At 39.6% G+C, this 475,000-nt stretch overlaps 3 protein-coding genes and 5 long non-coding RNA genes across 18 annotated transcripts; 4 read left to right on the top strand and 4 right to left on the bottom strand.

Annotated features, from left to right (window-relative positions):
- Positions 1 to 21,912: 21,912 nt before the first annotated feature.
- On the bottom strand, positions 21,913 to 26,597 carry LOC308187722. Its single transcript, XR_013944879.1, has 2 exons — positions 26,346 to 26,597; positions 21,913 to 26,246 (listed from the first exon to the last, which is right to left on the bottom strand). It is a non-coding gene; the product is annotated as an uncharacterized lncRNA (long non-coding RNA).
- A 124-nt stretch (positions 26,598 to 26,721) lies between these two features.
- PCCA (propionyl-CoA carboxylase subunit alpha) lies at positions 26,722 to 311,740 on the top strand. Of its 4 annotated transcripts, none has more exons than XM_080575923.1 (24): positions 26,723 to 26,870; positions 35,161 to 35,238; positions 38,386 to 38,433; positions 38,526 to 38,594; positions 71,625 to 71,738; positions 73,259 to 73,312; positions 106,382 to 106,513; positions 113,323 to 113,359; positions 118,782 to 118,860; positions 127,805 to 127,907; positions 133,752 to 133,846; positions 141,187 to 141,337; positions 151,933 to 152,076; positions 153,572 to 153,646; positions 158,856 to 158,924; positions 159,735 to 159,810; positions 169,332 to 169,442; positions 178,099 to 178,201; positions 201,260 to 201,362; positions 239,977 to 240,075; positions 253,273 to 253,326; positions 295,600 to 295,740; positions 307,830 to 307,907; positions 311,389 to 311,740. In XM_080575923.1, exons 1-24 carry the CDS (start codon positions 26,808 to 26,810, stop codon positions 311,455 to 311,457), a joined length of 2,145 nt encoding a protein of 714 aa, XP_080432049.1. In that variant the 5' UTR covers positions 26,723 to 26,807; the 3' UTR covers positions 311,458 to 311,740. The 4 variants fall into 4 exon arrangements, with proteins under 4 accessions (XP_080432052.1, XP_080432049.1, XP_080432050.1 ...); XM_080575924.1 differs by lacking the exon at positions 26,723 to 26,870 and adding an exon at positions 33,276 to 33,566; XM_080575925.1 differs by lacking the exon at positions 26,723 to 26,870 and adding an exon at positions 34,797 to 34,815.
- LOC308187730 lies at positions 38,601 to 49,388 on the top strand. The gene is made up of 2 exons (XR_013944887.1): positions 38,601 to 47,095; positions 48,673 to 49,388. It is a non-coding gene; the product is annotated as an uncharacterized lncRNA (long non-coding RNA).
- On the top strand, positions 73,321 to 77,886 carry LOC308187725. Its single transcript, XR_013944882.1, has 2 exons — positions 73,321 to 73,763; positions 77,280 to 77,886. It is a non-coding gene; the product is annotated as an uncharacterized lncRNA (long non-coding RNA).
- Positions 311,741 to 314,211: 2,471 nt separating the features above from the next.
- Positions 314,212 to 342,968, bottom strand: GGACT (gamma-glutamylamine cyclotransferase). 8 transcript variants are annotated; one of them, XM_080575964.1, is made up of 3 exons: positions 342,704 to 342,800; positions 315,824 to 315,879; positions 314,212 to 315,403 (listed from the first exon to the last, which is right to left on the bottom strand). In XM_080575964.1, exons 2-3 carry the CDS (start codon positions 315,843 to 315,845, stop codon positions 314,940 to 314,942), a joined length of 486 nt encoding a protein of 161 aa, XP_080432090.1. In that variant the 5' UTR covers positions 315,846 to 315,879; positions 342,704 to 342,800; the 3' UTR covers positions 314,212 to 314,939. The 8 variants fall into 8 exon arrangements, with proteins under 8 accessions (XP_080432090.1, XP_080432089.1, XP_080432091.1 ...); XM_080575963.1 differs by lacking the exon at positions 315,824 to 315,879 and adding an exon at positions 326,694 to 326,822 and having other exon boundaries at positions 342,704 to 342,739; XM_080575965.1 differs by lacking the exon at positions 342,704 to 342,800 and adding an exon at positions 342,490 to 342,506.
- A 1,467-nt stretch (positions 342,969 to 344,435) lies between these two features.
- On the bottom strand, positions 344,436 to 396,893 carry TMTC4 (transmembrane O-mannosyltransferase targeting cadherins 4). Its single transcript, XM_080575922.1, has 18 exons — positions 396,782 to 396,893; positions 394,700 to 394,915; positions 389,396 to 389,511; positions 387,179 to 387,395; positions 383,340 to 383,427; positions 371,879 to 371,976; positions 369,670 to 369,762; positions 366,297 to 366,458; positions 365,337 to 365,539; positions 363,531 to 363,702; positions 363,315 to 363,446; positions 356,205 to 356,284; positions 355,924 to 356,031; positions 355,663 to 355,804; positions 354,882 to 354,996; positions 354,285 to 354,397; positions 348,425 to 348,494; positions 344,436 to 347,905 (listed from the first exon to the last, which is right to left on the bottom strand). The coding sequence occupies exons 2-18, from the start codon at positions 394,859 to 394,861 to the stop codon at positions 347,754 to 347,756; spliced, it is 2,223 nt and encodes a 740-aa protein (XP_080432048.1). The 5' UTR covers positions 394,862 to 394,915; positions 396,782 to 396,893; the 3' UTR covers positions 344,436 to 347,753.
- Positions 396,894 to 403,212: 6,319 nt separating this feature from the next.
- On the bottom strand, positions 403,213 to 411,485 carry LOC308188267. The gene is made up of 3 exons (XR_013945305.1): positions 411,407 to 411,485; positions 403,705 to 403,813; positions 403,213 to 403,560 (listed from the first exon to the last, which is right to left on the bottom strand). It is a non-coding gene; the product is annotated as an uncharacterized lncRNA (long non-coding RNA).
- Positions 411,486 to 432,735: 21,250 nt separating this feature from the next.
- Positions 432,736 to 454,576, top strand: LOC308187986. Its single transcript, XR_013945052.1, has 4 exons — positions 432,736 to 432,916; positions 442,730 to 442,804; positions 452,365 to 452,462; positions 453,624 to 454,576. It is a non-coding gene; the product is annotated as an uncharacterized lncRNA (long non-coding RNA).
- Positions 454,577 to 475,000: the final 20,424 nt, after the last annotated feature.

Genomic DNA, 475,000 nt, shown 5'->3' with positions numbered 1-475,000 from the left:
GATACAGTTTACAGCTTGAGTTATTAGACTGAACACCTCTGGCTGACACCACAACACCTTTTTTTTTTCCTTTTTTTTTTTTTTTTCCTGCCTGCAGCTGTGAGTCACAACCCCATTTTCATACCAAACTGCTGCACATTCCTTTACAATATAGACTTCCTTCTCGCGGAGATCAAACACGTCCCAGCCAACGTGTTTATTTTAAAATACAGGAAAATTAAAACTAAACACGGACTTAAAAGAAAAAAAACAAGCCTATCGTTTCTTTCCCCGCCGCCCCTCCTACTAAAATAAAATAAAATAAAATCAGGACGGAACAGCGTCGATTGCCTCAATAAAATGATCCGGTGACAGAGCCAAAACAGTTGATTTCGACTGGAACGGGAACGGATCCTTCTGTTTGCTGTTATTTATTTATGCATTATTGCGGCTATGTTTTTAATTATATGTGGGAATGTCAGGCCAAGATGCTGTAACCGTAGCCTCCCTTTTACACACTTTTCCTATTTGTTTAATGCCAGCGCTACAAGGCTAGAACAGGCACCAGAAGGAAAATGTTTTCAATACTCTGTTTAATAGCTTGCAAAAGGGAATCCCGGAATTACAGGGAAACGCGCAGGCCTGCCCTGTGGAGGTGCCCGGCAGGATCAGGGAGGTTTCCTCCCCCTCTCCAAATTTTGGGTAGCACTTTGGGGGGGAAAGTTACCGGGGGGAGAGGTTCCCAAAGTCATTTCTCCCCAGCAAGACGGGCTTTTAAAGGCTTCCTTGCTCGTCGGCGGCGCTGCCACCGCTTCGTTATTTCCCCACCTTTATTTTGAGCAGGGTGAAGGTAGATTTCAGCTCTCTGCTTGCCCGAAACCTCCTGCCTGCTGCTCCGGTGACCCCACCTGGGCTTCCCCGCAGCCCTTCTGGCCCCCCGTTTTTTTTGGGGGGAGGGGAGGGCAGGGTGCCGAGCCCCCACCGCCCATTTCACCCCTCGTCTGCTCCGCTCAGCCCCGCGTCCCCGCGTCCCCGCAGGGCTGCGCCGGGCGGCGGGACGGGGCGCACGGCCCCGCGATCCTCTGCCTTTGTTACGCACGCTTTGGGAAAAAAGACTGCCTTAAGGACGTAAAATAAAATCAAGAGGGGAGAGAAAAGGCAAAGCGAGGGATGATTCGCTTTTTTTTAGCTCCCCCCTCACCTCCCCAACAATAATAAAAAAAAAATGATCCCCGATCCGAGCGGCCCCCCCGGGCTCCCCGACCGCCTCCCACCGCACCCCGACGTGCGGCTAAAAGCCGAGGGGGGGCTGGCAGCGGCTGAAATCGGGGCTCCGCCGCCCATTTCTGGGGCTCCCGGCCCGAAACGCGCCCTCCCTGCGCGGCCCGGGGCTGCCCTCTGCGCGGGATTTGCGCGGCCCGGCCGGCGGCAGGGAGGCCGTCGGGGCGCGGGTGTTCCCCCGATTTTGGCAAACGGCTGGGGGAACCTCCCCGCCTCCAACGCTTCCCCCCGCTCCGGTCAGCAGAAAGGGTTTGGGGGGCTCGTTTTCAGCTCGTCCCCTAAAGCCCGGCCCCGACAGCAGCCGTGGAAAGGTCGGGCGGCCCCCCTGGGGGCTCGCGGGTGGGCTGCGGGGTTATTCGGGGCTCGGCCCCGTCGGAAGAAGCAGCGGGGATGGGGGGAAGGAGCAGTGAGCCCCGGGATGCGGATCTGCGCGGGGGGCAGAGCCCCCAGGGCATGGGTGGCACACGGTGGCAAACACCGAGTAGAGCAGACTGCCCGGGCTGGGGGTGCTGGTGGGCTTAACAGCGAAAACCAAACAATTTTGGTCCTTAAACATCTGTACATACATGTATATATGGAGCACATACGTGAAGCAGCAGCACAGGTGCACTGAAGGACCCGTTTGCTGCTTGCACAGTGGGGACGTTTTCCTTCCGCTGAAGGGAGCAATGACTGGCAGGGCAGAAGATGAGGTGGAGGTGCAAAGCAAGAACTTCAGGAACTTCCCAAGCGAAGCCAAGCCCCACTACCAGCCAAAAGAAATCTCCGATGTTTTATTAGCCTTCCGTGGAGCTGTATATTTAGCACATCTTTTATTGTCCCACCACGCTTTCCAGAAAGTTGCCGTGTCTTAGCCTGAAATCATAGACTGCAGTGTGAGATTTTGGCAACCTCCTTTCTGCTACAGCTGCTAGAGGAAATTTATTGTCCGGCAGAATTCATTCATCCCACAAGCCATGCCAGATATCAAGTGACTAATTCAGCCATCGGGGCAGCTCCTTGTGCAGCCAAAAAGATCAGCCCCCATATGGAGCCCACTGGAGATACGGTGAGCCTGACGCTGACCTACCAAAAGACCGGCCAATTACATTAAGCAATGATTGCACCACATGTAGCTTATATCAATTTCCATAGAACGGTGGAAGCTATGTGAGGGAATGAAGCAGCAAAAAATTCTGGGTTTAGCCCAAGTTATGGGCTCGAGCATTGAAATTTATGGGTATTGTAATCCTCGATCCTAATTTCTGCATGAATGAGATGTAGCAGTGGAAATCATGCAGGGATTTTTGTCTTTAAAATACGCTTTTTTAATACCATCAAATAATAATCCTTAAATACATTCCTTCTTTCCTTCAAGGGTTTAAGTGGATTTTAAATAATTCCTAGACCTTGTGCAGTCCCAGTATGGATAAATACCTTTTATCCTCTGTACCTGCATGCATTTTGCTAAGCAAGTCTCGTGGTGGGGTGCGTTGGAAGTATCCAGATGGACAACACAAACATCTGTGGTACTATCAGGAGCTGCTGAAGAGATAATTGCAATGTCAAGAGGCTGTGGTGGGAAACGAGTTGCAAGAACAGATGAACTTAAGAGCAAACAGACCGGCTTAATTCAATATTCCAGAATGGGAAAGACAAATAGAGACACCTCAGCAGAACTGTTTTCAAAGAATGGTTTCTATGAAATCTCAGTAGTGTTATGGGCATATCCCATTTGCTTGGGAATATTTGCTTTTCTGTTTGTTATTTGAGAGTCTTTGATGTTTGCTCAGCTGACCCATCCTGATTTCTTGCCCTTTGCTGCCCGTAGGCACCTCTCTTGCTGCATGCCTACATTCTTTATATCCAGCCTCCTTATGGATTAGAGGGTTGTCTCCTGGGCAAGCCAGACAAAATGAAACCTCCAGGTTTATTTCAACTGATTTGAACTGCTGCCAAGGCAAGGGCCACACTCCATATCGCAGGGACTGAGTTTTAAAAATCTCATGGGCTTAGGTCTAGTAAAGAACAGAACGCTCAATTGCCATTTATTTCCAGAAGGTATTTCTGCATCTTCTGAAGGCTGAATTTTACAAAGACTCACCCCATCAAATTCTAGCCCCAGGTTGCTGTTTGGTTTTACATATGTCTGCGAGGCAGCTTGCCTTCTACAAAAATCCCCATGGTTTTAAATCTGGTATGACTGAATGCTTGATTATGATCACTGTGAAAGGGACCTGGAGTTTAGCAGAGAAATAGACAATCAACTTTTTTCTTTCCTTCTTTCCTTCTTTCCTTCTTCCCTTCTTCTTTCCTTCTTCTTTCCTTCTTTCTTTCTTTCCTTCTTTCCTTCTTCCCTTCTTCCCTTCTTCCCTTCTTCTTTCCTTCTTTAATTTCCTTCTTCCTTTCTTCCTTTCTTTCTCTCTTTCTTTTTCTCTTTCTCTCTCTCTTTCATGTCTTGGTAAAATGGAAAAGTTTCTGTAAAACAAGGAAATCTGAACTCTTTCAGAATTCCTATAAAATACTGACTGTTATAAGACTAATTCAGCTCCATGCAAGATTGTCTTTTGAGATGTCTTCATTCTTAGCATGCCAAAACAAAACAAAACAATAACAAAAAAAAACCACACAACTGAATATTATGCTTTTGTATCTACAGAATTTACGGACTGGTAAACAAATGTAGAACTTCAACAAGTTCCTCCAAGCAAGTGTCCCAATCACCCTAAGAAGCGTGAGAAGAGGCACTGCTCACAGTGTTTGTGGGCAGCCTCCAGCGAGGAAACCAGGTGCCAGCTGGGCACCCGGAGGGACCTGCTCTCTCTCCCCAGGAGGTGGTTTCTTCAGGTCAAGATGGAGGCGAGTAGCAGGGCAGGCTGGAGTATTTTACAGGGCTGCCAATCCAGCTTTTCCCAAGATTAGCAGATTCACACCCTCAAAACTATAAATACGGAAAAATGTGTGCTAACTGCAGCATACGAGCAGAAAACTTATGTGGCTCGAGGAAAAACATCGTATGTCTATTTGGGAAAAATAGAAAGCATATGCTTGAAGCTGTTATCATATAAACACGTGCCTAGAACATGAACTTTTCCAGCATGCAAATAAATTGACTTGTCACTCAACATAGTTGCTATATACTGAAATTTAAAGTAATTAGAGGACAGCTGCTGGGCTCCATTCAGAAATATTTGTTTTATTTTTATAAGACTCAGAATTATTTTATTTTTTTAAAGAGGTATTAGATTTCTGTTTGCTGCAGTTAATGTAATATAAAATTCTGCAGTCATTATTGACTGCAACTGCCAGCATACAATTTGGGAATTAAAGTCCAGCGTAGAAAACTGGAGATGGATACTGAAACCAGTTTGTGCTCATACTTTACCTTATAACAGATGGTTAGGATGGAGCTGGTTTTTGAGGGGCTACAAGGGGACACGTAAAGCAGTTTCAAAGAAAAGCAAGCACCCACGGACGTTAACACTGTGTTCTGAAATAAGTCTCATCCATATTTTGTCCTCGTCTTTTCCTTTCTGTGGAGATACGGAGGCTCAGGCCCATGACTGAAGGAGCAGGGGGGCTCCAACAGAATGGTGGTGCATGAGGAGCCTGCCTGTTTCCACCAGCAGTGGCATCAGCTGGTGTTGGGGTTTAAAGGGACTGTCTGTCTGTTTGGGGTGACATTTGACTCACGGTGTTTTCCACAGCACTGAGGAGACCAACCAGATTCTGCCTAGATTTTACCTGCAACTTTATCTGGGGAAACATTTAACTTCTTGCTGAGGAGGTGGGGACAATATGTGGCTGAGCTCTGCCAGGAGCAGAGCTCAGCACCACCCTGTTCGCTCCCCAGGGACCTCTCAGGTACCCTGGTCCCTTAACTAGTCACCCTTTGAGTGTCCCTTAATGAGAAGGACGTAACGAGCAGTACCCTCCTGGCAGCACCTCACCTACAGGGATCCTACAGAAATCGCCTTGCAGTGACTGCTGATGGTAAGATCGTGTAGCTTTGGAGACACAGTCAGGGTCTCCACACCTGAGCCTGTTTTGCTGTGTGGGGTTTCCCCTTGCAAATCCAGAAATATCTCCAGAATGGAGATATGCTCGGTCATCCCTCAGGAGCACAGGTGATCAGTCACTTCAAAGCTGAAGAGCACCTGTTGTGAAATAATACAGCCCTTCTTCGCTGACCTGAGCAGATAATCCCCAAGAAGCCACTGGACCCATGGTGTTGGGTTAAATCTCCCACTCTAAACATGCAGTTAACCTCAAAGGTATCAATTGTTTGGGGATCTGTTAGAACTTTTTTGTCACAGCAGCACTGTGAGGCACACAGAGTAAAATTTCCCTCCTCACTTCAAGGGGCAAGCATCACAGGTACTCCAGATGCCCCATTCATGCAGAACAACCAGAAATGATCAACCTTTAACTGAATTGCCAGAAAATACCAGTCCCCGGATTTATTGCAGTGAGATCCTTTGGCTCTACCACTGCAAGGCTGAATGAGAGACGCCAAGATGAAGCCCAGGATTTCCTGGATATCAGATGGCACTACGACACTTCCCATAGGGTATGGGATGCATGAACGGTAGAGCAGATTTCTCTGCTTTACTGATGCAGTATTTCAGTTTTCAGGTCCGTAGCCTCAATCCCGTAGCCTCCTTATTTCACAGACTTTTGGGAACGTTGAGGAGAAATCACGCATATTTATGAATCATAAAGCAATGCATGTGTAATCTGAAATCTGACATGTGCTGCATATGCCTATCTTGTCCATGTACAGTTTACACAGTAGACACAGCAGCAGATGATTACTGGTGTCTCATACTTACAGTTGCCAAATATTTTCAATTTAATCTTCTTTCCTGTTTTTATGTGATCAATTTTCTAAAATAAATATTCTCTGGTTTCAAATTTCCTCTGTGGCTTTTGCCCCTAAACGACTTTCCTAAGTCCTTTTTACAGTGTTCCTTCATTCACTTTTGAAGTGGTGGATAAAAAAAAAAGGGAAAGAAAAAAGAAAAAAAATATTTTCCATATAGAATAAACCTCCCAAACCATGGAAGAGTCAGAGCAAAGTTAACACGGACAAAATCTGTATCGAAGCTCAGTGTCCTCCAGTCAGATTTCTTCTCAGCTACATTAATTTAGACTGTTCTTCAGCATGAACTTTTCATTTGGGGAACAAAATTTAAGAGATTTGACTGGAAAGGCAGATTCTTTGCATAGGCTGTCCACAGTCTGAAGCCTCCAGATATATTATGCTCATTAAGTGTCTCATTCCTCTGTCTGCATTTTTGTTTCTAAGAAGCAGAGTTTGTATCCTCTTTAGGATGAATAACTTGGAAAGAAGGAATTTACAAGCTCCATGAGATTATTGGTTCCAGATTTCTTTCCTTTCTTTTTCCCCTCCATACATAATTCGAGATGTCTTTTCCTTAAAAGTTTAGGTAAATATGCTGGAAACATTAATGCATCACAAAGGTCGAAAGATTAAGCATTCGAAAGTCAGCCAACCTCAAGAATTGTTACAGCAAGATCTGCGAGATCTAGATCCATCTCAAATGACATAGCGTCAAGGACAACTGGTTTCTGACCTGCCTAAAGAGTTTGCATCACACTTAACTTGTTATTCAGACGTAAACAAGAGATAAAAGACTTTGCTAGGTTATGAAAAATTAACATGGAACTCCCCTGGTCTCGGTGGGTGATGCATGCATAAGAATGTCTGAATTAACCATTACTGAGTTACTGTGGCTTCACTGTTTTCAGGTACGTTATCAGCCATCTAGAGACTCCAGGCTTAGAAAGTTATCTATTACAAGTTACAGTAGCATAAACACTTTCAGAAAAATAAGTAGAATGCTTCATGCATAGAAAACTGGATAAATTATGCATCAGGGATGAAAAAATCCTATGATGTTACCTTATAACAGTGGCTACTAAAACTACTAAATGTATGTTTTGAGTTAAGTTTGTCTCTATAGGTCAGCTCTGTTAATCTGAAACTACACACCAGTGATACCCGTCCCAGTAGAAGTATGGTTACTTTTCCCTCTTCTCCATTTTGGGATTTCTAGGCCAAAAATCTGGGCCAGCTGTGAGGAATCAATTAATTCTCCCCATTGCACTGCAACTGAGGAGTTGCTGTTTTAATGGGTGATTAAACTCAGTTGTTTCTCTAACCCTTATTTTCTGAGAAAGTGAAGGTTGGGACAGATAAAAGCTCACTATGAATGTGAATAAAAGCAAAACAAAACAAAGCTAAACTCGACTCAATTAAACCAAATTTTATTTTGGTGTGAATCTGGGAATTAAAATTGCTCCATGTTTCCTCGCCCTTAAAACAGGACTAAATCCTGTTTTAATGTGTTATGTGCCTGAGAAAGCTCTGATGGAGAGCAGCAATGGCAGCAAGAAGTTGGGAAGGGGAAGGCTCTTTCTCTCTGTGACAGACATCACATCAATGGCAGCCATCATTAGCAGTAACACAAGAAATGCAGAATTCCTCCTTTCTCTAAATACATATCTTAAACTACTAATCTGAAACTAGGGAAATAGTTACTAGTTCTCGTTAGGACTTTTTTTTTTTTCCTCCAAACACACATTAAACTTCCTATTACTGGACAAACTTGCCTCAGATCATCTACAGGCACATCTGCCTAAGATGCTTGCTTTAACCAACTCTCACTTTAAATATTTTCTTTCTCTAGTTCCTCGGGGTCTTGAAAAAAAAAAAGAGAGAAATCAGTACAGTGTTTCAATATGGGTTTTTATATTTGCCCACTCTACTGCTGCAGTAGTACGATACTCACTAACCGTTTTCCATCATTTATAGTGTCATCATTCAGATCTTCCAAGAACTGCCTAATGCTTTTTCCATAACTATTAGAAAAGCAACTGCAGTCTGGGGAACATTGCAATACTTGGATGTATTTCCCCAGATATTGTTTGCATCACTTGTGGGTAAGAACAGAGAAAGAGTTTGTCTCTTCCTCAACACTGTTTACATCCGAATAAAATCGAATTTCCATTTGACTACATGTATTATTTTCTAATCACTTTTCTCCTTTCTCAACAATTAGCAAAGCATAAAGGAAAAGTCAAAATTAATTACATGAAGCAAAAGCAGTGTATACTATGTGGGAAAAAGACATCTATACACATCTCAGGTTTTAAGTACAAGTTAATTTAATCAAATCAATTACAAAATACAAACAAAACACAATGCAGCCTGGAATATACTACTGATAGAGAGATCATCTATTCATGAATTTTATTAATGTCTTCTGATTTATGCTACCTAAAAAATGATGAACCCCTATATTGCATCTACAAAGCCCACTGCAAAGTGTAGTGAGGAAAAAGAAAAGAAAAAAGAGGCTCTTTAAAAAAATCCACTCCTAGGGGAATTTGCTAAAGAGGCAGGATTTCCTCTCCTTCCAAAAACCGGTGTCCTCAGGGGTGGTGCGATACTTGATGCTGAGTGTTTGACATTCACCACACTCCGTCTTGCAATGGGTTTTGGACAGAGGTGCTGGCAACAGCAGCAGGGCGAGTACAGCACAGTTATGACAGCCCTGGTGTGATCCAGAAACGTGCCTTAGTGCTTCCTCAGCAGGTTTTGCAATTGGATTATGTGCCTGGCCACAGAGGATTGTTCCAAAGAAATGGAGCAAAATGCTTAAAATTAAATGCTTAAGTTCCAAAGACAATTACCACACTCCAAGAGCTAACCAGGGAGCTCATCACAGCTGGGTAGGAACTGCTGTGCTTCAGCCCTCACCCATCACCAGGGTTTTGGCAGCCTCATTTGCCCTGAACTGGAAGACTGAGTTTGATTTCAGAGACAGTTTTCTGAGTGATAAGGAAGAAATATAAAGCATAGGGGGTGAGAACTGGTGTAGGGCCAAGGGGTACGATGTGACTGTCCCAGGGAGCCTTGTAAGCTGTGAATGCCTGAGCAGGGGCCACATCCTCTGACCCTGGGTTGCAGCAGAGGCAGGAATGCAGGAGTTAATAGGCAGGCAAGAAGAAATACCAAATAAAAGCCTAGGGGGTAAGGCATGTGGCCAGAAGAGTGAAGACACCTAGCCAAACACATAAATAATCCTGGGAAGCCAGAGCAGAACTCAGTAACTCCCCACTGCCTGCAAACTTACAGCTAAAAGATTCCAGAAAGTATATTCTGGGGAAAAGGACAACCTAGAGCCTGGTGTTCCACCATTTCAGCTGTGATTTTGTGCAGGACTGCATGTTCTCGCTGTGCAGTAAGTGTGTCCAAGGGTTACCTAGCATGCTCATGTCATCAGGAGAGGCATATAAATGTTTTGCAGTTACCATGTAGGGTTTTTCGACAAGTCTTTTTAGATTTAGGAACATTAATCACATCTAAATCCTATGCTGAAGTGCTTTTCTTGAGCCTCACTTGAGTAATTGTATATTTGTAGTGTATTCATATGCGCGTGTATACATATATAGATAGGGACCAAATAAATCAGGACCCTCTCCTGGGCAACAGGCCGCAAGGCCTGGTGGTGAAGTCTATTTGCCATTCTCCTCCAGTGAAGATGATGTTGCAGCTTGTGTGCTATTACAGGCCATGGTCCCCTCTGCCAGGAACCAGGAGTCAGCTTATGGTAACTTCTCCAACTGATTGGGGACTGTAGCCAAGCTATGGGCTGAAGTCATCACCTCAGATGAGTTAGATGCTCTGCACATCCCCTGCAGAAGATGGGGACGTGTAAAATCACACAGATAATATCCCAGAAGAGACGTGGAGGCAAAAATATAAAAACAACAATAAAATACTTTGTCAACTGCAGTATACTACTTTGTCATACACCAAGAGAAAGTTTGCAAAAGATGTTGAGATAAAATGTGAAAAATCCTGAAAAAAGGCAGCTTTATTACATTTTATGTAATAAAATTTTTATGTAATAAAATTTTTATTACATTTTACGTAATAAAGGTCTTACTGCCATAGTGCTGTCAGAAATGTAATAAAACAAGAAATGTTTTAAATACATTAATTTAGATACATGACAACTTCTTGTTAAATTGAGAGTTATTATTCAGAGTTATGCAGGCTACCAAAAATCTGTAAACAATAGCAGTAAGTAAGTAGTAGTAAAAATATTAGGGAAAAGGCAGAAAAAAGAAAAAAAGATAATTTGTCATTATATAACATTGGCCTGTGCCATGTCCTGACACTGTTTCACGTGTGGCCCAGTCACTGAAGATAATGGGAATTATGGTGGATTAATGGAAGGATAGGGCCCAAATTAAGTGTATATGGAGATTACAGAGAAGATGTCATTGTAAAGGAATCAGAACTGAGACACGTTTCTCTACGGAAGCAACATGAAGTTAGCTGGTGGTGAACATCTTCAAGTTCAAAAGGAGCAGAAATAGTGGGCAGGTTTGCTGGTAAGAATAGGACCTTAGCAGAGACTGACACGGACAAGTGTGGAAGACACTGTGCAATAGGTTTTAAACTGATGTCTACAGTGGCGTGCTAGAGCACGGAAGTCATGATCTAGTCCTGCAAGGTGTTGCAAATAGGTGCAACTCTCACTGTCCACGTGTCCTCCCTCCCTCCCTCCCTCTTGTCCGAGGGGAGGGAATGGCCACCCCTGCCTCTAGCTGTGCCGGCGCTCAGTGCTCAGCCTTTGGGAGAGGCGTTCAGCACCCAGCTGGCTCCATCCTGAGCACACACACTGCTGTGCAGAAGGTAACACTGCACTGCCCACACCTTGGTCCTCAGGTGACACTGCCATTCCCCACGCCAAACAGATAAGTGGCTCCTTATCTTTCACAATGCAGATGAAGAGCAGCAATTTGCTTCTGCATGGACAATGGTTTTCAAGGCTTGGTAGGTCGGCCAAGCCTCAAACAGACTCCCCTGAAACACTCACAGTTACTTTTCAATAAAGAACTATCCTGCCAAATGTTATCCTCTCAACTCCGAGCCCTTTTGTCCATCAGATAGGATTAACATCAGATTGCATCTTTTTAAAAGATTTTTTTTTAAAAGAAAAGTATTTTTCACTGTCCTGATGCTCAGAGATTGTTGCATTTTCTTGAACAACAATGCAAATAAAAATTGCCTTTGAGTGGTGTGGGAGAAAGCTAGTACACTTTCGAGCAGTGTAAATTGGGAAGTTGTATGGACAAAAAGACAAGGATAACATGAGCTATAGTTCTGCTACATCAGCTGTAATAACTCATTATTGATGTTTGTTCTTCGAAAACTTGTTTTCTTGTTCACTGGCAAGCTGTAAGTGTGGACCAGAAACCATATCCAATGAAGACTAGAGACACAACATTATCCTTCAAGAATTTAAATAATGCAAATAACAGCTGAGAAAAGTCTGTTTCCAGGTTTAGAGAAGAGTATACTGAACTTAACATTAAAAAAGGTCAAACTGATTTCATTCAACTTCCGAGATAGAAGCTTTCAAGCCATCAGAATCCATGCAAAATTTAGGACTCAGGAACTGAAACTATGAGGGATGTGACCTTTAGCCCTTTTAAGGATTTGGTTTTGAGGTTATAAGCACTGCTATTTCAGAGATAACAAAGCATGTACATCACACCAGTAGATGAAGTTCTAAGAACAGGGTGAAAAAAAAAAGTGAAAAAGAAAATAGACATCAAAAGAAATTGCAGTTCCATATGGTAAAAGTATAATTGGACATGCGAAAAAATATCTGCTTAGTCACTTCTCAGGAAAAAATTCTTTACCACGAGGGTGGTCAGACACTGGAAAAGACTTCCTAGAGAGGTGATGATGCCCCATGCCTCTCAGTGTTCAAGAGGTGTTTGGTTAATGCCCTCATTAATGTGCTTTGACTTCTGGTTAGTCCTGAAGTAGTCAGACAGTTGGACTTGATGATATTTATAAGTTCCTTCCAACTGAACTATTCTAATTCTAATTCTAATTCTAAAATTCTAATTCTAATTCTTATTTGTGAACAAAATGACAATGGTAAAAAGGATAAATTTAACTTAAAAAAACACCATCACCACCAACAACAAATGGATCAGAAGGTACAGTTCCCAGTCTGCATGTGAAACTACAGCTGTTCTGAGTTGGTTATGTTTAGATGGAACTGATGGCTGCTATCTCTGCTCTTTAATTAGGGTTTATGGAGGCATAACAGGTTTGGGGCTGCCCCAGGAGGGGGACAGGGAGTGGGGACTGTGGGGAGGCTATCCATGGCTATCCATGGCTATCCCAGGCTATCCATGTCCCTAATGGTTGCCATCCCACAGGCAGAGCAGGGGCTGGTAATGGGGCCCCCAACAGCCCCTGACATTTCTGGGGAGCAGAGAGCTGGGGACAGGGATGAGCCCAGGTAATAGGTTCCCTATGGTGCCAGGCCGAGGCCCAGACAGAGGCAGCACAAAGACAGGGCCCAAAATGGGCTAGGATGGCTGAGCCAAAAAGGGCCCTGGTGCCCTGGGCAGGGGTGATGTGTATGGAGGTCCTGTGGAGGCCTACTGTAAACAGTAGGGCTTGAAGACGCCCTCAGAAACCTGATGCAGAAGTCATATGTCACAGAACACCAGAATGGCTGAGGTTGGAAGGGACCTCTGGAGATCCAGCCCCCTGCTCAAGCAGGGACGCCTACAGCAGGTTGTCCAGGCCCATGTCCAGGTGGCTTTTGAATATCTCCAAGGAGGGAGACTCCTCAAGGCCTCTCAGGGCAACCTGTACCTGTGCTTGGTGACCCAAGTCAAAACCAGAAATATTAGACTGCTTTGGAATTTGAAGCACTTTGTGTGAAGTCACTTCTGGGGGCAGTTACTTGACTGGAAGTATGCCATACTCTCATCTCGTCAACTCAAGCCTGGAAGAGGTCTAGAAAGAGAGGTTATAGGTTGCTGAGAGCAAGGAAACTGCCAATAGACCTTTGGTTTCCCCCATGTTTAGGAAGACAGGAACACTTACATTTCTCTAAATAATGAATACACCATGGCATCACTGAAATAACAGCATTTCCTCAAGCATTTCCTCACAAGCACAACAGTGCAAGCAAGCTCCAGTTTTTGGCTGGTTGCCCCAGTTCACAATTAGGGAACAGTCAACCACAGCTGTGCTGTCAAACACCCAATTTTGTGTGCAGATCTCTACTCTCCATTTTTGAAAACTCAGTCCAGACTTCCTTTCATTCTGGGATTTCACGTGCTGGGGCAGTGTTTTCAAATACCAAACATGCTGACTGAATTTTGGAAAGCTCTCACCGTAAACATTCAATGATTTTTTTTCTTGCAAACTTCATTGTTACAAAATTACAAATGACGTGGAAACAAAAACAGGTCAAAAACAATTGCAAACATGCAATTTGTGTTAAGAATCCCTTTCTCATCATATGAACTCATTTTTTGGAAGTATGCCAAAGTATTGTTTTGAAACTATGTCTGTCTCTACCAATGTGGGTTTACAAATATGAAAAAGACACCAGGGTTTATTGAAGGAAAAAAAAAAAGTGGAAATAAGGATAAATTTTAGTTAAGGCTCCCATACTGTATTTGGTACCTGTGTATGTTACTGGTTGTATGGGACATCCTGGACATTTTTGCTTCAAATGTTCTTAGGGGTGTGAGAAAATGTCTGTATGAAGAAATGTCAACAAGTTACACATATCCAACAGGTAACAAATATACCATTTAACGGTATAACCATTAGCAAGAGCTATCATTAGAAGCTGGTACTGCCCTGCTCCCTGCAGCTGTAAATTCATCATCTGATCTGGTGTTGCACCATATGAATGTGGAAACTGTGGCTTGGCTGCTTTACTTTCCTTCCTAGATTAAAATCTGCCACTGTTAAATCTTCCAAACAGATCACTGAATAGTTCTCAATGAAGTAAAAGTCCCTGTGGACTCTGGATTACTTATGAGTTCTCCTTCCCATTTATTATATACATAAAATCATTTATTCTGAAGCATCCCTGACTCCTAAAAGTGTTATATATAAGTATTATACCTTGCTAGTAAAAAGACAAAAATAATAAAATATCTCGGTTTTCATAAATGGAAAGCTACAAAAATATCTGCTGAAGTTTCATTTTCCTTGAGAACTTCTATAAGAGTGATGCTACAACATATCAGTTTATTAGTGTGTTTCTCGGATAAAAATGCCTGTCCCCATTGGTCAGGAAACTACTACAGTTCCGACAACAGCAAATGTTTTTCGGCAAAGCCATTGGAGATACAGAAGGGTTGCAAATCACAAATCTGTCTCTTCCCAGAGTTACAAAAGGGCTCCATACCAAGCAGCAATCTCTCACTGGGGCAATTGATGTGAGCTGGGGTCTCCTGCATGAAGAGGAGGAGTGGCAGTGGCTGCTGTGTCTGGGCCACCACACAGCCAGATGCATCCCAAGGAGCTGTGCTGTCTCTGGCTGCCAAGCTGTGCCTGGAGTTTGCCCTTTTCTTGGGTCTCTGAGGGTGTGGGATCCATCCTGGGGCCCTCAGTCCCATGGAAACATGGGTGTGTGGTTTGTAGGGTCACAGGAGTTTGTCCGCTGGGATGGGGCATTTTAAGGAGCAAAGCATTCTCCTGCGTTTATCAGTGTATTAGTCTAAACACCCTATTACACAACTGCATGAGCTATATCAAGCAAAATGAAATAGCAACCATTTTATGTAATACATATTAAGTACCAATTTGATATTTGGTACAGGCTTTCTTGTTGAAAACATTACCAGATTTCTACTTAGTCTCTCCATCCACAAAATAAAGCTATGACCTTTTCTTTTTCTTTTTTTTCTTTTTCTTTTTCTTTTTCTTTTTCTTTTTCTTTTTCTTTTTCTTTTTCTTTTTCTTTTTCTTTTTCTTTTTCTTTTTCTTTTTCTTTTTCTTTTTCTTTTTCTTTTTCTTTTTCTTTTTCTTTTTCTTTTTCTTTTTCTTTTTCTTTTTCTTTTTCTTTTTTTTCTTTTTCTTTTTCTTTTTCTTTTTCTTTTTCTTTTTCTTTTTCTTTTTCTTTTTCTTTTTCTTTTTCTTTTTCTTTTTCTTTTTCTTTTTCTTTTTCTTTTTCTTTTTCTTTTTCTTTTTCTTTTTCTTTTTCTTTTTCTTTTTCTTTTTCTTTTTCTTTTTTTTCTTTTTCTTTTTCTTTTTCTTTTTCTTTTTCTTTTTCTTTTTCTTTTTCTTTTTCTTTTTCTTTTTCTTTTTCTTTTTCTTTTTCTTTTTCTTTTTCTTTTTCTTTTTCTTTTTCTTTTTCTTTTTCTTTTTCTTTTTCTTTTTCTTTTCTTTTTCTTACTCATTTTCTTTTTCTTTTTCTTACTCATTTTCTTTTTCTTACTCATTTTCTTTTCCCCATGAGGATTAAACAGCTAGAACTTATACAATGTTTTAAAATGCTACATGCTGTTTTGGTTAGTAAGCCATGATCTGTATTAGTGAGTGCATGGGAAAAGGCAGTCAACCTCTACCTTACGTTTACATATGCACCTGTGCAACAAGCATTATACCTGTGTAACATGCTTTATAAACCCCACAACATGGCAGTGTCTTGCTTTTAAAAACTTAATTTGCTTCAGCCACAGTGAGTTTTGCTCTGTTTTCCTGCTGGTATTTTGAAATTCATAAGCAAGTCTCAAAACAGGCTTAAAGCCTTCTTTAAAGGAGCAGTTCGGTGACAGAAAACAACAGAGCCTCTGTCTCCGTGTATCTTCCGCAGCACTCAGCCTCTTCCCTGAGGTGTTGGACTTCAGACACATTTTATTAACATTCTGGAGTTGTACCCTCCTGACTAACCAGCCATTAGCTGGCTCACTGATCCTTAACTGCAGCTCACTCTCTCTCTTATATAGGCTGCATTTCCCTTAGGTTCCAAAATAATTAGTCTCACGGCTATGGATGTGATTTCCGTTTAAAGGCATGCAGAAGCAGCACCTCAGCCGCTGCTGGTGAGCGTCCTTATGCATGCTCCGTTCCTTCTCTGGTTGATATTCATAGAGCACCGTATTCTAATTCTACTTAATAATTAGCCTAATACCAGACGTACTTACATTTGCCTTCCAGCGCAATTTTCAGCACAGTAAGCAAGGAGTTACACACACAGAGCTCCCATAGCAACATGTTATTGTTAAGCGAAGTTGTGTGCATAGCTCCATGTGCTAAAAATTCACCGAGGACCAATTCAGCTGTCAGATACACAGGGGCAACTCCCACGGGATGTCAGTGGAAGGTTCGGAGGGCAGAATAATCCTATAAAAATATAACTCTGTGTCTTCTGATGAGCTACAACCATCACTTTGGAGAACTGAAGAGGAGAAAACTCGCTCTTCATTTCAGAATACAGAAAAAAATACTGGACCTCTGGACCCTGTGATCACCTTGTAGACTTCAACTCGTTTCATATCCTAATGTCAAAAACAGACAACTTAAGTGTAATGGAAATACTGAACAAATAGTATAATAAAAATATTCTATTTATAGCATGTACTACCAGCCCTGTAATTTCAGGAAGAAAAACAAATATAATAAAAACATGGTGCCTGAAAAGTTATATAGAGTCATAAAGACCCAGTGGACTTTTCCTGAGCAGTTAATGGTCTAAAACTTCTCTGTTCTTGCTCCTTTTAAATGATATTATGCCTTTTGTTCAGTGGCCTTCAATTTAGTGGATGCATCAAGAGCAATCACAGTAGTAGCAGATGAAAGAAATTTTCTTACAGAAAGGATAGACACCCAGTCAGTGACTTTTGCTTCTCATATTTATTTTACTCCATAGTTTTAGAGACTCCAGGAATACGTTTTAACTCATGTTACTCAACATCATGAACAAATGAGAATGAAACATGAACAAGCAGTGACAGGTCCCCGCAGAAAGTGCTGAGTGTTTTCAGTTCCCCCTGTGCCCACTGTGGAGGCACGAGAGCCGTGGTCGGAGATCACCTGGGCTGACCGTTCCCCTCCTCATGCCTCCGTGGGCATGTTCACAACTTGCTGAGGGTGGGCAGGATCAGGCACACTGCCCCCTGCCCAGATTCGTATGAGTCAGTGTGGCTCTGCACTGCTGCAAGTCCAATTACGCATGCCATTTTTAGATGCCTGCTTGAATCACAGTCAATCATAGATGCGAACGCTATAATTCAGCCACCTTAACTTAATTGCAAATACAGCAATGTAACTTAAATGTTTGAACACAGCCTTGCTTTTGCAAAAGAATGTTGCAAAGTGACATCTAGAAAATACCTTTTTTTTTTTTTGATATGATAGAAGCAATTCTCTTGCTTTCTCTACACGTGCGCATACACCATGTCTGACACACCTATTTCTTACAACTATGACTGGTTTTCCTTTCCTTAGAGTGGCTCAAGCATACGAAGCCAGAGAGGGAGTCTTCTTAGCTCCCTGGGAGGGGAGTACTTGGGCAATCTGCACATTTACTTTCTTTCCTCCTTTATTTTATTAAACACCATCTTCCTTGATAAGTCATTTCAAATGTCCATTTCAAGCGTTTCCTTTGATCTGTCTTCTTGGTAATTAAATTGCCTGCCTTTAAATTGCCATCATTTAAAATAATCCTAATTAAGACAATTTCCCCAAACTTCAAATACTGGTTTTGAATTCTAGTGTGAAGAGAATGAATAATGATTCCCTGTATATTCACTTTAACACTTATTTTTCCCATACAAGGAAATCAATTTTCCCACCTTTCATGTTAACTAAGGGCACAATCCAGCAAATTCTTACTTCTACTGGTAGGTCTTATTCACCCATCAATTCACTGGAACTAGTTACAAGAAGATTTGCTTATGTGGGTAAGGATGTCCTGGATATGATCATTTGGATTAGAGTGCAAGTGTGTGGTACATCGGGAGGTCACAAGCCCATGCAATAAGCATTTCAACCCTGATGCTTTAGAAGATGTCCTGTGTGAAACAGTAACTGTAGTTCACATGGAAAGTAGAAATGAAGATTTGTATAGGACGAAGTAAAAAAAATTATTATGGATACATGTATATCTGTAATGAATTGCTTTTGATCTGTATCTGAGTAATTTATAATCTGATGATCTGGCTGTACGTGTTTCAACTCTTGAACAACCCCATAGCGTTAATAAATACAAAGGAGTTAGATGTGCTTGTGTCTCATAAGACACAAAAAAACCCCTATATTTTTCTTTAACCTACTACAAACATTGCACTTTGCATTTTTATGATATGTGGAGTATCAAGTCAGGAGAAAGCTTATGAGAAATTGTGACCGTCAGAAGATGGGAAAAAATATAAAATGTGAATGCCCAGTTTCTAATAGTCTACTGATGCTGTGAAACAAATATAGATTATTATGTCTACCCCGTACTTTTATATTTACATATTGGAATGTATGTTGAAGGGTTTAACTGTGAGGTTGTTGAAAGTAAAAGTACTTTTAGAAAACCAAGCCATGCAATATTAAAGGGGGGAAAAGATTAAAAAGTCTTTTGTTCAAATGGAAGAACAGAAAACAACATGTTGTTTAAGCAGGATTTTATTTTCTTCTACTCAAGTGATGAAGAGGCTTTTGTAAAGAAAGGCTTTCATCTTAAACATGCAGTACTCCATCACAACATAATTACCCTAATTTGTATTCCGCTGTAGAAATAGGCTTTTTCAGCTTAAACAAATTAAGCAACAATCACTAAGCATACATGACCAGCATTTTTTCAAGTAACCTGTTATCAGCTCTGGCTATAGCTTTATCTTGATAGAGTGGAAATCCTGTTTTATTTTCCTACTTTTCCCCTCAGGATTATGTCAGTCAGATTGCCTGAAGAGGCTCTGTGATTTCATGGGCTGGAGCAAGGGACAGAGCATCCAGGGATTATTTCCTACAGCCTTACTAAATCATTATGTGATCTGGATCAAATCTTTCCTGCCTTTGGGCCCCTCTTTAGGAGGGGGCCTAAGTACATACTTAACTCTGAACACGTGAATGCCCCAGCCACGCTCAGGAGGCCTTTTAAACAGATGCGTGTGCTCCCTGGTGAATAGAGGCTGTTCTGCTGCTCTTTTCCTCTGGCTTTCATTGGTACTTATGTCCTCTATCTGTATTTATGTTATTTGTCCTTTATCTGTGTAACTATGTGTATCCCTGCTGTTTGCATACATTCTTCTAATTATTAATCATACTCTGATTTAGTGGATTGCTACCAGTGAGGCTTTGCCTTCATCACATTCTCCTCTCCAGTTCCTCCTGGTACAACCCTATGGGGATTCCAAAATGCTGGACAGGAGTCTGAGCCAGGTCATCAGCCTACTCTGTCCTAGCAGTGGGGGGATGACTCCTGACTCCACTGTAGCACTATTATTGAGGAGCAAATGGGCAGAAGCAGTGAGTGACTGACTTGGATTGGAGGGACCAGCAGTGTCACACCAAAATCAGGGTCTCTTTTTGCCCATTGCTGGGTCTGGATGAGATGAAGTCTCACTTGTGCCCACTCTCCAATGTGCAGCTGCAGAAGTGTCTTGCTCCACATGGACTTGCTAAGAACCTGACAGAAAAAGGAAAAAAAAAAACACACAACTAACCAAAACCAAACAAACAAACAGAAGGAGAAATTGGGAGAGTCAATGATGCCATCCCAAACCTGTGGTAGAAGGAGGAAAGGAGTGTCCTGTCTGTTCATAAGGCAGTAGAGTTAAATTTGGAATTACAAAAGATGCTGTTTTCAAACGTTCCTTCCACCCTCATATAGGCTGATCCTGCAGGCAGAAATCCTGAAGTAGATAGCTCCCAGCAGGAACTATGTGAATGGGAAGAGAACATAGCCACCTCCAAAAAGAGTGGGGTCCATCACTGCTCCTCCTAAAGTGCCTGAGAAATGAAATTCACCATGTAGACATGTTGTTTGGACAGTGTTTTACCAGCACATTTATTGTGATCTCCTCTGGCACAGCTGAGATCAGCTGTCAAAACCACAGGAATTAGTGGTAATGGATGGGTAATGCCACCTTCCTCAGCCCTCTCCCATCCCCCTTTCTATTCCTGCCACCCCTTGCAGGACTTTCCTTTCTCCTGCAACCCCCACAGCCTGCTGGAGAGCAGCAAGCATGAGGATGGTGAGCTGAGGATGACCCCAGCACAGACAGAGCAGTGCCCTCACCGACAGGGCACAGTCCCTTCACGACTGAGCAGGGTGAACAGACCAGGGGTTGTGATAGCCACAGGTCCCATTAACAGGTTTGGGGTCAGTCAAAGAAATCCAAACAATTCAGTAGGGAATAAGACAGGACACAGGCACGCCTATGATGTAGCTCAGACCAGCAAATGGGTTGAAACGGGGCTGCTGAGCATGACAAGAGGTGTGAATTCAGGTCCCAGGTAAGCCTGGTCGTGGCAATTAGGGCTTGCGTTTGGACTCAGGGCCCAGCACAGCCCTTCCTCCCATCACAGCGTGTCCTCACACCTCACAACACCCTGGGTTTTGTTTGCACACCCTGGTGTCTGGGACATCATTGATGGTCCAGGAATCATTAGGCAGAGAGGCAAGGTAATGCGTCAGCTCTGAATTCAATCCAGGAAAACTGAATGGTAACTCAGGAACAGGCACACCTACAGTGCAATTCAGACCAGGCCTGATGACCCATGGCTGAGCTGAAATGGGGCCCATGGGCTGATGGTGTGGGCCTGGTGAGGCTGCTCAGAGCAAATAGGGTGTATGGGTGCACTCAGAGCCCAGCACAGCCTTCCTCAGTCCTCTCTGGGCTCTGGACTGAGTGGATGACCTCTCTGTTTCCCTCAGAGACAGCAGAGAGTGAGCAAGCAGTGGTGGTGGTGTTTGTCCCCTAGTGCTTAATACCTGACTTGTGCTCAGGCTGGTGCTCCTGAAATCAATGCCTCAAGAGCTTGTCTTTGTTAATTCCATCATCCTTTGAACTACCAAAATCCAGTGCTTCCTATCATCACATGGTGAATCCATAGCCCTCCCTTGTCATCACTGGATGCAAGGAGCAATATGAAGCTACAGTCTCCAGCAACTGATGCCGGAACAAAGCTGTGAAGACTTAAGAGGGCTTAAATGCCCTTCACAAGCAAGTGAGGATGAGTCAGGAGTATCCTCATGACTGATATGAGGATTATCACCCATATATTGTATATCATGCCACATACAGAAGAAGATATTTATCATTCTGAGGGAAAATGGGAAGGAATTATCCACACAACAGAGACCCCTTTGTGTTAGAGAGCTGTGACTAAGTGAATGTGCTGCTTGACCTTGAAATACAGCCTTCTTGAACTCCTTCCCACAAATCTAAAATTCTCAGTGCTTCCAGCAGATATCAGAAGAAGATGGGTAAGAACATAAATCTTTGCTGTTACAGCGAGACAAGACATGACCCAACAGAGACTATTTCCATTGCCAGTTCTGGGTGCCATCGTCAGGAACAGACTTGAGCAAATATTTCCTCTCAGGCCTGCTTCCTTTTCTTCTGTTGGTGTTTCATTTCCACCCCTGTACTCAGGAGAGTGGTTGCTCCATGTATCCAAGAGGAAGGTCTCCTTTCCTCTTGAGCAAACCAGTTTGCTTCCCTCTGCCCCAAGCTTTCATGCCCTGGCTGGGATCCAAACAAATGATTTATCCCTGCTGAACTTATTGCCTCTTTTAAGGAAATCCACCTCCTCCTTTAGCTTGTCCATGCTCAGGAATAACAAATACTACAAGCAACCTTGCATTTAAATGTTTATTGAGCAATGAACCTTCAGGGAATAAATACTACAGCAGGAATTCACCAAGACTCTCTTAGGGCTTGACAGCCCAGACAGCCATTGCACAAATCTTTGTTAGCCCTGCCAACACTTTTTTTTTTTTTTAATCAAAGGAATTACAAATTTCTTAATCCTTAGGGTTACTTTTAATGACTTAGAAAGGATCAAGAGCTGTTTAAAACTGTATTCACATTACAAGCAGGCAGTAAATTTCAAGCTACTAGTCAAGCTTGCTGTCACTCCACGTGAACAACGCCACAGAGAAGAGGCTCAGCAAAATTTGTGCCCATGTGCTGGTGTTCTTCAACGAATTTCAGAATATGGAAGGTGGTCTGAACCTCCCTGATTTTAGAGGTCTCTTCCCCATTTCCTAGACAGATGACTCTCTGCTCATGCAGAACCTCTGGAGGCATGATACATGTGCTGAACAGCAATCCTGGCTAGGACTCCTTTATCTTTAGCTTACAAAATTGTTTCTTTCTTTGCTTTTTCAGCACACGGAGCAGGAATTCACCCTCCAAAGTTAGGACTGCCTGTTAAAATGGTACCAGAGTCATTAACACAGCTTCCAAATTCCCCCGACTCCTCTCCCCAGCTCAAGGGAGTCAACACAATTACTGCAAAGCATATGCTGTGTAAAACTACTAAGGCAGTATGAAACCTTATAAAGTAATTCACTAATGATTCAGGCTAGACTATGATAGACTGAAATCTCCATGTCATGAAAACCCTTCTCTTTGACTCTGTGGCATAAAGTGAACATGGCAAAAAGGCCAGACCTCCAAAACAAAATTCTAGCAGAGTTGGCAGAGTGAAAGTGCCTGCAAGATAAAGAGACTACAAGTAAAAATGAAAACATTTTGTTTTAAATTTCTGAAACCATAGAAACCGAAGAATGAAATAAAGACTGCCTGTTACGTTATTTTTCTCTTATGTGATTCATACCTGCAACTTTCAGATCTATGAATGCACTGAAGATAAGCACAGAAATCAGCTTGAGAGACCAAATAAAAGAAATGTCTTTTATATCAAGAAGTGGGAGAGCTTTGGATGAATAGAGGGAGTTCTTCAGGAAGGGGAAGAAGCTGTCTGGATCTCTGCCACCTTGATACAGCCCTGCAGAACCCTCCAGTCCATGAAATCACGGGAAACACAATTCCCACAGAGACATCACCCCACAGTGTCAAAGTGCTTGTGGTTCCTACGCTAATCTCATAAGAAATGTCATTAAGTAGTATCACTTCATCGCAGCCATGTATGAGGCCTTTCCAAAAAGTGCGTGTCCTCCTTGACAACTGCTGTCATTTACGATTGTGTCTCATGAGCTGCTTGAAAAGTTCTGCAAGTCACTCTGCTTCCCAACCTTCACCCTCTGTCCCACAAACTCTGTGCAGGATCCAGCTAACTCTGAGGCAGAAAATGCTCAATTTCTATTAGTTTCTCCATTGTGCTTCTGTCAATAGGTTTTAAACATCCTGCGGATATGAGAAAGTTATAAGTTGTTTCTGATCCAAATCCCCCGGCCGGGGAAACCAGACGTGGTCCCCAAGACAAAGGGATTCTCACGCTGACAATGTGAGAGCTCCTTCATGTCTCTCCAAGCAAACCTATGCTGCAGCAAGCAAGTTTGCTGGCGTGTTGTGGCACCCAGTGCATCGATAGGCCTCAATGGCCCCGACCAGCCTCACATGGGGCCTCCCTCGGCCGATGGCTCTGAAGGGCCATCCCAGTCTTGCTGTGTGTCATCAGCTTGCCTTGTCTGGGACTGTTTGTGGACTTTGCTACCAGTGCCAGGCTCTGCTCAGCTCGTTCAGACTCTGGGGAACTGTGCCCTGGTGGTAAGGACACTGTCCATCCTATGGCTCCCCTGTGTGACGTTAAATGGCTGGTGACAGGGAGATTCGGGCTGACCAACAGCAGGAAGCTGGGATGAAGCTCAAGCTGATGAGGCTGGGTAAATGTGGCATAATCAAGCCTGAGAGCAGTCCCTTGGCTGGGAAGAGGGCTTGGGGATGAAAACATGGGTTCCTTGAGCAACCTGGTATGATAGGAAAGATGTCAAACTGCCCCTGATGAGGGCTCAGAGCTCCCCCAGGGAAACTCAAAAGGCTGGAGGGGTGTTAAGCCACCCTGGAGACCAGCTGGGGAGGAGAATCTGGCCTCCTCAGTAGAGCCCATGTTAGTGGAAGGCCACATTCAAGGTCCCTCAGAGCAGGTCTCCCTAGAATAGAAATCAAGGCACTCAGGGGTCCAGGCTGTCCTTGAGCAGCCTAGGAAGCTGGGGAGAAGAATCAGGCCACCCTGAGGAGTACCAGAGGCTCGTGGTTGGAGAGGATGAGGTGGTATCTGTGAGAAACCATGCAGGCCTGGAGGTTTCAAACCCTCCCTGGACAGTCCCAGCAGCTGGGGTGATTCAGGCTGCCCCAAAGTAGCCTTGAAAGCTGTGTAGGGTCAGGCCCTGGGTAGTCAAGGGGATCACAGTGTGTTGGCCCAAAGAAGGCCAACCTAGCTTGGGGGTCAAGCCACCCCTGAAGTCGGGGTATGGTCACCTCTGATGAGCCCTGGAGGTTGTCTCTGCCACCCCTAAGGAGCCCCATAGACTGGACAGCTGGGTGTGGGGATGAAACAAGGTGCCCAAGAAGAGTAGGGAGCTGGTAGCTTGAACCCCATCCTGGGTCCCCTATACCCATGGCTGCTCCCAGCTTCAGGGCTTCCCTGGGGTGCTTGACAATCCCTGGCTGACAACTCTTGACTCTTACAGGTGAATCTTGCATGAGGGATCTTCACAGTCAAGATTTTTCTGTGGGTACTTAGTGGAGAGATGTATGGTGATATTGACTTGGCTGACTCCACGGATGAATTTCTGTCTCTGTGTGTTGAGCAGAATGCTGATAGAAGCACAGACTGTTTACAGAATATATAACAGGTACTTCAAAGACTTCTCCTAGCTTTGAGCTCTTCAGTCACAGTCTTTTGTGCATAATGCATTTCATGTTCTATAAACCTGATACAATATAGTCCTTATTAGATAAAGGCAGAAGAATTACAATTACTCCACTTTTCTCCCTGGGTTATGGGTTAAAAGTCAGATGATGACACAACAGCTTATGATTCCTAAATTTGGAATTACAAGACTAGAGTATCTTTCCCCTGAAAGGAAAGGATCGAGGAGGAAATTCTCCGCATCAAAAACTGCAGTTCCCTGGGATCCCTTCAAAATAATTAGAACATATTGGCTAGTATTCCAGTCTCTTCTAAACCTGCTTAACTTTGTGCATATTGATAGCTTTAGTAACTGAGACAGCAGTGCATATTAAGAGCTACAGCATTATAAATGTGCTTGCAGTCTTGCAGAGCTAAGTTTTTTTTTTTTTTTTCCAAATCTATATACCCTTTAATTTTTCTGGATACTTAATTTTTGCAATTTATTTTTGTAAATCTGCCATTTCTTTAGCACTGGTGATGTTACCCTCTCCGTGTTTTTGAAATGTTCAGTAGTAACCATGTATAATCCTGATCCATTCAGTATTTTCCTTTTCTTGTTAGAAACGAAAACTTACAGTTCACGTGCAGTACCCATTTAAAGTAGACTAGATAAAAAGACCATTTGCAGAACCTGTCAGTCAAATTGAGCCACAGCAAAAGCAAGAAACGTCATGTGCAAAGGGATGATGGTTAGCATTCTTGAGTTGTATTTTTCTTTTTTTCCAGTCCCCTCCGTATGCAAGAGGTTTTGCCTTAGCTTCATGTGGAAACTGGCTTGCATCAGGCCGTTTCTCACCGCATCGAGCTCTCCATGCGCCCAGCTGGCTGTGAAGTTTCTCTTTGCTGCGGTGCCTCTGTGTAATCCCAGCCAGTTTCCCTTTGCAGCTGTGGGGGGGCTGCTTTGAAGTGCCGCTGTAGGTGGCTGCCCGTGCCGCAGCCGGGGCCTGCAAACACGGTCTCCGCTGTGGAGCAAAATGAAAACGCTGTGGCGCTGCCATGGGACTGTGTGCTTGGTGGATGCAGGAGGAACTGACGTCAGGTGCCTCAGGATATCGTCCTGCTGTAACGGCACGCTGTCCTGGTGGACGTCTCCATCCATCTGATCCACCACGTGCAGGGCCCGCAGTGAAGGGCTGCGTGTTGCATACCTCCCTTCTGCTCTTGGCCCCGTCTGCTGGCTTTCAAGACTTCCCAGGCGTGCTGGGAATCTGCTGCGTCTCCTTGGCTGCCGGTTGTGAATGCGGTGACCTCCTTCAGGCACAACAAGAGCAGCTTCCTTGCATTATTTCCACCTGTGCAGCTCTGATATGCACTGCTCATACAGCACAGAAAATGATTGTATAAACAGAGGCCACTCAGTGCAGATCTTATTTATCTCCTGGGGAGGGAAGAGAGAAGCCCTCCAGCTTACCTTCGGCGTGCAGCGGGGGTGCGCGACCATTTTGCCTTCTGCCCCCACGCAGCCTTCCCCGCTCGCTCTGAACCCCAGCACTGCTACGGCAGGCTAAGACGGCCAAACAACAACGAGGCCACGTTTTTCACCACCCTGACGCCCCACCGAGGGAAAGATAACAACCTGAGCCCTGGGACCCCTTCCTCAAAGCCCCTTTTCGGGCGAATCCAGCCGCTCGGGGCCGCCAATTCAGCCGACAGCGAGCCCGGAGCCGGAGGGGCACGAAGCCGGGGTGCGGGGGGGGAACCCTCGGGATGCTCCCGGCGGTTCAGCGAGCCCAGGCCCGAGACCAAGCCTCCGCCATCCTCCGCCCCCCTCCGCTCCCTCCGGGCCCCGCCGCCGCCCTTGGCCGCGGGGATTGGCTGCGAGCGGCCCGGCCCCGGCCGGGTGAAAGGGTGGTCGGGCGGGGCGGCGGCCGACATGGCGGCGGCGCTGCGCGGCGCGGCGCGGGGCGGCCGCCGGCGGCTGCGGGGGCTGCTGGAGGTGAGGAGCCGGGAGCCGGGCTCCGTCCCGCTCCCCCGGGCTGGGGGCGGTGGGAAGGGGGGTGTGAGGGGGCAGAGGGTGCCCCCGCGGTCGTCAAGGGCGTGGGGGTGGCACGCTGATACACCCCGTGGGTTTGGGGGGTGCCGTGGGTTTTGGGGTGGTCCTGCAGGGGCTGCTCGGACCTCGCAAGGCTGTAGGAGCCCCGTTTTGGGTCGGGCTGCGGGTGACCCGCTAAGACCCGGCTCCGTGGTGGAGCCTGTCCGTTGTGGGTTGCGGGGGTTGGTGTAGGTATCCCTGCGCTTGCTTTCCTCGTAATTTAATTTTCTGCTGCTGGAGGGGGTTATGTGCTGTGCCTCTTCGCTTCTTTCCTCTCCCTCAGTTAAAGAGGAGCTTATCAAAACTGAGGAGTACAGCATAATGGGAATAGCGGATTAATTGCTGTAAAGAGCATGGTTCTCTGTTATTTTTACTAGTGCAATCTTAATTCCTAGCAAAGGGTTATTCCTCTCTGCAAATGTGCTGTCTCTTACCCACTCGTTACTCCACAAAGCTATGGGTTTTTCAGCTGTCACTTCAAGCTTTCAAGGGGCATTCTGCTCTTACTGTTCCTGGAAATGCAAGAAGCTCATTGCAGATCTATACTAATGTTTTTGGTGAACACTTTAAACATTTAGAAAGCCTTAAGCTATGATATCTTTGCTGAGGCAGTCACTGCTTTCATCTCTATCACTTCTGCAGATTGCTCTGCCTTAAAAGAGGGAGGAGATTATTTTGGATAAGAGCAAGCAGCATTATCACACTGTGTTGTGTAACAGTTATATGAAACTCACTGGTTTACATAAAGGAAAAGTGGTGCAAAATAGCTTTGCTTGCAGTACGAAGAATCTGTCCTTTTCATGAAAAGGAAAATTTGTGTACAGATCTGCAAGTTCAAGTGCAGGAGGGAGGAATAACTTGCAGAATTATTTTTCTCTGTATACTTCTGGGGGTGTGGGATAGGTGTCTCTCCAGAAATGTAACTCCTAAACTATACTGTAAGGAAGTCATCACGTTTGTTCAGGGATCAGGTAACTGTGTGGGGTTTACATAGCAAGGTTTTGGTAGCAGGGAGCTGCAGGGGTGGCCTGTGTGAGCAGAGCCCAGCAGCTGCCCCATGTCGGATCAGAGCCAGCTCCAGACGGCTCCAAAAGGGACCTGCTGCTGGCCAGAGCTGAGCCTGTGAGCAACACTGGTTGGGCCTCTGGGAGAGCAGATTTAAGGAGGGGGAAAAAACAAAACCACAAATAAAACCTGCTGCACAGCAGCAGTTGGGAGAGCGAGGAGTGAGAAGCAGCCCTGCAGCCCCCAAGGTCAGTGCAGCAGGAGGTGCTCCAGGCAGGCAGCAGCAGTTCCCCTGCGGCCTGTGGAGAGGCCCCTGGTGGAGCAGGCTGTCCCCCTGCAGCCCACGGGTCCCACACGGAGCAGATCTCCACGCTGCAGCCCGTGGAGGAGCCCCCGGTGGAGCAGGTGGATGTGGCCTGGAGGAGGCTGCGGCCCATGGAGAGCCCCCGCAGGAGCAGGCCCCGGGCCGGAGCTGCAGCCCGTGGAGAGGAGCCCACGCAGGAGCAGGGGGTCTGGGGGGAGCTGCCGCCCGTGGGGGACCCGTGCTGGAGCAGTTTGCTCCTGGGGGATGGACCCCGTGGTACGGAGCCGTGTGGGAGCAGTTCCTGAAGAGCTGCTGCCTGTGGGCAGCCCCCGCAGGCTCAGTTCGGGAAGGACGGCATCTGGTGGGGGGGACCCCGCGTGGAGCAGGGGCCGGGAGTGACCGTGGAGTAGCGGAGGCAAAATGTCATGGACTGACTGCAGCCTCCATTCCCTGTTCCTCTGCCCTGCTCAGGGGGAGGACATGGAAGAGGGTGAATGGGGGAAGATATTTCTAGTTCGCTTTTAGTTTCTCATTGCACTAGTCTGTGATTAGTAGGCAATAAATTATATTAATCTCCCTTATGCTGAGACAGTTCTGCCTGTGGCAGTAATAAGAGAGTGATCTCCCTGTCCTTATCTGAACTCATGAGCCTTTTCCCATCATGTTTTCTCCTCCTTTCCCTTTGAGGAGGGGGAGTGAGAGAGTGGCATGGTGAAGCTCAGCTGCCAACCGGTGCCAACCGGTGTGAAACCACCACAGTAGCAGCAGTGGTTTGTGCTGCAAGGGCAGGTCATCTTGAGAAGGGGTTAAAGACCAAAAGGATTTACTTTACTCAGGTATTTTTCCTTGGGAAACATGCAGAGTACACCTGTGGTGCTGTGAAAGTGTATGGGGGAGAAGCTTCCTAAACAGCAAGGGAAGTTTGGGAGTGATTGGAGACTCATTTGGAACTAGCAGAAGGCTGGTGTGTATACAGCTACCAAAAACAACCTGTATATTTGTGTGGAAGACATGCTTTTTGCACTAAATAGTCCAAGGACTTTGATGTTAGTCCTTTGGAGTGTCCCTGTGAAAGTCCAGCTGTGCCTCTGTTCTTCTAAGGGATCAAGGATTTGATACGTGACTGCATCACTGTAAATGGTATAGAAATGTTTCATTAGTGACACTTTGTAAAACAAAATATTTTTAGCTACCTAATAGCACTTGCGACTTACGTAACTGATGTGATTTTTAGCCTCTATTATCTGTGTATGAAAGTCACCTTCAAGTTATCAGTAGTTGGAAAACATTCAATCAGATTTGCATGGGAATTGCTTTCATAGATTCCTGTGTTCTTTGCTAACATAGGCAAATGCTACCATTTAAATCTTCAAACTTGTAAGGGTTACAAGCACATTAGTATGTGGGTGTATTTTTTTTCTTTGTGGGGCTAGGAGCTGGCCACTTGCCCGTGGCTTCTTTACTCCCTTGTGGAAGTCAGTAAAAGACTTGAGAAAGAGCAGAGAAAAAACACAGAACTGGGGATTCAACTAATTGCTGTGTTTCTAATCTAATGCTTAACACTTCTGTGTTAGATTTTATGCAGAACTAATTCTGTGTAGAGTATAACTAAAACTTCCTTTTGAGTTCTTTGCACTTGTGGAACTGGGAGAAAATCTGATCTTGAAAGGAGGTGGTAGTTACTGTATGAGGCTGAGAGATGGCTTTTGATACTTCGGCCTCAAAACTCTTCTGAGAAAGCTGTCAAAAAGACTAAAAGAGTGAAGGAGAAAGTCATAAATACTGTGCGTTATGAAATCAGCAAACTGCTGACACGTGGATTTTTATCAGTGTAGATCAGTTTGAACGGATTGGTTCAACTAACCATTCAGCTAAATGTATGGAAAGTTTCCGTGCTTTCTCTGATAAGTTAGTTATCTGTGCATCCACTTTTTTAAGTCCTAGAAGTTATCTGTACAGTGGGAGCTCCTCGCTCTCTTCTGTGGGATTGTTTTAAGCGTGCTGTTAGTCCAGGGAGATGTTTTCCCCTTTGTTTGTGAGTACAGAAGCATTAGGCTAGAGGGTATAGCAAGGTTGGGATCATCCTACATTTAGGAAGGGAGCCAGAATGGTCACTAATTTGGGGAGGTGAATGTTGCCCTATGCTTGTGGAGTTCAGTGATTGTTACTAATATGTAAACTTACAGACCTTTAGTACTGACAAGTACTCTTAAAGAGGTTCACAGATCAAGATTTCTGTCTTTAGCCACTTTGCTTCCAGGAGTAGCTGTCTGGATTCTGCAGGCAAAGCATGCTGTGCCATCTGCTGTGGGTGAGACTTTTTTTTCCAGAGAAAAGGTTAAACTTCATTAACGTTTACACCGAGTTTAAAAAAAAAAAAAAAAAAAAGGCTTGCTCTGAGATTTTTTGTGTTTTTATTTGCCTTTTTTTTTTCTGTCCAAACTTTGCAGTGGTGGTTCTTGCATCATTGTTACAGTGCTGTGATCTCTTTCACAGGCTCTACCCTTGCTGGAGCTGTTTAAGCTGGTGCTGTGAGAAACTGTTCCAACTTTCTGCAGCTGTTAGGTCTTGATCGCAGGCCATTGCTTTTCAGCTCCTGTCTGCTTCCAACTTGACCCAATGCTGCTATTTGAGTATCTAAGTGGATAAACAGGACAGAAAGCTGGCAGAGAACAAACTTTCCCCACTCTTTGTGAGTATCTTTTCAGCTGGACGTATTCCCTAGTTTGATTCACCATGTGACTGTACAAACTTCTGTACTGGCACAAGGGAGAAGGTACTTGGGTGTAGGAATGACTTAGTTTTTAAAAATAGCCTTGGGTGTTAGGAGTTTCCTTGCTTGTAGCTTGCCTGCTGTGTTGGCAGACGTGAAAATTGGGTTTCCTCTCTGCCTCCTAGAATAGCCAATGATTCTCAGACCCGAGAGTGAAAGAGCTGCATGTATAATGCAGTGGACCTTACAGAACATTGTGCGGTGTTTTTGTTTGTTTGGAGCTGGCTTCAGGAGGATCTGCTTGTAGTTACAAGTGCTTAGCTGCTCAGCACTTTCTGAGAGAGTACAAAGGAGGGAAAGCGCTTGATTAGTAGGGGGGAAAAGCATTGTTATGGCGGCTTTCACGTTTAAAGGATATGTACAATCTTGTATTAACAATAAGCTAAAATTTTCAACATTACAGATTAAAATTCTTGCAGACATCTAGAAGTGTCTGCTTTCTATATCTTGTATACATAACCTGTCAAGGGGTTGGCAAGTGAGTTGAAAAAGAATTAGAGAAGTTGCTGTGTAATAAAATAGGGGAAATACTACGTCTTCTTCGTGTTCAGGATTACTCAGAAATAGTTATGGCTAACGGGAAATACACTGGAAATGGGAATGTGTTCCTCTATTGAATGCACCTTCAAGTTTTAAACTTGAATCTCTGAAACCATGGGGGCAAGAACCTTGGTAGATCTGTGGCAGAAAGCAAAAGGAGGAGTTGGAATATGAAAAGCAAGTGTGCTGCTCTAGCTGTTACTGTTGGGCACTGCTTACTGTATCTTCCAGTAATGCTAAAATGTACCGTCCTGCTGTTGTTAGTCGTATTAAAGCAAACGTTGGTATGTGGTGCTTTCCCTTTCTAAAATCTGGAACTTCATTTCAGTTCAGACTTCTCCGTCCAGAAGGCTCAGTGACAGCAAGGTATCTACCAGATGACCTGTACAGCAGAGAAACATCTTCCCTGGATAAGGGACGTCTAAAAACACACACAAGTCATCTATAAATAACAAGTTAATTATTTTCTGTTTAGTTACTGTATGCCATGTCCTTAAACCACCTGAGGAGGTTTCACAGGGCTGCACTGGAGCCCTGGGAGGTTCTCTGCTCAGCCTCAAAGCTGAAGTGAATGTGCCATTGTACAAATTACTGCGTGGTTTGATTTACATGACGTTAATTTAGGACTAGTATAGCTGTTCAGGTCAAAAGTCAGTTTGGCTGTTGTGTAAGTAACAGCAAAAGCAAGATGCATTTCCAAAATACCATCCTAGCGGTATGTATTACGTTTAGGTGGCAAGGTTTTGGTAGCAGTGGGGGCTGCAGAGCTCTGGTGCCTGGAGCACCTCCTGCCCTCCTTCTGCACAGACCTTGCTGTCTGCAGGGCCGCTTCCCTCACATTTTCTCACCCCGCTCTCCCAGCTGCTCTTGTGCAGCAGTTTTTTTTCCCTTCCTTAAATCTGCTCTCCCAAAGGTGCAACCAGTGTCGCTTATTGCCTCAGCTCTGGCCAGCAGCAGGTCCCTTTGGAGCCAGCTGGAGCTGGCTCTGCTCTGACCCGGGGCAGCTGCCGGGCTCTGCTCCTAGGGAAGAGCAGATCCAGTAGAGGTGGGAAGATCAAAGCCAAGCTCTTAAGTGCAGAGCTGAGCTCTCATAAATAAAAAGCACTAGTCTGTAGTGTTGAAACGTTTATCAAATTGAGGTAATCAGTCATGACAGAAATAGATTATAATAGGTATGAGCTGCCCTAGTTTGGCGAGATAGGAAAAAGTCATCAGGTCAAGCTGAGCCAGGTATCGAGTGTTAATTAAAATGTTCTGTTAGACCTGATTTTTCTTTTGTCTGCCTTGTAATGTCAATTGTAAAATACGCACAGACACGATCGCTCAGTGTGTCTTTAAGCTGTGGTAGGACTAGTTTGGGACCTTATAAGTAGCATCAGGTGTAATATAATAAATCAGGGTGTCTTCATCTTCACTTTCCCTATGAGGTGACCATAGGGATCTGGAAGAAAATAGCTTATGTGAACTCGATTAAGGTTTGAGTTCTGGGATTTCTTCTTTTCCCAGCATCTTGGCTAATGTTGAATTGTGTAGTTTCCATTACTCTCTTAGTAGAGAGAAGTGGGCACAGCTAAGCCAGTGCTGAACGAGTTAAATAACTAGGGGCTGTGCATCAGAGATCAGTGATGGCTGTGGAAACCCATTTAGGCCACTTCACAGCTGCTTTTTTCTTTTTTTTCCTTTTGAGGAGGGGCTCAATCTCTGTGGCACCAGGGAAAGATGTAGTTAGAAATCAAGGTAGGTTTGGATACAGCCGTTGTGATGTAGCTGTTGCTCCTGCGTGCTGGTAGATGCAGTAGGTTTTTCAAAAGGCGTACCTACGGTTTGCTGATAAGCTGCTTGCGAAACGAAGTGGCAGATGTCAGCGGTTAAGTTGTGCCTGACTTTTCTTCTAACGCTCGAGCGCTTGCCAGAATGTGGGAGACTGATCTAAGCTGTTTTCATCTGGAAGGGATTAGCATCCACCCGCTCCTTACTGGTGAGTGTTACAACCGGAGTACGCGCTGCTTTGGAGATGGAGTTTCAGGGAAGGTGCCGGCTGGGTCCTTCCTTCTGTATTCCTGTCTTGCCTGGGGTGTGGGTGAGGTTTCTTCTTCAACAGGCAATTACTAAGAACTGCAAAACAAGACAGCTGGGACAATGGGCAATAAAACCGAGAAGTCCAGTAAAAGGAATACTTTACTGAATTCCAGTCACAGGAATACTTTCTCTGGATACTGGTCAGGAGCTGTTTTGCATGATGGCTTCTAAGTATAATGGCCTACATCTAAGGCTAGACGAGCGGTTCAGCTGTGAAGGTATCGTGATGTATAAATCTCAACTGCACTCTTAAATGTGATGGGTTATCCCTTGTCTGGGCTTTGTTCTGTGAGGTATCCCTGGAGCATATGTGGATTTTGGGAGACAGCCACTTACTGTAGCTTAACTTTTCTGTATAAAAACTTTAGGTTTGTACAGGGATTTTTTCAAGGCATGGCTTAAATTCTGAAATCTAATGCTAACTGTACTTTTCTTGTCAGAGCTTTTCCTTTCGCTCTCCATCAGTGGCACAACTTTTCTGTTGTCTTATATGCATTCAAAGCTAGCTTTGTCTGAAAGGTGTTTACAAGAAAGTTCAGAGGCTTTGTGCCTTCCCCCAGCTAACTACAAGCATTTAGGTTAGCCCCCCTGACCATTGAATGACTTTCTTCAACAACTAATAACTTGTTGGAGATTATTTGGCGTGTCCTGTATGACAAGCATCGGGACACTTGTGGTTCGCTTCTGTCTGTAGGGTCTGAGAAGAGGGGAACCAGCCACCTAACTGCGTGTACTCTGCAGCAGGAGAATATGCTCTGCTTCTGCTGCCACAGCTGACCTTGCTTTTCCCTCTGATGGGATCTAGATAACAGTAAGGTCGCTGAAGGTGCAAGTGGCCTGCCATGAACTTGGAATAATGGCCAACCGATGGCTGTGGTTGGCAGAATTATGATCTGAATTGTATTTTCCTTCTTCAGAGCCTGAAGCAGCTTGTCCTGTTGCATCCTCAGGTGAAGAATAATTAACATCTGAAACAAACAAAACACAACTTCTAAACCTCTGGTTTTGATTCTAGCACCTCAAGTATAACTTGCTTTTCAGGTTGTTTTCCTGGACTTTATTTATGGAGATTGGATTTGAGAATTGGAGGTTATTGGTGGTGTATCATCAGGGACTTGCAAGGTGATGGTGACCTGGGAATGCTCTAGGTGAGGGTGGGAAGATGCTGTTGCAGAACAGGAGCAGTGTGGCTGTTGAAAGATGAAGAAACCCGAGCCTAGAAAAACCATCTCTCATCCTTAGATCACTGTCATGATGGGGTTGTGGTGGGGAAGAGTGGGAGCCAAACCAGCATCTGAAGTTGTTTTTTGCTGTGTGAGTGCTTGTGGGGGGAGGCAGATCCTTAAAAGACTGTCTGCTTTGTGGGGGAATGCAAGGAGGGGCAGGGAAGAATAAGGAAGAGTTTCCTCAAGATGTCAGTATATGAACTGTTTCTGTCTTTCTGGCATACAGTAGCAGGAGAAGAAATGTTTAACTCCCTCTCTCTTCTGCAGTGTGAAACGCTCTGTTCGAGATGGTACCTTAAAACATCCCATAGGCTGTATTCAGCTACGTATGATCCGAATGAAAAGGTAAGTAGCATGGTGCATGTTTTCCCTCTGTAATGTTTTACTGTATCGTTGACGTTTGGGTTTCAAAGCTATCCTGTCCCCTGTGCTGCTGCTGACAACAGCGGTTCTCCCAGTGAAACCCCTGTACTGTCACTGGTTTAGTAGCATGTTGTTCTTCAAATTAAAGGTCCTTGCAGTATGTTTGCTGAGATTGGATACTATGTCAAGTGCATATCTTGGTTGGAGAAGTGACTGTGAGCTTGGGAAGGTTACATACTGGCCTGAAAACGTTATAATTTTGACACAATTATTCGTATGTTTTGTGTGGTGTGGGAGGTATAGGCCTGCTGAAGCTTTTGTAAGCTGGACTATCTAAAAGCACTTCTTAAAAAACAAACAAAAAAAACCCAAAAAAACCTCACAACAAAACACCAAAAAACCTGAGTGCATATATATATATATATACATACACATTTATATATGTTTATATAAATGCAGTAGTTGCAGCACATTTGTTAGATGGTCTGATGCCCCTTGTCCAAATCGAGCTTGTTACTCACGTGCAGGGGTGAGAGCTCCAGAGTTCGGATAAAGATGGCTGTGTAAGGCCTGCAGAGCATGCTAAATCCTTGTTTTGGAGGCGGCTGCAGGAACACGGGTTTGCCTGAGTTTTCTGTCAGGCTCTCTGACAGACTTGTGCGGTAGCAATCTCAATTTACAGTTACTAGCCAAGAAAAACTTTTCCTGTGGGAGGTTGTCTTGGCATGGCTTCTAAAGTAACACACTTGGAAAAATAACGTGGCTGAAGGTAGGCTTGTATTGAAGGGCAGGAATGCCAGCGCTTCAGCACACTTAGGCTTGCCCCCTATCTACCAGCGTAGGAGTGATTAACCGGAGTGAAACGGTATTAGAAAACAGAGGGAGAGAAACCAGTGTGTACCTAGAACCGTGGCTGGCAGGAAAAGTCTCCTGAACTCTCGACTTACCAAATGCTTCCTGTATTCTCAGTCTTTGCTTGTTCAAGGTCCTGTTCCTTTTCTAAAGGCATAATTATGTTTAGACAGTGTAACCAGGTCTTTGGTTTATTTTAACAACAAGCCATGTCACTCCAGCCAGTGGCTTCTCCAGGTAGCTCAAGGTCTTCGCTGTCTTCTCCACTGGTTTTGTAACGATCAGACTGCGGTAGCAGGTCTTTGTAAGCTCATTAGTGGAAATGACATAAAAAAGAGATGCTGTGTGTTACCTGAAAGCAGCATGCAAATTAAATTTCTCTTTTTACTTGCTGGACTTGAGACTCGCTTTTAACAGCAGGAATAGGAGCGCAGTTGTGTCCTGTTAGTAGTTATGTTGCAAAATTGGAGATGTCAAATCTGCATAACAACTTGGTACTGAAAGCCTTGTCTTGCGATGTGACCATGCGTGGTTAATAAAACAACTGTTACACCAAAAAATAAGTGGAAGTATTTGAGTTGTTAAAGTTCTTAGTGCTGTGGTTTTTTTTTTTTTTTTTTAATTTCCCTTCAAGACTCTCTGCCTAAAATGTTTTAGGTTCAGGACCAATTTGTGTGAGCATGCCGGAAACCTTTCCGTCTTTTCACCAGGTTTTTGGTGCAGGTCCCCAGCTAACGGAGCTCTCCAAACAAATTGCCAGTTCCTGTGGTGTTCTTGCAGTATTTGTACCTCTGATAATTGAGCTTGCTCATCTTCTGATGGGGTGTGGATGAGCCTGTGTGCAAGGTAGTGGTGCATGTTCCTCAGCAGGTCTGGCTGAGCTCGCCATGTAAGCTTGCTGCAGCTCTTCCCTTAAATCCCATAGGCTTGCTTTCTGAATTCCTCAAATGTCTTGGTTTCTGTATGCTGTTACCACGTGGTAGCATTCTTCAACTGACCATGTGATGCCAGCTCAGCCCTGACTTTGAAGAAGTAAATTTGGTCAAGGGCACGCTGAGTACCTCTGTTTGTTACACCCGTCTGTTGATAGAAATTCCCCTGCTGGTTTTGCAGTTCCTCCCTCCTCTCTCACCTACCCCCTCTGCACTCACCGATGATTGTGGGGGTAACAAACAGTTTCACTGCTGCACTTACAATGTCCCCTCTTCCCCCAGACCATATGAAAAGCATCTGTTTGTAGGGGAGGGAGAATTACTGTTTGATACTCAACATGCTTTGTTGGAAGTGCACCTGTATGATTAGCAAGGCCAGTGACGGCAGTAACGTGTACTCCCAGCAGTGAGGTTTCTATGTTGAGCAACTCTGCTCCTCCCTCACTTCATTTCTTAATGGAAAGTTTTCATCTAGGATTTAAGGCTGACTGGCTTCCACTTATCCCCTTCTTCAGTGCTCCTGTCATGCCTCTAAGGTGTATTTACAGCTTGAAGTGCAATCTAATGCGAAAGGTGACTGAGGATTTCACATGCATACGACGCGTGACTTGCTGTCCTGTTGCAACTTAATGCTGATGATGGCAGTTCAGGATTTTACCAGGTTCCTCACCTGACTTAGCTCCAGTGAGGGGCAAGGCTGGTACAACTCAGCAAGAGCTGGGAGAACAGTGAGGATAGCTTCCATCAGAGGGAAGGTAACATCAGCAGGGATGGTTGCTCTGCGTCTAACAAAATAAATGCAAGCTTTTTAAACGTGGTCTTTAGAGTGCTGCTATAACTTCCTAAGGAACACGTGGGGATCTTTATCTCTGTGTATTTGGGGGAGGAAGAAAAAGCAGAGACCTGGGAATCACGCCTCCTTTGAATATCTTCTGTGTATTCAAAAACAAGCAACTTGGGCACTTCTTGGAGATAAGGTTGTTGCTGTTTCTTTGGCACTGCTTGTGTGTGTCTCTTCCATGGGCTGGTCTCCTGTGTCTTCTGTAGAGTCCAGTTTCTGGCCTGTGTGTGGTAGGGAGATCCAGGGAATGCTGGTGTGAACGGTGAATGCCTTTTTGTTCTGAACCTGTGTACATGCTAGGTAGATACAGTATAGCATACGGTTTATGCTGTTATCATTGTTAAATCAGCAGAAACCTTTAAAACAGGTGAACTCAGCATTACAAGCCTCTGGGTAAACCAGGATTTTAGTGGAATTGGAGGACAAAGGAATGTGTGTTTCTGATGGGAGGAAAATTTATGGGGCGTTCATCTCTCAAGGTCCTTATTGTTCTTTTCCCTCCAGACTTTTGAAAAACTCCTTATTGCCAACAGAGGAGAGATTGCATGCCGAGTAAGTACATAACCTTAAGTTGTTTTTTTTGTAGTTCATTCTTAAACTATTTGTATTTTAAATATTGATAATTGTCCCTTCTTATATGGTAGGTCATCAAAACGTGCAAGAAGATGGGGATTAAAACAGTCGCCATACACAGCGATGTCGATGCCAATGCTGTAAGTACTGACTGAATGAAATAGATGGGGTTTCAACAAGACTGGCAGCTGTTATGCAGGCTTGTTGCTTACCATGGTAGGCATGTTTGCAGTTTCCAAGTATCTTTGCATAAGCCCCTTTCGTCCATGTGCTTAAAAAGAGGGGAGATACCATGGGGGCTGAGTGAGGGGAAAGGGAAGGGAGAGAACTGGTCAAGTATTTAGCATTGTTTTTTCTGTGAACTCTCCCATGTTCTGCTCATATAAATAGTATCTTGTTCTTTTGTTCTTTTCCTGGATTAAGCCAGACAGTAACACCTGATAAGTAGCTGTTCTTGTGCAGCAAGTGTAAGAGTGGCAGTGAAACCAACATTTTGTTTTGCTAACAAACACAAAAGACAATGAGAAATGGATCTTAAGAGATAGAGAACTTGGTATAAATTGTTCTGTGCCTTGTACGTTCGTCTCATTGCTTTCCACTGGCCGGAAGAATGCTCTCACCTACCAGCTGTGCTGGACATGTGTATTGGAGCTGTTCCATTTGACGCTGATATTGAGGTGTCTGGATATTCAGTGGTGCGGCAGGAAGGTGGTAAAATGGCTCTCTGAACAGGGAAGGTACTTGTCTAGCTACTTGGTTGCTTCTTAGGCTTTGTAGTCTCTTCTCTAGTTTATTTTAGAAGAATTTTAAGTCTGTTGTAGCAAGAACAGAAAGTTAGTACCTTTTGTGCTTTCTCTGAGTGATACTACAGTGAGTATAGGCACACTTGCATATTCTTGTTGACCACAGAGAACATCTTATTATTCTTTGCATGCAGGACTTATACAAGAGAAAGGATTGGGGTGCCTCCACGTTCTAGGATTGTTTATTGAAATCTGGAAGGGAGCTGAAACTCCATGTTATGATTTAATGGAAGAGGTCCCTCAGACAAGTTGACAGGAAAAAATGTGTATTTTATGCTTGTCAGGACTTGGTTTGCTCAGTGCTTGAAAAACTGAAGCATGATTTGTGCAATTTGTGAAAGTTTAGTTAGGAGAACTTCGGTGTTTTCAGAGTTAAGTGAGAGGGGAGAACTGTTGGGAGGTGGACTTTGACACGGCTTTTGTCTGAGTCCTTTTGCAGTTCTATTCCTATATCACCTGCTCAGTTCAAATAAGTAGGCTGCAGGTAGAATAAGGGACTCAAACTAATTTTTTCTCGGATGAGTCATATGCTCTACTACTGGGTTTCTATGCCAAGTAATTATTTTTTTGAGGTGCATGAGGAATATACTTGGTCTGGATTTTAACTGGTATCTGCCACTGGGAGTATAGTAGCTTGTGGGTGCTCAATGGACTGTGAAATGATTTCCTAATAGATGGGTGTCAGGCATTATGATAAATCATAATTCTTCTGGAAGCCAAGGGTTGAGTGGATATGAATGCAAACTACTCGGTATGATCTATGATCCCTCTAGTAAAACAGAAGCATGTTAATGGGTGCTTGTATTCCATCTTACATTTATGTTATCTGCTGTTAGGATAAATGGATCTGCTGTTTAGCAGCACTGCACAGCCTTGTTCACTGGCATGAATTCTGAAAATAGACTAAAAACCTGTTTAAAAAGAGAGCGTGTTCTTTCACCAATCAGTAATAGACTCGGAAAATGAAATGGTCCCTCCAGTGTGTCTGGATGGCTTTATATTTATTGTATGGACACTGCTATGAACTGGAGAATATGGAAAGTCTGAAAGTAATAAGTAAAAATTGAGATTGAAGAGTATAATGAGGGAATAAGAATGACAGGGAAAAGTACAGCTCCTGACCTTAGGGAAGGGAGTACAAATAGCGCGTTACAAAGAGAATTGAAAATATAATAGCTGTTCTGCTTCAATCTACAGTGCCGTCTTAGCTTTAAAAAGTGTATAGGGTCTCTAATTCCTAATAGTTCATAAGAAAAAGTAAATTCAAGCTGGTATCTCAGAAATGCAATAATGTATTCAGAACAGTTCATAAAGATAACGTGTTCAACACTGACATTTTGAGCTGACGGACAAAGACGAGGCTCTAACAAATTCTACAAGGGTGAAACAGTGCCTGCTTAGCTGCGTTGAATCCTTACTTAGACCAACAAATCTAGCTGTGTGCATTGAAGAAGCTTGCAGTATTTAAAAGAAAGCGAGGGACATTTTCAATCATACAGAAAAGTGTTTTAAACGCATGGTAGTTATACAGATGTTACTTAGACTTAATACAATCACATCAAAAAAATGTGCTTATGTCTACCGTACATTCTCTAATCACTGCCTTGGATGCTTGCACTGGGAAATAGTTTAACTAATGTCATCTATCTTAATGACTTGGAAATTTCCAGTTGTTCATTGTTGTGTGAATGACCTGGCTGTTGTGGTGATGTGTGTGGCTGCCAGTTTGGATGATCTGGATAGATGAGTACAGAGGCCAATTTCTTTGACTGTGTCACTTGTCATAAAGTAGTGACAAAAATGTTTTGTCCCATGTTGTTTATTTTTGTTCGGGTTGCATCGACAGCTACCTTCTTGGTTATACCAGTGGTAGCAAGATGTCAAACACTGAAATCAGAGTTGGGAGCCGATTATATCCTGCCAAATGAACCTCTGTCCCCATGTAGCTAGGAGAAACCCACTTGCTTACTGGTGGGATTGTGTAAAAGATGTGACTCTCCTCTTGATTTTTGTGCTTGACAGGATTAAGCCATACTTCCCTCACTCTTCCAAGACTTGTATTGCAAAGGCAATGAATGCCATAGGCAACTACCGTGATGATGATAGTCACTGAACCAAAGACAGGTGTAAATTTAAAGGAATAAATTTAAAGGTTGAACTACCTGCCCGTCCTAAAGCTATTTGTCTTTAAGAGGGATAGTGGGATGTGTTTTTAAGTGATGACAGGAGTACATTGGGTCTGTTTACAAAAATATTTTCAAATAAAATGTTTAAAAACAGCATGAATTGAAGCAAACTTTCTGTTTAGAACTTAGAGCAACCTTTGGGATGGGGCAATAGTCTCTTAAAACCTTAGCTGTGTAGCTTCTTACTAAAACATGGGTAGTCTGATGCTCTTGGTACCAATTCATTTGTACAAGTAACTTTAAAGGAGGGTAAGCCAGTCAGTCTCTTACATCTCTCTGGCTTTCCCTTTTGTCACACTTGTTGAAAACAGAACTGAAATTGAAGCAGGGCTGCTTTAGTGTGCATATCTAATTGGGGAAAAAAACCAAAACCATAAAGTATCTGGCAATTCAGGCTCCTCAGTAACAGCTTCTAGTTCATTCCCTACCTAGTGTTGTATGCCTAAATGACCCTAGCAGGCATTTTCAATGGTGTTTGTGTAGGAGTGATATATATAGTCTTAAAAGTGTTGATCTTTACTCAAAAGATATTTTAAGGCTCACTAGTGAATAATCTTATCTTAAAGCGTAATTCTGATAGACTTATTTGAATTTTTCTGTTGAATATTCTCTTTTTTTTAATGTTAAAACTGTCTGAGGTCTTTATGGAGTTTCGTGTTGAATGGAAGTGGTAGGAATAGCTGAAATACATATAGACCTTCAGTGAAACTACTTGCTGTTTTGTTTTCTCCAGATTTGGTTTCTGCAGAACACAATGGCAAAAGTTTTGAGTATTCTGTTAGCAATATTCATTTTGACATGGTGATTTTTCATATTAATGAAAGGTAACTAGACTATAACAGTACAAAAGAGGTAACTTATGAGCAGGAAGCAGTAGAAAGGACTGGTTTAAATTGGGAACGTAGTAAAAATTGAACAGCCTCCTGAGAGCCAAACAGTATTTACCTGAAGAAGGACAAAGTAAAGCATAAAATACTGTTTGGTGAACTTTATCTAAAAAAAAAGAAAAATGGCCAAAGATCTGAAGGATTTCTATAGGTTAAAAACAAATTGTTATGGTGATAGGAAGGCGACATTAGCAAAGCTGTAAGCTTTAAGGAGGTAGGTGACTTCAGGAGCTTTTGGGTGCTTGTGCATTAATGCAAAGTTGTAGGTAAATGGCATTAAACGGGATTGCTTTACATTTATATTGCCCAGAGGGTGTGAATGGGCAAAAAGATCATGCCCACTGTTATTTATATTGTGGAAAAGGAGTTGGGTTTTAACAACTGTTCAGAAATAAAATCAGTGTGGTGGTGGGGGAAAAGCAGTCTGGCAAAAAGGCTACTGTGAGATGCACAGAGAACACACTTTGTCAAGAGGTACTGCGTATATTCAGAAAAGTAGGTCATAACTGATGCTTTTTAATATCTTGAAAGTATTAGTTAATACATTTTATTATATCTGTTCTTTCCTGCGCTTCCCCAAAATAAGTTGACGTAAACTGTACAAAATGCTGCTTCTCCTTCAGAGTTCAACTTGTAACACACTAATTCTTTATACTTGGATAGGTACAGTGGGGAAGAACCAATAGGACTTGAAAAATATAATTCAAACATCCTGTGAAACTATTTTTGGGGTGAGAAAACAAGCAAAGAATTTTCAGTCAAAAAAGAATAATCATATGTATTTTTTTCCCCCTGAACTGATTGGAATAGAGGGTTAAGATGAAAGAGCCTCCTCAACCATAAATGTAACACTGATGGTGCAAACATTGTCAAGGAAAGCTAGAGGACTATTGTAGTGCCTAATGTAATCAGCTAAAAGTATGATAAATGAAGAACAGGCTTTCGCTAATTGGATCTGAACAAAAGAAGGTATAGCATAAAGCAGTGAATGAGATATAATTTTATTTGGCATTTTTTAACACAGCAGGGATTCTATAGCCATACGAAGCAATGAACTATAAATGACTGAAAAAATCCCATGGGAAAGTAATGTAAACTACTCAAACTTCATGGAGTACTGAACAACTAGTTTACCTCTAACACCGTTTTTCTATCACTCACTTAAGGGTTCAGGTGTTATTGTATTAAAAGCCCTTAAGCAAAGATATCTCCAAATTTTTGTAGCTTTTGCAAGTCATCTTGTTCTACTGGAAAATATAAACCCCAAAACAATGCAAGTGCTTTTAGTGATGTAAAATTAATTGCACATAATTCATCTGTTCTCTAGAAACCTTTTTCTCCGAAGGAAAACAAAACAATCAAACTATTATAGATCTTCAATTTCTAGGTCCTAATTTTTGTCTTTTTTCCAAGCTTGAAATCTGAGGTAGTATTTCAGAAGAAAGTGTGGGGAGGAAACTTTTTTTTTTTAAGGAAACTGCGAAGCTGATTAAGTTTGTAAGCTGCTATAGCAAGTCTGTATTGAGGAGAATGAATTTGGATGAACAAGTTGAGCTGTTGACTGAAACAATAAAAGCATAACTTCGAAGATTTTTTCCTACAGCTTAATGGAATGCTGTATGTTCCTTTTGTTCTCAAGAAACCTATTTGGTAGAAATAAATATTTTGGAGGGACTTGGCAGTTTGTATTAATTTAGAAAGAAAAACAACCAAACACTGTAATTGTATTGAAAGATGGAAGCTTATCCAAAACTGAGGAGTTTTCTTTACTTATAACTAACTCACAGAGGTTTTATAGTTTAGACAAACCCTCACTTACTATTTGTTTTGCTGTTTACTTTTTTAAATATGCAAAACTTTAACCTGTCATCTGCTCCAAAACTAGAGATTTAAGCATTTTGACAGCTCATTGCCTCCCAATGGCACTTGGAGTCTGTGCTCAGATAACCTGAGGAGAGATCTAGTTCAAGTACCTATAGGAAAAGGAAATGCTAATATTTTAATGCCTCGTTTAAATACATGTTTCCCAGACTAGTGTCTGAAGTTCATAGAAAGAGATTCTTTGCCTCCACATCCTATGCCTGGAGCAATTCACTTTTAGTAAGTGGTGGTGTTTCTAAAGAGTACAGAATATGATTTTGCAAAGGAGAAACATCAGGGTGAGGTTTGCAGTTGCTGTTCTGCTTTTCCTTCAATATTTAAGTACCTGGCTTTTGCACATGTCCCTGTATTACAGCTATGGCCATGCCTAATAAATGCAATTGTCTTTTCTTTTAAAGACAAGCCAGTATGTTGCTTGTTTCTCCACAAGAGATGTTGCAGGTGATGTCACTTTTTCTGTCCCTTTACCTTATTGAGTGAACAACAAAGGCTTGAGTAAAGTACGAGATGTCCATGGTGATAGTCCTGTGAAGACTCCAGTACCTCTGTGGAAGGAGTGTGCTGCTGTTCAAAATTGTATCTTGCCTGCCAAGCACAGTCTGCTTTTTCTTTTGGAACCATACTGTAGCTTCTAGGCTGAGTGGCTGGGTGGAGGGTGCTGTTGGTGAGGAAATAGTCATTTTTGTTGGCCGTGAGGAGCAATGCAAGCTGCTGCGTTGATTTTAAAAGTTGGGGGTGGCTCAGCAGAGCACTATGGTCCTTAAGTTTCATCCTGTTCTCCAAATACTTGCTATGCATTTTATTCAGAGATAGGATGACAAGAAATGCATCATATATGACCTTTGGAATAGGGACAAACACTCAAACTCCTTTTGTGTAGCTTGGCTAAGCTGGAGTGTTATTTGTGTTAGATTTTGGATGAAGGTGTTGCACTGGGCAAGAGAAGAAGGCTGCAGAGCAGAAGGCTTTAAGCATCATGCTGCCTGCCTTTTGGGGACACTTTCCCTGAAGGTGGGAAGTGTGCGTTGGAAGGAAGGGGTTGAACCCAAGTCTTTTGACCTTTGTGAGGAGAGGGTTTTTTTTTTTTTTTAAGTGCCAAGCCGATTTATTTGAAAGATCAATGCACAGATTAAATTTAACTTCTTAGCATAAAGCTCATTTGGGGGAGGTGGTTGTCGGAGGGTGTACTGAATTGTCCGTGGGGTAGGGAAATGCCAGAGCTTGTTCAGAAGTTTATCGTGACTTCAATATCCAGGTGGTCACTGCTGTAGAGAGTGACTCTGTGGTTCTGTGGGTGCTGACAACTGCCCACGCTAGTGGGAATTGTGGAGGAACAGGACCGGGGCTGTAGGGTGCGGTGATTCACGCTGAAGACACGGTGTCCTTGCTGTCTGCCTTTTATCCCTTTTGGGTTGGTTTCAGTGTGGTACTGTGGACTCGGTGCCCGTTAGCGGTGGCTTGATGTGCTTGCTGGGCTGCATCTTTTGGTTGAGCTTTGCCTGGGAGATAGCCAGCTCGTGTGCCTTGAGGCACCTGTGTGGTGAAGAAGAATGTGTTTTAAGTGAGGGTGGCCGAGAGATTAACTTAAATGCACCCATGATTTGGACTTATATGCTAATGTGCACTTGCCTGAAGGTGCTGTAATTGCTAGCTTGCATGGTTTTGCCCTTCTGGGCACTTTCCTGACCTTGTGCTGAGCTACTCCAGTGCCCTGAACACACCAGACACCTTATTTGTCAAGTTAGTAAATGTTTTTTCTACTGATTTGGTATGCTAAAATATTTCAGTGGAATGCCTGATGGATGCTGGAGCCGTTTATGGAGGGAAGAGGAGTTAGGTCAGCCATCAGTTAAACTGACTGGTGCTGGCTGCAGGGCTGCGACCTGCGTGGGGAGATGCACAGGCACCTCAGTGCTCATCCTCACAGTCCTGGCAAACAGGCTGAGCAGGGCTGAAGTCGCTAGGCTTCCTCACTTCTGAGGACTTTTGGCTTTTTTCTTGGGCGGCGAGGAGGGAGGAGGCAGCTCCTTCCTCTATGCTGAGGATTGCTCCAAGATGCTTCTTGAAATACTGGCACTGGCAGCTCCGGTTCAGTGGCTCCTGCTGCCATACCGGCTCGAACCTACTGCACTTACTACAATGAACTTCTCCCAAAAGTCTCTAGGCTATTTACCTGACCCTTTTCTTTCCAGAAGTGGTGGTGGCATCGTTTGTGCGTTACTTTGAGGCTCTTTGAGTGTCCTGGCTCTTTCCTGACTTCATCCTTCACCCAGGTGTTCAGTAGCAACCCTTTGGTCGTGCAGATTCACTTCTCGTGCTCCTGTGGTTTGTGCGTCCCAGCTGTGCTATTTGCTGTCTGCTGTGGCTGTGGGCATTCGGGTATGATCTCTTTTCAGGCTGTATTCACGAGCAGTGCTGTTTGGTAATCTTATCTCATTTCTTATCTGTGTGGGTGTAAGCACTGGTTAGCAGGCTTTGGGCTGAATTTCCCTATGCTATCAGGACTCACAGGCAAAGATGGACCTGAGACAGAATTTTTAAGTAATATTCACAAATGCGTGGGGAATGGCTTTTGCAGCTGTTTTCAGACTGCAGTGTCTATAAAGAGTAATTCTCTCTTATTGTTAAATTCTTATCCCCTGTGTACCTTATTCTTCTGCTGGCACCACTATATGTGCAGCCTTTTGGTAATTGGATCCAGGCTGCTTATCTGTCTGAAAAGAGTGTGAAGAAAAGAAAGAAATGGGCATCAGTAAACTCGTGACTCGCTGCAGGGCTTCGTGAGGGCTACAGCTAATGCTGTCAGGACACACGGTTGGGACCAGGAGAAAGGAGACTACCAGATTATCCTTTTTGAGAGGCAGTATAGATCTAGTGTCTTAAGGTAAGTGTGTCCTTGGTATCAATTTCCTTCCCTTCTCCCTCTTCCCTGTATACCCTAATGTTGGGATGTGTGGTGGAACTATGTGAAGAACCGGATCAGGAAGCAGAGACATCTTTGAAGATCCTTGTAAGGAGGGTTGTGTTTAAAGCCAAATACATCTGATTGTTAGCTGTACGCCCCAGCAAATAGCTGCAGGATGTTGTGGGATATGTGGCTGACAGGCTTTGGTTCTATGGGTGTGGTCCTGGTATTTTTTTTTCCCTATGGAGGAATGTAAAAATAGAAACTAAATTCCATATGAAGTATCTAAAAGATAGAAAAACTCAAGATTGGAGACCTTAAAAAAGGGAAGGTGTAGCAGGGAGAGCGAGGGCAATATAGTTGGTGGGGAATCAGGCTTAGGTACAGATGAATACATCACTGTTTAATGAGTATTGTGGTTTTTGGTTATACTTTATTCCTTGTTTTTAAAATATCTTTTTTTTTGCTTGTTTGCTTGCAATAAGATATCACTAATTTAAAAGTAAAAGTTTGAGATGCTCTTTCTCTTAACTATTATTACTGCTAAATTGTCTGTAAGTAGCAACTAACATCCTTTGATAATTGTTTCAAACAGATATGGTGGTGATTGCTTCTTTTAAAAGAAACTTTGCTCTGTCCCTTGAAATTGTCCAGTATGGGAGGGAGGTTGGAGGAGGAGTAGAATTATCATCTAAAGGTTATATCTGCGACAAGTGGTCGCTGAGAATGAGTGTGGCAAAATCTGTCAAGTTCTCTTAGAATGAGTGAGCTCCTCAAAATTGAACTTGGAGAGGATAGGTCTGTGCTAAGCAATTAAACATAGACCTAAATCAGCTTTAGCTCAGTGCTTGTCTTGTAGTGTCTGGCTAAAGCTTATTCTTTTAGGTCAGTATGGTCAGCCTTGAAGCCTGTTTTCAGATCTTCGTTGGAAATCAATACGGCAATTCTTCTCAATGATAGTGTCAATAATTAGTGTTTGAAATTGCTTCCAAAAAGGAGTTTTCTGAAACAGCTTACAGTTGTTTTTTTTGTGTTACTGTTTTAATTCAAAAACACATACAAAGCCCCAAACCACACACTCATTCATGTGTCCTATTTAATATGGGGGAAAAGGTAGTCTGTGTGAGTAGTTGGTGTAAAATAGTAGCTATACTTAGTGGTGACTTGGATTTGATAGAGATGTGTTTTATTTAAATGCAGTACCTTTTTCTAGTTTCTGTCTTGCTGTGCTAGTCAGACAGTGCTCTGAGCTCATAAACATTAATTCAGTGCATGGTATTGCATTAATTCTTGCAGGTTCTTAGTAGCTAGTGTTTAATACTGGCTCACCTGTTGACTTGCGAAGTACAGACCTTGTAAGGTAGGACGTTGGCAGTCGTTGAAGTGAAACCTGCTGTAATGTTGGCTCTTGACAAAGTTGTGACACAGTTTGCTTGTGACAGCATGTCATCTCCCACGTTTGCTCTCTGTAGTAATGGCACATCACTTTCCAGGAATCGTGTCTTTAAGATTGACCTTTGATCGTTTTGTTCTCATCCATTTTATTCCATACGCAGCTTCCTGAGGCACTAAGATCGAACCTGAGAAGCAACAACAGCTTCAGTGTGGTACTGATGGTACCTGCTGGGGGCAGTGGATGATAGTGCTTTGGAAGGAAGGGGTGGGAAGGCAGGACAGCACGGTTCTTCACATCCTTTCTTCCACGCGAATAATCTGAGTTGCCTGACTGAAGCTGATACGCACTCTTCCTTTTGATCTTTAAGGGTTGTTTTTTTTCCAATGTAATACAAAAATCCCAGTCTGCAAGTAATGCTTATCCTAGAAGATCTGTTATGAAATCATGGATTTATTTTGTATCCCTTTCCCGTTGCGTTTTCTTTGTAATATAAGACTGTAATAAGGGGGCCACGGCTCCATAAGTGCGTGCAGCCATCAGTGCAGTGAACACACGTTGAGCTTGCGTCCCACAATAACGCAACTGTTTGGGAATGCCTCCCTGCAGGAGAGGAATGTGAATGGAAGCTGAGGCAACTGGGTTGGATTGCATGCAGATAAGATCCCAGTTAGCATGTGGGATATTGGCACGGGGCCAGCGGTTGCAATTGGTTTGTGATGTTGCATTAAGAACAGGTGTGACCGAGTCATCTTCCAGCCCACGTTGGTTGGCACTTCTGACAGCCTCTCATCTCAGTGTGTTACAGCCCCTTGCTTAAGGATCAGGTGACCTGCCTTACTGTGGGTTTTGCAGTGATATTCTTTACTTACCTTGGCAGTGGTTGTCTCCTGAGAATTACTTTAAAAAAAAAAAAAAAATAGTCTGAGACAGTGTGTTACTTTTCCAGATATATGAAACTGACTGGTTGGCATTTGGTCTACTGATTTGCAGTGTTTTATGATGTTGAATAGTAGAGATTGTGAAGGATGTTGTTAAACAGCTTGTATTAATGTCTGATTATGAGAATGTCTAAGGGCTACTGAACGAAAATCTGTGTCTCAGTATTGACTTAAATAAAATGTTCAATTATTTAACAATGTAGGTGCATCTCAGACTGTCATTTCTTTTAGGAGTTAACTTCCTCCACTGATTTAAAATGCTAGTGGAATATCAAAGGTAACTTGAATAAAGCTTTTATTTCTAGACTTTTAGAGAGCACAGTCTCTATCCTCTTATGGGGTGCTTTGTCTCATAACTGATATGGATATATAAACGTCTGCGGGTAACTGATCCTGTTTCTTTGTATGTGTGCTTATAGGGGAGCACGTGTGCATGGTGAAGGTGCTAGTTTGGTGAATAAAAGAGAGCTTTCCTAAGCTGCAACCAGACCTTGGTGGGGGCCTTGTACTAAACTGGAACTGTATACATTTAGCCAGAAGTCTGAGCAGCCTAGAACTTGTGTTTCCTTTCTTTTAACAGAACTTCAAATTGATGCTTGTCCTTTCTTAGGTGTTATCATCACTATGTTCCTGAAGGATACTTGTTTTATTGGTTACGTATTAGGAACTGGCTATGATAGTGCCTGCAGAAGTTGTCCTATGGCTTTATTGTTTCTTTATTAAGCCCTATTGTAAGTGTAAAAGAAAAGCAGCTTTGAGCAAATGAACTTGTGTTAATCATTAATTTGTGACTGCTGGCAAGATCTAATATTTAGAAGTACGTGGAAGGAGTGAGGATGCAGTCATCTGTGCCTTGGGCTGCAGCAAATGCCTGGCACTGCTCCCTGAGGCTAGGACTACAGACAGGGGAGTGGGGTCCTCACACGTGGGAGGCATGTTGTGGTTGAGGTGCTGGGTTGCAGGTGAAGGCAGCTGCAAGAAGGAGATGAGCTGACTGCAGGATCACAGAGGACGAACACTGGCAGGTTCTTTTGCAGAGAACCTGGGGAGCTTTGTAAGAGGCTGTACTGGAGTAGCTGGAGGACAGAGACTCAATAGGGGGAAGGCTGCAACTTCTGTCAACAGGCCATGTTGTAGTTGTCTGCCAAAAACCTGATCAAGAGTAGGAAGCAGATCAAAATTGTTTAAGAAAACTGAAGGAGGCCTCGTGATTTCAGACCCTGATGCTAATGCGGGGTTTTAACCATCCTGATAACTGCTGGAAATGTGGAGTGAAAACGCTTCCAGGAGCCTTCTGGAATGTGTGGTGGGTGATTTCTTGACGTAGATGATTGACGGGTTAACTAGAGGAAACGCTGTGCTGGACATCTTCAGAAGAAGGAAGAGCTGATCAGGGCTATGAAGCTTGATGACGACTTTCGGAAGAAGCGAAATTTAGGTTCTCAAGAGAAGTGAGGCAAATAGCAGAACTATAAGCCTGGACTTAAGGAGAACCAGCTTTGGCTTGAGCAATGATTTGACTGGCAGGATCCCATGGGAGACTTCTTTTGGAGAGCAAAGCAGCCCAGGAGATCTGGTTGATATTCAAGGAAAACCTCCAAGCACAGGAGCTGTGTCTATACTGGATGGTGTGAAAGGGCAACAAGAAATTTCTGTGTATTGGTAGCAAAAGGAAGGAAGAAGAAAATGTTGGTTCATTGGGCATGGTACCTAATAATGACAGAGGATATAGAAGAGAATGGGAGAATCAGTGCCTTCTTTGCTATGGTCTTTACTGGGAAATTAAAAGCCTCCCAGGTCCCTGAACCTAGCTGTAGTACCAAGTGAAATGTAGTCTGGCTCACAGCTGGGAAAGATCAGGTAGGTATCACACAGAGTCTGTGGGCCTGGATGGGATGCATGCGCTGGAGTTGAGAGAACGAGCTGATTTCTTTGGGAGACTGCTGTCTTTTATTTTGGAAATGACACGGTGTTGTGGGAGGTTCCTGATGACTGGGAAGAGATAGTTGAACCCACCTCCAAGGAGGATCCAGAGAACCACAGGAAAGTTACTGGAGGAAAAAAGAACAGAGTGGTGTGAGTTTTTGGAAGACATGTCCTGTCATCTGACGGACGAGAATATGGCTGAGAACAGTCAGCATGGATTCATCAGGGCAAATCATGTCTGGCTCATCTGGTAGTCATAATTGATGTAATCAGATCCATGGATGAAAGAGCAGTGGGTATCATTTACCTTGTCTTTACTAGCACCGGTATCCTGTAGTATCTCGGTAGCTGAATTTGAGATATAGTCAACCTAGCCAAACTTAAAAAGTGAGTGGAAGAATTGGACCAAATCTCTAGAGATCCCTTCCAACCTCAATTACTTGTCTGTTCAGTGTGGTTCTTTCTGATGGCACAGGGTTAGGGTGAGAACCATTATTTTATGCAAGTAAAAGCAAAACATTCAATAGGTAGTTGATTCATAAATTGTTTTGTTGTCACATGCACTTAGCTGATAGTCCTTAGCTACACAAAGTGAAAGAAAGCAGTCATCTTTTTTCAACATTTATGATGTCATATTTGCCAAGAAAACAAATGCCTCTTCATAGATAATCTGAATGCTTATGGAAATATGGCCTGTTTCTTTAGCTGGGTGATTTCTTAGAGTTATCTGTTACCCATAGCTGAATCATCAGTCTCAGGTTTGGGGAAGTTTTTTTTCAGTTACGATTTTTCTTGGGATATACAGATATCAAAATGCTGATGTGAGTCTAAGTACGTAGAAAGATGATAATGACAGTACGCATAAGCCTCCAGTTCTTTCTCTTAATTTTAATGAGTATAAAACTTGCGGGGGAAGCCCAGAAACTGAGATAATAGCTATTGCTTATGACCCTTTCCTGCATAATTTTGCTGATCTTGTGCTTAACACGTTCCAGTTTTTACATATGGTGTTTTAGCTATTTGAAAACTCTTCTGTTCAGTTATGAGTAATGGTTTTGTTCAAACGTGTGGCTGTTGCTCTTAACTTTTGCTTTTCTGAATGCTGCTACTGGTTCAGTATTGGAAATGTCAGCTTCCTAGAAATGCTCCCAAAAAGCTCATTTGCTGAACCTGATTTCTCTTGGACTTTTTTTTTGCTTAATATTTGGTAACTCAGAAGGAGTTTATCGTGGAGAAGAGCTAACAAGTATACTGTGCGAGATGGCTGCTGGGGGGTGCCTCTTCTTTTCTATCCTTTCTTTTTCTTTTTTGTTCTTAAAGGCTTTTCCAGAAGACAACAAATGTGGTTATATTGCCTGGCTAACGTTTGTGCTCTGTGGAGGTGAGAAGTTGGCACTTTGAACGTGTTAGAGGCTAATCGGAATCCAGCCTTCAGCTTTGAAAAACAAAACAAGAACCCCCAAACCACCTGTGATAACAAGTTTTAAGGACTGTGACATTCCTCTAGCATTAAGGCCCTGGCATGGCAGGTCTGTAGTGTGGTGCAATAAAGGCTTGGTGCTGGAAAACTGCCCGGTGTGTCTTCCTAGGTCACTCACTTATACCATGGGAAAGGATCCCAAAGGGCTTCCAATTTAATACTGCTTGCTTGCACATTTTTAGTGGCTGAAAACCTCGTATATGTAGGAGGGAAGAGGAGGTGGTTAAGGAATGGCCTTTGGCCACTGTTGGCTGATAGGGCCAGGTCCCAGTGTCCTGAATTTTCCCTTTAATAGAGTAAAATCACATGCAGAATAGCAGGGCTTGGGCAGTCTCGCTGCTTGCTACTGTGACCTGAGAGACCACTGTTGTTGCTTTCTTCTCTTATGCTTTCAGCAAAGTACTGCTTTTCGTGCTTACGTTATGACTTTAAGACTGATGGAAGCTTTGAACTTTTTAGGTATTAGCTTGTGTTCTTCGTTTACATTGTTGAATAGAGTAACATTTTATACAACCTTAGAAACCACAGGAGCATCTATTGTGCTTTTGGTTTGAAAAGCCATTTTTGTGCTAACACTTGATAAAGAATCATCAACCCCTGAATTTATTTGGTAAGTAAGTGCTGAATTCCAAGTCTTTAAATTTACAATACTATAGTATTAATAAGGATTTTGCTATTGTATTTTCTCTCATTTTAATGATCATGGTGTATCTTTATCAATGCTAGCTTTTAAATTGATGTAAAAGTATATAGTGGGTCTGTAGCTTTAAATATCACTTCTCTAAAAATAAAAATTTGAGTACAATGTGGGGGAGGTTTTTTGCTCTATAATTTTTTTTAAGGTAATAACCTGAATTTGGATGGTAAATTCCCTTTCATCTTATGATATGAATTACACTTCTATTGTAACCATATTTAATTTCTACTTGGCGAATGCTCTGGAGAGTTTTTGCAGTCAGCCTGGAACATGGGTTAAATTGAGCCTCAAGTTTTGTCCTGTGTTCTTGTTCCATATCTGTGGAGCTCAAGATTGACAGATAAACATGTAGACTGTGAGCTCTGTGATACTGATGCTTGTTGACAGCAGTTTCCTATCTATTTTTTCTTTTTTTTCCTTCAGAGGAAATACTATAATTGTACTGCAAGCTGACTTCAGTGGCTTAACAGAAAGATGTAGTTTTTATAGATGGTCTTAATGGATTCAACTGAGCATTTTCCCCAAAAGTAGAACTTGATTTTGTGCCAATTTTTGTCCTTTCTGCAAAGAATTTTCATTATCGAGTTAGCAAAAAAAAAAGTGCATTCTTTGCATGAATTAGTTCTGAAAGTTCATTTAAAAAAATATTAGAGTAGCGACATTCAAAAAGCACCATGGCTATGCTAAAAGGTTCTTATAAAGTAATCAGCATAGTCCTAACATACGGAAATTTAAACAACACTTTTGATCTTCAGATATGCCTTTTTAAGGAAGTCTTGAGCTGCTAGAATGTCACATTTCCATCAGCTGAACTAAAGGATACAATCACTATTGCAATTTTCTGCCCTCGGTAGATTTCTGGGGGTAAAGCTAACACATTAACCATCATTCTAAATTCACTTCTGCAGGCAGGCGTGCATGCCTGTGTATTCTTTGCGCCAATATTCTTTCCACAAAAGAAATTTGAATTGTATGACTTCAAGCAGTTAAGTCAACAGTGGCCTTGAGGTGCAAATAGTCAGATCATATGCTCTTTAAGAAATGATAGGTGTAGTAAGTCTGGGATGAATAAGGCTGTTTCAGTTCTTAAGTTAAAGTGAAAACTAACACTTCTGTAGGAAGTTTATCATCGAGTAACTTTGCTAAAACTTTTGCTGGTCTGAGTTTCTCACTTGGTTTTTGTCTTAAGTGCTCTATTTCTGTAAACCAAAACAGGACTATTAATTTTGTTCCCTTCTAGCAGCCGTTCTCTAGTCTAGGAAGAAAAGCGGTGAGGTTGCATTCAGAGGGGGGAAAAAATGCTTTGATATGTTCGAGATGTTAGGTTCTATTTTATTTTCAGCCCTTTTTGTTCTTGATGGATGAGGTCTCTGAATTTTGTTGCCCAAGGATGTCGTGTTTAAACTTGCTGGGCAAAATTGACATAGAATCACTTATTTATAATGTTAGGTATGACACAGCTAATTTTCCCAACCTTAATGTCAATTGTGCCAGAGAGGTGAGAAGATTTGGTCATGGACTTGGGAGTGAGAAATCTGTGTGCATGTAGGCTGGAAGACAGCCTTGGTTAGGGTGAGTATTTTGATAGGAAGCTCGTGAAGAGCTCTTTGCTTTCAAATGTAGTGATCTACAGCTGCTTTGAAGGGTAGGCTTCTAACGGTGTTTATGTCAGGTATGTAGTACAGCCACACTAAAATTACTTCACTCACTATTTTTATGGATTCTTGCAGTTCTGCTGTGTTTGCATTTTCATGTATTAGAACACATCCTCCCTATTTCTCCTTGAAAAATGTTATTTTAACATTATCCTAGCAAGCGCCTCTAAGTTGCTGTCTGTCCAGTGTAGCCCTACAGGAGTGTGGTTTGAAGTGAGACGAAGGTTTCATTGCAAGTCTATGATCATATTTCAAACAGTCTGGCTCAGTGAAGGTCCAAGAAAGTGTATGTGAGGGCTCCTGCCAATTTTAGGTGCAGTCACGTGGGCAGGCAGTCGCTGGAGGCTGTACCAGGGCACCTGGGGTAGACCACTATCGTCAGTGCTTGGAAGGAGCACTCTGCGGCTCTGACTGGCATTGGTTGCTGAAGTGTCTGCACCCACAAGAATACAACGGAATGGTTGAACATGCATTTTTGTACTTTATTTTCCTGATTCCTCTTTTTTTTGTTTGTTTCTAGACCGTTCTCTACTCAATTTTCGGTTCTTAGTTCTGACTGTTTTCCATCCTCCTGGCAGTAACTGGCGCATCCACACGTGGTTCTGGAGTTCCCTCTTGCTATCACTTCTGCCACTGCTCTGTTACTTCAGTGTTTTTGTGTTCTTCTGCATCATCAGTTAGGGTGTCTGCATCAGTGAACATGGGACTTCTGTAAAGCCTTTGAAGGCCTGGAAGGCCAACTGCATCCTGGGCTGCATAAAAATAGCATGGCCAGCAGGCTGGGGGAGGTGATTGCCCCCCCCCCCCCCCCCCGCTCTGCCTCTTGTGAGGCCCCACCTGGAGTGCTGCATTTAGCTTTGGGGCCCCCAGCACAAGAAGGATGTAGGGCTGTTAGAGAGTGTCCAGAGGAGGGTCACAAAGATGATCAGAGGGCTGGAACCTCTCTATGAAGAAAGGCTTGTTCAGCCTGGAGAAGAAGACTCTAGGAAGACAGACTTTTTATCATGGCCTGTAGTGACAGGACAAGGGACAACAATTTTAATCTGAAGGAGAGTAGATCTAGGTTGGATATAAGGAAGAAGTTCTTCACCCAGAGGGTTTTGAGGCACTGAACAGGCTGCCCAGAGAAGCTGTGGATGCCCCATCCCTGGAGGTGCTCAAGGCCAGGCTGGATGGGGCTTTGGGCAGCCTGGTCTGGTGGGAGGTGTCCCTGCCCATGGCAGGGGGGTGGACCTGGGTGGGCTTTAAGGTCTGTTCCAACCCAAACCATTCTGTGTGTCTGAGCTGGTGGGTGGGAAAGTCTGTGATTCATTATGTTGTTTGGTTACAGTGTGTCAGTCTGCAAATTTACTGGTGGGGGACAATCTACTTTGGGCAAGGAAGTGGGGCATGTTGCAAACCTTGGAGATGGTGTCATATACCCTTTCCTCCCTGCCCCATGCCTTATGTCTATGTGTCTGTATAAAGTCTGTGTCTAATTGGACTGAGACAACTGGAGGGATGATGATGATACAAAGCTAAAGTAGGGAAGACCGTGACCTTTTCTGAGAAAGCAGCTCCTACCAAGTTTTTATTTTACTTTTTAATGGGTTGTCTTTTCTGATTAGGCTATTTAAGCAGGAATGTATATCTACTTTCTGCTATAGAAAAAGCAAACTTTGCCTATGTCAGTGAGTTTCAAAGCTAGCATTAGTTCTTTCAGAGCTCTGAATGCTTTTATATTGTTTCAGCAGGAAAGATCCTTAAATTAAAATGAACTTTGAAACTTTACAAGTTTATTCGTTTTCTAAAATTAATGAAACTTAACAGTTCTTCTCTCCGAAGAACCGAATGTTTTTCTCACTTGAACCCTCAAGATGAACTGTCTTGCTTTAAGCTCGTCCTTTTCTGCTGGCGTGTATGCATACGGTAAAATGTATGAATACTTGACGTTTACGGTGTTCAAACAAAAAGCCAACAAAATTCATGAAAATCTCAGAGCTGCATCTTACTCAGGTGGCCTGCTGTTTGAAATATGACTCCTGATGTGTATTGTACTCTTAGCCCTAGGATTCAGTAATGAGATTGAGTGGTATTTTGTGTGAGCACTTCTGGATGATTGACAGTGAGGCGATGTGAATCATCATTTATCAGGATATTATCATGCCTACCCTTGATAATTTCTCCCTGCTGTCTGGGGAGGTGGTGAAGACAGATAGGACTTTGTGATGTCAAAGTAATTAGTGTGCGTTGGTTTCCAGCTGAACAAACTGGAAACTAATGATCAGGTAAATGAAGATGAAGTGCATTAGTGTAAGGATGAAGGTGCAAGGACCTTGGGGAAGAGCTTATCAAAATTTCATGGGGGTTATTTGAATATTTGACAATTTATTTGTGCAGTTGCAAGCAATATTTAAAACTACTGAAGGATACTTCTGCAACAGTCTATTTACATGTCCTTTGTTAATACCGCCTCTAGCGAGAGGGTCAGCTCTAGGGTTGCGGACATTAGACTCTCCAGTCTAAAGACCAGACAATCTTTACGACTTCAATAAAATCTGGGTAGTGAATTTCTAGATAATGATAGCAAATTTGAGTTAAATGGTGTTTAGGAATTCCAGCGTCCATTGAAAAGGTTGGGTTTTCTAGTGATATGTCCCCCTTATTTTAAAACGGGAAAATGACCGTAACTTATTTTACATATCTTTGACCTGTGGCCAACTGTTTTATGTCCTTAAAGTATTTTAGCGTTATTTGGACATATGTAATTATCTTAGAACGTGGACCTTGTAATATAACTGGTGATGCTGGAACAGGTTCCTGACACCATGCATGTTTCTTGGTGCAGGTTTTGAAAATATCATGTGTGGCTCATTACTGAAACGTTTTTAACCTTTAAAGAGAAAACAACAAAAGTCTCCTTAGGTGTGTTCAGCTACGGTGATACCGTAAGTGATGCTTAATGCACAGGACCAGCAGAGTGTAATTCTTTCCCTATATTAAGCATAGCCAGCAGTAAGTGGTCTGAGGGTTTCTGTAGTCAACTTTATCACATGATTAGTTATTGCTAGTTTTAATTAACTGATTGAAAAGCTATCTGTTTCACATGCTTGCTTTTCAATTATTAAAATGCTAATTTACTCGTTGCCATTTACCAGTACACTTGTAGTAGTAATATGCCAGTCTTCCAGATACCTCCAAGAATAACGTACCTGTGGCAGTGGACAAAGTTTTGTGATTAAAGCCTGATGGTAAAGCTGCTCTTTAGGCTAGCTTTATGTACGCAGCTTTCTTCTCTTTATTTCATTTTCTTGAGTTCTTTTTCTCCCTCTTCTTTGGTGAAAATGAGTGGGCTAGAATCCCTGGCAGGAATTTGTCCGTATTAATATGGCTCATCAGAGACATTATATTTAATTGGAGAGCCTGCGGTATAGTCGCAGGAGGCCGAAGGGAATTATTTAGCATTAGCAATGGCTCGTCTGGGAGTTGTGCGCTAATCAAGGAGCTTGTGTGTTAACTGTAGGGATGATGGGAGTTATGACGATTATGACATGTGAGCACATGTCTGTATGAGAACTGGACAGGCAATGAGTTAATCAAGAAATATATTAAATGGCTCCCATGCTGCTTCATTATTACTCCGTAGAGGGTCTGTCAGATTGTGTACTTTAACCAAGGGTGTGTGTGTATTATAAAATCCAACAAATAGATGTCTTTACAGGTAAAGTAAATACCATCTTTTTAACAAAAGAAAAACATTTTCTGCATATTTTTAAGTGGATGTGGGCTTTGAAACTCTGTGCTGAAAATAAATTAGAGAATGCTTGGTCTGAAAAATGCATTTAAACACTTTGTTTAATTGTTCCTCTCCAATCTGCTCTTTTTGTGTTTTTATCAAATGCGTGCTTTCAGTGAACATGAATTATTTCCTACTTAAGATCTTAAAAACATTTGGTTGAATCTTTCATGTAATTTAAAAAAAATAATAGCTTACCAAAACGTAATGTTAACACTTAGCTTTAAAAAATATAAATGCTAATTGTTTTTTCACCATCAGGATGATACAAACCTTGCAAATTTAAAACAAAACAAACAAACCCCAAAACCCTAAAATGTAATGCATGTTTACATGCCAGGTAGACCCATCCTTTGCACAGTGTGATTAGAGGCATCTGTTTCGTATCTATCATGGAATTATTGGTTATGCTGGGAGGGGGAAAAAATCATGTTTTAAGGAAATGAAACTAATAAACTGAGTTCACTTTAAAAAAAATCAAACCGTTGCATAAACCCAGAAACCAACTGGATTATGTCTGTCGGCAAACTCATCCCACAGCTGCTGGCTAGGTGAGCACGTGCACTTTTCCTGCTATTGTAAGCACAGCCAAATTTGATAAAAACTTTCTACCAAACTGCGACCTTCATGTATTAACTTAATTAAAGCAGTATCATGGCTAGTACCCAAAGCGTTAACCTGTAGGAGGTTGTTATTGAAATCCATTATCTGTGGAGTCAGTATTAGTGGTCAGCAGCATCAGAAGTAAAACTGCAAGCAAGACCCTCCCTTGGGTGCTGTGAGCTCAGCAGGTTAAACTGTCAAAGCTTCTTAAAGGACTGGTAGTTAAACCCCCTGGAGTTAAAGGTAAACCAATCATTTGCTGTCAGCAGGAAATATGACTTTATTTAGCAGGTTGGAGGGGGAAGAAATGCTAACAGGGAAGAGGATTTAGACAGAAGTGTTGTGTGAGCGTGTCACTGTGCTATGTAGATTCCATGCAGCTTGGGAGGACTTGCTTAATTCCAGGTGTTGTAAAAACAGGAATTTATTTATATAGAAACTTACTCCAATGTCTAATAAAACTATACATGTGGCTGAGCTGAACTGTTAAACTTGTGAATATTTCTCTTTTAAGTGAAGAACGCAAAAGTTGATATCTTTCTTAAAAGTGGGAACAGCTGTCACCATATAGAAATGGGTTGCTTCTTTCCTTTTGGTTTTGTGGACTGTGTATAACTTACTAGCCTTTTTTAAACCACGCTAAGTATATTTAACGCTGACCAAGCGCATTACATACAAGATCTAAGCATATGTTTATTAAAATATGTGCATATGGGCCATGACTACTTGTGATACTGTAATTGAATTAGTCTGGTAGTGATATTTCCTGTATTTTGTTTGTTTTTTTTTAAGTCTGTTTTCAAAGGTGAAGATCTATAACATTTAGCTTCCTGCTTCCTAAATTCTTGCCTCAAAAAAGAAAATCCTGCAAATGATAGCTTGTTACAGATGGGTGTGAAGCAGGTGTAGGAGACCTGACACTTCTGCTGTAGTTTTATTTATTTGGACAGGAACAATGCTTAAACCCTTGGTGGGGGTAAGCCTCATAGTGGCTTGTGAACTGCGTTCTTTTATGTATCAAGACCTATTTCCTCAATACAGTACACTGATTTTAGGCTAAATCTGTTGGATGTGCTGAAATAATGTTGTAAGATTAATGGGATACAGTAGAGACTAAGATTGTGCTGTATTTGAATTACCTTCAAATGGCGAAGTATGCATTTATAAGAAATCATCTGGGAAATGGGAATGTCGGGGAAACAAGTCAATAACCTAAGAAGCAAATTAAAAATCTTCTTGGGGTCATGCAAAAAAAATAAAATCTGTGCAGTTCGAGATGTAGCTATTGCAGAACACTGAGGGATCCAAAAAAAGGCTTTTGTCACTTGGTCATTGTCAGACCCTATAAAGTCTGGCATCAGCACCTGTGGCTTGTACAGTGCTAACATTACCTGTGTGAAAATCTTACTTAAACTGTGCAGGTTTTGTCCGTTCTTGCCCTTATGTGAGGTGGTGCCATAGTCCTTACAGTTTTGGTAAGCCAGCTAGCTGTCTATAGACGGGGCACAGAACAAACCTCATTTTCAAGTGTGCTGATATTCACTTCTTTACTGACTCCTTGACGTATGGGTAATACGTTCAGCACTGTGGAATATAAACACGTGAATTCTACTGAAGGATGGAAGGGAGGTTACTACAGTGGTCTAATCAGCAATGGTAAATATCTGTTTGCTGTCTAATTTGAATCTCCTTTGCAGAACACATTTTCCACGTTTAATACTTTATGTACTTGACTTGAGGGTCTTCTGTGACCACTCTTTCATATTACCGTGCAAAATTTCCTTAAGCTTTATTTGAATACAGGGTTGCAAACACTGACAGGCTCTGTTACAGGCTTTTTCATGTAGGTGAAGAATATGAGTTTGTGGTGGGTGACAGTTTTAGAACAAAATGCTGCTCTGTGCTTTCTTGCTATGTCTGTTATAACAGGTCCAAGTGTCTGTCAAGCAGTTCATATGAATATGATTATACTTTGGCATTGGAAACGTTGATTTCTTTCTAAAAGTCTTTTTTTTTAATTAAAGAAAAAGGTAAGTCTATTCTGAAAAGCTACATAACAAGCAAGTTTCATGGGATTTCTGGCCTACTGTGTTCTGTAAGTTTGTAAAGCAAGCATGCTTCGTTCTTTTTCTCCATTACACAACTTTCACGCTCTTCATCTTGATACCTGCATTTTGCAATCACAAAGCTGCCTTGTGTTCTTAAAAAATAAGCCTTTTGAGGGTAGAAAACTGTGGACAGGTTTTTGTCCTTTTTTAAAAAAACAACGACAACAAAAAACACCAAAACTTTAAACTCTTCAAAGTTGCCCTAGAATGCAAAGAATAATTTTAAGTGTCTGAAAAGTAATGTTCCTGTCTCTAATTTTATTGAAGAACTGATGAAACCTTTTTTTTTTTTTTAAGAAATAATTTTGAATAGTCATACCAGTGGATTTTTGAATGGAAAAAGCTCTACTTTTGGTCTTATTTTATATGTAGAAATAAAAATACTGCATGGAGATGAAGAAAACATTCTGTGTTTTAGAGAACCTTTAATGATTCCTAAGGTCCTCTGCAATCACCCCCAACCTTTTATTTTGGGAATCGTCTTTTATCAATCATTTGACACTTGAGATCTGGTTTCATGTTATGTCTTACTTTCACAGAATCCAAAATATACCTGAAAGAACCAGTTGTGTTCTCCTGGTCACTCTTACTCATTTGTTGTATTGGATCCAACGATCATGTGGCTGCGAGCTGGTTTAACTTGCTGATCTGACCAAAGGTTTATATCCCTTCCCCTTAGATTACTTTTCTACTAGGTCTGCTCAGGTCTTTGACCTCTCAGCAGCATTGTAACTGCTAGAGCTGAATGTGGAGGGGGATTAGGGATGGAATCATCCTTTGGGTGGCAACTTGTCTCAATATAAGCCTCACTTCACACGAGTGAAGTTTCTTAATATGGTTCGTCTTGGGCCAGAACTCAGTCCATCTTGTGAAGAATTTAATTTACTGTAGGGTCTGTATCTTGCATTTCTGATGATTTGTTACTACTCCAAATACTGTTCCAGAACGTGTTGCCTTCAGCTGCACTGATGTCCATAGTTTTCCCCTGACACATTTCTTTTAAATACAGTTGGGTAGTTGAAATACCAGGTAGCTGTGAATTCATCTTGCTGTTTCTATTGGGTGTTATCTTGACCCTAGGACTAGTTTTGGGGATCCCTGACCTGTTTACCATCGTTAGATGCTGAAAGCAATTTCTGCGGTCTGTCCTCTGCAGGCAGGCAGATTTGGAGATTGGACAGGAACCTCATCTGAATGTCTGTGTACTGTGTTCATCCATATGAAGGACAACTTTAAACCAAAAAACTCTAAGATGAAAATCCTGGATAGAAGCATGCTACCGAAGTATACTGCGTGTTGCTTACTATCGTTGAACCTAAGCTATTTTTTCTAAATCCCATATGTCTGCTGGTATATCTAGCTCAATTAAGAGCTATATCTTTACTATGTGAAATTCTGTAAGTGTTGGCTACCCATGATCCTTTCCAGACCTGCTTAACTATGAAGTTCTCCCATCTCCCACATTCCTTCCCTATTTAGAAAACAAAGAAACCAGCATCAAATGTATTCTGTAGCGAGCTTTTTTTTGGGAGAGGCAGGAGGAAGAAACAGCAAGAGAAACATCTGTCTTAAGGCTTGCTACTGTGCGTAGAAAGCTGAGATTACATTAGGAAAAGACTGAGCTGTACATGTTTGAAACACAGAGACTACTGAATACACGATAGCGCACTCCTATTTTGATAATATCACAGAAAACTATATTATTTGTCTAAAACACTTAAAGCTTACATATATTGCAAAGATAAAACTCTAGCATGCACGTGAGCATAGTGCACTGCTTCAAGTCAGGTAATTTGCTCAATTCTTGTAATATGTGAGGAGAGTCTTATTAAATAAACCTGTTTACTAAAACATCTTTCCAAACAGTTTATCTATGCTCTGAAGTAAAATTCTTCTGTTTCTCCTGCAGACTTGCCTTTGGTAACATACTCCATAGCCGAAATAGTTCACAGAGGTATGCGTGCAGTTGCTAGTCTGCAGACAAGTTTATTCACAGCACTGCATAAACAAGTAAGGGTGGTTCTGAGTAGCTGTGTTCCCTCTAACCCTTACTTGGCTGAAGAAAGTTGGTAATTACAACACCCTATGAAAGGGAGCTATGACTAGGAGGAGATGAGGGGAATGCCTTTCCCTCAAGTCTGAGCAGTTTTTCTATCGATGCAATGAGTTGGAGTTGAAGAATGGGACATTGTTTTTTTCCTTCTCCTGCTTCCTCTTCCTCTATTAATCTTTCAGTTCATCCAAAGGTAATTAGGTAAACAGATAACAATTGATTTACCTCTTTTTACTTCTACTTTTTCAGTTATTCTACCAAAGTAAAATTGTTTGTTCCTAGTTGGTGTTGACTAAAACATGTGGGAGCTGTGATATGAACCAACTACTTCATTTTGCTAAAATTTTAAAAGCCAACTAATTACTGTTACAAACTACTTAAAATAAAAATGTGCTAGTCTATCACAGTTGGCTTCTAGAGCATTAAGCATAATTTCCTCAAAAAGAAAGCTTCTTGAAAAGAAGTTAAGCAGTCTTTCATTTATGCTTGTTGGTTATATGCAGATAGACTTGATGGGCAAAAGTGTAGTTGTTTTCAGAAAATTGAATTCTTCTGAATAGAAGTCTGTAAGGATGAGCTTTCCTAAAAAAGTTCCAGAATACACTATAGAGAGAAACACCATATCTTCAATTTTCAAGGTCTGGAGAAAAAACAACCACAAAACCACCTTGTTTTAATCAACCTAATTATATTGTCTTCCCACTACATTCAGCTACTGAGGTCTGGCTAAACTTCAGTTCTATGGTCTTAAGGTTATACAAGGCACACTAAATTACTAGTTCCTAGTCTTAATTCTTTCTGGAGGGTAGAACCGTTTGCAGTAAAATTCTTACGGAGAAGCCTTCTTTCCCATCAAGATTTCAAGATTATTTTTGTTTTTTTTTTTTCTAATGTTACAAAATTCATCTTCGTAAGTGAGACTATGAACAGATGAGAATCTTTTTGTGTGTTGAAAAGTGCACGCTCTCAGTCTTTAACTAGAAATGCAACATTTTTTGCCTGGTTGGCGTCCCTTCTTTTAAAGGATGGTTGAGTTCAACCTGGATCCATCCACTTTAATCTTAGTTGAGATCTGTGGATTTCTGAAGCCACTACTTAGTGAAGCTATTGCTGCCTCCAAGTTTGGAGTGGTTGGAAAACTGACTGCTAACTAATGTTTTGTATCTTGGCTACTGACTGCTAGCCGAGGGTCTGATCCTGTAGATGCTAATGGATAGACTGTTTTGAGAGTTGTAGTCTTGGAGGGGACTTTTAAGTAAATATTCCTCATTAACCCAAATGCTTGAAATCTGTTGAAGAATGACTTCATCTTAATGTCACATAGGTGTATCTGTGGGCCATCAATAAAAAAAAAATAATAAAAACGAAACAAAGCAGGTATTTAAATAAGCTTGCAGGAAAATCTACTTATTCTGACTATAGGTTGTCTTGTTTACTTGCATAATTTTTTGTTTAGGTTTTTGAAATGCTGAGATAAAATAAATGTGGAAAATATGTAATATTTATGCTATTTATGGCTTTCACAGTTCTGCTTTTCATGCAGTTTAGAAATGTTTCCGTTATTTCACGTTAGGGTTAAATGCCATAATCATGTGGCAGTATTTCTTTTCAGACAGCACTTCAAGGACTGTATGAATACTGCACACTTGCTATGTGCACAGATTTGTTGTATTCTTGGTGTGTATTTTAGCGTGAAGCTGTTAAGAACACTTAGGTCTGAAAGTTGTGCATTTTTGGCAAAGCAGTGAATTTGAACTTTTTTTGAGTGTTAGGTTATTTTTTTTAAGTTGACTGTTCAGTACCACAAGCTTTTTGTTCTATTTTGTCTCTCTCTCTCGGCACTGGTGCTGGCAAGATTTGAGATTTGTTTTTTTTTAGTTACCCTTACAAAGGATTTACTCATTAGCCCTATTTTATGGATTGAACTAATTGTGGTTCATCTTGCTGAGTGGTATTATGCAGTTTGGGTCAATTAAGTGAATGTACTTAACACCAACCGATGTTGTTGCAATGTATAATATTGATTAGAGCTATAAAAGAGCAAGGACTTGTTTGATTAGATTTCTTTGTCTAAACAATGCTTGAGATCTTATCTAGTGTACCAAACAGAAGTGTTCCCTTCGTTGTTTTTTTAAATGTTTCTTTGGTTTGATTAACACTACATATATGTAGATATAACAGTTTCCTTGTCTATAAATTGTGGAACTACAGAACTGGGGAAAGTGCACCTTCCAACTCAATAAAACTGTCTCTGCTGTATGAATATCAACTTGTATTGAGACCTAGGGATGAATAGTGTGACCTACTCTGAAAAACTGGGACACCAGGGAATCCCAGACATCTCCCTCCTTAGAGATGGAGGAGTGGGGGGAGTGTGTGTGTGTGTGTGTGTATGTGTTAATTAGGCATTTACACTGAAGTAAATGGCATCTGTCACACGATAAACATCAGAAACTGCTGAAGTGTATAAAATCATCTGTGAAAACTGTGCAGGTGATATTAAGCACTTTGTTAGGAAACACATGTAGATATCTTTGTTCCTCCACTGGCTCACATGACAATCAGCCTTTACTTTTTGCAATTAATAGATGAGAATCAATATAAAGCAAATTAGAGGGGAGAGCACTTTTGTCATGTCATGAATCAGATCCATAAGAAAGTAACAAACTCTGGAGTCAGTGAATAATTAAAAATGCTAGGGATCTGTGAATTATTCTGGTGTCTGTCATTACCTTAGAGATTGCATATGCACTGGAAATATTTTTTTCAGTGCTTTGTGTTAGCATCATGGTGTTCATACATGTGTGCTCTTTTTTTCTGTTTACATACCAGAAACCCTTTTTGTTTAATGTGGGTGGCATGCATATGTGACTTACATATAATACAAATTTCAACTGGCAATCTGCAGCACCTGTATGACACAGGAGAAGGTTGCTTTGATCCTGCTGCACTAAACAACATCTCTAGAAGTACTAGGTGTATTTTAGCTACTAAGTTTGTTTTGGATTTCTCTAAATGATTATTTGAGATACAGGCTTCATTAGGAGGATAATTCACTGGATTCAGACTATGGCTGGGCAAGAGAGCATGCTGCTGTCAGGTGGGTGCCACTCTCCAGGGTAAAGGAGTCCCAACATAGTTTCAGTAACCTGGGTACTTACCAGCTGTAGTTCACAGAATCACCTAGGTTGGAAGAGACCTCCAAGATCACCTAGTCCGCCCTCTGACCTAACACTAACAAGTCCTACACTAAACCATATCACTAAGCTTTACATCAAAACGTCTTTTAAAGATCCCCAGGGATGGTAACTCAACCACTTCCCTGGGCAGCCCATTCCAGTGCCTAACAACCCTTTCAGTAAAGTTCTTCCTAACATCCAACCTAAACCTCCCCTGGCACAACTTTAGCCCATTCCCCCTCGTCCTGTCACCAGGCACATGGGAGAATAGAACAATTCCTACCTCGCTACAGCCTCCTTTAAGGTGCCTATAGAGAGCGATAAGGTTGCCCCTGAGCCTCCTCATCTCCAAACTGAACAATCCCAGCTCCCTCAGCCGCTCCTCGTAAGACTTGTTCTCCAGACCCCTCACCAGCTTTGCCCTTCTCTGGACTCTCTCGAGCACCTCCATGTCCTTCTTGTAGCAAGGGGCCCAAAACTGAACACAGTACTCGAGGTGCGGCCTCACCAGAACCAGAGTTCAGTGCAGTCCTTCTAAATTGTCTCCTGCAAACTGGATATTGGGTATTACTGGATATAAACATGACAGAATTTTGGGTTCTGGGACTATTTATTTCTTAGGATATGATACCAAAACCTGAGTGCAGGCACAATAGCTGACTTGTAAATCCGGCTGAAATACCGAAACACAATGTACAGAAATGATCTCCGAAATAGTCACTGCCACTGTTACTACCCCACGTTGTACTTACCACCCTGAGAGCTGCTGTGGCCTGGAACGGCGCTTGGAACCAACCCTGGACAAAAATGGCTGGATAATCACCCCTGGTGGACTCCTCTCTTTAGGTGCCTATTTGCTGGAAACACGGTGAAGAAACACAAAGCTGTTTCTGTGTAAAAATCTAGCAGGATTAGTAGTTCAGATGCCTTGCCGTGAAGGTGGTTCCTGTACCTGAGCTAGTCTGGGAAACGAGTGGCCATTTCTGTGCAGTTTGCTTCTGAATTACTAAGAGTGTTGGACTTGAGCTAATTCTTGGGTCTGTGTGGTCGTGAAGAATTGTGTGCATTAAAGTCACTGTGGTATTTCAAATTGTGTCCTGTTGTCTTTGTTCAGCTGTGTGTTGATAAACCCTTACCTAAAAATAGTTACGCTGTTTAAGAGTATTCATCCTAATAAATACTCTTGAACTCCTTGTTAAATTAGGAGTATTATTCGTAGTATATTTTAATAGATTACAGGATGAGGAGCCTGTAATGGGATGGTTAGGTGTTCATTACAGATTTGAGGTAAGGATCCCAGAGGTGTAAGAAACCTGTGCAGGGATTCAGATGACTAAACTTAGTCTTTAGTTTTCGAATTAAATGGAGGCTGTGTAAAATGATGGGTCAGTGGATGTAGTAAACCTCCTTTCATATTTCTGTCATTACTACAGAGTAAGTAGTCCTTATGAAATACATCTCAAATACACAACTTCTACAGAAATTAAACCACTTTATGCAAGTAAGTCATAACTTTTTTTTTGTATTCTGTAATGTAACAGGTCCTTATAGTTGCTTGAAATGTATCTTTTGAGGCACAGGTAGCCCAACATGATGAAAATTTACAGTGTAAACCATTTAGCACTTTTCAGTTTGTCTGCTTTTCCACCCTTTGTTGTTATCCGTTCATGCTTGAGATTGCAGGGTCAATTCTAGTATTTATGAAGGGATTGTGTTTCTTCTGAAACCTCCTGAGACTTGCTTCTTTGTTTTGTTGACATTGTTTTTCTAAACTAAAACAGAAAAGGGAAAAATTACTCTCCTGAAATGTTAGCTGTGGTAAGCTAGGGACAAGTTCTGAATACTTAGGGTTGTGTGATTTAAGCCAATCCTTGAATTTGAAAACAAATATATTTATTTGAAATTTGTAATGCTTGAAGAAGGGAAGTTGCTGGATTCTTTGGGCTGTCTAGAAATACTGCATTATGATAAGTTAGCTTCTGCAGAGAAGAGAATTATGGTGTGAATTATGTGCCACCTGGCAGAAAGCTGAAAGATTCAGCTCTCATTTAGATTCAAACGATGGCTTTTGTAATGTTTACCTGCTATTATGGCTGGTTAGTGTATTTACATTTCTACGTGTTATGCTGTAAGTTCTGTAGTGTATTTAAGTTATGATATTTGTATGCTATTTTATTCTTCATGAACCACAGTGCATTGTAAAAGAAATAAAGTGTGTTTAAAAATGGGAATTGTGGTAAAGAGGTGACATCCACTAAGAAATGCATTTCTGTCTCTGGATTATATGTGGACTGGTTTAATTGTATTTATAATAAGTCAATACGGAAAGATCCACAGAATTACTGTCATTGGAACATGAAAAGCTGGAGGTTTTGAGCTAATGGGGAGAAATGAAGGTTTCTTTCTTGTCTTAAATTTGCTTCCTGCTCTGGCAGCGTATCAGATAAAGTGACTGCTACAATTCTGTTGTTTTGTTATATCTGTGTGTGTTGTATGTTAAGGTGCATGCAAGGCTGATCTGACAGTGAGCTTGAGAAAGCACTAGGAACTTGCAGTAATGGACATGAAGAGAAATGGATTTGCCAGATTAAAGGGGAATGTGGGAAAGGAAGTGTGAGAAATGCAAAGAGTTGAAGTAACAAAACACGTGAGAAGGGGAAGAAAATTGTGGAGGAAAAGTGCACAAGACTGTTCAGAGTAAATCTAAAAAAAAAAACAATGACTGTAAAATGTCTTTTATGACTACTTTTGGTGCTAGTAGAACTGTTGGTCTCTGTGAGAAGTGTGTGGATGTGGGACTTTCCTCTTCGTGCTTGAAAATAACTGTCTTAATTTTAGTCCGTTACATAAGGAAGCTTTTGGTCGTATAAAACATGTATGGCTTCAGCTTGAATAATTTCATCTAGACACATAGAACATGTTGAAAATCAGAACAGCAACTTCAAACAAATGAATCAATCATGTAAATAAGGGTATCCAAGGGCCATGCTGTTACTTAATGCTCCAGGAAGGATAATTTGCCAAGGTGTTCTTACTATAAAGCATTAAAATCCTGCAGCACAATTGTCTGTGCTAGTGCTTAGGGCTTTTGGTATTGCTTTGTTTATAATGTGAGGCTAATGCTGTAATGATAAAATAAAATCACTGCCACGTGAAGGAAGGAGTAACTATTCAAATGTGAAATATGTGGTGATTCCAGGAGGTTGTGTGCACTCCGAGCTTCTGAATTGGCTGTGTATTTGGGCATCTGTTTAAAAGATGCTCCCAGAAGAGAACTTAATGTTCTTCCTGGTGTTTGGATTAACTTCTTGAGAAGTATACAAAAAGTTGGTGAAAATAACTATAAAAGGTGAACGCTTAAAAGTGACTCCCTGTGCTTGTTAGGTGTGTTTGTTATACACTACCTGAATATTTATTTCTCATTTTACTATTCAAAATTGTTTGACTACTGATTGTCACTATTTCTAGATACAATTTTTTTTCTGTTCTTGTTTTGTTCTGAATGAGCTAATAGTGTATAGGAACTACAGTATTTCCAACCTTAGCATGTTATACTAATAATCTTCATGCCACTTGCAAATAAAATTCCTGTTTATAAACTAAAACTATTTTAAACTTCATATACGTTGATTCACTTTATAAATCAACATCCTTTTAAATATGTTCTGTATAGCATGCTGAAGATGATATAAAGTCTTTCATAAAAATAAGTTTTAAAATTGGTAAGCATTGAATTGTTAAGCTGTATAGTGACAAGTCTTATTAACTCATACTTACTATAAATCTTACACAGTTTAAACAATGGCATGCTTCCCTTAAATACATGCTGGAAGGGAGCTTACAAAAGGAAAGCAAAATGGGAAACTTTTTTTTTGTTTCTTGGGTCTGTGTGTATCTTAATTTGTTTGGAAACATATAGGTAAAAGAATTCTGAACTCGGAAAACAAGTTGAAGAGCAATCTAACTGAAGTTTTGTAACTTTTATTCCCTGAGTGTGTGAATGAGTTCTCATTTCTTCAAACCTAGCTATTTTATTATTCCTGGTAAAAATATTTATTGCTCTTGTATAGTTTAGAATTGTCTGAAAAAATGTTTGACAAAAGCATATAAATGAGGATACAATAGATCAGGAATCAAACATGAGCCTGCTTAAATAATTCTCAAGATTTTCTGGTTCACGTGTAGTGATATTGAACTCTTTAGTCATAGGCTTTAATTTGTGCATGGTGCTGACCTGATGCTGTGCAGGGACACTCACTGCATCCCTTCATTCAATTCACTCTAATTATCCCCAACTTCCTGGGGAGCCTGCTTAGAACTGGTCATGAATGTTTGTTATTAAGTATTAAGATATTAGACTACCCTGGTTACATGTAACAAAGTAGTTTTTAGACTGCATTTACATATAGATGATAAGTATAGGAAGCTGGAATTGTATTTGTCATGATTTTATTTAACCAAATTCAAAATAATATACTGGAATAAAACATTTGACAGTGACTTAAGGTTGGAGTTAAATGAAATTTAATATTATTGTGTGAGTTCTTGTATGTCAATGTTGGCAATTTCAGTGTGTATTCTAGAGTGGTTATGGTATGTAAATCATCCTTGAAACAATCAGATTTGTGTGCATATTTCAGGATGATGGTAATTATTTTTGCTGGGAGCATCTGTTAATGCGGAATATTCCCTCTTCAGGTTCACGTGAAAATGGCGGACGAAGCTGTCTGTGTTGGCCCAGCTCCCACCAGCAAAAGCTACCTCAACATGGATGCCATCATGGAAGTCATTAAGAAAACCAGGGCCCAAGCTGTGAGTCTGAATGAGTCTATCTGCTGCAGCTGTTTCATATATAGAAAGCAGAAAAGCCAGAGTTTGTATTTTTTTTAAAGGTGTGTGGGGGGGGAAGTGATTGAATATGCTATTCCAGTTAGTTCATGTCACATGAGTTAAATGTGTCCGAAATCGCTACTGGAAATCAAAGGCTTTGTAGCATCTGGCAGCACTGGTCGCTGATCCTGCAGGTGGCTGCTGGATTCAGCTTTCACACCAGGGAGCAGCTTCAGTTCATTTCCAAATTTGCTAGGGGAAAAAAAAAAATCCCAATTAGTTTTGAGCGCTAACCCTTTATATGCCATAATGGCTTTTTGAATGTTTTACAAGTGTGTCCAAAAAAAGGCTCCTTCTTAAACTTAGTTTGAATCAGTTTTTGACTTGTATACACATTGTATATACACATTGTACTTACAAGAAGGTGCATTCTGTAATTACTTGTTTAAGGATGTTTACAAAATGTACTTCAGCCCTTATTTATACGTGTAAAGCTATTCTGCCTTTCTCCCTCCAAACTGGCCAGAGATTCAAAGCTCACCAGGGATCAGTTGGAAAAACTAACATGTAGTCATGTTCACATGTCTAGTGTTCTCTTTGTTCTGACAATGAAACAAATGTATTATTCGGAGCTACTGTAGGCAACATTTTTAAAGTAAAATTTGATGGATGTATTTGAGCAACACTAATTACAATCCTGATCCAAACCATTTCAGGGTAATTCATTTCAAAGGAGATGCTTAGTATGGTGCTTTTAGGGGCCCAAAACTTCCCTATAAAGAAAATGACTCCTATTTCCTTCCCTCAGAGTTTCTGAAAGTAGATTGCAGTTGCTTATGCTCCTCAAAAGAGAGTGGTAAAATGGCTTGTACTTTGTCTGCTGGAGTATATCGGATGAAGAAGCTTATGAGTTGCAAAAAGAAAACCTTTCCACCACACTCATCTCAAGTAATTATACAGGGTTTATAGTGGGGTGTGAATAGCAAACTGGGCGTATAAGGATGCATCACTTTACTAATGAGACAGTAAATGCTATTCTCCAGCAAGGGTCGCTAGAGGTTGGAGGCTCATGATTGTGGACCTTAGGAGTGCTGTTGTGATCAGAGCTAAAAAGTATTTTGGGGTGAAGAGTGCTTCACAGTGGTTATTGAGAAGAGTGTGGATGAGTATGTATGTAGAAGTCTGCACTGATGTAAATGTTGCAAAATGGAGTTAAAAAGAGCAAAAGAACAAAGCGAGCATGTCTGTCTCTGCAAACAGCACCTTTCTCTTGTAGTCAAATAAGGAATGCTTGTTTCAGAAAATTAAGTTCAACCAGTGAATTTTTACAGCTTGACTTAAGACAGCTAAATCAGTGTGTTATGACAGCTTCTTAAGTTATTCAACTAATTTAAATGCTTGCTGGTCTGTTTCACCTTCCCTAGTATCTAAAATGTGTTAGCAAATTTGGTGTCTGGCTCCAGAAGTCAATCAACTTGAACTTCTTTGTTTTATTTTTAAAGGTACACCCAGGATACGGATTTCTTTCAGAAAACAAAGAATTTGCTAGACGTTTGGTAAGTTGTTTTCGTTTGCTTGGCTGCAAAGTATGCACTGGGTGGTATATATTCATTTCAAGCCATCTGAGGAATCAAGATACCAATTCAAGGCAGATTTCAACGGTATTTTAAGGGTGTACTTGCAGTCTGTATTTTCTTTTGGGGAAAGGGGAGGTGCCTGTTTGTAAGAGCTATACTAAGGACATAGGAACCTCTCAGCATTCTCACTTGTGCTTGTACTGTTTGTGGCTGCTCTGTAAAACTGGGTCACTGAAATGATCTAAGTTAAAAGTATCTGTTTTTAAGTGATCATTTTGGTGACTCATAGCACAGCTGGTGAACAGCTGTATCAGCAGCCCTGAAAAGGTGCTGAACTGCACTTTCAGGATGGAAATAGAAAGCTGTTTAAAAACTGGCTTCTGCTGGAAGTCATGTATTGTAGAACCGCATCCTCTGAAAGGACCAAAAAGTGAGTCAAGAGGGTGGTGTTTTCACTTCACATCTGAATCTATAAAAATTCTTTTTTGTAATCTCTTTACTTCAGTGGGGTTTTTATGTATCACAGAAACTGATACATGCCATTTTTTACTGATTTCCTCTGAACCACATTCCCCATGAAATGCTGAAAAAATTTTAATTTGTTGTTGTTATTTTTTTACAGGCAGTAAGAGAAATTTGTTACTGTTTTTAAGAGTAATTTCTACCTTTCTTTTTGGCTCAGGGTAGAAACAGACGAGGAATGTGCTTCTATAAAATTGTGCTTCTATAAAATCTTTTGTTCTTAACATTAATAGAATAGCTCTTGTTTCTGTATCTTCCCTTAGTATGTCCCTTTTGGCTCAAGTTCTAATTGTAGTATAGACTGTTACAATTTAGTGAGTTCTTTGGTGATAATACCACCCACTCACCAAGGAAAATATTTGGGAATGAAATCTGATTTTTATGCTTCTTAGTTGTCATGCTTTTTAAAAGCCCCCAAATAAAAACAAATGCAAGTTCTGTGTGATACTGAATGTGTCCTGCTGGTTGCTGAGTGGTGGTGGTATTCTGTTAAAGTTGAAAGGAATTCTAAACAGTTGGCACTTGCTGGGTTTTTACCAAAACTACATGAAAATAACATGCAAGAGATTGCCCTAGCTTAGCGGCTTTTTCTGTTCTGCTTCGTGTACCAGAGCCTCTTTTTAGAGGGAAGATTCCTGGATTAATTTATAACAAATTATGTTCCCCCTGGATCGCACCAGCACGATAACTGGCTTTAGTTGGCAGTTCCTGTAAAAAAATAATTAATGAAACAGAAGTACTTGATCATGCTATTATGTGGTATATTTTGCTGCCAAACTTTGAAATTTGATAGTTATTACTCCAAACTGGGCATGCTTCCTAGTAATCTGGTTATTATTTGGTGATGTAAATTACAATATTGATGACATGACAATCTGGAACAATTTTTTTTGGTGGGATTAAGTAGAAATGAAGGAAGAACAAACATTCCTGTAGATCCCCTCCCCCTTCCTTCTCATCTTTTCACTCAAATGCTTTAATAGCGAATTCCTGAAATAACGTGGTCACTAGAAACATGTTCAATTTGGGTTGGTGCTACAGCCTCAAAATAGCTTCTAATTGAATTTCACAAACCTGGTGTGTTCCCTAAAAACAGAGTAAAACGAGTTCTGCTTTGCTTTCTCAAATGCAGTATTTTAAGTCTCAGTTAAGTCATAATATTGCTTCTGTTCATGTCAGAGGATCTAGAATATAAAACCCCTAGTGACAACTGGTGAAATGATCTGTCTTTTTATCACTGAGGACTACTACTTTTTTTTTCTCCAGACAACCTGATTAATATATTTAGGAGGAAAGCTTGCCTGCTGTTTCTCTTCTTTATTAAAGCCCTGTAATAAATGTTACAAAACTGTTATGAAGTTGGCAAAGATGTGCTTTTGTTCTATTTTCGTGTTTTTCCCTACTCCTTTCTTTACACATATAGTATTTATTTTTTTGTGTGTGTGCTGAAAGTAGTGATATACTTGTGAAATCCAGGTTTATTTCTTGGTGCATATCTATAGTTTTTAAAACAAGACTACCTAGATTTGGAAACAGAAGTACACTAAATGTTTTAAACCTACCATTTTGTCTGTAAGAGTGGTAATGAGCTCAGAGCAAAGCTTTGTCTTCAATTAACGCACGGAGGGTCAGTTCACATGTAATCCTACTGTGCGTGATTTGAACAAAGGCATGTCTTTTTGTTCATTATTATCTAAACGATTCGTGGAGTAAGTGGACAGCTTTAGACAGTCCCTGTAAAGAATTTGATACATTTAGAGTACTAAAAATTACCATTCTTTATTTTTCTTCTCTATACCCTTAATGTTGTTCTTTTTAGAATGGAGGAGAACACAAACATGTTTGGGATTTGAAGGAGATGTTTTGGGATTTGTTGGCTCCAGAACAAATCTTCTAAAAGGTGATCTGGCATGTTGTTCATAGTGATCCAAGAAGAAAAGTTGGGGCATTCAATCACCTTTCCAGGTGTATATGTTGTGGTTGCTTTTGATAGCTTAAAGAAAAGGGATCCACTGCATTTATATCAAGGAAGTCAGTTAATAATTTTGTAAAACTGAAGGTTGTTTTCTTGCAGATAGCAATTTCAAAACAAAATTTCTTGAAAAACTTTTAAGGCTGGTATTTGAGGTACACTAGTTATTATGTAGAAGAACAAATTGTGGTTCTGGGCAAGTGAATGTAGTTTCTTAGAATCTTAACTTCTAGTTCTAATTCAGAAATTTGAGCTATCCAACTTGGAGCTCTTGCAGTGCTCTAGAAGAATGATCTATACATTGAGGTCGTAAAGTCCAGTGCATAAGTTGTTGCTTGTAGTTTGTGTGCCAATATATCTGTATGTAAGCAGTTCTTTCCTTTGTGGAATAAGCACATCGTGTTCAATATTGACATAAATCTTAAGGTGCAGTCAATCTGTTGCCCACACTAGCAGTTTTTATTTTTAATCTTTTTTTTTTTGCCAAATGCTATGCAGAGCTGCAAGAACAGTTTGTTTCTTCACATTATTAAAAATTTGCTGATGACCTCTGTATTTAGGTTAGCTTGCTTAGTGTGTCCCATTACACAAAATTGATGCAGACCTCTCTGAGAAGCTCTAACAGTGCTATTGTCTGCAGCAGGCCTTTGAAATTTGGCAAGGGGAAAGCCTTGAGACTAAAGATGAGCCTTTTGGTTGGCCTGTTGTTGGAAGATACTCTTCTGAAATTGCCATTTTCTTTTCCTTGCAAATCTACAGAGCATCTGTTACAGTGGGGGGTGGGAGTGATGAGTCAAGCCTCTTCACATGCGTGTCAAATGCTTTAGGATTGGCCCATGGTCTCAGTGACTCTTTTTTTCTTCATTTTCTTCCTGAATAAAGAAGGAAATAGGGGAGAAGAGAGTGACAGTGAGTGTGAGACTGGGTTGTCCCAGTCATTCTTTCAGTTTGAACGCTTCTTCCTGTGGTCTAGTTAGTAGCAAGAAGGAGTCTTATTCTTGTAGTTGAAGTTATGCATGTTCTTGCTTTATGGCAATGGCTAGAAGCCCAAACCTTGATGCATGGTCACTCTGTACTTCCATTACTCATAATGGGATCAGCGTTCACCCTTTTATTTAAAAGAAAAACACAAATGAACTTCTTCCCCCTCTGCCATGGAAGTCCCTTCTGAAGTTATAGAGGGGAAGAAGGGTAGGAAAAAAAAGAAGATTAACACTATTTACTTGCAAAGTATAGTATGAAAAAATACCAGTTTGTGGGGTTTACATCTTCAATGTGTTTTGGTCACTTGTAGACATGTATATGATAAAATTCCTACTTCCACAGGTGGTGCATTGTGATATATTTTCTCCCAAAGCCCATGGAATTTGTGCATAAAATAGATCTATAAATGGTAAGAATTAAGGTTATAAGTTTAACCTTTAATCTGGAGTATTCTTCTTTTGAATGCAGCCTTGACAATGCTGTCCTGACATTCTGTTTCTTCAAGCAAAAAAATTCTAGTCCCCATGCTCTGCCAAAATACCCTCCTCTGCAGTGGTAGCCATACACGTGGTGGGACAGAAGGATTCAATTTTGGAATAAGATACGGATCTTTTTGGAATACCTAGTGCAACCTCTTTCTACAAGTCTTTTGTGTCTTTTTAGCAACTACTGTTGGGAAGAACTAAGGGGAGAACAAAGCAGCCAGTGCTATTTTTCTTTACCTTTGAAGCTAGATTAACATTCTTGGTGGAATTAAAACAACAACAAAAAAAATGTTGTCTGAAATAAATGGGCAAACAATACACGTAGAAGTGGTTAATCACATGTTTGTAAATGGCTGTATGCTCGAGATGGAAAAGGTAAAACAAAGAACAAAGTATATTCCTTTCTGTAAGGGGGTGCATGTCTGACCTGTAAGAAACTTTGTTTAGGTGGATCCGTAGCCCTACACAGAGCTAATTATGGGATTGTCACCTTTGAAAATGCTATCTGTTAGCGGCAGCAGTGTTTCCTTACAGTAGTTGTGTATGACTTCGTTATTTCTAAATAAAATTTGAAATTCCTTTATGATTCAGTGTATGTTAGATTTTTGGGTAGCATTTGGTGTGATCCACGTGCTGTTCCCACATGGGTTGCCAAATAGGAAGCCAGTACAAGTAAGTGGTTGGCATTTATTCTTTCTGACTTGAAAGGTGACAGTTGGGGGGGGGGGGGGGGGGGGGGAAGTAGATTTGGAAGCTTGGTATCAGGAATTGTCTCTGCTTATGGCAGGGATTACATCAAAGCTCAGGGCAGACAGACCCGTTGATGAGGGTTTCCTATTCTGTCCCGCCATGCAAAGTATATTGTTGCTGCTCAAGCAGCCTGTGGTGGCTTAAGGTGCTCTGATGGAGACTGCAGACCTTGCTTCTGCTGGGTGATAAACATTAGGCAATGTCTTTATTTAGGTAAACAGGTGGTGTAGGTGCCCCCGGAAAGGTTCTGTCTCTGAGACTGTGACGTTGATGGGAGACTTCTTACTGTTCTGAGACGGAATGCTTCTGAATATTATTTAATATAATTGCATTTAATCCCAATTAAACATTTTAATTTTTTGTAGAAATAATCTAATTACCTACAGGATCAGGTTGCGTGAAATCCACAGGAGGGACAAGTAGTGCAGCTATTAAATCACCTGCAGTGTTTGTCAGACATTATTAGTCCTCTGTTAGTGCATGTGAGCTAGAAAAATCACAGAATTACGGGATGGTTAAAGTTGGAAAGGACCTCTGGAGGTTATCTGCTCCGAACTCCTGCTCAGGCCGGGCCACCTAGAGCAGGCTGTCCAGGTGGCTTTTGAAGATTTCTAGGAGAGAATCTCCACAACCTCTCTGGACAAGCTCTGCCAGCGCTCTGTCATCCGGAAAGCAATGAAAATGCTTCGTGATGTTTAGAGGGAACCTCCTGTGTTCCAGTTTGTGCCCATTGACTGCTGTCCTGGCACGGGGACCAATGAAAAGAGCCTGTTCAGCTATCTGAACTATAAAAAAAAAAAAAAATCCATTATTTCTTGATTTGTGGTATCAATTCTTGTGAGAATAGAATGTTCTTGCCCTTTTTCCACCTTCGTGGTTATTAGCAACTGTATGTCTATTTTTTCTTCATTGCAATAACATAATGCTATGTAATTTTCCTTTTATATAGGCAATACTGTTGGTTTCTACTTTCTGCCTTTTTCTGCTTTTGATTTGCAATGATGCAGACAAGCTTGTCTGGTTGTCACAAGCTCCGTCCATTTTGATCTAATGTGATTTGTTAATTTGTCCTATTCTAGTATCATTGATGTAAGTTAGTATGGTAACCTTGAAAATGTCATGTGGGTCTGCTCCGTTTCTAAATTAGTGTTAAATGTCCAGTTGCTACTAGTGGAGTTGGATTAGACTTGAACAGTTAAGAGTTGATATGTCTTTTGAAATAAGAACTCCTGTTGTCTCGTGGATTTTACTTTTGTGATAAGGTAACCAGATACCTTTTTGTGGTAAGGTAATTCTAAGCATATGAAGCATCAGCTTCAGCCAAATTGGTGCTGTCTTATTAATAACCAGTTCTGTTTTCTGCCTGCATTTTTAAGAACTAATTTATACTTTGACAATGGATGATCTATATTCAGTAGTCTTCAGTAGTAGTCTAGTTCAGTAGACTAAATCCTTAAGGTTTTTATGTAATTATATAACTGTATATACATATAGATTATTATATATATGTAATTACTAGAATATGCATATCAGGAAAATTAATTCTACTGCTAACTTTTTGGTATTGCTATGGAGTTGAAATATTATAGTGAAGCAATAACATGTGTGATAAATAGAACCATTTTCCATCTCCCAGGCCTGACTGCTGTTCTCTTCTATAGTTGAAAACCAGTTACAGCAAGTTAGAGACTAAAATCTGTCAACCGGAATTACTCTTCACGAGCCAAGAAGGGTGTTTGCCACATGGGCACCATGCTGTATTTTCATACACATATTGTTGTCAGTAGTGGTGTCTTACGTGAGAGGAGGCATATCAACATACAAAATGTCTTCTGTGCTAAAGCTATATTACTTTTGAGTCACAGGGGAAAAAAAAAATCTTGTTTTGTTTGTAGAAGTGTGTTTTAGCTTGAAGACACCTGTATGTTGCAGTAAGTGATGCTGTGTATTTGCTTTTTTCCTCTGCATTAGTGACTTTTTTTCTTCTGAGTCTTCATCCCTAATTTATACCTTCCTTTAGTTGGGTCTTGTGTTTTTAGAGTTTTAGGGGAGTAATATCTCCTGCTGCCTGACAGTATTTTAGATTAAATTCTGATACACAACTCCTAATGAAACCAGGAGTGAGCTTCATGAGGGTTGATCATGACTGGCAACTATTTTTTTTAAGGTGTTTGAGTGATTTCTATGTCAGCTGTTGAAAAAAATGTTAACTGAAAGATGTTGAATGAAAACATGCTTCTGAAGATGGCCTATTATTCTGGACTAGATAGAATTTTTGGGGTGCTTTGCTCCATAGTATGTGTTTTGACTGTGATCTTATTTTAGGAAATATTTTCTTGAAGTTAGTACTTAAATTCATATTGAATATTAGAACTTAATCTTAGTTTTATGAAGTTAGAGTTTATTTTATGTTGCTGTTTGCTTCCTTTTAGATTGTTGCGTCTGTCTTGACTGTTTTCACAGGTTTTTATATAACACTTGTACAGTATTTTTTATGTTGCCCTTACGTTACATTGCATTTTGATATGTAAAGCTTTCAAATACCTGAATTGTTTCTACCACAACAGAGCAACCTGCTTGTTTGTTCAGAATGCCACAGGATCTACTTGGGGATTCACATGTTCTTTCAAAATTACTTTCTGGGCAGGAGGTTGTTGTCCAACCTCTCTGGGACCATTTTGTTTTTTTTTTGTGGTGTGAGAACTGTTTCAGTTACCTCTCTATGGTGAGGTTATCACTGTTAATATGCCAGATGTATTTGGTTGCCGAAGGTGCGTTGAAACATGGGACAACTTCAGTTTTATTTTTTTATTGTTGTGTGAGTCCACCAGTTGCAGCAACAGTGGAAGCTGTAAAGTATGCAGAGCTATATGTAGGCATGTCAGGGTTGAATAAGGTTTCCCAGCATTAGAACTGGTTAACATTGCACTTTAACTTAGCCATTCAGGAGGGTAGGGACAGGTGACACTATAGTGGGGGCCTGCTACAGGCCACCTGATCAGGGAGACCAAGCAGGTGAGGCCCTCTATAGACAGATGGAAGCAGCCTCATGTTCACAAGCCCTGGCCCTCATGGGGGATTTCAACCACCCCAGTATCTGTTGGGGAGAAAGCAAAGAAAGGCATAGGTGATCCAGGAGGTTCCTTTAATGCATTAATAATCCCAGGGTATAAATAATACCCCTGACACCCAGGGTATGGAGAAGGCTAAGGCGCTCAATGACTTTTTTGCTGCAGTCTTCACCAGCAAGAGCTCTAGCCACGCAGCCCAAGCCCCAGAAGGCAAAGGCAGGGACTGGGAGAATGAAGAATTTCTCAATGTAGGAGAAGATCAGCATTGAGACCACCTAAGGAACCTGAAGGTGTACAAGTCCGTGGGACCTGATGAGATGCATCTGAGGGTCCTGAGGGAACTGGCGGACATAGTTGCTGAGCCACTGTCCATGATATTTGAGAAGCTGTGGCAGTCCGATGGAGTTCCTGCTGACTGGAAGAGGGGAAACATAGTCCCCATTTTAAAAAGGGGGGAAAAAGGAAGACCTGGAGAACTACAGGCCAGTCTGACCCATTTCTGTGCTCAGCAACATCATGGAGCAGATACACTTGGAAAACCTACTAAGGCACACGGAAAATAAGCAGGTGACTGGTGACAGCCAGCATGGCTTCGCTAAGGGCAGATTGTACCTAACAAACCTGGTGGCCTTCTACAACGGGGTTGCAGTGTTGGTTTGTAGCGGAAGAGCAACTGACATCTACCTGGATTTATGCAAAACATTTGACACTGTCCCCCATGATATCCTTGTCTCCAAATTGGAGAGACATGGATTTGACAGATGGACCACTCGATGGGTAAGGAATTGGCTGGATGGTCACGCTCAGAATTGTGGTTAACAGCTCGATGTCCAAGTGGAGATCAGCAACAAGTGAAAAATTAAAAAAAAAAAAAAAAGGCATGATGGCTCTTTAACCTGTTTATAGCTGAGTCACAACACTATTTAACAGAAACCTTACCAAACTATTTACAACACTATTTAACAGAAATCTTACCAAGAGTGATTTAAGTACCTCATCTGTTTTTGAAAAATCAGTTTGGTGCTCCTGTGCTCCTTCTCCTTATAAGAAATGTTTCCCAAAACCGATACGCAATAGAACCATTTCATGAACATAGTGATTTAAAGATGATTTGGTTAATTTCCTTGATCCCCCAAACAAAGCAGGGGGAAATTTCTTTATATTGACCTCTTGAACAGTTTGAAACTTAGATTAAAAATAAAGTTAGATTGTACACATTTCTGATTAGGCATTTTTACATATTTGTCCATCTTGATTTTTACGTCAGATTTGTGTAGGACGCATGCACCTGCTGAATAACATCTTCCTGTTTAGAGATAAGTTCTTTGTTGCTAAATTATGGCTTTCAGTACACACAGGGTTAAGTGAAAAGGTTGCAGTAATATCTAGTGAGCTTTCTCCTTTAATGTGCTCATTAGCAGTGGCAAGTCCAGGTTTTAGCACATGTCAGTAATTTACATTTCATTGCTGAGTGGCTGCCCTTGTTCAAGAGTTGTTTCTAAGCCTGATGAATATATTTGTATTGGGAATAAACTGAGTAGAAGAATTGAAAGCCAAATACCCTGCCAGGCTTTTCAATGGGTGCTGAAGTTTCCAGTGGGTCACTGATTAGTAATGCAAGGAGCAGCAGGAAAATGCAAAGATAATGTCTAGAAGGTTACTACAGGTAGGTAGGCTCTACCATCAAACCCCTTTTTCTTTGTAACTACCTTTAGTCTTAACAGTTATTCTCTTCAAAATTCTTCCCTCTTGGCAGGCGTTCTCTTAGTATGAGGATGTGGTGCATTAGATAGACATCCCAACCAGGTTACTTAATCATTCAGAGGTGGCACAGGAAAGTAATTGTTACTTGGGGACACCTAGAAACAAATGATCTTACAGGCTGTGTGGTTTCCTGCTGTCAGATTATGATGATAGGGATCCCTGTAAATATTTGCTCTAGCCCTTTTTTCTTTCCTGTGCTTAGTCAGATACTGTCTTGTCTTGGTTTGAAGACGTGTGGTTAATAGCTATAATGGCAAATACATATGTTGGGATGCAGTAGCATTGTGTTTGGCTATTGAGATGCAAGACAAAGATTGGTAGCTTTTTTTTTTTGGGGGGTGGTGGGGGGTGGAGGAGAGGAATGGGTGCTTTCATGTGGCAGCAGCTTAGTTTGGTAATAAAACCATATAATTATCTAAATATATTCTTGATGGAATGATATTCTTGCTATTTTCCAAGCAGCTCTGACTGTTTACAGAGCACTATGTGGAAGGTTATACTGTGAAATTCTGCTTTCCTTTGTAGAGAGTCCTGCATATATTTTCTGTCCAAGAGGATAGATATGGCTGAATTTACATATGTACGCAGACAACTAAGCATTTTTATTCCAGATGTCTGTTAGGATCATACTGACATGTTCTTCAGAACTCCAGCAAGAGAGTGCTGGTGCTTACTCTTTCCCACTCTCTTTCTAAGGTATTGTGAACGCTGTTTATATTCAAGCTACTTATTATACAGTTTGGGGATGGGGAATGCATTAAACATTTAGAATGGGGGAAAAACAGCAAAAGATATTCCAGAACGTTCTTGTGAATAAAACCTGCCAGTTCATTGTGTGAGCACTTGGGAACCCTTTTATTAGCCTATCTGAACATTAAGTAAATACATTTAAATGAGAATGTTTGTAGAAAACAGAATCATTTGAATATTTTTCACACGCTACAAATATTTCATAGCTGCCTTAGTCAAATTTGGAATTCCCATTCTTAATTTGCAAAACAGGCTGGGAAGAGTGATGCCTTTACCACTGTATTAATAGACAGAAGGAATCTGAAGTGGTAATTCAGAACCTCAATTGATCCAGTCATTTTGACTAGCCAAGAGCTAACAGTTTGAGCTAACAGTTGATAGCATACCTATAGATGTTGCTGAAAAGATACTTTTTCCATTTTGACTTACAGTCAGAAACTGAGGAATCTTATACTTTTTCCAGGTAAACTCGTCAGATATTTTTCCATGTGGTTAAGACTCTTCCCTGTTCTGTACTCAGAAAGCTGGAGATACTCACAGCTAGGCAAGGGAAAGAGACGCTGAGACCAGCAGAAAAACAACCAAGAATCTGCCTGAGTAGAGCTTGCACAAGTATTTTATGCTTCAAACTTAGAACTGTTTCATTTTTTCTCATATTGTCGTAAAATATTGTCTATTGTCATAAAATACTGTCAGCCTCGTGTCTTAGTGTTGGGCTGTGCTTCTGACTGGCTCACATAAGGAAGCGATGAAGAGTGCTTTCATTCAAAACACCGAACTAGTTAAGATTCCCTGTAGATCTGTTGATGGGAAGACTTTCCTGCTCCAGAATAGGTCCTCTCCTGATCTACTTCCTGATGGTTAATTAAACAACTGGTGAGTACTGTGGGTGCTGTTGTCCTTGCCATCGAAGTACAGTTAAGCTGTACTCAGAGGCATTGCCTTCTGTATATAGTTGTGTCTTGAAAGCAGGTGAACTGTTTGCTTTCAGGGACTTGTGGCTTTTTGGTGCTCTGATCCTTTTCTTGACTGATAAGAAATGTAGCTGGTGTCTACCAGGTGTGATGTGGTAAGAATGGTTTATAAGTGAATGCTAGGACAAAGCTGTTACTTACTGCACCAAAGGTAGCTTTGAGTCAGTTAATGATTCTTTAATCATTGGAGCAGGGTCTGACTTCGAATAAAATATGAAAGATGTTCCTACTAGTTTTTTTTTTTTTGTGGGGGAGGGAGTTGTTTTGTTCTTAATGTAAACTTCTAATCCATGGGGGCTTCCTGTGAAGTGAGAGGCAGACTCCTGTCATTCAAATTGTTGCAGTCCATAGCCATCCTCGTCTTTAAGGAGGATTTCTGGTGGCTGGCATCTAGTGAATTCAACACCTGTGCAGCCCATACTGCGATGTTCAAAGGATACTTCTCAAGTTGCTGAACTTAAGTAAAAAGTGTTGTGCCATATGTGGTACTTAAGGCATTAATCAAGTTTTTGACCAAAAAAAAAAACAAACACAAAACACTAGTCTGGGAAGGCAGTGAGTATACATGAGCTTCTGCATCTTTTAAGAAACCAGAGAATCACTTCTATAATGGATACTGAAATATCTTTATTTCAGTGCATATTTTTATTCCTCTTGCAGAAAGAACATGTTATTTTTAAGGTGGTTCAGAACTGAAACAAGTGAATTTTGTCAGATGGCTACTGTTATTCATGGATTCTGTTTTAACAATCTAAATAAAGCACCCCTGTTATACAACTGTGACCTCTTTTGGGCAAATGACTCTCTTTCTGTGCAAGGGGTTACTCAAATACTGTGTAAGCTTTTGTACATACAAAAGCTGAAAGTATACTTTTGTATATGTAGAGCATGCTTCTTAGCATGTCAGGGCTGCTCAGGAACCCAGTGTGTAAATTTACTTTTCGAAGGCATGCAAGAGGAGTGCTACTAAGTTGTGCTTCCATCTATCCCACCTGGAGGTGTTCAGCTGAGTTTAGAAACTTGGAAAGAGTAAGTTCTCTGCCTAGATTTTTGGGTAAGACATCTTGCTGGCAAGCTGTGCTTAACTTTATGGCATTAAATTCAAAGATTAAATTCAAAGCCATCTTACTAAAATAGCATCGTGCTGTCTTAAAGCAGATTACCCAAAAGATAGGAATGCTCAAATTAAGATCACTTTAATTTGGATTTCATGTATGTGTAGACACTGACACATTTTTCATTATGTAATTGCTTAATTGTTTCCATGGGACTCTTGCCTCACATAAGCCTGTGTTTCTTTTTGTTCACCCTTCAGTGTTTGGATTAAGACAATATTCAAGCCTTGCATTGGGCACACATTTTTAATTTAGCTGGGTGCCTTTGTTCATTTCTAACATATGTGACATTTTCAGAAGTGTTAATGCGTTCCTTCTCTTAACATCTTGCTGTTCTTTGTCCTCTCCTGCACAGCTCATGTCCTGCTACTTTCTTACATGTTCATCTCTTTTTCTTGTCTGTCTACATTCAAGAATGTCTTGGCTGTTTCTTCTGGAAAGCCCAGAGGACTCAGGGAACAGGTGTCCTGATTTTCAGTTGCTTCCAACAATGAGGAGTGATTTTAGATGGTCCTGTGTCCATTGGGTGGAACATGGTTTTGTAGTACCTGCCAGCAAAACTCTCCAAAATTCCCTAGAAGGTTGTGCACACTGAGGTTTTCAGTGGCTTATAACTTTGTGAGAGTGGTAGAGGCATTAGTTATGACATAAGTATGGTTTCCATTCTGACTTCATAGTTCTTGATTCAAGTCCTTCAGATTCTGTATGAAAGACCTTTTCACCTCATGTTAAATAACAATTACAGTATTATAGCAATTCTTTCTCCTAATCTAGTTGTTTGAAAGATCTAACTTTTTGCAGATGCTTGGAGAAATTATTCTGCAAGAGATGGTTGGAGTAGGAGACCTGAGTCCAACAAGAGTTAGAATTTGACAAAAGTATATTCAGGTAACAGTGTCCTTATGTAGAATAGATAGAAGGGCGCATTGACTTTTGATATCATACAAGCTAGCTGTGTTTCTTTACTATAATGTGTTATCATACACACTTTTTTGGTACAAGTAAAGTTATCTACAAGATTTTGTTATACTCCAGGTGTTAATATTAAGTTAGGTTGTCTGGTAGATTCTAGTTTTTTTTTCCCACAACAACTTTTTATTTAGCTATTTCAAACTATACAAAACACTTTTCTAGTCATTTCAGTGCTTGATAAATTCAGGGTTCATTGCCCCTGTACATTTTTCAAATTATTAGCTTCCTAATGCATACAGCTTTAATTTACCCCCTACTGATATCCTTAAATGGGTTTTCAAGAAATTTGAAAGTGGACTACTATAGTTGTATTTCAGTGTTGGTCCTGACTGACATAGAATTTCTTAAGTAGCCCCCACAATTAAAGTGATGGGAGGTTCAAACAGCTCCTACGGCAAGAAGCTAAAGATTCTCTTGAAAGGAGATTTGTGTTTGGTATCCTAGAGTGTTTTCACTCTGCTTATTTCTGGTGGCTTGCTTGTTGCTTTTGCAAGTGGTTTTCCTCTCAAATGTAGCTTAAATGTGTTAAGGGCAGTATTTGTTCTTCTGGTGTCAAATATTTAATAAAACTCTTGATTTTACTTAAAAAGGAAAAAAGAAAATTTGACGTCACACACATCACAGCACAAAAAAACCCACTAAGGGACAGCTTAAAGAATTGAGTGTATATATATAATATACTTACGTAAGTGGTTTTATCACATATTTGCTTATCATGTTTTGAATATAGTTAAGGCTATTGTTTTAGCTCCAGGTGCTAGGAAACTATGGAATTATTTTTATTTGAATTGACCGTTTGAAATTTCATCGCAGCATAGAATTGAAGTAGTAAGGTTAAAGCATCTGCAGCATGTTCGCAGGTCAGCTGAAGTCTATACCATTTTCAGTTGTTTAGCCCTCTTCTGCCACATTTGTGTGGAAAAAGTATTGTTCATAAGGACTTCAACATGAGGCATTCTTCTTGTCTTGCAGTTAAAACCAACTGTTGTGTTCCCTTTTCCCTCTTTTGCCTGCTCTCTGCTTCTTGTCCAGTTTGACTCTAGGTTCTGACTACTGTATAATAAGCAGAAATATACAAATCCATTGTCATAGATTGTATTAAACTGACACTTGAAAATTTGTGGCCAGAATTTGATACCAGGTGAAGAAGAGCAGAGGAGTAGAAAAAGTGTTTTTGACAGTATATTAAATTTACACATTTTAGTTGTTCTAGAATGTCTATATTATCACTCAGTGTAAGACTGGTTTCTTACTAAATGTGTGACTCCTTACATGAAATATTTGTAATGCCAGCTATTTTCAGTGTCACATAAGTGGCATGTCAGTCTCGATACACAATATTATAAAAAATGCAGTTATTGCAACTACATCTAAAAAGTAAAAAAAAGAAAACAGCTTTTTCAAATGATAAAATATTTCCTTATAAGGAGTTTCTAGTATAATGTGCATTACATCATGTTCTGTTAGTGTGCAATAAAGTAATCTGATGATTGGATTCCATTGTAGGAACGATGAACCTTCCTAAAAATCTGTTCACAAAAGTTACTACAAGGATAAGTTAGAGGAGTTGAAATGGAGATGGAATTTGGCAAAAGAAAAAGCTAGATGAGGATTAGATTTTGTCATGGATAAATTAAGCTTTGTAGTCCATGATTGTGTGATCGTTGAATGCTATTGCTGAAATGAGTGAAGTAAAATAATGTTGCTATTAGGAGTTAAGCTTAATTGTTGAGATTTCTCTGGTTGTTTAGTCTCTATCTGATTGTAAGACATGTTTTGATGTCTTTGTCTTATTTCCATAATGAGGAGATAACAGTAAGAGGCTGAAACTAGCTATGGCATGACGATTAGTTTCATGTGCACATTGGACCATATTTGGAAGATTACAGTCGAAGCCACAGGTATCATAGTTAATGTAGTAACTTTACGTTAAGTATGTAGAAACTGAGGCTGTGCAATTGCAAACTATACAAAAACCTGAACCTGAGTCTTAAAACTGTTACCAAGCACAGGGATTGTAACTGCTCATAATCCATCTCTAAAGTCATCTATAAATAATAGAAAATAACTGAGATTTTCTTTGGTAGGCTGGAAAGGAAATGTTTTTAGGAATTAAATAGTTGGTATGTCTTGTGGGTTTCTTCTTTTTCTTTTCTGAATTGCATACTCTAAAGGAATTTAGCATTCAGCTACGTTATCTACATAACTATAGCCAATAATAGAGATACTTTCTTAAAACAAGAATGCAGTGTGATTTTAGAGGGGATAATGAAACTACTCAAATGCATCACGGTGACTTTAAGAAATAAAAAATAAATAAAATTGAGCTGTTTGTATTAACTGACTTTTCATTACTAAGGCAGCTGTACAAATGCTGGCATTTGTTGGAGAAGAGTGCTGTTTCTGTACAACAGATAACAGTCTTAATTCTACACAACCTATTTAATAATTAAACTGGCTATTAAAAAATGTGTGTGGAGATCCATATAATTCTCTGTGGATTATAAGGGTGTATCATAGCATGTACAAACGATATGTATCTAGACCAAGAGAAAAATGCTTAATATATTAAGCATTGACAAATTCTTTTTCTCCAGTAGTTAAAATCATAGGTTCCAGATTTGTTGTGGCACAAACAAGCCTGAATTGCAGCTCCATATAAATGGTAAAACAGAAGCTGTCGCTTCACCTGTGTTCAGAGTTTGTTCATGAAAAGGTGTGAGGGATAAATGAGTGAATTATCATCAGATGACAAAAGTGTGAAATACCCATAAAAATCTGTATGCTAACATAAACTGTTTAAAATATAGTACGATGTAAAAACAACTTGAGATATGTAGATTAAACAGTTCCAATTTTGTGAACAGCAAGAACTCTTACATGAACCATTCATACAACTGCAATGAAGAGACTGCTGTTTGTGTGATTATTGCTGTGCATGTTTTTAGATACAATGCTGAAGAATAAATAGCAGTGAAAATGAAGTCCTGGAGTTGAACAAAAAATTTACTGGGAAGAGCGAAGATGGAAACACCTAGATTATAACATCAATCACATTTTTTGTTATTGTTTAAATCTTAAATGTCACTCCATTTTTTTAATTTCAAGTGAGTGATAGTAGATGTTGCGGAGTACAGTAAATGTAATTATATTACAGTATCACTGGTGTCTGTTGACTTGCTCAGTATTAGAGCAGAATCCAAAGAACCTAATTACGTTTACTAAATCCCCATTGTGCTAGATGTCATACACATGTGTAATGAAAAGCTGGTTTATGACTTTTCCCCCTCCATCCAATTCTGTTTGCATCTGACATAAAATAGAATAAGCTAAAAGTAAATGGCATGTTATGTAGGAGGAAAGCCTGGGGGTCTAAGTGGGGAAATCTTAATCCCTGTATGGATGACACCTTCTCCCACCCCACAAAAAATAAAAACAACCAAAAAAAACTCTACGCTCACCATTCTCTTGAAAATTGAGAAATGCAAGCAGTTCGTATGGCTGGGCAAAGCAGCATTCAAAGATCTGGGCATTTTTCTCTCCTCTTTTAAGTTAGTGTCGTGCTCCTCCAATGGGAAGAGTTTTGTGCAGTCCTTTTATAGTATTTTCAGCAGAAGTCTTGTTTAAAATGTGAGCCAGAAAAGCCAAGAATTTTCTAACTTTAAATAGTTAAATATTTACAATGCAGTATAAGCTTAATGTAGCTTTTATTTTCTTTTCTTAAAGCATAAGCTCTTGATACTTAATACAAATCCAGGGCCCTGATCTTAAAGATTTTGATAATATCTGGACTGTTGTCCTTAAAATTAGAGGGCATAGTTTTCTGGGAAAGATTGACAATATTGGGCCCTGGTTTCTGTATTTTTGGAACTTCCCCTTCCTATACATAATATTTTTGAATTCTTTTGGAATACATTTATACTCAGAGTGGAAAAAGGTTATTTATTCCAGACATGAGTTAATGAATTCCTTATTTTTGTATTTCTTTTCTGTACTGAAAATCTTGGGAGCCAGGGTCGTTGTTTATTCTTCTTCTAAAAAAAAAAAAAAAAAAAAGTCCATTTTAAGCGCCAGCTCTAATTCATAAGCTAGTCTCTGTATGTGAGGGTGTTGAGTGTTTTCTGTCAGATTAGCTCATTTGTTGCATCGCCGGTATCTACAGCTCTCTTGCCAGTACTCATTTCACTTTGATTTTTGTTTTTGCCTTTTTTATTTTGCTGGAGAGGGATGACGAGGATGAATTTTATACACGGAGTCTATGCAATAAATACACTCTTCAGCTTGTGTTTTTGTTTAAAAATGTGCACAGACTCAAATTTTGGCAAGGGGAAGGAATAAATTTAACTTGCCTCTGAATAGTTAATGAGATTCTCGATTAGGATAATGAGCAGAGATCATTGTGGCAGCATATTTAAAATAACCAAATATTTTGCACCAGAAGTGATTATCTGTTTTAAAGCTTTGCTAGGCTAGTTCTTTACGTTCTTTGTTTTTTACCTTATGATTACTTTGTTTCCACTTGAGACTTTCTGTATGTCAAGTTTCAGTGAAGATTCAGGCAATGTCCTAAGGATGAGGCTTCGGGAAAGAGTTTGGCCGATGCAGAAATGTTTTGCATCGATAGCTCTGAAGATCGTCAAAATTTCTAGTTTGAAGCAGGTCCCTCCCACCTTTCGTGTGATGAGAAGTGCTGTTGCTTGGGAAATGGGAAAAGATATGGGTTCATAGCTCTGTCACAGAGAGCAGGTAGGCATTGTGCTCACTTTAGATATTTTATTTTAGTGACGGGTAGGATGGATTACTTTTAGGAAACTGACACAGAGCTTCCATGGCAAGTGTCTTTCTGTTCCTGGGACACCAGAGTGAATGTTTCAAGTCCTGTTGTAACTCAGGCTGTCAGTGGCACCCAGGCTGTGCCACAAGCAAGGAGGAACAGGACCCACGGTACCCTTTTCCATCTTCTAGACATCTGTGCATAGGTGCAGTTTCACAATCTCCGTAAGTTAAACTTTTTCCAGTGTTGCAAGGAGCTGTTGGCTTTGGTCACTTGTTCCTTGTGTTGGGACTACTGTTTAGTCCTCTGGAGTGACTTCAAAAGTAATCCATGAAGACAAGTTATTGCTTGCACCAGAAAGATGCAGCGGACTGAGTATGAAAAATGAAGAGCCTAGAGGTCAGGATTCCACTTTTGTGGCACGATGTGCAGTAGTTTGATTCATGATGTCGTATATGGTGTACAGAAAAAGAAAAAAGCAGGATAAGAAACTTCTGGTGCATATAATGTTCCATATTAAGTTACAAACTTTTTCTTTAAATATAGCTTTTTGCCGCTTTTTCACTGCTATTCTCCAAGAGTATATTCTGCATTTACTTTTAAGGATTGTTCTGTATTTTCATGAGGAACATAATCTAGACACATACTTTTTTCAACATCCAATTCCTGATTAAAACCCCGGTTTTCTAAGAATTTCCAAGTAATTCTAGACCGGCGTATAAATTAGAGGTTGGACTTCAGGAATTTCTATTGCATTTCACCATTTTCATATGCTGTGTAAGCACTCCTGAGACATCAGTTTCAGCTGAAAAAAGATAAAATATAGTTGTGGATTTCTGATTGGTTTATGCTACCCCAGGTTTCTTCCCTACTCTGGGCTGTGCACTGCCCACCCCGCTCCCCATCATTTCTGTGGGAATCTTTGAAAAGGAAGAAATAGCAGCTTGTCAGTGATTGCCATAATTTAACAGGCTGTCTTCCTTTTACAGGCTAAAATTTGGAAATTTAGGCCCTCATCCTGCAACTGTTTAAGCATGCTTAATTTCAAGCACATGCTTATTTACAGGATCCAGATTTGTTTGTCTAATTACTTTATAGCATGAGTGAAGCCAGACTGTTCAACTCTCGGGACCATCTGTTGGGAGAGAGAAGGAAGAACTTGACTGTGTGTTTTCCAAAGAGCTGTTCCACCCTTAGCTACCAGACCAAATTTATCTTTCAGATAAATTGTCAGAAGCTGTCTTACTCCAGTATATGTTGTAGGTATTTCTGTTGTGATGTGTTATCCTGAGTTCCAAAGGGCTGTGGTTCACAGGGAGCAGGGCCACAAGGGGATCTCATGGATTGGTTCATTATAAGTGTCTATAAATTCTCTAGTAATACATATCGATGCGTATTATTGACTTGTTTTATTTATGACACTGAGGTAGCGAGAGGTTGTTATCCCAAAGCTATAGTGTTATGACTGTTGTAATACTGCTGTTTCATTTTGTTTCATAGATTAAAACATGCACAATTCCACTGTTATTTGCTCAGGCTAGTCAATAAATAAGAGTATACATGTAATTTTAAAATAAACTTTCATAATACTTAGTGATGTTTATGATCATATGCGGTTCTTTTTTTTAAACTGAAAGCAAATGGCCAAATCTGCTTGTTTGATTCATCCAAGAGTATGTGAGTATAAGAACAGGGTTTGATGGAAAAAACACTTATATACAAGTTTCATTACTTAAAGATGGTAAAATTACAAGTAATATTTTTCTGTTAAGTTTGGCTAAAAGTATCTGATCTTTTTTCTGAATTTTGTTTGAACATCCACATTTAAGAGGACATCGCAATTGTACTCATCTCTGTCCATAATATCTACCATAAACTACTTCATGCAAGTTGAGCATAAATAGAAATCAGAGGGAGAGCTCTGTAAGTACTGAAAAACTAAATTGACTGTTAGAACACACAGAAAACCCTCAAACTTCTTAAAATACTTTCCACTCTAAAGGGAAGAAAAATATCAATTTTTTCATTTACTTAAATGCAGCGAATTGGACTTCTCTCAGGGGGCAGCTGTAAGAGCTATTTATCTGTCATTACAGGGTAATTAGTTGACAGTTTTCTCCAAGGATCTGCGTGTAAGATTTAAATAAGAGCATCTTCTCTTAGTAATACTGGCACATACATCCTTTTACAAATAACTAGTGAAGGAGGTAGGGTAGTAGCAGAATTATGGGGTAGTATCTTTTTAGTACGGCTGTATTGTCCAACATTGTTACCCTATGCCTATACAAGTGTTTGCTCAAATGATGAGCAAACCACTTTGGAATACCACTTTAACATCCTTCCTCCCTTAGACTGCAGCTTCTTCTCCCAAGTGCTTCCACAGCAGTGGTGTGGCGTAGGGAATTCCCTCTGTTCCCTTCTTGCCCCCAGCTGTGTCTTCCCAGCCCTGCGTTGCATCCCGTGGTGACCTCCTAATATAATGGGATGAGCTCATCTGTCAGTGATGGGAACATTTGGATGTTGTTTTTGTTTCAAATGCTGATTATTTCATTGACCTAATGGGAATCACTTTTGCCTGCAGAACTGAGGGAACATCATACTTTACTACAGAGGCAGAAATAAATGGCTAGGGACAGCACCACCACCACTTCTTGAAGAAAGATCAGTGTGATCAGGCCCTGTTTTTTCTTGGAGAAGTGGGTGCTGTGAGATTTGGAAGAAACATACATCTCCCTTTATCTTGGGCAATCTAAGAGGGGCTGTTTTTTAACAAACAACTAGGTTTGTGCAATGTTCTCTATATAGTTTGTTGCCATAACCCACCTCACCTGGCCAATGATGATAATCCTTGTGATACCCTACGCTTAGAGTAGATGAGGTCAGAAGGGATCTCTGGACATGTAGTCTGAGCCCCTTTCTCAAAGCAAGATCAATTGCAACAGGCTGCTTAGGGACAGGTCCACTTGGGTTTGGAATATCACCAAGGGTGGAGGCCAGGCCCTCGCTGCGCAGCTCATTCTGGTGTTGACTGCCTTCTTCCAGTGCCCTTGGCCATCACAAACTGCAGCTGGTGGCAGTGCAGCTGTGGTGTGAGAGCAGCCAGAAGATGGCTGGCTGGGTCACTGCTCTGTGGTGGTTTAATATGACCTGTCCTTGGGGTTTTATAATGGCTTTCATCACGAGCAACTGTTGTCCCAGCCCTACCCTTCCTTTGCTCGTGTGGTGTTGGTAACTGCAGGGTCAGTGCATGCTGGTTTTGGTAGCAGACAGTATGTTGGCTCAGTGAACTAAACCTGGTCTGGGGGTGGGATCTAACCCAGAAACCAGCCCCAAAATATATGACTGCGTATGCCCATGCTAGTTGTTTATGTTTGATTTTACAGCTTGTTTTAGCTCTTTTAACTAATGTTTATTAATGTGATTGACAGGTTGATACTGATTTTTGAATAAATGTCTGTTTACCATATGATGTTTTTTTGAATGTCATAAATGACATCTTGTGCTCTTTAATGGCTCTCTTCTGTGTGTGTGTGTGTGTGAATAACACCAGTTTACTAAACTGATGTTTCTCATTTCCTGAAGTGAAGCTCAGTGGTCAGCTATGCATTGGTGTAGCTCCTGACATCTTTATTAACTCTTTCTGAAAGTGTTCAAAATAGTCTTTAGCAAATACATTTTCAGGCGGCTACATTTACTGATGAGAAATGGGACCTTGTCTTACATCAGAGCAGACAGCTATTTGTCAGGATGGAACTTAGTATCCTTGAAGTGAGGAGAGGGGATGCTAAACTATGCTAGCCAGCTGAGAAAAGGGAGCTTTAGGTAGGTAGAACAGAGTTATCCATGCTAAAATTTGATCAGGGCAGTGGGCTAACGCTCCCCTGCCCCTGCTTTTTTTACGATGTCATTCATTCGGTATCTTTCTCTTCTACAATATTTGAGAAATGGCAATGTTCAGTGTAGCTTGTGTGGTTTGCTCAACTCGGTTTTTCAACAGATATATTAGGAAGATTACTCTAGGATCACTTATTTTCCTGACTATCAATATCAGGGTTCCAGATGTTTAACTAATCAATACATTCATGGTGTGAGCTTTGACGGTCATAAGTCTTAATTTAGTTTCTGAATATGCAATATAAATGTTTGCCTAACTTTTAAAACATTGTAGCATGTCTGCACAAATACTGGCTAATTTCTTCTAACATGATTTTTTCCCTCCATGTTATGATTTAATACAGGATTTCTTGCAGCCATAAAATTAATGTCACTTGCGTATAAGCTCAGTGTAATATCTCAGTGTTGCTATTTTTTTATTTCTTGACCTCTCAATGTATTGTCTCCTAAAAAAGCCCAAGCTAAGGTATTGCAAAATGCGCTTGCTAATCAGGCTATAGACTTGCATTCCATATTCATTTGCAAAGCTTCATGTATGTGCTGTAGAACAGGAGAGATAATATGGCTGCATGAAGAATAGGTGTCTTGTGCCCATATATTTTCTTAATCTGCTCGAACATTGTTTTTTGAACTGTTTGGGCTCTACCTTTTGTGTTCTATACTGAACTTTCAAATTGATGCAGAAAATTTTGTTTATGTAGTAAGCTTGGGTCATTGATAATGTGAAGTATGGGTTTGGCTAGAAGAATGCTCCTCTGTTTCTCCCTCATCGTTCTATCCTGCGTTTTTCTCCATGAGTGCCTGTTTTTCATTTAGAGTAATGTATATTTTGTGTTAAACATCTCATTGAGCATTGCCTGCCAAGCTGAAGTTTTTTCTTCCAGGCTGAAAGCCAAGCGGCCTAGAAAATAAAGTGCTGCTAACTTTCTCTGCTGAATTTAGTCCAGTAATTCCAAGTGCTTTTTTTCACTCTAAAGGAATTAAAATTACCATGTAGGTTGAATCTGATTTACAATAAAAAAAAAAAGTAATTTAAGAGATAGTAGTCTTGAAGAATAAGTTACACTTGAGCTACTTTATTTCAAAATAAAATTAATGGTGTTATTGGGGTATTTGGCTATGGTTCAAATGTATTCTTTAATTGATAAAATGGAGTACCACGTAGCACATCAAGCAGGGAATGTTTCCTACCTTACTAACGCGTTCAGGGTAGCTTCGTGCAACACTGGCACATTACATTTAAAGCGAAGAGTTTGCACTAAGCAAAATGCTGCTTGTACGTGGGGCAAAATCTTGTGTGGCCATGCGATGAAGGCAGCTGGCAGAACTTTTTTTGTTGTTGCATGAAAAATGAAATGGTCTTCATGAGGCCAGATGATTGCAGAGACTAAGATTACACTTGTTAGTGTTTGCCACTTCCTTTGTGCATACCTGATTTCTTCTCTTTATCTTCGTGTAATCAGCAGCTATATCCATTTCCAGGATCTAATTGAACGTAATGAAGAAAGAGGTTGGGCTGTTAAGCTTCCACATTCTCTGCTCTTTGTGCTGGTCATGGTGCTAAAAAGAGATGAGTTAACATAAACCTGAGTAGGCTGTTTAACCTTCTTTCTCTTCTGGAAATGTAGATGCAATAACATTTGCAGCTGAAAAGGCTCATTCGCAGTTTCTAATGCTTACGGATGCAAATGAAGCATTTTGTCTCTTCTGTCGCCTGGAGGTGTTAAGCAAGGAAACAGAAAGAGGTTTCTAGGATTAGTTCCACAGATTTCTTTTATCATGTTAAAACCAAGACTGGTTTCAATGCCATGAAGTGAAGAAAAGCAATATGGAAACTATCCAGGGAAAATTCTTACGTTTCATTTGTTTCTCCCTAAATTTTTTGGGTATTCATTACTCCTGATGAAGTTGAATACTCAAACTTTTAGCAACACAGCAGAATAAGTTCCTGTGCTTGCATATCGAGTGTGTGTGTGTGTGTGTAACGTTTTGTAGGTGGCAGAGCAATTCATCATTGACAGTGATAGGCCATATAAACTATGTTAAAGTTTTTATTACAATAGTTTTTCTTTGAGAAGTGCTTCAAAAAACTTGGATAATTTAGTATTGCATTTGGGTTCTGAGCTAAGGCGTAAAATATGTAGACCATCTAAAGCTCTAAACTGTTTTTAAGTGAAATTATCAAGTAAGGCTTTAGCTTGATGATCAGATCCAAAGAGAAAACTTAAAAGAATAGAGCCCCAGAGGTATTTTTTGTTCTTCTCACCAAATCTTTTAGCTCCGAGTCCTTGGAAGAAGCTTCTGTGTGGCTTTTCACTTGTGAAGATATGGCCTGGAAATTGAATAGCATTACTTTCCACTCTACAGATATAATATACGCTATGAAATGTTTGGTTTATGAGACACTTTTGATTTTCAAATGCAATATTGAATCGGAGCAAGCACATTTACCCTTTGTACGTCTGCTCTGTGATAGCATGGCTTCACAGCTTGTGTCTTGTTAGGGAAATATATATACAGATTAGGTTGATTCTTAGTTTTGACTCTGGAAATGTACCACTTCAAAAAGGAAATGGCTTTTAAATTTTATATAAAAGCTATTTTCTTCGCAGCATTTGTGCGCGAGCTGATGTTGACCATCTAGATATACCCTGGCTGCTCTCTTGTTCTTGTGCAGGTCACATACCTTTCCTCAGAGATGCTTACTCCTTTGGGACAGTGGAGTTTGGTGGCCTTAGGCTGCATTTATACTGATTCAGCAACAGTGCCTTTATTCTCTTTAAGCTGATCATTAGAGTAATATAAGAGAATGATATCTTTCATCCCACCCTGCAAATATGTGAATATATGGATACAATATTAGCAAACATACAGGTATACTTACTTTTCTATGTATCATGCACACAGATGCTGTTTCCACATTCTTTGGGCATATTTCTAGCAAATTCAGCTGGATCTAAGTGCTGCTTTTGGTTGGTCCTCTAGAAATTTGCCATGTCATACTAGCGGAACTTAAACGTAATAGAGGGTTTTCTGGTAACTGAATAATGTGTTTTCATGGCTCTGCACAGCTTAAACTATACTTTGGAGACCAGTGTGAGCAGGTTCTCACTAGGATTAAATAAATCAGATACATTTCTTATAATGGCTTAAAAGGAGTTTGACCTTTTGTTGTATTAAACAACAAAATTAACATCTGTGTTGGTTTATTTCCAAGTAAATTAGTGAACTCTAGGTTTTCTTTTTTTTTTAAGAATGGCTGCCCAACATTCATCTCTTTCTTACTGAAGGTAGTGGCTGTGAAAATGCTTTAGTGTTCTGTAATTTTAGTTATAAGAACTGAGACAAACTTCTCAAATGCAGCTGCATTCAATTTCAGGTGAGGCTTTTTCATTCTGTTAGCTTTTCCATTTTTCAGAGAAACTTTTATTGTATCACTTTCTCTTACCGTACGTACACCTATTTAAGGCAGTGAGTACAGGGATTTAAAATTGAATAGTTCGGTGTCACGGGTGGTGACATAGCCTGTATGGTGGGTCTGGCTTCTAAACTGCAATGTGTTTCTGAGCCAAGTAACAGCAAGTTTTATTTCAAAGTAGAACTCAGAACAAGCCGTGAGGTCTGGCAGGCTGGGCAACACACGTCCTCGCTGCTGCCTTCTTCCCTTCCAAGTTTCTTGGGGCTCTGACACCTTCCCAGTCAGCAATACAGGACCAATTAACCTTTTCCTTCCTAGGCTGGTTGCTGTGACAGGCTACCTTCCTGCTGCTAATGCAACCGTAGGTGATTGTAATACTCCTTCTCCCTCCCAAGCCCTCAAACAAAACAAAAGCCAGGCCTCCAGGAAGAAATACAGTAGCCAAAGGCAGATGTAGTCAGAAAGAAGCAGGATGCTACAGTCTTCCAACTCTATAATGGCTATCCATCTGCTTATATTGCATACTATGTTCACTTAACAGACACTGCTGCTGTTTTGTGAGCCTATGCAGAAAGGCCTTTTCTTCATCATGCTCCCCTCCCCCCTTTAAAATACTTGTTTTAATAAAGGATGCTTTTGTTCTCATTCATATTCCTAAGACCTTTTGTCTTCAAAGGTCCTTCTTATTCCATTCTAATAAAGACTGGAGAAACTCATGTTTGAAAAGCTGAAGAGTTACTGTTTTGGTGATATATGATAATACCATGTTGCTGTTTTAAGTCTTTTCCAGCTTAAAGTCTGCATAAAATGAAATATTCCGTTTGTCAATGTTAAATTTTCAGGCTGATGCCTGATCCTTGACCATTCCTGCATATGGTCTTTATTGTGAGCTTTAAGGATAGTAGCAGTAACTACAGCGACAGGATCCAGTTGTTGGAGCTGGGAGATGGTTTCTGTGCAGCTTGCAGAAAGCTTCAGTGCTTTTTCTTCCATCTCCGCATTTGGCTGGAGAGCATTTTGTCAGTTGAGCATTTCCTAGCTTATTGAGTAAGTGTTTCTTACACAGTATTTCCTAGAGGGGTTCCTTCCCAGTGAACAGTTCCTGTATTGTGAGGTGATCTGTTGATGTCCTCACCTTTTCTAACGGCTGTCACTTTTTTTTTCCTTCTTCTGATAGGACTCCTGAATCTTGTCTGTCTTTGGATATTTTATCTGGCCTTTCTGCTTGGTTATTTTCTGGGTTGGTTAAACGTCTGTTGGACCTTGTTTTTGCTGCCAGCCCTGCTTCTCAACCTCATGTTTCACCTATGAGTTTTGAGCTCAGCTAGCTAGTGTACTTATCCTTGAGCTAGTTGTCCTTGTGCTGAGCTGTTCATCTGCTCTGCTTCACATATGGCTGCAAGCAGCTCTGTATACAGGTCTGTTCTGTTCTGGTGAGCTGCAAGTTCCTGCTCTAGATGGAAGAAGGCCTTATCTGTGGCAGATGCCAATTTTTCTGGAACTTTGATACTTTGAGATGCTTACCAAACTTCTGCCGCTTCCCTTCCCCACTGGATCTGCCTCGAGTAGCTGTGTGTCAAGAGGGCAGAAAAGCTAAGGTAATCTTTCCCCAGTGCAAGAGTGAAAGAATTCATCAAACACATTTTGTGGAACCCTTTTCCAGAATTTCATGTGAAGAAAACTTGAGGGTTGGAACAAAATTTCTTTGAAAACTAGACCTTTGATACCAGTTTCTACTGAAGTTCTTATCTGTGGACCTTCCTTAATAATCTCATTCACCAGTACATTCTTGAGTAAATATGGTGAGTTGTTACCCACACCTGCTCGCCTTGTTGTTAGCTCGCCACAACAGAATGGAGCTTCCAATTCTCTCTGTTCCTAAGTTGTTCCACTGCACATGCCAAAGAGTTGGTTCAAGTACTGGGTTTGCTTCAAACTTCAACCATTCTGTGATTCAGACAGCGTTCCTCAGAGAAGCAAATACATGTCTTAAAGTTGGTTTTAAAATAAAACAAATGCAGACTGAAGCACAAGAACAGACTGATGTGGCAGCACTGTTTCTCCCCTCCCCTGCACACTTGAGAGTTTGAGGATGTGCCTGGGGGAACGAAGCTTCTTCCCAGCTGTGTGCTCCAGCTGATTCTTCCAATGCCCATTAAGCCTCTCTGTGAGCTTATTTTAACCCACAAAAGCAATGAAAAGGACTCATCACCAAACAACAACCATAAACATAAAAGCAACCCCAAAACCTGTGCCATCTTCAGCCATGTCAGTCAGCTACATCAACTGAGGAGTACCAGAACATGCCCTAGAGAAAGGGGAGATAGGACTGTGGGAAGGGACATGGAGGAGAAAAGGGAGAGAACATGGGGGAGAAGCAGCTAGGTTGATTCGGTTCCTTTCTCAGGCATTCCTGACACTTTCAGGCCCTGTGCCTACCCAGCTAGAGGCACTGGGGTTAAGCCTTTTTCTCCTGAGTGAATTACTGTTGCTGTCTGTCTTCCAGTGAGAAGCACCCTGAGTTTGTGTTGTCTTGAAAACATGTACATGTGAATTTGAGAACATAAGGTCCAGTGGTTATACGCAACAGATCATTTGGGTTCTCCTATGAGCTTCGTGAGCGTATTTAAAACCAGCTCTGTGTTTACATGAGAGTTTATTTTCAGTAAGGTAGAGCAGCTGTAATTGCTCCTGAGATCCCCTCCATCCGTTTCTTCCTCAGAAATGGGAAATGCTTTCCTACAACTAACTGCTTCAGGCACCAGGGAATGAACAAGCACAAAACCTGCGTTAATGCCATTGCTTCTGTGTGGTGAGATAATTACAGGGGCGCTTGCGACTGGAAGCAGCTGGGCAGTTGGGAGTGTGCTTTGCCACACCATTGTGGCTTGGGTGGAAGGATCCCCTTGCCAAATGATCCTGAAAGAAAACACTAAATTCTTGATACCTATGTTTTTCTTTCCTGCAGTACACGGGATACCTCCTCCTCGGTTGGAGCTGCTCAGGCTGGTGTTACGTGCAGATTCAATTACCTTGGCTTGAATGAGGACACCTAGAAGTGTGTTTAATTGTCCATAACTAATGTGGTAAAAGAGAAAAAAGTCTAAGTATCACTTGTTTTGTCTAAGGCAGGGTTGGAACCGTTCCGTCACTTCCTGCAGTGCTGAGAGGCCTAGCAGCGATTTGGCTGTTTTGCCACGTATTCATAAACCCGCAGAAGGCTGTCGTGTTGCTAAGGGAGCTAGAGATTATTGTATTAAATTGTGTTTATATATTTAATTGTTTTCACGTGTATAAAAGTTTATTATGCTCTTTTTCCCTCCTTCATGCTTTCTGTCTCTGGTTATGCTTGTGCTGTCATTAAGGCTAAATCTAACACTTACTGTATAAAATATTAATTGTAAATCCTTGCATTAGTAAATTGCTAGGAGAAGTTGTAAAGGAATCTCCTCTTTCAGGATCAGTCTTGTCAATTACCTCAGGACCACAAGAGTTTGTCAGAGGGACGGTTTCCTTCCAAATGTCGGGAGGATGGTGACTTAAACACGTGTAGGTCCATTTGGTCCACTTCAGACAGACTTTGGTGACAGACTGGAGGAGGTAATACACAGTTCAACCCCAGACTCCCCAGATGGATTCTCCAAATCTCAGATTTGCTTTATCTATCTTGATATTGCTTAGTTTTTGCTATATTTAGTATCCGGCATCTACATGAGGGTCGAATAAAGCTTTTGTCTGGCTGTTTAAAAAAAATAAAAAGCCAGACTTAATTGTAGTGCCATAAAAAATCAACCAGTTAAACTATTGCTGCTCTCAAAAACAGAGAAGGTTGATGGGTAAGACTTTTCAATATCTACTTTTTAGTCAAAGAAAGAACTTGCTAGGCATGGGATATTTTCTGAAAATGTTCTCTTAAAAATATGCCTTATTGTTAGTATGTATCTTTGACTATGCAAAGTAGAGAGCAGCGATACAGGTATGTTTCTGAAGAAAATATGGGTATGGGTTTATGGTGCAAACCTGACATGCTCCCCTGCAACCAATAAGTTAGATGTCAAGGTTGGAGTCTGCTGTTGAGCATGTGGAGGAGTACCAGAACTTTTTGAAGAACTTGATGTGTACTATGTAAGCTTTCATGTATGTGGAGGAGCATCTTGTGCTGGTTGTTACTACGTTAGCAATGTTCTGCATGTGGAAGGACTGTCAGTAGGCACTGGAATTTTTTTTGCAGAGTTTCGCCACTTTTATGCGCCTCATAAACAGAGGATGTGAATAGATGGGTGCTGATAAATCTTTGTGGGAGGTGACAATGTTATTGCTATGTTTTTATGTTCAATTTTTGGCATTTTCAGTGTTGGACACTAGGTCATTTAGTACATTACCTATCACTGTTGGCAAGGAAGAAGTCGAGGCATTTTTCTGGACACCAGCTGACTAGCTTTGGCAGAGGGCTCACACAAGGGTCTTTGGTGTATCATGGGTTACTGTAGCAAAACTTGTAGGAGTTTGTCCAGTAGTGCCTTCTGCTGACAAAATGTTTTTTGTGAGCCTAGCTAAAGTTAGTTGCAAGTAGCATGGAAGAAGATGCGCCTTTTCTATGCAGGGGATGAGTTGAAATATCCACTGGAAACTAGTGGATCCTCCCTTAGTTTGTTCTGGTTTACTTTTGACTTGCAGATGTTGCAGCATGCAGTTGGGTGGTTTCAGATACCTTGTGATATTATGTTGAGTTAAGCATCTCTGTTTGAGTTTTTGTTGCTGGGGTGAAAGTAGGTGCCCTGAGTACCTGAAATGACTAACCGAAGAGGAGAACAGGAGGAGAACAGCTGGTGTTACTATGCTGCTTCTTGTCCACAATTAAAGAGCAATTCTGCAAAAGATTCAGAGCAGTTGAAGCTAAGAGGTGCATATGTAGACAAGTGCAGTTTGTAAATTGTGGGCGATAAAAACATACATTTAAAAAGAAAGATATAGCTTGTAACAGGTGAGACTTGCGTTAGAGTAATGTCAGTCTGCTGCCTGTCTTCTGACTCTTCATTTTTAATAAGAAATATTGCCTCTATCCATGTGGGATATTACAGGTCTACAGCGTTTTCCCAACAAATACATTGGATGCGGCAGATTCATTTCTTGAAATGGCCTGCCATGTTCCTTCTCAGGTGGTTCATAAATCTCTCCTGAACAGACCTGTCCCCCTATCCAACTACTTTCATGGATGGGAGCAGGGAATGAACACTTTAAAAGTCCAGGTAATAAGGCAATGAAAAGACAGGTTAAGTGGAGCAAGACGTCCCTTACATGCTTTTCCCTGGAAAGGTGCATGCTTGCTAGTGTCATGAATGTAATTCTTATCCTCTCTTGTGACCTCTACTTCGTCTTCCAGACAAAGGTCAGAGGAAGAAAAAGAGTGTAAGAGACTGTATTACATTGGAAATAGACTGTAGGCTGGAAGTCTTGGATGATCTGTAAGGGTAGCAAAAGTTTTGGATCTACTATCTTGATGACCTCTGTAGATACCGTTTTTTTTTAATGGTAGACTTTGAGAGGAGAATGGGGAGATGAAGCAATCTGTGGTAAAGTTTAAGGTGGTGGGTGCCAGGCTGCAAATGCCAATATTATGGCAGAAACTGTAGAAACAAGGCTTTTCTAGTTCGAGTGATATGGGAGAAATCTCTAGCTGCCAAGTGTGTTAGCAAACCTCTTCCACAAACTTTGAGGTTGGATTACAGTCTAATGAGAGAACCCTGCCCTACCTCCAAATGTATGCAGGCACCCTATTGAAAACACTGTTGTTGAGAGGGAGTGAGTTGTCAGTTTTCAGATTGCAATCCGCTGCTATTTCTGAAATGGTTTGTTCTAGACTTTGTGTCACTGTGCTTTCAAATACCAACTCCTTCTTGTTTCTCTTCTTTAAAAAGTTAATTTATTTACACTCAGATCCTTTGGCACTGAGATCTGTACCCTCGTGTCTGTCCTTCTATTCCTACTGCAGCGTTCCCAACTTTGTAAGACTGCTTGCTATTCACCAAATAACTATAGCTGAGTTGCTGAGCTAATAAGCCTACTGTAGTAAAAAGGTGGGCTGAGATCAGAAGAAAACCTCCTTTCCCCCCTCCCCCAAACAGCAAAACCCCAACCCAAATATTTCAGTGTGAATTCAAGCTAATGAACCTTTGCTGTGTAGCTGCATTGATGCATTTGGTTTGGGTGTCTTTTCATGGAGCTTTCTAGTGTTTCTGTAATACTTATTTTGTCTTTTCTATTTTCCATTATCTGTGGCACCTTCTTACCTGAAGGATAGGAAGTTGTCTATGCAGAGCTTCTGCTATTATGTTATTCCTGCTGTGAAGCTGCTGACAGTGGACACAGCAACTCCCAAGCATATTGGGTGCTTTCTGCTCATACCAGATCGTGAATAGGAGGACATTGTTCCACACCTTGAAGAGCAGTGTATTTTTTCCACGTGTTTGTTCTGTGGTCATGTATTACCACTGCATAAATACAGAAGCTTTCAGCAAATCATTTTTTGTTAGTAACTATAACTACATGACAATGCTAATATACGCAGCACGAGCATACATTGGAAGTGAAGCACTAAGACACAAGTTCTGATATCAGGAATTGAATGTTTGTCATTTTATTAGTGCTGCTATTAAGTAAACTGCTCATCAGTTGGAAACAATTTTTAAAGCATTTTATAGGTGTCTTACAATTGGGTGATAATCAACAAAATACCTGGTAAAAATTTGCAAGGCGACTATGCTTATTCTTTTGATGGTTTAATTATAGCACTTTTCTGGCTTTTTTTTTTCCTATAGTACAAAAGACTTAAGTTACCTAAAACATGCATAGACTCACTGCATCAATATTTGTCACTGAAGCAGATCTGGTGGAATAGTCTTTAGCTCTGTGTAGTACCGAGGCTTGAAATGTTTAAAAAAAAGTCTATGTACTTCATCACTGAAGTCTACTGCTGGCATAGAGAAAAAGGAGGGGGGGGGGAAGCAATTTGGTATTCTACCTACATGTTATTTTGTGTTGACCTTTTTCCTGAGAGTTGTTGAAAAGAACTGGGCAAACAGTATTTAATTTATTACCTTATTGACCAGGTATTTAAATCTGTTTTATAAGAGCACGTTCTTGCATTTTGAAGTTTCATCAAGGTTTGGGTTTAAAGAATGCATAATAAAATTTACAACTATATTACAGTTTAGCAAGCGTATCTTTGTAAATTACTTGGAGTTACTCAATGGTGAGTTAACTAGCCTCTGCTTTCTCAAGGGATATTTCTAACTTTGAAGTTGTAGTACTTCCACTTTCAGCTATTTCTCTTTGGCTTGGCTTTGATTCATACAAATGCTAATCATAGGGGCTTTGAATCTGTGTATACGTAGCTTCACAAGGTCATATACATCTTTGAATGGATTGGCTGAAATGCTGCTTGTATATTATTAGAGTGTTGCATAAACAGATTATTCGATCTTCTAAATATTGCTTCAATAATAATATTTTTACTCTGTATTAAACTTGAAGGTAACGACTGCAGAAGGCTGTTGATTTTTAAGTTTAGTCTTCTAAAGATGTATCTTCTTTGTCTTTGCAGGCAGCAGAAGGTGTTACCTTCATCGGACCTGACACACATGCTATTCAGGCTATGGGAGACAAGATTGAAAGCAAATTGTTAGCCAAGAATGCAAAGGTCAACACAATCCCTGGCTTTGATGGAGTAGTCAAGGTGAGAAACCATTTAACTACTGTCTGCCCACTGTAGAATCAGTGCCTAAATCGAAGTACACTTATTGAAGGTCTGATACAGAATGTAATTATAAATCCAAATTCATTATCAATAAGAGGCATAATTAAAATAGGGGTACGGATTTTTGGAGGAGGAAAGATGAAGGAATGCTTCATGGTATATTCAGGACTGCTTGCATGAAGTCTCTAAAAATATTTTGATTTAAATTTAACATGAAGGCAGGTAAATGTGTTTATTGTGAGGTGTGCCTTTGTGTCGGTCTGAAAAATGTAAAAGACATACAGACATTTACTTCTTGCTGGCCAAGATCTTGGCATAAAATATTGCTAAAGTTAACGTAAGTATGCATAGCAAGTAAAATTTCTCAGTAGCAGTAAAGATCGTTACACTGTACGAATCTTCCATCTTATGGTCAGTGCTGATGGTAGAAAAGCTTTTCATGTGTACAAAAACTCACTTGGGGGAAAAAAAGAGTTGTTTCTCTGTCCAAATCTACAGGTAGTCTTCTTCCTGGGGTTTTAGAAGGAATGATTTCCAACATCTTTCTAACATATCTTGGTTGTTGCTTTATTTTGTATGGTGGAATAAAATATGTCTTGGTTTTGGTTTATTTTGTGTTGTAGTGATTATGTATGGGGCTCTTTTAATCTTCCCTGTGTGTCTTTATATACCATATATATTTTGTGTTGATATAGGAAGAATAAGCTTTTTGCCTTTATGCCTTTGTTGTGTGTGTCTAGATAATCTAAAACTTTGTTCTCCTGGGTTGGAAATTCTTATGCTGGTCACTTCAGGTGATTTTTATTAATTTTTATTTTTTCAGATAAAATTTGAGTAAAACTTGGAACGTGAAAAGCTTGTTTAAACAACATTTTAATGTAGTTGAAGGAAGTTTTTCAGGTTTTATTTATGACTATGTTGACCTCTGATCGTCATAAATCTTACTTACATGATGAAATGGGAAATTTCAAGATAATTGGGAACAACTGAATATATTGTTGGAATGCAGACTGTACTTCAAGGAGCAACATATACCAGGATAGTGTTCAGTATTGTGTCAGTTAAGCTGGATTTAAAATTTTTAGAGTAAAAAAAGACCAACTAAAGGGGAAATTAAAAAGAATACAGAGGGGCTAACTCTCCACAAAATGATCTGTTCTGATGAACTGCCTTGGAGAGTTTGGCTAGCAAGAGAGAATGATAAAGTTTTGAAAAGTCTGGAAAGATCAAAATGCACAAGAGAATTCTTCGGTACTTGTGGTGGAAATGCCTGGTGTGTGTGTGTGTGTAATGTCTACCAGTGGGGTATTCTGCAATGGGTACAAGTACAAAGAATATTCTCTGTTCTGGAGGGCTCCATATGAGTGTTAGGCTAGCATTTGTGGCAATGTTAAGTTGAACACAGCATTCCTTCTGGTTTTTGTTGCGTGTTTTACCAGTCCTTCTGTCTGTAGTCCTTTAGCATTCGTGAGATTTTAGGAGTAGCCAAGCTCTTGTGCGTAAGATCCTCTGTTCTTTCTGATATCCTACCTATTCTAGAAGTCCTGAAATTATGATCTAGAAAAATATCTAGTTAGAACATGACTTTGAATTAATGATCTGAACCCCACAAAACTTTATCTAACACAGAATCACCAAATACTTTCGGAACACTTGTTTATCACTGCATCAAGTTAAAATTACATCAGGGCCTGTTACTCTGACAATGTTAAAGAAACAAACCTGGCAAAGTAGGATAGTAGTGGTTAATGAACAGATAGTAACATAATCAATGAAACTGCAGTATTGAAATGTTTGCCTTTTTTTTTTTTCTGAGGCCTTTAATTTTTATTGTTTTTTGACAATTATCTGAAGTTCCAGGTACTCAGAATGAAGGAATGTAAGTGATCTGGTTGGCAATTAGCTGTAGGCAATGATAGTCTTAACACCAAAAGAACTGGAATGTAGGATTGAATTTGACAAATCCAATCCCAGCTGTTGAAAGGAGCTATGTGGTGGTTGCTTAATCCTGAAGTCCATATCACATCGGTTTCACATACATAGCTTGCAGTACTTTTGATTATCTGAAGAGCGTAGATGAAAAAGAATGCGAGATTAAAAAGCTTCAGTATGCCCAGCGCATCAGAAAAAGGAGAATACACAGGCCTTGCCAGTGTTGTAGTCCCCATCAGAAGGGGGAGATCTAGACGAAAATTTGACTAGTGCTCTGGTTACCAGTTCTAGGAAATAAAACTTCTGGTAACTGAAACTTTCATCCTTGCTTTGCGTCTAATTATGTGCCTGCGTTTGTCTTCTGATCTCCCTTCTGTGATATCATGACTTTTGCTGGGATGAATACCTGAGTAATTAGGTTGTACAGGATGCCTGATGCTTGATTAGAGCTTGATATAATATTTTGCCAATTCAGACCAGGAGATGAAGGGCTAAGCAGTGTGACACTAAATATAATCAGAAGAACAGCACACAAGGAATTGGAGACTGTGTCATATTTCTGCCATTCTCTGGGAGTCTTGTTTTGGTTATGCAACTTTGAAAATCTTTGAGGGCTCTTGTTTTTGAGAAGTGGACATTTTAAAGGTCTTGGGAAGGAGTTAAGTGTCTGCTTGATACTTGAGTTGATTAGAGGTGGTTTCATCTTTGTAGTGGAGTCTAAAGCTGGAAGGAAACTGCATTCATGCTTCTGACAATGCCAGAAGTTAAGAAAGATCAGTTGCACGTGTTCTTTGTGGATGAATAGTTAAAGCAAACATGGAGTAACAACTTCTTGTGCTTCTTTTATTCATCTCAGGACTGCACTGGAAATCTTTGTTACTTGAAGAGTTGTCTTTATTCAGCTCTTGTTAACTAGTGCTGCAGATGCACAGGTCCTTCGTGAATAAAGGGTGAAGCTTCCCCCCTGATTTCTGTTGCTTAGTATTTAGACTTGGTAGACTGTGAGTTGTTTAGCTCCTGTAATCACACCTTGGAGAAACTGTGTAAAGAAAATTTCCCAACAAGTAGAAATCAACATTTTAAGAGAAGGAAGTTGTTCAGTAGTGTGCTCTAAGAAGGGAAGGGACCTGGAAGGGTTGAAGAGAAGAATGCTTGGCACAGCAGACACAACCAAGTGTTCTCATATAGGTAATCACTGTAGTAAGTTTGAAGCTGAGATTGGAAACACAGAGTGAGAGTAGAGAGGGCAATTTGACAAAGTATTTTTTTTTTCTTGTCCTTTAGTCATTTCCTTGGTTTGGCTGAGGAAAGGGTTGTCAGAGTGCACATGTAAGAAAACTGAGTATTGTGCTATCAGCTAGAGAGTCAACAGATACACTGAAAAGTAGTTTTCAGTTCAAAATCTGTAACTTCAATTAGTTTCCTAAAACTTGACTGGGAGAGGTAATGGCCAAGAGTCTTGATCAAAAGAATTGGTGTTAATCTACATGACCAATGGCTATACTGAAGTTCGAGCTGAGATGTATTGTCTGTAAATAAGCGTAAAGGAATACATGGCAAGAAGAAAGACTGAGTGTGTGGAGATGTCATGGTGAAAAACTGACAAAGGAATAGAAAGGGAAGAAAGGTTTTATATATACGCAGCCAGTTTGGTTTTATGGCTGGTAGAACATAGCTGGATGTAAACCCAGAAGATTAAAGTCTCCAGGTGTCAACTTGGTTTCACTGATGTCAGTGTTGAATGTTGAAGGTTTTCATCAAGGTTATAAATTTACTGTATTTAAGTTTCAGGTACCTGGTTTGGTTGTATTCTTGCATTGGGTTATTGACATTGGTATTCAATACCCACTGTATTGCTGAAGAGGTTGTTGGAGACTAGTCATGTCTTGCAGATTCTCCAGGCCCAACACCCTCAGCCATGACAAATATCACGTAGCCATTCATAACTAAAACAATGTTTTACAGCTCAAGTAGTTTCTTAAACAGCTTCATCCTGGCATTCCTCTATGTCAAATAGTTTTGCTTTTTTGTCTCCACCTGCTGGTACATGGCAGGGAGGCACGTACTTGAAGAGGTTAGAAATTCTTAGCCTAAGTGAGTAAAACTGAGTGTTTTATGTCTGTAACTAAAATAATGAAATCAGCCATTTGTAAATACCACTATGACGTCTTTTTTATAACTCTTGATTTTTATAAACTTGTAGCATTACTTGAACATTTTTATTTGTACAATAAAAGATTGTGCCAAAATTATGTATTTCTTTACAATCTCCAGGTTGTTTTGGGAAAACGGTAGTGGACCTACTGTGTTTTTTTTGAGGAAATGGTAATAAATCAGTGAGGACTTATGTTGTTAAAAAAAAAGTTCAAAATGGTCTTAGTACCGCTGTTTTTTGTGTATTTTGCATATATGGTCTTGAGTGTTGTCATGGCATTCATTTTTTTTCCAACGGCAAATGTTGTGTATCAATCATAAGTTTTTTGCACCCAAAATCTAAAACAACTGTTGTAACTTTATTGCTACTCAAAATGCTGCTGTATTTATGCAATCTGCAAGTGAAATGCATGACACTAAATTTTACTTTCTTAGGGAAAAAGATCAAAAGATCGTTACCAGAGATTTCATTGTGTCAGTTGTTTATGATTTTTTCGAACTGTTTTTCCTCTTTAAAGTGCAGCATATTTTTTGTTTTCTGTTTCAGAAACACTCTTTGAAGGCTAAAGAATTTGAATATGCATTTTTTTTGTATTTTAGAGCTTGAGTTCTAATACATCAAAACTAAAAAGAAACAGATGTTTGAATAGTGTAAATTAATAACTGCGCTGGGCAGAGATGTCTTCTGTCTGTTCAGACTAGAACTGAGACAGTGCTTCTCATATGATGCTGCTTTTTTCTTCAAGTTGTTGTATGTATACATGTGTTTCAATACATTTATGAATACAGTGGCTGTGAAAAACTCCCCTGTAATGATTTGCAGCTTGTCTTCCTGTGGACTGCAGTGTATCAGTTAGCCACTTGTTTGCAGGTAACTAAGTGGGGGGAAAAAAAACACAACACAAAACCAACCCTGTTTGCTTCCCCCCTCCTCATTCTATTTTGCAAATATATGACTGAATTTGCAAGAGAAAAGAAATGTAAAAGTTTCCTTCTCGACTATAATCGTGGCTCTTCCATCAGTCATCACTCTTCCTGCATTTTGTTCGAGAGGCTCTAATTGTCTGCATTTGGCAGGTTTAACACTTCCTGACAGAGAGGCTATTAAGGGGAAGTATTCTCGCATAACTGTCACAGGCAGGAACAAAGAACCTTCAAACTCAATGTGTGGAAACCACTAACATTCTTAAATGACCCTTTTCATGCATTTTATCCCTTTAAGCTAAAATTTGGAGGGTGCAGGGTCATGGAAAGCAGCAAGGTGTAATAAAACAGTTAACCCTGATTTTTTTTTCTTGGGGAGGGGGAAGGTTTTTTTTGCTAGATTTATCTCTTGACTTAAAAACAATTGTTATTTGGAAAAATCTCATTAACAGATGTGACTGGAGTAAAAAGACTTAAAACTGATGTTGTTTTCAGGACTGCTTTGAACTTAACAAGCACCGATTTGTGGAGCAGACTAGCTAATGAAAGGAAATTAAATTTTCTGACAACTTCCCCTGCCAGCCCCCTTATTCTTCATGGGGCTGTTACTAGGTACTGAAGACTTTTAAAGAGGATTTTGTTTTATTATCGGACATAAATGAACCAGGTATGAACATTGCTTATGTATTTTTTTTTTTAAAGTTCTGACCTGGGTGCTTTTAAAATGGATTGCCTTGAAAGCTTTAAAAATATCAGGTTTCATTTTAATGTTCATAAGTCAGCCCCCATAGTTTCAGACGCACTTAGCAGCTGGTGGTTTCCAGACGTTACTGCCTTCCATACTAATTTTTTAATGTATGTCACAGAATAGTATAAATACTAGCAAATTTGGATGGAGTTTTCGAACTTAACCCATGCCACTGTAATTTAACCCTTTTTCTTTTCTAGTGTTGTATCACGGAAATGTTTTGTTACTGGTAGGAGAATTAACAGAATTAACTACCGCAAGAGAAGAGATTTGGTTATTTAAAAAGTGAGAAGTTCAAGTACTCTGTTTTTGTTCTCTGGGTTTTCTAATACATTTTTCTGTATCATATTTTCTGTACCAGGTATAGTGGTATGAGTCAGCTGAAGCCATAGGTGGAATCAACAAGAGTTGTTCTAGTTGTCATACACAAGTGTTTTGAATGGAAACTGAAATGTGAATGGGTTTATTCTCCTTATATTCTCCTTAGAATGGAGGGGAAAAAAAAAAAACCAAAAGTGAAGTGCTTGTGTTTTTTTTCAGTAGACAAATTTTCAACTTTGAAGAAGTTCTGCAAGATTTTCTCTGAACCTGAATCACACCCAAACAATAGAGAATCAACTCCCCCTACTGACAACAGCCAGGAAAACATGACAAATACCTGAGAGGACAGAAACAAGCTGGCAGTGGACAAACTTTAACGATCTGATTTATGGTCCATTATTGATTGTAAACTTCTAAATTCTAGCATTAAATTCCTACAACTGCAGAAAATCATTTTGCAATCCCGGCTGTGTTTCCTGTCAGCTGATTCCTCATTGCTTTGAGTTTCTCAGTATACTAATGATGAGGTAGAATTTACATTCCACTTATGGTATTAATTTTACATTCCTCTGGCTGAAAAGGGTCAGAAGGTTGTAAAATCAAACATTAAATGAATCAGAGGAGACAGTAGTGCAATATATGACTGCCCTCAGGACACAGTGCAATGGCTGATGGGATTAACGTTGGGTCTCATTTCCTGCTTTTACAGGATGCAGATGAAGCTGTCAGAATTGCAAGGGAAATTGGTAAGTTCTTAAATTAGCTATGGTGGGATTTGTGTGCCTCTCAGCAGACATGGTTGACTAAATTGAATGTGTAATAAGTAATCCCTATAGAACAAATAATGTTTTAATAGTTTTTAAGTTCCCTCTTGCCTATAGGGCTGGAAGAATCTAGGCATTAACGCCCTGTCTCTTTAATCATCACGTTTTAGCTTAACCAACTGGACTTTACAGAACAAGTGCAGCCATGATTTGTGGAATGCATGTAATATGCAGCAGTCAGCTTGCTGAAGGAGTTATTTCAAAGTGTATCTGCAGTCGGACCTGGTGTTCTTTTTACAGAAGTTAAGCATGGTACATTTCTCCTGATGTGCAGGCTGACACCAGTGATGTTATGATCTTCATTCTTCACTGTGTGCACAGCAATTAGCCTGAATATCATCCAGACCACCAGCCTTTCTTCCGTGCTTTCCAGAAGAGATTCACTGTTCAGCTTCTGAATATTTTACAGAATGGTGAAAAGAACAACCAGCAAACTGTCTGAGACTTGTCCTGATGAAGGTTAAGTGTAATGTGTTTAATGAGTTTTGGCTTTTATTAAATGAAGTTTAATATTAGGGAAAATGTGTAACCATATGCTTGAAATTACACATTCTTAAATGCTTTCTAGAAGGAGAAAGTAGTGCAGGAAGAGATTTTTCTTTTTTTTAAATTCATTTTTAAGATACAGTAACCTTGAGAAGCTATTTAAGCTCATCAGTAGTATAATTCCAAGAACCCATTTCACATACATCTCACCTGTGCCAAAACCTATGGGTGTGCCTTAATGCCAAATAGAAACTGGGACTTGCCTCGCTGCAGATGATTCATCACTGTAAGGCTTTTCCAGTTTAAGTGTAAGCTGACGTTCCTACCCTGCACTGGTTAACTACCCTGAAACCCCTCAGTGTAGGCCTGACTGAATGTTAGGCCGATGTGATTGAAGTCAGCATTTCTGTGGGTCAGCCTTGGCCCCTTTTGGGAAATCAGGTGATTACTGATCGCTGCCATGCAAGCAGAAACAAAAGGTAGAGGTTATCAGTCAAACAACTAGAACACTGGGAGGAGAACTGGCAAATAAAATTGGTTTCAGTGCTTAAAAAGGTATAAATAGCATTATGAATTTTTTTCAGTTTCATTTCAGTGGTCTTTTTTAGATTTTCTTATTTTTTTTAAATGGCTTTGATCATTTTAAGTAGGAAAGCATTCAGTGGCTTCCTAGACACCTTTTAAAATTTATTCTTTCTTAATTGTCCTCTTACTTCTTCTGGTGTTCTATTGACTGGTTCCTGTCTTTGATATCAGCAGCACTTTGGAGGTCATTATACCAAGGCAGTCTTAAATCTGCAGATATTGAAGTCAATTCCAGACAGCTGGGTGGTGTTTTTTATTTAGATGACAAATTCTAAGGCCATTTTTATATGGACAAGTGGTAGCCATGTAGTGAAAGGAAATTGTTTTTTCTAGCTTGTTTCTACCCATGTTTTGACCGACTGATCAGTTTTGTTAGGCTTCTGTCTAGTCATGACCACGGATCAGAAGCCAAGCCAATGATTTGTAATTTCAAAGGGTGTAAAGATGAAATTAAAATCTCTGGGTAAGTATCTCTATATATAATGTCCTCATGTAATGAGGTACTTGATACATAATTGAATACTTCCAGATTATTTTGCATTTCACTTATCTAGAACCTAAGGATTCTGAGAGTGCTTAAATAATTATTTTTAAAAAATCATTGTGGGCCATTACTTAAAACTCTAAAACATTGTGTAACGTTCTCTTATGGCCTGTGCATTCCTCTACTGTTCCCTGCTATGTTCTGGCCAAAGGTCCAGTAGCAGTGGGCTATGACACATCAGGGCTAATGAACTGCTTTTAACTGTTTCGGTTGATATTGTTTACGGATAAAAATTTTGTAAGTACGGGAGTAAAAAACCTACCTTTCAACCCTCATTTGAGATGCGCTCTCCCAGGCTGTCAAGAGTGAGTGTTAAAAAGATACTAGGCTGAATCAGGAATTGGAAGTGGTTCAGGCACAAATTGCTGTATAGGCTCCTTTGTAACGTCGCTCTTCTCGTATATGTCTGTGTGGGCTGTTCTTTTCTTCTGATCTCTTCTGTAGTGTTTAATCACACTGGCTCTTTTCCCCTGCTACTTTAAAGTCCATTTATAACTTATACGTTAAGAACTGCCAGCTTCTTAATTTCTGAAGCGTCGATGAAACTTCAGAAAGTTTTACTTTTCAGTTTGTTGTCTGGATGAATCGAACAACTAAGAAGTGCAGGCAGTATAAACTAAATGAGGGTCTATTCAATTTTAATCTCATGTAAATTGGTGTCTAATTTGAGGGAAGGGTTGAAAATCTAACACCTACTCAAAAATGTGCCTGCTTTTTAAGGCAATTTGATGTTTTGTGATGTTTTTAGAAATGCTTCTATAAATTGTTTGCATGCCTCTCCCTTCCCACAATTAATCCAACTAATCCATGGATTGGTATTTCAGCAATTTTAACTGCTGCTGGTGTAAAAGTGGTCAGAAAAACAATGAGCAACACATCCTGATCTTTGCATCATTTACCCAATATTTATGCAAAGCTTAAATTCTGTAAGACCTTGCTCGGCTTGGGACAGATCAGTCTTTGGTGTTGGCCAAAGAACTGACATGTTTAGTTAAGTTCAGTGACACAGCAAGTAGAGTGTAAACTCATATGTGAGCAAAAGTTCAAGTCCCGTTATTTTCAGGAGGCTGGCTAATTGTCTTCCCAACCTACAGAAGTCTCTTGCAAAGATTTTTTATTTCTTGGCCTAAAAAGCTGCATGTATCTTCTCAAAACCAAGCCTTACTTTGCCTTTTTAATTTTAATTTCTTTTTAACTATGCTGTGGCTCTCTGGAGTCTTTAACTGCTTTGCATAAATGTGTGATCAACATGTAATCATTGTACATAAGGTTGAGACGGGGAGAAAAGCTGTGTTCATAAATTGGTGAGTACTACCAGTGACCCGTGTATCCTGTCTGATAATTTAACCAAGGAGGTTGTGATACATAAACTTTATATATTCTATAATATATAAAGACTCACCGAGGCTCACTGCCAGCATACTATTTTACTGTTGCAATGAAAAAACAATAAATTAGAGCTGCTACTTTTACAGAATTAAAATCAGTAAACTGTTCAAGAGACTGATACTGCTAAACTGAAATTGTTAGCATAATTGATGATTTTTCAAGTACCTGTAACACTGAATGAGATGGCATGATGAAAATTGCCGTAGTGAGTTTGCCATTATGACTCTTAAAACGATGGCTTATTTAAGAATTTCACACCTTTTAAGCTGGAGTCTCTGATGATAGTGTTACCGTAGCTGGTGTGAGTTCGGTAGTGCTACCTAGTTAAACCTCACTTCTTGCTTGGAGATCATACAGGATATGCTTCTTGCTTTCTTTCAAGGCCACTAGTTGACTTGTCTAGGAGCATGGTGGTTGCCAGGGATCTGGAAAAACAGCTACAGCATAGATAAATTGTTCTTATATAGGTACGACATATGCTGCGTTTCATGAAATTGAGTTGGACTTCAGAGTTCAGGCATGTAACCTAGAGCCGTTTTGTGCATGCCCTTTTATCTCTGGGATTATAGAAGCCTTGGGAATACTTGATACAGTTCTGGATCAGACCCATTGTTGTCTGAATAATCCCGTACCCTTTGTGGGTAGCATCAGATACTTAGAGGAAAAAGTAGCATACGCTCTAGCAAGCTTCCTTGAACAGCTCAGTTTGGTCTTAAGTATGTATCTAGTAAGTAGAGATTACTCGACTCTAAAGCATGCAGCTTTATAACCTTTTAGTTACCTGCCTATAGGAATTTGAGATTTGTGCTTTCATATGCTTATCTATTACCATTCTACAGCTTTCAGCAACATGAGCGCTCTGTGGGATGGGATTTCACAGCCCAAGTACAAGTTATGTAGGAAACTATTTTATTGATTTTTTTTTTTTTTGGGGGGGGTGCGGGGGCACTTTTGTTAATTTAGCGTTCTCTCATGCTGTTGCTGCTTTCCAGTCAACACTGCTCTATTTGTTTCTTATGTTGGTATCATGTCCCTCTTGTTTGTGTCCACTTCAGTCTTTTTAAGCAAAAGATTTTCTGGATCTTGGTTTTAAACATCTTTTGAACCTCCTTTTGTTAAAATGTCTTTGCAGAGGAGGTGGTGGTGGGGAAATTTGTCGTTGTCGCTTGACAGGGTTAGAGTAGATCTACATTTCAGAAAGCAACTGTAAACATTAGTTATGCATATAATAGCACACCTGACCATTTCTATTAGGGAACCTTAATGAAATGTCCCTTTCTGTCCCTAGATCAAAACCTCTTTTAGGAATATATCTTCAATTTGCAAGGACTGATTGGCTTTTCTTGTCAGATCGTATTAGCTAGTATGATGTTTGACATAACGTTATGATTTTTCATTAAACTTACTGGAGACCAAAGAAGAATATTTCTGCTATCCTAGGAATGTCAAAAACTTTCTAATCAGTACCTTAACTTCCAAATTCCCATATACTCATGTGAGAGAAAGGTGAAGTTCACTGATAAGAATAAGCAATTGTTTTAGGAAGTTGTTTTGAATTCAAAACATACTGTGCTACAAGATGAACAATCATTACTAAATGTGGTTTTAAACTACACTGGTACTACACTTAGTTTTCAGAAAACTAAGGTCCTGACTCACATACCTGTTAATGCGTCTTGTTCTGAAAGTGAAATATTTCTGGTTATGCACAGTCAGATTTATGATGCTCACTTTTTTTGTTACTTGTCAGGTTGGGGAAAATACTTTATTTTTGCACTGTTTAATGATAAAAATTATTCTGATATTTATTGTGTAATATCTGAGCAGTACAGCTTTCTGGAGATGCTGTTATTTAAACTGGACTGCACCAAAAGTGTTGAATTAGGTACAGGCTTGTTTACTGAATCTCTTGACTAATAGTTTATGAAGATCTGCTTAGTCTTGCTAATAAAATGTTTTTGTTTTTGAATTTAATCACGGCAATATCTTATCTCAGCAGTAACAAGAAAACTAAATTTTGTTTCTAAAGAATGTGAGCTTAAAAAGGTCAAGTGCCTTTATTCATAAACCACTTTGTTACTTGGGTATAATTCATTCTGTAGTGTGGCTTTTTTTTTTGTATAAATGAAATAGAGAAGACAACCTTTTCTTGGCTTTAGAAATCACTGTACTGACAGCTAAGTCTTGAAAAGAAAAACCTCTCCTCTCTCTCCAAACAAGAAGCATTTTAATAAACGAAGTTATTGTCTACTGGCATTATTGGACATGTGGTCAGTTGTCATGTTTGTATGACCAACTGATCAAAGTTTGAACTTCTGTCTAATTGTTCCCCGCTGTTAGGCTACCCTGTCATGATCAAGGCCTCAGCAGGTGGTGGTGGGAAAGGCATGAGAATCGCTTGGGATGATGAAGAGACCAGGTGAGATGCTGTCCAAAAGCTTGCCTTGATGAATGCTGCAGTTACCAAAGTCCTATTAAGCCACCGTGAGCTGACAGTTGAGCAGATATGAACTGTTAAACAGAAATTGGGTAGTACTTGTTTTTCTCCCGTTTGTATAATAAGTGGTAAATTTCGGTAGTTTGCGTGTGTGTAATTAAAATTAATTTTTGCATAAACCTTAAAACATAGTCCATTATTTTGAGTAAAGTCAAAAATAATAATAATTAAAAAAAAAACCACAACCCTTGCATCTGCCTTTTTAGCCCACTGATAGACTGTAAATTTTCACTGTAAATAATATTTTGCTATGTGCCTTCCAGAATGCTGATGTACTAATTGTCTGTTAGGTAGAATGCTTATTGGCCCTGTTTTTCAAACATTAATGCAAACCATTAGCTCTGTTAAAGTTGATGAGACTGATTATTCATGTGTGGAAACGGAGTTTCCAGAAAGTGCTCTAATAGCATACTTCTGTGTTTAAAATACTTGCCTGTGCAAACTGTTGTGCTTTTGCCTGTTTGAAGCCGAGTATCTGTTTAAACAAATTTTCTTGTCTTTTAATGCTTGTCTGAATCGTGAATCCTTCAGGATACTACTTTATTGACTGGAGATGTTTTACAATCCATTCTCCTCTGATATTCTGACAGTGAAGAGCCTGGTTTCAACCTCTTGTGTCACTATTACAAAACCAATCAACCAAAAAAAAAAACCAACTGACATTGTATGAGTTTTCAAAGATCTGTAACAAAAAGCATATTTTAATTTAAAACTAAGTAACTTTCTCAATGTTTTCTACGTGAAGGAGAGGGCAGTGCACGTGCTGGAATTAGCTCGGAATACAGCTCATGTTGTTGTTTAATTGTTAGTTACCTGTAAGATTTTCCTGATCTATTTTGTCCTCTGTATTAAATTGCTGTGTTTTTTTAGTCTTGCCTCAAAACCTGGAAACTGAAAGAACAAGAAAATGAGTACCTATCAGTTAAATTCTAGATTTAAAGAAAACATTCTGTGCCTTGCTATCTTTAGCCCAATCCTATTCAAATCTAAATAGGAAAACAAGGTTTTGCATTTTAGAATGAAAGATCTAGAATAACCTGCTTTTTTATGAAGATGCTTTGTTCCCATTGCTTTAGAATCCCAAATTACTGCCTTGATCTCATTCAGGCAGCAAGTACATCTGTTGGACTTAAAAGAAAGGCTTTCATTTCTCATTTTGCACAGAAACTGTCAAAGGAGTTTGATTAAAGTAACTGTTTAAAAATTGAAAACTTGGTCTAAAAATCGTAATTGCTCATTTGTTTCAAAGAAAAGTTGTGGCTGCTGTTTTCACCATCGTCACCTGACAAAATTGATTGATATAGAAACCAACTAAGGATGGTTTTTTGTGCATTTAACATTAATTTAGTTATATTACTTTGACCCAGTGATATTAGTGATGCTTGCCTTCTTTGTGGAAAGCCTTTAGAATACTATTCAGCTTCTTAATATTTGCCAGTGGTGTCCTTCTAACCTATTTGTTAGCTACATTAGCCTTGTCTTTACAGTATAATTTTATAGAGTTAGTGATCCTAAATCAAGAAGAAATGCCTTTTTTTAGTAGTTATATGTGGGCACCAATGAAGCTAAGACGTATTTGACAAAATACTTGTTGCAGAATGGGAAGTGAGATTAAAAGAAGTGAAGATAAAAAAAGATTTACTTTGCTTTGAAGTGTGAAATAGAGGATTTAGGTTTCTCTTGCAGTCTGTCTGGAAGAAATAAATACAAGGTTGTAAATGATTTGTTGTACGTGTCTGTTAATTGCATTATAGAACTAAGGTTTTTCTGTTTTATGTGACTGAAGGTCTGATTTTTTTTGAAGGTGACTCAACTTGTTAGTGACAAAACAATGTATATGATAGTTGTAATATCTTATAAAAATTTGCTGACATCACGTGTTTTCTTGTTGAATCCAAATCCACGTAATCTTAAAAATTGATTTTCAGCTACTGGCAGACTGAGGAACCAATATCTGAATCACCTTTTGTATTTCTGGGTTCATACAGCTGAGATGATTGTGAAGAACTGTTGATAGTATTTTGATGTGAAAACTTGCTTTGGCATTGACATACGATATTAATTCTAAGCGCTATTTGAGAGGGGGGAAAAAAAGTCTTATAAAACTCATGTTGTTTGGAACATGCTTTTGGATTTTCAGGAAAGCTGAAAAGTTTAGCTGTTTAAGATGAGAATACATAATATTAAAAGAAAGTTTAAGTAATGTATTATCATAGAATATCCTGAGTCGGAAGGGACCCACAAGGATCATCGAGTCCAACTCTGATGTGACATGGAAATGTTTGTATTGTGTGATATGGCATGGAAATAACCACTGGAAATGGAAAAGACCCATCTGATTGACTGAACTCCTGCTGTTACAGAATTATTTGCTATAGTAACTTACTAGTGCTTCACCTTTCACGTCTTTCACATCTCTTACATAGCCCAGACAATTAACAGTGTTAGATTCCTCTAGCTATTATGATATTCCAGTTCTTATGTCTAAGATTTCTGCCATTTTCACCTAATATTTCTAAATTGAAGGCACTAGAATACTGTTTCACCACTGTTTTAACTTTTTTTCTTGAAATATCTCTTCATGAGCATGTGACTGTGGAAGGGCTGCAATGTTCCCCTCTCCCTCTTTGGGTATGGTTGCCTTTATATTTCTTCAGGTATGAATCCCTTCTAAATCTCATTTATGTTGCTTTTGTTCTAAATTTGGGTCAAGTGCTAGTGTGAAATTTTGTGTGCAGTTCAAGCCACTAATCCAGATCTGAAAAGTCTCCTATAGAGGAGGGAGCCAACTAGCTCCCTGAGTAACTCTGGCTGACCTTTTTTTTAAGGCTGACCTTTTTTCTCATTAAACCAAAAACTCTGAGCTCAACTATTTCATGATTGCTGTGGCCAGGACAGCCACCTACCATTGCAGCTTCCACAAGGCCTTCCCTATTCTCAAACAGCAGATCTAGGAGGGCAGCTTTCCTTGTTGGCTTTCATAAATGCTTGTGTCAGGAAATTATCTTCAGCATGCTTTATGAATTTCCCAGACTTGTTTGTCAGTATGATATTCACGGTTTGTCTGGGAAGTTGGTCTCCCATAAAGATGAGGGCAACTGATCCAGAGATTTATCCTAGGTGCCTGTAGAGTAGCTCATCCACGCTGTTGTCCTGGGTGGGCTGCCAGTAGTAGCCACCCCTAATGGTATGTGCTTTGTTCTGTGTCCCCTTAATCTTCACCTGGAGGTTCATCATCCAAGCAAGGGCTGTGTAGTCTAGTCTCTCCCTTACATACAGTATGACACCTCCAGCTTGCCTGCCATGCCTCTTTCTCTTGAACGGCCGATAGGCCTCCATCCCAGCACTCTGGTCATGGGACTCATCCCACCAAGTCTCACTAATAGCAGTGACATCATAGCTCAGGGAATGAACCAAAACTTCCTCCTGTTTGTTCTTCATACTGTGTGTATTGGTACACAAGCATTTCAGATGTATTCCTGAACCCTTATCACTCCCTAGAGCGGCGTAGATGCTCCCATTAGCCTTGCCACCCTCAGGCAGTGTCATCGCTTGGCTTAACCTCAGTGTTGCTAGTGGCGTCTCCTCCCACACTGATCCTAGTTTAAAGCTCTCAATCAGTCTTGCCAGGTTATGAGCCAATGAATGTTTCTTCTATCAAGATGGGAATATCCTGTCAGGCTCCAGCAGATCTCTCTCAAAGACTCCTCCTTAACTATAAAACCCAACACTCTGGTGGAGGCACCAGTCTTAGAACCAGGCATTGATGACCTAGGCTTGCTTGTTTCTTTCCATGTCTCTCCCCGCTATTGGTAGGATTGAGGAAAAGACTCAATTATAGCCATCTTCCCAGGCTCGTGAATTCCCTTTTGATTTTAGGCTTGTTGTTGCAATATTGTAGGTACTTACATGATGAGCGGGAGTGGGTAATAAGCTGAAGGCTGTACTAAGCTCATAAACGTACTGTTGACATAACTGATCCTAGCCCCATGTAGGCAACATGAAGTTCAGTACAGAGTACAACAAGGCAGGGGTAGCGGTCTGGGAGTCTAGAAATTTTCTCTATCACTTCTTCCTTGGTTGTGGGGAAACTGAAGGCTCTCTTGCTTTCAGTATGCTTGTAACACTTGCACCAGTCAAGACAGTCAGACCCAGTCTGTGGGTTTCATGACTTCAAACGGTCTGCTGCAAACTTTAAAAGGGATTTCACTTGAGGGCCCTATTCTCTTTGAAGATCAGATTTTAATTTTGGGGGAAGATTGTGATGGATCTGCAAACAAAGGTACTTACTAGCTTGTAGGTTTAGGATCAGAGGTCACTATATAGGAACTACTGGCCCTCATTTTAAACTCCATATATTTATAAATAGAAATTAGTTTTTCTAGTTAATAGTTGCAGCTGCAAACAGCTTTCTTTGGAAATTGGCACTAAATTATCTTCTAGCAATTCTTTTCTGAGGAATTTGGAGCTTTGTGCCCTCCTCTTTGTAAAATTATCAATTTTATTACCCTTCCAAAGCAGTGCATTTAGTCTGTCAGACTGTAAAAGTGGGAATGTATGGGTTCGGCCTCCCAGAGCATATGTGGTCTGTACAGGAGACGTATGGGCTGTTGAACTATTCAGGTAAAGGGAAGGAGTGAGACTGGATGAGTGAAGAACAATGGTTCCTAAAAAAATTTTTTTAAACACAGGTTTTTATGCCAGCTGCATGTATAAACATTTATGTAAAATGCTGTGATCAGATCAATTTTATTTTAAATTTGGAGTTGAGCTGAAGCAATGGATTATTGTTTTTTTGTGTAAACTCAGAGAACATTTGAATATTTTTTGGTCGCTTAACTTACCAGTCATTTTTAGAAGGATTCAATTGTACTAATGATTATAAAACATCTGTTTTTAACTATGTCCTTTCTAATTCTAGCCTCAACAAGAGAAGACTACTTTCTTTTACTATTTCCTGATATTGGAAACTGAAATATTACATAATGATGGCAGTCTTTTATTAGTGTCTGTCTGCCTTCAAAAAAGTGGTTGTTTTAATTAAAGCAGTGATGCTGATCTTGGAGCTGGAGGCAAAAAGTTGGCACGGACTATCCCACTTCAGAAAACCACAAGAAAGCATGTGGCAAGATCAATAAATGCTTTTGTATGGCTTATACTTCAGTGTGAATAAATGTACTATAGGATGAGAGGAGAACCTTTAAAGACATCCTGTTCTTCCCCTTATAGAATCATTTATGTTTGAAAGGACCTGGAGAAATTATCTCATCGAGCTTCTTGCTCAGAACTGGGTCAGCACTGAATTTGGAGTAGGTTGCTTAGAGAGTTGTCTAGTTGGGTCTTGCAGACCTCCAAGGCATGAGTTTTCACAACCTCTCCAAAGAGCCTGCCATGCTGATTGGTTCTTTCCAGCCATTTTTTCCATTATTTCCAGCTGGAAACTCCTCATTTCAGTTCATGATCATTTTGTCTTTTCTCCTGTGTACTTCAATAAAGAGCACAGCTCCTTTGTCTTAGTAAACTACTCTTTAAGTACTGGGAGGCTGCTTTTAGCTTCCCCTGAAGCCTTGTTGTTGTCCAGGTCCAAACATGCCTCATCCAGTGAGCCTGTCCTAGTGTACTCCAACCATTGTATTTGCTCTCCATTGACCTCAGCTCAGCATATTGAAATCATTTTAGTACTAGGAGGTCCAAAACTGGATGCAGTATTTCAAATGTGGTCTAACATGTACCGAGTAAAAGGGAATAATTACAGAGTAATTACAGTAGAACAGTTGCTCTACTGGCTGTGCTATGGGGATTAGTCTGTGCTAGGTACAGGACCCTACATTTGTTTTTGTGGGACTTTTTAAGATACCTGTAAGCCCCCTTCTCCAGCCTGTCTAGATCTCTTTGAAATGCAGCCTTGCCCTTGAGTATGTTGATGCCCTCAGTTTAGTGTTGCCCATGTATTGGTGGTGGTGCATCCCAGGTCAATGATAATGAGGTTAAACTGGTTCCAAAGTAAATTCCTGGGAAAATTCCTTTGTATTGGATTCCAAGTAGATTATGAGCCCACTAACTTTGAGCCTAAGACTCTAGCCAGTTTTTCACATAACTAGTTGTGCACATATGTAGACCATAACATCCTGCCTTGGAAACAATGGTACTATGAGAGACCACTAAGGCCTGGCTAAAACTGAAGCAGATATCCACTGTTCTCCTGTAATTAGTAGATATAGTCATAAAAGATGATCAGATGGGTAAATCTAATCAGTTATGGATCTCTTTCTTGTGTCTTTTAGGAAAGCTTGCTCAATTACTTCTCCAAGGAATTAAAGTAAGGTGGACCAGATAGTAGTTCTGATTCTTTCATCCCCTTCTCAAACCTTGGTGCAATGTTTGTCTTTCTCCGGGCGTTGGGGATCTTTCCTGATCTCCAAAGCCTTTCAGAGTTGACAGAGCAGCCTCACAATTACATATGCTACCTATCTTACTTTTGGTCTTATGGTCTTGTGGGGGTCAGTTTCTCAAGAGATCCTTGATTCCGTCCTCTTCCATTTCATTACCGGTAGTTCGTCTTCTTGAGTCCATTTGTGTTGAGAAGTTGACCCCAACATCCATCAGAAATATCTGTTTGCTTGTGGTCTTCTGTGTTGCTCTTCCAACATGTCAGGGAAGTTATAAATAAAATAATAATAACAGAAAATGTACTGGAGACTTTGTTGTGTGAAGCATGAGCACAAACTTGCGCTGCAGAATTCCTCTTACTGGCCATCTCCTTGATCCAAACCCTCTAGCTATCATCGTCTTGCCTTCCATTTCCGAAGAGATCCCTGTATTTCGTCTGCCCTTTTGCAAAAAGGGCATCCCTATTCTTTTGCCCCTCCTGAAGAGTGGATAACTGTTCATTGCAACAGTACAGGTATATGACCTGTCTCACGTAGTGTGGTGGTTTTACTCGGGTGGGCGGCCGAGCTCCACCACAACCACTCTCTCACTTCCCTTCCTCAAAGAGGAACGGGGAGAAAATATGATGAAAAAGGCTCAAGGGTTGAGATAAGGACGAGGAGATGGTGCAGTAATTATCGTGACGGGCAAAACAGACTCAGCATAGGGAGATAGTAAGATTTATTACCTATTACTAACAAGCTAGAGAAGTGAGAAACAGTTGAAAGAAACCAAAAGCACCTCCCCCCCATCCACCCTCTGCCACCTCCTCCCCTGAGTGGCACGGGGGAATGGGGGTTATGGTCAGTCTGTAGCGCTTCTTCTCTGCTGCTCCTTCTCGGTCACTCTCGTCCCCTGTGCTGCGGGGTTCCTCCCACGGGATGCAGTCCTTGCTGAACTGATCCGGTGTGGGCTGCACAGAGGCAGCAGCTCTTCAAGAACTGCTCCAGATATGGGTCCGTACCACGGGGTCCGTCCCTCAGGAGCAAACTGCTCCAACCTGGATCCCCAACAGGCAGCAGCTCCTGCCAGGTCACCTGCTCCTGCGTGGGCTCCTCTCCACGGGCTACAGGTCCGGCCTGGAATCTGCTCCGGCAGGGGTCTTCCACAGGCTGCAGCCTCTGTTGGTGCAGGTCCACCTGCTTCACCGTGGTCTCCTCCATGGGCTGCAGGGGGACAGCCTGCTTCACCATGGTCCTCACCACAGGCAGCAGGGGACTTCTGCTCCGGCGTCTGGAGCACTTCTCTCCCTCCTTCTTCACTGACCCTGGCGCCTGCAAGGCTGTTCCACGCTCCTCTCACTCTCCCAGCTGCTGTGTGGCACAGTGTTTTTTTTTTTCCCTGTCTTAAATATGCTCTCACAGAGACGCAAAACACCATCACTTATTGGCTCAGCTCTGGTCAGCAGTGGGGCCCTTACCAAACATGGGGCAGCTTCTAGATCCTTCTCACAGAAGCCACCCCTATGGCCCCCTGCTACCAAAACCTTGCCACATAAACCCACTACACATAGCCAGTTATTCTAAGTGTGTCACAAGTTCCCTTCCACTTCCATTCTGGGGCTTGTGTGGCCAGGAAAGTGAAAGTTTTGGACTTGGTCACGCACGTCAGTCTCTGTCACATGTCATATGCCACTTAAAGAACTCGTAGAAAAATTCTGTGGAGCCTTTAGTTCCCCGTATTATGGTACATTTCACCCCACTGAAAACTGTACATGAAGTTGTTTGCAAGCAGTTATGTACCATATGAATAATCTTTCTGCCAGGAAAAGTAAAGTTGATGAATGTAATATTTTATAATCTTTATTTGTTTGAGTAATTATATATGTAAAAGAAAAGAAAGCAGAGGAAAGTGTTTGGAATGCATGCAGTATAAAACAATTCTACTTTAACATGAGGAAAAAGTAGTAGTACAGCTGCATGTTCTATGAAGTGAATTATTGCATCTTCAGGTTATGTGTTCAGTCATTGAATTTGCAAAATATGCAATACTGTATCTGCAGTTTTTTCATCTAATTGAACTACAGCTAACGCCTGCCATTCATTCTTGAGTGCTAAGAGGGCTGTATACTTTAAAGAGTGGTGAGCTTCACTTTTACTTCTATATAACATGTACTTCGTCAGTATTTTTGTTTACCCTTGATTACTGTGTTACTTCCAGAGAAGAAAATGACAGCAAAGTTATACGAATAATTTTTGTAAATACCCAGACTTTTTAAACAATTTGAAATCCTTTGCACTTGTTTTCTATGTAATTGAAGAAAATCAAGACATTTGTTAAAAAATCAAATGCAAATGGTAAAAACTTGTTTTTTGGATGTGTGTTAATTGGTTGAAAACTGAAAGATAACTTTACTGAATAAATGTTTCTTCTCCTTGTATGATTCAGAATTTATCTTTTAAAATAAAGATTGTTCTTTTTGTTTTGGTTATTTAAGGGAAGGTTTCAGGTTTTCATCTCAAGAAGCTGCTTCAAGTTTTGGTGATGATCGCTTACTGATAGAAAAGTTCATTGATAACCCTCGCCACATAGAAATCCAGGTTTGTACTATTATTATTACTTAGTTAAAAAGATTCAAACTGCTAAAGGAATCAAAGTTCATGAAGTGCACATTACAAGCAAGAAGGAAGACAATGTGGCCTATGTATTGCATCCCAGGTTCCTCCTTTAGCAGAGCTCTTTAGGGTGTCATCACATCTGTTGTGATAAAAACCTTGAGTATAGTGTTTCCTTGGGTTCCTTAAGCTCAGTATGTATAAACAGGTGAACAAAACATCTCAAAACATAATTCTCGCAATTCTTGCTCTTCTCTGAGGATGGGATAAGAGGTGTTTCTGTTTATGACTCAGTCTTAAAAATTGTCCTACTCCAACTTTCCTTTTGTGTTTTAACTAAACATAAAACAGTGCTGGGATGTTCTTTGGGATAGAGGGTCCTGAACCATCATCAAAACTGAGCTGTTCATTTTTACGTTGATGTATGTAAAGATGTAGTCTCATTGTTCACTGTGTGAAAATAGGAGAGACTTCAGGACAGCTGTGTAGCAAAATACTTATTTCAGTATTTGGGCTTGTTCTGCTGCTCAAGTGGACTGACATAGAACTGTTCTGGTGAGTACAGTCAGTATCACAGGCAAGTTTTACTGAGTCCTTTTATAAGAGTCTCTACCAAACTTAAAATTTTAAAGTAAAACCGGTATCTCAGTTATAGAACAGTATCAAAAACATTACAGAAATATATCAGTTTTTCTAATGCGATTTTTCTGTTTTCCAAAAGGATTTCCTTTAGGCCTTCAACTAAGACTAAGAAAATCACAACCCTTCATTTATTTCTCACAAATGATTAAAAACAGAACTTCCATGTCCTAAAATGATAGTAAAATATTCACATTTAGAACTGCAATTTTAAAATAATAGTCTTCGTGCTAAGAGATAGATGATTGGTTTAATACTAATGATATCAAATATTTGTCATGAATTCAGGTCAAACAACTGCAATATAAGTAGACTTTTCAAAACATACAGATCAGGAACAAATAATTCAGTTTTTCTAATTAAACAATTTAAAGAATTGCAGTGATCTTTAGATTTTTTTTAATTTAGAGGTGATTTTCTTGAGTAGCCCTTTTTTTTTTCTTATGAAAGACAAGTTCAGTGATTGTGTTGCATTTTATTTTAGAGGAGGAGAGAAATGTGTTTGTAAGTAACTAACATATAGTTTAAGAGACTGTAGTGTCCTTCTACCCTTAGTCTAGTACTTGATGGGCTTGATTAAGTGTTAGGGAATATTGTTTCAAACACTAGGCTAAAAAAGGCCTATGTTCTTGTGTTTTCCTGTGTCTTGGACCATTGCTCAAACTGCATGGCTATCATACACAGTGCAGCCTTCCTGTTTTTATTCTCTACCCTTTCTTTAGCAGGAAGACGATGAACCATACTCAGTTAATTGAAAAAAATGATTGTAGGCATCTGTCCTGAGGGCTGAAGTTTGAACTCTGGATCCTGATTCCAGTGCTTGAGCACAGCAGAGGATGTAGGAGTTCAAGCGCTATTATGCTTAACATTTTTCTTGCAAGTTGTAGGTGTTTTTGTCTGTATTTTGGTTTCGTATCTGATGTCTAATGCTGTCTGAACTCAGCAGGATGTGTGTCCCATTTTGGGCATGGTTGTTCAAAATCAGATATATTCTCCCTACCTTCTGGATTATGAAAATTTTTATCTTTTGTTGGATCTAGCATTGAGCAAGATCTGCTAATGGAAAACAAGATTTGTTTTCTTTGGACAGATTCTTCAACAAAATTATGATCTTAAAATTTGGGATGTATTTGATCTTATGTAGGCAACTAAATTGTGTCTGTCAATAGGCTTAAAATAGTCTATCTTGACAAGAAATTCATAAGCAGTATGTCAGTTTCTGCAAAAGAAATTTTACTTATTCTTGTCCAAAACATAAACTCGAAGTTGTAGTGTGTTTTTTTTTACAGTGAGAGCTTGAATTTTTTTTGACAGTAGTCAATAACTGGATGAAACAACAAATTTGATAGTGTAGGATGATTTGTGTGAGAGAAATATTCAGCGTTTTTTACCCTGTCAGATATGTGCCCACTCAAACTAGATAGACTTCCTTTTTTTTTTCCCGTTTCAATTTAGAACTTGTCTATGTGTAGGATAACTTACAGCATATGTGAAATGAAGAAACAATCTTTAAAAATGAAATTTAAACCTTAACCTATTCTCTTCTGAAGGCCAAGGGAAGACATATAGTAAACATTTAGTTTCAATGCTAACCTTCATTGCAAAAGAGCTCAGATCACTAGACCTTCCTGTACTCTCTTGGTAGGACCAACAATTTTTTTACCTGCATCTTTCTTTATTTTTTTATACACGGCTCACTATACCTTAATATTCTATTTCTCTTGGTCCTTGAAGACTTGGGTTAAAATTGCTGTATGCTATATAAAAATCCAGTCAGGCTACCAGCGGTAGTGGAAGAAAAGTCTCTTCAGGGAGATTGAAAATAAATTTGGAATTAATTTAGAGACTGAAATAAATTTGGTTTATATTTATTTTTGAGATCAGGCTTCAAGGGACTGTTCAAAATGCAGTAGAACTGAAACAAGTGTGTTCAGGTGCTCAAAAGTTGTCTTGAATAGAAATGTTCTAAAATGTGTGCTTTGGCTTGGGATTTTTTTTGTCATCTTAAAGTTAACCTTTTGTTCTAATCTAGTTGTCTAAGACACCTCTTAGTTCAGTGGAAAGAGGTATGTACTTCCTGAGAGTCAGTCCCACTGTCCTAGAGAATTTGGGATGCTTCATTTTCCGAAGGTGCCCTTTTTTTCTGCATTGTTTAGAGAGAGCTTCAACAATTTCCTACAGACTCTCTGATGACTTAAGTTAGATAAAATTTGATTCTTCCATACTTTCGTCAGCTGGGGCCAGATTTTGCATTCTGTCTTGGTTCCTTTAGTTTTAAAAAGATTATTACCTTAAAATTAGCACTGTAATTAAGAACAACCAAATATTTTCACCTATATTAAACAATATAGCTATGCCATTTATAATTTATGGCACATAAATTTTTATTATAACTATACAATGAGTGTTGTTTTCCTGACACAAACACTTTGATGGTACCTTGTAACAATATCATGGTGTATCATTTTAACTTCGTGTTCTAATCAGCTTTAGGACATTGACCTTGGTTCATTTTCAAGCTACTAAATATACAAACAATTTGAGACCAGATGCCAAATATTTATTACGTTAGCAGTAACTTTTAAACAGAACTTTTTTTTAACATTCTCATATAGCTCCAAAGGATTGGTGCTTAAAATTGTTAAATAAGGGGTTTCCTGCGTCTAGCTATAAAACAATCACTTTGTAAAACATGAGAAAAGACTAAAACAATTAACAGGAAAAAAGAGTCCAAATAGACTTTATGCTTGAACTGATTTGAAGTCTTGTTCTCCTGAAATATCTGACATAAAGGATTTGAGTTTAAAGTAAGAGTACTTGTGATATCTAATTATTACTTGGCTAAATAGCAGACCTGTAACTGGAAATAAAATTTAGCTGAATCATATAGAAGCGGTTGTGATAAATCATATTTAATTATTTTAGTGTGTAGATGTGGATAACATATACTGCTGTTCTAATTGTCCCACAAAACAGAATATTCTTGTATAAGAATATTAAGATATTTAGCAAAATGCCTGCATTTTTAGTGAGACATATACTGGATTTTAACTTCATCTCAGAGATTGATTTGAATGTTCTGTAAATGTCTTCTGAAATATAATTGATTTGTGAAATAAGTGTCTTTTATTTCAGATAATATAAGCAATGAACCCAAAATGGAGTTAAAAGCCTAACTAACTAGTTGTTACATATTAGTCTGTTCATAATTACGTCTTCATAGTAAATACCCACGTCTGTCTCTTTTTGGGCCATATTGCCTGTGAATGCAATAATACAAATTTTTAAGATACAGGTTTCAGAAATTAAGAAGAATGCAAGAAATGTCCTGGAAAAAAAAAAAAGATGGCCTGAAAAATATTTTATTATATTTGGGGAGGGAGAGAAGAAACACAGAAACTTATTTTTGTTGAAATATTCCAGGACTTCTCTAGTTTGCTTGTTTTGTGAGGCTGAATTCTGTGGGAAGTTGTAGGCTTTGTAATGAAGCAGAACTGCCCACAGGGAATCATCCTATTTACAGGACAGTGATTTTCCAGCCAAGTACCATGCTATGCCCTAGATGCACTGTTTTAATAATAATAAAAAAATTCATCTCCCAAATGAGTTTATGTTGAACTCCATGGTGTTTAGTTCTGGACTGGGTGATTTAGGACTAGGGTGGGAAGTTGGTTTAGATGCTGTTGGGTTTTCTTTTGCTTTGCATAGGGGAACCTGTTACAGAATCTAGCAGTCAAATTGGCTCGAGTTCTCTGGTGCTGCCTGCTGCTAAACCTTCTGTGGGACAGGGAAGAGGGTTTTGGGACAAGCTGTAGTTTTGGAAATCCCTTGGTGTCATTCTTGTAGAGCTCTTTTAAAAGGATTTTTCCTCTAGAAAGTTCCATAAACTTACCGTAACTCAATAAAATTTGTGAGGAAAAGATAAGTCCGATCCCTCAGAGTGCAGAGCGCTCTGGGTCTGATGCTGCACAGTGCACAAGTCATCTTCATGAGATCAGCGCCTCATTTCCAGTCACATCTACCCAGATTATTCACGCATCAGGAAACATTGGTGTCATAGATGCAGGAATTCATCTTGCTTAGTGCCCTACTCGCTCGGTGGTGCTAAAAGGAATAATAAATAATACAGATTCTTTGTCACAAATGTAAGCAGATATGGTTGAGTTCACACAGTTTGAGGAAGATTGTCTCCATTTTTTTCATCTTGTTTGTTTTCAGTGTAGAACTACACTGTTAAAGAATGAAGCATGAATATTGGCACAGGTTCCCGCAGATCAGAGCAGGAAGATAGATGGAAGAAAATGGATTAGAGGGAAAAATTTATAAGGAAGAAGGGAGCAGGTGTGGTCTGCAAGGAAAGAAATTGTTCCAAGAATAAGTACATAGAGTATAACATCACAAGATCGGAAGAAGTCTACTTGAATCCTCAAATCCAGTCTCCTGCTATTGAAAATGACTGTACCGTACAGAAGAATTCATAAAGTTCCTTTTCTTACTTTTCCTTACAGTTTGAACTTGCAGAATCAGTTCTGCTACACTCAACTTGTGTTTTTTCTAACGTGTAATTTAGGTAGTTGGATCTAGATGTTTGTATGTTTAACTCTTTCGTGGTCTGAAGCTGCAGTCAAGAGCTGTAGTTGACTCCTGACTTTTGAGAAAATCCTTGAAACTCCTACCTTGCAAGTGTTGGGGAAGTAGCAAGTTTTATTCTCTCTGACAAAAGATTTCAAAGTTTCTTCCTCGTTAAACACAGGATGCTCAGCCTGCTAAGAAAAACCCATTAGCTGTTGTTTCTGAAAGCTTTTGTCTGACAAAAAATAATGCTTAACAACATGCTTCTTAGTATTTCATTATGCAGTACAATTTTAGAGGCTTGAAAATACATTTTTTTTTCTTGTTTCAGTCTTTTGATTTCTTTTTTCCCGTTTGAACTTCTTGGGGGCTTCTCATAAGAAGTGAGTGCTCTTTGCCATATACAGACTGTAGAGAGGATTTAAAATAATCCGTTTAGAGTTTGAAGTAGCATTCAACTAATATTTCATATATAATTAATTTTCTATACTAGCGTTTTTCACCAATCTTCATTTCTAGATTGGAACAAAAATAGAGTAACTGAATGCTATAGTAGTATAATGTCAAAAGGTGGTATGTATGCATCTGTTGGTTAATAGCAGCATGTTATTGTTTCAGGTGTTGGCAGATAAACATGGCAATGCCTTGTGGTTGAATGAAAGAGAGTGCTCTATTCAAAGAAGAAACCAAAAAGTTGTGGAGGAAGCACCAAGGTACGTATACTGGACTCTATACAGCTTCATAGTTACTGAAAACATTTTCAGAAAGCTCCTGGTTTTATTATACAATTACAAGCCAAGTTTATTCTTTTAAAAAAATGCCAAGAAAATAAATGGTATGTTTTAGTATGTTACAGTCATTTGAATGTAATGCAGCTTTAATGTGCTTTAGAGAGTGGTTTGACCTTGCTTCATTCAGTCATTCTGTAAGAAGAAAAATAGTGATTTATTAGACATATTTTTTTTCATGATCTTGTATAAAATAGAAGTGGATCTTACCAATCAAATACACGGAGTATATGAGATGGCTTGCTTATTACATCTGAGATAGTTTTGTTTTACGTTGCTATTCAGCTTTTGGATTTAAGAGTCAAATAAAAAATGAAATAAATACCTTTAGGAATGGTTAACTGGTATTTGACTGTTACAGTAATTTTCAGAGGGCCAGATAACGCAGTTTATTTCTATTTTGAATTGAATATTAAGTTCTAAATACTCTGCACCACTTCTAGTGCCACTCATGGTAGTGAGCTATGGATGTAGGTGTCCAGTAATGCTTAAATAGCTCTTGTTGTTTCCTGTAGTGCTTGTGGATTTCTCAGAAGCATTATGTCTAGGAATCTGACTGTGTTGTGGTTTGGGTAATATGAAGGCTTCATGTCACAATGTAATACCTGTGTGTATATATGCGTACCCAAGCACTTGAGAGGAGAGTCTTTTGCCTCAGCAGTACCTATTGGTTGCTGCCTGCCACTATTGCCTGCTCATACTCCATGCCTGTGGTGAATTAAAAGGAGTGATACGTCTTTCTGTCACCAGCCAACCATGATTAGAGTGTTTCTTTCATCAGAAATATCAGCCTTTTAACTTACTTGGGCTTCTCTGTTGGAGTTGCCAATAAGTTTTTTCATCCCTTCCTATAACTCTACAAAAGAGTGGGGGCAAGCCAATAGCTTCCAAAATTTGGCATGAAAATTCGTCTTTCTCATTGCTGCTGAATGTTTTAGACTTTGCCAGCCCCTTATTGGAAGCCTTATCTGACTTACAGCTGCTTGCAGTTGACTGCAGAATCCATTTATTTACGAACAATTCCAAGAGCATTGCAGATACGCAAGGCAGTAACTTCTGTCAGACACTGTAGAGACCCTAAAGCCTTCAGTTAAACCTTCCAGGTAATGACACAACTTCTCTTGTACAACTGGGTGGAGGAAGTACGCTGTCCTCACTAGTATTTTTTTTTCCTCCTACTTTGTGTGGTAGCTGCTATTAAGAATGTGGAGCTAAGTTGAAGCCCTTCCCCCCCCCCCGCATGATGCTGAGGAGATGGGAATATTGTAGGCTAAGATGTTTATTTTTATTTTGTATGATTTAGGGCTTTTGACTCTGGCCTCTTCTCAGACCTCTTTTGATTCACTTCCTGCCAATAGTGTCTTTTTCTGAAGTGCCCAGCTGCTGATTTCGACAGACTGATTGTTGGGGTTCATTTAGCTTTGAAAATAATCTTTATGATTTTGCTAAACAAAGCTAAGTCTGCAGCTCTTGAACTTGTCTTATTGGGATCATCTCATGTTTGAATCTGAGGTTTTCATAGGGAAGTTCTGTCTTGTTTTAAAAAACAAAACAACAAAATACTCCTTTTTTGAGGAGAGAAAGCTCTTTAGTTCACAACCTGATGAGCTTACTGTATTCAAGGGATTCATGGTGGGTCAATCCCTTGTTCTCAGACAGGAGACCAACAGGCCTTGCTCTTTCTCTTTTACCATATTCAGTTGTCCTACTCTGTTCCAGGAAGCATGGACAGTAAGAGCATCACCAGTTTTTTAGTTAGCGCTGGTTGTAGGCTTCTCAGCATTCTTTGGGAGCTGGGCAAAACTTCTGGTGCCTTGCAATAGTTTTGTCTTTGCCTCTAGCTTCAAACCTTTTGGGAAGATGCTGTTGACTTTTCATGTCATCAGACAGGTTGAAATTTAAACAGATGAGCAACATTTAATTGTTGTTCCTTAGTTCAGTTTTTGTTCCTGCTCTGCCCAAACTCTCTCTGTTCATTTTCAGAGAGAGTTGCTAAGAGGCAGTGTACTTTGGCAAGATAGAAAAAGACAACACCCTAGCATTTTGTCTGGTAGAGCAATTACGAAGGGAGTCTTCGCCATGTGGAGAAACAATGCTCATAAAGCTTATGAGAAAATCCACTGATCCCTTACGATCAATCTAAAATAAATTGATCAATGGAATGTAAATGTTCAAGAATCTTAGTTGACTTCCTGTTGTATAACTGGAGCTCAAAGGATCGTTCTTAACCTTCACTTTGATGAGAGCAGGTGTCCTTTCTAACCATTTCAGGACCTGATAAAAGCTTTTTATCTTTTGCCTCACCGCTTGGGTGAAGGAATGCCCAGCTGTTCAGAAGCACTTGGCTATCTGTTTCTTTGATGTCCAAAGTTAGATTTTAACCATTTTTTTCTATTTTTGAGTTCAGATTGGCTATTCACTCAGCTATCATTACTTGAATATGTTGATGACTTTCTTCCAAAGTATCTTGAATGGCGTTATGGAGAAGTGCCACGTGAAGGCCCTTCCACTCACTGTGATCATCCAGCTGTGGTAGTAAAAGAGATCAAACATTTGATCCCCCATGGACTGCCATTTAAGTATCATATCTCAAAATGCTTAACGTAGGGACACTCAGACACTGGGTGTAACCTTCTCTCTACATTTTCAGGACTTTACTGTTCAAGTAATGGTGGAACAGCACCCTGCCGTTGTGTTCTCTGCTGTTGTGTAAGATCTGCATTATCCTTCACCATGAGCAAATTCTCAAAACTTGCCAGCTGCCTACTAATTCTCCATGGCTGTCTCTACTTTGGAGATTTGAGGTGATGCCATGTCCTTTGGTTTGAATCTTAGTAGACAAGACCTTCAGAATTAAGCTATTCTTATGACACGCTCTCAACTATTTACCAATTTCCCTGAGTTTAATCTCAGGCAGGAAATAATTTTCTTAGTATGTTTTTTTTCTTTTCTTCCTAGCCATATACATTCAGAGTTGTGGTTGACTTAGCTATCACAGACATTAGTTTTGCACTGTCTTTTTAGATTGAAGGATGTTCTTTCAATTTCAGTTCAAAGAACAAAAATGTTTTTTTTTTATTATTATTTCTGCCTGTGACAGAAAGATCTAAGAGAGAGATTTCAAAAGGGAGGTTATTTTACCAGTAAGTGACTGCGTTGGAATGCAAGTAAAACAGTTAAACTCTTCTTGTGACCTTTTTGGCATGCACCATTGTTAGCTTCTCTGAGGAATGTTTCTGTCCCTGGAAGGTGCACAGACAGCAACTTCTTTCACTTTATGCAAGCACTAAGCTTTCTCCATGAAGCCAAGTTACTTCAGGATCATATTCCAGATTAACTGCCAAGGTGCTATGTGAAGTCACCAACAAGTCGAATGAGTGTATATAGACAAGAACTTAGTGAAAAGTATGTCATTGCTCTATACTGTGTATACAAGCTCTCCTTAGAGTTGTGCTCCATGCATATGTGCCAGAACCACATTTCCTGTCACTCTGTCCAGAAACCCTTGAAGGATTCTGGGCTAAGGGAAGCTGTGAGCCTGTTCTGTTTGTGTCTCTGTACATGATTCATAGGTTAGCGCAATTTAGATGTGGGGGTAAAGCTGTTTTTCAAACATGCCTGTAGTGCGGTAGTATGCATAGGTATCTCAAGGAACGATTACTGTAGATAAGTAATTAGTTGGACATGCTGCTTGTTTAAAATATTTCCTAAGAGTGGGTAAGCTGATCTTGAAATGTAGAAAATGCAGATACTGTTATCTCCCAGCATAGTCATATCTTCAGAAGAAGCGTAAAGTGAATTTTCATTGTTTGTTTTGGGTGTATTTTTTTGTCTAAGCCGAGCAGTAAATTTCCACTGACAATGCAATTGTACTTTGCAAAATACTTGGCTTTTTCTGAGTGAAGGTGATAAAGATATTTTGGGAAACAGTATCGGATGAACTGGAGGTGGAGAGGTAACATTTTGCCCATGTGGTCACCTCTCTGGATGTAGAAACAATAGAACAAAACAACTGGATTGTCTTTGATCAACTTTACAATCACTTGAAGAAGGTCTTGTGAGTGAAATGTCAGGTCTGATCTTATTTGGTCTTTCTGGTGCTTTTATCTTGTGAATCCTTTTTATTTTGCAGCCTTCATGCTGCCATAGGAGCTATTTGGTGGGAAGAATAACAGTATATGTGTGAGGAAAAGAGTTGAAGTCAGGTTTAAAATGCTCCATTTTCAAGGGATGTCTAATTAGACTGGAGAAGGTTTATTTCATTTGTATAAGGTGAGTGGTTAAAGAATGGAGAAACAATGTATATGAAAGGTAAAGCAGCAGAGGGGAATAGGAAAACTTCAGTTAATTAACCTACCTGATTGCAGGGATATTCCAGTCATTTTAGAGCATAAAGCTTAACCACATGGCAGAGATAAGTTTAGCAGTGTGACAGCTCTCTATTCCATTCTTTGGCTACAGCAGGAGGTGAACAGAGAGATCTCAGACATACATTTAACAAACATAGGGAGACACCACTGTAATAAAAGGGAGTAACTGTCTTTCATCCATATGAGAAGTAATAATGGTTATTCTAGAAATAGAATATGAAGGCAATATTGAAAAGGTTCTGTTCTTCATAAGCCACTCATTGACCTTTCATGATCAAAACCCTGAATTGAATTATAAGTTAATGTCTTTGTGTAATCTTATCTTCTTATTGAATCAAAATAAGAAATATTATGAAACTCTTTTATGTTACCAGCACCTATTTTTATAGGTATGACGGTTTTGCCCTTTTTTCCCTCTCAGATCTAGCGTAGGATCTGCTGATAGCATTCCTGTGATCTGTCTTGACTTCCTTTTCCTGTTGACCCAGTTGTTGCCAAAAGAGAATTTTTTTCTGAAATTCTGAAACTGCTTGTCTTACTGTCCAACTAAATCCACCCCTATGATGCTGGCTGGCCTTGGGGTGCTAAGTAGCACTTTTCCCATGAAGAAAAGCATTCCATTGTCTATCAATTTGCCTAGGTATTTCCTTGCTTTTCGTGTCACTTCAGATACTGGCTTGCAATTGGTCCTTTCCAGAATTAGGGCCCACTTTTGAAGACACCTCAATCATAGAATATCTGAGTTGGAAGGGACCCACACGGATCACTGAGTCCAACTCCTGGGTCCCCAAAGGACCACCCCTCCAAAAAAAAAATCAGATCATGTCTCTGAGAGCATTGCCCAAACACTTGAACTGTGGCAGGCTCGGTGCTGTGACCGCTGCCCTGGTGAGCCTGTTCCAGTGCCTAACCACCCTGTTGGTGGAAAAACCTTTTCCTGATATCTAGTCTGAACCTCCTGTGTCGTAGCTTCAAGCTGTTCCCTTGGGTCCTGTCACTGTCCCCAGAGAGCAGAGCTCAGCGCCTGCTTCTCTGCTCCCCTCGTGGGGGAGCTGCAGGCCGCCATGAGGCCTCCCCTCAGTTTCTTCTCCTCCAGGCTGAACAAACCAAGTGACTTCAGCTGCTTCTCACATGTCTTCTTCTCTAGACCCTTCACCATCTTTGTAGCCCTCCTTTGGACACTCTCTAATTGTTTTATGTCTTTCTTTATATTGTGGCACCCAAAACTGCACGCAGTGCTCAAGGTGAGGCTGCACCAGTGCAGAGCAGAGCGGGACAGTTCCTTCCCTCAGCCAGCTAGCAGTGCTGTTCTTGTTGGACCCCAGGGTGCAGTTAGCCCTCTGGGCCGCCAAGACATGCTGCTAGCTCATGTTCAGCTTGCTGTCCATCAAAACCCCCAGATCTTCTCTGCAGGGCTGATCTCCAGCGTCTCATACCCCAGTCTGTATGTATAGCCAGGGTTGCCCCTTCCCAGGTGCAGAATCCAGCACTTGCTCTTGTTAAACTCCATGTTGTTGGTGATTGCCCAGCTCTCTAACCTGTCTAGATCTCTCTGCAAGGCCACACCACCCTTGACGGAGTCAACAGTTCCACCCAATTTGGTATCATCTGCAAATTTTCTCAAAAAAAAAACTTCAAGTCCTACATCCAAATCATTTATGAAAACATTGAAGAGAACTGGTCCTAAAATGGAGCCCTGGGGAACCCCTCTAGTGAGAGGTTGCCAGCTTGATGTAACGTCATTTACAAGAACCCAAATACCTAACAATTTGGTATAAGCAATACATAACACTTGGTATTGTGGCCTTTTCGTTTTAAACAGTAACTTAGAGGTAAGGTAGAAGTGACCTTCCATTCCTTTACAAAAGTGTTTTTAAATGATAGTTGAGTTACATGTCTAATATAAATCACCACAGAAATATGATAAGCATGTTTATAAGTTCCTATAAAATGAACTGTACATGCTGTCTCTTGTTGAAGGTCAGTGCATTGGAGTGAAGGGCAGCCAATTCCAGAGCTTTGATGTAAAAATATAAATTTACAGTCTACATAGGTTAATCTAAATCCAAATTTGCAGTGTAGAGGAGAGGAATGAGCAGAGTATATATCTTCCCAAGTCTTCCAGTATGTTCTAACAGTGAAAGCGGTGTATTGAGCTCCTAGATTGAGAAGGGTTGCCCCTGGGTGGTGTCCATACTTTGTAGAAGTGAATGAATTGCAATCAGCAGACACGGATAACTAGTCTTTAGCTTACAGGTAAACTTGAGAGAGGAAATATAGAATATGAATGTTTGTCATTGTTGATTTTGTTTTAGCTAACATAATGAATACATAAGTTTTCTTCACTACAATTTTGCTATCAGTGGAAGCTCAAATAAATACTTCATGAACTTCCAGAATTTATTTATTACAAAGAATATCAATAAAACAGACATGCTGTTTTAACTTTGAGTCAGAAAACAAATTTTCCTTAGACCTCGTCTTGTATTTTGGCATTTGTGTTTCTCTTGGATGGTATCTTTTCTTAACAGCTTCATTGTGGTTCTTTATTTTTTAGTTACTATTTTCTGAAAATAGGTATGCCTTCTAAAATGTCATGGATTTGTATGTATTTATTTTCATTTAACTTGAATTTTTATAGATCTTAGTGTTCTAAAAAAGTTCTGTTATTTTATATTTTAGAGAATACTGTTATTATGAATTTCTTGTACTTTAGTGGTAACTGTGAAGTATGCAGTGTATCTATTTAGGTGCAATATAAAGGTAACATTTGACTGTTTTGATGTTATCATGACTTAAATAATGATACTGTCTTCTTCTGGTGGTAGTTTAAGCAGAAAAATAAATGATACATTTTTTTTTAAACTGAAGAGAGGCATTGTTTCTGTATTGTAGCACTTTTCTAGACCCTGAAACTCGAAGAGCAATGGGAGAACAAGCAGTAGCTCTTGCCAAAGCAGTAAAATATTCCTCTGCTGGAACAGTAGAATTCCTTGTGGACTCCAGTAAGAATTTCTACTTCTTGGAAATGAATACTAGACTTCAGGTAAGAAAAACAGCTCTTCAGATTCAGAAAAAGTGTTATTTAAAAAAACAGAACATAACCTCCTTCCATACTTAGGGGTCTGTTCCTGCAAAGACTTGCACGTAACTAACTTGACGGATGTGAGCACTTCCAACTGAACTTAAAAGATCTACTCACTTAAGTAAGCCTGTGTATACAAGACTTTGCAGCCCTGAGCCCTTGTAGAGCACTCAAGTAAGCATTCAGAGGTTTTTTTGCTCTTTGTTACACTTGACCTAAAGACCTTTCAAGAGGTCACTGTGAAGTGCCACTGTGAGCACACAGTAAGTGACTAGCCACTGTGCTCTGAAGCTTTTCCCCACTGGTCCCTTAAGTTTCTTTTCTATTTTTTATACTTTTATGATTGCTTGCTGGGTATCTCTAGGACTGTGATTAAAACTATATGTGTATATCAGAAATAAAAACAAAAACTAAATGTGTATATCAGAAATAAAAACACTGTCAATGTGCATGTGACTGAAATCGTGAATGGAATGTAACTTTGTAAAAAGAGTGCTGACATGGTGTAGGATTTTTATACCAGCTCATGGAATCAGTAGTAGATGTGAATAGCAAATGGGTGGGCAAACTGTTTCATGGGCTCCTTTCTCCGTTATTTGACTGTGGTAATGCATTTCCGGTCATGATCTACGAAAGCAGGCACACAACTCTGGATGTCACTCTCAGAAACTGCAAGAAAGTCCAACTTGCAAGCAAGTGAACACCATCTTTATCTTCCTTCTCTCACTTTGTCAAATTATGCCAGACATACTGAAATTTAGAATCAAGCAATAAAGTAATTAGCTTATTTTTCTTTCTTATCTACATTTCATTAGGGCTGTGTCCTGTCTGCTGCTTGTACCTGTGGGCAATAATAGAGAGAGCACAAAGAGATACTTGTGATTCTGACATCTCTGGATGACTTTGTATAATGGCTGGGCAAATTTATGTTTTGGGTAAATAAACTAGAGGAGATTGGGGCCGCAAGGAGTAGGGATTTTAAAAACAGCCTGCCCTAGAGAGGGAAGACTGCTGGTAAAATTTGCCTTGCCTTGCAGGGCAGCAGTGTTTTCAGAATTACTCATGACAGTTGTACTTTACTTACACTGTGGTGGTTTTACTCAGCTGGGGAGCCAAGCTCCACTACAGCCATTCTCTCACTCGCCCCCTTCAAAGGGAAAGGGGGAGAAAATGTGATGAAAAAGACTCAAGGGTTGAGGTAAGGGTGAGGAGATCGCTTAATTATCATCACAGGCACAACAGACTCAACATAGGGAGATTAATAAAATCCAAACCCTTGCTATGTAAACCCAATACAATACTTTTGCTAGCAGTTTATTTGCCTGATTGTTAATTGCTTTGTATAGTTCATTAAAACATTATGAAGAATTTATCATAAAGAACACATTTTTTATGCTTTTCCCAAACCTGTAGCTTTTGAGAGAACAATTTTCAGAGGCTCTCCACACTCTTGTGTACATAGAAGAAAATACATGATTTTCTGTTTAACCCACCTGGAGTCCCAAACCATTTCCTTGCTATAATACATCATTGGCCATCCATTCCTAAATGGAAACAGTGATGAAGGATCCTTGAAGTTGATTTGATTTGCAATTTTTTTAAAGATGTTATCTTAGCTGTTTTGTGATGTCTCTCCCCCGCCTGCCTTAACACATGGTGGTAAGAATGTTCAAAGTCCCAAGCCTCAAACTTGCTTAATTGTAGAGGTCTCCACATACACAGTGAGAAAGCTTTCACAATTCCATCTTTCAGGGCTTTAAAGACTCCTTTTGCAATATAGCCTAAGCACTTTGACAATCCCCTATAATAGCAGACTCATTCTTTCCAACTCTTAAAGAAATTTACTAATCTTAAATTACAGTACTTGTGTAGATATTCATTAATTCCTCTATCCTGACTGTGTATTGTCTCTAATTAGCATTTCAGCTTGAGGCTGCAGAGCAGTAATTTTCTCTGATTCTTCCCAAGGCTTACCCAATTGATCTGTCACTTCTCCCAGGTCTCAAGCTTTACTTTCTGTGCAGCTAACAGTTATGCAACTAACATCTTGTTGCTCCCTTCTATTAAGAGCCAAACTTAGAAACTCTAATGAAGCTTGTTGTCCAGATTTAACTTCATAACCAGGAGTGTCTCCAGATGTCCCTGTATTGCTTTATCTTTTTCCTTTTGCATCCCCGAAATGTGAACAATGACTAACAGGCTTACTTGCCATGTTTCAGCTAAGTACTCAACAGTTGGAAGAACTTCTTAAATGATAAACATCTTATGTGTAAATGATGCTCCTAAGGTCTTTGTCAGTGTGCATTACAGACACAGCTGCATGTCAGCATCGGTAGAATGTGTCTACTGTAAATTATGCAATTTTCTATGTCTGTTTTCATGTTTGTGTAATCTCTAATCAGATCACTGCAATCTTTTTAATTCAGATACAGACTTCAGAATAAGCTCGCATAAAGCTAACTAAACCAACTCCAACACTTTGCACAGCTTGCTGATTTCTCCCCTCCCTCCCTTTGTTATATGTCAGGGGTCTTCCAGTGTTTTTTGTAAGTTATTTTGCAGTAATTAAGAATTATATTACTATCTTTCTGGGGAACTCTTTGGGAATATACCTTTTCTGCAATATAGTTTTGCAAAAAAAGTATAAATAACACCTTACAGAAAGTTTGTATTTCTTGTATTAAATGCTACTGCACTACAGTATGAGGTTGGAAAGCAAAACAAGTTGGTGAATCAGCTCCGTTGTCTCTTGTAAGCTACATAAATCTGTTACAGATGTTTTAATCCTTCCAAGTGATTCAGCTAGAATGATTTATTCTCTGCTATTGGCATTGTACTTTTTGTTATCTGCTTTTCTGCCATGTTTCAGAGGCTAGCTGATAAAGCACAAGATTGGATAATTGGATAGCAAAACTCGTTATTTGTTTTTTACAAGAAAATGTAGAAATGTCTGCCCTACCAGCTACAAGAGAACTTCCTGTATGTTGTCATTTAGTGCACTTTTGGAGTGGTTTTCAGGCAGCTACCACTGTTAAATTGCTGAGGCAGACCAGATGTTGAATATCTGATTCTTTATAGCTGCTCATGCTGTGGTGTGCTTTGTGTTACCTAGTTGTCATCAGCCTAATAAAAGGCAGTCATAATCCAAAGTAGCCAAACAAGAGCTTTGAAATAAATAGTTACTGACCCCTTAGCCTGATAGTCTTTCTAACTACCAAATTTTGTCAAGATCTCCTTCTCAGAAGGAGAAGATCCATCAGAAGTGCTCACTTTCACTAGAAAAGCGTGGTTTTCCAATGAAAAATGGAATAAAAATGTTCCTTTTCAACTTTATATGGAGAGAGTATGCAGTCTGTAAATAAAGAATATCTGTTAAGATACGGGTGTGCAATGTGGTTAAGCTTCATAGATATGAATCAATTGGTGACAGCAAAGGAAAAGCATCAAATATTCTGGAAATGATTGTTTGTAGTACCTTGAAATGAGAAACATCTCTGGTTGGCTCGAGGAAAAACTGAGAAAAGTGTGATGACTGCTACAAAGAGAACAGTTACCCTAAATACGGCTTGTATGTCTGTTTCTCAGATCTGCTCCCAACCTTCTGCCTCCCTCATGTGTTGTGTGATTTAAATAACAAGTGAGTACTCCCTTCCTCCTCAAAACATAACCAAACTTGCTTGATCTGATTGAAAAGATCGGTTGTATAGACTGTATGCAGTCTACAAAATTCACTGCAGTGGAGTGGAGAAATAAGGTAATTTGAATGGCAGTGTGTTTTCTCTTCATGTGATAGTTTGAATATTTTTTGTCATACGTTTTGAGGGAATAAAAGCTGCTTTTGTAGAATATTCTGTTAAGTGTTTGTAAGAGGTTTATTAAAAGCAAACGATATGTGTGTGTTCTTATTTTACAGTTAGTTGTAGTCAGAATATTTAACTATTTTATGTAAACGTTTCGTGGTCTTTAGGTAGCTTGGTTCCGAGGCATAAGGTAAACAAACTTGGATATACCCATAAATTATTACCATGTTAAGATTTTTGTTAATCAGTTCTGGTGTTTTCATCAGACTTCAGTGACACCTCGTAAGTGTTATATTCCAGAGCTTTGCCTTTGTACAAAGCTGGCAGTGCCTGTTTTAAAAGACAGAGGAAGGATTTTTGAATGCAACAGTTCTGTCCCTCTCTGCCTTCCTCTTCTTCTGTTTATCCATTCATGAAAGTATAAAAAGCGTCGTTGGAAAGTGTCTAGAGATATGTAGAAATCCTGTTGGTGGTTGTTTGGAGCCCCAGTGATCTTCACTCTTGCTTCTATCAGTCTCCTCATGGTATCTGTATTCTGTTGCACATCATTAGGCAGCACCTGCTACACGTTTGCTCGGTGAAGGAGAGAAGTGCTGGAAAATATCACAGCTGCACTGTATAAACAGAAGCAGCAAAATACAAATAGCAAAGCGATGAGCTCAGTCTCGATTGCCAGATAAAACCACGGAGAGGTGGTGGCTTTGGTATCCATAGCGGACCCATGGGATGGCAAGAGACGGTTTTGTTGTCCTCGCATGCGTAACTGTCTGGAGGATGAATTGTGATAGGTGGGAAGGAGGGATAGGAGCAGTGAAAGGGGCTGTCAGTAGCTAGAGGAATAGATTTCTACAAAGTCTGAATGGAGGGATTTCAAAGTAAAGTCTCAAGTGACTGTTTCTGCCATTTGCTCAGACTCTTCATATTTCTTAATACTGGAATCTTGTTTTACTGTGACACTTTGCTTCAGTCATTTTAAATAGGCTAACGAACAATGTCAGATGGTAAAGACTTTCAATTGCTACTAACCTGGGCTGAATTTGAACTACTGACCTAGAGGTGAAAGGTCTCTTATCCCATTACCAATCCCCTAAGCCCACCAGAATCCATTCTGCACACAGTTTATACCAGCTGTTCATGGCCATTTTTAGAACCGAAAGAAAAGGTGATTTTGCTGCCAAACAACACTTCTTCACACAAGAGGGTCAGCCGACAACAGTTAACCAGATTTTTGCCACATTCTTGCCTCCTAATGCAACTTCCATTATGTAGCTACTGGTTGTCTGCTTTTCAGGCTTTCCAAAAGAACTACAGAAAAGCATTGCTAATTGTTGTTGACAGAAGAGAACGACATTGTTTGTGTAAGTCATTGAATCTGAAAGATGCCATTAACAGTGCTGCCAGGGCACCGAGTGATATCTTAGAGACAACACTACCATGTAACTATCAGAATACCATTTAAAAAGTAGAGAAAAAGGAGGCTCTGCTCCATTTTTTTTAAAAGTAGAAGAACAAAAGATCACTCTTCAAACGGTACATTAGTTTCTTTCCTTTGGTGAATTTGATGCAAAGAAAATGCAAGAATGCTGCAGTGTGACAGGACCCATCTTGAATTAAGTACTCTGAGAAGCCTTTAATACTAGAGCTAAATATTGTCAAAGCAGACCTAGCATCTCTAAAAAAGCATAAGCAGCTTCTGTTGGATGCAAGTTTCTCTATTTTCTTAGGTGGAGCATGCAGTGAAAGGGATATTGTGTAGAATTAGTGAGTTGCAGGATTTTTTTTGAAGTGCAGGAAGCTAACTGAGAAAGTAATGTTGAAATTGAAAGCTAAATAGTCTGTTGATATAATGTCTGTGTTTTTTAAAACACAGAAAAGACAGATTCAGTATTCATAGGCTACGTAAGTTGTCTTACCTATGTCTGTTCAGTACAGTAAAGAAAGAAATCCTTGCAAAACTAAAGTTGACAAAACTGAATCTATTATTATTGGAAGATAATTTCCTATGAAGTGGATTGATTTTTTTCAAAGTCTAATATATACTGCCATAAAAAATTAGTTGGTACCAAATGTCTGTGCATTAGTTTTTATTTCTGCAATAAAACTCAAACAGTAGAAGTCGTCTACCTCAGCATCTCAGTTGATGGAAATTTTTGTAGTTCTGGTTATATTCATTTCTTTGATCGTAGTAATAAATCCAAATGTAAACAGCAACTAGTATTATATACTGTGTCTATAGAAGATGACAACATAAGAGATTTCCTGTTAGGCATTTCTGTGTGCTTTCCATTCAGTCTCTACGTCAGCGCAAACATTGTCTGCTCTCCAGCAACTTCTCTAAAAAGATTTTTTTCATATACATATCCCTAAACCCTATGTACTCTTGTGGACTTCTGCAGAGGAACTATTCTGCAGAAAGATGATGTGACCCCAGAGTGCTCCTGCTCATAGCAGTCAGAAAGCTGGCACGCCTGAATAGCAGAACATGTGTGCACCCTGTTGCTGTTCACTTCTCCAAAACAGAAAACAGGCTCACTGAACTAGCAGTTGCTGAGTTTGGGTCAATTGATACTGGGTTTGGAGTAGAAGAAAAGCCCATGGGATTCCAGGTGAATCATGTTTCCTGGAAACTGTGGTGAATGTTGAAAGTTAGCTTTTAGATTATTTATTTGAATGTAAAGGAGCATATGACACCAACAAGAGATTTAAAACAGTAGGAACGCTGTAGACTGTAGTTTTGAGTGTACTGAAATTTAGATTTTCTTGGCCTCCGTGTTCTGTTTGAACACTCCAGCTGACGTGCGAGTAAGTTGATGCCCGATGCATACAGGAGCAAGAGTGCCATCTGTGAAAATAACAGTAAGTGCTTGCTCTTAGACCTGAGTACCTTGCTGGCCATGAGAAAAACTGTGTTCTGAAAATATGCCGCTGGATATGAGGGGGGCAGCCACTCCTAATTTACTTCTTGGCTCAAACTGTTTGTAAAAATTGCATCACTGTTTTTGTAGCTGTGGATGAGCCCCAGTATGGGAAAGCTTTGACTGTAGGCCATCACAGAATGAGACATGAATTAGCAGTTCTTCTGGGAACTGATGCTAATTAGACTGTCATGTTTACAGGTTCCCCTAGCTTTTTAGTGCATGTTTCACCATCTATAAGCTGGGACTTTGTTGCTTTTCACTCACAGACTTTGCCGCCAGTGCCCCATGATGTTTGAATGGGAAGAGTGTTGGGAATCGAAAACTTGTAATGCTCACAGGGAAGTGATTGCTGTGAGGTGTCTGAAGAAGAGCAGATCCGGTATGAAGGGGTGCACTTTCCCTTTTACCCCCTGTGGATGTTGCTGGCTGTAACAGTTATGGCTGTATGGGCTCACGAACAGGATCAAAAAATGGCATTCTTCAGGGAACTGGCTTTGCGTGGATCTCTGGAAGTGGGGAGTAAGACACATTTTTGAGGAGGTGTATACTGCACTTACGTAACTTCTTCTTAGAAATCGTTTGTGTCCAGACTTGGTATATGTAAAGGGGTTGGTAGTAAAGGTGATATTTTTGGCAGCTAACTGTGTTGAGAGTTATCACTGATCAAATTTTCTCCTTGTCCTCTTGATAATAGGGACAGCTGCCTTGATATAGCTTTGATCCGTAGATTGCTTGCGGCAGACATGCCTGGTTTTGCCCTTTGTGTTAAGGACAGAGAAAATGTGTGAATTTAGCTGCTATCGTATAGCCATACCACCATTGGCTCTGACCTTATTGACGGGGGTTGCGCTGGCAAGACCTTGGCTCAGCTGACTACAAAATCTGAGTATGGCCTAAAGCTAAAGGAGTTGATCGATTGAGTGCGATTCAGCTCTGTTTGTGAGCATACTTTCATTCATCTCTTTAAAAATTCACTCCCTGGTTTAGCGTCCATAAAATGGCAAGTAAAGGCTTTTGAAGAAGAGGCATAGAATAAAATTAATAGAAGAAAGTACATCAAGCAAGCAAAACAAGAATGACATCTAAAGCAGAAGGCTGAAACGTGAAAGAGGAAAACATTAAAGGCTAACTTTTGGTAGTAATTCAAAAACAGATTCAACAGTTACCTTGGTTAATAACTGCAACAGTTATTCTAGAGCTTTCCTAAGCATGGGATGATGAAGTCTATACTTTTTTGGGAGGGGAAGGAGAAGAGTGGTCTTATTTTGCTTCTACCCCTATCCTTCCTTGCCTTTTATAAGATTAGAGTTTTAATTTCAGATCCTGCAAGTATCTCTCTGTGGGTGGATTCTTGCACCTCGAGAACTTCGTTGCAGGGTGCTCATTGAACCCTGGATATAGCATTACTGCTTTTTTAATGTCCTTTTGTACTATAAGCTGAAGTGTATTCTGTACATTGCTAAAAATACTGATTCCCTCCTGCCCTCCCTCCCCTTGCTGAAAGAAAACTACAAATGCTAAAACAAGTGCAATTTGAGCTGTGAAACTACTCTGAAAGATTAAAGTTACAAACTTACAAAAAGTCAACTAGCACTTCAAGGTTAAAATTCTTTCCTACCCCATTTGGGTCATCTGATGGCGTTAATGTATACTGAAATACATTTTAAATTATTATACATTCCTACAATATCCCTAAACAGCATTACTTGAAGCATAGTCCTAAAAGAAAGCAGAACAACTTCTCCCCACCCTCAAAAAGATTTCAAAAAATTTTGCTCATCATATTTTCTGAATGCTGTTTTCTGTGCAGACACAAAGGGAGTATTTTGAAGAAACAGAAGAAAATATTGACCAAGTCAAAGATCTGTATTGAAGAATGGATTAAATAAATGTTTGTGAGTCGTAAGAACCAAACAACAAAAATATTTTTCCTTCCAGAAACATTCCGTCCTATTTTGATCATCAACAATAAAACTGAAAACAACAATGAAGCTATTGAATCTGGAATGCCAATTGTAATCCAAGAAAAATGACAGTATAGCTAAATAATGCAAGTGTCTTTGGTTAAAATAAAATAAAAAAAGTATTGTATTTTAATTGCTTTTGACATTAGAATTCCAGAGGTGTTCAAAACTCAAAGGTGATTTTTTAAAACTTCAATTCTAAGATAAGAGAGTAAGTTCTATTATCCAAGTAATTCATGTGTGATAAGTAACTTTCTATTAAAACTCTAAGTTAAACTTAGAGATTTTTTAATAGAAACTTCAAGTTTTAATAGAAATTGAATTGCTTCAATTTAACACTGCAAGGTAGACACTGAGATGTTTCATAGATTCCCAAAATACTGTTATTAAGCTTGACATGCTGGAGAATATCATGTGTTAGGTGGAATCAAGATTGAATCCCAAAGGTATATCCTTAAACTGTATAATCAGATTCCCATTTCAATGTCACTTTTATCCTTCAAAGAATAGGTTCTTGTTTCAGTGATGATTTGTCATTAAAATTATGTCAAAACGTCTTAAAATGTTGTTGAAACTCTACACAAACTCACAGCACACACAGGGCTAATTATGGATGCCATCTGTTTATTTTTACCAAGCTTTTTTCTTAAAGACCAAAGCATCATCGTCTTCTGATAAGCCACGAGATTATTCTAATGACTAAATGTTTTCTTTATACTACTGTACTTGAAGGAAGAAAGACACGTGGTTTGTTCACTGACCTTTTTCTGTGTCACCAAATGTATGCAATGTGACATCTCGTGATAGAGAAACCATTGTGAAGAGCATTTTCTTAAGGTGCTTGGCTCTTGGAGCACAAACGTTTTGTAACAAAAATGTCAGGTCTGTCATAATTTTCATAGGGAAAGTCTTAAAGCTGTGTGTGTGAAGAACATGCTTTTAACATGCGAAGGTTACTTTTATCTATATGGTGTGTCTTGCAGTCTGGGGATGCTTTGTGGTTTTTTTAGCATACATTGACTATTATTTCAAGCTAGGAAATGTATTCATTCGTACCCCTTCACATTTAAAAGGAAGAAGTATGTGTGTGCACGTGTGCGCGCGCACATGTGTGCATGCTTGTACGCACATGCCTGGGTTAGTGTGACCGACGGGTATTCCCATGACAGCATCATCCAAAGCCGTTAGCAGCAATTTGCTGAGAGAGCAGAGCGACTCTGCTGGTCCAGCCCAGCTATTGTGCATGCTAAGCACTAAACAGATAAGTCTGGAGGGGGGGGGAAAAAAAAATTGAAGGATCCATCTGCTCATTTCTGCTACACTGCGCTGATGTAAGATTACGCTAATCTGGTTGCTTGTCAGGACAGGTTAGTGAAAGCAGGCGAATGGGTGAGATTTAGGGTAGGCTACTTCTGTGGCGAATTGCGAGCGGCTCCTGTACGTGCTGTGTTAAGTGTAGCAGAACGGGTTGATTATCAGCTACTTCGAGATTCTCGGTTGAAACATATTTGTGGCTAAAGAGCTAAGCTAGTCTTTTCAAAACAAGATTGAACCGAAGCCTCTAAAAGAAAGACATCATCACCGGGTGCTTTGAGTTTGTAAAATAAATGAAAAAAAGACACCTCTTGGGTGTTTTCCTTTTGTGTACTGCTCCTAGTTATTGTAATCTGCTAATTATTTTATTTTGAGGTGTTTTCTTGCAAAGGACGATGCAGGGTGTTGGTCAAGTTTAATTTTTTGGGGAGAAAAAGACCCAAGATGGGAATGTATTCTTTGCCTGGTCTGATTTCTTGTTTATCTGCGTTTGTTTATGGAGAGGGATTTTTTTTTTGTCGTTTTTGTTACCTACTGACTGACAGTTCTTGACCTTGCAGGTTGAACATCCCGTCACAGAATGCATTACCGGCCTGGACTTGGTCCAAGAAATGATCCGTGTTGCTAAGGGTTACCCTCTCCGGCACAAACAAGCTGATATTCCCATCAACGGCTGGGCGGTTGAATGTCGAGTTTATGCTGAGGTAAATGAGTGGTAATGGGGAGGAGGGTAGGTGCTTGAATTGTGCAGTAATAATACCCAGGTGTGGACGGACGCCAAGGTGAAGTCAAGGATTATCATACGAAAGTCGTGGTTTAAGACTGTAACATCAGTGGTTGATGAGCCTTTGTAGAGTTTTTATTAATTCAAAATACAGCACATATTTTGACACACCTTTTTTTTTTTCCATAAATCAAAATAAAAAATGTTAAAAGAGGTAGCTAAGATTTGTTTCCAAGGCCACTTGTTATATATTCTGTTTGTATTTAGTAATGTAGTACTGGCGTTATTTGGTGCAGTTAACTAGTGTCGCCAGATTTCTTAGTTTGTATGCTTGAAACTTTTTGGCCTAAAAAGACAGTTGAAATTGAATGGCTTCAAGAATTTTTATTGTTTTAAACGATTCAGGGTTGTTGAAATAATAAGTTACGTGTCTTCTGAGACTACAGTTCTTTATAGGACAAGCTTTCAAAGTGGTGCATGTCTGTCCGTCTCATCTTAAAAAAGCTTACTAAAATATAAAACATTTTCAGGCTTATTTAATACATTTTATGGTAGTTAGTTTTTTTGCTCTCATTTTTGATGCGTGAAAATCAAGATTTGCTCGTTTAACAAAATGACACTCAGCTTCCTTCATTTTGTTTTAAGAAAATCTTAGGCAACTGTACTTTTCAAAAAATGATATTTTTTTCATCACTTAACTATTGCTGATTTGTGACCCTGGACTTTTTATTTTTATTTTTTTCCTTTTCTTGACAAACACATGATCTTCAACTCGCTCTACTGTTTTCAAGTTACGTGAACTATTTTGATAAAGAATAGATATTTGTCCTGTGATTGGCATGGAAGCTCTTCTGAGTATGAATAGGTTTTACCCTGGAGTAATTGATGCTTGGGCTTTCTTTTTATCCAGCTTATTTATAAGTATGTGGGAATCTAAATAATGGATCCTACTACTTTGCCATGAGATTGGTTGTTCTTATAGGCCATACGTTTATTTGCTGTCTTACTAAACTTACATGGGCGTTGCATTATGTAAGACATCTCAAAAGGCATAAAGATCAGTTTGATAACTGAATTCCTAACAGCACTTTATGTTCGGATTTTTTTCCTTAAACTCTCTTCTCAACTCCACCCCTTCTATGAATACTTTCCCATCCTTCTTCCAAGGTACAATGTGGCAAATGAAAATGTGGTCTTTGTATATTTTGGTGGTGTACTGTAGCTACGTGCTACATATGTGCTATATGCTACTCTTTTCCTGCTTTTTGACTGCAATGTGAGAGAATTTATATGTTTCCATTTTTTTATTTGGAGTCATAGGGGTAGTTTGAAGAAAAGTAGTTCAACATAAGTAATTCTGAGGTGGAAAACAAAGTTATTGCAGCAGTGGTTTCTGTTAGACTTCATGCTATTTAATCTTATTTTCTCCACATCTGTAAAATTTTAATGCTTTTTCATGTCGAATTTTATTTCAGGACCCCTACAAATCTTTTGGCCTGCCATCCATTGGTAAACTGTCTCAGTATCAGGAACCATTGCATGTGCCAAGTGTGAGTAACTCGGTTCTGATTTTCATAGGTACTGAGTGTTAAGGGTCGCATTTTTATAGACAAGGACTATAAGTACTCAACAGCTCTTTAAATCAGGGCCTTTTTTCCAGCTTTTTGGGGATGGGGGATCACGGCAATACTTACTTGTGCTACCTGAAAAAGTGTTTAAAATTGTACAGTTTCTAACTGGCTTTAAAATGTATTCAAATTGAGTATATCAGGAAATCAATGCATGTTGAAATATTTCACTACGTTGTATAACTTATAGTTTAAGATTTTTCAAACACAGCTCAAGTGAACATACCAGGATGATTAGAAAATGACAGTCAAATGCTGGGTCAGCTCTTTAACTACAGACAACTGTGGACGCCAGTGAGAAACTGCCAGTGCTTTCTGTTTAGCTTTGTAGACTTTGAAGAGCAAATTTTCTACAGTGGTTATTACACATTTCAGGATGCAGTCTAACTATGCAGAATGGCTATTTATCAAACAGTGTTTTCTGCTACATGAAAAGAACAAGGAGACTGTCATTGTGTAAAATCAAGGTAGCCTAAGTTGTAAGTGCACATATATATGATGCTGTCAGTTAGTGGAATTGCAAGGCTGTACCATCTGTGAATACGATTATTCAGTCAGATTGCTTGCATGGAAAATAATGAAAGATTACAGGAGAAATCTTAAGTGTGGAGATGTTATTGGATATATGATTTATTTCACTTCTTAAATTGTTTTTGCCCATGTACTTTCCGAAGGGACCTGACCCTTTCTGGTCTTCAAGGCTTCATGCTGTGTTCAAAGCCTGAAAGCAGAAAAAACCTGTAAAGATCTAAAAGGCGTTATGTGATCTTAAAGAGGAGATGAGGGGAAAAGGTATCATTGGATGTATCTAAACTTTTTTTTTTTTTAAATGAAACAAAGAGTGTATTAAATAAGAATTGATAATGAATACTCCAGTGGTTGTTAGAAGTTTTCACCATGTTGTAATAGCTAACAGGATGTCAAACATTTTGCCCTTGCAAGTTTTTGCAATTTGCAATTTTCCAAACGTGAGACCTGTTGAAAGTACAAGTGATAATGGACAAACTATACCCCCTACAGTCTTTGTCCCACCAAATCTTTCTTCAATTAATGCTGCAGCAGGAGTTTTATGTAATAACATTTGCGCTTGCGAGCCATCCATACAAAGAAAAAACAATTAAAATGCCTTAAATGTTCTGCTTACTGCTGTTATTTGCTTGTGTGAATGTTGCATGTCAGCTAAATGGACCACGGAACAGATAAAGCGATTGGGTGCAGGAGAGTGCACACTAAGCTTTGTCTATCATTATTGCTGGGAGCAATCAAATTGATGCCAGCAGGACAGTAGACGCGTTGACAGCTGTAATTATGTATCTCCATGGTGATCACTTTTGGCCTGTCATGGAGGCCCATGAGTCCCCTCCCTTGCAAGCATTTAATCAGATTGGGCTGTCACTTGTCAGGTAGACAGGGTGGGCTGGGAGTTGGGCTTAGGGGAAGAGGTGAATTGAAAATGAAGGGTGGGAGATGCCTGATCGCTTCACGTGGTCCGTCGTGGTACCGAAGAAAGAAATTTTAATTACGCTGGAGGCTTCGGAGCGATGGCTTGAGGAGCTCATACAGAGTGTCTGGGCTGTTCTCTTTTCTGTTTACTACTTTCGTATTATTAAAAATAGAACAGCTATTTTTATTTGGACACTCGTGGTTTGGTGTCTTAATTCGCGTTTTCTGCCACTGTTGAACTAATTTCTCTCCTGGGAGTGTCATGCCACTAGAACAAAATTAATATGACTAAAAAAGTTCCTTACAGGCCCATCGTGCCACGGTGTTTGTTTTCCACATTTTAGATTTTAGCGTTGTCAACAAGTTGGATATAGAAATTAGGTCAGGCTTGTTATGTGTTACAGGAAGTTCAGTTTAAGACTAGTGCATTGCCAAATGCATTTTCAATTCATTTCTTCCGTTTTTCAAGTGAGCTGTGATGGGCTGTGTGCACGTATTTGTCAGTTTTTCAAGTTGGGAGAACTGTCGTGCATGGATGGGGGAGGGTTTTTCCTTATCCATAGATAATTCTATACTCATTCTTTTTGTGTCATATATTCTGTAACTTTCTTAGAACATGGTACTGAGGAATATTAATTTTTTTCATCATTGATAATGAAGCTTAAGATAGGTAACCACAAACCCCCATATCGTTATGATTGTGAGCATACGTATTTAATACTCTTACCCAACATCAAAATCACACTGCCATATCTGAAGAGCTCCAGCATTACCCTTTGCCAGTATGATCACAAGTCTGTTCTTTTAGTCACTCTTGACAGAAAGAAAAACAAACTCTTAGGCTCTAATATAGTTAAGAATTGGGAAATGCTAGAATTCTGTATCCATAGGTGAGTGGAATTTGGTGCACTGATAGTTTACTGCAGGACTGGAATGTAGATTTGTACTTCCTGCCCCCTTTATGATTTCTTTTTTTTAAATCTTTATCTTTTGGTTTACTGTTCTCATAGCATAAAAACACATAATGGTAGTATAACATCAGTAAAAGTGTTTGGGACTGTCATACCAATGAGCTGTAGGGTGCAATAAGATCTTGAACCATAGCCTTTCTTTTGTATTTTAAATACTGAATAAAAGAAAGGAAGCATATTAAGAAGTAAATGATGGAGGTCTGATAGGTATTGGTATTCTCTATCTACATAAGCACATTATAATAAGTATCTGTTGAATTAGGGTTTCTTTTTCATCCAATATTCATTAAGTTCTGTCACACCATATAGCTTATAAAATCACCTACTGTTACCAGGGTCTGAAAATTTAAGCACTGCCGGGAGAATTGAAGATGGTAAATGTATTTCTCTTCTGCTATCATTTTTTTTTAGTCATCCCAAGTTTATTTTATGAAAATTAAACTTCTACATAGGACTGCAGACACTTTTTTAGTAAATTCTGCAGCAGTTTTTGAAGAATTTTAAATTCCTACTGTGTTTTTTTTTTCATTTTTCAGGATATTGAACTTAAGAAAAAGTGTAAATTGTATAGTGGTGTGTATGTAGTACACAAACAGAAGTGTAGGGTAGGCAGAGCATGTAGTCAGTAGCATTAGAAGCCTTACATTAATTCCAAGGCCTGTCTAACCTGTTTTACTGTGATTCTGAATTATACACTTTTCATGTTTATTTCTTTGTCAAAGTATGACATACACTTATAAATCCTTACATATACATATGTGCATGTAAAGCACCCACAAACACTTTTATGATCACTTTAATATGTGCTGCTTTGGACACAAAAGTCACAGTATAGTTCATTTATGTGTGGAGTGCATATGTCTTACCTTTATGGTTTATATAGGTGTTTATCATGTATTCAAAAATATACTGCAAGGAAGGGATTAATAGTAGATCACAGACCGAGTAGGTAAATTAATTCTTTTTGTTTGAATGTGAGAATATATGCATTGACTTTTTATATATAGGCAAATATTCTGGGAGAGAGGATGGTATAAGACTTACAAGAAGGAGAGTTGGCAATTAAGCTGCATATTTTTCTGTAGTCACAATATGTCTGAACTACCTTCTCATCAGTAGATAATGTTACGTACCTGGTATGGGTAGTGGGGGGCCTAGTTAAGTGTAGATAAAACACATTCAGATAAGATGTAATAAAAATGATATAGAAGTGCTATTGCCTTTACGTGTAAATAAATATGCTGTATAAACAAACATAAATATACAATAAATAATATGTAAATACGAATATAAAAGTACAAATATACAAATTTATAAATGCATGCCTTTTTTCTTTCTTAAATGAAACTTCATAAAAACTGATCAGACAGTGTTTCTTTCTGAAAAACATGAGTACACCTGCTAGGGTATCTTTTTATGTCATTTGGATAATAAAGTCATCATCATGCCCTCATGTGGATTCTGTAGACAAGAGGTTCTACATGTGGTCCCTTGATAATTGCCTAAATTAAAATATTAAAGGCCTAACAGCCGTTGCGTTGACCTTTTTCTGCCTTACTGCAGACAGATGAGCTGCTGTTTATTGCAAAGGTTCCTTCCCACAGGTGAAGATTTAAGTGAGATTCCAGGACCCTCTTCCCCATCCCCTTTACAATGCTGTGTATCAGAGCCCTGCTGTTTCAACAGTTTTGATTAGAGTCTTCCATCCCCAGAATGCATTTATCACAGTATTTTAAAAATATTTCAGGTTCCAGTGCTCAAAAGCAGCAATTTAGTAAATATTTCTTACCCAGGAATTGCTCATTTAAAACAAAGTTTTATATGGCTAACCTCATTGCTACAGTGATGAAATCAAACTGAGAGATGAAAACAAGAATCAGCAATATACTAACTAACTTGTTGGCTGGTTAACAGCAATCAGCCTCTTCAAAAGAAATTTTTGAACTTGTGTCATTTTTTTTTCCATGAATATTGCAGAATCAGAGCTTTAATTGGGGCTGTGTCCTTACAAAACAAAGCCGTGGAAAAAGCTGTGTAAACATTAAAGCCTCAGGGGAACCAGCAGCAACAGAAAAAAAAAAAAGGTTTACAGTTGAGAGGGTGAGGCAGAGAAGGAAAGTGTTACAGACATGAAAACCACAGGATCAGTATTCCTATAGAGCTGATAAGCAGAGCTCCAAAGTTCCTGCTGAATAGTCCTTAGCTGTATTCCTCCTGGCGCCTTCGGAAGGTCTATAGTGGAACGTGCGGGATGTGATTACATGTGTACGCAGAAAGGGTGTGATTAGAAGGGGCATCCTTCATGCCAGCTGTCAGTCAAGAATAATTACAACTATTTTATTACAGTGATTAAATCAGAATTGGATACGTTGAGCATTGAAGTTTAGAGTGTGTAACACAACCTAAATTGTTAGATCAAATGTAACGTGTTTGCTGTGCATTCTAGGAGAACAAAAGAATTTTGACCATCAGCTGAAGATTGCGTTCCTGTTTCTTTTAAAGGATGGAATAACCTGCAAGTATTTTTCCTGGTGGAGAAAAAAGCTCCCTCCCCACCTTTTCAGCTTCTATGAAAACAAATTATTATCCTAGCTCTTCAAGGGAAAAATATACTTGATAAGTTTCATGAGTGTTATGTTTTAAGTCTGCCAGATATATTTTATCACATGCTGAATTTTTTTTAATGTAAAATTATTTTTCCTTCTTATTTTTTGAAGGTACGTGTTGACAGTGGCATACAACAAGGCAGTGATATTAGCATTTATTATGATCCTATGATCTCAAAAGTAAGTTGATTACTTTCTTAATAAATACTCTGAAGATATGAAACACTAATTTTGTACACAGATCAGTGAAGGAAAATATATTAAAGGATTGGTAAATCGGTATTTTAAAGATGCTGAGCATAACATGCCTTGAGGGAATACAGAAGAAGTGAAGGAAGATGTGGAATAGAGGAAGTTGAGTGTTACTTGTAAACAAAAAAATTATGTTTTGACACAATAATTGTTTGTTTTGCAGTTTCTGATTATTAAAAGGATTCTAATTTAAACAGAAACATGTACATTCAGACTTGGGTGCTGCCACTGTATCTTTCAACGTAACCTAGCTAGACATGATCGTAATAGTTCTGGCTTCCAAAGAGAAGCAGTGGAAAACATGGTTGAAAGTCTCTCTCACTATTCTTATTCATCAGTAATGTGTTGGTAAAATTAAACTCTGACTTCATAGTCAGATTGTCAAAAAATTCACACTTACATCTTAGAAGGTGGTTGGGACATTCAGAAGTCAGGAGAATCAATTAGTGCTCAATCTCTGTTATAATTTTCTGTGCACCCAAGGAAGAGAGGGCCTGTTTAGATGCCTATACTGGTATGAAGTGAAGGTGATTGGACTTCTTTCATAGAATGGGTTAAGAGATCTTAGTTTTCTCTTGTTGTTTTAGAGAGCCTCTGAAGCATAGATCCAGTAATGTGTGAGAAATGTTTTTGTGACTGCAGAAGTTGTACAAACTGTGTTCATTTTAAATGCTTTTCAGATTCTAGAGACAAATATTATGCCATTTTTAGTAACTTAAATACCTTTTGTTTTTTTAGCTGATTACCTATGGCTCTAATAGAGCTGAAGCACTGAAAAGAATGGAAGAGGCTCTGGACAATTATGTAATTCGAGGTAACTACAGAAATTTAGGTTCCTAGTGTGATAGGCTGGCATCTGTTTCAAGAAAACAGCTTGAAAATATAGTAATTAGCAAATAGAGTAAAGTTCCTCCTTCTTAAGTGCAAATGAAAACAGGAAAAGCTTGTGTTAATTAAGCTGAGAAGATAAATCAATACTGAATAGATTTCATTTTTTTTTCTCCTTGCTTATGCTTTGAGATTAAATATTTATCTCTAAATATTTAAATTGTTTTCCTAAAGGATTTTCACAAAGTGGTGTCACATAATTGATGTATTACTTTACATTAATGTTGCAAAAAAAAAAAAGGCCACAGCACTGTAAGAAATTTTAAGTAATTGCTGTTTTATAGCACAGTAATACATTGGCTGCAGATAAATTAATATCACAATACAGTATTTGGTTGTGTGTGTATATATATATATATATCTGTTTCTTATTTTCAATGTAATTGTTTATATTTGGGTAAATAGAGACATAAGCAGAATGTGTTTCAGCTCTTGCTGACCGACTGCCTAGAAGAAGTGGATGCTCTTTCAGCTTTCGCAAGCAGCAGGGGTGAATCAACCATGACCACTTTAACTCTTTTGAAGTTTTACAAAGGGAAGTTGTGTTTTTTCTGGGAGAAATCTTTACATCTTCCTCTGTGTCTTATGGAAGATGCAGAAGGAAAACTCAGAATAGGAGGGGGAAAAATAGAATTTTTTATTCTTTCTTATCCAGGGGTTGATTAGAGAAGGGAACTGTAATGTCACAAAATCTTCATTTTACCCCTTGTCTGTGTTTTTTGAGGAAACTGTTTTTTCATTACTAGTATACTACTAATTTCATTCACTAGTATACTTAGTGAGCGAAGGTAGCAGGGAAGGCGCCTGTTGGAAGGTTTGTTGCTTTTGTTGCTTTTTAAATTTTTTTTGATTGTTGGACAGTTTGTTCAATGATTTAAGATGGGAGAAAGACATGGGACACGTTTAATTCCTTCCATAACTGGCTGAGAAGGAGGAGCAGGAGGCCCTAGCCCATACAGAAGACAAGCACATTAGTGTTTCTGTAAAACTTGATATGGCTTTAATGCTGTCTGATGAATAGACATAGTGAATAGTACAGATGCCATTTCAGACTCAAAAGATTTGTCTATCTAGGGGAAAATGAGCATCCCTCTACCATAGTGTAGTTAGATAGGTGGTAGGACCAGACATTGGAAATGAGCTGCATAACTCTTAAATGGATTTATACTGGTGGAACTTGAGCGATCAGGCTATTGCAGTACAATGTGCAGATGTAAATCCCTGCTGTATATCAGCAGAGTAAATGTATGTGAGAAAGAAATTTCTGCCACTATAGTCAAACTGATGTGGAGTAGGTTTTTTTCTTATTTTTAATGGTGACAGGCTCTTGATTCAAAATGAGTTGTATTAATAGCAAATGATGCTAGAAGGATTATATTTAATGAGAATATTGACATTGTGGAGCATGGTTTTTGATTGGGATAAATAATAAATGCGATATCCCGTTATAATGTGAGATGGAACTTAATCACAGAATCACAGAACATCCTGAGTTGGAAGGGACCCACAAGGGTCACTGAGTCCAATGACTGGGTCTACACAGGACTACCTAATAGTTTGTTCTTAGTTATTTTACGCAGAATCATAGAATGGCTTGTTGGAAGGGACCCTAAAGATCGTCTAGTTCCAGCCCCCAAATATAGATGTATATGGACCTATGAAGAGTTGTAATATATATATAAATATCTAGAAAGGATATGACACAGTACATCTGAAAACTAATAATTTACATTCATGATTTATTTTACATTTTTATTAATATGCATGTATGCATTTAAATGTCCATACCTGATCTCTATGTAACATTCCTACCAGTGAAAAAGCTCTTTGTCTATTCAAAACATTGAAAGAGGTAGTAAGTTAAGTACAGGTGAAAGTGTTTTTCGTGTATTACAGAAGACAAATATTAATTTATCGTAGGTTTCAAAAGTAGATGAATTTTCAGGACATGTTTTCTGTCGTGATGAACAGTGGTTTCCATCTGAAAACCAACAGGATTTTCATGTAGTTTTACTCAGCAGATAATTTATTCTCAGGGTTTACTTAAAATGGAGCATACATGGGTATTGAAGTCTCTCTTCTCTTTTCTAGTGTGAATAATGTTTTTGTACTTGTCAGTGCAGTTCAGAACATTGCAGATAGGACAGATCAGACAAGTACAGAACTTCCATTGTTCAAAGGAGTTGTCTCTAATTAAAGTGTAAGTAAGCTTAACAAGTGATGAAGAAGAAATAATGTAATAATTTGTGTATTTTTACTTTAAAATGTTATATAAAACAATATTAAACCACATGGATCTTATGTGAATGTCCATATATAACTAAAGATCAACATAGTCTTACTGAATAGTGTGCTTCATATTCCATATTCTGAAAAAAAACTATTTGAATCAGCTCTTGTTTGCTTTGTATTTTAGAGAGAGTTTATTTTCCATTCTAAGATGCAAGTCTTTTACGAGTTGCTCAGCATTACCAGATAAAATCAGTGCAAATTGCACAGATAATACACACTGAGAATTTAAATTTAAATTCCCAAGAATCGCAACATTTCTGTAAACAAAAATGCTTGCTTGCTTACCTCCGGTCGGGATGGGATGGGGTGACTGGGTAACAGGTCAAGGACCATCTAATGGATAGCTTAGGGACTGCTAATGGAAGATGGAGTCTTTCCCATCACTTCTGTGTCACCAGTTCAAAGCAGGCGAAAGTTGGTAAGGACTTTTAGTCACTAATATTTTGATGGTTGCTTGCTGACCTGTGTGAAATCAGTGGTCTTTACTGAGTTCCTAGAAGACAAATGTCCTCTTGGAACAAACGCCAACATATAATGTCATTCATGGCAATCCCAGTAGAGAACCCAGGGACTGAGGCGGCACAGTGACCCTCCTGGAGGTGCCTCATCCAGGATGGGTTGAGGCGTGCTGAGAGTGTGAAGTGCAAGGACTTACTCTGCTGCTCCTTGTGTGCTGTCTGTATGAGTACATATTTGATTTCTGCTGCTGTGACTTTAGGATATCCAAGTGTTATCTCATTGTCTTTTAACTCCATTCCACTTGCAGGGAACAAATCTATTCGTTAGTAGATGCTAACAATGTGGCTAACCCAGGGTACATTGAATGTGGTCATAGGGAAGCAATCTGCATCTTACTTCCTTTGTAATATCTATATTGTAATAGGCCAGATGAAAGTCAAACATTTGAGGAGTGGATTGGATTAAATGATTTCCCGAGGTCCTTTACCAGCTAAATTATTCTGATCAGAACCTACTCTTCCACTGAGAACTGATCTGAATTCAAAATCCCAGCTGAGATTTCTGAAAGAGGAAAGGTATGATTAATACTGCTATTCATGGGTCTTCCAGTATGGTTCAGGGGTGATTTTAATGTTCAAGGTCTAACCCGTGTTTATCTCACAGTTTTATTCAGTGATTACTGGAGAATTTCTAGATACGGAAATGTTAAAGACATTGGTCAAGCATAAGAAGTAGTGTTGTTCATTGGGCTGAGGCATGAGTAATTCACCTGTGAGTTTGTAACGTTATTGGTAGTTCATCTTTCTCCTGTTTTATGTCATCTTTCATCTGAAACTTAAGGTTTGTTTTTTTTTTTTTCATTCTAATTTAGACAATAGAAATAGGATATTAGAATAATACATCTTAGTGTGTTTACTGTATGTGTAAACATAATGTGTGATTTTCCATTTTCTCAGTTTCTCTAAGATTTTAGCATGTTTGTTGTGTAATCATTTATGATGTTTAATCTGTTCATTTAAAGGAGATAATAAAACCCAGTATGAATTTCTGGCAAGTTTACATATGAGAAGTGTTTTTATTTAAATAAACAAAATGAACGTATTTATGCAGCAAGTAGAACCGAACATCAGCTCAGTGGAGGTTTGATTGGGCAGATAGCTTGTATCATTGTATGCAGAGGTTTCTGTAATCTTTCCTTAGACCTCTCTTTGCTTTTTGTCTTCCCTGCTGATTCAAGCATAAAGCAGCAACATGAAATTAACAGTCATTGTGAATAGTCAGCCTTTCCCTGTCGAGGTCCTGCTTGCTGCATGGAGAGGGAAATGTAGTGTACTACTTGGAAAAAAGAAGAGGGAGGGAAAAAAGAGCACCTGAGGAAAGAGTAAGAAGCAGATGAAACAAGGAGCAGTAGAAATAGGGGAGCCACTAACTGTGGCTTTTTCCAGCATGGAGCAGAAGAGCAAGCACCTAAAACTGAAAAGTGGTAAATAACCATGGTGAATGTTTTGAGGGGAATGGGAATACAGAAGGGAACTCTGTGAGATGAACTGAGACCTGAAAGAACAGTGTAGAAGAAACTGTTGTCTTGAGTTTTTTCCAGCTGTAAACACACTAACTAGGAGGAAAAAAAGAATACTGTGCTTAGTGTTGTGGAGAAGGCCTTGACTTTGAAGAAAAAAAAAAAAAAGGGAAAAAAAAAAGAAAAAGTCAGGTACAGAAAATTTCACAGGAAACTTCAATGAAATCCAAAATACTGTTCATTGTAAATTACTGAATGATGGTATTTTATATATTACTTAAAAGATACTTGTTGATGGCAGTGATGCAAATTGCATACTATTTTGTATTCTAATCCCATGCTGGTATGCTAGTGAGCTCATTGGTGTTGTGAAGAATCTTTGTACGTAAACCAGCTTTCCTGCAAAGTGCCTGTTTGTTCTTAAAAAAAAAAAAAAAAAAAAAAAGATAGGAATGGGCCTCGTTTTCCTGCTTGCACTTTACAAAAGAGCTGCAAGAGATTCCACGACTGACCTGTGGATTTTCCCCTCTCCATAGCAGAGGCAGCGAGGTTTGGGCACTCCACAAGATCCAGCGTGTTCTCTGACCCTTTGCAGCAGAGATCGTCTGGCTCCCAAGCGGGTCACTGTGGAAACTGAAACCAGAGAAGGGAAGGCAACTAATGGATAGCAGCTCCCAAGCGCTAGAAGAGACCAGTGCAGAATGCTTGGTAACGTCAGCGTTGAGTACAGATGCTGGCATGGGGGAGATTCTCCTCCTATTTCTCCCATCCCTTTTCTCTTAAGCCAGTTCCAGGGGAAGGAGTGGGAATGGCAGCTTGTCGGGGGAACGTTATGGCATGTGGTTTAGGAATGTTTATTGCCTACTGCTGTACGTGGGAGGGAGAGGAAAGGACAATCAACGTACGGACTGATCAGGTGAAAGGGGAATGCAATGTTATTGATGCAGGAGAAGAGAGAGAGAATAGTCTGTGCATTTCTGGGGGTCAGAGAATCTGTGGAAGTGAAAAGTTACAAGAAAATCAGTGTGACACATTGAGACATCCAAAGACAAGTACTGTTACTTCTAGCTGGAACCCTTAGATACAGTGTTGTCCTGGAGGTCCATTCCTCTTCTTTAGATTAAGGGGCTGGCCAGGGAGATGGTGATGGCAAGATGGCCATCATCTTCCTCTTAAGATTTTCAGAAGTCCATGCAGTACAAAATTTAGTTTGTTTGAACTAATAATTTTTCAGTAGGATACTACCATATATAATCTTTTTTTTTTTTTTTTCTTATTTTCCCTCTTTATTCTGGTCTATGAGTTTTGTGAGCTCAAGATTTTAAAACTGGGGAGAATTACTATTTTACTTGAAATACATGTTCAACTCCAAGAGTCAGTGGTGTACTGGTTCTGTATGAGAATTTTATGTGGATGTTTGGGTATTAGAATAATAATAATAAAATTAAAAAGCCTTTCTTTTTGCTGAAGAGATTGTACTTTGTCTGCACATAGACTTCTCTGAAGTGAAACAAAACGCAGGCTTTGAAAGACAACTAAACAGTTGAATGTTGAAGGATTTAGGGAATATTATGACAACTTTTGGAATTGCAAACATGGAGGCTAGCTGAGTGGTAATTGTGAACTTTGAAAAGTTTGTGTTGAAAGTGTTTTTTCATAGTTGAGCATTACCACAGATTTGAACATTGTTTTGAATAGAAGCATAAGTTTTTCAAAACACAGCACAGGTTAATACTATTTTTTTTTTGGTTAAAGAAATTGATAGGGATGCCTCAAAAGTTCATAGCATTTATTCTTATTCAGTATTTAAAATGCTTGGAGATCATTTATTTTTGCTATTTTTTTTTTTAAAGAGAAACCTCTAGTACCGTACTCTATGTGTAGTTTTTGTAATCAGAAAGTATGCAGTTCTTTCTGTTCCACTCAGCACAATTGGAAATTATCAGCAAGTTAAGTCTATTCAACTGCTTATCTACAGAGAGGCATGTAGGACTCCAATTAAGTTTACATGGATAAATGCAGATTTGTGTTTGCAAATGTCAAGATGACAGAAGCTTAATGCTGTAAAAAGGCTAATCGACGCTGAATATGTTTAGTGTCAGTAAATATTTATAGTGAAAACATGGCTTGTGGTTTTGTGCCTTAGCATTCCAGGTTTGTTCAGGCTTTTAGTGAGTAAAAATAATAGTCTGTTCATAAACCGGCTATAAAACTTGTGTTTTCTATAAAACTAATTTTATTGTCTTTTTCATCGTTCTGTTTTTTTGGAAACCAGGATAGGGGCTAGGCAGCATTTTGTAAGTTGATTAAAAAATCAGGTAAATTTACCAAGATTTTAAGGTAGATGTAGACCAGAGAATGTACAAGATAAGAGGCAGTATGTGAAGGAATTTCTTCCAAATATTTTATTTTTTTAATGAGGACTTCTTCAAAACAGTGCTTACTAATCAGCCCTGCTGAAAGATGTGAATATTTAATATGTTCATGTATTCATTAGGCAATAACTACAGTTTTACTAGAAAGTTGATTGAACATCAGGATTACATATATGTTTATATATAAGATTTGAAAATATATACATTTCTTATTTCATTAGATCTCCAGACGTTAAGTGTTAGTCCTCTCTCTTTTACAAGTGTGTTATGGAAAATAGTGTGTCAAAATTGAAATCCATGAAGTACATCCTAAACTGAGCTTCTGCTGATGTAATATAGTATGAAGAGCACAGCTGAGTGAAAGAAGAGAAAAGAGGCACAAGGAACATTGATTATTATTTTTTATTATATTTCGACTTAGAGAGAAGAAGAATATTACTGCAACTGCAGTTCTGCATCAGTCTTAACGGTGTAAAAGAATGATGCTGAAGTGAAATTTTGTTTTCTGGAGGGGAAATAAATTGATATGGTTTTGGATTTTGTTTGTTGGAAATGTCATGGCTTGTCAGGTTAACAAATGTGATTTTGTTCTTGGCAGACTGCAGACCCGGACAAGAAAAAGAAAAATCCCCTGAAAACCACTGCAACATAAATATAATATACTTCAGTTTAGTGTGTAACTTCGCATGAAATAAGCACTGCCTGTTAGCCTCCGTTTGATCCTGTGAGAGTGTGGGGCTAATGTCTGGCCAGTGTTTTGGAAGCAGCAGGTAGTCAGGAGCGAGCTGCTGTAGGGGTCCATATTTCTGTAGCCTAGCAGTTACTCGCACACAGATGGAGACCTTATGAACTTTGACAGAGGTCATGCTAAATTGTAAATCTAAAACTTCTAGACTTCTGAAGGATTACACTGGTGCATTATTATTATTATTAATTATTTTTTTTGAGCATATGATTAGGAACACCACTAAAGATAGTAACTCTGTTTTGAGAAGTAGATCAACCATGCAGTCATTATTCATATACTGATCACGGGGATCAATAAAGATAGCCTTTCGTGATGCTTTATATGGAAACTGCATATTATAATTCTAATTTACATGTGTAGAACACATTATATTGCTTCCCAGACACCTAGGCTTGTCTGCTCTTTTGAACTCAGTAAGGGAATTTTAGAGTTTTAAAACATTTCAGAAGTTTCTGGTTTTTCTGGTGCAAATGATTTGAAAGTAATTAAGATACTCAGTGGTTTTTTGATTTCAGGTCTTTTGGGGCAGTCAGTTGAGACACCAAGCTCTCTGTCATCTGTCATCAGCCATCATCTCACCAGGGATCTTATAGCTGTTTAGGAAAGAAAAACATGAGATGATCTGGTTACACACTGTAATGCGTTTAAACCCTGCATTCAGTCAAAGTCAGGGAGCATTGAAGAACCCCTCTTTTGTCTTCTAATTACAGTCCCAAAGCTGTACTTAATAGATGAAAATGTCCGATACTTCAACTTACTATGCAAATGGAAAAATCTGGGGGGAGGGATCAATACATTCATGTATTACTAGTTCTATTTTGTAGCAGCCAAAGAACTTTTTTTTTTCCAAGTTATAGTCATTTGGCATTTAAAAATAAATATTTTTTTTTAGCAGAGATACAAAGTGAGTTTCATTCTGTGTTTATGAAATCAAGGTCCATGAATGACTGCCTGGGTCAGAAGCAGCAAGGAGGCTCTTTTAATCAAATGGTCGAATTTTCATCTTGTCATCATTGAACTGGTTGCGTAATGTGCTTCTTTAATGGCTCATGAACTAGTCTTTAAAGCTATGACTTCATGATTCAGTGAGGCTGACTCTCATTCCATGTGTTGAAAGTGGTTTCAGTAATGGCCACACAGAGAGCTTGAAAATTCACACCAGCAGCAGACTGTAGGGGGAAAAAGCTTTAAAACAGTTTGAACTGATCTGCACATAAAATAACAAGAATGTTATTCATACTTCTAAACTGGAAAAACACAAAGAGAAAAGAAGTAGAAGCATAAAAGAATCTCCTTCTGTTGCCCCAGCAATTCACGGTCACTGTACTGCTAGTGTCTTTGTGTTAGTGATATCTGTTTCAATAGGGAAAAAAAAATCCAAATAGCTTAACTTGCAGTTGAGAGTAACCAATAGGTTTCTTTGTTTTATATGTTCCACGGGAATCTTTTATGACAGAGAAATTATGAAAACTCTACAAAATCTGTATAGTGATATAGTGTATATGTACACACACATACTTACTACTACTGTATATAGTGTATATATATAAAAATTGTGTGTGTGTGTATATATATGTATATATTTGTGATAAAACTTCTTACCATCTCTCGTTACCATGACTGAGGAATTACTGTGACATGTATCTTCCACAGCAGTGCACGTATGTAAAGTGGCAGGTTAACAAGATAGGCTGGGATTTGTTGGAATTGTGCTGATATGCATGGTCATGACACATCTGTCGTTTCAGTGAGATGACCAAAAGTCTCTTGGTTGTGCATGCTGTCATTGACTTAACTAGGTGTTTGAACCAGGCTTGGCGAGGTGAAAATTCTTCCTCTTAATTACTTCATAATTAATCTGAGTGTTTAAGGAGGATATCTTGAAGCAGGAGTGGAGAAAACTGGTAAATCTGCTTTGATTACATCAGTACTCTGGTTTCTAAGTTATGAACAAATATTCTGTGTAATTGAGAGCATGTATTTTTAGAAGTTGTTTTCTACTGTAATTCAATTAATAATTTCACCTGATTTTTGTATTGGTGTTTTGTTTTCAGGTGTGACTCACAATATCTCTTTACTGCGAGAAGTGATCATCCATCCACGCTTTGTTCGAGGAGACATTAGCACTAAATTTCTTCCTGAAGTCTATCCTGATGGATTTAAAGGTTTGTTCCTCTTTGGAATGTTTCTTTTTTTTTTTTTTTTTTCTTGAGAGGTGTTGTTTCTGGTTATTATTCCTTTTATATTTATAGACTGTCATGTTCTCCAATCAGTCTTTACATTTTTTGGATGTATCCGTGTAGACACAATTTTTTAATAATACATGATTGAACCAGTTACTTTCTTCACTTTCAACAAGACAAAATATATATTTCTAGTAACAAAATAGTAAATGAAATACAACCAAAGTCAAGCAAAACAATTTGTAGGTGATATGAAATATGTAAAATAAACATCAGTTCAACTCTACCATGCTGTTGTGCTTCATTACAGACAGTGCTCCTACTGTTAACTGGAGATGAGATTTCTCTTTACCCACCATTATTGCTTCTCCAGTTGGTCTGCACAGCATCTTCAGAGGCACCTTTTGGCACCCTTTGTGTTCACTGCAGCATTGTGTGGAGGATGTAGGCATTCTGTTAGAGTGTTCCAGTAAGCTGGTCTTAATACTCATTATGCACAGTAGTGGGCATTACCTGAAATTATTGTCACTCATAAGCTAGGTTAACGTGAACACAAATGCAAATATTTCTTTACAACATCCCAAATGACAAATTGCAGAAGTGTGTAACAACCGTTAGTAGAGGAATGTAAGTAATTGAATAGATTGGTTTCCTTTCACAAGGATCAAAATTTTAAAGGTTGTCTTCTCTCTCAGCCAATCTGCTGTAGATCCTTTCTTTACCCATGTGGACAGACTCAGTCTTTCTACAGGCCTTATACCTCAGCTGACCTTCATGAGGCAGAAGCTCTACATATATATACATGTATATATATATATATAAAAATATGTATAAAAGTTCCAGGTTTTTTAGCTCATCTTTCGTGGGTGTTTTTATGAATCTTGCGGAGATTCCTTTGTCTCCCAGTCATTATTAACCCAATGTGGCAAAATCCTGGTCCCACTTGGAGACCACACTGGCACTTGGCAGTCACCAGAAATGACTGGCACCTCACGAAATGTAATCTCATTAAGAGCAGAACAGATTTTTCTTACCCCAGGACTCAGTGTGTGAGTTTGGTGCAGAGTACTCCCCCACAGAAGTACTTTATATCATTGTGTAGTTGGCAGCTTTATTTGATGCAGTCCTACAAGTGGGATTAATGCATCCAGCTTGTTCTTGGCTCCTGACTGAGGCAAAGGAATAGGAGTTAGTCACCTTGGGTGGCAGTAAGCTTGGGATGGTTGAAGCTCAAATGTTCTTTGTCTTCTTTGCTAAGGTACTTAATCTTCAGGTCACTGAGCTGGCTTTCATCCATCATAGACTTGAGGGTACTCTGATCTGCTATGAAGGCTCACTGCTGCTGATTAGCAGGTCTGTCTCCCTTCCCTTCCCTGACACTTTTATATGGAATCCCATGTCCCATCTCTTTGATGGTTCTGGGACTTTTCAGTCCTTTTCCTGAGTGGATTCAGTTCCCTAAACCACCAGAACACTGCGTTTTTATTGTTGCTGCCTTTGTTGCAGTAGTTTTTTGAGAGTTATTGGGTTGGCTTAGCTCATGGAGGAGTCTGGTGTACTTAGGTAGATGTACAGAGTGAGTGACAGGCTAGAATGGGGAGAAGGGAATGGAGGAGAAAGGAAAGGTTGCAAACTATTAGGTGGGTTTATTCCATGTTGTGAAAAGGCAGACTCACCTGACACGCAACTGGGAATGATGAAAACAGAAACCATTCTGCCCTTACTTGTGCTAATACATTTGGGGTCCTTGGTCACTTCTTAGAAGATGGGACACGTTTTGCTGATGCAGTTGGTCTTGCTCTATATTTTTGACTCCAGAAAGGAACCTTTATCTCTTGTTTTTTATTAAAAAAAAAAATCATATTGCAATGTTAAGCTTTATATAGTCAGTTAATTACTTGTTGGTCCACAAGTTGGAGGGTGACAAATTTGGGGTCATATGACTTGAACTGTGTATGCGTATATTTGTGTGCACATACTCATGCAAATGACTGATTAATGTTGCAGTCTTGAATTAAAAGATAATGTGGTATTAACAGATTCTTAAAGATAAGCTTTTGCTGGAGACACTGGAAAACATGAGAAGAGATGCCATGACAGTTCCCAATAGGAACTAATGAATGTTGTGAAATGATTAGACTTTGTTCATGCAGAATGAAAAGTCTCACTCCTCTCCTTCTGTGCCTCAAATACAGGCATACATTAGCATTTGTAATGATAATAATGATTTCTGCATTTTATTTACAAAGCATTTCTATTTCAAATCAAGAATACACATTCAAGAATACCGATTCAAACCTCAATGAAGTAATTGAGAGCCCTTTTAATAATGTAGTTCACACTGGGTCAGACCCCTCTGGCTTGAAAAATTATCAGTCATTTGAATTAGAGGATAGTTTCTTAAGTACCTATTGAAAAATATTTCTGCAGATATAAAGACTCTAATGGAAATTGTTGAAGGCAAGCTAGAGTGGTGGGAAGATGATGCATAAAAGCTCAGCAAGAGAAACAAAGGAAAACTAGCTTACACAATGCAAGTGCTATATTCACTTCGCCAACCTTTTTATATAAATACCCAGGGTAAACTTTGCTACGAAAATTTGAAAATTAAGTAGCTTCTTATATTATAATATGGTTTATTTAAAAAAAGGGAGGCAAAAAACCCCATAGCTTTAAAAAAAGATATAATCCGTAAAATTAAAACAAAGTGTAGCCAAAGTGAATTTGGAAATACCTAGAAATTTGTGCTGCTGATCAGAGTAGAAACCCATACCAGAAATGTTTTAAATTTGGAAAACTTAAAAATAATTAAAAAAAAAATTCAGTGAAGACCCATGCTATATTAATGCTTGAGCACAATCCAGTGTGTTTCATTTCTAAACTGCACAGTTGCCACTGTAGGTCTGCGCTGATGTTAAGTAATGAATGTTAGTTGTTTTCTTTCTCTTGACTGCATAAGGATTGGCCCATTCCCTTAAGTGCATTTTTCTTCAACTCAGAAAATTAACTTCTGTGATTTCCACTTCAAATTACATCTAGAACTGTAACAGTTATTTTCATGTTAGGGCTTAACTTTTTTTTTTCCTTCTTTAAATAAACACTCATTAACGAAAACAAATTTATTTCAAGTAATTTAAAAATGTTGTTGTGCTGAAACTAGCCTTGCTCAGGGTATGATTAGCGTGGGAAGACAGCTGCTGTCCAGAATGCTGGCTGGCTGGTAGGTCAGCTGGCGTGGGTTATTGCTCTGTGCACACATGTATGTTTTGGGAGGAGTTGCAGATCTGACGGTGGGTACAGCAACATCGGTTGGGTTAGGTGTGACACGAATATGCCTGTCTTAGTGTGGTCTCCAAGCACTTTGAAATGAAAATGTTTGCCAAGCATGCAGGAGTAGTCCATACTCCTAGAGTACTGTCAAAGAAGCTGTCTCAAATACTTTATCAATCCCTTTGGGAAAGACATCCAGCGCAAGTGGGAAATGGGGGAATTTTCCAAGAGATTATCGCAAAACCCATACCAGAACACGGGAAACAAAAGGAAGAGCCCTTTATCTTCCCATCTTGTTACATGTTTGTCTCATTTGGTGGAGAAGAAGAGCAGAATTTCTGATGGATGTTCCTTTGTTATCTGATTCTAATACAGTAGGGGGAAAAAAAGTAAGGTTCTCTCTCTCTCTCTCTCCTGTAATCGTGTATTGGCTTTAGAGTGTGTGTGAGGTAAAGGCATTTATATATGTTGTGTTTGTTATAATTATATGGGTTGGAGGAAACGATTATTCCACTTTACTCAGCACTTGTTAAACCACCTCTGGGATATTTTGTCCAGTTTTACCCCTCTCACATCTGTAAGAAAAACGTCAATAAACCTGAGTTTGGTGGAGAGCCATGAGGAGACTGATGAGGAGAGGCTAGGAGAACCAGGTTTATTTAAACTGGAAACAAGAAAGCTTAGGGTGAACCTAATGGCAGCCTTCTGGTATCTCTGAGGGGCTTCCTGAGGCAATGGAACTGGACTCTTCAGTGAGGTGCACAACAGCAGAGTGAGAGTCAGTGGTCATAAATTGAAGCGTGGGAGGTTCCACCTGGATATAAGGAAACAAAAATTCATTCTAAGGATAAGTACATGTTGGGATGACTTGCCCAGAAAGGTTGTGGAATCTCCGTCCTTGGAGATTTTCAAGACTTGATTGCACAAACCTCTGAGCAACCTGGTCTGAATCTGATGTTGAGAGTGCATGGTCGGAAGACAGAAGAGTGAGGATAGTTGCTGTTAATTCTATGTACGTTCTCCACACTAGAACTGAATCTTTGTCTCCATTTTGTGAAGCTACTGGATTATAAAATTTGTGTCAACAGATAGCGTAGTTGACTTTCTTCTCTATGCCAGATGAAGTCATGAACTTTTATTGCTTTGTCAGTAATAACTTTGTACTTCAAAATAATATGCTCTAGCAATCCTTTCTATATGTTCTAGCAATCTGTCCAGCAAAGGGTCACCACCAGCTCTGTGAGAGACATACTTCTCAATTCTGAATGTTTTGGGATTGCATATGCTGACAATGTTGTCTGTATTTTTCCATGACCACTTTTGGGTGGAACAAAACTCATCTTGATTTCTGAAGAAATCAAAACCTCTGACAACATCCAGCTTTGTTTTCTGCCTCAGCCTACTTGGTATACATTTATTTGTAACTTCAAAATCCACTGGGGAGAAACGGAAGCCAAAACTGAACCTAAATGTGATACCAGCACTGCCTACGTTGGCGTGGATCTGAATTGTGCATTGTACTTTCTATCTTAGCCATTTTGCTTTTAATTTTTATTCTTCTCTACCAGAAAAGTCACTTTTCAACTATTAAGTAACAGGCCTGGGTACATAACCAGGGCTTTGTGGGTTTTTTTGCCTTTTTTTTTTCTGTAATTGATAGGAGAAAACACATTTCTAGGACAAAATGCAAATGAGACTGTTATGGGAAAAATGACCTTTTATGTAATTTAATTTGAAGTTGGTTATGTAAAGTAATTGCATGAGCCTCTTTGACTCAGCTTGGGGGATACTGTGATAATATTGATTTAAGCAATCATAACATCAGGGAAATGAGAGAGAAATACTTTTTCCCTGTCTTCTTTCCGATCAGTGTTCTGCTGTTTAGTAATAATAGATGCATATGATCTAGTTTTCAGTAATAGGAACAACAGTGCTTCCATTCCTTTAATTGTGGCTTAGTTTTATAGCCATTAATTGTGTTTTATGTTGACATTATATAATTCAGCTCAGTGATACCGAGAGTGCAGAAGTATATCCCAGGTTGTGGAGAGAGATCTGGGAGCTGATTTACATCTTATGGTAGAGATGAAATCTCCGTACAGCCCAGGAGTCCCGTATGCAGTGAGGAGGGTAGGAAAGGGCCGTGGTAGAACTTCCCATATTGGGATGGGGAGCCTTTGCTCCATACTCATTTTGCTTCCAATCAAGGCAGCTCTTGGAAAAATGCCTCAGAAGTACCTTTGTAACTTTTCAGATCGGTCTTCTGCATAGTGAACGTGAAAGGCTGTGTTATTATGTCTTTATTCGTGGTGAATATTAACTTCTATTTCAAGACATCCAATTGAAGTCCTGAGGGCTAGCTTGTAAGGTAAAATAATACTTGAGGTGAAACAAAGGTATCGCTATCTGGAACACTGGTGTATTTCCAGATATAGTAATGTAATAAATAATTTAAGTTCAAAACCGTTTAAAATCCTACTAAGCATAGCAAGAGCAAAAGGTAGTGGGAATGAGGCTGGTGTTCAGAAAACTGAGGTAGTACTGACAACAGAATTTCTTGTGTAGTAATGGCAAATTGCCATCCGTAGGAAGCAGCCTTTAATCAAATTTCTGAGGTATGTCTCCAAAGTTATGCTAAGGACATTCTGTGGTAGGATTGTATTTTCACCACCAAAGAGCCAAAGACCAAAACCGAATTTTAACAGTTTGAATTATCTCCCAGACTTGGGAAAATCAATACAGCTTGCCCACATCGGACACCACAGTGATGACTGTCTTTCCGCTTGCCAAGTATGTGCCACAACTAATGCAGATTGTGACAAACAGAGAAAGCAGATAAACATTTTTTTCACATCAGTGATAATGAAGAGGTGAATGTAGTTCTTGATCAGTTGTTAACCTGTTTCAAATTATTGACATCTGTTCGCTGTTTGGAGTTTGATTTTTATTGAAGATACAAGAAGAAAATAGTTTTTGCAGCACAACAAGTGCAAAAGCAGTTATTGATTTCATCCAAGATGAAGTCGTGCAATGAAACCCTCACATTGGGATTTCTCTAATTTTACCTTGTTCTTGTGTCTGAGTTGATGCTACCAGTGTTTCTTGGAGCAGATGAGAACATATGGTTTTGGTCACACAGACTTTTCATGGGCATAGGCATGATGACAGAAAAGCAAAGGTGTATAAATATATATATATATATAATAAAAATACCGATTTTAGAAATACAGCCTTCTGGAAAAATAATCTCAGCTTCTTCTCTGTGTGCAAACTACTGGGAAAACTGGAAAACTGGCACACCTCAGAGCCAGATAGTGGATGCTTATTGCATTGTGTAGTTGTATAGGGCTTATGTGCATGTATGTATATACATATACACACATAAATGGTACAGAAGTTCAGTGTTTTTTGACTTTCACTTTGCAATTAATTTTTCTAGTAACTGGCAGAGGAAAGATCAAGTTTGTTTCTCAAGCCAGTTCCTCAGCCTTTCACGATTTTTCTTTCTGCATGTGTGTGTTAGTGAAGACAGTTTCCATTTCAAGGCAGATAGAAAATAATAAACACTGAGCAAAGGGAGTTGCATTAATCTTTAGCCAGAATATGTTACTATGGGCTAAATTAAAAATAAATAGATGCAGATTTGCTGACTCTCATTATTTCTAAATATACATTTTTTTGGCCTGTGACAGCTCCTTTGTACTGCTAACTGGAACTGTAATGAGGGTGTTTCCATCATCTTAGCTTGATTGCGTTGCCAAGGTAAACTCTAAGCAGCATCTTTACCTATCCATAATTAATGTGACCAGTCAAATGATGACGAGTCCTGTGCAGAAGACATCCTGTTTTGAAACTGCTCTTGCACTTGTTACTGTAAAGTCTGTTCTGATTGTTTTCAGAGGTCTCCGTTCTGTATTTTATTGAGGATTGTGCTAGCCTTATGTTGCTGATAGATATTGTCACTCCCTAATAACCAGCACCAGGGAATGTGAGTTAACATTACCTGCAGTAGAGCTGAGGTGATGGGAGTGTAGGGATGGAGAGGGGAATTGTCTCTGCTGCATAACTGGAAGCAAACGTGCTTCACTGGGCAGAGCTGCTTAGGCAGGTAGAGCCTTCTGAACCCCGTCCCCACCTCCTTCCCCAGCCTTTAATGTGAAGTCTGTACTTGACATAGATGGTGGCATTTGCTGTGATATCTATACATGAAGGTCTACTGAGGCAGACAGCAGCTGCATGAAGCACTTTGAGAGCTCTGTTGTAACGGAGTTCAGCTACATCTTTCAGTCTTACCGTCATCTTTTTTTATTTTTTATTTTTAACTTGAATTATTGCATTATCCTCCTCCCTGGCTTTTGAAACACCCGTGGCTTTCATCTGTGCAAAATTCATCTCCTGAGAATAGTTTGCTGCTTTTTCTCCATGACAATTCCTCTCTGCACTTCTTGCCCTCTTCTGTGCCAACTTTAACTTCCCGTCACCCCCATATGGGCTGGTTACTTTACTTGCTCTTTGACTTCCTCTCACATCAGTTCTGACTGCCTTTCTTCTCTGGTGACACCAATCTTGTCCACCTATTTGCCAGCTTCTCATACCAAATCTGTATTTCACAGTCTCAGACCTAAACACGGGAAGGACAAAGTTCTGGCACTGTGTTCTCTCTTTTTATCTGGATGACCAAATTTCAACTTGACTTTCTCTGTCTGCAACAAGACCAGGATAGGAAAAAAAACCCCACAACCTTCCAGTCACTTTGGTTCATACCTTTGTGTCCAAACCTTCATTAGCTCGCCTGCCTCTAAATTTCAGGCTACTTTGAGCTGTTTTCTGCTTATGAAGTGCCAAGTATGCCGTTAGTCACAAAATAATGGTGACACAAATGACACTAAAGGACAATTAGTTTCATCCACATTTATTTCTGGAGTTGTCATTATCCCTTTTGCTTGGAAAATCTGTATCCTCGGTAGGGTAAGGTACTGAGAAAGAATGCTGTATATTTTGAATAAGTTCTAATGTACAGATGGATTCCTTACCAGCATGAGGCACAATATGTCAACCAGTGACATTTCAGTAATGAAAACAAGATGCTGCAGCGTCGTTCAATTTTTTTTCTTTCAGTTGTCAAATTGTTTTCAACAGAGATACCCGTGTTAGCAGTAGGGCTGATCTGTATGAAAACATACAATTTAAACTTTGAAACTCAGAGCGTCTGCTATGCTGAGCCTCATCTTAATTTAGGGGAAAAATGTAGGTTTAATCTGTAAGGACTGAATAGTGTCTTCTCTGCTAGTTGTTACTTTTTGTGTCTGTGTCTGTGCTGGTCTGTGGTATCTAACGTGTGTTTTTTTAACTGATTTTTGAAAACTAGGGCACAAGTTGACAGATCTTGAAAGAAGGGAACTTCTGGCAACAGCAGCTTCTTTATATGTGGCTGAACAACTGAGATCACAGCGATTTCTAGGGACTCAAAGGTAAGTTTGTTTCTAGGAACTCAGATGTGCTGATGCGTTTTGTTAATGACATCTTCTTATGCACGAGAGAGACACTGGTGAGAAACTGCATGGTTTCTTAATATAGTCTGTTTTTTCTAAATTCAAATGAGCTGGTGCTTACATTTCCCTACTTGCACAAGTCACACACGATTATTTTTATTCTACATATTAGCAAGCTAATAGGCACAAAAATGTGTTACAAGCCAGTACAGTAATTAATGCACATCAGGAGTTTCATTAATGCAAAATGTTGCTACATTAGTAACTAACCACAAATTGAGCATCACAAATTTCCCATGTGTCCATTTGAAGCGATCTAAGCACTTTGGGATAATATGAATATTCAGCTACAGAGCTTTAAAATATTGTGGATTCATGAGTAATTTGCTACCTTGATGAAGAAGCTTAATAATTTAGGGTCTAATTCTGAAAACACTTTCTGACTTGTAAACGCTGGAGTAGTCAGCACCTTGCTGTTGTTTCCCTGCTTCTTCATTCTTTTGGTTTTTCATTCATTTGGATAGCAGCAGTTAGTAACCTGTATAGTAGTGTTATTTGGCAAGCCATTGCAGTAGTGTCTGTCAAAGTAGTAATTCAGTTCTTTGGCTTTTTGGAACAGTATGCTTTTCTCCTAGGATGCTTCTAGCTTTCATCGTAGTCTTGCCCATCATTGTAAGCTGAAGCCTTTGTCAGTGTCTTGAGACCTTCTATTACAACAATGCAATTTATTAATCTCATTTGGGTAGCTGGTGTTTCCAACAATTGTGTATAGCAAATGTGAACTTCAAAATGCTTCTTGGTTTCTTAAGTTAAATTCTTTAATATAGTTGCATGTGTATGTCTGTGAGAGATACAGACAGACAGAGTCAGAATGCAGGACAGACATTATTCACATTCCATGCCAGTGGTTTGACAGTGTATTCTATTACTGATTTTACAGTGGTCAGGAATAAATGAAATGTGGTTTCAAGAAGTCTTTATTTTTATTTGTACCCACAAAGATAAATAGTACCATATGGTGTTAAAAAAAAAAAAAAGACACTTAGAGCAAGCATAACAGCTTTGTAATACATAGCATATGTAGGGCTAGGTCATTGCTTGCCTTGTGCGCCTATAGGGGAAAGTTAAGCGCCTTCTTACTTCATTCCACAAGTTGTATCCTCCATAGCAAATGGCATAAGGAGAACAACAGATACGCTAAGGCCACTGTTCCTCAGCTAAAAAGTGAAAGAGGGAAAATGAAGAGGAGCTTCGACTGTAGTTTTTACTGGTCAGCATAGGAAGTTAAGTAGTCTATTAGTGCTACAGACGAGTAAAGGATTCATTCCTACTTAATTTTAAGTTGACTTTAATTGATTTTAATTGTTGACTGAAATAGTGATTCTCAAACCACTGTTGTATTCCTTGCTCTGATTTGGGATTTTTTTTTGCTGATAAAATCTTCTTACTTGATAATGAGAAAAGGAGTCCAATTTTTGAAGAATCTTTTAATGTTTTATTTCTAGTGCAAAATTTTTCTTTTATTACTAGGTGTCTATGTATCTTAATAGAAAAGACACTCAACTACTTAAATCATACTGTCAAATACGTAAACAAAATACTTCATTGAGCAATCAGGCACACACGTTCTTCTCATTTTGCGACATATCAGGCAAACAAATACTCTCCTGCTCTGAAGACAAAGTAGCTTCCTATTGAAGTCCTTGTAAACTAACTCCCACACATGGATTTCTCTAGCATGAACAGAGAAGGCAGCGGAGTCTGACCACGTGAAGTTTTTCCTTGATAAGACTGGATTAAGATCCGCTTTTTCAGGTTTCAAATGGTGGAGCTAACAAATCTTTTCAATAGAGGGGATATCGCTTTCTCTTGCCATGACAGGTACCTATGTTCAGCTCGGTTTCCTCAGGATGGTCTTTTCTGTCTGTTGTGGTACATGCAGATCTGGAAGGAATCCTTCAGAAGCTGAGTCTTAGAATTTTCTCGAAGTGGGGGCTGTGTGTGATTCTTAGTGGATAGGTCATTGTTTCAATCCACATACATTGTTAGGTCTACTTGTTCTAAAGACCGTAAAGCTGCTTGTCTGAGGCCAAATAAGGACAAGGTAATGCGGAAAATGCTTACTGGTAAGTAACATCTGAAGAAAATAAAAACCAATAACGATCCTCTTTCCTTCAAATCATGCAGCTCCTTCAGAGACAAGTCAAAGAAACAAAAGCAGAGTGAGGTCAAAGGATTGTGCAGTTTCCTGGACAGTACTCTCCACTCCTTAGAGCAGCTAGTGGACTCCCTCTAGAGGGGACTGAATACTGTGGAGCATGTAAGTTACTGCAGCCCCATCAAGGATCCCTCATGGCATGTCCTTAACGTAGCCAAGCTGTGTCTGACTTATTTTTGAAGGTGTGCCATGTCATGGGTATTTTTTAGGAGCAGGATTGTGGCCATAAAAAGCACATCTTTATTGGTGCGTCTGCAATCTGTTTGAAAAATTTTAATAAATAAAAAGTGTATAGTAGGAAACTGTCCTACTGGCAACAAATCAAAAAAGCCAGTTGTAATCTTGGATGCAGTTCACCGTGGGAGAATTGGATGTTTGGAGTCTGTGTGAATTTTAAATCCATGTTGGAGAATGTAAGTGAATTTAGACTGCGTATTCCAAAATTGATCCATAACATTCTCCTGACAGTTTGGAAAACTACACAAACATGTTGATGATCATCTTCAAAGTTTCAGCGCCCCGGCATTTTTTTTCTTTTGCATACACTGAAAGCAATCATGAGGAATTTTTGTGCTAGGAATTACACTGAACATTACTATTTTGAAATCATGCATTATTTCTTCTGAACTTGGCACAGCTACCAGATAGACAGTTTTCTGCTGAATTTGAGTTATATGATTATCTTTTGGTTTTCATTTGTGGCTTTTTTTTTCCCTTTTGGGAGCCATATGTGTAGTATGCATTCTTTTACAACTGCAGGGGTATTTAGAGTTCCCTTTTTTCCCCGTGATTTATTCAGCCCAAGCTCAGGATTGTTATTCTAGTCAGATGGATAGACAGAACCACGCTTGGCAGTCTTCACAGAAACTCCACCTTTCGCTAGCAGGTCTACTGAGACTGTACTCAGACGAAATGGAGCTGAGCCAGATTATGGATTCACTGTCCCAGCCTGCTCCTCTGCTTCGCAAGGAATTGGACAATTCCTTGGGTGTCTTGAATCATCAAGTGTAAGGTTCTTACTAGAATGCACTCGGATTGGTAAGCTTTTGCCTCATTAAGATCAAACACGAACTTTGTTCCACTGGTTTCAATTAGGTGTGACCTCTGTAATGGGATTCTTTGTTGGAGCAGTTTGTGTGGCATTGAGGTTAATGCAGGCCTTGAGCGAGCACCAGTTTGCCTTTCCTGTGTTGGAGTGAATGGCATTATAATTTGGGTGGAGCACCCACAGGTGAGTTTCCACTGTCTGCATTCCTATGTGCCCCTGGCCTCGCCAATGGTCTTGTAGGATTAATTTGCCAAACCTTCGCTAGAACAGCTGCTGGGGACCTGCGCGTGCTCATATTTACAGAAATTCAGACACTTACTTTTGTTATGCAATATGATATTTAGAGCATTTTCTGTGTCTCCCCCACAGTTTAACTGCTTGTTATTTAACTGTTTTCCTTGGGAAATGGGTTGTTGAGCATTTGGTTTTGTTTTGTATTTGGAAGATAATTAGCTAATGAAAGTGCTTGGTATTTTGTGAGCCAGATACTACAAATGTGAATATTTCACTGTGATATCCAGATAATAGGGGCACATGTTTCCTCCAGGAAACAGCTATGAATGATTGATGATTATTTCATTGTTCAGATTTCAGTTACTTTACCAAGGACTTTTCCTACTTGTTCCATAGTCCAGTTTATTGTGAAGCTGGTGCCACCCACAGCTGCTGAACAGATTTACAGCATCTAGTAAAATCCCAAGGTCTTCTAGACAGAACTTGATCTTGTTTCAAGTGGAAACATATTTTGGCTGAAGTGGATCCAGCTTATTTTGTGTCTGTTTGATGTAGTTAGCCTTTGAGACCAAAAATGATGTTGTACAGTTGAATCTTCACATTTTGGCTTCAGACTTGTTTTCATTAGTGGGTTGGGAGGGGAATAGGAGAGTGACTCTCCAGGTGTGGCTACATCATGCTATCTCATGGGTCTACTAATGTGATGTTTATACTTCTAAACCCAATTGCCTGCAGCACTTCCTATGTGTTGCTTGTGTTGGCAGCTAAGTGTATTTTCCTAATTTTTCTATGGGTTTTACCCTTTCATCATTTATGACTTGGAAAAAAACAGTGAGGCTGCATGCCCACATTACCTGATACTACATGCAAAAAGACGGTAACACATTGGGAAATGTTTTACATTGCTAGAAAATAACTAAAGGGTTTTCTTGCTCGCCTGTTTAGCAAAGACTGAGACTGGGGAGCCTTGAGTTAAACTCCTAACTGTTCTTGTGGGGCCTTAGAGAAGGCAGCTGGATTGAGCCTCAGTTTACCAAAAGACAAAATGGCCTTAATGCTTTACTGCATTATTGGGGTCTTGTAAATATTTATTTATCAACATCTGTAAAGTATGAATGGACGATATTTTCCAAGCATAAAGGAATACTTTCACAGGAACAGTAAGTATATTTGTATAGTGAGAAACTGTAGTTAAAATACAAGTAAAATTTTGTTTTAATCCAAAAATGCTGGTTTGTCTTTTCATTGGCTGTTCACCAATTCTGACTGGTGAACAGCAAGAACAGAAACAGTTACGTTTAGCATTTTATTTCATGAGCTTTTGTAGGTTTGTGTCTAGGTTGATTTGATACAAATATATTGATGTAAATCCTCATCTGTGCATAGTAATGATGGTTCAGATACCTGCTTTTACTTGCCATTTTATGGTTAGGGCAGCTAGTGAGCTGTTTGGAGAGCAGTGGAGCCCAGGACCCCTCTCATGCTTGCTTTCACATAGGCTACACCTATTATCCTGCTGGAGCCTGGGACGCAGCCAGCTCTTTGCCAGCCTAGGGTTTCCCCATATGGAAGAATGGTCAGCTGCTCGATAGGAGAGCTTTCTGGCTCTCCGGCACTGCTGGAGCAGCACAATATAAGGTTATGTTACGTTGATGATGTCAGGAAAATTTACTAGAGTCATCCAAACCGGCCACTTGGAAGGAGGGTGAGTTGCAGCACAGGCACCACTGAATTGTATCAGTTACACTACGTGATTTTCCCCCCCCCCCTAGAACCGCAGTAATAACATGAACAGTTATTGCAAGTACAGCTAAATATTTATACTTTGCATTACCCTACAAATACTCTCTTGTGTGATATAAAGCTAAAATGCTTTGTTTTCATTTGGTAAGGATGACTAAGTCCAACCCAATTGTGGCTTTCCTTCATTCCCTTACTTTGGAGTTACGCAGTCATGCTTAGCTCATGAAAATAACACTGTCTTATCCTTACTCTTCTGGTCCCCTGGTTAACAAGTCAGGCATTCTTTTCATGATTTACTGCTATGCCTTTGAAAACCCTCAATATACTTATGTAACTACTACAGCTTCAAACCGTTATTCCACTGTGTATTTTTTTGTTCCCTGTATACTAGCAAGGTACGAAGAACCTATTCTGTGTGTGTGAGAGATCCTTGTTTGTAATGGCATCTTCAGGTTGTCACACCCCTACCTTTTCCCTTCAGGTGTTACTTAATGTTATTCTTTTGGTCTCTCAGTAATAATATAGTATTTTTTTTTTCTTTGTAATCTTGCTTAATCACTGCTAAACCCACTGCCCTATATAGTATTCTGTCTGTCTTTAAAATCTGGTATTATTTACCTTCTACATTGTTCATTTGCGTTACAGAAAGAGGATTACATGTGTTAGAGACAAACAATTAGATGAACAAATATATCAAGCAAATATATCAAGCAGGTGTTTTTAGCCAGTGGAAATGAACTTTTATGTAAAATGTAAAAGTTGGCATGAGTGAAATTCAGCATAAATGGAGCATTTATGACCACTACAGAAGGTATGTATCTTTTTTTTTCTTTGGATTAAATTAATGACATCAGAATTGATAGTGTAAGTAATATCAGGTATTTATAAAGTAGTTTGAAAGCAGAGCTATTGCTCTGTGTGAACATATATTCCAGAAACAGAATGGTCTGTTTTGGGAGCTTTTCATAGCTTATTATCCATATTTCATTTATGGGGAAAAAAAGGTGTTCTGGGCACCCAGCAATTCATGCTTGCTCAATCTTTAGAGTCGATAATCATTATGAAATAATTATGAAGATAATAATTATGAAGTTTGGACCTCACTGAACATCTTCTGGGAAGATGTTCAGGCAGCAGGCAGCACACATTTTGCTTAGGTGATTGTTGGTGGGACGGTCCGTCACCGAAGTAAATGGACCTGGCTAAGTCCCCATGTTTATTGTGATTTATTTTCACCATGTCTACAGGGAAAACAGCAGCTACTACAGGAGTGTTATAACTTTTGTGGCTACCACTCAGTTAATGTTGAAACTTGAACGTATGTGACATGGCCCTTTCCTCATCCATGGTTTGCTTACGACTTCTTTCCAAGACCCTCACTATACCACAAGATCTCTTGGTCTTACCTTTACTCTGATCCCTTTTTTAAGCCTAACAATTCTTTCCTTTCATGCAGGCTTACACCTCCTAAACTCATTCCTTAATATTTGTGTAAAAAGTGTATACACGAAGCTGTAGAACTAACAAGTTGCGTGCTAATCACCACATGCTCCCCAGTCATTTTACGGCTGTTTTGAGCATAGTTTTTTTCTCTCCATCTGCATGTTTTATTTGGAGTTTCTAAGGGCAGAAATGAAATTGTGTTGGAGTTTTGTATGTAAGGGCAAAGGTTTTCTTCACTTTGGGGGACTCTAAGCTAGTGAATGTATGTGTAACTGTGTTCTCATATGAGAACTGCTATTTGTGTTTCTTTCCTAGGTTTAATAACGTAAAAAAGATAAGCACAAACATCAGGACCTTGCCTTGTTAAGTTCCTTGGAGCATTGGCTGTGTCCTGCTGTTTGTTTGTGTAGTGTATAGCATATTCTGGATGCTGTTGCCGTAGAAATTTTATCAAGAAAATAATATGGGAAGAAAAAGTCTCTCTCATTCAATATTGTCTGCATACTTTTACATGTGTGTGTCTTGATTTGTCCATTCTTTAGCATGCTTGCTTCATTCATGATTCACAAAGGCTGTAGTTAAATATGAGATATTGATTGAAGGGATAGATAATTCATTTATACCTTTGTTATTGAGTATTACAATTTTCAACCATTTCTTTTTCCTTTGATTTAACTGCGAAAGTGGGATGGGACACAGAATGGCCTCATTATTGCAGGAGTATTTCTCTGTTCCCTGCAATGATTCCAAAAGCTCTTGCACACTTCATCAGTATTATTGTAATTCTTTGGCTGCAGGATATTTGGCAGCTGTTGCACCCCACTGGCAAATCCTATTCAGACTTCACTTCCATTCACCATTGCCATTGGAGAATTGATTTCTCTCTCCTCTGCTCTAACCTTTCCCAATTCATTTTGGATTGTTCAATGTGAAACATTTTAATTTCATATCATACAGCCATTCAGCTCACAATCCTTTTTTAACCTGTCACCAGGGTAACAGCATAGCATGCTTTCTTTAGGCAATCAAGTTTTTATTTCACATGCTTAATGTTGCATTAAATGTTTGCATTTTGTTTAACCCTCTTAAATACTTTGAACTGTGGATATATTTTGTAGGGTAATGAAGTCTCTGATTTCAGTGTCAAGTCTTCATAGAAATTGCCTTATTTAAAATAAAAAAATAAAAGAGCAGAAGATGAATACAGTAATGAGAAGATTATTAGTCAAATCCCAAATGGATGAACGAGACAAGCATCTGTAGGATGGCAAAAATATTTTTCTTCTGGAAAACCTTCCAGAAGCTTATAGTATGATCTTTAGACCTGCGCTTTAGGATTACTCTTACCTGTAAGTGCTTGTAGTCAAATTAATGCAAATATGGGATTAACTATGCAATAACATGACTTTAAGAAGTGAAATGTCTGGCCTATACCTGTCAGTCTGCTTGAAACTGTTTGCCAGGTATGTGTAATAGAACTGCAATAGCAAGTGAACCGCTATTACTGACTGAATAGCAAGTGATTTATTGCATAAAAATTAGAATTTAATGGGATGATGCAATTGATAAAAATACAAAACGCATGTTTATGGCATTAACAACGGGCTATATCCATTTTATTGGAAATGAGAATAATAATGGATTTGGAGTACTTCACTGTAGATGGTTACAAAAATAACATTAAACAGACATTTTCATATGTGAAAAAGCATTGATGTCATCTAACTGTGACCTTACAGAGCAAGTCCTGCTTGCCTTGGTATAAGAATAGGACAAGCTAGGTTTGCCTCCACCTGTTTGGCTGGAATTCTAAACAAATTTTTCATAGAAGGATTTTACATCCTATGCCTTTAATTATAATTAGAGGTATAGTGTTAAAGGCTTTTTATCTGTCACGTTCTATTCTCAATCATGTACGTATAAAAGATGTGAAAAAAAATGTATTTAATTTTAACAAGTGAAACATAAGAACTCACTGCGTTGTAAATAAGGTCAAACTCTACTCATTTATAATGAAATAAGCCCGCTGTAAAGAAAATACTAATAATAAGCATTTTAACACTGAAATGCTAATTTTACAGAACTTCTTGTTTGCAGAATAAATCATACGTATCTGGCTTTTTTTTTTAAAGCAAAATATCATTACTGTATTAGCTGGACTGTTTGAGTTTGCATTTGATACAGCTCTCTTTTGAAGAGGCAGCTGCTTATTAGAGATCAGACCCATAAAGTTGACTTTGTTAGAATTTTTCTTTCAACAGCATACAGCTAACTATACAATACAGTTCCTTCTATTAATTTCCAAGCTTTCTGTCCAGTTTCCTTTTTTCCTAAGTTGTGCTATAAGCTACCAAATATTATTACCTGCCAAAAGTGGTTTGGCAGTGTTTTGTTACTGAATTTTGCCAAAAGGAGCCAAACATATGGTAACAGTTAATTTATTGGTTCTTCTAACCTCAAGGGAACTCTTACAGAGAGCATATTACCTTTTTATCTAACATATTTTAAATAAAAGAGCTGTTGGCTTGAAATTTGATATGCCAGTATAGAAGCTGACCTTCCATGCAGTTATGCTTGATTCAGTCTTGTTTAAGGGTAAGATTAAAAGTGCAAATGTGTAAGATTGAGCTAAGGCTTCTTTCTGTTCAGTTTTTAAAGAGTCAGGTCACTTTTGCATAGTTTTAGTGTGTGTGCGTAAGTGAAAATGTTGAAGAAACATTTTCAGGAGAAAAATGAGTCCCGCGTTTCCCTCAGAAGTCCTGAGAGCTCTTTCTTCACTTTTTTGATAAGGCATTTCCTGATAGTGCATTACCAAGAGGCATCTTAAAAATATATATATATATGTGTATATATATTAAAAAAAAACAAACACAACCTCCCTCCCCCCAAAAACCACCACCACCAAACAAACAAAACCCAAGTATTTTTCACTTTTTTATATGTATTTTCCTAAGTAGGATCACAGGTCTATTTGTTGCTCTGTGACTGTGAAGGTTTGTCTAATTGTAATGGGAAAAGTATTTGAGAGGTAACGCTGCTAATTGTGCTGTTATGTGCTGTCATGAAGTTGAGTTTGATGTCTTGCACAACTCAAAATCATCTGCTGATACGCTGTCTATATTTCAGGTAGCCCTTTTTCTTCTGCGTTACATAGTTTGTATTCTTCTCTTCGTAACCTGATGTGGTGACTCTTAAAAACTACTTGAGTATGTCATAATATTTCAGATGAGATGCTTAACATAGATGGTTAGATGGTGCCTTAAATGAAAAATATTCTGTCTTCTCTTGGCACATATTAAGTATTCAAAGGCCTGTATCTCCATTTAGACTGCCTGAATGACTTTTTCTTGTGTGATTATGAGCACTTCTTTAAGATATTTCATAGATGGTTCTTCAGTGGTTTACTTCTTTGTGTAATTGGACGTGGTGCTTGGAGTTTGTTTTGGTTGTGGCTTCCCTTTAACATGTATCTTCAAAGCCTGGAGTGTGAGAAAGACTGGGCAGGAAAGAGCAGTGCAGAACCTGGCTCTTTTAAAACTAGGGATGTTTACCCAATGATTTAGAAAGAGGTGACACGTCTTTGTCCTGTCCTCTCTGTGGTGGTTCATAAAATTAAGTCTTGCTACAATTGTATTGGAAAAACAAAACAAAACAAATAAAAAAAACACGACTTTTTAAAAATCTGGAATACCTGTTAAATTTTATCCTCCCTAGGCTTCAAACTTCTTTTACCCCAGTGTTGTGGTACGTGTTCCCGAGGCTCCTCGCTCTGCCCTGGGTGGTGGTTTGATACACCTTGATCACGCAGTAGTAATTTTCTCCAGGTTCTGCTGCTCATTTTTCTACCAGGCACCGAAATTTAAAGCCGGGCCTTCATCTGGCTGTACCCAACTCTTACAGTTCTTTGATGAGGGAGATGCCATAAACCAACAGGTCTCCTATGTTCATTGCCTTGAACGAGTGGCAGCACTTCTTTTCTAAATCCTACATTTCCCCCCCACCCCAGTGCAGCAAATCCTTTTTTCTTTTACCCATATCCTTGGACAAATCACAGTCATTTAAAAATGTTTACTAACATCAGGGTCCACCTTACTCCTCTGTTAGCTGTGACTTTTCCACTCTTTGATCTCGGACATCACATTGTACAGGTTTCCTTTTCCCACGTCTTAACGCCTGTCTTAACTGAATCCTTCTGAGTGAATAGAGCGAATCTCTGTTTTAGTGATTTCCAAAATCATGGAAGTTTTATGGCCATTTAAGCCTGCGTCTCCTCACGCTAGGCACTGCAGCACCATTCCACAGCTCTCATCTCTTCAGCCTCCTCAGCTTTCAGTAAATCACACGTGCCTTCGCAGAAGCCAGGGGTAGTGAGAGCCGATCGCCTTTCTGCTGTTCCGCCCTTAGAAAACTTGGATTGCTGTGAGAAATTTCCATGCCTGTAAAGCTGGCAGGGTCAGCTCGTCTCAAACAGGATAGCCCAGAAGGGGCTGCAGGCATTTGCATTTTAGAAAAACTACGTTGGATGTGGGTGCAGAGATTTTGGGCTTAGAGGGAACGTGGCTGTCATTGTGTACAGGTTCCCTCAGCACAGCACAAAGGAAGGGCTGGAATTGAAGAAGTTGTGAGAACTGTTTCTGAACATCTTCCTACAACGTCTGCTCTCAGCTGCCGGTCACTGCCCCTGAATGTGCATTTTAAAAGTATTTTGGTTCTTCCCTTGCGTTCATTTGTTCCTTTACTGATTACTGGTAGCGTTGCACATAAATTTCTGTGAGATAGCAGGGAGCATGGTTACACTGGATCAAAACCAGCTAAGTAGTGTATGCCACGTCATGTTTGTGCAACAATCTTACCTTACATTTTCTGTAAAATGTCTATTTTCTCTGTGTCAGAAGAAACAGACGAGTAGTTTGCTGATGTTTGTTTGCATTTTTCTCCAAACATACTTATTCTATACAGTTTTACATACCAGTTTAGAGAAAAAAAAAGTGCTATCTTTTAAAACTGTGCAATCATTTTAACTAAATAATAATTGGATTTGTAAGAAAATATGTTTAAAGAAAAGTGTCTTCTATACTATATAAAATATACAGCACAAGGTATATATGTACCATGTTTATATGTATACACCATACATATAAATATAAGATATATATATATATCACTATGTAGTGTGAAAAACATGTTTGGTATTTTGGAAATTTATTTCTTTGATTTGCAAATTGCCAGACTACCTTGATTTAGTGCTAATTGCAAAGGCAAGGAAGGAGAGGGAACTTCTGGGTAAGTATATTGGAGAAGTGTGACTAGATCCTTGTCCTTCTTATACCTCATTTATTTGCTGTGGATCACTGAATATTAGACTAGATGGAAATTTGGTTCTCCCAATATGGCTAGTTTTGTGTTCCCATGCTATCTTGGGTATGATTCTCCCCAGATAAACACAGAGGACTCTTAAGTAGAAAACCCACTTTCTGGTAGTCATTATATGCAGTTGTGTTACTGCCACTCTTTGGGTCCATCCCATCTGCACAGTTAGTGGGCAGAAGTTTTGTTTGTTAATACTGAGCATAAAACATTAGGTGTTACAAATACTTTAGTATCTTTTCCCGGATCTTATTTTTGTCCTTCACAAATAATAACCCTAATTTAACTAATCGTTTATTCTGAAATTCTTTCATTCACATCTGTTGCACATAGCTTTAGCTAATTAGGAAACCTGCACACCATTTTTTATGTTGGCTTTCTTCTCTATATTTGTGAACAATAGCAGGTGTCCTATTAAAAGGATGAAAATCTATGGAGTGAAGTAGAGATTTGTCTTTTGAATGCATATGATTTTGTTAAATAATTAGAGCTTGGGTTTCTGTGGGCCAGATTCATAGTACTAAGTGGTGTAATAAATACAGATGAGTGTCACCTAAAGGTAGTTCGGCCTATCTGAGGTCTAACTCCTTGTGGAGAGGCACCTTTCTCTCTTCATTGTTTATAAATAAATGGTTAATATCAGGTAGCTAAAGCTCAGTGGTTTGAACTCAGGATGTAAGCTAAAGGTGCAGTAGAAGATCTGTTGATGGTAATGTGAGTCATTGGAGCTCTGTTATATGCTATAATTGTCTAGATGTGAAGAATTAGTACTTCCTGAAGATACGCATGTTTTATGTTATCTAATATAATTTAATTTTTAATGAACTCTTGGGGTTTTTCATCTTCTATTTTTTCTTACTAACCTAACAGAATTAGTGGCATTAATCTGTTCAACAGGAATGTAGTGCACAAGAAATAGAGAACAAAGCTTTAAAATCTATGAGACATTACTTTTTTTTTTTTAACATCAGGTAGAGGAAGTAGCTGTTATGTTGTCTGCTAGACATTGGCTTGAGTACCTCTAGCCAAATGCTCTGGTCAGATTTGTCTTTGGTTTGGTAGTGCATCGCTGATGCTTGTGCTGTCATCCAACACCAGTTCTTATGTATGCGTTAAAGATGCATATTTTTGTAAAGATTCCAGAAAAATATATTGTTGCAAATGATTATCATTTTATGATATTAATCATATTTAATGATATTAAAATTCTTTAAATATTTTTGAATTAAATCTTTAAACATTTTTTAATTAATCATATTTAATGATATTAAATTATGTATATTGTTGCAATTCCGTGTTAGCTTCTGTTTCGTACACTACGGCATATAGGATGGCCAGTAAGGGAAAATCTGATCATCCTTTTCTGGGATTGTGTACCATCTTGAATGTGTATCCCACGTATTTCCTGAGTTAAGCCTCATGGAGAAAAATCACAACAGAGCAAATATGATCAGTACAGCTGTATTACAAAAGTGATTTCAGGCGTGAGATGATTAAGCTGTTAGATGCACTCTTTTGGCTCCGCTGCAACCAAGTTTGCAGGAGGTGGTCAGTTTTGTGATGGGTGAGCTCTAACAATACTTGGAAATCATGCTGAAGCCTGCTGTGTTATGTTTTCCAAGATGCACAAAAAAATAGTAGCATTCTTTTTTATTTATTTATTTATTTTGAATAATGACCTTCAGGGTATTGCACAGGTGATGGGCTAAGTCAAATCATAGGTACTACAAAATGTGGCAGAGAGAAAACTATTCCATATTTCTGGCAATATGAACTGGTTTTAGTAGACTGACAGATTAAAAAGGGACTGTAGTGAAAGAACTAAATGAAACCACTAAATATGGGAAAAATAGAAGTCTTTACGTGGTTTTTAATAACAGCCTCAAAAGGTTATTTGGAGGTAGTGTTTTATAGAAGACATTTTCAGTTTGGTTCGAAGACAGGTTTTGTTTGTTAGCTTAATATAATTTATAATTTTTCATTAGTTTGCATACTGTATTCCCTGTGGGCCTTTTAGAAGGTTGATGCTCTTACCCCCAGTGTTTTTGCCAAGTTTCCTCAGAGATGGCCTTATTCTGACACCTTCCCTGTCCGTTGACTGTAATAGGTCTCACTCATGATCTTCTTGATTTAGTAAATTGAACAGGTGCTGACAGGTTTCACTGTATTGGGCCACATACCATTTATTCTTCAAAGAAATGCTGCATTTCAGTCAGATGTCGCTGGCTATAATGGTGGGTATGACAGTCTGCGGGTGCAGGTGTGCATCTCTGAATATGAAAGATAGGTTAATGTGTTTTGGGGGGATTAACCTTGTAAATTACTCATAGTTGGCAAAACAGTGATGTGTTAAAGAAGGTAACTTTTAACAGGATAAGAATAGGATAACTGGCATGTTAAAAGTTTTTTTCAAATTGAAAGCTTTACATTTGATTTGCATATAAATATTTTGTCTTCCAAACTGGCAGAATGATTTTTCAAAAGTGCTGCACTGAACAAGGGGTTTTGAGCCCGAATCTTGGAAACAAGTGTTGGTTTATCTTTTAAACTGTGGGCTGATAACCAAACTAAATACAGAGCTTACGGTTTTGGAGGAGTGCGGATGCATAAATTGTCATTAAGGTCAGTACAAGTGGCTTTCTGGTTCATGCTGAGGAGCAGATACTCTCACTATGTGTGTTTGGCTTCAGATTAGTTCTGGTCTAGTGCTATGTGCCCATTTGTAGCTACATGGGTGCACTTCTGTCGTGCTTGTGTCGGGCAAGGATCTGCTTCCTATGCCCAGAGTCTGTTCTGCAGCGTGAATCAAAGCTTAGTAGGTGGAGGTGACTGGGGTAATTTGTTTCAAGAACTAAAACACTGTTTTCACACCCATAGTATGTTATTTTGATTACTTCTGAGATTGCATACTCTACAGAGTTCTTGTGTAAAAGTAGGTGAATAACTGAAATTTGAATTCTGAGAAAAGGAAGGAAGGATTAAAGTAGCAAATGTGTTTTGAATTCACATTTACAGCAGTTGATAGCAATTTAGTTCAAAATTAGTAGGCTACATTAATTAACAGGCCAATTTCGCTATTGGATGATGACAGGAAGCCTAACACAGAATTTGCCCGGGTGTCTTTTAAAAATAAAAATAAAAATTAAGTATAGAAAATTGCCTTGTGCATAGATGTAAAATTGAATAACTCTTACCTTATCAAACCTATCAGTAGATAATCTTTTAATTATTTCATCTCCGTTTCATATTAGTAGTTTAGAAATTGCTTGTTTTCCGTTTTTAATATGCACAGGAAACCTGTAATATTCTAAAAACGCAAAGTGAAAAATAGCGCATTATTGCTGGGCACAGCCGTTGTTTGAATGGAGGTGCAGGGAGCAGGCTGCCCAGCAGCTACAGCCCAGTGCCATCGCACCGTACAGGAGGATATAACTGCTGCTGGGTGATGCTAACCGAAGAGCTGTGGTCCTCCTTACGGCATCACAGCGAGTTGTTCTGAAGCTTTTTGAGCATTAAAAGAAAGCAAGGTAATTATTGTAAGACTGTTCCTAAATACTTGCACAATAAGAGAAATAAACTTCCTTGTTCAATATGGAAAATTTGTACAGGAAAAAAGATGTTTGTCTTCTTGTAGAGTGTATTATTATTATATGCGTGCAAGGCCAAACCCATATTAAAAATGAAGAATGCAACAGTATTTGCTAGACAGAAACACAGTTGTTGAATTAAATATTTTAATGGACGTGAAATTGCCCCAAACTTTTTTTTGATGACGAGGATTTTTAGATTTTTCTTTTCTGTATCGTAGTTTTCAGTACAAGTCAATATTGCTGACTGATCTTATTAAAAACACCTGCTTCCAAGTAGTTCCTTTTTTTTTCATAAATAGTTTTGCTGATTTAGGAAAGATGCTTTGAAAGAACAAATCAAAAGTGCAGACTTGTAAATTACATGGAAAATAAACAACTTTTCTCTGTGTTTGTGAACATATGATTTGAATAATGCCTTTATGACTTAAAGCCAGGTTTTCCACCTTTCTTATCGGAAGCAGTGGGGGCATGTACTATAACTTCCCTTTGGAAGGCAGGTCAGAGAAGACTGTATGGAAGGAGTTCATCATGCCCTTCTCTCACCCTTGTCTTGTCAATTCAACCACAGTGCTCCCTTTGCTCTCCCCCTTACACACAAGATTTGAAGCTTCCTTGCTTCTCATCTCACAAATACTTGCAATGAGACAATGAGCACCATCTCACCCAGCATTAATGCTTGTGGTGTTTACTTTTTCCAAGAGCAACCAAATACTAAAGTAGGCTCTGACATGCTATAGGAGGAAGTTAGTTTCAGGTATCAAGTACATTTATTTATTTGTGATTTTCAAGGTATGCTGACATTTGTTGAAGGACTGGGCAGTGTGACCCTCCTCTGAAATCGAGAGGTCTCAGGTTGTACTTGCAGCTCCCTGCATTGCTTTGTGTTTCATCCAATTTATTAAATGTAAAGTGCATAAAAAGTTTCCTGGAATAGGACCAAGTACCAAAACTCTTTGTCCTGGGGGATGCATCATCAGGCTGTAAAGCTGTATTTTCTGTGTCTCAGTCTTCAAACAGAGGTTGGCCGAGCATTGGAACAGGCTGCCCAGGGATGTGGTGGACTCCCCGTTCCCGGAGGTATTGAAGAGATGTGTGGATGTGGCACTGAGGGACGTGGTTTAGAGGTGGAACTCAGTAGGTCAAACTGATGGTTGGGCACGATGATCTGGAAAGTCTTTTCCCACCTGTGACTCTCTCATTCCATCCTTCCGTCAGCAGGGCAGGATGGTGAGTTCCCCCCCAGTGCCTGCCTGGACACTGGCTCCTTGCTCTTGGGAGATGAGAGGTAGATTTCAACCCTCATAGGCTGAGGTAGGTTGATAACCCAAGTCTTTCATTCTCTGGGTGTATGTACTGCAAGCATGAATTTGCTATAGCAAGATGGGCAGCAGCGTAAATCCTACTTCCTTTTCCTCATAGATTGAAAACTAAGAGCCACGAAAGACTTTTCAAGTGGCTTAGAATTTGTTGATGTTAGCCTGCATGCTCAGAGCACGGGTCTTCTCCTTAAGGCTATGGAGACAACGTTGGCAGAGGAGCCCTGAGTTCCCGGACGCCTGCTAGGCCGATCGGGAAGCTAGCTGTGAAGCAGGCGAGCCGGAGCGACGCGGTTTGCAGGCCCCGAGCCCTGCGTGCTTCGAGACCTTCAAAGTGAAAGAGGGTAAGCCAGGGTGAGCACAGGTTGTCTGCAGGGTTACTCGTCAGTTAAATGAAGACAAAAAAGTGGTTGAGCCACACACTTAGATCTGGGTAGCTAAATTCACCCTGGATTTATAGGACCTAGGTTTAACCATTTCATTACTTAGCCTTGATCTGGGATTCTCTGATGAAGGTGCTGGAGGTTTTCAGTGGACATTGCATTGCAGGTCTTTATGTCAATCCCCAAAAAGGCTTCTATTAAATGAAAAGGAAGCATCCAGATGTGCATTATTTTGAATCAAAGCACGCTTCACTCCATAATATTTTTTTTAGAACAATGCTTTCTATTTTACAGTTTACCTCCCATGTAATTTTATTTTTTCTAGTGGTCACTATTCAGATATAGTACACGGCTATAACTATGCGTTTGTTATTGATCTAAATTTAATATGTAAGAAAATGCAATATAAAACCATTTTGACGTAACCATTTTGACATAATCATTGAGTAATTCAGCCTTTGTCTGATAGCTGGCACACAGGCTAGTAGAGGTTTTTATTTTGTATGACATATGCAGAACTATAATTTAGTCTGATGATGGTATACTTTCATACTCTTGGTGAAAGGTGTATGTGTGCATAATGCATGCATTAAGTAGAAAGAAGGGAAACCCATTTTTAGGTATAGATGCATCAATCTGAATATATGCAGAAATGTGTGTGAATATATGTAGAAAATATTTCAAATTGCTGAATAAAATATTCCCATAAAATATTCCCAGATTCTTAGGTTCCTTTCACATAATTTTTAGTTCTTAAAATAATCCTGTGAAAGTGCTGCTTTTATCTTCTCTGTGCAACGATGAACTTTTATGTTGGAAAGTGTTGAAAGTACTCAGATAGTAAAGCTTAGATTTTTGTTTTGTTTGGCAGTACACTTCTGTTTAGAATTCTTTTAATCTATCCATTCCCTGCTTTTATATTCATCTGATAGTTGAAGGTTCTGTGAAGGATATTTCTTTGTATATGAACTTATTAAACCAATAATGCTCAAAAGTATATGATTTACAACTTTTATTTTTATTTTTTTACATCACAAGATAGACTCCTGTTTGAGTTGTTAAATTTCTATTTGCCTTTCTTGAGTTTTTTTTTTTTTCTGGGGGGGGAGTATGGAGAAAATAAGAAACAATTTATATGGTAGATCTAAAGTTTCATTAAAATTGCTTATGCCCTGTCCCAGGCATTTTAAGTGGGCCATCTGTCTAAACATCTCTCCATTTTTTTCTGATCATTTCCTCGACTTATTCATGAGCCATGGGAGGGCTCCTTTGTAGTCTCCATGTAGCTGGTTCAGTCTACCCCCACTGAATACATCTATGTGCTTGCATAACATATCTTTTCACAGTGCTGGAAATTCTCTGAACTTGGTTCAGATGAATGGCCCACTTTCTGAAGGTCTTTTTTTCTCCCCCTGCAAAGATTTGTATGCAGAAACTGACCTTGGTGGCTACAGAATCCAGCACATTATTCTTGATCATTTTACAGGCCACCTGCTGTGAAAGTTATGATGAAGGATTTCTTAATGATTCTTTGACCATTAACATTGTTTTAAGTCAATATTTCACTTTTATTTAACTGCTGAATAGGTAATTGCACATTTGAAAAGCAGCTTTATGGAGTGTCATATAATTTGGTCTTCAAATACTTGTAATCTTTCATAACTGGAGAGTTTGTTATGATAGTTGGCGATTTCTCTGCCTTTACCTAAAGTATTATGCAGCAAAAATATCAGAAGTAAAGAGAATTTGTAAGTTTTCCCCAGCATTAGAACTCACATTTTGAATTGGAAGAAAAAAAAAATCCATACGCTATTTCCTGACCCTTTAGGAGCTGGTGACATTTATCATAGCTCATTACATCATCATCAGTAATCGGGAGAGGGAAGTTTATTTGCCACAAACTGCAGAAAATTGTGGTTTTATTGAGTCCCTTCTATCCGATTGGTTGATGACAATCAAAATGGACAGACTGGGGCAGAGTTATTACTTGACTTGCTTTTGTGACTGTCTGTTTTCTTTCGTTATTTGTTTTTGACTAGAATAGATAATAGTTTAACTAGTGTCTGTTTTCCATGAGCACAGTATGTGTCGAGCTAAAATTTTTAGCAGTTGTCTGTTTCTCTCACTGAAAATTTGGAAGGAAAGCAGGAGTTGTGATTGCTGCGTTTTTATAAAGTGTCTCTTTTTCTTTCGTGGCAGTTGAGGGTAAAAGGGACGTAATACACTGTGCTGTGCATGAAATAAATGATGAGACCATGACATCATCTGCAGTTGAACAAATAGTGACAGAGATGGAAAATAAATAAACGACTAAGCAGGCAAATGGTGCTGTTCTGCTTTTCACACCACTTACAGATTTTTATAATTTACATGGTTTAGCTTAATACCTTTATGGCTTAGAGCTACACCATCCACCTTCCTCTTAGTATGTGCCCCATTAGCTTGTGATAGCTTCCCTTTGGAAGGCAGGTCAGAGAAGACTGCATGGAAGAGGAATTAGTTCATCGCGCCCTCCTCTCACCCTTGTCCTGTCGGTGCAGTCCCAGTGCTCTGTCTGCTCTCTCCCTCTCCTTGTGTATAATGCTAGCAAGGGAAAACACCACACAGTTCTCTGTGGCCCCGCTTCCTGTTCACCCAGCACTCATCTTGTTGCTAAACCTGTGTTTGTTCCTGCAGCCAACGATCTCCACACATAGAGTCATTTCTTTGATGTCTCATATGCTAGAGCTGGAAGAAGAACGAGAGGGCACATTTGAAACCTGTGATTCTGAATCTGAGATTGGGGTGAAAGCAGCTTAGATACTTGGCCTTGTTAATGATGGTAAAAATGACGCTATTTTGTCTTACAGCATTTTCTTCTGTAAAAAGAATATCTCAGATTTCAGCTTGGTGTGTAGAATTTTTAAAGTTACACATCTTTGAAAACGACCAGAAATTTGGGGGTTTTGTTACCAACTAGTGGAAAACATACTCAGTAGTCCTGATGTTTTCTTGATGTTTTCTCTTTGGGTGGCTTAGAAGAGTTCTCAGCTAAGGAAGCAAACTTGCCCGAGAACAGAGTGGCTATTTCCCCTGCACTTGGACTTCTCATATATTCAAAAAACCAAACCACAAACAAAACACCGAAGCCCCCTTTCTTAGCCTGGTAGAAACTCTGGCATCTTTGAAGCAGTTCACAGACTGGATCAGCTTTCAACCTGTTGACATCCGAGAAGGTTGGATTGGACTTTGATCCTTACTTTTGAACTTTGTGATCCTTAAAAAAAACAACCCTACACACAAAAACAAAACCAAACAACCAAAACCAACAACAACAAAACACACACGCACAAAGAAACCCACATCAGCAAACCTAAAACAACGAATCCCTCAATCCCATTAAAATGGAGTCTATTACTACAAAGTAGTTTATCTGAAAGGAATTTGATTTAATGAAGAAAAAGCAGAATTCTTATGAGAATAATTAATACCGTACGTATCCATCTTAGTGAATAAAACCGTAGATTACAGTTAAAAAGCCAGAAACATTTGGTTAGCAAAGCTGAAAAACGCGAGAGGATCCAGCAATTCCAGGAGGGATGTAAAACTTGCAGTGGACTTTGGTATTAGATACAGCTCTGGACCTTGCCCTCCTGACCACCAGTGTTGCAGAGAGAGGAATTATATGCCTGTGGGGCAGTTTGAAACCCCGGAAAAGCAGTGATCATAGCCATGCCTTTCAAGAGGCATGCATCCTGTTTGGAGATACACTTGACAAAGCTCAGCAAGACAGGCCCGAACAAAAATAATCCCTGCTGGAGAACAAGACTGTCTTTCCTTTGATGGCCAGCGGCCAGACCCATGAGGTCACTTCCAGTCAAATGCAATATGAAGCAGGGCCATGCCAGCAGGGTTATAAGGAATCTCATGCCACCAATGAAGCAGATCTACTAAGCTGTGTTTGAGATGAGGTCTTACCACTTATACGAGAAATATGAAGTTGCTATAAACTACTAAATCTTGTTGTTTATTTTAATAGAATACTATCTAGAATTTAGCCAAGTTCTGTCAATAACCCCTTACATTCCTCCTTACTCCTGGTGCTCTGATGCCAGGAAATGCAATGAAAATATCTCTCCGCCTGCTACCTGTCAAGGAAATTCCTCAGTTCCTCTTCTTCAGGAACTCCAGTGTCTGTAGTGTTTCCTATCAGCCAGTGTCAATGTTTTGGTGACATAAAGGAATTCTAAGATGAGGTGCTGAGAAGTGTCATTGCATCCAATAAGCCATAGATATTTCCTCAAATTTGTTGTTTTCACAATGGTCTCTGTGTTAAATGCAGAAAGTAATGCTTGGCTTCATTAGTATGGGAATAGGCTATTTTCAATATCTGTGACTCATGAACTTTGCAGGTAGTGTTAGAGGTGAGCTAAGATGTTTGGTGAAAGTTGGCGTAGACTCTACTTGTCTTGGACTAATGATAAATGTATCTATTATTTTAGCTAGTACATTTAATGTTTCATTTTTCCTCTTTTCGGTCATGTTGCAAAGCACAATTTTTGGAAACTCTTTGCCTGATTAGGTACCTGAATGTGTATTTGCCTCGATTTTAGAAGTTTAAAAAACCCAACCTTCTTAAAGGAAATGCCTAAATCCTTAGCAAGCCAGTGTGTTGTCCTTGCCTTAGGCAGAAAGCTTCTCCTCCTGTGGCCTCTGGAGGTCTCTCAGGTGCTTCTCCCTGTTGATTCCATAGACAAGCTGAGCGCTTCCTTTGGGTGAGATGTGGTTCACTGGGCACCTGAATCCTCAGCAGACTGCGTGTGACACAATCCAGAAAAACGTATTTCCATGTTTTAAGAGATTGAAGGCTGCACTGAAATAGGGTAGGGTAGTAAGTTGTAGTAAGTACGGAGTTGAAGTACAAAGTTGAAGAGACTTGGGAAGCTAGGATGAGGGAAAAAAATCAAAGTTATACATTTTAAATAAAATATCTGGCAATTACTTATTTCACCCTGAATTAGCAAGAATGATATTTCAGGTCTGATTCCCTCGATGCCAAGTGAGCTTCTTTAGGCTGAAGTTGAAAAGATTCATGGTTCTTGTATTACCTGATAACTGATGCAGCCACAGACTGCTGCAGGAATAGGTATAATGCTGCACATGGGTTTTGATACACCTTTATTTTTCTGTTTGCTTGAAGGACTGTGTGGATGAAATGCTCTAAAAATGTACATTAATTATAAAATTATGTGTATTAATGGTTTGGCTGAATCTTTTGTGTCTAATTGGATTTTAATTAAGGTTTACTGAGGATGAGATGAAGGGAATAGTGATTATATTTTGCCCTTAGAAAGAATGCTGCAGCTATTGCTGTTGCTATTCTTCTGCCAACCCACTTTCTCATCTGCTTTTCATCCTGTTTGAACTAATTCTGTAGTGAGTGCTGGCTGTATTCAAGAGCCTCCTATAACTCTATCAGCATACCCAGTGTGTCAAGGCAAGTCTAGAAAGAAATTAGAGTGTATTTTCTCCTCATACACCATTTGACAGAAAAATGTATCCAATATTTTTTTCAAGTATGATCTCCAACTGTGTCTATAGATTAATGATGTTTTATATCCTTCATGACCATCCTATGAGGAAAGCGCTTCTGGTTAAAATGGGAGAAGCATGAAATCTCTGTTAAAAATTCTTCTTCTGTCTGTTTCTTTTTTAGAATTCCTATTGCTAAATCAAAGAGAAGTAGCTGGGAGCTTTCTGTGCATCTAGGAGATGGAATTTACCCTGTTGAAGTTTCAAAGGATGGCTCATCATTTTCTGTAAGTTCTGCTCATTTTCCAAGAAATTTGTTGCATTGGAACAATATACGTTATCCTTGACTCCTACTGCAATTCTCTATCTGTTCAGTGACCAAACTGGCCGTTTGCTTTGTCTTTAGTAGACATAACCGTGAATTACAAAACAAGACTCGTTATGTTAATTAAATAGTACTAGTGTACAAAGATTTTTCTCTTCCTGTGTCTGTGGAACATTTTTGTATCCACTTGTTTCTTAAATTACTTTTCTAATTAACAACCCTGTTTTGTGTCGTGTTTAGAAGTGAGGCCTTATGCTTCCATTGTAAATATTTAAGAGCAAGAAAATAACTGCAATGTTGAGAAACATTACATTAGCTTAAGTTAGTGATTAAAAAAACAAATCAAAGAACTGAGCAAGCTGAATATATAATCATATTGGAATGGAATTATTCAGCACCTCAGTGGTAAAACTGCATGCAGGCATAGTAAAATGCCAGTATTTCAAGATATGCCCAGATCACTTCAGATGCATATGTATTAACTATTGTTTTACAAATATTTTAAGATAATTACTTAAACACTTAATATTGTCGACATGAAAGGTGGAAAGAGAGAGCATGACAACAGAACAATGGTAATGCTGTGTTCAGTAGTTCAGCTGTTCAGTAGATCAAAGCCAAGATGCAAGCTGGTTGAATTGTATTGAGACAGTAGATATATAGAGAGAATTACTTCTTAAGTCCATTAATGGTAATTTCATAATCAAACAGATTTTTAAAAATAGACAGCTGACTTGCATAATATCTGTTGACTCCTAGGCAGAAATTTTCAAAGGAGTCTGAAGAAATCAGTTTTTCTTAGAATCGTTGAAATACAGGACTGTGAGGAACCTCAGGTGTCTTTGTCTGCCTCTGACAGCTGTTTACTCTTCTTGCCAGTCTTTACTGAGGAATGTTCTGCAACATCTGCTCTGTGATATTTTTATAGTCGTGATGTTCAAAATCACAAGATTTTTATTTTTGAAAAAGGATATTTAAATGACAATTTAAGTCAGTTACGTTTTTAGGTGGTTATTTTCACTTAAATTTCTTTTTTTTAACACTACCTCTATCTCTGTCACATTGTATTTCACACATACTCCTGGTGACTGTGAGAGAAAAGTGTGAGTAGAGACCAGGAACACTTTCTGTCCACATGCATCATAGGCGCACAGAAAGAAATGACGTGGACAAAATCAGCACTTGTAGTCAGCACCTTTTAAAATTCTGTCTTGCAAATATACTACTTGAAGTCTGAAATATGGAGTTCATTTTAGCTGTCATGTTGATTCCTCTTAGAAAGAATTCCAGAAGATCTAGAATGCAACTTTTTACTCAGTGCATAGCACGTAGCATTGCTCCATGGCTGTGACACTCACCCCACATGTGGAGTTGTGCTTTGGGAGCTAAGGCCGTATCTGCACACAGCTTTTTACTGAATTAATTAAATTTATATAATGTCCTAGGTATCCTGTGAACTTGAATACGACCCATTGTTTAGACAACAAAACATCCCTGCCAGATTTCAGCCCAGTTTAGACTGGCACTGGTTTGTGTGGCAGATAGCCCTTCCTAGGAACAGTCATTGCCCCCAGCCTTTCCACCTTTTTGTCACCATGTCTCTATCTAACAGCAGTCAGCCTGGAGCTGTCTGTGGCTATGAGGAAGGTAGAAGGTGGCTGTTGCTTGTTATGGGGATTGCACACACACATATTTTTGAGCGATTTACTTCAATTTCATTTAGATACCTAGGCTCTAGCTTATACTTGCTTGGTTAAATTTAATAAAGGTATATTTTTAAGTCAAACTAAGGAAAGTTTGCAGGCAGAGGAGGCCTAAGCATTCTTCTCTGCTTTTGTTGCTATTGATTTTGAAGGTAACTGGAAAGACAAGCTCATATATGAGTCAGTCCTAGATTCCTGAGCAGTGGATGTAAGCTGCATTGTGTTTGTCCAAGATGTGCTAACTCTGAGAAAAGACGATGAAAATGTAATGTTATTGCTGCTAACAATTATTAACATACAGTGAATCATTCCTACCTAAATGTAAGCCCATTTTAACACGGCATATTTGGAGTCTGATCGCAAATGGTTCAGTTTGTTATTCAAACTGTAACACCTCCAATATAATCAAGTGGTCTGGCATTAATGGACAAGGCACGAGTGAATAGTTACTTTTCTTTGTTTGCTTTTGTAAATTCCTTTATCTTTCAAAGTCATTTGGGCCCCCCTTTGCTGGTTTTCTCTAGTAGAAAAGTTGCTGTGGGCAAGCAATGCTCCGCAGGATTCCCACCAGGGCCCGGGGGGGAGCAACAGGCCTGCAAATGTCCTGCTCATCTCCTTGCAGCCCTGCAGGGTCCTCGTGGTTTCACCTCTCACTGTTAGGTTACGAGACAGGAGCGCTCCTGGGGCGCTCTGCACCCCATAACATCACAGGTGAAGGGGTAGAAAAGCAACGGGGTGGAAGAGTATGGGTGTGAAGTAGCGTAGGCTGGGTGGCCAAAAGTTTGGGACAAAGGGACTGGAGACAGAAGCATTTGTGTTTTGGTTCTACCCTAACCCAGCCTCTTTACCAAGCTTGGGAAGAGAGATTTCCTTACTTGTTTGTACCTGGGAAATTCCTTAGCTGGTGAAATTAATCACAGTAGGTGGATTTCATGATGACCATATAGTCTATGTCACTTGAACCTTAAGGCATCAAGTATTAAAAATAACTCCTAAGCTTGGGTTTTTACAAAGCAGGTAACTATCTTTGAATCCCAAGATTGTTCAGTTACAGTTATTTTTCCTTGTTACTGGACAAATAGACAACTTGCTATTCTTTATTAATATTTCTTTTTTTGCTGAGGTTCTAATGGGATTGTGCTGCAGACAAGAAAATGGAGCACATGAAGCACAGTCAAAAATCTTCTCTGATATAATTCAAAACTTTAAAATAGAAAAGTAATTGGCTTAAGAAAAGTCAAAGACTAGGAATGAGAAATCTTGTTTCTGATTAGGAGGTATAACATACTAAAAAAAAAAAAAAAGGGAAGACTCAAAGCCACCTTTATTAACTTTGCTGTTGAAAATGCAAGCCTCACTTTTTGAACTTCTGTGTTTGCTTTTCGCCATGAAGTTGGTGTGACATGGGCTTCTGACTTTGTGGGCTGTGTCCCCTTGTGGCTTGCGACAAAGGTAGCTGAATCCGTGGAGCAGTTCGAGAGCCCAGTGGGAGGGCCACCTTCGCATTCCCCTTCAGAAGTTTGCTCCTGCTGCAAACTGTGCCTTGCAGCAGCAGTGTTCGCTTTCTGATTTACTTTGTTTACCACTGGGACCTTTCCAGCAGTGACTCCTTTCTTTTTTCCTTAACTCTTCTACCCTCACCAGCTGAAACCTCACCACCTCACAGTGTGCAGTGCTTTGCTCTCTGCGTAGGGAGTGTGAGCAGCAGGCTTCTCCGTGGTTCCTGCTGTTTGCGAGCAGATCGTTCGGCAGCATCCCGGTCTATGGGTCATCTGCGGTTTTCTTCCTTTATCAGGAGAATCTTAATGAATTGTGCAGTGTTAACTGCTCTTTGCTGCTCTTTATTTTTCAGGATTTCGAGTTCTGGAACCATCTGTTTTCAACTGCTTTATTTGTAACAAAGGTCTTTGATGCGGGCTGATTTTAGGGCACTTTAGAGGCCTTGCTTCCCCAAACCGAAGGACTTAAACAATAAGTGGTCAAGTGTGAGCAATATTGTTTGCTTGAAGTAGTGAAAACAACAACAAATTAGTTTTCTTGTTTCCAATAGAGACTAAAAGCTTTTGTGAATCCTAATTTGATATTTTTAAATAATAGAAGTAATTCTATTGTTATTATGAAGCCAGCAACTTATATGCTAATACTTAAATTTGTATAGAATTATTGTCCTAGTATTTTCAATATCAGGCAGTTGTTTCTGGTGACACTCTATCAACATAACAGCAAACAATTTAGCAATTAAAAGCTTCTAATAATCTGACTTGAGAATTAAAATTTAGCAACTTTGAGATCTGCTTTGTTTCATACCAAGAACTCTCTAGCTAAATTCATGTAAATGTATCACTTATTCTTTTTCCTGTGTTACTTCTCCTATGTATTAATTGCTAGAAGAATCCTCATTAACTAACTGCTTGTCATATCTATATATCTAATTAAGCTTTTGGAGGACAGTCTTTGGTCAGTATTCTTCTTAAACTCAAATCTTTTCCTTTCATCAAGATTATTACTAAAGATCAAGAGTACTACTAAAAAGACCAAAGAATAAGATTACTACTAAAATAGAAAGAGGGAAGAATACCCTCTTTTACCTAAGACTAATGTAAAAGAGCAACAAACAGCCCAGAAGCATCCTTTCACCAAACTCTGGAACCTCTTTTTTTATTCGAAATTCAGACAGGAACCTTTTTCATCTTTCCTTTTCTATTGTCAGTCTGTCTATGAAGTGTTTTTGTTATCCAATTTTATCAATACAAAGACATTTGTCAGTCTGTCTATGAAGTGTCTTTATTATCTGATTTTATTGATACAAAGACATAATATAGTTTTGCTCATGATGAGCAAAACTATACAGGCTGGGTGGAGAATGGATTGAGAGTAGTCCTGTGGAGAAGGACCTGGGGGTGTTGGTGGGTGAGAAGCTCAATGTGAGCTGGCCAGGTGCACTTGAAGCCCAGAAAGCCAACCGTATCCTGGGCTGCATCAAAAGAAGCATGGCCATCAGGTCAAGGGAGGTGATTCTCCCCCTCTGCTCTCATGAGACCCCACCTGGAGTGCTGCGATCAGCTTTGGGGGCCCCTCAGCGCAAGAAGGATGTGGATCTGTTGGTGAGTCCAGAGGAGGGCCACGAGGATGCTCAGAGGACTGGAGCACCTCTGCTATAAAGAAAAGGTGAGGGAGCTGGGGTTGTTCAGCCTGAAGAAGTGAAGGCTCTAGGCAGACCTTATAGTGGCCTTCCAGTACCTAAAGGGGGCCTACAGGAAAACTGGGGAGGGACTCTTTGTCAGGGAATGTAGTGATAAGACAAGGAGTAATGGCTTTAAACTTATAAAGGGTACATTTAGATCATATATTAAGAGGAAATTCTTCACTGTGAGGGCGGTGAGGCACTGGCACAGGTTTCCCAGAGAAGCTGTGGATGCCCCATCCCTGGAGGTGTTCAAGGCGAGGCTGGATGGGACTTTGGGCAACTTGGTCTGGTGGGAGGTGTCCTGCCCATGGCAGAGGGGTTGGAACTAGATGACTTTCAAAGTCCCTTCCAACCCAAACCATTCTATGATTCTAATTTCATGTAGTGAACGGTCATTCAATAAAGTTAATACCATTAAAATGTGCAATAAAAATGATAGTTTAGTTGCCTAAGCAAGGGAGATCATAAATATTTTGGACCAGGAATCCAATAATACAGTTCAATTTATTGAATCCACCACTGTGTCATTTTCCCATTACAAAGTAAAGGGTTTGGTGATAAACAGGAGTGAAAGATAAATAATTACTTGACCCAGTACAATCTTTTCACTGCTATAACCCACCTTCTTTCCTTCCTTCAATATTCTTCAGTTGTATTTCTCTGTTAAAAATGTTACCCAAATTAGACAACTAAAGAAAGGTTTGATTTAGTATCTTTTGGGCAGAGGGGGTGGTAGAAAAGGGATGGGTGGTCCTCATGATTTTTTTGGCTACAACTCTCTGCTTTCACAAAAGCCATGGATGAATCCAAAAGCTGAAATGTAAATACAAGCAGTAAGTAATTGCACTTCAGGTGATAGACACGATTCTTTTTGTTTGAAGTTCATTGATCTATGTGTAGGATGAGGACATACAAAAAGATATGAGGGATTCAACGAGGAATTTGTGGCTATATTTTATGCTGTAAAATGCATTCTTGAAAATCATTTTGGCATAGTCCATTTTCTGATCCTTTTTTATAGAAGAGGAATCCTCTGTCCTGAGAATTCGTTATTGCTGATTTGCATGATTTTTGTGCAAGTAATTGTTGTCATTCTTTTTCATGTTTAGAAACAGCCCTTTCTCAGCCCTTTTGCTTAGGGTTCTTCAGTTCACTAGTAGATGCATACCTTCCCAGACCAGTTGGATTCATCTCCCAGTCTGTTCAGTTGACAAAGAATTTCCAGATGTTTTCACTTATAAAGTAGCTTCTTATCACTGGAGTTGTGGTGAATGAAAGTTGTTTATTTTTTCAAAAAAAAAAAAAGAAAAAGCATAAGGTGAAATAGTTCAGAAGTTACTTTGAGAAAATGGAAATTTGATATGTTTCCAAAGGGGCCCAAATAGGTCAAACTGAATAAGAGGACTAGAGAAAGCTTAATTACTTTTTTTTTAGATTATTACTGGAATGGGCTACCATTTTCACAAAATATTGGATCGCTTCCTAAATTCAAATTTAAGAACAAGTAAATATAATACTGACATGAAATCTCTCTGGAAATTTTGTGATGGTTATTCTGCCAAATGAAAAATTGATTAATGAATGTTTAAATTTGTTTTCAGGGAAAATGAATGTTTTTTTTTCCATATCTTTTTTCCACAGGAAGTAAAGAATGTATTAGATATCTGTGTAGGTGGGAAATTGTCTTGTGTACCTTTTAATATTTTAAAAAGAAAACCTGTTATGTAGTGTACAAATGAAAGTATAAAAGTACAGATCTAAGGCATTAGTCATTATTTGAATGCATCCTGTATCATTAGCATAGAGTAGTTAACTAGTTATTTGTATGCTTTAAATTAGTGAATTCACATTATCTAGTTATGGTTAAACTTTTCATTTCAAATTGAAATATAATATACACTTAAGTAGAAGAATTCTGCTGTATTCATGTGCTGCAAATTTTATGGCTGAGAGGTAAGTTGATTTAAAAATTACTTTAGGAAAATTTGTCTCTGTTTTATAAATTCTCTTCAAGGAGGAAAAATGCATGAGAAGGAATATCATATAATCATAGAATCATAGAATATCCCAAGTTGGAAGTGACCCATAAGGATCATCAAGTCCAACTTACCCCAGAGTCAGGCTAGATGTAGCTGAAATATGCAAGGCATCAAGTATAAAAAGGAGTGGTATAATGTAAAATCAGAGCAATGATAAAGAAAGTTGCTGTAAGCAAACTTAATCCACATTTAGTTCATTAAATACAAATGTGAATGGAGAAGGATCATAATCCAGTGCATATTCTCTTCCATCTTTCCAGTAGTCCATGCAGAAGAAGAATGTTTTCCAGCTCTATCAGTATAAAATTAATGACCTTTTTAAAAGAATCAATAAAATACCAGAATTATTACTACTAGTATTTTACACTTCTGGTATGCTTCAGGCACGTAATAACATGCAACTAATTGGTCATATAAAAGAAATGTGAGAGCTGTGTCCATAAGAATGAAATGCAAATACCTGTAAGAATTCAAGTAGTAAGGAGAGGTAGCCAGAAAATATATAAGTTAACATATATCCCCAACAGAAGTAAATGAAGACTTTGCTGTTGTACTACTTATAAATATATATCATCATGTAATGGAATGTCATATGTGTTATATTGTTACATGCATGGAATAAAATATACTTTTATTCTGACATCCTGTGTTAGCCTGAATGAAGGGAAAGTGTAGAAGTAAAGGCACAAGTGTAGGGGGCAGATCAGTTGCATGATCCTTAAAGCTATAAGCAGAACACTTTTCCTGTCTTTTTCAGAGTAGTTTGCATTGTACTTGTGCAATAGCACATATATTCTCCTTTGCAATACACGTGCAGTTGTGTGAACAAAACTTGTCATTACTAAGTTCTATAGGTTGTTGCTTAGTCAGGAGTTAAGGAAAATATTTTATGATAGATGTACTATTCTGCCACTGCTGGTTTTGCATAGCATTTAATATAATGCAGAATAGTGTCTTGAGTGCCAGAGGTTGCTCATCATAGTTCAGGTAGACTGTTTGGACTCAAATTTAAAATAAAATTAGTGAATTTAATCTAATGGACTATTTAACAAGTAGCATAGATAATGAAACTATTTAGCAAAGCATATCTCTTGACATTAATTAGATGATTTCTTTTACCTACCTGTTGCTTGCACTGTGTAGTTAACTTTGTTTCATTTGTAGATCTATAAAACCGTACCATTATATTCACATTTCAGGGTTGCTGTCCTGTCATTCATACCCTTATTTAATCTGCTTAAAAAGTGTAGAAAAGTAATTCCTTCTTCCCCAGACAGTAAAACATACTAATATCTAATGCAGCTTGGCATTTCTTAGCTACATATATTCCTGCTTATATTATGCCTAAAAGTATGCACTGTAATTCAGCTTGGAAGAACAATAAATTGATTTCCTGATCTTTCGAATTACAGTACTTTGTTCAACAGCATGTTGTCTGAGGTTTTCATTAACTGAAGAAAATTGGACATGGTTTAGGGAAAAGGGCTTAGAAAAGGTGGAGTCCACTTTTGGGGTGCTACTTTGACCAACTTTTGTTCACCTCTGCCCTCCCACCATTTTGTGTATAGAAGACAAGAATGAAGGGAATGCACACTTCACTTTTCCCCCAGTATTCCCCCAGCTTAGCTGGTCTTTTCTTTTTCATGCTGACTAGCCATTCACTTTTGGACATACTTGAACCATTTAAAAAAAATCCTAAGGATTTCTCCTTGATCACCGGCATGTAGTGTAATGTGAACAGCTTAATCTAGATTCTGCCACCAGTTTTTATCCCTCTTTTATTTCAGGTTCAAATCCAAAGCATTTTTTTTGTTGTTTCTAAGACTTAAATGGTTTGTATAATGGCATTTTAATGAGGTATGCATAAGATAACACTGTAGCAAGACCAAAACCCCTGATTTCCACCCTTGCAAAACGCTGCCGTTATTCCTGGGCTACATTAATACTTGTTGGCTGGCTCTGTGGCTTTATGGATCCTACACTCCTTTCTGCACAGTGGCAGATTTCTCCAGGAAGGGTAGAGATTGCACATCCTGTTCTGATGTGTGGGGACAGTTTCTCCTGGGGGAGAAGCTGCGGGCTTGAACCCTTCAATCTGAGGAGAGCCCTGAACCTCGCGTTCTGACTCTGTGGGGCAGGTGCTTTAATTGGTATATTCCTGCGGATGCTGACATTGTGTTTTTTAAATGAAAGTAGCCTTGGCCTTGGTATCTTGTTGTGAACTCGGTGTTTCTGGTATGCATTTCCACTCTGCTGAATTGAGTCTCTCCGAGCATCTCCCTGAGATGCTGGGACACATTGTTCATGAATCATGAGCAGCGTTAGGTAAGCTGGAGGTAAAAAATCTTAGGTAAATATTAAGAGTACTTGTGTAATATTTGTCTGTGCTTGTATTAGGAGTGTTTGTGTACTAAGCAAAATGAGAAACACAGAGTATCTGGGTTGCATATTTTCTTAAATAACACGCCAGTTTAACAACAAGTATATGTAAGGGACTGGTACAATATGTGCATATTTGCTTTGTAAAGAGAGATTGGTGTGGATTTGTTTGTATATCTCTTACTAGTTTATTCATACGGTACTTCATAGGCATATAAAGAAAATATCCACAGTGTTGAGAACTAAAAATAACACGAAAAGTAATGAACTCATTTTGTAGCTTTAATAATACGCTCTCCTCTCTATATCAGGGCAGTGTAATAGCTTGCTTATAATAGTTCTGTGGTATACTCAGGTTTCTGATGATTCATAGTTCTGTAAAACTCATAGCAACATATGGTCTGGCACTTGTATGTAGGCTACAAGGAATGCTTGAAAAGGGAATGCAACAAAAAGTAAGAAAAGTTGGGAAGCAAAATGCTTTAAAAGGAAGTGTGGTCAGTTTGAATGTTTATTTTCCTTGTCTCAGAATCAGGCTTCTTTTCATTATTTTAAAGCATAGGTCTTAGAAGGCAGAAAAGGAGCTAGGTTTTTCAGTGGTTACTTCTAAATTATCTAATGAAGATTGTCTGTGTCTTGAATTTTACCTACAGAGATGGCTTCATATCATGAGATCCTGTGATATGAAAACGGACAGTAAGTTCTGCTATGGGTCATGATCCAACGATCCCAGGAATTTCAGCAAACAGTAAAATAGAAATTAAATGTCTGTAACAGTACAGAGCAGTATCATACAATTTTCTTTTTTCAGAAGGTCTAATTTCTGGCATAACAGCCACCTTTGCTGTCCTGCTGTGGTCTTTTGGTGTAAGACTGAAAGCTCCTTGGGGTACCAGTAATGTCCTCAATTCATTTGTGTGCCATGCACACTTCAGATCCTGCACCAAAATATTCATACAATTATTTTCTAGTTTCTAAAAGCAATGCTTACATGAGCATACGTTGGATTTTTTTCTTTACCATTGATTTCACATCCAACGTAACTGGAAAGGAAAAAACCCAACCAATTCCTCCCGACCCTCAAAAACCCCCTCCAACTTCCCAACCCCCTCCCCAAATTTTGTAGAATGAATAGATCAAAAAATGTTGTGAGCTCCTCCTGCTGGCTCAGCTGTAGCAGTAGATACATTTAAAAGCATGCTAATGTGATGTTAAGAGCTTGGCTTTTTACCACAAAAGCCATAGTTAACTCTGCAGCTCCTGAATGGTGTTTCATCTTTAATTCTGTTCTCTTAGCAAATCTCAGCACATTTAATATTCGGTATGACACTCTACTTTGGAATCTCTTGATTCTTTGGCAGAGGGGGGAACTATAGGGTCGTTGCTGCTTTGAGTTGCTTTCTTAGCTCTAAATTTCTTTGCTGCTTTTTTCCCCCTTTAATTTAATTTTTAAGTAAGGCAGATTATTAACATTACTTTAATGTAGCTTTTATGGCTTATGAAAAATAATGCTGCTGTAGTGGATAGATGTGCGTCAGCTGTGACTAAATGTTTTGATGTAGTCTTCTCAAAAGATAGACTAGAAGAGCTTTCCTTTGAAATATGTGAAGCAGTTTTAGACACAGCTTCTCAGATGGATCTAATTAGTCTTTCATACGGACTGGATGTCCGTTTGTTGCAGCTGAATTCTCATTTCATTCACCCATAACTAGAAACACCTCGCTTCAAACGTGTTTCTTCAAAGAAAGAAGGGTTTAGGGTTCCATGTTTTACTGCTTTTTGATGTTGGTTTCCCTTTAACTGAGAAGACCTTATGTTTATACAACTGTTATTATTAAGAAAACATAGCTTTGTTCCTGAGAGTTCATTCGGTATCAGTGTTGGCTATTGGTAGGAGTCGGAGATCTGTGGAATGGATCTTGCTGTACGAGACTGGTGGGACAGCTGTATGTCTGGCGATTCGGCTCCTTCTAGGAAGATCTGAATGCAAACAGAGTGTTTTAATAAAACCAGGGAACCGGGGGCTGCAGGGGAAAATGGAGATTAGAGGTGTCCAAATGATCAGGCTCATCAGTGAATAGCAGTCCTATTTATCATTTATATGTCACCAGTGCGACACTGTGATGTGCCGTGTCACGACACCTTTACAACAAGCAATATGATGAAAGCTGTAGCGATAAGTGTCTGCTTGATCCGTGTAGACTATTCAGATACTGCTGTGGGTGGATGCTGAAGGAAAATGAGTGGAAGGAGGGCAAGGTGACAGATGCCTGTGCGTGTTCCCCCCTGGCTGCTCTGCGGTCACGGTGTCCTTTAGACTAAGGGGAATCAGTTTGCAGAAGCAGACTGATTCAGTTGGCTGCATTATTCTTCTCCCCTGCAATGTAGCTGAGCTGTTTTTCCCTCTGGTGATTGCCATTCACTGCCTTCTCTTCCTTATCAAAGAATGGGCAGGCCTGTCTCAGATGGTGGCACCTAGGACACACTGATATGAGAGGAGAGTGTCTCTTAGATGCCTGAAGAAACCCAAGATGCAGCAGCACTGGATGCTCAGGTAGCTGCAAAATGTCTTGGGTGATGTGGTAGGCTGTGAGCATGGCATTAATGGACCTGGCTGGTCTACAGGGTTGTGTCTTGGTCCCTGCTACTTGTCCACGTCAGTAACTACTGCAGAATTGCATGTCTGCTTGGCAGCTCTCACTGCAATACTTCTGCTGCTGCTGGCCTCACCCAGTCATTGCCCCTTTCCTTCAGGGATCAGGCTAAAGTACCGATTTGTCGAAAGGCTTAAGAAAGAGAACAAGGTGATTCTCATTGCAGGAGGAGGAAAGTAATTTTAAAATACTGAAAATGAACTGCACCACTGTCTGGCTCATATAGAGAATAAAAAGGGAACTGACTTTAATAGCCTTAATCCACTGCCATTTTCCAGAGAAAATGTACAGATCTCAAGGACATAGAATGAACCAAAATCAACTGAAAAACAAATAGACCCATAGCTCCATAAACCCAGAATGATGTATTATTTCAGGTAATATTATATGCACCAGTCTTTATTGCAAGGATTGTTGTTGCAGTTCCAAAATCACTTAGATTTAAGGAACGCCAGATGTCAGGTGTGTGACTGAATGCAAAATCCCTTCACTGTTGAGTATATTATATCGGCCAGCTTTCTGCATTTTCCATAGTCTTCGTAGGGATGGGGACTGTTGTCTATAGACCTTTGTTTCATTTGTTGTGGAAATGTAGGGAGGCAATGAATGAGGGGAGTGTAAGGAGAGAGAGGTCAATCTTATGGTTAAGGAGGCTGTATGCTGACTTCTATCCCTGCCTCTCTCAAAGTTTTTCAGAGAATCTAGCCAAATCTTTGAAACCATACTTTCTAAATGCAGTCAGTTTTGTATGCTCTGGGCCTCAAGCCTCACACAAGAGTCAGTCATAGCTGAATATTTGCAGCCACTTGGGAAATCAGTGGTATCAGAACATTTAAAGCTGTAACAAGAAGTACTCTGAAGCATCAGGTCTCACATGTGCATCGTATATTTAGTAGGGTCTTTTAAAACTATAATCTGTTGATGTCTCACCTCTACTAGATGGTGTGAAATGATGGGGACATGGTGAAAATAAACTGATATTTCTCTAACGTGAAAGAGTGAAGTATCATGCTAAGGGAGGGCTAGAAAGTATGTTGAAGAAAGCAATACTTCGGTCTGTGGACTAAGGCTTGATTAGTGTGTAGTAAGGCTACCTGATGAGCAATATGGAGAATAGTTTCATTAATGAGTATTGTTCAGTAATACGTCCCCACAGCATTTGAATCTGTTTAAAATATGTGAGCAAAGGAGATGAAGCCATGTAGTGCTTAGCATCTCAAATTTTTGGTCTTGATATTCATATTTACATAAAGTTGTGTCTCAATTTAGAGACTGTGTGCTTTGGGACTACACGTGTATATGTGTGAGAGAGAAGTAGATCCCTATGCTCTTATGTGATAGTTCTTCCTCATTTTTTGTCCCCAATTTACTTTGCAATGTAATGCTGATACTCAGAGGACTCATTATCTGGGTTGGATCCATTACCAGTCCTGCCTTTTCCCAGGTTGTCTCTTTGTTTTGGCTGGTCCCAGTTGCCATCCCTCAGTCTCCTCGCCTGGTTTACGCTCATTGCCTGGCCAGTCTGAGTCTCCCCTCTGAACTTCCACGTCACTTAGCAATCAGTCTTGGTTCTTTTCTACAGGACCTCATCCCACGTAGCTGTGCCCTGCTCCCCTGGCCTCCAGGCTTTTATCCTCCGAAGTCCCCATTTCCATTTTCCTTTCCCAGGGCCTTGGTGTTGTTTTTACTTGTCCCCTTTCCTTTCCCTTACTATTTATCCAGTTCTTTTTCTGAGATCACTCTCAGTCTTTAGATTATTCTCTCTCTTCCTTCATCCTATATTTCGAACTCCTTCCTTGCAGTCAGTCCATGCTTCTGTCTCTTCCATTCTTTGAATTTGGTTTCTTGTGTTTGTTACCACTTCCATTTCCTTTCTCTATCCGTAGCCTTCTTGCTCAGTGAGTCCCCCTCACCATACTACTTACCCGTAATTTTTCTCTCCATCTTTTCTGTGCATCCTTCAATGACACTTCCAATCTTCGTTCCAGTCTGCTTTCTCCAGCCACTGTGCCCTCAGTGGAAAGCTTTTGTTGGTTGTGCATTGTTTGTACTGTTTCTTCTTCCTCTGATGCCCAGACGTGGCAAGAGCAAGCACTGAAACCACAGAGGTGATGTATTTGGAGTTTTATACTTAAGCTGGCATTCCGCAATTCAAAAATAAAATGTCTGAGGAAGCCATGTTCATCCCTACACTGGTATGTGCTAAATTCATGAAGTTTCCTTTAGAAATACAGCTGTGAAGTGTGGTGGTCTACAAATGGATAGGATTTGTTTTCTGAAATCCACAGAACTCATCCAAAGTTTCCATGAGGGCAATACAGGTGCACTCCAACAATTTCACTTCCCAGGCAGATTTTCAAGTCTGTTCTAAATCATAAAGGAGGTGCTGCAACCTTTCATAGAAAAGTCAGTAGAATTTAGTAATGTGGCCAAAAATTTATCTTTGTTCCACAGCAGAAATAGCTGCATTTTATAATAGTTGCACTCTGAAATTTGCCCTTTCTAAAATTATTTCTAAATGGCCAAATTGTCAGAGCTCACCCAAGTTGTAAGAACCTGAAAACAGTGTGATGATGTGAAGTGTCAGACAACTTCGGCACTAAGGCTCTTCCCTTCCCCCTCGTGCTGTAGCTCTGCGTCCCAAACCCAGGCCTCTTGGCAGGCTCTTCCCCTGCTCCTCCCATGCTCCTTCTGTCTTCATTCCAACCTTGTCTTTCTGTTGTGGCTGCCCTCTTGTTTCCACCATCTAACCTCCATCAGCTGTTTCCTTTATTGCCGTAATCACTGTGTATTTTCACAGAGTGACCTCTTTGTCACTGTTGGGGCAGCCCAGCTGTTCCACGCTAGCAGACTAGCTTGTATGCGCGGTTTGTCCCGGTTTAATTTGATATCTTCTCATAGTGGATAGGGGAGGAGGGAAATAATTTAATGAAAAACGTGTATGTTTAAACTGGCATCTTTAGTTCGATGGTGGTGGGGTTTGCATATAGTTAATTTATAACATATTTTTGAGTAATGCAGGATCTTTTATGTTAATGTTTAAATCTAAACTCTCAAAGAAATGCTACACTGTGGCCAATCAGCATAACGGGCAACAAGGTAGAATGAAGGCTAGCTTTTTAATGGAGAAATTGATAGAGATGGTGTACCTAAATCCTAAGAAACTGAGAGCCTGGGCCTCCCTTCTTTAGCAGTTACAGACCAAGAACAAGAGAACAGCAAATCCTAAGATAAAACAGAGAAACAGACCCTCTCCCTTATACAGCTTTATGGTGTCAGCAAAGAAAACTTTCTGCAGTAGGTGAATTAATATGTGTGGAGGGGAAAGGACCTAAGGGATGGGCATTGTCTGTCAAGATCAATCCATCTGTCAGTCCACCCAGATAAAGTCCATGGTGAGATCAAATCACTTTGGCCCATGATGTGAGATACATTGGCAATCCAAACTGAACAAAAGGTGATTTAAAGTTGCTCAGGCTCACCCTGCGGAATACAAATACCCATTGCTTATTTTATTGCAATTTGTTGTAAATCCCATTCACAATATGTGGTTTTGCTTTGTAAAAAATGTGCTTGAAACAACTGCTGAAGTGCTAGATGGCCTTAAGAATAAATGCTTTTAGGAGCATTGCTGAGTGTGATCTTCTGAATGTGTTGAACAACTCCCTCCTGAACCTGCATTCCCAACAGAAGCTGTTTCAATAGCTAAGGGTGTGCCGCAGAAAGTTCAGCATTAGTAATGTTTTCCAGAATAGGTGGGAAATTATTTTGAAAATGGTAGTAGGAAGGACGTTTGATGTTACAACTTTGGCATTTTTGAGTCATTTGGAACTCTTAATCTGCTTTACTGAATTTGCCTAGCTCTTTCTGTGTTTATATGCAAGTTTATTTTATTTTATTTTATTTTTATTTTTCATATGTAATTTTGTAATGATGTCCGTCAGGTTATCATTTTAGCAGGTTTACCTCTGGTACAAGTACTTGGAATGATTAACAGATGAAATGACTTCAGAGTATAAATTCTTATTTAGTCTTCTGTGTTATACTTCATCTCTGTTTTATGCTTTCCTAGTTACCAGTATATTTTAGTACTTAAAATAAGAATTTTAAAGGATATGTTCCACATCTCCTGTAGAACAAAATTAAACACAATACAGTCTGGCGTTTTCTATTATTTCTTCGAAATCTAATAAAGTATGTCGTATTTACTCTCTCATTTATGCCTAACAAGCTCTTTAAAATATTAATTCATGAATTGCTTTAATCCATTTCAAATATTTTGGTGGATTTTTCAATTAAACTATTGGATTTTTTTTCTTAATCAAGTCAACGTTGTGTTGCATTTGAACTGGATGACATTGTTCCAGATCCGAACGTGTGTCAGTGGTGCCTGTCATTGGTGCCAGTAATGAAAGAAAGCTCAGCGCAAATTTTGCGATTTGGTCTCATGCCTAAGAAATGTCTGAAGAGCAAATAAAAAGTATGGGAAACTTTGGGGACATGAAAATTTAGATACAGCTTCATGAACTGAGATAATCTGTGAGTGTATCTTCCTATGTTAATTTTTTTGTTGTTGTTAAGTAATGGCATTAAAAACCAACCTGTGCAAAGCACGTAGAAGATTAATTAACATTGGGAAGAGAAGAGATGTCTGAGCCTTTCACCTGTAAGGTACCCTTTATCTCCAGCTGAGTTTGCCAGCTTTTAATGCTATTTGTCATCTTCCCCAACAGGTGTCTTGATATTTTCCTCCACATTGCCCTTTATGCTATCAATGATTCCCATAATGCCAATACCCTGCATAAGTCTGTTATCCTCTGCCACTGAAGGATTTAAATATTTGTTTGGCTTAAGCCAAAAGGATAAAAATAAACAGTAATTTAACTCTATTAAACTTCCTTTTAAAAGCAGTTAATTTAAGGGAGAGTTAACAAAGAAAAAATGTCTATTCCCAGTTTTAAGGACATTGTAAATACGGAGCTAAAGCCTTTCGATTATGAAGCTTTTCACATAACTATTAAGTATGAAGAGTGTATTAATTATTTCCTGCAAAAGCAAATATACAAGAAGAGTTCTACATAGAGCTGCTATGTGGGTTTGTAGTGCGCATTTTTGTGAATGGTCTTTACCTGTGCAAGTAGGCATCTTGGCTTATACCATTTGATTTGAAGAAATCACGTCTTATGTAGAGTGGGATTCTTCTGGCATGATGGAACTGTCTGGTTTCTTTTTAAATATTAAGGCATTTAAATTTTTGCTCATGATAAAGGCATTATGTGATTTGAAAGGAATGAGGCAGAGTTTGTTCTGTTTTTCCCAGTATAGTACGTTGATGCTTCTCATATGATTTTTACATGGATGTATGGACTTCTATTTATCTTGAAATTTTGTGTGTGTGTAAATGTGTGCATTTCTATAAATTTATGCATCCTATTTAGTCATATTTTAGTACATTATTTAAAAAGCACAACATTATTACTGTTTTATAGTATGCTAAATCTCTCACTCAGGGAGAACTGTGGTTTTTTTTTTGCATTCTTTTCTTTCTTCCTTTCCCTGGTTGCACTTTTTGGCCTTTCTAAGGAAATATGTTTTGTGTAAACAGTCTCTTGGGTTTTGATAACCTTGAGTTTCAGTGCTGTAGGAATTCTGCCATGAGTTGCATGCTGTCCTTTAACTTGTACAGAAACCTTCTCCTTAGCAGAGTCTTCTGTGGAAAATTAGGATGTTTTTTTTCTGCTCGTCCCATTGTAAGGCATCTGTATTTAAAAACAGAAGGGATAATCTCCAGTTTTACGACATGCATCCAAAGCTAAGAAATACTTGTTGGACTAGTAATAGTGGTTGGAATATGTCTTTCTTTCAAAGAATTATTTTCTGACAACACTAGGGATATAGCAAACACACAAAATTCTGTATTTTTTTTCCCGTTTTGCTTTCATAAATTTAAGGTTGATATTACAGTTTTGTAAAATCGTTCTGCGTTGTGCTGTATGATAGGGCTTTTACGGGTGTGTACTATTGACAGAAGTTATCAGGATTCTGATGCAACGAAACAAAGCTTATTAAGGTCATGGAGAGCTCTAAAATTCTTGCTCCGTAACTGAGACTTTATGGTACGTGCAGCTTCTTAGTTTTGTTGCCAATTTTACCAGAAATAGAGAACCCATGGTTTAATTGCATGAGAAGGTACTTAAATGTTCTTTTAATTGGTCATTGGTTTCTGATTGGTGAAAGGATACTAAGGATACTGGTCTTTCTCTTCTCCCTGCTATTTCCCAGGTCAGAAGCATTTGTACGAAAAGCCTGCCCAAGGCTTCTCTCCTCAGAAATGAGCTATTTTTTCCAAAGTGCTTCAGCATGCGAAGTTATGGAAAATATTGACAATTCCGTATCAAAAAGTACGTACAAGATCTGCCTTAGTTAAAGGGTGCCTGAGCTGCCATCTTTTTTCTGTTCTACCCAGACTCCTGAAGTTTCCAAAGGGGCAATTGAAGAGGAAGCCAATTAAAATACTGAGGTTCTTCCTCAGTCACCAAAACAGCTCTTTTGGTGGTGGCCAGTGTCTGTTTGCCCAGTGTCAGCATCCATACATCTCCCTGCATGCCTGAATGCAAAGACCCTGTTGTTTGTGAAGCGCGCCGCTTTAGACACCCCCTGTCTGAGCTGGCTTGAGGCCAGGGAACAGGAAGAAAAAGGTTCAGAGTAGGTGTGAGTTGAAAATTCCTCCTTTTCTTCTTCCAGCTTTCTTATTAATGAGTTTATTCGAGATTCTCTTTGTCATCTTGGGCTGAAACCATAGCGAATCTGTAACAACAGCTGCTAGCTTTTTATGTTAGGGAGCCTGCCAGCAGGCAACCCTATACAGAGAGCATGGTTCATACTGGATCAGAAAGGGAGCTTTACCTGGTTTGAGTTGAAAGACCACCACGCTATCATTACTGTGTCTCAGAAACTTTTTTTTTTTTTTTTTAAGGAAAAGTATGTTCTTAACACGGTCAATGACACAGCAGCAGCATCTGTGTAAACGGCACAGTCATATTATTTAAGGAAAGCACATACAGTACCTTCTCATGGAGAATCTTTGTCTATGAACTATTCACACCAAAAGCATGCAGATCTCCCAGGCAAATGAACTTTGCCTTGAGAAGCTGGATTAAGGGGACGAGAGCTGTGTTGTGGCTGCATTGAGGCAAACCGTAAGCCTTTGGAAGCCTGACAATAGCTGGAGAGCTCTGTTTGCAGGTGTTCAGAGGGCTGGCAGACTCCTTCACTTCAAGTGGTATTGTAACTGTCAAAGTTACTGTCAAAAAGAAAGAAATGAGTTTTATTTCTAACAGGAGATTTGGGAAATAGAGTAAAAATTTATTCTTAGACAGTAGAGGCACTATTTCTTTACTGTCCTTTTCATTGCTTTAATTCTGACAAAAACTCTTAAGACCCACACATTTTCTCCTAAAACTACTCGAGTTGTTTGGCTGCTTAAACTTGAAGTGCAACTAACCTGCTATAACTTAGTTCCCAGCTGATACCTGTTGATGCAAGTTGGAGTTCAGGAGCGTTTGGCTGTGCAGGTCCTGTGATGAGCAAACTGAATAAAACATAGGTTTCCTTTGTAGGGTTATAATAAAGATGGATGTACCTAAAGGAAAAAAAAATCACAACAATAAATGGAGCTTTCAGTGATGTGTGGTTTGACATGCAGATTTTAATCGATCCAAATATATATAAATCTAATTCCAAATAGTCCCTATTTCCTTACCTGTCAAAGTTGCAGCAAAGGCTGAAGTGGTGAAACCAGGATTCCTATTGCTATGGCTCCATCTTGACGTTCTCCCGGTTCACAACTAGGTTTAACAGGTGGAATGTAAATAAGGTACTTCAAACCTCTATTTTCTGCCTAGCTGAGCTGCTTTATTCAGTATTTCTCTGCTTCTGAAGACATAAGATTCCTTTCTACATAACATAATGGTAAGGAGGATTTGGCAGTTTTGAGCTTTATTAACACAGTTAATGCCTTCAGCAAGGGTAGAGATACAGAATGTGTCTATAGCAAAAGTATCTTCAGTTTTTATCACTTATAAGACAGTTCTGTCGTCTTTTGTCTGGAAACAAAATGTGTGAAGAAGAAGAAAATGGCACATTTGATATGAACTGTAATACTAAAGTATCTATATTGTGATTTTTTTAAGAAGCAAGTAGCGTAATGGCTTGATACCTTGAAAAGAATCAGAGAATTTGAAAAGACGGATCTCTCTTTGTTTTACATCATCTGGCTGTGCAGAGGAAAAATGTATCAAAAGTTTCCATTGTGAAATGGCTGCAATTCTTTATATCAGAAAATATCAATGCCCAGGATCTCACTCTTAACAGCATCAAAGCTAATTCTGTCTGAACAGTCTCCACTTCCTTGACAGAAAGATATGAGGTTCCTATAAAGAGATATACAAAGTGATCAAATATTGAAGTTATCAGTAAACAAACAGAAGACCTGTAAACTTAATGCCATAACTGGCAGCTTCTTGGATAGAAAGTTTGTAATGTGCCAGGGATTCTGAGAGTTTCTCTTCGTTAATCATTTAATTCTGAATATTCATTTCTCCCACTCCTACTTGCCATGGCTATGATTAGACACCACCTTTGTTGTGGTTATAACAAGGAAACTCCCCACGGGGAAGATCACTGCACAGGCAGGTAATTACATTTTATATGTATGTTAACAAGCTTTCATTATTCTTTTAGTCAATAGGTACTGTGATGCAAAAATGGAGCTCTTCCTTAACTTTAAAAACAAAATCTCATGTTTTAAACTACTTCTGTAGACAAAGTAGAGTTCATTCATTGTAGAGGATAGGATCTAACAGCACACCCAAACGATAGGTGTTCTAGCTCGTGGGATGTGCTGTCACAGTATGAGCTCGTCTGAATTCTGTTTTCATAGAATTATTATTCAGGAATGTGCCAGTTTTTTTTTGAGACTGATTAGAAAATTCGAACAGAAAATATGTATGTTTTGCTTTATCGTGTCCTCATTGTATGCTTATAAGAGATTCAGTGATAGAATTTTAGCATTTCATTATGTTTAAGGCTTTGACAGCTGGTCTTGGTGATTGTTCTAGATGTTTTGACCTTTCCTAGATAATTTACCTGTGAACTGTCAGAGGTGTGTATGTGTCAGTCTTCGTAGCTGGCAGTAATTGAGTATGATTGCTTTGAAAATGGGTGTAGGTGGGAAGACAGAAAAGGTTTTCTTGCGTTTTGGGTTTTCTTAATAGCAGAAAAAATAGGCTTTTTTTTTCCAGCTTCAGTTTTCTACACTGAAGGATTTTTATTTATTGTTTCTTAACAAAAATTAACAGTTCAGGGATACTAAAGTTTTCCATTCAAAGGATCACAGAATGATTGAGGTTGAAATGGACTTCTAGAAGTCATCTGTTCCAACCCCTTCCATAAGAAGGGCCACCCAGAGCAGGTTGCCCATGTCCAGGCAGTTTTTGAAGATCTCCAAGGAGGAGACCCCACAGCCTCTCAGAGCAACCTGTGCCAGTGCTCTGACACCCGCCCAGCACAGAAGTGCTGCCTGGTGCTCAGAGGGAGCCTCCTGGGTGCCAGACTGTGCCCATTGCCTCTTGTCCTGGCACTGGGCACCACTGAAGAGAGCCTGGCTCCATCTTCTTCGCACCGTCTGTTCAGGTTTTCATAGACATTGATGAGATCCCCCTGACCCTCCTCTTTCCCAGGCTGAACAGTCCCATCTCTCTCAGCCTCTCCTTATAGGAGAGCTGCTCCAGTCCCTTCATCACCTTGGTTGGCCCTCCAGCATGTCCATGTCTAACATCTATTGACTAGAAAAGCACGAGACGTTATTCCAACTTACTCATTACAAAGCTACCCTCTTCTCCTCTTCCAGTCCTTCCCCAAACGGTTTTCCATTACAATGCTTCTGGCTTACAGGTTAGGCAACAGCTGTACTGTGGCCTGTGTTTATCACACCAAATGTTATTCCTGCCAAGTCATTTTCTTGTACAGACATTAAGTATTCATGCTCATGTTGTGGAAAAAGCTTAATTTATGGAGGAGAGGGACCGTCTCTTTGTTTTACACTTGTCTAGTGTCCAGATCACTTGCTTGTATTAGTAATAGATGATAATAGTGTTTGACAAACTCTTCAAGGAAAAAAAATCTGAAAATAATGTTCTCTGTAGGAACAAAAATACCATGTCTCAGGTCTTGTATTTGCTCCCTCCAATGATTAGTTATTACAGATATCTAGCAGAATTTTTTGTTTCTGTTGCCACTTCCTCCATTCTTAGCGATTTCAGGTTATGCACCTCAACAGGTAAAGAATATGGCTAAGTGCAAAGGCTCTGTTTCTGTGAAAATAACCCTAGCAGGTAAAAGAAAAATGAAGACAACTAAAACCTGGATTTTGGATTCTTTTTCCTAGTGAAGTAGTTTCCATTTTTCCTTAAAGAAGGAGCATTTGGATGTCCCCAGCCAGATATCAGGGGTGAGCAAAGAGTGAGGATGTTGAACTTAGTTCTCTAAACTTGTCCAGTTTTTCCGTAAACTTACACAACTGTATAACAATAAATACCACAAATTGTTCACCATGCATACCAAAGAATCAGCCTGGGTCCACAGCAGAACATAGTATTGCATGCAAATAGTATATTGACCTTTAATTTCCAGAGTGCCATCATCAGAACCTAGGATTAACCTTTAAGGTGTCTGACACGCTTCAGAGCATTTTTTTTTCCCCCAGTAAAACTGTGTAGAGTGTTGGTACTTGTACGTGCCTAGAGTTCCCAGAACCTTCCCTAGGTATCATTTTCCTGCTTGGTGAGTCGTGAGTTTGTGCGCTTGTGTCCATTGAAGAGCCCACACTGGCAGTGCCACCTCTAGACTGACAAATGCTGCTAGCCTCGAGGTCAGTAAAAGACACAGCTGCTTCTCTTCTGCCTGTGTTGTGTGGTGGGAGGGGAGCAAAGCACTTCTGCAGCTGAAGCTCTGCGGATGTGTAGAGGACCAGAGGCTCGAGGAGGAACATCGTTGCAGATCTGCTGTGAGGCTGGAGGAACTAGGCCTTGGCTCTAGTTTCTAGCCCTGGGACTGCTCAGGGATTTTATCCAGTGACTGGTTTTGACACAACTGAGTAAGCACAAAATTTAGCTTAGGTTATATGGTGTTATGGTAAGGGAAGTATAGTATGGTAAGTAAAATCACCTTCTGAGAGGCTTCTGTACTGGGGTTCAGCATTAAGTTTTAAGAATTGACTAAACTAAATACCTTTTTTTCCCTTAAAAACTAAATATAACGTGTATTTAAAATACAGTTTATAGTTTATATCAACTAACCCTAGCTGCTCTACTTTTTGCTGTCTTTCCAGTTCTAAAAGACCATCCCTTCTGCAGGGGCATGAATAACGACAAATGGTAGTATGTTTCTGTGAGCATCTATTACAGCAACACAGAACAGCTCCTGGAGAGTTTTTCTATTTCTTATTTAACAGCAGTGAAAATTGCAATTATTCTATTAATTTGGCTTGCCACTATGGCAGAGGGGAATTCTTTGGACTGTGAGGAGGAAATGTTTGTTTTCTCTGGCTGCTCCTTGCATATGCTACTCCAATTATAATTAAATATGAATATTTACCAACAAAATGGAGCATTTTTAAGGTCAGTTAAATTGATTTTTAAGATCGCATATATAGGCATAGGCAACCCATCTTGTGTTTTGTGTAATGCTATTCATTATACAAAACTAACAGACAGAGTAGCGAATCGATAAAATATCACCATGCACGTCAGATGAACATTACGGCTGTAAATTCTTCATCAGGAAGAATCTGTAGGGGGAAAAAGGAAACAAAAAGCTAGATCAAAAGCGATGTGGGGAATTAATGTGGAGAAGATGAAAGGGAAGGAAGCGAACAATAGGGTTGATGTAAGTGGAGGATTAAGTAAAGCAGAAGCAATCATTTTTTATGGGACAGATGAAAAGAAATTGAGAATAATTGTTACGGGAGGTGCAAGTAGTAGCAAGTTGAAAATGGCATGTATTTAATGGATGTACGAAAACTAAGGCTTCTCTGTGATTTGTGCTATCATTCATTTCCAAGAAGTAGCTTCCTAATAGCTCTTGCAGTATCATACACTGTTCTAACAATGGCATTCACAAAAGCTTATTGGATTCTTTTGCAAGTTAAAATGCCATGCTAGCATCATTCAACAGCGTTTAGCTCCAGATAACAATTTTATTTTAAATATTTGAAGTCAGCTAAATCTTCCATTCATGTCTGCTGACCCTTGTACATGCAGCACTAGGTTAACTAGCTTACTTACAGGAGCTTTAACTCATTACTTGGCGAAGCTTATAACATGCAATAGTAAGTTCTGCAGCTGGCTCCAAAAGTTCCTATAAGCACAGGATGAACAGAAAGTATCGTTAGGGGAAAACTATATCTATTTTAAATCACGCTGCATGCTGCTAATAATATTTTAGGGTTAAGGAAAGCCTGTCTTCCAGAAATGTACGTAAGGCTGACATGCCTACATTATGAGGAGCTGTTTGGGAAGAATTAGAACTGGGGTATTGTTTCCTGGCAGCCCTTTGCTGCATTCTGCCTTGTGCAGAGGGTAAAGGAGCCCAAATCCTGTTTCTCAACTCTTAGGGTCGTCCCAGTCCTTCACAGAAGAGCAGTGGTCCTGGAAAACATCTGTATCCTTGTGCTTGGGAAAGATAGTTGAGGAAAATCTGAAGGGACAGTGCTACCTTCTTTCCTGAGCATTTATTCCACAGCTTATACAGGAAGCCCTGACCAGTGAGCTGGAGGAGGCATTGGTTCACAAGGGAAGTTTCTTGTTCATTGGGTTAGGAGATTCTTCTTGACAAATCCTAATTTTTCTTCTTAATTCTCTCCTCTTGCTCATACCAATCAAGAGCCATGACAACAACAATGAAAATCTCCAAAAAGTGTAATTATTCCTGCCCGTCCTCTGTTTGCCAAAGTCTGTCTGCAAGTCGAAGCGTTGGACATGGTCGTGTCAAGGAGGTCATTTCAGATGGGAAGCATCTGGGGTGGAGTGGTATTAGGTAGGGCTGTTGCTAATCATTTGAGCGCTGACCCTTTCAGCTTTTTGCTATTTTGTATAACAGTATACTCAAGCCCCCCTTCTGTCCTTGTTGCTCTTTCTGTACTGTCCTCATTTGTCACCTTCTTTTGAATAATGAGGCCTTGAATTATGTATTCACAATTGAACATTTTTTTATAGTCCTCTCTTCCACTTCTGTTTGATTTTTAATGCGTGAATTTAGCTTTGTTAATATGTCTTTCTAGGTAAGGCCCTAGTTTGGACAGGGACTTTTATTTCCCTGATCTGAGACATTGTCCCTTGCTTTTTTGACCTAGGGTTATGCTAGCTGTTTTGGCTTTTTCTTGAATCCCAAACTCATTTTTGTTTGCTAGCGGTTTAACTTTACTTCATCTGCTTTTGGGATTTTTTGAAAATCTTGTTCAGCTTTTTAAACACTTTCTTTCTACCTCTTCATTTTCCATTTTCCATGATTTTGCACTAGTACTGTATTACATTTCTTGTTGATATATTTGCCTAGAACCTCTCTTGATCTCTTCAAAAATATTGGGGTAGTCTTACAATTTTTGTTTTATTACTAAATTTCCTAAATTTCCCACATGAGCTGTGTTGATTCTTCGGATTTTAGGTGCAGACTGCTGGAAGCCCTGTTTCTCAGAAAACAAACAAACAACAAAACACCTTATTTGTGCAGTTATTTTCTTGTATTTCCTGAATACAGGCTTGTACAGAGCAAAATCTTTAATGTGATCTTTTGTCTTGCACCTTCCAGGCTCTGTGACGCTTCCAATTACTTCTTTCTGTTACAGTGTCAAAAATCAGTCTTGCTTCGTAGTAAGAGAGAGCGAATTTCACATTTTTTAAGAAGTTAAAATGATGGACTGGTGCTCCCCTGTAGCACATCACTGGAGGTGAACTCCAATTGTTTGTGCATCATATGTATGTTCTGTCTTTGTAGTATCTGGCTTATTGCTTTGAGAGCAGGGATGCCCCTGGCAGAGAGTTTACTATGAAAATGGGAGCAGAATGAGTTCACTGCAGTCCTTTCATTGAGCTCTTCTCTCCTGTCTCTTAAGAGAAGGGAGAAACTTCTCCTGGAGATTTTCCCATTCTTTGATCCCTGGCTGGAGCATCTCTGCACTGTGGCGTTGGAGCCGTTTTAAGTGACAGGGATAGTAGAATCCTTATGCAGTGAGTGTATGAGGGTCCCTGCCATGTAGCATGGCTTTTCAATGCATGTTAGATGGAGCCTGGCCAGGTTTATCGGGGTCAGGAATAGGACCTTTGTTTTAAGTGCTAGGGAAAAGCAGGAAAATGTTAGCATCTCTGGGGACTGCTAGGGCTTTGAAGTATTATGATCCACAGTTAAACTTCCCACATTTTCCCATCTTCGGAATTTCACTGATGTTTTGCGGCTATGTTGGAGAATATTAATTGATAGCTGTTAGATTATGTTTTGTCCTTTAAAGTTATAGAAAAATATCATAGAAAAATTAGGATAGTGATTACTTATATGCAAGAAATAATAACAGAGTTCCTGCCCAAAATGCATTTATTGGAAGCTCCATGATATGATTCTGAAAAATGTCTTTTGCAACAAAACCTTCAAAAAAGAAGTCTGCGTTTCTTGTGATATTTAAACAGGCAAAGGCAAATAAACAGTGACGTCAGGATGCCCTGTTCTTTGCTGCCTGAGACAAAGATCACAATATTTTGTATTCCATGCATTTATTCTAAATTGGTATCTCCAAAATTACTCATTGTTGGAGTAAATACGTGGCTTAAGGAGTGATGATTGCGTGTGCTGTTTACAACAGTGCAAAACACATTCGATCCTTGTTGACGACAGTTATAAAGATGGGTATTTTTGATTTGCCAGAAGTCTGAATGTTTAGAGGTGATTAAAATGCAGAGGTTGTTTAGCAGGTATTGGCTGAAATTTTTTAGTTACAGTATTGTGATCACTTCATGAGGTTTCTCTGTTGAGGAAATTATCTTTGTTTAATACTAGAGGATGTCAGTAATATGTCTCTAATGCCAAATTATTTCAGGGTGTGCACTTTACTTTTTCCCCTACATTTACGTAGATCGGAAAACTGAGTGTTCCAAACAACTTGTGGAACAGTTTCCATATCAACTCTTATGTGCTAAAAATGTAATTAGGATAGTTCAACCCAAAACATAAACTAGAACTGGAATTTAATGTACCTGGAATTTTTGAGGAAAATATTTAACTATTCTATTAGCACAGTGCATTTGGTGAAAGCCAGTAGCAAGCCACTATCACCCATTTAAATGTGAGTAGCTAAAACCGTGAGGAAATAGAGAATTCGAAGAGGTGTCTATTCACCACAGTACTTTTCTGCCTTTTGAGTGAATTCATGGTTTTCAGTTTGTTAACATAAACAATGCAATCCCATTAACTGGTAAGGTAAATAGCATTAGATGTTTACATCTTTTTTACATTGCTGTATGATTTGTTCTGCTTATGGAAATGCTTCAAAACTTCTTAGTATTTCCTCTTTTGTGTAATTGCTTTATGACTCTTCTGATATCTTCTCCCTGCTGCTTCAGCTTTTCTTCCTTATGCCTTGTGCACTGGCTTCTGTTCTTCCCTTTTCTATTTATTGCTGACACCTCTGGAACCGTGACTTTCTTATTTCCTTTTCTGAGCTTATTTAAAAAAATTAGGGGATGGCCTTCCAAAGAGATATTATGCCTACTATTACTTCTGATAGTTCCTTACAGTTCTTTCCTTTCCCTGCAAGATGACTGGTTCGTTTGATAAAAATGAGTACTGCTGTCTTGGTAATGGCCAAACATAATTGAGAGATGATTCTAGTGCGTATTTGGGGAGCAGGGATTGGTGGAAGAGATTTGGTAAGCATCTGCTGATGGTATTACTTCTGACCAGCTTTGTGAAAGTCATCAGCTAAAACCCTAGCTTTGATTTTGAAGTTATTAGACATGGAAACAAACCAAGCAATGGAAGTAGGTTTTCAGATTTTTTTTTTTAATTGCATCTAGCCTCCTCTTCTGCACGGCTTTGTTTTGTTTCAAAAACTGAAGTTGCTTTTTTGTCTTCAGGCTGTATGTAAGGAGAGGTTTCATACAACCACTTTTTTTCTTATAAGTGAGAATCCATCTAACTATTCTATCTGTTCACGTACCTTTTCCTTAATCCAGTGGATTAATACAGCATGCAGAGGTGTTCCCTTTGGCTGTTTGATTAAAGGGCATACATTGGATCACAGATGATATAACAATAGGTCTGGCTTTAGAAACAATCAGTTTTATTCCATAATGCGCTTATTGTCCTGAAGCATTGAGGGGCAGTTTGGGGAATATATGTATCAGCAGATATTTTGTATGTGAAGCATTTAGTTTAAGTGTTGAATAATCTTGAGCTGGGGATATCCTAAGGACTACTGCTGACCTATATCCTGTTGTGACAGCTGAGAGCAGCAGGCTGGAACTGCTGGATGAAATCCATACCCAGTTGCCCATTGTACTTCTTGTCACTATGCAATATCAATTCAAAGACACTTTCTACTGTTGCTTATTCTGTTTATTAATTTGAAAAGAAGATAGCCTGGCTATGGTAGTACAATGGGAAAAGTAACTGAAATCAGTGGCAAACTGTATCTACTCTGGTCATCCACCCTTTTAACTAGGCCTAGGTACAATATAACTTCCTGACACAATAAAGCAATGCTTTTCTTTCTCATTAACTATTTTGGAGCCTGCTGATTTTGTTGGATCACTATATCCAGTTGTGTATCATGAGTGAAATAATACAATCCTGTTCAGCTGATGGACATGGTCCTCATGATTTCAAATGCTCTTTGGATTGCTGTGGTCTGCTTCATTTAGATCAGGCATGGGAGTCTACCAAAAGCATAATTCTCAGTTTAGAAAGGGGATAGAAAGGAGACCAGTAGGAATTAATAAGTAATTTTTATTTATTTATTTATTTTTAATTCTGGGTATGTGTGTGCAGGTCTGCCAGTCTCCTTTAATTTTATTCTGTTCTTAATCTTCATAACTCATATTGTGTGATGATATCTTCCCAAATAGATATCTGGATAGTGGTACTGGGAATTTCTCAACAGTTAATTCTCATCCCTTCTCTCCCAGTTAAGAAAACAAGAATTAGAGACTTGACAGTTGTGTATGAATAAACAGCAGCACATTGGCAGTCAGGGTAGGAATTCATGAATTCTTTACTCTGTGCTTTAGATCCACAGATCTTGTGATACAGTCTCTCTATTTAAAAAATAATCTGCTCTAAGCTTTTTTATCCTTATTAATTAACTTTTCCTAACTATATATATGATGAATGCTTTAAAAAAGTGCTATTCCAAAATGTGTTCTGTGTCTGAAATAGTGGTATAAGTTGTAGTCTGTCATGTTTCATAGTGATGTTATGGTATGATAACATCATTCTACTCTTTTCTAGAATTTACATGGTCAAGCAGGATACCTGCATGCCTCTGAAGTGAAAGAATGGAAAGTGCAGCTGAAAGCCACTTAGGAGTCAGTCTTGCTTAGTGGTTTCAGCATGTAGGCAGAAATCATGAGTCAAAAGCTCCGAAAACAGCAACATCTACCTTATCAGTATTTATTTTACCAATGTATTTTTCCTTCCTAGCATAATGTTCCTAATAACCCATATTCTGCCGTTGGTCTCTATGCTAGACCCGTTCAAGATAAAAAAGGAGAATATCCCCAACACTTTATCCTGTTGGCCAAGGGAAGCTGATTGCAGTGCAACTTTAAAAGTGCCCTATACGCACAGGAAAGTAGCAGGACTCTTTCAGCCACCTGCACCATTCCCCAGCCATCTCGGAGCAATATCTCCATGCTGGAGTTTAGTTCCCCAGGCAGAACCACGGAGTTTGTCATGGTAGAACAACTGGAAAAGGAAAGAAAGTCATGGTCCTTCTCTTATTCATTGGTCCTATGACAACAAATGCAAGTATTCCCCTAACCAGCTGTGCTTTGTGTACCTGAAGCAGTTGCCATCAAACTTCAATGATTTCCTAACAGCTAATTTCTTTTCTTGCCGTATTTTTAACTGCTTTTCCACTTTGTATTTCTTCTTAGCTTTAGCAGGCTTGGGGAGGTTACAAATAGGAGCCATCATCTTAGTAATGACTCCACAAAGAAAACAGAGGTGGTGAAGCAAGACATTTACTCACAGTAGAGTGTTTTTACTGTGTACAACCTCTCTACTAGGTTTTACAGAGGATAACTTCCCTGGTGAATGGTAGGAGAACACTCTTGCTGATTAGAGGTGATGAAGGCCATCACCTCTCCCTCGTTTTGTTTTGTTTTGATTCTCTTGTTGTTAAGCTGAGAAGCTGATACCTGTTGTGTGCTCCTCCTCAGTCTCTGGGCTGGCACATTCCCATTTCTGAAGTGAGACATACTAAAGCAGCTAATGGCAATTTGCATCTATATGTGCTACTTTAAAGCAAAGAGAGATAATTTGTATGCGTGCACGTGTGTTTGCTTTATTCTAGTGGTTATGGGCTATTTCCTATTCCCAGGATTATGGACTGCCCATTCTATGAATGTGCTAATACTTTGAAAATTTGAAAGAAATGATGGCACCCCACACAATGTCAAAATGTGCATTTGAAATAAAAGCCCAGCAATTCAGCTTTCTGGTCTTGTTCATAGCAGGTAAAAGGCTGCCTTGATGACACTTAGAGCAAATGAATTTCTCTCCTGCAGTCATGCACTGAATAAATTGCTTGATCTAGTTTGGTACAAAAGGACATGATCTATAAATAGTTAACAGAGCTTTCTTCAGGAAAAGTGATCTATAGACTGGAACTCTCTCTTGGGGTCTTTTTTAAAAGTAAGTGCCGATATGAACAAAAGAAAAGTTTGTTTAAAAAAAAGAAGGCCTTTTTAATGAGGTTGAAACTCACATATTTTAACTTCCTTTTGAAAGCATCTGGACAACCACTTCAAAAGTCCAAAAAGCTAACCTTACAGTCACTCGAAGAAAAGGAGAAAAAAGGTCAGTCCCTGTTAATCTGATGTGAATGTATTTTGTCAACAACTACAAGCTGAAATGCAAGCTAAAACAGCTAGTTAATTTGAATCAAAGATACTGCTGTTATGCAAACATTGGTGAATTCAGCTTTTATTTGAAAGCCACTATATCCAGACTTAACAGCAACTCTCTCTTTATGACATTTTTCAGAGTTTGTCGATACACTGCACTGTTTGCCACAGGGTCTCTCTGTCCTATTTGCTCTTTCATGCACTTTTTTTGGCAGATAATCTTTCAGGTTTTAGACTATTGCTACTTGTAATAAGCAAAACTTTTAAGACAACTTACTGTGCTAAGGGAAGCATCCATCTACCAAGTTTCTTCACGTGGCATTCTCAGAAGAAAATGTAAGAAATAGCAATCTGTGGAAACAAAAGGAAGAAGCATCCCTTTTTATGGCATTTTCATCACTGATTATTTTTTCATGAGGACAGTCATGAAAATGCTGCCAGTGTGGACTTCACTGAAAGAGACTGTGTGACCTGTGCATGTAAAATTGTTGGTTATTTTATTGTATTTTATTGTATTTTATTTTTTATTTTTAAAGGCGATGTTGAATTCAGGTGAGCAGAGCTTTAGAAGCAGGGATATGACTGGTTGCCTGGGGACAGAAGGATCCTTCACCAGAGTGTGGAGAAGACAATCCATGTTCATAAATTTGTCATGGGCTTTGGGAGAGGAAATCATTTGGTGCCTACAGAGAAACTGAAAGCCAAGTATCCAGACTAAGAAATCACTTGGGCAGATGAAGGCTATTGACTTGATTAATTACTGTTTTTTTTTTTGTTTTGTTTGTTTGTTTTTTAATAGCATGGTGAGAGTGTGTTATGGTCTACCTGATCTGGATGAGGAAGTAGAATAAAACTTCTTTGAACAATTGGAGGAAATCTCTGTATTACAGACCCTGGTTCTCATAGGGGACTTTATCTTCCCTAACATCTTTTGGAGGGGCAACATGACATGGTAGGATTCAAGGAGGAAGGTTTTTCAAGGCTGTGTGAGATAACAGGTTGATATGGGTACTGGTTGGATGAACTTGTGCTAAAATACAGCTGGATCTGAAATTTACTGTCAAGAAAGAACTGGATGGAGGCATGATAACCAATGGCAGTCTTGGCTGTGGGAACTGTGAAATAAATAGTGGCAATCCTCCAGGATCCTGAATTAGTAAAGTGCAGACCCAGGACTTCAGGCCTAGTTTAGTCTTTATTTATTTGGCAGGGAGGTAGGGTTCTGTGAGAGGCAGCTCTGTAGAGCAAAAGAGCTCAGAAAAGCTGTCACGTCTTTAAGGACAGCATCCTCCTGGTGCAAGAGTAGTCAGGAAAATAAGCAGACATTATCAGGAGACCATCTTGGCTAAGAATGGAAATCACAGCAAAGAGACAGAATTTGAGAGGTGGAACCAGAGACAAGATGCAAAGGAGGAATTTATAAAAATTGACCAGGCATGTAGGGATGTTGTTACGAAAGTCAAAGTTTACCTTGACACTAGAAAAAAATGTCAGAGAGCAACCAGAAGAGCTTCTACCTCTTCATTACTAATGAAAAAAAAGCTGAATAGGGGAAATGTGAGCCCTTTGCTGAGTGTGGCAAAAGATTTAGTAACAGCATAGGTAAGCCTGAGATACTTGTTGACTTCTTGGCTTTGTTCTTCACCAGCAAGGTGTCCTTGGCCTCTATGATTATTGAAAGGTTTCAGGGAGGAGGAGAACAACCAGTGGCAGAAGCGAATCAAGTCAGGGATTGAGAGAGTTCGACCCATGACCAGACAGACTGCATCCAAGGGTCCTGAGAGAGCTGACTGATGTGATAGCAAATGTTGCACCAGTCTGCAGAAAAGGCCAAAAGCAAAACCCGGGGAACTACAGCTTGGTCAGCCTCACTTCAGTCTCTGGGAAGATCATAAAATGAGTTCTCTTGGAGCACATTTGTGGGCATATAAATAAGAACGTGATAGGGAATAGTAAGCAGGAATTTACCAAGAGCTAATCAACCGGACTGCCTCTTGTGATAAATTAACTGGATTTGTGGACCAGGGGAGAGCAGCAAATGTCATTTACCTTGACTTTAGCAAGTCTTTTGACACCATCTCACACAACCAGGTGGGTGAAAAGCCAGTTGAGTGGTCAGGCTCAGCGGGTGGTGGTTAATGGCTTATACTCTACTCTCAGAGAGTAGTAAAAAGTAGAGCACTCCCAGAATTTATCTTGGGACCAGTCCTGTACAACAGCTTTATCAATGACCTGGAGAAGGCAATGGGAAGTGCATGGTCATAAAGGTTAGAGATGAGACAAAACTGGGAGAAGTGCTCAATAGAGTCAAGGGCAATGCTGCCACCCAGCGGGACCTGGACGGGCCAGAGGAATGGGCTAATGGGAACTTTGTGAAATTCAGCAAAGTCATTTGTTTTTTTTTTTTTAATGGATGTGGTATTTAGATGTGATCAGAAGAATTTTGAGCACAGGGGGACAATCACTTCCCTCTATTAACAGGCCTCCGCTTCTGTTAACATATCCCAGGACAATGCCAGACATCTTTGCCTCCAGGGCATGATGCTGGCTCATTCATGTCCAGCTCACACGACTGTCCATATCTCCAGGTCCTTTTTCACAGAGCTGCCACCTGACCAGTCAGGTCCCAGACAGTAGCGTTTCAAGAGATTCTTCCTTCCCATGTGGTGGACTTAACAATTTGTCCTAAATTTCACAAAACTCCCATTAACCCATTCCTCTGACTTCTGTAGACTCCCCAGATGACAGTGCTGCCCTAAGAGTGTTGACTGCCCCAGTTTTGTGCCATCCGCAAACTAGTCAAGGCTACATTCTTGTCACCTCTTCCAGGTTGTGAACCTGAAAAAATTCAAATGCTTTATGGGCAGTCAGACCAGGTCATTAGTAAACACAGTCCAAAGAATAGGAGAAAAAGCACGTATAAGAAGGACAAATGGGTTCTCCATGGGCTGCAGCCTCCTCCAGGCCACATCCACCTGCTCCACCGGGGGCTCCTCCACGGGCTGCAGCGTGGAGATCTGCTCCGTGTGGGACCCGTGGGCTGCAGGGGGACAGCCTGCTCCACCAGGGGCCTCTCCACAGGCCGCAGGGGAACTGCTGCTGCCTGCCTGGAGCACCTCCTGCCCTCCTGCTGCACTGACCTGGGGGGCTGCAGGGCTGCTTCTCTCATGTTTTCTCACTCCTCTCTCTCCCAGCTGCTGTTGCACAGCAGTTCTCTCCCTTCCTTAAATATTCTTTCCCAGAGGCCCAAGCGGTGTTGCTTCCTGGTTTGGCTCTGGCCAGTGGCAGGTTCCTTTTGGAGATGTTTGGATCTGTCTCTGATCTGACATGGAGCAGCTGCTGGGCTCTGCTCGCAGAGGCTACCCCTGCAGCCCCTCCACTACCAAAACCTTGTCACGTAAACCCAATACACCCAGCAGGCATAACCAGACAGGATTCTCTAGGCCAAAAACTAAAACAAAAAGCATCAAGCATTCAAGGCCCATCTGGACACCTACCTGGGCAACCTGCTCTAGGGAACCTGCCTTGGCAGGGGGGTTGGATCTGATGATCTCTTGAGGTCCTTTCCAACCCCTACAATTCTGTGATTCTGTGAAGTAAAGTTGAGTTGAGTTAGTGCTGGGAGGCAAAGTTAGGACCATGCAATCAGGTTGGCAGATTTAAGTTAGTCAGACTCAAGGCTAGCATGAAGATGTGCGGGCATAATGCTTTGAAGCATCAGGCAGGAAACAACTACTTGAGCTGCCCTCCAGTCTCCTGGAAAACCACCTTCATTTCCAGGAGAAAAGAAGTGACATGTGCCAGATGTATCCGAGACTCTGCATTAGTAAATTAACAGGGCTATAACACTCAGACTTGTGCTGCCTCCTTTAATTGCCTGACATGCATATAGAATGCCAAATGATGTTCTCTGAAGGAAACTGAATGCAGATTATGCTTTGCAGCTCTTTGCACTATTGGTTAGCTGGTACCTATCATGCTGAACATCAGGAACTCAGTCCACAAGAGGTGAAGGGGCTGCTGCTTGTGTAGTTCAGGTGCATGCCAGTGAGAGTCTGCGAGTTGTGACAGTAGAGTAAGCTGTTGACCTTTTTCTAGCATTGTGTCTTGGACTTGTCATTCTTCTTTCCGAGGCCTCATTTACAATAGCTTTTGAATTGGAAATAATTGTAAGGGACGACTGTGGCTACTTTTATCTTTTATGCCCTTACGCAGGGACAAAAAATCATATTAAAAAAAAATAGCGTCTACGATCACCACCGTGCCACATAGGTGCTGTATTAGCAATGGCTGAAACAACCACAATTACCATAGAATAATTGCCCCACGCTGAGATGACATGCGTATGCAGACATACACACACCTGGAACTGGGTAATTGAGGGTAAATCTTGATCATATAGTTGTGGTGTAAAGCAGTGCGCAGCCTACTGCACAAGTGGTTTGATCTCCATAGAGGAGGTTTCCTCTGTAGAGTTCAAGTCTGAATACCCATTGAGTGATGATGATTCCTTGCTGGCTGTGTCATGAGCACAGAAAGAAAATAAAAAGGAAACAGTCAATGTAACTCTTCATTAGTTGTGTCATCCTGTCCCCCAACTGCTCAAGGACTAAAACAAAAATCCCCTAGTTGTATTGTACTGTTTGTTAGTTTCTATTGTCATATCTGTTGCTGGAGGAGAAACGAATGCAAATGCCTGACAAGTTCTTTGAATGTCTTACCTATTCCCCTGCCTTCATCGATGATATTTGCTTGGCTGTTGGCTGCCAAGATGCAGAAGGAAGGTGTATTTGCTCTATTAAGTAAAGTGTTTGTTTGATTTCAACCCTTTATTATTATTATTATTATTATTATTAGTCTTTCCCCTCCCTGTTTGTTTTGAAAATAACACACACACTAAGTGGCCAATCTCTTATCCTCAGTCTTTTCTCATTTTCACTGATGGTGTGAACTCCTGGCTCTGTCATCCAACCCATTGGAGCCAACTTCCCTGTGATCTTCTTGACTTCACGTCATCTTCCCCAGTTGCATGTACCATGGTGAGCCCCATTTGAAAGCATCTGTTTAAGAGCATGTAGCTCAGTTCTGCGAGAATACTCTGCAGTTTACTGGGATATGCATTAATTCAAATAACACTTTTTTCTTTTCTGTCCCTTTTTTCTTTCTTGAATGGAAAAAATACAGTAGAGACAATATGCTGTCTGTGGGTTTTCCTATTCCACATAAGCAACCATAGTTTTCCTAGAATGCCACAGTTTGTTTAGGCCTGCTGTGGGCTTTAACTGGTAATATCTTTTCTTTCAGGGTGGTTTCCACCAGAAATTCTTAGATACTAATTTAATCTGTAATCGATGGTGGCTAGACTTGTATGGACCCTTGTGAGGGATTTTAAGCAAGTCATTCACCGCTGTGACACACTTGGTTTACTTTTCTTTTATTCTTCTGTACAGTAGCAAAAGAGATAATGATTAATTTGAGTTTGGAGTGGAGATACTGAGTTACATCTTGCCACTGGAACGCCCTTCAGTAGGATTATAGGTATCAGCTATAGCTTTTCTATGAGGCTGTGTCTAAATGCGGCAGTGCAAAAAGCATGGTGCGCAACTGGAGTTTTTTGGTGGCCGAGAGTCTGGTGTGATTTTCTAGCATCTCTCTTCAGCCCCTGGAGAAGTATGGCAAATGATGTTTTCAGGCCCAGGTTCCAATGCAGACAGTCTGTATCTGTTGCTATCACTATAACAAGGAGCTTTCTAAATAATTGCCTTAGCAATTGCTAATCAAAGAGAGTTGAGGCAGAGCAGCAGATTTGGTTTTCTCCAGCCTTTTTCAGATGTTTCTGTTGTTCTCAATAAAGGTAGTATTTGCTGATTCGGGTTTGCTGGACCCAGCAGGCTGGATTCGCTGGTATGTTCCAGCTGCTTTTCCATGCTCTGGCAATGCAAACCAGCTGCAGCTCTGGTTTAACTCAAGCCAGGTTTATGGCTGTTTTGCATCACTGGAGCAGCGTAAAGTACCTGAAGCATGCCAGCTAATCAGGCCTGTTGGTGAACCATTATAAATGACTTGTTTTTCTTCATGTTCTATGCATGTAACTTTATTTTTAGCTAAAGCCTCTGGAAATTGAGTAGATTGCATCACTAAAAGACAGATTTTGTGTTCTAAACTGAAGTATATAAAATTAGAGGGTTTTTAAGCCAGAGGTTTTTTCCTTAACTGAAAAAAATTATCAAATTACACATTGCTCCTCTGCACTTGTCTGCTATGGATTTCTTTTAAGTCACACTGAGATTACAGTTGCCTGTTCTCATTATAAGATGAAATAATGATTAGTATAAGATCTAAAAGAGCAGGTTTTCTAAGTTTTACTTCACAAAATATGGGCTCAGCTTTTATTCCAGATGCAGTAATTTCCTTCTAGTGTGCTGAGAACGTATGCAATATTTGTGTCATTATCAATATCATCTGTAATTTACTGATTGAAAATATTCTGGAGATTTTGGTAGAGGAGGGAAATCAGCCAACCGTATTTTTTCTTGTGCTTATAGTGTAATTTCCAAATGAAATCTTATTTATCAACCTTTGTTAGCATGATGAGTATTCAAAACACGCCACAGATATTAATTGGTAATTATGTTATTCTGTGTGTGGCATTTTTCCATAATCCAGCTCTTCCTCTGAGGCTTTTGTAATATTGAATGAGTGATGTGTATATTATACAGTGGTGGAATGACAGAAATGTCATTACACCTTCTCTGTGGTACACAAGTGTGCCTATACTTCCTTCAGAATTCAGGAATTTTCACACAAAATATTCTTGTGTAAAGACTGGGTTGCTTTAGGTGCTTTTTTTTTTTGAAATTTCTATCTGGATAACCATATTGGTATTGAAGCCAGAAATTGTGTTCCTCTGATCAGATGCGTATCGAGAGAAAACATGACAGAATTTGCAAAGTTTTTCTGAACTTTGAGGTAAAATACCAAAGAATTAATTACTGCCTCATATTAATTAAGATAACAATGCAAAACCCTTCATTAGAAGCCTAGGAAAAGTTCTTCCTTGGTCCTTGGAGAGAATATTATATGCAAGCCCTGTTGTGTGGGTTGCAAGGTGTCACTGGAATTTATATGCATTACTTGTCTAATTGCAGTAAATGTAGCATGTCCAGATAGGTTTAAAAGTTGGATGGCTGTTTGTTACTTGCTGGAAATCGCTTGAAACCTTGCTAGTCAGAGGCAGCTGTTCACAGGTCCTTCACCTCTCCCCAGAGATAGCTAGAAGACTCTGTTGTTGGACCCTGTCTTTTATGGCAGAAGCAGTAAACATGACAGGTTGTTTGGGAGCCATCTGTTTTAAAATGGTCGCTGCTTTGTATGCAGTAATGAACTTGAGATCAGTTTTCTGTCTGTCTTCATAGTAACAGCCTTGTTTGGTGTCACAACAGGTGGAAGTTGATGGGATGAAACTAAACGTGACCAGCGACTGGAACCTGGCTTCACCCTTGTTGTCTGTCACCATTGATGGCACGCAGAGGACTATACAGGTAAATTCACCAATGCTTTATTTGTAGAGCTGAGCTAACCAGAAGCCTTTAAATGCAGAAATAATACTGCTACGTGGGGTCTAAGCTTTCCATAGCATAAAAATTACGTTGCACTGTGTGAATAACATATTCTTTGAACTTCTTGTGTGTTCAGACCTTCAGTGGAATGAGCTTGTCTTACAATTACTCACTTAAGAGTTTGACATCTTTCATTTAAGTTGCTTATTTTAGAAATTTACCCCAGTTTTTAGGACCTCTTTACTTACTGGTTGAGAGGAGATACAGTTTCTTTATCACTCAAGAAATAAAGAATGGATTACTGTTTACAAGAAGGTGGGGTCTGGCAATAGAATTGTTCTCCTCCTCCTGTTTGGATCATGTGGTTTTTCCACTCGTGGGCCTTCACAGATTGAAAATCACAGGACAATATATCTCCCATGCAATATGCTTTTTTGATATGCTTTTATGAAATATTATTGGTTCCATGATTTAAGAAAACTTCCAGGTTTACATTTTGTAGATTTCTTGGAAGGCCACTGCCAGTCTCGGGGCTTGTTTATATCTAAAATAACTTTGTATTCTACAGTATATTTTTGTATTTTAATACTGGTCCACTTTGCTGCTGTTTTATAAAGTACATTCCTGATTTTGAATGATACCAATGTTTGAACATACAAAATCTGTTTAGGAGAAAACCGTGTTTAGAATGGATACCCATATTCAGAAGGCCCCATTGCAAGCTACATAATAACTATATGGCAGGTTATGGTCTCTGAGTATAACTAATAATAGTTAAGACCAGTTAACCAAAAGTCTAATACTGGAACTGGCACACAAAATTAGTTTCAAGATTAATGATTGTGAGATCTGAACATACTTTATTCTAGGAGCTGAGCCAGCAATAATGTTACTTGCACACCCTGAGTATGGCCAAATTATATGAATTTCTGCAGGGCTGGCCACGACAACAAGCAGTGTGGTTTGGCTGTGTGGTATTTATCCAAGAGAATGTGAAATGAGCACATACGTTGTTTGTTTCTCAGATGTTATCTGTAAGCCTTTGCTTTCAGTGAAGAAACTCACTAGCTTGAAAAGTTATTAATCTTTTAGTATATGTATGTAAAATTATGGGAACCTTAAGCTTGACCTCTGATATCTGCTCACTGGAATCTAAATTGGTTTTTTGGTTATATATTTCTCTAGACTTGCCCCACTGCAAGAACCAAATTAGACAAGTGTATTCCTGTAGGTCAATTTGTCTCCAAAAGCAATTGACCCCTGAGTCTTGAAGTATCTTCTTTCAGCAAGACTTAGCCCTAGAGCCATTTAAGCAACAAATATGGATGAATCGAATAATTCCAGCTGTGCTTTATTAATTTTCAGCCAATCTAATTTCTCTTCATAGTTGGTTTCATTCTTCTAAATTTGCTCAACCAAATACAGTCTTTATGAACATTATATTTCTTTGAAGGATTGATTTATGCACCTTCGGCTCGATCCTGCAGTCTGGCCCCAATCCAGCAAAGCACTTAAGCATAGAAGCAGGAAATAAATAATTTTAAAATGTTTTGGTTTAAAATGTATTTATGTAAATTATAGTCTAGACATTCAAATTGTTGCATATCTGTCACACATTTAAAAATAAGTAATTAAGAATGCTCCTGTATTTTGCCTCTCTGGTAAAGGCTCAATGTGTATTAGAGCAAAGCAGAGCACTAACTCTGCTGTAGTTAGTTTTAAGACTACCTGTGAGCTTAAAATGCAAGTTTTCTGAGACTATTTCTAGATTAGGAAACCTGGCAATACATCTGAGAGCCTTAGGAGAGGTATGTGCCCTGGTCGCAGCCTGTCTAGGGCATATCAGGGCACACCTAGGATGTGTGGCAGCCCCCTCCCTTGTGCTTTTGTTTCCTTTGCAAGGAAGCCCATCTGCTGTACGCAGATGGGCACTGTGGAGTGCCTGGCCAGGTCCTCAGATGATAAAGGGACCAAAACCCTGGGTTCATTTTAATTTTCCTGCAGGAAGGTCTTGAAAACCTTTGTGCTGATTTGGATTACTGTGAAACCGTAGGATGCTACAGAAGGTGATGAAATAGTGAAAACTTGGGATCATTTGAGCAAGAAATTGCTCAGATATAGTCTTCAAGAAAGAGGGTGGGGACAGACCCCATAGTATTTCTTAAAATATGCAGATTCCATCACTGTTTTTTGTTCTTGTTTTTAGTAATTCTTCAGCTGATGACAGTTTCTCATCGTTTTCTCCACTTTTGACTAGAACCTACCTCTCATTTGGGGAGGCTGAATTAAATACCTTATGGAGTGTAAGATTTCCATATATTTTTCCAAAGATGTTAGTGGCTCTGGACTCTGCATTACATTGAGATATTGAGAATTTGGAATCTACCTTTGCTGAAAATCAGGGAAGTACCTATAGGTATGTTGTTACCGTAGGATTATATGAGGATTCAGATTTGAAGGGATTGGTTATTATTTAATTTAAAATACATATATAGAATATTCTTTTATATAAAACATAATTTAAATATCATATTAGCCTTTCAGGCAACATTTAGAATAAAAATGAACAGATGACAAAATTATTTCTGTGAAGAGAGAGTGGAAAAGAGGACACTGAGTTGTTGAAAAGAACTGTAAGAATTCAGGTAGAAACAGGAAGGGATAACGGTGGTTCAGAGTGGTATCCTGGAAAGTAACAATGGCTTAGAGGTAAAAAGACAGACATATTTTGGGACAGTGAGGGTTATTTTATCCCTCTACCTCCACTCCCTTGTAAAAGTAAGCTGGATTTCAGTGAGCCCTGTGCCTGTAGGAGACATCATCTATGACCTGTTCCACCTCCCTAGGGAAGGGGGTAGAAAAGAGAATAAGCTGCTTTTTTCTTAGAGCTGAACAACTCATTTTATTCCCTCATGTGAACCAGACTCTAAGGGGACCTCCGGATAAAATGAATCCAAGAAGTCAGGAGATGGACTTTAACCTAGCTGCGAGTCCTCTATTTGACAGCACACTACAATCGGGTTGCAAATAGGCACCCACTGCTGTGACCTTGCTCAGAAGGATGAGGTTGCCCAGGAAAGAATGCAATAGGAGGTCCTCAAACCCTCTTTGCTTTGGCACTACTTGTGTTAGGGCAAGTTCTCAAAAACCACCAACACCCTTCAAATTCCAAGTCTTCTCTATGACAGCACCATGCGGCTAAATTTTACAACTCCTTGGTGCTGTTTTATAGTACCTTTAGAGAGGATTCAGTTTACTACTCTACTTTCATTGATCCCATCATCAAACACTCAGCCCATCCTTATATACCATCTACTTGCAGACAGTTCCCTCTAGCAAGAGGATTCTCTGCCAAAATAAATTCTTTGTCACCATCTCACGCTAACACTTGTCCCTCTTCATTGTACCATACGTACCACTCCACTGGTATATCATCAGCTCACACTGGTTTCGCTGCTCTGCCAGCTTGCCCTAATCAAGCCTTCCACCCTTTAACGGGATCCCAGGCCTGGGATGTGGAAAACTCTTGGTGGCTCTTGGCAGCTTCAGCAAGGCAGCTTTATGATGGCAATGGTGATGTCTTCTCTTCGTATTTTCTGTTTTTTTGACGTGTGGTCCCTGCTGAACTGAAATTCTGGGACATGGAACTCGATTGGACAAGGCCCTGAGCAGCTCAATATTACTGTGATATTAGCCTTGCTTTGAAAAGGGGAGGTGATTACCTGATTTCCAGAGGTCCCTTCCAGCCTAACTGTTCTGTGACTCTGTTGGGCATCTCAAACCCTGCTCTAAAAAGGTCTTTATCAGTCACAGCAAGGTGTAATTACAAGAGTAATGGAGTTACTAAGCAAGAACATGATCCTCTAAAGCTGAAATCATCAGTCTAAGGCATCAAGTGTTTTCATGAATGAAATAGATCAAGCTTTATCAGTGGAGTTTTCTCTACTTACAGTATTATGTCTCATTCAGTGTTGGCACTGCTTATTATTTTTTCATTTAATTTATTTATTGCATCAACAATTGCAGCAGGAGGAGAATATTCTACATCCTAGGATATGACAAATTTAAGTGCTTCTCTGACACAATATTTCTTTTGATTATTATTTTGGTTTATAATAGAAAAAATGAAAATGCTGTAGGTTATGAAGCCTTTGTTCCTGGGAAATGTCTGACAGGAGAACAAAGCCTGTGCCCAAGTATTCATTTCCTTCAACCCAGTGGAGACTTTTCAAACACGTGTAATTTTTTTTAAATATATCTTTATAATTTTTTTGTACTGTTTTGAGATCTCAGATGTAATCTGCGATAATGATATATATGTTTCTGGTCTGAAGTATCATTACTTCAGCAGACTCATTTTCTTAAACACTGAAAGTGATTTTGGAAAGCTTTAGTGAACAGTGTACGTGAAGACTTTGACAGTCCATTCTTCAGCCCTGCGCAATTACTGCACGCACTCTGCCATTGCCTTTTAGCCATGAATTGGGAATTATTTTTGCTAGGTTGTTTCTAGAAGAGGAGCACACAATGATTTGCAAACAGAGGCAGCGACCTGGAGTCTTAACAAAGCCACAGGTTTTCTAAGTTATACTGTCAGGTAGGATCATAGAATGGTTTGAGTTGGAAGGGATCTTAAAGATTGTCTAACTCCAACCCCCCTGCCATGGGTAAAGAAAAGCCCAAGTGTGAGCCCCAGCACTGGATTCCTGATGGCAGGTATTGAGCATTTGCTAGATCATTGCCTGGCTTTGTTTCAGCCCATCCAATAATGGCTGACCTAGACAAATCTGGTATAAATTCATGCCGTGTAGTATAGACCTAAGCAGTGGGACTGGGACAGCTGTTGCCATTTGGCTTGGGGACCAGCCATTTGTGCGTGTCCCACTTTCATTTACCAGTACAGAAACACAGGCTGCCCATCTTTTTCATGTTTGCTCGTCCAGCCTCCCACATCTGAGAAAACAGCTCAGCCCTGAAACTCCAAAAACGCTCAGTGGATTTGATACACAGAAACTGAATTATTGCCTCTCTTGACGCTCTGTTGGCATTGGAGATAAGTACAAACAAGCTCTCAAATATCCCAGGTAAAAGACAAATACAAAAGCCTGTGGCATACAGTGTAGAATGCCTCTCTGTGTTTCAGGCTTTTATTTTTCTCTAGAGGTATTAGTATCTGTCAATCAGGGCTCCATTATTGTTTTTATGTCTTTCCCTGCAGTTGCACTAAGAGAGTGATAAATTTTGGCAAGTTTTTTATTTCAGCCTTATCATTGCCTAATAATTGCTATGGCAGTGTGGTTTAGCTTCATTTGAATTCCTCCTCGATCCTGTATCAGAAGAGACCATAAGCAGTTGATCCCTACACACTCTGTCCATGTATCCTCCCTCAGTTGCCTCTATTCAGTGCTGTAGAGTTGTTCCTTGTAGAGAAGTTTGTCTTTACAATGATGTTACTCTCTGAATATCTTCCATTTCTGTTGTATCTTTTCTGAGCTGTGGGGGCCAGAACTGTGCTCTGCATTAAAAGCACAGTCAAAACGTAGACTTGTACTATAACTTGATGGTGTTTGCTGATGTGTTGCTCATTCTCATTACTAATTATGAATGTTTCCTTTTGCTTATTTGACCAAACCTAAACATAGAGCTGATATTCCTATTGAATTATGTATTAAAACACCTAAATATCACTTCTGGATGTCAACAGCTGGAGAGGAGATGGGAACCTTGTGATGTCCTGGCGTCACCCTTGGCAGGCAATGTAGCTGTTCTTGGTGGAGGTGGGTCCTTCACAAAGGACCAGACAGGAGCAGAGAGAAATCATAGTTAAAAGGAATTCTGAAACTTCATCAGCATGTGTGATCATTCAGTGCACATCTCCTACGTGTACTTGGAAAGACCTGAGTGATCTGCTTCAGATAATTATTAGTTAATTCATCTTGCTGGGTCAATGAAAGATTCTGTGCAAGGAAGTTGGTAGTTGTACCACTTCATCCTTTACTTCCAGGAGCTGTAGGGAGAGAGAAGATGTATAAAAAGCTAGCTGGTTTGGTGCTTCTTGCTGTAATTGCCAATAATGTGTATTAAAGCAAATATTGCTACTGTGGCTTGATTGACACTAGTGTTTGCCAAAACTGTTAAAATTACTACTTTTTAAAATGAGCCCTGAACATACATATATGTAGCATATATGACAGCAGTGTGGCCAGCTCATGAGTCATGAAGCATTTTAAAAGATCAGATACCCGTTACTGTCATACCAGAGTACTTGTTTTGATATTGTATTGATATCTACTTTGAATAGCAAGTACCCAACCCTCATGAGTGGTCTACAATTTGTGTGAAGTCAGTTTAACTCAGGGCTGACTTAGTGCTTGTCCGTGGTTTAAATGGAGAATGTGAAGAGGAAAATTCAAGGAAATAGAAGATAATAAGATTACAGATTATTCCTGCCTTTTGTTTGTTTGTTTGTTTTTAATTGAGAAGCTGGAGCAAAAAGCACATAGCACCATTCTGTCCAGTTCTTTCATGAATATGATTTTCTTTTCATTCAGGAAGGAAATGAGCGATCGACTTCTATGCCCGATCAATCCCTCTGGAATTAATTGTCCACTTGTCAGAGGGAGTTCTCCTGCAATGAAGCTGTATCTACGAACAACATACTTCTCCCTTTCTTTAATCTAATGAGATTAGTAATATCCTGTGCTACTCAAGGGGTTAATCAAATAGCGTTAGTTGTTGCAGTATCTAAAAGCATACCTTTTTTTCCAAAGGAGCTTTAAATTTTAATGACAGACAACATTCCAGATGAATAGCTGTAAGTGTTGTTTGTGTGTCCAAAGACCAAAGCATTGTATTCAGCTGTTGACAGACATCATAATTTTATACCTAAACGTTGAAAGGCAATGAGTTGTTCTCTTGAACATGGTAATACATTCAGAGAACAAAGGGGAAGAGGGACATGGAAGAGCAATAAAGGACGGTAGATCCTGCAAATGGTCTCTGAGTCATGACAAACATTTTAAGATCTAGGATCGCAGGGCAGCGTATTACCTGCACAGTGTCTGTCTGTGAGAGCAGAACATATCACAGCATGTCAAAAGGAGGATAACACCGCTAAAAGTTTCACTCGTTTTATGATCTAATGTAATAACAGAAGAAATTTCAAAGTTCACAGGGAGACCCAAAGTCGTCACAGTACTGCGAATATACATAGCTGGAGGAAATGTTGGCCTGGGGCAAATGTCTTTTAGATTCATTCTTTAGCAACACCAAACAAACAGTCTTTCCTGTGTGTAGATTTTGGTGGTGGCTTTTTTTTTTTTTTTTTTTTAAGCCTATCATCCACTGCTTTATAACACCACCTTTGTCAGAGGGTTAAGGGAGCACATGGACATTGTTAGAAGGTGCTCTATGTATATGTGACAGCAATACTGCAGTGGCATTAATATTAAACTTTTCAACGTCAAAAGCGTGGTAAAAAGATGTAACAAGTGGCATTAACATTGAGTATCATCTAAAGAAATATTGGAAAGGAGCTGTTTTCATTTTTTCTGTTTATGAGAGCAGAGGAGTTCCTAAGCCACCTACTGCAATTAAATTTCAGGCATGAAGAGAGTAGTTCTTCTTTAAAGGTTGTAATACGGTGCCTCAGACACTTATAAAAGTGCAGGTGCAGTTCCTCTGTGTGGATCAATGCCTTGTAAGCCATTCACACTGTGTTTTACATTTGTATTTGTAATATTTGGGAGTGGATTCTGTTTAGTCCTTGGAAAAGGATTCAGGTAGCTTGTAACAGGTGATGGGGGATGCCTATATCTTAGCACGTTGGAAGGATTCCCTTTAAAGGGAAAGAATATTTAGTCATAGTACTATTTAGGCCAATCTTTAGAGATCTTTCACATGTCAGAATGCCTCATACACAGCAGGACTTGATCATCGCATTCCCTACAGGGTGACTGCTGTCCTTGTAAGAACCTGGAAAATGTGGACGTGCCCTGAGGTGGAACAGCTAACTGAGGCTTCATTTAATTTAAAGAGTGATCTTAAACTGATCATGGCTATGGGTAGAGCAGCACGCAACATCTAGCCAAGTTTCTGTCTGTAGCTTAATGCAGTAAGGTGAGGAAATGATGGCACCACCAGCGGAGAACACTAAATTGTAACAGAAGTGGAGTGATCCCTTCAGTGGAAAGGCTTGCAAGGCTGCACACGTCTGGACATATAGTGCGATGCAGTCTTCAGTGGACAAGAAAGCTTGGTCACTGCCTGTAGATAGGCGGTCCAGTGTCCATGCCTGACCTTCTTATGGGTCAGCCATGCAAGAAGACTACAGGAGTGGGCTGCTCTTGCTACATTATTTCTGGGATGAGGTTTTACCCTCCTGAAACTTTGTGGAACTTGCCTCGCTATAATCCGTGGACCGGGATTTTACGCTGTGAAAAGGGAGTGCTGGAGCGTTCTGCTTTCTGCAAAGGTTCTAGGGGAAAACGGAAAAATAGAGAGCGAGATAAAGCCAAACCAGTCTTCACATTTTGACAAAATGATGACTTCATGCTTTCATGCTTACTTCTGCAGCTTTCTTCCCCTCCCTGTCCCAGCCATGGGATTCCAAAGATGGGATTGACATACTTGAATGGTGGAGCATTTCAGATATCCATGCACCTTCATCTACACAAAATTTCATAGAAGAGTTACTAGCAGCTGAAGCTGCTATAACTTCACAAGTTACAATACTTTTTTTCTTTTTTTTTTTTTCTTTTCCCCATGGACTTCCCTATTGTGGCAGTATTTTATTTTATTATTATTTTTTTTTAATTGAACCTGTCTGGGAATGATTCTGGCCTATATTTCACTAGGTTTAATTCTCAAGAATTTACAGGTAGTGGTGAAAATGTGAACAGCATTCTCCACTTAAAATTCATGACATAAGACATTCAGAATTTCTGGTAGCAAGCAGTTGAGGTGAAACAATAGGGGCTGCAAGAACTTCTGCATCTTGAAAAGCAGAACCATGCTGGGAAAACACACAGTGTTTCACTCACAATTTTATCTATAGTCTTATGGAATTATTTAAGGTACTTATCAGCAGGTTTTCTGGGTTTGGGATTTTTTTTTAATTTGTTTTGTGTAGTCTGGTAGATGTTGTCTGACTGGTAATGTAGTCATGCCACTGCTTGAAAAAATTGCAAAAAAGATGGGCCAAGTGACAACCTTTACATTTTCTGTAACAAATAGTCTCCAGCTTTACTTTCAACAAATAAAGGTAATATATATGGTAGTTGAAGATAAATGTGTTTGGGAAACTTTAATACGTTATTTCCTTTGCCAGTGAATATTCATTTTGACTTGACACATTGTTTTTTTTAAATTGTAAGCAAAGCGAAAAATTGCTTTTGCTCTGTTTCAGTTTCTTTGTTTTGATACCATTTCCTCTCTGCAGCTGCTCCCATCAAGCAGCTTGGAGAGCCCAAGGTACCAGAAGATTTGTGAAAAATTTTCCGAGATCTTGTTATTGTTTAATAACGTCCGTGTCAGTTTAGAGCCTCTTTCAATAATATATATTTTATATTTGGCTGAGCTGCTTTATCCTTCTTCACGTAAAGGTTATTATCACTTTTATCTGAAAGTGCTCATCCACTGCAGGCTTAATGCAAAGCTGATTGTAACCCTACTGCATCTTACAATGAATAGATCATTGATACTCAGCTAAGTGGAAATAATTTTCTATGGCAAAGCAGAAGAATTTAAAGTCATATCACACTAACCTCTGGTAATTTTCTGGGATTTACAGATTAAAATGATTGTTTGTGAAATGGCTGTGGTATAGCATACACTTAAGGTAGAGTAGGAAAATCGAACGCATTTTGTATGATTGTGTACACTTGTCTATTTTTACATGCAGACACAAGCATTTTGTTTGTACGTACATAGTGTATACAGTATAACATACTCCAACCTGTGTGTAAAAATACATATAATATTTATGTGAAACTCACACCCATTTGGCAGCTTTGAGAGTACAAACATTTTCTGACGTGATTTTTTTTTCAGAGTAGGTTTAGCGTGTTACTTTCTCATCAGGAAAAAGCTTTATACTTTTAACTTGTATTATGCTAATTAAGGTAGCCCGAAGCTCTAGCAGTTGAATGAATGAAAAGAGTATCAGTTATGTGTATAAGATCACGTAACTGGTACGAACGATGTAATTTTACTGTATTCACAGGTGAACATACAGTGTTGTTTTGTCTTTGTTCAAGTGGTAGACTTCCTGTGCTTTTTCTGTAAACCTCTTAGTAAATAATTTACAATTTATTAGGAAAACAATGGCAATGCATATAATTAGCTATTCTCTTTTGTTACCTCTATTTGATTACTTTCCTGCTATCACATGCAATATGAAACCATCTATTATGAGGTATAGAATATGTAAATATCTAACTTAACAAGAGTAACTGGAGACTGGTCCTTTTTCTAAAGAGGTGGAAAATAAAAGAATAATTGTTAACCGTGTCCTTTCATTTTCTTGAAAACATCAATTACATTTACAAATCCCAGAAACACAAGCCCACCAGTGGAACAGAAATAACTCCTTTCAATATGCTTCAAAAAAATCTAATCACATCTAACAGCTGAAATTTATTTACAACTGTAATTTGAAACATTAATTATGATAATGTGCTGACTTCTTTTGTAATGTGTTTCTCAAAAGCCTGGCAGTTCTCTTTTTGGTCTTGGTGTAACGTATGTTTTGTGACTTGGAGAATTTCTCTACCTTTCTTTCTTATTTTTTTTTTTTTAAAAAGATACCCAGAAGGAAAATTTCGTTTCCTCCTCTGTATTTGTTGACTGTTTTCCTCCCCTTCCCCATTTTTTTCCCCTTTACTGTCTGTTATTTCAAGAGATGGATTTTAGTTCTTACACTGACTCTTGATGCTACTGATGACTGAATGTAGTGTCTCTCTTTTGGACACAGTAAACAGCAGTGAGGATTCACTATACTGTAATACCAGTGCACTTCAGCAGTGTCAGACCAGGAAAAAGGCTGTTTATATCTTTGTCTTGTCTTGTGACCATAGTTTTAGAAGGTGCCTTCTTGATTTTATATACATATATATGATTTATATATATATATATATATGGTTTTATATATCTAGTCCACAGGTTGCTAAATTGGCTTGCTAGCTTGTTTAGCTGGAAATATAGACAATTTGAAATACTTTTTGCTTCTTAGTTGTGAAAAATAAGTCAAGTTGTCAAGATACCTGGCTTTACTTTGAAAGCCTTTAAAGAGAATGACAAAAGGGCTCTATTTTTCATTTCATTTTTGCTTTGTTTCATTTTGTTTTTTAATTTGTGTTTTTATGTGTGATGGGGAGATTAGCCAAAAAATGGAATTTTTATTAGGACATGAAAAGGTCTCTAATGACCCTTGAAAGTGGACAAAAGAGTAGCACAATAAGTGACAGAACTCTAACGAGGGTGGAGGGCATTCCAGGAAAAAAAGAAATTAAATCCTTTAATTTTTTTCGGCTTGCCATTTTCTGACAGCTTATCAAGTGGTTGGGACTTGTTTGTTTTGGCATGCGGTTCATTCATTGTAGGCAGCCGGTACTTTGTTCTTCTTTGTGGTTTCCAAAACCTGATTGTGTTTATCCTAGACTGTGGGAAAAGTGTATATTCCTGTTTCCTTTATAAAAGTAAACGTCAGGTTTTGTATGAAATTTTATTTCCCATATTTTCCATTCCATTAATCATTATTGTTGAAATATGTCAGGCTTTGGCACATCATCTTTTGTTTTCATATGATTGTACAGATTGCAGTGTCAGTGTGTGACCTGTTAAGTCAAAAAGTACTCGTGTTTGGGCCATAGGAATTATTACTTCATAAAGTGTAGTTGAGGAACACGCACTATTATTAAAAAGGGACCGGCATTTAATTTATGGCTATTAAACTTACTCAGGGGGTTATCTAGCTGTTGTTGTAGAGCGTTTTTTCACTTAGTCAAGAGGAGACAAGACTAATGGCTCTTCACATACCTGAAAGGTAGCCGTAAAAGGAAAGGGAATAATCTGTGTTTCCTGTCTGTGATGAAGAAGAGGAGTAATAATGTGCTGCAGTTGCAGCACAGGATATTTTTAATCAGATATTAGGAAAAAACTTCCTAAGAATAAGGATGCTGAGAACTCTGATGAACTGCATAGGGAGACTGTGGAATCTCTGCAATTGAAAGATTTTGAGGGTGGGTTAGACATATCTAAGTGATGTCTGCTTGGTTCTGCCTGGGGTACCAGACTAGAGAGGATCTCTCAAGCAGATTTGCAGCCCTGTTGCTAGGATTCATGGCCTTTGAAATGCTGAAGATCTCAGTGCAGCTCTCTGTTTGCATTTTATACTCACCTTCTCGATCTGTATTAGTATGTATGCATGTTTTCGTGTAAGTATTATGTCTGCATTTCATGACTAGGGCCCTGATTTGGGGTCTATATATGCAGTAATTTAATAGCAGTAAGAAAAAGAAAAAACTTTTTGCACTGAAGAAAGAGACAACTCACAAGAAAAAATTCTTTCTGCGTTTGACATGTTTAGATTCTGGGTAACATTGTGTTGAATCAATAACATTTTCTTTTGCATTGTCTTGTGGCTTACTGACAATATAATATTTGAAGACTGTTTCATAACCTCTCTCAACTGAAGAAGTGCAGTAGGTAACCAGATGTTTCTTTTTTTTTTTTTTCTTTTTTGAAGTAGGATCATTGGATGTTTGAATTTTAAAAAGAGATATAAAAGTTTCTCATTCGGAGAAAATGAAATTAATATTACGTGTGAGCAACAGGAATACAGAATCAGACATTTAGAGATGGCAAAAGCCTCTTTATTCATAACATTCATCTTTCTGCAAGCCCAAGATTGTTCTGCATTGTACTTGGTCATACTTGTTTTCATTGTTCTTCAACGTAAATTTTATTGAGTTGACTGAAACAAAACCAAAATCTGAGTTAAGTATGAATTAGACTTCTGGTACTGAAAGTCTTGAAGGAAATGCCTGCTTTATCTATTTTATGTGTAGTTTTGTGTACTCAGTTTTGATTACAGTGATGAGACACAAAGAAAATAGAATTGTTTCAAATTTCTGAGAAGCTTCTAATCAGTTTTTAAATCTTTTTTTTTTTTTTTTCCAGCGTCTTTCTCGGAATGCCTCTGGAAATACAAGCATTCAGTTTCTAGGCACAGTGGTAAGTACGTGTAACTATTGTCAAGAGTTATCTTGATAGAAGAATATAATGTAAACAGAAAACAGGTAAATGATACTGGCAGCACATTCAAGCATGCATTTGTGAAGGTTAGGATTGTGCAAATATTCTGAGTTTAACAGCTGAATTTAGGCAAATTTCTAAAGATAACTTCCAAAGCACAGTGCACAGTATCTGCACTACACATTTAAATTGATTCAAGTCTGCCTCTGTTTCATTTATGAGGGTTTTAAAAGTAACTGGGTGTAAACTAGTAAGCTTATTGCAAGATACTCAGGTTTGATCCATTTTAGAATCAAAACCACTCTTCCCCAGCACCTCAGCATTCTGATATCTGTTGCTTCACCATAGCATGTACTCTCACATCCCGAAGGCATGTCAGTAACTCTCTTATAAAAAGACTGCTTAATGATGCAAAGTGCTTTTTTTCACTCAAATTAAATATGCTCCCAGATTTTGTTTGCCGGGGAGGAGTACATTTAAAATCCCAATCAGATTTTACACCATTTCACAGAAATTACTCAGTAAAACAGATTTTTCATGTGCTGTTAATCTGAGTTAAGTGTTAGGTGATGGGCGCTTATAAACATGTGTGATTGAAGCAGCATCCACTTCCGTGATTGGCATGATTAAAATGCTGTCATTGAATTTTTCCAAGTTCCTTATGCACCTGAAAATGAAATAAAATTGAAATATCCTCTACATTAAGTTGTCCTAATTGCTGTCGACAGGTTTCTCAGTAGTGACACTAACAGTGGAAAGTCCAGGAATGAAATTTTCCTTTTAGAATTTAGTCCTGACATCTTCATGCACTATAGGTTTTAGACAAAGATACATTAAGATTGCATACGATAATGCTTTCATTCCACTTATGATTAGTTCTTCTACAAATCCTATGAAGACATTTTTGAGGAGGTATAATATGGTAAGATTAAACTTAAAAGAATACCTGTAGACTTGCATGGTTTCTAGAGATGAAGTCTGCTCCTAATATTTTTTGCTTTTTTGTATATCTGTATATGTGCACATACACATGTTTATGTCTTATTCAATATCAAGCAAATAAATAAAACATAAAATACAGTTTTTCTCTGCAGCATTGTTTTTGCAGTGATGTTTCAGCTCTGGAGTTGCATCCTGCATATGCAAGATCGCTGCTAGCTGACTGATCTGATAGTCTTGGGTGAAAACAAACACAATTACTCCAAGTAGATAAGATACAAATATTAATGCAACTTCATAACATAATATTGAAAAGATTTTAACTGAACCCCAAATGTGCTGTAGCACTGGGAAAGTGACATTAAAAATTAAATTTGTTAAGTGAGATGTGAAAACATTTTGTATTCATATGTTAGAGGTGCCCTGGAGTTCTACCTACAGACTATAACTGTTGTGCTGGGCCTCGTGCAACAAGATAAAAAAGACAAAAGAGGGTACAGTTTTGATTTGGTTTTGACTTTAAAAAATTGATGATGAAACGGCTAATAGATTATAATATATATCAAATCTTACTGACAAGCTCATGTTGTGTTTACTGGATCCTTGTTATTTTGGGAAATCAAGTGTATGATTATAACTAAAATTCTCCGGAGGACTAAAAAGAAAACCCTATAGTACTCTCTCCCCCATTTTGATTTAGTATAAATTATGTGTGTGTCCTGCTGATCAAACCCAGGGAGAGAACTTCAGTGAGCAGGGTAGAGATGCAGTAATTAAGTCTGTTTCCCAGAGTTTGCTCTATTACCAGATTTCCCACATTTCCCAAGACAGAGTCTGCACTTGTGACTATCAGTTCTTCTAGCTTACTATCCTTTTCCTTCTCCTTCCCCTTAAGTTAGTTTCCTTTATTTAATGTGTCCTTTGCTCCTTTGACATCCTTGTGCTCTTCTGATTTCAACTTAATGCCCTCAGCTTTTGTAAAGAGTGGGAAGGTTTTTTCCTTACAGTGATATCCTCTATAGACTGTCTACATGTATAGGTCTACAGTCTATGTGTGTGCACATGCACAAATGTAGATATTTAATCAAATGAAGGAATATCATGAATGAAGGTTCTAGAAATGCATTTTGGGTTCTCAATTACATACTTCTTATTAAACGTTTACTGACATAAAAATACAATCAAGATAGTAAGTGAAAAGAATATTTAGCAGCAAGAAACTGATTTCTCATTATTACTGTAATGTATTATTATCAGCATAGTAAACCATTTAAAAAATTATTCTGCTTTTTTTTTCATAGTGGAAAGCATTAGGTATAGCTGTGAGCATTCTGTGTTACTTTTGACGGGCAAATTTTGATGGCACTTCAGTGGTGGCAGACGGTGTGGTGCTATTTAGTGTACACACTGCTGGCCTGTCCATCAGCACGTATTTTTAGAACGTGCTGATTGGGAGCACGGCTCCTTGGCATGTCAAGAGGGCATCAGCTTAGATAAATGGTTTAACTTGATTTTTTGACATTGGACAATAGAAACAGTTCTGCTGCTGTTTTTTGATGAAACACAAACCTCTGCTTCAGGAAGCCAGCTGCCACTTCGAGGTGAAGTGAAAAGCATGCTTCTCTATTAGGAGCATCCTTGATATTTCATTTAGCTAAGCGAAGGACAGAGAAAGCTACATTGCAGCAGAAAGACAACAGTATAATACGAATTCTGCTGTGTAACGTACGGCAAACACAGACAGTAGGGCAAATGTTTCTATTAGTGTGGCAGCATATTTCTGTTGTTTTAAAGGAGAACAGGGAAAATGTTGCTTTTCCCTTAACTCGTACCTTTGAGTGCACGCTTAGCATCATTCAGGGGGGTCTAACACAATTTTGTTTTTCTGATCACAACTAGATTTTTTTGCTCTTTAAGTATTGTTCTGTCTTCAAATTAGAGTGGCATTAGATAGCTTACTTTCTGTGAATTGTTTTTTAGTAGAGGGTTATTTAACTTAGATATGATACAGGACTTGTGCTATTGAAGGACATGCGAGGGTGCTTCTGCCCAAAGAGTGAGCAACTTTTATATACTTCTAGCTGTAATAAATGGATGGAGACTAGGAAACTACACTGATGTGGTTTATTTTTCTTGAGATGGTAACATTTTGAGCCCTAACCTAGATTATTTCAGAACAGTTGATGTGTTACTGTCATGGCTGAGATTTTACCTGAGTTTTTACTCATTGTTTGTCTTTGGTGGATATGATGCAATATCATGTGCTCATGGAGTCCTGCTATTCTGCCATTTTACCTAAAATTATTCAGGTAGTTTTATTTACTAATAGCATTATTGTTAACACCAAGAAATCTCATTGTGATATATACTGCACAAAGAAAAAGGAAACAAGATAATCCACGCTTCAGATTAATGTCCAAAATCATACCCAAAAGACAGAATACCAGGAAACAGGGAGGTTTAAAGGTTGTCTCCCATTTGTAGGCAGCTCACAGAAGTAAATTTGTAACAAATATCTATAGAAAATTGATAAGATCTATACAAAAAGCTTCTGCAATTCAAAAGCCTTTAGGTTTGAGCAGTCCTTTCAGAGAACCATAGTCCCTCCTTCATTCCTCTTTCTAGTTAGCCTCCAATTTTGGATGTCTTGTCTCTTTGTTCCACTTTTTTTTTTTTTTTTCCTCTTAGAGGACTGATATCTGCTGGACCACTGATGGTCCCATTCTGATACTTGATTATTTACTTGATTACTCATGCCTCTATCAGCTGGACTTCAGCAACGAAATGCATCTGGGCAGACAGCCTTTAATGCAAAGAAAGCTTCAAGTATAGAGAGAACTGCAGGTGTCTGTGGAAGCAGTAAACTTATTCTAGAGTGTGTGTAATGGATTCTGTGTGGAATTTCAAATTAAGAAATGCTTTCTTTATGTTCAGATAGTGAGTGGCCTGGCTCCATCCTATCCATCACATCATGGGCTGAAAACCATGCTAGACAGCAATGTTCTGCTGGCCCAGTGATACGCTTCCCTTGAAAGAGACAGTCCCAGACTGTGAAAAATCCCCAGCTGCAGAGGAAGATTGCAACCCTCACTATCCTCTGCTCATCATTCGTGGAGTTTCTTTTCACCCTCTGTTCTCTAATGTCAGAACAGCTATGTAGAGAAAGAGTCACGTCTTTCCTTTGGGGGAATGATGGTGCAACATATGTGACAGATATTAGTCATTTTGCCTAATATGTTATCTGACAGTGCTCCTTCAGTGGTGAATGCAATATAGGAGCCCACGTAGAACAGAGTGGAATTATTCTGGCCTAAATATCATGCCTTTTTTAGGTGCTTCTGAGTTCCCTAGCACCATTTTCTTGGTTCAGCCTTCTCACTGGAGGTTTTTCCATTGCTTCAGTCTCATCCCTGACTGAGTGCTTTTTGCTATGTTTGATTTACAAAACTGAACTTTTGCTGTGGGAGTGTATGCTGTCATGTGATTAATATCACCTTGTTAATATTGCGCTTGCCTTTTTGCAGACCCACTCAAAGTAGTTTAGTGATTTACCACCGCCACCACTACATCCGCAGACTCCAGGTGGAAAAAACTGAATTTTGGAAATTTAGTCTCTGTCAATCCCTGGCCATGCTTTTTAATATCGTTGGCATATATTCTAGTACAGTAGTGATCATTCAATGTTAATGACTTTTTGATTGTTCTTTAACTACTTCCAGATAAGTTGGCAGAAGGATGCTTCATAAACAATCAGGGTTATTAGTTATGCATGTTGTTCATGAAGTTGGTCAGAAATTGAGAGATTTATATTCAGGCATTCCTCAAAATTTTTGCCTTTGCTTCCTGGCTTATTGTATATTCATCATTTATGTATCAAAGGTAACCCTAGGGGCCACAGTTCAATTACTTCTCACTGCTGATTCCCTTTCCCATTCTCCCTGCTGCAATGACTTGTCTGCTGTTCCTTCAACAGCAAACTTCCAACTTTCCTGTCCTATTACTGAGGCTTACAAACTGTCCCGGAACTTTTCAGTCTGTATATAATCTCATCAGCTTCCAGACAGCTTCCTCCTTTTTCCTTTCTCCTTCCATTCTTACAAAGTCCAATTAAATGGCAATATAGATGGGAAGCTTGGACTGTATGAGTCTGATTTAGTTCACAATGACAGATGTTTAACAACGTGCTTCTTTCACCCTTACAAATCATTGCAGTTCTTAACAGATTTTCTTTCTTTCTGCTTTTCTTTCTCTGTGTGACACTTCAGAGACTTTATATACTGAAGATTTATGCAGACTTTGAAACATTGACTGAAAACCTGCAGAGGTTACAAAGATTATCGGTATTGGAATATGTAGAATATTAACCAAAAGAAAATAAATATAGTCCAGTAGGTGTTTATTTTGCAAGCCAATATCTTTTTTTTTTTTTTTTAAACAGTTTTCTTACTCTTCCCCTTTCACAAGCCTTAAGATCAGGGTCCGTGCTCCTTTAAAGGGAACTCTATGGTTGTGTAGATTTTTGTCTTTTCAGCTAGTTTCAGAGCCTCTCTGAACCACTGTGCTTCTAGTAGTAGAGCTTCTGCCAGAGGAATTACAACAGTGCAGAAGGTGTCACTAGGAAAAATGGTCAGCCGCTTCGGAAATGTTAACTTCTGCAAATTCCTTTTGAACACGGACAGCGAGAATCCTGAGTCAGGCTACAAACTTCTGCAGTATTCTGCAGAAAGTGGGCATTTCATGCAGCACGGAGTTAGCTTCTGAAAATAATGATATTTGGACCCATCCATTAGGACTGGGAAGTGAGAATTGTTCCAGCTGATGTGATGTGGACGATGGTGTGCCACCATGCAGCTACACGTGCCCTTCTCATGTTATACATCTGTATATTTGAAAGCATAAAGTATAGTGAATATATTAAAACTGTCTGTTGGGAGTGAACTCTCGAAAGCACCTGAGAAATTTAGAAATACCAGTGTTACCAAAACACATGTCCTAAAATCACTTAGATTATTTTGGGGTTCTTGCTTAGGATTCTGTTGTAAGGAGAAATATGAAAGTGCTTGGAGTTCTTTCTGAATTTTGCTTTGACTTGAAACAAGTCAGAAGTTTGCACATATTTCAGTCACTTGGATCCTTCGAGCCTCAGTGTGGGTGCAGTCTGAGGTTTCAGAATGGGGCTAATGGGAACAACACCTCTTTCCTGCGAGTTAACAATCTTCCAAAATGAAAAAAGAGAAGCTTAGAAAATATTGGATACTGAGGTTGTTTAAGAGAAAGGAGAGACATACCAGATAGAGGACACAGATCTGTAGGAAATCAGGTTCCACAAGTTCCCCCAGAACAACTTCTTGTAGTCTTTGAGACCTTCTCAAGTGAGAGCTAACGGTGTCAAGGTAAAGCTGGAGCTACTTACGTGCATGTTGGATGGCCAATGAAAACCTGCAGGCTGGCCAACTGGCTGCTGCCAAGCTGTCTTTTGCTCATCTGGAGGGTGGATTTAGGTCTCTTGTTTCCTCAACACAGCCACTGCTCTTCGGAAGGCTTGTGGAAAGTATATTCATAATTCCTACTGTACTTACAGGCGGTTGGATTTATCTGCCTTTTCTTCAAATTTGGTTGAAGTTTATCAGCAGATTAAAATTATGTCTGTGGTTGCACACGGGATAATTACACAGAATGAGTTGGGGATGAGGATTGAGAGGCAGAAAATCTGGTCTGCGAGCCTTGCTGTCTTACAAAAGCGGACTAGAAATGGTCTATTGCGTTGGGGTCCTAAATGTTTTGCTTTTTATTTGTTCATTTTTAATCTTGACCTTTTTTTTCTGTTTTCAATTAAAGCTTTAATTTGCAGAGAAAATGTGTGATAACATCATAAGTAGGTGAGAATTCCCTAGAATGTCCTTCGTATAAGTGGATTGTGCAGTGTGTGTGTTGACTGTATTATAGGAGTCTCTGCATATAATAAATTATGCCCCTTATCCCTCACGATATCCCTCGGAAACAAATGGAAAAATAAGAAATCCTGGTTTTCCATACATCATTTGGCAAGTTTCTCTCTTAATCCTCTTGGTAATGCTTTAAGGACAAGGACTGAATGTAGTCGATTAGCCTGTTACTTCCTGGAACACAAGTTGACAGGTTACCCAAGTGTAACTCAAGTGATTTCCTTTGGTAGACAGATTTACCAGTGTTGAAAGAAATTATTAGTTGCTTTGTCTGGCTAAAGAAATATTTTGTTGTTGTTTTTTAAGCTGTATCAAGACTGTTACATCATAATGAAGATCTAGCTTTTTTTTTTTTTTTCCGAAGATGTGTACTGCCAAATAATAAACATATGTGTAGCCCGTGTTTTTAAACAGCTTTTTGATGGCTGCAGCTTTGGCGTATACCCAAGAACTGTTTAGGAGGTATTAATTTATATGGCTTTGAAGCTTAACCAGGGATCTTAATGAAACAAAGGCATGATGAAGTTAGTAAAGCTAATTTAAGTCTCTGAATGTAAATTTTAAATTAAGTTTTTATTGATAATAAATATACTTTGTTTCTCATTAGTCTTCTAGGCTTCAGTGGTAATATCAGTAAAATAAACATGTTTTACAAAGATTTAACATTAAAAATGCTATTAATATGACCCTTGGTACACCAGCACAATTAGATTTCAAAGTGAGCATTTAGGATGTAACAGCGATTAATGACAACCATCGAAAACAATTTTGAACTCCATCAGTTTAACTCAGGAGGGTAAAGTTAATATGATAATTTATCTAGTTGAATTGTATCAGCTTAGCAGGAAAGTATGCAAATATGTGACCCTTACCTAGAATCTAAATGGATGCTGTGCTGATAGATTTATCAGTTCCATTAAAGAACTTTAGGGAACTTTGGAATTTCAGCAATTGTTCCCTCGGAGGCTGAAAACCAAACCTGATCTCATACTGGGACCATTCTGGTCTGCATATTTCCATAATTTGCCTTTGCTACTAATATGACAGCAAGACGCAAATAACTGTTTCTAATAATATCAAATGGAGTTGTGGAGGACAGCATTTTAATGTAGTAAAAGACCTCCCTGTGGGGTTGTTATTGCCACTATAGAACAGCAGTTACACAGTTGCAACAATAGTCTCTTAATTGATTCGTTTAATTAGCAAGAGATGAAGCTTGTGCTGCATCTTGTCATCTGTTATCATGGGGGCGGCTACAGAGAGAATCTCTGCGTTTGTCACTCTTTACATGAGGGTTTAAGGAGCCTAAAAGGAAACTCCCAAACGCATTTCAGCTAGAGAGGTGAGCTTTAGTCAGAGTGTTTTGTGGGTGTGCTTCCACTTAAACCGTCGATGTGTGGACGTGTCTGATTCAAGTCATGAACCACTGGTGTGGTCTTCAGAGTAGAATTTATGACAAAGCATTGTTTTACTGGGGGAAAATCTTAATCCAGATATGCTTGGCATTTCTAACCTAAATATGCAAATCTAAGTATTATAGGAATGGTGGATTATTTGGGGCATCAGTATTGTAACAGTTGACTAGATTTACTTGGAAGAAATAGGGTCAGATTAGTGAAACTGGCCATCTGGCTTGGGATTGTTTTTTAGTGGCATTTTTGTTTCCAGACAAGATAAACAATGAGTTACAAGACCACATGGTCCATGGTAGGAAGCATGTGTAAAAGAGAGACATTCTTTGCAGTTGGTTTTCCCTGGAGTAGTTATGCATACAGACACAGTGCTGTGCTTGCTTCTGGGAAATGAAGTCATTTTTCATTCAGAGCTATTTTATTTAAGCTTTGAGGGTATGTAAACAAATGCATTTTAAAGGTACATAAGTATATTGGAGCGTCGATTTCATTTTTCTCCTCTCCTTGGCTTAGTTTTGTCTTCTGTTCAAGGTTATTCTTCCTTATGGAAGGGAATATTTCTAGAGGAGGACAAACTTCTTGTTAAATGCTAATTAAGAAAACGAAGGTTACATTGGCATACTTCCATTGTCATAGAACTGACCTAAAATAAAGGATCTCAGATTAGTCTGAAATAAATTAGAGGGGGAAGCAAGTAATTCTGTGCACATGGAACACTTGAGATGTCTACTCCTGCTCTGTTTTTTAAATGCTCGTGCTTCTGTTTTGTTTCTGTTGTTTGGTTGGTTGGTTTTCTTTTTCCACTTGTATGTTGTAGTATTGGAGATGTCATCATAATTTTGGAGTATGCTGGTGCTGTCAATCCACTTAGCAAAGGGACAACATGCTGTTAGAGAAGGCTTCTTTTTTAGGACAATTTAAACAAAGATTTAGCCCACTTATCACCAAAGATCCCATGGTAATTTCCGCAAGGTTCCGAGATTGCTTCATGTTCTGAGAGTCTTGGCCAAAGTCCACTTTGTGTAATTGCCTTCTGTCTACATAAATCCCTAATGTAATTTTAGATGTGTTTTGGTATTTTTCACTTCCTGTCCTAAATAGTGAAAATATTGCCACACACTGCTTGTAATTACTGTGGGTTGCATCCTAAGTTCAAATAAAGAGATTCCTGTAAATTGCTTTAGCAAATTTTGTTCTCCCATTGCTAAAGCACTAGAATACATGACAAAAGATGAGTAAACAGTAGGGTATGCAATCAAGTTCACAAACCAATGTAATAACTATTTTTTTTACTTCTCCGTTCTATTGCGTTTTGGCCATCTATGAGCTAAAATATTTCTGCTGATAGGACCATCACTGAGGGAAATGGCCAACTTTGAGACTATGTCAGAGGTCAAACTTAACACGCTGCAATATACTTTGAAGCAGGTAGGAAGCCAGTATGGGGCTTTAAGTGCTGTCATCATGCACTGAGTTGTCTTTTCCTTGTGTTCTACACTTCATTGTTCACACAGCTGAAACTCTTGCCTTTTGTATCTTAACTAAAACTGGTTTCAGTTCCTCTTTCCAGATGCCTGTCATGGAATCCAGAATGTGTGTTCAACCATGCTGTCTTTAAAATTATCTGCTTCTGTTATTCTGTGTTGTCTCTTTTGACAGGATTTATTGCCTTATACATGAAGTTCAGTCACAAAGGCTTATATTACTTTATTTTACGCCGTGCCAAATCTTCTTCATGATATTTCATTTTTTCTTTCTAGTCATCCTTTCTATGATTTTTCCATACCTATCTGCTCCATCTGATCTCAGATTGCTTCTCTTGTGTATTCCCTGTGTCAAGGTTTTTAGGAATGCTTTTTTTTCCCTAGAAATATATGGGTTGAGAAGAGAGGTATTACTATTAATCTGACATTAACTCTCATGTTGTTGTGTAAGTAGCATTTAGAACTATGAGGACAAGAATAAACTAGAGAAAACTAGAGTACTGTTAATGGTACTGTGCATTAGCACAGTACTGGAGTTAACATCTCTTCTGACAGAACACCAGAAACTCATGTTGCTTGTAAAACAAAAGTCTTTCCTTTGCCCCTGTTGTGTGTCTTACAGTATATGGGTACAGTTTAGTCATTGCTCGTAAAATAGAGTATTAGCTTTCAATAGATATTTTGAAGCTCTGCTTTTTTTTTTTTCCATTTACATTTATATACAAGTAACAGGGGAACTGAATTTACTGAGCAGGAACAGACAGTTTATTTCAATTTTTATGGAACTAAAGTTTCGCAGAAGTTCCTTGTCAAGTACATTGAAAACTACATTAACAATGTTTTAACAGAAATCTCATGCATCTCTGCTTTTCTGAAAGACAGCAATCCACACTGCTTGTACAAATAGGCAGTCTTCATCTTCATTTCATTCATGCCATTTGATATTTATAGCCCTTGCCCATAGTAAGGCGAAGGAAGGTGAAGGGCAGAGCAGTTGTAGTAGGAAGTATCATGCTCGTGTGACCATCTCCCAAACTCCAGTCTTACGTCTTGGAGAGATGCCATGTTGGCAGGGTGCGCAGGAAGTATTAGCATAGCAAATTGTGTTATGAGCAGCAGAACCACAACAAGCTTCTTCCTGCATCTGATGATAATTGTTTGATTGGGGGGGAGGGAGGGAGAAAAGGGAGGTCAGGGCAACGCGGATGAAAAGGAAAGGCCCGCGCTATTGTAAGAACAGCGAAAACAAACTGCCCCTGTGCCAAAGAGCTTCAGCGTACACGGCACAACAAAGCTGAATGGGACACGGGAATATTCCATTGTGCCCAAAAGGCTTGTTTGGTAAGAAAGATGTGGTGATCTCCTGTGTTTCCACTGTTACCTCCTCCTCCTCCCTACTTTAGAGAAATTTCTCCTGAAGTGCCCTCAGAACCATCTCTCGCTCTGCTTTCTTTGATGTCAGTCTTCATATGAGGAAAAACAAAGATGTTTGAGTTTTAAAATACTTATGTTAGCGTTCTGTTACAAGTCTTTGGGTGTTCCTTATTTTTTAGTGAAGATTTTATGTTGTTTTGTTTTTTTTCTCCCTGCGTTTATCTTTTAGTTATAAAAGAGCCCCAGGGACTCCCTCCCTTAGTCTCTTAAGTTCCAAGCCCACTGTTAACATTCGACAAATACTCAGCAAGCAGAACAACCCAGGGTGGTCACTGTACCAAAGCCAGATGTGGACACAGCATCAAGGAGATCACAGTTACATCCTGAAAGGCATCTGTCCCACCGAAGTTTTTTTTTTGACACACCGACTCAGAAGGGAGTATGTGAAGGTGGAAATATCCTGGTTTATGACATCAAGTGGTGGCTTTTATGAGGCACAAACTGTATTCATGTTTCCTGTAAAGCAAAAGATACCTTAGAGAGGTCAAAAAGCATCTCAAGATGCAAACGAGGCAGCGAGTTTCTCCACTCTTAAAATTTTTCTTACCATGTTGCAGGCAAGATTAGAACCCAGAACTTTACTGTTTCCTGATTTATCTTAAATAAACAAATAGAAATGCAATGTTACATGTGAATTAACTGTACAAATGTACTCATGCTCTTGGAGAGGCCAGGGAGGCATCTCAGGGTCGAAGAATAGTTGAGGTTGGAAGGGACCCTGCTGTTCAAAGCAGGGTCAACTACAGCAGGCTGACCAGGGCCGTGTCCAGTTGGCTTTTGAGTATCTCTAAGGGACTCCATAAGTCCACGTCTTGACAGCGATTGTACAAATTCCTGGGCGTCCCAAAAGGTATTACGGGGCAGTGATACAGAAGTAATATAGATACAGAAAATCAGGGCAAGCAATTCCAGGTTTGCAGTAATGCTGTGTGTAAAAGGGAATAATCATTCTTTACAGGAGCTCGAGTGACTGCACTCAGAAGTCTCCAGTTGAGGAGAGGTCAGAAGCTCCATTTCTCATCTGAAAAAGGCTGGACACTTGTGAGAGAAACGTAAGCATGCAGCAGAATGCTCTGGTACTATTGTAGGAGTTTGATGATCAAGAGAGCTCTGGCAGGTTGATGCCTCTTAACCTGTCAAAATCCAGCTGGAAGGGAATGATGGAAGCTGTAGAGGAGGTTAAGAAGAGATTATCACCAGAGATGAATTGAACTCTCAAGCAGACTACCATTAGCACCCTGAAGGAATAAAGATTTTAATAGGAACATCTGTAGGGTATGCAGAAAACAGGATATCAGAAGCAAAGTGTCAAGCAAAAGGAATCTGTATCTTTTTTTTTTCTTGCTTTTTTTTCTTTTCTTCCCAGCAAATGCTTTATAACCATGTCACTGTTAAATGTTAAAAAGTAAGTGCATGTTTTCTGTGGATGTGTGTAAGTTCAATGCTTTTTCTTTGGATGGTAGATCAATTTTCAAAGGGAAAAAAGTGCATGGCTTAGAGAATCTTAGGTGTATGCCTCGATAACACGAGGATTCACTGAGAAAGGTAAGAAGTAGAAAAATAGTATCAAAGCTATTAATTTCCCTCCACGATCTGAAGGGTCAGTGGTTTGTTCTTTCCTCGTTTATAGAGTTTTTCTTCATTACTAGGATCATGATTGCTGGCTTATTTCCGTGCAGGTTTCCCTACATTGTTATTTGCTCTGCTCCAGAGGCAGCTCTGCTTGTGGCAAACAATACCTTTTACCCTTCTGCCTTTCCTTTTAGCTCCAATCCTCGAGCAGTTGTTGAGAGGCAGAAAGAACCCAAAGCCACTGAATTTCCTGGAATTTAGGAGGAAGATCTCACAAGCACATCACTGGATCTCAGAGGATCTTTCTACTGAGACTGTATTGGCAAATGTGGTCTTGGAGCCAGAGGGAGATGCAATTGTATTCTTTTCAGGTGTGTGCGTGCTCTGTGGAAGCTCCTCCAACACTGTGCCAACTCTGAAAGCATTTTAAAACCCATGTGGTGTTTCAATTTTGGTCATGTTGCAGGTGGCACACGTTGGTTCCAAAACCACTTTCAGCACTGTGAGAGTGATGGGAGGCCCTTCCAACTGCAGACAACACAAACTGCAATTCCACTCATAATTTTTTCTGCCTGGCTCTTTTTGTGGTTCAGGCCCCTGCTAAAATTACACTGGAACCAGCTTTGGTAACAGGAGGGTTGTAATGTCTTATCTGAAGCATCTCATCTGGAAAAGCATTATTCTTGCTGACAGATGGTCTTGCATTGTCTTGAGCCTGTGCTGTGTGCTTGTCCTGAATCGAGCAGTTAGCCTCAGATTACTGACCGCTCTGTTGAAACTGGCACGGGTTTTCCGAAGAATTTGGGCGTGCTGTGGGGTGAGGAACAGATTCCCCAATAGTTTAGCTGTGTTGAATGGAAGTGGGAGAATCTGAGCCCAGCCAAGCATCAGCTCTGTTCCTTGGGCTTGTCGGATGCGGAGTGAACTGTCTTAAATGCCCTGCAGCATTGTTCTGGGCAGCGAGGAAGGAAGGGACTGTGGGAAGCCTTAGTGAGGCGACTACCTGAGGTTGTAGTGGAGATAGCAGAAGGTCACTGGAACTCCTTTCCCTTACGTTAATGCTGATGAACGGAGTAAAAATGTCTGGGATGGAAGTCAGACCGGAGGCTGTCATTTCCCCCTATCTTCGTTTATGTCATAGCACGAGATGCTGAGCTACAGCAAGACAGATGCTTGGTTTTCTGCACAGACACTAAGTTGAATGGCGCGTTTCAGTTTTTTGTTTCAGCGCAGACTATCCTGCTCTCCGGGCCTTTGTGACCGCTCTGCAGCGGGAGGTGAGCAGCGGAGAAGTTCCCCTGCAGAAAAGCTTTGTACAAACGCAGCTGCTTCCTAGGAAACTCGCTGCCACAGGCAGGCTCTTTATACGGATGGGGCTTAAAGGCCTGGCAGCTGTTGGAAAAGGGTTGTGGCATACTTCGCCCTTGTGTCCAAATGAGAGCTGCTTCTCAGTACCTAAAGGATTCGGCTGTGCCTGAGAGCTCAGAACTAGACCTCCAGGGCTGAGTAAACCCAACTCTGTGCAGCCCTCCGGAGTGCATCCTGAAACTGCTTTGTTTTGGTTTTGATCCATCTTTCGTTCAGTGTCAGGATTTCCTTATGTAATATACAGCTAAAAGTGATTTTAAAGTGCTTTGGTTTAACCGTGTTTTTGTTCCCCAGCCCCATGCTTTTATGTTTGAAGGCTCCATTAGTGTCCATAACAAAGGGAGAGTAACACAGATGGTAAACATTTTTACCACAGAACACCAGCAGTGAACACCATAGCACTGATTTAGGAGTCTCTGCGCTGTGCTTGCTCAGCTGTATATAATCACTCTCATTTCCTTCCCTTGGGTTTCTGGCCAGCTCGGGGAGACTTTGCTGGCATGCTCAGAGAAGTCTCCCTGGCATCGCTCAGTGCTCTCATGTACCCCTCTGCAGAGCAAGAAGCTCCGTACTGCAGCTAGCGTCAGCTTTCTCCTGGCATGTCTTCTGATTTGCAGAAATGTAGCTTCACCAAATGTACTAAAATTAAACCTCTTTGGGGTGAGGAAAATATCTGCCTTAGCTGCCAGGCAGCCCTTGCAGTTATAATGCTCTTGAAAGTCTCCCTGATATAAAAGATGATAATCCTGGGGGACTGTGATTTGCCTTGCCTGAGTTTTGTGGGGTAGTTGCCATGGTGGAAGCTAGTGTGCATTTGGTACAAAATGATGATTTTTTTAATGATTCGCTTTTCTTTCTGGGAATGCTGATAGAAAGCCGAATGCTGTGAAGAAGGGCTGTTGGTTCTCTGTAGTAGTTCAAATAAAACTGTAAGTTAGCAATTTGGTTTGTTACAGTGTTTTACCAACCTGTGAGGTTCTTGTTTTATCTTTTCACTTTTCTTTGTACAAACAAAAGAGTGAACTTGGGCTCTGTCTATCAAAAATGCAAGTGGCTTTCCTTTTGTACTTAGATGAGAGAGATAATCCCTAACTAAAATTTCACATTAGCATTCTGCTTGTAAAATAGAAAAGTGTCCTTTGGGCCAAAAAAAAAAGTATTTTTTTGTTTGTTTTTTTAAAACAAGCATGCACAACTGTGTAGTGGTGGCCCATTTTAGTGACTTGTTTACTGGTCTGACTTTCATATCCAAATTCTTGGCTACGGCCAAAGCATTCAAATAGTTTTCTCTTTGTTGAAAGAAGAAGATGAAAATTGTCTGAAATTTGAGCCAAGTTTGCATTCTCTGGAGTACCATTTCAGTCTTTGGAAGGGCTGTCTAATGTGGAGCAACCGAAAACTCTAGCCAGGTTTGTTTGAACAAGCTAAACTTAAAGAAGAGACAGCAAAACAAATACTTTTTAATTCTTGTGCTTTTTATATTTACACTGGCGGTGGTGTCTTCCTCAGATAAAACGTTTTGATATTAAGCAGTTCCTCTAATTTTACTGGGCTCTGTTTCTTTTTATGGTAACACACACTGTGCAGGAAGGTCATTATACGGGAGAAAAAAGCTGTCAGCATAAAAGAGAAAGTTAACATTGCACATGTTGTCTTTGTTTATGGGGTTCCTGGAATGTGCTGAGAATCGAGCCAAATGATGGCTTAAGCTGTTCTTTTTAATATGCTAGACAGCTTCTTCGTATGTCCTGCAGTAACAGGTACTTCACCTTGCAAGTACAGGTTGCAAAATTACCTGTGAAGACATCCAGAATGGTTCCTTCGTATGTTGCTGGTGCTCGCTTTAAAGGCCGTTCGTATTTTCTGTGCCATTTGGAGGAATGTGACTGTTGTGACATTCAATTAACCCAACTGTGTGCAATAAGAGCACTGAAATTAATAACGAAACATGTATTGGTTGCGCACTCAAAGCCAGCTTAGGGTAGTGCTGGTCTCCGCGTTGCCTGATGACTGCACATCACAGGGAGCCTTGCAAACTGCATTGGTGATTTTTGTCTCATTTAGTATTGCATTAACATCTGTGTTACAAATGGCCATTCATCAGCTGGCATTTTTGTTCGAGTTCCAGAAGTGAGATGAAAGCAAATGGCAGCCACTTCTCATTTTTTGAGTTCCATCCCCAAACAAGTTATGTGTCTAAGGTTAAAGCGGGGCAAGGGTGTAAAACCCACGAATAATCTCTAGGTTACATAAGCGGTAGTAAATTCTTTAATTTTGTACCTTATTAAAAGAAGCATAAAACCCTGTCTTCCATCAGCCAAAATTACCACCTTCAGTTTATACTAGAAATGAAGTTTCCTCCAGTTTTACAGGGGACGACCAGGTGTTAACTGGTTTTAGAGATTCCTGCTGAACCAGTCCCGCACATGACTTTGGACGCAAGGGATAAAATGAACAATTAAAGGATAATAGTGAGTTGGGAAGGAAAGGGAAGATGACTAGCCAGGAAGGATTAGCTTGAGTCAGGAACAAATTTCCTGAAATTAGTCAAGCAGGTGCTTAAAGGGAGGTGGGTTGTTCTCTGAAGGAGTGATTTTCAGAAGCGTGTGAGCCCGTTAAAAGGCCTGAGAGGCCACCGAGGAAGAAACCTTGCTGGGGAATAGGTGGATGCTGCCTGGTAGGGTCAGGAAGAAAGTATGATGCTCTTGGAAGAAGACACGATTTCCACTCCTCCCTGTGATGATTTCTAGCTCCATCCCTGTACTTTGACCTCAAGGAGCTAGAGCCAGTGCAAGGGACAGGCTAGGCACGGGCATGTGGGAGGAGAGGGCTTGCAGTTTCTGCTCAGAAGAGTTGGTGTAGCACGACCTGTTGGTGCAGTGTGAGCATAATCTCGTGAAATGGACTGGTGTTAACAGATATTCCAGCTACCTGTGTTCAGATATTCCAGCTACCTGTGTTTATTTTTATTAAAATATTCTGAGATCAATTCTGTTAGCTCAAGTGTATACACATCTGCCTTGTGAATCAAAATGAGGGTTTGGTTTTCTCATTTTCAATGTGTTTCATTATACTGGATTCCTTTACAAGCCAAGCTGGTATTTTTTTGGCTGAGTTCATGTTGGATATGTATGGGAATGGACACCTCAAATGCTAATTTCTGATTTTTATATGCACTGTAACACCTACATTATTTCTTTTGGGATTAACATTCTTTAGGCAATGGTTTTGTTCGGGAGCAATCACATTAGTGTTCAGTAAAGCTGAAACTGTACATTTTATTCTCTGTACTGTGTTTGTCAAAGCATTGGTATCCATTAAACACTTCTTCCACCTAAAGGAAGAAAGCAGAGTTTATTTGGATGTCAGTGGTTTTAACATACTGTTAGCTTCTGGCCTCAATCTAAATAAAACGCACTGATACCTCCAAATACCAAGTATATAAAATTCCAGTGTATTTTATTGGACAAGGAAACATTATGTTAAAAAAGCACTGCATTTTGAATGATTTCCAAAATATATTGTTGGATTCGAAGTTGTGAAATGTAATTGCTTCTACATCCTGACAGAACCACAGGATCTGGAGTGGCTTAAGAAATGTGAAAACCGAAGGCCAGATTCTCAGAGGCAACTTAGTCCCACTAAAATTAATGCAAGTTAGGCACCTAAATGCCTTTGAAATCTGGCTCCGAGCCTGTAGTTTTTGTTGCTGTTAATACTTGGGACGTTTTCTTTATGCCAGCCCTTCAGTTCAACTCAAGGAACAGGAGAGGGATTTCCTGTGTCGGTCAGCAACGTGCTGTTTAGCACTGGAGCTAACCCCAAGAGCAGGGCTGGGCAGCGCTGCTCTGCGATTCGCTCTACATTAATATTGCTCTAGTAGGAGTCAAAGTTTAATTACCAATATGACATTTGACTCCATTCTGAACTACAAATAAGTTGTGAAGTAAGGAGGATGTCAAAGAACAATTTCCCCTTCTCTCCCCCCACTTTATTCCCTCTGGCTTGTGGTGTTCCTCCCAAGGCTTGTTTTGAGAAAAGAATATATATCCCAGCAACATGGGCATCATTGAACTGAGCTTACTGCGTAGTCATAGCTTTATTTTATGGCTAATAACACTATGCCATTTTTTAAGGGAGGAACAGTATTAGAAAAGCTGGAAAATAGCTAAAAAGTACATTTTTTTCCCCATCAAATTATAAAACTGTACCATGCTAGCTGAAAGCACATAATGAGTAGGAAGTGCGCACTAATCTATTTGGCTCTGTCTGAACCTTCATATTTCTATTTATCTCAGTGGGAGATTTTAATATTCTACTGATGTTATATTTTGCTGACTTTCAGGTTGAGATATTGGCACTTAAAATCATGTTGACTGCCTGAATGCAAAATCAGGCTTTATGAGAATTAATATAATCATGCTATTATGAATCTTGGAGGTGGTACTAGCTGATATAAACGGTGTCTGAAAATGATTTAATGAGCTGGTTTTTCCTTTATTTCAAAGCTCACTTTGCAAAACACTTTCAAGTACAAGGAAAAGGTGTATGTATATTAAGGCCCAGATTCTGCTTACAGTACTAGGAGAGTATCTCTAATTCAGCTACCCAACAGAGCTAAAAGTACAAACAAAACTTCTTTTCAGCAGCTACTTCATTAATAGCAAATTACTTTTGTCCAGTCCCCAGTTTGCCCTCTGACTGTCACTGAATGCCTGCCTCCTCCCCACTGCAGTTCCAAATCATGATGGTTAGGCTTGCATTGGCTTTGCAGCTGGCTCAGCGAGATTTGCAGAGACGCTGGAGACACGAGCAAAAGCTGATTTAAAGTTTTGACGCCTGAGGACACGCAACTTTGGGTTGTGTTGAAGATGCACAGAATGTGTGCTGGTGAGGAATGCAATGTATGAGCTAAGTAAATTGCAGTTCATCTTGATAGTTGTTCAACACATCTCGAAAAGTGGCAAACTGCTTAAAAAAAACCTTCAGATAGGAAGAGTGATGGGGGAAGAAGGGCGTGCGACCATCTCCTTCTCCCTTTGGCTTACAGTCTCACTGGATTTTGAAGGGAAGCAAGTTAAGAGGAACAGAAGAGTTTTAATCATATGGCTGTTCCTGAGGTCACTCAAGGTAAACCACGAATTTCTCCAAATAACTTACTAGGCTTTTTTAAAGATTTGGGAATAGAACCTCTGAAGATGTCCGTGCAGAAGAGTGACTTCAGTCAGGCTGTCAGTAACACCTTATTGCTCAGTTACATCTTATTGCTGATAGAAGTAGAGGCTGCTGACAGATTTAAGGCCCTTAGTCAAGAAAGTGCTCAAGTAAATGGTTCAGCCTGTCACTACCCTTGAAAGCACTTAAAAAATGACTTAAAGAGCACTAAAAATACTGACATGTTTTTATGAGCTGAGACCTGTATGGACATTTTTTTGTCTTGATCCATTCTCAGAAAAACTTCAGCTAAGTTCATTATAGTTTTTGTCCACTACTCAGAACCAATTTGAGAGAGCTCAGTTAGAGGAAACTAGGACATACCTTCTGGTTTATCTACTGCTTTTCTCAGTAATTGACATTTGATTAAGTATTCTTTGATTAAGGATTCATAATGAAACAAATTATGAATGACCAGGGAATCTTCTCCCAAGAGAGTATTTATAACAGTTGATTTTCAGAACTGTCTCTGTACTGTAGGTCCACAGAAAGCCTGTAAAATCTCCAGCAAATTATGAGCTTCTTTTTTTCTCCATTAAAGATAATCCTTCTACAAGTTCTCCAGAAGTTTTGTGATTGTCACCAGAACGGATTTTACAGGTGTGTGTCATTTATACAGCTTCTTGACACTTTCTCCTTATGGTAGAGGCAATAAAATGACTACAGGTGTTTTTGATGTCCTCCAATAGCAAGAAAAATAGTTAAAGAATGTATTTCTTGTTCTTTGAAAGTCAGTACTTTGGAGTTGAGTGCGTGTACCAAATTTCAGCTTAGTCTGGTGGAATTACAGAATGAGTGGCTTGCTCTCTAGTATAAATCCAGATTTATCCATAGTACAGATAAATTAAGGCTAGTTAATGGTGACAGTCTTCAAGTAGGAGACACCTAGAATACTTCCATACCCAAGAGACCATTTTACTGTAGGCTAGCTGTGCTGTTTGTGCAAGGAGAATTTTGCTTTGATGAAAAAAAAACCACACACCATAAAACACAAACGAAAGAAAGAACAAACCTCCTTATACGTGTTTTAAAAACTGTTCATAGGTGTTAACCATATTTGTAGAATGTGAAGAAGCAAAAATATGATACATAATGGAAATACATTCCAACTTTTCATAGCGGCAGTCAGATGGACAAATATTTCAGAGATGGGGATGAAAATGATTCAAAATGCTTAGTGCTTGATTATCCCTTGGTATGCATGCCAGGTTGCACCTGAAAGCAGAAGGCAGAACAAATGGAGAAAATGAACTCACTCAGTGAACAGTGTCTTATTTCACACAAATAAAGGCTGGATCTGCTCCTTAGTTAAATATGTATATACATTGCATAACTTTGAGTCATATTTCTGTGAATAAATTTTCAGAAGTTGTTGGTCAGTATTACTTGCATGTAAATCACTGGAAGTTATGAATTCTTACATCTTTCAGAAAACGGTATATTGATGGTTTAGGTTTCTTCACTTTTTCCTACTTGGAATAGATTATTTCTCTCAGTGAAGAATTAAGATTATTTTTTTTTTTAGTGTGGGTTTGTCTGTATCTTGCCAGTGACATCTTTACTATGCAGGCATGCATGTTGGCCCAGTGGGAGTTTCAGTTCACTTCTGATTATTTCCCAGGCTTTGGACAGAGAATTTCTCAGGCTCAGATGGTTCTTAGTGATCATTTCAGAGCAATTCTCTTCTATCCTACACATCGGTGCCAGATTTTCAAGGATACAAACACAATATAATGTGGCTATAAATGCGAGGGACTAGATTTGGTATGCTCATTCCTGGAGCTTGAGGATGTGCCAGGTACGTTGGTAAATGCAGAACACATTAGGTTCATGAGTACGCATTTAATAGAGAAAAACTTCAGGATTGTGTGCCCTTTGGATATTGCATGTATACTGTATGTTAACTAAGCACATTTCTGTCTCTGCAACTCAAATACGCGTATTTGAAAAGGCACTGGTTTCGAAACTCCCTGATGATCTTGGTGATACTGTAGAGAAAAATGAGTTCTTTCAACAACAAGAGAGGGAGAGAGATGAATGTTTTAATCAGAAGAACAAAGAAAACCCATGTGTACTAGTCAGTAACTGGGTTAGTGGGGAGAATTTACTTTTTTTTAATTAAAAAAGTGAAAAATTAAATCTTGCTCTTAGACTGCTTGTTTCTGCTTCCAGTGATCTGGTGGCATCATTACTTATTAATCGATGCTATTTTCTATGCACAAGGAACTTATTTATTGTATTTATATAACACTGTCTAATGAATCATGTGGCTGCTTACAGTGCAGTAATATTGCAATAGTTTTAGTTATAAATATTTTTAATGTTCCCTTTGGTGATGGATGGATTATTCCTCGCACTGAAGGCAATGGCTCACCCAAGTCTTTTCAGAGAACAATTTGAGTGTCAGTTTCACAAGTGAAAAAAATCCTGAAAGGAAAAGGAAGCAATTCATTCACAACGGGACATGGTGCAGAGGAGGATAACCTGCCTTCAAAGATTTTTGTTTCGAGTATTATAATGTTTAATAAATAGTTTACTTCAAAGGCCTTTGCTGAAAAAAAAATAAAATAAAATAAGCAGCTTTCCTGCTATTCTTGTTCACTGGTCCAGTGTTGCTATAAGTAGCTCATATCCTGTCCTCTGTGGTCTCAGGTGGTTAGCTTTTGTTTGTGAAACTGAAGCTTCAACCAAAAGAGCTGTGCCACTAGTTAAATTATTAGGTAGCTGACAATATGTCTTAAAAATCAATGAAGCTCATTGTGGAACTTCAGAGGTTGACTTCTGCAGGGGGAGGAGGGGTGTCTGTATTATTTTGGGTGATGAGCAAAACCAACAGATCATCGGATTGTCTAAAAATAGAAGTTGCTAAGAAAGGAGTTTAAAGTAAATTCTTCACTTCCATCTTCCCCCAGCGTGCACTTTTTTCAGGCATTGTTAAAGTTTCATAGAGTACCAGATATATTGGGAGGTCATTTAACCTGTCTGCGGTGTCATGATTAGCAATAACAAAACCCACGCCTGTTTGAAGTTTCTCTGACCTGTTCTGTATTCATTTCTGTATGTCTTTGTTTTGTTTCTGCTAAATGTTGTGCTCAGTATTTGTGTGTTCCATTGAGTAAAGAAATGACTCAAAGCTTAAAGGAAAAGGCTTGGGTGTTTCCCAAATAATTACTTCTTAGGTTTTCTAGTTCTGGGCATATGAACTAAGCTACCGTTCTGTTTTCTTCCATTGTTTTCAATTCCTAGTCATTTCAAATCATTTGAGGGTGTAGTGTTGTGTTGCTGCCATCCTTCTAAGCCCTGTGTTCGTCTCCCTCGCTGTGAGTTCCCATCCTTGGGGGCACAGTAGGGATCTGAAAACAAAAACGTTCAATCTCTGTGGTAAGGATCTTGAAGCAGAATTGCAAAGATCTGCTCTTCAATTTGTAGCCCATTGTAGCCAAAACTGTAAGTGATGTTATGTTGAATAGAGTTGAGCCCTAAAAGAAAGGAAACTGCTGGAGCTACCTTCACTTCACCTGTACTCTTAGGTGATTGAACATGGACTGCTTTTAACAGGGGGTTAACCCACTCCTCCCAGATAATACTTTATACTGATATCACACCTGGCATTTGAGACCTGGAACATAACCACTAGAGCGTTTTTCTCTGATTAAAGATTTATTGGGATGAGTCCGAAGGCGGATGCACACCCTGTTTGCTTGGCCACATCCAAGTCAGAAATTTCCATGAGTAGTCAAAAGTGGATAAAGGATATCCCATGGATAACAAGCAACTGCTCAGTGGAAGAAAGAAATCAATATCCTGACTTTAGGAGTAGTATCTCTCTTCATGTGTCCTGCACTTTCTTTCCAGTTAAATGTTAGGTAGTAAGAATGATGGGGACTTGATCAATGCTTCCTCAAGATGAGATCCAAAATTCAGCCCCCAAGAACATGTTAAGAGAAAACTAAACATGTAAATGGGCAAAGTGGGACAAGCAAGATGCCTAGGGGTGCTCCAGAGACATAACTCCAAGCCAATGAAACAAGAAATTTTCTCCTCACATGTGATTTTGACTGAGGAAGATATATTTGTCACTGAGGGTCAATGGCATAAGGAGAAGACTGAGAGCAAGGACAAACAACTTCTCTGCAGAAGCAGAACTTTATAATCCTCTGTAGAGAGAGCATCAGATGGGCAAAGTACAGTCCTTCTCCAAGGAAAGATGAAGTATGTAAGACTGAGCTGTCTCATAGTTTTTCAGTTCTGTAATTTATGATCTACAATAACGTCCTTGGTTACTCTGGTAGGAGGAAAGCTGTTTTTTACCAAACGGTCTGTATGGAGAAAAGTAGAGGTGGTTCTGAGTAGACTTTAGAACTTCACCAGTCTTTACTATTGACCATGCATTTCACCATGACCGTGAAATACTTAGTCCCCAGAACACGTCAAGGAAGCAATAACATCAAATCAGCTCTTGTTCAACTTAGAGATAATGAATAACTATTACGAACTAATCAGTGCTGTAATGTTAATTAGGAAAGTGGGTAAAATTACTTGAAATTAAAATGAGTATACATATCTGTTTGGAATTCCATGTTGAGCACTGAGTAAACGTTGTGGTGCTCAAAGCAGGAATAGCTGAACTATGGCCACTGGTCTACTTATGCTACCACGCCACTCGTATCCTTGGCGCTTCAAGTAGTTGCTTGAAGGGAGAGGACACAAGGGTGATGACCAGGATAGCCAAGAACCTAGAGGTACATTTTGGCTTGAGCAAACTCAACTGCCTCATCAGAAAGCCATGAAACTCCCTTCCAACTATCCACCAGCAAATCTATGTATGTGACTTGCCTCATTTTCATTTCTTCACAGAAGGGCCTTTTGTGAAGGGGTTGTTCCAATTATCCCCCTGAAATAAAACTCCATAGCCGCACTTCCTTTTAGAGGAGAGTGTAGCTTTGTTTTCCTGTCCCATTTGTCTCTTTCTGTTTTGTTAGTATTTCCTGAATAAGGGACAGCATTTTTTTCCAGAATTGAAACTGATACCTGCCAAAAATTAGACATCACAATCTGAGATTACTCCATCAGGAGAGTGAATCAGATACTTCCAGGAATGATTCTCTTCCACGTGCTTTTCTGCTTTGACTATAAAGGGCTCTAAGTTCCCATGTCCAAACTTCAATATCTAACTTTTCATGCATGAAAAATACGCAAGCCATCCATAGTGGGCTGACATCTGTAAAGCAGGTCCTACAGGAGCCCTGCAGTTTTTACAGCATCATGCAGAAGCCAGATACCTTCAAACCAAAATGGCAATGCTGCCTGAACCTCACCCCTAGAGCTGGGTGAGATGTTACAGGAAATTTGTGAGAGCCTAGATCTTACTGAGAGCATTACCAACAAAGTTTCCCTTTAACAGCTTATGTACTATCTAATAACTTAACCAAAGAGCAGAACTTCCTTGAGGATGCCTTTAAAAATGGCATTCTGTCATTTTACATGTATATCTAGTTATATAAATAGGTATATGTACACATAGTTATGTATATATAATTTGTACACATGGTATAGATTTATATGCATTTCATACAAATGCTGTTGTTAAAGACTAAGGTGTCAAAAGGGAAATGGTTTAATGGTTTAAAGAAAAAAGAATCGGAGAATCAGATGATGACTGCACGTTTTGTGCTCAGATAGTAGGGTTCTGTACGTGATAGAGAAGTCTAGGTTTTTCCTTCTGTGTGTAACTTTGTTGGCGTGGATGTTAAAGGAATTAGTGGAATTATAGAACCAGCTAGTAACTGATGCTTTACTTGAAATACTGAAACTTCAGGAAAAAGAGGCTACGAGGAATAAAAACAAAAAGAAAAAGTTACAGAGAAAAATTATTTGTTGGTGATTGCTGTTGACTGCTACACATTAAACTGCCTCACTGTCCCACTGGCAAAGCTTCAGTTTTGTGGACTCCAGCAGTTACAGTAGTTCTTCTGCATTTAGCATATGTTGTATCGATTATTTTCTGTCATTATGCACACTTGTAAATTATGGAAGCTTCTGTTTTAATACTTCAAGGGGAATAATTTTGCATGTACATTGTTAACTCTGTTTTGTTCGGTTTTCTCTATTTTGAATTTCTAATTTGAATTTCTAATTTTGAATTTCTCTAATTTGAATTTTAATATTTCTGCAAAACTAGATATAGCATTCATGCTATGTAGGGGAGAACTAAGGTAGATTATGGTTGACATAAGGATGTTTTTATGAAAAACGGGAGGAAAGATGGATGAAGCATGCTGCCTTGTATTTCTTTTGCAAGCACACATCAAAACACTGATAGAAGTTGTATACGATCAGAAAGGAATTATTTTAAATTTTCATGAATTCACACCTCTTTCCAAGAAAGCCAGCTTCGTTCTTAAAATGCATTAAGAAATAAACTGTGGTTCATTTCTGAAAGATGTGAGCTATAAGGACTGTTTATAGTTAAAATCGTCAGCACCTCTCTGTCAGTAAATATGTAAAAATGTACCAGTGTTACTCCAAAGCATCCCGGCTTCGCTCTCTTATTTTTTACTCAATATTTTAATATTAAATCAGTAGTAAAACATAAAAGCAAGTGTGCTATGGAGTGTACTTCCCCAGTATTTGCTATGGAGTGTACTTCCCCAGTATTTTCTATGAAGTAAAAGCAGGATCACTCACTACATGTGAAGTTTGAGAAACTTACTAAAAAAAGAAAAAAAGTGTCAATACTGTGGTGCCTGGGAACACTATTGATACAATGTTACTTCAGAAATAGTGCAAGCTAGCATAAGTTACTATAGGAAGAATGAGGACTTCCTTAAAAAGATTGAAAAGCTGAAGGATCTTGGGGTTCAAGGACACATTTCATAAGGGATTAAGAGCAATCAGAAAACCAGTTCCTGCTGAAAGTCAGTGGTCAGGGAAACCTGTATATTTGATGTCTTGTAAAAGCTCCTTTTCACACATTTCATTTATGGCAATTTTTAAGTAAAATGATTTTGCCAGAGTCCTTATGTGTAGTTTTTTTTTTTGAAGTTAACAGAGATGTGTCAATCTTGGTGACATTAGGGTTTTTTTTCGAATGCATGTATTATAACTAAAATGTTTCTCTGCTTGTACTAACTAATATTACAATCATTCATTATTTCTAAATGAAAATTGGATGTCTTGGGATATCCTTCCAAGATCTATAGCTTTTCTTGTTCTGTTTTGAACAGAGCAAATTGAAATTCATGCAATGTGCCCTTCAAAATACAGTTTTCTTCACATGATATTCATCAAGATGATTTTAACATTAGTATGCCTTGATGTTGTATTAGTTCAGAGGTTACTTAACAGTTCAAACAATAATGAACAATAATGTTTTTCAAGGAATGCTGAGAATCTCTGATATTTTTCTTAAGTTTTCCTTTTTTTTTTTTTTTATTCCTGGTATCTTATGCAGTATAACCTTGTCAGAGGATAATGATGTTCAGTGTGTAATGGTGCTGCCTGGTAATTTTTCAGATGGTAGCTATGCTGGTGCTGACTATGAAATCCAGACTCTTCTTATGTGAAACCTAAAGGAAGATCTGAAAAGACTTGAACAAAACTCGGTCTTCACTTTAGTTACAATTCAGTCATATGCCAGAAAACTCACATTTCTGAGTATTGATTGTGTTCATTTACCACAGCAAAGTGCATTCATTGATAACTACCTGCTGGTATTGAATCAATCTTATGTGAAGCACAGGGCATTATTGTCAGGTAGGATAAATAATATTGACTCTATTTTAAAATGAACACAGCATAGGAGAAATTAATTTGGTTCTATGAAGTCATTTAATTTTATTCTATTGACTATATAAACAGCGAAGTTTATGTGATAATATGATATCATGAGGCAAGTTACAGCTACAAGCTTTAGCAAGGTTACCCCTCCATAACGGCACTAAACACAGTTTGTTTTGTTTTGTATTAAAGGAGGAAGAGAAATCCAATGCCTGTAATCAGACATAAAGTAGTAGTGCAGTTGGTCCCAAATTCTCTGCAAATCTGTAAGTGGAACTGGAATTGTTGTCTTTACTGACTGCAGCAAACCAGCTTGTTGGTTATGTTGTAGGTCAGCAAATTTCGAGGCTTCAAATATTATTCTGGCCAGTGTACTCTGCTCTCAAAACACCTTACCTTCCAAAACAAGCAAATAATCAGGAATAGCAGAAGGGAGTTGTGTTGATTATGCCTGATCATCTTTCAAGCTATTCGGTCTGTGAAAGGGTAGCAAGGAAGGAGAGCAAGTGCAACACAACTACCACAGAAGTGAGTGTGCTGTGGAGAGAGCCTCACAGTTGCTGTTGCATTTATTCCCCTACAGTGATAAGGAACTGTATTACTGTAAAGTTGTTAAACAGCATCAACTGAAGCAATGAAACTGTGAAACAGAACCCTTTTTGGATTACAGGCAACCACGCAACTGAGATTTAGTCATTGATTGCATGCACCCAAACGTCATCTTCACAGGCGATAAAGTTAATCTTCAAGACTTGGTAAATGAGAAAAATAAGTTATAAATTACCATGTGCCATATGTAAAGGGTAGGAGACACTGATAACTGCCAGCCTCATGTGACTCCCTTCTCATTTTAATTACTGAAGAGTGAATAATTTTAAGCCAGTTTGTAGCTGTTTGAACATCTATCTAAAATTCAACGCTCTTGAACACAGCAGTGAGGTCAAAAAACAAACGAAGGGATTAAAACAGGTGTCTCTATTTGAAAAGGAGGCACAGGATGTGACTATAACCAGTTGATATAATTTTGTCGTGAATGAAATTTGCCTAGAGAAAGTAATTCAAAAAGAAAAGAAAGATAGACAATTACCACTAGTCAGTTTTATAGAAATTGATATAAACCGTGGTATGTTTATAACCTTTTTTGACAACAGTAGTTTAGTATCATACATTCAGATGTCCTTAGGCATCAGATCTAAATGTCCAGAGGGGCTCAAGTGCCTATTTTGGCAACTACCGCAAGATTCAATTGTACTTTAAGTGTCTGAGTCAGACAGTGATCCAGGAAACTTAATGTCCAGCAACCTCTGAAGTGTCCTCAGGACGCCTAAAATAAAATAGGCTTCATAGCTGTCTAACTTGAGGCACCTTCATCTTCTTAGTGACCGTGGTCTGGGGAACTAGATATCCAATCTTCACTTATCCCCATTGTGCTGCTGAAACAAAGTACTCAAAGTCGTCTCAAGTCTCCTGAGAGAACAGTCTTCAGAAGGCAGCTAGCATATGTGTGCAACATTGAGTTCAGCCCAAAGCCTAGCTGCTGTGGTCGTATCTATCAAAAATCATAGCTGGAGAAGGTAGAGATGCTTGCTTTTTGCAGCTCCCCTCGCTATTAAGAGCGTGTTTGCCTAAGAAGGTGGAGGTAGGGGTTATATACTGACTTCCACGTGATGGGATTGCAATCTGTATTGCCAAATCTTAGTGAGGGACAGTGAGAAACCTAGTGGTCCTTTTGGTACATCCACCGTACTTATTCATGTGTGGTGTAGTTTTAGTTACCTACTAATGAAAGTCTTTCTTTACCACACAGCAGGGTTGCCTTGTCAGCCAGATTCCAGCCATTTTATAGACATTTAAGTTTAAAAAAAGAGAAAAGAGAATAGAAAAATATTTTTTGCAATTTGTTTCACTTTAAAATTTCATTTGTAATCAGTGTTACAAGACTGATCTGTTCAACTTCTCTCTTATCCCACAGTGAAACATTTTCAGTTCCATTTCTTTGCAAATCTGAAATCTGCAGACCAACCGGGAAGCTTTAAAGCATGAGGATAACCTGCAGGTCTCTTTCTTCCATTATACTGAGTAGTGAGAGCATTGTGTTGGATGAAATTAGTACTTGTTATTTCTAGTCTTAGAAACTTTCCCTCCTCTTCATCATCATTTTACCATGCCCATTAATGCTCAGAAATTTGTATTTTGCAGTGGCATTCTTTGCTGTTGCTAGTTTCTTTTCCTATTCCCAAAACAAGTTCATGGAATTACTGATACACAGACTTACTCAGATTGCATTTTAAGCCAAGGGTGATTAACTAGTATGTTGAAAATAGATCCATAGCTATGGATGTGTTAACCTACTGCGTTATTGGAGCTAAAGTTCTCTTCAGTTCATTGGTTTTCACCTTGTGGCCAGTGGATCACTGCTAGTCTATAGCATACTGCTTCTTGTGAGGCTGAGAAATTCACTGTACGATTAATAAACTCGAGCATGAGTTCAAGTTTCTTATGAACAATGTTTTTGTCCTTTGAAGCTAAGAACCACTGTTAAAGAAACTCGGCCAAGTTATCTGGTGATCAGGAGAAGCGTACTACAGTTTGTATTTTACTTTTTAAACCAGCAGAGAAATCAGCCTCGTGAACCTGGAAAATAGCTCTTGGGCCTAAAGCTACGAGTGTAATAGTCCAAATATACTGTAAGTTGTTGGATTACATGCAGTAAAATGCTAGCAGGAGAAACGAAGTTTTTACATGTAATAAGATAAAACATATAAAATGCATCTTCAACAGAAATCTTATAATGGTAATTACAAACATATTTAGCATGGCGTAAAAATGATTGTTCAGTAAGGTGAAGTGTAGGACTGATTAAATATTTATTCAAAGTTCATTGTCTTTGAGTTTCATTTGAATTTAAAGAAATATTCCTGGGTTTCTTTCTCTACTGTTCTCATGATGATTGTCTGAAACAGTTTCACACCATTCTTTAATTATTATGTGAAAAATCAAGAGTTGGAATCAGAAATGGAAGTACGGAGAACAATATACACCATGCTCTAAATTTATTACTCACAGAAACTTAGTCTGATTTAAAATAAATAAATAAATACTGAGTCACTTTAACCAACAACTGCAAAATGTTGCCCCGAGGACAGAGGTTAACTCAATTGAGAAATAATGGCCAAAACTCACACACTAATAACTTTTGGGGGGCTAAGGGTAATTTAGCCCTTGAGAAAACTCCATAATTTAATGTGAAATGCTTGGCAGAAAGTGTTGTAGTTTAGAGGCAGGCTCAGTGGGTTGTAAGAATTGAAAAGTCTCTTGTACAAAGGCATTTATATTTGCGACTTTTTTTATCTCCCCAAAATGTATGTTGTTATAAGTAAAAATTTTAAAAGCACTCAGAAATTTGCAGCGTGAAGTACATTAAAGTTCATTTCAAGGTTGTGTCCAATAATACAGAAGGTTGCGTGGGAATACTTTCTAAAAGTGTGGTTTATTGAAAAGTGGAAGGTGGAGTTTTCCAAATGCATGGAAGAGATTTGAGTGGACAAAATACTGCAGATCCATCTTTCTTAGTTTCTTAGTCACTTAACATGAAGTTCCCTAATGCTTTTAGCAAGAGTTGTTAAATGGGGTATTTTTGTCTTATCTCCATTTGCACGATTGCATTCTGCTGTCCTGTCAAGTGTAATTGGATACGGTAATGTTCATCACTTCATCCCCAGTCCCAAATCCACTGAATAATGTTGCTGTTTAATGGTAAATGACTCCCAGGACTCACTTTTACCTGAGCCTCTTACATGAATGTTACGACTTTTGGGCTAAGATAGCTATGTCATAAATTGCTGAAGGAATGTTTTGGAAAACTTTATATTTGTGTGAGTGAAATATTTATAAACCTGTTTTTGAAATAGGTACTCCAATTCATTATCACACTTAAGGAATATATTTAACTACACAAGTGCTTAAAGCTGACAATAAGAGGCTAGCCTTTGAGAGTATTTTTTTTCCAATTTTAGCATCCATTTGATCTCAAATTTCTGCTTTTCTTTCTGTCTGCTCTGCAATATTTTATGTATGATATGCAATGTCAGTTTAATGAAAAAATGGTCCCCGAAGCAGAACTGGACCCTACTTTCCTGATTTCAGGGTCGTATCTGGGCTTAGGGAAGGACGTGGCTGATCGCGTGGTCCTGAGTTGGTGCAGCAGCAGAACTCTAAAAATGTATTTTGATCCAGAAAGGAGGCTAGTTGTAAGCACCTTCAGTGTTCAGTGACAGACGATCAGGGGTTTATATTGCCATTTTGGATTTAGGTGCTTCAATTCTTCCTAAGTGTCCTGCTTCAGATATATAAGTCTTTTATTGGGTCTAGCCATTAGATATTAAGATTGTCATGTAAGGCCTGAATTATAAAAGCAGTAGTCTGTAATGTAAAAGAGCCCCATCCTGCAGAAGATGGTAGGAAAGAGGGATTCATTTTTCAAACACGTTTTCCAGGCAAACACGTCCATGTTAGTGGGCAGCGTAGCAGCTCAGTTCTTACTGAGCCGAAAGTTCTCAGCGAAGTCTCTTGGGCAGGACCATGAAATCAGTGGGACTATTGACAAGAACAGTCCAGGACAAAAACAGATCCAGAATTTAAAGCCCCTTCTGTCTTGAACGTGAGCAGTCATGCTACTAAAACCCCCGAATCGATAGCTGGGCTGTTTAATTGCTATGTAGTTTGTCTGACAGAAAGAGGTACAGCAGAGGTTATCACACAGTTCATGTAAAGCTGCACCATCTAAGATGGTGTGAGTTCTTATAAATGTAGTCACTTCTTTCTCTGTACTTCTCCTCACAACTGGCTAAAGACTCCTGCTTTGAATTTTGAGTTTGCAACAGCCTGAAAATGCATCTGGGCTTGCCCAGGTTCATATGTTAACTTACCTAAATTATCATACTTCAATCCAGAGGGCTTCGTAAACTGAATCAAATCGTTGTAAAAGGGCCCTGGCTTCCTACACACATTTTTCTCCAGTTGTAGATGTCATTGTGCTACCTGCTGTATAAAACAAAACAGAAAGATGCTGTGGTTTACCAAGTAGTATTTGGAAGCGCTCCAAGGCAAATTAACAGACCAAGCTCTAACCAGTGCTTGCCCAACCACTAGAAAACTTTGTAAGCCGTAAAAGAATGTAGTTTGCTCTGTAACTCTCCTGGTATAAAACATATAGACGAAAAACATTTTTGCTGTCTGTGCAATATGAGACCTATCTAAATATTCTTTATGGCACAGATACTCTCACAGTGAAGGAAAGGACTCTGTGCTTGGCTTTTTCTTCCATTCAAGCAAATGCCAAAAGTAGAGCTGAGCTTGAAGAGATGAGGATTCAAACATTTATTATTCCATGGCCACCTAGAGGGGGAAAACATGGTGTCTGGGCATTAAGCAGCATTTTCTTGGCATTTCTGTAGACCGATTTTGCTATATGTTTTCTTTTCCTAGAGAGGGATGTGTTGTGTCCCAAATCAGATAGTACTTTTCAAAAAGTACTTTCTTACCGAACGTACTGAGTAACTTATGATCTTGTAATTAACCAAAATAAACCAGGCTGACAAATAGTAAGCATCCTATGGGTGTAGGGTTGCTACGTAATTGGTACTGTGGTTTCGAGCATCTCTACCATTTTTTTTCTTTTTGTAAGTTGTTATCTTAATCACTCAGGCCTCTAATTATATCAAGGCTTAAACACACCAGGCTTAGTTAAACCAAGCTCTACAGGCTACCTTTGCAAGCATTTTCACAATGGACTTGCTTTTTATTGTTGTGAAAATGCGTTACTCTAACAAATTAAGCAAGATATACAGGCAACTTTGTAGTCATCTGTGGCCACTGCAGTTCATTGCAATCATTATTGGCTGTTATTAGCTATTAGATCTTCTCCTCAGACAGGAAACTCCAGGACATGGGAACTGAACTTCTCTCTGAAAGACGTTTGTAGGCTTGGTGTTAAGAACAGGAGGAGGACAAGCGGTTACCTGTGAAGCACTCCAATTTTATTTCAGAATACTGAACCCTCGGAGCCATTTTGTTTATGAGACATTTGAAATCTCAGTGAGCAAATGTTACAGTTGCATGTAGGTAAAGGAGGTTCAAAGCATCAGCACACTTTATCTTGCCTGCTGCTGCTTCTGAGTCTGCTCCATCATCTTCTTTGCAGCTAATGCTGTAGTTTGTCCACTGCTGCACACATCCTGTAGCAGGGGTCATTAAAAGTTGATTGCTTTTGTTTGTTTGTTTGGAAAAAAAAAAAAACATTTTGCAACCAACTGCTGTTCTCTGCTACACAATGAGAAGAGAATTGCATGGAACTCGTCAGTGGCTACATTTTATTGTTACAGAATAAACAGGTCAAATGTTCTTGCTTATTTAAAATAATTGCAAAAATCAAATCAGGAGTTTTTAATTAATGTATGTTAAAAAGTACTGTGCTGTTTAATGGGGTTGGTCATGTTTAACCACAGTCTGTACCCAGCTGATCAGATATATTTTTTTCTACTCCAGAATATATTGCATATTTAGTGGGTTTGATTTTGTAAGCACTTAAGCGTGTGCTTTGTCTTACGCTAACAAGTCCCGGTGGCTACTGTGGGCCTGGTTACATATGAAAAGTTAAGCAAAACCTTGCAGGATGGGGACTCGTTTCAGAAATCAAGTAGTCAGAACATTTCAGAAAAAGTAGCTGATTTTTCTTGCGCAGAATTTCCAATATATTTTTATCAGAGAAATCTATATTATTCCTAAAGGAGTTTACAGTGTTCTGAGACAAAACCCAGGTTGCTAATGCTACAACTAAACCATTTTCACAAAGTTGTAAGTGTCGCGTCAGGAACCTATTTCTAACTGAACAGCAGATCAATCGAGGTAGCGTTGTGTGTCATACGTATGTTCCACACATGGTGCTCAAGGCAGTTCTCACTGGGCTTTTCATTAAATAGCAGATATTAAGCGAATGTTTTAAGTATAAGTTGACCGTATTTGAAGCCATAAGAGTGATGAAAGTGATGCATTATGTCACTGTAACATATTGACATTATCAATTATGTGTTATTAAACAGCTTAGGTAACTGAATGATTTACCTTGTGTTTAACTGCCTTTTTCAATTAAAGGTAGCAAATGCTGTAGAACTGGGGCACAGTCATAGAAACCATATATTTTCTCCTGTTAACACCAGCACTGCTGACATGCACGTGATGGGAGTGTTGGCATTTTGCTGCAGGCTCTAATGGGCTAGTTTAAACGGTCTAAAAAAAAAGTGATTAATGATTAGGAACAGGACTGTTACACAGCTTCACAGCTCTTTCCCTCCGTGCGTTTCCATTTATGTCAACTAGCCGCACTCTTGGGAGGTGTTATTTCAAAGTAGTCAACATAGAGTTGTTCTTTTTTTTTTTTTTTTTTCTACTTCCATTTGTTTCTATTTCATAGGTCCCTTCGGTTGGCCAGATATAGCTAATGTTTCCTTAAACTTATAAGCTTCAGTGACAAAAGAGGATAATCCACCAGCTTTATGTCTGGTGACCAAAATCTAAACTGTTGAACGCCAGCATAATTTCTAAACAGTGAATGCTGTCCTTAACATCACTCTGTTTGCTCCTGTTTGGTTTATTGTGTTGGAAATAATTTAAAGGTTCCTCTCAAAGTAATTGAAGCACTTTGTCAACCAATAAATGATTCTCTTCTGCTATTCAGTTGATATTGCAGCAAGCAGTAATTTGTACATTAGTACTGCTTTGTTTGTAACTGGTAACTGTCCACCCCCAAATCCTCCCATATATACATGGATACATATATACATATATGGTTGTTATGTGTATTTCGTTGGGAACAGAGGTCGACAAACATTACTATGACACTTTAAGCTCCAGTAAATTTGGAAAATCCAATATATCATTCTTTTTAATTACCCTTAGGACAGTGAGATACTGGTAGATACAATGCATTCTCTTTGCTCGTTTAAGCTAAGGCAATATCGTACACTTAAGAACAGCAGGGATTAAACACTCAAGTGGAAGACACCTTGTATTTTGGGGGAATTTTATTTTATTTTATTTATTTTATTTTATTTTACTGGGATAAGATCTTAGAGCACATCACTGAAAGGCAGCATTCACCCTGAAGTGTCATGTTGCAAAGAGTATTGTTTTCATGGAATAGAACATTGAATAGCATTTTGGTTACTCTCATTTTGTGTTGGTATTTTATTAGCAATCAAAATATGAAGCTATTAGTGATCACAATACGAAGCTAAGTCGTAAGTTTTCTGAACAAGTTTTTATGAAGTTTTCTGAACAAGAAACATAAGAAAATAATTGATATAATAATCTAGGAGCAGATGTGAGGCGTGAGATGATTTATAGTGCAGTGGTGTTACAGAATAGGATGTTGTGGGATAAGGTGACCCCTCTGCCAAACAGATTCATGTGTCTGTAGAGGAAGAAGGCAGGGCTCATTGGTGAGCACCTCACCCAATTGGCTTGTCCTCCTTGAATGGGATGCTCAAGATGGCATTGTAGCTCATCTTCCTCGTGTAATGCTGTTTCTAGGTACCTTTGCCAAGAAACCAAGGCTCAGGCGGGCATGCTGTTGACTCAGTTGATAGACTTCAGCCAAAGGTAGCAGTGGGAATGGTCCTAAAAGCATTGTGGTCCAATCCATCACGTGTGACCAGAGGAGGAAGCCGCAACTCTGTATGTACGGTAGGGACATGTGTGGGCAGAAGATTGGTAAAGTCACCATTTATTTGAGAGAATCTACAGAGGGCAATGCAGTTATGAATGGCTATAATGCTTTTTTTAGAGATGACAGACAGCTCCAAAACCAGTCTGTGACATTTAGTCCTGTACTTCTGTTAGTCCTGTTGCAGACAGAGCTACGTGTTGCTTCTGAGAAATTCACCCCTGTTGCTTGCACAGTGTATGGGAGGGGATTTTTCAGGGATTTTCTTGATTCTGTATGGGCACAGACTAGAACATGTGTAGTTATTACTACAGGTGTGTAAAGCTGCTTCCCTTCTTCCTCCTAATTAGGACGTTTAACTTATCAATAGCCACTTGAATTCTCTCTCTCTCTCAAGAGAAACATTTTCTGTTTAAACCACCAGCATTTCTAGCCTGCAGATGGGTCAGGGGACCATCTGCTCTGGGCAGTTTGCGAGTGTTATTTATTAACTCGGGCCCCCAAAATCTGGATGGTGGGGCGACTGTTCCCAAGGCACGCTCTGGCTGTTCCTTGTGGTTTGGAGGCATGTGTTGAGGTTCATTGCACGCAGTTACCCTGCACTTTTTTCTCTTTGCCTCGGACTCGTTACTACGGTTTTCTTCTTTAGCGGTGATGGTAAAATCCATACATTTTCCGAGGGCATCACTCCAGCACTTTCCCCCCGTAGTTCACAGTGGCACTGCTTGTGGGCAGGTTTCAAAGGAACCTCATCTCCATATGGTTTTACTCGATAATCCTTTATCCACCATCTTCAGCTCTCATTCCGTTGCTTTCTTGCCTGTGGCTACGTTTCTATCTCTGCATCAATTAGCACAGTGATTTATACAACAAGCAAGCAGTTTAGAGGTAATGGTACACAATTAACATCTCATTCCACCATAAAGGGTATGCTAAATACCCCAGTCACTGCTTTCTCTGCCTGGAATTGAAATAAGTGTTTGTCCTAATTCATATGCTATCTGATGTGAAGTGGGCCTGCTTTGTACAGCACTACACCATTAATCTAATTATAGATAGCTGCAAATGAAGTGCCGTCTGAGCGCCGAGGCTGCAGAAAATAGCGCTTTTGTCGTTTCGCATGACTCCGTGAAGCAGGATCGCGCTGTACCCGGCGCGGTGGCAAAATGGAAGGCCGAGCACCGTGGCCGCCTGTTGCATCCCTTCTAATTACGGCCGCGTTGTAAACACAACCGGGCGCCGGCGTAAATACAGCCGGAGATGGGCTGGCAGGCGGCTTGCAAGGGAAAATCCTCAACGCGGCGGTGTATGAAATCATACAGCCCCGGACCCGGCCCTCGGGGCCCGGCCGTCGGCCCTCCAGGCCCGGCCTTGGGACCTCTAGGCCCGGCGCTGGGCCCTCCCCTATTGCCGCTGCTAAAGGCTCTTGATTTTTTTGTGGCTGCTTTGTGCGTGTGGCTTCATTATTATTATTTTCATGTTTTTGCTCCATTAAACTGAAGGTGCCGCCTTTTTTTTTGTGCGGCTGTTGGGGCCAGTCCTCGCCACCCCCATGTGGAAATCGGCTCCTGAACTCGGAGCTCGGAAAAAAACCCCAAAACCTCCGAGATGTGCAAAGTGCTGTGTAGCTTCTTCATCTGGAGTAGGAAATCCTGGGCTCTAAAAGAGGGTGGTGCCAGACACCCTGAAGTAATATGGAATAAATACATCATTTTCCTGTTTAGATGCCCTGGTGGAAATCTCAGCGAGGCCACGGGCGGTCAGTGTGTCAAAATGGGTAATGCTTCATAAAAAAGGCAGTGTGCTCGTTGTATTCAGCTCAGCTACACTGCTTATTGTTGCCATGAGTGAATACTGAATAACGTATTACGCGTGAATCTGGGATGGTCAAACTGCAGGCGACAACAGTTAAGTGACTTGAGATAGGATGCTGATTACAGATGTTAAAGGGAAATTACGCAACCGCAGTTAATAAATTTCGTTGATTCCAAAAATGACACTGTAAGGTTAGCGAAAGTAATTAAGATGCACAGCAGTTTCTTTACTGAAACCTGAGCTACGTAGGATTTTCACCCTTCTGACCACAAGAATGACAGACATTTGAAAAACATGGTTGAACATTAAGGTAAAGCGCTCTGAAAATCCACATCTGGTCGGCAGTCCAAACAATGTCGTAAGTACCATATGGGTATTGATACATTAGATTGCTCTATAAAATCTCCAATGGAGTTTGAACATTTACAGCTTCTGGGGACATGAGTTTCAGGTGTACAGGGAAGATTATATTTAATAAACTAATGTGAGTTGTAACAGAGTGCAGTCATGAGCATGATACTGAAGGTACGCAGTATGCAGTTGCAGCCAGTAAGGGAACCGTATCTGTTCAAGCTACAGAACTTGTTTTTAAGTAAAGATGGGGTTCAGGTGTGCTGTGGCCACCTATTTAGTAGCAGCTGGTCTACTTCTTGTCTGCTGACTTGAGAGATCAGTACTGTATATGTCTACAAAACAAAACAAAACCTACAAAACCCAAGGTATAATTTTCAATGTGACGCTTTCTCTTTTCCCCCCACCTAATCCTTTGCACTGCTGTTACTACACCTTTCTTTCTCCCTTCTGTTTTTGTCACAGAGGTTTGGTCGTAAGCGGTAGTTTGGCATTACAAAAACATCCAATTCATTTAGCAGGAAAGTTAGGATACTGTTACGCTAAGAGAACTATTAAGTAACATCCCCTTTCCCTCCTGTAATTTTTGTCAACTGAGTGTGGACTCCAGCAGTCTTGTGGAAAAGAAACACCTGTTTTACACGCCATCAGAAGCTGTATGGTTCCTTTCAGGTACTTCTCTATTAACTTTGCTTTGGCTGGAAGAATTAGGCTCTGAAGCCCTGCGGAGCGGAGCAGTGGCTGGTGACAACCACTCCTCAGCGCAGGTCTGATGGCTAGCAGCTTTCATTGCGCCGGGAGTCCGCCGCAATCTATTTATGACTCCAACAGATGTTTCTTCTGTTTTAGGCCAGTGGAAACCTTCTGGTCTCTATTTATAACCCAAACTTTACAGCCTTCCTCAGTTTACGCCCCTTGCTTTCTCCCATCTCCTCCTCCTCGGGAAAAAGGCGAAAAAGCCGAACGCCGTCCACACTCCATTTGTATAAAAACTTCTACTTCATATGTACAGTGTTGTCCTCACATGCTAAATCAAGGGCATAACAGCAGTGTTAATCATCCTTAAAAAAACAAAATGGGTATATCCTTAATCATCTTTGTTTTAGTGGCATTGGCAGGCACTGATTTGACTTCCCCAGAGCCTTGTGGGTCTCCCCAAGCCACGGGCAGCTTCCCAGCGAGGTGAATGGCCCCCCCTGCTCCTCCTGTGCAAACCTCATCCCCCAGAGATAAGAAACAGCTTTACAAAGGGACGCTTATGTGGGTGTTTAGTGGGGTCCAGGCGGCAGCAGAAATACATCAAAGGTAATCTTAAAGAAGGAACCTTTCTTTGCTGCTTTGTCTTTTTATATTCTGAAAGGTCATTTGTGAACCAACTGTGCCAAAAAGGGCCCTTCCCTGAGAAGTTTACTGTTGTTATTTTTTGCTTTTTGATTACAGTAACTTGCTTATCCCCCAAACAGACTAAAGAACAATAAACAAATACAAAAGGAAAAGGAACAGCTCATCAGTAACAAAGACCTGCGTTTTAAAGCTTTGAGTGTACTGGCTCTTACATCTCACTCCAAGCAAAGCAGGAGTCCTGCAGAGAAAGGAATCTAAAAGATACGAAAATTATAAAGATAGTAAAAACAATGTTTGGTTGGGATATTTTAACTTGCTGTGGAGAGCTGAGCTTTCAAGTGCAGCACACTGAGGAACATGGTTTTCCCCCACTGCTGTAAGCTGTGAGTGCATAGGGAATTGTGTGTTTCAATCCCTGTGAAATGCCGTAACTCAGATGAATGCAGAAGGTATAGCTTTCACTTGAAGTTTAAATTTTGAAATTGGACAGCTCAGAAGTGTTGATCTCTCTCTCTGTAAGTGGCTGAAAAAAACTAAATGGCATCTAAACCCAATCCTTTGAAATCCTATCAAAATAGTCGCTTGCAAGAGGCAAAAATACAGTCCACAAATCTAACTTCTGTTTTCTTCCTTGTTTCTTTTTATTTTTTTTTATTTTTTTATTTTATTTTCAAACTCTGAGTACAAAGAAGACACTAACCATGGATACTGAAACTGTGCAATTTGGTGTAATTATATTCCCCCCCATAGATTTAATGAAGGACTTTTAAGTACAATTTATCTTTGATAAATAGTCCCTCTGCACAGAATGTTTATTAGATTGACAGCAGAATACACTCTGCAAGCTTTTTTTCCTTGCCACTTATGACTCAGACGAATTTTAATAGGAGTAAAAAGCTTTTATTTGCACAGTAATTTCACTTAAGGATCATATCTTTCAGAAACTGGCAGACACTTGTATGTCTTGATTGCAAAACAGACACTCAGGAGCGAAGAAACATGCACAAGATGTTATTATTTGACTTGTCACACTGCTGCAATTCTGTTTGCAACTTCTGTCATCAAATCTCCTATAGGCATCGCCTCCCCTCTCCCCTCCAGCACACATGCAAGTGTGCGCACGCTTCCAGAAAAAGAGACCGCAAGGAGCCCGCTGCCTTGAACGGCGTTTCCTTGTGCGCAGAGAAAGCTAACTGCGTTTTGGTTTTGAGAACGTGAGCGCCAGAGTCTTAATTGCCACGACGATGCCTGCAGGAGGCTTGGAGTTAAAGCAGCTTTTTGCATACAAAATGGTGCTGGTGTGCGTGTGCCACAGCGACTGTCGTGACCAAGGCGCGCGTTTGGGAATAGGTTCGGAAATCTTTGGGTGCCACTTGCAGCTTCGGGAAATATATCGTCGTGGCGTTTTATTACATTTACCCGGGGTGTGGAGGGGAGGGTTGGTTCACTCAATCATTTATTTCCGTGTACTTCTGATGAGAGGCAACATTTCTAACCGAATGGCTACGCTGTTCTTTGCACATAATCCGCGTGTGCAAGCGCCATTTGTGGAGGACGATGATCCTCCCTTACGTTGTTTCAATTTGCCTTTGAAAGCTGCTTTTTAAAGATGTCATTGCCGAGTTAATTACCTTTTGCATGTATTCCTAAATACCTTGTTCTACTCCCTAGAGAAGCAGAAGGTAGCGTCCCCCTTTACCTTTGCCATAAGGGGATCGGATTTTTTCTGTCTGTGCAGAAATGAAAAGTAAAGACGTTTTATTGCTAATAAAACAACAGCTAATTGTTTTGGAAGAAAACATACTGTTCAAAGCAAGGTGTTGAACTTTCCATCAGCAAAATACACATTTGAATTGTAAATGCATTTCATCCGACGCTTATTATTAAAACCTTTGTTTAAATTATTGATGAAGTGTGGTGCTGGTCTTCGCTCAGCTGGCCACGGGGAGGAAGGAGCTTCACGCAGAGACCTGCTGCCATCTACTGGATTTTTGCATTCATTTGCAAGTGTACTGGGACAAATTCGAAGGCCATCTGTCTAAATGCAATGAATTGTCAAAGGGATTGCAAGTTTTTAAAAACTAAAAGCCTGGAGCTCAAATTAGTGTATGCATGTAGATGTTTTCAGAAAGGTTTTGTTTGAACCGATGCTCTTAGGCACTTGAGGTTCACCATACTCTTTTCCATTTTTAATCGTTATAAAACATAATAGAGAGAACATTTTTTTTTTTTCTTAAGGAACGTAACAGCTGCTGAACAGTTTTTATTACAGTTAAAATACATTCAATACAACCAAATTATTCCATCATTCCGCTTGTGTATGAAAAATGGAAATGAAATTGTTTACTATGTTCAAATTGCAAAATCTAAACAAGCTATTCTCTTCAAACATTAAATGTGATTAAAATAAATGTTTAAAAAGTAAGAGTAACACTTAAAATTAACCATGTCATTGAAAATGTGTCAGACTTTCCCAAAAGGTCAGTTTCTAATTCGGCACATTGATGGGAATAAATTTCCAGTACCTCAGTATTCTTTATCCACTAAAAATAATTTGCAGTAGGCATAAGGATATTCGTGTTTTTTAAAATTTGTATTTCCCCTGTCTAATCCTATTTTTTAAAAATGAATCTGACATTACTGTACTTGATTAGTTCCTTTTATGTGCTCATTGCTGCAGTTTAGGGTCAACATTTTTTTTTTTCCTACATCCTGAAAATGAAACTGAATAAGGATCTCAAACAGTGATTTTTAGGCAGTCCGGCAAAGAATAGATAACAGATGTATTATATAAAAACATAAAATAGTGCAGATTTTTCACTGGAATTCACCAAGGTGCAGTATGCTAAAACATTCCTCTTCCTATTCTTTAGTACAAATTGCAAATACTGACGAAGGTTGCAGCAGAGCTGAGCAAGTACATGCCAGAGAAAGCAGCAGAGGACACCTCCAGCATTTTGAGATCTCCCATGCCTGGAGCAGTGGTGGCAGTTTCTGTCAAGCCCGGGGACATGGTAAGAAACGTGATCTATCTATCTGCATTTTCATTATCTATTCCACACAAATTTCTCCTTGGTGCAACTGAAACTACAGGTCACAGGGTTTTTTCAACCTCACCTGTAGAGTAAAGTGTGCTGAAGGATGTGTGCTGCTTTTCATTTAAATTGTAAAAAATAATAAGGAAGCACCATTCAGATTGAAGTGGGTTTAAAGGGAATGTGTTTGTCTGCTTACAAGTCCACAGTTGAAACTCAACCAATAGCTTGGTTTTGTGTCAGAAGTGCCTTGACAAGGGAAAGAAATGTGTGTGTGTGTGTGTAAATATATGTAAGTAAATATATGTTGTTAGTGATAGAAACAAGGGGTTGTTGGTTTTCTGCCGTGAAGTAATGAAAGTGTAAGTAAACACAAGGGACATAGGGTAGATACTAACTTTTTTTTTAGTAGCATTTCACAAGACACATGACGTTTATGAACTGAGAATTCAATGCTGGGACTTCCTATTCTCTTATGGGAATTCTCTTGTCCTGCATGAAGGATAAACTTGGCATACAGACGGGCAACAGAACATGCCAGTGCTGTTCTGGGTATTTCCAGTGTTCCTTACCTGGCGTTGAGCTGGAAACGAACATAAATACAGTGTTTTAGAGTTGCATGTAAATACTTTCTCGAAATCAGCTTTTTATGAAATTCTACCACATTGTAATCAAACGTTATTTCTGAGGTCAGGGCCCTTAGGTGGATCTCTCAGGCTGTGCAGATTAATTTTAAAGTACTTTGGTACTGTTGCTGATTAAATGATGTAATAAATGTGCATGTGGCACTTAGAAAGAAACAGAAAGATTTAGTCGCAGTGTTCATAATTTATGGCAGCATCACAATTTATGGCAACGAAATCTAGATTTTCTTGACAGATGATTTAAGAATGGGGTAAAGATCTCAAGTCCAAAATTAGCACTGGACTTACTATGTGACGGTCATCAATTGTGCTGGTAAAGAGATTTGTTTGTTTACATTTTTCTGCGAGATACCACTGTTGTTTTTAGAATATATGTATATTTCTGTCTATTCACAAAGAGAAAGGAGTCAACGTGTTAATACTTAAATTTGTAGGTGCAAATGTTCATATTAACAAAATAAGGAGATTTCTGAGAAAACATTAGTAAGCACAGCTAAGTAAATATTAGCAAGAGATGAATTCCTTTAGATCACACTTAGCTTTCCGGTTTTGTGATATATACATGCACACACACACTGTTTATACCTTTAAAAACATCAGTATTCAATTAAAATTGGTCACTAAGGCATTGCATGGAGTGAGAAATGTGTGATTCCTGTATAGGCAGTAAGAGTGACTGACTGAAGGAGACCTTAAGCAAATACTTTTTCCTGTGAAGAACGAAGGGAAGCATTTTGAAGGGAAGGATTCTGAGTCTTTTTTAATATTTTTTAATATTTTGTTGAGAAGTTAATTCTGCTGCATGTTACAGCTTTCTTGTGTGTGCCTTGAAGGATATTTCTTGTTGTCTTGAAGGAGTAGAACCAGTGGAGAAGGAGGCCAGAGCCAAAGGGATTTAAAGTAAATAAATAAATGAATCTCCCCCCACAAATCCACAAGTGGTGCAGTGCATCAGAGCATAAGTTGTTAAATACTGTGTGGAGATTTTTTTTTTCTGTTTTCATCTCGTGCAGCTTTTTGCTGGAGGCATCGAGTGGCAGAGCGTTCGAACAGCGTAATCTACGTTCTGCTGACCTGAGCTTGTCAATGCTAATTGTGCGGCTTTAATTGCAAAAACACATTTGCGTTATTGAAAAGGGTTTAACTTAAATCCTTCCTTTTCAGGACTAGTGTCAAAACGTTAAAAAAAAAAAAAAAAGCGAGTGAGGGAGATGAGGGTAGCATCAGCTATCTGCGCTGAAAAAGCAGTGGGATGGTGTGATTCAGATTACACGTCTTGGCTGCCCGTCAGAAACCAGCTCACTCACTACAGCTGTTCAAGGCGTGATGGGCAGGGAACTGTAGCTCCCCGATAAATACAGCTCCTTTTGTTGCACTGCTTGGGAAAAAAAAGAAAGAAAAGAAAAAAAAAAAAGTCTGATTTCTTTCATCTGCTGGAGAAATGGGAACCTAAGCAGCTTCGGTTCTATAGAGCAAGCTCTGCGTTTGCAGCGGTGCTTGGCAGTTCAGATTTTGCAGCCCGTGTGGAAACAGCGCAGCTGAAGACTAGCAGAGAGTGAGGTAGTTGTCCTTTTTACCCCACTCAGGTGTTGGAGGCTGCCTGGTTCGTAGCTATCTGAGGCTGTTTTCTCCTACCCCGTGCGGGCAGCAGAGGTACAGCTTGGTCCCTGCGATTCCAGAGCGGCCAGCAGCACGGGGAGCTAGGCTGTGTTACCTCCTTCAGAGGAAACTTTGCAATAGGGAAGCAGCAACTCGTGAGGGATGCATCGCCTTTGTCTGAATAGCTGCGTTTGCAATCTCTTGCTCGGTGCCTGCAGCTCAGCTATAGGGCATCGCACCCAGCCAGGTAAAGCATATGGTGTTTGTTAGTCCCTCTCCCTGTGCCCTTAGCCAAAGGAGAAGGCGACGCTGCTCTCTCCGTTAGTTTTCCTCGCATCGTTGCGATGCATCGTTGTTTTTACTTCACGAATAATGTTCTCTTTTGGCTGCTGTTGGTGAAAAATACTCGGGGCCGATGAAGCCCGGTAGAAGATTGTGTGAGCATCCTCTCTCCAGCTGGTCTGATAAGCACTTTTCAATTCGTTTTTGCCAAAAGATATTGCCTATGCAAGGAATTTATTTTCTTTTGTCTGTAAGATGATCTATAGATCTTAGTAACACAGTGGGGAAGTGCTTTTTGTCATTCAGAGAGAAGCAGAACTTGTGACGCTGCCAATTTTTTAGCTTTTTAGTTACTTTCTACTTTCTTTATTTTCCTTCATGTGATCAGAAGACTGTAATTAGTTGTCACTCAATTATTCCTGGAAACACAATGAAGCCACTCAGAAACATAAAGCAACACAAACAACAAAACAATTTGAAATCTGGCTGAATAGAAAGAAGGTTAATATTATTTAGGGAAAGAAGATTTAAATTTAGCTTACATTCTTCGTGACAGCACAGTTGTGTTAGATAGGAAATATCCATCTGAGGGGGTGTTTGGGTGTTTATTTTTCAACTAGATTGCTAGAGATGAGTATGCATTGGGATGAAATTATGTTTGGGAGAGTCACTTTTTGGTTCCCCATGGTGCTAAGGGCAAAAGGAAGAGCTGTGCTTCGAGAGTCTGGACGGGGGACTCGCTCTGTTTCTGCTGACACCAACACCACCGCAAGCCAGCCCTGCTAGCTCACTGTCTCAACAATATTTTTGTGCCAGAGTGTGGAGATGGCACTGCACCCAGTTTGAATCTCACCACAACTACCACAAAAACACCATTAAAAACTGCTACAGCTGCACGGATTCTCTCCTTCACTTAGAGGGCAGGGATAGGCAGACGCTTGCACATATTTCTCCTTGATTTTTGTGCCCGTAGGATTCTGTGCACTGAGAGCGCAGGAACAGGGCAAGCCCAGGGTCCTACTGTTTGAACAGGTAGAGCAGTGTTGTCACGGCCCAGCTGAAGAAAGCCCCATGAAGCGCTCCCACAACGGATTCTGGGTCGGGTTGTCTGAACCGTACGCAGCCACAAAAAGAGATTTTAGCTGTCCTGCCAGCTTTGTTGTCTGTACTAAATTTTAACCTACGATGACAGTTTTTGCTTATTCAGTTCTGTACCTGTCAGAAGTGCAAAGATGCTTTTCTTTTAGCTGTGTGTTTTTATTTGTTGTTTTTCTTTTGCAATTGAATTAGGCAGAACAGGTGGCAATACTACGCCAAGCGTTGGTCAATAAGCTGACACTGGTGCTGGAAGCACCTTAATGATTTTTCTTTCCTCCTCGAAATAAATATATAAAAAGAAAGCACCTTAGATAAATGCCCCATCATTACTTAATCTTTGCAGCTCTACAGCTGAAAAAAGACGGCAATTAATTATTATGACCCAAATTTCTAAATTTCCTTTCTTCCTGCCAGTAATTACCCTGTGTTTTGGAACTTATCCCTACTCAATCCACTTTATATACAGACTTTCGTCTATTTATCAAAATGTCTTATGATTTCGAATCGATGCTGGTGTAGCCATAGCTATTGATACTGCATGGGATGATTTCTTGCTACCCAGATATCAGCTAATAAATGGATATGCTGATTGGCTCAGAAAGGTCAAAATTAGGTAACTCGAAGGCTGCTTTTTTACCTGTATAATTTACTGAACACAGTAAATTCCTGTCAGTGATCCCACATTTTAAAAGCAACTGAGGAAGATGTTTTCAACTGCATTCAGCTCCTTTTCCAGTTAAGTTGCCTGTTAGCTGGTTCAATTTCTCTTGTTATTCTTTAGAAAAATAGTAAAAAATGCCTTCTCCAGAATTTTCCATTTCCCAAGCCTAGGAAAGTTTCTTGCTATGGGAAAAGATCTGTTTCACTTGACCTCTACTGTTGAAATGCTCACTACTGAAGAACAAGATAAAACAAAACAGCTTCCTAATTTCTGTTTCTCACTACATTGTTCATTCTTGGGAAAGAGAAGGTGGAGTTGTAAAGTTGCCTGTTGCCGTCAGCCAGGTGTGTGTTCTTTTAAGTCATATTTGCCCTTCAGACCTCAAAAACTAAATAAAATCCCTCTTTCTTACCTTATATCCATAATTAAAGTGGTTGGAATTTTTAACAGAGAAACAACAACCAGGCAAAACGGTAAAAATTGATTTAAGTAACAGTTTTACATTTGATAAAGACAAATATGCTGTCAATAATTTAGCAAGGTGTTCTTAAAATGAAATATGATTTTCTGTTATGTGTGAACATTTTTTTTTCTTTCGTTGCTGTGTTTTTCCTTTTTCTTTCCCTTGCCACCCTTCATCCCTCCTGTTCTTCAGCGATCCCGCTGCAAATATTAACTGCATTTTTATGTTAAACGGAGTTTGTGAACTTGACCAAGTGTGTCCAGGAACCTGTGTAACTTTTATAATTCTGTGTGTTAAATATCGGTTTCTTTGGGTATTTTTGTAGGGAAAAAAAACCACAACAACTATCAGTAAACAGATTAAACCATTTTCACAGTTTTGAAATATCAAAAATGAAAGCATTCAAATATTTCATCATTCTTATAACTCAAGACTTCAAGTTATAATTATGTTTTGGTTGCAAAACACTGTATTAATTGCTTATAACATTTATGTAATTTTTGTATTTTACAAATATATTTTTCTTCTATATCTATGCAATCTAAGATTTCTGTTTGAGTGCAGTATAATTAAGAATGAAATCCTATTCTTATGCAGAAGTACAAATAGTCAATATTATTAGAGTTTCTTCCTAGGGAGAAAAAAAAGAAATTAAGAGTTTCTTCCTTTTCTCTCTTTTGAAAAGAAATCACAGATTTTTATTTATTTATTTATTCGTCTGCTTTGCCGTTTCGGATGATAAGCAGCTTTTTAGCCATTGCTGAAAAAGTTGACCGATAAAGCTTTCTGTGATAGAAACTCTGCTCTGACTTGGGCTGACTAGCAGCAGAATCACCCACAGAAGCGCTCTGCCTCCGTACCGTTTCCCCTGGTGCTCTGGGATCTCAGCAGCAGCTGGGGAAGTGTGTTTGGGATAAGTGGGAGTGCAATGACCAGTGCTTGTTGCTGCCAGGGGGACATCGCTGACCTTGGGTTAATCAGAGGTCACAAAATTTGGGATGTGCTATCTTCCGATTCATTCTTTAAAGGAGTGTGGCAAAAAAAAAGAAGTTTGATAATGATTTGTCACGTGCATTAATTGCCGCTAATTGTATTTTCAACCCTGTAGCTCCTGTTTCAAAGTTAATTTGGAAAGAAGGGAAAGCCTGCGCTAATTATTTTGCATGGCAGCGGACAATGTTAAGGAATTTCAATTGCTGCTCATCAAATTCTTCTCAATTTGTTTTCGTGTTAGATGCTTGCTGCCAGAATGCCAACAAGTCAGAGAGAAAAAAATCCGGAAAGGCAATGATACCAGTACGGACCAAGATTAAACAACAAATAAACACACACACGGAGTATTTTCATAAGGGGTTTAGAAAGCGAATGCATGCTTAATTACTGTTCAGTGGTTTTGCACAAACATAAATGAGTTCTGTGATTATTTTGCAGAAGTCTGCAGGACAGGGCAGCTGGATTTCGTGGGGCATGGTCTCGTATTGTCCCTTCTTACTCAGAAGACTCTACAGAGACACAAGTCTCAGCAAAATGGAAATCGCAAGGGCTGTTTTCTGGTGTCTCCCCAAAGCTGAGAAAGGAGATACCAATAAAACCCAATTCTCACTTTGCTTTTAAGCAAATCTAAGATCCTTTTTGCTTAGGGCTATAGTCTTTTTTATTATTATTATTATATTATTTTTTTCCTTCAGATCTGAGAGCTTTAAAATGTTACGCATCCAGAGCACCTGTGTTCCAAATATAATGGACTTAAAAATGTAATTGAGGGATTTCCACTTTTGTAGGCAAATCAGCAGGGTTGATATTGATCCATCTTTTTAGGGAGCCACAGTGCACCAGAAGGTGATACTGTAGAGGGCCCCGTAAACCCTCGGAGCCTTCTGTCTAATTTGGCAGAAAAACACAGAATGTCGGACAACAAAAGAGCGATCCGATTCCATAAGAAATCTTCATCCCTCCCACCCCCTTTTCACAAGATTAAAAAAAAAAAAAAAGAAAAAGAAAAAAAAGACTTAATTTTTTCAGCTGCACACAATGATTTGGTGCTCACTCTTGCATTGAAACAGTTGCTGTCAGAACAGGCAGGAAACAGTTTTCTTTTAATTGCTGAAATCATTCGGAAGTGCTTCATGCACGGCTTCTATACAGCAGATGCTGTGCATTAATTGGCCTGTGTAGGGCTGACCCAGGGTTCCTTGCAGCGGGCCCAATTTTAGGCAGAGGGTTTAAATAGCTTATTTCTTATTTTGTATAACCTGGCGTACATTAGGAGTGCACCCGCACGTGGGGTATTTCATGGTCTGCAGTTTCTAATGTCATGTGGGTTTCAAAACCTGTGTTTCTCTGGTAATGTACTAGCAGCAGGTAAGCTCTAAATACCATCCATCAGGAGCTAATTTTTTATCCAGATACTCCAATGACTGATGAACCTGTCTTTTGTATGAATGTTCAGCACAGGAGAAAGCCATATGCCCCTGGCACTGGTTCCTATGCATTCTTTACAGTTCGTGGCGAGGAGATTAACGAAAAACCAAACCCTTACATTTACACGTCTTTCATTTATTTAGCAGTTAGCACTTTCTAAAATAGCTCTATTTTTTCAACAGCGAAAGGAGATTTAGGTCTCTTAAAGCAATCTGACTCCCACTACTCGCTTTCTTTATCAGGAATATTACCGCACACCCTTAATAGGGAACCTTGTTTTGCTACTCCCCGTCTGTTCAAAACAGACCTTAGCCCATTAGAAGGTCCTCCCTTGTGTGGGAAGACCACAGCTGTTACTGTAAATCTCATCCAGTAACTGTATCACCCCCATTTTGTGGCTCTGAAGGATGAAATTGAGAAATGGAATACTGTGCAGTCATCCTTTACATCTCCAATTTTAGGCCTTTGCACATCATTTTCATGCTTTTATTCCAAATCAAACAACATTAGTGAGCAACACCACCCTGTGCTAAATGTCTGGTGTCTAAGGCAGCGCCCACGATCTTTGTTTTTGGAGGCTTTAGGATTTGGGGGGGAAGTTGGGCTTTTGTTAACGGCGGATTTTTTGTTCTATTTTTTAATTCCCTCTTCTCCCTCCTTCCCTCCCCCCACCAGATCTTTCCAAATCGTCAGGATTTGTCCCAAACCAGAAACCCAGATGGTAGCAAGGTGCCTAAGATGGAGGACACTCGGTTGTGCCTCCACAGAGGAAGCAAGGGCTGGGCGCAGTTAAGAAACGCAACTTTAAAAAGGTTTCTGTTTCTTTAAATCCATGTGAATAAAGTGGATCTAACTTCTTATGAAGGATATTGGGGGCTTTAATCAGAAATAAGAAGTGGTTTAAATCATTAGCACAACAAAGCAAACTATAAGCTTGAAGATAAAAGTCTCAGGGGAAAGAGTCCTCTGAAAATAAATGGGACTTGATAGATTTCCATATCATTTATAACTTCCCTTAATTACACTTGGAAGACTTGCCAGTAAAACTGGAAAATTGGCAGCCTATATCCATTATAGTAATTTTGCCGACCATGGCAAGCAGCTGGCTTTACTGGATTTTATTTCCCATCACTCACAATTAATCATCAGCTGGAGATGTCTGAAACTCCTCAAAACGTCGCAACACTGTGTGACACTCAGGCCTCCTTAAAATGCTAAAATCTGCTGAGTAAATGGGCCGAGCTCCCCTTCCAGCGAACTCGTTTTGGTGCGAGGCAGGCTGCCGCTTAATGAGTGCCACTTTGATAATCGGATGCGAATGTGAACCCTGACCCCGTGTCAAAGGAGAGGACGCGGCAAGCCGGATAAAAGATAGGGGACTCAGACCCACAAACTTTACACCAATTAGACGGGGAGCGGGGAAGTGCATCAGCGCCGATTGGGTTTATCAGAAAGACTTGGGGGCCTTGCGACCATTTTGTACGCCTAGCACCGAAGACGTCCTGTCACAATCATTAAGTCTTCATCAGGCGACGCACACAAGGCTGAGAAACGTGGACTGTGTTCACAGACATCCCTCGCCAGCACTGCCCTCAGATGCACGCTGCCTTTTTTTGCCTCTCTGCATTTTAGAGAGGCCTGACTGTAAGCACGGTCACTCTCTAAGTTCCTCCTGCCTTTAAGTTCCTCCTGGACTCTAAGTCCCTGGGTTATTCAGGTAGTGCTCTTGACTGTTGCCAAATTCACGTCTGAATTGTCAGCAACATCAAGATGGTAGGTCCCCTCCTCTTCAATGATTTTATTTTTCCTTTTTCTTTCTTTCTTTTTTTTTTTTTTTCTCCTTTTCACTCTGTGGAGACCAAAACCTGAGCAGATACTTTGAACAGAGCTGTGCAGAAGTAAACTATTAAACTACAGAGTGCAGGTCTAACAGCTAATCACTCCTTTATTTTGATTTTGCAAGAAATGTGAAGGTAGATTTGTCCGTGGCATAACTGAGAGAAATGTAGAGGAGTTTTGCTTCTTTGAAGAAAAAGAGCCCATCTATTTTACCTGGCTCCAATCAATCACATTTTTTGTTTGTTTTCTATTTGCCAGTTTTGACAGATTTGGGTCATCACTGAGACCTCTATAAATTGAAGTATAAAGATGGTGGTTTACACCGGTTTACCATCCACTGAAAGAAAGAAGTCATACGAAGACAATACAGCATAAAAAATAGTCCAAATAAATCCTTGGATAAGTTGGAAAACAAGAAATTGTACACATCACTGTGGTTTTCATTTGCAGGCTAAATAACAGGCAAAAGAATATGTGCAATTATGTCATGAAAGAAATTGGACAATGCCCAAAAGGCTGAAAAAGAGAAGAGACAGATACAAGTGCCTAATTTTAGGATTTGTTGCTTTGCAACACAATGAGTGGGGCTGTAAAGGTTTAACATAAGAACAGTAATTAAACTTCTGTGCTTAAGTGACACTTTCACCAAGGTAATTTTGAACAAATTGCACATCATCAGAAGTACTGACACAGCATTTTAACACGTGGTACGTACTGAAAGTGCCTCCTTCCTTCCAAATTAGTAAGACTGAGGGATGTTGACTTGTTACTTTGCCTATATATTTTGTTGGCTGTGTGGATAATTTCCTACCCAGACACCAACTCCTTTGCCATCAACCCAGCAGGCATATATAAAACACAAAAAAATACTTTTGAGAAAGGTGGAAAACTGAGGAATTCAAATTTTGGACATCTCCATAATGCTTATGGGCATTTTACTGCTGTACTTAAGATCTACAGAGACAACTCTGTACTTTTTGAGTAAATATATTTTCATGACTTTGTTTAGACAATTGTTAAGAGATTTGTGCATCTTTTTTTTTTTTTTTTAAACAGAAGTAGATATTCATAGCTTCCTCTTAACCTTAGAAATATCTGGAAAGTTCAGAGCAGATGGAAGAAAAGCTGAGCAGTGAGATAGGGAGAGGAAGAGGAAAAGCAGGAAGGAAAGAAGGAGCTGCTGGAGAAAGGCCCCAGACAGGGCAGCAGGTGCGGAAGGAGAGAGACAAAAGACGGGGAAATAACTGGGGACAAAGTGCAAGTCTTTGACACTATTCACCAAATTTGACACTGCTAATGACTTAAATGCTCACCTGAAGCTCAGGATGGCATTTCTGCGGTTGAAGTGTTGGGCGTTGGTTATTCTTCTGTATCCGGTCATCGCGCGGTGTTCCCAGAGCAAACACGTTCCTTATTGACTCCAAAAAGCCTATCACGGCATTGTCAGAGAAATAGCTGTAACCATTTTTTAATGTAATGTCTGTCGTTCTGCCTTGTTCAGAACCCATAGGCAGCCATCAACACTTCCGTGAAATTAGACCATTAAAAAAAAAAATTCAGACCAATTAAGTCTCTGCTTAAAACGTATGGTTAACATTAGCCAAGAGTAGGGCTGGAACAAGCTTTGGAAATAAAATTTTATTTAAATTTTTGGAATGTACTTTGTGCAGCGTGCATTTGATCTCTGACTTAACACCTATTTGTTAGTATATTCCCCTGAAGTGGAACACACTTGTTCTTGAATATATATTCGTGTTTTACATATATTTATATACATATTTATCTATAAGAACATATATGTATATATACATACAAATACGTTCTGTGGTGAAAACTATCATTTTGTCTCTGTGATCCCTCCCCTGTGGATGTGGTTTGGCATTTCTTCTCAGGCACGCTTCCTTCGGTCAGTCGGTACAGCGCGTATGGCAATGCAAAGACCAGATCTCCGCAGGTCTCGAGTTACCCTCTTCAGTGAAATGTTGACATTAGAGTGAAAGTTTCCCATTTTTGCCTACATAATGACAGAAAGGCAGATTTCCATGCCCACAGAAGAGCTCCATGGAAAGACTTGCCGTGGGCGCTCGGAGAAGCCACCTCAGAGAAGCGCATCCGTACCAGTCCTAAACACTGGAGCATGCCAAGTGACACATTTTTGTGACACGTCTGGGTGATCACTGGGTTACACGAGGGCTAAATGTTGAATCGTGTGCTTTTCCCTCACCCGTAGGCAGGCCCCTGGGCCATCGTGAAGCCCTGAGGGGCTGGTTTCCAGCGCTGCGGGGTGAAAGGCCTTGGAGGGAGCACCCGTGTGGGGGCCACGGGGAGCGCGCAGCACAGGGGCTGGTTTCCCTCACCTTGAGCTTGCATGTGCCTTAGCAGAGGGCATGAAGAGGAAACCTAAGTGTTTCCCTTTAAGATCTATCACTTGTTGTGAGGAAATTTATCATTTTGCCTCCCTGCCCCCTCCCCTGTGGACGAGGTTGGGTGTTTCCTGACAGGCCCGCTCCCTTCGCTCGGTCCGAAGCCGTCAGCCGCCGCCCGGGCACCGAGGAGTGCAAAGGTGCTGCTCAGCATCAGCCTGCTGGGTGCTGTCGGAGCTCCCCGCCCGTGCTCCCCAGGACCGGTGCCAAGAAACTTTGGCTTCCGAATCAGGGTTAGCATCCGTGGGATCTGCGCCAGGGAAGCAAAGCAAAGGCTCCGCAGCCAAAGCTGCGCAAATTAAATCTCGGTCTGGATTTAATTGATGTCGAGCTGTGGTGGATGTGAAATGTGAACTGTGAAAGTTGGAGCTGAGTAGATGGGGTGGGAGAGGAGCCTTTCAGGTTCGTTTAGGGTGATGTTTTTCCGTGGGTGATTCCTTTTTCCCTGTTTTGTTTCCAGTTTGTCAAAGGCAACTGTGGTTCGTGTTGTGACTGTACGTAGCTGGCTGACTTGACTTGTGCCATGAAAGTCTTTTTAGCATTTAATGAAATAATCCCTTTATTTTCCAGAAGAATCATACACACTTAGAGCATTTTAAATCCTCTCTCCTCATTTTGTACTGCTTTAATTTTACCAGGTTTCAGAAGGTCAAGAGATTTGTGTAATTGAAGCAATGAAAATGCAGAACAGTATGATTGCTGCTAAAACAGGCAAGGTAAGCTACCTTGGGTCACTTAAAACCATATGCAACTTGTCAAATAGGATAGAATTTAAAAAGGAAAAAAGGAGGATTCTGGTTGTTAAGGAATTAAGTCTGATTGTTGTAAGTCTTTCGAAGTGAGGTGTCTTTAATTTTTAACATTTACATCTGCTGTGAATGCTGTTAAGTAGTTCCGAGCTGTAGATAGCACAGCAGGAAATAGTTTTACTGGCTTCAGAAATTCATATAACTCTTTTTCTCCTAAGTGATTTGTTTTCTGTGATGTTACAATGCCAAGTTGAATTGAAAGACGTTGCAAACCCTTTTTTTTTTCCAAATTCCCTACTTCCAAAGATCAACTGAAGAAGAGAGATCTCTCTGCCAGTTAATTCGTTAATGGCAAACAATTTGACACTACAAAACCGCTCAGAACAAGGCATAGAAAGGATTTTTGCAGGAAGAAGGGAGAGGCGATTTTTTGATTATTGACTGCGCTCAGGCTTCATATTTAACATGAAGCCTGGATCTGCAAATGCATTCAGACTGTGCATTTTGGAATCTTACTTCTTTTGGGGGCGGGGGATCAGCATAGCAGCCCCTGAGCTGGGACTGTCCTGCGGTGCAGGATGTACCAAAACCAGCCCTCTGAGCGGGGAACTGGTTAAGCTTATATGACAAGGAGAAACCCCATCTGTTTTGGGGACTATCAGCCCCCAGGTCAGAGCCTCAGAGCATTCCTGTGTCAGATTATAACGCACAGCCTGAAGCCATCACCTAGACACAGGCCCCCAGTTCATCCTTTTCAAAGGGAGAGCAGAGTCACTTTCGAGGAGATCTGGGTTTTTTGTTCTCCTAATATCATATTTCCTAGCAGGTCCTAGCCCAGCTCTGTCTGGGACAGAACTCTGTGCTAAAGAAAATAATAATAAAAAAAATGTATTGCAAGATTCATTAGCCCAGGGGGAGGCAGCAAGGAGCCTGACTCTTCAGGGCAGAGGCTGGGTTAGGCATTGGCAAGATTGGCTGGGATCTGAAGATGGGTGTCTATGCCAAGGACTGTTTGTGTGTTTACAAGAAAGGATTATTTGGCACAGCACTGAAATTGTCACCAAGGCTTGGACCCAGGTCTTGCCTCTTCCAGTACATCTAACGCAAAATTGGGTCTTGAGGGAAAAAAATGCAGGGAGAGTGAGAATGTACCTTCTCCTGTTGCTCTGACATTGGCGTTTTATTATTTTCTTTCATGCGTTAATTCCTATATAATTTATTTTCTCACGTGATTAATATTTTTATAGCATTTATTTTTCGTCTTTGCTTCTTTTGTTTAACCCCTTATTGCTGCTCTTTGCATCCACTGTTTTTGACCAGTGAGTATTTGTAATTAAAATGCCATTGCCACCCCCCTCTTTTTTTTTTTTTTTTTTTTACTCTAACCTTTCCTTCCCCACCAAGTTGTGCTGCAACCCATGGGCCTATTCCTTAAAATCCTGCCTGCACTTCTCCAAATAATAAATACCTCCCACCATTCTGCACAGATGCCACGTAAAAACACATTTGGTTTATTAATCTTTCAAAGTGGGATTTGAATGGTGCAGGGACCGTTCAGTGGGCCTGATGCATACCTTACAACATCCCCTGGATGTCTCCATTTTAGTAATAAGCAGATTTTTTGATTTTTTAGAATTTTAAGAAATTGAGAAAGCAAAGTACTTTAGAGTTGTGTAGAAATGAACCTGACGAACAGAAGGTTTTTTTGCATCATTCTGCAGTGCGAAGCCACGGCTGAGTGCTGAAATAACTTGACTCCACCGCAGGAATGAGCTGGTTGCTGTTGGCTGCTAGTCCACGTTTTTATGCCTTAAAACTGTGTTTTGAAACTCAGTTCCTTTGTCTTCAGCTGGAAGATGTCCATTTTCATTCCCGTCTGAATTCCTTTTCTGCCTCACCCCCCCCACTCTTCCTGTTTGCAATTGTGAGAAAAGTGGCTTGTTTTTATCTGCTTTGAATTTACCCCAGTTGCAGGTGGTCAGCAGTGAGTGAAAGCTGCAGAGGGAGCCGGGAGCCTCCTCCCTCGTACGGGACAGCTGTACGTGGGTCAGGCTGGGGAGCTGGCCGTGCTGGCTGCCAGCACATTGCAGAAATAACCAGGGAGCTTGAAACACTGCTGAGCTACGGAGTTTGCCGAACCTTGACTTTGTATAAAAAGAACAGAAAGAAGTAGAATAGTTTTCACACTGCTTTCATTTCCCAAAAGATGGGAGTCTCAGGGATTGGGGAGGCTTTGTAGGTATTGGTTTAGAAATAAAGCCCTTTCTTGTACATTTTATGGTGTTTTTGCCTGTCAACAGCATTCCGCTTCATTTCTTGGGCAATGCCGTGGATATGTATGTGCGACAGATCCAGAGATATGCCTACAGCTCATGTGGCATAGACTGTCAAACTCAGACGTGGACAACAGTGCAGCCACAGCAACCTGACAGTTAGGGCGTGCCGCAGGTTTCCTTTAGGAGCCTAAGTTGACGTTTGGGTGACTGAGCTAAACTAACTGCTGAAGAAAGCTTTGTCCAACAGTTTGGGCGCATCAGTGGGAGCTTTGAATTAACGTTGCAAACAAATTCTAGTACAGAGCTTCAAATATTGTCTGGCACTCCATGTGCTAAAAGGGAATTCAAACACATGTCAGCATTTTATAGAGAAAATGAGGGACTATAGTGTATATACTACATATGTATATATACTTAATGTATAAGCTTTATGTGTTTTAAAATTCAGGAATCTGCACAGGAGTATAGGGTTCATCTACAAATGTAACTGCATTTATTTGACAACTGTAGCCCTTTGCCAAGTTCAGTTACTTGGAAGGATTTAAACTCAGATTTGAATTGATTTATCTCAGCATTCTGGGGATTAAGGAAAACCCAGCTTCATGGCTGCAGTCCCAAAAATCAGTAATACTTCAGATCTGTTATCCAAGAAATACTGGCATATTTCATTGTAATGTCCAAGCATGAATGAATGTTGAATACTCAGATTATCCTCTAAAAGACTTAGAATTTCAGTAGGAAATTAACAGCAGTGCAAATATGTGCTTTTTATTTTTTAATATATCTTTTTAATGATTTGACATTCAGAGCTTCAAGCACCCAACTCACACAAAAACCAGCGAGTGGTAGGTTCCTAGATATCTTGCTGGAGCTGGATTTGGCCAAGCCCTGTGGCAGCCTGCCCAGAGGTGGTGGAGTCTCCATCCTCAGAGATACACAAAGCTCAGCTGGGCTCTGAACCTTGGAGGTTGGGCTGGCAACATCTCGAGGCCCTCCCAGCATAAACGTGTCTGTGATCCCTGTGGTGGTTGTAACGTTATACAGTGGCCGTTTATCCTGTGCACGTACTGTGCACGCAGATGTCATCCTGCGTATACGCAATGCCAACCAGAACATTTATTTAACCATGCCACTGAGGAAGATCTGAAATTATTTCTGTTTCTCTACTGTAGGTGAAAGCTGTGCACTGCAAAGCTGGTGATACTGTTGGAGAAGGAGATCTGCTGGTGGAACTGGAATGAAGGTTGCCTTCCCACTGCTGAATTACCTAAGCCTTTGTTGTTTCCATCCATGAAGTAAAATGAAGGCAATTCAACACAGAAGATGGACAGTCCTACACAGAAGATTTTATACAGTCATATTTATTGTATCAGTGGTTAAGACAGCAAACACAGATACTAAACCTTGGCAACAGATCCCAGATTTTTACTTCCAGAAACACTTGTACATAACCTTTGTAATTCTTTGATTTTTCAGGATCATATAGAATCAATAAAATACTATTTCTGCGTTAAAACAGAAAAAGCCCCTTTTTTAAAAAAGGAAACAACAGAAGCCCAAAGCTGATTAATCTTCTCCATGGTTATATCACTGGTTTGAGGCCCCAGAGAAATGTACAGAATGGTTGATGAGTGAGAAATTAACCATTGAATGAACCGAGCAGTTTCCCTTAAACTCTGTGTAAGCACTGAACAATTACTGCCAATGGCTTAAATTCTGGTCAGATTTATTGTAATAATTTGAAGCCTTTGTACAGACTAGCTTTAAATTTCGGGTTAGATGCTTTATTTTACTAGTGCAGACTTTCCCCACGTATTTTCATTTGCAGTTGTAAGGGAATTTTCTTCTTTTATTCAGACTCCATACTCAACTGCCCTCCCCTTTATCTTCTTTCTATTGATTACTGGATGCAAGGCCTTCCAGAAGGAGCTGGCACAGTCCTCGAATCCCCTTAGCTGCCCCAAGGTATTGCTGGAGGCACTTGCTGGCCCTCAGGCCAAGCACGCTGCCTCCTGAACGCCTCTGGGAAAGAGAGACCCAAGTGCCTGACCTTTTGTTGTGCAGAGGCTCCTTCTAAAGACTCTGTGAGGAACAAGGGCTGTTCATAATACATGATTATATCCTACTGGAGAGCTGTGGATCTGGTATGGGAAACCAGGTAAGGCCCGGAGAAGAGGAAGATTTAAGAGACATGAACAGAAGTGAGAGGGTCTGGTGATATATATGTATTTTTTGCATTCGAAAGCTTTGAAAAACTACTGTTAAAAACTGTTTTAAAAGCATCCATCATAAAAGAGATGCAGGTCCTTTCTTAGGCTGTAAAAGTACTATTACTACTTATTTTTAGGTTTTCTGTTACGGTTCCTTCAAAGACGGAAGCACCATCACTTCTGTCTTGCACCCTTGTGCCCTGTACTGCAGTGACTTTGGTCACATTAAACAACCGTGTATTTTTCTTTCTGAGCTTGGGAACTCAATGCCACAGGCAGGCGCAGATACCAGAGGCTTACTGGGTTCACAGTGTTAGCGTGTGGTTATCCGAGGGCTCTTTCTTCCATTAACCCATCCAGGCCCAGGTCAGCAGCTGCAGCCCCCCCCAGGCGCGGCGGTGCCCCCCCCAGTCCCCCAGAGCTCTTGCTGGGGCCCCTGCTGCTGCCGGGGCTGGAGCCAGGCCATGGGGCTGTGCCTGTGGCAACCTCAGCGGTCCTGCTGTGCCTTTAGCACTGCCTCAGAGAGGAGGGGGCTTGCCAGTAGTTTCTTGCCTAGGATGCACAGGGTCCTGCTAATTCCCAGAAAATGAACAACAACAAAAAAAAAAACTCTGGCCAGAGACAGGCCCTTTACAGGAAGATGAAAGAAAGAAAACAAAAACAAAAACCAGTCTGTGACAGGGCTGGTGACTCATTTTTTTAACCAGAAACGTTCATTCTGGTTGAAAAATGACTGACAGTGCACCGAGTGCATTGGCCGTGTCATTGAAAAGCTGCTGACTATCATATGGCCAAGGGGGGGAATAATTTAGCACAGAGATCTGCTTTGTTAATCAGTTTACATATCTTTCCGATGACTAAGGTGAGTGTTTGGGCAGTAGCTGACCCAAGCACAGCATTGCTTTTGCAGTCGGAGAAACTGAGGCACAGCCCCTGCAGCCTCTCCTAGGAACATCCATAATGCCAGCTTGGGGCACAATTCAGACAGCAGGTTGCCCTAAACTAAGGAAGTTAAAAAAAAAAAAAAAAAAGAATATTCTACTTGAAAGGTATTTAATTTGCCTACTGCAGAAACAACACAAGCTGTTCTGTTTTTCTACTTGAACTGCAGCAGTGCCTATTCCTAATGAAGTTTTTAGGCTGATTGCTTACCCTGGATCCCCGTGCTGACCTCCTCTGGCCATCCCAGAGCTACTGGCAATGAAGCAAAGGACAAGCTTGTTTGTAACGGTCTCCTCAGTACATTTCATTGTACCTTGGCTCACTGCACAGCACACAGCCCTGTCCCTTCGGCAGCTTTGTATTTTGTACAATATCTATGCCCCAAACACCACGGTTGAAGGAAAGACAAGGCCCAGGAGAGCAACAGCACAAAGCCACAGTTTCCCCAGACTGTACAGAAACCAGCACAAGTGGTTGGGTCATGGGGACAACAGTCTTCTTTTTGTCTTTTTTTTTTTTTTTTGGTACTTTAGATGTTGCAATAAGCACATACAGGTCCTTTGGGGATTTTTTTTTATATTATGATTACATGAGTAATAATCTCCCTCCCAGTAAAAAAATTCAGTCTGCATATGACTGCAAGTTCTGCATTAAAGTGCTTGGCTAAAAGTCACCTGGACTCTAAGTGCTCGCCCCAGCTGCAGGTGGAGTAGTGTGGTGGGCAGCTGAAATCAGGTTTGCTTTCTCTGGCCCGCAACTCCCAGATCCCCCAGTCCCTTAGTGAACTGAAATAGTACCTAAAGTGCTGAGGATGTTAAATTAAAAATACGACTTGAAATGTAATTCTCTTTAATATTTAATATTTCTTTAATATCTCTTCTCATAAAACTAAACACGTTTTAAAAATAATCATCTCCAGTTCAGAAAAACATGGCATCACAGAGTATGAATAGGCATCGTTAAATTCTCTCCCCTCTATTTCTACATCAACTTCAGATTTTCCTTGAAGTGCAGGCTATCTGTATGGTCATTTCTCCCAAAAGACACAGTTGTTTGCCCAGTTTGTTTACATTCAGTAGCCTACCAAACACAAAGCAATATTAAATGTGAGGTGTGTTTTACTTGGTTTGCAGATACAATTTTTAAAAATCAGTTTGAGCTATTAGTGCAATAGCATCATTATCCCGCCCGCCTTGGAGAACACACGTGATAAATTTATCAGTTCTGGTAAGAAAAAAAATTAGTGTGTTCATCTGCCTTTTCACTCACCTCAGCCCTGCACTTGAGGCAAGGCTGGGGGTGGTGGAGGGTAAAACCCAAACCCCCAGAGGGGTGCGCACAGACAGATACGCTTGTTTCAGGCGTCATGCGAAACCAGTTAGGCTGGGTTAGTGGGGGCAGCGGGCTGTGCCTAGCCGGGGCTGCGTGCCAGCCTCCAGGCCTACAACACGCTAGAGCCAACGTGCCCAGGTTTGGGAGGTTACACGAGATCTCGGGTTTTAATACAAGGGCATTACGGGTTTCCTGGAAGAGCTACTGCGCTACTGCTTCTTCAGCAGGGCTGCGCCGGCTTAATCCCTGCTCTCACGTAGCACGTAGGAGAGGCCGTGAGTCCCGGAGGAATCGTAATTGTCATGGTAGGGCAGCTGGACCCACTCGGGCTGGTAGGTGGTCGTGCTGTACACAAAGCACTCCATCACGCTGCTCCCGGCCGCGCTGCTTTTCCCTTCCCACTCCACCACCTCGATTCTCATCGTCGTGCGCTGGTACATGTCTGGGCAGCCTTCGAATTCATCGAGGAACTGCAGCATCTGGTCGTCCACGGTGTAAATCTCCCCGGCCACGTGGTGCCCCGTGCCCGGGATGTTCAGCATGAAAGGGATGTTGTATTTCCCTGCGATCACCAGAGGGTACTTCTCCACGGTGCGGCCCCTTCCTTGGTATTTTGCTATCCCCTTGGCAGTGTTTATCATGTGCTTGTAGTTGGGCTGGCCCTTCTTAAGCGTGCCATACACAAAGACACGAGCCATCGTACCTGCAAAAGCAGCAGAAAGACAAAGGTGGACGTTACACACGTGGCTAGCTGAAAGTGCAGCACGGACCAAAGGAATGCATGCACGCCGAAATGGATTGTACATGCGAGGCTGTTTGGGCACATGCAAAATCGATCTCCTACACCTCATTTAAAAAATCGTGCTAAATTCAAATTGGTCCTTAAACTTTTCAGTCAGAAAACGTAGAGAGACCGACAGTGGGGGAAGGCCCTCTTGCAGCTCTTTGCTGTAATCAAATGGCATCCCATTGTTTCTCTAAGGATGCCACAACAGCAGCCAACACAGCGCTGAGACAGAGTAAAAGCTTCAAGCCTTTCTTGATTTTTTTTTTTCCTCCCTCTCATGATTATATTGGAGCCATGCTGCATGCAGTAAGGATGGTGCCATGCTCAGTAACGTACCTAAAGGAACCCAGGGAGCCATCCCAGCGATGGGAACAAGCTCCAGTTAGCACACCCTAAAACAAAACGAAACAAAAAAGGTTCAAGCACCTTACTATATTGCTCTCCTGCATTTATGGTTTAAGTAGCCCTGCTCAATCCCAGCTGTTAAAACTTGCAGGAGTGAAGCCACCGGCTGATTTCCCCCCTCCTTGTCAGGGTGGTTGGCTTTAAAGCCTGCACTGAGGGACCCGGCCCCCGGTCTGTGCAGTCCAGCACAGCTCACCATGGCAGCACTCGGGATTTGAGAAGCACCATTTCATTCAGCGACGGATGAGCCTGGCTGCAGTTCGGAAGTTTGAGTGTCTTGTTTCATCGTTAAAAAAAAGTGCAGTGGCATTAATCAACCAAAAGCAAATCAAAATAAAAAAGAAGGGATAAACACAGCCAGAAGCACGATGCTTGTAGCTGCAGGAAGCTAACGCCGTGCAAACCGAGGCATTGCCCGGCCCGACAAAGCAGCCGCTGGCCATGGAGGGGAAGGAAAAGCCTTGAACGCCAGGCCCGAGGAACCAAGCGCTGTGCTGCCCAACGAGGCGGCCTGGCAGGGGAGCGGGCTGGGGTCAGCCTGCTGCGGAGGCCTTTCAGGGACACACCGAGGGCTCCCCGAGCCCTGGCGCTGTGGTCCCGCCGCTGGCTGAGGCGGACAAGGCCGCGGGACACCAGCATCGCCCGGGGGAGCTGTGGCGGCTGCCGGGGTCACCCCCGGAGCCAGGCTGGGCTGCCGAGCTGCTGTCACAAGCACAAGGACACGCTTGTCTCGCCCCGCCCGTCCAGGGGAAGGGGAGAACACCAGTTTCTCCTCGGTGCCTTGAATGACTCCTCACTGACAAACCTCGCTGGCTGACTTGACGAGGCCGGGCCAGGGGATGGTGTCGGCACAAGCGCCCTCACCCATCTTGTGGGTGAGGGGGATATATACAGAGGCGGGATCCCATATTTCAGTGATAGCAAAACCGTAAACGATGGCTGCGGGCAGAAAGGCCAGGTCAGAGCCATGCCCAAGTCCTTTTCAGGTACCCCAAAGGGCCCCAAGCCACCTCTGCCTGTGGCCGCTGTTTTGCACATATGCCAGCCATCTCTTGAAAACATACCCCGAACAATTTTGTTCAACGTTTATCTAGCAGCATAAAACATTCAAAACTGGTTTAAGTGGGGTAGAAGACTGGCCTTCCCGAAAGACAGGAAAAAAAAAATCATACCTTCATAGTTCCTCATCTGATTTTCACCCTGCCCTGTTCATCCTCCCTTGTTTCTGCATGGCAAATGAAGTTTTTCCCAAATTCACCCTCAGTCAGTACCTGCTCAGAGCCTGTCTCAGCTTCACCCCCCAGGGCAGCCAGCCACCGCCCACCAGAGGAGCACATGCGGCTCCATTTGTTATTAAACAACATTCAAAGTTTGGAAAAAAAAAAAAAAGTGGAAGAGGAAAATTAATGTGTTTTCAGCTATTTAGTCCTACTTTAATAAACTGCTAGATAGCTAGGCTATCAAAAATGGTATGTTACTGGCCAGGAGGAATGTCATTTAAAATAACTAAGCCTCTTAACCAGTAGCAAAGCAATTTCTCCCTTGGTGAATAAACAGTTTTTCTCTGTAACAGAATACAGTTTTTCAGTTAAAAAAAAAGTAAAAAAAAAAGTGGTGTGTGCCTTTATTTACTGGCAAACAGCTTTCACTTCAGGAAAAAGACTACACCATTTCTCCCCCCCTGTATTTTATCAGATATACTTCAGGGTAATTCATCCTTCATGACATAAATGAGTTTTTTTGGATGCAGCTCATTCCCTCACAATAAAAAGAACATTAATATTCAGTTGGTCTGACTCTCTTCTATAAGAAAAATCATTACCTTTCAGATTGTGTTTTGAATAACAAACACAGATCTTTCAGGAAGAAACTTGTCCCAGTGGGGATTGAGAAAGGATCAGAGTTAAGCACTGAAACATGCAATTAATTCCCATTAGGGGATTAGGGCACTCGTGTTCACTTTGAATCAGAAAAATGAATTGTGAATTAAATTGTTCACAACCAAGAGGTTACTTGTCAGAGTTAATAACTTAAAAAATAAAAAGCTAAACGTAAAACGCACATAAAAAGCTCAATGCCGAGTGGGGCATCTGTAGGGAAAAGATATGCTTCATTTCCATTAAACTAAGGATCTCTCCCTACTGTATATCTGAAGATAAGCTTCCAAAAAGTTTTCAGGGAAAAGTGTGACAACTCCTGAAACTGGTGAAAACGAAGTGCATGTTTCTGACTGCGCAGTGTCCGGCTGTTTGGAAACGTTTCCTTAACAGGGATTTACAGGAATGCACCTGGCATACGAGTGCTGGTCCCACGAAACTCAACAGTGGCAACAACGAAACTCACTAGCCCAGGTTTGGGTAAGTGTTCCTGTTCCAACATTTAAGTAAATGAATTCACCAGGCAGGATAAACAGAGACTGAGTAGGAACTGGAAGTTTCAGTCCCAGTCTGTGCAGAGTTGGTGCTTTCCGAGCCTCAAATTTGCAGCACTTCCACTGTTGTGACTTCAGGAGAAGGCTGGCGGCTGAACTTCCCTCACCCCTTCATGGTTACTGATATTCTTCCTGTCATCTGCTTGGGATAAGCAGATCACACTGACTTTTCATTTAGTTAAGAAACAAAACACGAAACTGAGCCCGAGCTAGGAAGTGAGCGAAATGAAGAGTTGGTAGAAACGTTTTCTGAACGTAGCTCCCGATAAATAAAATTTATATAATTTTCTGTGTAATAAATTCAATCTGCTGCATGCTGTGTATTGAGTTCTGGGCAGGCTGCTCCAGGCATCCACATAATTCCTAGCACTCATATCTGTGCTTTCAAACCATTTTTGGCCACCTTGTGGCAAGGAGAGTAAAGAGCAGAATTTTATTTTAGGGTCATTTCACAGACTTCCACTGAGCAGCTGAAAAGAGCTCCAGACAGCATCGCTTTGCTGGATAACCTACAGTGCCAATGAAAAGTTGCCTTTTCTCGCTTAATCTGGTTTGACGCTTCATCCCTCTACTAAGCTACTTTAAAGAAAAAAAAAAAAAGAAATAAAAATCAGACTTTACACTGAGTATTAGCTGCCAGGGCAAAACAAACCCATTCAAAAAGTACTTTCATGCAATATTCATGCTGGAATCGTTAAAATTTAATGACGCGGGGGAACGTGAATGAGATCTGTGTCGCCTCTTCCAGCTACGAAAGGCGACCGGCCGACCCGCTCGTGGGCTCTGTTGCTGCTCCCTTCGCTGGGCGAGATGCAAAGATCAGAAGATAAAGTAACAGCTTTAGGACGGCGAAGGCAGAAGGTGCTGCTGGGTTAAAATAAAAGAAGGGGTGGCACAACCTCGTCGCAGCAGCCGCAGGGGGGGGGCTGCTGGTCAGGGCTTTGTTCCTCCCTCTCGCTGCCCAGCCACTCGACCCTGTTTGTGTCCGACCATAAACGTCCTTTCTGCCACGACTCGGGTGACTACTGGGTCCTACCAGCTTCTTCCAAAAATAAAGTGAGAGGCACTACGTGCGTTACGCTGGCTCCTGGGCCCTTTGTGATTGCGGTAACGGTGGGTTTGGGTTTTATTTTGCTGAGGCTTTTCCTTGCAGCTCAGAAAGTATCCATTTCTCTCCCTCCATACAGTAACGTTATTTTCCCTTGAGAAAAATTCTTAGCGCTGGCTCAGTGACCAGATATAGTTACACATTAATTCTTCAGAAGTTTCTTAAAACTGTAGGAAACAGGTGAAAAAACAAAATGCCTTGAACTTTAAACTTGAGCCCAGTCTGTTTGAATGAAGCGAGTTTTAAGGTCACTCTTCACTCAATGCTAACTTTCAAGCAGGACTAACATGCCAGAGAGGACTCATGGGACTGCATCCTGTTGGTCCTTTGATGCTTTCATTTTGTTACTTGCTATTTTCTTTATAGCACAGACAAGGGCTTCCTGCCCGGGCCGACCCCTTTCCAACCTTGCTGAATACCTCGGAAAAGTTTATGGCAAGACACCTTTCTTACATTAACCACAGAGGCAGCAGCGAAACGATGGCTCCTTTGAAATCCAGAGGTTACGGTCTCCTCGCAGCAGTCGTTCGCTCAGAAACTATGAGGTGCTGGTTTGTGAAAACAAACAACGGTATTATGGTAACCAATGCCACGTTGGACACTACCGGGCACTACCTGAGACGGCACTTAACCTACTTCACAGAGACTTTTCCTTTCACCCTCGGACAGCTTATATCCCCAAACCAAGAAATGCGCCTGCACTTGAGTATCCTGATGATGTTTGTCACCGGGAGCCAGCGCGCAGAAGCCCTCCCTCCTGACAAGCATCAATCACACCGCTGCTCAAGTTCCTCGCACCGACTCGGCACCAGGGCAAACATTTGCTTTTTATCTCTTTGGAACCGTTTCCAGTCACTTTCAGCTCTATTGCATTGAAGAAACCTCATAAATATATATCAGGTTTTCATTCATTTTTTTTTGATTCATAATAGTATATATATATACCATTACTGGAAGAGCTTCATTCCCAAAGTAAATGGTTAGGCGCTGCTAAAGAGGGCTCCAAGTGGCAATCAGCTGAAGCCACCATGCACAAAACGATGCTGGGATGTGCTGCAGAAACACTCCGGATGCATTTTTAGACCAATTAACATGCTAAATGTTAAAGTGCAGAGATGGGAGGGGACTGGAAGCACGTAAGGAGGATGAGAAAAGGAGGATGAAAACAATGTAAAGTCAATGGACGGGGACGAACTGTGCTGGTAAAAAAAAAAAAAAAGTTGCACACCCATGATATTAGATCAGTATTATTGACTGTTTTGTCGTAGAATTATTATTATATTATTATAATTATATAAGCCTCTAACAGATTATCACATCGAGTTTTTGACACCACAACTCATACGCTTGTGGACTACAGAAGTATTTAAACTGAGCTCAGGGCGGAGCATGGAGAAAAGGAGCCCACAACGGTTATTTTGGGGCACAGCCAAACAAGTGGAAGTTGCTAAGCTTGAACAGGAGCTAACGGGGCTCCCGCACATCACCGACAAATAGAGGTAGAGGTTTTACAGAAGGGACCGTTAGTTTTCCACGTACACAAACAAACAGCCAGCCATAATTGATTTGGACATAAACAGCTTTCTAGTCATACAAACAGACGGGACATAAGAATGACCACAAGAAGTCACAACAAAAATGAGCCAGGTATCCCACATGTGATACTGGTCAATAGCAGATACCCCAGCAAGAGCGTAAGAACAGGACACAAAGACGGTGCTTCGTTTCCAGACTTTTGGTAAAGAAGCTTTCCAAGCCAGAAGCAATGACTGTTATGGTACACACAAGACTTCTCCTCCTGCAAACTTGCATAGCCGCTTTTGTGAATGTCCTGAAATCACAGCATTTCCATCGCATTTTTCTCCCCCTGCTCTGTTGAGGAGGAGTGAGAGAGCGGCGTGGTGGTGCTTAGCTGCCCATTGGTGTCAAACCACCCCACTAACACAGAGGCTTAAACTGTTATATCTATACAAAAGGAGACAGAGGAAAGAAAAAGAACATTTACTTTAAATACCATATCACCATTACAGAAAAAAAAATACGTAGACAACAACTTCTGATAGCACAGCCCCGTTATGCTAGCTCTGCTCCCGGTAGAGTTTCAAACACCACTGTGAATTTGAAGTGGTTTCCGTAATTGACATGCAGGGCATACCGCGTTGATTCAAACCGCCGACATCCTGAGGCTCAGAATACAGTCTGAAGCTGGGACGGGTTTTCCCAGCGAGGTCAGCACACTGATTTACATGCCAATGCCCAGAATGTTCAGTTAGTTGTTTTGGATCGGGAAGAGCATCTTAGCCTGCGAAACAGCAAACACTCCGAGTACCTAAGCATGGGAACATATTTTTCTGTGCTGAAAAGATGGAGAGAGAGAAAAATGGAAGGGAGAAAAGATCAGGTCTGTGCTAGATCGCAAGGTGCCTTTCCACAAAGCGGTGCTGGAACGGGACGGGGAAACCACTGCACAATAATGCTTTGTAAGGAGCAGAGAGATGCCCAGCTGGTCACGGCACAGACAAATCTGCTCTTCGGAGGTTTCCTTCCCCTGGTCCCTCAGGGACGTGGCTCGGCCTGGAAAGGAGGCTTTCAAGCAGCGTTCAGCAGCCGTGGCCTCCCCCAGCAGGAGCCGGCTGCTCTGGAGGCCCTTGCACGCCTTCTCGTTGGCCCCGTGGGAGGGATGCTGAGAGCCCCCGGCTGCCCAGGTGGCACGCAGTGACTTCTGCAAGGGTCCAGGTGGTGCCACCTCAGGCCTCGCAATGAGGCTGGCGGGGCGAGATGGCAGCAGGAAGTCTGGGTCTAGCAGCTAGAGGCTGCTGGGGAAAGGAGTTCTGCACCAGCTGCAGAACCCAGGAGCTGGGGCACGTAGTACTGAGCTTGTTGGTTTTTTATCCTGGAAACCACCTCCCTGTACCAGTGTAGGCCAGTTACTGAAACACAAACCAACTAACCCGGCAGAAATGAAACACGAGGAAACCCCGACAGGTTGTTTTTTCAGGCTATGATTCCTTGGGAAATGATGGGCGACTTTTAAGGGCCAAGGAAAGGTAATTCATACACTTTTATAGCATTTATGTATATACATAAAATTTCTATAGAGAACCGTGCTTTTCTTGGAAAATGTCAGTGGCCCACAAAAAAGGAGAGAGAAAGATTAAAACCAGCTGTACAGGAGGAACCACCAGAGTTAAATGCAGACACTATTTTAAAAACTCAGCCAGGAAGGGTACGGACAGCATGGGGTGATGGCCAAGCATGTTCATTCTGAAGCAGGGTCGTAGAGAAGGGTTGTGGATAACATGTTATATGCACACTCACAAGAAGATATAAATGAAAACCTATCAACGTGAGTGTATGTCTGCCACTAACTCACAGCAGAAGGAGAGGCCCTTCTTGACGTTTGGAGGACCGCAGATGAGGTTACTAAGCACGAACAAATGGAAAGCTGGAGTATTCAGATATTAATAAAGTGCAATTGTAAAATTACTGGCTTGCTAATATAGCTCTGAAGCAAGTCAGACCAGTGATCTGGAGACAGTCACTGTACAGACATTGGAAAATGAGGAAAAAAACAAAAATATTCAACAGATCCTCCTTCTGTGATATACAGAAATATTTTCCCTTCACTTTATTTAATTTATTCAGGTCAAGCTTTTTAAGGCTAAGAAATAGGTTATGAATGTTGTTTTGTTTTTTAAGAGAGAAGGGAGGCTTCATTCCTTTCAGTCTATGAATCAAATTTGTGGAAAAGCATAATATTTAGCACATGAGATACTGGAAAGGAAACAAATCAGATTAATTCACTAACTGCTATTATTTTACTTGCCTAATTAATTAAGTATGCAAGCCTTTCTTTGATAAGGTATGCATATCAGGTATTTTTTATTTAATAAAAAGATCTTCTACAAGTCAAAAATAAAAAGCTAATCCATATCTTAGTAATAAATCTTTTCCACCATTTTCTAGTATACTGAAAGGCAAAACAAAACAAAACAGATCCCCACATGGAAACTACAGAGAACCATGTGCAGATGTATGTAATTACTTCAGTCCCACTGAGGTATATCACTTCTGTTTAGAAACTAGTACCAAGTTTACAATAAAAAAAAAAAGATAAAAAGTCACAGATCATCATGAAAAGAAAACCAATGAGTTATTTCAACTTTCCTGATCTTGATTTTTGTTCTCAAAGAAGGACTTGCAAAATCTTGCAGTGAAATCTGAAACATACATTGTCTCTTTCCTCATCAACTGGGAAAGCATCCTTATCTAAAAGTAAATACATTTATTGGTCTGCTATCTTCTACATGGAAGAAACAAATACATATTCTGGGGGCATCCAAAAAGCCTGAAATGGCTCGTAGCAAGGCACTGGAGCAACTGCTTTCAGCTCCAGAAGATGTAGTGACCAGAACTTCAAACATCCTCCTGCCTGGCAGAATCAAAGACGAGTAAGAAGACAAGAAATTACCAATTTGTTTGTGTCCTGTAAGGATGTGTTGAATGAAACCTTGACTTTCAGGTAAGGACTGATGTGGTCTCTTGATGCAAAAATATGTTCTCTAGTCAGATGCAAAATTTAACACAGATCTGTATTTACTGGAGAATCAGCAAAACCAGCTATTGAAGTTCTTAAATCTTCTCCTGGAACCACAAGAGGCTCACAAGAAATACTGATGGAAATAATTACCTGACATGGTGTTCCTACAGAGATATATCTTTGCAATTGCAAAAAGAAAAAAATGCTGTTTTAGAATAAATTCTACACGCCATAGTAAAACTAACTGTAGGTCTTCTTGGCAACGTCCAGGATCCCTGGAAGGAAGCCTTAATCAAAGGCATCTTAAACCAGAGTTCTGGCTATAATAGAAGACAATATATAATATTCATCTGAATTACATAGACATGTATATGAGACAGAATTATTTACAAATAAAATATTTATATAGATGAAAGCAGTTTTATACATGCTGTGCGGCCTCTTTTCAGTGACCTTTGAGAAGGAATTTCAGTTACTAACTTGATGAAGGAAGGAGGACAGAATCAAGTACTGGAAGTAAATGAGAAGGAGAATAATATTCAATGTGGTTTTGAAAGTAAAAAAAGCCAGACTAATGTCATTAAAACAACCTGCTTCCTCCTTAGACAAGGCTAACACAATGGGCCTGGAGTACAACAAAATATTTAATTTAATATGCAATGAAAATAGCTCCAGAGCAAGACATAGGGAAGAGCCACATATGAATAAGGAGTTACTTAAGGGAAGATTACAGCAGCCTACATTAAAATAGAAGTAACCAGCACAGACAAACTACGGGTCATATTCCTTGGGAATCAATGCTATTTTATTTGTTAGTGGCCCTGCCACAGCAAGCAGTTGTATGCCTATCAGATCCGTCCATGCTGCATCATGAGGAGGAGTAGTTCATGCTATGGACATATTAGATGTCCTATGAAGTGCATAATTGAAGTAAGATGGCTTTTGATGATACAAAGTGCAGAAACACAAGCTTAAGAACCACTGACAAGAACTTCTGATATAAAGCGGGGACTCAGCAGTTGAAAGCAACAAAGCAAGACACCGTGTACTTTGGTCAGTCGCACAATGACTAGAGAACAAAGCCAAGCTGTAGACTGGGAGAAAATACTCAAGAAAAATCATGTATGTTTTGCAGTCCTCGGAAATTCACACGGCCATTTTCCAGCCATTCCCCTTCGTCGAAGATTTCCCTGTTCTCACATGAATAAACACACCGATGTTGGACATAAACAGCTGCACCAGCTCAGGCTATCATCCCCACCAGCTACAACAGACACCTGTGCAAGCCACCAACATGACACTGTTGTAAAGAGGGCAGGACAACCAGAAGAAGTATTTCAAGGAAACACAGGAGGCACCACAAAGGTATTCACCACAAAGGTATTGGTAAAATCTCATTTAGAAAACTGCACGCAAGAGACCTCATCCACACTCAGAAACATCAGGGAAAGGCACAAATGCAAAGACTGGAAAGTTATTTGTTTCCTCAATCATTCTATTTTATTGTTTTGTTATCAGGGTTAAAAATAAAAAGAGCTGAAATAGCTTTGGCTTGCAAATGCAGACTGTTATTCTTCATACATACATTCTTTGTACAGTTGTGCGAGTTATCTTACAGCAAGCATTTATTACTTCTTTTTCTGCAGTTGCAGATGTCTGCATTTAATGACTATTAGGTCCCACGCACCGAAAGTGTGTTTCATATTTTCCAGCACCAAGTAATTTTGAGAAGGTTCATACTTGTACAAACCACATGTTTTTCATCTGCAGTGACAGCACAAAGTAGCTGAAAAAGCTTTTTTTTGGGGGGGTTGGGAAAGGGATGTTTTTTAAAAAAAGAGCATTCTAGGGACATAAGTCTTCAAAGTTACTTTAGGTATGTATCAGAAAAAAACCTCATACCTTAATGCATTCAAATATCTAAGAGTGTCTGACTACATCTCTCCATCAGACCTAGATTTTGTGTTGGGGAAAGAGGCATGGAGGGCAGACACGGAAATATTATGGTATAAAAGGCTGGAGCAAGCGCTGAATGCCTCAGGCAAGGTCTTACGATGTAGCCAGTTCTGGACCAGAGCAGATCCCAAGCAAAGGTGTTTTAAGCCTCAAGTATAAAGTAGCATATCCTCAGACTAGCTTTAATTTCTCAAAACAGCCTCCTTGCATGCCTCAAGTATGGGACAAAATAATCATTAATGAGCACAGCAAAACTGGCTACATTAGTAGTCAACAGAGCAGACCAAAGGGAATTGCATAGATTTCAGCCTGAAAAGGGTACCTGCCAAATTAGTACCCACTGCCTGTGCAGCAGAACGTGAGACAGAAGTGATAATGGAAACCCCGTTTTGTCCTTTTCCATGGTTTGCTCTGGAAATGAGACAATACTTGATAACTACTGCTTTATTCTCTTCCGTGTTGGGATCTCACCTTTCCAAATAGGTCCCAGTAGTAGAGTACCCACCAATTCACTTCCTCGTACTTTACTTTTTCCAATTTCAGTGTCAGTGAACAGGGTGAGCAGGATAGGAAAGGCAAGTCCTATGACTTTATGCTTCTGAGTGAAGAGTTCATGTATGCTGTGGGATCAGACACTTTCCAGATTTGCTTCTGATGATGCCTTCACCGGTCTGTGAGGCAACCCATCTGACTAAGGCCCCTGGTTTCTGATCATCTCTCAGATTACAAGAGCCAACTTCAACTCAAGTGGTAGCAATAACGTGACAACGTCTCACCTGAGACCAGGCTGTTCTCAGGTTAGCTCGCATCAGAACAAAAGTCACTCAGCTGAACGCCACGTACAAGTCATGCTGTGGACAGCATGTAAGGAAGGAACTTCTAGGAAATGCCAATCCTGCAGAATGGAGCATAGCCATGTGGTCACAAAGGTGACAGCAATGATGATCCATAGAGTATGGATCATTATAGACAGAGGTTTGTTTGGCTGAATTTATTCATGCTGTAGTCTGTGTTATGCAAGGCCCTTATCCAGATATAATCTGCACATACATAAGACAATTTATGCACGTATGTAAGGAAGAGAACACCAACTTTTTTTTTTTTTAATAAAGGAAAGTCATCTGTTGATTATCCCCATCATTGCCACCTTCATTAGGGTTTTGCCACAGTGATTGTTAGGCAAAATAGACATTCACTATAAGAGATTTTTTTTACGAGCTTAATACAAAAACTAACCTTTTCTAAAGTTTTGAATGAAACTCAATCTGTAAGAGAGTTTCAGCTGATTCACTGAATCTGGCAGCTGATTCACAGAAAACAGGCAATTGCTTCTGTGATACTGTGAAGGTACCATGCACTACATTACACAGGAAAAAGTCTATCATAAACATTAAATTTATAAACAGAAAAGATACTTGCACCATGTAAAATCAGACAGAAAAATGTGTCTCTACACATGCATTTCATCTGAAGCCAAGAGGGGCAGCTTTGCATTTTCTGCCCCACTTTACAGGTAGATGGCTTGGTGCTCCCAAAAGCCATTCCAGCTCCTTCACACACTTTCGTGGAAAGCCATTCTTTCCCCCGACTACGAATACACCAACACCATCGTTCCTGTATGCCTTCAACCCACTTCATAAACTTGAGCTTTGATCATTTTCTTCACTCATAAAAGGAAAACAGAGCTGAACACATTTCTTAAAAGCTTCTCCCACAATCTTAAAATTTGCCATTTACCCACCCCTCTCCATCAGAAGCTCATCTCCAGCAAAGCTATGTTCCTAACAACTTTTCTTAGAAAACCTGAGCTGTGAAGGCTATCGATGCTTGATCCATTAACAGGCTTGATCCGAGGAACAGGTTTTTATTTTTATTTTATGACTAAATAAATGAACCTCCACTAAATACCATGAAGAAGTCAGCGCCACACTTTTAAAAATGGATGGCTTTCCCTGAAAGGTCTTGGCCCAGGAGGTCTAAGTAGCAGCCTACGGTCTGGGAACTTCAAGAAATAATTCTGGGTGAACACTCATTCACTTCCATATCTAATATATTTCACAACGGAATGCTGATTTTACAGATTAACCAACTATCATATATTTTGACTTAAGATACAGTTAGTTGAAAATTTTAAAGATACGCATTATCCCTACAATGTTGAAAATATACCCATTATTCTTAAGCAACTGCTTAGTCCAGCTTGACTGCAAGGAATTATATTTCTGTTCTTGAACAAGTCAGTTCCTGTCTTCCCATTGCCATTGCCCTGCTGAATATCACGTAGTGCAGCAATCTATGGCAGCTTAAAATCCTCAAACATAGCAACATGTTATTATTCTGAGCAAATCTATCCCAGATTTGACAGCAGGTATCTAGGGACCTTTGGAAATCTCAATTAATTTTACCTCTGTGTTAAGCAAATAATCACTTAGTGATGCTAATTATGAAAAATAAATAATCTAATTAACTAGAGTTATACCAGATCTAACTGCAGATCAAGAAACAGCGCATTACCTAAGACACAGGAAGAGAAATCATACAAGAATTTCATGTTGTCTTTTTGATATGGCTTAAAAAGATGGGTAATGAACAAATTGCTTCTGATTTTCAACATGTGAATGTTTCTTTAAAAACAGATCACTTGAAGCACTGCGGAATGACAAACCTTCCCTGCCTCGCTGTTTACTTCCAGATAACCATCAATTAACACAGGCATGCTTCTGAATACATAATGCATTACATTTTTTACTTTCAACACCTGGTGTCACCAGAATAACGCCGTATATTTCTAAAACGCTCTGCAGTTGTGTGTGCTTTGATTTTAGGGCAGAAATACTTCAAATGAAAGTGGAACCGTACAAATTAAGGGAAATGATGCACGTAGATGGTTTTAGTGGCTAAATGACACATTATCAGTTAACTGACCAATATAGGTCATTTAAAAAATGAACTCAGGGTCTCTAAAAGCCTTTGTCCCTTAGTCAAGGTGAAGAAAGACCTGAAGCAGAGCAAAAATTCTTCTGTATTCCCATATTCTGAGCAAGCCAAATTCCACACCTATTTTACAAAAAAGGCTTTAAGTGGTCATTTCTTCTAAATCAGAAGTTAGTTAACTGCAATCAATTTTTGTACAGGCTAATCGCTACTTTTCTATCCAGTCTAGGACAGCTGTATTGATCAGTTATCATGATGGTTTCACTAAGAATAGACAGAGATGGGAGTGTTATTGTTTGGAGCTCCCTGGTTCTCCAAGATACTAAATAAAAAAATTAAATCTCAGAGAGAAGATGTAATTAATCTTAGTCCCTCCTCCTTTCCACTTTATCAGCGAGACAGAGCCAATAAAAAACACGACAAATTCATGGAAAATGCCTAGACAGTCACAATTAGTAACCCCATACTTCATTATTTTAATGTGAAAGTAGATGCATTTATTCGCTCTAAACGTCAGATAATGGACATAGAAAATGAAAGCTTTTTCAGCTTTTGATGTTTATTTCAAAACCCAAGCTGAATTACGGCAGGCATTTTGATCAGCTGATATACGATTAAAGTTGTGCTACATTTTTTTTTTTAAATACAGCTTTTCCAATAAATTACTGAAGGAATCCTGAACTTTCAGAAGAGTCATAAGCTTGTTATACAAAGATCGGAATTACTGTATTACAACAAACGAATGGAATACTTCAGAGCCTGCAGAACATTTTGATTCTATTTCAGAAGAAAATTATCAGAAAATTGAAATACTGCACAAGATGTGGTCAAGATATTTTAAATTCACTTTGAAAAACATACTAAAACTGGCACTTTCCTTCCACTAATTATGAGTTTTCTACAACAAACTTTCCAGAACTTGCATTGTCTTTCCATATTTTTTCTCACTGAGTTCACAGAAACTTCTATGGGTGCAGGTATTTGGGTGTTAGTCCTGCCACTGTGGATTTTAAAGCTGGAACAGAAAGGTTAACACTGACAGAGGAATAATTTTCAGGTGAACACATATCTAGGATCTGCAGACAACGTTTGGAGGAGATCCTTATGCTCCAGTGAGGCATTTGCTACCTTTCAACTGATACGTCCTTGACAGCTGAGTCATCTAAGAAGAAAAGAAAGCAACACAACCTTGAATACTGCAGTCAAGCAATATAAGACTAAGTAAACCAGGATCAAAAGAGAACAACAGCAGTATCTCCAAATCAAAATGCTGAAGGAAAAAAAGTCATGGAAAGCAGAAAAAAAGCTGAACCCTGAGAAAAGGAATGCTGAATCATTAATAAAAAAGAGTTTTTCTCCCAATTAACAGATGTTAACATAAACAAACGATTTTTAAAAGAGACTACCTAGGTCTGGTGAACTAATGGAGTTAGACAAGTTTTACATGCATGACTTATTTAATATAACAACTCTGCTTGTTCTCCAGCTTCTTCAGCATTTCAGAAAGGAAAAAAAAAGAGAGATAAAGCTTTCTGTAAAATAAACCAGTATCAATTATTTTACAACTCCCTGGCCCCTTACCCCTTTTGAAAAGGGCAAAATAATTTAACAAACAAACAGGTCTTAAGGAACTCTTTTATTCCAAACATACAAGCATTTGGTGACCATACAAGCTGATAGGAAAAAGGCTGCCAAGACAGACCTAGGAGACAGCACGTGGATGGAGCCACCCACTATTTCCAACATTAATTCCTAGGGAAGAAAGTAGGGATGCAGACCTTCCAGTAATAAAAATGAATATTCAGAATGTACACAGAGTTAGTTTCCTTCCTCCACAGGTGGTAAGATGCATGGATGCTGAACACCAATCTGTCTTCTTCTATGGTAGTTTTTTATCTTGACCTTTGTAGAACTTTTGACGCTGTTACTCACGATATTCTGATAAGCAAGCCAGAAAAAAAAAAATCATTTAACAAGAACTGTTGGCACGTAGGTTAGAAATATGCACAAAATTTGTTATACTCATTCAAGTAGCAGGGAAATCCTAGTAATGAAAATATTGACAGATGTGAAAGATGTAGGCAATGCCACAATGCACAAAACTAATCTTGTGCTTTGCAAGCCTCTGCAGCAGCAATTCAAGTAAGGTCAGTGCAGAGTTCTAAGATTAGCCAGGAATACTCAACTGCGTAAACAAAATCTGGGGAAATATTAGCTTAACAGCAGCTCTGTATTAAGAGATTTGGCAGTTATAATGATCATGAACTCAGCATGAGTCAACAATGTGGTACTCTTGGAAAAAAATACCCTAATGTTTATATACAGACAAGTGTATCATTAGTAAGACACGTGAACAGAAACTCCAACTCTGACCTGGTCACAAATAGAGTAGTACGTGCAGCTTTGGGTACCATACTTTCTAAGAAATGGGATCAGGTGGACAGAAAGAAGAGAGAGGACAATCATAGGCCAAGAAATCATGGGGGGGGGCAGCAAGGAACACTGTACTGTGATCATTTATTTTAGAGCAAATAGGGTCATGCCTTTAATCGTATCAAAGCATGCCGTAAGAGAAGAGGCAGAAAGCTTTGTTCCACATCCGCTTTTACAGAAGACTCGGTGAGCTTAAATTCCGAATACAGACACTAGAAAAGACTAACCTACCTACTGGTAAGCACAGTGCCTAGGAAGAGCCTAGACCATCTAGGAGGGCTACCAACTATCCAGCAGGTTAGTCAAATCTCTATCAGAAACAACAGTATAACTGCTGAACGTGCCTTTCGCCAAGGAAGTGGATTAGACAATCTCTTAGCTCTCCTTTACAAAAGCAAAGACAAACAGCAGGTTAATTCATACGCTATGCATGGAAAGGAACGCTAGGTTTATGGAGACCACGGAAGAACAGAAAGAGACTAATTCTGTGGTCCAGTCATTAGATCCCTTCTACTGCCACCTCAAGAAGAGATTTCTACATCCTGCTCTTAACCTGTTTAGAGACAGTACACTATGCAAATACTTGGAGTTTATTTTCCAAATAGCAATAACCTTGAAAAGAGAGAACAAAACGTTGGCTTCCCACCTGTTCCACATATCTCCTACCAAATATACTCATAGATATAATCCTGAAGTTCTACACTGAATGCTTTTTGACCCCACGGATCCTGCTTTCTGCGCTTTGATGCAGCTTCAAAAGGCCAAGTTACAGCAAGATCAAATGTTCCAAGGAGACATGGGTTAGAGCTCTCCAAGTAGAGGGCATGAATCTAATTTTTCTGCTTTCTAGGCGATGGTGCACTAAAAGACTGTTCTTAGTCCTGAAGCTGCTCTCGGTTGGATCACGTGTACCTGTGGCACAGTTACACATCTCTGGCCTGATAAAAGTACTAACAGAAGGCAAAGTAAGGGACCCAGGACTCCACCACCACAGCCTCAAGAACAGCGGGAAGTTCACTACTGCCATTCCCTGTTGGAAGATTCTGCTCCTCTAGTAAAAAGCAACAGACTTTTACCCTTCAGAGTCTGCATGACAGCCATCCCATTTTGCATACTGAACATAAAAGCAGTTATAAATTTGCATCTAAAACCTAACCTCTTAATTTTATCTACTTTTCTTCTCAAACACTATTGTTCTCAGATTACAGATAGATTTTAATCGCAAGAAGTTCTGAAATAATTGCTATTAGAGATTTAAAAAATATAAACAATATTTGGCTTATAGACAAAATGTTTTATTTGCTCTATTGTTAGCAAGTAAATGGTGAGGTAAATCACTGATACTGATTATCTGGAGAAATTAACTGAAAATCTATACCCTCATGCAGGTTTCCTCCAAGCTGTCAATGGGCCAACTGCTGACATTAGTCTTCTAGACACACAAAAAAAATTTTGCACATACATTTTTTTCCATGGACTGTTTTCTGCACACATGATCTTCCTGAAATTACTGGAGATTTACAGGTAAATTGTTACACATGCATACGGGTGTAATCCAGGCCCATGCCACAGGTCTTCAACAACAACAAAAAAAAACCTAACACATTTCTTAGAAAGAAAATTAAGTAAGCAATTATATTGTGCTACACAAATTACATCAGCAGCAGCTCTGCCCACAACACAGAAATAATCAGAAGCTGGGATCCAAGAAGAGATACTGAAGCAAATAGTAATTGTGCATGCTGTTATTAACACACTGCTGAGTTTTTACAGATCACAAAACTACAAGATTACTGAGAAGTTTAATGATTCTGTCTCTTATCAGAAATAATCTTAAGACTGTCTGCTCCACTGTCACTGAAAGTATTTCCCACCACTTTTTCCTAAACACACTCCTAAAGCATCACTACTACCCAGAGTAAAAACCCAGGTGATAAAATGTGGTTGGGCTGGTGTTCTCAGTGGGATAGTGGAGAGATCTGGAGCAGGGTGGAAGGAATGTCAAAGAAACAATCCTCCCCGTATACAGCCCTGAAGATTAGCCCAAGAGATTATTTTTTGTTTGACCTGTTCGATGCGAGACCAAACCACCTGATCTGGCAGAGTCATGAAAGGCAAATTATCCTGAAGGGAATATCATCTGCTCCTCTCTTCCGACATCGTATCTACCAGGTCATGTGTCTGCTGCACCACTCTGAAGAGCCCTGTTTACAACTAGGTTGCATCAACATTGAACGTCAGCCACAAAAATACAAATTAAAAATTAAAACATAACTGATGAACATAGAATTGAAAGGCCGGTCACAAACTTTATGTTCTAAATCATATGACAGACTTAAAAAAATTGTGAATTTAAAGTTCTTACGTCAAAAATATAATACCTTTTGTTATTCTGTAATAGCTAGCAAGATTCAAAACTGAAATGGACCACTGTTGATGAATAAATATTTCTTATATTCATAATATGACTGTGATGATAATATGGCTTTTTATAAAGGCAGCTAAATTATAGATCCTAATTGGGTTTTCACATACAAAAATGATGAAACCGAAGTTACGTGTAAGACAATATAGACTACAGTTGGACAAATTAAAGAGATTAAATCATTGTTTTGATATAGAGAAATTGGAAAAAGAACTTCTGTGCAGAAGTTAATCACGTACAAAGCTAAAGATACTTGGTGCCACCCGTTACTGTAGTAAATTGTCATTAAGCATACTTAATTAAAAAGTCTAGCACCTCCTAGCAGTAAAATAACAGACTAGATGAGCAGATAGATTCAGATATATTTTGACCTAAATTTCTTGATATTTCAACAAGTAAAGGTATATGTAAACAAGAATAAAAGGGAGAGGAAAAAACAGCCAGCAAGTGTATCTCATGATGAAGCCCCGTACTAGAAAGATGGGAAAACACCAAAAACCTCTTCTGTCTTTTTACTGCACCTGTTTTTCTTCTCCAAGATGCTTTGTTTCTGTTAAGCAGGTTTTCTGAAGCTTCACCTAACTTTAAATAATCACATTACTAAGAACTTTATTATGTCTGGAACTACAAACACGAAATACAGTCCAGTGCCCTAGGAGAGTTTAATCAAAAGAAATAAATCATTAACTTAAAGTATATTTTAATCTCTTAACTGTTGCCCTTTTTTTATGCTGTCTCTCTTGAATTGCACTCCTGTTAAAGACAATGATTAAGAGAACAAGTCTCATTACTTACAGAGTCCACAGAAGTCAAAAGATTCCTTTCTTTTCGAGCCCTTCATATCACCTTCCCCAAAGACACTCTTCTCAACTGGCTGAAGTTCATAAGCATATAACTTTGTGTTATTTTTCATGTCTGAAATGAGCTTCAGAAAGATTTGGCCAGTGGCTGGATTCATATTCTGAAAGTTTTCATAGCTGGTGTATTTGAACTACATCACAGCAAGCACTGCAGCCTTGGAGCAGGTTAGTGGTTTGATGTGTGAAACGTGTATGTGTATGATAAATGTCCTGCTGGGATTTATTCCCTACGTAATTTTCAGCTAAGGCAAAATTAAGCCTGGGGCTCCGCTCCATAAATTGTGTCAAAACATTTCTCTCATTCGTATAGTTTCTCAGGTATTTATACATTTTCCTAATATAGTGCAGACTTAGCTCTGTGCAATGCCATCTAAACTTAATTTACTTATTCTCCTATTCCCACATCCAAACATAATATTTACCACACAGTATCTCCACACCTCACGTGCAACACAACACAGAGCAGTACTGTAGACAACAGCACAGTGCAAGGTGATGTATTTTTAAAGCTCGGCTTCAAAGTACATGTTGCCACATTCCATCCCCTTTCGGCGGAAATATTATGCAACACTGAGCTCAGATCCTTACTTACTCATTCTACAGAAAATCTAAATTTTGTTGGCTCCAGTAAATACTGCCTCAAAGAAAATCAATAGAAACTGATATACACTCTTGAACATATATAAACACAGACATTAACTGTGAGATTCTATTTTCCATCTAGTAATCTCTAGGTGGAAATCTCTTTTCACTTCACTTTCCTAACTCTCCGTAGGGTTGTCGCATCCTCGTTAGAGTTTTTCCTTTGTCCCAAATAAGTTTGTTGTTTGAAGAACATCTCAAGGCCAAGATTGTGCTGACACTAAAAAAAGGGGACTCATAGCCGCGTTCTCCCCCTTGTGCTGGCACTATCACCTGCTCACGCATGCAGTCAGGGGAATAAAGAAACCTTATACCTATAGCCTTCTCCTGCTGCTATCTAGGAGTCCAAGACCATCACATCCCAGCTGACAACCATGGCAAGTCATTTCTTTTGTTTCTTCTGACAATCATCTCATCCGATGACCTGCCCTGCCCAACTGCTATTGCTTAAATCTGTCAGTCGCCTTCAGTTTTCCCACCCACATATTCCAGTAACGATTCCACTCTGAACTCAAATCCTATCACCAACATAAATCCAATCTCTGTGACAAAAAACCAACACCACAGTAATTTCATCTTCAAGTTATTACTATGGATGCTTATGCTATTTAGGCCTTTCTCAAGCCTTCTTACATCGCTCTTCCTTTTCCATGAGCTTTTCATGACCACCATGAGATTCCCATTTCTTCCAGACTGTAACACTGACAAGAACCTGCTGCCTCACTACGCAACAACTTCTTCTTGTTCCAGGTGAGCTGGGTTGGATAAATCTAAAGAAGAGAGCATATTCTGGCACTCATTCAACATATTATTGCCACTGTATAGCTCCATAACCCATTTAGCACAGAGAAAGTAAAAGCTGGAGGCCAGAAGAATGTCATCACACACAAAAAAAAAAAAAGGAGGCAGGAGTTATACAAAAGGTAAATCAGAAGGCCAGTGCTTAGCAGCATGGAGATGGACAGCAGAGGGGAGGGCAATTACATCGTGTCTTAAAAGCTAAAATTACAGAGGTCCTAACGAAGTAGCCAATATCCCATAAAATAAATATCCTTTCACTGGAAAGCTGTAAAGATGTTGACAGAATCAGGTTCTTTACTGGTCAACGTCATCCAGTCACACTTCTGGACTTGCAAACCACTTGAATTTGCAAACTTGTTTTCTTGCGATACCAATTGACTTTGTAAATTCTGGTTTAGGAATCACAACAAAGCTGCTAGACCAACCATTAACAGCCTTAAACACTTGCCATCAAGCTCAAAGCACACTATGTGCTACCAGAATCTGAAATGTTACATTACAGCACCCGCAGTGAATTGCAGGCCATGCAGTTAGTTAAATTAGTTTTAAAAAGAGAAAAATAGTTAAAGAATTAAAAAGGAATTAAAGACAAGAGAATTACAACTTGAACCAGGGACTTTTATGTACTTTGGCCTATCTATCTGCCATTTCTTTATAAATTAAAGCAACCCATAATTTCTTCTAATGAAGCTATTAGCTAATGAAATTCTGGCATGGCCTTACTCTTATATCACAACTAACACGACACACTTGTCAGCACATCTAAATGTCATTCAAAGCCACTACAGTCACCATTCTTCCAACACAAAAACAAAACGAGACCCTTATTTCTCACTTACTACTTACAATCTCACTTCCAGTATTATTTTTCTCAGCAATGTTTTGAGCAAAATTGGTTTATTTCTACTTTCATGCCAGCTTTCAGCCCAATTACTAGATATGTGGGCTGTACTTCTCCTGATGGGAAATAATATAACCTGTTATCTTTGATTTCTAGAGAAATTCACACAATTCTGAGATCCAAGCAACAACAAAACTCCTACTACAGAAGTCAGAGTGGATAGAAACCATTTTTTTGGGCTGTATCTTGAAATCTAAGAGTGAAAGAAATTAATATCTCACTGTGGACAAGACGTGACCATAATCACACCCTGATTTTAACACTAAATTTCAGTATCCACATATGCAATTAAACAACAAAACCTTGGGTTCAGTTTAAAAGAACTCAGAAAGAATGGTATTAAAAAGTTCTTATGAACCAGAGAGCAGTATTCATGGCATTTAACTTTAATATTCTTAAGTTAGGAATCTAGGCTGGATACTTAGTCTTTACCAGTTGATGTAAAGAGATGTGAGCTGAATCCCTCACCATCAGCTACAAATGAAACTCACATTTCAAATGCAAGTCTTGCACCTGAAGTAGTAGATAATTAAGGCTGGGTAAATAAATCTCACTTTATAGTGCCTGTAGGAATGGTTTGATGCTGAAGCTCTCCTGAATAATTTGCTTCTATACTGCATTGTCAAGTTTTGGAGTTTCTGGTACACTGAAATCCCAAGTTCAATTAAAACCAGTTTTTGCTTCATTCTTCTACATATTCTACATGTTAACATCCAGAAATATACATGAGGAAAAAATTAACTAAGAACAAGTTCCATCCTTTAAAACAGTTTAAAATAAACCTAAACCATCGTCACCAGCAGACATCATGAAGGACACAATCACAAAGTGAGTGCTCTTCAAAAACTGAACGGCCGAGCTATTCAACCTACACGCTTGAAAATACCAGCTTTCTAGAAGCACTGTGTAATACAAGGACCATGGGCTGCAGAACCTAAGAAAGGCACTGTTTGAATCTCATAGGACCCAGCAAACCAAATGATGTTATTTATAGGCAAAAAAATATAAAAGAATACAGGCAGTATCCATATATGGATAAATACTAATGTTGGTAATCTCAATATAGTTTTATTATTGATTTGGATTCATATTCCAATTCTGCAGAGACCTATATATATGCTTGACTTTTATTTTTTAAAAAACACTAGTAGGAAAGCTGCAGATTCAGCAGGAGTGGTCTCAGCACATCAAATTAAGCCTGCACCAAAAATATTTCAGCTCCTGAAACGGGGGAGGCAAAACCTGATCAGATTGAAACCACCTTGCAAATCAGAAGTAGTGACATATTCTCTACACACCACCACGATCCATTTTGAAGGAGGAGGTGCTGGCGAGATACAAGCACACAGTGCTTACCTGTACTGCGTGTCAGTGGAAACAATGAACCCTGGATATATAATTCAAGTGCTGTACAAACGGGTCTGCCTACCAGAAGGCAAAATGTAACAAGTGCCGTACTTCACTAGATATGAAAGAGAAGCAGTCCCCGTGATGCAGACCGCCACAGTGGAGCTACAGGTGGATACCCACGGTATAGAGAGATCCAAGAGAAGAATCGTAGAAGACTGAGGCTAGATCAGAAACAAATGTTCAGTAGAAAAGAGACGGCTTTTATATCATGCCGAAACACTATTCGAACTGCCCTTGATAGTGTTACCAGAAAGTACCATAATGCCAACAGGCATTCTTGAGACTCATGGAAAACACAGGCAGTGAGAGTTTTAAAGTGGTGATGAGAAGTGAACGTTGATGTCTCCCTCCTTACTATCAGTAAATCCAAAACCCTGACTGTCGCTGGGGAGCCAGAACTTGGCTGGAAGTGCAGTGTGTCAGCCCGGGTGATGCTGGCTGGGATCCATGCTTCCTCTGGCATGCCAATGATGGTACCTTATCTTCCCTGCCTTACGACTCATGAGTACACCTCACTGGACTATAGAAGCAAGAAAGGCAGCAAGCGCAAGTGATTTTCTCCCTTTACTTGACACTCACTAGACCATGTCTGCAGTACCGCATCCACTTTTGTGCCCTCCAGCACAAGGGAGGTACCGATAAACTGCTGTGAGTTCAGCGGACAGCCACCAAGACAGGTGGGGCGTGAGCACTGCCTTGTAAAGAGATGCTCAGGGAACTGGGCGTGTTCATCTCTTGGAAAAGAGATGGCTCCAGGATGACCTAGCAGCAGCCTTCCCACACCTTTGAGGAGGTTACGGCGGGTTTGAGAAACAACAGGCATAGACTGGAACAAGACAGGCCCTGGCGTGATTCAGGGAAAAGGATTTCATGATGAAGACAGACAAGCATTGCAGCAAGCTGCCCAGAGAGGCTGTGCAGTCTCCATCCCTGCAGGTTTTCAAGACACATCGGATGAAGCCCTGAACAGCCTGGCACGCCCACACTGGGGACCCTGCTTTGAACAGGAGGTTGGATTCTTGAGGTCCCTTTCAGCCTTATTTATACTATGACAAAAAGTCGTGGGGCTCTCATCCGGCCAAACAAGACGAGTGGAGGGAAAGATGAGAGAGAGACTTGCAATTACTCAGGTATTAATTGATGACACATACGTTTAGAATTGCAACACTGTGCTAATGCAGAAAGCCTCCCACAGCTGAAGGGTGGTGCGCGTGGCACGATGTCCCTTCTAGTTACAGTGGAAGCACACAGGTAACAGCGGGAAAGGCAATGCTTTACGGAAGGGATGAGAAAATACGATTCCACATGGCCAAGAACTGCTGTCAGAAAGGCAGTAATACAAGGGTAACTTCAGCTGTTAGTAAAGGTCACCAGCAATTACAGTCGAACCGCTGCAGGAAAAAGCGGTTGTGCGGGTAATTCCAGAGAGAGTGAGACAGAGAAATCAGAAGTGACAATGATATTTGGCGTGCTTTTCTTGAGATGTTAAAAGCAAACAGCTGACAAACTCAGGGAAATGAAAACGGCCAAAATCTTAATGTAAAAGGCATTCTTGAAAAACACCGTAATGGTAAATCAATAGAATGTTATATTGCCTCGGTAAAACCTGTCCTTCTTTAGCATTACCTGGTGTTTGGAAGTGAGGAAGAGAGAGCCATTTTTTGACATGGTCCATAAAACGTAATTAAACTTTTGGTGTGAAAAAGAACAGAATTCTAAATAGCTACAGACTTGATTTAAGGACAGTAATTTACTACTGCTTTAATCGTTCTGTTCCTGAAGGAAAAAAGCTATTAAGCGCACAAGAGACAGAGAATGAAGAAGGTATTACATCTGCAAACTCAATAACATTACATTCATACATTCATCCTGTCCCTTGTTTAATTATCTTTCTAATACTCATCCTCTTTGTCAGAATCACGAGAAAAATATACTTTACAAGATGCAAAAAAGATAGAATCTGTTCATATAAAAAATGCATCTTATCATGGCAAGCGTTCTCTGCTCAAGCAGTTCATGTCACTTAAAGTGTCAAGGAAGCTTCAGATTCAATTCTACCTACACCATGAGAGTTATGAAAGTATTTGACCAGATTTAAGCTCAAGGAACATATTCTTCTCGAGCACGAGAAACATATAACAGGACATGAGTTAGAAGGAAAAAAAAGTACACTGCTCCAAAAAAGGGATGACATCCAAACTACGGTGAAATGATATTTTTTGCTACAAACAATGCTGTTTATGGTTACACAGACAAATATTTTGGGTAATCCATCAGTGAGCAAAAGTGTACCAGAGCTAGTACCAGAAGGTGAATGCCACAACGTATTCTTAATATCATAAAATAAATTTATTATTCCCTTATTTCACTCCAGTACACCCTCCTGACTGCACCTTTGTACTTGTACCTACACTCAGAAATTCAAGACAGAGATCAGGCAGTCATCTAATCTCCCACTTCCCTGCAGTTCCCTAAGAACAACAAACACAACCATACAAACAGCAGAAGAGGAAAAAAATATGGTTACATCAGCAGATGCAAGTCCCTTTGAGAAATAAAATCTTTTGAAATAGACAGTTAGGTTGCTAACTATCATGGGAGTCATGAAAACATATAGGCAGGATCAGAGGAACGTTGGTTGGAAGGAAGCTTTGAAGGTCACCAAGCCCAGCCTCCTGCTCAGAGCAGGACTAATGCCAACGCCAGACACCACTTTTCCAGCGAAGAGGCTGCGTTCAGCAAAACAGTGGGTGGGAGAGACAGCAGGATGTCTGGTGCGAAAACAGACCTGGTTTGTGCTCTGTACTCTCCGGAGGCACCTAGCCTTCCAAGTTGGAAATCAGCTAAGGAAACCATGAACTGACATGATGATCCTTCCTAAAGGATAAAAAGCAGATATTGCAGGAAATGAAGTACTCAAAGCAACATTTCTACCCTGAATCTGACCACACATACAAAAAAGGCACTGAATGAAAAATTGTAAGGATCAAACAACACGACAGATATTGACGTGACACATTCTCTTCTGCAACCGACCAAAGCTTTGTTCGATATCCCCATAGCCTTAAACTCTTGAAAAGAATCAAAGAAACTTGTTTGCAAAGATGACAGAGAACATCACAGAAACTTGGAAAGTGAGGAGCTAACAGGCAACAAGAATCAAAGCAAAATGAAGCTCCTGTATCACAGACATGAACTCCTTAATATTCATCAGCAATAGCGTGCAGATTCTCAGACATAAGCAATGTATTGGAAGTTAATTTCTTTAACACATAAGCACCCTTGACAATTCAGCTTTTGAGGCATTTGTTCTGCCTAACTTTTATTTATTGATGGCAACAGAATGCTGTAATACGCTTGGCTAACAAGACACATTTGTTTTCACATAACTTGGACCTCACATACAGGGAAAGAGGAGGAGATTAGTGCTGGCTAAGGATACATAGGGTTTAAAGACAGTCTAGGTTCTTAAGGCATTTCTTAAGGAGAGGAGAAAAGAAAGTTGGAAATAAGCCCATTCAGATACACTGAACTTGAAGCCTTTCTTAATGGCCTATGTCACGCTGTGAACAATTTTAATTGTCAGGAAATTGCTTCTGCAGGTTGACTGCGTGCTTGAACTCTAACCTAGAAAGCAAAAAATATGGGTCCACTCTTCACGTGCTCTGACATGAAACTGGGTTGTATAGATATTCCTAGTTGCGTCTCCACAAGTTAAGCTCTATACAAGTTGCTGCCTTCATATTCTCGAAGGCCAGCAAAAGTTACAGCACTAGAAAATTAGAAAGCCCCAAAGCCAAAAATGAGGAAGTTAATTGCCTGAAGTTAACACAGACACAGCTAAATAAACCTGAAGTTGGAAGCAGAAGGTTTACAACTCTCTAGAATGTAAAGGGATGCAGAAGAGCATAAGAAATTAAGTTCAGTGAAATGAAATACTCAGGAGGTTAGCCAAGATTAAAAAAAAGTAAGATTATGCAGTCCACGCAATGCAGGCGAAGCCATTAACGCTCTGAAGCGTTAACTTGTAAGGAGATTTGGAAGCTTCTCTTCACTTTCTACACCTAAGCAGCTTTCTTTTTGTTCTCCCTCACATTCACGCATCGTTTTGCGGCCAGTCCGCTTCCCTAGACCCCAGAAGGCACGGGCGGCTTACCAAACCCAGCGCCCGGCGCACCGAAACGCCCCTCAGGGAGCTGAGCGCCCTGTCAGCCTACACTGAGCCCAGCGCCACAGCGTCCCTCAGCCCCCGCCCAACGGCCCAGCCGCCCTCCCCTCCCCGCCAGCTGATTGGCTGCTGCGGCCGCGGGGCAACGGCCGCTAACGGCCGCGTCACGCGCCCCCCCCCCGCCCCGCCGCGCGGCACCCACCCGCCAGCGCTGCCCTCGCCTCACGGCGCCTCCGCTTCCGCCCGCGGCCGCGTCCCGTGTGGGCGGCCCGCGGCCGGTCCCGGGGGATAGGCGGCGGGGCGGGGCGGCCGCCGGGGCGGGGAAGGGAAGGGGGCGGCCCCCGGCCGTGCTCGGCAGGCCTGGGGGAAAATGAGGAAGTAAGAGTTTGTTCCTGGCCTGTGGCAGGACCCCGAATCAACACCCCCCCCCCCCGCAGTTGAAACACAAGCATCGTTATCACAATTTAAATCAATTAAAAAGACAGTAAAATTTAGATTTATTACATGGCCCCGTTACAGATGTATTTGCTTCTTGTTCCACTGAAACGAAGTTGGAACAAACCATTGGCAACCCCACACCACATAACATTAAAAACTTGCCCTGAGTTGACCTGCTACCGATTTCAACATCTACAGGGACTTTTTTTTTCCCTAACAGAAATACTTACAAAAAAAGACCATCACAGACTGAACACCCATGCCCCATACCATGGTGCAGCTCTCTAATACAAAGATAACCTCTCCTCCGATGCTCTACAGCCCATGCGGCCGGACACATCTGCTTCTTCACAGGGGGTGGACAGTCCTTTTTCCTCAAAGCAAAGGACCTAAATTGCTGTGTTTATCCATTACTGGTATATAAAAACACTTCACCTTATTGTGGAGCCCAGCACACGGTGTAAAGCAGCTATTACTGGCAGTACCTGCAGCTTATGGTGGCGGTACATGACAAAACCCGAAGTCTCACCACCTCTGCTTTTACATCAGAGGTTGAGTTGTGACCTCGTTGTTTTTAGCAAATTGCAGTCTGTTGGGTTCAGCACGCCTTCACACACAGTTGGTAGAGACTTACCACAAACTGTGAAAAGAAGCACTTCAATGAAAGGTCCAAGTCAAGATTCATGTAACTATCTACATGTAATGATAGGTATGTAAATGTACCTGTGCTCAATGAAATGAAGAATACATGGAGGAACCACCAAATAAAGATATTTAAAGTAAAACGAACAAAACCTTATCAGAACAGATATGGGCTACACCATCACATTTGACATTCTAATAGCTATCGCTTGAAATAGCAACTTCAATTTAAGACAAAAATCTCATCTTTGCAAAGTTGCAGTTGCTTTAGATTGCTTCTAAAACAATGAACCACAGCAAAAAAGTCAATTTAACAAGAAGTTCTTACCATTTATTGTAATTCCAGACAAGCTAATGATATGTAGAACTAGACCCAAATGTTAACAATGTCAAATCTCTGCCAATGAGATGCTTTATTTATCGGTCTCATAAATTTAACTGTCTGCAGAACCCAAACCCCTCCTCATTTGTCTTATCCCATTCCCTCATCTTACTACTATAGCTCCGACTCTCAAGGCAAGTACCTACCACTTTGCCTCAATGCCGGTCTGTTAATATTCTTGGTGCGAAGGATGGCCTGTAGGAAAGGTATGGGGGCCCAGATCAATTCATCTGAAAGCAGCAGTGAGATTTTCTTCAGATATGTGAGCTGATCATCTTAGTTGCCCTTTGAAGTTAGTGAAGAGGAATGGCTGCTTCAAGCACGGGATGCCTCACGTCTTTTTCTTTAGGAGATGAATCGTATTTCAGATTACCTGTTTTATTCCCATTGACAATACAGAAAACCTGGGATGAATAGCTCAGATGCAGATGTCTAAAATATGGAGGAATCTGTTTCCAATTAATAGGCCCAATATTTTTAACAAACAAAAGATTTTTATTTCTGAGTGCTCATACACACACAATCCACATCTCTAAGTCTTAAGTATGAAATTAAACAACAGGAAACTTCATGTACATGACATTGTTCTAAACATGAGAGAAACATACAGTAAGGGAACTCTCTTCGAAGTTTTTGGTGAAAACAGGCTGTCGTCTATAGCAATCAGTGTGAACATTTTTCTGACTCCATTATGCGAATTGAATCATTCTGTATTTCTCTCTTCGGAATTGTATTTGAACAAGCAAGCTTTGAGGAAAAAAAGTATCCATGTTTCTTGATTTTACTACAGAATCAGACACTTTTCTATATCTTTTTTTTTTTATCCAGGGTGCCTGGTTTGCACTATTCCAGGAGTCAGTTATGAGGTATAAGAAAACAAGAAAAGGACGATAATATAAACATTTCAATAAAGCTCACTGTATTACTTGCACACTCAAAATAATTCTGAAGATAAAGTAAAAAGCCCTTAGCATTCTTAGGATTCAGCGTTCTGAAAGTCTTAAGGAATTTTTAATGGAAAACGCAGTTGTTTGTTGCTTCTTTTGAACCCAATTTATCCATCAAAATTACGCACAATCATATGTGTATCCTTATTACCATCATACAAGTAATTACATTGAATTTCTATAGCACTAAAAATGATATAAAACAAATACCCCCACCCCCCACAGTAACACAATAGGTGCCCAAAAACCAATTGAGAATAAATCACATTGTCTCTATTGAAGAGTAAACACCATTTTCAAATGCCAACAAGGTATTTGGCTTGTTGACGTATCACTTCCATTTAAGACTCATGAGTAGGAGGACAAACTGATTCCCACAGAGGAATTTCTGCAACAACTTTGGTTTGTAATGAGCTAGAGAGAATTCATACCCCATACATAATATTGATCTACTGGATTTCTGTAAATCTAATCTGGCAGCCAACAGGCACAAATATACATATGAACTTCATGATGAGAATAATAATTTAAACTCAATATGTCATATTCCAAATATACAGAAAGGACCTGATTATATTAAACATCTATTTTCTGTTATTAACTAGCACATCCAGCCAGATCCCAGCCCTTTAATACCTCATGACTAAAGTAGTTACGTGTTCTCTATATCTGATGCATAGCAGGCCTTAAAAGTGTGCGGTTTGTACTGAACAGTGTATTTATTTCAGCACATTTTGGGTACAAAAGTTGGTACTGACTGAACTATACTGGTTATCAGAAGATGACTAGCCACACTGGTGCAGTGTTCTGCTGGACCAGTAAGGATACTTACCAAAAAGCATGTTTATATCCTATAAAGACATTCAGAAACTGCTTTCTGAAACTTCTGTCTGGAAACCAGAAGAAGTGGATACAATGCATCAACTTGGGGCCCTACATGAACCAATTAGCCCTGCTGAGAGATAGGGCACATTAGCAGAACGCTGCACAAATACAAATGTATGCCTCTGGTACCTCAACTAAAATTAGTATGACAACATACGATTTGGGTATGTGCAATGCAGGCATATTCATTCACTCAAAGCCAAATTTGTGGACAGTATTGCATTGCCAGAGCCTGTCTTGATTTATAGTTAGTCTGGAAAGAATATTACATTAAAGTAGCTGCACTACTTTACCAAACGAGCTTTGTCAGAGGATGCTTGGATAGTTCTGCAGTATTGTATTGTGCTCTGTAGACACACTTGGTTCTTGAAGCAACTGTCATTTCCAAACAAATCCAAAATTAGCCTATTATAGGTTCAAGACACAGATGTAGGATAGGGTAGTCAGATGGCAAGGTCACGCGACATATTGTCCTATGGCAGGCATTCCCTCAACATTTTAAGTGGTTCCACACATAGATGAGTTGTGTATGAGAAACATTCCACAATCTCCTATAACATAATCATTGGACTCATTAGGAAAGCTGCAAACACTGCATTGATCAATGTCTTCCTATGAGGGGGAAAAAATAAAGAACAAAGGAATGCGAAAAGAGATGCTAAATTCCATAATTTTCACATCTGATAGCAATCTTCCAATCTTAAATACAACAAGCAAACAAGAAAACAAACAAAATAGACATGTGATGATTTCCTGAAGCAGGAATGTAAATACTGGCACAAGACAAACAATTTCGGACAGCCAGAGTTTAAACATATTAAATCATAGCACATTTTGAAAAGTGACACTGTATCAATGGGTACCACCTCTGAATCATCCGGCATCAACGTGATCAGTTTACACATTAACAGCTATGCTTATTTGTCTCTTTCGTAAGCTCATGAGCCATGGGAGACAAAAATGGAATCAGATTTCCTTCCAGTTCATACCTCAATAGCCACGGTCAGGTTGTTTGCCCAGTTACTTTTTCACAGAAATTCTCTCTTTATTTACCAACAATGTAGGAGCCAAAAGTTATGTCCTTAACCAGAAAGCACTGCAGTGCCTAAAGCCACAGGAATTAGCTCCTGTAGATGCTATTCTGTGTTTAGACCACCGACTGGCTGTGAGAGCTGATTTGTGGCCCAAGCTGTTTATGCTAGATGAGGCTGGCCTGCAAGAACAGAAACTCTAGCTTACCCCTCTGTCATTTTAAACTTTGTTCTCTTCCCTTTGCTGCTTGCTAAAATCTTTGCCTTAAATGTAGGAGTACTTTCTTCACTCAAGCATACCTCAGCAGTGTACTGGCTGACAAACCTTTTACAGTACTCACTTACACCTGTACAAATCCTACAGTTCAAATGGTGGAGCCAGAAACAAGAACAAGGGCGTAACTCAAATTACAAGAGCAAACTGATGTGCTGGAGAGAATCCATTCTTCCACTGTCTCTGCAGGACTGGCGGAAGAAAGCAGTAATAAAACTGAAGTGGACAGATACTCTTCATACTTGGAAAGATCAGGGTTTAAACAGGAAATTGCACTTTTTTCCAGAAACACTTTCAGAAATAAAACTGCCTTCTGATATTCATCCTGCTACTAAAAAGTCTGATGAAGATATCAAATTGCAAGTGAAAGCAAATATTGCTATTTATTCACAGCTGTGAATCCATCCACCGCTTTCGTATACCTATAAAAGTGTCCTAATGGACTTTAAAAGCAGTTCAGGAGAAAATAAAAAGATCCTCCAAACTCCAGCTGAAATGTTAGAATCTGTAGGAGGGCATAATTGGACATTCAAATGTGCATTGCTGGTGGTGGTGTTATTTTTGAGAAACAATGACTGAATCCTTTACATGGTCAAAAGTAACCATGTAACATTAACAGTAAACAGCATGCACGGACAACCTGAAAAGAAACATCAGGCACCGCTTTTCTTTTGCAATTGCTCCAATTTTCTTCTTAGGAGGTTGTAGTTTTCCTTGGTCCCGGGTGCCATAGGATCAAGCTTCAGAGAGACTTCATAGTGCTTCTTTGCTAAGTCAAGATTTCCCCAGCGATGATAAAGCACAGCTGGAATGTCAGTGAAGAATTTCGTTAGCAATATTGTTGAATAATGCACAGTCTTGCCAATCACTTGGAAAACAACATTAAGGCATTTGTTTCCAGTGAGGGTCTCTCACTGGCTGGTAGCACAGTAGCTGCTTGTTCTGTTGCCAAATGCAGGAGCAAAGCCTGGGAGCAGAACTGGCATGGGAATGATGAAGGAATGAATTACACTGTAGCCATAAATGGCAGCTCTTATCTGGTGAGCTCATTGCGGGTTACAAGCGTAGCATAAATGAACCAATTTGCAGCCACTGAAGTGCAGCTACCTCTGGGCTGGATTGTGCAGCACTCTTGATCTGTCACATCGTGTGACGGCTTTTCTGGTTTAGTGCCCTGTTCTTCCCTGGTTGGCAGTTTTTCTAGGAAGTAAAATAGGAATCTGCCCAGCAGGAAGAAGGCTCAAAAGTTTGCCTTTTCTTTTAAAACACAACAAATATGAAGCAAGCAAACAATACAGCTGATAAGATGTAGGAAAGCTCTTACCCAAATTACCGTGATAACTGGCAGCATTTGGATTGGCTTTAATGGCCTTGAGGAACAAAGCTTCAGATTCCTGAATAATTTAGAAGAACAAGTCATCAGGACAGTCTACTCTTGCAGTATATAAAATAATGCAAAATGTATACAAAACTGTAACTGAAAGAAACCCCAAACTATGCCACATCTTTATGATGCCACAGTATGTATAATCTAAGCCTGCAGGATCCTGTAGTTCAGGTGGCTATAGCCTCCAGAGAGCAGTGACAATGGTACAAGTACGTACCAAGATTTCACAGGCTCACATTATTTTAGCTGAGAGCTAAAAGTGAAGCACAAGTAAAGTTTATAAAGCAGCTTAACTTCCCCCCCCCCCCGTCAAAGTATTTTCAAACATTACCTGCTGAAGTTTTACCTATTTATTCAATCAAAACAAGCATAATATATTGTCTGAGAAAACTACTTTTAGACACCTTTCCCTTTAACGATTTTTACCATTTCAGGCAGGAGCTTTCCAGTAAAAACCTTTCAAACAGATGTTTCAACACGGTTCTCAATGAAAAATAGCACTGCTTTTTAAAAACAAAAACCAACTAAACTGTTCCTCACATTTCTCACAAGCAACCTTTTCCATATTCCCAGCTTCAGTGCGTGTGCTCTTAGGACTGTTGATGTCTGAGTAGTTAGGAAAAGCTAAACTCTCACCAAATATTCAGAAGAACAACTTAATAGTAAGTTAATTCCCTAATTTGACATTTTTATTTTACCAAACTAGCTGCTGACATAGACACTTTTGTTCCAGAGCGTATTTGCTGTATAAGTTTAGAGAGATACCCCCCAATCCAAATGGACCATATTTACTCACTTGCATACAATAATAGATACTTTAGAAAAACAATTTCACATGGATCCTGGGTTATGCTGTGTTTTAGAGAAAGTTGCTCATTTAGTTTCAGGTCAAACTACCTGGAGATAAAATTACCTGTCCTAATGCACATACTTAATGTCCAAGGTATTTGAGAACAGCAACCCTGGGGAAATGGCCTTTCCTTTGCTATTTAAAACTACACAGCACCACACAGGCTCTGCTAAAAAAGAAAACCTATCAGCCAAATTTTTGATTCTGCTGTGTTCTTCTGAGAACTGTGACATAAGTCTCCATAAGGGCTCCACAGGTGAGAAGTTTCTGCTATCAAGATTCAGTGACTCAACTTTGAGTGACTTTACAGCTTCCCCATATGTCCAAATTCAAACCCAAAGTTCATGCTCCTTTCAAAGCATTCCAGAGCACAGCTAAGGCTGTCACTCTCAAGCCAAGAAAGGCTGATGCAGAAAGTGCCTTTGTTTTGTAAAGTCAAAGAAATTACAAAAGACCTCAGGTTCTCAACAAATCCTTTTGTAGGACATAATTTTCTGTAGAAGGACAACAAGGGAACCAGATGCCCATAAATTTATGCAGCATATGATTCTATAGTACAAGTTTTGGCTTTGCTTTTCCTTCAGATCATCATCAGCTTTATCATTCTCATACCCTGACTATTAATGTACCTAGATGAACTGGGCTATTTGAGATCCATTGTGTTTAAACACTTCATTAATGATTTGGGTGACGAGACTGAATGCGCTATCAGGAACTTTACAGACAGCCCCTAATTAGAAGGACTGGTCAGTACACTGGAGGAGAAGGCTACCATTCAGACCTAGATAGGATGGACAAATGGACTGGCAGGAATCAGAGGATGGCTGAGGCTGGAAGGCACCTCTGGAGGCCATCTGGTCCCACCCTCCTGCTCCAGCTGGGCCACCCAGAGCAGGCTGCCCAGGGCCATGTCCAAGTGGCTTTTGAAGGTCTCCAAGGAGGAGACCCCACAGCCTCTCTTGGCAACCTGAGCCAGTGCTCCACCACCTGCACAGCACAGAGGTGCTGCCTGATGTTCAGAAGGCATCTCCTCTGTTCCAGTTTGCATCCGTTGCCTGTCTTGTCACTGGGCACCAACAAAGACAGCTTGGTTCCTTCTTTGCACCCACCCTTCTCAAGTATTTATAGATATTGAGAAAATTCCCTCTGAGCTTTCTCTTCTTCAGGCTAAACCAGGCTAAACAGTCCCAGCTCTCTCAGCCTTTCCTCAAACAAGAGGTACTTCAGTCCCTTACTCACCTTCATGGCCCATTTTGGACTCTTTCCACTATGTCCTTGTCTCTCTTGTACCACCGGAGAGACCAGAACTGAACACAGTCCTCAGGTGTCACCTCACCAGTGCTGCGTAGAAGGGAAGGATCCCCTCCCTTGACTTGCTGGCAATATTTTGCCTAATGCAGCCCTGGCCACCCTTACTCTTCTTTGCTGCAAGGACACACTGCTGGCTCATGCTCAGTTTCATGTCCACCAGGACCTCCTGTGCTTTTCTGCAGAGCTGCTTTCAAGCTGGGTGTCCCCTTGTGTGTCCTGGTGCTTAGCTTGGTAAGGGATTGGACTAGATGACCTCTGGATGTCCCTTTCCAGTCAAAATTATTCTGTGATTCTAACTGAGTCACCTGAGAAGCATCCTGAGATTCAGACATTTGGCAAGCCTCGTGGTATTGCAAGATAACCTCTTTATATACACCCGACCAAACCTAAAAATCAACAGCAGAATGGCACTTGAAACCATGCAGTAATCAGAATTCCTACAACTTGTAATTTTTCCACTGCAGTTTCTAGTATTTTAATTTAGTAAGCAAACTTCTGCTTTCCTTACTGGGCAGGTTAACAACAGACCGAAAGCTGTGCTGTCCAATTACTTCCCTTTTATGCCTGAATGCCGTCACCTACCCAGAGGAGAAGCAGCTAGTGTACAGACTCACCCTTTCACTGCTGATGTATGATGGGACAACATGTGCAGTGCATTCCCAGAAAATATAATAAAATACATGCTCAGATTTGACTGACTCTCATTACTGTACATATCTCCAACCACATACTGGAAACACTCTTACTGCCACCGCTTTGCTTGTAGAAGCATACTGTCTGATTAAAGGCTATTTAAGGTGCATCACATTCATATTATTGCAGATATATGGAGTAAATATACATTCCAGTACATCCGGTGATATTTCAAATTACTCTGTCTTGCCAAAGCTTTAAATCAAGTGTTGTCAAGAAACTTGCACACTGTGTATAGCAAAGGCTTTGGGAAAGCACACTGCATTCCATCTGCTGCCAAGGCCACAGCACAAAATTGTTGTCTGGCTTTATTTCAAACAGAAAAAATGCTGAATGTTTCCAATTTGTTGTACTTCTTACAGAAAAAAAGCATAGATGTATACATAACAAAAATACAGCATACGTATTTTCAAAGAACTAAAGATAGCTTGATTCTCTGTCCAGTGCAACAAGTACTTAAATGAGAAATCAAACTTGATATAACAGATGTTAATTAAAAAAAAAAAGCAAAACACCAAAACAGCTCATCCTTTATGTGCTTTTGTTTCTGAAGCAATAAATCATTCATGAATAGATACAAACAGAAATCTTAATGGGTTGGGGGATTTTTTTTGGTCTCAGAAAATCCATCTTCTACTGAAAAGAGCATTTGAGACTGAAGAATATTATCTACTTATTTGAAGGAACTCTTTCATACTAGTAAAATCTTTTCAATTTGGTGCCTTTTTAAGTAAGAAGTACAAAAAACAAAACCAAAACAAAAAAAAACACAACAAAACCCAAAACAAATCTTACTTTATGGCAACAGAGCCAATGTAGTATCAACTTTTATACAGACACATAACAAGGAACCTAATAAATGAAATGCCTGAGGTTATGCAACACAACAGACACAGCCAGGCAGCCCTCTGCAAATCACCTCCATCACCTTGACAGCCTCCTATCCCCTGTCTTCCCCTCCCCTCGTAAACACAATAAAAAACCTTAAAGAGCCATCCACTTTTCTCTGTTTTTACATGTCAAGGGGTAGACAAGAAATCTTATTCTCTCATTCTTTTTATCTTAATTTTATGTTCTCCCACTTAAAAAACAAAAACAAAAAAAACACCACAATAAAACACAAACAACCTTGTATCTCTACTTTCCAGTCTATGCAAAATACAGCTACTGCTGTCATCACCTTTTCTAAGTGCACTTTCCAATGCCCTTAGTTTGCTCTCCCTATTATAACCCATCAATTTCAAGTTACTAGATAAGTTATATTTTGCTCTACACAAACCTACTACTCCCTGTTGAACTATTAAAACGGTCAGTGGCTCCCTCCTTTCTTCCCTGGGCTCCACTGCGCCTTTTGCTTTATTCAGGATGCTGACTTGAAAGCTTCATTTTCTCCCACCATCATTTCCACTGTCTCCAATGCATTCCCATGCAGCGTAATGACCTCTCAGAACCTGCCATCAAAAGCACTATCTGCTTTTTTATTTTTTAAATCCGCTGTGCCAGACTTGGTTTTCCTATACCTGGAGAAAGTTTCCTAGCTAGTTTTCCACTTATTTCTTAACTACTTACTTCATTATAAACATTCTTTATTCTGTCAGGCTGCATATTATTCTTGCTACATAACTGTACAATACTCTATTCTTCCACACTCATGACTCATCAAAATAATACTAGCAATTAACTCCTCCATAATGTTATCCTTATACATTCTGGATGTTAATTTGTATCCTTCTGGAACTTTGTTAATGTAACCTAAAAATATATTTTATAACAGCTTCAGGTGGAAAGAGACTAGTAATAGAGTGTACAAAAAATGAAAGCGACAGTCTAGAGAAAATGCAATGTCCTGTGTAACAGCATCACCAACACAAACCAAAGCAGGTGTTAGGCCTGCCAGGGCCTCTGACATGTGGACAGGTCATCACTCCACATTTGGACATGACTGGAAATTTTAGTGGACATAGTAATTGGTGGAAAAAAACGGATCCATTCTATCAAGTCTATGAAGTCTAATATCAAAAAATCTTACTTTTACACTGAGCATGTTCATTCAGCACTGCTAACATTACAACATATGAAAAAGCCATCAAATTCCCCCCAGTAGTCATAGTTCAGTAAATGATGTTTTTCTGAGGAATACAAAAAACTTCATTATTTATTTCTCCCTATCGCATGCATACATCAGTAACTATGGAGTCAATTAAAATAACGAAAAATATTAACTATGTATGATTTATTCTCTGAATATTCATACAATTCCTTCTGGAAAATATTTATCTGGCCTCAATTGCATTACATTTACCACTTTTAAATATAAGTAGTTAATACTGAAGTACTACTCGCTAGCTGGCCAACTATACTCAATGTTCAATACATTGAACAATATTCAATACATTGCTCAATGTATGAGCTTACCATAATATTCTGTGGTTACTTAGGTATCCCATCCTCAACCTGCGATTAGAGTCTGTGATATCTTCATTTTAGATAGCTTCTGAGGTAAAGAGGCTAAAATTCACATTGGGTAATGGTAAACCTTGCTTCCTTACATAGAAGGAACACAAGAACTAACATATCACATCTAATTTTGGACCCTGAACCAAGGCCTTTAAATCAGAGGAAGTTCTCTCTGGAGAGAACCAGTGAACCAATATAAGACCCTAACCGCCCTCTAGTGTGCTTAAGAGCCTACTTCTCTTCAATGACCATTGACATAGTTTAGGGCAGCAATGTTCCAAAAAACCCATCTAAAATAAGGTGAGATGAATTTAGGCCAGAGTCACACAACAATTCTGTGACAGAAATGAGCACTGAATCCTGATGAAGTCACAAGCCCGCAATGACTTCCTCAGTTTCTACAGAAATACACAGTTTATACACAGTATATATGGTTAAAAAACCACCACCACAAGAAAAAAAAACCAGAGAGCTCTAATTACCTACCTTATATTTTTGTGATTTCCCCAGTACATTTGCCAAAGAAAACATAAGGGAATGATCATTAGGTATTAACTCCAGGGCCTCTCTTCCAACTGCTTCTGCTTGAGCTAGATTGCCTGGGAGCCCACGTAGTGGAAAAAGAGAAGGCATCTTAACACAGCTTTACTAGTTACTTTTCATGCTGCAAGCACACACATTGTATATGAAGGGCAGATTACTTCACGTGTTTTTAAAGAAAAACCAGGTATCTCTGACACAAACAAATATAAAGGCCTACGGAATAAGACAACAGAAAACCTCCACTTCATTTTCAACAAGTAACACTTTCAGAAGAACAAAAGTAAGAGATTCAAGAGTTCTGAAGTTTGGTCTCTAATACAAACATGCTTGCAAAATGATGTCATTTCAAACGAGGATCAGAGTTGCAATTGATGGGCTGGACTTCAAGTGATGCTTTAAAACCACTGAGTTAGAAAGCATTCTGATTTTTATGGAGAGTGTCTTGGTAGCCAAATAAGAACTTCTTTTAGATAAATACAGATAAAACTGAGTTTTGAAAGACACTGAATTAGTCATCAAAATATTCCAATGGGTTTATACCTGTGTTATCAAGTAATATAATCATATTGTTCCAAGCCAAACTATGCTCTGGTTTTAGAACTGTAGCGTTCCTCCATGCATTCAGTGCATCTATATGGCGATTCAAATCTGCATACTAAAAAGAAAGAAAACTCCAGTAATTTCACTCTGATTTACTTTACTTCCCAGTTATGGACTAAAGGCACAAAGATTATTAATCTTTCTCTTCCTGTTCTAGTAAAACTTGTTCTTACAGATAAAAATAAGAAATGTAAAAAGAATACTAGAGTAGCATGGAAGATAGACTGGTATGTACTAACTTTTCACTTTTACGTTGTTTTTTCTCTGGAACCCAGTCAGATACATATGCACCAATAAGGTGGGGAGGAAAATTTGCATGCAATTTAGAAATCTACACAAGAGAATAAATAAATATTTACTGTAAGTATTTCCATGAATCTAAAATGATTTTTTTTTGCATAGTTCTACTACCCAACAATTTCTTGGAATATACTCATGACTGTAAAGTAGTCCGATATTGAGAAATGATTAAAAATGTCTCTTAAACAGAAGATCATAATCTATATTTTTGGTTAGATGTCTTTATATGGAAAGTAGGACTACCAAAGGTGATAAGAAAGGAATTATACTAGGAAAGCAATAGAAAAAGCTATTGAAAATAGGAAATCACCCTGAACTACAAATCAATTAACTGGAATAATGATCAGCATTTAACAATACAGCAGAAATACATGCACACACAGATTACTCTAATAGCAATAATTTATTCAAAAATACTTACCAACCGCCCTAAATTGTAGTAACAATCTGGGTATTTTTTCCTGTGTTTAATTGCTGTCCAGTAGCTTTGTTCTGCCTCTTCAAACCTTCTTAAACTGTTCTGTACTATTCCTAGATTCATCCATGCAGCAGCAAAATCAGGTCTGAATAGATTGGAGAAAAGAAATGAGAGATAACAACTGAGCACTTTGAACAGAAGATCCCATTGTATCCTTTCTGCTCAGCTTGTACAAAATACTGCTTGGCTTTGTTCTAAACATACTGTATTTGTACAGCTAAGGACAGCAACTCCTCTGCTTCTTGGAGCTCATTTCTTTCTTTCAGAATATTTCCAAGGTTGTTCATGGCATGTACATATTTAGGATTCAACCTACAATGTAAAATTTAAGAGATTATTATTATGTATGGGAGACACATTCCTTTATGCAAATTGTTAGCTCTGCATCGCTGCAGAACATGAAAATGAATACCTAAGCATTTTCTCCCTGTTAAACCTTAAAGCAATTTTAGGGTAGTTCAATAAAGCAGTAAAATTTCTAATACCTTACAGCTTCTCTGTAGTATTTGATTGCAGCACTTTGATTTCCCTTGTCAGCCAGGTTTTTGCCAACATTGTAGTGCACCTGAAAACACAGATGAACTTTTTAGCCAGATACTACACAGTCAGATATTTTTTGGAGTAAGAATTTTTAGCAACTTGACTCCACATAAATACAGTCGGAATTTTTGTCATTCACTACTGTTTTATGTTGTAGGCGGATCTCAAGACTGGACAATACAGACAATGAAAACAGCAAGATAAAACCGGATGAATAAATTAATAAATAACTTACCTGTTCTAGCTAGTTAAGAAAGATTTTTCACTCCCTGATATTACAGATGAGGTCACGACACTGTGCCTAAGACTTTTTATATGGACACCTCTTGTCCTTCATTGTCAGATGACTAAGAGAAAGGCTGACTCATTCAAATCCAGCATAGCAGAAGATAAACTACAGCAGTATGTGTTGATTAAACTTTGCTTTCACTATAGCATAAGCCAGAAAAAAAATCAACATTAACAGTCTAATTAAGCTAAGCTCCATATTTCAAAACAAAGAAAACCCACGAAGAATGCCAATCAGCATTCACCCCCCAGCCCTGCAAAAGACCCAGCCATTATTGTCTTGATATAATAATGCATCAAACAACATTTCTGGAAAAAAAAATAATGTGGTATCACATTGAAGACCTTGACTGTTAAAAAGCAGAGAATGAAGGGAGGATCTAGGGCTTTGGGATCCTTATCATTTGAGGGGAAGAGGATCCTTATCATTTGAATTTATGATAAGGATTAAAGGATTAGGTAGGAATTTCAGGAAAAAAATCTTAATTGGAAGACATTTCGTATCCTACTTTAGGACTACATTACCTAGTCAAAGGAAGACTGAAGTTTAGAAATAAGTGTTTTGAGCACCAAGTGCTGCAAATAGGCTTCTCTGCAACTAGACCAGAATTCATTCCATAAATTACCTTGCTATTTGAAATTACGTTGTATGCCTCATCTAAAACTCACACTATTTTTTTCCATATCTCAAAAATCTGATTTAAATCTCCTCAAAAACACTATGCTGAAATTACTTCAGACTGAAGTACATAAATATAGGCTTGCAATACATCTAGATAACTCTAATTCACATTATACAGTCAAAACAGTACTTCATCTCATTTGTCCAAAGGATTAATTTTCATTGTGTTTGGCACAATACCTAGGACCCATTGATCCAACACACACAATTATGCTTGAATCTGTTATAGTATTTAGTTGTTGAATTCCACCTCTATATGATCGTGACTATGCTGTAACATACCACCAACAAGTCAAATTAAAACTAATTTCCATACTCTCTAGAATAAGTGAAAAAGTTTCACTGGTTTTAAAGACAGCAAAGATGCTGTAAGGCTTACTAAGTTTTCACAGAAGCAGCTCCTTAGGCTGTAAGGCACACAAATTCAGCATCCCATAAAAGCTCTAGTACAGCTTTCAAGTAAAAAAAATTAAATAAAAATCCAGGGACTTCTTTGTACATTCATAAAAATATGACAAGGTCCGCTCCAAAGAAGCAACAGAATGGTACGTTTATATCAACGCATAGCCATTTATAAAGATCACTTGACTGTGACAAAAAATAGAATAGCACTGCTTTCCAATGAGTCATTACAGTAAAATGATACACCTTGAAAAATGCTTCTTAGGACTGAGTATTATTTGTATCATCTCTTCAGGAAATCTTTCAGCACACTATGACAACATACTTACCAGACTGGATTGCTGTGATTATATATACTGAAGTTTACAGACTCAAAAACTATCTAGAGCAAATTAGGTTATTAAATTTTGCTGTGCTCCCAGATACAAGATAACTTGTTGCAAAACAGAAAAAAATCAAGGAAGACTTCCCTCAATAATGTATATTACCCCCTAAAATACCTGAATTCACATTTCAGTATCAGCAAACTAAGACTACTTTCAATTTCTTCTAAAATAGTTTTGAGTGCCTTTCTTTCTTCTTATTGTTTTACATTTTACAAAAATCGTAAGTATTACTGCAAGAAAAAAATTGATTAAAAGACTGAGGACAGAGCATACAAGAAAAAAATTAAAAAAATATGTTTTAGCTATCTTGTGTTATGAACAACCAGTCAGCATTTCACTTTCTAATTCTACTTATTCCTCAGTTTCTTAAAGTGTGGAGCTTCTTAACATCCATTTCCATCTAAAGCAGCAGTGGAAAGCATATTTTTCTCATGTAAACAGAATTGTGTGTATTGCAAAAATCCAAAAGATATCAATTATTTAAAGTCTAAACATCAAATGAAATATTAAGTGTACATACATATTTTGTGAACTGAGCTAGAAAGATATATTATAGTATTAAAACCAATAACAAGACTATTTACAGTGTATTTCTTCTGTCCTCAGATACAGGTTCTGTGTGAAAGGAAATGATATTTCTAAACAATACTCCTGAAAATGAAGAGTTCTTTGTTGTATGTATGTTTCCTAGCTTCCCTTCAAGACAAATTGAAGCCTTAGCTCCTCTAAATATGTTGGTGACAAAGAAAGTAAGAGAAGAAAAATTATAGCAAGCAAACCAAAAGAACCCCTCAGCCTAACATAAATATACAATGACAAAAAGAGCTTTTGAGATAATTTTCAATGGGTAAATATGCAGTAAATACCTATATATATTTAAATGCAATAAGTTTTAAATAAAACAGAGTCAGGAGGTTTTTTTAGGCATACAGAATCACTTGAAAGGTGCAGGTTACTTTTGCTGAACAGCCATGTCTCTCACTTCTTTTGCCATTAGAGAGAGCTGCCAAGATGAGCCTTTTGCTCTACTCCCCTCAACCAGGGTTACAACGATCTACATGCCCTCCGCTAAGCACAAGGCTGTAATTCTCCTTGCTCTCTCCTATGACCCCTATCTGCACAACGTGGGGACAAACACTTTCCATATGCCAGTGGGAGGGAAGAATCTGCCTTTTAAAAATGAGGGGGGCAGTGTGATGTTTTAAATTTAATCTCTAGAGAGATGTTTCTTCTGCCTTTGATTGATACTGCCCAGGACAACCTGGGAAAGGATTTTCCTTTCCTGATTAAACATTTAAAAGCAGATATACCATTTCATTTTTAGATGAGCATTAATGATGGATATTAACTGGAAATGACACATTACATTATGCCCACTTGCTCCTTTATCAAACCTAAACAGGTAATTACTTTACAGTAATAGCTCTAAAATGAACATTTCTCAGGGATGAACAACAACACAGCACTCTCTGCAATGAGGGCAATTAGGAAAGAGGAAAGTACTAAAAATACCCCATGAGAAAAGTTGGTTATCTAAACAGGCATGCCATACTTAAAGTTAACATAACCATGGCACCACAGCCTAGCCCAAGAATTGAAAAAGTCTTAAGACCGTTGTACATTTTCAGTATTAGAACAGCTTGTTTTTGCAAACTGTTATCAGAGATATAAGTTTGTCATGAAACATTAAGAACAAAGAACGGTTAGTAGCACATTCTTTTCAGAGTATTGTAACTTCCTTCCTCAGCATTTCAGAGGTTTTGCTACTGAAGTGTTTTCTTAAAAATCATTTTTATTAAATTCTATATGGTAAAGGAAAGCTGGTGGCAAGGAGAATATTAACTGTTTACATTTAAATTTAGCTATTTCCAATCTACAAAAAAAGAATGATCACTATTTCTCACGTATTTAATGTTATTCTTGCAAATTTTAATTATATAATTAAAAGAAGTCATCCAGAAATAAGAACCATCTCTGGATTCTGAAAAGTTGCCCTGGCTTTGCTAACAGGGAAGAAAAAAGTAACTTGACATTTCCAACAGTAACTTACTGCAGGGCAGAAAAAGCCAACAAGATGAACATCTTCAGGAGTAATCTTCAAAAATCTAAAGGAAACAATGCGTACCAAGCTCAGAGAGTGAAGAGCAATACAGCAATGTCTAGAAATAGCGAACAGCAGTAGAAGGGCAAAATCTCACATCACCTTATGCATCCACATCTGAGGCAGTTGTCAGGACTTTTCAGAATCATTGGAAAGAAACACACAAAACAGGGTGCAGTCCTTCTGGCCTGTGTCAGTCATATAGCTCAAGGTGACGATAAAACGTGCTAAAAGGGACAGTTTCTCCTCCCAGTTATAAAGGGAGCCTATGTGGCTTGCTCAGATGTAGACGTCTAAAGCTAAGGGGATGAATCCCAAGCCAGTAAGTAGTCTGATATGGCAAAACTGTAGGTAGGCTTTCATCATAGCCTGTAATTAGATATTCCAGTAGTTCAACAAAGCACTCCAGGATTAACTTGCAACATACTGACATCAATGAAAAGATTCTGAATTAGATCCAGTGAGCCTTTTCTAAGCCATTAGCACGGAATCATTCCAAATTTATAAACTACCTGTAATACATTATTAACATATCAGGTGGAAACTGTCTATGTAACTGTTCACAAAATCTTACTTAGTAGAGAAAAGAGGCCTGGGTCTAACTCACACTAGTGCTTACAACCATTGAACTCCAGGAATTCAGTGAACCTATACTGTATGAAAAAAAAATAGAAATGGAATACAGGCACCTTCTGCTCATCTAAGCAAAATACTGTTAAGTGTATTCAAAATGTATACTATACACTGTATACAGTCTAACAACCTTTCAAACCGACTTAAGCATAGGACCAAGCAAGAGTGACATACTACCAGACACAGCTATAACATGCTCCTTTCTCTCTCAAATAAATAAATGCACACACATATATATTTAAAAATATGCAACAGATTCTCTTTAGACACAGAGCTGCCAGACTGTTCTGTACCATGAACTTAAAGTCAAAAATCTCTGTAACTTCATTATGGTACCTGATTATTTCCAACACACTCCAAAATTACTAGGCCATGTTTATCGAAAATGATACTAAATTTCACCATCTTGAGCCAGATGCATTCATCAGAAGGAGGTAGATTTGCTACTATGCCAGAGAATATGATTTATTGTAGTTTCCACACCTCTATCTAAGAAAGATATTCAAAGAAGGTGAGTCTGAAATTAGAGAATGCACTATTTAGAATCAAGATAAATTTATTTTACACTGCTCATATACAGACGATTTGGAATTCAGAAGGTCTGTACTACAAAGCTTGAATTAGGAGCTTTTGTTGGTATTTGGGAAACACCTGGAGATTCTAGGACCCTGCTACATAGGAGAACTAAAGCATGAGCACTTTACACATATTAAAGATGCTCCAAGAAAAATAATAAAAAACTTGTTATCATCTACATTCATCTTCTGGTCTGCATCAGCCTTGCACTGAAATAAATGGACCAATAAAAAGTCCTGTGGAGTCAGCTTTAAAGGAAGTCTCCAATTTCATGACAAGAAAAGATCAAAACAGAACCTAGCTCCATTTTTGCATTTATCTTGGTCAAAATTGACTGAAGTCCATGAAGAAAAAAAAAGATTGGCTTTTAGACATGGACTCTCTAACACTCTTGCCTAGAGAAGTTCCCTACTAATGTGATTTCAAAGAGACTCCTTAAAGAAAATTGGAATGCGAGTCTATAAAAACCTCCCCATACACATCACCATGCTCTCCATTTGTGCAAGCTGTCGCAAGTAGCAGTACAGTCCAGGCATGTCTAGAGGGCCCAGTGTTGTCAAACACAAGCACATTTTCCCTGTACACTCATTGGCTTCGAACCAGCTGCATTAGTTCAGTAGCTTGCACACAGCTTATCGGCTCAAGCACAGCACTGTGCGAACACAGCTACACAGCTTCCCAGCCAGACGTGGCTTGTGTCCAAGGACCTTGGAGCACGGGCAGAGTGGGGATCTGTCTAAAGTACTCTTGCCATAGCAGATGGATGGAGCTACACACAAAGAAACAGATTGCATTTGCTCCATTTATAGTATGCGCTTGTCATTCAGAAGACAAGATACACTGAGGTCATCATTAAAAAGGAGATGGTTGCCTACCACTGCCACAATAAAATACTACAGCTCTTTTTCTATGTATTGAAATCTGAGATTATTCAAAGATATCACCATGCTGTAAATATTGATCATAAATGCACTTTAAAGCTCACTGATGCCTATTTGTATTCCGATATGTGCTAAGTTTATCATTCCCTCCACAAAGTTGAGTGTTTCTTGGCTGTTTAAACTCTGTATCTTGATCTGTATTTTCTAGGTTATAGAAATCTAATCTTTCAAAACATCTGTGTGTTGTTATTAACAAGCTGTGGATTCCTATTCTGAGGCTCACTGAAGATAGCGTGTCCTAAAATTCAGGCAACATCAGGGCTCTGTGGTACACTCCAACAGATCCCAGTCTCAGCTATCAAAGGACTGCTGCAGAGCTCACCTCTAATGGCAGGCTAAATTCAGTCTACCATGCTACACTGATGCTCAGTGCAGTGAAACAGCTTACCCAGTCCCATCTCTGACTTTTTCCCTCACTAAGACTTGCAAGGGACATTGCAGCTCTCCTCATTGCTTGTGTCTGAAGACTACCTAGCTCATTCAGCCGCTGTTAAAGAGTGGAAGTAGGAGCAAAGATTTTACCCCATGTCCTGCAATTAAACAGATGATATGCTTCTTTCTCCCTTAGCTGTGCTGGCTATACACACCACTGGGAGGTACAGAAAGAAGATTCTAAAATCATAGCATAGGAATTATTCAGGTGAATACATTTCAACTTACTTACATCCTCTTTGATATTTTGTTGTAATAATCTGCAATTATGCATACAATTCTTTTAAGAGATTTTCCTAGCACATCTGATTTGACTGGATGCTTTTTCCTGAATTATATTCCCCTTTCTCCTCCCCCTCCTCACTCCCACCCCCAAGTTCTGAATTACAATTTCAGAACAATACAAAATTGTAATTTGCACTGTCTGGTATTGACTGTGCACTGTGTACTGACTGTTTTAACACCATAATTTAGGTGTCTTATATGTCATATTTTTGCCCCAATCAAGACTGAGGTCTACTATACTACAATGCATCAATTACACACGACCTCTCCCACTCCAAAATTCAAAATGTTTTCTTAAAAAAAAGATTAAAAGTCCACAACTGACTTACTTTTGCATTGAGAGGGCACACAGACAGTGCACTCCTAAAAAGCTGTTCTTCTGACCTCCACTGACTGCTGCGAAGCGCACAGCGCATAACGTTTATCAGTAAGATTCCAAGTACTGCGACAGCAAGAATTTTCTTAAAGAAAGAGAAACAAGTTAAGAACCAAACCATTCAACTGAAGCACTTCATCATCAGCCTTAGTGATTGTTTTGATAGTACCTTTTTCTTGGCTTGCTTACTCAAGAGAGTAAATCCGTATGTAAACAGAATACAATAGCCAATGCTGGGGAGGTAGATGACTCTCTCTGCAACAACAAATCCTACACGGAAGAACAGGTTACTTGCAGGAAGAAAAGGGATAATAAGAAATCCAAGTCCCAGTGTAAGAATTCTGCAAACAAGAAAGATTCTCAAATTAACCACAAAGTTTAATAGAATACCTTTTCCACTCAACATATAAACTTTATTAAAAAACAGAAAGATGTGCACATGAGCAGAGCGTTCAAAAGCAGCCCTTGGGAGCTAAATAACAAAATCAGATTATGTTTCAATAACATTTTGACACTTCTTTCTATCACGGAGTTTTAAAATCCTAGCTATAATTCCCAGAAAAGCAGTGTTCATGCTTCCAGAGAAAAAAATCAACCCATTAAACATTAATTACATAATTCCTATTAAAAATATATGGGCAAAAAAACTAACAATAAAAGCTGTCTAGTTTTGGAACCAATAAGGCAGTAACACATGGAAAAAAAATATATTTCACTTAAAGAAGAACTTAGGTACGTTTCCTACTGAGAGTGTTGTCTTTCCTAACAAAGACATCAATAGCAGAATCCATTGTGTTTAACCACGTGAAAGTTACTCATCTACACTCTCCACAGTCATTGGAGAGAGGCACTTCTCGAAGGCAGTCCATCTTCCCTGTTTCAGGTATCTACGTTAGGAATGAGTAACGCTCAGCAGGTAACTCTTTATGCACTATAGAAAACTTAGGACAACTGAGAATAGGAACCCTATGTCCATGTCAGGCCACAGGCATGGTAGTTTTCTACTCCAGTTTATTACAAATAAGTCTCTATACTGTAATGTAAATGACAAATCTAGAGTAAGGTACTTCTTAGTCTCTTCTCCTCCCTAATTGTCCTTGGCCTTCACTTTACTTTTGTCTTTATTATTACTAAAAAAAAACACCAACACCTGTTCAGCAATATTGGCTTAGTGAGTATTTAAAAGAAAACACGAAGACACTTGTAACAAGTGTAAACCCCCTTCAGAATGGTTTTATCTGTGCAAATGATTATGGGAAAAGAGGAAAGGAAGTATAGTGGGATGATAGCCTTTGGGGAGACATAGGGAAAGAAATAAAATTACAGAATACCATAGAAATAAAAAGAATATATTCGGTACTCTGAAAAACAGGATGACATCATTATGACTGAGCTGCTGAAAAATGTTAAAGAGCTGAGAAATTAATTATACATAACACCCATAGGAATGGACAAAAGTTTACAAAAGTTGAACAGAAGACCTTAAGACAATAGTTCACAGCAAATTTTTAATTTCTTTTGGTAAACTACAAGTTGTTTCCTCATGGTCAGCATTCTGTTTTTTTAATAGTATGTCCAGTATTTCTACCTCCTTTCAAGACATCTCCTCTCTTTCATTATTAGGAGAGAAGATTAAAGGAGATGACTTATAAGAAGCAAGGGCAACAGCAGACTATTCTGTTCTGAGCAGAGATTACTTTTTACCACCTACAGTGTTAAGGATCTCAAAATGCCATTTCAGGAGAAAAATAAAGCAGCCATCCATACCTCCCCCTCTAAGTCTGCGTCCCACTAGCCTGTGTACAGTGATGGGCCCAAATTGGGATGAACTGTAATGACAGCTATAAATATTTATTTGAACTGCATTTGTTAGACACTGGTTCCACTGAATTGTTAAAATTATCAGTACTGAATTTAACAAAATAATACTGTACTCAAGTTGTCCGGGCGTTTAAAATTCATCACTGTCTCTTACCTTCTCTTATGGCTGTCTTCTGAGCACAGAGCTTGGCATATCAGGCCAATTAGGCAGAACCAAAGTGCTGCTAGTGCAATTATCCTCCAGTCGCTGACGGATTTAATGAGAGGTATGCAGCCCATTGACCAATCAAAACACAGCCACCAGGGACATAACAGCAACCATGCATTCAATGAATAGTAGTAATTATAGTTTATAGCCTGTCAGTCAAAAAGAAAACAAACATTTATTTGATACTAAACTTAAGTGCGAGGGGGAGAAACTTTAGTTCTTGTTTTCTATCATTTCTGCTATTGCAAAATATTTCTTATACAAAAAGAGAGACCTTAAATACTGTTATACTACATCTAGTTATATATTTACTTACTTTATAGCTGTGAAATTATTATTTTTAATATAGTTACGTGGTTTTCCTATTCAGAGCAGGGAAATGCAGTTCTATACTGTGCAACCAATACCCACATGTAGAAAGAATAATTTCCCAGAACAGGAGGAAATGTCAAAAGACAACACCTTTCTTTCAGTCTTCATCTCCAAAGCCATATTTAATACAGTCAGAGGTATAAAGCCAATACATACTCCAAATGCACCAGACCAGAACTTTATGCTATTTTCTTCAATTGTGAAAGAACAGATGAAGAGTCAAATACAGTATGTGGAAAAAGGAAGAAACCCAGCAAAAGCTAAACCCTTGCACGCATGAGACAAGTAGTGAATAAATGGAAATGTACTTCAATGTGTGCAGAGCATGCTAAATTGAATGCAAAGAATATATAGATATTTTTTTCTTCAAATTGCAGAAAGTCTTCACAAGGGAAGGTGACTCATCACACAACTCAAAATGTTTAGACTGCCCGCTTTATTGTTTCTTTGAGGCGCAGAAAAGAAAATTTAATTTGATGACAAAGACAAATGCTCTGAGCTTGCCAGAAAAAAAAAATCAGCTTCATAACTTACTCTCACAAACAGACTATCTGCAAATGAAGCTGGGTTGTCTACTTCAGTAAAAGCCGGTGGCCCCGTGCCCATAATCCTCCAGCGGATATAAAGTATACTAGCCCCTCCAGACATCAGAAGAGTTATCCTGAAAAGCAGCCCCTTTCTTAATAGCCCAGCATTCTGCAGGAAAGAAAGAAAAAATAATAAGAAATAAAAACAAACTATTTTTTTTCTCATCCTGGCTATATTCACATCTTTTTTGTGGCCATCTCAGAAAAAAGAGGCTGTCAATTGACGTTTGTCTTTCTTTTGCAGTTACAGGAAAGGTTTCAAGCTTTACTACAATTAATTGCAAAATATTTTTTGCCAACATTTTCATTTCATTATCAATCAGAACACTTATTGAAGAATTCTCTTCTACAAATCCTCAGTAATTTTATAGTTGATATAATTTCACACATCAATTTTTGACAAGGAATTTGTGAAGAACATAGCTGTTAGTATACACCACATTAAACTCATTAATGCAGGACAGTTTTCCCATGAATTTTGTTTTAAATCGCTCTGATTGACCTTTTGTCACCAAAAGTTTTTCTCCACTTAGGTCTATTTAGGGGTAAAATTACATGAGTGCAAGAAAACTGCACAACTTGAAGCTGAGTGAAAAGAAAAAATAAATTTTTCACAATCAAATGCAATTAAAAAGCCAATGACACACAGGCACCAAAATCACTTTGGTCAGGGTAAAATTATCCAGGAGCTATAAAAGAAATAATCCTGTTTTATCTATAGTATTAACTCAGTTGATTTACATTATAGGTTTTATAACATACATATTAGGGTCTAAAGAAAGCAATTCACTTAAAAGCAAGAAATCTGAGTCCACACAGAAAAGTGATGTCATAGAAGCTAAATTTTACAAACTTCTGCTTCTTCCCTATGAATTATAACTCTTCTTCTCCATGCTTGCACCTGTTTCATAAATGAAAAAAACACAACCAAAGAAAAACAAACGCCGCTGTGTGCCACAGAGGTTCTTCACCCTTTTCCAGAGACTGGAAAGAAAATCATGAACTATAATGATACCCACGTCACAACTTCAAGATGCAAACCCAGTCTTCCAGCACCCTACCCAGCTAGCAAGTGTTAACTCGGATGGGAAGTGAAGGACCTAGCTTCTCTCCCAGTCCCTGTGTTACAGTGCTGTAGGGCTCCCTTAGAGCTGCCTGAAACCTGATGGCCGAAGTTAACCTATGCAGCCTCAGTAAGTTATCAGAGATGCAGAAGATCAAAAGTGAGAGTTTCTCTGAAATGAGGGGTCACTTCCCTCCCCACTGAACATGTCGGAAGAGGAAAATGTTGATAAACTGTGGATTTTTCCATGTAAAAGTTGACTGGATCCTGAAAAATATGGTCATGTGATCTCCACCTTTGGCTCTCCTTTATCCCTTCCTTCCTTCCTTAATTTGATATATTTCTATTATCTTTAAAAACCTATCTGATAGTTATACATGATCAATTCTATATGTTCACCATAACAGCTGACACGCTGATTATTATTACCTATGACTGCAATATGCAATTATTTAGGAGATCAATATTACTTATTTCTGAGGTCTAAGAAAAAAATAGGCTTGTTGCATAAAGTAAGAGATCCAACAACGTCCTGGCTAAAGGTATTTATTCTCTAAAATGATAGGAAAATAAGTTTACAAGCATTATTCAGATGGGTTTTTAATATTTGTAGCTGACAACGGAGTCATCATAAAATACTTAATTGAATGCCTACGGAAACAAGTTTGTATTGTTGATTTTACATAAGCTAGCCTCTGTGCTCAAATGGCTATTTCCAGTTTGCACATCTCAGCAACCGAAGTCAATACAATGAAAATCATTCCTAAAAACTGTTTTTGGAACAAAATTGTGCTATGAAGGAAAACAGGATAGTGACAATTTATGTCTTATTACAGAATAACTAAACTAAAACTCTTATCCCAGACTTCATTTCATTTAACAGTACATGTAGCTCCTCAAAGGCCACATTTCACAAATCACAAAATCTCTTAGTAAGCAGAATTTAAAAAGTTGAAGAAGCATTACCGTATGTCTTACGGTCTTTGATTTAGAGTTAACTGACATCTGGCATGAAACTGAAACTAATCTCTCAAATCGAGAGGAAAAAAATCTGCAAGTAAGAAAATTTAAGACCTGACATTTAACAAAACAAAACAAACTTTAAACACAATTCAATGAAAAGACCAGAACAGATTTCTGTAGCTGGTAGGAGCTAAAATTAATTACTTCTATTAAAATAAGAAAAAAAGACAACACTTTCTTCACCCAGACATCACTGTTTAAAAGTCACAAAACAGAAGCACAATGCTTTGAGCTATTCATGCTTCAAGAGTAATCCTCCAAAAAATGTTCACCTCTGACACATTTCCAACACTTTAATTCTGAACTTGATCTGCTTTAATTCTCTTCAGCTCTTGACTCCTCCTTTTCCTCATGCTAGTCAATATTAGTCCCATTACACAACTCAATTCTTCAGCATTCTTATTTGCTGCCTTAAGTACTCCTCCATCCCTCAGCCATTCTTGCCTAAATCTATTGTTTCAGTTCTAGAGATTCCAATTTCACTGATTTCCTCACAAAGCTCCTCAAGAACATTTCCATTTCACTCTTTGTGAAGGAATTTTAAAGTCCCATAGGACTTGTTACTCAGAAATATGAGCAAGACTTGTCTACAGTGAAACCACTGATCAATGCAAGCTCCAATGAATATTCCTTTGCCTTGCTGAAGCTTGCACGGGAGAGGCAAATGGTTTAGCTGTTCAACAGCAGTGATGTTCTAGAAGGCTGTTTATTTGGTTGTTACCAATTCTTCACCTAAAGATGAATGTTTCTGTGATTTGCTTATGATCACAATCTCACAACAAACACTAGGTGTTACATTCCACTTGAGCCAATATTAGATAGAGCAGTACCAACAAAAGTCAAAAATTCAATCCTTAGTGACTATTTGTGCTTAAATATTTTTACTTTCAAGTTTCCAGGCTACTCGGAACTGTCTCCTGTTTGGTAGCTCATATTCTAGCTTCTGACCCTGCAGAACTTGTGCATCAAGCAGTCAGCTCTTCCACACCACATTTTTAAGATAATGTTGAGAGAAGCATGGAATGGATTTCTGTATTCAATGCATTTCTAACGTTATTCCATTACCACTCATGTTGAGAAGATGTCACAGCCCATTGCCTTACTTAGCTGACTGAAAACACCTCTCATTTTTCTTTAATCCTCAGCAAAAACAGAACTGCCAGAAGTTTTATCTTTGTCTTTTAGTACATGACTGTCTGAATAGCAAGAATGAATAAAACCTTTAAGGACTCACCTCCAATAACTTGTCTTTACGTAGTAACTTTTGAATGAACTCCAAAACATTTAGCTTGTTAATCACCATGGCATCAAACACTGCATTCAAACCCTAAGCAACCAAAACAGAAGTAAGAACATAAGATGAAGTAGCTACCCAAAACCAATTTTTAAGAAATGCACCTTATATTCCAATTCTACCATGAGCTATCATATATCTTAATTCTGATTTCAAACAAGTAGATAATAGGTACCTTGCTAGTAACAATGGCAGAATAAGAAATGAACAACCTGAGCTCAGATGAGCAGACCATCACATCATTGTAATGTGTATGCTCCTGCTACATCTGATACCGGGATATACCAGGGATACCACGTACCAGCAAGCTACACCCTGTATGTATGGTTACAACGGCATTGAACCACCTATCTGTCTGCTGTTTTTTTGCCTAAATGTTCTGCAGTGTAAATGCCGCAGTCAAGAGGTAAGGCTTCTGTCCAAGTAAGGTGGAGTTTCTTTAAGCCTTCTTTTATTTATTTATTTTTTGCTGTGCAGCATGGTATCTTTTGACTGACAGGTTCCAAAAATATTAAAAGGTACTTAAATTGTCACAACAAGCAAAGGCTGAGAAAGATTTTACATGGGTATCAGGCTTTCTTTTCTTGCAATTACATCAATACACACAGTGGAAGTTGCTGAAAAAGAAAAGCAGAGTTCTATGTAACATCAGCCACTACACATAAAACTAGAGGATATTCAGCTCTTTGCTAGACTATACTTGCACATATTTCCCCCACAGAAACAAAAAATATATCCAGAGGTAATTCTTTTGAGGTCAATGAGGTAATTCTGTTGAGGTCACCAGTAAAATCCAACCTCAATGTTCCAGCAATCACCAACCATGACAATTCATGACTACTCAGCCTACATCCTAATACCTTCAGAAATTACCTCAATGTCCTGTAAACTAAAAGGGGAAAAAAAAGTCAGTAAAAATATCACCTGGCAAGGCAAAGAGTGAGGACACTGGGAGGCCATAAGTCTCTTTTCAACAGTCAAAGGGAGAAAAGAGAAGATAGGCTGGAGAGTTGGATGGTTCCACATAGAGAGATCAGCTGGCAGTTACAAGGCTTATGGCTCACTTACATGAAGATTGGGAAAGTAGGAAAGCAAGAATCTTGCTGAAAAATACAATCAGCCTACAAGGAATCTTTTTAATGTGCGATTTATCCCTTCATCCTTCTGACCTTTACCCTTCAACTCAAGGATAAATATCATCACCCTAGCAATGCAACAGCAAACAGAAAATCCAGATCAAATAACAATTCTGTCTGCTAGCTCAAATAATTACTTCATACCACTAGAAGAAATAATCACACTATGTTTTAAGACAACTTCTGTTTTCCTCACAGATACCTTTGAAAAATACATCAGCCTGTGAGTGTCTATCAAAAAATAATGTCCTACAGCAAGATGTTTTCAGTAATTTCTACAATTTTTTCTAAGGCTGAGAAGGTCCTTGCTGCAAATAATTCTTCTGATTGCTTTATCTACGTCAATTAAAGCTACAAATCAGATTCACTTATACAGATATACAACTATGCAAAAGGTGTAAATCACTGATGTAGCATTACAGGTGGCTTACTGGATCACCCAAAACAGACTATCTTCACTTCAGTAATAGAAACCAAGAGTAAAATGAACATGAAAAGTAAGTACATCTGTTTGCATAGGCTGTTTACATAAGAGACGGAAGGAAGAGATTCAGTATTAGAAATACATAAACAATTACCCTACTTATAATTAGGAATGTTCAAAAAAAGCAAGAGGGTGGAGCTTCTAAAAACAGTCTCCTCCAGTTATGTCTTTGTTCATAGACTTCAGAGAGATGTTTGTTGACCCACTACCTCAACAATCATACATTCAAAATCAAGGCCAATGAACATAATACACAGTGAAACTAACACCGTGAATCTTAAATTTTGCAAGAAGTTAACAGATACATGCAAACTGCTTACAAAAGATAAAACGAATTCCAGCAGGTTGGCTGGGATACAATGAAGAGAGCTCTACTGGAATACTGTTTTTAGTCAACATTAACTAGTTTTCTGAACAGAACAAAAAGATGTTCACGAAATTAGTTGTGGAGAAGATTCATCCTTGTATACTTTACAACTGCAGCTGACAGATGCTAAGGTCAAAAATCAGTCAACAAGAGGATTCTTACCAGTATTGTAATTCCTTGTTCTTTGCACAGCATGGCTACTGCACCTAGGAGAACACTCACCAGCACCCAGAACACAGAAAAATGATGTCCTTCCTTATCTGTCAAAATAAAGCATGCCATAACATTAGGTTTATACATTTAAAGGTAAAGTTAGAAATTCAAATTAAAGTTAGAATTAAAAGCAAAACAAAAACAAACAACCAGCATTTAATCTCACAATCTTTTATATCAGTCAAAATCTGGATACACAGACTTGAAAAGCATTACAGACTTGAAAAGCACTGGGCACCTCCTGCAATATGCTGGCATTTGTCCTTTTATTGCAGTCATTTTCTATTCTCAGAGACATTAGAAATCTCCCTGTTTGCTAGATGTCTTAGCCAGACTAATTAGAATGGCAGAAGCTTCACATAGTTTTCACAATTCATCATCTGAAAAGGTTAATTCCCAATATTTAGACTCATTTATCATCCTTAGCTACAGCTCTATCATTACTGGCCACTCTCCTCCAAGCTACCACAAGAACAAGAAATTCTTTCTAATGGTTACACATAAAGCAGCACCACACACAAACTGTGTTAACAGTAGCCTAATGTACAAAGGCACAATGAGCTGCTTTTCCAGGGCTGCTACATTTAGCAAGTGCTATATGTCATTTCATTAGTACTGCCGTGGAATGCCACGAAGCTCAATAATTTCAGCATCTGATCAGAGAAGCAGTTAGTTCTTGCAGTTTTACAGCAGGGTGAGGAACTCTGGGGTTAAGAGATCAAGAGTAGCTACAGCTTCTAGTAGAAAAAAAAAGTCTTTAAAGACTGCACCATGTAGCTGAGTTTGGGGACTACAAGCAGGCATTTCTGAGACTGATATAACAATAAGCTCGACTACAGCCAAGGTACTATCACACACAGTACACGGGTACTTCACATAAAAACATGTCTGTCACAACCTCTACTCCACAGGTGCAAGCAACAGAGGGAAACACTCAGCTCATTCAGAGAGAGTTTCTCGATTCAAGCAACATGAGCTCTACAGGCATCACAAGAATCATTTGCCATGTGAAAAAAAAAACAAAAGTTGAACTCTATATTCATCGACTGAACCCCTTTTTTATTCTCCTTGATCTCTACAGCAGTTCTTTCCTACTGCAGGTTGGACCCTCAGCACTTAAACAGAACTGCAATAATCGTCTACGCAGAGGGCAAATGGAAGAAGTAAGATTTATTTCACCAGAAGGAGGCACCTGAGAATAGAGCTGAAGAGAAGAGAATGGAATAGAACAGAACAGAACATGAGGCTTCCTTTCTAACTGGTTGAAAGAAGGAAAACCCTTTAGGGATCTAGTCACCTACTTAAATGCAGTTCAGAGAAGCAGCTATTGCTTTTCACTGATGATAAAGGGAAATTAGCATACTAACTCAAGTTGTTGACAAGTAAGATACGAACCATCACAAGTGTCTGAGGATCTACTGACGTTGGTTCATTGGCTTCTTCTCTCATTTTGAGGCAGAGCACTTCTTTTGTAGCAGACAGCAGAAGATTTGAAGAACAGGAACAAGTTTTAGAAGCACTCGTTTCTTACCGAAGACTTAAAGCTTCAACAAAGTGAATATTAAGATGTTTGAAATTCATTGCAATAAAATCTAGTGGGCATTTGTTCCTTCTCCCTCCATCCCAAATTATTTCCTTGTAGGTGAGGACAGAGTTAACATTGGAGGTGCAGATGTTATAAACTGAAAAGAAAGGCTCCTGAAGGAAAGAAGTCATACACCTTCCAATACCAAAACAAAACATGGAAATACAAAATATATAATGGCTAAACTAAAGAGGTTTTAGTTGTAACTAAAAAAAAGCAATGAGGAAACTAATTCACATCACATATACAGAGCTGAGGGTTTTCAGGGTTGCAATACGCACACAGTTCATGGAGAACGGGGCTTCAAAATTCTTTATATAAGCTTTGCTAAGAATAAGGAATCTGTCCTAAATACATCCCTTGAAGATCTTCAACTCTTCAGACTGCCTGCAACACAAGACTGCTCATCCAGTTTTTGAAATCCGTCTTTTTTTTTTTTATATAAGGTAGAAAGAAACTAGTTGGCAGGAGGTGAAGATAGAAGGCAAGCTAATTGACTGTGATGACAAAATAACAATCACTCATTCCTAGTAAGCGTGAAAGGGAGAACATTGAACAAAGTCAATGGACTTCACTGAGTTTACTGAAGTATACTTTCTTCAGGTGAGAGGGTTCTTCTTCCCACAATCAAATTCTGGAGGAGAGAAGCTGGGATGTCTGAGCACAAATAAAGACTATGTTAACATGGAAGTTGGTAGGAAGTATATACAGCAAAGAGACACCAGCACAGTGATTCACAAATGCTTTGATAACTTGCAGTGTGAGAAGCAACAGGGAGAAAAGAAAGTTCAAATTATCAAGGACAAGTATAACAATAGCGCACTCATACAGCATGAAATTCATAAAAGCTGCATCATAAAAGGAGAAAAGGCAATTTATGTAAAGGAGGAGTTATTCCAATACTCAATGAGAAAGAAAATGGACATTGCCAAGAAAATAGTGTTCTGTGCCTTTTTGCTTCATTTTTCACAAAGAGGTCAGTTGCAATTAGATGGCTTACACAACATCATCAGGAAAGGAGCAAGAATAGAAGCAGAACAGTGAACAACAACAACACAGAATTTACAGGGAAGTTAATCTGTTTTAAATTACAGCAATTGATTACATTTACTCCAACAGGTCCTATACACCACAGAGTAATCTCAACTGTTACCTCTGAGACATCATGCAAAATGCATGAAATTCCAGAAGCTTGGAGTTAAAAACAAACAACCAAAAAACCCCATCATGCCTGCATGTCTACTACTGAAAGGTAAAAGAGATAGGAAAAGTAAAGCTAAAGCATCAAAGCCAAGCTGACTGGTTGAAATTGTCCAGAAAAAAAATACACAAAGTATTTTCTAGATGAGTCTCCAAAACAAAAGGATATGATTAGTTGTTTTCCAAAGACATATTACAGCTACTTAAATCAAATTAAGTATAGTTTTTTGACTTGGAGAGCAAAGAGGGCTTTCTGGATGAGAGCAAACCTGTAAACCTTGACTACAGGAAGGCATGAGAATGCCACTGGAGACAGTGTGAAATAAGCAAGAAATAATAGGGGATGGATGAAATTATAGAATGGATAAAAGTAACAGTTGTAAAACTACACGAAGACTCTAGGCCACTGCGCAAAATGGGAAAATACATTCTGGATTGGGTCTTCCTTTCAATTTATTGTTTATAATTATAATTTCAATTATAATTTTATTCCTTTCAATTTATTATTTATTACACTAGTCATAATCAAATGCTATTCAATAGGCACACGTTCAAAGTTGTACAGAAACTGACTTGTGTTGTGAACATCTCAAGTCTCAGATGCCAGAAATGTCTCAGCATGTAAAGTGTAGCCAAGCTTATGTAGGAACCCTCAAATACAGTAAAAGATGGTAAAGAACAACAACAACAAAAAAACCCCACAATTCCATAGATACATTCATTAAAAGATGAGAAACAAGCATCACGATCTCCTTCCCAAAACCATAACCTCAGTTCCTTTATTTTCTTTTGCAGTCTCAAAAAGTCAATACAGTCATACATAGAACTGTAATATTATAAAAATTTATCAGTTTGTGATTAAACTTCAAATAAAGAAAATTTTAATTAAGGAATATTTTATCTTGTGCTTTTGCCTGGGTCAATATGCACAAATACCCCCCATATCCTCACTGCAGAAATCTTGGTACTAAACTAGGACTGAAAAATAGATACAAAAGACTGGCATTCGGCAATGTCTTCAAGCAATTTTTAACAGTGATTTGAAAATGTAAAGCACTACATAAGTGCTAATTATTATTATAAGATACACACATGCCAACAGAAGTAATCAGTCTAACAAAGCACATTCCCTAATACGGCACTGCTTCCCACCAGAAAAATCTTGTGTTAGAAAATGAAACCAATCTTTGGTTGGCACCTGCACCTAGTTGAAACTGGTACACCATATTGTGAGTGGGCATTGTGCCACTCTAACAGATGGACAAGACTGTGAGCACGCCAAATAAACAGAGTACTTGCCTTTTTTTTTTTTTTAAGCTGGAAAAACACACTGTTTCTATACCAACAAAAAAGGGTGTTTCAATGACCCCACTTCACCAGTACGTTAAGTCTGAAAGTCAAGGGGATCCAAAGAAATACCTGTGTAAGACATGAAGAAGCCTTGAGGGCTCCTCCACGCAGGCTGCTGGACTCAAGTACAAGCACTATGTTTGCAGAATTGCTCTAGGAAAGTGTTTTACAGTGTGGAGTCAACTGATCCTAAATTTATGAGCAATATGCTTACTGTGGTACCCCTCAACCCTGCCTTCCTAGATGCTAATCCTCCTTCTTTAGAGAGACCTTATCTCACATTGTCCTAAATCCACAAGTCAATGAATACAAATTCCTAGTAAGTTCAGGATATGAAGAAAAATACTACATGTTTATAGAGTACCAAGCTTAGTTTTACTTTAAAGTCAAGCTAGCAACAGCAAAACAAAACATAGCAACCACTTCAGAACAATAATTATCAAGTCAGACATTTAGGCATTCAGCACTTCCTCCCTCAAAGCCAACTGAGCATCTTAGGGTGTAACCAGGTGAAAACTTGGAGCAGTTCAAGAAGTCATTTAAGCATGTTTAAGTGCATTGCTATAAAGAGCAGGAAGAATTCCCTAGCCTTAGAAGATAAAGCAAGAATCTATTGTTAGAGTTAACTTAAGCCTGAGATCTCCCTGTGTGTCTCCAATTCTCCGAATGTACATACTACTGCAGCGCAGCTCAGCATTTCACTTAATAATGAAACTACAATAGCAAATGGCGTTCCTAAACATCGCCAAGTACCTCAAACTCATTACATAGAGGCTACAGTAGAGTGATCATCTAACCCTAAATTATACTATCATGGACAAACAAAATTTAGTGCTAATTCTACAAAAAAAAGTTATGGTTTCTCATTTGCCCACTAAAAGAATAAAAGGATATATTTTCCACATGCAACTCTGCCCTCCCAATGCATTCAAACATGAACAGTTGGGCACACACTTGAAAAAAAATCAGGGCCCAAATGTTTAACAGTTGTTTAGTCTGGAGAAGAGGAGGCTCAGGGGAGACCTCATTGCTCTCTACAGGTACCTGGAAAGGAAGGTGTGGGGAGCTGGGGGTCGGCCTTTTCTCACAGGTAACCAGTGATAGGACTAGAGGGAATGGCCTCAAGTTGCACCAGGGGAGGTTCAGGTTGGAAATGAGGAGACATTTTTTCTCAGAAAGAGCAGTCAGGCATTGGGACGGGTTGTCCAGGGAGGTGGTGGAGTCACCGTCCCTGGGGGTGTTCAAGGAGAGGTTGGACGTGGTGCTTAGGGACATGGTTCAGTGGGTGACATTGGTGGTAGCGGGATGGTTGGACCAGATGATCTTGGAGGTTTTTTCCAACCTTAATGATTCCATGAGTAGTAAATACCTCTTGATCGACTGCAAAATAGCTAACAAACTCCCCCTTATCTGAACAGTACTGTCTTTCACATAGAAGACTTACACATTTCCGAACTAAAGGAAAACCTCCACTATTCACAAAACTCATTGCTACAGTCTACTTTGCATGTTTCATTATATTAGCAATGAACTAGCAGATGATTAATGGAAGACTACAAAGAACAGAACAAAACAAACACACAACCAAGTACAAAGTCATTTTTAGAAGTCATAGCATATGAGCACACAGTTGTTCCCCTATTTAAGATCCATGCCAAGTATTACTCACATGAAGCAAATATCAAACTCAACATTTTACATTACTCAGATCACCAATGCAGTTGGCAAATACATGCAACTGGATCACTGTCAAGGCTGAAGACAAAGGAAGGCAAAATGAATACTCCAGCAGTTTTAAAAGTCCTTATTAATTCCCAGAGATACTGCATTAAAATTCAACAAAGTTAATAACCCACAATTCCCTTCAGAACATACCTAAACAGTTGTCAGCTCTTGCTGTCTCCAATGCCTATGCAGTGGATCTGTCCCCACAGATGTGTTTTTAAAACAGCCGGACAGAATGAGAACAACAGATTAGTTCCTTGCAAATATAAATGTTATCCTACCAGAGTTCTGGTAACATTAAAAACTCTATGTAAGAAAAAAGTGAGAGAATTTTAGAACTTCAGTAAAACATAATTATAACCTATATAGTACGTTAAACGCTGATACTCTTTGAAAAAAAAAAAGATAAAATGCTACGGATTCTGGCTAAAAGAAACTGTCTGCCCAAAAATCCATCAAAGCCACGAATAAACCACATCAGACAGGCAAACTGCAGTGTGTCTTGAGCTTCACAAAAATCATTTTCCTTTGGAAATTTTCCAGTCTGGCAACTTCTACCTTTCTAATCTCCTACTTGCTTTCAGTATTATTTATACTTCCCCACAGTATCCCCCAAATACTCTTCAGACATTTTGTGTGTCCTCACTCTCAAGACAAACAAAATAAAAATAAAAATCTTACATCTATTCACTTAGACAATAGGTGAAAACAAACACTAAAAAGCCTCTCTTCTATGTCTTTTATCGCTGTTAGAGAAGACTTCAAGGATGACATTTCAATTACTATATCTATCCTAGTGAAACAGATTTCTGGAACTCTGCTGGACACAAATCTCACATTGCCTTGCTGCAAGAACAGTCAGGTTCTTTATGAAAGACTTAAGATATCCTATGTATTTAACATTAGGATGCTGCTGGAGACAGAAGAGTTTATGTTACTGAGGACATAACTGTATCAGCAGCATGAACTCAGCCTTTTCAATGACTGTTTTACTATGACATTCAAAGTTAATCATTAAATGCAAAACAATGTCAAACATGTTTTGTTAACTGTATTCTAAAGACAATACAAGTACAGTCCAAAAATCCCGAATGGTTTAGAGTTATACCTTCTTTTAAGTATACCAGAAGAGCCATGCTATCATGGTTTTTAATAACAATTAATAACAATAATTGTTTAATAACAATTAAAAGAAAACACCTTTGATAGTTCTCCTCCTGCCTGTAAAAAGCTGGTCACCTAACTGCTATATACATGTCACAGCCAAATCCAGAAACAAGGGCACAAGCAGTTTACCCAGAATTTAGGGTTACACTTGCCTTTAATATATACAAATCTAGCAGAACAAAAGGAAATAGGATGGCGTAACAAGCTGCTAGATCCTATTTTTCTGGGGGATCCTCACAGAGCCGCTATGTATGATTAGAAACAAAAGCCTGATGCAGTGGAATGCACGGAAGGTTTTCTGGTTGTTTTCTCCCCCTCCTTCTTACTAAGACTATTGCACAAAGATAAATTACCATCTCAGTTGGACCTTGAAAGTGATGAAGTAACAACTGTTAACTTGGACTAGCACTATCAATGTGCCCTGGCAGTACTGCAGACTTTCTGAGTCTAGTGGATAACGATGACTTTGCCAGTAGAAGGAAAACATTTTGAATTCTGAGAGAAGAAATGGTATTTTTTTTCTTTGTTACATCTTAGCGGACATTGTTTAAGTCTGTTCCTTAAACTGCACATGCATATTTTTAAAATGCTTGCTCTTCATCGATACTCGAAGTGACAACAGCTTCCATTTGGCACTAAGAGGGTTTCTGCTGTGACTCCCTCAATCCGTGCACATCCAAACTCAGCTAAACTCAGATAAAAAAGTCTTTACTCCTTATTCATCCTATTATTTTTGAATGACTAGAAGAATTGTTAACAAAATAAGGATATTCATACCATCAAAATGGAGGCATCCAAGAGTAAAGCTTCACGCTTGCTTTAATACAATAAAACCACTGAAAAGTCATACTCTCCTACAGCTACTTCCTCATACGTGGTTACCTTTTCCTACAGCCTTTACTATACAGACACTACCGTCCATACCGGTGCCTGATGGGTTGGGCCAATCTCCCTGCTCAAATGAAAAAAGAGAGATCATAACGATAGAAAGTAAAACTGTCGGTGGGGTTCAGCAAGATACGTGGGTACAGTGAAGAACAGGACTGCCATTTGGAGGGACTGAGACAAGCTAGTGGAGGGGGCTGACAGAGGCCTTGTGAAATTCAAAGACAGCAGCACACAGCAGACCAGCTTGGGAACTGCCTAGGCAGCAGCTCTGCAGAATAGGAGCTGGAATTCCTGGCTGACAGCAAGTTGAAGAAGAGTTGGCAGCATGGCAATGAAGAAGGTTAAATGTACACAGGGCTATACGACCTGCAGCATTCCCTGGGGGTGAGGGAAAGTTGTTGTTCCTCTGTATTCAGCTCTTGTGAGGCCACATCAGAAGCACTGTTGTGCCCAATTCAAGAAACACATCAATAAGTTGGAAGTCCAGCAAATAACCCCTAAGATGGTTAGGAGAGTACAAAATAGGAAAAGAAGCTGAGGGAATTGGTTCCCCCATCCTCCTGCCCTAGAGGAGAAGGCTGAGAAGCATCCAACTTCAGTCTTACTATTCGAAGGAAAGTTATAGGGATGACAGACTTCTCTGAAGTGCCCCGAGAAAGGAAATGATGCAGCAATCACAAGGCCCAGCAAAGTAAAATGCAACTGAACATAAAGGGAAAAAAATTCTTCTCAGGAGGGCAGTTAAACACTAGAACAGGTTGCCTAGTGGGGCTGTGAATTGCCTTGAAGATTTTTACCACCCACCTGTCTAATGCTTTGAACAACCTGATCTATAAAGTAGCCTTGCTTTAAGCTGTCAGATCAGACCAGAGATGACCTCCAGAGTTTTCTTCTGACCTAAATATCTCTATAACCTATGATAGAAGGAAACCTAGGTTGCTCCATTTTTGCAGCTACCCTAAGTAACAAGCCTGGTCTTCCTAAGCTTCTATCCAACTTAGAGATTCAGGTACCTCCAGAAGGTGACTACAAATTGCTAAGATGAGCTCCCACCCTCTCAGTGACCATTGAAATAAGCCTATCTCCTTCCAGTGACTACACAGAAAGAGCAGGGAGAAAAGGCTTTCAAGTTGCTTGCCCAAGTTAGCTGGTGAAGGTCACAAAGTAGGGAAACTTAAAAATAAAGCCTGAGAAAACTCACATACATAACAGATACAACGTGAAATGCAGCTGGCTTATGAGGCTGGAGATCGAGCTTGTGGGGAAACTGCTGGTGGACACAATCTCACGTACCTCTCTGTTTACAAATTAATGGTTTTCATATTTAGGAAGACATGTCTAGGATGAGCAATGAAACATCCCAGACATTTCAAAGTCAGTTTTCAGACAAGAACCATTCTGACCTGAAAACTTGACCCAAACATCTGTTGTGTGGCACACCCCTCATTGGCCTGTAGCAAATCACATAAGGTTCAGAGGAAAGAAATAATCTGAAGCTTGGGCTCCTCCCTTTAGGCTCTGTGCAAGATCTGCTTAAGACCTTATTAGTGCTCTCCACAGTGCTGGATGAAGGCAAGTTTTCATTCTCTCGTTTAGAAGATGCCAGATACATGCAAGAACCTGAAATTGTCACCAATCTACCCAAAATGAAGCAGCTGTTGGAAGAGACACAATTATCTAACTTGTATACAAATTCTTCAATACAAAGAAAGTCGAAACTCCTTTCAGAAGTCGCTGAGGAAAAACCAAGTAGTGAAGGCGGCAGTAAACATTGAAAACTGATCTGAAGGACAAAAGACACAATTATGCTGGCAGACCATAGTTCTCCATAGCAAATCTGCTTAACAGACAGTTCTGATGCTACTATGCGATAGCATCCAATGCAAAAAAAAAAAATACTGTGTGCTGCTTCGTATCTTGACTTCATAACATTTTCTTTTTTCTGTATCAATGACAAGAACTTTAGTACAAGACCACTTAAAATTACGCTGACTTCTAAAAGCTATCAGACTAGCCTTTACAAGTTTTAAAAGCAGGATATCTCTTTATTAGAGTACACATCACATTCTTAATCGTTCCTGAGATATCCTCCATACCAAAACACATTCCTTTTTGAGTCTCCAGTGGTCCTCCTAACAACTTGGCTCTTGAGTTGTTCAAACAAAGATAATTACCCCAGCCATACAGGCCTACCTCTATCAACAAACTGGAAAGCACATAGCCAATATTTTAATTTGTCTAATTTAATTTGGTGCTGACAGAAGAAACATCCAAAGCACAATCATAACCATTAAAATAGGTGAGAAAAGAATTAATGAGCAAGCAAGGTCCCAGGGCCAATTTTCATCAAGACATTACTAGTTCAGTTGACAGAAAGGAAATCCACTCAAAGAAAAGGAATGGAAAAAATAATCAGAAGTGAACAGGAATTACTACAAATATAATTTGAAGTGACACAGTTTAACTTAAACTTATGATATCAAGTGTAGAAATAAGCACAGTGGATCTAAACAGTCTAAGCTCAATTAACAGGAGTTATTCACAACATCTTAGAGCTCTCTGTGCACCAACTCACCCCCCTCAGGCTACACTAAGCTCTGCATTTCCGTGATTGCGTTGTTAATCTAAATAATTGCCAACTGTGGTTAAACGTCGTAGGCCATGCCTATTGAACTGATATCACACAAAGCTCTTCACAGCACAGTTCTTCATGGGTTCACCGAATGATTCCCCTATTTCCTGTGGTAGAACACATTCAGATACCAGACTGCATATTCTGTACAGGTTTTTGTAGCTGTGAATTGATGTATTCTTGTGTACTTATTTAATAGACTCCCACGATAATTTCTCCATAACAGTATTTCAACTGCCAAGCTGCATTCAGATCAAATGATACAACAGATCTAAAAGCTCATTTGAAACAAACATCTAAGAAAGAACTTTCCATGTTAAAATAATACAGTTACCTTACAAAAACTCTATGAATAATACTATATTCAACATGTATATGCCAGCACTTGCATATTGCAGGGATTTAGAGGGCTTACTCATACCAATCTTTACTGTTTATTAAAAAAATTACTAGTAAGGTTTCTAAAATTCATTCCCATTTAGGCCATCCCAACACAATGGCATAAAGTATATTAAAACATTTAAGAAAATAAATTCATGGGTCTGATTTCTTTCTAAAATACTTATTAAAATATTTCTTTATGCTCCTAAACAACAAACCATTTAACAAATAAGCCTAGTACAAAACATTTTCCTTGAAATAAATTCTTAGTGTTTAACAGGAATTAGGGACAACATACCCTTCTAGCTCTTCTAAAATTAAATACCTGCTAGAGCAGATTTCTTTATATTTTCAGACTGTATAAACATTAATAGATTCAATCCACAACAGCTGACATTTTCGGTTTTGCTACACTTAACTGAAATGCATGAATACAGATAAAACATATAATACAAAATTAAAGGTGCAAACATAATGCTTACTTTCTCTAAATGCTTTACAGTAGCCAAGGAATGACAACAGAAAGAACAGGGCACATAGTAAGTCTGCTCTGCCAACAATCCCTGCAACCTTAAAAAGAAAAAGAAAAAAATTACGATTACCAGATTTTATTCTCAGAAAATCTGAGGTTAAGATACACATATACATATATATATACACAACGTGAATGCGTAAAATTATCACTGTAGGGTTTTTTTTTATTGCTTAGGATTAGCTGAGTAAAGAATTTAGCTTTAATTTATGAACAACTGCTATTTTAAAAAACAAGAAAGGACAATTTAAGAAAATATAGACTGTCCCATTTCACCAGATTTTTGGGTTACATTGCCTTTCAGTAGAATTCTTTGCAAACATTACAAATCCCTGCAAAATTGAGAACTGTTGAAACACAAATCAAGACCGTCTAGTTTCAGAATATAAGGCAGCCTTCAAATTGCTGTCTAAACACTCAGAATGAACAAATAACTTCCAGCCTGCTGAAATGCCTCCCTCCAGCAGTTTTTTTGTGTTATATTACTTGATGACATTAGAGCTACCTCCAACTGCATCTTGTTCTAACAGAAGCTGTAGTAACACAGGAAAATCAGAAGCTCATTCCGGGACCTTTGTATTCTGGATCTGTGCCAAACTATTTAAATGAAGCGCATTCTCAGGACCATCAACAAGCATTGGTTCAAGCCATTAAAATGTATTTACAATAACTTGCTGAGGCACACCATGACACATTCTCGGATCTTCATTCCTCACTTACACAAATGTCAGAATACGCCATGAACTTACTGTGTGAATCATGGCACAGGAGGGTGGCAGGGGACTGTATAGGTCCAGATGTTGGGACTTTACCAGAACGTACATCCAGAGCAAGGAACTTGGAAATACTCCTTTGTTTTCAGACTTGGTCTACTTACTGAAGCTCTGAGTTCCATGTTTCCTGGAGAAGCTGTACACAGAGGCCTTTCAGAAGCAAAGCAGGACAGCTACAGTTTTTTTGTTTGTAATGATTCAGGCACAAAAGCAGAAACTTTGATTCTTGTGTACTACGCCAGTTGTCCCATTTTGTGGGCAAGAGAGGTAAGTAAAAAGGGAACTGTATCTGCACTTAGTTTAAAAGCACCTGCTAACCCTTGTTTCAGAAAAGATGCTTTGTTTTGTTTTTTGGTCAGTCTGACATGAGGGAACAGATGTTTCTAAAGAACTTCAGAGGTAGAAAGTAAAATGTAGAGATATAAGAATAGGATTAAATCCACGGAAGCAGCTCTTTCCTGCTTTACCCTCAGCCTCAGTTGAGTGCCATAAAGGAGAAACTCCTGGATACCTAAACTGAGTTCAGAAAAACTTCTTAATTTATCCAGATAACTTCTCTGCTTCTTCTACGTTGTAGAGGAGTTATAAGAATCAATTAAATAGCTATGAAGTACTTTGAAAGGTGACAACAATGAAGTGCCATTCTGTTTCAGAAGCTGCTCTCAACTAACAAGATAGTATTGGCGAGATGAGGCAATTTTGAAAATAAATGCTAACTTGTTATAACAAAGATTAAGGGGCTAATAACACATATGGCCTCAGATGACTCCAAATGTACAATATTCTCATCTCTGATATAGAATCAGGTGTATAATCACTGCTAACAGGTAAACAGAAAAATACAGTTTTAAATTAGCATCAGGCATAATCTTAGGTCTTTCATCCATCAAATGCTATACAGAATAAACATCTCAAAATAGAGAACGGTGCCACAGCAGTGTTTACTTGTACATAGAAAAATGAAAATGACAGATGTTTTTATTACATAGCTTCTGAACGCACTTAACTTTTCAAGATCTGTTTTACATGACAGTTTGTTTTGTGCTGCACATACCAAAAACTAAAGCAGCAAACAGACAGATTCCTCACAATTCTATGTCAAAATATGTCATCTCATTTCAAAACCAGAATGTCATTGTACCTAAAACTCACAGCTCTCAAATGATGAGGAATGCTCTTTAAGATGCTGCCTGACATGCATTGATGCTAGAACCATAGCAGTATCATGATTGTTACCGTGCAACAAGATTTATCATTCACCGTGTAAATGATTACAAGCCTCTGTCAGCTCCTGGATCTTAGAAGAGACATGTTACCTAAGCATGCTACTTTTTTCCTCTTCTTCCAATGTCTGCCCAAAGTGTATGCAAGTCTTCAAAGCTCACATAGCAGACAGACCACATCACTTGTGATTTATTTGACATGACCAGGGTCTCAACAACAAGCTGCCTGCTAATTTAAATATATTTTTAGAGCCAAATGGAATGAAGAATAAAATTATGGATATTAAAAAAGGAGTCAATAGCAAGACGCCAGATAAGACTCAAGTGAGATTTCACTTTACATGTCAAAACATCAAAAGCACCGAGGACTTGTTTTACTTCATTTTGACATCTAAAACTGGTTTTGGAGAACACATACCACGAACCTGTCTGACTAACATAAGGTGCTCTAACAAAGAAGCTATTCTGCAGGCAAGCAAACACCAGAGAACACATTGCAGGGTGTTTTAGCTACACTGTCAAATAAAGTGAGGTTAAACCTCAGAATCTGCAAATACAGAGCTTTCCACTATCTCTAGGTGTCCGGTACACGCAATATCCCTAGTTAGCTGAGAGGCATAGCTTTCTGTAACCTCTTCCCCGTCAATCATGTACAAAGGGAATGAAAAAGGGCCAAAAAAAACCCCATGGCTTATTGTCAGTGAAAAATCAGCACCATATATATAGAATAAGGTGCACTGAGAATTCAGTGTTCAATTATAGTACTAGAAGCGAGTACTTTTCCAGTAGCTTAGCCTCTCCAAACCAAAAAAAAAATAAAAAAAATATCATCCTGCATTGCTATTACTCTCTATGTCATGTATTCATAACTATAAGACATGAAGCAGTCAGGAACCAAATCCAGCAAGTCCACCAGCATAAGGCCACAAAACGTTCTTAGCTATGAGTGCAAAAGAGCTTTTTAAGAAAACCATATCCTCTTCACTAGAATTTCCACACAACAACTTGATCTTTGGTCAGCTATTTTAATTGGCTGCTATGCACATGCCACATTTCTATTCAGGATCTTTACAGCTTCAACTTCCAGCCACTGTTATGCTTTTTTCTGCACTATTAAAGGGCCCACTACTATTAGATTTCTGTTCCTTGTGTACGCAATTAGAGGCTGTAATTAAAAAAAGTCCTTTAATCTTCTCCTTCATATTAAAAATATAAACCCACGGAAATTGATCTCTCATGACATGGGTTGATTTCCAATCCTTTAATCATTTTCACAGCTCTTCTGAGCCCTCTCCATTTTCTCCCAGTGTCCTCCTTGCAGCATGGATTCAAAACTAGACAAAAGTATTCTAATAGTCACATACAGAGTTTGTGTAATACCCCTAGTCCATTTTTTTAATTCCCTGCCTTTTATCGAAGCAAATGGGATTGAAAAGTGGTTAACCATTTGCATTCAGTTTATCATTCTTTGTGGCTGCTCATGTACTAGTGTTCCTAGTAATGAATTCTTACTCCAGTAATTAGGAAAACAGTGTAGTTTACAGCTATTCTTCTTTAGTTATCATACCTAAATGATTTAATTTATCTTCCTTAGTAAGGTCCAGCCCTGTAGAGTTAGAAGGTTTTGGAAGCACTAACTATATTTGATTGTTCTCATAAGACAAGTACCGAGAGAAGCATTAAGAATATATATAAGCAATGTGTAGAGTAAAAGGCTATGTCAGAATTAATTAGTCAGGACGATCAAGAACTTCTAGGATATGAATTTTAAGAGCCAAGTATTCAGTACTTACACATTCGGTGTGTACTGGATGCACAGCAAACAGCAAAGCAGCTAGAAGAGAGGTCTTTGGAGCCAGGTTTAGCCTTCTTCCCTTATTAGTGAATTGCAGCCCACCCAATAATATTGAGAACACATCAACCATCAGCACGGAGATAACACAATGCAGTATTATATTGATGACATGGAAACCAACTGGGTAGAAGCCTCCAGCAAAAAGGTAATTAATTCTGTATACAAACAAAAGCATTAAGGTTAAGAATTGCATAAATAATTAGAGATATGCAAACAGAAAACCCAACCAAACTCGATTAAAAGATCATATTAGAAACAAACAAAAAAGAACCCCCAAAGGCTGAAAAATAAAAGCAACCCCCAGCACGCACAGTATTACCACTTCACCACCACAGCAGGCTAGGAACACCATCCTGATCTTTACTCAAATGTATTCACATGGGATACCATATTTAGCATAATACCTATTGTCTCCAAAGACATATGTTAATACTACTGTATTAATCATACCCATGGTAAGTTAGATCTGGCTTTTGGCCAGAAACATGACTTCAATGTTGCAATGCAACAGTGCCCCTCAAATAAACAACCCAGCCTGCTGGGGGATACCTTGGGCTTAAGAGACATTGTGTCCACAAGCAAATCGATGGAATTATTTTAAATAAATCCATGTAGTGAGGGAACCGATATGCACAGAAACTAAGATTTCCACTGATATTTTAGCAGAAGAAATGTCCTCGCATTTGGACTGATGATGTGGAAACCAACCGGGTACAATCCAGCATCAACCCAGAAAGTAGCCAGGTAGCAAGTCTTAGTAACTAATCTGTGACACTGGCTAGAGACAGGTGTCCTGCAAGTATCTGAACCAAAAGAAGTGTAAATGAAAATTCAGTCTAAGACCCTGTTCAAGATAGGAACTTTGAGACAAAATGCAGAGGGAGAAGCACCTTGTTATTTTTGTGTGCTTTTATCACTAGGTGAGATATACAGACACTTAAGTAGGGTAGTGGATTTTATATACTTCATTTGGCCAGTCTGCATCTGACTTAGTGAAATCTATTAAAAATACCTAACTTGTTATAAACGTGACACACACAAAAATTAGACCTTGGGGAATGAAGGAAGCTAGTACTTGTAAAAAATAGCATTTTATGGACCATCTCCACATGCTTGTCTGTATTTTCAGATGTAGCAATGACTGTAAACCAGTTCTCTCTTTAAACTAACCAGAATATTACTGAAGATGGAATGTACCACAGAGACCTTGAAAAGAAAGGAAAGCATGTGCTTATGTAATGCACTGAAAGCTTTAGTAGGTTTAAGACACTGACACATTCTCTTCAGTCATATATTTTCCTCTGTGACAATGCGAAGAAACCCCAACAAGACTGTGAAATCCATTATGCTAAGTACTTAAAACTCTAACACTGAACTCGAGTCCAAACTTTTGCTTGAATTTGAGGAGAAAGCACAGGAATACTTATTCCCCGATCACTTAGTGTCTGCCTTAGACTGGACACAATTGCACAACCGGTGCCAGCTCCACATTCTGTAGCAACGGGTCCCACAACACAGGGCTGTATGGGGAAAGTAAAGAAGCTTATGGCAGAGTTCTCAAATGTTCTCTGCATTACTATGCCCCGTTGCTACATGTTTTTTGTATAAGGATTTGGGCAAGCAGTAGACATTAGCTAAGCATCTTTTTCTCAGACACTCACTTCAAGCAAAAATATCAGGGGGGAAACTATTCAGTGACCTAGTAGCAAAAGGCCACATTGGATTGAAACTGTTTATATAAAAAATAATTATTCAACAGGTCACTAGCAAAGCAGAGAACAGAAAAAAACAGCAGCAGCATAAGTGGCAGCACGACTAAGCAGAGGCAACGCACATCCAGTTCCTTGATGATGTGACCTCATCAATATGTGACCTCAACCATATTGCTCCTAGTACCAAGGTAAACAAAACACCATTTCTAAAAGGAAACACAAAATGTCAAAATAACACATACTTCAAGAAAGAAACAATTTGAAAATTAAAACTCTATTTGAGATTAAGGTAATCAGTTTCAAGAAAAGCAGCCAACTCCCTCCAGACACTCTGTCTCTCCCCTTTCCCCCTCTTTCCCTTTCCTTGTTTCCTCCTCCCTAAAATCAATCAAGCCAATATGTGTTAAAAAACTTCAGACCTGGAGCTAAATGACAAGTCTCACCTGAAAGTCAGGACAGTCAGTGGTCGATACGACTTATGACTGGTATTGCTGCTGAGTTTGCTACCCCAAAAGTCATGATGCCACAGGTCACCAAGTGGGGTTTCTGCCCTGAGGTCCTGAAATAAAACATCAGATTCTTAACATTTCAGTTTGGTTCAAAGCAGCTATAGCACAATCAAGTTATAGCTAATACAAGCTCATGTTACCACAGACATAACGATGTTTTGTTGGCTCACTACTGACATTGATGAGGCACCCAAGTTTTCAATGAAGGTCAAATTTTGGATGCCTGCCATCATGAAGGTCACGATGCTTGGATTCTGTAAGTAGGCATAACTACATAAATACTCATAGTTCTACTAAATTTCGTATCAATTGATAATCTGGTGCAATAACTGAAATATAATGCACATAAAAGAACCTTTACGTAATAGTTTTGTAAAACATCTTTGATTTTAGGTCTAGGTTATCTTACAAAAGAGGCCAAAGTAGAAGTACATATTGTCACAAATAGCTATTTTTCTACCAGTGCCAGAAGGTCAACTATTAGTGAAAGCAAGAAAGCAAGGAGACTAAATATAGAAAACAACAATTAGCCCTTTCTGAAGCCTTACTTTGCACAGAACACTATTTAAATAGTTATTTTTTTTTTAATCCTTAATACAAGAAAGCAAGAAGCAAATTCTTCTGCATACTGTTCTAAAAGATTAATAGCAGAAGATTAAAAAAGGGAATGAATTATGTTAATTTGGGGTGGGGTCAGGGCCTATAAAAAAAACGTAACACTGCAAAGGATAAGTATACTCTTTCATCTTCAAACCATGCTGATAATGGAAAAATCCAAATAACCTGACTATTGAATGGAAAACACACACTTTGGAGAGGAAAAAAATAAGGAAGCCACCTTTCCAAATAAATTGATTTTGTAGCATCCTCAGTTTTCTTTGAGAGCAAGCTGGGAAGCTCAATCTAACATATTTATCTTACCCACCCCCTATTCTCTTGCTTCCCTGGGGAAAATTCTAATAAGTACCAATTCATACTAGAGCAAATGCGAAGGTTAAATACACTTAAGGCAGAATCTATGAACAAAATTGTACCAGCTAATGAACAGCTTTCGTATGGTATTATACCTGCATTCAGACCCAAGTTAGTCTACCCCCACCTTCTCTCCCTATTTTTTTTCTTAAACAGACCAACAAATCAAAACAGTCCAAACAACCAATCCAAACAACACTAAGCAGATAAATCAGGTTGTTGAAGCCCTGACATGGCTTACAAAGCCTGGTGTGCTATGTCTCACTTATTCCACATTTCCATCTCCATACAAGACTGCCCCATTGTAATAACCTCGTCTCACTAACTACAGTTCCTCTCAAACACTGCTACCATCCCACTTGCCCCTACTGTATCTTGAAAGCCTCCTGTGGTGTCCAGTACTTTCCACCTTACCCTTGGGTAGGATTTCTGGTCTGCCACAAAGGCAAGAACCAACGTATACCACTGCTAGTCCCAATGTACACCCAAGTGTTGGGGCCACACTGCCTGGTCACTGCTAAACTGAACTTAAAATAACCGAGTTTTTCTTGCTTCTCTCTCAATACATTGTCTTCTATACCTCCAAAAACACAGAAAAATATTTATTTCTATCACTTGATCAAATTCGGCCAGTATTAGATAAGAAGTTCAAAAACAACTAGGAAGTGAATGTAGGCTAAAAATCTTGCAACCTACTCTCAAACGAAGAGAAGCGAAGAGAAGCATTCTCTAATAGGTTACTAATAAATATGCAGAAAAGAGCAAAGATAACATGGTAGTCTTTGAAAAGTCCCATGCTGCAGATGTGAATTAAAGCATTCTCACAGAAAATCCCAAGAAATCAAGACAAAGTGGATCCTATTTTGGTCTAAGAATTATCAAGGTGCAAAACTTCTTTAGTCCTTCACAGATGTTTGCACTGTAGAGTGACAGCTAAGAATTTCTTAGCTATTTTTGCTCCCAGGACTGCAATTTTGGCCTTCGGCACCTAAATTCCTGTTCCATTCCTCACTGGTATGCACAAACCCTCAAGGTGACAATCTGACTCTCAGGGAAGGAGTGAACCTCATCAGCAGTCCACTAAATCAATCAACATGGCCTGCTTTCACCGGGGCAATTGGGACCAGGTTGTACACCAGCACATATTGCAGCCTTTGTACTCTGCAAGGGGGATTTGTTGGTGGCAGTGTAGCCCTCAGACTGTTGTCCCAGCACTGTTCCTTATGCACATTTGCCTAAGGAATGGACTATGAAAGAAATTTTATTCTTTTTTTTTTTTAAAGGAAGTAGCACAGTTTTAAAAGTATGTGCTCTATGTCACAGATAACTGTAATAACACGAGATTGGAAATATTCGAGTTGAGTAAGGCTAGATTTCCCATTCATCTTGAATCAGTCTTCTTTTGTCTTCAGCGGGCAGGATACAGGAAAAGCTGAATACCTGGAACGATTTAGTGATTAGATTATGCTTCCTTCTGACTCAGAAAGCTTCAGTCATGTATCTTGTTGCCCAGAGAGGCTGTAGATGCCCCATCCCTGGAGGTGTTCAAGGCCAGGCTGGATGGGGCCTTGGGCAACCTGGTCTGTGGGAGGTGTCCCTGCCTATGGCAGGGGGGTTGGAACTGGGTGATCTTAAAGGTCCCTTTCAACCAGAGCCTTTCTATGATTCTATGATTGTTCATGTACCTAAGTTTTGTTAGAGAAAGTTATTTACATCAATTTTGCGACACAGTGGACTTACCCTAAAAAAGCAATTGTTTGCTCTAAGAGTCACAACTGTTTAAAAGTTAGGTATGATTTTCTCTATCATACGTATCAAAGTACATAGCAAAGAATCTCTAAACATTTGATTAGCAGCAGCCGACACAAAGCAGGGTTCAATACCTGAAGAAAGGTCAGGTTTTTCTTATTTTCTTAGGCTTATGCAAAAAGACACATCGTATCTGAAAGTTTGTCTTAATACAACTGTTTGACTTGCCAAGTAAGCAAATAAATGAAGACAAAAAACCACCGTTGTGTACCACTTAAAATAATGCTACGTAAAATGAAAAAACTTGGAAAAAGCCTCGTACCCCATTTATCGGGATTATTATCTAATATCAGACTGTTCCACAACATGGTAAGCACGGGGTCAACTAACAGTGTATCTTTTGTTTAAAAAAAAATAAATCAAAGATTGGGTTTGAGGGAGCTAGTAAATTAACAAAAAGGTTGGTGTGTGGTACCCAAGAAAATACTGATAAGGTAATGTTCAGTAAATCTACAAAATTATTTTACCTGCTGCCTTTCCTATTGAGCAGGAACAAAATATCGTATCTTTTTTTCCAATAACCCCTGTCTTTGCTACATGCTCTTTCTCACAATTAAATGCTCATTGTCTCTGCATTTTTCTTGTGGATTTTGTTATTTCCCTATATTTATTTGACCCATGTTAAAATGGTACTGTCAACAAAATCTCATTTAATTTCCGAGGGATATTGGAAGATTTTGATATGAAAAATAGAGTAAACCTCACGATTTTTTTTTCAACATACAGACTAGGTAAGAATTAATCTATTTAAGCAATTGGATGAATTTCTCAGCATTGCCAACAGCTATAATCCTGGTGCAGGTTGTTGTGTTGCATAGATAAACTGAAACATTTCAAAACGTAAAAAGTGGAAGAAATGGAGAAAGATTACAAGTGTGGAAATTCTACAAGAACAAACCAACCTGCCTTGTTTCACCATCAGTCTTTTGTTTGTGCTTTTAGGAAATTAAAATATTATAATTGTGTCCCAAAATGAAACTTTGCAGAATGAAACATTCCTAGGAGCTGGGTAATTTAAAATATAATGCCAAAAATAAAGTCACTGTAGGTTGTTAATTTGTTGATAGTATTCTTGTAGGAGCTTTGAGATTTATTTCCAATTTGACAGATATATTTTCCCCCATCCATTTATAACTCAAGGCACGAAGACTTACACAATCAAAATATAAATTTGTCTGAGTAAACAGTAATTCTGTGAAGTTCTTAAATGCACATTGCAGTTAAGTTGCCTCTAAATTTTGTGCAAGGTCAAAAAACATGAACTGTATTCTTCTAGATGTACGAGTCTCTGTAAATTATCCTCCCTCTATTCCCATAGCATCAGGAAAACAGAATCAACAGATGAGGATCACTCATTTTAGTCTGTGCTTCTCTTTCCAAACCTGTCACAAGTACCTTCCAGAACAGCGTAAGAGCTGCTGTGCAACACCATGACGCACTCATGACCACAGGCCCACTAACTGCTACATGTGATTTTACGAAGGGTCTCAACGATTGATGACACTCAGCTTCTCAAAGTAAAAGTGAAAAGAATCGTGACTAGAGGTTTGTTAGGGTCGCATGTTAATTTCTAAGTATTTCAAGAATTGTTTGCTTTATCTACGATCAGTTTTAAAAAAGAACACTAAAACATCCTGCCCCTATTTCAAAAAACACTGCCACCACAGGAATATTAACTGCAGAAGGAGCACAGGGAAAAGCAGCTTTCCTTGCTCTTATGACTTTTTTATGGTTTAAACCACAGCTGGAGAACCCCTGCACCCTACAGCCACTTAGTGATCTTGCAACCAGTTTATTCATACACTTTATTCATCTGTCACTGTGACTGAATAATGGAAATTTCTCTTATTACTATCAATGGATATTAGAAAATCTACAGCATACTCTTACTTAGAAATGAGCATAAAATTAGATCTGTAGGCAGTCTTGATATTCAGATACCCTGTGAATAAGTGTTATTAAACATCACATCTAAATTCACTGCAACCCTGGACGATGCTTTCTTAGATGACAAGCAGACAAAGTCCATTTGGTTTAACAAAATGGATCCCTTCCCCTTGACCATATAGCAAGACTTGTCCAGCACAGTATTTGACTTGGAAAAAAATTAAAGGTAACATATTCTAAGGGGAGAAAAAACTGATTAATTTCTTCGCTCTTTTGCTTATGCCTTAGAACCCAGGTCAAGTTATTCAAACATCTTTAGGAATAAGACTTTTTATAAGCTTACTCATGCTTCTGGTTTTTCTGTGGAACACTTCTGCACAGTTTGTTTGTCAACTGTAAACAAGGCTTACTTGAAAAACAAACAAAAATAAAATTCAAAAAAGGGAATATCAGAAGGAAGTTTTCCATTAGGATGAATATTTTGGGCCTACTTAAATTGTTGTCATTATTTCTTTTCCTATTACCACTTAAGTCAAATGGAAAGAAAACAAAAAAACAAAAGAGACAAACCTTATTATTGATGATGGCCTCAGAATCATCAAAGACAAAATCTCCATCATAACTGTTAGCAAAACAGAGGAAGGAAATTAATCCCACAACGATTTTAGCCCAGTATGACGGAAGGAGAACCCATGATATGTCATGGTCCAGATTAGGTTCTGCTTGTGCCATTCTGTGAAATGCTTGTTCCAATTTGGGAGCTTCAGCATTATGTTGGTTGCAAATCTGAAAGGAATATACAGAAATGCACAGTTTTACGTTTGACTAAAAAAATGATAACAACATGGCAGGTCGGAAGAAGAAAATGAAATTTCAATCAACCAAATATCTTTATTTCACTGTGTTTCATAATTACCAGAACATACCAAAACATAATTTTGTACTTCAAATTTGGAAGAAAGACACAATTTCTCACGGTCTATACACAGAGATAAAAGCCAAGAAATTCTGAGATTCTAAGCAAAAGCTCTGGCACAGATAAATTCTAAAATGTTCAGCAAGTCACTTTTATCTGTTTCTTACTATTCTTTTCAAGTGTAACATATAGGACATAACAGGGACTGTGGAGCATTTACAAAATTCTTAAGAGAATGATAAGCACTGTAATTTCCTTACAGTGAGTGGAAAAAAACCCACAAACCATAAGCAATTGCAAAAAGAACTCAACTCAAGCCAAGTCCATTGAGTTAAGGGATCTAGTCTTACATATAGCCCATACTGGGAATACATACAGACATCACAGGGAGATGAGAGACTGGGCCCTAAATCTCAGCAATTCAAACAACGAGACAACAAGTATCATATAATTAGGGCTCAAAGGAACATTTACTACATCATTACACACACCTCCAGTGCAGCACAGGCTTAATTCCACTACTGTCATCAAACACATATAGTTGTTGAGGTAGATGAGAGCGACCACACAACCCGACAGCACTGAGCGGAGTATCAGTGTGAAGGTACCAAGACTGGAAGTTTACCCGCAAGCCACCTTTACTCAGCAGGGTGTCATCTGATGCTCCAAAGCCAGCCTGGGTGGCTACGCTGCCTCTGCTTTCTGCTGCTCCCACAGTACTGAGAGTGGTTTTATTACCGAGTGCTGCTGTAAATGGCAGGGGGGGACGTTACAAACGGGAAACTACAGTAATAACAGGAGCACATGAAGTTTTTATTTGCAAGCTCCATGAATGACAGGCACGTACCGGAGCCCAGCCTCACAATTTCTAGAGTCCAAAGCTTAACTTATTAACTTTCTTCTTATTTGCTGGCTCTTTTATACCGGCTTTACTGCTGCACACCTGAATATATTGCATTTAACGTTCTAACCAAGGAGAAAGCTCCAGCTACCCGGCTTTCCGAACAGACTCGACCATCAGGGCTGAACAGACAATCGCTTGGCAGCTTTCTGTCCCCACACACACACGCCCACGGGCAGGCTGGACTCCCTGTGCCACCAGCGGCCCTTCTAGCTGCGAGGACCAGCAGCAGCGCTCCCCAGCTCGGCGCCAGGCACACGGAGCTGGGAGAGCTGAGCAAGAGCGGAGCTCCTTAGCGGGGCAGCCGCTTTAGGAGCAAAAGAAGAGCAAAACCTCCTCCCAAAGCAACCCACCTCTGTGCTTCCACTAACCCACCCGTGTGCCCTGAGGTCGTCGGGAGAAGAAAAGGCTGAGAACAAGAGGGTTAACCCGAGGGAAGCGCACCGCGCTGCCAGAGGGACCAGCCCCCGGTCACAACGTGCCCCTGCCCTCACCCCATTTCCCCCGCAAAGTTTCCCCTCAGCCCCCGCCCGGGGGGCTCCCTGCCGCGAACCCCCCCCAGAAAGGGGGCTTCGGGGGGGGGGGGGGGGGGTCCGCTGCTCGCCCAGGCAGGGAGGGGGCTCCCCGGGGCCCCGCATCCCCAACGGTCCTAACGGCCCCAACGGTCCTTAACGGTCCCAACGGCCCTTCACGAGTGTCGCGTCCCCTTGTCCCGTCCAGCTCCGCCGGCGCTCCGGCCGCTTAGAGGGGGAAAGGGCGAGCCCCCCCCGGCGGGGACGGGGTCCGGGGTACTGGGGTCGCGGGGTGTGGGGTCGGGGTCCCCGCCCGCCGTTACCTGTGAGGAGCCGGAGCCCGCGCGGCGCCCGCCGCCCAACTCCCCTCGCGGGGAGCGCCCGCCGCTCCGGCCGCCGGGGGAGGGGCCGCGGCCGCCGCCGCTTCGCCTTTTGGTCCCGCCCGCCGCGGCCCATTGGTCGCCTCGCCGCCCCGCCCCTCCTTCGCCCCGCCCCCCCGGGGCAGCCCCGCCCGCTCATTGGCGGCGGAGGCGGGGGGTGGCGGTGACGCGGGGAGCGGGCGGGGTGAGGGAGCGGGGCTGGCGGAGCGCCCCCCTCGGCTCCGGGCGGTCGCCGTGCCGCTCACCTGGCGGGCTGGCCGTTGGGCTGGCCGTTAGGGCGGCCGTTAGCGCTGCTGCGGGGGGGCGGTGGCGGTTGTCGCCCGTAACCCGCTGCCGCCACACGTCCGGCTGAGCTGCCTGGGGGGCAGCAGCAGCTGAACCAGCGCAGTTCCCGGGCTGTGCTGTTAAAGTGTGTACGTGAAACTCTTCACTTGCGAGGTGCTAGTCCGTAACGCAGCCGCGATCGGGAGCCACCGCAAAGCACCTGAGGTGCTCCTGGGTGTGGAAGTGGTAGGAAAATGCCAACAAGCTGTCGCAAAGCATGTTGTCCACCACACAAAGCTCACAGAAACTTCTGCTCCCTTTGTTACTGGGGCTCAGATCAACCCATAAACACTCCAAGACCGTCAGTCGTGCCTTAAAGACGAAACTGAGCTTGTCCTTTCTGCCTTCGTCCTCGATTTAGTGATACAGGGGGGCACAATCTCTAAGCTTCATATCCTCTAATTTAGAACCATAAATTTAGAATCATAAAATGGCAGAGATGGAAGACGTCTTTATGGCTTTTTGGCCAGGCTGCCTTATAAATGCAATATAAAACGTGAGATAACCCCTAACAGTATGTTTTCTAGGTTTTCTGCTCCTAGAATAAAAAGTGATGAGATTTATACCACTTCCTGAAAGCAGCTGGTTTGCCACACTACATTAGTTATGATGAGGAAGTACTGGCTGATGACTGTCACGTTTCCTTACTGATCCAACTTAAGCCCCCCAGACTAATGCAAATAAGGATTAGCAATTCAAATTCTTGTCAATTATCTTCCCAGTCTTTCCAAACCCAACAGTCTTGTTGAGTTCACAATATTTACACGTTTTAAATCTCTGGCCTTTACTAATGGAAGGGCCCCAACTCAGAAGAGAGGGGCCCAATTTAGAAAAAAAAAAAAAATCCTTAGTTAGGAAGGGCAGTCTCATACATTCATTCTTCTGTCTTCTATAAATTCCAGCAGAGTAAACTAAATTTCGGTTCGTGCTTAAACTTGTGTATATGTAGGAATTTCTTTTAATTTAAGCGTATACAAATATGTGGAGGACTCTGTGAGTCAAGGTTGAGCTTTGCCTCACTGGACTAACTATGACGATTGCAGGCCTTATATTAGTTGAGTCACTTCCACATTGCTATGTTATATTTTGTTCAGCAGAGGATTTGTCATTTTCACATTTGCTGATGTATTTATTCCTACTAATGGCCCATTCAGATACTCAGTATCTCCTTTGCTTGCATTTCTTATACATCTGCACATACTTGATCTATGTTTTATAACCGGAATTTCATTTGTTCAGTGTAAGTCTGCTGATATCATCAGTTCTGGTCAAATTTATCTATATCCACACAGCCAGATTAACAGCTGATATAAATCACCTCATTGCTTCTTATGTCAATACAACAATACTGATTAACATTTCCTTATGATGTAGACAACATGTACAGTAGCCATTCCTTCCCACTTTTTTCCATTTTGAAATAAGCCCATTTTTTATAATTTTATTATTTTGCTTTACACATAATATAGCAACTTTTATAATGACCTTCTGTTCTGTTTCAATTAACGTGAAGAACTAACTGCAGAGCAAATACTCATTCTGGAGAGTTCCCTCAAAGCCTGATTTAAATCAGCCACAATTGCATAATTTATCTCCTGTCTGTTTCTTCAGAAGGGTTATTATAGCGCTCCAGTTTAAAACAGTTCCTAAATACAACACTATTTTTTTAAAAATCTGCAGTTTCTGGGAAGGTTTATGTATGAGGTGAGTATCTACTTGTGCTGTAGTTTTCTCAGCATGCTAAATTGATCCACCTAAGTGGCTATTGCATCCTTATTTTTAGAAGCCTGTCATTGCAGATTTGCACAAAGGCCAATCTTTCTTTTGTAAGAAGGAGTGTGCAAGAGACATATTTCAAGGGATCAGCATTTGCAAGTATTGCAGTGACTTTGCAGACATGAATAAAATGTCAGTGACTATGGTAATGAGGGATTCAACCAAAATGTTTCAGAAGCCTTAAAAGACTATCAGTCTTTACCATAGCTGTATTTGAAACAGATGCCTCTTCATGCCATGGATTTTGCCTTCATTAATGTGGCTGTGTCCATTGAGCACAATTGCTCCTAACTGGACTTAATCAGCTGCTCATTAGGTGTTGCATGGTTGGGGCATGCACAAGCATCACATGCAAATGTGCTAGTTGCTTGTTAAAAGCAGTTCAGTGGTCTCTTTCTCTAAGTCCCAAGTATTCTGCTACGAGGCTTTTCAAGGTCTCGGGTAGCTAGTTTTGTGTGTAATTATATATATTTTTGTGTGTATACATATATCTGTGTACACAGGCAAACTCATATGCTACAGATGCAGTCTTGATAAACCCTAAATGATAAAAATAAAACACAAATGAAACAGAAGTTACAAGATTGTTGCAAGAGGAGTGGAATGAATGAAGGTTTGTGTTCTGTGGATATGCGTCCCATATCCCTACACCTTGCTTTAGTAACTGCAATTCCACCCGTGACCAGTATGAGTCATTTTCATTCGGATCTCGCTCCTTTCTTCCCTTTGCTTTTTCGCTTACCATCTGTTCCAGATCCAGTTTATCCTGCTACTACCCAGAGCTGTGATTGTGTTCACCAGTGAATGGCCCGCCCAGACTTCTGGGCTACCCCACAAAAAGCGTGATAGCTTGGTCTCTTGGTGAAAGTACCTGTCAGGTTGCTCTCACTTACACAGCCCCTATGATTTTTATGAAACATGTAAGAACTCCACATGCTTGCGTTGAGGCTCCTGCACTTTTATAAATCTGGATTATGTGGGCCAGAAGTTTTTAGAAGAGGACTGGTGAATAGACCCCATAACTTAAATTTTCCTTAGAAGTCAGGCTTCCACTAAAGTGCTAGATGCTTCAGCCCTGCTACTGCAGAGATATCCTTGCTTGCTGGATGAGAATGGGCAGATCCATTAAGACTTGTTGCTAAATCCATGTAATGTTTAGCAGGGATTTGAAGGATTATGGCTCACTGTCTTAAATTACATTAAAGTGTACATTTAATCATGCACTTTCCTTCCCCCAAATAGGTAGCTAATAGATATTATTAAAAATTATAGTTAATCCTGAAAGCGAAAATAATGCTCTACTATGCAGGTAGTTGTGAAATGTGTTCTTGTCAATATGAAACGGAAATGTAGCAGGTCAAACACTTGCGAATAACAAATATTCTGCTGCTCGGTTGTTCTCTGAATGATAAGAATCCTTATCACTACTCTTCACTGAAGTTTTTCAGAAATAGTATAACATATACTTTAGCTTTCATAAAATATAAACAAGTGCATATTGGTAATCAACTTAAACCTTTCCAGGAAAGTACCAATGTAGTTATGCCAACTCATTAAAAGTTCAGCGTTGAACTGCGTTGTAAGCCTGAACTACTTCACTCTGTGCACTCCGCGCACCTGCCTAGCTTTTGTCATGTTAGAGAAAATACAAAGTTTTTACTTAACCACAGTACATTTTTTCCCCTCCACTCTCTCTTTGCCAGACATTGAAATGAAAGTAACTATCCACGCTTGACACAAAGAAGCAGAAGATAAAAAAGAAAATTTAGGTGGAAAGTGGAACTCTTAAATCATTTTCAAAAGTACTCAAATTTCCTTCCTAAAATTATTTCACGCTGTATGAGGAATAGATGGGAGACATAGTCAGGCTGATTGCATGTGCTAAAATATGATTTAAGAATATTTCCACGTTTTACATTTAGAAGATTTTATTGTTCTAATCAAAGGCCGTATAAGCATCTCCATTCTGTCAGAAACAATTTGTAATTTACTATTTTTACCTTTCATTTTAAGTATTTTATCTATGTTTATATAAATAAACAAATATACAAATATAGAAATATATATAAATAAAAAAATAGGCACTTTCAACCATGTCTGTAACTGTTTTAGGGTTAAATTGATGGGAACCTTACTGCACGCTACTCAAAGTTGTACTGGGCAATTCATTAGAAGATTAGGGAAATGATAATCTAGTGGAAAGCCAAGCAGCATCTAAAATAAATTCTCCTGAAGAGCATTTGCAACTGTGATCAGAGAGCTAGGAAAATTATTTGCCTTTCCTTATATTACACAATATTTAAAAATTGGACCTTCTTTTTGCACTTACACAGCCTAAGGGAAATATAAATGCTGAATATGGTAAGTCAGATGATGACATTTTGTACTGAATAATCTAAAATGATGATATGAGGTACAAGGAAACAATGAACTGGGGCCTGTGCCATTTTCTGTGTAAACGTTCCCTTCCCAACTATTTTTAGCTTTTCAGCTACAGGTCTAGCTTTGTCTTTTATTCCATTTTCACAGACCTACTTACCTAACAATGGGCTCCATGAAACCTTGGAAGTTCATCCAAAGAACTCCAGGACCAAGACCTATATATAAAATGTAGGAGTAAAAAATGATCTTTGAAGCTAACCCTAAAAATGGTAAGAGACCTTTTGGGAAATATATTGAATGAAGCACTCTGTAATATAAAGAAAAAAAGAGAGAAGTTAATATTGCATGATTCATATGAATCCAGTTCATAACTCATTTCAAATCAAAATCTAGATCGAAAAATCTCAAAACTGCATCAGTGTTTGAAGCAAAGCTGTTGAGCAGCATCATCCAACATGCAGACATTAGACAACATCAGGCTGCAGACCAAGACATCAGACAGAAACACTACCATAAAATGCAGAAAAGATTTTAAACTTTTCTCGTTTCTGGCATTTGTGAAATGAAGCTAGTATTCTTACTAAAATCATTGTGTTTAATAGACAGGTCTGGCTGTAAGTGTGAGATCAGACACTGATGCCTGAATGTGTGTGTCTACCCAAGAAAGAACTGAGAAATATAAGACATATGAGCATATGAGTTACTGTGGAGTGAAGCTAGAGTGGTTGCTTTTAGATAATTTCCAGCTGTTATTTGTAAATAGCATTTTTCTTTTCCTTCTTGCTCAATGGTAATTATAGTTGCATAAGACATTTAAGAAGGAATAGTTTATCTGTTTTTTGTTGTTGTTGTTTCTTTTTCTTTTTTTTTTTTTCTTTTTCCTTTTTTTCTTCTAGACTGCTTGGCAAAGGAAAGCCTCTAACTGCAGAGGTGGAGAAGCTGAGGAATAATGAGATAAAGTTACTTACCCATGGTTGCACAGCAATTCAGTGTCAAGAGCAAGAAACACAACCCAACAGAGTGGATTAGAACATGGCATTTTTCTTTCTGTTAGGAATTCTGAGGTCTCAGAAAAAAAAAAAATCCTGCCTATCCAAGAGAACTCCATCTAAGGAGAAACAAGATTGAATTCCTCAGCAAACCAGCTATCATCTGGAAGGCTTTTTGAAGACGAATTGACATGAATCCTCCAGGCAGCCTGCCATAGTCTCTGAATGCTGTGGTTCTTTCTGGCTCTCCGACTAGGGAGAAAAAGATTGTTCTCATCTCTCTCCATACCCTGACTTTAGTTCTGGCCTGGTTCCTGGCCTTGAAGATTTTTGTCCGTTGTTTTGATTGTTTCCTGTGGGGAAATTATTCAGAAAGGTATTTCACGACCAGCTTTAGAACCAAATTCATGTGGCTCCTAACATAGCCCCTTATTCATAGGTCTGTCTGGATAATATTTTGGCTGCTGAGTGCTTGGCTTTGTACAGAGCCCACTACATTTTTTCTTATTCTTTTGCTGCCTACCCGACCCTAATTCATATTTCTTTTCTGGTAAGGTAGGGCCTCTGGATCAGATTCCTGTTGTGATAGACATTGTACAAAAATGTAGGAAATACGTTAATCTCTGCCCCAAAGAGATCATTTTTCAACCCACAATTTTGTAACATTTAAACCGGTAGAGCAGCATTTTTTAAATAACATTTAGTAGATCCTGCAAAGAGTAAGGCAGGCCCATCCTTCCATCAGTGCAATTCTTTTGCATGGACACAGGCAAACCGTTTATGTGCCCTTCTGTTCTGATACTGCTACAGAGCTCATTAAATTTCCTTCTTGCAAGGAAGGCCTGAGGGCTATTAATTACTCAGTTTTACCATGTATAAAATGGGCAGAATGCTACTAATCTGTTGACAAGTCTGCAGGAAGCTGTCCAACTGTGAAATGATACTGAAAATTTCATTTTCCTCAGAGATATTGTCATCTCCTCACTTTTTTTTTTTTCTTATTCTAAATATGTTAGGAAAGCACTTCCCATTACCATGGAGACTAATATTTTATTGCAAAGATTGTAATTGCAAGCAAGTTTCAAGGTTGCAAGCAGATTTTCTAGAAATCAGGTCAATTGATGAAGTACCTGCACTCACTGTCAGCTGCTGCAGTGCACATCACTTTTATTCTGAGTCTTATTTACATTCCAAGCCCCAGGGCTCGACTGCCAGCAAATCAATTGTGGAATTGTTGGGCTGTGATAGATTCTGCAACAGGATAATAAAGGGAAAATAACTTCACTGAAGGGTAAACTTGCTTGCATCTACCCCAGGGTACGGCAGAGTGGCAATGTGTATGCAAGCAGTGACAGCCGAAGAACTGATGCCCCACAGAATCATATGTTGGCTTACCCATGGCAAGTTGTTCTTGTAACCGCAGCAAAAGATCGGTGGCTCAGCGCAATGCAAATCAAGGCCTGACTTATAATAAGCATCTCTTGCAATTATTCAGTTTGATTAACTGAGAAGGAAAAAGAAAGAAAAATGTTACTGCCATTTTTTTTCTCACATACTAATTTTTTTTTTAGCACATCAAAGATAGGTTAATTAATGTCAAAAAAAAGAAAAAAGACAAAAAGAAGAAGAAAAACAAATGGCTCCAGTCTGCAGGCTGGATGTAAAATATGAAAAATGTACTCCAGTCCCGCTCCCTGAGGCAAATACATGGAGAGCTTTCAGCAAAATTGTCTCTTTGAACCTTCTGTAGAAACCTTCAGGCAGAATCATAGAATCATAGAATATCCCGAGTTGGAAGGGACCCATAAGGATCATCAAGTCCAACTCCTGGCACCGCACAGGTCTGCCCAAAAGTTCAGACCATGTGACTAAGTGCACAGTCCAAACGCTTCTTAAATTCAGACAGGCTTGGTGCAGTGACTACATCCCTGGGGAGCCTGTTCAGTGTGCGACCACCCTCTCGGTGAAGAACCTCTTCCTGATGTCCAGCCTAAACTTCCCCTGCCTCAGCTTAACACCGTTCCCATGGGTCCTGTCACTGGTGATAACAGAGAATAGGTCACCTGCCTCTCCACTCCCTCTCGCGAGAAAGTTGTAGACTGCGATGAGGTCCCCCCTCAGCCTCCTCTTCTCCAGGCTGAACAGGCCCAGTGACCTCAGCCGCTCCTCATAAGTCTTACCCTCTAGGCCCTTCACCATCTTCGTCGCCCTCCTCTGGACACTCTCCAACAGTTTAATGTCCTTCTTGTACTGTGGTGCCCAGAACTGCACACAGTACTCGAGGTGAGGCCGCACCAGCGCAGAGTAGAGCGGGACAATCACCTCCATCGACTGACTAGCAATGCCGTGCTTGATGCACCCCAGGATACAGTTGGCCCTCCGTATACGTAGAATACGTAGACCTAAGACCGGTTGGCCCTCCGTATACCTAGAATACATAGACCTAAGAGATTTCATGGATTTCTTAGGGAAAGGACATTTCTACTTGTTTCTTACTTTTGTATTTATTCCCTTCCAAGCAAGTCAGAAACTTGAAGGAATCCTCCCACAGATGCAGTGGCCTGCACGATCTCATAGCCCAAGCACTGGTTATTTTTAGTAAAGGTATCTGTGGCTTTAAAGAATCCTTGACAATCCACACGCATTTTGAGCATTTGTATGCTTTTTCTGTATCTACTGAAGGCCCATTTCTGAAAATCACCACGTGCTCTAATGTCTGTTGACTGCAGTGGTAGTAGTTGTATGAAAGCGGATCAACATTTGGGTAAGGAAGATCAGAACGGTAGCCCTGGTTAGTATCTACAGGCATTCATGTTATCTTCTAAAGCTTTCTTCTCCAAATGTGATTGGTTTTGAAACCATTTTCCAAGATACCAGCTGTCAGTGAGCAAGTCTGCTGTATTTCACAGGATCAAACTTGGTAATGCCACGTCCCTGACCTCAAACGTAAAGTGATGTGTCACAAGGAGGTAATCCTAGACTTGCCTGGGTAAATTATCTCTCGGTATAACACAGTAGAGAAATGTCAGAAAATGTTGTGTGGCATTAATGAACAAACATTTCTAAAGGAGCACATTAACCCAAAAGGAGTTTTCTGCTTTTACAAGACTATCATGATACTCACTATAACCAGAAATAAATGAAGAGAAATTGCCTGATATAAGACTGCTAAATCTGTCTGAGATACATACAAAATGATAATATAAATGTTTAGCTGTATGACTCCTCTTAAATTCTGGGTTTTGTTAGAACTGATACTCGAACTCCAAATTCTGAAAACATATTTAAAAATGTTATTTTCCTAGTGTGTTTTATTAGCATATCACTTCTTAAATGCTAGGTAGTGTTCGACAAATGGTATAATGAAACATGAATAAGAATGATATCTCCAGCAGAATGAGAAGGAAAAAAAATAGATATAAGAAAAAACTAAGACTCAAGGCAATAATTATAACAGGCAATAATTCCAATTATATTATCCCAGGAAGTTCTATAATATGAATTTTTAAACATTTGCTTTAGTGCAGTTATGGCCCCCTAAATATGTGGCAAAAGATTAATAGCTCTCAACTGCAATAATATATATATATTTATTTTTGTGCATCTCACTTATGCTCATGCCATTGATTTTACAATTCCTTCAGGAACCATTACTTTGTGTTTAGGTTCACCAAATCTTGTTCTGGAATGATGCAACATAATCTGTATCAAATCCTTTAAGTATTAAGCTAAAGTTCATACAATATAAGATTTGTTTAAAGTATTTATCCATCTTGAAAATTAAGCACAAAAACTTTGAGAAAGAATTTCTAAAATAATTTTTAGAAGGCTACGTGGTTCTCCCGAAATATAAGTAGAAACTGATTGGTAAGGCTGTATAGGGTCAAAACACATTGGTATAGTTATACTGGTGTTTTCCCATGCTGTTGGACACTGATCAGTTTTGGAAAAGGGATTTCAGCTTCTTGGGCAACATTCACATGCACTACCTACACACACCATTGCATCCATCAAGAGATAAGCAATACACTCTCCAGTTTCAGCTTGATTTTTATCAGTACAGCATTACGCCTTGCTGATTATGATCCTGATTGTATAATAAGGAAAGAAAAAGGAACATATGGGAAAGTTTTCACAGTGCCTAACTTTCCTCTTGCTCTAAATTCCCCTGTATAGCTTCACAGGCTACAAGTAGAGACTAGTAAAACTAACCTTATAAGGCTTCTGTGAATTTCACCACAAAATCAAAACTCATTTTCTGAATCCCGTGCAAATAACTCACCGCTAGGCCATCCACCTGTGTTATCACTTTTGTTTTGGTTTGTTTTGCTCTTGAAATAATATTGAGATTTCACATTAAGTCAACTGTCTAATTTAAAAATTATAGTTCTCTAGTAAGGATCTTCCTTCATCTTGTCACATCTATAGCATTGCATCATTGGCAGTAATAATAACACTTTTTCTTTCCCTTTTTCCTTACTGTATTGAAATTGTGGGATGGCTTACTTTGGAACAAGGTAACAGACCTCCTTAGCTGAAATATGCTGATGCTAAGTGAGTTGCTCTCTGTGCACCCATTTCTTGAAAGAACCACCTCTCACCTTCAGCCTGATGGAAAACCAAGACTAAGAGCTTGGGTGAGCTTATTTCACTTGGCAAAGTTTAACATTTCCACCAGCCCATCTCTACATATTAAATATTAGCCTATGTTAAATATTTCAGTGAAGACAGGCCAACTTGGAGTAAGTTCAGTCGGTGAACCATTTGGTTGTTTTATTTAAGCAAGGATATTTGTGTTTTTTGGAACTAGTGGAATTATCTAGACCTGATTGCTGTCTTCTCTAAAATTAAGTCTTTTTTTATCTTTGGCTTAGGTAATTTAACTACCTAAATAAACTACCATATAAAGAGTAGTTGAATAGTTCTTATACCTATTTGTCTTACAAGCAACAGATAAACCAATTAAATACATATGAATATATTCAACAACAGTAATTTTCTAAATCTTTAAACAGAAGAAACAGTAACAATTTGTTAGAAAAACAGCTAGCTGAGGAGCAACATTGCTCAGGTAAATCTATATGTTGTAGTCAGATTTATGTGCCATTTAGTCATTCTAGGCTCTTCCAAGGCTGTGCCACTGTCACTTCACACATGTTTTGGTTCAAGGAAGACCTACAGCACCAAAATTGCCTGCCTGTGTCTTTAGATGTGTATACCAGCTTCTTTTTTGTTGTTGAAGATTCTCTGGTTTTGGAAGTAGGAAATCTTCTTTTTGTCTGTTAAAATATGTAGTGGATTTTATACTATTACTTTTAAAAAAATATATCTAAAAGCCTAATCGCTGTGAATTCATGCAGAATTGTTTGACAGTGTGTGTTACGGGTAATAATTAAGTCATATATTAGCAAGAAAAGTGTTCTCGGAGGAAGTCCCCAAGGGCCACTTTAGCTGGCGATGGTGTGTACTCTCTGGAGAAAGACTACCAAGGTCAATTGGAATACTTGAATGAATCCTTATCAGTATGAATGAGGATGGATAAGGAATCCGTGCTCAGATTTGGGAGATTGAAGCAGGATTTAAATATACCATTTAAATGCAGATTTACTGTCATTCTTTTATCCCCTAAAGTTAATTACCTCTCTGATGTGAGTATGCCATGCAGCAGGGTGACAATTAACTTTTTTTTTTTATTTATTTTTTTTAATAAGCTCGGAGCTGGAAGGTTTGTATGAAAACACCTCTTGGATTTTATGTTTGGGGACTACAGGAAAGATAAAGCAACTGCTGATGAAAACCGTTCCTGTTTCTGAATTCAGCTTGCTATTTTCTGCATCAGGTTTATTGTTCTGACTCAGTCCCATGCTGCTCAAGAAAAATTCCAAATCAGCAAAGATTATACACATAAAAATATCACTGGAAGACAATCAATATTTTGTTGGTATAGAGATATATTAACATATATATCAGTGGGACAGTACTTCAGGTGGGTCATTTACAGCAAGCAGCAAAAGGTGCCAAAAAGGAAAAGCAGGTGAGAGCAGACGAAGTATAAATATGTACGTGTATATTTATAAACATATTTATACACACACTTGCACACATATGTACACGTTTATATACCTATGTATCTATATAAAACAGTGAGGAACTGTAATGACTGCTCAAAACATCACGTCTAGAAACCTGCTTGGAGAGGAATAAAAGCAGCTTTTTAACTGTCTCCTGATAACTAAATTGTTACTTTTGAGCGTTCACCATACTGTTATTTTTTTTCTGCTTTATTCATATAGCGTCTTGCAGTTTTTGTGGCTTTGTCATTTTTACATCAGAGATTTTAAGCTTGTTCTTCATTGCAAGAGTGGAAGTTCTGTGGATCTCTCAGAACTCCATGTCTGTTACACAACTAACTGTGATTTAGGAGGACAGGATTTGGCACAGGTGATTCCTTCTGTATTGCTGGGTCCAGATGAAGATCTTCTGCAATAGAAACAGTGCTTTCTGGTGTGATGGGAGAACAGGATTGTGCCTGAACAGGAGAGTAAACTCAGTTGCACAGTAAATGTATTCTTAAGACTACATCCATTTTTGTTCCATCCTGTTAAGCTTTCACTTTAGTGTAAGTCTAGAAGAGCTGTAGGGGAACTATGCATAAATGTATGAAAAGCCAGGGAAGAGTTCTGAAGTAAAATTGAGTACAGCATCGTGACTTGCCCTCTCTCTCTCTCTTCACCTCCCAGCCCCCTTCTCTCCATACATACATATATGTTTGGTCCATACACAACATATTTTGCTACAAAAGTAAAAGGCAAAGTTGAAGCAAATTCTGTACTGTCTGTAAACATTGCATACATTGCTATGGGCTTTCAGTGGGCTCAGGTTTTCAAAGACAGCTTTGATAAACTAAATAGAGAGCAAAGACATGTCACATTTGACTTTTAGCAGGATACTTTTGATGAAAATATACAGCAGATATTTACATTATTGAACCAGCTAGCAGTGAATCTATTTTTGACAAGTATATTTAAATAAACACATATGCAAAATATTTTTGAGGCTTCTCCCAGAAGATAACCCAGTAATTTATAGTAATTTTTATTTAAAACAAAATGTCCAGCCACCCACTAGGTGGTGGCAAGGAGCATAGTCAGGTAAAATTGTGTTTACAGTTGTATATGCACTGTCTTTAGCAGCAGAATCAGATTAATCTGCCATGAAATCCTCCCCCATAGGCAGATGTTAGAGCTAATTCTGCTGTATAGTAGGAAAGTCTTGTAGCAGTGGTCTAGGACAATAGACTTGCCCAATTAGCTGTGCTGTAGAGAAGCAAGAAAAGGAATAGTTGGTGCAGGGGTGGGAGCTAAGCAGCACAACCATGCATCTGTGCTACAGTTGAGACACCCCAGGAATGAAATATTTCCCAGTGACAGCTATTTTATAGAGCTGCAAAAGTACACCAATATATTAAGACAAACAGAACACAAATTACAGCAAATATTTCTTGCTTTTATGACAGAAGAGTGATGCTGGTGAGTTAGAATACAGAAAGAAAAGCTGTGCAACAGCTGATGTACCTGCCTGTGTCTTCCTTCTCGTAGACCTGTGTTGCTTTTCGTCAGTTCTCTTCAGTAGTGATGGGTGAAAGCCCTCACAGATACACAGTCAAAACCATCTGCAATGAGCCCAGACTAACTCTTTGGTAGACGATAGTATGCATAGAGCATCTGGAACACCAGATTCCTCATTTGGTGCCATAAGGGTGGTGATATTAAGGGAAGTAGCGAGCGAGAAACAAACAATCTGTGGCTGACTTCTGGAAAGGTAATGCTGAATGGGAAGGCACCTTTACCATCTGCACGGCCTGTTATAAAAACAAGACAGCTGCCACAGAAAGGATTCTGGTGTTCTATGTATGCTCTGCATACATCTGCTGCACACGGCTAGTGTGTGTATTGCACAGGGATTTCATTGCCTGCCTGTGAATACAGCTACAGAAGCGCTGGGAGATGATGCCAATTGAACAGCAGAATTTTGCTTGCACTTATAAACAGAACATGGATTACCCCAGCATGATATGTGGATCATAAATATCAAAACAGCATACAAAAACTGCCCAAGAGGCAGAGTGTCACCTATTGCATTTGATGAGGTTGCTGCTGCAACCACTGACAGAGGCTGAATACTAGCAAAGTCAGTTTTACATTGTTTAAGGAAAAGGACATGTATTGTTGGAAGATGTGTTTGCTGTAGTCTGCAGGAAGAATAAAATACACTGTGAACCACACTTTGTCTGCTGAATGAATGTTCAAATACATTTATGTTACTGACTCTCAAGCATATAGCTTGATGCTAAGCAAGTCATACTGCTAAGTGTTGTTAAGGTTATAGAGGAGACTAAGCTGTAAATTTGCTATTGCTCTCCTCTAAGGGTAGGCCTCTGGGTCACAATCGTTTGCTTGTACGAAACTCCTAAAAAGGCTAGGAATTTTCTGACTGCAGTGTGGGACTTAGCAGTTCCCGCAGCCATTCTTTTTCCAGACCACATCTGTCTACGTGGTGTGCTTGAGGGCAAACTAGCAGCTTGTAGGCAAACTTTCAAAACTGAGTTTGTGCATCATGCAGGCTAGTCTGTCAGTGTGAGCTCAGTGGCACATACCCGTCAGATCATTTAGAAGCCTGCATTTGCTCAAATACCTGCTTGATCAGCATACATGATCAATGTATACCTGTGCCCCTGAAAGGGCTCACATGGACCAGGAAGCTATTGCACGTATAGGAAATGGAGGGGATGCAGAACATACCATGTTCACAGGGGTTTTTCTTACACAGCATTACAGACAAACCTGTTGTCTTGTTTAACCACCACACAAAGTCTTCATCTGACAGTCAGCTGCCTGATATTCTTTCATGCCTGTTCTCAAGCTCAGGAGGGTTTTCTAGTTACCGACGGACCGTGTAGAGTGAGTGTCTCTTTTAATATGCCCTACCCTTAGCAAAAATTTCAACCCTTTAGGAAGCTCCTTCTTAAAAATGTTCTGCTCATCTCAGAATTTACAATTTCTCAAGGCAAGCAATGTCACTCTGGAAACAATGGTACCTTTTCAGATTGGTAGAATTTCAAAATCTTGCAGTGCACAAAGCATTCGGTTCATTCCTTTTCCTTTCTGATAGAATTGTTCATGAAGATATGGAGTAGAGTTTTGAATGGCATTTATATCACCACTCCCAAGAAGACCATCAGATAAATTTCCTTCACCTGAAGTCAGGTTCAATCAAACTGAATGCACATGGGTCTTTATCTACAGCTGAGCTACTCATTCCAGGTTTCTTTACGGTTAACTGAGAGAAAAAATAAATGTGCCTAAATCCCAAATTGTGAGATTTAGAGATCTGTATTAATAGAAGCTGGATTCTAACCTGACAAAGTCTGTTTGTGTCCTTTGACACAGGAAACCACATGTCAGTTCTCAGGCATGAGATCCTCCTAGACAAAGAGAGTTTCAGGAGACAGACCCCAATAAAAGCTTCTCAGTGAAATGGATAACTTTTTATTTTTTAATACTTAAAGTCTTAAGTACATGGTACAAGAACCATATAAAAAGAATGCAATACAGATAGCACAATAAGAATTCATATCTTCAATAATATGAAATGCATTAACAGTAATCATGGCCATAATAACTGAGAGAGAAAACAGGTGAAAAGAAGTGAATAAAAGCAGTCAAAACGGACCTTTTACCCATCATTATTAGTTAGTTAACCTATTGTGGAAGAATTCTTACCTAATTTGCCAAAGTTTAAATATAAAAAATTTTAAGAAGGGTTTAGGAGAGTCTGCAAATGGGAAACAACGTGAACACTGATTCAATAACAGTGAAGTACTGCTTCAGAGCATAATTCTTCTTTTATTGTTATAACTGTGATATGAAATCAGGCTAATATATACAACAAGATATTACCAATACTAAATTACATTAGTCTATATGAGGTAGAAAAATTAATCTACTGATAATACAAAACAGTCTTACTCTTACATGGGGCAAAAGTTAAATTTGTGAATGAGCTAGCTTCTCTGGTTTTGCTCATAGGAAGCCCAGGCATATTTCTTGGATACAAATGTTCTCACCATCAGTGTTTTCTGGTCATCTGATTTCCTTTATGTGATTTTTACCCATGTATTGATAAAATGCAACTAATATCTTTAACCCATAGTATTTAATGTATTAGTGTCTGATACATGTGTTAAGATTTATTCTGGGTTTGGAAGCTGCACTGCATACGTTCCCTCTGTTTCTGAAATGCTTCTGAATCACGCTAGAGTTCCAAACCCTTGAGGACCATTGGGGCTGTTCGAATGGGGAAAAATATTCAAAATAACTCTACATATAATTGATGTATTGGGTATACATGACAAGGTTTTGGCAGCAAACAGCTTCAGGGGTGGCCTATGTGAGCAAAGCCCAGCAGCTGCCCCATGTCAGATGAGAGCCAGCTCCAGACGGCTCCAAAAGGGAACCACCACTGGCCAGAGCTGAGTCAGTGATGTTGGTTGTGCCTCTGGGAAAGCTGATTTAAGAAAGGGGAAAAAAACCTGCTGCACAGCAGCAGCTGGGAGAGAAGGGTAAGGAAATGTGAGGGAGACAGCCTTGCAGACCCCAAAGTCAGTGCAGGAGGGCAGGAGGTGCTCCAGGCAGGCAGCAGCAGTTCCCCTGCGGCCTGTGCAGGGAGAGGCCCCTGGTGGAGCAGGCTGTCCCCCTGCAGCCCACGGGTCCCACACGGAGCAGATCTCCACGCTGCAGCCCGTGGAGGAGCCCCCGGTGGAGCAGGTGGATGTGGCCTGGAGGAGGCTGCGGCCCATGGAGAGCCCCCGCAGGAGCAGGCCCCGGGCCGGAGCTGCAGCCCGTGGAGAGGAGCCCACGCAGGAGCAGGGGTCTGGGGGGAGCTGCCGCCCGTGGGGGACCCGTGCTGGAGCAGTTTGCTCCTGGGGGATGGATGGACCCCGTGGTACAGAGCTGTGTGGGAGCAGTCCTTGAAGAGCTGCTGCCTGTGGGCAGCCCCCGCAGGCTCAGTTCAGGAAGGACGGCATCCCGTGGGGGGGACCCCGCGTGGAGCAGGGGCAGGGAGGGACCGTGAAGGAGCGGCCGAGACAAAGTGTCAGGGACTGACCGCAGCCCCCATGCCCTGTTCCCGTGCACTGCTCACTGGGAGGAAGTAGGAAAGGGTGGATGAGAGAAGGTGTTTTTAGTTCACTTGTAGTTTTTCACTGCTCTAGTCTGCTAGTGATAGGTAATAAATAACATTAATCTCTCTATGCTGAGTCTGTTTTGCCTTTGATGATAATTCCTGGGGGATATCCCTGTCCTTATCTCAACCCTTAAGCCCTTTCCATTGTATTTTCTCCCGCTTTGCCTTTGAAGAGGGGGAGTGAAAGAGAGGTTGTGGTGGAGTTCAGCTGCCCAGCTGGGTAAAACCACCACGGATTCACAGTTCAGTCCCATCTCTCATTTTAGCACCAGTTACATACATGATCTTGGGCATCATTTACTTTTCATATCAAGATTGAACCCCTGTGGATAATTTCAACTATCTTGTTCTTGCACTCCAACAGAGGTCCAAAATCCATTGCCTTCAGCAGGAGTTCTTCAGCTGACTTTCAAATGAGCTTTGGATCAGGTCCTCAGTAAATATGGATCAAATACAGAGGAAAACTGTTTTGTAGGACATTTTCTGCCAGGATTCTCCATTTACCATTACATTTCATGATGATAGCCTCTTCAGCTTTTCTCTCAGCAATTGCTTTAGATCAGCTAAAAGACCTTTTTCTCTTTTTAATAAAAACACATTTAAAATATCTTTGTGCAATCTAGCCTGCTGTTACCAGCTGCAAACTATGCTATTACATTATGCATGGTTCTTGTCTGCTTGGAGTATGGAAAATACCACCTTACTATAGTCCTTGTATTAATGATTTTAATGTTATGCTAAATGTTCACAGTTTATTATTCCAATAAATATGGCAATCTAGTGATATTTACACATTCATAATGGGTTGTTAATAATGATACAATGTGCTCCTATTTGGTATTAATAAAGTCAATTTGAAATTAATTTACTAAACAGCAGAGAGATTGTTCTCTAGTGCATCTGTTTGCAAAGAGGCTTCATATTAAAGAGGAGTCAGGTAGAGAAGATTGCTCACTGCTCTGGGTTTGTGTGTTATTGAGCAATTTTCCATCCTCCCCTTTCCATGTTTATAGATTTTGATAACTGCTACAATTCACTGAACTTAAAATTAATGCCTAACTGCACTTAATGCCTGTACTGCTTATTTGAATTTTGATTCTAAAGACAAACAACTGAGGAGTTATATATGAAAAAAGTATCCTTTCAAATAATGTTTAGTAATGAACTCCTTGTATTCCAAACATCTGGCATTGGTTGGGCTTAACTTTTAAAATAGCCAGCTGCTTAGTAGAAGATGTAAAAAAAGGTAAAAGCAGAAAGACCAGTCAAACTATACATTTAATAGTTCATAATTCTGTATAAAATAAACATAAATAAAAATTAATAAAGATCAGAATGAATGTACAGAAAATGGACATAACTGCTTTGCAGATAGAAGTGAAATACAAGAGGTTTATTTACGCAAGGTGAAAGTATTGACCAACAACAGACCTACTATCTAATCTCAACTGTATGCAAGATCAAATTATAATGGAATTTATAATTTGTAACAGAAAGATAACAGAAAATGAGATAAAATGCAACATGTTTAGCCAAGGGCAGTTTATACCAGAATAACTGGATTCATTTTTTGGATAACAGATTTTATAAAGAAGAGATATATGAAAGATCTAATTTATTTGATTATGGATGATGGGATTCATCTAACTAAATATACTTGTCTGCTCTGGAGACACCTATTTCTAAACTTATCACCCCAGGCTCCCTTATTAGCAGTGCCTAAAAAAAATTCCTTTTAGGCTATGATTCATGCCATCCTAAAGTCAATGTCTAAAATAAGTCAGGTGAATCGGTACACCTACAAGTGCTTATTTCTCTTCATTGACTGTAGAGTTAGCCAGGGGTGACTAGCTCAGCTGCAGATAACCACCCTAAAGACACTGAAGTTAAATGGAAGTAATTCCACTGAGACAGACTAATTTGTGAATAAAGCATCTGAAATGATGTCCGTAGGAAAGTGCTCATTAATAAGACAGAAGTAAGAATTTTAAGGTAGTTAGGGAGCTGCTTAACGCGAAGGTGACAATGGGCAATGTTAAATAAAAGATGTAATGGATTGAAGGAAACTACTAAAAACATTTTTCATGAATTAGTCTTTGAGTGGATCTTAATATTTTCTTTAATGACTTTGGCATGAGAAGTAGAATTGAACTAATGATATCCGGTATGGAACTGGGTTGCGTTGTCAAAGCAGGAGAGAATTTAGATGTCATACCAAAAAAAAAAAAGATGACCTTAAGGATAGAACAACAGGAATGAGACGGAATTTAATACAACAAAGAACAAATACTTCACTGAGAGAAAAATCTGAAAATACTGCCTAGGTGCCTAAAGTGTATTTTGAAAGAACATAGATGCCTAACTTTACTGGAAAAATTACAAAACAAACAAACAAAAAAACCTCAACCAGCCAACGAAAAAAAACCCCAGCCAAACAAAACACACCGATAAACCTGTTCAATCATCTGTGTGCCTGAAAAGCAATAGATCCTTCAGTTTTCTACTGAAAATTATTTATGTGCCAAAAATTTTAGTATTCTGAAGAGTTAAAAGTACTACTACTGTGGTTGAACTGAATATTTGGGATCACCCCCTGCCTGGGCTTCTTTGGGAATTACAGTCTAAGTTCCCCAAAGAATGCAGTCCTTCTAAGCATTTTGTCCTAATACCTAATATATTAACGTTCAGTTTTGCCTTATTTAAAGTCATCAGGTAGTGCCAGATGAGAAAAGTGGCAGATCAGAAAAGCCTGATTTCTGCACAATGGTGTAGTTGCTTGCATTCCTGAGAGTTGTGCAGCCCGACCAATGCAGAACTTAACCATCTGGTTATCAGAAAGGTACTCTTCATTTTTCATGGGCAACAAAGAATGTAAGACTCAATGAGGCCAAAAAAGTATAGTAGGAGTTCATCTCAGCACTTGTCTTTGCTGAAGAAATAGAGGACCTAGATCTGGCTTTAAGTTTTGTTGCTGTTACTTAATCGTGACTGCTAATCATGGAAGTGCTGAGAGGAACCAAGATGACTGTGATTCCAGTTGAGTGGCATGGCCACTTGGTCATTCCCTTCTACTTGCTTGAACAGTGGCCCACGTGTAATAAGAGGTGAGGGATTAAAGTTCCCTTCTGCCAATATGCAGTTACAAATCTGAACCCTGTTGGCCATGGAAAGAATAAAATTCAAGTGTCCTATTCATCTGGTAAATGTTCTAATCACCAAGCCATTCCTGAAGTCAGTCACCATCTTGCATGGCCATCTTTTCAAACTGACAGACTAAGAGTCATCTGTTGAAATGTAGACCCTCCAATACAGAAGTCTTTATCAGAATGGTTGTCTGGAAACCTTCTTTAGAAACTCTTAAGATGTGATTTGTTATTTGTTTCATCACAAGATAAATACCTAAAAGCAGACAAATTAATCTTTCTGGGAGAGCTTATTTCTTTCTCCCCATTAGATATAAACAGAGACTAGCTATATCACTAAGAGATAGATATTATAGGTAAGACATGACAGGTCTGCATGTGTGTGACTTAGGTACTTCAATGCAGAAGATGCTTTTTGTCTCTGAACACATTTCACTTTGTATCATAGGTCTGCAGTCAGAACCTAAGCTCTGCAAAATTTCCCATTCTTCCCACTTGGCTCTCCTCATTGTACAGTTCAGATGTTGCTCTGCTTAGTGGTCTGGTGTTACAAAGCTCTTACAACCCACATTCCTTTTCCATTCACAGCATATGGACTGCAGCATTTTGGAGCTCACTCGTAAATGTTGTGTTTAATTTCTAGGTTATGGAGTGTTGAATATAACAGTGCTTAGGAGAAGTGAACCATCAGGATGTTCCAACACTTATGAAAGGCAGGGTTCTAATAATCACAAACTCAGTCCTGGTGAGAGTTCAGCCAACAGATAATGGTGAATACTGTGCTTTACTCAGACGTGGCATCCCACTCTGTATGCTGCGTAGAGGAAAAAGTGCAGACATCTGAATCTCAGCTCCTTTGTAAAACTCCTTCCTGATATCAGAAGAGGTGAATCTTATTTTAATTTATAAAGTGTTGCCATGAAGCATCAGATTAAAATTGATGAGCTAGAGCTCTGTGCCCCAAAAGTTAATTGGGAGGAAGCTAACCTTTTCTTTTTCTACATCAGGCTCTGTTTTTTTAAGCAGAACATTTTTGTGCCCTATTCTTTGTCATAATCTTTTCAGTGTCAGAACTCGTTTTTTTTCTATCGGTCACCTGCGGGCAGTAGGGGCAATGATTTTGTTGTACGATGATTTATGAGGGTGAAAAAAAAATGACCTGCTTCATACGACTTGCATTTCAGAAAATTCCAAAGACTGAACGTAACTCAGGAAGTGAGAATACAGATGATGTTGGCTCTGGTGTTTAAAACAAAAACAAAACAAAACAAAACAAAACAATACTTCAACAAATTTAAAAGCAAATAAAACAAAACCAGCACAGGGAGGATGATCATTTATGTGGCTTTCTGACTGATGATTCATGCTCATCCCTGCTGGGTGTATATTTTGGAGAGGAACTTAGAATACCTCAAGCTATTTTCCTTCTTTTGCTCACTTCTCATGTGTATCACCAAACATCCCTACTGTGTGTTTTGGTTGTGAGGAGGAGGGGATTCTGTAGCTCTGTGTGAATGCCTTGGATGGTGTCCAGCTATAACTGAGAGAATCAGAATAGATTATTTTTAATGACAATCACTTGTTCTTCTTTTTAACTCCACATCATTCCTGACATTGTTACACCAGAGTTCAGAGAAGCTAGCCCCCCTTTTGTGTAAAATTACTACAGAAGTTTTGTTATTTTTTTTTCCCATTGCCATTTGCCATTTTCTTTCCTTCTCACAACACACCAGCTTTTCAGCAAGGCACAGGTAAAATTTTTGGCACACTTTGTTACTCCGATTATGCCTTTTGCAATGCCAGCTATTCTGAAGGATTCTGAAAATTTGGACTTTCTGCAGGAACATGGGCTGAAGCATTGGAGAAGGTCAGTGAAACCTCATTTTTCATTTTACACTGCTACACTGACCACAGCAGCTCTGCTGTCACCTTTTCTGTGGTAGTTGCTCTTAACTGCCTTAAGCTATAGACCTCAAGCTGATAGAGGGAGCCAAACTTTCAGAGGAAGGTGAAGACACAAGCTGCCTGCTGCTACGTGCAGTTGCAGGGGAAGCCAGGTTGTTCCTGGCTGTGGGCAGCAGATGCTCACAAAGTAACTGCCAAAACAGTGTTTGGGGAAACAATACATGTGTTACTTGGCACCAGAGTATTAGGGAAGCCAATAGGTTGCCTGCTTTTTCACTCAACACAGTGACATACAATGAAGCGGAAGATGAGACTGTGCGATCCTCAAGTCCAGTGGAGAATAAAGATCTAGGAATGATTTCCCAGAATTGTCAGAACTGTGTGTCCTGTGAGAAGCCGAATGGAAATTATTCCAAGCTAGTGTGGTGCATGTATAATGAATGGTAAAAAAGAGTACTAAAGTATTATAGATATATATAGATATATATATAGATATAAGGGTTACCAGTTGTCTTCTGTTACAGAAGGGTGCCTTAGTTTGACAGGAATTTAATGCCTTTTTTGCCCCTTCCTAGGCTGATTATACAATTTCTCACTCTTAAACACATTTGACAATCACAAACGTGTTTTATCCGAATTGCTACAAAATCTCTCTGGCTTTGTTCTTTTATTCACGCATGGCGTGTCAGAGTAGAAAGCTGTAACTTGTTTAAGATTTTCTTCGATCAAAATACTTTTAAAGTGTACTTAGAAGCGAAAGGTTCCATTTGGCTTCACTTTTTTAACACCACCATTAAAACTAAAACTGGAATGAAAACAAATCTGTTGGGCTGCAATATTTGAAGCGTTAATAAAAACTAGAAAATTCAGAACTGGAATTTTATGCTCAGAGTGAGTGCTGCAGAAGTTTGCAAGCAGTGGCTAATCTTATTGCCACTGGGGATAACAGCCCTGGGAATTTACCTTGTCTCCTAGAGTAACAATTTTTTAATGAATGAATAAATTTAAATAAAATATGAGATCTCCAGCATACTTTGTTCACACCGAAGAGGATCTTCTGGCTTCAGAGTGATATTATGGGGAATTCATCATTCATGCTCTTACTTCTATCTCTGTAACTTAAATGACTTCATATTTCTCCTTAACTATACCCTTGTAAGGGCACTGGACATATATATATATATTTCACTCAGCAGTCAGTCTGGATTTCAGTCAAAGGATTTTTCCTTGATTTTTGTAGCATTGTCTTTGTAGCATTTGGCCACTGGTAGTCATTATGTGAACAATGGCATCGAAGTAAATGTAATTCTAGGGAAGCCCACATGCTTGCCTGACAAATCATAACCATTCTGAAGCTGCAGTATTAGGTTCCTTCTAAAATACACCTCACATTTCTTTCAGCTATGCATTGCCCCAGCAATCTGTCAGTAGTGTAAAAATATTGGAATGCCCCACTAGAATTCCTTTAGTAACTTTGTGCTTCTTGTATGGTGAAATTAGAACAATGTGTTAAAAACAAAGAAATATGCTTTTTTTTTTTTCTACTTTTTGAGATGTTTAATCTAAGCTGCATTAGTGCATTAATTCAGAAGAAAGGTGTAATTTGTTTTACCTAACTGAGGCTGTACAAAACTCAGTTCTTCAGTCCATCATGGCATCGTGCAGACTGGCAGCACCATGGGGGATGAGGACATGGAAGCTGAGGGGGCTCCCCATGGGGCTGGCAGGGTAGGGTCTCCCCAGCTAGGGCCCATACCAGAACCCCAGCCAGGGAGTAGGGCAGCGGGGGGGAAGCTGGGGACAGCTGAGTACAGGCTGCCAGGAGGAGACAGGTACAAGGTCGAGGCGGGAAGAAGTCAATCCACAGGTCAGGGTCCATGTCTGGGTCTTTGTCTGAACTGGTGGGGCATGGCAGAGGCATGTCTGCAATGCAGTATGCAGGCTGCGTCTGGCAGTCTTTGCCCAGTACCAACAGAGAGGAGACAGTCTTTCACACTTGCTGGGAAATCAACACTGCCACATGCCCGTCTGAGCTGCCTGTATGCAAAATGCAAGTGGCATGGGGAACGGACAGAAGGAATTAAAGGTCCGTCTGCAGTTTTATGGCTGTGATCTCATTGGGATCACAGATACAGTGAGATAGCGCAGGAGTGGAGTGCTACAGTGGGCGGATACAGGCGTTTTGGAAAAGAAGGGCCAGGGTGGCAAGGGAGGGGAGTTTCTCTTTTTTTGAGAGAGCAGCATGAGTGCATGGAACATGTGATATGCCACACATGGAGCTTATGGGACAGGATTAGGAGGCAGACCAACATCAGTGACATTGTGGTGGGTATCTGTCATAGATTAAGAGGAAGAGATAGATGGGGTCTTCAGACAACTGGAAGAAACCTCACATTCAAAGGCTCTGACTGATCAGTCTTATCTGCTGAGAGGGCAACACAGCAAAGTCCAAGCAATCCAGGAAGCTTCTGCAGTGCATTGAGGACAACTTCCTAATGCAGGTGATGACAGAGCTGACAAGAGGAGATGCTCTCCTGTATTTGATATTCACCAACAAAGAAAAACTGCTGGGGATAAGAAGGTCAGAAGTTACCTTAGCTGCAGCACTCATGAGATTGTGGACTTCAGGATCCTGCAGGGAGGAAGCAAAGTAAGTAGTAGTAGGAAAGCAGACTTAAGCCTCTTCAGGGATCAGTTTGCAGGAATTCCATGCAAAATGGTCCTGGAGAGAAGAGGGGTCCAGAAAAAAAAAAAGAAAAAAAAATAAGTTGATTTTTAGGATTTCAAAGTCTTTCTCCTCCAAGCTCAAACGTGGTTTATCCTGATGTGCAGGAAGTCAAGCAACCATGTCTAGAGGCCTGCAAGAAGGGGTTCCTCACTAAATTCAAGCACAAAAAAGAAATCATACAAGGGTCAGGCAACCCCTGGGGAATATATAGACACTGCTGTTAAGAAACTGGATGTATACAAGTTCATGGAATCTGATTGAATGAAGCCACAGAAGCTGAGCAAGCCAACCAAATGTCATTGTACAGCTACTCTGTTGTCTTTGAAAAGCCATGGTGAATGGGAGAGGTTCCTGAGGACTGGAAAAAAGCAAAGGTCACTCTTGTCTTCCAAAAGGCAAGAAAGAGAATCTGGGGAACTGCATGTCAGTCAACCTCACCACGATCCCCAGGAAGGTGATGGAACAACTAATCCTGGAAACCATTTCCAAATATATTAAAGACAGGAAGGTGATTGGGAATAGTCAGCATGGGTTTATGAAAGGGAAGCCATGCCTGATCAACCTGATAGTCTTCTCTGATGAGTTGATCGGCTTGGTAGACAAGGGGAGAACTGTGGATATTGTTTATCTAGACTTTAGCAAGGTTTTTAAATGTTGCTAAACACACTCATTGACAAAGTGATGAAGTATGGACTATTTTGTGTGGAAGTATTGTATTTTGGGGTGCATCAAACATAGCATTGCTAGCTGGTTGAGGGAAGTGATTGTTCTGCTCTGTTCTGTTCCGGTGTGGCCTCACCTCAAGTACTGTGTGCAGTTTTTGGTGCTACAATATAAGAAAGACATAAAACAATTAGAGAGCATCCAAAGGAGGGTTGCAAAGGTGGTGAAGGGTCTAGAGGGGAAGACATACGAGGAGCAGATGAAGTCATTTAGTTTGTTCAGCGCAGAGCAGAGCAGGCCGAGGGGAGGCCTCATGGCGGCCTGCAGCTCCCTCACGAGGGGAGCGGAGGGGCAGGCGCTGAGCTCTGCTCTCTGGGGACAGCGACAGGACCCGAGGGAACGGCATGGAGCTGGGACAGGGGAGGGTCAGGGAGGAGTTAGGAAAAAAGTTCTTCACCCAGAGGGTGGTTGGGCACTGGAACAGGCTCTGCAGGGAAGTGGCCATGGCACTGAGTCTGCCGGAGTTCATGTGTTTGGACAAAGCTCTCAGACATATTGTTTGATTCTTGAGTCATCCTGTGTGGAGCCAGAAGTTGGATTTGATGATCCTTTTGGTCCCTTCAAACTCAGGATATTCTATGATTCTATTGTTAGGTAAATGTCAATAAGGTGGCCTGAAATGTGGCTTAAATGCTGGCCTCAGCAGCACAAAGTCTGCCTCAAGGCCAGTAATGTACCACCACCAATATTGGAGCCAATACTGTTTAATGTCTTCATTAATGACCTGGATGGTACAACAGGGTGAAGCCTCAGCAGATGTGCAAATGATGGAAAATTTCGAGGACTGGTTATTAGATGTGATGGCTGTACTAGCATTCACAGAGATGCCAATAGGCTGGAGAAATGGGCAAACAGAAATCTCATGAAGTTCAACAAAAGCAAATGTAACATCCTCCACCTGGGAAGGAATCATACTATTCACCAGTACAGGCTGTGGGTCAATTGGCAGGGAAGCAGCTTTGTAGAAAAGAACCTGATTGTCCTTGCAAACAACAAATCAGACACAAGGCAGCAATGTGTCCTTGCATCAAAGAAGGCCAGCATATCAAGTGAGGTGATCCTTCCCTTCTTTTCAGTACTGGTGAGATTATGAGATTGGAGCATTTATATGTGAGGAGTAGCTGGGAGAGCTGAAACTGCTCGTCCTGGAGAAGGGAAGGCTCAGGGCAGTTTTCATCAGTGTACATAAATACCTGAAGGGAAGGTGCGAAGAAGACAGGCACCACCTTTTCAGTCATGCCCAGTGACAGTACAAGAGGCAATGGGCACAAACTGAAGTAGAGGAAATTCCGTTTACACAAGAAAACATTAATTTCCTGTGAGGTTGATCAAACAGAGAAAAAGGTTGCCCAGGAAGGTTGTGGAGTCTTCATCCTTGTAGACATTCAAAACCTGACTGACAAGGTGCTGAGCAACCTCCTGGTGCTCTGAGGGGCATTGGTCTAGACCATTTCTGGAGGTCCCTTCCAACCTCAAACATTCTGTGATTCTGTGAACTGGGAAAATAAAAATTTTCACATGCTTACAGTTCTTTTAGGTCCTGTGTAAAAGAGAGACCAGTGAATGGAAAAAATAAGTAATGGTGTCTCCTCACTGAAAAATGGTGGAAATGCTGTAGCCTGTAGGTCTTTTACAAGTTGCCACGTACCATGACTTCTTATTCCACCAGTGCCATCTACTGTATATGAACTAGAAACAAACACCTCAGGAAAAATGATAATTTGCAGAAGTATGGCTTTTTGTGTATTTACTAAATCATCTCATTCTGACTGGAGGAATTGCAAAGAACAGATGCTAACTGATACAGCAGCACACACCCTACAGAGAGAATAATGTGACAGTCCTTGCTCTACTTGCTAAAATATATTTAAATTTAAAATGGCCTTGCATTTTTTCATTTCTGTGTGTTATAATGAACATTCATTTCACTGAATGATCCAACAGAAAAATTGGCTTTAGTTTTTACCCAAATTTCCTAAGGGCTTCAAAACAATAAACACTTTGGCTACACCTATTGGCATTTACTGCACAACAGGGATATGTTCCTCCCAGCCTGCTACACTGAGGAAGAAGAATATTATCACCTACATATCTCATTGTTACTTCTATTACAATTGCTCTCTTGTGATGCAATTCAGAAATGAGGCATTTTTCATTAATGTAGTTTGCCATGGAAACTCATACTTCTGCTGTGTCTACTGGTAGTACATGAGACTTTATTCTCAGACATCACTAGGTTTTCTGGCACTATATTCTTCTTTCATGTTCTTAGCTGCAAATATAACTAAAGCAATAGCACCCACATGTATGCATGTATGCATGTGTGTATGTACAGATATAATGTGTATGTATATGTGCAAGCATGCACTTGTTCATAGACATAAACACATATGTTCATGTAGAACTATATGGACAGAGGCAGGTTATGCTAAGACGATCCTCCAGCAGAGGCCTGCTCTAGAATTAAATTGCCTCACTGTCACCTCTTCATGACTCGTGGGGACCCTGATGTCACCTGCTGCCCCTTAGAAGGATCAGCAGAGCTCTCTCTCTGCAGCCTGGCATAAGTGCGCTGAAGAGTGAAGGTAGGGGGCATTTCTTAGGTGAACAGTATGTATGCAGAAAAATGCAGTTTTTATTTGAATGAAAATATTTGTGAAACTGAGGTTCTTTCTAAAATATTAAAATTATTGGTTCTGGTATTTACAAAGTGCTGTTTCAGTTGCTTATTCTAAAACCATGTTTCACTACTGCGTTTAACAAAATCTATTTTGACTAATAGAAGCAATGACATTACAAATATTCTAAAGAATGAAAGAAAACAAAATGCCTTGTTTGGGGTTGACTTTTTTTTTTTTTTTAATCCTACACCACTTGTTATGACTTCAGTGAGGAAAATTAGAAGATAATGCTTGGAATAGGCTTGAAATGCTTTTCTTTATGTTTCTTTTTCAAAACACACTCATTTGCCAAGTTCTTTTTTTTTTTTTTTTTTTAAGTTTGTACATAAAACTAAATTTTGAGTGAGTTTGACCTGGATACAGCTTGGTTAATATGAGCCTAATCTGATGTAACCTCAGCCTTAACAATGCTGTGGTTGGCACACAGGGTAACTAAGATGATTAATTGATTTTATTGATTATATTTCATTTTAGATAAGACCTTATGTTAATACGTTTTCTTCCACCTACACTGGGGAAATAGGTTAAATTAAAGCACACTCCTATCTAGTGATGCTTGGGCTATTTGTTCATAGGACACAGAAAATCAGTGACAGCTGGAAACTTAAACGTGGATGTCAGTGCAGTGTTTTAATGGCAAGTCTGTCCTTCTGATATAACAACTGATATCAGAAGTTATGTTTTAACTTTAACTTTAATTTCAAGTAAAATAGATATAAGAGACCTCCAAAGATATATTTTAATAGCTAATGCAAACAATCTGGGTGAATTTTTAAATATGTCTTTGCTGGTGTCATGAATTGGCTGGGACAGGGTTAATTTTCTTTGCAGGTGCTCACACAATGCTGTGTTCTGAATTTTTGATGAAAACTGTGGTGATAAGACACCGGTGGTTTCAGTTGTTGCAGAGCAGTGCTTGCACAGAGCCAAGGACTCTTCTGGTTCTTAGGCTGGGAGTGCACCAGGAGCTGGGAGGGGACACAGCCAGGACAGCTGGCCCAGGCTGGCCAGAGGGATGTCCCATACCATGTGGCATCATACTCAGCAATAAAAGCTGGGGTAAAAGTAGGAGGAAGAGGGGAACATTTAGAGTGATGCTGTTTGTCTTGCAATAAACCATTATGCGTGATGAGCCCTGCTTTCCTGGAAGTGGCTGAGCACCTGCCTGCCTATGGGAAGCAACGAATGGATTCCTTGTGTGGCTTTGCTTGCACATGTGGTTTTGCTTTACCTAGTAAACTGTCTTTATCTCAGCCCATGACTTCTCGTACTTCTACCTTTCCAATTTTCTCCTCCATTAACCTGGGGAGAGTGAGCAAGGGGCTGAGTGGTGCTTAGCTGCCTGCTGGGGCCAAACCACAACAACTGGTAGCAGACAAAGCTTTCCAATGGGTAGTTGAGACCTTTTAAAGAAGGTCTTTAAAAATATGACCCATCTATGATCTGATGGAAGAAACTGTTTGACATGGTTGACACTGACACCTGAAAATGACAACTTCAAATATAAATCTACTTAAATATTTAATTACTGACTGTTTCAACTATATTAATCAGGAAACATGCTTATCCTCTTACTCTTAAAGAGCTTAGAGATAAGTGAATATAACATTATTTATTTCAACATTTTAATCAATTGAATTCCAACTGCCAGGATGCAGCATGTTCTCTCTCTCCACTTTACACAAAATTCTGTAGAAGTCAGCATCCTCACTGTGGATCTGAGGTTCAAGCTTCCTCATGGCACGGAAACCTGGGCAATACAAGCTTGCCCAACTGGCTTGAAATATATTTGTTTACTTGTCTCTCCATTTTTTGATTTCGAAGAAGAGGAGCTGTATTTAGTTTCAGTTGGTGGAATGGTCTCTCACAGAAAGTCATGGTGTTTTTTCTTCTTTCTTGAATTCTTCTCTCCTTAAGGAACTTGCTATGCTTAATTTTGCTTTATTTTAAAATTCTTGTGCTGCCCTCTCTGACCCCAAATGGCCTCTGTGGTGTTTATTCACAATTCTTGTAGGTGAGAATTCTTACCATATAACCTGGAATATATGAATTTTTTCTTGCTCTTTCCCTTTGATTCCTGTAAGGCTCAGTCACCCTGGCGGTGGCTGAAGCCTATTCACACCTCTGTTCCAAAGCACATGTAAGGTAAGATATTTCCTTCATAGCTATGCTGATATCCTGTCGTCTTTGGATTCATAAAAGAAAGCTAACACTGCAGCTAAAAGGAGAGTAGGGAAAGAAGAGAAATTTAGGTTCTCAGATCTGATCAATTGAAATATATATTGCTACATGTAGGTATAAGATGATGAAAGTAATTCATTTTTCACAAATCTCTTTTTCTACCCCCTTTTACAGCCTGCATCTTAATCATTCTTGTAATTTCTTTTAATAAAATTATGGTATAAATGTATGACTTTTCACTGTTTCTTGTTTCTTTCAGAAAGCAGAAAACAGAAGAAAATGGTTTCCTAATGCTGTTTCCATTACTTCTATTTGCAAGGCAATTTCTTAGATGCACTTTTATCTATTCTAGTCTATCCCATATCTGGCTGGCAATGAATGAACACATTGAATGTAGTTATTGATCAATAACATCATGAACAATTCTAAATAACAGGTTTATTCATGTGTCTTGTCAGAGAAGAAATAATGCAATACATTTGACAAAGTAGATGATGGTGAAGAATCTAGTGTCTGTGAAAACTCTTTTCTATATAGGTACCCTGACAGAGGTTTGTGGATCAAAACCAAGGCTGTAACATGGATCTAACTATCGTGGTTTTGACAAGATGACCAGGGTCTTTATGTTAAGCCAAACTTTTTTCTTATGTAGAAAGGTTGTAATTATTTCAGGGAGCAAAGGATGAGCAAAACTTCAGGGTAAGAGACATGAAGAGGGCAGCAGGGAATTCCACTGCCTCTTCAGGCCAGTAGTCAAGTTGAAACACAGACATTATACGTACTGATTTATTTTTTTTCAGAAAGCCAGTAAACATGAAATGTTGAAGTACCATTCCACCCCCTTACAGATAATAAGGATCATAGCAGTTAGGTGAAGGAAAGGTCAAACAGGTTGCTTTGGTTCTCTACTGAAATTTTGTTCCAGTGTCTATGTCCTGCTTGGTGCCAACAATTGCTCAAGTATTTTGCTTAGACCCTGGTCCCTCCTAAGACTTTAGTTACTTTTAAAACAGCCTGAACCAAGGAGTGGTTTTAACTACAAAAATTTAAAAAAAAGCATATACAAACTTGAGGATGAAAATTAGTTGTAGGATTTTTCAAGCTTTATGTATATAAATTTTCATTTCAGATATGGCATTACAGAGATTAAAAAAAAAAAGCAAAGAAACTATTCACACTGGTCACTTGTCTCTTATTTATCAGACTTTCCAGAAGTGCATGAGCCTGAGTCTGTTTTTAATTTTCATGCCTTATATACATTTCCAGTAACTTGGTTGGCCTTTTAGCCTGAAGAGTTGTTTCAGGATTAATCCCCTCATCCTTATTTATGGCATAGTGTTCAGACCCTTTGTCCAGGTCTAGTTTACATCAGTGATGCTGCCTGTAGGAGCAAAAGCTATTATCTCAGTGAGCACTCCTGGGAAGAGAGCATACTGTCAGTTGATATGTAACAGATTGCAAATATATTCACAGAATTATCAGCAACTGTGTGAGATGTTTGACATGCTTTCCTAAATAGCTGCTCTTGTTATTGATCTTTATAACTTTTTGCCTAGGTCTATATGGCATCAACTGAACATGCAACATCTAGACTGGTTACAGAGATTGCTTCAAATTGGTACCTTGATTTTCACGGGAATACGTTTTCATCTCTCTAGAGAAAGGGGCTCATGATCTCAGCCATTTCAAGTCAAGCTATCAGGCTATTTCTCTGAATGTGGCTGTTATTAGCTCCATGTCAGTCTTTTTTTTTTTTTTTTTTTTTAAAGCTTTTTTTTGAAGCATAAAACAAATGAGTTTTCTAGACTGAGCAGATTTTTATGGACTTTTTAATAAGCACCAACTCTATTGTATAACTTTTATCAGAACCATCAAACAGTAAACAACAGCTCACAGCTTAATTGTTCTTTTTTAACTGCTCTGTGTATTTGGCTAAAAACAGCTTGGCTGTCTTTGAATCCACGAATTCTCTATGAAACAATGCAGCATAGTCCATAGTTTAAACAATGATCCAGATTTTCAAGAGTCAGTATGACAGCAGCTGAGGAAGCAATGAATGTTATTCTCCAAGGGTCATTTCCCTGACAGAAAACAGTCTTTTAGTTACACTACCAAATTTTATTTTATGTAGCTTTGTATGTATGGGACGCATTACCTTCCAAACAGATACTGTTTTGTGGGTTATAATCACTTCAGCCCCCCACAGAGGTAGGCTGATTTTAAGTAAACAGCAGCTGTCTATAAAATTTACTTTCTTCTCTTGGATTTTCTTTGGGTTTTTGTTGTTTTTTGTTGTTGAATCACTTGTGGTGCAAGAAAGTGGCCTTTTTGCATTTCAACCATTTTAAGTTTTTTGGGGATAAGTCTACCAAGACACTGTAAAAAAAGGGGGAATGGTAGTACCATGTAAACAACAAGCATACCTCTTAAGTTCCTGAGCTACAAAAATCTAACAGAGTACCTTATTTGAAGGAGGAAAAAAAGGAGGCAGGGAAAGAAGGAAAAGGTTGTGCTGTACACTGGTCTTTTTGCTAACTGGTCTTCCCATTTCCAGTGCAAGTTGTCTGAACTCATGGAGGAGCACTGGAACACTTGTAGGAAAAGTCCCAGCCATCTGGTCTGCCTAACATGGTCAAGTAATGTTTTTACAAGGGAAAATGCACTGAATGCAGGTTAGCATTAGGTAAATAAGGGTAGACAGAATTTGTCCTCAAGGTTACACCCTGCGTGGTGCTGTAGATACAGGACTTAGTTTCTTCTGTTGTAGCTGCTGTAGTTTATCAAATACACTTAGTTAGGGATTATGAAAACACCTCTACAGATATGAATTCAAGCCCTTGTTCCAATTTATTTTTAAAGTATTTCTGAGGGTACTTAGGTCCATTAACCTCTTTAGCACCTCTTGTAGGTAATTTGGATTGCCTTTTCTAATCTTGTTTCTTATTTTTGGGCAGCATAATCTGCTATTACAGCTTCTCTGAAAAGAGTCTGGACAAAGGCAGACTACCTTGGGACTGTCATGGGCTTGTGAAATGTGAGTGCTATAGCATTTTGTCTCAGTGTTTCAGTCTCTGTGGATTTATTTCTCAAGCCCATAGTACTTAGTGCATAACCTTTTCATATAATAGGTTCTGCTTTATGACAGAGCCGAACAATGACATATCTTGGAAAAATGCATAATACTCATAATGAATACATCTTTCATGATCATTAATTACCTGCTAAATTCTCAAGGGCCTAACTAAGAAAATACTTAACTGACTGGTAATGCAGTGGCCAGCATAAAATTCATTACTGCTTAAGCATAACACATTGATCTCCAGGGTATTCTGAGACTAGTGTATGTCTTAAACATGTTTTTCAAAGAAGCTACACAACGGTTTGGTGAGGCAATTAATTTACCATCTATGTTTCATCCAGAACAGAATGTTTTCATATCATTTCCTTGTAAATGGGAGTGAATAATTCAATCTTGTGTCTAATGCTACAATTTAATGGTCAAAACCAAACAAAAGCTCTGCAGCATGAGATACTTGTCTGTTTCTTTTAATGTTTAAATATCTTAGCATAATGCATCAAAATATATTATGAATAGATGGATGAAGAAATTAAGAAAACATACGGTCTGTTCTTCTGTACCTCATATTTATTGCCATGATTTATCTGATCTCCGTAAAGTGCTGGTTACTGCTGCTGAAAATATTAATTCTTCACAGAATGAAGCATTCAGCTGCTATCATAGCTCCAGGCAGTTCTTTCACATCTGAATGCTAGCAAGATGCATATGATTTATTTTCTGTATGAGAACACATACCAGAGTCCAGTTTTAAGAATCGTCTTTTAGCATACATTATATGGCACATTTCCTATTGAAACTTTGGCTTCTGCACTGAAGGACTATTTTTGTTATTTGTGACTTATCTAATGTCCTGCTGATTAATTCATGTTTTTTCCTATTTATGTTATAGATTTTAATTGCCAGTAGTTAGCTGGTAAGGTAAATCAGCATGCTAAAGAAGTCCTAGAAGTGTAGCTCAGTTACCAGGACTATTGAGCCTGTCAGAGATTACAAGGGGAGATGAGAGTTTTTATGGTTCTGGATCTCAACAGGACAGGTAATAAGGTTGTTTCTGGAACAGTACTGACTCTCACAACAAGCCAAATGTGTCAGTATTGTCTAATCACCATATCTGAGGAACTTCTATTGTCCTTTCGTTTTGCGCTGCTCTGAGTGTGTAAGCTGGTGTGAAATTCACTTACCATCCAGTGTTTGGCCACCTAAAACATACAGTGCACAGCTACACAAGGGCAGTGAGAAACACCCACTCTTCTCATTGTATGATAGAGGTGAAAATACATATAGTTAATGTACAGAAGCCATCACTTTATTACGTTTATGCCTGGAAAACAGAAAAACAACAACAACAACAACAACAACAACAGACAAACAAACAAAAACCAAACAAACAACCAAACCACCACCACCAACGAAACAACCAAAAAGCTAAGAAATAACTTATTCAGGATATTTTTGAGTCCAAAGTGATATCTCATTAGAGCTTGCTTCAAAGTTCTTATCCATTAAGGAGACTTAAATTACATTACATGAGCTGCTAACCAGCTGCACTATAATATTATGCAAGGATTTTGATTGCTTGGAGAAGAGACAGTATACACCATATTTAGTTATTTGTAATTTTATGCTAAGCTTTGCAATCTGGTACTGTCACTTCTGTTAATGTGTTAACAGTTTGAATATTTTATGTTGAGTCATGCAGCTGCAATTTCTGTATTTTCAGATATGATAAATAAAGCATATTCCTACAATACTGTGTTAACTGTAAGGTAAAGGTACTTTGTGCACTGCTGAAAATCTACCTCATACACTGATATTTACTGGGTAACTTGAGAACTCTCCTACTATGCATAATTTAATAGCTAGCATCAGCTTTCTCTAAGGGAAACAAGAATTAACAGAGTTGGTGGCCTGTCTAGTGAATAATTGGGATAATCTTTGCATATTGCACTGGAAATAAAAGGCTATTTGAACCTTTCAGTCTCAAAACAGAGACAGTTATCACCTGGGTGCTGTATGTAGACTGTGTGTCCCTCCCTTCTCCATTTTCGTTTTGATTCCATGTTTTGCTGAAAGAAGTTGAGGACAATGTTGCACCTCTAAGATTTTGGTGAGGTCAGGAGCTGGTGCAGCATTTGTACGAGCTGTAGCAGTGGTAGGTATTCCAAACAATCACAAGGTCTTTTTTTTGCAGCACAGTCTGTAACACAGATTGCTTTGGCTGCAATCTTTTCCTTACTGCTATACATCTGCCAGATCACACCCCTCCTAAGACTGCATGAATGACATCTGGACAGAACCAGTGGACATTCAAGCTGAATTGCCAAGAAATAATTTCGACTTCCAGAAATAGAGACAGATGTTTCATAGCCTTCTTCTACATCCACATAATTGTAACCAGAACACAGACCATGACCAAAACCGTGAGTCTATATGTATAATCCTCTTTTATTCTTCTTTTCCTTTTTGCTTTGGACTGTTAGCTGTTCTGTGCCTTTCTTTTTATACTGCTTAGTGCCTAGCTTGTTGCCGGTACCACAGGTATCTTACTGCAAACAGAAGACACTTCAGACAGAAAGAAATCTGCTGTCTGTACTCATAAAAACAGTTCCTCTGAAACTGATGACTCTTCCTACATATCGGTCTTACATACAGCCTGAAACTAGCTTGTATGAACATGCCCAAGCACATACAAGTATTTGGGTGTGAGTCTCACGCTTCAGAGGCGACACTTTACCTCCTCAGGATGCCGTGAATGCAAACTTTGTATTTTTGTGAAGCACTGTCAGCTGGCAGTATAGACAATGATATTTGGGATTGCTTGCAGGAGTTAGGAGAGTCAGTTTTGGCTCACTATGTGGCTGTACCTGTTTCATAGTTAACAGGTTACAGTAGTACATCTTGTGAAAAAGGACAGCAAGCTCAGGTAAGATGTGATGTGCTCTGTCTTCACTTTCATACCATATTTTGGCCACTGTGTGTTTTATTAAGGCAGATTGAAGAGGCAATATGGGTCAAGAAATTCCATCTTGGACAAACATAGTATAAGGCTAAACTAACTTTTCCTATTACCCACATGATCCCCTTTTTTTTTTATGCTGTCACATGGGATGGCACAATGCATAGGCCAAGTATCTGCAATGAACTATTTCCCTTCCCTTCCCTTCCCTTCCCTTCCCTTCCCTTCCCTTCCCTTCCCTTCCCTTCCCTTCCCTTCCCTTCCCTTCCCTTCCCTTCCCTTCCCTTCCCTTCCCTTCCCTTCCCTTCCCTTCCCTTCCCTTCACTTCCCTTCCCTTCCCTTCCCTTCCCTTCCCTTCCCTTCCCTTCCCTTCCCTTCCCTTCCCTTCCCTTCCCTTCCCTTCCCTTCCCTTCCCTTCCCTTCCCTTCCCTTCCCTTCCCTTCCCTTCCCGGATCCTTCTGGAGGTAATTACTCAGACTTTGGTGGCAAATGCTGTCTGAAATTTAGGTCATTATTTGACAATGTGCCAATATTTTCTGTGCCTGCAGTTTTGCTAAATTGTTTATTTTTTTTCATGTTATTTAATTTCATGTTATGTTGGACAAAGCAATTTTGAAGAAAACACTGTACTCTGAAAATCAATTAAATTGCCAGCACTAGTAGCTCGGAGCTGGATTTTTGCTTATATGAAGAAGAAACCTTTTAAAAGAGGGAAGAAGCAGGGTGAGTTTTCACACATGGAGCTTCTGCTGTATCTTTCTCCTGCAGAGCAGGATGGGGAGAATCTGTGCAGTACCCTCAAGAAATTTGGGCCCTGCAAATCCAGCTGTTTGTGATGCCGCTACAAGCTTTAGCTTTCCATGCTGAAACTTCGGCACCAGTACTATTCTCCTGACACCTTGCCTTTCTTTTCTGAAACCAAGCTGCTCTGCTATTATCTGTGATCTTTGTGTGGGAAAGCTGTTTGACCCAACCAGATAAGATCACAGCGAATAAATCAGAGGTCTCCTATGGGGATAGTGACAAGGTCGGCTAAAGGCAAGGAAAGTAAAGATTAAATCACTTATAGTCTCAAAGTATTCTTCAATTGTGAAACTTTGTTATTCACCTACTTCTTTGCCCTTGCAGAACAACTGCTTGCTGAGGCAATTGGATAAGACCTCAGTACTTGCATGCTACTAAGAATTATACTCTGAGTGGTTTGTTTCCATTAAGCTGACCACTTGATGTAAGAATCTCAAAAAACAAACAAACAAACAAACAAACAAACAAACAAACAAACAAACAAACAAACAAACAAACAAAAAAACTAGTACAGAAAAAGAAAGAGTGATTTATTTCCTGCATTTGTATTTTAGAGATATTACCATTTTTCTTTTACTCTTAGTTTTATGCAGCCTCTCTTTTCCCTATAAATTATTGATTTTGTAGACAAATAACTACTCCACTGCCAGAAGTTAAATGTCTTTGACTGCCAGGCACATGAGCTGGCCCTCAGCTTGAGCTCTGAGAATCACTCAAGTAGAATTTATGAACAATAGAATTGATATTCTATTTTTGCATGAATACTTGTCAGTGTGGGTCAAATACCCAGAGAGCAGACTTTGAAATGCATGTGTGTACTGAAACTAAAAAAATATAAATCATCCCAGCGCCTTGGCAACTGCCTTTTACCTGAGATCCCTTGCTCCCGGCTGGAGGTTTGCTGTGGCACTTCAAGTTTCCTGGGGAGGGTGCAGATCGCTGAGCACAAGCTGCTCCTCACGGTTAGTGTCACAGGCTGAGTAGCCACGTTCTGGAGAAGTGGAAAACCCAGAGGGAAAATGAGAAGCAGGAAATTATTAGAATTAGAGTGACAGGTGGACAAAAACTCATAGAGTACTCGTGTTGCCCCTGCATTTTGACAGGATGTTGTGCACATAGCAGCTCTTGGTGCGGGTGAACCTGGGTCAGGTGGAAAGGAAAGTGCTCTGGTCAAAATACATCTCACTCAAACAGAAAGGAAACAGTATAAAAGCACAGGCTCACTGACACATGTGACAGCTGTGGGTAAAGGAAGATTTCTGACAAGAGAGTTTTACATTACAGCTCACCTGTCTAGGTGTATGTGTAGAGCAAGTGATGTGTGCTGCAGAGAGCTCTTCAATCCTCTGAAAGTAGAAGAAGAGATGTAGAACAAATCCAGACACAGATGTACTGCAAGTAAAGCAGATAAAGCAAAGAAGAGAGGAAAATCTACCCTATCCACACACTGGGTTGGCTACAGGCCAAATCATAGCATCATTAAGACTGGAAAAGACCTATAATATCTAGTCCAACCATCCACCTACCACCAATATTACCCACTAAACCATACCCCTGAGTACCACATCTACCCTTTCCTTAAACACCTCCAGGGACGGTGACTCCACCACTTCTCTGGGCAACCCATTCTAATGCCTGACCACTCTTTCTGAGAAGACATTTTTCATAATGACCAACCTGAACCTCCCCTGATGCAACTTGAGGCCATTCCCTCTAGTCCTGTCACTAGTTATCTGTGAGAAGAGGCCGACCCCCAGCTCCCCACACCTTCCTTTCAGGTACCTGTAGAGAGCAATGAGGTCTCCTCTGAGCTTCCTCTTCTCCAGACCAAACCACCCCAGTTCCCTCAGCCGCTCCTCACAGGACTTGTGTTCCAGGCCCTTCACCAGCTTCGTAGCCTTTCTCTGGACACGCTCCAAGGCCTCGATGTCCTTCTTTTACTGAGGGGCAAAATCTTCAGCCAAACTTTTTAATGATCAGTCTGTATGTGAGAATATTCTTTTACTTACACTCATGATCACTTCCAAATTTAAAGTTTCAATTTCCCTTCTTTTGAAGCTGTTACGTAAGATTCTTATGACAGTAGCCTCACTTGTGAAGTCCATCTCCAACTCACTTATCCTCTTCTTTAGAATCAACCTAAAAATTGACTCCCCAGTCTTTCCTGTTGTGGCACTGCTTCAGCATCTTCAGCGTGTTTAGTGCTTGTTTCTGCACACTTTCCACGTATCTTGCAGCTACACAAACATTGTGGTGATGCACCATGCATGCCTTTCAATTTCATAATATGAAATTCATGTATTTTGGGAGATTCTGCCATTATTCACACTAGCTGCCGGAAACCATAAATTTCCAGTCCTCACCACTGTGAGTGTCCCTTCTAACCTTCCCTCTTAGCAACCTCTATGTAAGGTCGAGTCGTCAAGGTTACGCAAAGCTGTGAGAACGAGGTGTGAGAAGTTCTGTAGACAGATGAGAAAAAGATCTCTCTCCAATTTGGAGAGACATGGATTTGACAGACAGACTACTCAATGGGTAAGGAATTGTCTGGATGGTCACACTCAAAGAGTTGTGGTCAATGGCTCAATGTCCAAGTGATCAGTAATGAGTGGTGTTCCTCAGGGGTCTGTACTGGCACCAGCACTATTTAACATCTTTGTTGTTAACATGTACGGTGGGATCGAGAGCACCCTCAGCAGGTTTGCCAATGACACCAACCTGTGTGGTGGTGTCAACACGCTGGAGGGAAGGGATGCCATCTAGAGGGACCTGGACAGGTTTGAGAGGTGGGTCTGTGTGGACCTCATGAGGTTCAACAAGGGCAAGTGTAATGTCCTGCATCTGGGCGAGGCAATCCCAAGTGCTGCATTCATCTCCAGGGTCCTCACCATAAGAAAGACACAGACCTGTTAGAGCAGGTCCAGAAGATGATCAGAAGGCTGGAGCACCTCTCCTATGAAGGCAGGCTGAGAGAGCTGGGGTAGTTCAGCCTGGAGAAGAGAAGGCTCCAGGGACACCTTTCTACAGCCATTCAGTACTTAAAGGGGACCTAAAAAAAAGATGGAGAGGGACGCTTTATCAGCGAGTGTAGCGATAGGACAAGGGATAATGGCTCTAAACTAGAAGAGGGTAGATTTAGATTAGAAATTAGGAAGAAATTCTTTACTATGAGGGTGGTGAAGCACTGGAACAGATTGCCCCATCCTTGGCAGCAATGAACAGTGTTCATCTTTTTGCCATTGTTTGAAGTTTCCTCTCACTGTGTAGCTGGACCCTGTCTTCATCCTTGTCATTCTGCTTGTGACCATATAGCAAATAAGAGGACACTTCTGCTAATGTGGAGGACAATTGCCAACTGACTTTCAGCTCTTTCATCAGCTGTATTCATTCAATATCGCTTCATCGTTTCATATATAACCACCTGAAATTGCACATTGGTCTCTCATGACTGAGAGCAACTCCCTAAGCAGCTTCCAATATATCTCCCCTTCCTTGGTGACTCTTCTAAACACAATTGTGTCAGCTGTATTTCAGCTATTTTTTCAGTATTTTGCCTGTATTATTGTGGGAAACATAGGAATTCAACACTGTTACAGTTAAAAAATGGAGTTCAGGAAAGAACTCTTAGCAGGAATTGGATTAATATCCTGTGATGGCCTCCTAAATATCAAGAATGTATCAGACCTAGTTCTATGAAGTGCCTTGTATCTTCACTGGCATAAAGGTTATTTATGTTATCTGCCTTCAGTGACAAACCTACCCCTCTCCACGCTTGAGTTCTCCTAATCACATAAAGATTTTTCTATAGTAATTATACCGTGAATATACAAGTACCTCTACTGCAATTGTGTATTAGTATCTACATGTTCTGGTAAAAAACTATAGTATTCTGAGTTGTCAAAGTGTTTTTCACTGTAAAAGGTATAATATAAACTTTTTCAGCTGTTGCCAAAATTTGTGGAAATAAAAGGAAACTGCACACAAATGATCAGAAGACAATGTAAAATGGACATGGTATAACAAGGAGAAAGTGCAGTAGGAGATGAAAGGACACCACTGGAGGATGGTGTAGGAAGAAAAGCAATTTTCCTCCCACTTCTATCTTTTAAGATTTCAATATTTAATTAAACACTGAGTATAATAACCTAGTAATAATCATATCCTGGGCTAATAAAGTCCTTGGCCTTCAGCCACAGAATCTATTAGTCCAGATTATGCACATTACTTTATAAACAAAAGTTGCCCTCAAGTTATTATTATAATCGGGTTCTTGAGTTGTTAATTTCCACTACAGAAAAACTACCAGTAATGTGTTGAGATAAAACCAAAAGCAGTAAAGTAAGTCAGAATGAATAATATGGTTATGAAAATGTTCAGGTGGACACTGTCTTTGTGTAAGCAGCTTTCAGTTCAAATAAGGGAGTCAAGTGTCTGTCTTCAAAACAATGGAAGAAATTTTGTTCTGGTCAAAATGTTGAAATAAGAAGCTTTGATTTTTGATTGTCCTATTTCTCTGAAAAACATTCAGTTAGTCTTGTGTTTGGATTGACATATTCTTAGGCTTTTGGTTTTAGTCACTGTACTGTATGAATGAAACTTAATAGGCACTTGGACACTTTTCTGGTTTATCTATTTAGTTTGTCTATCTCATTATTTCATATAGGTGTGAAGGGATATTAACATCCCTTGTCTTAAAATGATATATTTTTATATCTTTCAATGGTGCTGTGGTCATATATTAACTACAACAATGAAGCCTCCTCCATCTCTTGGTGAAGGCTGGCATTTTTCCAGTCACATCTGCTGTAGAACAGATGAATTTTGGCTATCCTTTATTCAAGTAGTTTGCAGTATGTTTTCAAATAAAAAATCTACATTTAATGCCCATTACCCAGGAAGAATATTGACTTACAACATCTTAGTGTTGTAAGTACTGAGTGCTGTGAAATTGCTTCTCCTCTGCAGTGCTGTTTGTTTCCAGGGTTAAAAATATAAAAATAAAAATAAAAATAATAAAAATAAAAGAGGAATTACCTAAAATTTAAATATAATTAAATTACATTAAAGATAATTTTTTTTCTTTGATTGAAGAACAGAATACAATCTCAGGTCTTTTGGACTCAGGGTTACCACTGTTTTTCAGAGTCCCAGGCACTGTACGTTGATTACTCTCCAAATGTCAGTGTGAGAACTCTGCAAATCCCACTAAGGAACCTATGCCCATTATTATTCCTCTTTTACTAAAATATCATTTACACAGCTTTCATCTTGACTCTTAAGAACTGGATGATAGTGGGGCTGCATGATTTTAAGTTTCTTTTAAATGTCTGAGATCAAAACTATACAGATTATTGATTTATTTTACACATGACACAGTACAGTATAGCTGGGAGAAAAACAATTACTATTTTAATTCTTAAAGGTGCTAAAACCCCAATAAATTCTGTAAATAGTGCTTTGGTTGAACAAGCAATGAATATTTAAGAAATATCCCTTAACTGCAATATTTAAATACAGCAAACAAAGACTGTGTTCCACTGAGGCTATTCTGTTTCCAACATTAAAGTGACTTTGGATGTAACCTTTCAGGCATATGAAAGAGGAACATTCCTCAGCCCAGACCCACCTGAGTGAGAACACATGATATCCTTTGTCTCAGTCTTCAAGAATTTTATGTGTATGCTCACGTGCACTCTCCATAATTCTTTCCAGGACTGGTACCTGCCTCCTGAAGCTCTAGAACCTCTCCCAGATTTTGTTGTGGCAATATCACTATGTACTTAGAGGCTTATTTGAAGATTGCTTGTTAAATATTTAACATAAAAATTAAATGTAGCATGAGTAATTTAAATCACTTCTTGCAGTCAAAAGCAGTAAGTTCTACAGATGAGTTCAGATGTACTATATTACGTTTAGATTTGTTATATGGCATAGCTGCACTATAAATACAAAGTCCTATATTACAAATACATTCTGGCAGAATGTCATGTCTTTTTAAACAACCCTGAAGCAACAAAGTAGTTGCAGGATTTACAGTCCTTGTGCGTGTTTAGATAAAGTGTTTTCAGGATTTTTATTTGGAGATGCTCACCATTTTTGTCAATCCAAAGGCACGAATATTTGTGCTCTAATAAAAAGGGATAAAAGCCATGCTTTTTCTAGTTTAGTGCTGCATTTCTTGACAAGGACACAGACTTGCCTTGTCAGTGTCCATCGCTGAAACACCAGGGATGTTTCAGCTATCTTCAGTAGTAGAAAGAAACCCAGAAAAAAATACCTGTTTATTTCTCAGGTCTGGAAGATCACATTATCTAATGCGTTTAACTAAAGATCTTCTTTGTCTATCATTTTAAAAACAAATAAATCTTATGTTTTTCCTACAAGATTACCATCTTCACTGTTGCATACAACATGTTGCTGTATCTTTTCTACCATCTGTTCTTTTGTTATTTCTCTCCTCCTTTCTTGCCAAATGGATGGAAGACAAAAATCTTTTTATGTTGACACTCAGGATTACTTTTTTTTTAGGGTAATTTTATTGTTTATGCAAAGAAGTGGCAAAGCTGCCTGTCCAAAAGTTATGGATAGATCTGTAGGTACAGTGTGGTCTCTGTATACAGCTTCATCAGAGATCCCCGTAACATTCCAATATATCCATGACTTTTGGGTTCATGAAACATGTATATCTGTCAGTAAATATTAAATTTAGGCTCAAAACTTTCTAACAGGCAGTCCAAAAGTCATTTATTGCTAGAAATCATGTATAATATGAAAAGGGAAGGATCTTTCTATTACACGTACTCTTCCTAAGAATTTGCTGCTGGCTGGTTGCTGCGAACCTACTGCTGAAGGCAAAACTACAAAATTCATGTTCTGCCACAACATACCCAAAATCTTTATACTTATTTCCATCAATTTGCAATGTCATTTACTGAGTGAAATCATTGCTTCTTACAGCACCAGCATTTATCTGTGCAAATGTTTGTGATAGCCTTTGCAAGAATAATTTAGCAAATCTCTTATGAATCCTTCAAGAAGAAACAACTTGGTTCAGATTCAGATAGGATGTTAGGCTGTCTGAATTTCACGCCCAGAGCCAAGCTGCTTAATTGCAGATGTCTCAGGGCTCACCTTGTCCACACTTACATCCATTTATGTGCATTCAGCACTGACATGTTTTGTACTAGCAAAAATCTCTTAAATATGTGGGAGCCTGACAGGGAAGATTCGTGCACTGGGCCACAGTCTGAAGAGACACTTTGGTGCCCACCTGTGTATGAAGCAGTATGATGGATACCCCCCCACCGGTGTTACGGGGAAGAGATGACCTGTAGCATCAAGGTGCCACACTTCATAGCTCAAGGACCCAACCCTTTGGGGGCTGGAACTAGGTGATCTTTAAGGTCCCTTCCAACCCAAGCCACTCTGTGATTCTATGATTCTATGACCCTGTGTATTTGATGCGGTTAATTGGTGGGTCCCAGATGTGCTAATCACCTTGCATGAACATCTGCTGATCCTACCTCATGAATATCTTGCAAGGAGTGGCACATCTGCTGCTGTAACGTAGCCCTTTCACAAACTACTTTTTAAAGACAAGGGTGAAAGTTCTTTTTAAGGTGCACCCAATTTATTAATTTCATTTTGCTTATGATAGTGAGATACTCCAGGTAAAAACTTCATTGAAATAGACTATGGAAGAACTTCAAGCAGTAGTTTTTTGCTATGAATAACCTAAAGTGCAGCTCTGATTTCCATTTAAAACTAGCTTTCTATGAAAGCAGTGGCTGCAGAAACTCTTTTTTATGCAATCACATTGGTGATTATTATTTTTATTGCCTTTCAGAAGTGGGTTATGTTTAGTCTATGTTTAGAAATAATAGGTGTAGTAAATCATAGGTATCACTGAGCGTAAGTGGGTAAAAGTGACTGTTTTACAGAACCCGAGGGATGTCTCCTTAATATATATATAAATCCAAACCAAACCAAACCAAAAAACAACAACCATTTATGGAGGCTGGGGTTATATAAAGAATATTTTGAGATCCATCCACTAGAAGATCCTTCAAAACACCACTTAAGTAGGCTGACCCTCCATGGGGTGGTTGACATTCCCTGGAACTATAATGGCTATGACTGATCTGTAGGATGGGTGAGAAAATTAAGTATTGATTTAAGAGTAGGTCTGAGGTTGCACAGTGTTATTAAATTCAATTTGGTGGTGTTAATTCCACGTTTCGCACTTTCTCAGAAGATTACACCATTATTTTAGTTTCCCCAGCAACATGATCCTTGGATTCTTTTTACTCAGAAAATCTTGTGAAAAATGTGAGTAAATAGAACATACACACGTGTATGGGAGCATGTTTTTCTTTTAAAAGTGTTCATGTTTTTTTGCATTGATTTTCACATATCAGATTCACACTATGTCAGGAATGTCAAAGGTTGTTTTCAATCTTCTTTTACGGTTTTACACTTCCCATAGATTGTTGTGGTGTTACATTAAACAGGAATTATACTTCTAAAACTGCAACAATTTTGGTAGTATCTCTGCATTTAGAAGCTGTGTTTAAGTCTGCTTCCCGGCCTGAAACCTTTGACAGCTATTATGTGTCAGCGTACATTAGTGGTGAATCACAGTTTGATTTTATAGCTGCTTGCACTGCGTGTCCTTTTAATGTAGTGTACAGAAAAGGCAGACCATGGGCCTTGCACGCTTCTTGAAGTCAGGCCCAAGTGCTGCACATCTCCAGAATTTCTCACCAGAAAAGGAGGTAAAGGGAAATTCCTGAGGCTGCCAAAGGGAAGAAGGTGAGGGTCTTGCCCGTGTCATGCTACGCCACAGCTCATGAAGCTATCCCCTGGCTGAGGCAGCTACTTTCACCCCATCTAGTGCTGCAGTGCAGAGTTCTGTGGATTTAGTATGACTCTCCCGTGACCATAAAACACAATAATTATTTTCTGTCTTTTTTACAGTTCAAAGGTGCTGAAGTAACATGAGGGCTGAATTGCAACTCTTCAGTGTGGTATCGTCAGAGGATGAAACTAAAGGTATATCTTGGCTGCCCTGGGATGTGGCACAAGGACCTTGAGGGGGCCAGCCCTGCTGGGGTCATGTTGGAGGGCTGTTTTGAGTGGAACCAGACAAAACCAATATATGACACCTAGATATCTACTTTGAGTGGTCCCGACAGAAAATTGAACTGTGCTTGGGCATTGTCTTGAAGGCAGTGGTTGCCTAGTGTCCCGAAGCAGATCCTGAGTGAGAAGGGGTCACTGAGGAGTGTAGGTGGTCACAAGCTCAGTTCTTGAACTCTCTCTGGAAGAGCAGATGTATTCCCTACCCTAGCATTAGACCAAGCAGTATACCTGGATGGTCCCAAAGGCATTTTCTTCCACCTTATATAGAAACAGAAAATAAATTCTTTCTTGTGCGGAAGAACCTGGAATTATCTCACGTTTCCAATGCTAAGACTTTTGCTTTGAAGTTTCTGCTTCCACCAGTGTGTTGAGATTTATATGTTTCTGTAATTCTAAAAGGCAATATAAATTCTCAAAATAGATTTCCCAGTCTCTGAAAGCAATTGTTATCTTGGAATCAGAGACAACCTTGAATGAAATATAAGTGAGGGACAGAGAGAGGCAGTGAGAGTGAACTTCATCTTGTGATTCTGCCTTCTGTTGCCGTATGACCTACAAAGATAAGAGTGAGGTGAGAAAAAAAAATTGCACTTTTCATGCTAAATTAGTCCCAAGATGCTTCTGAGCAAAGATTGCTAACTAAACCACATGCTTTGTAAGTGATTAGGTAGTGTTTTGTTTTGACTAATTTTCTGTATACTGGAGCTGAAGTGAGACCATATGGTTTATGTATTGTAATAACCCTCTCCTAAAATCAAAAGAGTTGGTGTTGGATTAAAACACTCTGCTTAAAGAGAGAGATAAATATTTAAGAGAGAGAGATTTTAAAAGAGACAAATTAAACTAACAACCATTAAGAAAACTGTTACAATGTCAAAAGAAAAAACAACAAAAACCCAACAATTGGAAATGTCAGCCAATCTTTTAAATATGGAATTTTAATAAGTCCATACTATTATTGTGAGTACAAGTTATTGTGAGGATATCTTAGGATAAATAATCCAGTCATATAAGTAAGCATATTTTTAAAAACTACCAGAAACTGTTAGGAAAACAGATGATCTATGATAAATCTTTAGCACAGTATTCAAACATTTGTCACCCTTTTTAAAACACTGCTCTTCCTTCACAGCCCTCTAGATTTATGTTCATTAGTATATGGAATTTTTACAGGCATCCTTCTGAAAACATGAGACATGTATTTTCTCTAAAAAGGTTTTGTTTTCCACCATGAATTTCCTTTCACTTTATGCAAATAATTTTCATGCTAATCTGTACTTATTTTACCTGGCCTCATCTGTGCTGTCATTGACCTGACAGAGCAGTGGGTGTAACATTCAAGCACAGCCCTATTATGCTTTAGCTCATGTACCTGAAAGCCATGCAGAGCTGTCATAAGTCTCACTCATAGATCGGCTGCTCTTCCTAGGGCAGCTCCTCAGCTCAGCTTGTTCAGCTTATTTCTATGATACTGAAATGTTCAAACTTCCCTTTTTTAAAAAACACGTTAGACAAATTGCTGATGAAAAACACAGTCAGTGTGGCACAATTCAGGCTGTAAGGAAGACCAGACAGATAGGTCTCCAGGTGGATGTCTGCTGAATGTTCATCATTTATACACACAAATTTTCTTAGATTTCCCTGAATCTGTATGTTTACTTTGTTGGTTGACATAACATAGACAAGAATAGGGAAAGGAGAAGGCTTCAATTAGTAAAGTTACTAATAGCTCAACTACTTTTGAGACTGGTATTTCTATTTGGAAGAGCTGGAGATAGGCTGGAAGGGAAAGGGCTTCACCCAGCTGTCCCCAGATAGACATGTAGTGCTAGACCCAAGGTGATGTAGGGTATTTGCCATATGTACATGGTGCTGCCAGATGTGACTGGTAAGACCCAATGTAGACCTTTGCCCTTTCAGAGATGCAGATGCAGACTAAGTGCCATGTCCCAGAGTATCTCACGTGGCAATGTGTTTTTGCAGCTGACTCGGGCCTCAACACTATGTGATCCCTCAGACTATTTCCTCTTCTTGTCCTTGACTGGGAAGCAGCACTAACAAGAGCAAGGCTGCTTCTTCTTTTCCCTCTCTCTCTCTCTTTCTCTCCTTACTAACATAACCACTAATGGCAATTTTAGCCCTGCAGTAATTATTACTCTGACCTGAAGCACAAACTCATTGAGTGGAGTCAACTAATAATGATTTTCAGTCACAAATGATTTGAATGATTTTGAACTGGTGACCTAGCTATAGAGGTGAAAGTCGCTACAATTATTCCTCTGAGCAATTTTCTTTCCCCTGAATTAGTTTGTTTTACTATTCTTCTCAGTTTCATAACAGAAGCAAGAGTTGTGTGTCTGAAGGCAAGTCTAAATTGATAGTTGTTTAATCACCCAACCTGTGTCTACACATGAAATGAAGAGGCTTCAGCTAATGGGGAGCTGAGGTAGTGAATCCATCTACTGCAGCTCTACGTGCAGTTTAATACATCTTACTACTGATAAGTTAGTGAATGAGTATCCAGATCCACTTTATTAAAGTCTGCAAGGAGTTAAGGTACGATGTGGTGACTTACCATTGCAGGTCTTTTCTAGTTCAGGTATCTCTTCACTATGCTCTATTTCACTGTGTGGACACATTGTCCGTAATTTGCCTGGTGCCATGAGTCCTGCCCTACTTTTGAACTCACTTATTTTATTAACATAGCAGGTCCTGCTGCACAAGATGCAGATTTCTCATGTTATCTGAAAATAGCTCTGACAGCCTGGTGTCACCTTATGTTTGACCAGTTTGGATTGACAAGTTATTTGTCAGGATGATAGTGGTCAAGGCATGTGTGTTCATGATTTTTTTTGTGATGCTATTGTTCAAATACTAAGTACTGCAAGCCTGAACTTTCCCTAACTTACCTGTTTTTCTAAGACTGGGATGACCGGAATTCTCAAACTGCAGGATTTTCTTCCAGAAATTCATTCTTTTAGAAAAGTTTACATAAGATATTAACACCCCCAAAGGCTTTTTCCGCCCCCTTTTTTTTTCCTTTTTTTTTTTTTTTTCCTTGCCCTTCAACAGATAGTAAACCAGCAGGTACCATGCATAAAAAATACTGGAGAAAGCACTGGCAAAGGAGTACAGGCTGAAAATTTTGAAGACATTAAGTGTTTACATGCATGGCTAGACAATGTTCTTTCCCAGTAACAAGACCATCAGCTTCCATCAACATTACCTTCCACTTAGAAGGTGCAGCTTCTTTCTGGCTAATGAAATTCTTTTTGGTGTATCCTTTTTGGCTTGTGAGGCTGTACAACTGTTGATGTGACTGCAGCATACTTCACAACTTTTGCAAAGGTAGAGATGGATGGTTTCACTAGGTCAGATATGGATGCTACTGCTGCAAATAGAGCAGGCCTTGAGTCAGGCAAAGGTGTGGAACATAGGAGGCCTTATATACCCACATTTATGCAACAAATATATATATATACACACATATATATCTAATCTATAAAGTAGGCTGCATACCAGGGTTATTTTAGGAGACAAGAGAGGCTTTGTAACATATTGTTCTGGCTTCTAAAGGAGTTTGCCATTGTTTGTTCAATTAGGTTTTTAAACCATTAGGGTCAGGATCTGCCAATGTTCATACAGTTTTTAACTTTTGATATGTCATACAGATTTTGTAGGTAAAGCACTGACATCTCAAATGTAGGTTCAAATGTAATTTTTCTTCTAGTTAGGGAGAGACTGAAACCATACCTCATAATATTGCTTGCCTTTTTATACATTTCAGTAATAACTTTTGGTATAGCTTTGGCTCTTCATTTTGTACAGCTGGGTGATCAGACTGGTACATTTAGCAAACAGTAAATATTAGCCACTTGCCAACGTGAACAATGAGAACGATAATGAGAAAGAGGCCAGATCTGCCTGCAATAAAACAATGGAAACCCAGCAATGTTGTGCAAACAAAGCCAAGCCAGGCAGGCTGAACCAGTTTTGCAATTTACATGAACAAACCACTGAATCAGACAAAACAGTCTGAAACAGAAACTGGAAACCAAAATTCCTCTTTCAGCTCCCTTTAAGCACTGACTGGGGCTGAAAACTATGCTCCATTTTTCACTGTCCTTGTCCCACTAAATATGAGGGTTTTTTGTTTTTTTTTTTTTTTTTTTTTTTTTTCTACACATTGCAACATCTTCAATAGGAGAAGTTAGGAACTTTTACTCTATATCACCATGTAATCTGTAGTACTTTGGATGGAGCCTGAGCGACAAGACATATGGCCTTTGTCCACTCAAGAAGAAGATAGAACTGATCCTGAATATTTCATACACTAAATGAATGCTCAGAAAAGGTGGATACATTTAAAATTAATGCTTGCAGACTAACTTTGTTTTACTTTTTGACTTTTCTTAAAATATTTTTTTGGATTGGATGTAAAAATGCCCTTCATTCAAACTGTTGCTTTTTGGTACTTCTGTCTCTTCAAACAGTACAATAGAATAGAATAGTTAGTTGGAAGGGGTCTACAAAGATCATCGAGTCTAACTGCCTGACCACTGCAGGGCTAACCAAAAGTCAAAGCATATTACTGAGGGCATTATCCAAATGCCTCTTGAACATTGACAGGCACGGGGCATCAACTGCCTCACGAGAAAGCCTGTTCCAGTGTTTGACCACCCTCACAGTAAATGTATATTTTTTCTTTAGCACCTCCCCTGGTGCAGCTTTGTGCCATTCCCAAGTGTCCTGTCATTGGTTACCAGGGAGCAGAGACCAGCACCCCCCTCTCCATTTCCCCTCAGGCAGTTGCAGAAAGTAATGAGGTCACCTCTTAGTCTTCTTTTCTCCCCCCAATAAAACTAGACAAACAAGTGTCCTCATCCTCTCCTCATAGGACATGCCTTTCAGCCCTTTTACCAGCTTTGTTGCCTTCTTCTGGACACATGCCAATAGCTTCATATCCTTTTGGTATTGTGGAACCCAGAACTGCACACAATATTCAAGGCAATATTCATTCTCTTTCTGCTGAGCTGCTCTCCAGCCACTCATCTCCCAGTCTGTGCCTGTGTCCAGCATTACTCCAACCCAGGTGCAGCACCTGGCATTTACCTTTGTTGAACTTCATGTCACTGATGATTGTCCAGTGCTCCTATCTATCCAGATCCCTCTGCAAGGCCTTTTATCTCTCCAGAGAGTCACCAGTACCTCCCAATTTAGTATTGTCAGCTAACTTGCTAAGGATACATTTCACTCCTGCATCAAGATTCGTTGCTAAAAATGATGAACAGAACTGGCCTAGAGTTGAGCCCTGGGGATCCCCACTAGTGACTGGCCACCAGCCAGATGTAGCCCCATTCACTACAACCCTTTGAGCCCTGTTGTTCAGCCAGTTCATCACCCAGCATAACGTGAACCTGTTCATCTCACTGCTGGACAGTTTGTCCAGAATGGTACTGGGAGGGTTGGTAGCAAACGCCTTACTAAAATCCAGAAAGATAACATTGACTGCCTTCCCTTAATTCAGCAAGTAGGTGACCTTATCATAGAATCATAGAATGATTTGCAAGGGACCTTAAAGATCACCCATTTCCAACCCCCCTGCCATGGGCAGGAACATCTCCCACTAGACCAGGTTGCTCAAAGCTCCATCTAAGCTAGCCTTAAACAATTCCAGGGATGGGGCATCCATAGCTTCTCTGGGCAAGCTGGGCCAGTGCCTCAGCACCCACATAGTAAAGAACTTCTTCCTAATGTCTGATCTAAATCTACCCTCTTTTGCCTTAAAACCGTTACCCCTTGTCCTATCAAGGAGATAGGAAGGAGATCAAACTACTAATTCAGCTTTTTCTGTTCATGAACCCATGTTGACTACACCTGATAAAAGCTTTGTTCTTTAAAAGCCTTTCAGTATTCCCCAGGATAATCTTCTCCTGCTTGCAGTCAGCAGGGAGTGACTCACTCCTAACACCTTTCAAAAATTGTTGGGAGAGGTCCAGATATAAGATCCACTAACTTCTTCAGTACTCTGGGGTAAATCCCATCAGTCCCAACGGACTTATGAACATTCAGCTGAATACAACTGTTCCCCTACAGTTTCAGTGACCGCAAATGGAAAGTCACTGCTCCCTCTGTCATGGTACTCCGACTCAGAGGACCCGGCAGACTTACTTGTTCAGTGACCATCTTCATCAAGTATCTGTCCAATGTTTTTATTAGACCTCCTTTTGCTGCTGAAATACTTAAAAAATCCATTTTTATTGTCTGATAGTGTAGTGGCCACTACCAACTCAAGCTGAGTTTTGGCTTTTCTTGTTTTCTCCCTACAAATGCAAACTGCAGCTCTGTAATCTCCCTGTGAGGCCTGACCTTGTTTCCAGAGATTGTATATTTTCTTTTTTTGCATAAGTTGCACAAGGAGTTCTCCGTTCAGCCAAGCCAGTCTTGCTTAACTTGCAACACAATGGGATTTTACACATGCACACGAGTGTTTATATACAGCACTCTGAGAATGGCTTTCCTGAATATGAGCTTTGTACAGGACGCTGCTGCCTTCTGCATCACCCCAGCTCTTAAAAATTTTATGTTTTAAATAATTCATGTAGCATCCACAGATTTTTACTGCAAGTGAGGACCATGCATTTGTGTTGGACAATTGAAAATGTTAACTTATTGAAAAATTACATATAGAAGTTGCTACCCACAGATGATCCACTCAAGCTGCATATGTTCTTAGAATTCTGTTTGAATATCATGTTATGAAGGACTCTTGACATCTATTCACAGTAACGTAATTGGTGTTTCAGGGTCCACAGAGTTTTTGGACTAATTGTCTGTCTTTGAAGCTCTCTGTGCATCTCCGTACACTTGTGCATGTATGCATTGTGCTTGTTCATGCAGATTGGAGTTAATACATTTAATTAATTTAGATTATTTTTCATCCCCTCACCCATAGCTGGGAAAAACTCAGACTTAAATTTTTTAGTTCATTGTTGTAGCAGAGATGTGGGTATCTTGGAGAAGCATGCAGGTCATCACTGGGAGGGTGGAAGAGAGAACAGAGCTGATAAGAGAATTGGACTTGGGAAACTTGAAGGCCAAGGAAAAGTTTGGAGCTAGAGAAGGCACTGCCAGTGATGCTCATGGTAACTTTGCATACTTTCACTTAGTTTAAGAAGATATTTACTGACATCTTAACCTGCATTTTATACTTCAGTCATACTTTGGGACTTTTCAGGTCTTGTAGTTACTTAACTTTTATTTTTTAAATAAACTTTCAATATTTTCAGGAAAGTATCTCAGAAATATTTTCCCCAATAAATTCACCACATAAAGTTATTTTACAATGAAATTCTTTCCATGCCTTTGAATTAAATAGACCAAGATTCTCCCCAGAGGGATTATTTTTTTTGTGAATCTGGCTATCTAATCCCATTAAAATTGGCAGTTTATAACTGACATCTCATTAAATGACAACTTCTGCATACTATTAGAATTGGTGCTTCATTTCAGTTAGTCAGGGCCTGATCCTATAACCTTATGCAAGTGATATTACAAAAGAATAATCATTGATTGCATATGTGAGGTCTCTGGGTCTACAGAATAATACATTTTGATGAGTTCAATAATTATCTGTAAACGTTGTTGTTCTTTTATTGTGTGTGATTCTGTTTCTGGATTTAACTGTATAATTCTGCACATGTATTAGTCCTTCATTAAGAGTCACAATAAATTATGTAGCTGGAGTGAGATAATTGCATCTGTGGGGCATAGCAAACTGCAAGCTAGAGATGCCAATTCCCTGAGGTTATGATTAGTCTATAGGAACCATTCTCCCTTGAGTCTTATTTTGTTATTAGTGTAAGTCTTTATTGTAGTGAAGACGCACTTCAGCATAATGGAAGAATCACACTCTGAGTTCAAAAACTTATTTAAAAGTTAGGTGAGAAGTAGGGCACAAGAAAAATTTAACTCCTTACATGCCACACTTCCTTCTGCTAGAATGTATGACAAAGAAAAAATAAGGAAATATCTGCTGGCTTCTGCTAAGGATGCTACATACCTCTGAATGTAGCTTTAACAGTCTTGCCACCTACCTGCCACTCAAGTTCCTCCATCTCAGAATGAGACATGGAAAACCATTCTTATAGAGAATTATAGGAGAATGATATTCATTCCCATTTGGTGTCAATGGAAATTCACAGAGGGAAGTCAGATCTCTTCAAAGTAGTTTCTCCACTGAGTTTTGACATGTTAGTTATTACAATGGGGTAGGTTATGACCCCCATGAATACAAGTTGGGTGCTGAAGCTACTGATCCTGGTAGATTTGCAAATGATTTGCACCAGTGTAGCTGATAATGTTTTACAGTAGTGCACAAACTCAAGCAGGCTGACAGACCAGGTTGCACTGATAGATAATATGGAAAGATTCTTCCATGGGTTCAGTTATTCTTTTTGATTTTGTAACTGAAATGGAAATAAATTTGCAGTTAGTTTAGGAGGACCAACAATTTCTACTGAGATCCTGACATCAACAAAGAGGCTTTTGCAGACATAAAGTTAGTCATAATCTGTCCACTGACTTCCATGGTAGCTGGCACAGATCTTAAACAGCATGAAGCAAGAGTAAGCATGAAGTTAAAGCTGACAGCACATCCCATCTCCCAAGACAATTCAGCAATGCATCAACAGTCACAGAGTCTAATAAGTACTTAGACTCCAGGGCTTTATTCAGGTTCATTGATGAGATTGATGACTGAGGAGAGTAGATCAGAGGATAATTCGACTTCCAACAAATTACCAGCTATGTGTTCTATGTGTTTATGGCAGCTGGGGGTATGTAGAACCTAGTCATATACAACAGCTCAAATCCTTATTTTGCACCAGTGATGAGTGAAAACAACTGAAAAAAAACAAAAACAACAACAAAAAAGCAAGGTTGTGAGGTATGCCCTGGTTATTTAGTAAACGGGTCTGCGGTAGGATATTTTCTTTATGATTTCCTGACTATGCTGGGATAATTGCCAAAGTTAATGTTTATTTGGGAGATATGAAAATGTTTTAATTAGATGCTCAGGTGCCAAAAGGTTAGGGTAGAATTGTTCTTTCTTTCCAGTTTTTGCAAAGAGACACAGAAGGATCCTATTAATATTAAACAAAGAGTGAACACTTCATGAAGGCTGGGAGAAAACATTGCTAGCAAATAAAATAATTCCTGAGAGGACAAAGGCATTTGAAACTTTGGAAAGGTTCTTCATTATTAGAGGAGTTTTTGTTGGCAGAATATTTGGAAACATGCACATAGCAGCCCTATACTTTAGGGCTCATGGAAGTCATGAATAAGTCAAGAAAAACATTACAGTTTATTTAATCCTTCTATGGCTCCATAAATAAGTATCAGATTTGTTGGGAATTATTGATTTTTTTACAGTCTGTTGAAGGATTGATTCTCACTTTTCTCTGTCTCAGGAAGACTGTTTCACCAAAAAGTCTTATTTGTACGTGTCCAAGGGATGAAATACCGGGAAACAAACATAAGCACTGTTTACACCTGACAATGTATGCAGGTAAATTGCGTCTGATGCGTCTTCAGTTGCAGCAATTGTTGATAACCTTCATGACAACATAAAGTTTTTGTTGTTATTTTGTTGTTATTTCTGGAATGTAAACCATTCATATAGAAATGGCTATAAAAAGATACAGCTTCAAACGTGGTTTCCCTCTTTGCTGCCATGCTTACTTGTATGAAATCTGACCTTTTGAACTCACGCTTCATTACCTCAGAGACACATGAAGGCAAATCTCTGGAAGGTAAGGCAGGCACAAGTTTAGTCCACCATCTCTCTCTGTCTCGTAAACTTCTCACACAATACACGAACATTCCCAGGACAGCACAAAAGGCTCAGATCAGCTGGAGCAGTTCAACTCAGTCACTGTCTTGAGAATTGGGTGGTGTGGACATACAATATGATTACATTTCTTAATGTGTGGATGGCTCTAAATTCAACTTTTGTTCACTGGAATCTCAAAAAGATCATATTCTTTACTTCCAAAATATCTACTGCTTCATTGTGCTTGAGGAAATTCATTCTATTACATTCTTTTTTGTTTAATACCCGGCTTTCTGGTGTTATCATATAACAATCTCACATTTGCTTCATACGAAAATACTTTACAAAACTGGTCTTTTGATTTTTCACACACCATTTCACAAAAATATGCCATAGATTTTTAATTGTCTCAGCATAAATGTCAATGCTATATGTTTATCTTACTCAAATGAGTAGTTTCTGCTGAGGAAATACAGAAACAGAGGGACACTGTAATAACATTAACATGAATAGGTTGACACAGCATTATACCCACCACACCACTTTTGACAGATAGCTTTCTCCTCTGCCAAATAGTTGCTCTGTGACTGGTAATTTAACTTTGGCTAAAAGCTCTCTTCATTTCCCAGTTAAGAAAAAGAAAAAAACAAACAGTTTTGTACTTTGTCTACATTTCCACAGGCCTCTCTGTTTCTCTCTGTTGATAAAATTTCTTGACTCCTCTGTGAGATAACACTAGAGAGAACATCCCCTATTATGTGTTTTCAAAGTAGGTTCTTAAATCTGTAAACGGTTCTTTTCCAAATTCTAAGGTAGTTCAGTGTCAGAGTCCACCGGGACCACAGTTTTACAGTGTTTATTGCTGTTAAGGTTGTCTCTTTTTCTTGTCTTTTGCAGACCATCCCTGGTTCACCAGTAATACTGGCTAGCCTCATCTGTGAAAAATTCTCTACCACTGTGGGCAAAGGTGACAAAATCTGGCCCTCAGTAAAGAAAAGGATATTCAGAAGGAAAAAAAGAAATGTGTGGTTAAATTAACTAGACACTAATGACTAGTTGCCATGAGCACTGATGAATGAGCATTCAGGGATGAATTATTTATCTCAGCTTCACAAACAATATTCAGGTACATGTTGTGTAAAATTAGATATTATATTATTAGTCCAAAGTTTAGACACCATATATAATGCCTGTGATAGCTGAAAAACTTCTTGACAATTGAATGTTTTTAGCTTGTTAAAAAACTCAGAAAAATAGTGTAAACTTTTTGCTATGCTCTTTATAGCCATGATGGTTAACAAATCAATTAACATGCTATTATGTTAGTAATTCCTATCTGTATGGATTTGGCTTAATAAATGTTGCAAGACATCATTCATTTGTATTGCTCCAGAGAACATACACTCTCTGAATTCTACTTGTGTTCATTAATTCTTTTCCACTTCACACATAAATATGGTACTTGACATGCTGTCTGTGGTGATGTATAATAGCAATTTACTTCTGACCTCAAGGTCGCTTTCTTTTTTGTGTGCTATGAACTAAGATTTCAGGAAGCCTGTATGAATGCTTATGGTGGATCTGGCACTCTCCAATAACCCCTGTGGCTATGTGGTAAACTGTTAATTACTTCTAAGATTATCTTGTATTCTAAAGATACAGCCCTTTTAATGTGTATTTGCTGTGCTACAATCATGCCAAACTGCTTCATGGACTGGAAGGAGATATGTGCCTACTTCTTGATATACAGAAGCACTTCATACCCAATTCAGGCTACTGCTTGCAGATGTACAATTTGTAATATTAGTTGTTGTTTACCTCCAAGGCCTGAGTTTATTAAGTGAGTAGGCTCAGATTAAGGACTTAGCTGAAAGGGACTGGCTGGGTAGTTCAGCTGGAAACCCTCCATTGGGAAGATATAATTGTTTGTCATAAAAAGGAGTTTAGTATAAACTCTATAATTAAAAATAAGACTATGTTATATAGCATGCATCCTTCATATTTACAATTCTGTAAATGAAGCAAAACCTCTGTATGAATTTGTAAGCTACAGAGCAACAGAAAGGAGAAATGATTCTGTTGTGTGGCCTGAAGTGATGGCTGGCATCCCTGGCCCAAAGGACATTCGGGATAAAAAGAAAGAGTAAAGTAGAGATACATGTTCTATTTCCAAAGTCTGGTCATTATGCATAATACCACTCAGTCTTCCTCCAATCAAAAAAGGACTGAAAGCATCAAGCAGCTAATGATTTGGGGGTTTGAAGGGTCCTTGCCCATGAATATCTGAACTTGCCTTCAAGAGAGCAAACTCAAGATTTGTCTTGGTGTGAACTCAAGTACAACCTGTTTGTACCATACCCTGCAATTTATTACTTGTCAGTTTCATCCAGAGAGTAGGTGGTATTTTATCACTAGCAATTCATTTCTTCTTCCCCTTATACATCAGAAACATGCAGAAAGGTCTTCACAGCAGTCTTCTTAGATATATGAACAACAAACAATAAATCCTTAGGAAAGAATGGTAGCAGTTGCAAGACATACATTCAGTTGGTGAAAAATGGAGATACTCATGTCCTCACTCCTTGCACGTGCCAAATGTGCGTGCCTGGTCTCGAAATGACAAAATGGAGGCAGAGCACTATCTGGAAGCTTTTTCGCTTATACCAGTGCAGGACCCTGACTAGAGGTGAGGAAGCTGATTAGAGAGGTCTAACTTCAAGCCTGTGTTGACCATAGGTGCTGAATTCATGAAGCAAAGAAAGGAGACCAGGAGACAAAAAGACTGAATGGGGAGTAAGAGTGAAGGTAACTGACTGCCCATCAGTCAACAGAATAGCAGCAAGTATCCTGCTTAGTATTAAGTCTTGGATACTTTTTACAACCTCATGTGCTGTCCTACATTGAATTTGGCATAGATTGTTGTCTCACTAAGCTTCAAGTGAGACACCTTTACATGTAGATTCAACCTATTTAAACACTTGTGAAGCCTAGATGTACATGGTGAAGCAGTTCCCCTATAGTCATAGCCATACTAAGATGCCCTTCCATGAAGGGAAAGGGTAAATGGAGTCCCCCAGGGCTCGGTACTGGGGCCGGTCCTCTTTAATATCTTTATCGATGATCTGGATGAGGGCGTCCAGTGCACCCTCAGTAAGTTTGCAGATGACACCAAGCTAAGTACGTGTGTCGATCTGCTCGAGGGCAGGAAGGCTCTGCAGGAGGATCTGGATAGGCTGGAGCGATGGGCTGAGGTCAACTGCATGAAGTTCAACAAGGCCAAGTGCCGGGTCCTGCACCTGGGCTGCAACAACCCCAAGCAGAGCTACAGGCTGGGAGATGAGTGGCTGGAAAGCTGCCTGGCCGAGAAGGACCTGGGAGTATTGGTGGATAGTCGGCTGAATATGAGCCAGCAGTGTGCTCAGGTGGCCAAGAAGGCCAACGGCATCCTGGCCTGTATAAGAAGCAGTGTGGCCAGCAGGTCGAGGGAAGTGATTGTGCCCCTGTACTCGGCTCTGGTGAGGCCGCACCTCGAGTACTGTGTTCAGTTTTGGGCCCCTCGCTACAGGAAGGACATGGACGTGCTCGAGCGAGTCCAGAGAAGGGCGACCAAGCTGGTGAGGGGTCTGGAGAACAAGTCTTACGAGGAGCGGCTGAGGGAGCTGGGCTTGTTCAGCCTGGAGAAGAGGAGGCTCAGGGGCGACCTCATCGCTCTCTACAGTTACCTGAAAGGAGGCTGTAGAGAGGTGGGGGTTGGTCTATTCTCCCACGTGCCTAGTGACAGGACGAGGGGGAATGGGCTAAAGTTGCGACAGGGGAGTTTTAGGTTGGATGTTAGGAAGTACTTCTTTACCGAAAGGGTTATTAAGCATTGGAACAGGCTGCCCAGGGAGGTGGTGGAGTCACCATCCCTGGAGGTCTTTAAAAGACGTTTAGATGTAGAGCTTAGGGATATGGTTTAGTGGAGTACTTAGTGTTAGGTCGGAGGTTGGACTCGATGATCTTGAGGTCTCTTCCAACCTAGAGAAATCTGTGTGAATCTGTGAATCTGTAAATCCTCTTCAGGTTTTTGCTTCTTACTCAGAAAACATCCACCTGGTTCTTTGTGAAATACATGAGAGAAATCATATATCTTTTTCCTTGTATTTCAATATAAACAAAGTTTATTGTTCTGAGGATCCTTGTGACATATTTCCACTTTCCATTTAAGACTGAGGAAAAGCTTAATGGTCATAAGGTCATAGAATAATTCAAGTTGGTAGTGCCCTGCAAAGGTTTCTAGTTCAATCTCTAATTGCCTAGATAATTCTTTTTGTCTTTTTTGAAGATGGGTGCACAAATTACTTCTGTCCAGTCAAATAAGTTGACAAAAAAGGCAACTGTGTGGTGGTGAAATTTGAAGAGCTAGGAACAGTGGGTTTTGTTAATAATTATTAGATGCTTCTAATATAAAAGATGCGATGAATCATGAGAAGATCATTTTTTACTGAGAATCATGAATTCTAATTTGTGTCTGCTCCACTTCATAAGTGACAAAGATTACATTAGAGACAGGAGTTCCAAGAGCTGTCAAAGGAAAAATATATAACCAAATAGGAAGGCTATAAAAACAGTCTTCAAAAACCTCCCACAAAGTTAGTTGTTGTTGTTATTGTTGTTGTTGTTGTTGTTGTTAAGTCACTATACCCTGTTAAATCAACTCTGTACCTGCTTTCAGTTTTGCAGTAACTTCCCACCATCCACTCAAAATGTGTGAATGATTGCTCCTTAGCTCTTCTGGGGGTTCTCTAGAAAGGTTTTAGATTAGGATACAGGATACAGGATTTGAAGAAAAGAGCTGATGGCTTTTTCTTCATTTAAGGAAAGATGTGATGGACCTCTTCTGACATCTGAAGAAAGCTTCCTGAGGTTCATACTCCAACTGCATTGCTCAGGAGAAATAATACTTCAAACTATTAAAATCCATGAGTTCAGTCCAACTGACTTCTAGCTCTGTAGATTTTGCAATTTTCATTATAATTATTCTGACTAATTAAAATTTGTGTGATTTTAATGGTTTATGGAAACCTTTTTGTCATGTGCATTTCAAGCTATTTGTTTTTTTTTCAGATATTTTCTAAATTATCTTATCATCTCAAATTTGTGTAACCAGGCTGAGATCCCACTAGAATGAGATTAGTGTGTAGACATTTCATCTCTGAATTTTCTAGCTACATATTTAAATATGATGATTATCATAATTCCAGTATACTGATATTCACAGAATCACAGAATTGTAGGTTTTGGAAGGGACCTCGAGAGATTATCGGGTCCAACCCCCCTGCCAAAGCAGGTTCCTTAGAGCAGGTAGGCATCCAGACAGGCCTTGAATATCTCCAGAGAAAGAGACTCCACAACCTCCCTGGGCAGCCTGTTCCAGTGCTCCGTCACCCTCACTGTGAAGAAGTTCTTTCTCATGTTGGTGCGGAACTTCCTGTGCTCCATTTTGTGGCCATTGCCCCTTGTCCTATCCCCACAAACCACTGAAAAGAGGTTGGCCAAATCCCTCTGTCTCCCACACCTCAGGTATTTATAAACACTGATGAGATCCCCTCTCAGTCTTCTTTTCTCCAGGCTGAACAGACTCAGGTCTCAGCCTTTCTTCATAGGGAAGATGCTCCAGGCCCCGTATCATCTTTGTGGCCCTCCGCTGGACTCTTTCCAGGAGATCCCTGTCTTTTTTGTACCAGGGAGCCCAGAACTGGACACAGTACTCCAGGTGAGGCCTGACCAGGGCAGAGTAGAGGGGGAGGATCACCTCCCTTGACCTGCTGGCCACACTCCTTTTAATGCACACCAGGATCCCATTGGCCCTCTTGGCCACCAGGGCACACTGCTGGCTCATGGTCAACCTGTCAACCAGAACCCCCAGGTCCTTCTCCTCAGAGCTCCTCTCCAGCAGGTCGTCCCCCAGCCTGTACTGATATGTCCAGTTGTTCCTTCCCAGGAACAACCTATATTCCCTATATTCCAGTAGTGTGGGATTACAATTACAAAACTAGACCTGGATATGGTTCAGTTTGTGAACATGAAGTCTTTTGTAATTGTGGATGTGTAAAATTAGCAATCTAAAAGACTGCAGCTGAAGATATTGTCTTTTTTTTTTTTTTTCCCAAACCCACAATAAAACAGCTTCATTGTGGTGCTTTCTCCTCAGTGGCGACACTATGAGCAGTGCAGCTGGAGAACCTCTGTTTTTAAGGGTGGAAAGGTGAAAATGGACTCAAAGAGGGAATGGCAGGTCAAAAACACTGCTTGAAGAACAGACCTTTGTCACTAGAATGGCACTACTCTTCATGTTGCCAATCTTTTTGCATTATTATTGATATATTCCAGCAGCCTTTATGCATGCCCTACCACTTCTGCTCTGCTGAGTTCTAGTCTTCCTTCATTTTTGCAGGGTTTTACTTTCACTCTGCAGGTTTCATAGACTGTTTTTATTTGAGCTATTCATTGACTTTATATGATTAATCTATGACAAAGGGAAGAAATTACATACCTGCATGAAATAAAGGTTATATACTCATCTGAAATGGGGCATTAATCTGAAATTAAGAATGAAATGTTTTATAAGATGAGGGTCAAGATGCAATCTATGGAACTGATGATGAATATAGCTTCTATTCTGTGCCTGAGGATGAACATAGGTGTGTTAAAGACTTAAAAGAATGGTAAGCTATATTAATTAAAACTGAATATAGAAAGGGCAGAAGAGGTAGGGGCAACAGTCCATGTCAGCCTTCCACCATTTTTCTGATTTAGTTGCTCAACAGATTTATATTTTGTGGTTATTTGGGGTGTCTCTAAAAAAAGAAGCACAATGGAAAAGAAGAAGATGAAGGTATGGGATATAAATGATCAAGGCAGAAATGGTATGATAGTAAGAAACTGGTGTAACTAATTACTTGCCAGAAATGCTGATATGGAAACTGGAGGAGCGGCTTCCCTTCTACCTTTTTATTCTTGTTCTCTTTCTTTCACTCTTCTTGATTTCTGGTTTTCAAATGCTGGAATGTGCAGTCTAAATTTGCAATAATAACAAGTATAATTTCAGGTTGTTTTTTTGTGTTCTCCACTGATATGGTCTAATATTTCATTCTATCATCAGTTTTCAGATTAAGGAAATGGATGTTTAGAAAAGAGATTTCTCAAGTGGTAATATTTAAGATGTCTTTGCAGGGAACTTGAGAACTCTTTAGGAGAATATCTACGGAAGAAAAGAGAGGTAGCTTTACAATTGGTTTCCCCCTTTTCTATTTACATTCTCTGTGTTAAGCTCCAGAGGTGAAGAAAATCAAGTCTTTGAACTAAATATTATTATTTCTGCCAGAGAATGGGACCAGTTTCTCAGTGTGGTAAAGGTAGCTTTTAAAAGGAGAGAAAATTTTTTTTTGGTTTCCTTCTGGATTTGCTGGCAACTCTCCTTAAAGAGGTTTGACATGGTAGTACTTTTGCCTTTGGCTGGAAATGGTCATGCAGAATACTGGAAGTCACTCAAGTCCTTCACAGTTTTCAAATGAAGCTTATGTTTGCTGTGTTTTTCTCCCTTCAGGTTTTGAGCCCTCCCTCTGAGCATCTTCCTGAGATGTGATGCAGTAGAGCTATCTGGGAAATCTCAGAGCATTTTGTGGAAAAGTGAAGAAGGCTCGTCTACGTTTCTCAGCATGGTCCCAGTGCTGCTGGAACCCAAAAAACAGAGTCCTGAGGTGAGCAGGGTAAAAGATGTTGTCCTTATTTACAGACTATTAAAAACAAGATACTAACACAAAGTTTCTTTATAATTTGCTTACAGCTTTTTTTTTTTCCAGGATTCCTCATTATTATTTGAAGTATACCCCAGAAAAGACTTTACAGTCTAGCAAGATCTTTGTGCTAACTTAAAAATTTAGGACACAAGCAAGTATTCTAGGATGAGCATTGATGGAAAATTACAATATTGTTTGCTGTCTGCTGAAAACATAAATCTAGGAGAAAGAATGTTATAGGGAGACCTCAGTGGTCCTTGTGTTCCTCCTCCTCTTTATAATTCCTCTTTCACACCAGTGCTAGGGAGGCAGCCAGGTAGCTCCAGATAGTCTGCTAGGCAACTCGCATCTGGCTCTTTTTAAGGGAGTTACTCTTAATGAGCTGACACCTAGGAAATCAGAAGTGAATGCCCAAAGTGACATTTTCATTTCTTCATCCACTCATACAGGAAGTAAGACAGCCTGAAAGTGTGAGACTTTGCAGTCCTGGGAGACTAAAGCAGCTAACAAGCATATTTACTGTTCAGTGGCATAGCATGAATGGCCATGTCACTTACCTTGATCGTCAGGACTCTGCTCCTGCAGATTCAACTTTAGGGGGACCATACTAGTGAGGGCTTCCTATTTCATTAGGGATTTAGTTTTCACATTCACAACTCTGAGAGAATCTCTAAATTTTTTAACTGCAGTGCAGCATTTTTTTCATGCTCCTCCTGTGAAATACACTGTTGTGAAGGGCTTCATCAGTTTTACAGAGTGGACACAGCACAGGCAAATCACTGACAGAAGGAGAACAGTTTTCAGTTTGCCGAAATGTAGACTTTATAAGTACTTCCACTGATAAAGAGGCTTTGAAAAGGCATGGTCTTGTGAGCCCTGCAGCCAGATTGAGGAACTGGTGTCTATTTCAGTCTTGCACATGTGTAGAATACAAACAGCAATTTCAAATTCAAATACTGTCAAATAAAACTATTATTAACCTCTTGTCTAAAGGATTTTTCACTTTTATTCTCCTGAGGTTCGGCTTCTTTTACTATAGGGTATTTGCAGCTCCCAGGGTGACCTTAGTTGGGAAAATCATTAAACGTCTGTGTCTCGGTTTTTCAATCACCACAAGTGTTGATGATAACATTTACTTACTGAACAGGGTTCTGTAAGGCTTAATTAGATAACATTTCCAGAACATTTTGGAAATGCTGTAAAATCTTTACCCTGTAATTGCTGAATGTTACCAAATTAAAGCATGGGTGATATCTCTGGCATGTACAGTGTGGTGAAAGGTGTTCTAGTTTTGACTGAGACATCAATATGTCATGTTGCATCAGCCACATGTGTGAATGGTACCAGATTTGCATATGGTGCCATATAGTTGCATATAGCCTGTGATCCTATATAGCAATGCCTTCCTAGTGTATTAATGATAACACACATAAGGCTTGATAATAATTTTGTGCTGATTTCATGCTACCATAATTTCATTAATTTCAGGAATGCCTCATTTACAACAAAAATGGCAGAGGCTATACAAACTCTGTGTATGGCTTGCATTGAGCCTGATGGGTTTCAGTTTTGTCTATATAGGAGCAAGTCTTTTCCATTTTCATTTATTCTATTCAAGGTTAGAATGAATACGAGTGTGGTTGTTACTCTTATTGTGGTGGATGGCAATTGCTATTATTAGTGCTTGTTGCTGGGGTATCTGGCAGAAATGCAAATGGAAAAGCCAGGCTCTGGAAGGATGAAATGACTGAATTAGTAGCTCTTCTTTGGAAAACTGAAAGCATGCTTTAGAATCAGATTTTGCTTCTATTTTTATTCACTTGCACAGATGTACACACACTCTGACAAGTCCCTTAAAGCTTTAATCACACTCACTAGAACCATCACTCTGCTTTGTACTTTACATCAGATGATAATGGCTGAAATTGGCAATATTCACAAATTCCACACTAGATTTGTCCTTGCCTTGTGGCCGGTGACAATTCTGGCATTGGCTCCAAAAGCCATCACCTTCCCCCTCCCCCTCTTTTTTTTTGTTTTCATTGGCGTTATTAAAACTGTCAAGAATATCTGTAGATATAGCTTGGAGCTTTTTCTTCTGCAAAAACAGACATGTTAAAAGGGATGAAATAACTACCATTTGCTATAAGCTGGATGGGGAGGAAAATGATTTGAAAGCGCCAGTCCAATGGTGCATGCACTCGGCCATCTGCTACAGGGACAGCAAGCTTTGGAGGGAGGAAAGGAAGGTTATTTTCCACTTTCTTCCACATTCCTGAACTGCCACAGTGCCAGTGCACAATGTTATAGTCCTGCTGTAGGTTTTCTTGTTGTGCATTTTCGGGGTGAAATGTATTTCTTGTGTGACCAGAACCGTGAGTGAGCAGCTCCCACTGTACCTTCTGCAGGTGCAGAGCAACATTTCTAACTCTGAGAAGACAAGCTGAAATAATAGCAGGTTTGGGGTCAACTTGCCATTTCTTCAAGTGGCCCAGGACGTACTCATCTTTTAATACCGTCTAAGTGCAGATTCAGTGCAGAATAGCTAAGATGTAGTGAAGTGGCTGGCAAACCAATGAGAGAGTTTTCCTAAGGCTTGCTGTTTGGGAACTTCTCAGTTGTCTTATAACTAAGAAAATCAGAACTTTAAATATTCACTTTGCTCTGGTTATGAACACCATCCTTGCACAGTGCCTTAACCTTTGAAATGCTAAAGGTCTTCTATTTGCATCCTTGTAGTGTCCCTTTTATATGCAGTCTACAACCTTTTACCTAAGCTGTGGCAGTATTTTCTATTGTAGTTCTTGTTGTTGTTCTGCTGTTATTCTCACTATCTTCCACCAGCAAACCACAATGTCACTGTTAGGTTGGATTCCTCATGTGAAGCAATTGTCACCTGCAAGGGAATCAGCTCATTACCCACTTTTTCTTAATCCTTGTTTCAAAGCTTTTAGTTCATATCAGAGGAAAAACAGGCCTCAGTGAATAGCAAAGTACCATTTAAGCAGTAGTCATTTAAATAGATAGTAAGTGTTGCTCAACGATGTGCATGCACAAAGATTGACGACAGATGATTGGACTGCACCTACAGCTGATCAAAACGTGCTCCAGTCAGTGTTAATAGTGGGAACAGCTATGAGGGCAGTTGAGTGGGTCCTGATGAAAAGTATCCAGGATTATCAGAAGAACCTGCCAAAAAATCATCATCAGCATTTATTTATTTTTGTTTTTTGTGGTAACTTTGAAGTCAATGTATGGCCAACCACAAACCCCACAAATAAAACTTTGTGCACGTAAGACTATCTCAACATCCTCTGTGTGACACCACACTAAATGCATACAAAGGAGGGATTCAAGACCAGGATGATTTAGCTATTGATGTGAGCTATTGTTTTGTTGAGAAGGTCTGACAACATGACACCTTAAAGATCCCTAATTATTCAAAACAGGAAAGAGGCTTAGCAACCACTGAGCTCATCACAGCCAACTTCAGTACCACCTGGTGCAAGAGAGGAAACACCCTGGTAAAAGTGGAAAAATCAAGACCTTGGTAGTGATTGAGCATGATCTGTGAGAAAAGTAAGTTTGCTCTTCCTGTTAGAGAGGAAGGAATAAACCAAGGTAGGATTCATTATGCAGCTCATATGTTGCTTGGTCCAACCCAATGAATTCAGAACATTTCCCCCCTACCTACCTTGAAGAACATATTCCAGGTAAGCCTCTGGCATTGCTAAATGTTTCACCCTGATTGATAAATTTCATCAAGGAGGATTTGTCTTTTTTAATGGGAGTTTTCAGACCATCAATTGCACAGCTTGATTCAGGACAAAAGGTAGACTAATGAGCAATCAGCTGGCAGGCCTGCACAGACAGTCCAAGTCATGCAGTAAAATAATAAAAGTTCCTCTGTCATTTCAAATTGGGCACTCTAACCTAGCAAATTTAATTAGCATTGAATGCTACTTTTTCTATCAATACTTGGTAACCTACTAAGCAGAATGGAATAGTGTGGATTGTGTTAATTAGATCTATCCAAAAGATTACCTGTGTGCTTATTGACAAGGGGCTAGTTAACTTGCAAATAAAGATGTATATACACCCAAATTTCCTTGGCTATTCAGACAAGAGGGGTAGGTGCTTTTGGAGCTTTGAGTCCTGGCACCATAACCTGCTTACACATGACTAATGGAATCAGCATAGCTGTTGTTTCTATTCCCATGTTGGCACATTCATTATTTTTTCTGTTGATACCTGACATGTACAATTGGATTATCAGTCCTATATATCTAATTGCATTAAATAAAGCACCTTGCAATATGCCAGTATGTAATGTGATTGGAGCCCTTTTGTGGCATCACTGAAATTTCTGTTTGCTTCAGATCTGAACTCCTTTGAACCACCACGCTATGTCTATGTCCTATTTCTTTTCTGCTTCATAGCAGGTGTTGATGAGTAGTTGTCCCTTATTTACACCAAGGGAAAGGATGAGTGTCACTTTAGGAGTTACTCTCCTTGTGTTTTTCTTCGCTTCAGAAGTCTCTTCCTCCTCAAAAATAAAAAGCAAATAAGCAAACAAGCAAGAAACCCAGGTGCCAGCTGAGTATCTCTGGGGTTTTTGTTCCTCTCATCTGGTAAGCACAATTGAGAACAACATTCACTACAGGTCACAGTGAAACAAGCCCATCTGCTTGGATTAGCCCAAGCCTGATCTACCGTGCTAATAACATTTGTCTTCTCATTTCATTGCCTTTATAGCAGCATCTTATGCCTTTTACATACTTTTGTTTATAAATTATTGAATCTTAGTACACGTAGATTTTTCTGCAAGAAAAAAAACAGGTAAGACAGCAGAAAAAAAATCTGAAATGAGAATTGGTGGGAGACAGGTAACAGGAGAGATGTTGTTTTCAAGTATACAGGTATGTGGGGTTTTGTTTGCATTTATAGAAGAAATCCTAACCTATTTGTCAAACAATCTTCTGTTGATAGGCTTTCTCTTGCACTCATCAATGTTATTTAGAACATATATTTTCACCTAACCCAGGGCATTATTATTGCAGATGACTCTACTCGCCTTCACAAAAATACTTCCAGAGGATTCTGCTGTCTGAAAAATTTCTAAATCAGCTGTCTTAAAAACCTCCCTTGTGAACTTCCTCATTCAACTTATTTTTGGAGTCAATCTCAAACTACAGTCTATGAACAGTCTTTCACTGTGGCTTGTAAAGATAGGATTACCCACCACATTAACATTTAATTACCTCACAAAACTGGAGTCTTTGAATCTCCCCTTTGGGCTGTACACAACATCTGGGAGGTTCACTACTTAATGCGTTTGAATGACCAGGAAGATCAATACAGGAATATAAAAAGCATCCATAAGCACTTAGCACTCCCTCTTATGGAATAATATAAACAGGGCTTTTGCATGCCTGAAAAACAAACAAACAAACAAAACCCAAACCAAAAAACCACATACATTTAAATTAAAAATGATCTGTAATATCTTTGTCTTTGCAATACATATATTTTGTTATGTTTGTTATTCTCCCAAACTACAGCAAATGATCCACTATTGTCACTCAAGCTGACAGTTAGCAGAAGGAAGCTGTCACCAATAATCACAATTGCTACTGTCCAGGTAGCGATGGTACAGCCCTGCACTATTATAACTGTGGATTATAATTATTTCAGCTTTAAGATAAATATGATGATGCATTTTTTGTTTGTTTGTATTCTACAGGAAAGAAGTAATGCACCCATTAGAATGATTATTTTTTCTTTTTGCCTGAAGAAGACAATGCCATAAACCCAAAAGGAAACTCTTTTTGCCACTCTAAAATTAGTAGCCTAAATAAGCATCGATGCTAAACAGCAAAAGATGAAGATGCTGTGGTAGACCTGGAAAGAAAATAAAGGGCTACCAAGATCCATAGTCTTTTGGACTAGATGATCTTGTAGGTCCTTTCCGACCTTGTGTTTCTATGATTCATATATTTCTTCAAGCTTAGGCAAACAGTGCTGTGTTTGCCACAGTAATGTGAAGCATGATGCCTTCCTCAGATTTCTTGGCATGTTGACTTTTTTAGCTAACCATCCTAAACATCCCTACCATTTTAGGTAAATAGAAGCCTGAAACAGAAAAACCACCTGACCTTGAAATAAAAGGTCAAAAAGCCTGATCATTCCTGCTTTTCTTTTTCCCTTTAAAGTCTTGTCTAAACTTAGTAGTTAAAAAAAAAGAAAAAAAGATAGTCCAAACAAGTAACAGTCTGCACACAGTCTGCAGCCATGCAGCCACATTAAAAAGGGTTAAGGCCTTCTGTCAGTGTTCCTAAAGAAGTCTTCTGTTTTTCATTTGCTAGGAGATAAAGGGTGAGGAAGGGATTTTGCCCAGCCTGTTACCTGGGTCCGTAAATATAAGCAGATATTCTTTCAAAAGTTCCATGTTTAAGGGTCACTTTATCATAAACATTTTCTGTTTCTAGAAGCAAACATAAAAAATATAAGAAAGAATACCTTTTTCTTGCAGAGATTTTACATTTCCAGCTTCTTGTGGTAACATTAGAACTCCCCATCCCAAACCCTTCTTGACAGACCTCTCATGAGCTCTCTCAAACTCTCTCCCTTTCCCATTAGCTCTGAAATTCCCTTCTGGTTGGATTTGCAGTGGCCATACACATGTACATAATTGGCACATAACTCCTCAAGTGTGTACCAAAAGCCTTCGGTTACTGAAGCATTGCATCACATGCCTGCCTTCATGTTACAGCAACAGGTAGAAGAGAGACACAATCCTCAAAGCTGTGACTTAATTCACAGCTTTCACTCTTGTTGAAGCAAGGTTTTATTTTTGTCACTTCAAGGAGCTCTACAAGGACTCCAAGGCCAAGATCAGAGTTGTTTATAGGTGTGGAGGGACTGGACTTTCACCTGTTTACTTTCTATATTTTCCCCCCACAAAATGAGCTTTGAGCCAGAATCACTGCAAAGTTAACAGGATTACTTCGATGTTCTGTGCACTTTTGCTCTCTTTTGTTTGTTTTTTCCCTTAGCATACTGGCTACTACATAAACTGTTCTCTGGCGTAGGCTTCATTGCATGACAAACCATGGTTTGTCTATCTAGTCATTCCAGAGATGTAATTTCTGGCTTGAGATTTTTACACATATTTTGGGAATGCAACCACTTACGTGTCACTGGGGAAGGAATGTCTCAGTAGGGCTGAGAGCATCTCCCCAGGTGCTTTTCAGCTAGAAAGAACTCAGCTTCTGTTAGTGCCTGTCTAGCAATGCCCTTCTTTGTAGCCCAAAGGTGGAAATGAATGGGATCTATGAACTCTGTCACCCAGAAGAAAAGAAAACTAATGTGGTTTGTGTTTCTCCTGTAGATCCATTCCTCTTCCTGGTTTATGTCTGAACAAAGTGAAGGTCAGCATCTGAGTGGGATCAATTCATGGCTCTGCAAAAGGTTCCTGTGCCAAACAACAAACAAAGCACCTTGTAAGTGAGAAAAGCTAAAGATTTTGCTCTGCAAAATCCACTGCATTGCTCAACAATCTCAATAGAAGCTGAGGAAGCTATGGATTTTGCAAAATGAGATAACGACACAAGCACGAATGGGTGGACATGAAACAGTTCAGTTATCCTGGTATTTTCTGCTATAATCACCAGGCTTCTGATTATTCCTGATCTCTTCTGACAACATATATAAATAATAAGAGTTGTTTAAATCAGATTATTGTCAAATAGGGACACCCATTCATATTTGGAATGCCTGTATGCAAAAACCTAAAATGAGGCATTTTCAGAAGCATCTGCTACTTTTTAAGACTGAAAATGTTATGAATACGTTCTTTCTTTCTTTCTTGCCTTGTGTGTGTGTGTGTGTGTACTTTTACCTCTTTGTCTATGGATGTCTAAAATAAATGGAAAGCTGTGGAAAATAAATGAAAACCAATGAAAGAGAAACAACATTTCATTAGGCCCTAAAAAGGCTTTGTTTAGATTTGGACAACCAGTTTGTTGATGCCAGCTTGTGCCTGACACACAGTGTTGTTTTCTGGATTTTAGACTGTTTACTGTTGTGCAAACAGATCAGAAATCCTCCTAACAGCCCTGGGGAGGAATTGCCAATTGACCCCTTTCTTTGGGGGGGGGGGCTGCATCTGCCTTGCAAATGTGTGCCATTGCCCATCTCTCCTTAGCAAGCTGCGGATTTTTAAGAAGACTGAAGTTGAGGAGAAACAGTGTATTTACTCCAAAGCTTTGACACTGCCTGATGTGGCACTATTAGGGCTGGGCAAACACATCTATCATGGTTTAACCCAGCAGGCAGCTCAGCACCACATAGCCACTCACTCTCCCCAGGTGGAATGGGGAAGAGAATCAGAACAGTAAAAGTGTGAAAAATCATGGGTTGAGTTAAAGGCAGTTTACTAATAAAGAAAAAGCTGCACATGCAAGCAAAACAAAACGAGGAATTCGTTTGCTGTTTCCCATTAACAGGCTTCCAGGAAAGCAGGGCTCATCATCTATAATGTTTACTTGGGAAAACAAATGCTGTTGCTCCAAACATCCCCCCCTTCCTTCTTCTTCACCCCAGATTTATTGCTGAGCATGACACCACAAGGCATGGGACATCCCCCTGGCCAGCTTGGGCCAGCTGTCCTGGCTGTGACCCTCCCAGCTACTGGTGCACCCGTAGCCTCCTCGCTGGCAGGGCAGCACGAGAAGTTGAAAAGTCCTTGGCTCTGCCAGAACTGCTAAGCAACAACTAAAGCAGCATAAGTAGTGGTATGTTTGGCACAGCATACAACATAGTGTATTATCAACACTACTTTCATCATAAATCCAAATCACAGCATCATAAGACCTCTGCAAAGAAAGTTAACTCTATCCCATCCAAAACCACAACAATATCTACCCGTGTCCAAGTCCCATACTATCCAATACATCCTTATTAACCACTACTCTTTGATTAATACACAGTTTTAATTCCCTTACTCTATGAGCCACCCCTGTGAAATGTCCATAAAATGTCTACAGAGCTCTTTAAGTCCACGACTTAGGTTTTATCTGCTATGCTGGTTGCTCGGGACAGGTGAGGAGAGATGGTGTGTTGCATGGAGTTACTGGCCACCAAAGCCAGCTCAGATCAGGTCACTACTGCACTTGCTCTGCTTTTTGGGAGCCTCCTCCTTTATCAGTTTGAGTGGTTCCTGTTATAGGACCTCCTATAACGTGCAACTCAGGTCACGGTTTAAAGCAATTTAAAAGTATATCCATCACAATCTCCACTCCCAATCTCTTCGGACAAGGCTATAGAGTTTAAAATTGTAATTAATTCCTCCCCTTGCCCCTCACCTAGCTAGAGAAAAGGGGGTCCTGCTCTAAATTCCTTATATGCAACTCAGATCATGGGTTACAACAGTTTAAAGGCATATCCATTACAATCTCCACTGCTTGTCCTTTTGGATCAGGCCGTAGGGTTTAACATCACAATTAACTTTTTGCCTTGCCGCTACTCCAATCCATTGGCCACCATCCCTTGGAAGTGTACCTGCTCCGACGTGGCCTTATCCACGAGCCGCAGTCCCTTCAGAGGAGTACATACGGTGTCGTGGCCTTATCCATGGCCACAGATGCTTTGAGGTATTCTGTCATGGCCTTATGCACAGACATGGACACTGCAGGGTGTCCATGCACCTGCTCAGCACAATTATCCATGACCACCATCGGTTTGAGGTGAATGTCCCCACATGTGGACTCATGCACAGGTCACAGTCCCTCTGACTCAAGTTCAGGCCGGAGCTCCAGCCTGCCCAGTGCAGCAGCACAGGAAAAGCAGCAATGTCCTTGCCATCTGCCAGCCCAGGCTCATGGCCATAGCTGTTATCAAATGTTCCTAGGCCCAGCAAACCAAGATGATAAGGAGTACAGCAAACAGCAGAAGAAAAAATAGCCACTAACAAGCACTAGACTAATATACCGTAGTGCTTGCAAGCCCTGTGGCAAGCACAGGAACCTGCAAATCGGCAGCTAAACAGCTATTAACTTAGATTTGTTCTAGCACACTCCAATCTAAGCTGTCATCTCCACCCTTCGAGACCCACAATGGGCACCAAAAAAGGACTGTTGTGATTTTAACCTGGTACGAGCCTCTATGAAGAAAACTAACTCCATCCCTGCCAAAACCATGACAACTTATTTCATGTTGTACACATATTTCAGTGACATTTCTGGAAGAGATTGTCATGCCCAGAAGGCGGAGAGCTCCTTGCCACACTCTCCTGCCAGGGGGAGGAGATCGTCCTCACATCTGCCTGCTGCTCTGCTCATCTAGTTGCTTGCTAATTCATCCTAGGTTTGATTAGCCAGACAGGCTTAAGGAACCTAACTGCTAGGTCTTCATTATCCCATCTCATATTTTTCAAAGGAAACAGATTGGGAGCATTCACCTGAGCTGCTCAGCTGGCTACCTGATCAGCAAGTCATCTTCCATGAAAGAGTAATGACAAGCAACTGCATGTGAGCAAGGGAGGGTGAGCTCTTCGTCTAGCATGGCTGAGACTTGCTGAGGATATGTGTCCATAGGCAAATGCAGGCTCCTCTGATGGTACAGGGAAAACATTTCCAATGTACCAGAATAAAGCTTCCAATCTTGGGGGAAAAAAACAACTCAGAAGTATTTGGAGACAGTGGAGAAGTCCCAGAGGTAAGGAACTTTGCCTGTCCCGAAAGTTTACCTTCATATTGCATCTCAGCTCCTTCAGGATCGAAGTCAGCAGTGCTGAAGCTGCTTGGGAATGAACCCTGGCTGTCTCTCTTAGGTCAGCTACAGTTACAGAGATCCAGCTTAAAGCTGTGTATTTTGGGGCAGATTTTTTAGAGCTCTCAAACAAATAGAAAAAAAAATACAAAATTTTTAGTGACATTAATGGACTGGAAAGATAAGGAAAGTAACACAGCAGTGTAGCTGAAGTTTCAAATTGGAAGCGCGGGGGCTGGGTTAATAACTTTTCACAGCAGGTTTCCAAATCTTTCTTATCACAGTTTATAAAGGAAGTTGAACCATATGACATGTGCACAAGGAATACAAAAGATATGTAAGATGAGTTTGAGTGGCGAGAATAAATGTACAAGACCTGGCGAAGAGCAGCAAACATCTGCAGTAGTTGCAAGAAGGCAAAGCCAGACCACCAAGGGAAGTCTGTACGTGTAGATGCAGGGAGAGGTAAGCTTATGTCAGGGAACAAGCTGCTGGTACAGTAGGATTTACTCGACAGCATACAGAGTAAAAGACAAGAACATACACATGTTGAGGATAGCCAGTATCAGAGAACTAAAACAAGAGAAAGCTGTGATTTGCAAAGTCAGAGAAGAGTCCATCATGCAAATGTGACAAAGAGATAGCTTATTCTGAATATAGAGGCGACATTGCTGAGCTTTAGGCAACAGTTTGCCGAGTTCCAGGATCTCATTCATGATAGTTCCAGATGAAGCTTTTCCTCTGTTTGATTATATGTTGCATTACATGTATCTCTGCAGCCTGCATTACAAAATTCTGTATGCCTGTATGAAAGCTGAGGATATCCAACACCTCTGAAAAAACAAGAGCATGGCAAACATCAAGCCAGGTCACACCTCCAGTCCACCTAACTCTCTGTGGTATCTTTTTTTTATTGTCAGCAATGAATGTTTCAAAAGGATACTTGAGACCTCGGAAGATGACAGACAATAATCTCTCCTTCACAATATTTTTGTGAAGGAAAACACTGTTGTCATCCCTGAGGATGAATAAAAAATTCAAGAATATCATTATATTTCTCAGACATTTCAATTTCAGTTTGGATTTGTGATGTCCAAATTTTAGATGCTGGCCTGAATCTATTGGTGTCTCCAATAGATGGAGGACTCAATAATCCTTAGTGACCTTTAGGTGAATTATAATATGGAGTAAGCAATGAAGATAAATGCTACATCAAAATTTTTCTATTTACTGAGTATAGTGTTTGTGATCTATCTTCAGGAGGTTTTAGAAGGTTTATTTTGGCCTTCAGGAAAGTTTCTCACTGCTGAAAAATGAATTAAATGTTGATGCAATAAGACATGAGACAGCAGTGTGCCCTTGCAGCAATAACAAAAAGCTAACAGTATCCTCGGCTGCATTAGGGAAAGTATCACATGCAGGTGAAGAGATGATCCTTACCCTCTACTCAGCATTGGTGAGGCCACACCTGGAGTTCTGTGGACAGTTCTGGGCCGCTCAAGTACAAGACAAGCATGGAAATGCTGGAAAGAGTCCAATGGAGGGCCACCAAGATGGCCAAGGGACTACAGCACCTCTCCTATGAGGAGAGGTTGAGAGAGCTGGGAGAAACTCTCTCTCCTCTCTTCTCAGCCTGGAGAAGAGAAGGCTCAGGGGAGATCTCATAAATATGTATAAATACCCAAAGGGAGGGGATGAAGAAGATGGAGCCAGGCTCTTTTCAGTGGTTCCTTTTTCACAAGACAAGAGGCAGTGGGCACAAACTGGCACCCAGGAGGCTCCCTCTGAGCACCAGGAGCACTTCTGTGCTGTGCGGGTGTCGGAGCACTGGCACAGGTTGCCCTGAGAGGCTGTGGGGTCTCCTCCTTGGAGATCTTCAAAAGTTGCCTGGACATGGTCCTGGGCAGCCTGCGCTGGGTGGCCCTGGCTACAGGACAGCAGCCAGTGGTGGGGTGAGGACAGGTGGGGTGAGGCGGCTAAAGAAATGAGGATAAGGAACTATCACAGGTATCTGTCTTCCCTGGGTGGCTTCAGGAATATAAGTTGGTGTTACTGGCCCTGGGAATACAGACACCGTGCTCAGAATATCCTAGCATAGGGCCGAGACCTGGGTAAGAGCCAAAACTGATGTTCTTTTTATTTACTCTGGGGCTACTGAAAACATTGCTATTTCACAGAAGAGTATGTGCGGGTCTTTGGAATGAAGGGAAGACTTTGAGTGGTCTGAGGCATGGTTAAGTCTCAGTGTCAGTATTTTGCCCTCCCTTTCCCTTGCCTGCCTTTGGTATTCATGCTTTTAAAGAGCAGAGAAGCCAAAATAAAATAATAACAAGAAAACAGAACTAGGATGGTTAACTCTGAAGGGCTGAGCTGCCATCCTTTGAGTGTGATGAACAGCAGCCAGCTACAGATGCGAGCATCTGAAACATATCCTGTAAACTCAAAGAGCTAAATCTAAGAAGGGGGAACTTAATAATTTACAAAGAGAACTTGTGAATAATTTAAAGGTTGCAAGAGAGCCATTCCCTGGCCTGAAATCAGTTAGTCTGGTTGCCTTCTTGTACTTGTCAGGCTGGCAGCTCTTCCAGGGAGGGGGGTTGACTATTCTCTGTGCTTGTTCAGCACCCAGTGGAGCACAAACGTTGAGAGGAAATAATAATAATAAGTCAGTGGTACTAGCAGCCAACAAATAGCAACCTCAAAATAGAAAGAGGGGGGGTTTCTTGCTGCTTCTGGGGAGTGTACACCTGCTTGGAGGAAACAGTTGAGGCAAGACAAGATTTCTCCACTCATTACACAGCCCGATAGGAGTCAGTTTTTGGAAAGCACAGATGCCACATCCTTCCAACAAGATGATTTCCCTGGTAATCTCAAGCTCTCTTCCAAAGGCACGGCTCAGTACACATCCTCAGTGCCACACCCACATGGATTTCTTAAAGCAGAAGATGGCCAACCCAATTAGTGATGGTGTCATCCTCTCTGTCCACCCAGCTGTTGAGACAGATAGGTGTCACTGGTACTGTGTGTGACATGCTGCATCAGTGGAAACAGATCCTGGATAGGAGAAAGGCCAGGCCATTAATTTTGACTCTGGCAAAGTTTTAAGCAAACAAATAATGGATAGAAAATCAAACAAATAAACAAACAAAAAACATGCCATAAACCACAAACCACAACCCCAAACAAAACAAAAACAAACAAACAAACGAACAAAAAACAACCAGGAAATCTTAACTCTAAGCTTTGCTAACAGCATTGCCTGCAGTCACATTTCTTTTTCCTCAGACTGTCAGAAGCCATTTTTCTCAAAACAAACATGCTTTTCTTTTCTTTTCTTTTCTTTTCTTTTCTTTTCTTTTCTTTTCTTTTCTTCTTTTCTTTTCTTTTCTTTTCTTTTCTTTTCTTTTCTTTTCTTTTCTTTTCTTTTCTTTTCTTTTCTTTTCTTTTCTTTTCTTTTCTTTTCTTTCTTTTCTTTTCTTTTCTTTTCTTTTCTTTTCTTTTCTTTTCTTTTCTTTTCTTTTCTTTTCTTTTCTTTCTTTTCTCTTCTCTTCTCTCTTCTCTTTCTCTTCTCTTCTCTTCTCTTCTCTTCTCTTCTCTTCTCTTCTCTTCTCTTCTCTTCTCTTCTCTTCTCTTCCTCTTCTCTTCTCTTCTCTTCTCTTCTCTTCTCTTCTCTCTTCTCTTCTCTTCTCTTCTCTTCTCTTCTCTTCTTTTCTTTTCTTTTCT

Source organism: Anser brachyrhynchus (assembly GCF_964034855.1).
Source record: "Anser brachyrhynchus genome assembly, chromosome: 1".
NCBI classification, from domain to species: Eukaryota; Metazoa; Chordata; class Aves; order Anseriformes; family Anatidae; genus Anser; species Anser brachyrhynchus.
Note: the sequence above shows the minus strand (reverse complement) of the source record. Positions and strands in the feature narration are given on the sequence as shown.

What these genes read in the sequence shown, in the direction of transcription:
- PCCA (XM_080575923.1), top strand. Translation starts at nt 26,808, where the DNA reads ATGGCGGCGGCGCTGCGCGGCGCGGCGCGGGGCGGCCGCCGGCGGCTG. An exon ending in GCTTTGATGGAGTAGTCAAG is followed by an intron (nt 106,514 to 113,322) that starts GTGAGAAACCAT and finishes CTGCTTTTACAG; the next exon opens with GATGCAGATGAAGCTGTCAG. An exon ending in GCACGCAGAGGACTATACAG is followed by an intron (nt 240,076 to 253,272) that starts GTAAATTCACCA and finishes TTTTTTTTCCAG; the next exon opens with CGTCTTTCTCGGAATGCCTC.
- GGACT (XM_080575962.1), bottom strand. Translation starts at nt 342,953, where the DNA reads ATGCTTGTGTTTCAACTGCGGGGGGGGGGGGTGTTGATTCGGGGTCCT. An exon ending in GGCGAGGGCAGCGCTGGCGG is followed by an intron (nt 315,404 to 342,703) that starts GTGGGTGCCGCG and finishes CTGCTTTTGCAG; the next exon opens with GTACGATGGCTCGTGTCTTT.
- TMTC4 (XM_080575922.1), bottom strand. Translation starts at nt 394,861, where the DNA reads ATGGCACAAGCAGAACCTAATCTGGACCATGACATATCATGGGTTCTC. An exon ending in TGTGCCCTCTCAATGCAAAA is followed by an intron (nt 356,285 to 363,314) that starts GTAAGTCAGTTG and finishes CTGTGTTTTCAG; the next exon opens with GTGCACTACAATGTTGGCAA. An exon ending in TATATTACTTGATAACACAG is followed by an intron (nt 354,398 to 354,881) that starts GTATAAACCCAT and finishes GTGGGCTCCCAG; the next exon opens with GCAATCTAGCTCAAGCAGAA.